The 486874-nt window shown below is 38.3% G+C and overlaps 4 protein-coding genes across 11 annotated transcripts; 2 read left to right on the top strand and 2 right to left on the bottom strand.

Moving 5' to 3' along the window:
* Positions 1-1328: 1328 nt before the first annotated feature.
* Positions 1329-376488, bottom strand: CAMKMT (calmodulin-lysine N-methyltransferase). Of its 4 annotated transcripts, XM_035001652.1 has the most exons (11): positions 376235-376486; positions 370573-370745; positions 361544-361608; positions 60701-60761; positions 58699-58753; positions 57570-57633; positions 50259-50325; positions 24209-24283; positions 17325-17388; positions 7512-7643; positions 1329-1888 (listed from the first exon to the last, which is right to left on the bottom strand). In XM_035001652.1, exons 1-11 carry the CDS (start codon positions 376370-376372, stop codon positions 1811-1813), a joined length of 972 nt encoding a protein of 323 aa, XP_034857543.1. In that variant the 5' UTR covers positions 376373-376486; the 3' UTR covers positions 1329-1810. The 4 variants fall into 4 exon arrangements, with proteins under 4 accessions (XP_034857543.1, XP_034857545.1, XP_034857544.1 ...); XM_035001654.1 differs by lacking the exon at positions 7512-7643 and having other exon boundaries at positions 376235-376488; XM_035001653.1 differs by lacking the exon at positions 24209-24283 and having other exon boundaries at positions 376235-376487.
* Positions 347814-348424, top strand: LOC118008183 (transcription factor BTF3-like). The gene has a single exon (XM_035001656.1). It carries the CDS (start codon positions 347814-347816, stop codon positions 348300-348302), a length of 489 nt encoding a protein of 162 aa, XP_034857547.1. The 3' UTR covers positions 348303-348424.
* Positions 376489-376715: 227 nt separating the features above from the next.
* Positions 376716-434364, top strand: PREPL (prolyl endopeptidase like). 5 transcript variants are annotated; one of them, XR_004678605.1, is made up of 15 exons: positions 376716-378857; positions 389485-389607; positions 391401-391467; positions 391934-392140; positions 393492-393627; positions 405796-406012; positions 406637-406822; positions 419615-419812; positions 423804-423979; positions 425512-425728; positions 429334-429483; positions 429872-429995; positions 431261-431334; positions 431705-431857; positions 432499-434364. XR_004678605.1 is itself a non-coding variant. In XM_035001648.1 (15 exons), exons 2-15 carry the CDS (start codon positions 378639-378641, stop codon positions 431792-431794), a joined length of 2184 nt encoding a protein of 727 aa, XP_034857539.1. In that variant the 5' UTR covers positions 376716-377007; positions 378339-378638; the 3' UTR covers positions 431795-434364. The 5 variants fall into 5 exon arrangements, 4 of the variants coding, with proteins under 4 accessions (XP_034857539.1, XP_034857540.1, XP_034857541.1 ...); XM_035001648.1 differs by having other exon boundaries at positions 376716-377007; positions 378339-378857; positions 431705-434364; XM_035001649.1 differs by having other exon boundaries at positions 391937-392140; positions 431705-434364.
* SLC3A1 (solute carrier family 3 member 1) lies at positions 432477-478609 on the bottom strand. Its single transcript, XM_035001657.1, has 11 exons — positions 478148-478609; positions 466044-466493; positions 461904-462083; positions 461601-461755; positions 457370-457495; positions 446209-446328; positions 444680-444804; positions 443087-443282; positions 439486-439653; positions 438557-438673; positions 432477-432943 (listed from the first exon to the last, which is right to left on the bottom strand). The coding sequence occupies exons 1-11, from the start codon at positions 478155-478157 to the stop codon at positions 432503-432505; spliced, it is 2088 nt and encodes a 695-aa protein (XP_034857548.1). The 5' UTR covers positions 478158-478609; the 3' UTR covers positions 432477-432502.
* Between the last annotated feature and the right edge of the window lie 8265 nt (positions 478610-486874).

A 486874-nucleotide genomic window follows, 5' to 3' on the forward strand; every position in this document is an offset into this window, starting at 1 on the left:
ACCATCTTAGGTGCTACTATAGGGATGGGTTTTCTTTGTCTGGCAGATTTAGTTGCAGGTTTTCCAGAAGAGATAATTTCTGCTATATTTTCACCAGTATAAATGGAACTACCTGTGTTGCCTTTTAAAACATTCCAAATTCTAATTTTTAAACAAGAAAATATGAAGCCAGTGTGCAACCTATACAGTCGCCAAAGGAGAGCTGCCACTAGCTGAACTACCCAGCTAAATGGCTGGTTTGCATTGCCCTGGTCTTTATCTAGCACCGAGAATAGACTGCTGTTTTATCCAAAGAGGAATAAATTGCTGTTATTGTGATGTTAGCCCATCACTTGGCATTGCAATTCAAGTTTTTGTGAGAAAGAAATGTATGATCTAACTGCGACTTGACCTATGCCTTCCGAGATCCATCTAGGTGCTCTAATGGAGCAGAAAGAGTGGTGAATACAAGGACATGCAAACCGATGGTGAAAAATTTGTTTGATGATAGAAGTGAGCAGAGAAGACGTTTGAGAGTGGCTGTTTTTATGACCGTTAAGTTTGTTTAACATGCAAAAGGATTTGCCCCCGGTCTCCCACCTATCCCTTTAATTGCAGCCCGCTAAATACACTCTCTGCCTCGACTAAAGATAGGAGAATATAGAGCTAACCTACTAATGACATTACTGCTAAAGTGGGCCCAGATGATTCCTTACAGATAAACATCTGAATTTCCACAAAAGGCATTAGAGCGTCTCGTGGATGCACCAGGCAAGGATATGCTTGGGTTCCCTGCAGAAAAGTCATTCTCTCTTAATCCTAGGTAGCACCTAGTAAATGTTTACTACACACTCGAATCACAGCATACACCACTATGTGCTTCCTTTAAATCAGGTAATTGTGTGGTCGAGTTTTGAAAAACTCCCCCTGGTTGCAATTTAGTTTATCAGCCATTTATTCAAAATTTCTCTGGCAAGGACCTATTTTGAAAGAGGTCTGGAGAACGGCAGCAGTTAGATGTGAGCCCCGATAAAGGCTCACTTTTCATTCATAGTCAGAGCCTAAATGTGCTCTTCTTGTACCTAAACAGATAATAAGCACTCAGCACACTCCTCCTCCTTGACACAACACATTGAGACTAATCACACATAATTGGAGAGGAGGGGCAGAGGGCTGGCCACACTATTGTGTCCAGAGGACAAACGGTCAGTTTATGAGGCTTTGGGCTGATGTAGTCATTTCTTATACATCCATAGGGAAAAAAAACATCCTGTTTAAAAGGAGAAAGAGAATGAGTGAGAGGGACAGCAAAAAAAAAAAAAAAAAAAAGGCAGATTTAATACAATTAATTTGAAGGAGATGAGAAAGATAGGCTTTATTTATTTATTTTTAACCAGGAAAGAATCATGATGTTTGCTGTGTTTACAGATTAAAAAGTACCACCACCAAAACAGAACAAAGACCAAGATCTTTTTTGAAAAGGGTGGGGTGGGGATCACCGAAAGAAATTCTGTCTCAATTAGGAAGAAAAAGATTTAGGTCTCTCCCGAGTCCAATTCAAATCTTAGGCTGTTTGTAGATACGTAAAGACAAACAAAGGTTTGGTCCAAGAAGAGCAGATGAAAAAGGAGTGAAGGAGGGCTGGGGAATGATGTGAGTGAGGACAGGTGGGCCCCATAACCCACATGTGGAATGGGGCAGAGGTGGTGGGGGGCCCACAGATCTCAGGGAGCCAAAGGCTTGCTGCATATCATACCCATCACAGGTTTCTGTTTTTGTGAAAATATGCCCTGTGCACTTGGTGTTTTCGTCTTTTGAGTAGCTTAATCTTCTATCCATTTTTGGTTAAAATAAGCAGAAGTGGGTAATGAAGGTTTTCTTCATAGACGTCCTGGTTCTCCTTTTGCAACTGAAAACAATCATAGAACAAAAAAAGGTAAGGAGACTCAGCTTAGGATTTTTTACCAGTAGTTTTTAATATTTAGTATAATGAAGACTTCTTACTTGAATATATTGTTCTGGTAAATAAATCGCAAAAAAGCAATGCAAAGTAATTCTCAGTGGCATTGGCAAGACAGGACTATGCATCCATCAAGCTGGAATCTTTCCTTGGGCGGGGATAAGGAGGAGGGCAGCGTGCTTTTTCATAAATAGCCGGACTGCATTTGTGACCTCTATGAACTGTGGGGACCTTCAGTTAAGGGAGAACTGGAGGCTCGCTCATCTGCACCAGAACAGCCATTTGGCATCGAAGTTTCTGCTCTTGGTCCATTCTGTCCCCCACCTGCGCCCCAGGAACAAGGCAGGCAGGCATTTCCGATCATTTGGAGACTGGCAGCACCGGGGCACAAGGGATGGGCTTCTGGGCCTAAGACATTTCAAAGGCTCTCCAGCTGCTTCTTGGGGGGTTTTAATAGTAATGATAATTACACAATTTTTTTTTTTCTGAGGAGGAAAAGGTAATCCAACAATTAGAGCTTCCATACCATTCAAGTGAGGTTCTGAGGGCCTTTCCATGGTAGATTTTAAAATCCAGTCAGAGTTCTCAAACCTAGAGTAAGTACTCTTTTCCTCATTCGGCTAGAAGAATTTTGACAGCCATATTTATATTTATCCTAGCAAACAGTAATGTGCTATTTATAAAGACAAAATTAACATTTTTGAAATTGGGGCTTTTGAGCCGTTAATTCATTTTGTAATTGATAAGGATCAGAAAATAGATATTTCTTTTAATTATGTATGGACTCAATTCTTTTATTGTTTTGAATCAGATTACACCCCTCCTCCCCCCTGAAACTAAATGAATGGCTCCAATATGACACTTTCCTGGATTAGTATAGGTCTGGGGCATAGTACCTTGAATTTTTTTGTGTTTCTTCTAAATCATATTCCCAAACTGTGACATACCTTCACTGTTAAGGACAAGGAGACTGCTTTTCCTTTCTCACTGGGGAACAGAAAGCCAACCCCGTCTTACTTTCTAATCCATTTTCATAAGAAATGATGGTACAATCACTGAAGTAACTGCATTCTGTTTTCTTAGATGGAGTTTGCTTTGTTTATCGATGATTAGTTGTCTACCTTAGAAAGATCCTCTGGATTTGTGTTGCCACCAAACTCGGGACTGTTAATCGTAACCACACGGTCCCTTAACATCACTCTTTAAAAAAAAAAAAAAAAAAAAAAAGGCCAAGAAAATGGCTTCCCAAACTTCCCAATCCAAACCCACTAACCAGGACCTACCAACTATAAATATCTTTGTTGCCAGTTGCCCTAGTGATAGAAGGAGCTCACTGAAATATTTTACAGAGGGAAGAGGGGGCCAAGCTAGCTCAATTCTTCCTCAGGGATTGGGGATCAGGGAAAGTTGATTACTCAGCGTGAGTCAGCTGACCTACTCACTCACAATGCACTAATATACAGAGACTCAAATGAGCTCTTTATAAAGTCCCTGAGGTAATATGTGGGATAAATAATTCTTCTGTAAATATGGGTTAGAAATCACTTTTAACTTGGATTCTGTGCTGACCTCTGGAGGCCAAAGCAGAGGCTTCCTTGCTAGAAGGGGCCAGGGGCCAGCCCCGTGTTGACTGTGAGCCCTTCCCGCGATGGGGAAAGAGCCGACAGCCCTCAAAGGCAAGACTCTACCCCAGCAGATCAGTTCTGAAACCAAGTCGGCTATGTGAGGGCACTTGAACACACACGAGGCTATGGGGAAATACTTGCTTTCGATGAGGGAATGTGATGTGGGTTACTCAGGCTGTACTTCTTTGCTCAATTGATAATTATAATTTTAAGAAATAAAAAAGCACCTCGGGGAAAAAAATGAACAAAAAGCAAATTGTGAATAAAACAATTTTTCAATTTCAGAGGTTAAAGCAGGGTCTTTGAGGACTGAACTAAATTCCATAGCTGCTATTAGGAGCATTATGCTTTCCTTCATAATTGGATGTAACACGCTCAGCCTCGCCACGGCCCCGCACGGGGGTCAGCAGCAGGAGTGGGGTTCAGACTGTTTACCCTTTACAGGATCCACAATTATCAACAGCACACCACACAGATCATAAGCACCAGCCACTTGTAATGCGGCATTTTGAATAGATAAGCAGAAGTGCAATATGGCCCTGCTTTTAACACAATGTACTGACTCCGCAAACGAGCCCAAGCCTGTTTTCACGGCTAAGTATAAAAAATACGGAAAATAAACACACCGCTGGTTTTGCAAAGTTAAAAAAACCAAAACCCCAAACAAAACTGTGGCACGTAAAATTAGATCTCAGAGAATACTCGCACGAACGAGAGTATTTTTATCAACTAGTTTCAAGCCAGCTGTAACGGCTACGTTAGGTCTCTGCCTTGAGAAACAATTTGCTTATCTGAACATCGGAAAGGTCTGGAGCCACACCATTGGGCAAGGCATTGGATTCCCAGCCTGGAGGAGACCAAGAGAGGGAAGGAGAGGGGAAATGGTTTATTTTTCCTCCCGGTCGCCTGGACGAACAGAAAGGCAGTATCTTTCAAACACACTACACCTTTGGCTGCCTGGTTCCTGAGCACGCTGGCTGCACGGTGTGGGCACAATTTAACAAAAGCACTGGCAGAAAAGTGCAGAATGGCACCGTTTTGATTACAGGCTTGCTTTTTAACGGAAATAAAATTTCACAGTTAACAATGAGAGGTGAAAAGTTTAAGAGGCAAAGCTGTTCCTCCTGATCACTGACTGTTAATCAGCTTCATGGGTGGTTGCCTAAATCTGTAGATTTTTTTTTTTTTTTTACCTTGCACTACTGCCAAGATTGTAACTAATTTTTTTCCCCCTGTTGTAAGAGGAGGGGTGGAAAACTCAGCAGAGAAGCCAGCTGTGTATGAGCGACGTGAGGCACTAATGCAGAGGGCAAAATTAAAATTCATGAATCTCTTCACAACCATTTGTGTAACAAGATTAAGACGGGACAGCGGAAAAGAGCGGCATTATCAGGCGTCTTACAGTCCTCCAGCTGGTTACGCTCTAGTCCAACACAGTAGGGCTAAGAGGATAACACGCAGCCTGAAGGAAAACGCGCCTCCTCCGGTTGCGAGCAGGCTCGGCCCAGGGACCGTGGGGCTTTGGCCAGAGATGGAGAGGAAGAAAGCCGATTGCCGCGCAAGATGGAAAACTTTTAAGCCCTGGCTATTAGCACGCGGCAAACAAAAGCGGCCAGGGTGGAGGTTCCCGGCGGCCGCGCGGTCCCCGGCGCGTCCCCGGAGCCCCGGGCGGGCGGCGGGCAGGGGCCCGAGGGGGCGCCCCGGGGAAGAGCACTGGGGCTCGGCGAGGAGCAGGGGCGCTCCCCGCTCCCCCCACGCCCCACCTTGGCCCTCGGCCCTCTCCGGGCATCCTGCTGTTGCAAAGACCTCCACGTGCGAGCCGGAGTTGGGTCGTGCCAGCCTGTCGCCGGCCAGTCGGCACTCGGCTATCCCCGGGGCTGGAGCAGGAGAGCCGGGCATTCTATGCTTCTGGTACAGAAGGGACAAGAGGCACTCTCTTGCTAGAAGCAGGAGAACACCAGACCAGCTGCAACTGCCCCCCCTCCTCATTAGAAATACACATCATGGGTTCACGTTTGTACCCTTTACTTAGGGCGCCCCAGCCCTGCAGAATATTCCCCTGGCGGGCTCCACGTGCTGAGAACCAAATGCAACTCTCACTCCTCACAACCTAAAGAGGAGGGAAACTGTTTTCTTAGTCCGCTGTCAGCAAAGTGGAGAATTTAACTTTTAAGCAATAATGAAGAGATTAAAGACTAAGGTCACCTAGATATTTATGGAAATTTACTTTTGTGGGACGCATCAGTCCCCGATTATTTATGGAGTACTAACTGTGGGTATGTTGCACAATATAAATGCAAGAGGCATGTCTAGCGATTTATGGAACGTGCTTAGCAGGGTAGTGTACTGCATTGGAAATAAAAAGAGGAAGTTGCTGTCCCCTAGCCACTGACAATCTTAAGTTCTAGACAAAGGAGAGATGGCCACTAAGGACTCCAATGTCCCCATACACCTCCAGTCTTGCAGGGAGGAGATGGAGGGTATCAGGCACAACGCTGAACATCGCTGCTGGTGGAGAAACTCTTGCCTTTGCTCTCCTGATCTGTGATTGAGAAACTGAAAGCATTTGTTGTTTCAGGGGGAAGGTGAAAGGCATGGCATTGAAGCAGCCATCACCTGATCCCTGTAGCTCTAGCCTGACCCAGGAGAGAAGCCTGTTTTTGTCCCTTTGGGGAGAGGAGCCCATGGGCCGGTTGAGACCCTTCCCCTGCCAGGTAAAGCCCTCAGAGCCTTTCCTTTTATTCTGGGGAGGGGCTGCCCAAGGGAAAGCCTTATTCTAGAGTGGCAGGCAAGATTTGAGTAACAGGCCATTCTCTTTTTATTTTCTGATCCTAAGCAAAGGGCAATCCCACTATCCAGAGGAGGTGATTTAACCCTTTCAGTTCACAAAGCATCTTTGCCCCCCGCCCTGCCCCGGGGGGAGGAGGGGGGAGGCTAAATGAAACCTTAGAGACCCCAGAAGAGTGAAACCATCTCCACAAAGTGAGGATCTTCTTTCTCTTGCCTGAAGATCAGATCCACTTCGCATATAATTTTTCAAATGTCAATATACTTCTATATTATATCATAGTCCTGGGTAATAAAGAATGCTATTCCCATTTTCCCAGGAGAAAATTAAGGTCAGGCCTTTACTTTTCTGTGTTCGCAACTTGTAAAATCATGACAAGTTCAAAGTCTTTTGCCCAGGTCAGACTAGCTCAGAGAAGGGAGATTTCTGTAAAGCACAAAATTACAGAAGTAATATATGTTATACTACTAAATGTGATATGTATTAGCAAAGGTGAGATTTCTAAAAAGTTTTCAGTGGAACACTCGCCTCTCAGTGTCCTATATTGCTCTATGCCTATAAATAATAAAAAGGCTGATAACATTGCTTTATGTAAGCAAGCTTAGAAATCACTCTCAGATAAGTGCTTTTGACCTAAATCTTGTAGCTCCTCGATCTGACATATAACCCCACAACTGTGAAATTCTGTATGAGATTTAACAGTCTCAAACTGCCAACTGACCCAGCCATAAAGCAAGCAAGATAAAGATTTACAGTCCAACATGATACAATTAGACATTCACCTTCTATTTATTTCAGTGCAGCTGAGCATTTAACCTACTTAAAAGCCGAAGGTTTTTTCATTAAAATATAAATGCTGGTTTATCATTCATTCTATGCCACCTCCCCTGCATCCTACAATTAAGTCTGTTATGAATGAAAAGATTAGTTTGTTTCAGGGAAAGGAGTAAACAGGAATGGTTTCTGTAAAATCCTGCTAGACATGCAAAGATAAAAGGTGGCTTTACCACACAAAATAATCAGATACAAATAGCTGTTCAGAAGCAGCCCACCTAAGGAGTACTTTAATCAAATATTTAGGTTACCTGCCAAAAAGACCATGATCTCTTCAAAATGCAATGCGGATTAAAGTGTTATCTAACACAAGCAGAAAACTAACCTTGGAGTGGAAGTTTGAAATGTGTTCATCATAATTTTCATGTCTTTGGATAGAGAAATCAGCTTTTTCAGCTAGATTGCAAAACTGGTTTAAAGTATTCCCTCGGCGTGGGGCAAATACCATTGCTTTCCCCTAGAACATTAAAAAGGAAATTCACACATTTTAAAACTGGAAGGCAACCAAACATAACAAACACTAGGTAAAGCATTTAATGTACTGCTCTCAGGTAGGAAACACAATTGTTCTTGAGATGTCCACACAGGATGGACATTCACAGTGAGAATAATTTCAAGGATAGATACACATCAAGAAAGACAAAATATGTATATTTCCTATTCAAATGTTGCTATGTTTTATCCTTTTCCAATCATGCATGTAACAAACAAAACATGGCTCGAAGTTGGTATTCTGTACAATGCACACCTCTCTTGGGTCCAGTGTTTCAAACCATCAACTGCTTTTAGAGTAACTGGTCCACGGCAGTGCCACCCACCTGGAGACTCCTTAGCTGTTGCCAACGTGTCCCCAACACAGCTCCAGAGCATGTGGCAATGGATGCTTATAGATGTTAGTTTATTGTACCCTGGAAATTCAATACCAAGAAATCCTCCATAGAGACAAGTAACGGCAATCTCTGTTAGAGAATTTTCATGTTTCAGCCCTGCCACCAGCCTTTTCTGTGACCATGCTGTCAGAGACAAGGCTCTAGGATCTTGGTTTCCAACTTCATTGAATCCTTCATAATAGTCATCATTAGAGCAAAGCAGCTCCTCACAGTACTCAAATGATTGCTTTTCAAAGAAAGTGGTATAATGAGGATAAGCAGGCTTTTCTAAACTGCACAACCTCATGAGATTGTTGCAGTGGGGAGAATGGATGGGCTTGAATAAGCTATACACCAGATTTCAGAAGACCACTGGACATGAAACTCCACGATGTCCATTTGCCAACTCCTGGATGCACATGGACTTTCCCTCGCCCTCTGAGACGTGCACACAGAACAGCTGAACTTCAGAATCTTCTTTTCTTTTTGTTTAAAAGATGACTGTATGCTTCTGTTAACTTCAAGGTTATACTTCACTTCTATGAAATGCCACTTCAGGTTTTGAGGGAATCATGAAAATATATCCCAGTTTCTTATGAAAGGTGGTTTCTCATATATTACTGCCAACTATTTATTGAGCAGCCGGTGCATGTCAGGCTCTGGGATAGGAACTCTATTTGTCTCATTGACTCTTCCCACCACCCAACAATGTAGGTGTGATCAGCTCCATTTTACAGGATGCTCCGAATGGTTGAATAGTTGACCAAGATGACACAACCGGCAAATGACTGGACACGTACCTGCCTCCAATGCTGATGCTCTTTCCACCTCATCTCATTGCCTCCTTATTAGTAATAGTTACGGCAATAATAATAATAATAATAGCTACCACTGTGCGAGGTGCTTCATGAACCCTCCCTTTCATCCCATTTTCTCAACGACCTTGTAAAGTAGACATTACATTTTACAGATAATTAAACATGCAGCGAAGGCTTTGAAGAATATGAGGATATGTGGCAGAAAGGGTTCTGGGCTTAAAAAGTCTCCACCACTATACAGCTGTCACCTCAGGAAAATTAGAAAGAAAAAAAAAGCCATGGAACTGTTGAGCTAGAAGGGACCTTGGGGATGACATAATCCAATCTCCTCAGTCACCCCAGCTGACCCATCAAGGTTTCTCACTCACGAAATGGGAAGAACAAAGTCTGCCCCCCCCCCCCAACTCCATCAAGTCATGAGGATCAAATGAGGTGATGAATGTGAAAATAATTTGAAAAGCAAGGTTATGTAGATGTAAGACTAGAAACATCTCCACCACTTAACAGTGCTGGAAAGATTTTATCAGGTCTCTCTCCCTCTCCCTCTCTTCCCCTCATTTACCTACAAGAAAATACACCGATACAGTGTCCTGGACATCAAGTGTGTTTTCATACGGTGTTTACATAGACATGTACAGACTCAGGCACATAATTATAGCAGACCAATCATGCCACTACACTTAAGGTTCTGTCAGCTTTTCCAATATTAATTGCTATTTTCAGGCGTTTTTCAAACTTAGCAGCAAAAATTCATTTTGATGTGAAACTAGATATAATACATGGTCTCGGCAGAGGAGCAAAGTCTCTGTTAAAAAAAAAAAGGAGGGAATACTAGTAGGTCATTTTAGTCATTTCTAAGAGCTGGTTACCATTCTAGGTTTTTGAATAATGGAAGTTGTTTTATTTTAAAGTCACCTGCAAAAAATTGTCTTACAGTTACAATTGAAGAATTGATTTTAGTAGCTATTATCTAAGCTATGTATCATAATGTTTACAGGGCTACAGGGCTCTTGGCTGGGCTGGTGTTTACATTTATGAGTCCATGCTCCCCACACCCCTAACCCCTTGTTGGTCGGGGTGAGCTGTAGGGGGACCCAGCTAAGCATATGGCAGCCCCCTCCACCCAGACATCTCTCCTTCTCTAGGTCTTCTTCTAGCTTACCTGTCCTTCCCTAACCACCCTCTAGAATAGCAGCTGCTTCCCCATCGCTCTCCACTCCCCTCCCCCCTTTACTTTTGTTCTGGGCACTCATCACCCCTAACACACATTATATCCTTGTTTGTGATCGCTGGTCTCCTCCAGCTGGAGTGTACACTCCATGACAACGGGATCATCTAATGTTTTATTCACTGCATTTTCTCAGTGCCTAGCATATAATTGACTCTCAATCAATACTTATTGAGAGAATAAACTAAATCCAGATGTTGAAATAATTTGAGAAATGCAAGTCTTTGGGAATTCGAAGGCCACATTCTTTTGCTTATTCTTTAGAAAAGATTTTCTGCAAGAAGCTTTTCCAGAGTCGGTAGCTCTGATGGGATTTCAGAGGGCAGCATTCTGTGCACAATACTGTACCCACAACAAGGAGAAAGAGTGAGCAGTAGTTTTAATTTCTAATTACTCAGTTATGGGTTTTAAAATGCTTTCTTTTTCATTTCATTGAATACAGACACCTTTGAGATGTGAATCAATATTTAGGAGGGACAATAGTACATCAACCATTCATTCAATAAACAGCCACTGAGTGCCAGCATCCACCCCATAAGGAATGGCTTTAGAATTCCCCTTGTCCCCAGTGGAGCAGGACACTGGTACAATCAGAGAAATACGCCCTACAATTTAGGCTGCAAAAATCAAAACAAGAAAAAAAAAATATAGATTTCAGATTAGCCCATCACTTTAGAAAAATTATTTTCAATTTACCAAAGCCCAACTTTCTAGGCATTTGAAGTCACAGAATCATCTTAAACTCAGAATGAACACTCAATTGAACGTAAAATTTTGACTGATGGGCAGAAATTTGAGAGAATTCATTTATCCCTGGAGAGGAGAGAGGAGTAGTTCCACTAAACAGCAATGATATTGTTTACATCGTGAGCTCAGTTGTTATTTTGCTAGACTAATCTATACTCATATATTAAAGGGTGTGTACTTCTGGAAAAAATAAGTATGCTTCAGATTTCTTTTAAAAGGAATATGCTATGCCAGTGAAATGCCTTTATTTCTGTTTCATTTCCAGGCAACCAACTATTAAATACCAATTACATGTTTAAGCTTATGTTTATTTTTTCTTTACCTGGATTCTGAGATGCCGCCTTTGCCTGCTTCCTCCCCTATGTCTCTCTCAACCCCCTTCCCTGGTTTCTCCACCTGCCCCCTTTGATTGTCAGTGGTCCCCAGGGCTCTGCCTACTTTTTCTCCCTGTTCTGTACAATTCTAGGCAATTGTACCAAAGCCCATGGCTTCAGCTCTCACTGATACATCAACACTCCCGAGTATATATCTACAGCATCCACCATAGTCCAGGGTCCACCCATGTTCTCAGGTGCCTCCTAGGTCTCTCCATGGAGACGTTCTGCAAGTACTTTTAACTTATTCCGCCTACAGTGGAACTCAGTACCTTCGGGCCCAAACCCCAGATTAGACACCCTGTCCCTGGGATGCCTCTGCTGACCACCCCTGGCCTCCACGCTGTGCCTCCTCCGCTTCCATGGCTCACCCACAACGCTGCTGTCTCCTTAACACACCGTCAGGTAACTGCTCGCTTGTTTGTCTCTCACGCTGGACAGCGAGCTCCTTCAGGGCAGGATCACGTTGTATCTTACTCTATCCCCAGGTCCTAGCACAGCCTCTGCATCTGAGAAGCACCCAGTAAATGTCTACTGAATGAACTCCTCAGTGAATATCCGCTCAGTCCCCTCTTCTCCACCCTCGGATCTCCACTATCTCCTAACTGAACAATTCCATGTACAAGTTGGTCCATGGTGGTGCCCTGAGGAACTTTGCTGCTTTCAAGCTCTCTCTTACTCCACTGCAGCCTCTATGCTGGCCAGTCTGATCTTTCTAGAACCGACAACTGACTATACCACTGCTCAAACACTTTCAGTGGCTCTCTAGTACCCATATAATAAAGACCAGTCTCTTCGTATAGTATCCTCAGGCTTTCATAAAATGGCACCCCAAACTAAGTCTTTCACCCCATCTCCTGCCTCTCCCAACCCTAACCCCCAAACCACAGATTCTCACACTCCAGCCAGAGCAAACTTCTCTTGTTGATCCCAAAACACAACATGCTTTTTCATCCTCTGTACCTGTGAGCGCCGTTCCCTCCTTCCCTCTTCTAGTCCCCTTCCCTGAAGCTTAGAATGCCCTTCTTACTTTTCAACACCAAAGTCAAATGCCACTGCCTCTAGAGAAACCTTCCTCAGGCAGTCAGTCAGTCACTCTTTCTGGTATGCTCATCACATTGCGTTGTAATTCCTGGTAGCTCCAGGCACTAATCTGCCCTACTAAACGGAGATTCTCCTAGCGGTAGTGATCCATATTTATACCCGCACCTCACATTCCCAGCACAGTGCCAGGTAGTGAGTAGTTGCTCAACAAATGCTTGTGGCATCAAGACAGAATCCAAACCCTTGAGTATCTCCCATTCTATTGAAGGTATAAATTAGGAAGATTGTCAAAACAAATAAAAGCAGCACCACATTATGACCCAGGGATGGGCTATTACAGGCCGCTTTGCACTGTCCACTGTGATTCCACGTGTGTGTGTGTGTTACATTTCTACAATCAGATTATAAATGCTTTGGGGGCAGAGACTCAGTATTACGCATGCCGAATAAGCACCTGGGTAGATTTCAGGAAAGAACTTCTAGAGCGAGGCCCCTGCTCTGAGGGTCTTAAAACCATCTGGAGACTCTCTATTCCTACAAACGCGAGAGGCAGGTAGGGCTGAATACAGATTGTCACCAAGAACAAGGGAGGGTTTGTTGGGCCTCTGACCCAGCGAGCAGACAGGAACAAAGGGTCCCCCCAGCACCATCTCAGTTCACTGCCCTGAGCCCACACTCACAAGGAATTTCCCTGACATAAGCAAAAACAGAGGTTTGTACAGATGTGTGCAGAGATGTTGGATTAAAAAAAAAAAAAGGAGGAAATCTCTCTGCTCTTCTAAAACCAGAGCCCACGATTTACATTTATAACCCTCCTTGCATACAGGTGGGGCTCCAGGAATGTGGCAGTTAGTTCCGGCCAGTTTCTAAAGGTTAAATGAATTCCGAGGTGATATTTTTGAATGCTTGACAATTGGTTCGCAGCAACCAGCTGGAGAGCTGTCAACACTGCATCTCCATCCATCTTTTTGTGGTTCTGAGTAAATTCACACTGTCTGGCTGGCTTGGTGTCCTTCCCTGTACCGAAAGCCATTTCAGAGGAATATTAGTGGATACCATTTGTTGGTTGTCATTTCCAGGCTAAAGTTCAACTTGCAGGTTGCCATGGCTGTATTTTAAATTACATTCTGGCCCTCTGATATCAGACACTGCTGATGTTCTTTAAAGAACACAACAGCAGGGGGTCACCTGTCAATCATCAGTAACACGGAGCCACTCACGGGAGGGAAAAAGGTTGGGGAGGGTACCAAAGGGGGGGTGGGGAAATGTTGCTTCTTGGAATAAGTAAATTTTGCTGACTTCATTTCTTTTTAGTATCTATTCTTTTCTTTTTGCCTTTTGAGTTTGCTAGAGAGTTCCCTCTAGTAGTCTGGCAGGAGTCAAATGTTGCACAGATACTCTCAACCAACAAGTCAAGGAAAGTTTCCATTTGGGGCTGGCAGCAAACACTTCCTGCTGAAATTTGGGCCTTCCTGTAGTGACTTTGATCTAAGCCATCTGGCTGAGGATCTAAGCCAAGCCAGGAGCCCACCTTGATGACTAGGCTTTCTCCGGGCTCTGTCCCCCTCACTCATGACCCCACTACAAAAATGGAAAAGCAGGAAAACTCCTCCTCCCCATCTACCTTTCTTGCAACTGGGTTGTATGATTTGCTTTAGCTAGACATCAAGGAACCACACACCCCAAAATGGCAGATTTGGTTTCTTCCCGCAGCCCCCCACCTGAAACCTCTTGTTCTTGCCCTCTAGCAGTAATCTCTCTCCGCTCGCTCTGTCCGCAGTAAAAAGTGTCATCTCCATCCAGGTAGACAGTCTTCCTGGGACCAATGAGGGAGCTGATGCAGGCATGCAGAACATGGGTGCAGGCGACACGCAGCATGCCCTGGTGTGTGCAGAAGTCACGAAAGTTTGTGTCCAGAGAAGGGTGAATTCCCTCCCTCCCAGCAGCATTTCTGCAAGGAAGATGCCCCCTGTATTCTGTACTCACCATGGTCAAAAAGTCTCTCTGGGTCTTCTTCAAGGTAACAAGAGCTAACATAGATTCAGAGCCAGTCACGTGCTAAAGCTTTCCGATGCATTGGCTTGTTCCCTCCCCATTTTACAGATGGGGAGAGGAGGCTTCATGGGATGAACCCAGTGATCTGAACCTTAAGCTTTCAGACTCCAGGGTCCAAGCATACCTTCCCTCCATAAGGAAGACTTAGGAGAAAACAGGGTGAGAGAGGTAGTTCCAGAGCCTGCTAGTGCTAATTTGGGACTGGAATTTGGCCCTCCTGTCAGCCAGGCCAAGGTCCCTTTGGACCAGTGTCTCATGTGGATTAACCCTGACTGGCTAATGCATCAGTAAAAAAGAAGTTTTCATTCTGGAGCGCATCTTGTGTGCCAGGCGCTCTGCTAGACATATACGTCAGTAACTATTTTACATCAGCCCTGGGGCAGTGGGGGGGCTTATTCCTCCCTCACCCTGACGTAATGAAACTCAGGCTCAGAGAGCCTTGATAGAGAGAGCAGACTTGGGTTTTGTATGCAGATATCTCTGACTCTTCCCACCCTCCACACTACCTGCAGACACTGGGGCCCTCCTGTGAACCTGAAACATTTGGTTGAAGTGCAGTTTTTCCGGAGCACCCTGAGAATGGGCTGTATCTCCCATCGAACTCGCTGAGCCTTGAATTACCAAGAGCTCAGGAGCCACCAATGTAGCCCCTCAAGTTGTTTCTTTGTGGGCCTCCTGTGGCGCCTACAGCACCAGGGCCACAGACCATGGAGGAGTCATCCTGGGCTCAAGAGAAAGTTAAAAGCAGCTCTAAATGTAATGGGGTAAACCTTTAATGTTACCTTAGTCTTGGACTGTGATTTCCACAATGCACACACTAGCAGAGGGAGAGCCTCTGGAAGCAGAACAGCCAGTCCTGAGAGCTTAGAAGGGGAAGGGTTCAGTTTTTGCTCTAGTTACCCCCAGCTCTAGGAACACTTCTGGCCCACTGGCACGGGAGATGCAGCTGCTGGTGGTCACTGCCAAGTCTACGTGACCCTTCTATGGCCCACTGGTGAAGGCCCTGGGAGCACGAGTGCCCTGCCTCCCCAGAGCTCCTGATGGGGATGAGATTCCTGAGCAGTCATTTCAGGATATCCATGTGCCACTCACAGCTTGGAGATCCTCTCTTATGGTGGGTCTCTGACACCTTCAGCTACAGTACCTGGCAGCCTTGTGCATCAGCCCCAAGGGAGGGCCCCTATTCCCACTTCGAATACTGCAGTTCAGCCAGGCCCCTCTGACTTGGCCTCCCTGCTCCTCACATAGAATGAGCAAGTACCACCTACCCCAGGGCCCTGCCTCATCCTTCTCTGGGCTAAGGGTGAGTATCAGCTGTCACTAGGAGGGTGGCCTTGTGGAGCCACACCCTCAGGCAATGTTCAGGGCTTAATAAAGGATACAGGAGAGCTGCTAGAGATTCCAGTCCAATCTGCATTTAGGACTATTCACAGCCTGGACAGTTCTCTATTGTAAATCATTCGAATGATTTAGAATAGATTCTAGGCAAACCATGCAAATCTCTGCAAAATGGAGTATTTGCCACAAATAGGCTTTGGAGGGTGTTGGTGAAGTACTGTTTGTGCAGCGTGAGATCCAGGAGTCCTTGAAAGCATTGTATTTATGTATGATACATTTTTCACAGAGGCCTTTACATCCAAGAATCTCCGTGCCCTCTCTGAAAATCCTGACCTTGCAAAGGCTCACAAGAATCACCCAAGGCTAACGGGGGGGGATGAAGAGTCCCCCAATTCCTTCTTCTACCCTCAACTTGGGCTGCTCACTCAACCATGACCGCAGCCATCAATAGCTTGGAGCATGCCCCTTCCTTGCCTCAAGACCTGCTACCCACCTCACAGGGGGAATTGAGAAGGCCAATTTAATTTAATTGATTACCACTTACCAAGCTGTGGTTACTCCTCTGAGAGGCCTATTTAAAGTTTCTGAGCTATACAGAGATAACAAAATAAAAAGCAACAGTGTAAGGCAAAGGACAATTATCAAATTGCTCTGGGAACCTTCAATGTGGAAAAGATATAAAAGATAGATTGAAAGGTATTAGTCTGTAAGTCTCATTGAGGTCAGAAGACTAGAGCAAACCTTCTGAAAAAGACTTTTGAAACAAAACTTCCAGAAAATACTTCACACACACACACACACACACACACTGTAGTCCTTTCTCAGATAAATATGAGTTCCTGTCTTAGACTGCATTAACATTGTTAACCTATTTTAAATTCCTATGGCACAGCAAGAGTCTTACATACTTATAAGATTTTTTTTTTTTTAAATGCATGAGCTTTAAACTCGTTTTCTTACTTTAAATAGATGTATATTAACTCTCCAGTTAGGCTGCAGGACCTCCTAGCTTAGTGTAACAGCCCAACAAAATAAGAGTGGCTACAAACTCTGTAATTTACTCACAGGCATAAATGGATATATAAATGTAAAAATGTGCACAATATTTTATGCCATGCTTGGCTTCATTGTGACCTAATGTTTATAATATGTAAATAATGGCTTCCTTTTAAAGCAAAGAACTTTTAATATACAGATTCATCTGAAGTCCTTTTTCTTTGATACAAACAGAAAGAAAAAGAAAAAAAATATATTCTTTTGCAATAAATAAATACCCAATGACAAAGGTTACCATTGAAGGGATTTAAAATGACAGAAGTCAACAGAAAACTTTCCATATCATACTTCTACTTTAATATGAAGATATTGTTATCAAAGGAAAAGACTCAAGAAATTCTTTGATAAAAATAATCTCACACTATCTTTGAAGCAGTTTCATTTATTTTACTACCCACTGTGTTCCTTATCGGAAGGCCAAGGGTAAGAAGTTTCCTAGTTATGATTAGGAAAGAATCTGATAGATCAGAAGACCCAATTGAAGTTGGACATAATAAGTATTAAAGTATTACATGACATTAATCCTGCCATTCCATTACTCTCTCCATCTTTGTGCACAGACTAATTATTCTGAAGCCAGTGTTCAGGAGAAAATAGAAACATACTTACTCTGGGCTGGAGTAATCTCTTTATTGCATCAACAAGGCTGGCTCTGTACTGGTCCAGAAACAGGCTGACATTGAGAAGAGAGCAGAATCCAGATTAAACTGGGCTTCCAAGTCTAATGATATTAATGGAGGTAAGTACAAGGCTAATTACACATGTTTACTCAACACCAAAAGGGGAGAAACTGTTTCCTTCCATTCAAGTGTCTCACTGGAAGAAAAAAAGATTGTGGTCAGTGTTATCCAACCAAAGCCAAGTCATCAACATGCAATTGGCCAGGATTCACACATGACTGGGCCACATGTTAATGTTAAAGGGACAATAACTAAGCTGCTATTTGGGGGAATCATCTGGCTGAGATGAAATCCTTCCCGTCATTACAGCCCAGTTTCTGTAGACCTGGGCCATGAGCCCACTGAAGGTATTGTGAGGTCACCCTCCAGAAACAAACACCAGCCCTATGATGCCCAAACCATGGAACAGATCTCAGATGGTGATGGTTTTTAGTGACCAGGAGCAGCACTGAGGTCAGACTCAACCAGTGACCCGGAGTAAACAGTTCCAAGAACAAAGACCAGATTTGGGCTAGGTATCACAAAGACCATGGCAACTCTGGGTTTTTCTCCCTTGACCTTCATGTTGATTTTTTCCCAGTTCACTGTGATTTTTCATTATCCTCCTCTGGTCTTTTGAGATTTTCTGTTATTGCTCTGTCACCCCTCTGGTTGGGCCCATCTGAGCCTGTCTTCACCAGACCTCATCTTGGAAGCTTGGGGCAGACTTCCCTTATCTGGGACCCATGGGCCAGAGCACTGAGCAGCCTCGTGCATCAGCCATCCCATGAGGGGTAGGTGGAGTCCCCTGCTCCCATTTCTAATGCTGCAGTTTGCTGTGGGCCCCTCTGACTTGGTCTCCCTGCTCTTCACATAGCATGAATAAGTACCCCTTATTCTAGGGCCCTGCCTCATCCTTCTCTGAGCTAAGGGGGACTATGAGCTGTCAGTAGGAGGGCTGCTGTGTGGAGTCACACTGCAGGCAGGGTCTAACAGCTCTCTGACTCTGACCTTTCTGCTATGTGACCTTTCTGCTATGTGTGGCCTTCACACAAGGCCTCAGTTTCCTGGTCAAGAAAGGCCCACTTACGTGGCTGTGGTGGGCATCAAATCAATAATATATATTAGCTGACAAGTATTTGTGGAACACCTACTACATGCTATGGGCTGTTTTAGGCATTGGAGACAAGGTAGGAAAAAAACAAAGTTCCCATCTCAAAGAGCTTCTGGTCTCTATTCCTTTACGCACTGCAAGTTCTAGCACAGCATATATACCTAGAAGGTACTCCATAAGTGTCTGCTTACTGCCTGACCAGCAGATCAACATGATCCTTGAAATCGAGCAGCCTATGTAGGGTGTTGGTTTCAAAGGCCCTAAAACAGGGTGTACACACTCCTTTACTGGTATGTTAAGGACGAATCAATGCTTAGGGAAGCTGTCTCACCAATTAGGTTCTCTTCCAACTCTCCCATTTGAGAAAGAGGAGAGGGGAGAACAGTTTATGAGAAGTTGCCAAGAAGTCAGTGCTTGGGTTTCACCCTGCTGTGTTCAGGTCCGTCTTCTATAAAGGATGCTTTGAGTAATGGAAAAAGAATCCTTTTCAGAGGAGCTAGAAATCACGTCTAGAATGGGAACCTTATCCCACTCCATCCATCAGTCAGGATAACCTGATGATGCGCCAGGGGAAAATTTTCCTATCATTCTATTAAACACTACTTAAATCTTAGAGTGTAGAATATATGTAATTCAAACGCTACAAAAATTTGCCTGTAAGTCATATTAATCAGTGATTAATAGTCATTAAGGGTTGATAAGAAAGGAATCAAATTCTATCTAAGTGTTTTTTAACGTTTTCAGGACTACATACCTCACTCTTTAGTGAGGTCATAATATCTTAAATTTTAATAATTAAGCATTCTGCTTTTTTTTTTTTTAACATTCTATTTTTAAGTAATCTCTACACCCAACATGGGGCTTGAACTCAACAATCCTGAGATCAAGATCGCATGCTCCACTGACTGAGCCAGCTAGGCGCCCCTCTGGTTTTGTTTTTTAAGAAGACTATCACTGTAGGAAAATATCTCTGTCAGTTACTCAGGCCCATTGGAGACCTGGCTGGTTGGAATATATAACATTAAGCAAAAGACCACTCTTTAGTTTAAACCTGTGCATCGTAGGAGCTGGTAAGGTTGTCAGAAATAATCAGCCCCTTAAAAACTGAGCTTAAAACATAACCTGATACAGTACTATTTTCACTCAATGTTGGTGATGTGACAAAGATATTAACATTGCAGCTCACTGGAGAATGTGACTTAACACCCAAGCACCTATTCCAAACACAGTTATTTGAATGGTGATGTTGTCCACTTCATCCTTCCAAATCAAATTTCCCAAAAGTAATTCTTACAGTTCTCTAATAAGTCTTTATTCCAAGCAAGCTCACCTTTCTACTTAGCTCTGATGCAGAATTTATAATGCTTTGTAGGATATGTTATATGAGCAACTGCAATGTGCTTTAGTGGGAGTGATACATAATCACCTGAAAATTCACCCCTTAAATAAGTCCTAATGGGCTCAGAGAATAACAGTAGCTTAAGTGGATCTATTTTAAAAAAGGCTGAGTGGGTCACTGATTGGAATGGAGATACCATTTCAACTCTCCCTTCCGTTACTGATCAAAATACATCCATGACAGTCGGTCTAGTTTGGCTATTAAAACACACACATACAGCCCTCTATATAATGCCCTTGTGGCATCAACTCTTGCTCTGTTCCATGGATCTGAATCACAGATTTCATGACAAAGGAAGGTGCTGGGCCATTCTCACCACCTTCCTTAGAATCAGTCAGTGTTATGCAGAGCACAGAGCATCTACCACTCCACTCATAGGGAAATTAATTAGTGTAGGCGACAAAAAGGCATTTCTCGGCCAGTATCCACAGAAAGGAGGCCTCTGTGTCCTCTTGAAGGTGAAATGTGCTAAGTTAAATTCACTGTTTTAGATTTAACTTTCAGCAGAAGAATGGCCTCTATCAGTATTTACCAGCTAATTGCCATGGAGCTGGGACCAATGGGGGTCTAGTCTCCCTTGGGGCTACCACTTAGGGTGCCAGATCTTTGGCAGCTTGCTTATTTTCTTTGGGACTGAGTTTTAGGTATGGGGTGAAAGGGCTGGCTGCCTTTGTGTTAAAGAGTTTTTCAGGTGTAAAGGTTGTGACCTAGAACTATCCATGATCACAGCATCTAGAAGAAAACGAAGAAATTCTAGAGACTGTTTTGAGGAAAAAAAAAAAATTCTTCCAGAAGAATACCTTAAAAACCAAACTTTACAGAATAATAGAAAATAGAAACAATCCACGGTACATAGTGCAAAAAATGCTAGGAGAACCAGTGAAGTGGTGTAACCTTCCCCCACTTCTCTGCAAAGTCTCAGACTGCGCGCGCCGACGTGCTGTAGCTCAATGTGTCAGGCTATGGGTGGCATTTCAGACTTGCTTTCCAAGCCTTTAGAGAATCCAAATGTACAGAATCATGTTTATTTTTGCAGAGCTACAATAAACTGGAAAACCATCAAACACTCACTGAAAGCGTTCCTTGGATAAAAAAAAAAAATCTTACTTCTAGACCCTTAGATTACTGTGATTGAACAGGAGTCTGGAAAGGCAGGCTGAAAATTAACAATCACTTGCTATTCTAAACTCAGCAAGGACCAGGCTGGACTGCATTCCAGCAGAAAGGAATTCTTATATGAAATTTGATGTTAAATAAGTCAACCAATGATCTTAATAGGCAGGGTTTTTTTCTACACCTGTGCTTAAATATTCTAATATTTTGATGTTTGTCAACAGCATCCTTTCACAGGTGTGGCTGTACCTCGATTTTTTCCTTCTTTTATTTCAAAGTTGACATTTTACAAGTTATTTAGGAACTGTTGAACCATGAAACTATATTTCATTGTCAAAAATGCTGAATGGTGAAATAATGACTAGCTTTCACAGCTTGCCTCTTTATTTTATAATCTGGTGGAGCTCCTAAATGTAGATGTGAACTAAGGAGCCTGTCTCTTCCGGGAAATAAGTTATTTCCCCCATAGCCCATGGGCTTATGAATGTTTGAATGTAAATACATGAATATATGAATGATTTAAAAACATAAACATATCACCCGTGCTCGTTGTAATCATGTGCATTTTACTTGAACCACAATGTGGGTTTGGAATAGGTCTGTGAATAGGGCTTGTTTTCATGTAAATGGGATCAAGCAGGACCACTGGTTAGCTATTCAGGGAATCAGACAATGCCACCCTTGCTGGAAATGCTTCAATAAGAAATTTAATCCATGTACCTAATATTTGAACTCCAACTCTTGCTTCATATTCCTATGGCCTAATCCAGATCTCATTGACTGACAATAACCAAAGGGTGGTATGAGACAGTGTGATCTATTTATGTGTGGCACCTATTTCTGCCACTGAGTATTTCAGGTTTCATCTTGGAGGTAGTGTCTAAAGAGAGGTTTTTTTTTTTTTCCTCCTCTGTGACACTGTAAAAAAATAAAATGCAGCATGGTCTGCCTGCCTGTCCCTAGAAGCAGCACCCACATAATAACTGACAGAGAAACACCAAACCGACAGGAAATAAAGAGCTCCCAGAGCATGAGCTTCACTGCTATGTGCACAACATGCATATTATAAATATCACTGTGCTTTCTAAGTTTCTAAGCAGCTTACCCATCCCTGTGAATATGAAGAGAGACCATTACCAAAGCATTTCTTTTGGAAATAATATCAGCATTGCAGTGAGAGTAGCTTAATGTTTCACATTTACAAATGGGAAATTATAAACAGGCTGACATTCTGGCACTTACAACACCAGGGGGAAAAAAAAACAACTTAACACCTCATACATAGAAAAGCCATTTATAAAATAAAACTTGGCGTACTTAGTTCATTTGAATCTGTAAATTCTCCTATAGCTACCAGGTGTGTGTGTGTGTGTGTGTGTGTACATCTAACATCGTACTATGTTATGTATTTGTAATGAAAGCCTTCACTGAATATGCATTATGTATATCAGTTGTACGTGACCCTGTTGTTCGCTAGGGAAAAAGGACTATTTCTCAGACATGTTGTGTGCCTATTTTTAACCTAACTGAGAACATTAATCAGAAAAGAGCTTAAATCTTACTTCCTCTGCTTGTCTCTCTGGTACAAATAGGATGACATGGTGTGAGTGTCCATAACACAAGGTCTGACAAAGCCAGGCTGTTCTGATATTTATGTGAAGGATACATTTAACTCTAAATCCCCTGGCCAGACCTGACTTTCTCCACATATCTGGAGCCCATGCGTGCAACCCTCGTCTAAACCTCCAAGAATATGCTGCCCTCCTTCCCTCTTTCTGCTGCTCTCTGATCTGACTTTCATGCTTAATCTGATCTAATCCTGCCAGCATTATCTTCATCTGTGCAATGAAACCTGGAGGATCCTTTCTCATATTTGGTGAGGAGAGGCATTTACTAAATTACTTGCTCAAATCATATGGTGAGGTTTTAGCTCCTTATTTTTGATTAGATGAGGGATGTAACATTAGGCACAATATCAATGATTAGTCCAAAATCTGTTTCTCCCCCTTTTGGAACAAGGTTTTTCTGAAATCCAGTACAAAGACACTAAAAGGGCCATGGAAAGCTAGAAAATCTCAGCTAGAAATAAAAGAGAATACTTATTTTCCATTGAGAAGCATTTTTCAGAAGAAAAAAAGAAAGCAAATCTGATTCCAACGACTTACATAGAAGAGTTACCTCTTGAAAGTCTTATTTAAAATAATAATAATAATGACTGCCTGAAAATTTCATTTAACTCCCCTCTAGGGAAAGTCTTCTCCAGGTTCTGGATCTTATAATTGGGTTGATCAATACCATAGAACTTCTTCAGAATCCAAACTTGTGTTTTCAAATCTCAAGTGTCATAAAAACATAATGAAACTACAAATAAGATCTTACTCTTAACAGGGAAAATACTTTTGAACTGTCAATGTTTCCATATGCTGAAATAGTTATTATTCAACATGCATGAAGAAAATACCTAAGATGATTTGAAATAATTATTAAGGTTTGATACATATTTATCCTGTAACTTAGGATCAGACTTCATTAACAATAAGTAGACTAAGCCAAATGAGAAGACAAAATAGCTAATGTAAATTATTTTTTAAAAGCAGGCACCTGACAGAGATTTTAATGTTATTTGCATAACAATAAAATGTAATGTTATAATTCCTGTTTTGTGTATAATTAAATATCTTAATTGAAGACATTGAAAATTTAGATAGCAAACATATATTTTAAGAAAAACATTCCCCCAAAGACATTGCACAAATACGTTTATTTGTTGGAGCATATACGTGTGTGTACACACATATACATATATTCCCTTATATCAATAGTCAGATCTCTCCTAAGAAGTAAGCTAATTGAGCTGTTTGTGTTGATAAACTCCTTTTTCTCCAGACTATTCCTCTCCGAGCCATAATTATTTGCAATTTGCCTAAGTCGTCCATTTACTGATACGTCAAGCATGAAACAGAGGCAATTCCAGAAAATGGAAATGCTTCTCAAAATCAATCTTTGGGAAATAATGTGGTAGAAGTTACTGTGTGATAGAAGACTACCTTATAACTGTCACATGGAGATGAATATTAATTTGTTGAGGTTAAGGTGGCTTTGTGCTTCATTTGTTGACTTTGCTTAGCCATCAGCAAAGCAGCACAGCCCAATTACTCCAGCAAAGCTATTTTTCCTAACAGGAGTTTTATGATTTTTATGTACTTACCAGTCAGCACACATAACAATGTCAAAATGTCCTTCCAGTTGAGAGACATCTGTCTCATTATCCCATCGTAAAACGCTTGAGGAGAAAAAGATTTTTAAAAATTATACTTAGGTGTTTTTTTTTAACTTTTGATTTTAAGCTATTAACATTATTTTTTGTGGCACTTGAAATTATTTAAAAGGTATATACAAATTATTTTAAAAGGTATAATAAAAAAACTAGGGATGGAACTGTCTGCTCTACATTTTATTTAGTCTTCAAATCCAGAAGAGGGAGAATTCTCTATTTAGACAAGAGTTAAGCCTGTGCTAGTTTTTATAGTTTGTAGATGAACCGGGGAAAAATATCTTATTTTTACCGTAGTCATTACAATGAGTCTAGATTCTTAACATCAATGAGGTACACATTGAGATCAAAGTATTCCCCATCTGACTGGAATACAAATTTATAAAAATAAGTGACGTGAAACCTCGTGTATATCTATCTTGCCTGGCATGTCAATTACATTTCTTATTGACGAAATGAGCGATTTGGCAAGATCGAAGAAAAAAAAGCAAACTTTCATTTGGTAGTTCTCAGTTTTTAGGCACATTTTAAAATTCACCCATCCTGACACTTAGTCTCCCAAAAGAGGATCAGGTTTTAAACCTCAGATTAACAACAATAATTAATAATACATATTTAAAAGTTCTAGTTGTGCTTATGAAGCCACTGAAAGATTTTAAGTTACTTTTAATTAATAATTGTGATGAACAGCATTTTACCATATCAAGTATTTTAATGATTCCTCTCTCCACATCAAAACTGACTTGCCGTGCTATTTTTCAAAGTAAAATTGTGCTCCTCTTTTCTATTTTGATTATTATTTAAAACCAAAATAAGTGAGCATATCCTACCCTGTCCAGTTATATTTGCTTATCTTGGTGGGTTCTTTATTTCTTTTACATCTTCCCAGAGTGAAAAGCCATATGTATGAATACAAAAATAAGTCTTAATTTGATAAGTCCAAAAGTTCTTCCCATGTACACTAATAAACATTATTAGTGCTAGTGAATTTCTTAAGGTAGAAAAAATTGAACACATCACCATGAAAATATCTATGCAGACTGAGCATCAGTTGCCCATTCACTCATTCAACTCATTGTTACTGAGCACCTACTATGTGGCAGGCCCTGTGCTGAGCCACAGGCGGTGCCTTCTTGATGGCAGCCAAGCAGGACATGTGGACGCATAAACCCATAATTCTGATGCTGTGTCCTATGTGTTGTGTAAGCATATAGACTTAGAGCTCCAGGGAGGGCTTTCCAGAAGAACCTGTCATCCTATGTCACTTAGACAAGCTTTATAAATTAACTCTATTCTTGTATTTGCTTAGGCCTACTGGAGAGTCAAGGAATGGAGGAAACCAGGAAAGCCCCAAGAGATTAATGCTTACTTTGTTTTTACATTAATTCCTCAGAAACTCCATGCACCTGGAGAGAATGGGACACGACCAATACCAACTTTTATGGAAACGCTGAGGCCTCCTGTGCAACTAACTGGGACTCGGGCTTGGTGGGAAACCAGGCCTGTTCAGCCCTCATCAGAGACCTAAGTGTCTTAGAGAGTTTCTACATGAACAATCTGACTTAAAATATAGATCTATACTTGACTTTTTCAAATCATAAAAGTAATGTACCCATCACACAAATTTTGGGAAAAAGAGAAAAGTGTTAAAATTACTCATAATCTTCTAGAAAATGTTTCTAATACATAAGTAATTACCTAAGCTCATTAACAGAAAGTGTAGGAAATCCTGTGGTGGGTATTGAATACTGGATTCCTGAGGAGCTTCAGCCTCTTGGTTCAACAAAGACAAATGGAGAGATGGGGTTTAGGCAGGAACTGGCTATGGATTATCACAGCAGATGTAACTAGAGTAATTCTAAAAGAAACTGAAATGCACTGCTTGGCCATGTGGACCACAACACATTCCCAAAAAGCATTTTTTCTAGTTCTCATGAGGCTATGGCTATGGTGTCCCCATAACCGTAAGCATATGACAAAAAGTGGTATATAGAACAGAGTTCAGCTTTGGTGTGAGAGACCCTCCCAAAAAATTTTGGTTCCTTCCTTGACTGGCTGTGTGAACTTGGAGTTTTCTTTCCCATCTGTAAAATGGAGATAACAATGACCACCTTCTTGAACACTCACAGAGCACCATTCATTCTGGATTTGTGGTGTTCATATAGTATACAATGAGAAGAGTGCCCCCTGGAGCTGTACAATCAGGAGGCCTTCTATCTTACAAGGCAATTGGTGATGGTGACTTCTATATTCAAGGAGCTGGTCCTTCCAATGCTTCTCTTCCAATGACCTTGCCCTCCACCCTTCTCAAATAACTCACATGACAATCGTCTAGAGCAGTACTTTAGTTGTGGAGAAGGACCAGATTTTTTTTTGTTTATATCCAATCTGTTGCAGACTGACAGTTTCATAAAATACAGTAAAAATTAACAGGCAAATGAGATTTTAAAAGCCAAGACATTCTAAACACAAGTCCACTGATCATATGCTTGGATATCACAGTAGTGTTCCTCAACATTTACTTTCAATTTCTGAACTTACCTCATTGCAGATCAGTAACATGCAGTTCATGGATTGGCTCCAGTGTATGGCCTATTTGTTGAGTAGCACTGTTCTAGACCTTGTCTTTTTGAATAACTGAAACGCTGATCTACTCTCTGACCAGCCCTTTCATAGCTCATCACTTCCAGAAGGTACTCAAATCCCAACCATTCTTCAGTCCCCTGGCCAATAATCTGCTAATCCCATCACCATGTCCCTATCTCTTTTCCATAATGTTTATCTTCCCTCCTTACCCAGCTTACATCCCACAGCCAATAATTTTAATTACTCCTTTGCATACATCCTCTACTCCTTTTTCCCTTTCTTATTATAAGTTATTTCAAAATAACTTAACTGTGACCCAGAACAAAATTCAGAAACATTTACAGGAATATAAAAGCATTCAGATTCTAAGAAGGTAAAATATAAAATACCTGGGAGCACCTGGGTGACTTAGTCGGTTAAACACCCTGATCTTGATTTCAGCTCAGGTCATGATCTCAGGGTCGTGAGATTGAGCCTTGTGTTGGGTTTTGTGCTGGGCATGGAGCCTGCTTGGGAATCTCTTTCTGCCTCTCCCTCTGCTCCTCCCCCCCCCCAAAAAAAATACCTGGCACACAATCAAAGATTACCAGGCATGCAAAGAATTAAAATAATACAACCTATAATGAGACAAATCAAACAACTAAAGCCAGCCTAAACCTAACACAGATGTTAGAATTAACAAAAAAGGGCATTAAAATAGTTACCATAATGATATTCACTGTATTTTAAAAAATGAATAGAGACAAGAAAGATACTTTTAAAGTCCCAAATCAAAATTCTAAAGATGAAAACTACAATGTCTGAGAGGAAAAATACATTGGATGGAATTAATAACAGATAAGACACTTCAGAAGAAAAGATAAATGAACTTGAAAACAAAGTTATAGAAACTATCCAAAATGAAATATAGATAGAAACAAAGAATGAAATAAATTAAAAGAGGATCAGTGAATGAGCTGTGGGGCAAATTTAAATAATCTCATATATGTGCAATTGGAGTCCCCAAAGGATAGAAGGGGGGAGGTCCAAAAAAATATTTCTAGAAATAATGGCTGAAATGTTTTCAAATTTAATGAAAACTATTAACCCACAGATCAAGAGATTTCAACAAACTCCAAGCACAAGAAACATGAAGAAAACTACAAGGTACAAATAATCTAATCAAATTGTCCAAAAGCAATGATGAAGAGAAAATCTGTAAAGTACCCAGAGGAAAAGAAAAACACAGTACATATAAATAAAGGTAAGGATGACAGCATATGTCTTGTGAGTAATGGGCAAGTCAGAAGACAGTGGACTGACATCTTTAAAGTCTGAAAGGAACATAAAAACCCTGTCAACCTAGAATTTTATAGCGAGTTAAAATATTTTCCTCCCAAAAGATGAAACAGATGTTTTCAGACATACAAAAGCTGAAAAAATTAATCACCAGCAGATCTACACCATGAGAAATGTAAAGGAAGTCCTCCAGGCAGAAGAATAATCATACCAGACAAAAATATGGATCAACAGAAAGAAATGATGAGAACCAAAAATTGTAACTACATGGGCAAATATGTAAGATTTTTTTCTTATTATTTAACTCTCTTTGAAATATTACTGACTGGTTAAATAACAAGTACTGCGAAGTTTATAACATATACATAAGCAAAATATAGGGCAATAGCATTAAGATTGGGAGGGGAGTAATAGAAGTTTCCTATGATAAGGTTTTTATAGTGTAGATGAAGTGGTACATCACTTGAGGATAGACTATGATAAGTTAAAGATGTATACTAGAAAACCTAAAGCAACTACTAAAACAACTAAACATAATTACAGCTAATAAGTCAACAAAGGAGAGAAACTAGAATAATAAAATATACTCACTTAATCAAGGGAGACAGAGAAAAATGAAAAGAAGAAGAAAGAATAGATGAACAAACAGAAAACAAAAAGCAAAATGATTTAAATCTAACCATATCAGTACTTGTACTAAGTGAAAATGGTTTAAATGCCCCCAGTTAAAAGGCAGAGAGGGTCAGATTGGATTAAAATGTTAGGTGGAAGTATATGTGGCTTACCAAATAAATGTATTTTAAATGTGAAGCACAAATGGATTAGAAGTAGAAGTCATACCAAGCAACACTAGTCAAAAGAATGCCAGAGTGGCTATATGAATGCCAGACAGTAGATTTCAGAGCAAAGAATATTACTGGATGTAAAAAGGATTACATTACAATGTTAAAGGGCCAATTCAAGAAGCAGACATAACACTTCTAAAGGTTTATGAACTGAGTAACAGAGCTTCTAATTTGAAGTCCAAATGGGTATTACTGAAAGAAAACATAGACAAAGCCACAATTATAATGAGAAATTTCAATACTCCTCTCTCAATAACTAATTGAATTAGACAGAAAATAACCAAAGTTATAGATGATTTTAACAATGCTATTAACCAACATGACTTAATTGATATTTATAGAACACTCCACCCAATAATAGCAGAATACACCTTTTTTTTCCCAACTAGGTGTGGAGCATTTACCAAAACATACCCTTTCTGGGTCATATTTTAACTTTCAACAAATTTAAAGGAATTCCAGTCATATAAAAATATGTTCCCTGGGGTGCCTGCGTGGCTCAGTCAGTTAAGCATCTGACTCTTAGTTTTGGCTCAGGTTGTAATCTCAGGGTGGTGGGATCGAGCCCCATGTCAGACTCCACACTCAACATGGAGTCTGCTTGTTTCCTCTCCCTCTGCTCCTCCCCTGCCCCCCAATCTCTCTCTCTCCTTCTTAAATAAATAAAATCTAAAAAAAAAAAAAAGTTCCCACCATCGAATTAAATTAGAAATCAATATTTTCTGTAAAATCTCTAAATATTTGGAAAATAAATAATTCACTTATAGATAACATAGCATCCAAACAAGAAATCAAAACAGAAATTGAAAAATATTTCAATTGAATGAAAATGAAAATACAACACATAAAATTTATGGGATGCATAGAGGGGAAATTAATAGCACTAAATGCCTATATCAAAAAAGAAAGGTCCAAATCAATAGACTCAGCTCCCAGCTAAATAAACAAACAAAAACAAAAAACAAACAAAAAAGCAAAGTTAAACTCAACATAACCAAAAGAAAGGAAGTAAAGATTAGAACAAAAATAAATGAAATAGAAAACAGAAACATAATAGAGAAAAATCACTGAAACCAAACACTGGTTCTTTGAGAGGAGCAATAAAATTGATAAACCTCTAGCCAGAGTGATTAGGAAAACAGGGAGAAGACATAAATCACCAATCACCAATATCATGAACGAGTGAAGTGCCATCACTACAGATTCTACAGATAGTAAGAGGATAATAAGGAATATAAAAGTTCTTCATAAAATATATTAATAAATATAAATATATAAAATAATATATAGGCATATAAATATGTATCAATATATAGATATAGATCTCATGTTCAAGTGGTTTTTCTAGGAATACAAGAAGGTTGGTTTAATGTTTAAAATTCTATCAATATAATTTACCATAGTAATGAACTAGGAAAGAAAAACGATATGATCATCTCAATAAGTGCAGAAAATGCATTGCCAAAGTCTAACATCTATTCCTGATAAAAACTCTCAGCAACCTAAGAACAGAAGGGAACTTCAACAACCTGAAGAAAGTCATCTATAAAAACCTACAGCCAGTATCATACTCCATTGGTGAAAGACTAGATGCTTTTTCCCTAAACATCAGAATAAGAAAAGGATGTTTCCTCTTACTATTAAGCTTTGCCCTGGAGATTCTAGCCAGTGTAATAAGACAAGAAAAAAACAAGTCATCAAGACTGGGAAGGAAGAAGTAAAATTATCTTTATGAGCAGGAAACCTGATCATCTACATAGAATATCCAATGGAATATACAAAAAAAAGCAAGCAGAACTAATACATGAGTTTAGCAAGGTTGTGGAATAGAAGACCAATATAAAAAAAATCAGTTATATTTCTTCATACAAGCAACAAATAATTGGAAATTATAATTTCCAATTCCCTACTACTCACAATAACATTTAAAAACGCAAACTATTAGTAGCATAAAATATGAAATACTTAGAGATAATTCTGACAAAAGATGGGAGAAATTAAATAAGACCTAAATAAATGCAGGTAATTCAGTGGATAAAGGAGAGTATTTTCAACAAATAGGGTCTTAGCATTTGGATATCTACTTTTTTTAAAAAAAGATCTCTAACACATATCTTATACCATATTAAAAATTGACTCCAAATGGATCATAAAATTAAATGTAAAACCTAACATTATAAAACTTGTTGATGAAAGTACAGAAGAAAATCTTTGTAACCTTGGGTCAAACAAAGACTTCTTAGATATGACACAGGATGCATAATCCATAAAAGAAGAAATTGGTAAATTAGACTTCATTAAAATTAAAAACTTCTGCAGTTTGAAAGATGCTATGAGGTGAATGGGAAGAGAAAGCCACAGGTCTTAGGGGGCGAAATATTTGCAAATCATATGTCTGATAAAAGCTTATATCATATAAAGCTTACATATAAACATAGAAAAAACATAACTCCCAGAGTATGTTAATAAGAAAATAAGCAACCCCATAAAAAAAAAGTGGGTAAAGCATTTGAACAGACACTTTACCAAAGATATATAAGTGGCAAATAAGCACATGAAAAAATATCCAACATCATTAGTAATTAGGAAAATTCAAATTAAAACCCTAATGAGATACTACTATATACTTACTAGAAAAGCTGTAGTTTAAAAGATTGACCATATACAGTGTTGGCGAGGATGTAGACAAAATGGAACTCTCTGACACCACCGATGAGAATATAAAATAGTACAACCACTTTGGAAAACAGTTTGTCAGTTTCCTTAAAACATTGTTACATTTGTGCCTCTATATGATCTAGCTGTTCCACTCCTAGGTATTTACCCCAGAGAAGGGAAAGCACATATCCATATAAAACATATCCACATACCATATGTGTACGTAAATATTCCTAACAGTTTCATTTGCAACAGCCCCAAATTGGCAACAACCCAAAAGTTCATCAAAGAGTGAAAGCAGGAACAAATTGTAGTATATGAGACACTACTCAGGAATAAAAAGGAAACAACTATTGATGCCTGCAACAACATAAATGAATCTCAAAATACTTTTACTAATTGAAAGAACACTGACTTTAAAAAAAAAAAAGCACATACTTAATGATTCCATTTATTTAAAACTGTAGAAAATATAAACTCACGTAAGATGAGGGATAACAAATCAGTGGAGAGGGAGGAAACTTCAAGAAGCAGAAAGGAGGGATTACCAAAGGGCAAGAAGGAAGTTTTGGGGGTGAGAGATATGTTCAGTATTTGGACTGTGGTGATGGTTTCAAAGGCGTACACAGATTTCAAAACTTATAAAATTATGCATACAGTTTATTGGATGCCAATTTTACCTCAACAAACTGTTAAAGAAAAGCTAAAAAGGAAATGTTTTCTGAAAGAGAGCAGGTGTCTACATACATACTACTAGGCCCCTTGGCCTATATGAACTTTACAGTCTAAGGCGTCACATTCAGATGCAAAGACAAGTAAAGGATGGTTCTTCTAAACCCCAAATCATGCCCATGTGTTACTTATAATTATACTGACACTGAAGTAAAATGTATGTTTTCTCCATTTTATTTCACCACAATGTCAAAATCTTATTTCTGTTTGAAATTCATTACAAAGCAAAGTATAATTTTACAGAATCACTACAGAATTCCTCATGCTTTAGAAAAATCTTAATAGCTACAGGCATGGCAAACCTAGTAAGTCTAACAGATATTGCACAGCAGGAAGAATGCTGGGCTTACAGCTAGCTAGAAAGCTCTGAGTTCAAATACCAGCTCCACCACTCACAGGCCAGTGGGGCTGGGAGATAGTACCATGGCCTTCGTCTGTTACAGACATTAGTTGCATTGCACAACGATAAAGAATCCAATGAGCTAGAATACATGAAAGTACATTATCAGGGCTCAATAAATATTAGTTTCCTTTCCCTTACTCTTGCATTAACTTAGATTTTTTTTCTTTCTGGCTTTGACTTCGGAGTGTCAACCTGAAATGCAAAGCTAAGTCAATTTCTGATAGGATTCCTACCTTGTGATTTAAAACTCACACCAATAAATAAATAAATAAATAAATAAAATTTTAAAAAATTCTCAAACAGAAAGTCTCTATTTTAAGTTTGTAATAAAACCCAATGTCAAACATGTTTAATCTAATTTGTATTTCACTGTGGTGCTCACAGATAGCTCTCCCTCTACAGATTTAAGGCCTTTCTTTTCTCACATTCCTACAGTTAGTATTTGTTTACCATTATATTTGCCAACTCCTCATTGGGGAGTGAGTCACAGTTTTTAACTCTGCTGTTAAAAAGGTCACCCCTGTGTTTTTGCATTGTATTGATACAATTCTTGATTATGCTTGCCAAATGTAATGAGCTTAGAGTTATTAAAAACAAACAAACAAACAAACAACTACACAAGCTGTCTTACCAGCAGTGGGGAAGACAGCAGTTTTCTTCACATAGATATTACAGGCATTCTTCCTTGCAACAGACTCCGGGAGCCCTTCCCACGGTTTATATCTTACATCACAAAGTCTGTCTGGGCATAGCTCACCCTTACAGAGCGTCCATTCAAGTCATTTATAGTATTTACATAAACTGGGGAATCATTTCTCTTCTTTCAAATACTTCCCTATTTGTCACTTGTCCCTCCATTTTTCCTGATCTTTTAGACTTTCAAAATGCCATACGCTAGAACATTCTATAATAGTGTTTTAGACACTTGGGGAAAGGAGCCTAAATCTAGAACAGAAAACCAAGAATGAGAGGGAACACTAATGTGTTGATTTCCTAACTTGGGAGCCAGTCCAACCACAGGGTTATTCAGCACTTCTCTGGAGGCTGTGAAGGGTAGGACAAAGAGGACCTGTTTCTAAGTAACAAAATTAAAACAGTCAAAGGAAACAAATAGTCTTTTTTGGAAATGAAACAAAATAATTACAGATTGTCATGTTGGGGACGGTATGCTGAATAAGGTGGAAGGTAGAATGTGATTTTAAGGCAGGATTTGGAGAGGAAAGAGGAAGAAGAGTTAAATCTTAGACAAAGTATACAGGAGGCAAAGGGTTTGGAGGCTGGATGCACACATCCCTGTTTTCAGCTCCCCAACATTCCAGGTCTTTGTTCTTTAAGACGACCTCACCATGAGCCTGGGGCTATCTGATATCTTTTCCCTCTTCATCTTTTCTCTTTGCCTCTTGTCTAAAAGCAAGTAGGGTTACTCATCCTTTCAAGGACAGCCTCCCCACCTATGTGCAGGATTAAACCACTCCCTTTTTCCTCTAGCTTAGTGGCTTTCAAACTTGAGCATGCATCAGAATGCTCAGTAGGTTTGTTAAAACACAGATTTCAGGCTTCAGTCCCAGAGTTTCTGATTCAGTAGGTCTGGGGTGGAGGCTGCAAATCTGCACTTCTAACAAATTTCCAAGTGGTGCTGATGCTGCTGGTCTGGGGACCATACTTTGAGAAGCACCACTCTAGGCCTTGCGGCATCAAATCTGCCCCCATCCCACCCCCCTCACTTCATATATTACTTAGTTCTTCTTCCTTGGCTGTGGTGGCATGCCTAACAACATGCTCCCCTCTTCCCCCAACTTTGCTTCTCCTCGATACACATACTACTTGGCTCTTTGCCTTCGCCATCAACGCTTTGGCAGGAGTCTACTCTCATTGATTCACTTGCCCTTGCCATCTAACCTTTCTCACAACAGACAGGAGCACTGCTTCGCAATTTGCTAGACCTTCAGTGATCTGCAGTAGCTAACACTGCTGGTCCCCCTCTCCTTGAAATTCTCTCCTGGACTTGCTTCCGTCAAGGAGCAGTTTTATACCATACCACCCTACATCAGCCTTCCTATCTCCAGCTCCTTCTCTGTATCCCTGACTGGCCCCTATTACTCTGCCCCCCAAACAGATATTTCTAAGATTCTCTCCTTAGCCATCTTCTTTTATGTTCCAGTTTCCGTAGCTGTGCTCTACTCTTTTCATGTTGATCTCCAAATCTTCTAGCACATTTCCTGAGATTTGAACTTTAACCGCCTAACTGGTTCTTAACCGCCTACTAGTTACTGTCACATACAGAACACACATTTATGTTCTACAACCACATGAATGTAGCATGTCCCAAACTGCTCTATTACTCCTCCTCCATTCTCCAGAATGGCCCCTGTATTTGCTCACTGGTTTCTGCTCTCATTCAGGCCTGGATACCTATTTCCTGTTCTTGGGAACCACTGAGATAGCTTTCAAAACAAGCAAAAAAAAAAAAAAGAAAAAAGAAAAAAACAACAACAACCCTTTTTATTGTAGAATAAAACACTGAAACAGAAAACTACATGAAACAAAAAATGCCTTAATTATGAGGCAAATACTTTTGTAACCACAACGCAGATCAAGAAATAGAACTTTGCCTGATACCTCAGAAGTCCCTTTACATGCTCTGTCCCATTTGCCTCTCTCCTCCACCTCAATGCAATGACTTCTGTTTAACTGGTCTGTTGGCCTCATCACACCAGAGAACTAAATTCGGCCTGTCCCCATTCATCACACCAGAGAACTAAATTTGCCTGGACACATTTTTCTTTTCTTCTTCTTCTTTTTTAAAAGATTTTATTTATTTATTTGAGAGAGAGACAGAGCGAGAGAGAACAAGCAGGGAGAGGGGCAGAGGGAGCGGGAGAAGCAGGCTCCCTGCTGAGCAGAGAGCCCAACAGGGGGCTTGATTCCAGGACCCAGGGATCACGACCTGAACAGAAGGCAGACACTTAACCGTCTGAGCCACCCACGCCCCAGGACACATCTCTTCTACCTCCATGCCTTTGATGATTTCCTCCTTGTTTTTCATACCTACAATGCCCTCTTCAACTGCTTTTCTTCACTTGCCTTTCATGTGCTAAATCATACCTTAAGGGCCACCTCCTTCACTCTTTCTCAGGTCCCTCTGCCTTGGATTGGCTGATTTTCTCTTTATCCTTACATAGCACGATTAACCCAACTAGAGCAGACTCTGTCTTATGCCTTGGTAGTCGGGCAAGTATCTGTCTCTCATTTGGATAGCTTGAGCTTCCTAAGACAGAAACCTCACCTTACTAATATTTGTAACCTCTAAAGAGCTCATGATAGTGCTTTACATGGAGCAGACTCTAAGTTACATTTTATTACCTTGGACTGAATGATACAAGTTGGACCAGAATAACAGCTAATTTAGTAAAATATTTTAGGTAAAAATGTTATTCACTAACAAAGAAGAGTGTATGGGGCACATACGTGGCTCAGTTGGTTAAGCATCTGACTCTTGATCTCAGCTCCAGTTTTGATCTCAGGGTCATGAGTTCAAACCCTGCTTTGGGCTCCACACTGGCTGTGAAGCCTACTGAAAAAAAAGAAGAAGAAGAAGAGTGTATGTAAGACAGACACAGCAAAAAAAAAAAAAAAAAAGTCCAAAAAATAAGCAGTGCTATGAAAGATAAAAAGATAAAAGAGATCCAAGTGTTATTTCTGGATCTCCATTTTTCTCAACTAGTGTGGAATTGTTTCTCAACTGGAGTAGTATTGGCATTTGGGACAGGACAATTCTGAATTGTAGTGGACTGTCCCTGGCACTGTAGGATGTTTACCATCTCTGCTCCCTCTGGTACTAGTAATATCCCTTAGTCATTGTGACAACCAAACAGGAATGTCCCCCGTAATTACAAACAGGTGCAGAGGTGGGCACACAGGTGGATTATCTCAAAGGGCCTCTTCCACCTCTGATGTGTGCTCCTTGTTGAATCCCAAAAGTAAGAGCTGTAATGTAGACAAGAAACTGATCAGAATTACTCCCTTGTCTGTATAACTTTGCCCCTCCCACTGCCATGCACATCATTAAGATGACACCATAGAAATTCAGAGTCCAGGGCGCCTGGGTGGCTCAGTCAGTTAAGTGTCCAGCTCTTGATCTCAGCTCTGGTCTTGATCTCAGGGTTGTGAGTTCAAGCCCTGTGTTGGGCTCCAGGCTAGGTGTAGAGCCTACAAGAGAAGAAAAGAAAAGAAAAGGAAGAGAAGAGAGAAGAAAAGAAAGGAATGAATGAATTCAGAGTCCAAAGTGAGAAATAAAGCCCTCTAATGGAAGGAAAAAAAAAAAACAAAAACTGAACAAAAACAAAAACAAACAACCTCTCTTAAGGACAAACAGCAGGGTGTCCATAGATACACCTTTATGCTTTCTTTTATTTTTTTAATAATTTTTTATTTATTCATTTGAGACAGAGAGATACAGAGAGAGAGAAAGCAGGAGCAGTGGGGAGAGGCAGAGGAAGAGGTAGAAGCAGACTCCCTGCTGAGCAGGGAGCCCGACGTGGGGCTCCAACCCAGGACCTGGAGATCATGACCTGAGCTGAAGGCAGATGCTTAACCATCTGAGCCACCCAGGCGCCCCATATTCACCTTTGTGCTTTCAGCTGGTATGCTACACTGAACAGCAATCTAGGGGTAAAATGAGTTAATCAAAGTGTGATCTTTGATCCAGATATATTAGAATCACCTTGGGAGATTGTTAAAATGTGAGATTTATGAACCTCAACCCCCAGGAGTCTAATTCAGTAAGGAAATTTTGTTTTTAAAATAAGTACCACAGGTAGTTCCTATGAAATGGGTCTGGGACCACTTGAGAAGCATGTTCCAGAAGATCTTTACCAGTATGGACTTGGATTTAGAATACTTTTTAGCCATAGGTCTAGACTTTTAGTTCCATGTGTCCAATGTGTTTATTTTCAAAAGAGATATTTTAAAGAGGATGCCACTTCAGGGAAGCAACATTCACCCTAAAGACAGAATTAATTAAGAGCACTCCCCACTATATAAAGAACTTATATAACTCAACACAAAATTAATAATAATAATAATAATCCCGTTGAAAAATGGGCAGAGGACCTGTCCAAAGAAGACATCCAGATGGCCAACAGACACATGAAAAGATGCTCAGCATCACTCATCAGGGAAATGCAAATCAAAACCACAATGAGATATCACCTTATATCTGTCAAAATGCTAGAATCAAAAAGACAAGAAATAACAAGTGTTAGCAAGGATGTAGAGAAAAAGGAACCCATGTGCACTAATGGTGGGAATGTAAGTTGATGCAGCCACTTTGGGAAACAGTATCAAGGTTCCTCAAAAAATTAAAAATAGAAATACCCTGTGATCCAATAATTCCACTGCTGGGTATTTACTCAAAGAAAACAAAAACACTAATTTGAAAAGATATATGTACTCCTGTGTTTATTGCAGCATTATTTACAATAGCCAAGATATGGAAGCAACCCAAGGGTCCATCAGTAGATGAATGGGTAAAGAAGATGTGGTGAATATGTGTGCTATGGAATATTATTCAGCCATAAAAAGAATGGCATCTTGCCATGTGAGACAACATGGATGGATCCAGAGGATATTATGCTAAGTGAAATAAGCCCAATAAAGACAAACACCGTATGATTTCACTTACACATAGAACCCAAAAGACAAAATAAATGAATAAACAAACAAAAAGCAGAAACAGACCCATAAATACAGAGAACAAACATGGTTGCCAGAGTGGAGGAAGGTGAGGGGATAGGCAAAATGGGTGAAGGGGGGTGGAAGATACAAGCTTCTAGCTTCCAGAAAGAACAAGTCATGGTGATAAAACGTACAGCATAGGGAAGATAGTCAATGGTACTATAATAATGTGGTGAGTACAGCATAACATAGAGACTTGTGGAATCACTATGCTCTGCACCTGAAACTAATATAACATCGTGTGTCAACTATACTTCAATTAAAAACAAAAAACAAAAAAAACCACTTCTCACCGGATCACTAAGGGAAGGAAGCAACATCACAGATTCACCGAAACAGGATTTAATTTATATAAATTCCTTGAAACAGATGACCTGACCAACTTCATTGATTTTTACCCTGAAGTGAAACTAATTTACATTTCCAGACTATAAATTAGGCTTGGAGAGAGGTGAGGGGGAAGTAATGTTAGGTCTCAATGAAATTTTTGCCTTAGAGGATCTACAAGAGTGATTAACTACAGACAATTGAGAGTTGACAGTAAGTCAGGTTCCGTCCTTTCTTTGTAAATACATGACATCTATAAAATAAAATAAACAAGAGAATAAGGTAGATGGAACTGGCTTTAATGAGTGAAAACTGGGACAACTTTAAGGCAATGAAATACTACAGCATTTAATGGGAAACTCTTAGAGAGAGCTCTACTTCAGCGGTTCTCAAGCAAGGTCTCCAGACCAGCAATAGCAGGGTCACCTGCGAACCTGCTAGAAATGCAAACTCTTGGGCCCTACCTCAGTCTCTCCAGGGATAGGACCCAATAATCTGTGTCATAAGTTCTACAGATGATTCTGATACTAAAGTTTGAGAACTACGGCTCCAGCTTATTATATATCTCTGGACTGACTTTAAAACTGATCCCACTCTCTGGATCTGTGTTTTTGTCTGTATTTTAGCTGAAATAAACTTATTTCAGAGTCCAAAAGGAAGATGGATTTGCCTAACATTTGGACCCCTTAAGTTGGTGACCAGTATATTCTACACTGGTTAGGGAGGACTGGTAAGGGGTTTTGAGATCTTGGAATGAAAGGTACTAATTATATTTCCCATTTCAAATATCTCTGATTCTATAATTATGACAGCTGATTAACTTACATGGGAGTAAAACAAAGTGATGATAAAAAATTAGAATTAGCTTTAATTTCATATCAAATTTCAACTATGTGCCATTAAATGTGAAATCACAAAATTCATTATTGTTTTTTCATGTTTTCATTCACTTTTCTTTTTTGTTCATTTTCAAATTTATGAACTTTCAAGCACAGTGCATTTTAATATAAGAATTTCACTATTTGTTGCCAACTTCAAATTGTAACTTCCAGAATAATGGGATAAAAATCGCTCTGATCTAGCATTATGCTAGCAACTTAGGGTGACCCAGATTAGATGGCTCAAAAGATAAGAAAAGTTTCCAAATTCTTTTAAGAAGTCAGCATACCAGTGATATTAATAAAGATAGTGCAATAAAACCGTGGACCAATTTTACTGATGAATATCAATACAAAAAGCCCAGATAACATAATATACTGCTGGTGGGAATGTAAAATGATTCAGCCAACTTGGAAAACAGTCTGGCAATTCCTCAGAAAGTTAAACATAGAGGTACTATATGGCTATATACATCCAAGAGAAATTAAACTTGTCATAAGAACTTGTACACAAATGTTCACAGCAGCACTATTCATAATAGCTAAAAAGTGGAAACAACCCAATTGTCAACAATGAATGGATGAATAAAATGTGGTCTATCCATCCTCCAAAACACTACTAGGACTGATGAATGAATTCAGCAAGTTTGCAGGATACAAAATCAATGTAAAGAAATTTGTGGCATTTCTATACACTAATAATGAAGCAGCAGAAAGAGAAATTAAGAAAACAATCCCATTTACAACTGCACCAAAAATAATAAAATACCTAGGGATAAACTTAACCAAGGAGGTAACAAACCTATACTGTGAAAACTATGAAACACTAATGAAAGAAGTTGAAGACAACACAAACAAATGGACAGACATGCCATGCTCATGGATTGGAAGAACAAATATTGTTAAAATGTCCATACTACCCAAAGCAATCTATAGATTCAATGCAATCCCTATTAAAATACCAACTGCATTTTTCACAGAACTGGAACAAACAATCCTAATTTTTTTTTTAACCATAATAGTTTTATCAAGTCTTTTATTTATTTATTTATTTATTTATTTATTTATTTATTTATTTATTTATGATTTTATTTATTTATTTGACAGAGAGAGACACAGCAAGAGAGGGAACACAAGCGGGGCAAGTGGGAAAGGCAAAAGGAGAAGCAGGCTTCCCGTGGAGCAGAGAGCCCAATGCAGGGCTCGATCCCAGGACCCTGGGATCATGACCTGAGCTGAAGGCAGATGCTTAATGACTGAGGCACCCAGGCTCCCCAAACAATCCTAAAATTTGTATGGGGTCACAAAAGACCCCAAATAGCCAAAGCAATCTTGAAAAAGAAAAGCAAAACTGGAGGGGCACCTGGGGGCTCAGTTGGTTAAGCAGCTGCCTTAGGCTTGGGTTATGATCTTGGGGTCCTGGGATTGAGCCCCGCATGGGGCTCCCTGTTCAGCAGGGAGCCTCCTTCTCCTTCTTTTCGCGACTTGTGCTCTCTCTCACTGAAAGAAAGAAGGAAGGAAGGAAGGAAGGAAGGAAGGAAGGAAGGAAGAAAAAGAAAGGAAGGAAGGAAGGAAGGAAGAAAGAGAGAGAGAGGAAAGAAAAAAAGAAAGAAAGAAAGAAAGAAAAAGAAAGAAAGAAAGAAAGAAAGAAAGAAAGAAAGAAAGAAAGAAAGAAAAAAGAGCAAAACTGGAGGTATCACAATTCCAGACTTCAAGTTATATTACAAAACTACAAAGCTGTAGTAATCAAAATAGTATGGTACCTCACAAAAATAGATACAGAGATCAACAGAACAGAATAGAAAGCCCAGAAATAAACTCACAATTATATGGCCAATTAATCTTTGACAAAGGAGGGAAGAATATGCGATGGGAAAAACTCACCTCAACAAATGGTGTTGGGAAAAATGGACATCTACATGCAAAAGAAAGAATCTGGACCACTTTCTTTTTTTTTTTTTTTAAAGATTTTATTTATTTATGTGACAGAGAGAGACACAGCGAGAGAGGGAACACAAGCAGGGGGAGTGGGAGAGGGAGAAGCAGACTTCCCGTGGAGCAGGGAGCCCGATGCGGGACTCGATCCCAAGACCCTGGGATCATGACCTGAGCCGAAGGCAGACGCTTAACGACTGAGCCACCCAGGCGCCCCGCTGGACCACTTTCTTATATCACACACAAAAGTAAACTCAAAATAGATTAAGGACCTTAAACCATAAAAATCCTGGAAGACAGCACAGGCAGTAATTTCTCTGACACTGGGCATAACAACATCTTTCTATATATGTTTTCTGAGGCAAGGGAAACAAAAGCAAAAATAAACTATTGGGACTACATCAAAATTTAAAAAACTTTGGCACAGCAAAGGAAACAACCAACAAAACTAAAAGACAACCTACTGAATGGAAGAATATATTTGCAAATGACATCTGATAAAGGGTTAGTATCCAAGATATATAAAGAATTTATGCAACTCAACAGCAAAAAACAAAAACAACCAACCAAAAAAACCACAAATAAAAAAATGGGCAGAAGACATGAACAGACATTTCTCCAAAGAAGACCTATACGTGGCCAACAGACGCATGAAAAGATGCTCAACATCACTCATCATCAGGGAAATGTAAATCAAACCCACATTGATATATCACCTCACACCTGTCAGAATGGCTAAAATCAAAAACTCAAGAAACAAGTGTTAGCAAGGATGTGGAGAAAAAGGAACTCTCATGCACCGTTGGTGAGAATGCAAATTGGTGCAGCCACTGTGGAAAACAGTATGGAGGTTCCCCAAAAGTTTAAAAACAGAACTACCCTATGATTCAGTAATTCCACTAGTGGGTATTTATCCAAAGAATATGAAATACAAATTCAAAGGGCTATATGGATCCGTATATTTATTGCAGCATTATTTACAATAGCCAAATTATAGAAGCAGCCTAAGTGTCTATCAATAGATGAACGGATAAAAAGGATGTAGTATATACATATATACAATGGAATATTATTCAGCCATAAAAAGAACGAAATCTTGCCATTTGCAACAACATGGATGGATATAGAGTATAATGCTAAATGAAATAAGCCAGACAGAGAAAGACAAATACCGTATCATTTCACTTATATGTGGAATTTGAGAAACAAAACAAATGAACAAAGAAAAAAAAAGAGACAAACCAAAAAACAGACTCTCAACTACAGAGAACAAACATATGGTTACCAGAGGGGAGGTGGGTTGGGGGATGGGTGAAGTAGGGGAAGGGGACTAACAGTATGCTTATCTTGATGAGCACTGAGTTATGTAAGGAATTGTTAAATCACTATATCATACACCTGAAACTAATACAACACTGTATGTTAACTACACTGGAATTAAAACAAAATAAACGTGTTCTATCTGTACAGTGGAATATTATTCAGCCATAAAAAAGAATGACATCACAATACATGCTAAAACATGGATGAACCCCAAAACAATTATGTTAAGTTAAAGAAACCAGATATGAAGGACCACATATTATATGATTCCATTTATGTGAAATGTCCAGAAGAAGAAAATCCATAGAGCCAGAAAGTAGATCAGTGGCTCCCTGATGCTAGGAAAGAGAAAGGGGGGAGGGGCAATGGGCAGTTGCTGCTAATGGGTCACTTTGTTCAGGGGTGATGAAATTGTTCTAAAATTGATCATGAGGGTTGCACAACTCTGTGAATATCCTAAAACCCATTAAATTGTACACTTTAAGTGGGTGAATTATACAGTATGTGAATTATATCTCAATAAACTTGTTATAAAAGTAATTCCAGACAACACACTAGAATACAACAGCATGTTAAGAGATGAATTAAGACACCATGACCAAGTGACTAGAAACACAGAGATACTATAATATTAAGAAACCTGTTATATGAGTTGTCATAGGTACAGGTGAAGTCAGAAAAACATTTTGATCAGCTCCATTCATGCTAAAAAGGTATGGGCTGAAGTTCCATATTTATTTGTAACACAATCTCTTAAAAACAAGGAGATCAATAAAAACTTCCTTAACAAGGTAAAAAATATCCTATATATTTCCACTCAAATGCTAATCCATGTATAACGGTGAAACATTCCAGGAGTCCCAAGAAAGTCGGGCTCAAAATGCCTATCATTTAATATCATCTGGGAAATTTTTATTCAATAATATTATATAAGAGATACAAAATAAGAGGTATAAGAATTGGAAAGAAGTAGAAATCATCACCATTTGCAGATGATGGGATTGTTTATTTGGAAAACTCAAGAGAATAAACCAACAAACTAGCAGAAATAATAACTCATGGAGGCAACTGAACATTTCCTATACAAACCCCTATAGCTTTCTTTATATATATACAAATAACAACCCGTTAGAAAATATAACGAAAGAGAAGATCTCATTTATAAGAGAAACAAAACTAGTTTCTGAAAAAAAACTTAACAAGAAAAATGAAGAAAGATTTCAAATGTTAATGAAACATCTAGAAAAACTTAAATAAAAAGAAAATGCCCTGTTCTTGAATAGGAAGACTCAGTCATCAAGATGTCAAGGCCTAATAAATTGTATTTCTTTCAATCACAATGAAAATGCCAGTATAATAAAAATACCAACATAATTTTAGAAAATTCTAAAAGAAAGAATAATGACAAGGGACTAGTCTTAACAGATAGGAAAATATATTACAAAGTTGTAGTAATTTACACTTTGGTAGAGTCATATGAATACACAAAGTTCACTTCTGAAAATTTGTTCTGTAGATATACTTGCAAATGTATAGTCTATGTACAGATGAGTTCACTGCAGCATTGTTTGCAATGGAAAAATACTGAAAACAGACTATTACTAAAGTAAAAAATTATTTTTTAGCAATGGATTATGATGTGGTCATACTCTAAAAAAATTTTTTTAAGATTGCCCCTTCTCCATTTTAAAGCGAGGAAATCTTTTGAAAATGAAGACCTTTTTATCTGATATGTAACTTCGGTGATATAAATTTCTATGAAGGAGTGATTTTTCTCTTAAACCTGGAAGGCATTTCCACAGAGGATATATATAGTAGTCCGACCTGCACACCTGGCTATCAATATAGAACTTGACCGAATTTGGGTGGTGAGATTTTGATCTTGGTGAAGAGTAGGGAAGTGCATGTCCAAAGAGTTAATACAATGTTATTCTAGAATAAAAGGCCTTAATTTTTAATTTGCTGCAGTTTAAGAGGATGCCTAAAAAATACAATGTCCCCAAATGTTAAAATCTGGCTCATTTTAATACAAGAAGAAGAACTCCAACAAAATATCAGAAACCGGATAACATGCCTGTGGGAGCTGGTTTCTTCAGTGCAGAACACTAAATCGTAGGGGACATGGGCCCATCTTTAAATTTGTCAGGCAAATAAAAAATGTTCGCGGGGCGCCTGGGTGGCTCAGCTGTTAAGCGTCTGCCTTCGGCTCAGGTCATGATCCCAGGTCCTGGGATCGAGCCCCGCATCAGGCTCCCTGCTCAGCGGGAAGCCTGCTTCTCCCTCTCCCACTCCCCTTGCTTGTGTTCGCTCTTTCACTGTGTCTCTCTCTGTCAAATAAATAAATAAAATCTTTAAAAAAAAAAATGTTCGCAATAGAAAGTACACATGGTAATTTCATTTCCCCATATTCAGAATAGCAATGGAAGGAAAAGGGACTGGGGCATCTCTAGAATTCTCAGCAGTTCTCAAGATTCTGTTACTGTAATTGTAGCAAAACCCACTAACAGGTATAGTTTATCAGAAAATTCCTCAAAGAGAGCCCTCAGCCTCCTTATCTTGGTTACCTTCTTCTAACCTTCCTCTTCAACCTGACAAAGGACAGATAAACACCTACTTACAATTTCAGTTTGTCTACAGACACGGCATGTGCATGCCTGAGAAGAAGCCTATCCTGAAATGAAAGTCAGCTATCTGATGTATAAACTGATGTCTTAGTCTCTAAAGCCTGACTCACTCCTGCTAAAAATTATTTGGTTCCATAAGCCTTATGGATTCATGTCTTTCAAAAGGTGCTCCAACTACAAATCTTAAAACCTCTCCTATAAGAGGGATAAAGTGTACTAATTGCTTCAGGGAATACAAAAATATATTAAGCAGAATCCTTGCCTTCAAGAAAATTCTCTGTCTCCCCTGCTAGAGCGTGAAGTCCAAGAAGGCACGGACTTTCTCAGTCTTGTTCATCACGACATCACCAGCACCTAGAACAGTACTTGGTGCACAGAAAGTGATTGAAATATTTGTCAAGAAGTGAATGAACCAATGGCCACAAAAACAAAGACAATATGCTTTGAGCAATAAGAGAATACGGCATATTTGACTGGGACCAGTCTAAGGCCAACAGAAACTAAAAGGATGACAAGATTAGGGCCAGAGAAGGCAGGAGAAATGATAATTAGGCCATCCTACAAGGAAGGATTTAGGAGGACAAGGAGAAGGGGAACAGGCCTGGCTAAGACCACAGACGGGGCAGACTAGATGTGTCCAGAAAGTGCAGAGGCTCAGGTGGCCACAGGAGAGGGCCATGGGAGAAGGTGTGTGTTGGGGAAGCAGAGGAGCTAGATTGAATGAGGAGAGTGAAGGAAGTGAGGGCAGGCTGCAGAAGGTCTAGAAAAATCAGCAACAGGATTCCACCTGGTTGAGATTTACACCTTTAAAATCATTTTTCATACCCCCCGTTTAACCTTTAGAAGAAAATGAGCCTCTGAAAAGATATAAATCTTTTTTTTTGTAGTTTTTAATTTTATTATATTATGTTAGTCACCATACAATATATCATTGGTTTTTGATGTAGTGATCCACGATCCATTGTTTTCACGTAACACCCAGTGCTCCATGCAGTACGTGCCCTCCTTAATACCCATCACCGGGCTAACCAATCCGAAAAGATATAAATCTTAAAAAGCAGTAGGGCAATGGGGCCAATAGCCAGTCCTGGGGGCCCACATAAAGGTGAAATTTGGGTTATAAAGAAGTCTTTAATATTATAATAAGTTCCATAGTTTACTAAAATTAATGGTTTATCAAAGAATAATAAAAGTCCCGGGCCTAAATTCACTAGCAATTTTCACACAAAGATAAACTCTTTTCTTAGGCAGAAACTTACTTTTAATATCACAGCAGGGTATATTTGATAGGTTTTTAAAAAAAAATTGTAACTGTTAACTAATATTAACCGGAGAATGACGCCATTCACTAATTCTGGAACACCTAGAAACATGTAGACATCAAAAGCTCCAAATGCTTCTTTATTAGACAGTCACAGGTTTGAAGACAGCTTCAGATAAACCTAACTATTGAGAAGCCGTAAATATCCTTGCTCTTTCAACCACTCTCTAGCTATATTTAGCAGCACGATTTCCTTTGTTCAAGAGCTACTCTCGATAACTCTGTATTTATGCTCCCCAAGACAGAATACCTTGGACCTGTTAGGTAAATGAATGGATAGCTGCATGGATGGACAAACAAATGAACCATCAAATGACTGTATTAAGATCTGTGAGACAAAATGGATATGATGCTTCGTCTATGTATGTCCTAGATCTTTCTTGGTCAGGGCTAAAGCTTCCAGGCCTCCACAAACATGTCTGTCACACAAAGCAACAACTGGGATAGGAGTGCCTGGGTGGCTCAGTTGTTAAGCATCTGCCTTCGGCTCAGGTCATGATCCTGGGGTCCTGGGATCGAGTGTCGCGTCGGGCTCCCTGCTCCACGGGAAGCCTGCTTCTCCCTCTCCCACTCCCCCTGCTTGTGTTCCCTCTCTCGCTGTCTCTGTCAAATAAATAAATAAAATCTTTAAAAAATAAAAAAAAAACAATAGATGGGGATTAAAATGGAACAGAGGGAGTAAGAAAGTTTTGTTCTTAAAGGAGGAGTGTTTTTCTAGGCAAGGGCTGTGATGAAGAGGGGAGCAGGGGTGGACTCCCTATGGAGCTGCTGAAGCTTACGTGTTCAGGTCCCTCACTTGCACAGATTCCTTCCAAGGCCCACCAGGAGCCCAAGTCAAATGCTTCCAAAGAATTTGCCCAAGTAAGGTATAATCAAATCCATTCTCCTCACGAGGGCCCTCAACATGTTTCAGGCCCCACGCAGCCTGGGTCCACCCTGGCTGAGAGGCAGGAGTGCAGGTTGTCGCTGAGCGAGCACCCTGTCACAGCCTCGGGAAAGGGAGCCTGGGGGCTGTTCACATTCCTGGGTGGTTTCTTGTTCCTTTTTAAAAGCCACCATTTCCTAAGCCCAGAGTTCTCAATACCATGATACTCGTTCTGCTGCTACATCGTAATGAAGTCACAGGAGACATTCAGCTGTTCCAAACTTCATGTCAAGCTTTGAAGTGCTTTTTAATAGCAGAAATATTTGGCTCACAGGTGGGCTTTGTAGCTATAGTAAATACCTCTCAGTTATCTGTCACTACCGTTATTCCACACCTCCAATTTGGAGGAGAAATTCTGCATATGCATTGAGGCACTAAAAAAGAAGAGTGAACTATATCTTAGTTCTTTTGTGAACAGTTTCCTTTTATTTCTTCTTGCATGGAACTAATGTGCTCATCATATTGTACTGGTTATGGGTGGGAAAGGAGTGGAGAGAAGGGAAATGCTGATTATTACATCACTGGTTGGCAGTTCCTCTTAGCTTCTGGAAGGTTAAGTGGTCAAGTAGCTTCTTCATATGAGATCAAGGCATTTCAAGGACTGCCTCATCCCCCAGTTTTCTGGCAAAGTGCTTTAGTAGACTTTGGACAAAATGCTTACAGTGGTTAAAAGAGAAAAAACTGACCACAATTAATATGAGATAAAAGAAAAAATAAAACAAACCCCTCATCTTGGAGGTTCCTAAATGACTATTGACACACAAACTATATGTCCACGTACATACCAGAACAATATAGTTAGAGCATTTCTGAGAACAGATAGAGACAAAGGCCATTTTCGATACATCCTGTGTTGAATAATGACATTTTGCTTCTTTATGTAACTTAATTATTTTATGAAGAGATGACAGAAAATACTGTGCATTCCCTAAGTTAAACACCTGACATTTTTTATTCTTCAAAATGGAACATTTTCAAAATCTAGGTATGTTTATTAATTAGTGATTATTAACACCCAGTAAACAACATTATGTCTTGTAAAAACACAATCTCTCTTCACAGCATGATGCTGAATCTATTATTCCCTGATTCCATATGCTGAAATACACTCAAATGGTCACAAATGACCTTAAGCATTAAATAAATGTAAATGAGGACAACATAGAAAATGTGCTTTTGATTGATAACTAAAAGACCAGGTTGAAAATCACGTCCCAAAATGAAGTCCTCCCCAGAAGGGTATGGCAGTCCTCACTGTGGTGTAAAGGCCTCCCTAAGAATGAAGAGGACACAGGTAGCAGATGGTTCTTTTCTCCTGACCTGCCTGAGGCTTTCTGGGAAACGAAACTGGTTTGTTAATAAATGAGAAACACAGGGCATCCCACCCCCTGTGCCACCAGCTTATGCTGACATTCTACTGCAGGATTTTAAAACACATATATGGCCACTTCCTTACCTTCACTAGCTGACATCAGAGAAAAATAATTACTGCTATTCCATGGCCTCAGCCCAATAAGTTTACCACTGGAGGTTTTTTAAGTGTTGTTGCTGTTAATTCATCTTTTTTTTTTATCCCCAAACTGAGTAGTTGGGGTGGGAAATCATCTTCAACACAGAAAAAACTCAAAATATCAAAGGATGACAGATTAGCAGTAATAAATAAATAAAATAATCAGTTAAAAATCAGATTGTTCTTCTAATGTCTGGGGTTCAACATATAAATGAAAAATGCACAAATACAGATATTTCATGTGGAAAGTACGAAATGATTCCTCGCTCTTCTAGGTCCTATCATCAGGGCAAAAGAAAATGTAGCATCACCGAAAACACCATTGTTTTGGTTGAGGGTAAGCATTTGTCCAAGTTTGAATAAGAATGAACAGAATCTAAAAGGGAATGGATACTAGACTATTTCAAAACCATGAAGAGAGCAGGGTTTCTCAATCTTGGACTACTGACATTTTGGGCCAGATAGGTCTTTGTCGTGGGCACTGTCTTGTGCATTGCAGGAGGGTGGCCTCTGTCTACTAGATGCCACTAGCAATCCTCTCCCCCTGAGTCAGGACAATGAAAGAGAACCTGGGGGCAAGACTGCCCCCAGGTTGAGAACCAGAGGAATAGAGTCTTCATAAGGAGGTCCCAGGAAGGCTTATTTCAGCCTCAGACTGTATACTCTCAATCCTGAAATCATTCCCAACCCAGGGTTCAATATACTTCAGTTTTCCTCATTGACCAAAGATAATGAAAATGCCTGCCTGCCTCCTTATGGATTCTTCTGAACATTAAATAAAGTATTTTTAAAGTGCTTAGAACAGTGCCTGACCCACAGTAAGTGCTCAGTAAATATTAGCTATTATTATCCTTAATTATCATCCAGAAAACCAGAATGTTTTAATGCAGGAAGGTATCTTACCAGCTTGATATTTTCCCAGCTTTAAATGCACCAGCCTTCTGATTCCTTGTGATGATGTCTCTCACGTCTACAGGACACAGTTAAGAAAGCTTCTGCAGTGACTGTCAACTGACTCCAAAAAAAAAAAAAAAAAAGTCCACAAACACAGTGATCTTCTTACTGTACATGGGATCAGCTCAGTGAAAAGAGAAGAGTTGTAGGGTGTGAGGCAGGAGAAGAAGGGTCTAGACCTGGCTCTACCACCAAATGTTGAATTGCTTGCCATAGGCAAGCTCTTTTAATTCCCTGGGCTGCAGTTTTGTTACCTGCGTGCGAAATGTACATTCAGGGAGCATGCTGGCAAGGCTCAGGGTTATGGGCGCTGGTGGGGGTAGATGACTATCGTATAGCTGCTATGCCCTGCTTGCTTAAAAGAGCTACCAGCCCAAAGGCAAGCCTCTTTCAGTCAGTGAGAAAAGGACCTGTACCAAGAAAAGCCATATTTCTGGAGGAGAGGTTTTGAAGAGCTGGTCCATTACATCACACAGTGCCATCTTGATGCAGGTCCGTGGGAAAAATCATATCAAGTTCCAACACTGGGCAAAGGTAGGTTTGAGATCAACCCCTTTTGCTTCAGCTTCTGGACACTAAATCTTACAACTGTTTTTGTTTCTCTTCTTGCTCTGGTCTCTTTGCAACCCATAGCCAAATGGATGACCTAACTCTATCAACCACCAGAGCTCTCCTGGCATATACTTTCTGTACTGACCTCTCATCCTGGCTTCATCGTATTGTCCTGGCTTTCTGATTCAAATTGGCCTCACTTTCTCATTTATTTTATATGGCATATCCTATGTGTCACTGTAAAAAGCCGCAAAGTTCCTCTTTCAGAATAAAGCAGGTTTAAATAAACAAGAAATATAATAATTCCAGTGAAGGCTGCAAGCTGAAATAAATTGGGCCCATGGGGAGGACACCAAGCAGATGAGCGATGTTCCCCTATTGCTCAGAAAAACAGATTTCCTGAATGCTCAGAACAAGCATTGGCCAAGGTCTCCCTGCAAGAACAGAGCCACAGGACTTTTTAACCCAAATCTCTGCTTGAAACATCAGGCACACCCATTTCTTCTCTGAGTGAATAAGCAGGTACTGTGATAGCTTTCTCCCCCCCAGGAGTGGGTAGGAAAAATCAATTAGGTCTCCTAATGAAGGGCTTTGTGGAGGTTTACAAAAGTGCTATAATGCAGACTTCTTTTTTTTCTGGGTGAACTTTCCTGTATGCAAATTAAATGCCGTTAAATTACATTCATTAAAAAAATAAAAGAGACTAATTTGCCTACTTGTTTTGATTAACTAAAATGACACATCGGCCTACAGTTCTGTCTATTTCAGGAAGAAAGTATTTCAGGAAAGTCTTCTAAATGAAATGTCTTGTAGAAAAGGACAGCTGACATCTTTATTCTGAGAAGAACAAAATTAGTGAAGAGTCAACTGACAACTGCTTTTTGGTTGAGCTCCGCCCCCCTCCGGCCACACCCTTACTCCACGTTTCTATGACATCCAACCGTACGTGGCAATATGCCCGGTACACCTGTAGCGGCGTGTGAGTACATGACTAATCTATCAAGCAAAACATATTATTTTGTTAGTGGAGGTAATACTTTTTATAAAATAGTCACAGGGAAGTTAAATTATATAACTCTGAAAACCTGTTACTAATTTTTAGTAAACATCTTAACGCTATATGCTTTTATACAATTTATAAACCCATGACTCCAGGTGGTCAGGTTGAAGCAAGTGTATGTATTTATATTCTAGAGGTGCTTTTTTTTTTAATGAAAAAATTCACAGCAGTATTTAGGCTGCTTTATTTTTAGAGCTGGGAAGGAAATATATTTTATGGTTTAGGAGGTGTTTTTATATTAAAACAAGGACAAAGAGAAAAAAGAAATGGCAAGAGCATATTAAAATAGCTTAAGAGATATATTCTGATATTCTGCTCCCCCACCCTTCACTTTAGGTCTGGCTGGCACTGTGTCTAATAATACATTTTGTCATTTTTCTGTGTCACCTTAGAGTGATAAAGGACATCCAATCAAATCAATACGTCCAGGATAGTGTTCAACAGGGTGGACCAAATCTGTTCCCTGTACTGTACCCATCTTCTGGAAGTCTTCAGTGGGAGGTGCTGGATGCAAAGAAAGCTTTAATGTGATTTCTGATTAACTGGATACTGAACAATCACCTCCAGTCTCCTTGTCTGGGCTACAGGATCAATGCCTGTGGCTAGAAGAAACCATGTTTCTACATCTAGGTTTTCTTCCACCAAAAAAGCATAGTTCAGGAGTGGGGCTCCCTTTTAATTTTAGTTCAGTTGAGTTTTATTCTTAAAATATATATTTTTTGCATAATAACAAGTTACTTAAACAAGTAACTTTAACTTTACATATCTAAATATAATTAATTACATATAAAATACTATTTAAAATATTAGCCTCCTCCTACAATTAGTGATTGTTATATTTATCAGTAGTCGCATCTACATTTTGGGACTTGGCATTGTTCTTTAAGAAAAAAGTTATTTTTAAAATAATAACACTGTGATCCACAAAGCATTACTTTCTCAGCGTATGTTACCTTTATTTTCACTGGACCATCCAAGGTGAGGGTAGGAAACCATGAAATTATAATATAAATCATGTTCATTTTGATCTCTAAAGGATTTTTAAAATGCTGGATGTGGCAATATTTGCCAATTTAAAGGCTGCAAAATATTCTTAAATGTGCTTGTTATCAAAGGAATTGAGAGGATGAACTCTGTTAGCAATGTCAACTGTTATGTTTTTGGATGAGAGGCCTTTTCTTCCTGAGGGTCCTGAGGAAACTGTAAGATGAACACTCACCAAACCATTCTAGGTTTTGGTGAAACAGAATGGTTTAATGGGGGGAAATAAAAAAGCTTTGAAGTCAAATGAACCTGGCTGGCTTCTAAGCTGATTCTGCTACTTAGTAGCTGTGTGAACTTGGGTAAATTAGCCTCTCTGAGTTCCATCTCAAAAACAGGAATAATGATCCCTATTTTATAGGCTTAATGGAGTACCACATAGGATGAGCCTGACCATATAGGTGCCTAATTCATGCCAATTCATTATCTTTTTCAATAATTCGGGCAAAAGCTTCAGAGGGATGAAGAGGCTGGTGAATAACTAAAAAGAGGTTTGGCAGTCAAGCTTTATTTTCTCTCCCTGCTGCTCAGAACTAATTATGTGAACATTTATATTGTAGAATTTAAATAACTGGAAGGAATCAAAGAACTTCTGCCCTGTGGATTTTCAGTGTCTTTCACATGTATAAATGTGCTCTGGCCAAGGCATAGTCTGTGTCCCACAAGAACAGGGACTTGGTTCGTCTTGTTCACTGCTGTCTTTAGCGCCTGAAATGGCATGCAATTAACGGTGGTTGGATTAATTTTAATTAATTAGTTAGATTAACTTATTACTTAATTTAAATTGAATTTTCAAAGCTATTTATTGAGCTCCTACCCAATGTGAGGCACACGGAGTCCATTAATGACTCCATTAGCAAATAGAAGTGCAGCTGGTACAGATACTGGAGAAACACAGGATGATGGCCAAGCACTGCCAAGGTCTCCACCATCCACAGCACAGGCTGCACAGTCTAGAGGGAGCTTAATGTATTAGTTACTCAAGTCAGAGATGCTGTTAATAAATAAGGTAATGATAAGCCAGGGCTATCTCCTTAAAGATGCATAGGAGATTCACCAAGTTGGGATGAATCCTAAGCTCGAGATCATGATCCAGACTGTGCATGCCGTGGGAATAAGATGCTTGGATCAGGAGCATGAGAAATGGGTCACCAAGCACTGCCATAGTCTGCAGATAACATGCTTGATGCTTCCTAAGGATGGGTCAAGGCAGGGTGCTTAGTGAGTGTACCAGAGAGGGCTGCTCACCTCTAGGTGTTGTACTTTTATTCATCATGATTTGGAAGAGGCTCAGCATCAATAATAACTCAGTACACTGTTTCTTCCCTCTGTTCTTATGTCATTGTCATCAGCAGCTACGAACTTTAGTGAGTTATTATTATCTGTAGGCACTTGGAGATTTCTTCCTTTATTACACCAAAAGGGCTGTGCCAAAGAAAAGGGAACACATTTCAAACTACCTTCGGTGAAGTTGAGAACTGGATGAACCAAATGATGCCATTTCTAATTTATCCTTTGTTCTCTTTGGGTACAGATAAAATGGCATCTGTAAAGAGGGGCAGCTCTCAGGTAAGGGGGGCCCTGGGTTAGACCCAGCAATGCAGTTTAAGGACCAAGGAGAACCTCAGGGACATGTACCCATGAGTCTGAGAAAATATTTAGGACTTACATCATTCACTTACACCTCAAGTCTTAATCTCTTTTCAGATATCTCTGTTTAATAGATCTCAAATCAACATCTAGCTTTCCAGGGTCAAGGGAGAGAGCTCTGGAAGACATAGCCAATCCATCTGATACATCTTAGGGAAGATTATAAATAACCTCACAACTGGTTGATAGGCTTTTATGATATAAACATTCAGAACTCATCCATTCATTACCTTACATATTTAAAAAATAGAAACAATTGAAGATAAAAAGGAAGCATCAAAAAATGCTATTTTTTTTTTAAAAAGGTAAAAATCAGAACCTTAGAAGCTTAAGAGACTAGGAAGTTAAGATTCAGTCGGATTCATTAAGTTCGGATGTGAAGAAAAACAAAAATAATTTTTAAAATGATGAAAATAATATACAGGCCAACACTCAGATGTGATGTGGGATTGCCAGGTCGATTTTCAATTACATTTCACTGATGTATTCATTTGTTTCTTAATGTGCTCATCTTGCCCATTAAGAATAATTAGCAGCTTTGCTTAGAGATTTTCTGGTTTCTGGCAATGTTTTTCCCTTTTTTTTGTTGACATCCACTTTTACTTTTTAGAAAGTAATTTTTGGATAATATCCTACAACTGCTATATAATTTAGGCTTCCTAAAATTTTAAAGGAGAGATGTAAACAGTAATTTTTAAATGAATTTGTTTCAATCTATATGCATCAACAGTATGTGAGTCAGTGAATTAGTTATTCCTACAGAAAGTGGGCACACAAATACAAAAAAAAATTTCATTCATATTAACCTCACTCAGCACAACAGCTTTACAACGAATGCCAATTGTAAGCTCTGTTAGTAAATCAAGAATAACACAGTATTAAAAGCAGGAAAAACACATTGCCAATTTTTAAGGCTTTAGGCATGCTTTTTTTTCTCTTAATTAAAAAAAATTAGATCTAGTTACAAAAGAAAAAAGCCCACAAACATGGAACAACTACATGATAAAAACTGAACTCCATCAGGAAAGTCCTAAGAGATGAAATAAAACACACTGCCGGTTTTGGTCTGCATCCTGAAAGGACCTACTTTATCTACATTGTAAAGTTCTTCCCCTCCTGCCCTTTGGCACCCCGCTATATTAAACCCATTGTAAAACCCAGCACAATAAAGCACTCTCAGGGCTGAGCTTCTGAGGACCAAATGTTAAAAATCCATTTTCTTGGGAGGGGGCTGTACCAATCATTTCTTTGAAAGGCCAGCAGAGTGAATACAGAATCTGAGATTTCCTCTCTGATTTCAAGAGCTGGCATGGCATCTTTGCTGTTTAAAGCAAAGGTGTGCTAATTAATGACATTAGCATTGCTTCCCTTCTCTGGAAGCGCTGTACTTTAGCTCAATAATAATTTTAGTACAATTAAATTTACATACTGACTACCGATGTTCCTATAGTTTGATAAAAGTTGTAATTTGTTTCTGCCTCTATTAAATGAGACACCTGCTGACTTGAGAAAAACCTCAGGTTGTGGGCCCAGTCTGAAAGTTTCTGTGGCTAAAATGGCCCTCTCCTGTCCAATAATCCTCCTTCCTTCCTTCCTTTGCCCCCCCTCAAAAAAAACCCATCCACTGGGGCTGAGCCAGCATACCTGCCTTCCTCTCATTCTCTATGCTCCCTGACATGCGGAGGAGGAACACAGTGAAATGATACAGTGCAAGGCATAACTCAGAATAAAGCAGAGTGAATGAAACAACATTGGCTCATCTTCGGGAATATTTTGAGAAATTTGCGACAGTCTGAAGATCATTAAAATCCTGCATCTTAAAAAAGGAAGCACCTTTTGTGATCTCTTTCCCTTGTGTGAAAGGCCAGGATTGTGATTGGCTGTTTTTCCTTCCTGAATTTTTTTTTTTTTAAAGTCTGTCAGGCAATTAGCTGGGTGGGGCTCTGTAGAGCATACAAGCGCTGCTGAACAATATTAGCTACTGTGCTTCTTGTACCTTCTTTCTCCTATTTGAGCAGCCTGATAGAGCTGCTGCAAATTTTATTTTTTAAAAGATCATACAGCAAAGGTAGAAAAAGAAAATCGAAAATGGGCTTTCTGTAAGAAGCCGCAAAAGTTGAAACTGCTGTGGCATTTTAGGGGGCTAAGATGCAAATAAGTGGATTGCCTACTTCATAATGTAAATGTAAGGCATACCAAAAATCCAAAGCAAATATATCTTCCACTTCTCCTCTCAATTTCTAACGGCTGTTAACCGCGCCTGAACAAATCAGCTCGATTGCTAAAGTAGCCACAAATTATGCTTGCTTTCTCAGTTAAAGTACAGTTCAATTTTCATGAACTCTGTGTACATATTAGTAAAGCATAATCTAATATAATGAGCTTGGAACTGTAATAGCATAGCAGAAAAAAAAAAAGAGTGCTTTTATAATCCTAAATAAAAGGAAATAATGAAAAACTGATAGCTGTTTCCAATGGGGAGCTATAGGTAACCTCTCGGCAATTAGAGAAGGTCCCATCCTACCTAGCACATACCCACAAGATCAAACCCAAGGAAGGTCATAATGAACATGAAGCTGGAAGTTAGTTTTTATAAGCAATAGTGGATATAATAAATATTCAATCATTTACTTTATACCAGGAAATTTCAGTGACAATAAAAGGACAAGAATGCCTGGAAATTATTCTGAAACAAATGTTTTTACTGCCTTGAGTGGTCCACAAATCATGGGCTCCTTTCACAAGAAGTGACTGTAAAAAAAATCTATCGAAATGAAAGAAAAAAACAGTCGTCGCCAATGAATTCCATATATTTCTACTTTTTCTTAATTACTTATCATGTGTGTGGGGGGGATTCTTTTTTAATACCCCATGCTGTCTTTCTTTATATCAATTGTTACTCAGCCGGGAAAAAGGAATGAGCACAACAAACCCGTTTTCTATCTGAATAAGGATACTTCTGATGGCCTTTTCATTCCCATCAGTTAACAGAACTTCTTTGACATCTGCAGAAATAGCAACCTGAAAAAAAAAAAAGGAGCACAGCAAACAATGAGCAAATATGCTTGTCTGTGTGGAAGTGAAGACAGGAGTGACAAGCCTTCAGTATCATGCTTCCTCACCTATTTCTCTGTAACAATCTTCAATCTTTTTTCATTTTATGTCTGCATTATTTTAATCATTCAATCAAATCAGTCAATACTTTTATCATTCCATTTGCGGGAGCCTCTATCTTGCTATCATTCTGTTCGGTAATTGCATTGTGACAGCGGATGATGGTATTCTGAGAGGCTTTCATTTGTGGGCTTCTGTTTATCTAGTAGAGCCATCATACAAGGCTGTCACTCTGCCTTTCAGCTTGCTTCTGTCTGACTGCCTGATGCCCTTCATATAACTTTGCATTGCAGGCAGATGGCTTTGTGAGGGTAATTTTTTTGTGAGCTTTGACATGCTCGCACATTGGGCTGTAACCTCGACACATTGTGTAAGAGCGACAGGTTTGTCAAATGCCAATCAGTGTAACAATATGCTTTTATTTGTAGAGACATAAAAACTTGTCTAATGCACTGTGCTGCTACATAATATCTCCTGAATACATGACTCAGAACCCAGAGAATGGGGGACGACGTTCCTGAATGGCCAATCTAATTCAAAAGAATCTAATTACTGAGCGCTCTGGATCATGTTTGTTGGTGTAATAATGCAGGCAAAACATTAGCAGCTATATCATGGTGCTCCAACTGTGATTCGCCAGGCTATTCCTGTATCTTAGCAAATGGGACTATAATCTGAAAAAAAAAAAAAAAAAAAAAAAAGCTTTCGCTATGGCAAAGAAAGACCGCGCGAGGCCTGGAATGTCACAACAAGCGATATTGACTACACGGAGGTAAAATGTTTCTGCTCATCGAGGCAACCATAAAATCAATATGATCCGAAAGTAAGTCAATCTAGAAGGTCTCTCAAGACCCGGCAGCTTGACCGCAGCTGATGCTGTTGACGGTTCTCTGACCCAGCAGTTGGAGGCCCTGGAACATTTTTCCTTTTGTTCCTCCCTCTGAATGGGATTGGAATTGAGAAAAGACCTACCATGAGCCCAGCCAAGCATGTCATGCCACCCCCTAGCTCACACACAGCAAGGTCCCTGAAAGAGAGAAAAGAAATGGTAGAACCCATACAAATTAGATGAAAATGGTCAGAGAGATATATATGTTACAAGAACAAATTGCCATCTGCAGTAAGAACGGCGCTACCAGGAAGTTGTAGAGACAGGACTAGGCTACCTCATGTTGCTTTGCGTTTTAAAAATAATTATGAAATAGAAAAGTCACAAAGCAGGCAAATCAGTGGGGGTTCCCTCATTAGTGTTCACTGCAACATTACCACCGCTGAGCTGAAAAATCTGAGAAGGTTCCCTTTTTTTCCCTTGTCAATGGCGCTGTCTTTTAGAACTAAACTAGCTAGAGTAGCGAAAGATAATTGTTAGGAAAGGGTAACACTGTTAATCCACATTCATTCCTTCAAAAACAGTTAGACAAGTAAATGAAGAACATATATGAGTGTGTATATACCTATATTATAGTCACATACACACAACACACACACACACACACAAATAAATGCAATCTTGAATTTTGTGGAAAAAAAAAATTGAAACCAAACTGAAACATTTTGGAAAGCTGAACTGCCCCCATAAAGAACAATTACACAAAGAGCATTTAGCAATTAACACTTAAATCACAATTGACCCCAACACAACACAGTGAATAAACAATGCAGGGACATAATATGGTTAAGCCAGCAAACCGAGGCTAAAGTAATGACTGGGCTCTGACTTCACCGCTCAAAAGTAAAGCGGCTCAGAGTTAAAGCTGACAGCCTAGTGTGGCACTCCGCACTCACCTTCCCCTTTGTGCCTAAATATCAGCCCTCAACGTGTGACATTCTTACCCTAGCCCACTGCTCGATGATTGGAGCTCCAGTCAAGCTTAAGCACAGGGAGAAGAGCAAATGCCAGGCTCCCAGAGCAGCTCTGCAGCCCAAATTCAATACTGCCCTGTGCTCATTTTATATGCTTAAACCCTTAAGAGTGTTCCTTCTTCCCAGGTTGGGAAGTTTATCACCTCAACAGGAGAAAAGAAAAAGAGAGAAGGAGAGAACTGAAAGGGAAGGAGGGGTGCAAAGAGAGGGAAGAGACGGAGAAGCCAAGAAAGAACATTCATATTCCAAAATACACTTAATGAGTATTTAGTTGTTCAAAGCAATTATAGACTGGTTGGTAAATATGGACCCACAGAGCTTCAAAAAATACATATTATTGACCCAATCTTGTAAGTACATATTGTTAAAACACACACACCACGATCACTAATGACTTGTCTGGAATCATAATGGGCTATTCAGGAAGCATATGTTGGGGGGTGACTTTTATAAAATGAGAATTAAAAATGAAAAACCTGTATTTTCTGGATCTACCAAACATCTTTAGAATTTTAAATAAAAGGAAGGTTTTTTTTTTCTTTATTTCCTTTATTTCCATAGCATGAATCTGTAATAGTGATTTATATTTTACAAATACATATTGTTAGGTCTATAAAATACCTTTAAAACCAGGGGTGGGATGGCATCTTTAAATAATAGCTGTGGGGTATTTATTTATCAAATATTCTGTAGTGATTTCCCTAGCAGAAGTTTAAAGAATGTCTTTATTGTGGTTTTTTTCTTTTTTTTTGACCCTCACAATCAGTAAGGATTGATTGGAGCTTCACTTTTGTTTCCCCAAAATCAAAGTGAAATAAAATGCCTTGAGTGGAAATCAAAAGCCTTTGACATATAGCAAAAAGCTTGCTGTGCCGTATTAGTACCCAAAGGCAATTCAGATTTCTTTTCAGAAGCAACATGTTTTCACCATGAACTTTTTTCCTTCTTTTCTTCCTTCTTTCTTTCCTCCCTCTCTCCCTCCCTTCCTTTTCTTTCTTTCTTATATTTTTTTAAACAACTTAATTTGAAGAATGTCATCACAGCAATCTTTAACATGCAGATATAATACCCATAATGGCTAAAAAATATCTTTTCAAGTGCAGCTTTGTACCTGAATGCATTACTGTGCTTGAGGCAGTAGTAAGCCAAAACCTCTTCAGATGGCCAGATGCCTGGAAAACACAAGAGGATACACTTTTTGATTATAGGAGTCTGTTCTACAATCATTCTCTGTAGTCATTCTCTTAAGAAATGGCTTTTATTTTATTTTATTTTATTTTTAAGATTTTATTTATTAAGAAATGGCTTTTAAAAATAATGTTCAGTACAAGCTGTTTCAACTTGAATCAAACTTAACATAATTATTACTTGTAATATGTCATATCAAATGAGTCTCTTTTGTTGTTGATGATAGCTCTTTTCCCAGAAAAACAGTAAAATATCCCAAATAAATTTTCCTAAATTTCTATTACAAGACAGCAAAAACAGTAACAACCAAAATTACAAATACTAAAAGTTCAATTTTAATGGTATTTCAGGTAGCTGATCTTGTACACATGAACCTTCTTTTCAGCCAATTCATAAGCATCAGTTGAAGACCTAATGTATACGCAGCCCATGTGAGGCAAAAATAAATGGAAAAACACTTGCAAGGAGCAAAGAAAACCACCCAGGTCATTATACCTTTCTCTTTGATTTCATCCTAATGTTTTCAAATACACACAATTATTTTCTTTTTTCGATCAGAAATATCAAACTGGAGATTAAAATTAAGAAATTTAAATTTCACCAACTTTGGCACATCTTTAAATTTAACCATAATCCTCCCCAGTAAACTCCATGGATGGGCATTTTCTAAAATCATCACTTGTAAATCATTTCTTTTGAAGACTCAGTCTTCATGAATGAATAGGAATGCCTTAAAAAAAAAAAAAAGACAAACATGCTTGGAAATGATAGTCTCTAGCAGTTATCACAAGGTGGTAGGTTGTAAGTGCTTTTGATTTTTTCTTTACACTTTTTGTATTTTCCAAAGATTTTTACAATGAATATGTATCACTCCTATGATCGGAATAAACCACAGCCTTAGACAAAACTGGGTTTTCGCCAAGGGGTCAGACTCAAAGGTCAAGCAGGGCACTAGCATCCTGCTCCACCTGAGGTTGAGAAGGCCCCACCGTCCTGGGAAAGAGCAATGAATGTTCACTGCCTTCGCACTAAACTCTCTTCTAATGGGTCTGGATGCGAAGTTGAAACACCTAATGAGACTTAATTTTTTTTTCTCCTAGACGCATCTCCAGCTTCAAAGAGTGAGAAATCCAAACATTTCAGAGAAGAGGATGTCAAAGAAATGGTAAGTAAAATCCTAATGGAATCAGTGGGTAAATAGATGAACAGCAAAGACATTGACCCAGAGAAGCATTTGCAGCAGGAAAGTCTGGACAAGTGTAAACTAGTTCAGCCTCCATGGTATTTCTGGTAGAAATGACAGTTTGGGAGAGACCAAAGTAAACCAGCAAGAAGTATTTGGAGTCATATTTAGTAAGAAAGTCAGAAAGGCAGTGGACTGTAGCAATTAAGATCACAGGAGCTTTGGAACCAGACTCTTTGGGCTCCAGTCCCAGCTTGTTGGGCTGCATTCCCTGGCTGAGTGACCTTGGATAGTTTACCTAACCTCTCTGTGCCTCAGGTTCCTCATCTGTAAAATAATGTAATTGTAGTATCAACTTCACAGAATGGTTGTGAGGATTAAATAAGTAAAATACATGAAATCTATTTAGAACAATAGTTCCTAACTCATAATGAGCTCAAAGAAAAATTAGTTGTTAATGTTATTCTCCTGCAAAAGGGGATAAAAGGGTAGAAGAGAGAATATACAGACCCCGACAATTATCCCAAAGATGAGAACAGATGGAGAACCTTTTTGTCCTACTCCCACCCATGAACTTTACCACAACCCTGAAGTCCTAATACCTGGCATACCTCCATAGCAAAAGAACTCTGTAAAGAATAAAGTATATAATAAAAGTCTCTGAAGGAAGAGCCCAAGACAGTGTTCTACACCAAGTATATAAAATCACCAGAATAATGAATTTCTTTATGCCTTTAGTAGATGGTTTTGAGGTTTAAAAAAATAATGATGGGGAAGGGTATTTAACTAAAATTCAAGCTTTGATTAAGTACAAAAATGTGACTTCTAAAATGCATAGTCTTTTAAGAGAGTTTTATAATTTTCTCAAAAAATTATAGAGGTTGATTTTTAACTAAATTAAATACAAAAATATGTAGAACAAAGTTAATAAAATCACCTTAAATTACACCACTAGTATATAACCCCTAGTAACATTTTGGACATCATTCCAAAAAAAAAAGCTCTCTAAGCACAAAGATATTTTATACAAATGGGATCTTATCATGCAGGTATTTGACAATCTGATTTTGTCCCACTCAATATGTGATGAATAACTTCCCATGACAATAAAAATATACTTGCATCATTATATATATATGTGTATATATATATATATATATATATATATTTTTTTTTTTTTTTTTAAGTAGCCTCCACACCCAGCATGGAGCCCAAGATGGGGCCCGAACTCATGACCATGAGATCAAGACCTGAGCTGAGATCAAGAGTCGGACGCTTAACCAACTAAGCCACCCAGGCGCCCCCTTGCATTATTATTTTTAATGACTGCCTGATTTTATGTCTGCATCATAATTTATTTAACCAGTGTCTTCTTGAGAGACATTCAAGTTATTTTGGTACTATGAGATTATAAACAGTGGTGCCATGAAGACACATTTTTTTTCCCCAAAATATGATTTTTCTCTATAGGTCAAATACTCAGAAATGGGAAATCTGATCAAATGTTAAGTACCTATCACACTGTGATATATCAAACTGTACTCCAAAACATGTGTACCAAACTATACCTCCAAATAAGAGTGTTTATTTCCTCAAAGTCTTGTCAAGATGAGGTTTTGACAACCTATTTTATTTTTGCTAATCTATCATGTTTTTGAAAGTTATCTCAGTGCAAATCAACACCACAATGAGATACCACTTCACACCTTCTAGGATGGCTATAACCAAAAAGTCAGACAATAGCAAATGTTGGCGAGGATGAAGAGAAATTATGTAAAATGGTGCAGCCGCTTTGGGAAACAGTCTAGCAGCTCACCAAAAACTTAAATGTAGAATTAACATATGGCCCAATAATTCCACTCCTAGGAACATACCCAAGAGAAAAGAAAATATGTCCACACAAAAACTTGTACATGAATGTTCATAGCAGCATTATTCATAATAGCCAAAAAGCAGAAACAACCCAAATGTCCATCAACTAATGAGCAGATAAATAAAATGTGGCATGGCCATGCAATGCACTATTATTTGGCAATAAAAAGAAATAAAGTACTGATTCATGCTACAACATAGATGGAGCATGAAAACATTATGCTGAGTGAAAGAAGCCCAACACAAAGAACCACATGTCGCATGTTTCCACTTATATGAAATGCCCAGAATAAACAAATTCATAGAGACAGAATATATAGTGGTGGTTGTCTAGGGCTACGATGGTTGAGAGTAAACGTGGAATGACATTCCAGAGGTGATGAAATACACTAAAATGGTGGTAATGGTTGCACAACTCTGTGAATATACTAAAAATCACTGGGTGAATCATGTAGTATGTGAATTACATCTTAATAATGCCATTATTTAAAAATGTTTTCTCGGGTGCCTGGGTGGCTCAGTTGGTTAAGCGACTGCCTTCAGCTCAGGTCATGATCCTGGAGTCCCAGGATCGAGTCCCGCATCGGGCTCCCTGCTCAGCGGGGAGTCTGCTTCTCCCTCTGATCCTCTCCCCTCTCATGCTGTCTTTCATTCTTTCTCTCTCAAATAAATAAATAAAATTTAAAAAAAAAGAGAAAATCCTTTAAAAAAAAAAGTTTTCTCATTTCTATTTGTGGAAATATAATGGTCTTTTTAAAAAGGATTTTATTTGTAAAGAACTTATACAGAGTTTAAAGAGGCACTGAGTTCTGTGAGAATGATTAAGACAAATGATTATGATTAAGATTAGTACCCAGCCCCTCTCACCCAGTCTTTCTCCTTTCTCAGAAACTGCTACTTCCAATTCTTTTAGTTGATGCATCTGGTAATTACTTCCATATTGCTACATATGTTTGTATTGTCACTTCTTGATTTTTCAGTTTTAGGCACAATCTATTGACCCCCACTATGGAAGATAAGCTGCTTTCACCTTCATCTATACTCCTCTCCCCATGCCACACACACCATGCTCCTTATCCACCCACCATCACCATCTTCCAATTATAGATATATTATAATTTTGGTAATATAAGTCATTGTCAATTTCATTATGACCAGGAAATAATACCGAGCCATGTAGTAAACTATGATTGCTTTTTATCTCATGTATAATCCGCCCCCCCATGGAGTTTATAATTGTCTATTTTTTTTCTCATTTGCTAAGGTTTTTTATTCAATCTCAAAATCCAGTTGTCAAATTTCCCCTCTCAGTACATTCATTCACATCAGGTATTCTATCAACCTCATGAGGAATTCTTTCCTGGTGCCTTCTGACCTGCTTTAGCCTGGACTGAATGCCCTCTATGCTTAGTGCACAGCTGATACCCTAGAATCAATCTTCGTATCATTCCAGACTCCCTTTTGTTCTTCTCCTGTATTGCATCTCTTGTTTCTTCTATCCCTTGTCTTCCTTTCTTGGTTTACTTCCTCATTTTGGTGCAAGACATCCTCCAGTAGCTTCTTGAGAAAAAGTGTGTGGAAGGTAAATAAATGGGAACTTCCATGATTCAGTGGGTAATTTCAATCTGGAAACTCCATGTTCTTCAGATCTTGGACAGTTTCTTGGGAAGTTCCATTGCTTATTTCCTGTCCTCTTTATCTAGAACTCCTGTTATTTGGATGTTGAATCTCCTGAACTCATCCTCTTTCTTACCTTTTCTTTCCTGCTTTCTATCTCTTACTGTTTTCTACTTTCTTGGAAATTTCCTCAACTTTATCTTCCAACCCTTTTGTTGTAATTCTCATTTATGCTATTTTTTAAAAGATTTATTTACTTATTTATTTGAGAGAGAGCACAAATGGGTGGAAGAAGGGGCATAGAGAGAGAGGGAGAAAGAGAATACACAAGCAGACTCCCCCCTGAGCACGGAACCCAACGTGGGGCTTCATCCCAGGACCCTGAGATCATGACCTGAACCAAAACCAAGAGTCACACACTTAACTGACTGAGCCACCCAGGTGCCCCACATTTATGCTATTCTTGATCGGTGTTCTCTGAATATTTCTTTTTTAGAGCATCTATTCCTGTTTCATGAATCAATCTTTTAAAAATTATTTAAAAATATTAATTACAGTTTCTTTTAAGTTTTCTTATTCTTATATAGTCTATCTTCTTCATGTTGTTTTTTTCTGTTAATTGATTTTGGTACCTTTGGCATCAAAAGCTTTCCTCAGATATCTGGCAATTCTTTGTTGTTTGCTTAAACATAATCATAGAAAGATAAAAAGCTGGTTGGAAGTGAAGAGGGCTGAGTTTGTGGGGATGGAGTGGAGTGTGGGTGGCTCTGTGTATGTTCACCCAATCTCTCCAGCCTGCTTTTGGTATTCTCTCTGATTTCAACTGTGCCTGGTATCCCTCAACCTAAAACCCTTTGGTTTCACCCTCTCCAGAGAACAAATCTCTTCCATTGGTAGTACAGAGGCAGAAGTTACTCAGTAGCCTGGAACAGGTATGTAACTGCTTTATAAACAGTTTTCAACCAATCTTCCTTATTTTAGCCCCCTTCAACTCCTACTTGTACAAATGCCCCAAATTCTGAGGCTTTCAAAGTTTCAGAAGTATGAACTGGTTTGGTTTTCAGCTTTCTCAACTGATGACTTTCTCATATCTGCTAAGTCAATGATTTCTCATCATTTGCTTTCCAGCTTCCAAAATTATGTTGTTGTATGTCCCCTCATTCTATCATCCTTGTGCGTTTAGGTTTTAAAAACATTTCTTTACAGTGGTTTAGTGAGGTTTCTGGGAGGAAGTGACTTTAATGCATTGTTCAACCTTTAATTTACCTGAAATCCAGAAATGTATGGTCTTTTGAATGTAACTGTTTGTGGGCTAATTCTAGAACTCAAGACATATTGTAACTATTCTTATCTCTCATAGAGTATATTTTTTAGCATAAATACTTTAAGCTCTGAGTGGTGAGGTTTCAGTACACATCCCAGAAGAACAGTGACTAGAAGGACTTCGTGAAACAGAGAGAAACTCATTGGAAAAGTGATGAGAATAAATTTTAGAAGGACATACAAGTCAATGAAACTAACAGGGAAGCTTTTCTTATGCTCAAGATTTTTATACTCCATTAGTAATATCATAGGGCTCTATCAATCAGTTATAGGGATTGCTGCTATATTCTTGACATCACCAATGAGACAGAGAAGAATGCCCAAAGTGGTGTTTAGAATTGCCAAAGTATTGGTCCCCAAAAAAAATCATCACAAGAAATTTTAATTAATGACTTATTCTAGATAACTTGTTTCCTAAACATGTCATGAATTAGGATACTTCCTTAAAAGTTATTTAGAAGCCTGTAATTCCCTATGCCTTAGTGCTTTCTGTATAAATTGAATTAGTTTAACTCATAGGAGAAAAGTCTTCCTTCATCCATTGGGCCTCCATAAAGCATTAACTAAACAAGAGCTCCGTTTGGAAGAAGAAAAAGAATAGTATATTATACTTGGGTTTCCATGGTCATTTGATTTCATTCCATTTTCTTTCAAACAAAGGATTGCTTCCCTGCAGATGCCTCTGTCAGAACAGGTCTGCTAGATCTAACAAACTTCAGAAAGCTATAGCCAGCCAACACTAAAATAAGAAAAACTAGCTATCTATGTAGCAATAATGAGGGGGAAAGTTGTCAGTGTGATCTATTTTATGTATGCAGCCATTTTTTTGTTGTTTGTTAAGTAGCTAGTTTAGAATTATTTTAAATGCCAAGTTTTACAGTTAATCTGGAAACAAACAATACATCCATTATTAACCTGAGGGCTGAACAACCCTAAAATTAACTATGTAGATATTATTAAGAGACATAAATCTCTAGCTGAGCATGGGTCCTTCCTCCTAGATCACTTGCATTTGAGAGCTTTTTGCTTCCCCAGAGTTCATGTTAGAGGAAAGTCCTGAGACTTTGTCAGATGGCATCAAGTACCAGCAGACTGCTGACCCCTGCTTTTCACTCTAACATCTTGTACTTGGCCCATGGGGACAACACACCCAGCTCTTGTAGTAGAGAGATGGCTTTCCTCTAATTAGCTGATATCTACCCACGCAGCAGTTTTCTTTACCCTCCTCAAAAGAAAGGATCATGTCTCTCATGCAGGAGTCAGAAGTAAGGCCTCTCCCAAATCTGAGACTCAAGTGGGGAGGCCACCACACCCTTAGCTAAGCTGTTGAGTCTTCTGGAAGAAGAAATTCATTGGCAGTGTTACTAAAAGGAAAAGCAGTTCATGTGGAATGGGTAGGTAAACCTCTTGGACTGTTTTCGTGTTTATACTCTGTCTCCTTTTCCTTAAACATTTCTGCTTTGTTATTAATGTTTCAACCCAGAGTGGAAATCCAAAAGAGGACTACAGAATACTCCATAAAAATTTGGGGGGCACCAGTATGTTTCAGGCCCTGTGGATTAGCAGGGAATGAGACAGCATGGTCACTGGAGCTTCCGTCTAATTAGAGAAGGAGATATTAAATAAACAATTACACAAATGATGTGCCTAATTAATCATAATAAAGGCTATGTAGGAAAAATAGAGGGTACTTCTGAGAACATACTGTAGGGGACTTGACGAGGCTGGAAGGGAGGTTGGGAGGAGTCCATCAGGGAACACTTCCTTGTAGAAATAGCATGTAAGCTGAGACCCAGAGGATGAAGAGCCAAGTAGAGGAGGAAGAAGGGGACAGGTGGAGGGAATGGTCCATCCTAGGGGAGCCCCATGAGAGGAAGCTTTGAAGAGGAGAACAGTTCAATATTCTAGGAATGGAAATAGGGCCAGTGGAGCTGCAGAATACATGAGAAAGGAAGAGAATAGTGCCAGACGTGACTGGAGGGATGGCTAGGGGCCAGATCCCACAGGCTCAAAGTCATGTTAAGATTTTCAAATCGCATCTTAATATAAGTGATACATTTTAAGCAGCAGAGTGTTCTGATCAGACTTACATTTTAGAAGATAAGTCTGACTGGGGCACCTGGGTGGCTTAGTCGTTAAGCGTCTGCCTTAGGCTCAGGTCATGATCCCAGAGTCCTGGGATCGAGTCCCGCATCGGGCTCCCTGCTCGGCAGGGGGTCTGCTTCTCCCTCTGACCCTCCCCCCTCTCATGTACTCTCTCTCTCATTCTCGCTCTCTCAAATAAATAAATCTTAAAAAAAAAAAAAAGCGTCTGCCTTTGGCTCAGGTCATGATCCCAGAGTCCTGGGATCGAGCCCCGCATCGGGCTCCCTGCTCCGCCGGAAGCCTGCTTCTCCCTCTCCCACCTCCCCTGCTTGTGTTCCCTCTCTCTCTGTGTCTCTCTCTGTCAAATAAATAAATAAAATCTTTAAAAAAAAAAAAAAAGAAGATAAGTCTGACTACCCTAAAGAAAACAGATTGAAGAGGGGCAAGAGGAGGCAAGGAGAAACGAGGTCGGAGGCTACTACAATGACCTAGGTGAGTGCTGATGGTGATCTGGGTGATGGTTTGCAGAGATGAAGAAAAGTGAAAAGGTATGAGCTATACTTAGAAAGTACACTGACAAGACTTACTAGTTAATTAGATGAAGGGGATGGTAAGAGAGAGGAAAGTGTCAAATATGACTTAGGTTTGTGTCATGAATAAGTAGGTGGATGATGTACAGTAAATGCATATAGGGTTTGCCTTCAATTTTATATGAACTGAGGAGTACAAAAACACTAGCTAGTGGTTTGGGGTCTGATTCTGGCTCTGACACCAATAATCTATGTGATATTGGTAAGTAATTTAGCCTTTCTGAGCGTCAGGATCCTCATCCGCAAGATCCCAGGCTTGGGCTAGATTATGTCCAAGGGGGCTTCAAGCTATGAACAGTTATAATAAAAAACCAGATCTCATGCTCCGGACTTAGAGTCCAGCTTGAACACTGGCTCTGATGGTTGTGTGACCTTGGGCAAGCTACTTAAAGTTTCTAAGCCTCATTCATTCCTTCATTCAACTTACAATTATTGGCAGCCAGGCCTGTTCTAGGAGCTGGGGATACAGCAGTGATTAAAACAAAGCCCTTGCCCAAATAACTTCAACAGGGGCAACGGACAATAAACAAGGAAATTCCAGATAGTGATTAATGTTGTAAAGAAAATAAAACATTAGGGGGGCCTGGGTGGCGCAGTCATTAAGCCTCCAACTCTTGGCTTCAGCTCAAGTCGCAATCTCAAGGTCATGAGATCCAGCCCTGGGTGGGTCTCCGCACTCAGCGTGGAGTCAGCTTGAGATTCTTTCTCCCCTCCCTCTCCCTCCCCTTTTCCTCCTGCCCCTGCACGTGCTCTCTCTCTCTCTCTCTCAAATAAATAAATAAACAAAATCTTTTAAAAAAAAGAAAAGGAAAAAATAATGAAATAGACAATAACTACGGGGCTACCACTTCAGCCGGCACTGCTGTGCAATGCCTCAGTTCTCTGACTCGTTAGGCGCAAGCAGTCCAAGTGCCCACTCCCAGCATGGTTGTGAGGATTAAATGAGATAATGCACGTAAGGCACTTAGAACAGCGCCTGGCAGGTAGCAAAATTTTTATAACGTTAGCTACGGCTGCTGCTGCTATTTGTCACGGTCATTATTTTGACGTGTTTCTATCCAGGAAATTTTACCAAACATTGATTATATTTTTATGATAGTTTCAGAGAGATTATGATTCCTAATCAATAACCCGCAAAATCAAACCAAAACTGACCTTTGGGAAAGCTCGCCCTAGCTGTGGGAACTTTGAAAACGGACTGTAAACAAGAATTCCCTAAAAATGGACAATGCTTGTTCTATACTTGTCCTCCTGCTCTGACCCGTTAACAGACTTGTTCTAGAACAATAAATTATTAAGTGCAGGCCTCCCTGTTGTTTGTGGAGCCAGATCACAGAGAACACAGGCACATCTGGCTGAAAGGGTGTCGGCGTCGCCCAGCACAGCCAGCAGGTGGAAGCTTGCCCCCTGACGTGCTAACATTGACAGAATGCTGACTGCTGTCCAGGTACTATGAGGTAGATGAGGAAATCAAGGCACAGAGAGGTTAACAGAACTTCCCCCAAATCGGACAGGTACAATTTGAGCCCAGGTAATCTGACTCTAATCCGAACCTATGTCTCATACTGCCATCCCCTAGATCGCAAAAACAAGGGTCCAAATGAATTGCTTTGCAATTTTGTTTCTTCTCCTGTTCCTGGAGAAGCCAACTGAACTAAAAGAAGGACAGATAGTGAGCATGTGGAAGGAAGAGAAGGGGACACAAAAAATTAACCCAACTATTTCGACAATAAGTTCTTCTAGGACTACAAGATGGGTCCACTTCTGGGTGTGATTTGATTTTTTAAAAATGCATTAAAGTTAAAAACTTAAATTTTACTTCAGATACCTCCTTGAGGGAAGGGAAAGATGAAAGGCGTCCCAGTTCCATCGGGACTCTGGGGTGGGGACGAGGAGATAGTCTTTGGCCTTCCGTCAGATGGCCAGTTTGAGAGCAGATGCTGGGAAAGCAACTAAGGGACCCATGAGAAATGAAGACGGGACAAGGAAGATGCTGCAGCAGCACCAAGAGAAAGGAATACACAGGATGCGCTGCAACCACAACCACGGCCGTCTTGCACACCTCCTACAGCAAAGACAACCTGGAAGACAGCTCTGGGGCTCATTAGCTTTAGGAGCTGAGCGAATCACTTAAGCTCCCCTTACATCATCTCCTTCCCCAGAAGTAATAGTACTATCTATCCTGTAAGTACAGATGGGAGGATCAAATGAATTAGGAGACGACCAAATAAGTCCTCAGTCAGTATTAGCTGTTACTACTATTAGCAGCATCACTTACTGGACACTCACTGCTTGGCAAATGCTGGGCTCTTTGCTTTATACAGATGATCTCATTTAATCCTGAAAACAGCCCTATAAGGGATGTACTATCATTATGGCCAGGGAAGGGGCACAATGAGCTTTACCGAAGCACACAGAGCTGAAGTGGTACAGCCCACGATTTAAGCCCACATGCTCAACCAGCAGGGCCCCTTTCTTTCTTTCTTTCTTTCTTTCTTTCTTTCTTTCTTTCTTTCTTTCTTTCTTTCTTTCTTATTTATTTGAGAGAGAGAGAGAATGAGCAGGGGGAGGGGCAGAAGGAGAGGGAGAAGCAGTCTCTCTGCTGAGCAGGGAGCCCAATGTGGGGCTCGATCCCAGGACCCTCGGATCATGACCTGAGCCGAAGGCAGATGCTTAACCGACTGAGCCACCCAGGCGCCCCACCAGGGCCCAGTTTTTTAATCACTACCCTATATTGCTCCAACTCCGGTGACTGGTCCTGAAATCCAGAGAACTAGTTTCTAGTTCTCATGGCTGTCAATAACTAATTTTAGGACTTTGGACAAATCATATTTGGGCTCTGGCTTCAAGAATAAAATGGAAGGGTCGAATTGATTTCTGAGGATTCTTCTAACTCTTAAATCCAAAGGCTATAGATCATTGTATCTGTGCATTTCCAAATGCTATAAAGCTATAAAATTGTCAGTGGGCTCTAGCCTGCAACATTTTAAAGAAATTAGATTCCCTTAGATATTTTATTTGTATTATAATAGCAAATCTAAATAATATAATAATATCAAATCTAAACCCTTACCAGGAAATATTTTAGATAGGATTCAAAATGGTCTCAGAAGTCAAGCCTTCCTAACATGTCTTAATTTTAATTGAATTAGCACTGCCTTTGTTAATTCAATTTCACAGCCTCAGAAAAGAGACTGCTCTACATCTGTGTATTCGAGTGGCGATAGCGTTTTTATTTAGCTAATCCAGCATATTAATAACAGACAACCTCCTCAAGTACAATTTTTCCTGTCCAATACTGAGCATGGTTCTCAGATAAATGCTGCATTTTTTTTTTTTTTGCTCCTATTTCCTCCTTGTCAGGGTAACAAACTTCCTTTTGTTTTTGTTTTTTTTTTTTAAAGATTTTATTTATTTATTTGGCAGAGAGAGATACAGTGAGAGAGGGAACACAAGCAGGGGGAGTGGGAGAGGGAGAAGCAGGCTCCCCGCGGAGCAGGGAGCCCAATGCGGGGTTCGATCCCAGGACCCTGGGATCATGACCTGAGCCGAAGGCAGACGCCTAACAACTGAGCCACCCAGGCGCCCCAAACTTCCTTTTGGGCAGAAGAAATTTTCCCGAAGTCTGAAAGCACAGGTAGAAGAACATCTCCCAGTGCAATCCTTCTAGGCCTAGGCCAGAAAATGCTCTACCCCATTGGTTCTCAGAAAGTGAGAACAGTCATTTCTAGCAAGGGTGGAGCCAGAGAGCTCCTAGCAAGAGAAGAAACATGGCCTAGGTCCCCCCAGAAACACAGTACATCTCCTCAGAGTTAAAAAAGAAGAAGAAAGAAAGAAAGAAAAAGAAAGAAAGAAAGAAAGAAAGAGAGAGAGAGAAAGAAAGAAAGAGGCAGATCTTCACTGCCAGTTTTACTCCAAATAACACTCTCCTTCAAGACCTTGCTGTGCACCCAGTGTCCTCGAGTGGAGTGATCAGGCTATCGTTTTGATGAGTTCACCCTTTTCCCCTTTTAAAATAGGACCGTGTTGTGTCTTGGTCATGTGAAAGCAGCAATGTGTCAAATAAAGTTGGAACAAAGAAGAAAATATTACACATAATTGTTATTGTTCTTTATCTTAGGCAAGGAGCCACTTCACTCACCCAGACACACGCTTGTTACTTGGCACACCAAACCAAAGTAAGGAGAGTGAGATTCCCCTTTAGGCACCTATGATATGTGAACTTGATTTCTTTTTTTTCCCCAAGATTTTATCTTTAAGTGATCTCTATACCCAACGTGGGGCTTGAACTTACAGCCCCAAGATCAAGAGTCGCATATTCTACTGACTGAGCCAGCCAGGCGCCCCGTGAACTTGATTTCTAAAGCAGCTTTCTGCCTTGGAGTCCAGCTTTATCTCACGTCTAGGTAAACACGAGGACTGGATTCCACACAAGCAGAAAGCGTTGTGTTCCATGTGAACTGCAAGCTCTGCACTTAATGAAAGGCTCCCTAGAGAGAAGATGGTATTCGGGAGGTACACGATCCAGGTGCCAAAAGCAAAGCACATTTATTCAAAGGCCCTGGTATTCGTCTTGTTAGGCAGAACTTAATTATTTAGCAGCACTGTTTGGAAGGGGTGCGCCCCAGTGTTTCAAAACTGCCTTCCCTCCACATTCCTCCTCTTAGGCCTGTGATGGGATGGGGAAGGAAAAGGCCTGCCTCCCCCTTCTTACAGCAGGAATCGCCATTAGCAAGTTCCAAAAGGCAAAACACCATTAGGCAAATTGACTCAATAAATATGGCAACACCTCAGCGTGCTGAGGTGGTTGAGGTTCGGTCTCAACAAACCCCTCTCTGCCGTTCTATCTGAAAGTAAATGTGTGATATTCAGATGGCTTAAAAAAACAAAACAAAACGTGAGTTGGCAGAGAATCTCAGCTGTGCAAAATGGCCTGGGTCTGTCCTTCCGGGCTCCCTGCTCATCCTTATTCATTGATACAAAGGAAACATGACGGTCTGCTCTCCAGAAATTTCTGCCGCTGTCCAAACTTGGGCAGCTCACTGCAACTAATGTGGAAATAGAGTGCGAAGCACGTCCCGGCTGTAAACACAGCGGTCTCGCTCTGTCAGGGCCATCTACAAATGGCTCCAACCAACTTGTATGATTGTCTTTAACACCTTTTTGTATTTTTTAAAGAAATGAATTTGATTTCATTTCCCTTCCCCAGTTTTCAAATAGTCATTAAAAATGAAACAACACTGGGAAAGGCTTTTGTGATTATAGCCTTCATTCTCCTGCAACAAACTGGATCTATAAATTTACGTACCATTGTAGATGTAAATTACAAAATTTATATTCAACTATATTAAAACATCTATTCCAAAAATGATTACCAGTTGTGAAAAGCAGACAGGCTTATCACTTGCTGTCAGTTGTTCATGTCTAGTTAAGCAATAATGTGCTAAAACTGCTCTTTTGTTTTGTGTAAGAATTTTGGCAATAGAAGAAATGAACGCTCAGTTAATAAAAACTCAGGCTGCTTTTTGCTTTGATGGAGGAAGCAGCTGCCTGTTTTCATTTGCTGCAGAGCAGCAAAACCCATCAATATAATAAGCAGCTTAGATGCATCCATCCACAGCATCTGTAAGGATATAGGGCTATTCACTCAAAACCAATCCCTGGTTTAATTTTAACAAAGATGTGTCTGACATATTTGAAAATGCATTATAATAGGTGTTGAAACATGAACAATTTCTCTTTCTTTTAAATACTTTTTATGGATTTGAAAGGTTAGTATACATAGCTGAATGATAGCAATGATAAAAACCAGCCCAAACTGTGAGGCCATCTTAAAACAAGGGCAGGAAAGAGAGCAAATCAAGAGGCAGTTATTTGGTCCCCTTCGAAATGGAAGTAATTCATTTGAATGTGATTTCGTTCATTTATTCACTCAAACAAATATTTACTGAATCCTTCCTGTGTACTGAATTGGGCGAGATACCGAGGCCACCTTTCCTACTCTCGAGGAGTTCACTCTTCAGGGGAAAAGATGGGTACAAAAACATCAGTGAAACAATGCAGTAAGCGCAGTGATACAGAGGCACTTTTCTGTTACCTCTTCATTTTTAAAAAAAATTCAAATGGGCAGAGAACACAGGAAACGAACATAAAAATTAAAAATCAAATACCGTCTCCTCTATTATACAGTCACACACTTCATTAGACATACCTTTAAGAAAATTGAATTATGTTTAAACACATGTCAAACTGTTTACTAGTGTAGCCAAGAATTATCACACTTTGGAGAAAAGTTTTACAATTTTAAGTTTTGTTTGGACAACCTCTAATACAGTAACCACTAGACACTCTTTTTTTTTTTTTTTTTACCACTAGACACTCTTACATGATCACAAATATACCACACGGCAAGCCTATATAAAACACAAACTTCCAAATAACTTATCATGAGATGTAGTATGCTTTGGCTAGTGAACACGCTAAGAGATTTATTTCATTTCATTTCATTTTATTTTACTTTAGTGCTAGGGGCATTCCAAAAAAGTCAGATAATTCTAAATCCTCCTCTTCTTCTGATTCAATATCAGATAAGTGAACATTTCAGCATGATTGGTTAGGGAACTGTTTGATGGTACACATAAATGTTGGGTTAGCCATCAGCTTCTCAGGATATCAAATTTAAATGAACACTCATTTGCAGAAACACTGAGGAAATGCTCCCATAAATGAGAGCTAGGGGCTTTCTTATTCAAACATGTTCACTGTAAAACACACATACCTGGGTTTTAAAAATAAATGTTTAATTTTGGAATAATTTTAGATTTACGGAAGAATAAAAAATCTCTGGGACAATACAGAGAGTTCCTGGGTACCCTTTGCCCGGTTTCTCTCATTGTCACCATCTTAATTAACATTTATCAAAACTAAGAAACTGACACTGGTATGTTCACCTTAAACCACATTCATGGGTTCTTTTTAATGGGAAGGTTCCTATTCAAGAGGAGAGCTGACGCAGGTGTCTGTCCAAAAATCAAAAATTAAACCCAAAGGATAATTCTAGCACCTATCATATCTTTTCCTTCCCTTAATTTTCTTCCTTCTTCTTAAGTTACCCTAGAGAAATTCATATCAGATTTAAGAATTAAAAGAGGACAGAAAATGCATGTAACTCACAGTTTAAAAAAAAAAATCTGACCCCATCGAGGGAACTGTATAGCCCCTCAAAGCCTTGGTTCCCCATTTCACTATTGAATGGGCAGAATATTATTTCTAAGTCATTATTCACATAGAAATTCTGATTGCCCCTATTCAATTAATACTTTCATATCACAGTGTGACATGGACCTTATAACCAATCTTGTGGCAGCATGAGTTAAGAACCACAAAGAAGTCAGAGGTCATTATTTTTCACCCATTCAGAGTGTTTATAAAGCATTCACCATGCACCCTCTCCTCTTTGTGCCTGCTTTCTTCCCTCCTCTGCTCCACTGCTTAATGGCTGGGCACAATGCTTCTAGAATCCTGCAAAGGTTCATGGGCTACATACTGGTTAATGGTCGTCTCTCCAAGAGCAAGTAGGAAAAGACGCCTTTGGGGAGATACTCTGTAGCTCCAATGGGTGGTTGCCAGAAATTGCGAGAAAATAAATGTCTGTTGTTAAGGCCACCCAGTCTATGGCATTTTGTTGTGGCGGCATACACTAAGACAGTGGTCAGTGCTTGGTGCCTGATGTTCAAGTGAACACTCCCTCTCTAGCCCCAGTGCATTCTAAGCTGAAAGAACTGCCTCCCTAAAATGTACCCAGGACCCACGGAACAGAGGGCTCCACAGCTGGCCCCAGTGGAGCCCCTCACTTTGTCTCGTCCTTTCTTCCCTCCCCTGGTTCCTCCAGTGTCCTTTCTACCCATCTTGTCTCTCCTACTTTTTACTTCAATCTTCACTAAAGTTTTAGCCTCTGTTTTCTATTTAAAAGAATTCATAATAGAAGAGCCAACATCAATCACACTCTGGTAAAGAAATTTTGCTGATACCTCCTTCAAGGTTTTATACAATCACTTTGATCTGCTTCTTTGTTATCTTTGAACATATGCCCCTTGAGGGCAGGGGAGCTCACTGCTTGTCTTACTTCTCTGTGGCGTGTTTACAGGATCCATGTGAAGGCATGTTGAATTCATGTATCACAGTAGCCAAATGTTCTAAACCTGGAAATCACAACAATAGAAAGTGAATCCCTCTTCTTCTGCAACATCAAATGCTGAGCTTTATATGATGTGTCTCCTCCAGACCTGATTCTAGCTGTAAATGCAATCACAGGTCAGTTCTTGTGTGGATAAGTTTCTAATTGCACTCAATCCACTTTCACTAGCTTTCTTATCTATATCCACAATCAGCAGAGCTGGCAGGACAATTATCACCAGAAGACAGGATAGATGCTCTAGGGAGTAAGGCTGTCCAGGGCCTTAAAGGTGCATGCTTACAAGGTTCCGGGCCAGCAACAAAGAATCCACATTCAATAGGCCATCTCTCTCTAAATCAATCCCTTTGCTTCATTCAGCAGAGTACGTGTCATGAGTGCTCATATCTGGGGTTTATCTGTGGATATCTACAAACAGGCAGGTCTCTAATCATAGTAGCCTGGAATGAGTCCCAGAATGGGCCCTTTAAGTGACTGGAGATAGAGAAAATGGTTCTCCTTTCTTTTCTTTTCTTTCTTTTTTTAATTTTAGACTTTTTTTTTTTTTTGGCTTTGATAAAATTTGTGACCTTAACCCATATAGCAAAGTATATTCTCTGAGAATCACAACTCTTTGAGAAGGGCCTTCAAAATATACTATTTCAACCGAACTATGGCTCTGAACTTGACACCACAATTATCTTTCTGTTGAGAAAAATACAAAATTCTAGAGCTGTTATATTGTTGCTTTCCCTTTCACACCAGGACACACAAGTGTTTTTAAGTCAAGATCAAAGTGCACAGGCTGAGTTGCTGGGAGTGGAGAAGTTATCACGGTCTCTATGGACTCATGCTGGACTTCTCAGGACAGAAAGCAGATTTCCTTCTCTCTCCAGCAGCAAAGAGTTCATGTTATCGTGAACTCCATCATTCCTCCTCCTTGGCTCCATCCGCAACAAATGATGGAAAAAAGGACTTCAAACCCAGACCATTTTATTTAGGCTGGCATATATTTTTCATTTGTTTATGTTGCTCAATAGCACCAAAGAGATTTTGGCTGAGCAAATACTATAGTAGAGGCCTAAATTCATGCCATAATTGACACGGGAAAACAATAACCTTTGGAAGAATATAAAACAGTCTTTGCATATCATGAGACTAGTTAGTTACTACTTTTCATGGGAGCTTCAGAGAAATCTCGATTTATGAAGTAAGGCCCAGAGAATTAAGGGGCTTGCTTAGCCTTAGCTAGTTAGTGGCCAAGCTTCAGTTAGAACCTCAGTTCCCTAACATCTCACCTTGGCTCTCCTTTCAGAGTAAGAGACTTGAGCAATAGTGTAGGAAAGACATCATCAGTTGAATTTGCATTTTGTGGAAGGATTTTACCTTCCACAAGGTATTTGAAGAAATGAATCTTCCTCATTCCAATTTCAACATATTCACAGACTCTTAAGAAGGAAATCTAAGTCTTTTTGGTTTCTATTTCTCAATGAACAGTTTTATAGAAATACTCACTGTCCCTAAACCATGCCCCAACATTACTGGCTAGAGGAAGGGGTTATAGATAGATTCAGCTGCAGGCCCCCTAATATTGGAACCTCTGAATTGAGGCCAGGAAGCAATGAACAATCTTCAGAAATGGTGACCCCTTTCTCCAGAATTACAATGATTATGTGCCTTGTTTTATAAAATTGGGCTTCTGTTTGTTTTCAGGAAATTTATTATCTCCACAGTCATTATTCTCGCTTACTCAAATGTCTCCATGTAATTTGTCTTGCAATTAAGAGTTTGCAGCAGATTCCAGCTATCCTTTTGATTACCAGCATTCCAATCATAATAAAAGAGTAATTTTATTTTATTTTGTTGTGTCTCAGGAGGGGAAATCATGTAATATATACAATTTTCACCCACACCACTGTGTTGAGAAATGTAATTTTCTGCGTATTCTCTTCTAAGAATATTTTCAACGTTTCTGGATTGTCTCTGCACTCAGGAACGGGATTGAAATCTCCACTTTGGTATTTATCTGAGGCTGTGATAGCTCAGTCGTCTGCCGCCAAATGCCAAGATAGGGGGAATCTCATCATCCAGAGACCAGCTGCATGATGGGCAGTTAATAGATATATCAAACCTTAGGATATATGCTAAGCTGAAGAGATGATTGGTTGGTTGATACACTGATTGATTAGCATAGGGAGAATGGGTTTCTTCTTGACAACCTAAGATTATGCTTCAACTAAGCTCAAATTGCTTACACCTCTTCTATTGGGTTTAAAATTACAGTCCTGTCATCTGAAATCTCTCTTCAATGAAATTTTTACCATATATAAAAATTAAAGGGGAAAGGAAAGTAGGAGCACCGGATAAGAGTAAATGGAGTAGATACATTTCATGCTACTGTTGTTGATTCCACTAGGAAAAGTTGATATGTAAATCCCCTCGAAAAAATGTTACACATTTCATAAACGATTACTTGAATATTATACAATAATTCAGGGGGAAAAGTTCAGGATGCTCACTGTTAGTGGATGCTGTATTTTCAAATACATTAAAGTTAGATCTCCTCTGTGTAAATATGTGAATTAAAACAAAGGCCCCCACTGATCAGGTTTACTTTCAAGGGCACACAGACTCCATCCTCGGACCTTCAATATTTTTAACTGTTGGCATGCCTTCCAGGGGGCAGGGGGAGAAAGGGCAGACTCACGGAGCCTGCGGATTAGCTTTGTTTTTGAAGCAGCTTAACACAAGCAGGAACTTCTTTAATGAGCACTAATGATCCTAAAGATAGTCACATGGACATCTTGAAATATTTGAATATTGTGCTCGTTTCCCATGCATCATGCATCAGGTATTGCTTTAAAACGAAACAAAACCACCCAAATGAAGGAAACACAACCTTGTTCTACCAAACTCTAAACTGACGTGTAAGCAGTATTGAATAAAAATCATCAAGATGTTCTACACAAAAGGCCTGCATTTGGAGCACGATAAACGACTGACAGTCTTAGTTAACAATAAACTCATTAAACATGAGCTTGGTTTATGATGTCCCACGTAAAGATTCAATCTCATTGTACTCCGAATTCTCAGAGACGGGCTGACGCAAGGGCCTTGCTCTCTCCCTTTCCTCCCCCTTCCCCTCCCTGCTCCAAAAAATAAAAAAATAAAAAAGCTGGTAAGCTTTAATTCAGCACTTTGAAGAACACCCCCTCCTCTGCCTGAGCAAATAAGGATTTGGTTGCCGAATCGCACTGGATAAGTGGTTCATTGAGAATGTTAAAATCTGCATTAATAAATAGGACTGGGCTTCTCGGATTTTCCCCCTTCCTATCAGCTATGAGCGGTAGGGGATCAGCTGCGACTGAAATCCCCAGCTGAACAACCCACATACAACTCAGTGAGCAGACTTAAAACAAGGCCATTTATTGGTGACTGTTATGCAAACAAAGCGTCCAAGTCTTAGAAACAGATGTCAACTGAAGCATATGCTTACTGTAAACTGGAGTTTGATTCTCTTTATAAAAATAGACATAAATGGGCCTTCAGAAAGTAGACTGCCTCTTGTTGTCTACCACTGCCTAACTTGATTCAGCCTAAAGCTTTTAAAGAGATGAATAGACTGATATGTGAGGGCAAAAGAATAAAACTTAAAAAAAAAAATTAAATTGGAAATAAATGATAACATGCTGGAGCAGTTCCCAGAAGCAATTTTACAGATTTTTCTCTAAAAACACAAGACAGGAAGTTAAAAGCTTAGTGCAGGTCACCCATGGCATGTCGAGTTATCATTTCCTACCACTTAGGGTGGAAGAGAAACAGCGCGTTCGGGTGGCAAGTTTAGCGGCGTGGACTTCTTACCCTCCTCTCCCTTTCTTTTTCTCTCCCTTACCTCTTCTCACATCTTGATGTCTTTTAAATGTCACTTATTTTACATGAGGCAGTTGGTGGAGACATGAGTCAACAGCAATCAGAACCATTATCCCCTGCAGCGAGTCCTGTTCTTAATGCATTGTGACACCTTTGCTGGCCAGCCACCGATTTACCTTTCTGCTTCTTAGGGAATTAAGTGGCATCATGTGAAAATGGTTGTGATATGAACAGCATGGGCATAACTGGTATTAAATTTACCTCTCAGCCTAAGTGAATTTTCCTCACATGTGACTAATCAAAATGAAAGCTCGTGGACCCAGGCTGAGCTGGCCGGCACTTCCCCACCCCTGGGACCAGGGCTATTTTGTTTTATCTCTTTGTACAAGCTGGCAGAAGTTTAAAGTGAAGGGGATAATCCAGTGCTGGTGTCTTTATGAAATAACATCCTTACATGAAGAGGCTTTTAACTGTCTGTTGCCGTCCTCTCAAAAAAAAGAGTGTGACAATCTCATTTTGCTGAGCACCCTCCCATGAAAAGGGAAAATAATAGCCGTGGCTGCCATGGCTAGTACTGACCTTACATGATCCATTATCCACTAAACACTTTAAAAGTCAGTTTTACATACACTGTGGGGGGAAATGAGGGAACGAGCACAATCATTTTCACTTTCGTGAATTTGCCATCCATTGGAAGTCAGTCACTTGATATCCCAACACATCCAGCTGGTGTCACAGAAGAAGGCAGAAGAAAGCGCACAGTTGATTAACAGATGCCAAGCACAGACGCAGTGGCACCCCACTAGTTAAGACAAGCCAGGAGGGATGGCAGCAGTGGAATGGCTTTGCATGAACTTTCCTCAAACTTCCACGTAAGAAAAAGAACAATCAGGAATGAAGTCCTTCAAATTTTCCGAAGTGCTTGACATCCCTACAAAAATGTTTTACTCACCACTTAGCAGAGATCAGTAGGTGCCAAAGGAAGTGCAGGCAGAGCAATTATCTTCCTGCACAGTCAGCCTGATGCTTATTCACAGACAAGAGTGGCTTGCATTCCGCCATGAACCAACTGTGCATGTTGCTGATAATAGAGCAGAGGTATTGCTAAATTGGTACTGAAATAGCACACCTCGTTTACTTCCAGCAACTTATTTGTGGAAGGCAGTGAAAGCTGGAATATTTTCTCATCACCACAAGAATACTCACCTCATTGTTAACATTAAAATTAGTTTCCTGACATGGCGCATGCTATGCATTTACTTTTCCTTAAATAGGAACTTCCGCACCTAGAATAAAACACTAATGGCATTTCTTGCCCCTTGTGGATAATGCATTGCTTCATTAATAAACCATCTGGAAGCCTGACTGGTAATCGGAGTCTTGGCCACTTTACAGTTCTTCACTCTGAAGTTCGTAGACCATTTCCCTTCATTTTGGTAATACATTTATTCTTGAACCCTCTGCTCTGAGGCAGGCACACAGAGTGGAAAGAAAAGGCCAGGGGTGGGGGCGGCTGAGAGTGTGGCAGCTGTCCAATATCAAATACAGTAATTGTCAAATCTTGAGCCACATTTATAAAATTTTATTTTACTATGTTAGGGTGCTGGGGCGGGGCAAAAGAAAATAGCCAGATAAATGGTTACAATATTCTTTTTTTTTTTTTTAAAGGGAAGGTGGAGGAGCAGAGGGAGAGGAAGAGAATCTTAAGCAGGCTCCACGCCCAGCACAGGGCCCGACACAGGGCTCGATCCCACAACCCTGGGATCATGACCTGAGCCGAAATCAAGAGTTGAATGCTGAACCGACAAAGCCACCAAGGCGCCCCAATGGTTACAATATTCTTTAAGACTTGGGTTACCACGACCCCCAAAAAACTTGAGTTTGAATTTTCTGAGTTCATACTTTCATTCTGAACTCCATGACCCAACTCTAATAGCCAGCTTAGGGGAAATCATAATGGCTTATTCAAAAGAGTTTGAGGAATCTGATTCATACAAGAATAGAAGGAAGATTCTGTTAAGGTTCTCTTGGGACAAACCAACTTAACACCCAGTCTGCTACTGATTTCCTGGAGATTTTCAACTCAGTGTGGAGACTAGAGAACCAAAATTCTCAAGCAGAATGAGAGAAAAACAGGATTCATGGCAAGATAGTTATGGGAAAATAGAAGTGAGTAGTGGAGTCTGCCATTTTCATAAAACATAAACATAGATTTCCAGGGACTGCCATTCTTAGGGCTCATAAGAGAAAGGCCGAGAAGAGATGGGAAGGGAGGCTATCAGAAGAAAAAGAAAAGACAATATATGAGCATTCACACATACAGTTTTACTCATGAGAAAAAAATAAAACACAAAACATCAGAAAGTAGCTCGTGAGCTGCTATTATCCACTGAATAGTGCAGTCTGCTTTGGTTGAGTAAAACCTGCTGTGCAAAAGAAAAATAAAAACACCCAAGCAATTGGTTCTTAGAATTTGATTACATACTTCAGGAATGAGGCAGGAGTAATGAATCCAACCCAAGTGTTTGGATGGATTGGCCATCTTAGACATGTCTGAACCATTAGCTTGCAACTGGAGTGTCATACCAAGGGTGGTCGTGCTGTTCACTGATGAGCGAGCAGCTTTGTAGGCTCTGCAGCAATCTTGGGGAACATCAAGTTAAATTTAGACAACTATATAGATATACCCGGATGTCTAATACAAGATGGCGAACTAGCACCATTCCCATTCTCACTACCTACTTGCTTGCCATTCCAAAACATTAAAGGAAAGGATCAATCTGAAGTCTAATTTTCCAATGCCAAGTTATTAAAATCTTTCTCCACACTACTCAAGGATCATTTGGAGGTTTTGTGGTTGTTGTTAATACGTTTTCTGAGACCCAGCAATCCAGCTAGGTAAAGAACACAGTCTGTTCAGGATCCATATAATGGAATTCCTATTTTCAATGTGGCTGGACTTGGCCCGGCTACTCTGGACAGCTCCCTGGAGTGCAGACTGCTGATGAGGAAGTTGGGATTCAATTTGCCTATGTACCCTTATTCCACAAACTGAAGACAGTCTCCTACCCAGGTGTCCCTTATGCTGAAAATGTGCAAGTTTGCCTGTTTTCTTGCCAAATTGTGTTTTGGGATATGTGTGTGTGTGTGTGTGTGTGTGTAGGGTGGGGGGGGATATTTGCTGACTCCACTTACCCTAGTTAAAATGACACACTCAAAGCTATGAATAAGCTCATGCTGCCCCTCCATCATTCCCTCCAACTGAAGCATTAGATTCCCTCCAATCATAGAAATCTCACTTCACTGACTTCATAGCAATCTTTTTAAGAATGAGACTGGGCTCAATAAATCTTGCAGGTTGCAATTGTTTTGTATAAGACAATTTTGATGAGGCCGTCTATGAGATGGAAATCCCCTCCAAGATTGTTTTAGGAATTCTAAATGTCAAATTAAATTGCAAACACAAATAGGAAGGATCAACCCTGAACACAATCACTGGCCTCTGATTGGTATACAGAATTGAGGGCGTTGTAAAACGAAACATAATACTAAAATGCAGTGGTTTGTTTCCTGCAAGTGACTAAATACTAGGAGAGAAAAATCCACATAAGAGAAGAAGGCTAGTCAACTAGCAGTAGAAAGACAGAATTAAGAGAAGAATCACCATTTACCTAGCATCTGCTAAACACTGGGCATCATGCTGGGCTACTTATAAATATTATCATATTTAATGACTGAAATACCTTGCACATTGGGCTGTCTTGCACAGATGAGGAAATTGAAGCTCAGTGAGGTCAGGTAACTAGCTCCACACCCTCTCTTCTTTCCAAGCCAGGGAGTGGCCAAGCTGGGGGTTGAATCCAACCCAAGCTCTTACATCCACCTGACTAAGGACCTCTTCTATGGGGACAAAGAGGCTGGAGTGGCTATGAAAAGGACTAGGAGGCACAACTGACTGGACTTTATGGAGGTGAATTGGGGGCTACAGGAGAAAGAGGCTCAAGGATGACATGGAGGTTTAGGGTCCAGGTGATTGGGGAATTTGTGGCATCATTACAACATAGGGGTGTCAGAATAGCAAGCCTGTTTTGAGGATCAAATGATGATAGGCTTGTTTTTCTGCATGGTGACTCAAAGGCACCAGAGGGATAATATGATAGATCTACTGGATATATGGAACTAGATTCAGCACCAAGGTTATTTTTAGGATATATATTTGAGAAGCATCCATATGGAGATTATAATTTAAAATGTGGGATAAGATCAGCAAAGACAGGAAGGAGGGAGAAAGAGAGTGTAGAGAGGGAGGGAGAGAGAAGAAATAAAACTAAGGAGAGAATTTAGAAGAATGCTTTCCCATGGGGAAAATCTGTTGACCTTGATCAGTTATTTCACTCATCTGAGCCACATTTTCACCATTATAAAATGGGGCAAATCAATGAAAGAATGAATAAACATTCTTAAAAATTCATAAAAATGTGACATTTACATACAATGGAATATTATTCAGCCTTTAAAATGCCATAAATTCTGACACATGTTACAATACGGATGAACCTCAAAGACATTATGCTAAGTGAAGTCTGTGTGAGTCCACTTATATAAGGTACCTAGAGTAGTCAAATTTATAGAAACAGAAAGTAGAAGGGTGGTTGTCAGGGGCTGGGGGGAAATAGGTGATTGGGGAGTTAATGTTTAATGGAAGCAGTTTCAGTTTTGCAAGATGAAAGTTCTAGAGATGGACAACCATCGGTGACGATGGTTGTACAACAGTGTGAATGTACTTAACGCCACTGAACTGTGCACTTAAAAACGGTTACTATGGTCAATTTTATATTATGTGCGCTTTACCATAATTATAAATGAATGAATGAATAAAATTTTAAATGGGAATAATATTTATATCCTAGGGTTGATGTGAGGATAAAAGGAGATAATGTTTGAACATTTGGCACAATACCTGGCATATAATTTGTTTTAAATGTCAATAAATACTATCTTCTTTTTTTTTTCTCCTCTCTTACCAGAAAGGAAGGAAGAAAAGAAAGAAAGAAGGGAGGGAGGGAAGGAGAGAGGAAGAGAAGGGAATAAGGGGAGTGAGAAGAAAGCCACAAAGGGAACATGTCATGGCAGTCACATAAGGACACATCTCAGAAAAGGGGCAGGTCAACAATGTGAAATGCTGCAGACATCAAGGAAAGTGAAGACTGTGGAATCTGACAATTCAGAATATATTGATAACTTTTGAAAGAGCTTCATCAGAGTGCGGAAACCAGTAGAAGAGTTTAAGGGAATAAGAAGCAATCAGCAATCAAGCTGAGGATGCAAGGAATGCAGGTTCCCTTTCTAGAGCTTAGGGGATGTAGAGGAGAAAGATGGAAGAGGCTTCAGGGGATGCAGCAAAAGGGAAGATTCTCACACTCTCATTTGTTGGCTTCCTTTTATTTATTTTTTTTATTTTTTAATGTTTTTTTAAGTAGGCTCCACACCCAGCGTGGAGCCCAACGTGGGACTTGAACTCATGACCCTGAGATCAAGACCTGAGCAGAGACCAAGAGTCAGAGGCTTAAGGGACTGAGCCATCCAGGCGCACCTGCTGGCTTTTTTAAAAACAAATTTTTTTTACGGGTGCCTGGGTGGCTCAGGTCCTGATCTCAGGGTCCTGGGATCGAGTCCCGCATTGCGTCAGGCACCATGCTCAGCGGGGAGTCTGCTTGCCACTCCCCTGGCTTATGCTCTCTCTCTCTCTCAAATAAATAAATAAAATCTTTAAAAAAAATTTTTTTAAGAATGGTAACCCCTGGATGTGTTTGTAACAGAAGAGAAGAAATTAGTGAAGAGAGAAAGGTAAAAGATACAGAGCTGGAAGAGAGAGGAGGGAAGGATGGAGGCCACAGGTGGAGGACTGATCTTAGAGAAGGAAAGAGTTATGTCTTACTCCGGATGGGAGAGAAGAAGTGGAGAAGATTGATGGTTGGGTTTTTTGTTTTTTTTTTTTTCTTTCCTTGTGGGGGAGAAATCATTACATGCCAAGAATGAGAGGCTATTAGCAGGGTAGAGAAACAACAAAGCTGTATAATCAACTCTTAATTATCAGCATTTTCGTTTATCAGCTTCAAATCTTGCTTTCAAGCAAGTTAGCACTTACTCAGCTTAATTACTTGCTTTGTTAGCATTTCAAACTCAGTGTAATATAACTTTGTATGCGGCCTGCAGCCCAGCGGGGTAGCATTTTGACACCTGAACACTTAACCACTTCCGTTGTTCTGGTGAAAGATTTACAGTAGGGCACTTGGGTTGAGGTTGGGGCTTCGCAGCAGTCTGAGAGGCAAGCAGTTAAGCATTCCAGGTGTTACTGACTGTGTTTTCACTGTGTGGAGGCATTACTTTGTTCGCAGTGATTTCTCAGATCAGATATATCTATTTCTTCTATTATTTATTCAACTAACCTTAAACCACAGCTATATGCCTGAGACCGTGCTTGAGTTTTGGATACTAAGATGGTCCCTGCAGTCAAGACACAGATAGTCTAGTAGAGAAGAAAGATGTAAACAGATCATTATAACACAAAGGGATAAGTGTACCATATCAAAATACAAATGTAAATAATCAAGTATAAATCCCAGTGGGTTGCATTACCATCTTGGATTATCAACCTTTTCTCTCATCCTAAAAGGTTCATATAATAATGAAGTGACTACACTCTAGCTGACTCTTATATACTGTATAGCACAGTAGAGAAATGAGATCTCCTGATAAATCTGATTGAAACGTCAAATTTAGTGAGCCCTATCAGACAATTGCGTGATTCCACATAGACTTCCTTTATGGGAAAAATTCACCTAACTTCTTTTTTCTTTAGCTAACATGTAAGGTCTCGGTGCATGAAAAATTGCAGATGCAATGCACCCCTTTCTTCAGGAAGGGGGTTCACTGTGAAGATCAGTTTCTGTGCTGGAATGGTCTGACTTGAAGAGCTCCAAGGTGCCTGGAACCAACAAACCATGCATTGAGTGTCTTGATCTGTGGGCCTGATGCTCTCAGCAGTAGGTGTCCTGAAAGGCCGCTCAGTTACACTGGGCTGTTTGCCCCTACCTTTGTTAATTTCTGTAACTGATGCTCTCATTTTCTCACATTAGTGTTTGACTCTTTGCTTCTCTTTCCAGTGACCTCCATTGTCCATCAATCTCCCTTCATAGTCTTTCTTCTTCCCCCTTTCCTTTGTTTTCATGTTGCCTGGCTCCTTTGTCTGGCATTCTCCCGTGTTTCTAGGCTTTGCAGTCAGTGCCTTGGTCTGTACAGCTACCACCACCAAATCAAAACCCTTCTTTTCCTTTTGATTAGCAAACCAACCAATTACACCGGCCAGGTATAATCTTTAGGTCTTTGGCTATTTATTTTATTTATTTGTTTTTTTAAAGATTTATTTATTTATTTATTTATTTATTTATTTATTTATTTGACAGAGAGAGAGACACAACAAGAGAGAAAGCACAATTAGGGGGAGTGAGAGAGGGAGAAGCAGGCTCCCCACTGAGCAGGGAGCCCGATGCGGGGCTCGATCCCAGGGCCCTGGGACCATGACCTGAGCTGAAGGCAGATGCTTAACGACTGAGCCACCCAGGCGCCCTTGGCTATTTATTTTAACCATTGACTGCCTCAAGCATTCTCTCTTTGCCTGTAGTGCCAAAATTTTTAAAATCAAACAAGATCATATATATAGAGGTGCTTTGTCATCTACTATGGGACACACAATTAAGATTATTACTCCCTGTTGCAGCACTTCTGTTGTCTAAGGTTGCCTTAAAAGAAAATTACAGAGAACTGAGGCAGGGATTTATTTTGACTAGGTAATTATGAAATACCTATTTACAAGAACTGGTACTTTTCCAAATAAATAGCTACAAATAGAATTTGTTTAGCCCTCAAACTATACAAAATATTATTATTGTTTAGACTTTTCTGTGTGATGACTCATAAGGTACTTGTAGATGTTAAATGCTTCAGAGTTGTTATTACCTCAATGAACACAAAACTATAAATGTACAAAAGTGTCCAGTAACCCAGAGCTGGTTGATAGTCTGGCAAGTAAAGCAACTCTGAGCTTCTGAAATTGGGAAACATAGACACAATGCCCTCTACATTCCCAAGGCATATTCTCCAGCTGTGTCATGGTGTTCCCTTTGAATGAATAGACGCTCTGCTCACGTCAAAAGAGGCTAAATTGGAGAAGGTCCCTAAACTCAACTAAAAAGGCACAGTGGCCCTAATGGTACAAATGGTTGTCTTGTTTTGCAAAAGTAAATTCAAGATGGCTCAGCAACGTCAAACTATGCGCAGCTGGAAAAAAAAATCCCGCAAAATTATTTACCATTTTAGCTACAGAAACTAGAAAAGTGGCATTTCTAATCAAAATTATAAAAAGCTCTATGCACTCCACTTGTGAGCTGCATTCAGTCTGGGCAGGTTGTGCTGAGAGTGGAATGCACTCTTTCCAAGTATGTATTGCTGCCATTCACCAGACCTCCTTGCTAGCCTGCAAGCAACTATCTCCCCATTATACATCCAAAGAGTAATCAGGGTGAAAAGGACAGTCAGTGTAAGAGGAAATAATTGCAGCTTAAACTACTCTTACTCATTAAGAAGCAAGACTATTTGGGGAGCGTGGGGGCTGGGGGTGGGGGTCGGGGAGAATGGTATTGAGTTTTCATCATCCTGTCAGGGCAGGTCAAGTTTTAGCTCGAGCAATTTTGGCATGATTTTCTATAATCGCATTACAGTTAAAAGTATATTAATCACAGTAGCTATCACCATCCTATGGTGAGATTAATACTTGCAGGGAGGATGGGAAAAGAATCTGAAGTCTATCTTGGGGTCTGCCTCTGTGTTTGGTGGGAGCTGCCTTTTGTCTTGGAGAAATGTGGTGGAGGATCAGTAAAGAACAATGATGAAAATATAACCCTCTCCTTTGCTGAAGACAAAAGAGAAATATATAATAGGAAAGAAAAGGGAAAGGTTCAAGAGGTTTGGGTTGAAATGTTAAAGCTCAAACCAGATGACAGTATTTCACAGGAAAATCCATCAGAACTGGAGTTCAGCACGAGATATCTCTAAATAAGCAGTTTGCAACCAGAGGATATTTTGCCCTCAAGGGACATGTGACAATGCCTGTAAGACATTTTTGGATGTCACCCGGGGTGGAAGCGGGCTGCTACGGGCATCTTTGAGTAGAGGCCACTGAGGCTGCCCAACATCCTCAATGCGTGGGGCGGCCCCACACAACAAAGAATTACCCAGCCCCAAAAGTCAATAGTGTCACTGTTCAGAAACCTTGCTCTAAATAAACTAGAAGGAAGACTTAAATATTTGTTTTTAATTTTTACTCTGTATTGTTACCCATACTCTGTATTCTGTTACTTATCTGAGGCTTTATGATTAAAATGTTTGAGATGGGGCGCCTGGGTGGCTCAGTCATTAATCATCTGCCTTCGGCTCGGGTCATGATCCCAGGGTCCTGGGATCGAGCCCCGCATCGGGCTCCCTGCTCCGCGGGAAGCCTGCTTCTCCCTCTCCCACGCCCCACCCCCTGCTTGTGTTCCCTCTCTCACTGTGTCTCTCTCTGTCAAATAAATAAATAAAATCTTAAAAATAAAAAAAGAAAATGAATGAACTACGCACAGTATGGAGAGGATTTTTAAAAAGCCTAAAGGTGAGTGAAAAAGCAAGTGATCAAAGAATATAAAATTCCATCTATGTAAAGTACAAAAACAGGCAAAACAAAAATGTATGATTTAGGGATACAAACACATATGGTAAGATTGTAAAGAAAAACAAGAGAATGATGGCAAAAATTCACAAGAGTGCAGGGAGGGGGGCACACTAAGGGAAGAATATACAGGAGGAGTTCAAAACATCAATAATATTCTATTTCAGGTGGTAGAGACACAGGTATTACCTTTATCTCCTTTATTTTTTTTAAAGATTTTATTTATTTATTTGTCAGAGAGAGTAGAGAGAGAGCACAAGTATGGGAAGCAGCAGGCAGAGAGAGAAGCAGACTCTTTGTTGAGCAAGGAACCCGATGCGGAACTCGATCCCAGGACCCTGTGATCAAGACCTGAGCCGAAGGCAGACACTCAACCAACTGAGCCACCCAGGCATCCCACCTTTATCTCCCTTTAAACTAAGACTACACATTATTTATATTCTCTTGTATGTATATTTTTAAAAAAAAAGTAAAGTAAGAGTGAACTGGAGGTGACATAGTAGACCAATAAAGGCAACTCTTGTGAGGCATTTTGCTGTGAAGGGGAGCAGAGAAACAAGATAGGTAGAGGTGCCAGAGTCAACAGACACCTTTCCTTTCCTTCCCTGGAGATGAGTGCTCTTGCCACATGCTTCTATGGTGATGGGAGATAATCAGCAGTGAGGGACATTTGCTAATGAGGGAAGGAAGGAATCATTGTTGACTGAAATACTTAAGCTAGTGAAAAGAGCTGGGCCCCAGAACAAAACTGGGGCAGCTGGCCTCAGAAAGGAGTGGGGTAGTTTATCACTATTACTGATGGGAAGGTAGAGACACGGTACGCAGGTGGACAGGGAGATGTGTGATGAGAAGAAGTAGCAGTTCTAGTGTAATTGCTTCTATTCTCTCAAACATCAGCCAGGTCATCAGCTGAGAGGGACAGGAGAGGAGATGCTGGAGATCTGTGATGAGCAAATTTACCAGGGGAATGTAACAGAATTTCTCCAACGCTGATCTGAGGTCTGTGGTCATGGATTCAAAGCAGGGCCAGTCAGCACGGCTGGTTGCCATGGTCAAGTGCTCAGGTGCACGCTCGAGTTTAACTGGGGCTGGGTGAGTTCAGTGAAGTGAGAGAAAAGGAGTGTGGGGGATGTGCATCAAGGATGACTTATACAGTGATGAGCCTGGAACATAAATAGGTAAGAAGAGAAATGAGAGGGCGCCTGGCTGGCTCAGATGGTTGGGTGTCTGGCTGGGCTCGGATCATGATCTCCAGGTCCTGGGATTAAGCCCCAGGTAGGGCTCCCTGCTCAGCGGAAAGACTGCTTCTCCCTCTCCCTCTGCCCCTCTCTCCTGCTTGTGCATTCGCTCTCTCGCTCTCTCTCTCAAATTAATAAATAAAATCTTAAAAAAAAAAAAAAAAGAGAAATGAGAGCCTGAGGGGAGGAGGTGCAGGAAGGAAGAGTGATAGGCAATGAAAAATATACAGGGTCAATGGAGTGGAGGTTCAAAAAAGTTACATACTGCTGGAATGGAGTTATCCCAGTAGTTGGGCTGCAGAAACAGACAGTGAGGATCAGAGAATGAATGGGATGCTCGGTATGGAGGTTTCAAAGGCGGTACAGTTACTGGTGGTGACCAGGTCTAGGGTATGACTATGGGAGGTGACAGCTAAGACAGTGTGAAGGAAAACTAGTGTGAGGAGATGGGGGTGAGGAAGGAAGAAACCAAGGATAGATCTTTTATCTGCATGGATGTGGATGACTTTGAGCATAATGACAGAGACGATAGTAAGGCAGGTTCTAGAATCTTCAACAAAGTGGGGAGTGTCTTAGAAATCAGCAGGTAACAGCAACACGTGCTTCAAAGGTGCCACTGATTTTGAGAGTGAAGGAAGGAGGAATTTGTGGAAGTGGCGATGTGGAGCAGTGGTATGAGAACAAAAGAGAAACAACCTCCAGTTTCTGAGAGGGCTGCAGGGAAGCATCTCTCCCACCACTCTTACCTCTTGCCTATTTTTTTTTCTTGGACTTATCATCATCTAACTTATTGTAAATTTATCTTATTTATTGATTGCCTTGCCTCACTATAATATAAGCTTTATAAGGCAAGGATATTTGCCTGTTTTGCTCATTGCTATATCCCTGTCACCTAAGAGCACTGCCTGTCACATAGAAGATGATCAATATACATTTGTTATATAAATGAATGGAAAGATTCACAAACAAGATGTTACTTTGAGAAATCAATAGAGTTTGGATGTCTCCAGAGGGTGAACGATAAGACCTTATGAGTGAGCAAAACCCCATGAGTATAGGCATGGGTGCAGGACCGATATAGTATGCCTCGGGGCAAGAAAGAAAGGCTGTGCTAATGGTCATGCTCTGTCTGCAGGAAGAAGAAGAACACAAAGCTTATGAAAAGGGTCTTGAGTGAAGAGAGGTTGAGGACCTTTAGAAAGTTGTTGCCCTCCAATGCCTATATTGAATTGTCCATAGTCAAATGCTAAACAAGATGACATGGAAAGGAAAGTTCAAAAATGAGCAGCTTTATTACTTAATTTTTTACTTTTAGATGGTAGTTGGATGTTTGTTGAATCAATGAAATGGAAACTGTGGAAAGGCCTGAGGAGTCCTCACAGCTACTATTCAACTTCTGAAGCATAAAGAACATCACTTTAAGGTGGGGAAATCAGCAAATACCTGAGTGAAATGCATGATACTAGATTGGATCCTGGACCCCCTCCATCCCTCCCAAAAAGCTATAAAGGACTATATTGGGATAATTGGTGAAATTTGAGTTATGGACCAAGGATTAGATAATAGCATTAAATCAATGTTAAATTTCCTGATTTTATAACTATATTGTGGCCGTTCAAGAAAATGTCCTTATTTGTAGGAATATAAACTGAAATATTTAAAGAGGCATATCTGCTACTTATTCTCAAATTGTTCAGAAAAAGAATATATAACTATTTATATCTCTGTGTAATTCACATCAATCTATCTAGAGAATGATAAAGCAAAAGGGGTAAAATGTTAACAACTGGTGAATCTAGGTAAATGACACATGGTAATCTTTTTTTTTTTAAGATTTTTAATTTATTTATTTGACAGAGAGAGAGATAGTGAGAGAGCACAAGCATGGGGAGCAGCAGGCAGGCAGAGGGAGAGGGAGAAGCAGACTCCCCAAGGAGCAAGGAGCCCGATGTGGGGCTCGATCCCAGGACCCTGGGATCATGACTTGAGCCGAAGGCAGCCACTTAACCAACTGAGCCACCCAGGCGCCTGATACATGGTAATCTTTGAAATAGTCTTGAGATCTTTCTGTAGATTTAGAATCACATTAAAATAAAAAGTAATCTCCCCTGTCAAGTACCAAAAAACAAGAAAAAACACCTTCCCTTCAAACTTCAATGGACCAAGTTTTGAATGTGCACATTCCATTTATAAATGCATGTGCACATTCCATTTATAAACACAGGAGAATATATAGCTTAATAGTGTTGATGTGGCTCAGATACACTTTCCATTGATAGTAAGTACAGTGTAAGTCCATGTGATAAACTGCCAAAGAAGCTAGAAGATCTTTGGATCCATTAGCAATTAATGGCAATAAGAGAGCAAAAGGGCCCCACTCAACTCTATAATGGTCGCTCAGCATCAAGAATGCTGAGTGTCATTCTGGGTATCATGCTTTTAAGATGGATGCTGAAGACAAGAGCAGACCAACCAGGGAGAGAAGAAGGGTAAGAAAGGGGCCAACAAATTTTTCAGATAAAGAACAGAGTTGACTGAGTTTGGAGAAGAGAAGGCTCATGAAGATAGAAGAGTTGTCTTCAAACATTTGAAGTGATAGAGTGTGAAAAAGGGTGTCTGTTTGTCTCAGGTCAAGTTGGGAAAAAGCTTTCCCAATAATTAGAGCTGTCCAAAATCACAAGGGTTTGCTTTAGGAATCACCAGTTTTCTGTAATTGGAAGTATTCAAGAAAAACTGGAACAATTATTCATCGAAGACACTTTGAAAAGCTTCAACAAGGGTCAAGGGGGTTGGAATGGATCATCTTTAAAATTCCTTCCTAACCTGGAAAGCCTATCTGACTTAATTCACAGTTCTGAAAATCCTTGGGCAAATAAAAGATAATATATGTAGTGATAGATATATATACACATACAGGCAAGCTATTTTTTGGGTGAAGGCATAATCTGATTTTCTATGAAGAGTACAATGATGAGATATGAAGGTGATTCACTGGGCCCACCAGTCACTGGAGGTAGTAGCTGACACTCTTTGACCATGTTTATTTTATTACCCATCTGAAACCTCAAGTGATTTGGCACATATCTCATAAGCAGAAAACTCTGTTTATCACCTCTGCCACTGCCAAATATCCAAACCAGACTCCGCGGCCACTGTTGGCCAAGTGAAACATTGGCAGCCTCCATTCTGTCCTATGGGAACACTTGAAAGTTCAAGATTGTTCTTTCATGGAAAAAGAAATGGAAAACCCAAGGAATTCCTGGAACTAGCTCCCCCATACTATACGGTCATGCAGATTCCATCAGGCTGAAAGCAGAGCTGGTATCCTTAGAGTATCCTTATAGCAATACAAAAGCTTACAGTCTTGCTCACAACCATTATTGCTATTACCGAAATCACAAAAAAAGAAATAAAATACAGCAAAATAAAATGTGTTGTTCTTCTGTACTAACTTCTGAACCTAATGCTACTCTGTAAATTAGGCAAGCCATCTACCTTTCATCATGAACCACCTCACAGCAGGAATAAGAGAAATCAATTTGCCCTACTCTAGTTATAGGATGGTATAAAGATGATAATGACAAGCAACACATACAAATAAAAATAATGGTTTAATAAAACTAGTTTTACTATTATAGATTGGAAGGACAAAAAAAGCTAAGTCTTCCTACATACCACAACAAAAAGGATGATCTCTGTTCAATACATACATTAAAAAAAAAAATCTTGCCAACAACATAACATTGGTTTCATATATCGCTAGTAGCTTTCAAAAACATGTTGTCTAGATCTTGAAGGAAAAATCTAAACATTCCCATCAACAATAGTTTGACCTTAATGTTTCTATGAACTTTGGGAGAAGGGTAAGAGGCATATTTTTAAAAACTTAGTAGTTCACTGAAACCACTAAAAATTAAAATGTGGGCAAAACATTAATTTTGATTTCTTATATTGCCATTTTCATTGACTATGTTCTTTTTTTTTAAGATTTTTTCAATTTATTTTTTGACAGAGAGACAGCAAGAGAGGGAACACAAGAAGGGGGAGTGGGAGAGGGAGAAGCAGGCTTCCCACTGAGCAGGGAGCCCGATGCGGGGCTCGATCCCAGGACCCTGGGACCATGACCTGAGCCGATGGCAGACGCCCAACGACTGAGCCACCCAGGTGCCCCCATTGACTACGTTCTATAGCACAGTCCTCAAAGTATAGTCCAGGGCCCTGAGCATCCTTAAGACCCTTTTGGGGGGGTCCTTAAAATCCAAGGTATTTTAATAATAATAGTAGTAGTAGTAATAAATACATATTTGCCTTTTTCATTCTTATCTATTCGTTAGGCTATAAGATGTATGATATTGCAATCAAAACCCTACAGAGTATAGGAATAGAGGGTGCATACCTCAATATCATAAAAGTCATCTATGAAAAACCCACAGCGAATATCATTCTCAATGGGGAAAAACTGAGAGCTTTCCCCCTAAGGTCAGGAACATGGCAGGGATGTCCACTATCACCACTGCTATTCAACATAGTATTAGAAGTCCTAGCCACAGCAATCAGACAACAAAAAGGAAAAAAAAAGACATCCAAATCAGCAAAGAAGAAGTCAAACTCTCACTCTTTGCAGATGATATGATACTTTACATGGAAAACCCAAAAGACTCCACCCCAAAACTGCTAGAACTCATACAGAATTCAGTAAAGTGGCAGGATATAAAATCAATGCACAGAAATCAGTGGCATTCCTAAACACCAACAACAAGACAGAAGAAAGAGAAATAAGGAGTCGATCCCATTTACAATTGCACCCAAAACCATAAGATACCTAGGCATAAATCTAACCAAAGAGGCAAAGGATCTGTACTCAGAAAATTATAAAATACGCATGAAAGAAATTGAGGGAGACACAAAGAAATGGAAAAACGTTCCATGCTCATGGACTGGAAGAACAAATATTGTGAAGATGTCAATGCTACCTAGAGCAATCTACACATTCAATGCAATCCCCATTAAAATACCATCCACTTTTTTCCAAGAAATGGAACAAATAATCCTAAAATTTGTATGGAACCAGCAAAGACCCCAAATTGCCAGAGGAATGTTGAAAAAGAAAAGCAAAGCCAGTAGCATCACAATTCCGGACTTCAAGCTCTATTACAAAGCTGTAATCATCAAGACAGTATGGTACTGGCACAAAAACAGACACATAGATCAATAGAACCTAAGAATAGAGAGCCCAGAAATGGACCCTCAACTCTATGGTCAACTCATCTTCGACAAAGCAGGAAAGAATGTCCACTGGAAAAAAGACAGTCTCTTCAACAAATGGTGTTGGGAAAATTGGACAGCCACATGCAGAAGAATGAAACCGGACATTTCCTTACACCACACACAAAAATAGACTCAAAATGGTTGAAAGACCTAAATGTGAGACAAGAGTCCATCAAAATCCTAAAGGAGAACACAGGCAGCAACCTCTTCGACCTCAGCCGCAGCAACTTCTTCCTAGAAACATCGCCAAAGGCAAGGGAAGCAAGGGCAAAAATGAACTTTTGGGATTTCATCAAGATAAGAAGCTTTTGCACAGCAAAAGAAACAGTCAACAAAACCAAAAGACAACTGACAGAATGGGAGAAGATATTTGCAAATGACATATCAGATAAAGGGCTAGTATCCAAAATCTATAAAGAACTTCTTAAACTCAACACTCAAAGAACAAATGATCCAATCAAGAAATGGGCAGAAGACATGAACAGACATTTTTCCAAAGAAGTCATCCAAATGGCCAACAGACACATGAAAAAGTGCTCAACATCACTCAGCATCAGGGAAATACAAATCAAAACCTCAGTGAGATTTTGCACTAGTCAGAATGGCTAAAATTAACAAGTCAGGAAATGACAGATGTTGGCGGGGATGCAAAGAAAGGGGAACCCTCCTACACTGTTGGAGGGAATGCAAGCTGGTGCAGCCACTCTGGAAAACAGTATGGAGGTTCCTCAAAAAGTTGAAAATAGAGCTACCATATGACCCAGCAATTGCACTACTGGGTATTTACCCCAAAGATACAAATGTAGGGATCCGAAGGGGTACATGCACTCCAATGTTTATAGCAGCAATGTCCACAATAGCCAAACTCTGGAAAGAGCCAAGATGTCCATTGACAGACGAATGGATAAAGAAGATGTGGTATATATATACAATGGAATATTATGCAGCCATCAAAAGGAATGAAATCTTGCCATTTGCAACAGTGTGGATGGAACTGGAGGATATTTTGCTGAGCGAAATAAGTCAATCAGAGAAAGACATGTATCATATGATCTCACTGATATGAGGAATTCTTAATCTAAGGAAACAAACTGAGGGTTGCTGGAGTGGGGGGGGTGGGAGGGATGGTATGGCTAGGTGATAGACATTGGGGAGGATATGTGCTATGGTGAGCACTATGAATTGTGTAAGACTGTTGAATCACAGACCTGTACCTCTGAAACAAATAATACATTATATGTTTAAAAAAAAAAAAAAAAGGAAGACGATAGTAGGAAGGGAAAAATGAAGGGGGGGAAATCGGAGGGGGAGACGAATCATGAGAGACTATGGACTCTGAGAAACAAACTAAGGGTTCTAGAGGGGAGAGGGGTGGGAGGAATGGGTTAGCTTGGTGATGGGTATTAAAGAAGGCACGTACTGAATGGAGCACTGGGTGTTATATGCAAACAATGAATCATGGAACACTACATCAAAAACTAATGATGTAATGTATGGTGATTAACATAACATAATTTTAAAAAAGTGTAAAAAAAAAATGTATGATATTGCAACAGACCGAATACAGAAGCAAATCTGAGAATCTAGCTGTTGTCTTCCATTAAGACAAATGTTAAGATGTTAACTACAGGGGTGCCTGGGTGGCTCAGTCAGGTAAGCATCTGCCTTTGGCTCAGATCATGATCCCAGGGTCCTGGGATCAAGCCCCGCATCAGGTTCCCTGCTTAGTGGAGAGCCTGCTTCTCCCTCTCCTCCCTGCTTGTACTCTCTGTTGCTATCTCTGTCTCTTTCTCTCAAGTAAATAAATAAATAAAATCTTTAAAAAAAAAAGATGTTAACTACACTTGGTGTGATCATTCTGTAGTATATACAAATACTGAATTATTATGTTGTACGCTTGAAACTAATATAATGTATGTCAATTATACCTCAATTAAAAAAATAATAAATAGAACAAACAAACATTAAATAGGTTTACAAAAACAATACCACTCTTTTTTCTAAAATGTTCTGTTGCTGTTGTTTCAGAAATTACTTAGTTTTCACAAAAATTTACGTGAATGTATAATGGGTTTAATTTTTTTAATTGTTAATTTTTTTTTTTTTTAAGATTTTATTTATTTATTTGAGACAGAGAGAATGAGAGAGACAGAGAGCACATGAGAGGGGGGAGGGTCAGAGGGAGGAGCAGACTCCCTGCAGAGCAGGGAGCCCGATGCGGGACTCGATCCCGGGACTCCAGGATCATGACCTGAGCCGAAGGCAGTCGCTTAACCAACTGAGCCACCCAGGCGCCCTAATTGTTAATTTTTTAAATGAATTTGTAAGTAAATATATTTTAAATTTCTCAGTTTTTATTTCATAGTTTTGAGTATTGAGAGATAATAGCTCAGATAAACAAAAGCTCTTTGGGTTTTCAATAATTTTTAAAAGTGTAACAGGTTCCTGACCAAAAACCTTCAGAACCACTGTTCTATAGTAACATGATGAGATACAGCAATGTGTGTTATTCTTCTGATTTTTGCTAGGAAAATAGAATTAAATAATTTACATGGAACTAACTTGATAGATGGCTCTTTTGGGTAAAATAATCAGTTTAGGGTTGTCATATTTTCCCAAGTAAGTGATACAATAAAGATCTGACTAATACTATCATTAACAAACAGTACAAATTAAGGGGAGAATAGACACTTTGCCACCTGTAGAAATAAACACTGTGAAGGACCATAAAGAAAATGCAGCCTTATTATTTCACTCTTACTTTATTTATTTATTTTCCACCTACTTTCAAAAGGATTGGAGACAACTTCCAATAAAAGCACAGGAATAATAAGACCAACGACTAACAACACAGGATGAAAGGCCAACACTTAGTAGGAAGGGGGAAAGGGCGGAGGGAATGAAGTGGAAGCAAACAATATTAAGCCCTATTTGCGGACAGCCACAGCAATTAAGCATGAGTACTAGCTCCATGTTTGCTAGCAGTCAAAGTAAAGAGCAAAATGACATGAATGAAATGACTCTCACTGTCCAGAAGGAAATAGGCTAGCTCTTTAGAAGACATAATCTTCCTTGGGGACCTGAACTCTGGAAACATTTACTCTGTCACAAGACTCTTTTCACTACCAATGAGGAAGAGAGTAAAAGCAACAGTACCCTTGTTAAAGGAATTTCACATATTCTACTATTTTACAGTTGAGGAAATGGAGTCTACCAGAGGGCAAACAGATTACCCAGGGCATACAGCTCTAAACATCAAATCAGGCCAAGATGTAAATTAAAGTCTATCTGACTTCAAAGTACATGTCTTAACCACTTTGCTCATCTGTCAAGGTCTTCACGTTAAATCACACATTTCCTAAAAAAAAAAAATTCTTATTCCAGTGTCCTTTGGTCTCCATCCCTGGCCGGTAGTTTCTCCCAATACTGTGATAGTAAAAAAAAATATCCCCACAAAATTTTAAATTGTACCCTTTGAGAACCACTGGTAGAGAACCTTATAATAGGCCTCCCACGGTTGTGAATCAGACCACCATGAATACTCTCTCCAGGCCTAACATGACAAAGGGGAATACATGATCAATTTTAAAAATAAAAAATGGGTTACTTGTGAAGAACGGAACTTGCTCCATGAAAAACTTTCCTCTGGGAGCCTCACCCATTCTAGAGCCACCTCTGATGAGCCATGTGTATAAGAACTCAACAGGGATAAAGCTTGTACCATCAGAGGGGACAAAAAGTAAACAAATCCCCTAGGTTCCATGCATGTCAGACTGGTGTACACACATTCCAGAGGGGTACATAGTGGAGTGCCAAGGTTATATAGCACCACAGAATCAGAGTACAGGACAATCAAATTTAATCAAAGAATGGGGGGAGACACACCATTATTTTATATTAAAACAGTATGGAGAAGAATGTAATATTTATATGAATTTTAAAACTAAAACCTAAGATCTTAAAGAAATGTTGAGTCTGCTATGCTATTTTGGACTCTTGACTCTAAAGAGTACAAGTTCATTTTCTTTCTTTGGTTAGATGAAATGCTTGAGAATCCACCTTTGTCAGTTATTCTTATATGTTACTAAGGTACGATTTTTTTGTCCTAAGAATCTACAAAATCGTAGCATGTAGCTAGAGAAGATATATTTTGAAGAACAGAATTGTCTTGCTTTCCTGTTTAAAGAAGTGGTGACCTACCTTCAAAAGTGGCCTCAGAAATACCTATAGTTTGAGGTATGATTTGTTCAGGAAAAGTTCCATTTCATCTATTCATGTGTTTAAGGACTCAGTTTAATCCCAAACTTATGCACCATAAAGCATGGAAAGCATGACATTGGCCAGAAATATCTCAATGACACATGTTACCAAATTTCTGATCTGTTAGATCCTTCCATGAGGAGGATGAAGAGGTAGTTCTGGTCTGGATTTCAGATTCATGATATTCATCAGAAGCCACAAGGTTAAGATTTAAAGCTCTCTCCAAATGAGTTGGGTGAGACATGCAGTCATTGCATTTTGGATGTGCCTGTTTACATCATTGATCTCTTATATGTAAACACGCAAGATAAATCAATAATTTTTGCAACCCTATTTTGGCATCTATTCAGTTCTTTAATATGCTGGAAGCCTCAAAATGTAAAAGGGGTCTGGATTTTTCTCTAAACTGTACTCTGAGAGATCCTGACTTCCACAATAGGATGGCCTCATATGGCTCTCACACAAGTTGGATTTGGGTGGGACTACCCCCTGACTGGAACATGAGAACAAATTAAAAATTGTCTGTGTCTTCAGATATCTGAGTTAACTTTTAAATGCATTAATGATACCCATCTAGATATCAAAATGTTTCTGTGAAAAATCAATCATCTTAGTTCTGACAATAACTAGCCAAACAGTTTTGGTTGCTTCTCAAGAGCATTTGTGGCATGGAGTATACAAGAAGAGGATGCTTATTTACCCTCCCACTTGCAGTCACATTAAAGTATTAATCCAGTACATGTGAAAGCAATCAAATTTTTTGAATATAAGTTTAAGTGTGTTGTATCATTTAAGATAGGAACTTTTCTGTCAGAAAAAAAATTTCTGCCCACTCTGATTTTTGTCATTTTTTTTCCTTATTTCGGGGGGTAATGGTGAGAGGGTGGGAGGAGGAGTGTTAGTGGCAAAAAAAAAAAAAAAAAAGCGGGGGGCACGTAGGTAATTCAGTTGGTTAAGCATCGACTCTTGATGTCAGCTCAGGTCACTATCTCAGGGTCATGAGATAGAGCCCTGTCTCAGGCTCCACACTCAGCGTGGACTCTGCTTGGGGTTCTCCCTCTCTTTCTCCCTCTGCCCCTCCCCCTGCTCACACATGTGTGAATTTTCTCTCTCTCTCTCTCAAAAAAAAAAAAAAAGCCTCTTCTGGGGGCCTACTTTAGCTTAGAATTAGAGGCCATAATGAGTTTCAGAGGCTCAGTGACACTCAGAGGGAGGGTCACAGTGGAATGGAGGGAGAAATGCTTATCTGTGTCTCAACAGCTCTTTGTGTTTCTGTAATTCATTTCACTGCAGTATGGAAGCCATGGGCTACAATGCCCCAGAATTTACATTTATTATCCACTCTTACTATTAAATACAGCACAAGCCTTCTAGAGACACCTAAAGAAGAACTATTGCTTTTTTTTTTTTTCTTTTAAGGAGGCTCTATGCCCAGTGCAGAGCCCAATGCAGGGCTTGAACTCAGGACCCGAGATCAAGACCTGAGCTGAAATCGAGAGTCGGACATTTAACCAACTGAGCCACCCAGGTGCCCCAGAACTATTGCTTTTTTTTTTTTTAAGCTTCTTTTTTCCAGAAAAAAATATATTTTTGAGAAAAATCGTAGTATTTCGGAGTGTAATTAATTATTCACTCTTATTGACAAGGCAGGGCCTTCCAAATATACTCTTAGATGTACCATTATTTGGGCTCAGGTTTTCATTTTTGTTTTTGTTCTAAGAAAGAACTAATAATTCATTTTAAGAGAAATTTCTCATAGGACATAAATTCATTGTCTTATGAATGAACAAATAATTTAACAAAGCATACATTCATCTTTTCCATCACAGCCTCACAGAAAGATAAATGAAAATATTTCAAATAAATAACATTCCCTTACTTTAAGCAAAAAATCACTGGTAGGCAACTTGAAATAGTTTTTGTAATTATACTTCTCTAATGCTTTGGAAAGAACTCATTTCATAAAACATAATCTTCAGTGTTCTCATAGTACTCTAATCTCTGTTTGCTTGTTATAGATTATTTTCTCCATAATATCACTTAAAAGAAACTAATGTTTTGCCTGTCCTTCCCCCTCCTGCATCCACTTAAATCAACAAAACTGAAATGAAAAGCCTTCTGACCTATTTTTAATTCCACATCTCTTTTAGTTAGCACAAAAAAATTGTACCAGAAGAGGCTGATATTTGCCACATGATAAATGAGGTCTGCTAGCATCTCCAGATTCCAAGGCCATTAAATTAAATATAAAAAGATAAAGGTTATTGCAGACTTTATCATGAAAATCATAATGTCATCAAGTTGAACAAGCTCAGTAAGCATAGCTTCTCTCCCCTTGTGTCTCCTTTCATCCTAATTGTATACCGCTCTCTTACATCCCATTGCACCCAAAACTCAAGAAGACTCTAGTGCTCCTCATTTTAAATACTCCTCTAAAATGGCCTTGCCTAAACATTTACGTTCTCATTTGGGTATAGATAGTGCAAGACCTATTTAAGAAAGAAGTTCAGATTGCTGAAAAGCACCTGTAATGTGCCACTTTCACTTAATTAAAAAGGCAACACCTTATTGTTTATATAATCAGCCTGGAAGTGGGTAAAATCAGAGGCGAAAAAAGATTAGCTCATGGTCCAATGACATTTTGCCTCCAGCAAGAAACTGCCTCATGTCAACCAGCTAAACAAAGCATCCAGGCTTTGAAAATAATGAGGGGAAACCAATCAGCATAATTTATTACTATTACTAAGAGAGCACCGCCATTTAAAGCATCGAAATATTTAAAAACCATCTAAAACTATGTGTATGGGAGATCATCATTTGTCAATACAATTGTACCAATGCACAATAGAAAATGTGTTTCTTATGAAGAACCCAAATTAAGTTAGTACTTAGTTAGCACTTAGTACTCGTAAAAACATCTTAAGTCTCAGAATTGTCAAAGTCAATATGAAGATAATCTCTTTGACATCTAAAAATTCTTTTTTCCACCCTAACAAACTGAGTATATTTTATTTTAAATTCAACAGTTGTACTCCTCGGAATCTATTCTAAGGATATAATTGAACATGTGAGTCAAGATGTATAAATAAGGAAGTTCACCAAGGCATTGTCTGTAATAGCGAACAATGGGAAATAATCTAAATATCCAAAACCAAGGGATTAGTTAAACAAATTATGGTACTTGTATATAATGGAATACTATACAACCATAAGAATGATTTCTAGAAATATTCGCAAGATATCAAAGAAGCTCAGTTTTAAAACAGTGTGTAGTATATGATCCCATGAATATGCATAGAATAAAGGTCTACAAATGTACACAACTAATAGTTAACAGTTAATCTTTGGCTCCTGGGGTTAATAGTGGCTTTATTCTTCCTTATGATTACCTATATTTTCTAATTTTTCTAAAATGAATGTATATTATTTGGATAATGTATAAAACTTTTAAAGAAAGCAATAGAAATTATTTTTGCCCTCATGTGAAGGTTCATGGGTTATAGAATTCTAAACCTAAATATGCTCATTAAAATGACATAAAGCATCCCCCCCATACCTGGAATTGGAAATGTAATCCGATGTTTGAGATTCACGTTAGAAATTTACAGTAGTCATATCCAAGATGATCAGGCTAAGATTATAAAATGTTAAATGGGCATTCCATTTGTAAGTGACAGGCCACTAGTTTTCTCTGGTAATTTATGATATCCACACACAGGTACTTCAGTTCATTGTAATTTGTAGCTGAACTGTTTGTCCAGATGACTCTGGACAATATACATGGCAAAACCAAGAAAGTTGATTCAAAGACTAATATTTTTCATAAACAGACTTGATAATTCTAGAACTAAAGAATACTCCTAGTCCTTAGAAAATGAGAAAATTTAGGCTTCATTCTTTCACTTGGCAAATTTGGATTGTTTCCTACCATGTCAGGTTTGTTGTAGGCACTTGGATGAGACCTTTTCAATTCCTATTTTAGATCAGTCTTTAAAACAAAAATAACTCCAAAAAATTACTATTTTCCTATGATATCTATAATTCCAAAAGATTAATGTATATAAAAGAGGGATAATATTTTTCTTTAATCTTGGTTACCTATCAATAATATATTCTCTTCTTCCCAGTATAATCTAGGCCACTCCTAGGTGCCTGGGTGGCTCAGTCAGTTAAGCATCCAACTCTTGAGTTCAGCCCAGGTCATGATCTGAGGGTTGTGAGATTGAGCCCCACATCAGGCTTAAGATTCTTTGTCTCCCTCTGCCTCTGCCCCTCCCCTCTGTTCTCTTTCTCTTTCAAAATAAATAAATTGTAAAAATAATAATCTAAGCTACTCCTTTTTTGCATACCTTCTGCGTAACCCCACTTTTATATAATCCTTGGAAATCTGAAACATAGCAGAAATGGCTCTAGAGATCTGAGTTCTAGTCCTAACTCTGCTACAGATGCTCTGGGCAATCAGAGACAAGTTACTTTACTCCTCCGGGCCCAAATTTCCCTATCAACAAGATAAAACTATCTCTAATGCTTCTTGCAATTCTGAAAGCCTAGGGTTTTCTGTCAGTTTATTTTTTATAGCAAATGGCATGGCTGCTCACTGCTTCTTACTGTGGTGACTTTCTCATGACTTGTCTGGTTGAAATGATGATGACTAGTACTTAGTCAGCCAACACTTGTCCCACATCCACCTTGTGAAAAGAGCTCTGTTGGCCCCTTGAAGAAGATAATGAAAAGCAGAGGAAATACTCCATATCTTGAAGGGGCTCCCTAGCTAGCTGAAAAGATAAATAAAGCATCCAAGAGATGATGATGGCTGAAGGGCTGTTCTGAGACAAGGATCAACAACCACAGGATTGTGCATTAGAAACTAACCAATGTGTCCTGCGAGGCATCAAAATATGCCAAGTGACCAGATTTGATCAAAATGTGCACTGAATCAGATGAAAGACAGGGTTTGATACAGCTAATGGAAATGGGTTGGCAGAAATGGACTTAAGTATTTTGAGTATTTTCCCTGTTAATAAGAAGGGAAGCAGGCAACCAGCCAGATGGCAAAGGAGGAGAAAGCATATAGCTTGGATAATCCACACTTTGGATGATCGGCCCCTGAATAACTGAAGGCAGACTGCGTTTCACTAGGGAGCCAGTAGATGTCCATTGTCCAGCACTGCTTTGCATGGATCCCCATTGTCTAGTCTTTACTTTGGAGATAGGGATTAACTCCTTTCCATCATCACTCCCACACCCACCCACCAGACTCCTTTTCTCCTAAAGGATATAAGTTGGTTATTTGGCACTAAGCCTATGTGCACAAGCATGAGCGTGGGTGCATGCATGCCTGTGTGCACACGTGTGTGTTATTACCTTGGGAGGCAGTGAGATGCACTACCACTAACTTTAATCTTCAGGTAGTGAATTCAGACCAGTGAATTCAAAATCTAGTCAACCATAGAGACATAATCTAATCAAGCCTGGGCAGTGGACGGCCCAAAGGGGCTGTCATCCCTGGTTATTTCTCAGCCCCCCCAAAGAGAGTTGGCCGCCTGTGTTCCCTCAGGGACAGTGGGCAGTCCACTAAGCCTGGGGAATACGCTAGGTGCATCTCACCGGGAACAAGGAGCAAGGCAAAAAATCGTGTTTTTACAGTTCTTATAAACTCTGCCTCTGAGAAGGGAGGAGCAAATCCTCTTAAAAGAATGCAAATAAAGAGACTGCTAAAATAGTGTCAGCTGCACTGATTGCCTGGCATTAAATCCACACTATTAGGTCCTATCTACTATGTCAGAGGAGATCATTTGTTGTGGTGAAAGTAAAACTACTTTTCTCCAGCCTATGGGTAAGTTATTTTCTTTGAAACTATGGCTTTCAAGTCTCAGCCACAAAGCCAAAACTAAAGTGAATGACAAGACAGGATTAAAATAATTACTTCACCAGTCAAAAACATTGCTGTTAATCATACAATGCACATATACTATATTAAAATGCTTTCTTCAAATGTCACTTTTTCTTATCAGAATAATCCTACCACTTAGTACAAGACTTACTTTCTGAAAGAAAAACATCTGGTGTGATTTACAATACTACTGTGAGCAAAAATTTCTTCCCAGAAAGCTCATTAAATTCTCCTTACCTCCTAATGGTTTCATTAACATGCAAGAAGTACAGGAAGATTTCAAACCAAATAGTAAGTTGACTATGCTTAAACACTTTTTAAATTACAAGAAAGTTTGGGAAATGATGGAAAAATGACTCATAATCATATCACCTTAAAACAACTCCATGCTCCTGAACACTTTTCAGCACACTCCACCATCTCATTGTTACTGGCTACCCATATGCATGCTTTTTAATTTTACATTATTGCAATTATATATAGCACTTTAAAAACAATGTGACTTTAAAACACAAGTGTTTCTTCATGTTGCCACAGGTCTTCAGTGTTACACCTTTCATGGCTGCATTTCCAACCAAAGAATGCATCTTTCTTCACCCCACCCATGCCTCTACTGTCAGACAAGTAGACGGCTCCCAAGTGTTGATGATGACAAATGATTCTACAATTCATAACTTTATAAATACAGTTTTTGTCTACTTTAGGACTATTTAGTTAGGCTAAACTTCCAGAAATACTAATTGTGTGAATGTTTTTATAACTCTGGATGTATGTGCCACATGTTTTTCAAAGGGACTATAGCAATTGATGTCATTATCAGCAATGTAATAATTTATCAGTTACATTGCAGCTGAAATTGCACTTTTTTAAAAAAAAGATTTTATTCATTTATTTGACAGAGAGAGAGAGCACGAGCAAGGGGGAAGGAGCAGAGGGAGAGGGAGAAGCAGGCTCCCTGCTGACCAGGGAGCCCGATGCGGGGCTCGATCCCAGGACCCTGGGATCGTGACCTGAGCTGAAGGCAGACGCTTAACCAACTGAGCCACCCCGGCGCCCTGAAATTGCACTTTTTTGAAAAGGTTTTATTTATTTATTTATTTGAGAGAGAGAGAGAGAGTGAGCATGCGCCTGTGAGCAGGGGCAAGGGGATAGGGGGAGGGACAAGCAGACTCCACACCTAGCGCAGAGCCTGACATGGGGCCCGAGATCTTGACCCAAGCGGAAACCAACAGTCAGACGCCCGACTGACTGAGCCACCCAGGTGCCCTTAGATTTCACTTCTTAATGATTACTACATATTTTCCCATGTTTGCATCAGATATATGGTGTGTTTTTTTTAATATTTTATTTATTTATTTGAGAGAGAGAATGAGATAGAGAGAGCATGAGAGGGGGGAGGGTCAGAGGGAGAAGCAGACTCCCTGCCGAGCAGGGAGCCCGCCGCGGGACTCGATCCCGGGACTCCAGGATCATGACCTGAGCCGAAGGCAGTCGCTTAACCAACTGAGCCACCCATGCGCCCAGATATATGGTGTTTTTATACAATGTCTGGTCACATCCTTGGCCATCCATCTATTGGGGTCTTAATAGTTACAGGTAATATGCTGTTTATGTTTATTGTCTGATTTGGTATAACATTTCCTAATTGATCATTTCCCCACTGAGTTTTTTTTCTTGCATGAAAAGCTTTACATTTTTATACAGTTAGAACTCACAGATAGTTTCTTTTATTATTTCTACTGTTTCTTACAATCTTAACAATTCTTACAATCTGTTTCTTACAATTTTTACAATCACACAAACATTCAGAAGAAATATGAAATATTTAACTCTTCAACACATTTATACATTTTGGGGGGCCTATGGCACTAGGTATGGATTTTAAAACTCTTTTTCCTAAATGTGTAACCAGTTATTTGAATACTGTTTATCACTCATATCGACACAGTTTTGTAGTTCAAATAAGTATGAATTATTTTAGGAAAAGAAGGAATTATTTTAACTAAAAAACTGGAATAAACTAGGCATGAAATAAATAAATATCATGAATGAAATTTAAGTAGGAATGAAAATAAGGCTTTTAAAAGTTTGTTACAAAACCTAGGTATAAAGAAACATAATTTGGAAATGGAGCATTTCTTATTTATGTACCAGGGGCAAAGTAATGGTGGTATGGACTGAATGATATCCATCCCTCCTCCCCTCAAAAAGATAATGCTTAAATCCTAACTCCTAGTACCTCAGAATGTAACCTTCTTTGGAAATAGGGTCATTGCAGACATAATTAGTTAGGTGAAGATGAGGTCTTACTGGAGGAGGGTGGGCCCCTATTCCAACAGGACTGGCCACGTGAAGACAGAGACACAGGAAAGCGTCATGTGAGGACAACGGCAGAGACTGGAGTTACGCAGCTAAGCATAACCAAGCGACGCCAGAGATTGCTGGCAAACCAGCAGCAGCTGGGAACGTGCAGTGACGTGTTCCCCTACGGGTTTCAAAGGAGCCAGGCTCTGCTGACACCTAGTTTTTACGACTTCCAGCCTCCAGAACTGTGAGACAATACATTTCTGTGGTTTAAAGCCACCCAGGTTGTGGTACCTGTCACAGTAGCACCAAGAAAGTAATACAAATGGCAACAACTATAAAAATAAGACCAAACCACGACTAGTGATGAAAAAGTTGCATTTCTTGCTCTGGCAGACACTATAGATGGGCCAAGAGCATTCACAGTCTCCTTTCTCCTTACTTTCTTGCTCCAGAAAAATTGGTTGGCCTCCCTCACAGTTCACAGTGGCCAGGCGGCCCCTTTCTGTCCAGTGAAATGCAACTGGAAGATTTGGGGGAAGGACTTTCCTTCCTGAGGGAATTACAAAGCCTCACAACTGACGTAGTACAGTTGCCCTTTTGGCCCTGAGAATGAAGGCCAGGCGGTAAGGAGAGTGGGGCAGGAAGACAGCTGAAGCCCATATGCCAGTAGATAGTGCATCTCTAACTTAGCTAAACAGCACTTGTTGGGTTTTCTGTCATGACAGCCAAATGTTGGGAAAACGAAGAATCAAACTTATTGTCATTTCAGTTTTATAAAGGGTCACGGAAACCTTGGCAGCAAACATTAAGCAGAATCTCCATCCATCCATCCATCCTATGATAGAGGGTTTCTACGAGCAGACTCCTATCCTCCCTTCAGGCTCCAGCTCGGGTGTGTCCTCTTTCATGAAGCTTTCTCTGGCTCCTCAGACAGACCTCATATCTGCTTTCTCCGTTAATATCATTTACACACCTTTATTTTTTTTAACCCTGATCACCTCATGTTGCAATGATCTGAACTTCTTTCTCCTTCTGACCAGGAGCACAGAGCCCCTCTTTTTTCATCTTACTACTACCAGCACCTAGGATTGAACCCAGAACTCAGTAGGTACTCAGCAAATGATTGTTGAGTGAACAAAGCAATAAGAAAAGTCACTGAACCTCAAGGACAGGAAAACTAAAAGGAAATGAGGTCCAAGAGCATCAAGAGTATTACAGGTTTTTAATCATCAAATCATTTACTGAAAGGAAAACCTGACAGATGTACCCCCAGAATCTTTACAACGTCATCTCACTTATACTAACATTATGATTTAGTGAGATACACGAGTGTCTATAATTTTTATTTCACTGCATAGTTTACTCTGTGCTAAGCATTGTGCTAAATGTCTTAATTATCTCATTGAATTCCCCCAACAACCTTCTCAGGCAGTGGTGGGGCTAGATGACTCTTACCAAGAAAGGGTTTATAGGAGCAATTTGGTTGGAAGTGGATGACTAAAGTACTTGTCTGAAAGCTCTATTAACCTAGCTGGCCCACAGTCTTTCACTTGGACTATCTATTTATTTGGGGTGGTCGAGGGGAGCAAGCAGATGGAGACTGTGGAGGGGAAGATAGGAAGCAACCCTAACTCTACCTTGAAGATGGGACCGCACTCAAAGATAGTATTAGTTTGATTACTGCACTTCACAGATTTGAAAATTGAGACCTAGAAAGGATCAGGAACATACCCAAGGTTATTAAATGATGGTGCAGGAGTGGACTGAGAGCCCTGCCTTGAACTCCTACACATATTGTCTGAAGTAGGTTCACTCCAAACTCTCACAGCTTAAGGCTGAAAAGATCTACTCCCAACAAAGGCGCTGAGCATGACCAGAACAGTGCCATAGATAGTACAGTTATGAACAGCTTTCTGAAACCTGGTGACATCAAAAATTATTCCAGGCCTGCTGTGTCTGGTCTTTATAACTATTTTTTAATTTTTCTAGAGTCTCAAAAAGTTATCTCTTGGGGCGCCTAGGTGGCTCAGTCGTTCATGCATCCAACTCTTGATTTCTGTGCAGGTAATGATCTCAGCGTCATGAGATCAAGCCCCACGTCAGGCTCCACACTGAGCCTGGAGCCTGTTTTAGATTCTCTCTCTCCCTCTGCCCCTCCCCACGCTCATGCAATCTGTCTCTCTCTCTTTCTCTCAAAAAAAAAAATTATCTCTTTTGTTGCACCCATCAGCCCTATTTCTACAGGTCAGTATCTTTCAGAACAAATCTAATCTCTTCCAGTGGTTACCCTTCAAATATTTCAAGGATGCCATTATGTTCTCCTTGAGATAGGCTCTATATAATCAAATATCTTAAATTATTCCTCATGTGAGATTTTAAAATTCTATACATCTTGTGAAAATCAACAAAGAATCATGCATTGTTGACAAAAAAATTAAAATGATTTAGAAGTGAAAGAGCACAATATGAAAGTCTTCCCATCACCAAACTCCAGTCTCTAATTTCTATTCTTTAAGAATATCAGTTGCTGACAATTTGGTGGACCTTCCAGAGCTTTTTTTTTTTTTAACATTTTTTTTAAGTAGGCTCCACTCCTAGTGTGGGGCTTGAACTCATCACCCTGAGATCAAGAGTTGCATGCTCTACCAACTGAGCTGCCCAGGTGCCCTTCCAGAGCCTTTTTTTTTTTTAAATCAAATCTAACTAGAAATAGAAATATATATGTAGTATGTGTATATGTATATATATGTGCACACATGTGTATGTACACATTTCCTTTTTTAGATACATGAGACTATACTATATAGTGTTCGAAAGCTAGCTTTTTTCACTCAATAATATATTATGGATACCCTTCTGTGTTAATACATGCCAGAAATACCTCGTTCTTTTTGACAGTTGCATAGTATGAATCTGCTAACCTTTACCTAACCAGTTCTTCTTTCAGGTTATTTGGCTCTAATTTTTCCCATTACAAACAATGGTGTGTCAAACATTCTTGAGCAGGCAGTCCTTGCTTTTCTCTTGACAGAGGTAGGTACATCGTGAAGATCATGAAGCTCAAGTTCCATGGCCCTCCACATGCATGGACCTCTTCGAAGGACCCTGGGAGGGGGTGTGAAGCTAAGCTTGTATGAGCTGTCAAAAATTAAGAAGGCATTTGCCCATTTTCCATGTTAGGGCACCTCTTCCATGCTCCATGATTTATTAAAGATTTTTTTTTAAAGATTTTTATTTATTCACTTGAGACACAGAGATACAGAGAGGGAGAGAGAGAGCATGAGCAGGGAGAGAGGCAGAGGGAGGAGGAGAAGCAGGCTCCCTGCTGAGCCAGGAGCCTGATGTGGGGCTCGATCCCAGGACCCTGGGATCATGACCTGAGCCGAAGGCAGATGCTTATCCATCTGAGCCACCCAGGCGCCCCGATTTATTAAAGATTTTTAAAAGATGATTCACATAGGGGCTCATCTAACACATTGCTGTCTGCACTTCCTAATTCACTCAAAGAAATGCTTTCTACCTTCATGTCTGCATGAAATGCCTCTTCCTAAGATCACCAATGGCTTCCCAATTGCCAAATGCAATGACCCCTTTTCAGTCTTCTTTCTTCTTGAATTACTTGCAGCACTTGACATTGCTCTATATTCCTCCTTACTTAAAATTCTCTCCCTCCTTTGCTTCTGAAATAATTCTGATTCTCCTCTTACTTTAGGTATTAACCATGTCAGTCTCCTTCCCTTTCTCTACAGGCCCCCTGGGTGTGCTTCCCAGGACCCCATCTTTCACTCTATATCCTTTCTCTGAGTAGGGACATCCTTTTCCAAGGACAGGACCATGATTCATTTATCAGTGAGGGCTAAAGCTGTCTCCAGCCCCAGATCAAGAGCTTCCAAATGTTTATAATCAGTTCCACCAGTGTGTCCTGAACTCCTCAAATCTATCTGGTCCAGAACTGAGCTCATCTTCCCTTCCCAGCCTCCTATACTCTCTTTCTAAACAAATGGCATCACTACCCACCAACTTGCTGTCATCTACGATGCCCACCTCATTCTCATCTAACCATACCTAATCAGTCACCAAGCTCCACAGGCTCTACCTCTGAGACACTCACCCATTCACTCTCTCCTTTCCAGTCCCATTGTTCCTGCTTTGGGTGAGGCCTCAGCCTCTCTTCTGGAGTAGGGTAAGTGCCTCCTTATCAGCATCCCTCACCATCTATCTGTCCCACCAACCCCATGGCTAATGGAAAGAGAATTCCAAGTAAAGATCTGACTATGTCACTTCACTGAAAACCCATGGCATCCAAGGTCCAAACATCACTTCTCAGATTCATTTTAACCACTCCTCTACCCAAACTGTCTGCTTCACCCTCAACTGAACTGACCATTCCCAAGTCTGTACCTTTGCCTAAAATGCCTCTCTTCCTTTTTCCATCTATTTCCTCCTTAAAACCCAGCCTGTACATCATCTCAAGTAATCTCCCCCGGTTTCCCAGGCAAAAGAGATGGCACCCTCCTTTATGTTCCCTTGGCTCTTTGTATGCTGCCGGGTTGCAGCACTTTTCACACTGTATTGTGAGTTCTTAAGGGGCTGCATTATGTGTTCTTCCCCATGCCTGGTGTCTGGACAAGGCTTGGCACTAAGTAGGTGCTCAATAATGCCTATGGAATGAATGAACAGGAAGAATGAAAGTTACTGTCTATTGAGTCAGATACTGTTAGATAGATAGATAGATAGATAGATAGATAGATAGATAGATAGATATCATTTAGTTTAAAACTCTAACATTTTGAGGGATGCCTGGGTGGCTCAGTTGGTTGAGCATCTGACTCTTTTTTTTTTTTTAAGATTTTATTTATTTATTTACTTGACAGAGAGAGAGAGCACAAACAGGGGGAGTGGCAGGCAGAAGGAGAGGGAGAAGCAGACTCCCCGCTGAGCAGGGAGCCCCATGTGGGGCTTGATCCCAGGACCAGAGGATCATGACCTGAAGCGAAGGCAGATGCTTAATCGACTGAGCCACCCAGGTGCCCTGAGCATCTGACTCTTGATTTTGGCTCGGGTTGTGATCTCGGGTCATGGGATCCAGCTTCGTGGCGGGCTCCACACTCAGCAGGGAGTCTGCTTGTGTCTCTCCCTCTGCCCCTCCCCCTGCTCGTGGGCTCTCTCTCTCTAAAATAAATAAATAAAATAAATCTTAAAAAAAAAAACTCTGGAGCGCCTGGGTGGCTCAGATGGTTAAGCGTCTGCCTTCGGCTCAGGTCATGATCCCAGGGTCCTGGGATCGAGCCCCGCATCGAGCTCCCTGCTTGGCGGGGAGCCTGCTTCTCCCTCTCCCTCTACTGTTCCCCCTGCTTGTGCTCTCTCACTCTCTGTATCAAATAAATAAATAAAATCTTTAAAAAAAAAAAAAACTCTAACATTTTGAGATTGTATTATTTTCTCCTTTGGATGGCTGAGGAATGTAAAGCTCTGAGAGATTAATTGTCTTTTCAAGGTCAGATTTGCTTGTAAATGCAGCTCTAAGGGTCAAACTCAGGTCTGTCCGAATCCAAATCTCAGGCTCTTGATGGAAAGTAAAAGCTGTGATAATCCTCCTGACCTAAAATCCAATGGCAAATATCATTTACTTTTACAGTAACGGGTACAAAGTGGGAACCTGGTATGTATAGATGAGTTTTCATTGCGATTAAGTATAAGAGAACTCAAGGAAAATTTTAAATATCCCATTTATAAGAAAAGCAACCAGGAAAGATATTTTCCCTAATATTCTAAATGTGACTCTCAACTCCCAGTGGAGAACAGCACAGACACACTTGTCCTCACCCTTCTTTCATCTAAGTCGTTAACCAGCCTGCAAAGCTTGCCAATGAGAGATAATACACTCTCTTTAATACTCTTTTAAATACACAACTGTGGGATGCCTGGGTGGCTCAGTCAGTTAAGCATCTGATTCTTGATTTCGGCTCCGGTGGTGATCTCAGGGTTGTGAGATCAAGCCCCACGTCATGCTTCAGCTGGGCATGGAGCCTGCTTGAGATTCATCTCCCTCTCCCTCTGTTCTTGCCCCCTCCCTCTCTAAATTAATTAATATTAAATTAAATTTTAAAAAGTACAACTGTACCTTCCTTGACAATCTAGTATCTCTAAAGTCTTTGGATTTTCATTAAGGAAGCTTGGTGCTTGTGGTGATTTTCTTTAAAACAATGTGAATAAGGTATCTCCAAATTATAATAAATGTAAAGTTACTGAAATTCCATGGCTTTAGGAAAAAAGTGGCAAGTTTCTCAAGGGAATATGTTCTAGGCTAGCTTCCAGAGCAGGCAGAGAAAATGTTCATCTCAGTATGAGATGAGTGAACAGACTTGAGGCAGGGAGTCAGGCAGGACTTCATCCATCTGGGCAGTGAAGATTTCAAGTTACCTACTGGGCTTGACTGCAGTCAGTCCTGAGTCAGCTTCCAAATCACTAGCTGAACTGTAAGAAATTTGTGTTTGGCAATGTTTCTCTTTTCCGGAGCCCCTTATTTTTCTGTAAGTTTGTGAGACAGGTGAAGTAGTCATTCTACTGATGTAACCTTTGGAACTTCATAAATTTAGTATTGTTTAAAAAAGAAAACAAAAAACTTCTAGTGATGCCTAACACTGTCTAGTTATAGGCACACAGAAAACAAAGCTGAAATCCATGGTATTGCCGTTCGTCTCTAATCTGAGCCTTTGGTAGATGGCATCCATATTCTCACACGAACTGCAAATGCTAACCTGTTAATAGCTTCCCCACGATCTGCTTTTTGCTCTGATGCCTCCAATGATTTCATCATAATTTAGGCAGAATATAATATCACAATTGATGTTCCCCGGCATGAAGCCCCTCTAGCTATTCTACAATCAGTTTCCTTCTCAGTCTGGTTCTCTATCTCTTTTTAAAGCAGAAAATTCTTAACCACGCGATGGGAACACATGGAGAGTTACAATAGTCCTAAGTGTTGCTATAATGTTTACAATGCCATATAACAGAAGAGTCTGACATGGAGCAAAGATCATTTCTTATCCTAGCCCTTCGGTAAGACATTCTCCATCACAGTAAGACTTCCTACCCTTTGGAAGAGAGCGTTAGTAACGAGTACAGAATTTTTTAATCTTTTCTATTCGTTCTCCACTTTAACTCTTTTTCATTTCCATTTGTTTGTTTGTTTTGCTAATGGACTTTCCCTATTCATTTTTGGTTTTTGTTAACACTTCTTTTCAGTCCAGCCATTCTAAAAGCTCTCCTAAACTTCCTGGGGCCCAGAACTATGCTATTTCCTCCCCTCTCCTTGTGCTCACCTTTCCAGTAACCATTGCCCAGTGCCTCCCTGCTGAGGCTGATGTGTGGCTTGACCCTGCCACTGGGTAGCATTTTGAGAAAAAGTCCAGCTGGAGCAGATGGGCCATCCTAAAGCTTCTCTCCCTGCTCTGCAACTCCAAGGGATAGGACCAGGGTAAGAAGTTCATGGTTAGCTAATGTTTACACTGTTCTTGTTTCCTTCAGTTTTTACCCCAGCCGCCTAACGACTACCACCTCCCATCCCCACTCCCAATCTTACAGTTTCTACCAAATCAAATGTGGACCAAGCTTGGGTTGTTTGCTTGGACTCCTACTAGAACAGTGTGATGCTGGGATTGCACGAGATGCAAAAATAGCATTAACATTCAGACATGAACTACTTTTATCGATGGGAAAGGAATGTTAGAAGAAAGCAAGCTTTTCTATAATCTTTCAATACAAGCCTGTTTGAGAGAACGACAGAATTCTTGCTTCTCCAACTCAGGGCTGAGCTGGTAATTATATATTTCAGAAGAATACCACATACAATTAAAAAAATCATAAAAAACCTACCAGCATAAAAATGTGACATGACATGAAGCTCAATATAAAGTTGTTCAATGCACATACAGTAATTGCACCAATTACATTTAAAATATTTATTTGCTTACCAAAAACCCCAAGATGTAAAAGGCTAATTATCAAAAATGACACCAGTGAACGGTTTTACCCAGGCTAACCAAAAACAGAATAATATTAATAATGCGAAGAAATGAAAAGAAACTTCAGTTTACATTTTGAATTAAAATGTCAACTAAATAAAACAGCAAATTCATCAGCCTTGTTGTTCACATACATGGCTTCAACATTTGAAGAAAATACAAAAAGCCTTTTCAGCTTTGATAATCACTTTGACTCTTTGGAACTGATGGAGAAAAGAAACCACATCAAAACTTCCATGTGTTAAGATAGGTTAAATTAAATGCATAATTTGAAAACATGTGATAATTTTTTTAAAGAACACATGAGCCTAGTTAACGGGTACCATTCTGAGTGCCCTTGACAGAATCAATTTACAGCCTTACGTGTCATAGGGTCCATTTTTGTTTCCGAACACTACCTAAAGTGTATTACACAGAACGATTCTTTTTTGGTACGTTTTACACAATATTTCTTTCTGAGTTTTTCGGCCTAAAATTAAAGAATTATACGGGATGAGAGTCAAGGGGCGATTTACTGAAATGACTGACATTCTCCACTGACAGCTCGAGACTAGATTCAGATTCCTCTGCGCTAGTACAGCTCGATCTCTACGAACAATTAAATACTGGCACACAGATGATCATCGTCATGTTAGTTAAAAACAACTCTGCCCACATTTATGCTTTGACTTAAAATGAAGAAATACAAAGACACTGTCTTTTGTCACAAAGAGGTAATCACTGTGCGAGAAGACTGCTGCCCTCTCCTGAAACGGGCAGAGGTAATGTCCCATCGACACCGCCATCACACTATCTCCGGTTAGGCTACTTTATCACACTGTATTAATATCAATCATATCTACATAATACAGAAATGTTAACTGATCTCAGGGATGATACTAGCATCTGATCTGGAAATCAGATGAGGAAAAGGTAACACTACAGAGTCACAGTAATGTTCAAATACAGAAACATTTCTGAGTCATACCAGAAAGGTTAAAGGCTGCTTTTAAATAGAAGGGTACTTAATTTTTTTTCTGAGAAAAATATAGACAATTTCTACAATTTTTAAAATTCCTAAATTCCTTTAGAAATATTATACTCCTTTTTACCAGGTAACAAACAGGAATGAGTGTGGCTTTCTAAAAGTTTTAAAAACACTTTTTCAAGTTAGTTATTAATTCCTTTAGCTGGAAAGCTCTCTCTTCTCATCTTCACCATCTAGCTCCTGCCCATCTTTTAAGAACTAACTCAAGCTTGGGCGCCTGGGTGGCTCAGTTGGTTAAGCAACTGCCTTCGGCTCAGGTCATGATCCTGGAGTCCCGGGATCGAGTTCCGCATCAGGCTCCCCACTCAGCGGGGAGTCTGCTTCTCCCTCTGACCTTCCCCCTTCTCATGCTCTCTCTCTCTATCTCATTCTCTCTCTTAAATAAATAAATAAAATCTTAAAAAAAAAAAAAAAAGAACTAACTCAAGCTCGTTTTCCTCCACCAAGCCCTCCCTCACTTATTCAACCCATAACGATATTCCTCTATTTTGGATAACTCCAAAATAGTCCATTCCTTATATTAGTACATCATTCTATATCTTCTCTTGTATTATTTGTTAACTCTTTTATAATGTGCCTTTGACTTTCCAGTAAATTGAGTCATTTGAACTCCCTCGTTTCCTACCCTCTCCATGCCTTTATGCAGTGCCCCAAAATCTACTTGACTGATGGAAACATCTTATTTTCACTAGTGTTTCCTAAGGAATATTAAATAGCCTGAATCTTGCAAATTAAATAGAAGAGACACCTTTGAAATACTCATGGGAAATAAGTTAACTGAAAGTTCTTTGGAAACTAAACAAAAATAAGGTAAGCAAGACACATTGCTGACTGAGACATTAATAGTCATTTATATCCATACAGTTCTACATGTGTTTTCTGCCAGTCTGTCTCCCCTGCCCATTTTACTGTCAGTCCTTTCAAAGTAAGAATTAGGTGTTCTTATCATATGACCCATTAGGCTTACAACCATGCCCTGAATACAGCAGATACTCAACATGAGCCTTTGCTTGAGAGTCATCCATGGGTAATTGCATGTTCTACATTTATTCAGACAATGAAAAATTAACGGTTTCATGCACTGGATGAAATCCTTCACCAAACCTTCCCTGAGCCTCAGTGCAGCTGGGTCCCAGAGTGTCATTTCATTTTATGTTCTAAGAAGGCTGGACCCAAGGCCACTCCACTCCCTCTGCCCCCACTGCCTCACCCCCCACACAATCCTCCTCCAGAGTAGTTTAGACACATTCGTCAGGCTTGCCAACACCCCATCAGGGCACACCTCATTTCACGAACAAGAGAATTTGTGTAGAGAGAAGGTCAGAGACTTCTCACAGAGTCACATACATAATCAGAGACCAACGATGCAGGGAAGCAGAAGGAATGCTTCCTGGCGACCAGTCTTCTTTTCAAATACCTAGATCACACTCATACCCTAAATTATAATAAATGCGTATGGAAGACCTGTACCCTTTTCAGTCCCAAGAAATAGTGGAAATCAGGAAGACACTCAGCTTAGACTCAACGCAGCTGCCTGATGCCACCAGTGCTACTAGGAAGCACTTAAGACAATTCAAAGGGCACTTGATTCCTTTCCACCAGATGAGCCTCTCTTTCTTCTACAGCCTATTTTCTCTCTGTTCATTCTTTGCTGATCCTTTAAGTTCTTTCTCATCTGTTCCTGAGGCCTACACCACGTATAGCATTATTCAGGCTGGCACTCAAGATGATTTTTAGCAAACAAAGGTAAAAATATCTTCGTTTAGATTTCCCATTTAATTATTTTTGTATAAGAGGCAGAAAAAAATACAAATAGTGTATCATTACCCTTATACTATGTCTTTATGATCAAACATAAACTATTAAAGTAAGAGATCCGGAAACAACACAAGCCTTTAAGAATAGTAGGACTGAGAAGTCTTTTGCCCAAATTTCAGGATACCAGATGGCAAGGTAGGTGAGGATAGTTCAGTAGATGCATAGCTAATATTGGTAACAAGGATGAGATTTCTCTTCTAAAGCCCTGATTCATGTCTGGGATCAGACAAAATATAAGATTACAAAAATTCAGAACAATGGAACTTGACCCTATAATATGAACAATAAATGATAGATGTATGTGTGTGAGTCTAGTGTTTCATGTCTGGGGTTGTTTTTGCAAGACTAGGGCTAAGCTATCATCTCAACTGGGAAAGTTGTTCATCCTAACACATGGTAAGTCATGTTTGCTCCAGTAAAGGACCAGACTGAATAGGCTCATGAGACCATCTTCCTTGTAATTCTTTAAGAAAAGCCTAAAAAAATCAATGTTAGAAAAAGAAGAAGATAGGCAGGCATTAATTACCCATGTTAGAAGCTAGAAAAATTAGAAATGATGATAGAGAAATAACTATTGCTTTATTCTTGAATGTGATCTTACTGAGGGAAAAACTGACATTTAAAAAGATATTTATATTTTCATACCAATAGTTGAAAGATTCTTTAGGTTGAGAAGATAATGTGTGAGATGAAGGGGGCAATTGAGATTTACAAAAATCACTATCAGTGTGTCTGAAGAAGATCAAAAGGAATGTATCCATCTAATCTATAACATTAAAAAAAAAAAAGAGCCATTCCATGAAGCAAGGAGGCTTGGTCACTCTATGTCAGGTCTCTACAGCACAGAATAGGCTCATGGAACTCATTACTCCAGGAAATGGCATTAGCTAGACATCTTTGGAAGTTCAAGAAGGCTTTGGGAAAATTCATGGCTGACAGATTAACATTGGGATGTTAAAGGAAGCTTGTAAATACAGTTGACCTTAGACCAACATGGGTTTGAACTACAAGGGTCCACTTGTACACGGTCTTTGTTTCAATAAATATCGTACTGTTTCTCTTCCTTACGATTTTCTTCACTTGATCTTAGCCAAAAGGCCGAGAAGCGATTCCTTCTGATTTTCTTAATAAAGTTTTCTTTTCTCTAGCTTACTTTATTTTAAGAATACCGTATATAATACATATGACATACAAAATGTGTTACTTGAAAGTTGACGTTACCGCTAAGTCAACAGTAGGCGACTGGTAGTTAAGCTTTTCGGGGAAGTCAAAAGTTATATGGGAATCTCGACTGCACAGTGGTTGAGGCCCCAACCCCTGCATTGTTCAAGAGTTAACTGTATCTCTAATCTTTCCAATATTAATATCACAGGAGCAAGCTATGATTTCCACACAGTACTTGGTGATTCCTCCAAGGAAAAAAAAACCCCTGAGTTGAATAATGGCATTATTATTAGCAGTAACAGCAGCAGCAACTAGCTTTTACTAAGATTCAGGCACTGTATGCTGTGCTTTATTTATATTATTAAGTCATTTAAGTCTCCATCAATTCTAGGAGGATGGTTTCTCCACTGTATGTAAGAGGAAAAGTGAATGGCAAAGCCAAGATAGTAAGCCAGGCAACATAACTCCAAAGCTCATGCTCTTAAATTATGTGTATTTACATTTTTCAGTGGGATTCAAACTCTGAAACACTCAAAACAAAATCCTACATAAAAGGGGAATGAAATCATAGAAGATATTTCTTTGTATTATGTTGTTACAAAAGGTGTTTTAAAACTATTAAGAACCACTGATCATTTCACTTATGATGGTTCTATTTAAAGTACTATTTCTATTCCATTTTACCAAAAGTCATATTATTGATAGTCATATAGTCATATTATCTGTTTGATGACACATCAATAGTAAAATGACTTTTAAATTGTCTGTTGCTTAATGTGAATATTCAAAACCTAGGTATTTAGTGGAGGGATGTGTGTTCCACAAGGAAAGCTCAGTTCTCAAATGGGAGGGAAACGGGTACTCACCGGGTACTTGGAAGATGCCTCCCCCAGGGCAAAAAGCCAAGACTGCAATAAAATCACATGCCATCCCTGGGTCAACCACGTGGGGGTTGTATAGTTTGTTTGGTTGTATAGCTTACCCCTGGTAGCTGTTCAGACAATCTAAAACATGAATCAATCTTAAATATTTATAAATGCATTATAAGCTTTTAAGTTACCCTAGTGTCCTTAGAATATTCATAAAATTAACTTCTATTTCCAGAGAACCCAATCAGCTTCTATTAAATGAGGTGCCCTCAGAAATAGGTTAAAAAGGGGCTCCTGGGTGGCTCAGTCTGTTAAGCGGCTGCCTTCAGCTCAGATCATGATCCTAGGGTCCTGGGATCGAGCCCCACGTAGGGCTCCCTGCTCAGCGGAGAGTCTGCTTCTCCCTCTCCCTCTGCCTGCCTCTCTGCCTACTTGTGCTCTCTCTCTCTCTCTGTCAAATAAATAAATAAATAAATAAATAAATAAATAAATAAATAAATAAAATCTTAAAACAACAACAACAACAAAAGAAATAGGTTAAACAGAGCAAAATAGCCAAGAACTGAAATACCTCCATGGATAGGCCTCACAATGAGTAATCTTGGGGCACCTGGGTGGCTCAGTCATTAAGCGTCTGCCTTCGGCTCAGGTCATGATCCCAGGGTCCTGGGATCGAGCCCCGCATTGGGCTCCCTGCTCGGCGGGAAGCCTGCTTCTCCCTCTCCCACTCCCCCTGCTTGTGTTCCCTCTCTCACTGTGTCTCTCTGTCAAATAAATAAATAAAATCTTTAAAAAAAAATGAGTAATCTTCATTTGGGTTATTGAGGGCTGATTGACTACAAATGAAAAAACTAAATTTAACATTCAGGTGACCTGCCTTTCCCACATAGAATTAATCTAACAGGGTGGAGTTGAACATGGGGCTTTAGGATATCACCAATATCCAAAATATCCAACCACAGAAGATAGGAGCTGGTGTCGAAAGTTATCGTAATGACATGTATGTCATCCATAAACCATACCACTGCTACAGCTACATTTGTATAGTGCTTTCTGTGTACCAGGCATTATTCCAAGTGCTTTTATATTTATCAAGTCATTTACTCTAACCCATTAACAACATTATGAAGTAGGTACCTTATTAGTGCCATTTTATGGATTACAAAACTATAACTTGGACATTAAGGAATTTGCCCATTTACCCAACTAGGAAGTGGCAGAGTTGCAATTTAAACCCACACATCTGTGCTGTCAACCACTAAGTAAACTGTCCACAAGAACTGAAATAACCCCCACCCCCACCCCGGAAAGTCTGAAAGATGGTATCTAGTTATATCTACTACCTTGATAAAAACACACTGAAAGTTCAAATGAATACGATAAACTAGAGCTCACCCACCCAACTAGTCATTTCGGTCAAATATCCTTACTTGAATTAGCTCTGCTAATATACCCAAGTCCATCTGGTTTTGATTAGAATGTTTCATAAATATCAAAGGACCAGGGGGCACCTGGGTGGCTCAGCCAGTTGGGTGACTGACTTTTGGTTTCAGCTCAGGTCATGATCTCAGGGTCCTGGGATTGAGCCCTACGTTGGGCTCTGAGCTCAGCAAGGAGTCTGTTTCTCCCTCTCCCTCTCCCTCTGCCCTGCCCCCCACTTGTGCTCACTCTCTCTCAATCTCTCTCTCTCAAATAAATAAAATCTTAAAAAAAAATATCAAAGAACCAGTCTTGACTTATTTTCTTGTATCTTGTTTTCTCCACGTCAAAAAGCCAAAGGAAAAAAATGTAATTCGGGATATAACGAAAAGAAACCTGCTGTGGAACAAATCATTTGGGAAGCTAACTTGGCAGTTCAGACACCCCAGAGATAATCTTTTCCACCACTTGGTCTTGCCAGTGACTACAAATGCGTTCTTCCTATCATTCTGCCAGCTAAGAAGGCAAAACTGGTCATCCAAGGCTTCTGCCACTGACCATGGGTGCTGGAGCAGGCAAAGGCCAGGGAATGGCAGAAGCAATTAATCACATGGCAATGGATTAATTGGAAAGAGTGGAACATGTCTCCTACTTGTGTACTCTGCTTTGGACCAAACAACAGTCCTCATGGGAGGACTTAACCATTTATAAACAGGGCGTCAGGGTGCTAACATGTCATGCGATTTTTTTATAAAAGAAAAAATCACAATATAGTGCATCCTACAATTTTTTTTTTTTTCTCTTCAGAGGTCTTGGCTCCACTGGAAAGATAATAGACATTCTATCTATGAGGAATGAGAAGAAACGGAATTAGCAAAACACAGGGTTTTGCTTTGGATTCTCATTAGGAAAGCTTTCATATGAAGCAGATGGCAGGGTTTTAGACTTCTCAATAATTTCTCATGACACACTGAAGTAACTTTACTTTCTTTCCTCTTGCGCTAACCTCTAATAACAAAAGCAGTAGAAAAAAAGGTAGTCTTTTAGATTTCATGGGGGCGGAGGAGAGTTCTGTGTATTCCACTCAAAACTTGGGGGGAAAATATCCTATTTCAAATAGAAATTGGACAATATTGGCTGAGAGCCTAACTTTCACAACACTGCCCTGAATGCTGAAGGAAACAGGTGAGAAATATCTGTCAAAGATGTCGTTTCTCTCTTTTAGGAGATGAAACTATAGTTGGAAAAAAAAAAGTATGTACAGTTTCACATACAAACACATAAATACCTACGTAAATTTAAGAACATGTTAAGACGGTGGCTTCTCAAATACAAAGGAAACTGTAAATAAATGGGAGACTTTGTGTTATTTTAAGTAACCACTGGCATTCTGGGTTTAGGGTTACTAATAGGCTCCTTAACACTGCAGTCAAACTCGAAAGAGGAAAAGGGCCACCTTTTCCAACACACCACCTTAAAGAGGGCAATGGGTAGCTCAGAAAAAGATTTCAAACAGCTTGTATATATTTTTAAAATGGAGAAGGTAGATTTGCTATTTTAGGCTAAAGTTAACACGGTAGAGGGGGTGGAGTAGAGAAAAGACTAGTTTCCTAATAAAAAATGGAGATCTCAATGATTTCTTTAAAACTAAACTAACATTAAGAAAATCCTGATTTTAAAAAAAATGGATAATAAAAAACCAAAAAGCATTCAGTGAAAAAAATTCTTCTGACAGACTAATAAGGACTTTAATATGATAATCTGGTGTTTATCTGCGCTTTGCTTGTGCAATTGCAGTTTTCTCAGCTATTATGCAAGCACTGTAAAATGAAGAATACCTAATTGCCTCCTGGAGAAAAGTATTACTACCAAAACGACTTAAGCAAACGCATTCTGAACTAACAAAGTATTTTAAAATAATTTGAGCTGAAAAATGAATGACAGCTAAATGAGTGCCATTAACCGTGCTACAGGTGCCCCTGGCTATGGCCCATTTTTTAGCGAACACCCACCAGCCTCAGGACAGCTTCATCAGCGCTGTGTCAAATACTCCGGGAACTCGGTTCTTCCCTCTTACCTGCCACAATGCCTGTCAGCTGGGAGTCCTACTTTACCTACTGCCAGGTGAACTCATGACAGGGAATGCTCTCTGCTTCTGTTTCTAGAGAGATGCGATGTTACCACAGTTGGTGGACAGAAGTTAGGTAAAAAGGAGCAAGAGGTAGGAGCATTGGCAAGAAACAAAATCAAAGCTGGAGAAAGTCGGGAAAGGCAAATGGAACCCTCTCCTACTTGATAGTAAGTTTTCCAGACATGGTTTTCCAATTTGTAAAAGAAGTTGCTAGGGGCGCCTGGGTGGCTCAGTTGGTTGGGCGGCTGCCTTCAGCTCGGGTCATGATCCCAGGGTCCTGGGATCGAGCCCCGCATCGGGCTCCCTGCTCAGCGGAGAGCCTGCTTCTCCCTTTCCCTCTGCCTGCCACTCTGCCTACTTGTGCTCTCTATTTCTCTGTCAAATAAATAAATAAATAATATCCTTAAAAAAAATAAATAAAAAATAAAAGAAGTTGCTATATCTTTGCTTTTAAACTGCATAGGGAGTATATGGAAGGATATGGTCCATACATTCTCATATAACTTAGGAAGCACTCCTTTTGTGAGATACTATCTTTTGAAACTATAAAAAGAATTGTTGCAAATTCAGAAATAAGTAATAGAAGTGTTTCAACCAGTGCATAAGTTTGGGGCATACCGACTCCTCCCAAACCATCTTTCCTTCAGCCTCCATAGCCTGCTCGGGGCAGGGTCTCAGCTCCACCCAGGCAGCCCACCTCCGTGGTAGCCCAGAGACTCTGCTGAGCCAAAGCCACCTCTTCAGTCATTCAGGTTTTCCTTGGGGCTGGTTCTTTGCCTCCAATCTCCAAGCTCTTGCCGACCTGCTGGGTCCTAACTCTGGTAATTCTTTCTTCCTAGTTTGGAGGTACCTAATCCTAATTCTGGTAACTCTGTCTTCCTGGTTACTTCCTTCTCAATTACCTGCTGCCCTGACTCCGGCTTGCCTACTAGCCTATACCACTCATTTCTGGGACTTTCCATACTACTCAGTTTTGCTTCCATGGTCCAGCTTCTTATTTAGTATGCCCAGTCTTTATTTTTCCATTTTTGGACACAATACAGGTGAATCAAAAAGTAATTTCCCAAAGCTGAAAATGTAAAGTGTAAAGTGAAGTCTTGCAGGTAGCAAAGCCAGTTTCACTGCAGGAAATGCCAGCTCTGCATTAGATACTTGACTGCTTTAAGTCATTTGGCCAGTCTGGTGTATTACATCTTTTTTTTTTTTTTAAGATTTTTAAAATTTATTTATTTGACAGAAAGATAGAGAGGGAACACAAGCAGGGGGAGTGGGAGAGGGAGAAGCAGGCTTCCCGCGGAGCAGGGAGCCCAATGCGGGGCTCGATCCCAGGACCCCGGGATCATGACCTGAGTCGAAGGCAGATGCTCAACCGACTGAGCCACCCAGGTGCCCCTGGTGTATTACATCTTGATAATGCAACAAATAACCACTCTAGGTTAGATTTCTAAGCTCTTCTAAGGAGCAGCCCCAGCTATATGATCCTGGGACTGGGAGGGATCATATTAGCCCAGCCTTTCCCCTGCTTTAAAACACATTATTCAGCATGACTAGAATAAAAGTCATGTTCAGATCAAGAACTAATGATGTATTGTATGGTGACAATACATGGCAAATGGAACCCTCTCCTACTTGATAGTAAGTTTTCCAGACATGGTTTTCCAATTTGTAAAAGAAGTTGCAAGGGGCGCCTAGCAACATAACATAATAAAATTAAAAAATAAAATAAAATATAATGGAAAATAAATGCAAAAAAAAAAGTCATGTTCAGAATCTTTATAAAACAGAATTCTGATCAATTTCACTTCCTGTGTAAGAATCTCCAAAGATTCCCATTGCCTACTGGTCTACAAAGTGAGGTTATGAACTTAGGATTTGCAAGACAAAGCACGGAATGCAGGAAAAGAATACTAGAATGCCTATTTGCAGTTATAGTATCCCACTTACATTTCCTTTTTTGTGTATTTTACGTAAAGTGTATATATCAACACAGTAGTACACATGTATAGTTTATCAATAAATGTACATACATATATTGGGGGTAAATATGCAGAAATCTTTTACAGATAGGAAGTGCAATAAAAAATGTTTGGAGAACAGTGGCCTTCAGGACAATGACTAACGCCTTAGAACAGCAATTACAGTAGCTCACAGTTTGCCTTCAACCTGCCATTCCTGCCACCTGACCCACAAATATTACCCCCACCTGGGCACCCTATACTCCTTTCACACTGAACTGCGAGAGTGTAAGCTCTATGAAGGCAGGAATTATGAATATCTAACTCACCCTCTGGATGCCCAACCCTTAGCATATTGCATGGCAATCTAATAGACACTAAAGATATATTTATTAAATGAATGATTACTTAATTAAACTAGCTTTGTATGCACATTGTGCTATTTCATCTCTCTGAACCTTTCCATTCATTTCTCTCTCTGTTCAGAATATCCTTTCTGCCAGCCCTCAACCTGGGCAACACCTATGAAACTAGGATGAATTTCTTCATCAATATCTCTGCCCCTACCATGCAGCTACTTATGTCCTTTTTTAGGCTCCCCTATACCTTTGTAATTGTTTATAACACATGTTTGTCTTCTCTGATATTCCTTTGTATCCTCAAATCCTGGCATGGTACCTAGCAGATTGCAGGTGCTCCATAAATCACTGTAAGAGGGTGTATAAGTGAATTTCTAAGCAATTAATTAGTAATCTTTAAAAGGCATTAGAATGCTTCTGCTTCTAGTGAGGGCTGAAACCAAGTACCAAACTTGACCCCCAACTATAAAGAACTGGACTAAATATGAGACCATTGCTTTCAGCTCCTGGACAATAGACTGTGATCTCTAGGAGAAGGGAAACAAATGAGGTGAGCCTTAAGATCACTCCCAGCAGAAGATGGATGATTTGCTGTACTGAGGAGATAGAGATAGAATTAGGGGAGATAGAGGTAACTGGAACTTACAGGACAGAATACCAGAGAGGAGGGAGCTATGTACAAGTAGAACTTCAGAAATTTGTATGGGTTCTTCCTTCAGTCTTTGCCTGAGCATTGAGCTCTGCTTCTGTTAGAGTGACTCCATGAAGCTCAGCAAAGAACACCAGGCTGGAAGATGCTCCAGCTTCATCTAGCCATACTGGAAGGATATCATTACATAATGGAGGCCTTCAGTGAAGATTCCAAAAGGATCCCCAAAGATCCCCTTAGTAGTAGGGATAAACTAGCCAGAAAGTAAAGGCTACTCTAGACATGCCCCAACAAAGCTTAAAAACAAAACAAAAACAAGACTTAAAAGAATCAAGTTGATCCATAAGCAGCTTAACTGACTACCAAGAGAAAAAAAAATTCAGACCTTTAACAATGTAAAGGAAAACATGAACATAATTAACAGAGAAATGGGAGCTATAAAAAAAAGAACCAGGTGCACTTTTAGAGCCAAAACTATACAATATCTGAGATTAAAAATTCACCAGATGGGGCTTAATATCAGATAAATCTAAGGATGAAAAGATTGGTGATAGTAAAAGAGGCTAACCAAATTGAAGGAAAGACAGAAAAAAGAATGAAGAAAAATGAACAGAGCCTCAGTGACATGTGGGACAATATCAGTCTAACATACACACAACTAATGCTCTAAAAGGACTGGGGAAGAGAAATATATTCAGAGAACTAAGCCCCAAACTTGATGAAAATTATGAACTCAAAGATCCATGTGGCCAGCAAATCCCAGGCAGGTTAATTACAAAGAAAGTCATATTAAGGCGCATCATAATCAAATTACTGAAAACCCAGTAATAAAGAAAAAAATCTTAAACCAGCCCCTCCCTCCAAAAAAGACATAGTATATTCAGAAAAATAAAGATAAGAATTATCATTGACTTCTCATCAGAAATAATACAAGCCAGAGAACAATGAAATGCATCTTTAAAGTGTAAAGAAAAAAAAATCTATCAAACTAAAAGTCTTCATCCAGAGAAAAGTGTTAAAGAAAAAAATGCCATAAACCTAAAATTCTATGTCCAGTGAAAAGAAACTTTAATAATGTAGGAAAAATAAAACTTTACCTGACAAAAGATGACAGAAGGCATTGCCAGCCAACCTGAGTATAAGAAATGACTAACAAAGATCTTTAAGTGAAAGGAAATGATATTAACATCAAAATTCAGACCTACATAACAAATGAAGAGCACTGGAAATGGTAAATATGTGGGTAAGTATAAACATTTTTTTCTTGTTTTTAAGTTGTTTTAAAAGATAACTATTGAGGCAAAAATAAAAACAACATATTGTGAGGTTTATGACATATGTAGAAGTAAAATGTATGATACCAATAGCATAAAGGAGAGAATGGAAAGAGTGGAAGTACATTCTTGATGGTTCTAACATTATATGTGAAGTAGTACTCTCTTTTCCATGTGGGATACATTCCAAGGCCCCCAGGGGATACCTGACACTGGGGAATAGTACCAAACCCTATATATGCTGTTTTTTCTTATACATACATACATACCTATGATAGAGTTTAATTTATAAATCAGGCACAGTAAAAGATTAACAACAACAATAATAAAATAGAAAAATTATAACAATATAGTGTAATAAAAATTATATGAATGTGGTCTCTCTCTTAAAATATATTATACTTATCCTCTTTTTCTTGTTATGATATGAAATGATAAAATGCCTATGCGATGAGATGAAGTGAGGTGAATGATGAATGATGTAGGTGTTATGACATAGCATTAGGCTACTATTGATCTTCTACATGAGAAGGCGGATTGTCTGCTTCCAGACCGTGTTGACCGTAGGTAACTAAAACCATGGAAAGTGAAACCACAAAAAAGGGGGGACTACTATAATACTATTTGAAGGTAGGTAAGTTAATTATAAAGTTTAAACCCTGGAGCAACCACTAACTTTAAACAGAAGTATAGTAACTAAGCCAATAGTAAAGAAAAATGGAATGCTAAAAAATAATTAACACAAAAGAAGACAAGAAAGAAGAAAAAAAGAACAAAGAACAAATGGGACAAATAGAAAACAAATAGCAATATATTAAACTGAAGCACAACTGTATCAACAATTAAATTCAGGGCAATTAAAAGCAAAGTTTGTCAGTGGGCTCAAAATCCAGGACTCAACTATATGGTTGTCCACAGAAATGTACACAAAATATAAAGAGACAAGTTAAACATAAATGGATCAAAAAAGATATACCATGCAAACACTAATCATAAGAAAGCTAGAGTAGCTATATTAATATCAGACAAAAGAGACTTCATACAAAGAATATTACCAAGGATAAAGAGGGACATTTCATAAATATAAAGGGATCAATTCATCAAAAAGACATAACAATAATTAATATGTATGCAACGAATACAAGAGCTTCAAAAGACATGATATAAAAACTGACAGAAAAGGAAAGAAAAGTAGACAAATACATAATCACAATAGGAGATGTTATCACTCCTCTCTCAGTAATTGATAGAACAAGTAGGCAGAAAATTAGTAAGGACAAAGAAGATAAGAGTAATACTATCAAACTTTATTTAACTGACATACATAGAACAATATATCAAACAATGGCAGAATACATATTTTTTTCAAGTGCATATGGAACATTCATCAAGTGAAAACATATGAAGGGCCATAACACAAGTCTCCATGAATTTAAGATTCAAATTATCCAGAATCGATTCTCTGACCAAACTAAAATTAAATTATAAATCAATAATATAAAGATGTCTTAAAAATCTCCAAATACTTGGAAATTAAACAACACACTGCCAAATAATCCAGAGATCAAAGAATAAATCACAAAAATTTTAAATATTTTGAACAAGTATTATTTTGAATAATAAAATATATCAAAATTTGTTGGGTGTATAGTGCTTAGGAGGAAAATTTGCAGCTTTGAATGCTTACATTAGGAAAAAAGAAAGGTTTAAAATCAATGACTTCAGCTTTCACATTTGGAAGCTAGAAAAAGAAGAGCATATTAAAACCAAAATAATAAGTGCCTAGGTGGCTCAGTCGTTAAGCGTCTGCCTTCAGCTCAGGTCATGATCCCAGGGTCCTGGGATCGAGCTCTGCATTGGGCTCCTTGCTCCGCCGGAAGCCTGCTTCTCCCTCTCCCACGCCCCCTGCTTGTGTTCCCTCTCTCACTGTGTCTCTCTCTGTCAAATAAATAAATAAAATCTTTAAAAAAAAATAAAACCAAAATAATTAGAAATAAGGGAATAGAAAATATAAAAAGGAGAAAGCAGTGAAATAGAAAAGGGACAAACAATAGAGAAAATCAATGAAATCAAAAGCGAGTTCTTTGAAAAGATCAATAAAGTTGATAAGCCTCTAAGCAGACAGCTCAAGAAAAAAAAAAGATATGAGACACAAATGTTGGGAATGAAATAGGGGACATTGCTACAGGTCCTATGAACATTCAAAGGATAGTAAGGGGATATTATAAATAAGTTTATGTGAGTAAATTTGGAAAAATTACATGAAATATATAAATTCCTCAAAAGACACAAATTGTGAAAACTGACACAAGAAGAAATAAAAGATTGGAAGCACCCTGTCTATTTAATTGCATATGTACATAAAAACTTTTCCACCAAGAATACTCTAGGCCAGATGACTTCACTGATTAACTCTATCAAGCATTTAGGGAAGAATTACTAACAATCTTATACAAATTCTTTCAGAAAAGAGAAGAGGAAAGAACACTTGCCAACTTATTTTATGAGTTCAGCAATAACCTGATACCAAAACTGGACAAAGAAACTGCAACCAAACTTCAAGAAAAATACAAACCATTATGATTAGTATGGACATACATGACATAACCCTTGACAAAATAACAGCAATCAAATCCAGTAATATCTAGAAAGGATATCGTGTCTTATGATAAAATATTTATAACAAGAATAAAAGGTTGGATTAACAGAAAATCAAATGTATTTATCATATTTAAAATAAATATAAAAAAACAAAATAAGTAAGAAAAACTATACAATCATTTCAAAACATAATTTGACAAAATACATTATACATTCATGACAAGATTTCTCAACAAACCAAAAACAGAAGGACACTTCCTCATTTTAATAAAGGGCATCTACAAAAAAACCCTACACCTAGCATCATAATTAATGGTAAAGACTAAATGCTTTCCCCCAAGATCAGAAACAAGAGAATAATATCCACTCTCACACTTCTATTCAGGATTGGACTGGAGGACCTGTTTCTAAGTTATATAAAGAACTCTTGCAATTTAATTAAAAAGAAAGCATACAATCCAATTAAAAACTGCACACAAAAAATTAAATGGAATCTTCACACTTCACAAAAGAAGACATACAAACAGCCAACAAACACATGAAGAGATATTCAACATCAGTAATCATCAGGGAAATGCAAATTAAAATCATAATAAGGTAACATTACATAGTTGCCAAAATGGCTAAAATTAAAAAGACTAACCATTCCAAGTGTTGGTGAGCTCATACATTGCCCATGGGAATGTAAAAGAATAAAACTACTTTGGGAAAGTTTGGTAGTTCTGAAAAAGTTCAACATACATCATACATACCTATGACCAAGCCATCCGCCTACTAGGTATTTATCCAAGAATAATGAAAATGTATGGCCATCAAAGATCCTGCCACAAATGTGTCCAATTAGCTTCATTCACAATAGCCTGGAACTGGAAGCAATCCAACTGTTTATCAACAGGTGAACGGAGAACAAATTGGGGAAGCATACTCATACAATGGAATACTACTTCAAAATAAAGAAGACTGAATTACTGATACACAACAATGTGGGTGAACCTCAAAACAAAAAACAAAAAACAAAAACAAAAAACAGTGATTTGAGGGGAAAAGATACCCACAAAAGAATACATACTATATAATTCTATTTATATAGAATTCTAGAATAGGCTAAACTAATCCATAGTAACAATATATAGATCTGTAGTGGTCTGGGGCTGTGAATTGATCATAAAAGGACATGAGGGAACTGTTCGGAATGATAGAAACATCTTGTAACTTGACTGGAGTAGTGGTTACACAGGTGTATACATTTGTTAAAACTGATGGAAATGTACACTTAAAATGGGTGCATTCATTGTATGTAAATTGTACCTTTATAAAGTTGATTTTATTTTTTTTTTAAAGATTTTATTTATTTGTCAGAGAGAGAGAGGCAGAGACAGCACAAGCAGGGGGAGCGGCAGGCAGAGGGAGAGGGAGAAGCAGGCTCCCCCCCACTGAACAGGGAGCCTGACATGGGACTTGATCCCAGGACCCTGAGATCATGACCTGAGCCAAAGGCAGATGCTTAACCGACTGAGCCACCCAGGCGTACTAAGTTGATTTTAAAAGTTAAGAAAGGGGGCACTTGGGTGGCTCAGTCAGTTAAGCGTCTGCCTTTGGCTCAGGTCATGATCCCAAGGTCCTGAGATCAAGCCCCACATCGGGCTCCCTGCTCAGTGGGGAGCCTGTTTCTCTGTCGCCCCTGCTCATGCTTGCTCTCTCTCTCTCAAACAAATAAATAAAATCTTTAAAAAATTAAAAAAAATTTTTAATTTTTAAAAAGTTAAAAAGGCTCTATAAATAAGTGAAAGTTTTCCTTGCCATCTACTGTACTATGAGGAATGAAAAACCAAGGCCATTTTGAAACCAAAATGAGTAACTTTGTAGTTTACCTTGGATTATTCCCTACCCTCACCTTTACCTTTGTCTGCCTGGAGATTGTGGACTCTGCTAGAGAATGATTTATATAAATAACCCCACCATCCACCCTACTGTTCAAGCCTATAACTTAGTAGTCCTAACTTGATGCTTATCTTTCCTTCACTATCCCCCACCTCCACAACCAATCCATCACCATGTCCTGATTTTGATTTCCAAATTACATCTTGAATTCATCTGTTTCACACCATAACTACTGCCATGACCACAATCCAAATGACTATTATTTCTCAATTAGAATAATGCAAAAATCTTTTATCAACCTTTCCTCATTCCATTCCTGTGCCCTTCTAACAATCTCTTCTCCGTGAAGCAAAAAGAGCAATCTTCACAAGATACAAATTAGATCATGCTCCTCCTCTGGTTAAAACTCGCCAACGGTCTCCCATTGCACTTAGAATAAAATTCACACCTTTAAGGTGGCCAACTAGGCCCCTATATGATGCTGGCCCCAGCCATCTCGCCAAGTTCATCCTGAGCCATTCTCACTCTTCCTTTCACACTTCAGCCCTAACTGCTGTTCTTTCATTCCTCAAACAGATCAAACAATTGTCTTCTTTCAGGGCCTTTGCACTGGTATCCTCTGTCTAGGATATGTTTTCTCAGCTTTTCACTTGACTGGGCTATTCTCATGCTTTACATCTCAGCTCAAATGTCACCTCCTTAGAGAGGCCTTCCCAGACCACCCACAGCTCATTTCCTTATGCTACTTATAACTATCAGGAACACAGGAGAGTTTGCAAAGGTCACAGTAACCATAACTACTACATATATTGTGATCTCTTATGTGCCAGGCTCTGTTCTTAGAACTTTATATATATTAAATCACTTCATACTCTTTGCAACCCTAAAGGCAAGAACTATTATAATTCTCACTTTACAGATGGAGAAACAGATGAAGCACAGAGGAATTGAATAGCTCAAGGACACACAGCCAAGAAAGGATGGAGCCTGAATTCTCAACTAGGCAGTCTGACTTCAGAGTCCATGGTCTTAAACATTAACCTGGTTGGAAGAAGGAACCTTCTTCTTTTGAGACGGGGGTAGGAACTAAGTATGAATAAAGATACATTTAAAAGAGGACAAAGACAGAGGATTTGAATGACTACTGTCCTTTCTTAGGGAACTAAAAGCCCAAGTCATCTATTATGCCTGATGATACTGGCTAGAGGCAAGGTTGGGGAATTGAGAAAAGAAGTGTGGATCTGAAATAGCTCCTATGGGGAATGGGTAAAATGACCACCAGGTGGTACCAAGGGGCCACTTGAGGCTAGAAATCACACGTGGGTAATGGTGCCGTCAACAGTTAGGCATTTTCCTTAGCAGCATTTAGCAGTAGAGGAGCAGAGAAAAACAACTGTTAGCTTTACATGTCGTTGGTGATTGAATGAGTAAGTATAAAAGAGGGCCAAGGGATGAAAGTTTTAAAGGTACAGATGACAGTGCTATTGAAATACTCAACTTGGCTGGGTAGGAGGAGTAGGACTCAAAAATAAGCACTGGAAGACAGTGTGGAAGGGGCACCTGGCTTGCTCAGTCAGAAGTGTGTGTGACTCTTCATCTTGGGGTTGTGGGTTCAAGCCTCACATTGGGTGTAGAGATTACTTAAAAATAAAATCTTAAAAAAAAAAAAAGACAATACGAAATAGCTTTGAGGAAGAACATGTGTGTGTTTAGAAAAAAGTAAAGAAATGTATCCAAATTTTAACCATTGGTAATTCTGGATCACAACAACAAATAACATCTGACTCTATCTTTGATAATATTAAGGAATTATTGTTAAATCCTTTTTTGGTATGTTAACGGTATTGCAGTAATGTCATCTTTTAGTTAGATACTGAAATATTTATGGGTAAAATTTATATGATTATCTTGGACTCGCTTTGAAATAATACAAGAGAAGGGGTGAATGGGAGTTTTCATGGGCAAGACTGGCCAGGGATTGTTGCTTGTTGGGACTGGGTGATGATTATGAGGGGTTCTGACCAAACATGGCCATCTTAAAAAGGAACTAGGAGAATCCATTTGGAAACATGACCTGATGTTGAAAGATTTATTTCCCACACATTATAATTGCTTTCCATAGCAACGTATACAGATGAAACCATAGGGTCGGATTTCCAAATACAGCATGAAGCACATACACAGAAGATCCCCTGTTTGTAAACTAAAGCCTACGAAAAGGACTTAACCACTGTAGGTTGCCAAGGTGCTAACTACAAAATTTTAATTCTATCTCAGCAAAAGAGTAGTCCCTAGTAGCCGGAAAGAATTTATACACGTAAAATACTTTCATTTTCACCCCCTTTAAGGGGTCAGTAATTACCAAGCAATAGCAGCATAATGTATCTGTAGAAATTATAGAACTTCACTATGAAACATGAATTATAAAAATAAATATGCATAAAAATACACATACGTATTTGCAGCTACAGATGTATACACCTACACAATATGATCAGCTAACATCATTCTCCCTTGTAAAAATGTAAGAGGTACAACAAATTGCAAATTATCATAAATGAGTTATATGCCTGGTAACTCTGCCAAATATAAAAAACTTGAAATTAGAAATCTCAAAGATCTACATAATGTAGAAGTACGCCTCAGAACAGCTTACTGATGTTAGTAGATGTTTAGACATTTCAACAATCTTTAAGTACAAATGCAGACTTGAGTAATGGTACTTTCAACACCTCAAACAAGTATCCTGTATAACTTTTTCAAGGTCAAAACTGAAGCTTCTCAAAGATATCAGAGATGTTTCCATCATGTAAGACAAGATTAATTGCACTGGTATTACATTCGTGTTTCCATGCTTGTGTTTATATCCCTTCCACTCAAAGCTGCCTCAGTCTTTTCGGATAAAAGGTCATGGAGTGAAAACAACGGTGTCCTTCCTAATCCCCATGGTGCTCAAACTATCACAAGAAGTAGATCTGAATTTACAGTAGTCTAGGAGATAAGGAAGATGTCAAAAAGCCTCTTTGACTTTATCACAAATTAACTGATCAATAACTACATGAAACATTGTCATCAATTATATATGAAACAGAATAAAAGGTAGTTGTACAAAATAACTGCTTAGAGAAGCAAAAATAAAATAAAATTTAAAAAGTAGGTAGAAGCACTGAGAGCCTTACTGCTGAACTCTGCAGAAGGCGCCTTCAAATAAATATTTCAAGCCTTCATATGAATATTTTAAGCATGACAACTACACATAAACACACAGCCAAAGTGCTCAAATCCACTCAAGAAAGACTATTAAGTCATCAACTTGCTCCTGACAGGATCCACTGAATATGGCAACAGTGAGAAGTCAGGAGACAGTTGGAATCATTTCAAGACTGCTAATTTAACTTGTCTTAAAACCAACCAATGCTCAACGTGTCATCATCAATGTCATCTCATCGCAGTCTGAAAAGCCTTCGACCTAAAGCAAAAAGGTCCCCAAGTGCCACCCTTCTTGTCTACTGGTTGAAAATCTAATTGGTTCTGCTGACAGGCTTGGGAATTGGTAGGAAGGCTGTTCAGTTAATCTCCAAGGGCCAGCAAAGAGCTCAGTATCCATCTCTGAGCTTTGCTCCCTGGCTGTCGTAAAATGACTCTGATGGCAGTGCGAGCTCTTATGCTTCAGCTGTCTTCTGACTTCTGTTAAGTCAAATTCAATAAAGTTTGTCACTCAATAATCTGAGAGCTACCCAACAAAACCTCTTTGATCAATAACAGCTTGCCTGCTTGCACTTGAGAAGGTGACCTATTAAAGATTAAAAACACACCTGCTGCTTGAAGTAGAGAACATGTTTTTATTTTTAAATGAAAATTCAGCCATTAGAAGCAGTTTAACTATTAAAAGTGCATACAAAGCATTGCACCGGAGACACAAGAGGGGGATAAAAAGAACAGCTCGGATATGATACTTTCTTCTGCATAAAGGAAAGTTTGTTATTTGCATGCTTCTGCTGTAGTTGGTTCTTACATAAGGGACCTTTATCCCGGTTTTGCGTTTCAGGATCACACATTATTTATTTGTTGCCTGTGTACAGACAAAGATTGGTACTGTAACATTAATTCAATCCTCAATCAAAACAAAGTAATCTGCTGTCCTATGTCATCTACCTTTCTGTGAAAAGTCAGGAATGCACATTCTGGGAAAGTGCATTGTATTCTTTAAAGTCACAATGTTCTTTTTACTTAAGTGGTTTTCCTCATCCACCCACATACCTTAGGTGAAGCCTTGATGAGGGAGAACTCAGGGTGACTTCAAAATTAAGAGAGATAGTTCAGTGAGCCCAGGGAGCAAGAGAAATCATTTGAAAAAAGTAGAGAAACACATATATTTACATATCAGACTCAAGCCTCCCATCTTGATGATTAAAACTATTTTAGAATGAAAAAAATAATTTCATAAAAAACGTTATAAAGAACACCAAAAGAATTCAAAATTTAATCAAGGGTCTTTTGTTTTGTTTTAAGAAAGAGAAAATTGTATAACTCTCTTTTACTTTTTTCCAAGAGCAGAGAACTGCATAGCTTGGGCCTTTCCTCTTACCTAAGGAGCGTATGTTTAGGATGCGTTCTGTTTGCAACCCAACAATAATCATTGAGGTGCATTACCATACTACAAAGAACATTATATAAATAGAATAAGATAAAAAATTTCTGCAGAGACACAATTATGGTTCAATATTAATAAAAGGTTCTGCTAGAATGTGACTCTGAGTTTCCTGATTGTCAGCTGCTCTCCCCGTGTAGCGGATGGATTTTCCTGTAAGACCAATGTGTCCATCTCTGAATGTATGTGTATCAGTCTCTTGTGTGGGTATTTTTCATAAAGTTTAAACATGTTTATTCTGTAAGGCATTAATTTTCTCCCATGACATTCACGGTACTATCACATAGGACATATGTGACAGGGAGATATGGATTACATCTCCAACAGCCCCTGATAATTTCCTCATAGTCTCTTTGAACTCTGCAGCTTTTTCCTGATCTGAATTAATCACTTCTCCCCTTCATTGGCTATTATCTCCTTAGTTTTGTGCTTCTGGTTTTCCAGTTTCTATTTGAAATGTCTTCATCAAAGCAGCTGCATACAGAAACATGAGTTCATTTCTGCTTTCATTTGTTTTCTCCTGATTTGTGTGATATGCATAGATCAAGGTTTTTAACTCCTGTATGTAGGAACACATAAAGTCCAGAAAGGCCAACCTAATCTAATTAAGGTTTTCTAACTAAAATAAGATAATTCTTCATGTCAGTTGAACCCTGGGATGAGGTGACTCATTTCTGAGGATATCTTAGTTTGCTCAAATGTATAGTTATAATGAGGTTGAGCTGAGGACAAGAAACATTACTGCTTGTGATCAAGAAATGATCACCTTTTCTGGTGAATCAAAAAAAAAAAATTGTTTAAGGTTGTTCTATTAGTATACATATGTCTTGTGATTGAAAAGCTTTTAAGTCATCTGAATCAAATGACAATGGTAAAAAGAAAAGTGAGTTATAGAATATGAGACTTAGAGACAACAAAGGAACAAGCAGTCCCCAGAGCTCCTCTTCCATGAGGAACAATTGCTTGGCAGATAAATGCTAATTTTTTTACAGTCTGAAGTCAGTCAGGATGTGACTAGGCATCTCAGGGTAGGTTTGTAAAAATATATCACAGCTTTAAAATACCAACAAGTGGACAACATTACCATCTTGAATCTGTAAGTGATGTCCTGTCCAGACCATGCTTGATGCCTCTCAAATGTAATAAGCCCCAAATCATTTTCATCATTCCACCTAAATGTCTCCCAAAACTTCCTCTTTCTCAGTGGATGGCCTCCTCAGCCACCTAGCTACCCAACACTGAAACCTGGGAATTACCTGGAGTCTTCATTCCCCGTTGGTTTCCACATCTAAGCAGTCACCAAGTTCTATTCTTTTCCTTCTAATTCTCTCTCCATCTGTCTACTCTTCTCCATTCCCTTGACCGGCCACAGCCCTAGTTCAGGTGCTCATCATCTCTTACTTTGATTTCTGCCCCTTGATTACTGATCATATGGTCTCTCTGACTTTGGGCTTACATCTCTCTAATCCATTCCCCTTATGGCAGCCAGATCCCTCACTACCATGCTTCAAGTTCAGCGGTTCCCCACTGCAATCAAGATGAAATCAAATGCCTTACAATGGTTTGCAAGGTCCTTTCTGATCCAGTCTCTGCATCCTCTCCAGAATCATGTCTCAGTCTGACTCCACACACACCAACAATTCCCCCCTCTCTCTTTGACATCATCCATCTGCTACGATTGTCTCTCACTCACTCCAACCAGCCATTTGGTCTGTTTGCTGTTCTATGAACATGCCACTGTCTTTCACCTCAGGGACTTTTCATTTGGCATTCTTTCTGCCTGGAAAGTTCTTTCACTCTAGAGAGTCACAGGGCTTGTTCCCTTCGTGCCTTTAGCATTTTATTCAACGATCTCCTCACTGAAGCCATTCCCGACCTCCCTGTTTAAAAATGTAGACTATGTCTCCCAACTCCAGCAAACCGCACCACGTCCCCTGCTTTGGTTTTTTTTTTCCACTGCACTTTTCACCACCTGTTATACACTGTATCTTATGTATTTTCTGTGTATCTTGCTCCTAAGAATGTAGGCTGTATGAAGGCAGAGAGTTTGATCTGTTCTGTTCTCTGGTATATCTCCAGCATCTTGAATGTGCCTGGAAGGTCAGCACAAATTAGAACTCTGCATGCACCTTCCCATGCTCTTTCCCCTCTGGCCTTAGACTGCCTGCTATGTATTATGGCCCCACCACTCACTGTTTGCATGACCTTGGAAAAATGACTTCATCCCTCTATGCCTCAGGTTTCTCATCTGTGTAAGAGGGAAAAGAGGGGCGCCTGGGTGGCTCAGTTGGTTAGGCAACTGCCTTTGGCTCAGGTCATGATCCTTGAGTCCCTGGATCGAGTCCCGCATCGGGCTCCCTGCTCGGCAGAGAGTCTGCTTCTCCCTCTTACCCTCCCCCCTCTCATGTGCTCTCTCTCTCATTCTCTCTCTCTCAAATAAATAAATAAAATCTTTAAAAAAAAAAAAAAAGAGGGAAAAGAAACTCCTAAGGATATGAGATGAAATATGAAACATGCTTAGAACAGTGCTTAGGCTTCTAGTAAGTGCTCAGTAACTACCAGCCATTGTTATAATTATCAGTGCTGATGCATCTGTGAGCTTCTTGAGACTAGGAGATGTGACTTGTTCACCTTTTTATTCCCTGGTGAGTTGAGCACAGTGCTTTGCATATAACCAAAGGTGATTTAAATATTCAATATTTTAACAAGCGCTGCAGCATGGGATTCTGGCCAATCAAAATGATGCCGGCCTTGACACTAGCTTAGGGTCTTGAAGACCCTCTGCCATCCTTTCATTTTCCTTTTACTTACTGGATTATAGGGAGATCTGGAGGTTTCTGGAAGAGAGTCTGGGCTTTCGGGAGCATGGAGGTGAAGTATGGCACTGAGGGTAGAGCTATCTCTTAACTAATACAGAAATATTTCAATATTTTAACAACAGGTATGCTGGTTCTGTGTACTATTGCTGATCACACTGCATATAGCAGACACCCAAATACTAATCATACAAATAAGAAACAAATGCATGAGTTAAAATTTCATGTCAGTAACACTGCTGTTACCAAAATAATGTGAAATACAGAAATCTTATATTGCTCCCAAACAGACTCATTGAAATCTCAAGTAAATTTAAAAGAACCGTGGATTCTTTCTATCCTTATCCCCATCCATCTTTTCCTTTTCACCACTACCCCCACTGCCACATAATGTATGTGAAAGAAATGTGTATGCAGGCAGCAGACATAGTAGATTGGCCAAGACCTTTCATATTTAAAGAAATGTTTTTTTAATTTTTTAAAAAGATTTTATTTATTTGACAGAGAGAGTACAAGCTGGGAGAGGGGCGGAAAGAGAGGGAGAGACAGACTCCCCACTGAGCAGGGAACCCGATGCAGGGCTCAACCTATCATGACCCCAGCCGAACGTAGACGCTTAACCAACTGAGCCATCCGGGCGCCCCTAAAGAAGTCTTGATTTAGGCTTTAAAAGCCAATGATGTTAATGAGTCAATGGGGTGAGGGGAGGAAGTGGAGAGAGGAAAGTAAGCTCAACAACAATTTAAATAGTCTTACTAGTTATCCATTCAATGAGTTGTAATATCACTTCTGAGGCCCTGTCATGATCACAATAAACATATTCCTTAATTAATGTTGACTTGAAACTCCTGAGTCAACCTTTCATCCACACTTGGCTCGTGTTGTTACTGATGTTTTGGTGGACTGGTCCACTTGCAAGTCAGCCATTTGTCATTCATGGACTTTATTATAATGGGAACTAACAAAGCATTCTGCCATACTTCCAAAGCTGTGCAATTACTAAAAACCTATTTGATCCTTAGAGTGAGAAGGTATTTATACTTCTAATACTTTTCAGAGTAAGAGGAAATTACTACTACTAAAATTCCACAATAAATACGTCCTCCAAGTAACTCTCCTCTATGCTTTTTGGAAGTACTGCCTTCAGTCAATAAATGCATCACTTCTGACAACTAAAGTGATGAATGTGATGCCATCTTTATTGATCAGCAGGGAGATATTAGAAATTTTCTGGAAACTTTTAACTATCAATTGTTGACAGCTATTCCCATTTAAAGCAGCAACACACGCTGGTTTTCTATTTCCCAAGCAATCGTTCCCATGAATTAACTTTGTTTGTGTAGCATCATCAAGTTTTGATAATTTTAATGAAAACAGCTTCCTGTTAGATTTCAAACACAATTCTAATGCAAAGTTAAATAAATCGTGTTTAAAATTACGTATGATACTATTGAGGCATCGCATCCAGTGTATTTGAAAGTTATTCAGGTTTAATGAGCTAACGAAAAGAATTTAAACTCTCTTCAAGGGGTCCTTCAGAATCCAAGTTTTTAAATTAAATCTGCTAGGGATAGTGTAACTTACTTTGCAATTTCTTCGTTTTTCACTATTAATTTTTGTCAAAATTAGTTCAAACTCTCTTTATAGTACCTAAGTATATACTCTTTAAGTGGATTCAGCCTAACCATGGAATATGCCTTCAGGAACATATGAAAGCCCAGCCTCAGATAATATCCTCAGGCTACCATCCTCCCTAACTAAGCCTGCCCTCTTCTGTTTTGCTCTGATTACTCCTTATGAAGCCACTTCTCTTTACTTTGCCCACCAGCACTGTTTCTTGGACCCAATCTGTTAAGTGTTCATAGCTTTAAGCCTACTAGCCCTCTTATCACTTGAAGGGGGGGTCAGAGAGTCTGGTTCTGTTTTATTCTTAAATGTCAGGATTCTCAAAAATGGAACTGATGGATCAGCTTCTAAGGATCCACGGATCCCTGAAATATGTGCAAAATTCTGGATGTAAATGCACGTAATTTTCAGGAGAAAGGGCTCTATAGCTTTCATCAGTTCTCCAGTCCTTAACACAAAAAGGTTAAGAACTGTTTTTTTCCACCCTCACTTAAATAACAATACAATTGAGGCTTACTACTCATACCTTATTTTTACTTTGAGATGTTTCATTTATTTTTAGCAAATAGGTTGCAAGTGTAGCTTGTCAGTTTAATTGAAAGGGTTACATTATTTTGGTTGTACTGACAGTTTTTGTTCACTGGAACTGTAGATTTTGGTAATTTGGGTAATTTTCTTATGTGAATCACAAATATGGAGGAAACTTAAGAGCTTTTAGAGAACTGTCGTCAACTTTATTTCACATGATAAAATTAGCACCTCCCAAAGAAGCCCCTAATTTCCTAAGAGGCCCAAATTTCCTCAGAAACGCTTTGGCCCTTATTCTTGGTTTCATTCTGTTTCCTAGACTTTTTTTTTTATCCCAAATCTTAATGCATCATCAAATATTATCTTTTGTTTTTATTTAACACTTTCATGTCTGTGTGCCTTTTCTCTCTCTTTTATTTGAGTATAGTTGATGCACAATGTTACATTACATTAGTCTCAGGTGTACAACACAGTGATTCAGCAAGGTTACATATGATGCCATGCTCACCACAAGCGTAGCTCCCATCTGTCCCCACGCGTTGCAGGGGTGGGGGATGGGAAGGGAAGACCAGGGGGCATTAAAAGCCTTATGGATAATTCAGATCCGTCCTTCTGGAAATGGGCCCTTTCTCTCTCATTCCTCCCCAGCAAGCAGAGAAACACTAAATTAGAACATTTAGGAAAAGAAGAGAATTAGTCCACTGGAACAAAATTTTGTAATTTCAGAAACTGAATTCTATGAAATTACAATGGTCAACAAGCACTTGGTAATGAAAAATTCATAGCCATATTAGGAGTCACTTACAAAGACTCTTACCTAAAGGGCTTAAAATGGCCTTTGTGCACCTCAGTGGAACTCTCTGCCACCTACAAGTAAGAATAAGCTAAATTTTTAAGTTGATTAATCTCTCTTTTTCAAGGTCTAGGAACAAGTGGGAAAGCATTCTTTTTATATGTAATTTTCTCTTTTAAAATACCTGCAAATGTGATTGACTGGTATGGTAAGAACAAGTTAGACTTGGGGACTGGACTTTTCCGGACTGAATAAAATAAGGTACTTTACTTGAATGAAGTAGAGAAATGAAGATGTGTTGAGATTTAAAAATTCCAAGCAAAAGATGGAAGATGATCTTAAAATACTGACACTAACAGTTTAGGGGCACCTGTTGGCAAACCCCCCAAGGAGGTACAATCAGAATAATCCAGAATATGGGGAATTCTACAAGACAAATGACCCCATTCTTTTCATAAATGATTGGCAGAATTTTTAAAAAGGAAGCGGAGGAAACCCCAGATTCAGGAAAAACATTAGCCAAATACAATTTGTGGACTCTAGTTTGATCCAGATTCAAACAAACTGTAAAATAATATATATATTATGAGATAATCAAGAGGGAGGGAAACTTGACCCTGGTATTTGATGGTATTAAAGAAAACATTTTAGATGTATTCTTGGTATAAAATTTATGGATGAAAGTACTTCAGGATGAAATGATGTCTGGTATTTTATTTGATATAATCTCATGGGGAGAGAGTGGTGCATGGAGATATAAATGAAACGCGATCTGCAAGCTGTGATTATTGAAGTAGTGATGGGCATACTGGGCTCATTTATATTATTGTCTTTACTCTTGCAAATTTTTAAATTTTTCATAATAAAAAATTTTTAAGAATAAAACCATATACAGTACTAGAATTTGGAGAATAGAGGATAAAAATCAGAAATTTTCAAATTTTAATTACTTCCATATGCATAAATACAACTTCATTTAAAATGTCAATTAGGCATCTAATTACATCAATTATAGATCTCTGCTCTTAAATCACTATAGCCAAGGGTTTACTTATTTTGGTTCTCATTATGGCACTTAATACACCACATTTCACTAGAAAATGTATCAAGAATTCACAGTATTTCCTGTTCTTTCAATACATTATAGGTAGAACTGACAAGCAGAAAATATTTTTTTTGTATAACTCACTGGAGCTTTTATGTTCCCTGCTAGAACCCACAAGATATGCAAATGTGACACATGCAAGAGCAACTTGGTGCTCAGTTAAGAAATAAACATGGGTACTGCTAATTTTAAAAATATTTTTAAAGCTTCATATATCAACCTCCCTTCCCAAAATTAGCTTCCAAAGAGAAAAGTAGAGATTTCTCTACCATTTCCACTAGGAGTTAAGCCTTTTATGTTATTGGAAATGATGGAAAACATGAGGAAAATGTTCTTAAGAGTCAGAATGATCTCATCAGCATTACTGGGGCATTCTGAATGTAATCAAAGAGGTAAATGGGAATAAGAAATATTCTTTGACAGATGAGCCTACCATGTCATGGGAATTTGCAGCCTGTCTGCACAGAATGAATTTCCTATTGAGGCAAAATGTTCCCTCTGATGATAAAAGAACTGCCACCAAAATAACTTTAAAACCACAGAACTGTTATAAGAACAGTAAGAGGTGTTGCGTGACACATCACAATTACGAGCTACTAATACTGACGAACAATTCAGAATCTATATAAGCAGGCTGAGCTTCAACGAAAGCTTCAGGATGGTCACAACAATGGAAAGGGAAAAAAAATTCTGCCTAGAAACCGTTGTAATAAACTACTGAATATAAACTATAGAAGACCAGTCCTGCAGAGTGATCTTGGGGGACGTGGGGCGGGTGTGTGTGTGAGGTCATATTAAGCATCTTCTAAGTAATTTATTCAACTTTGGTTAAATAATTGAAATTCTATACCAGGCACTTTATTTATATTCTCTTTTTTTTTTTTAAGATTTTATTTATTTATTTGAGAGAGAGAGAGAGCGTGCAGGGAGGGGTGGGGGGTGGGGAAGAATCTAAAGCAGACTCCGCACTGAGCTTGGAGCCCAAGGCAGGGCTTGACCCAAGACCGCCAGATCATGACCTAAGCCGAAACCAAGAGTCAGTGGCTTAACCAACTGAGCCACCCAGACAACCCTATTTATCTTCTGAAAGGGTAGTTAATTGAACTGGACGACCTCCAAGTTAATGGAGCCCAGATTTTTATAATTTCCTGAACGGTACAATTTTTTTTTTTTAAGTTTAGGGCTCCCAACTTTGCTAAGTAAGATCATTATGAAAACAAATAATAACTGCAAGAACTAAAAACAAACAATAAGAGTGAGGATCTATTATTACTGCCATTTCAAAAATGAAATTTCAATAATAAAAAGCTGGGTCTATTTAGCTTTATGACAAGCTCACCACATCAGCTTCCTCCTCCTCAGTTCACTGCCGAGGCTAAAGCGCCATCACAGACCGCTGGTCACAGGCTAGTAGCAGTATGCAGATGGGCTTTGGGTGCCATTACTCCACAGTCTCTTCCAACACTGAGTGAGAATCATGGCGTCTAAGGCCGTTTGAGTCCCTAGATGGTAGAGAAGCTGATCTTTCAGGTTATTTAAATGGAAAAGGGTATTTGTCATTTTGAGAGGCAATTTTTTCAGCCAATTTGTTTTTCTGAGCAATCGAGTATTATCATCTCATTTCTTCACCTGTTTTCCGTTCCAAATCACTTTACAAAACCCAGTATTTTAGATGCGTAGTTTATTATAGTAGTGGGGATAATGGCTAATACTTTAAGGGCTAGTTTAGAAGTCCTAATTTTGGAAAGTAGTAGATGACTGATTCTCTAATATGCTTGAAAAGGTAGATCCAAACACTCATAAAAAACAAAAACATTTAACTGATGTTCCTGGAGTAGTTCATTTTGAACAATACTCATGTGAACTATTTAGTTGAGGATAGCCTCAAATTCTTCAAATGATCAAGAATGATATAAAAATCTTACTTCCTTTTATATTTTTCCAATTAAAAAGGAAATTTGTCTATTAATTATTATTCTATCAATAGAGTTTGGGGCAAATAAGAATATTTTAAAGAAGTTATGTACATAGAAGTGGTCATTTTCCATCATTAACATCAAAATTTCTTAAGAACCTCTATGTACAGGACTCTATTCCATCAGAACTCACTCTCACGTTAGGGACTTGGGACAAGTAAGATGTATGTTCATAAAGGAAGAAGAGTTGTGAATCACTGACCGTGGGACTTCAGATGAGTCATTTCATCTTTCTGTGTCTTTGTTTCCTCAGGGTATTAAAATAAATGCCCATAAGCCTCTTTCAGTTCTGACTTTTGGCTTCTTAAAATTCTAAAGTGCTGTGCCTAACCAAACAGAACAACAGCAACAGCTGCCTGAGGAAACCACAGTTTTTCAGTGATAGACCACATCTTAATTAGTCTCATTACTTTATATACGTGTGATTGTATCCCTGCATGTGTATGTAAAGGTATCGTGTGGAAGGACATATTACTCAGTGTGATTCCATCCAGTTAAATCGCCAATATTGATTGTAAATAACCTCTACCTGTTTTCAAAACAAAGCTCACCCCTCAAGAAAGAAGATTGGCCACCACCAAGTATACTCAAGAGAACATGCTTCAGTTTGGAAAGACCGTAACAATGGCTTTTTCATCCTCAAGAGTTTTAGACTCCCTATCCCACAAATAATTAAGAAAAAAAGGATTTGAGGGATAGAAAAATAAAGGGAAATAAAGTGGAGGAGAAGAGAATTATTACCATGAATGTCTTGGAGAGGGAGAGGGTGGGGGACAAGAAGCTGAGGGACAGCATATGAAGGCCTTGGAAAGCCAAGTTTATCAGGGGCTGAAGGCACTTAGTCTGAAACTAAGGCAATGCAACACTCACACTGAAATGGGGGGAAAGGTATGCTCATTCAGGCCATTTGAATAAATTGAGTCACAGACAGATTATATGGCCAGTTTTCTCTATTTCTGGGGCCATGGTGGGAATTAGACAGTGGACATCAACTCTGTACCATAAAATTTGCTGGACGATCAACAAATGACATTCAGGGAAAAAAAACCCACAAAACTTTTAGTATAAGCATGCTCTGCAACAAGCGTAAATTGAATTTGTAAGCATAGAGTTGAAATCAAGGATGATGGAGAGCCTGAAACGCTTATGGCTTTAATTCTTCAGAATCTCATTGTAACTATTTTAATATGTGTATTTAGTGTGCTGAAATTAGTATTTTATTTTAGTGAATGTAAAAAAAAATTAGATGAGCTTTCATAGGTGTGCTTCTGCCTACAAAATCCCCCAAACATAGTCCCATGAATTCTACTATGTGGGGTCTGCAGATGAGTTTCTGAATTTGGGAAAATTGGTTGTTTCCCTTCTTGGCACACTTTGTATTATAAAGGATGGTCAGAAATTTAAACGTGGTTATGAAATAATCACCTTAGCAATCCCTTTTATAAGCTCAGTGGCAAATATTTCAGCAGATAGTTTTGTGTTCATGATAAAGAAGGTAATTTCTAACCATACATTTTTTGAACAGTATAAAATAAAATAAAATTTTAAAAATGCTATACATGAATCTATACACTTTTCCTTAGTCTATCTAAATTGTACCTCTAATCCAAAGCCGAAATGAAGTCCTACCTCCTTAATAAAACTCCCAGTCTAGAGAACTTTAACTCTGCCCCTTCCTGAAATTCAGTGGTAGTTGCTAAGTAATTATTTACTGAATACTTACTAGATGTCAAGTAGTTAACCCAGTCTATCCTCCAGAAAAGGGGAAGAAGCAAGCAATGTGACAACCATACAAGTTCTTATAATTCAACTTGACTATTTTATAAGTGTTGGTGTTCCCAACTAGACCATAATTTCCTGAAAAACAAAGACGATGTCTTACATTTCTTTCTCCTGTATTGTTCTTAATGCCTAATTCAATATCTTTATTAAAAGGAATCCAGCCAGCATCTCAAAAAGTTATTCTGAACTAAAATAACTTTGAATTGAAAACATGCAGAAAACCCATGGGAAGAAAAACTTTTTAAATAATTAATGAGGATAATTTGGCTATGTGTATGTATAACTTTATATAATGCAACTCCAATTCGAGGGATTTATCAAGTGAGGACATCTTGCTCCAGAAGATTCAGCAGAGCTGCCACATGACTGTGGTGGCATGAATAATCCCCAGTGTGGCCAGCAGAAAAATCACCCAGCTGAGCTCAACCTATAACAGAACCATGAGCAAATAAAGTGTTGTTAAGCCACTAAGTTTTGAGGTATCTTGTTATGAGGCAATATAAAGCCGATCCAACTACACTAAAAAACACATTATTTTTTCCAATAGATTGGAAAACAATTTAAATGTAAAACAATTTTTTAAAAATAAAGGTTGGGGAGGTTCCTCAAAAAGTTAAAAATAGAACTATCGTATGATGTAGTAATTGCACTACTGGGTATTTATGCAAAAAATACAAAAACACTAATTCAAAGGGATACATGCACCCCTAAGTTTATAGCAGCATTATTTACAATAGCCAAGATATGGGAGCAGCCCAAGTGTCCATCAATAGATGAATGGATAAAGAAGATGTGGTATATATGTACAATTGAATATTATTCAGCCATAAAAAAAATAACAAAAATTTGCCATTTGCAATGACATGGATGGATATAGAGAGTATAATGCTAAGCAAAATAAGTCAAAGAAAGACAAATACCATACGATTTCACTCACACGTAGAATTTAAGAAACAAAACAAATGAGCAAAGGGGAAAAAAAGAGAGAGAGACAAGCCAAGAAGTGGACTCTTAGAGAACAAACTGATGGTTACCAAAGAGGAGGTGGGTGGGGGATGGATGAAATAGGTGATAGGAATTAAGGAGTGCACTTATCATGATGAGCACTGAGTAATGTATAGAATTGCTGAATCACTATTTTTACACTTGAAACTAATACAACACTGTATGTTAACTATACTGAATTAAAATTTTAAAACTTAATAAAAAAGAAAAAATACAGGTTGGGCACATAAATATTGAACTCTGGTTAAGGATGCACAAGTACTTGGAGGGGGAGGAATATTCTAACATCTACAACTTACTCTGAAATACGTAAAAATACAAGATGGCTTGATAGGTACAGAGAGGGCTAGTTCGGCTGATATGTGATAAAGCAAATATTATAATAAAATGTTAGTTGTAGAATCTAAGTGGTGGGTATATGTCTGTTCACTGTAAAAATTATTTCAACATTTCTGTAGTTTGTTTTCTTAATAAAATTGTTGGGAAAACAGGTTGGATCATGTGGTGCATTCACACTTTGCAATACTAGGTACTCATTAAAAATAATAGGGTGGAAGAATGTTTGTTATCAAAACCAACCAATAAATCTTTGAAAATCAAAGTAAAAAACAGTATGTGCAATATATCACATTTGTAAAACACAAATTAAAAAGTATAGATATAGAAATAAAGAACCAAAGGACATACATTAAGTTATTATCTCTGGACATGGGATTATGTTTTTTTTTTTTTTTAGCTTTTGTGTTTTCCAAACTGTCCTACTTAATTAAGAAAAATTAAAAAGCAATTAAGAGAATGGGGAAACTCTTTAATAGTAAGTTTAAATCCTCTGGTTTTAAAAAGAAATTTTGTAAAACTACAAGTGTTCAATATTTTAAAATGGGAGAAAATGAAATATGGGGAATGGAGTTTAGAGAACAATAAGAAAGAGTTTGTTTAGATATATTGAAATGTTTGATACTAGATGTAACTATACACTAGGACAGAAACTATGGATTTCCTCCTTCTGGAAATGTAGTTTCTAAGAAAGGAAATTATGTAAGTGACCTCTTGAGATTTCTTCCAGTTTTATGACGTTTTTTTTAAAGCATGGCTGATATTTATATTCAGTCTAAGGGTGTCAAAATACAGCCAGATGTTATAATTAATTTGGAGATGTATACTATTCCCTCCTTAAACTTAGGCTATGACAGAAACCCAGTAATTAGAAGAAGAAAAGACAGTATCAACAAAGGAGTTTGAGGGACTCTCATCTTGAGAGTTTGCGAAAACTTGTTAGCCAAAGCACACATAAAGGCAGGAATCTAAACACTGGGCAGTTTTAATCCCCAGCTGACAAAAAAACACAAAGATTTCCCAGAAGTCACCATAACACCCTCCAAGGAAATTTTAAGAATTAATTTTGACAACAAAAAAACCTCAGGAATAACAAATCAATTCCATCCTACAACCCAGGGAGAGTTTGCCAACGTGTGTGGGCGTGTTAGCATGCATGTGTTAACCTAACAACAGGGAGAGTATCTTGCCCAAGCTAAAGTACCTAAATATGAAAGTGCAAAACACTAGGGGAGAGGTTTCTGTCAAAAACTTGGTCTCGTGGTGATGGGGATGTGTATGGAATGGTGAAGCTCGGGACAGGGTATTGTGAACACAGTTCTAAACTCTGAATCTGAAAAAAAAAAAAAAAAAGTTTTTTTTCATTTTGATTCAATGATAAATGTACATTTCAGAATGTGGAAATAAGTAACAGTCTTTCTAACAAAATTCTTCAACCAACATGGGTTTTTCATGAAGTAAAATCTTGGTTAAAATGAGAACACTGGACACTTCCCATGACGCTTATTCATAAATCACAAAATAAGGTATTTAAAAACCAAAGTCCACAGAGTAATAAATTGTTTGGAAGGAAAATTCGTAAAATTTCCATACTGGAATGAATCTCTTTCTAGCTTCTTAAAGCAAACAATAAGAGAAACATACAAATTGTTTTACTGACCTTGCTGAAGTACCAATGCCACCCTCTATATAATATAATACTCAAGAATACTATCAATCCAACCCAAGCTGAATTATTAGACTAGATATTTTAGAACCCAGATTGAAAAATAAGACCTAAAACGTGTTTGGAACCTAAGCCCTAGATTCCCATTTCTGAGATTTTTAATGAGTGTGTTTGAGATTCTTTAAAAAAAAAGAAAAAAGAAAAAGAAAAAAATCTATGGTTTCTTTTATTTAAAAAAATTTACATAGATTGATCTTTAAATTTTTAGAAATGATTCTGACAAATTACTTTTCATTTCCACAGAAGATAATGGCCCTATTAAACGAAATAATAATAGGGCATGGATTAAATGGGCTCTAAAAGGATATGATATTGATGTACCTACATTTTCCAGCTCATTCATTGAAAGGATTAGCTGTAACTAGTGCAGTAGCTATAAAGGTTGAGAGAGACGGGTTCCAAAGAACTGCCAGATGGTCAGAAGAAAATATTTTACAATAGTGTTATTGGAGCTCTTCACACAAGGACAGATATAATCTAGCTTTGAGAGCTGCCAGGTATTAATGCACTATTACCTTCCATTTGTAAATAAACTATGAGTTATTGTCACAATGTTGGAGAAAAGCAGAAATTTCCAACAAAGTATCAAAGCTTGTCATAGCTAGGCAGTTCTCACCAGTTTTAAGTATTTTCCCATTTCATATTTAAAAAGCTAATTGTTTAGTAAACAATGATCAAGAACCCACATGTGTCAGGATCCACAGAAAATATAGAACTTTACTCTCTACATTGCTAGCAGATTTTTAGCTAATCAAAATTTAAAAATCATGCTAAATGGGTGAACCCTACCCAGACAAAAGGCATACATTTTTCTTAGGTAATTATGGCTTTTTACCGACATGCGCAATTACTCAATCTAATCATTCAATGCCAGTTAGCAACTTGCAAATACGAGGTTTGGCATATGTACTGAACACCTGTAACAGGATGCAATTATTCTGAACCCCATATTTGGAAAACATGACTTTATCTGTTCCTTTTTGTTTTCTTATATCCTCTCTCACCACTACCTCACCATCCAGAGCCTTCAACAAGTAAGTTTCTAAAACCAAGACCCAAAGGACTTCTGATTTTAAGGGTCCCAAGCTTGCTGTCATGAAGTTCTTCTGAGCTGAGATTTCATTATGGTATGGAATTCTCTCCTTTATATCATTATATTTCTATTTTGTGCTAACATTCTAAATAGGCTTCACAGATTAAAAGTGCTGTATGATTAAGCCATGCTTGTCAGGCTGTTCATTAGTGGTTCACTGAAAAGGACAATGCTAATTCCAGCAGGAAGTAATGGAACATAAAAAAATGTATATCAAAATGGGTGGCTGGGTGATAGACATTGGGGAGGGTATGTGCTATGGTGAGCGCTATGAAGTGTGCAAGACTTGAATCACAGATCTGTACCTCTGAAGCAAATATTACATTATATGTTAAAAAAAGAAGAAGAAGAAGAAGAAGATAGCAGGAAGGGAAGAATGAAGGGGGGAAATCGGAGGGGGAGATGAACCATGAGATACTATGGACTCTGAGAAACAAACTGAGGGTTCTAGAGGGGAGGGGGGTGAGAGGAATGGGTTAGCCTGGTGATGGGTATTAAAGAGGACACGTTCTGCATGGAGCACTGGGTGTTATACGCAAACAGTGAATCATGGAACACTACATCAAAAACTAATGATGTAATGTATGGTGATTAACATAACATAAAAAAAGAGAAAAAAAATGTATATCAAAATGTTGAAGAAAGACTTTCAACCAATTCCACAAGGATACCGGACCTTCATTTTTTTCCTCCCATATTCCTTCATAATTTATTTTTTGCACAACTTGGTTTTTATGATTCAAACTAAGTTTTCATTAAAAATGAACAGAAAGTAAGCAGGGGTTCTTAAGATTCATGGAGTGAATTCAGGGAGTCCATGAACTTGGAAGGAAAAAAAGTCCATCTTTTTTTACCAACTAACTGAAATTTAACATTTCCTTCAATTACAAATGTAGGCTGTGAACAATGATATTTTCATATGACATTATAGTTGTTGCAGTTATTTCAAAATGCCATTTAGTAGCTCATTTTTAATGAAAAATTACAATAGTTATTAGAGCTGCAACTAGATCTTATTATTTTATTGCATTAATAAGGAAGCACATATATTACTATATCACAATTGTGTTTTAAACATATTTTGATAACTGTATTTCTATGTAATTGGTTTCTTTTGTATTCCTATAATTTTATAAATACATTTGCAACATTATTTTGAGAAAGGATCCATAAGCATCATCTGATATCAAAGGGGCCCATGGAATAAAAAGGGTTAAGAACTACTGAGGGATTATAATATATACACTTAAACACCATCTACCAAATAATATCATGTTTCCACTTCTTACTGGAACATAAATTAGGATTAAAAAAGAACACAGATACCCAAAGAATAAAAAAATGCTAATTCAAAGGCATACATGCATCCTGATGTTTATAGCAGCATTATCTACAACAGCCAAATCATGGAAACAGCCCAAGCATCCATCGACTGATGAATGGATAAAGAAGATATGGTACACACACACACACACACACACACACACACACACACACATGGAATATTACTCAGCCATCAAAAAGAATGGCAACAACATGGATGGAGCTAGAGAGTATTATGCTAAGTGAAATAAGTCAGTCAGACAAAGACAAATACCACACGATTTCACTCATATGTGGAATTTAAGAAACAAAAATGAGCAGGGGCGCCTGGGTGGCTCAGTCATTAAGCGTCTGCCTTCAGCTCAGGTCTTGATCCCAGGGTCCTGGGATCGAGCCCCGCATGGGGCTCCCTGCTCTGCGGGAGGCCTGCTTCTCCCTCTCCCACTCCCCCTGCTTGTGTTCTCTCTCTCGCTGTCTCTGTCAAATAAATAAATAAAATCTTTAAAAACAACAACAACAACAACAAATGAGCAAAGGGAGAAAAAGAGAGAGAGAGAGGCGAACCAAGAAACAGACTCTTAACGATAGAGAACAAACTGATGGTTACCAGAGAGGAGGCAGGTGGTGAGGGGATGGGTTAAATAAGTGATGGGGATTAAGGAGTGCACTTGTTTGTGATGAGCACTAGGTATTGTATGCAAGTGTTGAATCACTATATTGTCCCCTTGAAACTAATATTACACTGTATGTTAACTAACTGGAACTTAAATAAAAACTTAAAAAAAAAGAGCCCAGAAAGTGGCATATTTCCTCTATAAAATGGTGATATCACTGGCTGGTAAATATTATTGATTATAGATTCACTGCAAAGGATTATGGCCATTCAATTTTTTTGAGGAATCTATATTTGGTTAAACAAGATGTTTGTATGTAAGTATGTCATCAATGGAAACCTATTATTCACAAATTGGTACCAACTTCCTGGGATGAAAACTTAGTTACAAAGATAGTTAACTAGTCTGTGTGAAAGTTGAACCTTTGTGAAGACAGTCACACCTCAGTTCATCAAATATAGTACAGATAAATCAACCAATCAATTAACAGGTATTTAGGGAATTGCAATATTGACACCCCTAGACAGAGAGCTATTCTCCAGAAGAGAACACAACTAAGTTGAATTTATTATGTAATAAACAACCTCTGAGTTTTATCAGGAGAAATTTCACAGTTATTGAAAAGGATTTTAATCATCCCAAGCTTTATCAGAGCAGAGATCTAATCAGTAATTTGGGACAACATATTTTCCTTATAAAATATAACTTTCTCTAAAAAGTTTGATTTCATGGCAGATTGGAGCATATGTTCAATTTTCTACTGGCTATGAAATAGAAAGGAATCTATACGCATGATCCTAATTACCAAGTAAATTTTAGACTTATTACAATTCTTATAATTCTGTCAGAATGACCTCCTGACAGAGTTTTCTCCATGGGATTTTTTGGGGGAGAAAGTTCCAGAGTTCAGTGATGCAGGTTTGTGATGACAGAAACACAGGTCAAAGCTGAAACTTACAGGTTGATCATGACCCTGTTGCCTCTTGAGAACTGCCACTTCCCTGGCTGCTTGATGACTGGATTGGACTTTAAGAAATCACATTTTATCCAATCAGTGAATATACCACAGAATCGGATGCGGAGCTTGATACAAACAAATTTCTAAGCTCACCCACCAAATGAGATTCAGTAGGCGCAGCTGGCTTCACTGGTGAATTCTACCAAACAGTGAAGGAGAAAATAATACCAATTCTTCTCAAATTCTTTCAGAAAATTGAAAAGGAAGAATACTGTCCAACTCACTTTATGAGGACATTACCCTGATACAAAAACCAGACAAAGACATTATGAGAAAACTCACAAGCCCAATATCTCTCACAAATATATATATCCCCTGTTATGACTTCTATTTAACACTATAGTAGAGGTTCTAGCCAGTGCAGAATGGCAAGAAAAAGAAATAAAAGATATCCAGGTGGGAAAAAAATAAGTAAAACTGTCATTATTAGCACACAGTATGATTGTCTATGTAGAACATTCTACGAATCTACAAAAAAATAAAAGCTAATAGAACTAATAAACTTAGTAAGGTTGCAGGATATAAGGTCAATGCACAAAGTCAACTGTATTTCTACATACTAGCAACAAACTATTGGAAGTTTAAAAATTTTAGATAAATTTTACAATAGCATTGAAAAATACAAAATTCTTAGAGATAAACCTGACAAAAGATGCACAAGACCAGTACACTGAAAATCACAAAACACTGTTGACAGAAACTTAAAATTTAAATTAATGGAGAGAGACACCATGTTCATGGGTTAGAAGCCTTAATGCTCTTGTCTATTCTCCCCAAACTGATCTACTGATTCAATGCAATCTCAATGAAAATCTTGCCAAATAAAAATTGACAAGCTGATTCTAAAATTCATATGGAAATGGAAAAGACCTAGAATAACCAAAACATCTTTGAAAAAGAAGATCTAAATTGGAAGACTAAGATTACCTGATTTTGAGACTTAACTATAATGATAAAGCAATCAAAGGAGCATGGTTTCAGTGTAAAGATGGACAAGTGTGATACTATGATTTATAATAAGAAATACATATTTGATCTTCATCCTAGTTTCTAGCACAGAGCTTCTAACACCCTTGGAATCTCCTAGGTGGTGAAGAGGGATTAAGGTTTCTTTTGTTATGTTAATAAGGTAACTTTTGGAATGCCCCTAAATCACCTAAGGATGGGGGCTGGTTGCCAGGGGAACCAACCACGTGATTGGAGGGTTGGAACTTTCAATCCCACACCTCCACTTCTGGGAAGAGGAAAGGGGCTGAAGGTTGAATCACTCACCAATGGCCAAAGATTGAAAACAATAATGCCTGTGTAATGAAGCCTCCATAAAAACACAAGAGGACAGGTTCAGAGAGCTTCTAGGTTGGTGAAGGTGTAGAGATTTGGAGAGAATGACATACTCAGGGAGCATGGAAGCTCCAAGCCCTTCTGCATACCTTGCCTTATGCATCTCTGGATGTTTATCTTTATCCTTCATCATATCCTTTTATAAAAAAACAGTAACCCAAAGAGTAAAGGGATTTCCTGAGTTCTATAAGCCACTCTAGCAAATTAATTGAACCCAAGGAAGGGGTTGTGGGGACCTGTGATTTCTAGCCAGTCAATCAGAAGGTAATAACCTTGGCTTGCAACTGGCATCTGAAGTGGAGGGCGGCCTTGTGGGAACTGAGCCCTCAGCCTGCAGAATCTAGGTAAATAGTGTCAGAACTGAGGTGAATTATAGTACACCCAGCTGGCCTCCTGAGCCTTGCTTGGTGGTGTGAGGGGAATCCCTCCAACATACACCCCTTGGAAACTGGGTCTCAGGATACTTTTTAACAAGTAAACCAATGGAACTGAACTGGAAATCCAGAAATAGATCCACACATATACGGACAATTGATTTTTGACACAGGTTCAATGACAACTCAGTGAGAAAAGTATAGTCTTTTCAACAAATAACGCAAGAACAACTAGATAGCCATATATAAAATAAGAACATTGATCCATACCTTGTATCATATACCAAAAAATTACTCAAAATGCATCATAGGCCTAACTGTGAAACTTAAACTATAAAACTTCTTTAAGAAAACACAAGAGAAAACATTTGTGACCTTGAGTTAGGCAAAGAGTTTCTAGACATGAACACAAAGCATGATCCATAAAAAAAAAGACAAGAAACACCAAAAGGATGAATTGGACTTCATCAAAATGAAAAACATCTTTCTTTGAGAGACACTGCTAAGAGAACGAAAAGGCAAACTACAGATTGGGAGAAGATATTTGCAAATCATGTATCTGCTAAAGGACAACTCCCAAAACTCAGTAAGAAAATAAAAGCCCAAATTAAAAAGTGGGCAAAAAAACTGAACAGACACTTCTCCAAAGAAGATACATAGATGGCAAATCAGTGCTTGAAAAGATGCTCAACATCTTTGGTCACTGGGGAGGTTTACTTTAAAATAAACCTATTAGAATGTCTAAATTAAAGAGACTCATCATATCAAGTATCAGCAGAACTCTCCCACAAGTGCTGACGGGAGTGTAAAATGGAGCCACCACTTTGGAAAATAATTTGGTAGCTTCCCCAAAAGTTAAACGTATACCTACCATAATGATCCAACCATTCTACTCTTAAGTATTTACCCTAGAGAAATGAGAGTGTATGTCTATATAAAAGCTTGTGCATAAATGTTCATGACAGCTTTATTTATAATAACTAAAAACTGGAAACAACCCACACGTCCATCAATAGATAGACAAACAAACTGTATATCTCCATACAATGGACTACTACTCAGCAATAAAAAGAGGAAAGAACTATTGAAACACATTACAACATGGATAAAGCTCAAAACCAATATGCTAAATGAGAGAAGCCAGATGAAAAAGAGTACAACTCATTTGATTCTATTTACATAAAATTTGAGAAAATGCAATTTTCTAGTGTCTGAGAACATATAATGTTTGTCTAGAAAGGGATGGGAGGAAGAACTACAAGGGAGCCTGGGAAGTCTCTTGGGGGTAATGAATAGGTTCATTATCTTGAGGGTGGTAATAGTTTCATGGGTATATACTTAAGTCAAAACTTACCCAGTTATATACTTGAAATACATGCAATTTATAGTAGGTCATTTATACTTCGAGAAAGCCATTTTACAAAAAATTCTAACCAAGCGATCCTGACACTGTCAGATTTTGGAACTACTGGACTAAACCAGAGCCTTCAACACCTGCGCCACCTTACATAGAAGGCTGTCTATTCTGTTTTCGAATAGTTTTCAAGAAAAAATATTTCAGAAACTCTTTGATGACATGCTTTAGTGTTTAATGACCTCAACAGGAAAAGAGTTCTTCCTTTACCTAACCAAACTCTTGCTACATTTAAGCTCATTTGTTTTATATTCTCCCCTGTGAAAATGAAAACAAAAAACTGCTCCATAAACTGACATGACAAATCCTAACAATGACATCTATCTGCTGCTACTCAACAAATGATTATGAGATGAAATAATATATCTGTACAATTTGAAGAGTGGCCACTCTTCTCTAGTCTGAACTTTAAAGACATATCCATTCATCATCTTACATATCTAAAAGGTTTTTTTCTGGACCCTCTAGCTTTCCTGCAGTGTAAGATTAGAGTAGTCTGAGAGTTGTGATTAAAATGGACTATTGCAGAGTAATGACTTCTAGGCTTCTCCTACTTGTAAATCACATTCCTTTTTACACACTCTAAAATTATGTGTTGCTTATAAAGAGTAACACAGGGCGCCTGGGTGGCTCAGTCGTTAAGCGTCTACCTTTGGCTCAGGTCATGATCCCAGGGTCCTGGGATCGAGTCCCACATCGGGCTCCCTGCTCGGCAGGAAGCCTGCTTCTCGCTCTCCCACTCCCCCTGCTTGTGTTCCTGCTCTCGCTATCTCTCTCTCTGTCAAATAAATAAATAAAATCTTTAAAAAAAAAAAAAAAAAGAGTAACACAGACTTGCTCAGCACTACATGGATCAGGTTCCACTATTGGCTACCACGTCTTTCTTTGTCATATTTATGGCCAAGCCGCTTCCACCTTGTATCTATCTTTAATATTGCTCATGATCACAACAGCATGTTGTTATGAACTTGGTACCATTGCCCTTCACAGAGTCTATAATGATCCATTTTTATGGTTTAAGACCATTTCATTTACACTGTAACAATCTTCCCAAGTCCTTGTATCATGGCTTTCATCAACCAACATGTGAGTTTATTTTCAATTATTTATCCATGACAGAGACAGACATTCAGAATAACTCCAGCATTAGGATACGCATTTATAGAACAAGATTCACTGTTGGGGCATCTGGGTGGCTCAGTCCGTTAAACGTCCGACTCATGATTTCGCTCAGGTCATGTTCTCAGGGTTGTGAGATTGAGCCCCACCTTGGGCTCTGCACTCAGCATGGAGTCTGCTTGAGATTCTCTCTCTCCTTCTCCCCCTGTCCCTCCCCCTGCTCGCATACACACACTCTCTCTCTAAAATAAATAAATAAAATCCTAAAAAAAAAAAAAGAATAAGATTCATTGTTGACACCTAGCCCTCAGTAACCATTTTCAGCTGTGACTTGTTAGAGAAGTGGACCCCTTCCTACAGGAATATGGTCTGCACTGGACCACATCCTTTGAGTTAGTGCTAAAATGTCATGTGTGACTGTATCAAAATCCTTTCTGAAGTTCAGATAAATTACATACCCTGCTTCCTAAATGTCTGAATAAACTGTCAATCTCTTGAAGAAGGAAATTAGATCAATTTGGTACAATTTGCTCTTTGCAAAGCCAAGATAGTGACTACTCAGTGCTTCATGCTCTCCTATGTGGTGACTAATTGATTATTCAATGATTTCATCTAGCACAGAATCTTTAAAGGTATCAAAATTAACCTGACTGGCTTATAAGATATATAACTTGCTCCCCTTTAAAAAAGCTGGGCACTAAAACTGCTTTGGTTGAATCAACAAGCCTTTTCACCATTTTTTGTCATTTCATGCAGATACCCAATTTCCTACTTTAGACCACAGGACCTCTAGGGAAGTAACTCCATCTTGCTTATCTTGTATTGCCTTATAGAACTGAATACTATACTATATGTATAGCAGACATAAATACTTATTGACTTTTAGAATTTTAACTCTAAAAGTTATTGTTGAGTTCCATAAGTACCTCACAATTAACAGTATTGAGTTAATTTTAACTTAGTGTCTCACACCTCAGCATTCTACTCAACAACTTAGAAAGCATTTAATATTATCCACAAATTAGCAGTGAAACAGTGTTTCTATAGGTAGGACTTGTCTTTATAACAGACTTCCATTTGGGGATAAAAATGATTTCAGTGTGGGCCAACATTACTTATATAGGGTGAATACAAGGCAATATCCCCAGGTCCTCTGGCGCATTTCCACAGTTCACAACTAAAACTATGCCATTACTTTCATCTTATCCTACAGGCAATAGGGTAAGGAGCAATCCATAACCTCATTGGATGAGGTTCTATTTTATAAAATATTCAAGTACAATTTAAACATCACTGAGGATACTTTAAGCAATTAACTGAGGTCAGCTTAACAAACCATTTTATAAACTACCAATAAAAATAATAAAGGCTCTTTTTTATTGAGAATTTATGTGCCAAGCATATTGCCAAATTCTTTATTGCCATTAACTCTTTTAACTCTCACAACAACTCTATGATGTAAGGCAGTATAATTATCTCCATTCTACAGATAAGAAAATTGAGGCTTAAGGTAATTAAATAACAGCGAACATAAAACAGATGAACATAGGGGAAGGGAGGGAAAAATAAAATGAGATGAAAATAGAGAGAGGAGCAAACCATAAGAGATGCTGAACTCTAGGAAACTGAGGGTTGCTGGAGGGGAAGTGGGTAGGGGGAAGGGGTAACTGGTGATGGGCATTAAGGAGGGCACTTGATGTAATGAGCACTGGGTGTTATATGCAACTGATGAATCACTAAATTCTACCCCTGAAACTAATAATATAGTATATGTTAACTAAATTCAATTTAAATAAAGAATTTTAAATAAATAAATAAATAAATAACAGGCAACAAAGCTGGCTAATTAGAGCAGGGATTTATTTATTTCCTATTTTTCAATTTAAATTTTACGTAGTTAACATATAGTGCAATGTTGGTTTCTGAAGTACATTCAGTAATTCATCACTCACATACAACACCCAGCCCACCTCCCTCCATCAACCCTCAGTGGGTTCTCTATTGTTAAGAATCTCCCTCTCTCCTTTTTCTCTTTTTCCCCTTCCCATATGTTCATCTGTTTTCTTCCTTAAATTCCACATATGAGTGAGATCATATGGTATTTGTCTTTCTCTGACTGACTTATTTCACTTAGCATAATATACCCTACGTCGTTGCAAATGGCAAGACTTTGGGGTTTTTGATGGCTGAGTAATATTCCAGTACACACACACACACACACACACACACACCATATCTTCTTTATCCATTCATCAATCGATGGACATTTGGGCTCTCTCCATAGTTTGGTTATTGGTGATAATGCTGCTATAAACATCAGAGTGCATATATCCCTTCAAATCTGTATTTTTGTATCCTTTGCCTAAATACCTAGTAGTGCACAATTGCTGTGTCGTAGGGTAGTTCTATTTTTACAATTTTAAGGAACCTTCATACTGTTCTCTAGAGTGGCTGCACCAGTTTGCATTCCCACCAACAGTGCAAGAGGGTTCCCCTTTCTCCACATCCTCGCCAACACCTGCTGTTTGTTAATTTTAGCCATTCTGACAGGTGTGAGGTGGTACAGAGCAGGGATTTAAATCCTTGTCTGTCTTATTCACAATCCTGTTTGGCCATTCTGTGGGCCTATGACTTGCCAAGGGTGGCTCTAGGTACTGAGAGAGAAAGACAAATTAGACACAGTCCCAGCCCTCAAGGATCCTACATTTGTGACAAGAGGAAGATGGTTCATTACAAGGATTTTTGCTGTCATTGTCATCTCTCTATAAAGTGGCTTTTTTGTCCGGCATCCATAATGAGTGCTCTAGAGATTCCTGCCCAATTCTTGGGAGGCTCTCTAAAAACTTCCCCATGCAAAGAGTTCCTTAGGGATGCTCAAGCTCACTTTATCTTCTCTTCAGCCTTTACCTCTCACTTAACCCAAATGTCCTCCTTTTTCATATGCATATCTGAGTTTCTAATTAAACAATGCTATCTGTGTAGTCCCAAGAATTGTTGCTCAGAAATCTGAAATTCTTAATTTGAAACATACAGGAATCTCCAGGACTTCCGGCAGTGAGTTTACCCAAAGATAAAAATAAGGTATTAGGAAAGTGTTAATAAGGTGTTATAGGCCAACTTTCTTTTCTCCACAAACTTTCCATTTTCTGCTGCTCTCTGGGAGCCAATGTTGACTAGGAAACAGGAAAACAAGTTTATTTTTCCCTTTCTGTTTCTCTTTGGAATATTCCACTCCCACTAACACTCTATGGTACAGCTGATTCCTGCCATACTCAGGCCATTTGCACCTACACACATAGCCCATTCAGGAAGACAGAAATTTGACAGACAGGAATTTGAACAAGGACAATGGTCTCTGTCTTTCTCAATTTTTGCTGTAAAATAAATGTTTCTAAATCTTAATGCTGTGAGTAATACTTTTTTTTTTCCTATTAATTTCCCAAACTGAAAACTTGGGCTAAATTCTGTTTTTCAGAAATGTGTCTCTTGGGGCACCTGGGTGGCTCAGTCAGTTAAGTGTCTGCGTTCAGCTCAGGTCATGATCCCAGGGTCCTGGGATCGAGCCCTGCATCGGGCTCCCTGCTCAGCCGGAAGCCTGCTTCCCCCTCTGCCTGCCACTCCCCCTGCTTGTGCTCGCTCTTTCTCTCAAACAAATAAATAAAATCTTTTTTAAAAATTAAAAAAAAAAGAAATGTGTCTCTTTACGTTCTATACTTACTCTTCTTAAATTTATCCCCTAATATAAAGGTTGATGAGGATTTATAATTGTTTGGGCCAACTTCAGTTTGGGACAGTGTGAGAATCAGAGATGGACAATGTTGTCTAAATGTCGTCTGGGCAAAAATGAGATGATTCCAGGGGAGAAATGTATTTGAGAAACATTTCTCAGGGGCACCTGGGTGGCTCAGTCGGTTAAACATCTGCCTTCGGCTCAGGTCATGATCGTGGAGTCCCGGGATTGAGTTCTACATCGGGCTCTTTGCTCAGTGGAGAGCCTACTACTCCCTCTGCCCCTTAACCTGCATGTGCTCACTCTCTCTCTCTATCTCAAATAAATAAAGTCTTTAAATTAAAAAAAGAAAGAAAGAAAATACATTTCTTCTGTTATGTGAAAAGACACAGGGGCAAAACTGCATGGTGAGCTTCAGTCTTTGTAACAACAGACCTGACCGGAAGCGAAAGAACTTATTTTAGAACACTGGAAAATATAAAAGTTCAGCTGGAGGGGTAGATTGAAGGTGGGGGATATGATCTGAGGGAAGGGAGGAGATTTTGTAGGGCTTTGAAGACCAGAAGGCTTGGGACTTAAAGTTGCTGAGTAAAGGGACCCATTGCAGGTTTTGCAGAGGAGAGCAGAAGGAAGGTTAAGGGCTCTGGAATCAGAACGAGGCACAAATTCCTGTTCTATTTCTGTTGGGAGCTTAGTTTCTGTGGACTACAAAATGAGGTTAATGAGGCTTACTTCACAGAATTAAACGAAATAATGTGTGAAAGTGACCACCGGAGTGTCCTCAGCAAGGGCTAGATTCTTTTCCTTTCAGAAGAGTGACAGGAAGCAAATGCGATGTCCGATTTATCTGGCAGAAGTGGAAAGGATTCAGAGGAGTGATTGGTGAAGAAGAAAAACCAAAGCAGGAGAGCGGTACAGAAATGCCAGTTACGGTGATAAAAATGTGGACGTGAGATGGGAAAGAACCAAATCCAAGAGACATTCTTAAAAGAAAAAAAAATATATCAAACTTCATGAATAGTAAAAGATAAGAAAGAGAAGTCAAGACAATTCCAAGATTTCTTGCTTAGGCACTGGAAGAACAGTGAAGGAAACAGACTTGAATGAGGGTGAACAGAAATGGTGACTTTGGATGTTATCCTTTTTGATATATTGGGTTTGAGGTAAAGTTAGAGCATTCAAGAGATTATGCCAGGAGGTGATTGGGAATATATAGAATAAGTAAGAGAGAAAGCCTAAAGCTTTCTAAGTCATTAACCCAAAGATGATGGATGCAGTCAATAGGCTAGTGGAATTTCTAAGGAATAGAGAGAAGGGCGGGGGAAAGCTATGGACTTAGAGCCATGAAGATTACCACTCCCCTCCCCCTAACCGTACACATACAACCAACCATATGCTCATCAGGATCATCTTTCTAAAACATAAATCTAAAACATAATCCTGATGTTGACACACACGCCCTCCTTATTAAAAATAGCCTCATTTACCTTTGATGTTCAATAATATAACAGTAATATCCAAATCTTCACAATATAACCCTGCCCTACTTCCACATCACCCTCTTCCTGTCTGCTCTCCCTGTCTCTCTATCTCTCTGTCTCTCTATCGCTCTGTCTCTCTCTTTACTTCTTCTTCCTCTACCAACCGCTTAGCAAAACTCCTTACCTTACTCAGAACAAGACATAGCTTCTGGGTCTATATACGCTATTCCCTGGATGAGCAGAGGAATGAAAATAGTATGTTAAGAAGATTATTTTCACCAGGAGAAGAGCAGAGATTATAGTCTACTTTTTCCCATCTCCACTTCTGGCCACAATAATACTACACTTCCCCATACTTAGTGTTAGCAAAGACCTAGAGCAGTTGGAACCCTCAAGCACCGCTGGTGACAATGTAAAAAGAGAAACCATTTTGGAAAACAGTTTGACAGTTTTTTATAAAGTTAAATATTTGCTTCCCATCTTATCCATCCAGTGATTCCACTTCCTATATTCTCAAGAAAAATCAAAGCCACATCCATGCAAAGACTTATACATTAACATTTAGAGTACCTATATTCATAATTGTTCTAAACTGGAAAAAAACCCTCAAATGTCAATCAACAGATAAATGAATAAACAAATTGTGTGTGTGTGTGTGTGTGTGTATATATATATATATACTAAATAAAATAGAACATATATATATATATACATATACACACACTACATAAAATAGAACACTCATCCAGAAAATAGAATACTAATCAGCAATAATAAGGAAAACACTGACACACACAAAAACATGTGTGAAATCTCAGGAACAATATGTTGTATGATATCATTTATCTAAAACTCTAGGAAAGACAAATCCAGTGTCCTGGGGAAAGTTGTGGGTTGTACTGGGAAAAAGCACAAAGGTACCCTTTTTGGGATATAGATATCTTTAATCTTGATGAAGTGATGATTATATGGGTGTGTGGGTGTATGTGTGTATACCCGTATATATACATACATGTATATATGGAAACACCTACATATAATATATGTATACATTTAATATATATACACATATATACTTAGATGTACATAAACTGAGATATATACTTACATATGGGCATGGTTATACACTTGTCCAAACTCATCAAAATACACTTAAACATGTACACATTTAAGTGTACAAAATAAATACACTTAAATATGTACATTTTTTAAAAAGTGAAATCGAGCTTTAAAGGTTGATTTTTAAAGGTCCCTGTCCTGGAGGACCATAAAATTGATCTGATTTCTTATTAGAAAAACTTCTAGTGTCTTGAAGTTTGTTTAGGCATACAATATTAAGATGAAAAATTGCATTAAAAAATTAATTATGTAATTAGTTGTCTAATGCTGTCTCACTGCCTTCTTATCTGAGCTTTGAAGAATGGGGACTGTGTGTGTCTTGTTCATTGACTACTGTATCTGATGCCTCCCCTAGTTTAGGTAAGACCTAAAGGAGTATGCAAACAGCTATTTTCTTTGGTCCTCACAGAGATATAAAGTGCTAAATATCTCAACTCCAGGCACTTCTGCATGTGATTTTCATGTCCTTCACCCATTGTCTTCCGAAATATTTTAAGCAAGAGATCAGTCATTTGGTCTTTTAAAACTGGTAATATAAAATAGTTTTCAGGAAGGAAAAAAATCATTGCTCAATCATGATTCAACAGCTGCAAGATTCAAGACTAAATGGGAATGTGGTACTGCCGGACTTGCTTAGGGGACTACTTGCTGTGAGTATGCCTTTAAAATACAATGAGTAGGTAACCACTGACCTTTAGAATACAATGTTCAGGTAGTTGGCAGCAAGAAAGAATGAAACAGCTAGTTACTAGGCACAATCAAGAACATTTAGAGAAGTAGGGGCGCCTGGGTGGCTCAGATGGTTGAGCATCTGCCTTCGGCTCAGGTCATGATCTCAGGGTCCTGGGATCGAGTCCCGCATCGGGCTCCCTGCTCCTTGGGAGCCTGCTTCTCCCTCTGCCTCTCTCTCTCTCTCTCTGTCTCTCATGAATAAATAAATAAAAAAAATTAAAAAAAAAAAAGAACATTTAGAGAAGTAGAACTATGAGTGAATGTCCCTTAGTCTGCATTACTAATTGGAGAATACAATTATTAGTTCCAAAACGTTAATATTTTTATAGCATTGCACTGTTAGTAAAGTACACCCTTTTACACCCTTTTCTTTTCAGAGAAAAATGTGAACATGCCATTGGGAACACCGTCAGGTTTTAAAAAAACATGTGTAGGATGACTTGAATATCAAAATCGGCTTCCACATAGTGTCAGAAAAGGCCCAGTCCAGGCATTAAGGTGTGATGCCACACTGCAGTTACCTGTGAAAGTAGAAGGATTCCAAAATGCAAGAGAAGCCAGACTAAGGAAGGTAAGAAATGGCAAAAGAAATAACCTTGAAGAATTTCCCCCCATAAGCAAAACATTCTACTAGAAACATAAAGATTTTAAGCAGCCACCAGCTATAAAATTCACATTACTCTTCATCTGAAATGACTTTATCTTTTAAAATATAAATCCCCGGGGCGCCTGGGTGGCTCAGTCGTTAAGCGTCTACCTTTGGCTCAGGTCATGATCCCAGGGTCCTGGGATCAAGCCCCGCACTGGGCTCCCTGCTCGACAGGAAGCCTGCTTCTCCCTCTCCCACTCCCCCTGCTTGTGTTCCCTCTCTCACTATGTCTCTCTCTGTCAAATAAATAAATAAAATCTTCAAAAAAATATATATAAATCCCCTATTAGACCCTAGCCTTTGGAATGCTATAAATATTTAATGGCCCAGATAGTCTCAAAAGTTACCCAATGCAATAATTTATTTAAATAACATTAAGCTCTTTTTTTTTTTTAATGAAGCTGAATGAAACATTAGATCTTTCAGTACACACATTTTTAATGGTCAGGTTGGATAACTTAATAAGACAGTCTTATTAACACCAACCACATCATTGTGCAATGATGTTTGCTAGGTCAGGTGGATTAAACGCATTTTTGGCTTAGGATATTTTCAACTTAAAATGGGTTTATCGACACATAACCCTATCAAAAGTCCAGGAAGATCTGTATATTCATATGGAGAAAAGACTTTACCAGAAAAGGTAAAGTCTTTGAAAATTTCTCTTTCTAATCTCATCTGGAACATGCTTGTTCTGCCTAGTTTCCAGACTTGCTATATTCTGACATTTGTTTAGTCAACCACAACCACAGCAAGCAGGATGGCATTTATCTTTTATAATAATACAGAGTACTCTGTCGTAAAGTAGGGTCACTGAAATGAGTAATAATCCCACCAGCATCTAAGGTACAACCAGCAGGGTCCAGGTCAACAGGCAAGCAGCCGATAATTTGCCCCACAACACTGAATTTCATCTGCCCACAGCCTCTATCTACTGATTATACAATCAATACACCTCAGATGAGAAGAGCTAACAACTGACCAGGGCAGATCAATGCTAGCAAATAAGCGCTTCATGACAAAAAGTTTGATAATTACCATTCTGAAGCCGTGTAAATGTTGTTTCTATTGTAACAACATTCATGATGATACTGCTATGATTGCACTGTTATTATAGGTTTAATGTTAGGCAATCAAGCTACAGTGGTCTAGATATCAACAAACAGCATCAAAAGAAAACATCAAATTGTCCCTATTCTTTTGACACTGTAGCTGAGAAATTTTTCTATGTTAGTGGCCCTAAATGAACAATAATAAGTGACAATTTAGTGGAAAACACTATTTTCACATCTTACAAAAGTCATGCAATATAGATTGATACAAGTATGATTATTTCTAGGGCCACTTGAACCAGGGGATTAAAATAAATTCAGTCCTGTGACCATGGTTTTCTTTCTTTGCTTTTTCTCACATACATTATTTAAAGAGGATTTATGTAAATTTTCTCTGTACTCATAATTTTTCGAGCATTAGTGCAGTCATAAGTACAGGGCACCTTGGCTTGATTTAATTATTACTGTTTCTAATACAGCACACTTTATTTTATTTTATTTTATTTTTGAGCCCTGATTGCTAGTTCATTCTCAATCATTAACATTTAGAAGAACTAGTCATTACTGGTTTTCAATAGCTGCTTGGGTTCCTATAAGCACTAAGAGTCTTAAAACACAGAAATGGAAAACAGACATTTCAAAGGTAGAACAAATCATGACTCCTAGAGGTAGGGTTCAAGAAGCCCTGGGTGTGTGGGCACCGAAGTACACAAATTCTTAACTTTTCCATTTGCTTTTTAAAAACCACAAGGAATTGGGTCTCAAAAAACTAGGACACTTCATTTCTGTAAGACGCTTATTCCTAGAAAAAAGTGGGAACCGACTTCAAAAATGAAAGCCTTTTCAAAAAGAATGGCAGTCACTTTGGGCCATTATAATCATTTCTATGAGGATATGTCTGACTTTCAATTTGGGCGACACACATTTTTAATTGTCCCTTCCATCAAAACATCCCCCAGCTGCACCCAGACAGCAGTAAAGTTACCTCTCTAAAACTTGTCTCCACAGCCTGAGTGGCCAAATCTCTCACCCTGTCTGGAGTCAATCAGCCACCTTTCCATGTAGATAAGAGATGGGGGGTGGGGGGAGTGGGGAGCACTGCTAAAGAGTTTGTCAATAGCTCAAGAGAGAAAGGGCACACCAAAACCCTTTTGTGGGCAGCCTTGCAAGCAAGATTTTCAGCATGCTCAGGGGTTGCTACTAAATGTCTTTTTCAGCCTCATTCTCTTTCTTTCCATGCAGCTTCTACCTCGCCATAGAGTCAAAGAATGTGATGTATATTAAAATGCTTTGCCTCTCAGATGGGGTTCATCTTTATTCAGGGACAATTTTGCTGACTGACAGGTAAGCGTTTGGTGCTGAAATTGGACCTGTACAAGAGCTTTGCATTTCATTTGCTCCATTACACCAATGCATGAATTACTGGGCTTCCACGTTGGCATCTTTCCATTACTTTCAAATATCTGACATGAGCAAAATGACTCATCTGACATTTCATGGTAACAAATTTGTTCCAAAAAGAATAGAACATTATTATACTATTTTATATACGTGGGTACCACAACCTTCCACCCTAATCTGACCAGAAATTATAAGTGTATAAATAGTAGTTGATATCAGTTTAAGAAAATATGCTGCCTGTGACAGCTGGAAAATATCACGGTAAGAAATATGTCTGCTTTTTTGTATTACCCACTGTCACTTCAGCCTACTTCCTGAAATGTTAGCAAACTTTAGTTGAAGATGTAGCTTTGTATTTTGGTTTCATTGCCACCCTGGAGTAAACTGTGAGGCACTATTTAGTCCAGGGCACCAATGTGTCAACTTTTTCACTTTTAATCAGTTGCTTTAACATGTGTTCATTTTCCTTAGAGAAACTTCTTGAAACAGTACAGGTAACACATTGAGTCGAGGAGTTATGAGGTCTCTACCAGTCATTCCTCATAACCAGTCCTCTTTGCTGACCAGCACAGAATTATCTGGTCTTCAGATCCTTCTAGCTCTCTCTTTCCCTTTGAATGCTTTTTTTTTTTTTTAGAGCAACGATTTTTTTTTTTTAAGGTTTTTTTTTATTTATTTGACAGAGAGAAACACAGCTAGAGAGGGAACACAAGCAGGGGGAGTGGGAGAGGGAGAAGCAGGCTCCCCGCGGAGCAGGGAGCCCGATGCGGGGCTCAATCCCAGGACCCCGGGACCAGGACCTGAGCCGAAGGCAGACGCTTAACGACTGAGCCACCCAGGCGCCCCTAGAGCGACGATTATACAGACCATGACTCACGGTCCTTTGGATATCTTCTCATCTCAAACCTAACATCACATCCAATTACCCAGTTTGCCTTGTATAATTAGGAAGGTGTTTTAATTCTTTGCTAAAGGCCAGTGTTATCCTAGAGAGCCTTGCTCAGGGTAGAAGATTAGAGAAAAAAGAATCCTAGCTTTATGACTCAGCCAGGAGTTTTTCCCACCTCTTCACTTAAAAATACCTCAGTGACACATTACAATCTGCCATCTAAAGCTGAAGATCACAGATCTACACTCAAAGAAGGGTTTTTCTAGGTGACAGTATAATATTTCATAAAGTAGGAGCATAATTATGTGACAGCAAAATTTAAAATATCATGTTCACTGTTAGTATGACTACATCAAATTAATACAGTATTATTTCCATATGAAATTATTAGCCTCATTATTATATAATGGTATTTTCTTTAATAAATGGTCTCTTTATATTATAAATGTTAAAGTACTTTATATTATGGTATATCCTTCTTACCAATGTTAATTTACCTTCAGGCATTATTCATATGCTGAATTTATATAAAGCCATGATAAAAAAAAATGAGACATTCAAAAAGTCTCATTACTTTTGTCATTATAACTCATCTGTATTTAAAAAGCCTCTGGGAATTCATGGCATTTCCCTGGTACAACCAGCATCAAAGTGTTTTGCCTACTCTGGGGAATCATATAACTAGAATGCTCATAGAAGGTATTGCAAATTTGGATAACATATACCTTTAAAAAAACGATATTAATAAATGGTCCAAGAAGTAAATCTTTTAGAAATAAACTCCTTGAAAACAGGTCTAGCACTGAACACAAGCATCTTTCCACAGAAGCTGAATGAATGAATGTTCTTTGCAATATTTTCATCTTGGTTATGAGGAGTGGGGCTATTTAAGTGTCCAGGATTATCTTTTGAGTTGCATTTTTAAATTGTGCAAGTGAGGCTATTTCTGAACAAATCATAAGCACTCTGTAGCTTCAACAGTGCTGTAATCCTAATGTGCTACCTCTCAGAACTGGTAATCTCACCAACCGTTCTCCCCACCTGCTCCTACGCTTGCTGACCACTATCGGTGTGAGGCACAAGATCACATTCACTTTGATCAGTGATCACACTCATGTTGGGCCCTGGGGAATCCAACAAGCTTTCTATTTTTCTCACAATAAATATCCTCCTCCATTCAAACTTGCCCCTGACCCTTCATTTTCAGTAGATGACTGCTTCTTCCCAAGTTACTGAATATATTAAAGCCACTAAGCCCCACATCTCATAACTTCTGTGCTCTTCGCTTCAGATCTGTGTCTTCTTTTGCTTCTGCCTCTCCCTCTCCTATCTGTGTTCTTGATCTCATCTGTTCTCATCTTCTCTGAGCCCTACTCCACCATCTGCGCCCTCCTGACGTGCAACATCTCCACAGGAGTGCTCAGATCTCCCAGATCTGGACAGAGACTGTCCCCAGAAAGGGGGATGCCTAGTGGGTACCTTAGAGTCTGATGCATACTTTACAAAGAGTCAACAAATATTTGCTGGGAAAATAAATGAATGATTGGGAAGGGCAGCAAAATATGTGACCCCAAAATATTCCACTTTGGCATGTGGATTAGGTTGAGCTGAAGGCAATCGAGACCCAGCAGACTTAAGAACAACTTTGACCTCTCCCTCAACTACCTAAAAGAATTTGTATAGGGGGCCAGAGATAACTTTTTACCTGAAAGACCTGTCTGTATGGCAGGACGAACATCGAATTACCAAACATTTTCTCTTCCTATTGTCCTGTGAATTACCCTACTCCCCTTTGAAGCCCTAGGTCCCTATCCCATTCCTTAGCTCAGGATGGCATACAAGCCTCAATTGCCCAACTTGTCCTTGGGTCTCTTACTTTCTACGGGGCTCCCATATGTATGTAATTAAATTTGTTTTTCTCCTGTGAATCTGTCTTCTTTCAACTTAATTAAGAGACCAGTCAAAAGAACTTAGAAGGGTAGAGGAAATATTTTTCCTCCCCTACAATCAAATATTGAGTAGGATCCTCTAAAGGTTTAATGGTATGTGAAGCCACACACAAAAAGGAATAGCAACAAAAAAGATGAGGATATTTATAAGATAAATCTAACAAAAGTGGGTAAGACTTATGTGAAGAAAAATATATAATGCTACTGAACAGAACATTTAAATAAAGAGAGAGACAGACCATGTTCCTAGATGGAAGCATTCAATATTCTAATGATGTCATTTCATTGTCAAATTACTCTATAAGTCAGTGCAACCTCAATCAAAACCACAACTTGTATTGACAATATGTTCTTTTTATTTTTGTGTTCTTGATGCTCTAGCACCTGGGACTTGATCCTGTAGAGTATGCCTCAACTGGGGATAACTAATTCCCTAGAGAGAGCAAACAACTTCCCAGCAAGAGTGCCTTTAATATACAAACCAACCAATCTACAGCCCACATCCCCAACCATCTCCTTTATCAAATTCTCACACACCAAATCAATATTTCCCCTGCTCTCAGTCATCCCAAGGCCAGGTACCAGACAACTAGGGACCATTCCTATAGCCCAGAGACCACCAAAATTATTCAAACTACCCAATACTAAGCTTACTAAGCATACCTACTCTGCCTCATCTATTCGTTCCATGAAAACTCCAGTAAAGGCTCTGGGCCATGCTCCTCCCTCTCCTTTTCCACTTCCTGTGGAATGTGGCCCTGCATGACATGTTCTGCCTCTTGTTTCTAGACATCTGTGAGTATAAGCTTCTTCCTTCATGACAATCATGACCATATCTGTGTCCTACCAACTATGATTAAAACAAATCTTGGGTACATTTTAATATACAACTTGCATTTTTTTATCCAATTAACAGAGTCAAATGGTCACCTGGAAGAATGGATAAGAATAGTCCACAAAATGTTTAAATAAAAGAATAAGCAAAGAACCTGTCTGATCAGAAATCAAAATATAACTATAAACATATAGTAATTAAGGCAGAAACTGACAAATCAGTGAAACAGAATAGAGCCTTTGTGGCAAATCATATAACTAATTAAGGATTAATATTCAGAATACATAAAGAACTTCTACAGCTCAACAATAGCAAAAAAGAATAATAATAATAACCTGATTTAAAAATAAGCAAAGGATTTGAATAGACATTTCTGAAAAGAAGATATACAGATGGCCAAAAAGCACATGAAAATATGCTTAACATCACTCATCATTAGAGAAATACAAATCAAAACCACAACGAGATACCACTTCACACCCACAAGAGTGACTACTACTTTTTTTTCAAAAGACAAAAAAGAAAAAAAAAATCAGAAAAGAACAAGTATTGTTGAGGATGGACAGAAACTGGAACCTATGTGCCTTGCTGATGGGACTGTAAAATGGTGCAAACAGTAAAGCAGTTCCTCAAAAAATTAAACATAGAATTATTATATGATCCAGCAAGTCCACCCTTAGGTATATACCCAAAAGAAATAAAAGCAGAAACTCAAATATATATTTATGCACCCATATTCATAGCAGCATTATTCACAATAGCCAAAAGGAAGAAACAAACCAAATGTCCATCAACAGATAAACATTTTACAAAATGCGGTATGCATATACACTGGAATAATATTCAGCCTTCAAAGAAAACACAATTCTGTCATATATTACAACATGGATGAACCTTAAAGATATTATGCTAAGTGAAATCAACCCAGTTATCAAAGGGCAAATATTTTATGATTCCACTTACATGGGGTACCTAGAGCACTCAAATTCATAGAGACAGATTAGAAGAGTGGTTGCCAAGGACTTAAGGAAAGGGAGAATGGGGAGTTATTATTTAACGGGTGTGGAGTTTCAGTTTGGGAAGATGAAAAAGTTCTGGAGATGGATGGTGGTAATAGCTGTACAATAATGTGAATATACTTAATGCCACGAAGCCATATACTGAAAAATGGTTAAAAAGGTAAATCTACATTATGTACATTTGATCACAATTAAAAAAGAAAAATATTTTAAGAGAGCAGAGTAATTATCAATAATTCAAGAAAATAGTTCGTGAGTGACATGTCAGATGCAGTGTTCTAATGAATGATTTCCTATGTTAATGCCATCTCAATATAAGTTCTGCAAGAGCCATACCTTCTATTTATTTTTGTTTTTTTATCTATACCCAAGATTATATCAAAGAAGGCCTTGGAACAATGCTATATGCATACTATTGATCATGAATAATTGTGCAAATAAATGAAACCCACTACATACATGGATTTGTAAAGTAGTTATTTGTTGTTAAGTCTCAGAAACAAGAGAATACACAGGTTTTGCTAAATACAGATACTATGTTAATAAAAGAGTTATGATGCCTAGCTACTAACTGTGAAAAGAGCAGACTAGATTCAAATGAGGATAATGTTTTAGTTTCATTTGCATAGAACCAGGTCTGTGTGTGTTTATTTGAAAACATATTAAAATATTAATAAAACCTGACCTCAAATACCATCCCAATGAGACAAATTCTTTCTTCCCTCAATTTTAAAGGAAACCCTTCCTCTTCTACCTCACCTCTACAGATTCTTCATTTTTCTATCTGGAAAACAAAAACAAAAAACAAACCTCTAGTTAAAGTCCACATCTTTCAATATCACTATACAAATGTACCTTTTTATTCAGCTCTTACCTCTTAGATCCCCTTACATTGATAAAAGGACTGGATTTAAAATATCAGCTCTAGGGCACCTGAGTGGCTCAGTCAGTTAAGCAATAGCCTTTGGCTCAGGTTATGATCCTGGAGTCCTAGGATCGAGTCCTGCATCGGGCTCCTGGGAGTCTGCTTCTCCCTCTAACCCTCCCCCCTCTCATGCTCTCGCTCTCACTCTCTCTCTCTCTCAAATAAATAAATAAAATCTTTAAAAAAAATAAAGTATGATATCAGCTCTATTACCCCAAAACAAAAGAAAGACTGCATTAACCATTGTTTTGTTTATTGATCCTGAAGTCACTTTTAACCTTGCCACCATGTTCTGGATCTAAGGACCTGAACTTCAGATTATCTAACCTTTAGCTCAAGATACTTCTTATTTTTATTTTTTGTATCAAAAAGTGCCCGTCTAAAAGTACAATAGGACTAAAACATGACAGGCTGTCTTTTGAAGTTAAAATATGCAGCACCACTCCGATATGCTACCAGTCTCTGGTGATCTGCAAACGTGGTCCCCAGATTATTTGAAAAGAGCCTGTGGCCTGCTTTTATTGGTTTTACAGTCTTTTAAAAAGCAAGATTATTCACACCAAACTATCTAAAAATTAGGCAACTTTGATCAAATTTGCAGAAACAGGAGCAGATAAGAAAAGTTCTCAGCATTGGTAGTTTCCATCATAGACCGCTCCGGTTGTGGTTCGTATCGATAACAATAAACATTTATTTAGTTCTGACTGCAGATAAGGAACTGTCTTCCCCCATGTAAATGAACAGATATGGCCATTATGAGGAGACTCAGATAACAGTATTTTGTTAAATTCCTGGAATGCAGTTGTTTGAAAGAAGATGATGAATCTATTCCTCTAACAGATTCAGCATTGCCACAGGAACTTCATCATAGTTCAGTCATAAATTAATTGTACAGTACATTTATTCATCTATCATTCTCCCATAACAAGTCTGATCATGAGTGCTTTGTATGTCTCCATTTGGCATACTGGAGTTTTATTCATTTAACAGGATTATTTATTAATCAGGCATTTATTGAATAAGGTTTAAAGGAACTCAATGGGTCTGATACAGAGTGCATTAGATCTATCATTAGGATTATTTTTATTTCAGGTATTCCTTTAAATGGGCCTCATTGTTTTGGGGGAAATATTACTCATAAGATGAATATTTTCACTTAAAAACATTTATCCTGGCTTTATGAAAGAACTGATACGGGGCTAATCCAGTTAAAAAGAAAAAAAATTAACTATGTAGCATCTCTATGAATTTGGTATTTAGAGGGGAAAAAACCACTTCTAAATTAATATCTGATAAAGGAATAATCCTAGTTAAGAAATAAAATCCTCCTTGATCCAAATGGCAACTTCAGAAAAAAAAAAAAAGATAACCAACAACTATAAAAACTCTCCACACAAATAAAATCTGCCATTTGCTATCAAATTCACATTATCAGGCTGATATGCCATTTTGCCTTCTACCAGAGAAAAATTGTCATTGCAACAAAGAGCATTTTATTTGAGGACTAAATGAGTAATGACTGCACTTGAAGCTAATGCACAGAGGAAATTGAGGAAAGAGGATTGGCGATGACTAGGGCCCAAGCTTCTCTTGGTAACAACACTCCTTGAATATTCTAGCCCACATCTCTCAAGCCAGCCACCACCTTCACAAAGAGAGATGGAAAACTGAGCAAAGGGATGGGATGAGAGATAAGAAGAGTGGCAGGAAAATTGTGGAATTTGAGGATTAGAAGAGATTTTACAGAAATACCCAGGGACAGTAATAAGAGAGATTGGGAATGTGAAGTTATTAAACAAAACTCATTTTTAAAATCGGGGGGGGGAAATGCCAATGACTCAGAATCATTTCAATGAATATATTCCATTGGATTACATATGCAAATTTAGTGAAATAACTCCAAGAAAATCACCATTCCTATAATAAGCTGTAAGAAGCCTATGATATTTGCATCTTGATTTATAGACCTTTACCATGTACACAGAAATATTGCAAGTAACTGAACTTAGAACTTTTGAAAATGAAAAACATTTATTTTGAAGCAGTGAAATGATATTATCACCAGTTATTAATGATTTTTCCTATTGAGTTGTCTCTAGGTACAACTGTTCCATGAATAAAAATCACATTCTTGTGATTTTTATTCATGAGGCACAGTCTCAGAACACATACTTAGTTTGGGGCTCTGTCTAGCATTAATCTAAACAATCCAGAAACTGAGGTAGGATGGCCAGAGCAGTCAGGTGAAATGCTAAGGCTGGCATTTCAACCACCATCACTGTACTGAAGCCCAGACCTGACCACTCCACCTTATGAATATATCATGAATGTTTCCACTTTTCTCCCTTCTGTCTCTTCCACAGCTCTCTCCTCTCAGAACCCACCCCCCCATTTCAGACCTAGCCCTTTGTGCACTCTGTAAACAGAGAGTTCTTTAAAAGTACCAGCCTGTGCCTATCATCCCTGGGCTTTGTGCCTTCAATACCTTCCCAGTTGCTTTTAGGATAAAAGCCAAAACCCTCGCCATGGCCTATGAGGCTCTGCAAAAGCCTGGCTCTTTCTCTGTCCTCTCCCTGTTTTGCTCACCTGCTCCACCTAGGCTGGCCTTTCTATACTTTTAGTTCCTTCAGTACCAAGCTCTTTGCTACCTCAGGGACTTTGCATCTGCTCTTCCAGCTGTCTGCTTTGCCCCACCCCTTTGTCTCGATCTCCAGTGCATCCTTTAGATATGTGTTTAACTGACACTTTCTCAGGAATGTATTCTTTAATCACCCTAGACCCACCCTGGCTCTAACAGCAACATTTACTACAATTGTAGGTAAGCAGTTAACCTCTCCAGGACCCAACTTGCAAACTCCATGAGGGTAAGAATGAAATTTGGTCTCATTCACCAGTTTCCCCTAAATAAGCACTCAAAAAATTAAAAAAAAAAAACAAAATCAAAACAAACAAACAAACAAACAAACAAAAAACACCTGCTGAACGAATAACTCTAGATCCACAGAGGGCAGAGAACACCAACTTTGAAACCAGCTTCCACAGCTGTTCTGTCAAAGAAACAGTTAATCCTGGTTTGGCTCCCAAATTTTAGACTCTACCACAAGTCAATGCTAGCAGGGTTGTGCTAGGACAGTAGACATAACTCCAGAAGAAACTTGACACAGGAAATCCTCCCTATCTATCTTCTTTCAATTTTCATCCCTCCAATGTCTGGGGTTTTTTTATGTATGTTTGTTTGTTTGTTTGTTTGTTTAAGAGAGTGAGCGGGGAGGGGCAGAGAGAGAGAATCCCACACAGGCTCCACGCCCAGTGTGGATCTCTCAATCCTCGACCCTGAGATTATGACCAGAGCTGAAATCCAGAGTTGGACGCCTAACCAACTGAGTCACCCAGGTGTCCCTGTCTATGTCTTTTTTTTTTTTTTTTTTAAGATTTTACCTATTTATTTGACAGAGAGAGACACAGAGAGAGAGAGGGAACACAAGCAGGGAGAGTGGGAGAGGGAGAAGTAGGCCTCCCGCTGAGCAGGGAGCCCGATGTGGGGCTCGATCCCAGGACCCTGGGATCACGACCTGAGCCGAAGGCAGACGCTTAACAACTGAGCCACCCAGGCGCCCCCCTGTCTATGTCTTAATAGCAATCTTTTCCTTCCAGAAAACAATCTCAGCCCTAAACTGAGCTTCCTCCAAGTGGGACCCCACTTCCACCGGTGCACTTGCTTAGACACCGTTAGTCAAAACTCTGTCTGTGTTTATCCCTTCCCTGACTTTATGACAAAGGATTTGCACAAGAGAGAAGCGAGATGTTTCCAGACTCTCCTGAATGAATGTAATTTTTCCAGTTCATAGTTGTTGCTCTGTGCAGTGCTTACAGAAGAAATACAAGTGTTCCTCTTCCGCAGACATCATGCCCATGCAGAGGTCACCCACAGCTCCGTGGTCCTGTGGAGAACATTTTAATATGCCACTGACTGATGGCTGGATTGCATGTCACATAAGCCTGACAGTAGGGCTGAATTAATGTTAATGAGGACAATCTGAGAGTTCTCTGGATAACCCAGGACTGAGCCCATACTACTAAAAGAGCTACAGGAAAATTTCTGTCCCTCTATTACATCATCCAATAATTCCATACTGAGACCACTAGATTTGATGCTCTTTACAAACCCACACAGGAATCATTTGGTCAACTGGTAACACATAAGCAGAATTTACTTCTGGAATACTGGTTCCTATGGTACCTGTCCTTCTCCCTCAAGCGTCTGACTTTGGCTATTTAATGACACTCCAATGCTGCTTTCCACTACCACTAGGTTTTTTGGGGTTTTTAAAAAATTTTATTTTATTATGTTATGTTAGTCACCATACATTACATCATTAGTTTTTGTACCACAAGGTTTTTAACCCTAGAATCTTGTCTTCCTGAGAAATATTCGCAGATCAGGGTCCAATTCTTAAATACACATTTTACATGAATCCTTGTTATAAGCATAAGAGACAGCACCAACTGAGATGTTTTTAACATGTATGTTTTCACAATAGCCAAAAGGAGGAAACAATTTATCTTAAAATTTTTTAATTGAGAGTATCCTTTAACTGATTATTCTTAAACAATTCCTCAACCCGCATCCACTCATAAATGTCAAGTGGACTTCTCAGATTGCCGGCTGAAAGGCCTAGATTTGTTTTGATTCTGCCACAACTTCTTAACCTCCTTTCCTATGGCTGGTTTAAAAAAAAAAAAGATGTTAAACGTCATATTTCACCGCTGTGGCGAAGAGGGCTGCTTGATCCTTCCACCATCAACTAGAAGCCCCGACAGTGGCCTTGTGGTTCATAGGCCTTTAGGACTGCCCCTGTGTGAGTCAAACAATAGCTCACATAGGATCCAGCAGCCAGACTGAAAGGAAATTCCAAATTCTGCCCCAAAGGACTAATTGAACTTAGCAATTTGTTCTTTTTCATAAAAAAATACTTGTAGTACCTTTTTGTAATACAACAATAAGCCACCATGTGGATTTCTGCAGAATTCTGGAACAAAGCCAGAGCAACAATAGCTCTTTTTCCTTAGGAATAAGACCCATATGTCAAAATTTATCTAGAAACTCAATTTGGCTTGCTGCTTCATCATGCTAGGAGAATAACTACAAAATTATATTACTGTTCATTATGTCCAGGGGGACCCCAATTTATTATGATTTGTGCCAGAGTAAGTACAGTAGCCTCAGCAATGACTATTGCTGGATGGAGATGTGCCAGTCTCATAATGGTTATGAGTGGATCATAATACTATACTTGGTTTTTGCAAATGTTTAATTGACATGAAATATTCAACAGCCGGTAGAGATAATTTGTGATCCTCAATTCCTTTTTATCCCCCTCTAATTTACCCAACAGATTTACTGGCTATATACACCCACACGTGCACTCACATACAAATACATGTTGTTGTATGACAAAACAATATTGTGTGGCAAACTAGCTCTCTGTGAAAACAGCATCATCAACTTTCGAGAACTCAGCCTTCCTACTTATTTTTAGAGCTGAAATAGTAACACCTGTGGCATGACCAAGACTCGATCACTTATTATTAAGACAATGGGGAAACCTTTTAAAAGTGGTTTTGGCTGAACATAGAATCACCTGGGGAGAATTTAGGTGTTTTGTTTTGTTTTGTTTTGTTTTTTAATTCCAGACCCAGGCCACACTCTATCTCACTTAAATTGGGTGCTCTGGGGTAAGATCCAGACATCAGGTTTTCTTCCAAAGCTTCCCAGGTGAATCCTATGTGCAGCCAAATTTTAGAAAAACTGCTTTAGAATCTGTTTATTTTCAAGGTCTTTGTTTCTCTTTCTGTAATGTAAGTACAAGCTAAAGCAATATTAAATTACAGCATCCTCACGTGTCAGTTCTGGAAATAATCTTAAAAAAAATCATCCAATGTGATGTCTTCATTTTCAAGAAGGGGAGATGGAGATTCAGAGGGTCAAATGACTTCCCCAAGTTCTCTCAGCAGGTTGGTGGCAAGTTTTACAGTTGCATCTCCCTGCTCCAATCCACTGTTCTCTCCAAGACACCACATTACCTGAGTACTCACTTTTTTTTTTTAATTTTTACTTCTTTTTCTTAACCCAATTTATGGATTAAAAAAGTGTTTGGTACCATCACCATGAAGCCACCTCTGCCATATTAAGTGAATATGAAAGTTAAACCATTTGGAGGGGTCCTCTTAACCTGCACTCTGTTTGGAAATGCAACACACAAAGATGAGAAAGATGATACCTTCTCCAAAGAATCCTACAGTCTAGTAGAAAAAATTAGGAACCCTTCCCTCTTTCTCTCCCCTGCCCCAGAAAAAAAAAAAAAGAAAAGAAAAAATTAGGAAAAGAACACACGTGACTCTGGCATCAGGCAGACCAAGTGAGGAAGCAATGAATAGCCCTGGGACAGCTCTTTGGACAATGATTCCATCTGGCACAACCATAACAGCAATGATACTGCAAGGTCCAGTGAAAAATTAAAGTATTATCAGCTTGATAAATAGGGAAATACAGGTCTTTATTCATCCTGAATTAAGTTCCAGTCAACTAATGTGCTTTGAACCTAAACCTTATTAATAATATGAAACTACTGACTCTATACTCCCCCTTCAAATTATTATCTTTACTATTTTTCCCCTATGAGACAGTATCAGAGCAAAAGGGTAATATTCACATAATGAAAAATAATACGACTATTAAGATAAAATTATAGAGGAATATTTAATCACACTGAAATGTTCAAAATATATTTTTAAGTTTAAAAAAGTCAGATTAGGAAAGAACATCCAATAGGAAAACGGCTATCTCTTCAACAAATGGTGCTGGGAAAACTGGACAGCTACATGCAAAAGAATGAAACTGGACCACTTCTTTACACCATAAAATAAACTCAAAATGGATTAAAGACCTACATGTGAGAACTGAAATCAAAAATTCTAGAAGAAAGCTCAGGCAGTAATGTCTCTGACATCAGCTGTAGCAACATTTTCTAAAAATGTCTCCTGAGGCAAGGGAAATAAAAGCAAAAATAAACTATTGGGACAACATCAAAATAAAAAGCTTCTGCACAGTGAAGGAAACAATCAACAAAACTAAAAGGCAACCTACTGAATGGGAGATATTTGCAAATGACATCTCTGATAAAGGGTTAGTATCCAAAATATATAAAGAACTTATCTGGCTCAACATCCAAAAAACCAATAATCCAATTTAAAAACGGGCAGAGACATGAATAGACATTTCTCCCAAAAAGACATCCAGATGGCCAAGAGACACATGAAAAAATGTTCAGTATCACTCATTATCAAGGAAATGCAAATCAAAACCACAATGAGGGGCGCCTGGGTGGCTCAGTCGGTCAAGTGTCTGCATTCGGCTCAGGTCATGATCCCAGGGCCCTGGGGCTGAGCCCCACATCTGGCTCCCTGCTCAGCGGAGAGCCTGCTTCTTCCTCTCCCTCTGCCTGCCACTCTGCCTACTTGTGCTTGCTCTCTCTCTGTCAAATAAATAAATAAAAATCTTAAAAAAAAAAACTAAAAACCACAATGAGATATCACCCCATACCTGTCAGAATGGCTAAAATAAAAAACACAAAACAACAGGTGTTGGCGAGGATGTGGAGAAAAAGGAACCCTCTTGTACTGTTGGTGGGAATGCAAACTGGTGACAGTATGGAGGTTTCTCAAAAAGTTAAAAATTCAGTAGTTGCACTACTGAGTATTTACCTCCAAAATACAAAAACACTAACTCAAAGAGATACATGCACTCCTATGTTTATTGCAGCATTATTTACAATAGCCAAATTATAGAAGCAGTCCAAGTATCCAACAATGGACAAATGGATAAAGAAGACGTAGCATATATATATACAATGGAATATAATTCAGCCGTAATAATAAAATCTTGCCATTTGCAATGAATGGACAGAGCTAGAAAGTATAATGCTAAGCAAAATTCATCAGAGAAAGACAAATATGATATGATTTCACTCGTATGTGGAATTTAAGAAACAAAACAAATGAGCAAAGTAAGAAAGAGAGAGAGAGGGAGAGAGAAGCCAAGACACAGACTCTTAACTATAAAGAACAAACTGATGGTTACCAGAGGGGAGGCAGGTGGGGAGATGGGTGAAATAGGTGATGGGGATTATGAAGTGCACTTGTCATGAAGTCCACTGAGTAGTGTATAGAGTTGCTGAATCCCTGTATTGTACACCTGAAACTAATATAACACTGTATGTTAACTATACTGGAATTAAAATAAAATAATTAAAAAGTTAGATTATAAAACAGTACATGTAGTATAATCCTGGGTTTTTTTAAAAGAAATACTGATTTTTCTATACACTTGTGGGAAATATAGCCCAAATAAAGAGTAAATACCTCTAAGTAGTGGGATTTTAGGATTATTTTTATAATAAGAAAAATATCTTTAAAATTCAATAAAAGTAGCCTTGATGAGATTTAATTTCATCACAACTTTATTTTTCTCTTCTGTAAAATAGGAATAATAATAGTTACATCACAGGATTGTTGTTTAGCTCAAATGGTATAATGTCTGTTTAAAAATTTTTTAAATCTTTGTATATTATGAAATGGATACTTCTCATTCTACCTGTATCCCACCACCTCCACCTCCACCATCAGTACTGATGGATGCAAGTCCTCTTACGTGGGCTGGGCAGGTGGGGATGTCATATGTTAAGGGCTTGGCTTTGGAGACAGATACAAATCTTGGCTTACTAGCTATGTGGTGTTGGACCAGTTACCTCACTTCTCTAGGCCTCAGCTTCCTCATCTGTGAAATGGAAATAATAATAAAACCTACCCCACAGGGCCATCGGGAGGATTAAATGAATTAATACTTGTATTTGGCATGTACTGGAGGCTCATAAAGTGTGAACTTTTATCGTTGTTAATAGTTGTGCTACTAGGGGCACCTGGGTGGCTCAGTCCATTAAACGTCCGACTCTTCAATCAGAGAAAGACATGTATCATATGACCTCACTGATATGAGGAATTCTTAATCTCAGGAAACAAACTGAGGGTTGCTGGAGTGGAGGGAGGTGGGAGGGATGAGGTGGCTGGGTGATGGATATTGGGGAGGGTATGTGCTATGGTGAGCGCTGTGAACTGTGCAAGACTGTTGAATCACAGACCTGTACCTCTGAAACAAATAATGCAATATATGTTAAGAGAAAAAAAAGAAGAAGATAGCAGGAGGGGAAGAATGAAGGGGGAGGGATCGGAGGGGGAGATGAACCATGAGAGACGATGGACTCTGAGAAACAAACTAAGGGTTCTAGAGGGGAGGGGGGTGGGGGGATGGGTTCGCCTGGTGATGGGTATTAAAGAGGGCACGTTCTGCATGGAGCACTGGGTGTTATACGCAAACAATGAATCATGGAACACTACATCAAAAACTAATGATGTAATGTATGGTGATTAACATAACATAATAATAAAAAAAAGTCCGACTCTTGCGCACATGTGCGCGCGCGTGTGATCTCTTTCTCTAAAATAAATAAATAAAATCTTTTTTTAAAAAACCACACACAAAAAAAGACAGAGACCTGACAGATCAAGAAAAACAGGACTAGTTTGTTGTGAAACGGCTCAGGGTCTGAAGTTCTAATGTACAATCCAGGGTGGCGTGGGAGGGGGTGGGGGGCTGTTAGCCCCTCTCACTAGCTCAACATGTCAGAGGAATACTGACTCAAAGTCAGCAGCTAGGTAGAATGTCACAAAGGCCTCAGCAGAATACCCCAGCCAATTTTCTACCAAATGGACCTTGTATTTTCATTCTACACAAGCTCCTTACCTGCAAAAGCAACTCCACCACGCTGCTCCTCACCACCACCACCATCACCACCACCACCACTCTGAATGGAGGCTCAGTTTTTTCTACTTAAACTCTCCCACCTTGTCCAGAGCTCAGTTCTCTACTTGGCCACTGCCTAGTGATTTCCCAGAACTTTCTTAACCAATCCCTGCCCTGAGGCTTTGCACGGGACAATTCCACTCCCCGGTACATTTAGCAGCATCAGACTGACTTCACCTTCTCTGCCACAAGTGAGTGAGGGTCCCTGAGTATGACCAGATCTGCAGGCGCATCGTTAATGCCTTAGTGGCCGCTTGTCCTAGACCCCATATGTTGCTTCCTGTCTATCTACAGCTTAACCTAGCAGATTGAAAAACCCCTGATGAGGAATTCCATTCACCTCCTAAAAAGGAGGCAGAACATGTTTGCCAAAAAACTGGCTGAACTGATTGAGGGAAAATGGGAATATTAATAAAAGGGCCTATAGGTATGACTTAGAAGAATTATATTGGGAAAGGTCACCACGTCATCTCAGGAGAAAACAAAGTCAAATGCCTATTTTGCCTATAATGATGGTTAATTTGATGTGTCAACTTTACTAGGCCATGGATGCCCAGATTAAACATTATTTCTTGGTATATCTGTGAGGTACATGTTTCTGGATGGGATTAGCATTCGAATGGGTGGACTCAGTAAAGCAAATGGCCCTCCCCAATATGGGTGGGCATCATCCAATCCCCTAAGAGTCTGAAAGAACAAAAAGAGGGGGAAAGGGAGTTTCATGTCCTTTCTGCCTGCCCACTGCACTGTGACATCAGTCTTCTCCTGCCCTTGGACTGGGATTTATATCATTGGCTGCCCCAGTTCTCAGGCCTTCAGATTCGGACTGGAATCACACTACCTACTTGCAAATCTTGGGACTTCTCAGCCTCCATAATCATGTGAGCCCGTTCCTCATAATCAATCTCCTGATAGAGAGGTAGAGAGATAGAGAGATAGATATATCTCCTATTGATTCTGTTTTTCTTGAGAACCTGACTAATATGCCTATATACCAATTCATCAAGATGAGCAATAATTAAATTGTGTGTAAAAAATGTATTTACATAAAAATCTAATATAAATAAACAAAGAATAAAGCAGAGGTTAAGAAAGGAAACCAGCAATGGCAGTCCTATGAGAATATATATACTATAAACCACCAGTCAGATGGAGAATTAAGATGATCTATGTCTAAATCTAGATACAAAATTGATATTTTCCTAAGATATAGTAGTGATGAGGAGCTTCACCTTGCCAGACTTATACTGTAAAGTTGATAGGAACTTATAAAACATGGTGTCAGAAAGGCTAAATTCCAGAATGCTGGAGTTTACAACAAGAAAGAAAAAAATGATAAAGATTAGAAAAGATTGGTTGGAACAAGAAGATAAACAAGAATGTTATAGGCCAAGTGTCCAGGTTGTGCGATATAATAATGAAGGATGACAGGAAGACGGCAGTATTTATCAATTCCTTTTTTTGCTCTGATTTAAATTTCTCTCTGGGAAGGATAGAACAAGTTAAAAAGAAGGACTCAAAGCCCCACCTAATATGTAGAATAGTAAAAAATAAAATAAAATAAATAGCATGAAGTCACTTCAGGTGAATTCAAGTGTACAAGATTAGACGATCTACATCCCAGGGTACTGAAAGAATTTAAGGGTGAGTGTGCAGACTCAATATTAGGAGCTTTGAGACAATCCAAAGAACAGGGGAGGTGCCAAGAGAATGGAGATAAGTATAGGCTTTGTTCATATTCTTTTAAAAGGTAAGAGATTAGGTAAAACTATAGCCCAAAGAGTGTAACTGTAACACCTCCCCTCCTTAAACTGTAGATATTAATAAAGGAAAGTATGCTAAGCTCATCTCATAGTCTTTTTTTTTTCTTTTTTGACAGAACAATCAGGCTGTCGTTAGAAGAATGCCACAAAGTAGCTCTTCATTTCAAGAAGGCATTTAACTAAGCCTCAGGAAGATCCTTATGGACAAATTCAAGAAAAACCAGCCAAGTTAGTTGATGGATGTCAACCTGTCTTAGAAGAAACTCCCGAGAATGGTGTGTTTAGATCTAGCCCATTCAAAAATTGTATTAACAACTTGGAAAGGGATGTCAAAGACAAACTTTTTGGCTGTTTTTCCAATAGCCAAAGTGGGAAGTTTAGTTAATGATCTGGATGATGAAAAAAATTTTAATTGATTTTGATTGGCATAAAAATGAGTTTAAAACCAATATTATTCAAATTCAAATGAAATTTGGCAGATAGAAATATAAAGAATCTTATTTATCCTAAAACAACTAAAGTCAAATGTAGAAATTCGAGAAGACCCAGGTTGCTAACAGTTCAAATGAAAAAGATGATTTTCAATAGTCATAAAGTGCTTTATCATGAACCAATTCTATAATTCTAATTCAATCAACTGTTTTGGGCACTGTATGACACTCTTACCTACTCCTTAATTAGGCTTCAGTAGTAGTGGGCCCAGATACAGATGTAATAGTCTTCTATACCAGACCCTGTGCTAGACACATCTTTCAAAGGGATGACAGATTCAGTAGAGAAGAGGGTAAAAAAAAAAAAAGTAAGTGGTGTAAAAAATAGAAATTCATAGTCTGAAGAAATAAAGACTTTAAAAAACCATGTGAGTTGTCCTCAAATATTTGAGGGAGTCTCATGAAAATAGGCTGGTGCTCCAGAGAGAGAACAGAGAGTGTATATTATAACAGAGAGGCCCATTAGGCTCATTATAGGGTACACTACTGTTGAACCACACTACCTCAAAAGAAGTGCACTTCCTCAGAGTAAAAATGCTCACAGATGTGTCAAGATGCTTCTTGGAGGCGTTCCTGCAATGGGCGGAATAGACGGAAGAGAAGACTGTCCATCCCCTTTCAACACTACCGTTCCATGATCCCATGAATATTGCATCCTAATTAAAACAACACCATCACTGGGTTGTGCTTCTAATCCATAGCTCTCAAGATGGATAGCTCCAGTGGTTCTAAGCCTTTGAAGAATCATCTGTCGTAGATACTGAGAATTAACTAATGAGTCTCTCCGAACCTTGTCTCTTGAAGGTGGACTTTTGCCTTGGGAAACATCCTTTGAGGCCACAACAGAAGGTACAAGCATTCCTTATATCCTTCAACATATGTAAACCGGCCCACCCCAAGGTCTAAACTTAGCAAGCACCAAGGAAGTTGTGACAGTGAGAAAGAATTTTTTAAAAAACTGACAATACGGGCACCTGGGTGGCTCAGATGGTTAAGCGTCCACCTTCGGCTCAGGTCATGATCTCAGGGTCCTGGGATGGAGTCCCGCATCGGGCTCCCTGCTCCTTGGGAGCCTGCTTCTCCCTCTGCCTTTCTCTCTCGCTCTATCTCTCATGAATTTAAAAAAAAAAAAAAAAAAATCTTAAAAAAAAAAAAACCTGACAATACTACTACAGTTGATAATCTCAAGGCAAGACTCATCACATACACTTTCATTTAATGCCAGGCAGGGTCCTGCTAACAGGTATTTAAAATTGACTGACATGGGGGCACCTGGGTGCTCAGTCTGTTAAGTATTGACCCGTGATTTCATCTCAGGTCTTGATCTCAGGGTCGTGAATTCAAGCCCTGCATCGGGCTCCATGCTGTGTGTGGAGCCTACTTAAAAAAAAAAAAAAAAAAAAAAAAGTAAATTGACTGACATGTGAGAGAAGGGGGGGCAACTTAAATTAATAAAAGACAGAGAGCAATGACTAATCTAATTCTTAACCTTCCCCCTATTCCTTAATATATTATTGTTCTCCTTTAATATATTACTATATATTAAATACAAGGAACATTTATCTATCCCTTATATTTTAAAAATATCAACACAGGGGGCGCCTGGGTGGCTCAGTCGTTAAGGATCTGCCTTTGGCTCAGGCCATGATCCTGGGGTCCTGGAATCGAGCCCCGCATCGGGCTCCCTGCTTAGTGGGAAGCCTGCTTCTCTCTCTCTCCCACTCCCCCTGCTTGTGTTCCCTCTCTTGCTGTGTCTCTCTCTGTCAAATAAAAAAATAAAATCTTTAAAAATATTTAAAAAATTTAAAAAATAAAAATATCAACACGGAATGGAAACATCCAGAAAATAATTAAAAGTGCCTTTAAAAAAATCATCTCTCCACATAAAGTGGTCACCTGCTGTTACAAGCAAATGGACAATGACTCAGAAATTTGGTACCAACCAACCTTTTAATTATTTAGACATTTTTTCCCCAAGCCTTTCCTAAAGATATTGTTACTACTGTTCCTGATTCTATTTTACACATGGAAGAGGGAAGGAAGGAATAAGGTGGGTTGTTCAAGGTATTCCAGCAGGTCAACTCCAGATCAGGAGCAACACCATCAAACCATCCCAGTAGTATTCCCCCTCTTCGAAAATGGATTGCCAAACAAACAAAAGGATTGCCCTCAGGGTACTGCAGAATTAAGTGCCTTATTAAACACAGTTAAGTATTGCTTCCTATTTGTTTCCTGTGTGAGTGTTAGTTCTTCAAATGAGAGAATGCATTAGCATTTAAACACAGCCCCCCTCCCCCCAAAAGAGAAACAAACCAGAAAACATTCCAAATGCTTCCTTCAGTGCTGCGTTCTGGCAGAGCTGTGAATATGATCGAAGCAATGCCAAAAAGAGAACACAACAGCAGTTACTACCATTATCATTGCTAGTGGACATTTCTGTGACAAATAATGCTTGCAAAACACATTACCATTAATTATGAATGAATCTTATGTCTAGGCAAATTAGTAAAGAAGGCATCTCCTCTGTAAAAAAAAAAAAAAGACAAAGCAAACCACATAAGGGAGAGTAAAAAAGATCAACTTCCTGCATACTATTGCATTCATGGGGTGCATATTTTCTGTACATTTTCTCCCTGAAATACAATTACATCCTTCTAACTGGCATCTATTTTTAATAACCTTTTACTCTGCAATGACGATGCCACTTACACAGGCAGGTATGACCCTACGCTCCCCTTTCTGCTGCTTCCCAGGTCTTGATTTCCTTTCCAGACAAGCCAGACTTCCCTCCCCTCTCTTCCCATTCACTCCTCAACCCACTGCAATCTGGCTGCCACTCCTTATTACCCCCTGGAAGCCTCTCTGGCCAAAATCAATAATGACCTCTTTGTTGCTAAATTCAATGACACTTTTCTGTCCTCATCTTACCAACGTCTCTGCAGGATTTGACATGGTTGACCACTTTCTCCCTCTTGAAAGTTTCTCCTCCCTTGGTTTCTATGACAACACCTTCTCCTGGGTTTCCTCCTCTCTGGGCATTACTTTTCAGTCTATTTCCCATGGTTTTGTTTGCTACTATCCACCCTTCAAATTCATGATCACAGGAATCTATCCTAAGCTCTATTCTCTTCTTTCTTTATTCCTCTTCTTCATTCTATGTCACCTACTATCATGGCTTCAACTGCCCTTAAAGAAGAATCCTGGATCTGTTTCTGCAGCTGAGACCTCTCTGCTGACCCCCAGATCTCTAAACAGCTGGCTATTGGGACAACTCTTCTAACTGCCCCACAGACTCCACACACTCAAAATACCTAAAATGAAATTTACCTTCCTGCTCCACCTCTTCTTCTAATTTGTTCTTCTTCTTGTGATCCCTGCTTCAGTATTACCCATCACATAAGCCAGAGACCTGGGAGTCACACCTGATTCCCCCTCATCCCTTACCCCATACATTCAAATAGTCCCCAAATCCTAGTAACTCTACTTTGTTACTAGATCTCTAACAGTCCCCTTGCTTTCCCATCCTCACTACCAATACCCTTAGTTTAAGGCCTCAGTGTTTTGTTTTGTTGTGGTGGTGGTGGTGGTGGTGGTTTTTATCTGAACTATGTCAACAAGCCTTTGACTGGTCTCCCTGTCTCCGGACTAACCCCCCTTCCAATCTATGTTCCATGAAAATATTGTAAAAATATGAATCTGAAAATGCAAACCATGGCCATGCTTTTATACAGGACTGTCTAATACGACTACTGCTTCTCTCTCCAGTTTCTTCTCTCATTGCTACCCCCTTTCCACTCTTTTTGGTAGTTCCAAGACCACTCTTGTCAAGTCCTTATATACATGCAGTTTCCTCTGCTGGAACTTCCCTCTCTCCCCCTACTCCCACTCCAACCCAAACTACCTCCATCTGGTTAATTTCTACTCATCTGTTCGATTTTACTTATCTTATTTAACAGACTATAATGCTGCACTTACTATGTACCAGACACTGTTCTAAGGGCCTTAGGATATTAATCCATTTTTATTACCCTCATTTTATAGATGAAAACATGAAGTACAAAAAGGTCAAGTAACTTGTCCAAGAGCACACAGCCAACAGTGGCAGTCAGGATTCAAACACAGTCTGGGTCCAGCTTCCACTTACTTAATTAGTAGGAAGACTTTTGTGTTCCTACACCACTGAATGCATCCCTCTGTCATAATGTTTAACTAACCACTGGTTTTTCCTACTCTCTTGTCCATCTCCTCCATGGAACAGTTTCTCGAAGGCAGAAACTATAGCTTATTCATCTTTGAAAGTCTAGTGGTTATCCCGGTAATTGCTATTGAGTATGTAGACACTAGATACTTGTTCAATGAATGAAGTGAGTAGCAAAAAAAGTCACAGTGAATAAGCAAACTTAGTATTTCTAAAACCTAAACAAGAATCCATTTCTTAAGATTCTCCATACATTTTTATTTGCAAATCACTTAATATTAATGTCTAGAGCCTCTTTTTCAAAGTTTGCGTTTTACAGAACCAGAGTACCCAACCAAACAATAAAGGTAACCAATTAAATGAAAGATACTTCGTAAGAGGGATGTCTTAAATTTTAAACCCATTAACATGTCTTCATTTGGTAAATTATTATTTTTATTTCATGTAAAATTATAATTAAAAACTCCACCTGAGCTTTGAGAATAACTGTACCATTCATTAGAATAGAGCAAAAAAGGATACAACTGTGGAATATCTTACTGTCCAACTTTGGTAGGCTACAGAGGGGAAATGCCATTCTTTCAGCACATTCGTAATTTAAAAAAAAAAAAAAAAGTGTTTCATCCCTGGACAGAAGGATGTCATGTCTTTTTTTTTAGAGAGAAAGAGAGTGAGCATGTGCAAGTGGGAATCAGGGAGGATGGGAGGAGGGGCAAAGGGGACAGGAGAAAGAGAATCTTAAGCAGGCTCCATGCCCAGCACAGAGCCCCACTTGGGGCTCTACCTCATTACCCTGAGATCATGACTTGAGCTGAAATTAAGAGTGAGACGCTTAACTGCCTGAGCCACCCAGGTGCCCCAGAAGACCATGTCCTTTTAATGGACAAAACAATACAGGTTAAAAGTCAACTTGTCTTTTCTTAGGAGTATATATATATATATATATATATAGTTACCCCAGAATCACAGCCCTTGCATAAGAGTGTAAAATAAGGAAAGTTCACATGCTATCTACACATGTGACCTTCTGGCTCAATGGTCAACAGAGTGTCAGTAGTGTATTACTGTGTTGGTCAGTTACAGATATTTGAATACCATCTGCTACTTGCTGAAAATGTTACCGATTTTATACAAGACTCTGATGTGCCATGAAACTTTAAATCATAGCACATATCTGGTACTTAATTTCTGTGACAAAGGAATATTCTGACCTTGAACTCTTTGGCTAAGCATCATTTTACCTTGTACAAACTTCATGCCAAGGGGAATATGGCATATGGACATTGCTCCACAAATGTTTGCCATGAAGAATAATAGATTTTAATACACCCAAAAGAGAATTTTATATTTTAGGCTAAATATCTGAAAACCCTTGTCCTGTCAACTAGAATAAGAACCACAAACCTATTCTTCTAAGCCCAGGATGACTATATCAGCTAGTGAGCCTGGGACAGTCCTAGTTCATGCTACTGTGGCACAATTATTAATAGCACCCCCTTTCACTCTCAAAAGTCTCCCTGATGGTATGATAAATTATATGGTCATCCTAAATCTGTCTTGTCTGTTAGATTCTCAGAGATAGATGTAAGACACCAGCCAGACCACACTTACTACTATCTAGAGGAATAATAAAGAATGGAAAATCATTCTCAATCATATACATGCCAATAAATCTGAAGATTTATGGCAGGTATGAAAACAATTTTAACTCAATATTAATATTAATGTCAGCAGTACGGACGACATATTAATATTACTTGTCCTAGATGAAGAAGACGTAGACTAAAAGGAGAGCTCTTCTCTTACTTTCTTTCCAACTCTCCTATTCCCTTCCTCCAAATTGTTCTTTTTTCTAAAATCACTGCAGATTTGTCTAATGACTATCAGGGGGAAATGTCGTACCTAAACTACATAAACTTCTTCTATCCCTGAGGCAGAATAACAGGAGGCAGTCACCCAATGGTTAAGAGGTAGGCCTCATAATCAAACAGACTAGTTTTCACATCTCAGCTCTCTCACCATACACTGTGTAACTCTGGACAAACCACTTAGCTTCTGTGTGTCTCCGTTTCCTCATTTGTAGGATGGGAATAATATTAGCAGGACAGTTGTGAGGGTTAAATAAGATGATGCCTGCAAATTGTGTAGCGTGGTTCCTGAAACATAGTAAGTGTTCAATAAATGGAAACTATGAGGGTGAGTAGTTGTCTCAGTCCTCAAACCAGATTTGGAGCATGGCTACAGTATTGGTGTGCAAGGACACCAACTGTATAAAATTCCAGAATCTTAGAGTTGTTATGGACTGTAACAATCACCAAACCAAACACTGAAGAAACTGCTTTAAAATTCATTGGCTTTTAGGTCTTGCAAGATGTCTTGCATTATGTACAGGAATTTAGGTAGATGGGCATTCACTGAATAGATCTTCCATGTCTAGGGAACAATGTCAAGCCCTAGATAGGTAAGTGACTTGGCTCAGTTTGCACAGCTTGCTAATGAGAAAGCCAGAAGTAAAATGGAGTTTTAAAATTTTCTCTTTTAAATTCTTTTTTTTTTAAGAGTTTTTATTTATTTATTTGAGAGAGAGAGAGCGCGAGCACGAGGTGGGGGGGGGGCAAAGGGGAGAAGGCAGAGGGAGAGGGAGAAGCAGACTCCCTGAGATCATGACCTGAGCCAAAACCAAGAGTCAGTGGCTCAACCAATTGAGCTATCCAGACACCCCTCTCTTCTGAATTCTATTAAAAAGATTCAGAAGTGTAATGACGGTAGACAAGATATCAGTGTGTATCACTGTGAACATTTATCCACACTGTATGATAGAAACCCATGTTGCACTTTGCCTGGAGTAAGTTAAACTGGTTCTGATATAAATTCCAAGATGCCCTTAAGGAAAGTTCTTCATAGATGTACAGAGGTAGATCATGTATAGGCCTCAGTTTTCTCTTATGTAAAGTGGGAGTAATATCATGTGATTTCCAGGGATGTTTTGAAGATCAAAGTAACATGCAAAAGCACTTAGTGCAGTGCCTCACTGTCATGTCCCAAAGTTTACTGTGCTGACAATGATCTCTATTCTTCCACACAAATTCATCTATAGTGACATAAAATTTCAACAAATCCTTCCCATTGCTGCCATTTAAAAAGCATTCTTTGGTTTAAAGCCCAGCCAGGGTGTTTTAAGAAAGCATGGGCCTCGCTGCTAATGGACCGGCTGTGTCCCAGCATCTTTTTGTTGGGAACTCTCTCCTGCAACTGAATGTTAAATACAGATCACAGGTGACCCTGATAAAATGACTCAAGTAAGCAAATTTGACACTTTTCTTTCCTATGCATAAAACTCCAGGGAGCTTCAAGGCCCATCAGTAATGGCCAGAGGAATACAAAGGGCAACAGGCACAATTCCCTCCAGAACTTGCAATCCCTCCAACATTATGCAGAAGCCATCTGCTTGGAGTCACCCAGACAATGGGAATTTGAGGTCTCTGCGCTCGGGTTTCTAAAGTAAATTTACGAATTCAATGAATGTGACATCTAATTTCTTTGGGCAACCTAAGGGAAAGAATAAAGATCTTACAGATGTGGGTTTCTGCCCCCAAGTTAAACAGTACTATGTAATTTTGTGATTAGACTACTGGGGTGTACTCTACCTGGAACTTTGGAACACCACCTGGAATTTTGTGGCTAGGGGGAATAGATAGCTTTTTACCAAACCAAACCCTGAAGAAACTGCTTTAAAATTCATTGGCTTTTAGGTGTTGCAAAATGTCTTGCATTATGTACAGGAATTTAGGTAGATGGGCATTCACTGAATAGGGAGTTTAAAATTTTAGCCCCAAGCCCCATTCTTGGCAGTCCCTGTGAAGATACACAAAGAATATATAAAACATCCATAGTTCCCTTCATATCTTGCAATGACAGCATTGGCTTGATCCCAAATTACAAGACAAGTGGAAAAGAGGGAACCACAGAAGAGGACTCATCTGGACACTGCAAGCTCCTAGAGCTCTCTTTTGGTTTAGAAGACAGTGAATCAATGCTCAACAGAAATCATCTGGTTACTGACTTCTTCCCATATTCACCCCATGGAAATAGAGAAAAAGATATGAGGGGCCTATAAACTCCCTGTGTTCACGGTCTCCCCAAGAGCCTTGCTTAACATTAACCTTCTAGTAGACATTTCATAATCAATTTAAATCATTTACTGTCCCACATATGGAATTTTCATATATGCATTTTATATGTAAATACACTCTTATATGGTTGTCAATTTAATATATATGCCACAAGTAAGAATATATATAAGCTGATGTTCTTTGTGTTGACACTGTCTCTTTAGCAAGACATTTCTGTAACTAGGACTCCCTGTACATACTCCCCTCCCCCATTCTCTGCCCACCTTTTAATGTTACTTCCAATTCTGACACATCAAAGTGAATCTCTCATATTTTAAAAATCCTAGAATCTAAAGCTAATAAGAACTACACACTAAGCAAGGGAAGGATGGAGTAAAGATGCTCTCCACATAACACCATGACTTTGAACGTGACAGAGCTGGATCAGGAACAAAAATGTGCAGCCAATGTTCAAGAAGTTCAAAAAGACCCATTCTGTCCTTCTAAGATGAAAGCCCGGCAGAGGGTGGGGTTGGAGGACATCACATAGGACATAGGTTAACTGGAGTTTGAGGCTTTCGGGGTCCTTAAGATAAGCCAATAAACAAAAGGATAATGATCCTCTGTCAAGAAATGTTTTTAAAATACATGAGTAGTTCAAGAGGTTGTGGCAGGTGGCTTGACAGGAAAAAATGGAGTCTTCCTGCTGTGAGAAAAGATTCTTCTCTTCCCTTGGGGCGAATTATGTTTGCCACTCAATGTACATTTTCCGTGTTTTGGGGATTATAGAACTATAATCATAGTACTCTGGTGAGGAATTCCCCCAGGGGGTGCCTGAGTGATTAGTCACCAAAGAGAGCCCAAAGGAGTGGACAGGGCTGGTAAACTAAAGAAAGCCTTAGTCATTCACTAGCTTCAGAAGATCACAACCATCTCTTTCTACTATAAATGAACTGGGAACATTTTCTTCCAACAGGAAGAAGAACTTAACAGATGTGAAAATAGAAAAAGGAGATCATGTTTTCCTCTGGCCCAGGAGGAAACTACTATGGAACAGACTAGATTCAAAGAGAGAAGACACTTTAGTTTTCAATACTGCATGACAAATTTCCCACAGATTTAGCAGCTTAAAACAGCACCCAGTGATTTATTCATCCTCAGGTAGGTCAGAAGTCCGGCATGGCATGGGTGGATTCTCTGCTCAGGGTATCACCGGCTGAAATTGAGGCATCAGCCAGGCTTTCTCATCTGGAGGCTCTGGAGAAAAATCCACTACCAAGCTCATTCACGTCGGTAGAATTCGGCACCTTGTGTTTATAGGACAGAGGTCCCCTATTCCTTGCTGGTGGTCACCCAGTGGCCACTCTCAGCTCTAGAGGCCATCGACATACCTTACCATGTGGCTCCTTCCATCTTCAAGCCAGCAAGTCCTTCTCATGCTTCCAATCTCTAACTTCCTCTAGCCTCAGATTTAAAGGGCTCATGTGATTAGGTCAAGTCTACCCAGATAATCTCCCTGCCTTAAGGTCAACTGATTTGGGACCTGAATTATCACTGCAAAATCCTTCCACAGCAATACCTAGATTAGCGTTTGACTGAATACTTGGGAGACGGTGTGTGTATACCACGAGTCAAGAATCGTGAGGGCCGTTCTAGAATTCTGCTATCAGGGGTCATGGTTTCATGTAAGACTATGATTTCCTAGTTTAGAACCAGTGAAAACCAAAGCACAGAGAGAAAAATGGGTCTTGGACAATGGCAGAGCTTCCAAGGCTCCGGATTCACAGAAAACTCTAGACTGGGACTAGAAGTGACATGTATTTGTCTAATATTCTGTGATATCCAAGAGAGTCTGGAATGAGAAAGGAGGGGACCTGGAGCTGGCTGTCCCCACAAACTATGCTATAGGAAGCACACAGTAGGATGCTAAGTAAATCTTTGTTGAATTAAAGAACTAAGCCTATTTGGGGGCAAACATTAATTAATGTTAGAATCACACATCTTAAAACCTCACATATGTCTATGCTTTTGTCTTTCTTCCACATCCCTAAATTTGTGGGGAAATGTCCTGAGCTAGGGCTTTTCCCTGCTCCTCATCAGGATAGTTAGAGTGACCAGTACCTCAGATGGGTAGGTATGCCAGTGGCAGGACAATGCAACAGGAGGGACAGTCAGGGATGGACAGCTGTGGGGATGATCTCTTTCCACCTGAGCTTCAGTTCAACCCCGTCCTCCCTACTGCATTATAATTAACTAAATTTAGGCCTTTATGGATAAGGAAAGAGAAGAAGTAATACAATTTGAGCATTTCCTGTGTGCCAGACACTTTATATAATTACTTAATAATTTAATATTTTAATTAATTTAATTATTCTTATTTAATTCTCATAACAACCCTATGAAATGGGTATTATTTTTAATGAACAAATTAAGGTACAGAGATGGGATCTGAAACCACAGTCTTTCCAATGCTAAGCTCCAACCACTGTGCCAATCTTGTTCCATATATTGCTGTCAACTTGTAATGATTTCATCCACTGTCCTTTAGGTTTTAGGTTAATCTTTCACCTACCATTCCCTGACCCACTCTTCTTCCTTGACCCCTGAAGTCCCACCTCGATCAATCCTGCTGAGGAACTGTCGTCTCAAACCATCAGCCTAGAACAGATTTTATTCTTACTTCTGCTGAGTGAATTTCCAAGGGGCTGCCTAAAGGCCGGATGAGACCACCAGTCCTGGAGTGGAGGTTTCTGTACCTGAATCATAGAATTCTCTGAATTCGAGTGCACTTACATTTTTGGGGGGGATCAGAGAGAGACATATGCTCCTGAGCTCCTTTCATCCAATCAGGTTCTGCTCTCCATCCACGAGACCCCTCACCAACTGACACGTTTCTGCAGAGCCAGGCAAGCCAACCCAAGAGATTTATCCTGATTTACCCTTAGGGATTTACAGTCTATATTTTAAAGTGGAAAATCCCATGAAAAAGGCACATTTACAGGGGGAGAAATGAAAGCAACACCAAGTCGTGTGTCATTTCGTTGTATGGTCAGTCTCAGTGCGCATTGCACTGTATCAGCATTAGGGAAAATTAAGTGAGAAAAACATTACAACAGCCCAGGGACACTTCTACCTAAATTTTGTGATTACATTTTAAGTGCTCTCTGTCACAGATATCATAAACTGATTAAATCATTTCATGCCTGACCCCTACTGACTATGCTAAGTGAAAAGAGAGGGCTATTAATAACTACCCATTTCTGACAGCTGCCCAGGGGCAATGCTGCCTTTTGCAGTGCTGAAATGAGTCCCCGGCTCACTTGCTGAATGCTGAATATTGATTCATATTATGAGTGTTGTCAAACACAGAGTGCAGTGCTGCCGATCCGTAGTGGCAGGTCATCAGGAATAGCATTAGCAAATGTCAGGTCAGGAATCAAAGGCCTGCTGGACTCTTTAGGGATGAGATTTATCGATTCCATAAAACGTGAAACAGATCAAGTACTTGTGATGATGGAAACGGTCGTGGCAGAATGAGGCTGAGCCTGCTCTGATGTAGACCTCAGGACAGATGCGGTACACAAGTGACCATGAAAGAAAATGCTAGAAGTTGGAATGCCCGGGACAAGGACAACAGCAGCTTTGGGCTAAGGAGATTTGGGGGCTAAATGTCAGATCTCAGATGTGAAATTGGTCAAAGGTGTATGTGGGGTATGTGTGTGTGTGTGTGTGTCCTACCAGTCTAAGGTATTTCCAAGAGCCAAATCCAAAAGAATGGGATCAGATGCTGTCATGAATATGACAAACAAAAGGTAACTGTCTATGTAAAAGGGGCAATTTGTTATTTTATTGACATCTCTTCTGAAGACACTTAAAATATATCTGGCTTCTGGATTTCCATCACTAGAAATAATTTTTTTAATAAAATCCTCCCATATTGTTATTCCATTCTCGTATTATTCCGCGAGGTGTCCATTAAAACTGTAATTTTTGTAATTCCCCTAGTGCCTTTATCTTGATATAGTGAAAGAAGAAAGAAAGAGAGAGAGAGAGAGAGAAACAGAGAGGGAGGGAGGAAGGAAGCCCTAGACTAGAAGTCAGAATACTAGATTCTTTTAATTCTTGTTCTGCTATTTATCTTGTGACCTTAGGCAAGGCACAACCTCCTATATCCCAATTTCCTCACCTGCAAAAAAATAAAAACCAAAACCAAACAAAAAGTATATGTGCCCTAGCTCTACAAAAAGGTTTTAGGTAGAAAATCAATAACGGATCACAAGTCCCATAATGGAGAGCAGGGTACATATTCATCTTGATGTTTTCAATACCTAGTAAAGTGTTTGGCTCAGAATAATAATTAATTTTTCATTTAACTAAAGGAAAGATGGATACGCTCTGAGACTGTAAAGGTTTACTGTTACTCTTATTGCCTCTATTATTATAAATTTGTTTGCTAAGTATGTAATACTTGGTCTAGCAACACTGGAAATGTTTTGAAACTTGCATTGCTTAATGGAAGTTTGCAGAAGTCATAATTTGCTTTCACATCTTCTAAAAGCAGACCACAATGCCATCTTTAATTTTGCCCCATACTGTGCCTGGAGCCTTGAGCTCTCCATAAGGGAAAGCTAGCAGCTGTGAAGTTCTAATTGTTTATTATATTTCAATAGGTAAATGTAAATTTGTTTATTTACAGCTTGTAAGAGTTCCCTTCTAGAGGAAAGAGTTCTGCTTTCTAGAAGAAATTTGCTCCTTTGACCACTGTAGTATGTCCTCATTGATTTGCTTTTATCTACAAAATGCGTTTCGGAAAATTATACAAAATTACCCTTTTTAAAAATTATTTATAAAAACTTAGTCATCATTGGATTACATCAGCTTATCCTACCTTTTAAATAATTTACATGTGGTTTATTGTTTCTTTTCTTCATTCTCACTTAAATTCTAAATCTTCCTCTGATAAGAAAAGAAAAAGGAAGAAAAGGTGTTAGGATCTTATAGACCGTCCATCAAAGGATCACTCTAGTCTTGTTTTCAATGGGTTGATGAGAGAAAACGAACAGGTGCTACAGGTTACTCAGCTGTTCTAAAATTAAAGATTGATATTTTTCCTCTTGTTCTATTAGCGGACCTTTAGTGACATGTTAGCACTGGATAATGGTTGCAGCAGTTTAAGCCCCATGCTGTGATTTTTAACAGAAAGCCCTGCTACAGCAGCAAACAATGACATCTCCCCATAGCCAGTAACCTAATAAGGAAGCAGTTGCAGCCCTAGGCAGTTTGACTAAACAGCTAGAGAAATCTGACTTCCAATGTACTAAGTCCACTTTAAAGACAATGGCCTGGCTTAATTAACACTGTATTCATTTGTAACTCAATCAATTTAGAATTTTCGTCCTTTAACCATTGACTCTGCCAGCTTAAAAAGAAAAAGAAGGCTCAAGCTGCTGAAAATCCCTCTTGATTTACAGAAACAGGAATTTCTGAACCAGCACTAGAATAAATAACCCTGAACTTTAATTGCTAAGTTTCCCGAAATGGCTAGGTAATCGTAAAACCATCTTTTAATAAAAGAGTTTCATTGACTATTTTGGGAATAAGCTTGGAATGTATTTAATGTAATACCAAAACAAATTATTTTCTTGTACTCCTCTTTTGGGGGGCACTAAATTTAAAATACTAGATCTTGCCCAAAACTATCTATTTTGAATTATTATCACCAACAGTAGCCTAGCAGATTTTGTCTAGCATGCTTATGGGGTCTCATAAATTTCATTTGGCCTATCTTGGCGCCTTGGCTTTGGTTTGACCAATATACACCACCCTCTGAACAGAAATTAAAATAAATGCTAACTCGATCGTATTGTTCATTGACACTGATTTTCATCTTAAAACACATCAGTCAACAAATAAGGTTAATTAGGTAAGACTAGACTAAACTAGTATTCTGAATTCTCCTAAGTAAGGATACAATTTTAAGAGAAATAAAATATATAATTACTGCATGAGATCAACCAGGTTGTGTAAATATTTGGTAAATATTAGAATTTGCAGCCTTATAAAACCAACCACGTAATCTTTCCTGAAAATCTTTGCATTCCGCAAAATTATGTGCTAAAAAATAACAGGGCTTATGAGGGTTGGGGCAGACCATTCAAAACGTGTTAACCAAAGCATAAATGAAAATAATAACATTATTTAAAATTAAAAATACTATTAAAAATACTAGCACAGTTCATCTCCACTGATATTTACACTTAGCTTCACAGTCTATTCTTTGCAGCCTTAACCTTGAGGCTCATACCATTTTCATGAAAATTAAAAGTATGGATAATCCAGAGCATAGCATTCTTCACTAATTCATGTTTTTAACACAGAGGGAAACGTCCGTGCAGCCTCTTCACCTTCCCTTACCGTCATCCTCACAGTTGGCTTAACATCATGGAAGGAACAGAGGTTCTTAAAGCCACTACAAGAGCCACTATTTGCACTAAAAGAAGGCACTTCTGAAGACTGTCAGCTTCTCTCTTGAGGTCTTCATAAAGTGCCAACGTTTTCTCTTTAATTGAAAGAGAGCTTGCCCCAATGGCTTCAAAACATAAATCAAAAAATAGGAAAATCTCATATAAACCAACAAAATTTCCACATCATTCCCTACTTCATTCTCCTATTTACCAACTAATAAGAGATAATTTGCATGAAACAAACTCTTGGGTACATAAGCCATGTTCTCTGTTATAATAAGAAAGGAAAGTATGTATGGCTTTTAAAAGCTAATGAGGGTGAGGAATGGACGCTGAAGAGAAAGAGGATCCCAGCTCTCTAACCTGGTACCCAGGGCCTCCCACCATCTGACCATTAGTCTAGAGTTCCAGTTTTATTTCTCACACACAGCTCTCGCTAGATGAAGCCATGCTGGAATGATCTTTTATTTGGTCCTTAACCTTATGCATTCCATAACTGCTATTCTGAATACCAGGCCTGTATCTGGGCCTGGCGCTGATTCTACTACCTCTTCCATGAGCCCTCCCCCGCCTCCATCCTCCTCTGACCTACTCATTTCGCTCTTTCTAGGTAATGCCTCCTGACCTGCCAGCCAAGTTTATAGATAGATAGATATATGTGCATACACAGAAATACATACATATGTATGTGCATGTCTATGTATAAAAAAGAAAGAGAGAGTCTTAGCTCCTTAATTCTAAGCAAGTTGAGTGGAGGTCTTAGTTGTCATCTTCCTCTTGCTTTTTTTGGTAACCCCCAAATGCCTAGCAGTGTTTATGCATGGCAACAGCTCTGTAAGTATTTATTCTGGATTTTTTTTTTTGGCTGAGGGCCTTATATGGAATCGTATAATAACCACTCTGCATTTGATAAGTATACTCCAGAGAGTTGAAAGAAGTTATGAACCAAACAGTATCTGAAAATAACTTATATACACAAACTTAGATTTGAGCTGATTATATTCACAGAGATAAAGATATGGCTACTTCTAAGAATTCACCCTAAAGACACACCTGAACATTGCAAAAATACATATACACAGGGTTATCCCTTGCAGCATCTTTTGTTAAATTTAAAATATTTTGAAACAATCTAAAGGTCTATGAAGAGTAAAGTGGTAAAGAAACCATGGTACATCAACACAGTGGAGTGATTCATAGCTATAAAAAAGAATGAGAAAGATTTCTATGAATCAATACAGTGATTTACAGGATATATTAAGTGAAAAAACCAAAGTGCAGTAGTATATATGGAAAGGTTATCTTTTGTGTAAGAAAGAAGATAAAATAAGAAAATACACACTCTGCTTTTTTTTTGGCAAAAGAAATATAGAAAGGATAAACCAGAGACTAAGGAGATAAATTTGTTAGAGGAGCAGGTAAGAATGGGTGGAGCAGTGGTAGGGTGGGGAGGGAACAGAAAGACACTTCTTTGTGTTATATACTTTTGGACCATAGGAATACCTTATGTATTAAAAAGATAAAATAGCACAAAACCAGCATGATGAGAGGAAAGCCCTAAAATGCAACACGAATAAAAACAAGTGAACGTAACCTTATTTCAATTAAATATAATAACTACACTGAAGGTGGCAGAGGTTGGAGGGGGTAGGTGGGGATTAATTTTATACCTCAGTCTACAGACAGAAAGAACTATAAACAAATATTGAACCCAATAAATGGGTTTGGTTTTTGCAGTATTTATGGGTTAGCAATTCTGAAACTATTTTCTGTATTCTAGGAATCAGCAAATAAATAAATATATTGAGGATAATAGGAGCCAGGTTTTTCACTGATAAAGGAGAGAGTTACAAGTACGAAATATGGTGTTGGAATAGTATTGAATATATCAATTTGAGTTTATATATATAAATATGAATTTTTGTAGCTTTGTTCCCTGCGAGAGCCCAAAAGCAATAACATCCCAATAATAAGGAGCACACCTAGAACCCACTTCTGGGTTTCGAAATAACATCTTCCACTAAAAGGAACCACTGTTCCTTGGAGAACTGGTTGGTGCCATGGCTGGACCAGGAAAGTATAAGTTGAGCCTGGAATACCTTGTTGTATCAGAAAATAAAAAAGAATACAAAAAAGATAGGGCCATGTCAAAAAGACAAAGGAGTCAGCTTGAAGGGGCTTCTACTGACCAAATCCGGGACAATATGAGCACCAGAATAAATAATGGAAACAAAATATTTTAATCCATTGAATAAAACAAGAATCCACGAGTCCATACTAAAATGCATGTATGCATACATACATACATACATACATACATACATAAGAAAGGGGAAATGGGAAGCTCTTCTTTACAACAGAATGTCAACTAATAAATGTAGAGGTAATTATTTATACAATAATAATAGATTCAAGCATGATTCACCAATGAATGCTAAAATTGGTAGGTGAACATTGATGGGGAATAAAATATTTAAATAGTCTTAAAGCTTCTCTCCACAATTACTTATTGATCACAAATGGAAAAATGGTAACTGTACAATGGAAAACCTAGAAGTCATCACCTTTGTCATCACCAAGTGGTTAGGTCAATATCACCAATAATGGAACAAACCAATATGATGTTATCCCCTGATAGGATGCACTGGATAAAGACACCATCACTCTGTGATATGCTTGCCAAAAAGCATAACCTGAATTTGATCATGAGGAAAGAAGACAAACCTAGGCTGAAGGACATTCGGCAAAATAACTGGCTTTTACTCTTCAAAAATGTCAAGATCAAATGAGACAAAGAGAGACTGAGGAACTGTTCTGGATTAAAGGAGACTAAATAGACAGGACAAGTATATTAAAGGCTTGATCCCGAACTGGATACTGGTGTGGGAAAAATAGCTATAAAGAATATCAAGATAATTGTTGAAATATGCATATGGATTGTGGGTTAGATAACAGTTTTGTATAAATGTTAAATTTCCTGATTTTGAGAATTATACTGTGGTTAAGAGAGTATATCTTGAGATAATTCACAGTGAAATACTTAGGGTAAAGGGATATACCATGTCTGCAACTTATAAGATAGAAAGATAATAGATACAGATATAAAAAGATATATTAAAAAAAGAAGTATTTTTATATATAAAGATTATACAGATAGATGGATAGAAAGAATGTTAATGTAAATAATTCGTGTGTTCAAGTACAAAGTATAGGAGTTCAAGGTCTGTAAGTTTGAAGCTAAAATGTTTTTCAAGTGTGTGCATGTACATAAATATATAATGTGTATGTGTGTAAAAAACATGGTCCACATACTACTTCCCCGGGAGGGTTCATTTCCCGCTGAGAAACTCCGGGTCAGTTAGAAGGTAACTTTGAAGGAAAGACCAATCTATCCCCAAAGAAAGGAAAGCCATCAGAATATATTGAATATGCTGGTTGCCTTAGTGTAAAATAAATTTTTTAAAAAAGAAAAAGAAAACAAAGCCAGTGAGAATCCAGGAGACCAAATGGCCTACAATCAGTCATCTATATGGAGTCCCTCTGAAAACATGTTATCAGTAAGAGAAGAAAATATTCATAGGAACTCGAAGATGGCAAAATAATGAGTAAGTCCTGCTTTGCCTCAGACATCCTGATTCATGCCAATGTCCTGCCATGTTACTCATAAGACCCAAAAGTGTTCAAGTTTGGATGACAAATTATATGATCATTTTACAGAAAATTAACCATATGGCTTTCATCTTTGTAAGAGTTTCTTCTTCCTCTTTTTTAAACTTTTCCAACTCATGTTTCATTTCCTTCAGATGAATCACCCTATCTTTTCTGATTTCCTCTCTCTCTAATTCTGGTCTTATTTTACAGAAGCAACTACTTCATTAATTTTTTGTTTGTTTGTTTTCTATTCTTTCTTTCTTTATATCTTAAATTCATGTTCAGATATAGTTCTTGCTTCTGCTCTATTCCAACACTTTTCTGGTAAGCTTATTTGTCAATTTTTTTGTTTGTTTCTTTTCTTCATTTTCCTTGTAATATTTCAATATTGATATTGCTGACTCTTTCTGTTTGTTTAATTATTACTCATTTTTGAGCAAGGTGAATTTTTCCAAGACTAGCTATTTGCATGAGGTTCATGTTGGGGAGGCCCAGAGCCACATTCCAGACTGTTAGGCTATGGGTTTTTTTTTTAAGATTTATTTTTCTTAAGAGAGTGAGAGTGGGGAGCAGGTTGCAGAGAGAGGGAGAGAATCTGAAGCTGACTCCACATATAGCATGGAGCCAGACACGGGGCTCCATCTCACAACCCTGAGATCATGACTTGAGTGGAGACCAAGACTTGGCTGCTCCGCCGACTGAGCCACCCAGGAGCCCCTTGGGATATCTAATAGGACATAAGACTGAATAAATTCTCTGAGCCTTTCCTTCACCTGAGCTAAATGAAGTTAGCACTCCAGGACTGTTCATGATACAGTCTCTCTTTTCTCAACTCCATCTTCCTGAAAGCCTGCTTCCTTCGACATGCTTCATCCTGTTTCTCAAGACTTTATGCCAAAATTTTCAGGGAAGTCTATGCATCCATTCCCATGATTTTAAAAATGAGATTTTTGGATTTGCCCCCCAGAGTAAATGTGGAGGTAACTACCATCTTTACTCTGCCACTTCAAAACTGTATTTCTAACACAAAAGTGTGATCTGTCACCCTGCTAAAAAAATCTTCGATGGCATGCAACTAGGATAAAAGTAAAATTCCTTAATATGACCTTACAAAGTCTTCATAAATTTTTTCAGTTTTGTTGCTTGAATTTTCTGCCTGCCCAAACAGTGTGCCTTAATAGTGATGTCCTCCCTGGCTCCCATAGAAAAATGAATTTGCCCCTTTTTTGTGTTCCCATTCAAAGTATTCATCTTACTATATCTACTATGCATTGCCATTATTTATTTGCATGCCAGGTTTCTCCAACATACTTTAAGCTCCACGAGGGCAGGCAAATTGTCAAATTCATCTCATGTATCAGATACAGAACGTGACCTGCTGTAGGAACTCAGTAAGTGTTTGTGACACAGGTCTAAGTACGATGTCAAGTGCTATCGCATGCGAGCAGATATTTAAACTTCTGGATTTCTGGATTCCTTCCTAATTTTTAACTATTTTCTTTCTGTATACCAACACGTCATCAGATTTACTTCCTTATGAATTCACATGCCCATATATTTGTCAACATAATCTATATGTGATGGTATTAATAATTGTGATTTCTTAGACATTTGTACACTGTAACGTCCATCCACAAAACATCTTATTGTTCCAACATATTGACACTTCAAAAGCAAGTAGCTAGCCTCTCCCTATGCTGTAGGTACCATTTTTTAGTGGTTAGTTGATTAAAATATTGATACAAAATGACACTGGGTCAGCAAGGAGCCAGATTTGGAAAATGCATGTACATACATATATATTACATATTGAACTGTAGGAAAGCACTATAAGGAAAAGAATCAAGAGTGTTAATTCCCAGTTACTATGACATACATTTGTTTTAAGTTAGGTAAATAGTCTCTAAAAATACCCTTTCCTGCCTTTTATTTTCTAATGCTTAAACTCCTGTAGAAGATGCCTGAGAATGATGGCATCACGCTGTAACTTTGCAATAAGACCAAAAGAAAAAGAAAAAGAAAATGCAGAAACGATCTCTTTTAAATGTACTCAAAAACATTTGGCTTCCTTTTCTTAAAGGGAACCTGTGTGTAACTGAAAAAAATACAAGTATAATATCATGAGATTCAAAGGTTTATCAAAATTGCTGTGATATAGACAAACCTCAAGTAAAATAGACGCCGATACATACCAAAGGGATTTGTAGTATTACTATTTATTTTACATAAAATAGATATACAAGATGTGAATGAACAGTAATCACAGAGTAGGAAGTCCAGTGGAAAAGGGGATATATGACCGGAACCAAAGCACTAACTCCTGTGATGAATAATGCTCCAGCCTCTGATAAAACTGTGAATATAATGTCAGTTGTCTTTCTTATTCAAATGAAATTTCTTGTACCCACACCAGCACAGCAGTTATGGGCTGTCAGCCAGGACATTTAAAGAACCTTAAAACAGCTGGATTTTACAAAGAAATCCTTCATAATGGGGTTGTACAGTCTCAAATTATACCATGGTATATTAAACAGGGCAATTTTTACAAGGAAAACCATATAAAACATTGTGTAAGGAGAGATGTATATATTTCTAGGATTTGAACTCCATGTAACCCTATATTAGATCCATTATTTAAAAGGAGATCTGTTAAGAATTGGCCTTAATTCTTAACCTTAAAAACAGAGTGGAACAAATCTATTGAAATTCCTTGGAATAATCTTTAAAAGAATAGGTTTGTTGCGGCACCTGGGTGGCTCAGTCGGTTAAGCATCTGACTCTTGATTTCAGCTCAGGTCATGATCTCAGCCCTGTGTCGGGCTCCGCGCTGGGCATGGAGCCTGTTTAAGATTCTCTATCTGCCTCTGCCTCTGCCCCTCCCCACTGATGCTCTCTCTTTCTCTCTCTCTCTTTCTCTCTCTCTCTCTCTAAAAAAAAAAGAAGAAGAAGAAAAATAAATAAACAAAAGAGTAGGTTTGTAAACTACCTAACAGTATAATCCAGAGAGGGAAGAATCTGTCCTCAGTTTATCTTGCGACTAGAAAATGAGATTTTCATAAGTCATATATTTTTAGAAGTCAGTCTCTGTTCTTTATGCTAATATATTGGGCTCCCAGCAAGTTCACATGCACAATGGGGAATGTCCTTCTCATCATCTCTTATTTTCTCTGAGGCCACTACACTATTAAACTATTAATAATAATTTTTACAAAGAACATATACCTGCAAGCATTGTGAAATTGTGAGAGGCTGATAGTGGATATTTTAAATACTTTCTACACGTTAACATTTCAGAATGATTTTTTAAAATTAGAATTTAAATAATTTCTTAAAATACATCATAGACCCTCCCCTTTCCTTTTCTCTCATATATGAGACAAGAGCACTGGGGAGGCACATCACCTATGACCATCAAAAATTTGAGATCATTCACCAAGTGAAATGGGTCTTGTTTTAAGAATAGTGATAGTGCATGTGCTTTGGCCCTTTAAGAATCTCAAAGTATCCAGTTGGGGAAAATACATTGACTGAACACTGACAAAGTACAGTGCTGTTGGAATCATTCACATCAAACACATCATCAGTAATTTTCTAGAGAAAATGCCAACAGTGTGGCTAAACTTTTTGGTTAAACAATGCTTTTAGAAGTGCCTTAAGAACTAAAATGAGTATCTAAAAATTCTTTCAAATGCTATAAAGGCCATTAGTAGATGAACACATTTGTCAACAATTTAATTTAATATTTTTAAGCCATCTCAAAGTCACATAGTGGTAGTTTTTTGTTTTCAAAGCATCACACTTGTTACTGATATGCTATATAACAAATAATACATTCTGAACTTTTCTTTGTTTATTAACAAGCCCTTGTAATTAACTTGCTTTTAAATCATAAGTATGATACTATTTTAATTTCCCTCACATTCTCTACCCTATCATTTGAAATCACATTAAGCTGACTCTTAGAAGGCCACCTGGTGTAATACTATGACATTGAAGTGAGCTGTTCTGGTATGCAGGCAACACTGACAGTCTTCTCTGCTAAAATCCATCTCTCTAACTGATGACAGAACTAGGGGAAATTAATTTTTGCTATTCATAAATACCTGACAGGTTTAATGTAAATGTTTTGAAAAAGACCTCAGCATATGCTGCACATACATTATATGCAGCACTGCACTGGAATATTGTATTTGAAACCCGTTCAATTTCCAGATCGCTACTGCTGAAACTGTTGAAATGTCTCAAATTACTCACAGATTGCAATTTTCTCCATATACATGTAAATAACAACAGAAATCCCCATGAAACCTTTCAGTCACTGGAAAAATCAGCAATTTGACACTTAGGACAAATTTCTCTGATAGGAATACTATGAAAATGCAGGTAAACCTGACAAATCACTGAGCATTAGTCTAGCTCCCCTCCTGTGGTCAGAGCCAAAGAACTTATTTGAAGGAGGCTGTGCTCATTTTTAAGGCCCAGAAGGGCTGCTGCAGAATGCCTGCTACCTCAGAAACAATCCTGGCCCAAAGCAGATGAGTCGGGATCTTTCTGGTAAAGGTGAACACAGAGTCATTCCTTAAGATACCATACACAGTCCCAGAGACACACAGGAACACTTTTGTTTAAGTGTACATGCGTAATAAAGACCCTTGCAGGTTCGACCCACTTTATGAATTAGATATATCCTAGAAAAGTCAAGTGTAACTACGCAGGGAAGCTTTTTATTTAAATAAATTCTACGAAGGAAAACCATCTGTAATGCAATATCACCCATCACTGATCTAATTTTCAAGTTTTATGTTCATTTTCAAGTTTGAGTATCAAGAGAATAATAACGGTAGTGCATTGAAACACATCAAATAGGTTAAAAATCTATGAGTTCATAACGATATTAGAAAAACAAGCCAGGGCGCCTGGGTGGCTCAGTAGGTTAAGTGTCTGCCTTTCGCTCAGGTCATGATCCCAGGGTCCTGGGATGGAGCCCCACATCAGGCTCCCTGCTCAGCAGGGAGTCTGCTTCTCCCTCTGCCCCTCCCCCCGCTTGTTCTCTCTCTCTCTCTTTCTCTCTCTCTCTCTCTCAAAAATAAATAAATAAAAGCTTAAAAGAAAAGAAAAGCCAAATACACCTGGTTGGTCTCTTTTGGAGTATGCTAGGGAACAAATTCTGAAAACTGGAAGATAAAGGGAAAGAAATCAAGCATTTAATCTGCCTTTCCTATAACTGTACCTCAGGTTATTGATAAGAGAAATTTTCTCTGTATAGAAGTATTCCAGCTAATAAATGAAAAAAAATAAACATATTAGAATATCACCACTTTGCAAACCCCTAATGAAATAATGGCCACTAACATCACAACACAATCAGATACTTGATTGAAATAAAAATGCAGAGTACAACCAATGAAGTATTCTTGTCCCCCCACCCCAAAACTTCTTAAGCTAACTACCAGTTCACAGGAGAAAAATGTATTCGACAATACCACAGAGATGCAATGAGCAAATCCTGAATGCGAGAAACAACAGGAAGACAGACCCAGTTTCTGAACGTGAGAAACAACAGGAAGACGGACCCAGTTTCTTTGACAAATAAAGATGCAAGGGAGAGGGAGAAATGAGGGACAGGAAACTATAGATTAAAACCATAGGTTAAAATGCAATGGGGGATGTTGTCTTGCTCCCAATTTAAACAAACTGACAGTTAAAAAAAAAAAGTTATGACAAATTTGGGAAAATTTGAGCAATGATTAGATGTTTGATGATTTTAAGAGATTGTTGGTCATTTTTAAGATATGATGATAGTACTGTGTTAATTTTTTTTTTCTTAAAGTCTATCTTTTAAAACACATACTAAAATATGTATTGATGAAATTAGTGGTGTCTGTAATCAGAAATGGTTCAGTTGGTAGGAGGTGGGATTGGGGAGAGGGACAGATGGAAAAGACCGGCCATGTGTTGATAACTGAGGAATGGGTAGCTGTACGGAGGTTCAATATATATTATGCTCTCTACTATTGTGTAGTTTTGAACTTTTCTATTATAAAAAAATTTTATTGCACACAAAACTAAGGAAACATTATTTCTTGTAAAATTCTAAAATTTACTGCCTGACTAATAGTAAATTGGGAAGTTAGGAGGGGGAGAAGCTACAAAAAAGGAAGAAAATACTTCTACCTGTGATAATCAACAAGAAAGGAAAGAATAAATTCAGCTGAAGAGACAAAATTCTTACTAGATCCTTCCCAATTGGTTGGTTGAACTAAATAATCTCTAACTCCTTTTCCACTATGAATTTCTATAACTCTACAGCTTTAAAAATAACTATAAGGGATTAATACACAGAGCACAGAGGGTTTTTAGGGCAGTGAAACTACTCTGTATGATACTGTATGATAATGGTGGATACATCTGTCCAATGGTGGACAGATACATATACAGATACATATACATATGCATCTGTCAAAACCCATAGGATGTATAACACCAAGAGTAAGCCCCAGTGTAAACCTTAAAGGACTTTTGGGTGACAATATCCTGCTGTGTAGGTGCATCAGTTCTAACAAACGTACCAGTCTGAGGCAGGATGTTGATAGTGGGGGAGGCTGTGCACACATGAGGGCAGATGGTATGAGAAATCTCTGTACATTCTGCTTAATTTTGCAATGAATCTAAAAGTACTCTAAAAATAGTCTATTTCAAGAAAAAAGAACTATAAAACACTCATGAACGTGTTGCACAAACTCAACATACTGCAGTTCTTAAAGGTGTAGATTATGTCTAAGTGTAAATAATCTTAAAATATTTTAGGACATTAAAAAAGAGCTGGAGTGCTTGCCTAGAGATGGGGGATTGGGAGGAAATGAGGAGTGACTGCCAATGGGTAGAAGGCTTCCTCTGGGGTGATGAAAATGTTCTCAGTTTGGTTGTGGGTATGGTTATAAAACCCTCCGGATATACTAAAAACGATTGAATAATACAATTTAAAGAGTGAACTGTACAATATGTGAATTATACCTTAAAAAAGCTCTTATTTAAAAAGTTGAGGGGTGGGGCACCTAGATGGCTCAGTCGTTAAGTGTCTGCCTTCGGCTCAGGTCATGATCTCAGGGTCCTGGGATTGAGCCCCACATCGGGCTCCCTGCTCGGCAGGAAGCCTGCTTCTCCCTCTCGCACTCCCCCTGCTTGTGTTCCCTCTCTCGCTGTGTCTCTTTCTGTCAAATAAATAAATAAAATCCTTAAAAAAAAAAAAGTAATAAGAGAAATTTTCTCTGTATAGAAGTATTCCAGCTAATAAATGAAAAAAATAAACATATTAGAATATCACCACTTTGCAAACCCCTAATGAATATATATACATATATATACATATATAAAAAATTTATATATATACATATATAAAAAATTTGAAAATTATCTGTAAATATCCTCAGCCTTATGTAACTTCTAAGGCAGTAGCTATTAATGTCATAAGATTATTAACATTTATATTCAATTTACTGGGATAAAATTTCAGTTTGAAATATTGGGAAAGAGGCATATTGCTAGAGACAACAGTTTTGAGATCTAACAGACCCAGGTTTGAACCCTAACCCTGCTACTTATTATTTGGTGACCTCAAACAAATGAATTATCCCCTCTCAGCCTCAGTTTCTCATCAATAAAATGAGTACAAGGACTTTCACCTAATAAGATAATGATAAGGACTGGGCCCCTGGGTGGCTCAGTCAGTTAAGCATCTGCCTTCAGCTCAGGTCGTGATCCCAGGGTCCTGGGATTGAGTCCTGCATCAGCTCCCTGCTCAGTGGGGAGTCTGCTTCTCCCTCTGCCCCTCTCCCTGCTCAGGCACTCTCTCTCTCTGTCAAATAAATAAATAAAATCTTAAAAAAAAAAGATTATGATAAGGACTGTATGACATAGGATGCTATAAAGCAGCTAATGATCAAAAAATGGAAGTAACCCTAATTTTTCTGTGAAAATATGCAGTGAAATTTTTGAAAGGAGGTAATATCTTTTTAGTATTTATTGGTACAATTTTTCTAATGGTTGTGATTGGATTGCAGTCACCAACAAGATAAATGTGGGCAGTTTTAATAACAATTATAATCTAATTTCATATATATTTGTATCATCTAGCCTGAGATGTTTGTATAAATGCCTAAAAATACTTCCAATACTATTACTACTATTACTATAACTATTAATATACACTGCACACCTTAATTCCACTTCTTCTCATATAAAATAAAAGGTTTTAAATGAATATTTGAGGAAAATAATACAAAGCGTTGCTTAACAAGCTAAACTGGTTTATTTTATTTTATTTTATTTTATTTATTTGAGAGAGAGAGAGAGTAGAAGGATGGGGCAGAGGGGGAGGGAGAGAGAGAATCTCAAGCATGCTCCACGCCACCGAGCACAGAGCAGGGTTCAATCCCACAACCCCAAAATCATGACCTGAGCCAAAACCAAGTGTCAGATGCTTAGGGGCACCTGGGTGGCTCAGTTGGTTAAGCGTCTGCCTTTGGCTCAGGTCATGATCCCAGGGTCCTGGTATCGGGCCCTGCGTCAGGCTCTCTGCTAATGAGGGAGCCTGCTTCTCCCTCTCCCCGCTGCTTGTACTCTCGATCCCTCTGTCAAATAAATGGATAAAATCTTAAAAAAAAAAAAAAAAGGAGTCGGACGCTTAACTGACTGAGCCACCCAGGTGCTCCTAAACTGGTTTTTTTATTATGATGCTTTGCACTCATGTTGAGGCTCTTAAACTACTTCAAGTAAAAAGAAAAGATCATAGGAGGCATAACAGCTATTGTTTCAAAGAAAAGCAGAAAAAAGAGAATCATTCATTCATTTAACCATTCCACAAACATTTTCTGAATTCCACGTATCATGCCAGGCCTGGTGGATTAATGATGAATGTTGTCCACCAGGAGTTCCCAATCTATTGTCACACACAGGTAAGTAAGCAAATAATTTCAATAGAATGAAATAAATGCTAACAAGAGGGATGGCATAAAGTAGGGCATGGCTGACTGCAAAAATAAGGAATCCTTCAGTACCATGCAGTGCAATGATTAGATAAAGGGCAGATGGCTCAAGCCCCAGTGTTTAGTTCATTTATTCACCAAATATGTACAGGTGTTGAGGATACACAAGTAAACAGGGTAGACCTAATGCTCCCTAAGGAGCTTCCAGTCTAACAGAGAAAGTAGGCAATGGAAAATAATTACATTAATGTCTTCAAAGTGCTAGAGTGGGGCACATAATGGGTGTTAACAGGAGTACCTGGCAGAAGAATGTCAAGGCAATAAGTTTGCACTGACATGTTACATTATTGTGGAGTTTTGTGAGACAAGCTATTTGAGTTACTAAAATATGCTATTTTAAAATTCCTGTTTAGGGGCGCCTGGGTGGCTCAGTCGTTGGATGTCTGCCTTTGGCTCGGGTCATGATCCCAGGGTCCTGGGATCAAGCCCTGAATCAGGCTCCCTGCTTGGCAGGGAGCCTGCTTCTCCCTCTCCCACTCCCCCTGCTTGTGTTCCTTCTCTCGCTGTGTCTCTCTCTGTCAAATAAATAAATAAAATCTTTAAAAATAAATAAATAAATAAAATTCCTGTTTAATTTCACATGAGCCATTCTGACTCACCTAGTTCACTTCCAAATTTTTAAATTTCTCCTATTTTTTTACAAAGACATCGTCCACTTGGTGGATTATTGACTTAAAGTTTAAACAGTTTACTGATTACTTACCTGCTCTCTAGATGAGTCCTAGTTTACTCCTTACCATAGAAATTGGTACAAGCTCAAATAACATGAAGCAAGCAAAGCATGACCCTAACATAATGATATTTGAATATCAGTATCATTATACTCCTCCATTAGCATACATGATTCACAAAAGACTTTATTAAGAGCTCAGGAAATGCATACCCTAAACGTGTTGTTCTATACTCATGAAATACTCACAGCTCCTTCTAGCCAATTCACCTCCCCCCAATTCCATTCCCATTTTAAGTTGATTTGCACCGACAGTGCAAGGAGATCTGTACAAGGTTAGCAGTTTCCTTCTCACATTTGTACCAGAAATACTGTATACTAGCTACCTTTGGGGACCTGGGGAATCCAAATGGCTTCTCATACTTTATCTCCCTGGAAGTTCAAACAACTGACTATATGTTGTTTAATAAGAATTTCCTTCAACTTTACTCCTTACTGACACAGTGCATTCACAGGATGAAAATGCTCTTCAACATTCATTCTACCTTTTTATTCTATTTATTTTCTCCATTGTGCTCTTGTCTTCTTTTCAAATTTTACAGCTTGAGATATGTTATAGATTTCAGATTGTCTTTAAAGCTGGAAACAACCCCTCCACCAAAAAAAACCCACCAACAACAACCAAATAAAAACAGATACTAAGGGATGCCCAGCATACATTGCTTGATGATGAAGAAGATGATAAGGGAGAAGGAAAGAAGAAGAGAAATAGAGGAAGAAAGAGGAGGAAAAAGAAAGGCACAGTAGGAGAAGAAACAGAGAAAAAAGAAGAGGACAATGAAAAACATAAATAGGATTAGACCATTAGCAAAAGGAAGGAAGGCTATAATAAAAATAACACCATCTTTGGACAGAAGCGCTTTCATCTTCAATAAAATAATATCTTTTTAAATTTTTTTTAATTTATTTTTATTTTAGAGAGAGAGTGCATGTGTGAGCAGGGTGGAACAGAGGGAAAAAGATTCTGAAGCAGACTCTGAGCTGAGCTCAGAGCCCAACGTGGGGCTCCATCTCACAACCCTGAGATCATGAGCTGAGCTGAAACCAAGAGTCAGGGCTTAACCAACTGAGCTACCCAGGTGCCTCTTTAAGAAATATTTTTTTAAGTAATCTCTTTGCCCAACCTGAGGCTAGAACTCACGACCCCGAGATCAAGAGTCACATGTGCTACTAAGCCAGCCTGGCGCCCCAATAAAATAATATCTTGAAACCTCCATTTGGACGAGTAGGAGAAATTCCTGGATAAGGAATGGGGGGATGGGAGACAAGTTACCCAACCATGGAGTCAAACTGTATTACCTACCCCCTGAATTTTACCATCCCTGTGGTAGTTTCAAGACATGGACCCAAAATTCTTCGATACTCTTCCCATCAAGCAGTGAATTCTGTGTCCCCTTCCCTTGAATCTGGGCAGACTTAGGACTGCTTCAAGCCATAGAATTCACGGGAGAGATGCTATGTGACTTCTGAGGCTAAGTAAGAAAGAGTATACCACCTGGGCCTGATCCTTGCTCTTGCAATGCTTGCTATCTGGAGGCCCCCTCACAGAACATCCCCTCTCAGAACCCAGCACAAGCTACAAAAGGCCCAAGCCACAGGGAGAGGCCCTAATGAGGTAATCCAATCAACAGTACCAATTAAGCCAGCCTTTTAATCATCTCAGCTCGGGTACCTCTTTGTGAGCAAAGAAACCATCTTAGAAATGGATCCTCTAGCCCTCCTTACCAGTGGAGGCCCAGACATCATGGAGTGGAGAAGAGCCATCCTTGGGGTGCCCTTCCCAAATCCTTGACTGATCGAATTTATGAGCACAATAAAGTGGCTGTGATTTCACATTAAGGTTGGTTTGATTTTTTAATGTAACAAAGATAACCAGGACAAATTTGGTTGCTGGAAGTATGATGTGGCTGTAACAAAATCTAAAACACATGGTACTGGTTTGGGAACAGGACTCTAGAGGCTAAGAGTGAGGGCTTAAAGGACAAATGTAACAAAGATGTTACTGGAACCTGGAGAAAATTAGGCCCTTGCTGTGTAGTGGCTTAAAACCTGGCAATAACTGTAGACTGCAGAGGCCTGAGAAATAGGAAACATAATTCATTTGATGATCTAGCTCGGGAGATCTGAAGAATACTGAAAGTGTTACCTGTCTTCTTTCTTGCTGCCTATGATGAAATGGGAGAGGAGAGAGATGAACTGTTCAGTTTTCAGGCAAAATTTAGAGGAACCATAAAGCAACCAGGACTTTTCTGTTTCTTATTCCCAGTCTCTCCAGACAATAAACACTTCGCAGATTAAGAAATGCCTTCAGGGGCACCTGGGTGGCTCAGTCGTTAAGCGTCTGCCTTCTGCTCAGGTCATGATCCCAGGGTCCTGGGACAGAGCCTGCATCGGGCTCCCTGCTCCATGGGAAGCCTGCTTCTCCCTCTCCCACTCCCCCTGCTTATGTTCCTGCTCTCACTATCTCTGTCAAATAAATACATAAAAATCTTTTAAAAAAAAAGAAAGAAAAAAAAGAAATGCCTTCAGGGTAAAGATCAAATCTAGGGCGCTGTGAAAAAAACACCACAGAGTGTGATTACTGTAAATCCCATTGTTAAGACCTTTGTTAAAGGGGCTCCTGGCTGGCTTAGTAGGTGGAGCATGTAACTCTTGATCTCAGGGTCATGAGTTTGAGCCCCACCTTGGGTGCAGAGATCACTTAAAAAAAAGAAAATGAAAAGAAAAGGACCTTTGTTAAGGTGATACATCATAAACCCTTTCAGACAAAGAACTTCTAAATCTCCTAAGGTCATACTTGAGGTGAAGACTTTCTCCGATAAAAAAACAGAGCTTCTAAGGATCTTAAAGGTGTTTTTCTATAGCAGTCTCACAGGGAGTCCAAGGGAGAGAAGGACTTCTTAGTAAGTATGGCTTTTGTCTAATGTAATGGGTTATAAATTTATATACAGTAAGTTGACAATGTTTTTAAAGGAATTGCATGAGTTTAAACTGAAAGGACAAATAGAGTACAAAATGAAAGCAGGCCTTTGGACCCCTAAGTTTTTACAAGAAGGAAGCAAGAGGATAAGACTACTCAGTTGCAAATAGGCCATTTCCTACAGGAAAGAGGATGACTCAGAGTGGGACCTTGAACCTACAGGGTAGAGCCAAGAGTCACAAAGAACATAGAACACGAAACATGTGCCAGGATGCATGTCTATGGATCAGTGATTGTCATGTGGGTCCTATTCCTCCCCTTTCTGAGTAGGAATATCCTCAGCAGTCACCCAGTGCCTATCCCACCACTGCACGGGGGCATGTGGGAGGGGCAGATAGCATCTCTCTAGTTCATAGGACTATAGAGAGAGAGAAACCATACTCAAGGAAACGCATGGCTGAGGACCTTATCTGCACTTGATCTTGATTTGGATGACAAGTTCCTAGACTTCAAGTTGTCATGAAGGGATGACATGAGAACGTAGGGGAGCATTATGAGTCTATTTTAACTTAAGGGGAAATGTAAATAATTTCTGTCTCCAGCTCACCTGAGGATAGGATACCTCTTCAGTGGTATTCTTTTAATGACTGAGATCTCCTCAAGAACATGAAGAAGGCCCATGGAATTTTACTAACTTCTAAAGTTCCCCCAATCCACTAAGGATCATTGGCTTGACCAGCTGAGAAGACTCATACTCCAGGATTCACCGACATTGGCTTTTTTCCCTTCCATTTCTTTCCTAGGCACCTTCTTCTTCCCTCAAAAGGAGTAGTCTCACTTCAGCCAGTCATTTGAATAATGAGAGCTATTCCTAAACAACTTATCTTTATAGAAGGCTAAATAAAAAGTGGTTGAAAGCATGAGCTCTGGAGACAGATCACTAAATTCAAATCAAGTGGCTCTGCCACTTAGTAGCTTTGTAATCCTAGGAAAGTTGCCTAACCGCTCTATGCTTTAGGATCATCATCTATTAATGGGATAATAACAGCACCGACCATGTAAGATTGTTGTGCAGAATAAGAGATAAAGTGTAAAATGCTTTTAACAGCCCCAACCATGTGGGGTGAGCAGTCCATAAATTTAATACAGTTTACCACAAAGCAAATTCACCTACATTATCTCATTTTCAATTTGGTCCTTCAAACAACCCTGTGGAGATAGGTAGCACTGATATCATTATCCCCACAGTATGTACTGAGGAAACAAGTTAAGAGAGATTAGGTGAATAATCCAGGGTCATACAACTAATAACTCCTAGAGTCAGTCTTTGAATCCATATTTTATGACTCTAAATCCAATGCTTTCTCCACTCTACTATGCTGCTTTTGAAATAAGAGGAGCAGGTACCATGACCATCACTTAATAGGTATAGAAATTGCTTCCCCCAAAATAACTCACCCATGATGATATGAGTTGATGAATGGAAGTATTGCACAGTGATTAAAAATGCTTGGGTTTCCTCCTGCACAAAATGAATACACTAACTAGCTCACTGGGTTGTTGGAACCAAATGAGATCATGGGTACTGAGTTCTAAGCAATGCCTAGCACATAGTAAAAGTATTTAGTAAATACATATCTCCTACGCCCTGTGTCACAGATTTTTTTTTTTTTTTAAACAAACCATGCTGACTCAAGTCTCATTTCTTAAGTCTTCGTGGTAAAAGAAAGTCACTCAAGGCTTGCGGTTAATTATCTTTCAGAAATTATTCTTGACACTTTGCTATGCATGTACTAAAGCGGAGAGGGAAAGTACTTAATAAAGTGAATATAAAATATTTTTATTTATTAGATGGTCTTCAGTTCAGAGAAGAAAATTATACAGGTTCAAAATTACAAACTGGAAACCAGCTGGTTTAAAAAAAGAAACAGTTAATAATATACATAATACTCTCTATGAACATATATCTCTGCTTCAAAATATGTTCCAAGGGAAGAATTTGTGTCCCAGCTTATTTATAAACACATGTACAGGGGGAAAAAGTTCAATTTCCATCCGTGGAAGGAAGCAATCTATTTCGCCATGGGTCTGGAACAGTTTTAACAAGTCCGAGATACACAATAGCAGCAATTTCAACTTTTCCTAGCACTCTATTATGCTGAAGCATCTCATGGTGTTTCGTGATAGTATTAAAAGTTTATCCATCCCAGAAGATTAATAGTTAAAAATCAGTTCCGTAGCACTTTCATCACATTTGGCCTAAAACAGCTCAGAAAAGCGATGGCATCTGTTTTACTTTTTAGGCGCCATTATAAAATAAGAACAGATAACAAAGAAAGAAGTATCACATGGGAGGTGTGTCCTGGACTATTCCCCCCCTTCCTCTGAAAGCTGGAGTCTATTCTTTCCCTTTCAGTATTCAACTGGCAACACTTTAGCGTTGTCTCTTCAGGATGACATGTTCTAAGACATTCCTCCCACTCACATTTGTCACAAACCTGCACTCACTCACTTGATTTCATCTGGGCACGTCTACCTAGCTAAGCTCCATCTGTCAGAAATATACATCGTAATCAGACAGTTAAGGACACTTGTACTCTGGAGAACACCCGTGTATCATTTACTTGATGTCCTACAGGTTCAAGTGGGAGAGGAGGAGCTTTTCCATACATCTTTGGTTTTTAAAAAAAACTCTTCGCAAAAGGAAGTAGATTAAGGTAAGGGATTTGAGGTTTGTATAGGGGCAATTCAAGTAAATAATTTAAGTGAGTTGATTAATTTTTCAAAAGTCTCTATTTGCAAGAACACATAGTAGGTTCATGCTTTCTATTGTCACACTGGATTATTCCTCCTGCTTTCACAGCAGCTGTTTTGGAAGTGACCTTTAGCTAACATGATAGGTTTTATTTTCAAAAAGAGCACTACAGATATCACATTAATACACAATGTATCTTTTTTTTTTAAAGATTTTATTTATTTATTTTGACAGAGAGAGAGGGAACACAAGCAGGGAGAGTGGGAGAGGAAGAAGCAGGCTTCCCGCTGAGCAGGACCCTGGGGCTTAATCCCAGAACCCTGGGATCATGACCTGAGCCGAAGGCAGACGCTTAACGACTGAGCCACCCAGGCGACCCATTATACAATGTATCTAGAAGGTGTGCAGAAACCAGTAAAGTTGGTAACATGCAAGGAACAGTACAAACAGACGAGCCACATGACAGTGGGACTACACATACTGGTCCCTTGATGATCCTCCATGACTCCAGTGACCAGAGACAACACTTGTGTTTTGGTCTCACAACAACAAAAGAGCACTACATTTTCTCCAAAAGAAAAAAAAAAGAGAAAAGGTGTTTTCTTTTTCCTTTTTCATACTCCTACAGTGTCTCCCCTCTAAAATCGAATAGTGGAGGAAGATCTGTGATACCTCCCCAATTTCCCAAACCCTAGCCCCACCTGCTAAGCCCAACCAAACACTAGCTAGCACCAGACCCAAGCTGGGTAAAATTTAATTTATTAAGTGAAAATGAAAACTAAGTGGTTTCCCAAGAAAAGCAAAAGAAAAAAATTCAAGTGTATGGAGATGGCGTATTGAAAAATCACAGTGTAAAACATCATTCACTTTAGGAAACAAATTAATTAAACTGTTAAATGTCAAACAAGACCCCTTATTATTCATGTCAGTGAAATTTCAACTCAGTAATAGGTGTGATAGAGATGTCACCTAATTGTTGATGATCTTTCTAGCTAAATTGTTCTCACACAGTAGCATCGGGGCCTTGAGAGATGAAATATTTATGGCTGTCAAAATCTTTCTCTTGGGGTTACCCACTTGGCCTGTAACTTGGGATACTGCCATTTTCCACTTTGTTCCCCATCGCACCTTTCAATACTTCCTGACTACCTGGAGATTGCAAAAGGCTGGATTGTGCTCACGATAGACTGTGCATTAAAATGAAGAGCACCACTTTCCCTGTTGAGACAGTGTGCAGAGGTATTATAGAGCTCTGTGCAAAAAGAAAACTATCTTTTGGGGTTTTCTTTCCTCCAGAATAAAATCCCATCCTTCTAAAAGTACACCAGTGGAAAATTACAAGAGTCTGTTGAACAGCTCAGCAGTGGAAAATTACTGCTGTAATTTATCTAACTTTATATTTCATTAATTCTTAAGTTACTCAGAAAGTAATTCTCAGTTAATCAAAACTGAAGATTCCCCTCCAGATACAGATTGTTTGCAGACATAATGCATCTTCTGTTTTCATTATTTTTGTATTGTCTTTATTCCAAAAAGTATTTTTTTAGATTTATTTTTGGTCTCTTTAGCAACTGCTTTTAGTTATCCAAAAAATGTGGTTATAGCTTTTTTAAGGAATTTTATCAACCAGAAACTTGATTAACAAACACTTACGTACATTTATGCTATAATAAATTTTTCCAGTTTTATTTTGAAATAATTGACATACATCAATGTATAAATTTAAGGCATACAGCATGATGGTATGATTTACATATATTATGAAATGATTATCTCAATAGGTTCAGCTAACATCAATTTCTTCATATAGATACAATAAAAGGAAAGAAAAGAAAAACAGGAAAAATTTTTCTCCTTAGAACTCTTAGGATTTACTGTCTTAACAACTTCCAGGTATGCCATTCAGCAGTGTTAACTATAGTCCTCATACTGGACCTTGTATTCCTAGCACTTATCTTATAACTGGAAGTTTGTACCTTTGACCACCTTCCTCCAATTTCCCATCCCCCCACCCTCCACCCCTGGTAACCACAAGTCTGATCTCTTTTTCTGTGAGTGTGGTTTCGTTTTGTTTTAGATTCCACATAAAGTGGATTCATACAGTATTTGTCTTTCTCTGTCTGACTTATTTCACTTATCACAAAGCCTTCAAGATCCATCCATGTTGTAGCAAATGGTAGGCTATAAATAGACCACGACTTCTTTATCCAGTCTTCCACTGATGGACACTTAGGTTGTTTCCATGTCTTGGCTATTGTAAATCATGCTGCAGAAAACATGGTGAAGTAGATATCCTTTTGAGTTCAGTATTTTTGTTTCTTTTGAATACTCCCAGAAGTGGAATTGCTGGATCATATGGTAGTGTATTTTTAATTTTTTGAGGATCCTCCATATTATAAGTTGTACCAATTTACAATCTGACCAACAGTGCACAAGGGTTCCCCTTTCTCTATATCCACACCAATATTTGTTATCTCTTGTCTTTTTTATAACAGCCATTCTAACAGGCGTGAGGTGATATCTCCTTGTAGTTTTTGTTTGCATTTCCCTGATGACTAGTGATGTTGAGTATCTTTTCATGTACCTGTTGGGCTTTTGTCAATATAATAACAATTTAATTATTATAATGATGATTCAAAGCCCTTCAAGATCCCCAAAAGCTTTCTTAATTATAAAGATTAAGCTGTATTTAAAATAATTTTTTTAAAGATTTATTTATTTATTTATTTATTTGACAGAGAGAGACACGGCGAGAGAGGGAACACAAGCATTGGGGAGTGGGAGAGGGAGAAACAGGCTTCCCGCGGAGCAGGGAGCCCGATGTGGGGCTCGATCCCAGGACCTGGAATCATGACTTGAGCCGAAGGCAGATGTTTAATGACTGAGCCACCCAGGTGCCCCGGTATTTAAAATAATTTAATTGTTAACTATGTTTATTTTTTTAAATAGTATATAATAGTATTTTTCTTGAAAGGCTATATAGTTAAAATTAAGTGTATAAAATGTTTTCAAACATTCAAGGGCAATGAGTTAATAGTATGTCTCTTTAGCTGTCCCAAATATAGCCATTTCAATACAGAGGCATTCTTATCAAATTAAATTTTTTTAACCTTTAAGAAAGATGCTTCGCTTAGTTATGTATACTAGATACTAAAGCCAAATCTCTCCCTTACTCTGTCCTCTGAACCACACTATCTGGCCAAGACTTAAGCCCAGATCAAAAGTAACCAACCAATATTAAACTAGAAACGCATGCTAAAAATAATTCAACAGCAAGGCTCCCCTCTGACCGAACACTGTGGCATTTACTTCATTAAGTGTTTCTAAAAAACTCTCAGTGGGAAAGGTACTTAATTTATTTACTGCATGAGTCTAACAAGAACTAGGAAAGAAATTTTAAAGTAAACTGGCATGATTTGGAGCAGGATTACTGGAACATTTGGTTTCCTATATGAGACTTTCTTTTTCACCCATCAGCCACCCTGGTGCATTTCACCATAAGCAATGAGACATTTTTGTCTGGCCTTGAGCATATGTTTCCTAATAGAACCCTGATAACAGTAAGTTCTCAAGAAAAAGAATGGCAGGGGCGCCTGGGTGGCTCAGTCGTTAAGCATCTGCCTTCGGCTCAGGTCATGGTCCCAGGGTCCTGGGATCGAGCCCCCGCATCAGGCTCCTGCTCCATGGGAAGCCTGCTTCTCCCTCTCCCACTCCCCCTGCTTGTGTTCCCTCTCTCACTGTGTCTCTCTCTGTCAAATAAATAAATAAAATCTTAAAAAAAAATGGCAAAGAAAATTGCTTATCTGTGACTCTTATTCTTTAGATTCTCATTCTAATATATAGAAGTCACTGTTTTGTGTTCTCAACATGCCATTTGTCACAGCCTTGTCCTCGTGCTCTTAGACTACACATAGGCAAAGGGCCTAACACCCATCGAAGCAACAGGCTAAATGTGGTGTCTGTGGTTCATTGCTTTCCCAGGGGGGTTGAACATAGAGCAAATGACCCCTAGCTTTATTCTCACCTAAGCTATTCCCTTCTTCCTAGCTCTCTACTACAAATTTCAACATGCTGTGTTGTCATTTTCCACTCAGGATTTCTAAAACCAAAATGGTGATCCTTCCTCCCAATGAAGTTCCTACTTGTAAATTTCCTGACCCATTTGCTGGTGCCATTATTTCCCCCAATTTTTCAAGTCGCATCTCTGATTCACATAACAGAGTAGTTCCCGCAATTTCAGATTTTCCTTAGAAGTAAGACCTCTGTGACTGACAGGTGAATGAACTGCCTGTTCCATTGGTCATTTGCCTCCCCTAAAAGCCCCCATGTTTTAGGATATTCTATAGACATTGTAGAGATCCCTCACCAAAGCCTGAAGGGCTATTTTTGTCAGACTCTGAGCATTTGACCCAGTGTCATAAGTTTCTTTGTACCAAAATCCAAATTTCCTCCAAACCCCTCCCAGGCCCCCTGAAAAGCCTCTATTAGTGACCAGAGTTACTTTCCCAAAAAGCTTTTTGGACACCAAAGCCAGCACACCTGAAGAATGATCTAGCAGTAGATCAAAGCTCCTCTTAAACAGAAATTTGAGCCACAAGGGAGGACCCATTCACTTCTAGGTATAATCTTTATAGATGATATTATGATGCTAATCCTAGGACCCTCTGCCTTTCCCTGGCCACTCCTTTCTCTCATCCCTTAAGTTATATAGAGATTAAGACATAAAAATATATCGGGTCAGCTCAATTTGCTACTTGACCTGGTACAGATAAGCAAGTGGTCTACACAGACTACCCAGCTTCTCAGAGGTTGTGCAGGCCTCACACCCAATAGCATCCTCCCTTGTGAATACACTAAACCATCCCTTACCCTATCCCATAAATCATAGCAACTATATCCTATGATTACCTAACATATTCCTTCAATATTAACTTAATTATCTTAACATATTCACGAAGGATATGAGGAGAAATCTAGGCATGAATAGCATTGATATAGCAATAACCCTTACATAAAATTGACCTTGCACTTAATCTGTCAGAAGTTTCTCCTGTTAATACAGTCATTCAAAACTATTTACTGAGCATCTGTCATGTGTCAGGCCCTCATCTAAGAGCTGAAAACAGAGCAATGAATAAGACAGACAAGGTCCTTGCTCTCATGGCATTTATAATCTCATCAGCTCTTCCTCTGCCGTTCTTACCGTATCGGCATCTCTTGCTTTGGAATCAGACACCCTTGACTACCCTACACAGCACTCCCTTTTTTGAGTTTCTACCTAGTACAGTACTGGTGCTCACCTGCTCTCACAGCAAGCTAGCTCTAGGTTTGCTTTGTCCTTAGAGAGGAGAGAGCTCAGATCTACTTGGACATTCAGGGTCATCTAAGGCATGCTACCCTAAAAAAGCTTCATCTCAGCCAGCTTGCCCCTCTGCCAACCTCTCTATCTGGCCAGTCACCAAGGTCTAGCCAAGGTCTTGCCTGGCACTAACATTAAATACAGTTTATCTTACTCCTGGATACATTTGCCTCCTGTGATGCTTTTCTTGCTGGTCTCCACACAACCATTCACCCTCTTCTTTCTTTAAGTGCTGACGGATGTTCTTTTTAACTTCTGTCTTGGAAGCTGGGAGGGAGGGGGCAGTGAATGTCTGCCCTATCTTGTACAGTGTTCTGTTCTACATTGTCAGAGTAAATCGAGGTCCACAGTCATCAGAATATGTCCTTTCCCGTGCTCTACCCAAGAAGGGAGGGAGGAGCGAGCACTGCAGACTGCAAGAGAGGAACTGGCCCATCGCCCCAAGAGGACCTCTCTTTGCACGTGCACTATGCCCTTGAAACCGGCCTTTCTTAAGTCTCATAGTCCAAATGTGGGAGGTTGCTTCTAATATTAAAGCATTCTGCTTTATAATATAAAGCAGGATAACAAAAATTTTTAAACAATCAGGAGTAGAACTACAATGTATCAGACACCTTGCCTAGTCGCTATAACTGAATAATAAATTTAGCCCAGACATTTCTAGTAGTCACAGCAAACATGGAAACACAGTGTGTATATCTGTTCATTCGTTAATTCAATAACTACTATGTACTGGTCATACTCCTATGTTCTGGAGCCCTCTCCTCTGGCCCCCATCTAATTCTGTGTGAAAAACAGAGCGGGTTGGGTGCAGGCAGGGGCCTGGTTGTCAGGTGAGCTGGCTGTCTGCAGCAGACCACAAAGAAGAGCTGCCTGAGGGCATTTCTCCCTCTGCAGGGCTTGGAAATTATGAACGACAGCAGCACCAGCCATGAAAATAAACACATATAAGAAGTTATTAAAACTCTCATCAGAATGTTTTTTAATTCCATGAAAATTCACGGCTTCTTGTGAATAATATTAACACCAATGTAATTAAACAGGATATTTTTTTTTTTCCTGAAGTGGCTCTACACATAGAGATGAGGGATAGCATGTATCTTATCATTGCAAGTCCTTCTAGAGATCCTAGGAACACTGCATTCATTTTACTTACTTTGAGAAAGGAAGTCTGTTTACACTTATTTTAAGAAAAAAACAAAAATATATATCAAAAATTCAACTTTAAACAAGTATAATAAAACCATTTTAAGTTGGCTTTACATCACGCCTTCAAAATTTTATACAGATACGGATTTAGGTTTTTTTTTTTTAAGATTTTATTTATTTATTTGACAGAGAGAGACACAGCAAGAGAGGGAACACATGCAGGGGGAGTGGGAGAGGGAGAAGCAGGCTTCCCGCGGAGCAGGGGGCCCAACGTGGGGCTCGATCCCAGGACCCTGGGATCATGACCTGAGCTGAAGGCAGACACTTAACAACTGAGCCACCTAGGTGCCCCAGATTTAGGTTTTATATGCTTTAAGTTATCTTTAACCAGTTGGCCTTCTAATATAGAAAAATCATGAGTTTATTTTATGATAGTTCATATACACCATATACATCATATCCCAGTACAAAAAAGGTAGGGGATCCTTGAAAGGATAGCAATAATGAAAATGAAAGGGTAGGAAAAATGTTCTTTAACTTTAGGTACATGTAAGTCAGAAGAAGAGGTGCACTGTCAAAATGAGATAAATGAAAGTATAATTTTGTCCATGTTTAAAATGCATCCATTAAAGCTAGGTAATAACAGTAACAGGGGCCACCCCTCGAACGCTGACATGCCTGATGCCAAGCTAAGTGCTTTATGTGCACTTTGTGTTTTCTGATTGCACCCCTACAGCAAATCTATGATTTATTAGCCTCAGTTTATTTTTTTTAAAAATGAGACACAGAAAGGTGAAGTTATTTGTCTGAAGTCAAAACGCTGGGTAAGGGGAGGAGCTAATAACTTTAAGCCCTGTTTTTAACCACTACACTACTGCAGAGAAAACACACACACACACACACATAAAAAGAGGGAGAAATTTTGTTTATAGGATGACTTTCTTTTTTGTGCGTGTGTGTAAGTTGTTTTTTTTTTTAGTAATCCCTACACCAACATGGGGCTCGAACTCACAACCCTGAGATTAAGAGTTGCATGCTCTTCTGACTGAGCCAGCCAGGAGCCTCAATAGCATAACTTTCTTGGAGTTGACTTAATTCTGGTAGAAACTCCTAATTTCATTGCAAACTGGTACTTTTGAGTTGTACCTTGAGTACAACTGCTCTACACTTCCTCAATAAAAGGCAGGTAATGAAAATACCTATCTCAAAGGGATATTAAACATGAAGCTTAATGTAACCTATGCAAAGTGCTTATAAAAGGCATTAAATAAATATAAATTATTACGATGATTATTACTAATATCAGAATAGAAGAGGAAATCAGGGCAAAGAGCATAAGAGAAAAAATGAGATGAAGTAAGGGTAGGTACATAAAAGGCATACCACATGGTATGGTATACTAATTAAAGGTAGCCTATAAATTTGGTTCAATTTTTTTTTTTTTGTAGTCAATACAAAGAAGAAAACGTTATGTGTTACAGGATTCATAATGTCCATCAGATCTTTTTTAAGGTGCTCCAAAGAAGTACAACCAGTCCTTGTTCTGAATGAAGGTCACTAAAGATTTAAGGTCTGAATTTCAAAATTGAAATGAAAACTACTTTGCCTTTTGCCTTCAATTTGTAATGACAAAAAGAATTTACTGAAGCAAGCTAGAAGTTTTAACAGACTTGCTATAGAAGAAAATTTAGCCATTAATCTGTCATTTCAGTCAAAGCTAAGCTCATTAATAACTTCTATTCAGCTCCAAACTGCCTTCAATTTTTCTATTCCTTTCTGATGATAAGGACCCACATATTCAAATTTCCAAAAAAAAAAAGTGAACAAGTTTTATGAATTCCAAAATGAACAGGTAAATAATATTGAAGATAACGCTTTTCTTGTAGGCACTACCTTTCTAAATGCCTTGTGAGCTTTTAAAATTAAAACATTTTAAAGAGTATGTTTGCCATTCTGTCACATAGTCATTTTTATAAACATTTCAAATTTGAAGATTTTTTGATCAGCATAAATTTGCAAGATAAAAATGATACCTTGATTATTTAAAGTAATATTAGCTAACACATTTTGAAATATGACAAAAAGCAAGAATGGTTTAAACAGAGTTAATTTAGGAGGAAAATTAGTCAGTAAAGTAGACTTATTACAGAAATCCAATTTGATATAAAGAGATGGGTTTCTTGAACTATATTTATACTATAAGAAATACCTCATGTTATTAGTCATTATTAGCACTAAAATTCTGGGACTGTCAGTAACTGTATTTATAGAGTCCCTCTGCAATGAGAAATAAGGTTTAATTCTGACCAGATTATAATCAGGATTTTAACATAATTTCAAGTACAACAAATAAAGAATAAATTACATGAATATTGACCTAAACCAACCACCATAATCCCCGAGTGTCAAAAATCAAGTATAATCAGGAACAAATAAGAAAAATAATTTACTATATTTAAATAAAAATCTCTGAAAACTGTCTCATATTCCAGGAAGAGAATCATCCCTTTATATTACAAAATCCTTAAGGAATGAAAAAATTTCTTAAATAGAAATAAATACATTCTGCAGAAGGGATGAGCTCTTCCTACTCGAACTTCAATTTTCTTTTTTTTTTTAAAAGATTTTATTTATTTATTTGACAGAGCGAGACACAGCGAGAGAGGGAACACAAGCAGGGGGAGCAGCAGAAGCAGGCTCCCCGCTGAGCAGGGAGCCCGATGCGGGGCTCGATGCGGGGCTCGATGCGGGGCTCGATGCGGGGCTCGATGCGGGGCTCGATGCGGGGCTCGATCCCAGGACCCTGGGATCATGACCTGAGCCAAAGGTAGATGCTTAACGACTGAGCCACCCAGGCGCCTCTTTATTTAATTGTCTTGCTTTGATATCCCTACCACTCAGCAACTAGGCATTTTCTACTCTCTCTGCCTTGGAACAAACACACATTAAAACTCTTTGTTTCTCCTTAATTTAACTGAGACAAACTTGGCATTTTTAAAATGCAACTGTATTTAAAAACTTAAAGAAAGGAGCAACTAAACATCCATTAGCAAAAGAAAAAAAAAATCCCAAGTAAAACTTCATACTATATACAAAAAATCAACTCAAAATGGGATATGGAATGTAAAACATAAAACTACAAAATTTAGACAAAACCACAGAAGAAAAATGTTCAGGATCTAGGACTAGGAGAAGAGTTCTTAGACTTGATGCCAAAGCAAAATCCACAAATAAAAATAGATAAATTGGATTTCATCAAAATTAAACACCTTTGCTCTGCAAAAGACCCTATTAAGAGGATGAAAACATTAGCTGCAGACGAAAGGCAAATAATTGCAAAATAATTACCTACCTGACAAAGGACTAGTCTGTAGAATATATAAAGAAGTCTCAAAACTCAATTATGAAAAAAACCAAATAATCCAATTAGAAAATGAGCAAAAGACATGAACAGATATTTCATCAAAGAAGATATATGGATGACAAATAAGCACATGAAATACCTTCAACATCATTAGGCACTAAGGAAATGCAAATTCAAACCATAATGAGATGTCACCATACATCTATCAAAATGGCCAAAATAAAAAATAATGACACCACCAAATATTGAGAAGGATGTGGGAAAACTGGATTGCTCATACATTGGTAATGAACCATGGTATAGTCACTCTGGAAAACCTGTATAACTAAAAATGCAATCACCATACAATCCAGCAGTTGCACCAGTAAGTATTTATCCCAGAGAAATAAACGCTGACATTCCGAAAAAAACTGTACGTGACTGTTCATAGCAGCCTTATTCATAAAGCGCCAAACTAGAAACAACCCAGATGTCCTTCAACAGGTGAATGGTTAAAGCAACTGCGGTACATTCATACCAGGGAACACCAGACAGCAATAAAAAGGAACAAACTATTAATACATACAACAATGTGGATGAACCTTAAGGGAATTATGCTGGGTGAAAAAAGCCAATCCCAAAAGGTTATAATACTGTGTGATTCCATTTATAAAACATTCATGAAATAACAAAATTATAGACATACAGAATAAATTAGTGGTGGCCAGAGATTAAGGATGAGAAGAGGTAGACATGTTTATAAAAAGGCATCCTTGCAGTGTTGGAACTGTTTTGTATCTTGCCTGTGCTGGTGGATACACATACCTACATGTGATGAAAGTGCATGGAACTAAATACATACACACATGCACACACACACAGCTGAATACACATAAAACTGGAAAATCTGAATAAGGTTAGTGAACTGTATCGATGTCAACTTCCTGGTTGTCATGTTATATACTATTATTTAGCAAGTGTTACCATTAAGACAAACTAGGTAAAGGGTACACTGGATATCTCTGTATTATTTCTTATTACTGCATATGAATCTACAATTATTTTAAAAGTTTAAATAAAATAAGTGAAAAGAAAAAGGATATAAGTTAAAAAATGTTCAAAATAGTTTAACAATATAATTATTTCTGATTTAATAATTCCAATAAAAGTGGTAAAAAAAAAAAAGACCTTACTAGGTCATTTTAGGACAGGGCTACCCTTCAAAAACAATCACTGTAGATTAGCTGATATAGTACATTAAAAGTAGCCTCAAATTCTTTGATAATGGTCCCACTGAGAAGTAAGGTCTATTTCCTTTCCCTTTGAATTTGGGTAGGCTCTGTGACTCCTCTGACCAAGAGAATACGGTAGAAATGACACTGCACCCATTTCTGAACCAAGTCCCTAACATACTGGCAACTTCCACTTCCTATCTCTTGAAACACTCACTATTGGAAGCCAAGTGCCATGTAAGAAATGTGACTACCCAGGAACTACCATGCTGTCAGAAAAAAAAGATCAAGGCACAAGGGGACACCCTGGAGGATGACAACACACGTGGACACAGACTGGACAAAGAGCACCAAGGCATTTGACATGTGAGCAAAGAGCTATCATCAGTGATCAGCCAAGCCTTTCCCAAATCCTTAACCCCAAAAATCATGAGCAAAATAAAAGGGTTGCTTTAATTCACTAAGTTTTGGAGCAAATAACCAAAATAGCTGACAGCCCACAGGCACTTTGCCTAGATGTCTTCCCTCGGTAGGCTGGCCTCCGGATGAGTGGGACCATCTTTTTTCCTGATACATGCCTTCTACCAAAATACTCTGCTCTCTTCAAGGACATCTTGCCCTCTTCTTTTCTGATTCTGACATTACTCTCTTTCCCCTGGAGTTCTCTATCACTCAGCTCCATATTCCAGTCTGAGGGATGCAGGTAGTCATTAGTCAAAAGCAGTGTTAACCTACACCCTTGAATCCCAGCAAGATATCTAGTCTAGTGTTTTTCAGCCTTTTTGTCCATGTTCCACAGGAAAAAAAAAAAATGTGTTTTATATAAGAATAAATACATAATCACACACAAACGCACATGCACACACACATACACACACCTATAATTGAAAGAAAAGAGAATTATAAAACAGGGCATATCAGCAGTCATCATCACAAAAATTAAAAATAATTAGATGATTGGGCACCTGGGTGGCTCAGTCAGTTGAGCACCCAACTCTTGATTTGGGCTGGGGTCATGATCTCAGGATCATGAGATCAAGCCCCCATGGGGCTCTGCGCTGAATGTTGAGCCTGCTTGGGATTCTTTCTCTCTCTCTCCCTCTCTCTGTCCCTCTACCCTCCATCCCCACCCCTGCTCATGCACACACACACACTCTCTCTCACTCTAAAAAAAAATATTAGATGATTAAAAAAGGAAATGCTTTCTATCTTCCAAATTGTGTGTCTGATTAATATAAAATATTTTCATTTAAATATTCTCATTTAATTGACTAAGAGTATGCAACTAGAGGGTATTTTATTATGGATAATTACTGAATAAAGTTTGGTCTTCTCTTCTAAAATCAGTGTTCCTTAAGGAATAATCACAATGTCACACTTAAATTAATAATGCTTGAAAGTGGATATGCATTTATAGGCTATCCATGTTCTTTTTCCTTTAAAATGAATACCTAAATAAACCAGCTTGAAATAGTATCTAAACCATCAAAGTCCAGCCGGGGAGGGGGTTTACTTTGTGTTTTTGTTTTTTTTTTAAGATTTTATTTATTTGACAGAGAGAGACACAGCAAGAGAGGGAACACAAGCAGGCGGAGTGGGAGAAGGAGAAGCAGGCCTCCAGCAGAGCAGGGAGCCCGACGCGGGGCTCAATCCCAGGACCCTGGGATCATGACCTGAGCCAAAGGCAGACGCTTAACAACTGAGCTTAACGACTGAGCCACCCAGGCGCCCCGAGGGGGTTTACTTTGAAGGGTTCCTCACTAAAAACTGAGTAAGTTACAATTCTCATTAACATAGCAAACTAGAAAAGGCTAACACATCATCAACCATTACCTATTTGACGGTGATTAGTGCACTGAACTAATTCCTAGGACAATGCAGCACAGAAGGACTGAAATGCAGGCTTGGCAATGTTTAAAGGAATGGACAGGGTGCAAGGACATGGGAGATGGGAAGGCTTGGAGTGCAGAAAGAGAACAGGCCGTGGGAGTGATGAGAAAAGGATCCTTAACAGTCACAGGGTGCATGAGAGCACTGGGCAGGGTTTATGAGAGGAAAAAGACAATTCAGTTGATGAGGTATGGCTGGTAAGTGTGGAAACATCAAAGATAAATGTGTACCTATTTGATGATTTTTGCCAAGGCAAGCCTTCTATAACCTTTATATTTTCTTTTTTTTTTTAATATTTTATTTATTTGACAGAGAGAGACACAGTGAGAGAGGGAACACAAGCAGGGGGAGTGGGAGAGGGAGAAGCAGGCTTCCTGCGGAGCAGGGAGCTCAATGCAGGGCTCGATCCCAGGACCCTGGAATCATGACCTGAGCCGAAGGCAGACGCTTAATGACTGAGCCACCCGGGCTCCCCAATAACCTTTATATTTTCTAATGTATGATCTAATTCAGACATTTGAACTGTGCCTTAAAAGTGTTCCCTGAGTAGAACCAGTGTTTGAATTTGTCCAAGTCTTGGTTGAGCTAAAGCTTATGTAGAAGTTACTCTATCAATTGGAGAAAGTATCAAGAAAGATGGAATAGAATGTTCCATATGCACCAAGTGATAGAAAACTTAAACTTTACAAGTCTCTTTCCTTATTCCTCTTCCAAAGTACATTTCTAGATTCTACAGAAATATGTAGCATTTTCAATAGACCCTTCAGAAGTGATGGAACATTTCTCTTTTGTTCTTGTATATTCTCTGGTGCATACACAGTCAATGGTTCTACCTCACCCAAAGAAAGTGTCCAGTAGTAATAAAGTGTCAATGCTTTCTCAAAAGAAAGATACCAAGCATGGTTATAAACAAAGAGAAATAAACTACTAACTACCAAATTAACTAGAGTTAGACTGGGGGGAAAAAAAAAGACTACCTTTGCAGAAAGAAAAAAATTGTCATATATATGTATATAAAGACTAAGATTTGTCATAAATACCTATGTAAAATATTTACATCAAATATATTTATGTGTATTATGTAAATCGAAAGTTAGTACTAAGTATAATCCCCAGAAAATATGTTTAAAAAAAAAAAAGCTAAGAACACACTAACAAAATATTCTCTACATCTTTGATCTTCAATGAATTTGAGAAATGGTGAAATGCTATATTTTGGTTGGAAAATGGAATCAAATGTTATACGACAAAACAAACTAACAGGCTGGCATACATAGAGCATAACACATGCCTTAATTTGGGTCAAGCTTTTATGATCTAATCAACACAAAGAATCAACCCTCTGTACAATCTTAGGAAAATTTTATTTTTCCATATAATAATCTAGAAAAGTAACCTCTTAAGATAAATGACAAAAACAATAGCTTTGAAAATTTTATAAATATTACAGAATTGAAAAATAAGGCACACTGGGATGCCTGGGCGACTCAGTCAGTTAAGCGTCTGCCTTCAGCTCAGGTCATGATCCCAGGGTACTGGATGGAGTCTGGCATCAGGCTCCTTGCTCAGCGTGGAGCCTGTTTCTTCCTTTGCCTGCCGCTCCCCCTGCTTATGCTCTCTCTTTCTCACTGACAAATAAATAAATATAATCTTTAAAAAAAAAAAAAAAGAAAGGAAAAAAGAAAAATAAGGCACAAAATGCTTTTTTAAAAAAGATTTTATTTATTTATTTGAGACAGAAAGAGCACAAGCCGGGGAGGGGGTGCGGGGGGAGCAGAGGAAGAGGGAGAAGAGATTCCCTGCTGAGCAGGGAGCCCAATATGGGGCTCAATCCCAGGACCCTGAGATCATGACCTGAGCCAAAGGCAGATGCTTCACCAACTGAGCCACCCAGGCGCCCCAGGCACAAATTGCTTTTTAAAGAATAACGTCTGATAGTTCGTACTTCAATATAATTTCAATAAGATATAAGCTCAAAAGTTTTTTAAAAGGAGGGCAATTCGAAATGTATCATGGATTAATTGTAGAGTTGTATTTGCAGCCTTAGATGGAAGAACTTCAGTAGATACTGCAAAAGCCACACATGAGAACCAGATGAATGATGTTGAAGGCACACATGGGGACAGCACCCACTTTGAACCTATAGTCTTTGGCTTTGTGCTTATGTTTTAGTCAATGGTGTTGCAGGCTATTGTCCCTGTTCATGTATTTTAATATTTTCATCAAGTGAATCTTATTTTATTTACTTCTTGAAGAGTAAAATAAAGAGTGAAATTCTGAAAGTCTAGAATAGATAATAAATATGTACATAAAATCCAACTCAAGTGTGGTTCCAATACATAGTAGAAGCTTTTCATATTCATTTCAACCCAAGGTGTAAAACCAATGTCATCCCCATGAATGAAACATGTAAAGACTAATCCTGAGTAAGAACTACAACCATCCAAAAAGATCACAAAACAGATTGACTTGATACCATTCTGCCAAAAGCCTTTCATGTGAGTCCTGAAAATCCACATGGTTCCACAGCACAAAAATCACAAACAATCAATTTCAGAATTGATTCTCATTCAGCTAGAAGACCTGGGACACCCTGAGTAATCTTAGGAGAATTTCATCAATGCTCACCAGGCTTGTAGAGGGCAAGTTCAGTGAATTCCCATTTTGTTGTAAAGACACGAGATGTATGATCTCTATTATCCACAGTTAAGTACTTAAAAGACATACGATAAAATTATAAAGACAAACTCCTATTTTGTAAGAATTGTAATGATTTCTCAGTATGTCCTTCACACTGGAGGAGAACAATCATGAAGTAAGTATGATATGAACACAATAGAATTTAGCCTGACTATATTCAAAGCTTCAATTAATTTTAAATGATCAAATGACTGTACTGCCGAGAGACAAGAAGCCATATAGGTCTTTTACATGATCCTACAAAGTAATAGGCAGAAAGAGGTCAGTCTCCAAGGTCAACATATGCACCATTAGACACATCCAAGAAAAGAACTTCACATAAATGGCTGTGGATAGTTCCGAAGACAGTCCTTGTTAGCATAATTACTCAAACAGTACTTACAAGTTTCTCCTCAGATCTGCCCATTCTTGAGGATAAGTAACTGATAAAGACATATTTTCTTAGACATCAAAGAATTCAATTAAAAAAAGAATGAACATAGGTCATTAATCTCATAACTGCAACTAGTCTTTAGTAACAGGATCTCTTACAATACAGAAGATTTTGCAAAAATGACATGGTTACCTATATTTTTACTACCACCACCACCCCGAACATAGTACCTTCACTATGCCAATCCAAATGGGAGATTTCGGATTATAAACTTGAGAAAAATCCTTTCCCCACCCCCACCTCCATCATCAACACCAAATTTAAGACTTGAAAGTGCTCAGGGTAATTTGGTTATTTCCAACAATCAAAAGAGACCAATCTCATATGGGAATATTGGCCAATAATTAAGGAGATATCAGTTGCCTTAGCAACAGATTCCTTCCCAAATAAGCACTGTTTTCATTCAGCAGCCTTTAGCCAAAAGGGGAATTAAATCACTGAAATCAACAATTCCTTTGTTTAGCAAACAGAACAGCTTTCCAGGTCTCAAGAAAACAGACCTCTCACAGTTGGTCCAGCATTGCCCAAGGTAGCAGTTTAGTTGAATAAGCCAACCTCTTGAATTGCAGGATTTTATCATCAAAACCACTGCTAACAGAACTGCTAGCTTTTGCCAAAGAAACATGACAAAAGAGAGCATCTCCTAAGTGATACTAATGAATATATTTAGCTTTATAGATTTTAACCTTACTGAGAGAATGTGTATGTATGTGTTTCTATGTCTACATATATTGATGTAGTTCCAGATGTCTAGCTTAACTAACAGCTAATCAACCCACACCGTTAGCTAATAAATAGCTTCTTATACTTCAATTTCTAAGTGTAAGAGTCTAACCTCGTGTAGGACAATTCTAAAAATGTTCTACATGGGTCATTACCAAAACTGAGAAAATGAATAGTTCCGTTCCTGAATGTTGATATAACCTGGCCCATTCGGCAAACTGTAGTGAGGTCGTAGCATCGAGGCTGTCTGGAGAGGTTAAGTATCATTCATTTTCTGATAAATAATAATAAAAATAAAAATAATAATAATAATAATAAAATTAGTAAAGGCTCACTATGACTGATGTCTCTCAATAGAGACACATACTTAAACTGCCAAGGGCTCCCCAGGTTAACACTCTTGCCACAGAATGCTTATATTCTAGCCACACTCCAGGATCACTGCCATTATCTCCATAATCAATCCGCTTACCTTCCCAATCTTTCTCCACTACCACATTCCCTCTACAGTCCTACTTCCTCTCTACACAGGCCCCCCTCTTTGCCACTGCTGACCTAGGCTCCAGATTTCTCTTCAGGCAAGAAGACTCCCTCAGCCAGCAAGTGTCTAAATTGATCTGTGTTAAGATCCAGTTCTAATGACCACAATTTTCACCTTTCTTGCCGTTCTCTGACTTCCTAGAGCCCTTTGCATTCTCTCTGTCCCCGTCTCAGTCTCTCTTTTTGCTTCTTAATTTTTTTAATTATAGGAATAATACACGCTCCTCAAAACAAACTGCAGTAATAGGAAGGGATATAAAATAAAAAGAAGAAAAGGCCCTCTGTTTAGAGGCTTGTTCCCCAGAGGCAGTCATTGTTAATAATTCTGGTGTACAACTTTCAGGTATATGTTTTCCACATCTATATAAAACTTCTTTTCACAAAAATGGGTCTTTCTTACTCTTTCTCTCTCTCTCTCTTAACCTTTTGGCATGCCTACATAGAGAATTTGAATTAAAAAAAATCAAATATGAAGGGGTGCCTGGGTGGCTCAGTCGGTTAAGTGTCTACCTTTGGCTCAGGTCACGATCCCAGGGTCTTGGGATCGAGCCCCGCATTGGGCTCCGTGCTCAGCTGAGAGCCTGCTTCTCCCTCTCCCTCTGCTGCTACCCTGTTTCTGCTTTCTCTCTCTCTCTAATAAATAAATAAAATCTTTAAGAAAAAAATCAAAGATGAAAGAGTGAATTCCCTGAATCCAATTCATCCCACACATTGAGCTGTACATATGCACTTAGTATTTCTTATCCCAAGTACTTTGTTCCACCCTGTCCAATACTATACCATTTCCTTTTCTATTTATGAGAAATAAAGTGTCCAATTCTATGCTATTCATTTTTATGATTATGAAAAACAAACAGAGACAAAGTATCCCCAGTGAAACAGAAATGTGTAATTTTTCGGGGCACCTGGGTGGCTCAGTCATTAAGCATCTGCCTTCAGCTCAGGTCATGATCCAGAAGTCCTGGGATCGAACCCCGGTCGGGCTCCCTGCTCAGCAGGAAACCTGCTTCTCCCTCCCCCACTCCCCCTGCTTGTGTTCCCTCTCTCACTAGGTCTCTCTCTGTCAAATAAATAAAATCTTTAAAAAAAAAAAATGTGTAGGGGCGCCTGGGTGGCTCAGATGGTTAAGCGTCTGCCTTCGGCTCAGGTCATGATCTCAGGGTCCTGGGATCGAGTCCCGCATCGGGCTCCCTGCTCCTTGGGGGCCTGCTTCTCCCTCTGCCTTTCTCTCTCGCTCTGTCTCTCATAAATAAAAAAAATAAAAATAAAAAATAAAAAAAATGTGTAATTTGTCAACATCCCCATTATTAACTGAGGTGAAATACTCAATCAGCTAATAAAATTTAAAATCATAATTTTTGTATGAAGATATATAAAACCAGCATTCTAATTTATTTTGAAGAGTCTTTAAAACTATACTTGGTTTTAATTCATATTTTGTCTCATCTTTAACAAAAGAATCATAATAAATGTACTGTATCTATGAATAATAAATGAGGATATTCTCCCTATTCCAATTAAAAAACCTCATACCTGAAAATGGCTGAGGTTCTTTGGCTAGCAAATAATTGCAGCCAAAGACTGACACTTAACTTCTAAATCCACCATCACACTAACAATGCAACATATGATGCCAACACATACCACTGCCAGAAGTACCTAAGGTTCTCACAAGCAAATGAGTATATCAGAGTCCCGGACGCCTACACTTTAGACTTAAGTGGCCAGTAGAACCAAGCATTTACATTACTGTGGGTTACCATTACTCATTTAAATGTTATTTCCCAAGTTCCAAACTGGGACAACTACTTTTGTGACCTTACAAATTTATCTGTGAAGAGAGAGAATTCAAAGTCATATTCTCTTTGGAATGTAGAAGACCACCAGATATTAATTAACTCTACCTGGAAGGCTTGGTTATCTCATGTGCAGTACTGAAAAGCAGGGATATTCATCTCTCATCATCAGCTAGTATTTAATGAGTGCCTACAGGGTATATGGCAATGTACGAGTCACCTACAAGGGTGGGCTCTAAAGGCTGTATTAGTCAACAGTGGAAAATGCTGTTGTGGGGCGCCTGGGTGGCTCAGTTGGTTAAGCGACTGCCTTCGGCTCAGGTCATGATCCCAGGGTCCTGGGATCGAGTCCCACATCGGGCTCCCTGCTCGGCGGGAGGCCTGCTTCTCCCTCTCCCACTCCCCCTGCTTGTGTTCCTGCTCTCGCTGTCTCTGTCTCTGTCAAATAAATAAATAAAATCTTTAAAAAAAAAAGAAAATGCTGTTGTTACTCTATGAAATATACATGAAATCTGACCATATTTTCTAGTGAGCTCTACTTATGCATACAGAATAAAGTAGGGTGCCTGTGTTTCTTTGAATCTGTAGGGAGTGCTCACCTTTCAGCCCTCACTCACTAGACAACAGCTGATCTTCAAGTATTGACAATACTGTGCAGTAGTGTCTGAAAAATCTGAGTACTGAATACTCTTTATGGTTATGGGACAGTAAGGGATCAATTTATTTAAAGAGCTTTGGTTTATTCTAGAAGGAAAGTGTAATAATGCTTGTTAAATTAATAGTCAAATCTTTAGATGAGTCAATATAAAGGAAAGTGTAAAATTGTACCGAGGACTTTTACCACAGAAACCTGAAACACTTCAAATGCTTTGACATTTTGAAAATTATAAACTTGGTTATGGCCCCATGCAACTATGGCCTTATTCTGAATACAAGATTGGGGGGAAAAAAACTTTGCTGAATTTAAGGTGTACAATTATGTGTTGCTCTTGACTTTGAGATTCAAGAGTTCATAAGAAAGTAAGAGATTCTGTCAAAAAGTGATTATATATGGAAGAAATCTAATTTAATCATTAATAAAAATGAAACTGGATCTACTCAACAGCAGCCCAACAGAATGGCAGTAAAAATTTTGGCTGGTGCAGGTTCACTGGCCTCATACTGATGGGGAATGAGAAATGCGCACAGTCTGCTTGAACTACACTGTGACCTGAATGGGGCCTGACTAGACATTTCAGCTTGGGTCCAAATCTGTCTTGCTCACATCACGGCCAACAACTAGTAGTGAGGAAGAATTGCTTCTGACTGACATCCTTGGTCAAGTACTGGAATCAACAGCATTGAAATCAACACTACAAAGGCTTTTAAAAACCCCAAAGCTGTCAAGTTACCCAAATCAAGTGATGACATTCTTGACAATATATTTTTATGAAATTTTTACATATTACAAAACTGTAAAAAAAATTTTTTGATATAAAAATGTTACACATATGTGATTTTTAATAGATCTCAAAAATAATAAATATCAACTCTTCTGGAAGACTGCAGAAGCGTTTGTTTCTTAATGAAAAGGTAGCGAGGATATTTTCAAACCTAAACACGCTACTCATTCGGATGTAGGGATGTGGACGTAACTAGGGTTTGTCCATCATTTCTCTATACCTGACATGCATTCGACAGATATTTCCTGAACAACTACTGTGTGACGTGGGTGAGAACATGAAGCCAAATAAGATACAGTCCCTGCCTTTGAGGAGCTCTCCAACTAGTGATGATGTGCTAGTCATGATGTATGTCTCACACAGTGAAAAAGAGACAAGAGTATTGCTTACAAGAGCTTCACAGAGGGGCACCTAACCCAAGAGGTGCAGGCGATGAGATAGGTCAGAGAAAGCTTCCAGGGGATGTTTTTGATTTACTAGTTATAAATTTTATCCAAACCTTATCTGCCATGAAGGAGTCTCTCTTTCTTATATTCACTGATATGTTTTAGGTAACGCTAATCCATATTCTCTCTAAAAGAAACCATATTCTCTCTCTTTTTTTTTTAAAGATTTTATTTATTTATTTGAGAGAGAGAGAGAGCACATGAGAGGGGGGTAGGGTCAGAGGGAGAAGCAGACTCCCCGCTGAGCAGGGAGCCCGATGCGGGACTTGATCCCGGTACTCCAGGATCATGACCTGAGCCGAAGGCAGTCGCTTAACCAACTGAGCCACCCAGGCGCCCAAAAACCATATTCTCTTGATACAATTTAAAATGGTAAAGAAAAGGGACTAAAAAAAGAATTTTTTTTTTTTTGGAAGGGATTCCTTTCTAACCTCCCAGTGCACTATTGTCTTAGAACCACAATGAAGCCCAGGAGAGCTGTTTTCTTCTTCCACATCTTATCCTGTGATACTCTTTAATCATTTTAAATATAGAAGACAGACAAATAGGCAGTATGGGGAGTAAACTGGCAAACTGAACACTTAGGTTACAAACACCCTTTCCAGACAAAGCTCTTGCCGTACAATCTGCTGCAGAACACTGGAGAAAATTTAAATCACTCTTTCACAAACTGTTCAAATTGTAGGAAAATACAGAAACTGACATAAAACAAATACAGTGGGTACACCCATCCATATAACACCTGCACTGTTTTGTCTTTGTCTGAGAAGAGTATTAACCCATCTTTTGTTGATGGCTACTAAACTTAATTTGTTGCAGTTTATAAGGGATCTAAAGGGGGGAAAGGTGAACTTCCATAGTATCAATTATTTTTAATAGCCCCTTTTCCCCAATACTTCTATCCTGCCCAAAGAGACTAAATCTGAGGCAGGACTTCTTATGCATTTCATCTCTCCTGGCAACCTGAGATCACCACACCATCCTGTAATGCATCTGCCAGTCTTTGTTGTCATATAAGAACTTAAACTTTGAGCCCCTGTGGCTCAGAAAGTAAAATGACACGTCCAAGGTCACAACTGCTAATTAGAGCCAAAACCTTCCTATCTGTGCCTGCTAAGTCCTTTATTCCTCAGAATTCTCAATCAAAAAACTGCTTCCAGTTCCCAAAGGTAAGAAGAAGAACACAACTAAATCTATTTGCTCTGAATCTCTCTAATGTCTGTTTCACTTCCTTAAATTAAAAACAATCTTATACTTTGAATTGCATCTTAACATTGAAAAAGTTCCCCATTTTTATGCCCTAGTCTTTTATGTTACTAACATTTCACATTCTATGTACTATGCCTTGACATCACACGTTTTTAAAATTTGAATCAAATCCTAAAGAATGAGAGCATCTCAATTTTTTATATCAACAGAAGGAAGGAAAAAAAAAAAGTGACATGGCATCTCTCTCTTGCCCACCTAAACACAAAAGAAATATATTAAAATACCACTCACAGAATTTCAAGAGGACACAATTCAAAGGATAACAATAAATGCAAGTCACCAAGAGTTGACATTTCCATGACCTAAGCTTCTTGTATACTGTACCTCCCGTTCATGTCTGCTGACATCCAGGAGTAAACCCTAAGGGAGTTGTTTTGAGTGAGGGTTTCTGTGTGTCTCTTTGAATAGGAATACAAAGTGACAGAAAAATAACTCAAAATTGCTATAAAATGAATGGTATTTCCAAATGTGCAAGCAAACAACATGCACTTTAATGTAACACATTTCTTCTTATTTGGCAGTAAGTTAAAACGTATGTTGTTTGAAGTTTATATAAAATGGATGAAAAGGTGTTATTTGTGTTAAAAATGAAACCAAATTACTAAGTGGTTTAAAATCCATGGCTTTTCTTATCCAAATGTAGCCAGTTAAAAAGTAATGTCACTTGAAGAGTAAAAACAAATCAGGGTTAACAGTTAACTGGTCTGCTTGGTTTTTTTGTTTTGTTTTGTTTTGTTTCTTGATGAAGGAAATAAACAAAGTAAAAACCTTCAAAAATGTGCACTTAGTCATTACAATTTCACAATTTTAACACAATTCCAAAAAAACAAACAACAAAGAAATTTAGTTACCCCTTAACATCAAGTACAAGTATTTTTCCCCCCGAAGGCTTTTTCTTCTATGAATCACCAGAGAAAGAGCTTTCAAAAAGCTTAGTCTCACTTCAAAAAGGAAAAGTCAATGGCAGCAGGTAAAAATCAGGTGGTCAAAATGCCCTCATCAACTGGCCCTGGGGAAAAAAATCTCATCAAGAAAAACATCAACAAAAAGCAAAAATCATTTCTATTAAATAAATTATTTTCACCACCAAGAGTTTGATTAGCGCTTTGCAAAGCAAATAAAAACAAGAGTATGTACTCTTGAGTTGTTTAAGAGACAGAGAAAGAACAGGTTTTCAAATGGGACTGGAAGATTAGAAGAAGTTCAGAACTAAAACTTGAAGTTTTGTTGCTTGGTTTTACACAGTCTTATCCAAAGGTATTTGTTTCTCCAAACAAACAAACAAACAAAAAACCAAAGGTATTTGCTTCTTTGGCCTAAGGTCCCTGGCATAGGTGACTTTCTTCTAATGTTCTCTTCTGTAACTGTTTAGGATTCAAAGTAATTTTCTCTTCTGTTGACCATTGCTTAATATAGCCAAAATAAGATCTAGTACATCCACAAAAGATCACATAATTTGGCTCTAATAAATACAATCAAGGAAGCATGTTTTGTTACAGTAAATCCTTAAAGTAGGTACAAGTGCCTTAAGAGAAAGTTTTATCTTCATGTATTGTTTTTTTTTTTTCAAAAAATTTTTTTAAGATTTTATTTACTTATTTGACAGAGAGAGAGCACAAGCAGGGGGAGCAGCACAGGGAGAGGGAGAAGCAGGCTCCCCGCTAAGCAAGGAGCCCAGTGTAGGACTTGATCCCAGGACTCTGGGATCATGACCTGAGCTGAAGGCAGACGCCCAACCAACTGAGCCACCCAGGCACCCCTTCATGTATTCTATGAAGAACTGTAGCCCACTTTGAACACTGATAAATGTTACATTAAAAATATTTTGTCAGGGTCCCTGGGTGGCTCAGTCTGTTAAGCATCTGCCTTTGGCTTGGGTCATGACCCCAGGGTTGAGTCCCACATCAGGCTCCCTGCTCAGCGGGGAGCCTGCTTCTCCCTCTCTCTCTGCAGCTCCCCCTGCTTATGCTCTCTCACTGTCAAATAAATAAATAAAATCTTAAAAAGAAAGGAAGGAAGGAAGACATTCTCTGAATTTCATGCTTTCCAAGATTTTGCTATAAATTTGTTAGTGTCCCAAATAATGTTTATCTCAAGGTACCTAAGGCAATTAGTTACCAATTAAACAAGGCCTCTTCTAGTTTGGGAGGTATAATGGGTAAAAGAGCAGTAGTAAGAAAAGTATATGATCCAGCCCTCACAGTGACAAAGAACATCAAAAGGAGGTCATATGTACAGACATGAGAGATATACTGACAAAAATGAAAGACAAGCCATTCATCATAGGGCACTGGAATTAATATTTTTATAAATTATGCAACTACCCTGAATCTGAGGTAGTCACTACCTTAGAAATTTGAGATCTTGGGGCGCCTGAGTGGCTCAGTCATTAAGCGTCTGCCTTCGGCTCAGGTCATGATCCCAGGGTCCTGGGATCGAGCCCCACATCGGGCTCCCTGATCAGCGGGAAGCCTGCTTCTCCCTCTCCCACTCCCCCTCCTTGTGTTCCTTCTCTCGCTGTCTCTCTCTCTGTCAAATAAATAAATAAAATCTTTAAAAATAAAATAAAATAAAGAACATAAGTTGCAATACTCATGTACTCAAAATCCAAAACATTTCATTGGGCACCTGGGTGGCTCAGTCGTTAAGCGTCTGCCTTCAGCTCAGGTCATGATCCCAGGGTCCTGGGATCGAGCCCCGCATCGGGCTCCCTGCTCCACGGGAAGTCTGCTTCTCCCTCTCCCACTCCCCTTGCTTGTGTTTCCTCTCTCGCTGTGTCTCTCTCTGTCAAATAAATAAAATCTTTAAAAAAAAAAAAATCCAAAACATTTCAAAAGGAAGATACACAGAGCTTTTAGTTGCAAGATGAATGGGAAGTGGCTGTTGAAAATTAAATAATTAAACACTTATGGAAAAGTCTGATTCAAGAGCACCTATCTGTTGCAAAATAATCCATGTGTTTTTCCTTTTCTTACAACATATATGTGTGAAAAATGTGATTTTCACATTTCCCTGGCAAATATAATTAAAAAAACAAAATATAATAACTGGATGTTATAACTACTGTGTAGATCCAACTATGAAGCACTGTCCTTATATTAAATAGGTGTGTGATAAGACATAAAAACACTGTTCTCATTGAAAGGCTTTATAAAACCTCATTTTAAATTGAATTCTTCTTGTTCTTTATACAGTAATCCAATTTTTCTATTATGTTACCATTATTTCTTCCATTCTGTTATAAAGTTTTCAAAGCATAAGAATCACAGTTGGGGAGCGCCTGGGTGGCCCAGTCGGTTAAGCATCTGCCTTCAGCTCAGGTCATGATTCTGGAGTCCAGGGATCAAGTCCCGCATCAGGCTCCCTGTTCAGCAGGAGAGTCTGCTTTCTCCCTCTCCCCCTGCCATTCCCCTGCTTGGGCTCACACACTCTCTCTCTCCCTCACTCTCTCGCTCTGTCAAATAAATAAGTAAAATCTTTAAAAAAAGAAAAAAATCACAATTGGTACTTCTCACAGGAATTAGTTTGTAAAGTTTTTGTTTATTTTTCCATAATTTTAATCCAAGTATTGCAATCCACTATTACAGCTCATGAATGCATTTTGAAGTTCTGCCATGACATCATACCATAAAAAGTATTCCACGGACGAATAGATCTGGAAACCAGTAGGCTAAAGGAAGAGTGATAAACTTCCAAAATTAAATAGTATAGCAAAACAAGAAAACACCACTTAGTGAAATCAACTCAAATTTTGAAAAATAAATCAAAATTAGAGATTATTAATATTTTAAACATATCTAATAAAACAAAGGCTTTTCCTAATGTGTAATAAATATCCTTGAGCTTAACAAATGTCCTGATTCCATATTTTATAGCAACACAATTGAACATCACTTTATCAGAAAGCTATTAAAATAATAGGTATTACTGCATTATATACAGGTAAATTTACACAGTTCATAGCCCTAAAGATAGACAACTGATAGATATTTTTTTAAAAACACATGGTAGGGCACCTGGGTGGCTCAGTCAGTTAAGTATCTGCCTTCAGCTCAGGTCATGGTCCCAGGGTCCTGGGATCGAGCCCCGCATCGGGCTCCTTGCTCTGCGGGGAGCCTGCTTCTCCCTCTCCTCCCTGCTTGTACGCTCTGTCTCTCCTTCTCTCTCTCTCAAATAAATAAAATCTTTAAAAAATAATAATAAAATAAAAAATAATAATAAATAAATAAAAATTTAAAAAACACATGGTTTTTGGAGAGCTAATGCCATTAATGTTGGTATGAGACCCATATTTCATGCCATTCCTTCATATGTTTAAAATATTTCTCATACAGTTATACATGAAAAACCTCAATTTAGAGCTCTCTTACATACTACAGAAAGCTTTACAAAGCTACCATGAATATGAGGCAGAAACTACCCGAAGCCAAGTGTGCCACAATATAAAGAAAATACCAAAGAGCATTTGGAATCTAGCCGATAGGTCATAAATATGAAAATCTCCCCGCTGAAGCAGAATACTTCACTGACGAAGATGTGGTGTCAAAACCCTTAGGAAAAGTGACAACTGGAACCACTGGAGAGCCACTCTATTGAGAACTGTGGGAATTTCTAAATTAAAGGGCCTCGTGGTCTTCTGTCTATCCATTTGAATGCACAAAATGATGGAATTCAAGGACTTGCATCCATTTCACGTACCACATCCCAGGACACAGATTGTGTCTGTGATTGCCTTCACACAACGACCAACAAATACAAAAGGAAGAATTTCATTTGTCTTCACTCTAGTTATTTGCTTTGGGCATTGTCATTAAATCACACAGTTTATATTTGTGGTATGACATAGACCTCTGCTCTTATGACTCCAATATAAAAATTTCACTTATTAAAAACACAGTTGATTTGAAAGAAAGCGTACCAATGGCAAAAATATGAAATTCAAGCCTGGCTTCACTACCTGATTATAATTATGACTGGAGTTCATATCTCAACTTGGTACAATTAAAAAAAAAAAAAACCCACCAAACTCAAAACATTTGAGAAACGATCATCTATAATAACTTTGCTATCAAGTTCTTTTTTAGTTGTGATTCAAGAACAATTTGAAAATATCACTAAACTCTATGTCATCAGGAAAAAGAAATGATTTCATATCTTTATAATGTAAGCAGAGACTTTCAAGAAGGGCACACTGTTATTCTGAGAAAAAAAATGCTGTTTTAGAACCAGGAATACCAGACCCTTTCAAGGTTCTACTTTATTGTAAAAACTTCACTACAACGACAAAAGGAGGTAAGTGCCTAAAAAAGAGTCCCAAACTCTTCATCCTAATTTTGAGTACTGACAAGAATGATGTATTTCAAACTGATCAAATCTATCTACAAAATAGTTAAACACGGGCACCTCTTACACTATGAACCGCTGACTTACAGTCATTCATATGATCATTGCGTAGCAGCCACGATGCCAGGCACTAGTCACTAAACAAGACAAAGTTGCTCCCTCGAGAAGTTTACAGTGTCTGGAGGGCAGGGAGGTGGGGTACCCCAAGGACTGGTACCATGGGAGCATGAAGAAGAGTACCTGGCCCAAACTGATGGGTCAGGAAAGGCTTTAGAGGGAAATGGTTCTCTGCTGAGCAATATGTGCTCGAAGCTCAATGGTTTTAAGTTCTATGACTCAGACCCCCAGCCTCTGACAGCATTCAAGTACTTTATAGACACCAACCCGTGTAGGGTAGGACCCACAGCACACAGAACATTGCAGCATTGTGGCATGTGCCATGAGTTTTTGGCTCAGTGAATGACACTGATCTATCTCATCTGTGAACCACTTACCCCAAATCAGAAAAAGAGCATCCAGAGCTCCTTCTCCACTTCCCGGCCTATTTTTCCTCTGCTCTCTACTTTCAAAGCCTGCAAAAAATGCCTGTCTCCTCTCTTTTTTTGTTAAACATGTTTGTTGAAGTACAACCTACATCCAGAAAAATGAAAATAAAATCATTGCTGAAAGAATTATCACAAGTTGAACACACCCACATAATCATCACCCAGTTTAAGAAATGGATTATTCCTCATAACCTGGAAGCTTCCCTTGTGCCCTTTCTCTTCTCCCCAGATGTAACCATCACCCTGATCTCAAGACCACAGTTTTGCCATCCTTTGAACATTATATAAATGGAATCACATAGTAGGCATTATTTTGAGTCGGGCATCTTTTGCTCAACCTTATGTTTGTGACATTCATTCAGGATGTTGTGTGTAGAAGTAGCTGATTCGTTTTCTTTGCTTTTATAATAAAGTATTCCATTGTATGAAAGAACCACAATATTTATTCAATGTTGATGGGCATTTGTGTTATTTCCAGTTGTATTAATAATAATATTATGAACATTCTTGTATGTCTTTTGGTGCATATACATACACATTTCTGTATGGTCTACTATACTTAGGAGTGAAATTGCCAGGTAACAGGATATGTATCTGCTCAGCTTTAGTAAATACTGCCAAACAGCTTTCAGATGATTTTGCCACTTCTATCAGTAGTATGAGTTTCGTTTGCTTTGTATCCTTACCAACACTTGGTTTTGTAAAGTTGTTTTTTTTTTTTTAATTTTGGCCATTCTCTTGGGGGTGGGTGTATTGCTATCTTATTGTGGTTTTAATTTGCATTTCCCTGTGACTATTTAGGTTTAGTATCTTTTTCTATATTTATTGGCCGTTGGATATCTTTTTTGTGATGCCTGATCACGTCTTCTGCATTTCTGAAATTAGGTTTTCTTTTTCCACTGATCTGTAAGAATCTGTTTTATATTCTGGAAACAAGTCCTTAGTTTGTTATACGCATTGCGAATATCTTCTCCTACCCTGTAACTTACCTTTTCCCTTTCTGAACAGTGTCCTTCAGTAACAGAAGTTCCTAATTATAATATGGACCAATTTATCACTCTTTTTCTATATGGTTGTTTTTCATCCTGTTTACAAACTCTTTTGCAAAGGGTCATGAAGATACTCTTACATATTTTTGTTATAAGCATTACTGTTTTATGCTTCACATTTAGATTCTCATTCCACTTGGAACTGATATTTGTAGATGGTGTGAGGTAAGGGATCATGATTTTTTTCTATAAGGCTATCCTGTTAGCTCAGAATGTTTTAGTGATTGCTTCTTGGCCTTTTGGCTAAGATCAAGTGTAGAATGTTCCATTGAAAATTTCATCTCTCTCTTTTGTTCTGCAGTGCCCCCTGTGTCAAAAATCAAGTTTCCAGGTAGGTATGGATCTGTTTCTGGACTCTCCACTATTCCATTAGACTTCCTCATCTTAGACATTGTCAATCTTTATACCAATACCACACTTTCTTAAGTACTGTTATAATAAGCCTTGATATCTGGTAGTGCAAATCTTCCAACTTCTTTTTCTTCAATTAAAAAAAAAAGATTATCTTGACCATCATTGGTCCTTTTTATTTCTGTATAAATATTAGACTCATTTGTTAATTTCTGCTAACAGTACCTCATCTGTCTCTGTCCCAAATACCTCAGATCACTTTGGAGTATGTTTCTCCCCAGGAGGACTCTGTGTAATAAGGGGCACTAAGTTCTGTAGAGAAGGCATGAGGTACAGTATGAGGTGTTTCAGATTGAAGTTTATGGCACAGGTTGAGGGGCAAGCCCTTGATTCTTAGAAACTTGCTTGTGTCCCTTAGAGATTTTGCAAGGAAACTTTTTTAAAGAGACAACTATTCAGACTTCTCTAGAAATATATTTTTATGATAATTGCCAGCATCATATACTTCTAAAGTCTCAGGGTATATTCAGAAGCTCCATTCATATCACTTTTTAAAAACAAGGGGAGGGGGCGCCTGGGTGGCTCAGATGGTTAAGCGTCTGCCTTCGGCTCGGGTCATGATCCCAGGGTCCTGGGATCGAGTCCCGCATCGGGCTCTCTGCTCCTTGGGAGCCTGCTTCTCCCTCTGTCTCTCTCTGTCTCTCATGAATAAATAAATAAAATCTTTAAAAAGTAATAAAAATAAAAAATAAATTAAAAAAATAAAAACAAGGGGAGGGGCACCTGGGTGGCTCAGTCGGTTAAGTGCCCAACTCTTAATTTCTGCTCAAATCATGATCTCAAGGTCATGACATTGAGCCCCACGTCAGGCTCCACGCTGGGCATGGAACCTGTTTGAGAGTCTCCCTCTACCCCTCCCCAACCCACTCACACGCTCTGTCTTTCTCTCTCTCTCTCTAGTAAAAAAAAAAAAAAGAAAAAGAAAAAGAATTTTAGAAGGCAAAGGGTTTTCTGGGATTACTCTTCTTTTTTCTTATTTTATTTTATTTTTTTATTATGTTATGTTAATCACCATACATTACATCATTAGTTTTTGGTGTAGTGTTCCATGATTCATTGTTTGTGTCTAACACCCAGTGCTCCATTCAATACGTGCCCTCTTTAATACCCAGCACCAGGCAGATTACTCTTCTTTTAATTAAATTCAGTTTTACGGGATGCCTGGGTGACTCAGTTGGTTAAGTGTCTGCCTTCGGCTCAGGTCATGATCCTGGAGTACCAGGAGTGAGCCCCGCATCAGGATTCCTGCTCAGCGGGGAGTCTGCTTCTCCCTCTGCCCTTCACCCAGCCAGTGCTCTCTCTGACTCTTGCTCTCTCAAATAAATAAATAAAATCTTAAAACATAAATAAATAAATCCAGTTTTACTTGAATATCGGGTTTTGGGGGGTTTTTTTCCCCTTTTCGGGCAGAGGGAGAGAGAATTTTAAGCCGGCCCTACGCCCAGTGCAGAGCTGGTCACAGGGCTCAATCTCACAACCCTGAGATCATGACCTGAACCAAAATCAAGTCAGACACTTAACCAACTGAGCCATCTATATGCCCTGAATATCAGTTTTTTAAATGAATAATTTTTCACATAATCATTTTTGTTTTATATTATTATGGGAACTGCAACAGTATTATTTTCCCTTAGAACTTCTGCTAAATAGGGTGCCTGGGTGGCTCAGTTGGTTAAGCGACTGCCTTCGGCTCAGGTCATGATCCTGGAGTTCCGGGATCGAGTCCCGCATCGGGCTCCCTGCTCGGCAGGGAGCCTGCTCCTCCCTCCGACCCTCCCCCCTCTCATGTGCTCTCTCTCTCTCATTCTCTCTGTCTCAAATAAATAAATAAAATCTTAAAAAAAAAAAAAAAAAAGAACTTCTGCTAAATAATGACTTTCATATGCTCTTATAGCTTTGTTGTTTTGGTTTTTTTTTAAGTTTACTTACTTTTTTAGTAATCTCTACACCCAACATGGGGCTTGAACTCATGGCCCTAAGATCAAGAGTCACATGCTCTACCAACTGAGACTGCCAGATGCCCTTGTTCTTACAGCTTTGAATTCTCAATGCCCAACTTACAGGCAAACTTTAGAAGTACAACAGTGTAAACCTAGAAGTCAAGAATCTAGGATTCCAGTTTGAGCTGTACCATCAAGTATTTATAACTACTCATATATAGACTTTCTCTACATAAGAGAGCAATTGTATTGCCTATGTTTCACCTATTATTAACCAAGTGATGATTTTAAGGCTAGTACAGTCCATTAGACTACAAAGGACTTCAGGACAGGGACTGTTGGATCCCTACACAGTAAAAATAGTAAAATGCAATAATTGTGTGAATTCATGAGTAATTAATTTTTATCTCATCATTGTTTTTCTGAAAGGACATAAGGGAGACTAAGAAAAATACTTAAATTGAATGGGAAGTTGACTTTAAATGTCAAGTAGGGAAACTAAATTTCACACTGGGTTTCATTCTCCTCATACTGGTTGAGGGTGGTATACCCACTTAGGTGAGAGAGTAGATGGGGCTGGTCAGTCAGGCCTGAAGGGGAAAATGTCAGTTGCAGGAGTCTTCACTGTGTTTTCATACCGTGTAAGCATGTCTTGCCCACAGCATGTGTGCTATGCTTACTTGTTGATTTGATTTGAGAGCATTCGAAACTAGAGCACTAATACCATAATTCTTTATGATATAGGTGGTACCTTTAAAAATGTTAACTTTAAGCAGAGCCTAATTTTATATGCCCATGGCTTGGAAGGTCCCTTTTATGGGTCATGGAACCAGATACACATGGAGACAATGTGCCATCCATGAAGGGAGAGAAGAATTCTCCCATATACTGGAATACCTGACATGTTTATGACACTAACTGAGCTTTCTAACAATCATTCTACCCTATACAGAAAAATGCATGCTCATTAGTAATACCCAATGGGGATTCTATATAGCATCAGACCTGTGAGAGAACAGGGCTCTCCTAGGGTAAATAATAGAGTCCAGGAATTTGAGAGTCCATTTTGAGAGTCCAGGAATTTGTAGAAAGCCACACGGAGAAAAAGATTCTTGAGGTCCTCTTATTTTAAATCATATGACTCAGAAAATAACTATGCTTATATAATAATATTTTAGCTAAATGTTTATAATAAATATCCTTACTTAAATTTACAGAATTAATATTAACAAACTCTCATTTATTTGTAACCCAAGCAACTAGAAAATTCAATCACTATCAAATTCTTTCCCCATAAAACAGGGCTCTAAAATAGCAATAGATGCTCATGATTGTAATCAATGAGACTAAAGATCACAATGGGCCTCCTGAATAATTTTTTTAGAAGGGATTATTTTTAGTATGTGTTTAAAGTTGTTTATGTTATTATATTCTAATGATTATAAAACTGGTCACATGTACAGTATATACACATGGAAATTGGTTAAACAGAAAAATTCAATTAATGAGAAATTCCATTCACCAACCATTACTTAGAATCAAGGGCTTATTGTATCTGCTGCTTTCTCAAAGCCAGACATATCAGTCACTGTGCTTCCTCTCTTAAAAATCTTTCCCTATCAGTGTATTACACTATTCTGTAAGCCCTAAAATTCCCCTTAACATATGTGAGTTAATCTTATCCTGTCTTTTCAAATGTTAAGTAATTTCTATGAACATCTTTTTTAGGTGATATTTTACTAATATTAAAGTTTACTATTATTGAATATGGGGAAATAAAATATAAAATCATTTTTAAATAAATCAAAAAGAATTTTAATTATAAGGAATTAAAAAGAAATGCTAAAATATGGGATTAAATGAGTCTAAACCATTCAAGCTTAACCAAAGAGCTCATTTTCCTTTTCCACATTTATGATGTCTAAAATATTTTTTATTATATTTTTAAAACCTATATACATCTTAGCTGCTGAAAACAACTCCAAGAATTCACAGTATCTGACTCATCGAAAGCTTTTTCATTCATCAAAATAACTTTACTTACAAAAAGTAAAAATCAACATTAATAGTAAGGGAATATCTTATTAAATAGCAATATAAATTCATTGAAGGACAAAAATTATTTCATTAAAATACTTCATAAAATTTATGAACTAGAGCAAAGTGATCACCTTTACATGTTCACAATTTATATGAGAAACTAACAAATTGGTATTGATTTTAACATAAATTTCTAAAAAAAGAATTGCAAAAAAAAATGGAATGTATCTTGTAGTATCTTGGTGTACATCTGCCTGAAATATTTTTAGAGAGGCCACAATGCTCCCAGATAACCAAGAGAGCCTTGTCTTAAATGATGGATCATTGCTATGTAGCTAGCTATTTTAAACATGCTAAAAACAACAAGGACAAAAGAAATATATTTGCACATAATTAAATTGTTTTGCCATCAAAAATAGGTTTTATATGAGCATATAATAGTAAAAGTATTCAAAAATAAATTGATTTGTATTTTTGCTGCTAGGATCTGCTTTAAAAAACAACATAGATAGGTTTGTTAAGTGGCAGATGATACACACACAAAATATTCAGATCATGGAAGGTTCTTAGCAAACTTTTTTGCTTTTATAATTATTTCCTTTCATACCCATCAAATGGGATATGTAGGTGTATGTAACACTCATCATTTTTTATGAAAAACACCATTCTGAATATACAGATAAATGTTTTGATATATAGATGAACAATATAGGCATATATCTCTGATATGATCCAAATATGCCATACCTCATAAAGCTACATTTCCTTTATCTGCAAGAATGTACATATGCATGTCTCTGTATATGCACAATGCATATAAATCTGTATGTTTTAAGAGTTGAATAATATATTTACTTAACAGAAGCAGATTAATCCCCAAAACTAAATTCAATAGAGCTAAAAGGTATCTAATTAATAAAAATAGATCAGCTGCAGAAGAATAAGTTTAACCTATTCCCTTCAAAATATATTAGGATACTTATACAGTGCAGTTAATTTACTATTCTGCTATCTCAAATGATAAATACAGAAAACTTAGTCTTTCCTAAATTAAAAAAAGATGGGATTCCCAGACTTTGATGTTAATTTGAATAAATTATCATTTTTAAGTTCTGGATAACTAATTTGAACAATAAGCCAAAGTTGCTGAATTTCTCAATAAACATTTCAGAAGCAGGCTTACCTCTATTTTAACTTGAACCAAAAACTAGTTTCATTTAGGATTTTGCAACTCTGATCTAAACAAAATAACAGGCAGGGAAAATTGTTTTTAAATAATCACTGACCATTACAATTAAATGAATAACAATCTTTATACCTAATGTGGGTTTATTTTGGACAGGTGGAGGGGCGTGTGTGTGTGTGTGTGTGTGTGTATTTGTGTGACCAGCCACACTGATAATGACTGCCTCTTCTCAGAGCAGTAGGTGATTGAATCACTCTAAGAGCACTTACTTGCTGAGTTCTGAGTCGACTAATAGGAAATCACAGTATTATTCAAAACTCCTTTTTATTAAAGACAGTTACAAAATCACTCTTTTATAGGTGCTACAATTTGGTTCAGAGCCTCCTAGAAGTTGAATGACAACATTAAACCATTAACCACTCAGCTCCTGAACACGAGGAAAATTATGCTCGTATAGCAAGTAGGATTTCCTTCCCAAGATTGCCACGGCAGTAAAAATTAACAATGAATTATTCTTGTAATTGGGGGGGAGGGGTGGGAGGGGTAAGGAAAAGGTAAAAAAAAGTTCCTGTCATGTCTTTCCCTCAGATTACTTAAAGATTTATACTTCATAATGTAACATAATGTAAAATTAAGTCTGGGAACAGTTGTTTGGGGACACGATTTAAAATATAAAATGGAACTTAACTAACGGTAATTTTCTCATGTACCACATTCCAAAGAAGAGCCCTTACAGTGTAAGGATCCCATGAGTTCATGACAGCTTTATTCTTAGACCCACAGATCAAGCCATTGTTATGCCCTGAAACTGCGGGAACTGCTGCCACCTACAGGATATGAACAATAATGGCCGTGTTTTACTCAGCAGTACCCTCTATTGGGGACAGAAATGTGCTGAATGTGTAAGCACTTTTCTTAACAGCAGGTGGCCTCACTTTTGCTACAGATTTACCTCAGAAACGTTGGTTTAAAAGCTTTTTCGTGTTTTGTAAAATAAACTCCAACTTCCACCAGAATCTAAAGTTGCTAGGTGATTTGAGAAGGAAAAAAACACAGCCTTGAACTCTGCAAATTCACTTCCATAAACAGTTTTACGAAGTCGTTCCCCAGTTGCTAATCTGGTATCACTTAGTGCCCCACTGTACCAACAAGGCCACAAAAGAGAAAGCCTTTCTGCTGAGAGTCACTGCAAAGGGACAAGATGAAGGAAGTGTTTATAGAGTGTAGAACGCCACTTCCCCAGTTAGTCCCATCTTCCTAGAATTTATTATACAGGTACTCTATAATGAAATAACTATAAAGCTGAAAGCTTCTTAGGACATTCTGAGGTTATGCATTTTAAAAGTCATTTACTGTGGAGGATTCAAAAGCTCAAACCTTTACGGGTAGTAACGTGTACCAAAGATGCCACCATAATTTTTCTTAGAAAAGCAAATTAACTTTTCTGTGTTGTATGGTTAATCATCAAATGACAAAACAAAGGGATTCCCTCTGTTTTTATTTTGTCCGTATTAATTAAAATAGCAAATGCCTTTATTACTGTTAAAGATTTGGGAGCTTTTTTAAATGTTCAAAAATAAAGGGTGTTATAACCAAGGGCAAAAGTGAAGGATGTCAGCATATTCAGAAGCCAAAGTAAAATAGTCTTATAAACGAAAATCTTGTAACAGAAAACCATTCAGAGGCAAGTAGCACTCATGCTGTGAAAATAGTGTCCCATGTACTGCAGCAGACATGCCATTAACGGACAATTCTAATTCAACAGCAAGATATCACAACTGCTAAACTCTAAACCTCTAAATGGGATTCCTGCAAATGGCAAGAAAAAAAGTAGACTTAGAGGACAAAACAAGGCAACAAACAATACTGAATCTGGAGCTATGAAAAAGCAAATAAAACTATTATTGAAATATTGACTACTCCTAAAATACTAGACAGATGAGTATTGACAAATTTAGCCAACTCTCCAGATGTTTATCATGGTTCTGTAGAAAAAACTTGGGATCTGTTTCTGAGTATCATTCAGATCTTTGGTCACAAAATCACAGGTTCCTAAAATATATTTAATATACACTGCTCTTAATTTTACACATTAAATCTATGGTACATATATTCTTTAAGGCCACTGAAATAAATTGTCACTGCAGCCTTACATACACTGTATTTGCCATGTAGACCGGTAGGAAGAAGTATTATCCCTCCCTGTGTGTGAAGTAGCTTGTTAACCCCATGAGTTCACACATCACCATCCTTCACCTGTAATGAGGCTTGGCCCATACCTCCACCATCGTGAATATGCTGATAGTCCTGAATTGAGGCCTATCACCTTCACTTTTTCTTTATGTGTCTAGCCTGCCATCATCTTCTTCAAATGACTTTTGTGCTACGGGCAAGAGCTCTGACAGACTTTCAATCCTTTCCATAGTTGAGAAATGGCAGCTAGGCAGATTGGAGGAATAGAAAAAGCTGTAAGTGCTTAATCAAAAATGTACTAGCACCTCAGAATTCTAGATAACTGGACTTTACTTTTATACTTTTGAGTTTTTACAAGTTTTTTTTTCCCCAGCTACCTACATGAGCCATTTTTAAATTGTTTATTTAATCACTACAGTTTCAACTTTAATTTTTTTTTTCAATTTCCAAACCATGGTGGGTAAATATGGTTTAAAAAGTTTTTATTTGTGCGGTGCCTGGATAGCTCAGTTAAGTGTCTGCCTGTGGCTCAGGTCATGATCCTGGGGTCCTGGGATAGAGTCCCTTATCAGGCTCCCTCCTCTGCGGGAAGCCTGCTTCTCCCTCTCCCATCTCCCCTGTTTGTGTTCCCTCTCTCGCTGTGTCTCTGTCAAATAAATAAATAAAATCTTAAAAAAAAAAAAAGATTTTATTTATTTATTTGTCAGAGAGAGAGAGACAGCACAAGCAGGGGGAGCGGCAGAGGCAGAGGGAGAAGCAGGTTCCCCACTGAGCAAGGAGCCCAATGGGGGACTCGATCCCAGCACCCCGGGATCATGACCTGAGCCAAAGGCAGACACTTAACTGACTGAGCCACCCAGGCATCCCTACTGTGTATTTTTTAAAAGATAGTGATTCGATGTATGGACAGATATAATTGTATATGGTAATATATTTTCATAGTTTTCTTCAAATTTTGTTTACATATTCTTCTTATTTTCCTAAATTCTCTATGTCCTCACTATAATGCTTTCTCAGAGTCTATGTCCCAGAACTATCTTTGATTAATTACATGAAAACTTTCTTTTATTACTTCAGTAATAAGCCACTTAGATAATAATAATAGCCATGATATAGTATGTATCTCCCATTTTTGTCATGTGTTAGGAGTGTTTTATTCATAAACATTGATCCTTCAACCAGCGTTGTGAGGTATTATCCCCATTTCACAGCTGAGGAAACAGAAGGACAGGAAAATCACGAGACCTATGGATTATAAATTAAGTGCTCTTTTCATTAAGCAACTGTGGATATAACTTAATTCAATTCAAAGAAAATTATTGAGCAACTGCTACATAGAACACATGATGCAAACACATTTTTTTTGCAAGACAAATTATTTTACAAAATTGGTTCACAAAATTCTTAAAAATGCATAAAGTACTATAAAAACCTGAATATGACAAGATTTAAAATTTCATTGTATTCTTGATATATATTACCACACAATAAAATAAATACATTTCACATCCAAAAAAGTTAGCAGCTGAAAGTGTGAATAGTTGATGTTACAAAGTCGTTATCTATCTCATTTCAAGAACACATTACAATATGCACACCTGTAAAGGGACTCCATATTGATAATGAGTGGGATCATTTGAATTTATAATATTCTTGATCTGTAAGGAATTAATAATCTCCTACCTCGTTTTTTTTCAAGAACATACTTTTACCACTTTTGTAGTGTCTTCATTTTGAAAGCACTTGGAATAAACAGTTTAAAAACTGTAATTTTCCTTGTAGGTGCAGTGTTAAATACATTATCGACTCAAGCACCAAAGAACTACAGTGCTACCCTGAGGACAAAAGGCATTTTAGATGTCATAAATATATTAGAGAGAAGGCTTTTCTTTAAATCGTCAAGTAAAGTCATCTCATTCTCTTTTTTTAAACAGTGATTGAATCTTGTTTTACACACAAAAAAATCAAATGCAGTAACATTTCAGTCACACATTATATAGCAAGAAACAAAGGAAAAGGTTTTGAAGTATATCCTAAAGCTTCAGTTCTAAGGGACGTAGGTAGATGAGCAGATGGTTCTCAGAGAGTGCAGTCACAGACTATTTCCCCTTCAGAAATTTCTAAATGATGACGCATTTTGATTTGAAGGGTACTGTTGATATGCCCACCATATGCCTCTAGTAAATCAAAATGAAAATGAGATCAATCATGAGGCTCTTTGAATGAAATTTTCCTTTAAAATAGTGGGCTATCCCACTCTTTTAACAGTCCTCCTCCCTGTGGGGGCCATCCTTGCAATATACACTGGATGTTGCTAGCTCTGCTTGGGCACACCAGTTGATTCTTTCCAAAATTTCTACCTATTCTTAACTATGTTTACAAACTCCTACTTTTCAAGTAAGATCCAGTTTTATATTCCTAGATTCAAGATAACAAGTTCCTACCATTTACTAAGACCTTCTTTTTGTTTTTTGTTCAGCTTTCATTTATCTACCTTCAACTTTAAATCAGATAGTAATAAAATGTATTAAATGCTCAAGGGGAGGGGCACCTAGCTGGCTCAGTCGGAAAAGCATGAGATTCTTGATCTCGGGGTCATGAGTTCAAGTCTCACGTTGGGTGTAGAATTTACTTAAAAATTAATAAATAAATAAACTTAAAAAAATGTTCAAGAGGATACAAAAGAAATATAGAACATGACAAATACTAAACTAATGCCACATGCATTAGGAAGATTACAATTTGGGTCTTTTCAACTATATATTTGGGGGGTAAATATTAGAATCAAGTTTGTTCAAATAATAATATACCTGAATCATGTCTATCACTATGTCTTAGGTCTTATCATTCTTGTGCCTGGCCAGTATTTCACGTTGAATGTCTATGTTGTTGTTGTAAGGATTCAGTTTACTCAGCCTTCAGTTTACTTAGAGCCTTCTAGGTACCAGGTACTGAATAAGGCAAAGTTACTAGTTTGAGAAGCTTGTATTTTTAGCAATATAGGAGAGCAAACATGGAAAAAGTACATTTCAACTGGGATCTATATAGATGTTTCAATGCATCTATAGTGGTGTTGATACAATTGATAGAAATAACATACAATGCTGTTTGGAACACAGAGGAGGAGCACTTGGCCTAATGACGTGATGGAGAGACCAGGAAAGACACCCAGCTCAGGTGTCTGCTGAATTTGAATCTGAGGTAGTCACTACCTTAGAAATTTGAGATCTTGGGGCGCCTGAGTGGCTCAGTCATTAAGCGTCTGCCTTCAGCTCAGGTCATGATCCCTGGGTCCCCCGCGTTGGGCTCCCTGCTCCATGGGAAGCCTGCTACTCCCTCTCCCACTCCCCCTGCTTGTGTTCCCTCTCTCGTTGTCTCTCTCTGTCAAAAAATAAATAAAATCTTTAAAAAAAAAAAAAAAAGAAAGAAATTTGAGCTCTTGCTGGGTTGACAGATATGCAGGAATTAAACAGTAACAAAACATGTTGACCTGGGGCGCCTGGGTGGCTCAGTTGGTTAAGCGACTGCCTTCGGCTCAGGTCATGATCCTGGAGTCCCTGGATCGAGTCCCGCATCGGGCTCCCTGCTCGGCAGGGAGTCTGCTTCTCCCTCTGACCCTCCCCCCTCTCATGTGCTCTCTCTCTCACTCTCTCTCAAATAAATAAATAAAATCTTTAAAAAATAAAAAAAAAAACATGTTGACCTGGTTATATATTTTTTTTTTCTCAAAAAAAAAAAAAAAATTACCCTAGCACGTGACAAGTTCTTTCTCTCTCTTTCTCTAGATGCTTATCTTCTTTTTATACCCTAAATTTCTATTAAGTTCAAGAGATATTTCATAGTTCCAAAGAACTATGATGTTGATTATGGTGCTCATCTACCATGTATCATGTCATGAAATTAATGGAGTTCTAAAACATCATTCTTCTTTTTGCCCTGTGCTGCAAGTACACAGATAACCTGTGCTAGAATTCATATAATTGCTGCTGGAGAGTTGTCAATTTGGATGGTGCCTCACAGATAATCTCTAAAGAGAACAAATGATTCCACTTTGCTGGATGAAAGGCAATTATTAAAAAAAGGCGGGGCACAAATAAATGATGGGTACCCCATTAACCAAAATTCAGCCACAGAGGACTTTGATCCTAGCAAGTCTACCACCTCCCTGCGTAGTTGAATTTTCTCTTCATAAACTGTTTAGTTTTTGTCATTTAGGTTTCTACCACACAGTTTATTTATTCCACATTAAACTGTAAATTCCCCAAGGACAGAGCATTCTTTTTCTATTTTGTAACCTCAGAGTATCTACTAAAAAATTCCACACAGAGAAAAATCGTGGGATGTAAATATTTCATTGTCTGGAAGGTGGAGCTTCCATATGAAATGTAATTTTTATTGTACATAACTTAAATCTTCCCTAGATAATTTCTCTCTCTAAATCACATTTTTAAATTTAAACTGTATTATTAAATTATTTCTAAAATGTGCTCTTTTTAAAAAAGAAAGGTCTTGGGTGCCTGGATGGCTCAGTTGGTTAAGTGTCTGCCTTCAGCTCAGGTCATGATCCCAGGGTCCTGGGATTGAGTCCCGCATCAGGCTCCCTGCTCAGTCTGCTTCTCCCTCTCCCTCTGCACCTCCTCCCTGCTTGTGCTCTCGTGTTCTCTCTCTAATAAATAAATAAAAATCTTAAAAAAAAAGAAAAAGAAAGATTTCTGATATATCAGTGGTAATCCAACAACAGAATTATTTATTTAGTTCTGATTTGTTAGTGGTTCAATGTTTAATTTTTCAAACATAGATTATTAGCATTTTGGTAAATAAAATGTAAAATCTACTAATGAGGTTTCAATTATATAAACTGTTTGGTTTCTTCCTATGAGGCATATAATTTTCATAAAGCAAAACAAGAAAGGAAATGCCCACAATAGCACATACTTTGGCCAGTAACAATCCAGGTCTCTGGTTTTCTTTTTAGTAATAATTGATGGTAGGATGTACCACATGGCAGGCAGTAGCACTATTTCACCAATGGAAACATTCCTTCTGTCCCCTCCCGCAAATTCAGGAGGAACGGGAAAAACCATCATGGTAGAACTGCCCATTTAGACATACTGTACTGGAAGAGTAAATGTCCAATCAGTTGCCCCCCATCATTCCTCTCTTCTGGCTTATTCCTCATGATGACAACTGAAATGGGCTGGTTTCATATCAATCGCAGGAGAATTAGGAAAGAAATGTGCATAGATTTCAAAGCAGCTGGTAAAAATACAACTTGATGATTATATAAGGTATTAAATGTATGGGCAGAAGACATGAACAGACATTTTTCCAAAGAAGACATCCAAATGGCCAAGAGACACATGAAAAAGTGCTCAACATCGCTCGGCATCAGGGAAATCCAAATCAAAACCTCAATGAGATACCACCTCACACCAGTCAGAATGGCTAAAATTAACAAGTCAGGAAATGACAGATGCTGGCTGGGATGCGGAGAAAGGGGAACCCTCCTACAATGTTGGTGGGAATGCAAGCTGGTGTAGCCACTCTGGAAAACAGTATGGAGGTTCCTCAAAAAGTTGAAAATAGAGCTACCATACGACCCAGCAATTGCACTACTGGGTATTTACCCCAAAGATACAAATATAGGGATCCGAAGGGGTATGTGCACCCCAGTGTTTATAGCAGCAATGTCCACAATAGCCAAACTCTGGAAAGAGCCCAGATGTCCATCAACAGATGAATGGATAAAAAAGATGTGGTATATATACACAATGGAATATTATGCAGCCATAAAAAAAAAAAACCACGAAATCTTGCCATTTGCAATGACATGGATGGACCTAGAGGGTATTATGCTAAGCGAAATAAGTCAATCAGAGAAAGACATGTATCATATGATCTCACTGATATGAGGAATTCTTAATCTCAGGAAACAAACTGAGGGTTGCTGCAGTGGTGGGGGGTGGGAGGGATGGGGTGGCTGGGTGATAGACATTGGGGAGGGTATGTGCCATGGTAAGTGCTGTGAATTGTATAAGACTGATGAATCACAGACCTGTACCTCTGAAACAAATAATATATTATATGTTTAAATAAAAAAAAGAAGAAGATAGTAGGAAGGGAAAAATGAAGGGGGGAAAATCGGAGAGGGAGATGAACCATGAAAGACTATGGACTCTGAGAAACAAACTGAGGGTTCTAGAGGGGAGGAGGTTGGGGGGGATGGGTTAGCCTGGTGATGGGTATTAAAGAGGGCACGTATTGAATGGAGCACTGGGTGTTATATGTGAACAATGAATCATGGAACACTACATCAAAAACTAATGATGTAATGTATGGTGATTAACGTAACATAATAAAATAAAATTTTAAAAAAAAGAACTCAAAGAATTCAAAAACAATGTATATAAGTAAATATATTTTATTATTTGACTCCAACATTTAATCTCATCAACACATAACTTTTGTTTTATTTGGAGAATCAAAGTCTGTTAAAAACCAGGTTCCAAAATGCTGTTTTCTGGCTTGTCTAATTTCAAGAAAGTAATCTCTTTTTTCTAACAACTCCCTGCCTTCTCTACCAACTGTGGCTCCTACATGATTATCAACCATGCCTTACTTTTCTGTATCCTCAGGCCTACTTTACATTGCCTCATCTACAAATATTTGTTAAAATGAAAAAGGAGATATGGAATATCTGTATTAAGTATAGTTTAGTACAAAAAGGGTTTTAAAGGCTCATACACAAGTTCAAACCTTAGACAAGTTATTAATCTTCACAACAGCAGTAGTAATAGCTACCATTTATTAAATGACTACTATGGTATCTACTCTATAAACATTATCATATTCAATCTTCACAACAAGAAATAATAACCACTCAAATGAACTTCATAAGCAAGTTTCATGCAATGGTTAAAATACGATTGTTTATTTTATTCTTTTCAGAAAAATCATAAGTAATCCCTTTAAAAATCTTCACAACAACCCTTTGAATTAAGGTGTTATTTTTATCTCCTTTTTACATATGAGAAACTCAAGACTCAGATAGGAGCAATTTGACCAAAGTCACATAGCTAGTCAGTGGTGACTGACAAAGTCCATGTTCTTTCTAATATGCCAGTTTACTTTCCCAATGCCTACTAAATGGGCATAATATTATCTACCACACAGGGTTGTTGTAAAGTTTACTTTAAAAAAAAATATATGGGGACGCCTAGGTAGGGCAGTCAGTTAAGCATCAGACTCTTCGTTTTGGCTCAGGTTGTGATCTCAGGGTTGTGAGATTGAGCTCTGTGTGGGGCACGCTCAGTGTGGAGTCTGCTTGAGATTCTCTCTCCCTCTCCCTCTGCCCCTCCCTATCCCATCCCCATGCCCACTCTCATCCTCTCTCTCTAAAATAAATAAATAAATCTAAATAAATAAATATATGAAAACATGATTGTTGCCCAGAATAAATATATATTAGCTTTCTTCCTTCATCACCCAACTGATCCCCTTGTTTTGTGGATCTAAAATACCTAATAAATACCCAAATATATTTTACATATTTTAGATTTTATATAGATAACATATATATTTTCATATATATAAAATAAATACATATATATGCATATATATAATATGTCCCTTACTTATTTAAATCTATATTCTTCTTACCTGCTATTTATTAGCTCTTAGACACACACATACACATAAATGTATATGTATGTGTGGGTCGATATATGTGGGTGGTATATACATAAATGTGTGTTTGTATCAGTTAAACTAAATCCCATTTACCAACCTCTCCTATATTCTATATCTCAAGCACAATGCATGTATACCACCCATAACACTCAGTTCCTTGAGTTAACCTTTTAATTATTTCCTTAGATTAAGATATTTAATCATTCCTGGTTATACTGCTCATTATCTTTAAATTTACACATGGCTATATCTTTCCTTGAGCAGGGAGTCTGCTTGTCCCTCTCCCTGCCCCTCCCCCCGACCAACTCATGCACGCATGCACACGTTCTCACTCTCTTGCAAATAAATAAAATCTTTTAAAAAAATGAATTTCCAAGACCAATACTTTGGCCAATCTTTGAACTTCACTAATTTAAAGCATTTCATATATAATTTAAGTAATTTAATAATATGTAATATTGCCTTTTCATAGGATAAGAAATAATAATAGAAAATACTGATACATTTAAATACATACAATTTTAAAACAATTTTTTAAAGTCTAAAAGAAAACAGCTGGGGAAGAAACATTAACAAAACATGAAAAACAAAAAGTTGATATCCCTAATATTCAAAGAGATCTTAGAAATCAGTAAAAAAAAGATAAATATAGCAATGGGGAAATGGACAAAAGAAAAAACAATTCACTGGGGCACCTGGGTGGCTCAGTCGTTAAGCGTCTGCCTTCGGCTCAGGTCATGGTCCCAGGGTCCTCGGATCGAGCCCCGCGTCGGGCTCCCCGCTCGGCGGGAAGCCTGCCTCTCCCCCCTCCACTCCCCCTGCCTGTGCTCCTCTCTCACTGTGTCTCTCTCTGTCAAATAAATAAATAAAATCTTAAAAAAAAAAAAAAGAAAAAACAATTCACAATAGAAAAAATGCATAGGCTATAAACAAATAAAAAGTGGTTAACCCCACAAGTAATCAATAAAATGTAAATAAAAATTCAATAAGGTCTTTGCCAACTGACAATTTCAAAAAAGAGCTAATCCTAAGATAGTTGAAAGAAGGGAAAAACAGACACACGTACATACTATATAAAAAGAATTTTTCTGGATATTATTTTACTAATATATAGCAAAATTCAAGTTTCTTAAATCAGGACATTAGCATGCTTCTTAATTAGAAAAACCAAAAACCCATACTTCTGAATTATAAAAAACAGAAACTATGACAAAGCTAGTTGACAAGGTATCTCCATGAATGACAAGCTATAACAGGTGGGAACAAACCATGGACACCTCAATTCACTAGCAGGTACTCCCTGGAAAGCAGAGAAGGCCAATCTGAAAACCACAACTGAAAATGAAAGAGACTATTGCCCACTCCAATTTGCAGATGAGAGTGCAAACGGTCTTGTGAAGGACAAATGGCCAGAAGTGGGATTTGAATTGAACAGGATGGTGTAATAGGGCCAAAGGAAAGAGACAATCCAGATAAAAATGGGGGAGGAAAAGAAACAGGAAATCTCATAAAGTCACATTTTCAAAAAGACATGAATTGAGAGTTCTAGAGCTATAAAGCTAGAAAAGCTATTCTGATCCAATCTTCCTACCTAAATGTTCAGGATAATTACTTGTGAGCCACAAAAAAGACTGGAGTTGAATCCCTTGGAAAGTTACTATTAGAGAGAAAAGAATGGAGAAAAATTATATCTGCAGTTAATAAAAGCATAACAGAAAGACATGCCCACAAAACAGATGGAAACTCTTAAAACTTAATATTTCAAAACAACCCAAAAGAAATTAAGAAAATGAAAGAAGATATTAAAGAACTAAATCAGAATTAGAACACTCACAAATAAAGTGACAAAAAGCAAAAATATTTAGAAATAAAAAAAAATTTCAAAAATAAAAATAAACCAGAAAGAACATGAAAGCAAATAAACAAAGCTGATAATGCCTTAAGAGATACAGAAAGCCAAAAGGGGTAAAAATCTTAAAGCCAAAAAGAAATGAAGAAAGAGATCATAAAGATGTGAGATAAAGTAGTATATACAGAAGGCATAAAAAAGATTAAACATACATATAGAGGCTCCTAAAGAAGAAAGTAAAAGCAATGGAGCAAATGTTGAAACTAATTAAAGAAAATGTTTCTGAAATTTAACACAAACACACATGCATGCGTGCATGCACACACAGACACACACACTTAAAGCTTCACATTAAAAGGACACACCATACACCTAATCTCTGGATATCAGACAAATAGCCAAGTCATTTACAAAGGAAATTAAATCAGATTGTCATCAGATTTCAAAAACAAGGTTTTATGCCACAATGCAGTGAGTTAACATATTTTTAAGACAGTGTAAGACAGTTAATAGAAAAAATATGAGCTAATAATTTTCTATCTAGCCAAAATAACTTTCAAATACAAAGAGTTCAAACTATTGCAGACATGAAAGAACTCAGGATATGTTTCCATGAATTCTTCTTGAGGAAACTAATAGAAAATAAGCTTTAGCCAACAGAGGCCAATTGAGTTTTAGTGCAACAGTGTCTGCCACTCTACATGCTCTTCTACAATGTAACCTTGACCCTCCTCCATTGAGGTAGAAATTGAGTCCCCTTGAATCTGGGCTGGCCTTCTGACTCATCATAATCAATAGAAAGAAGTGGAAGTGATACTGTTAGAAAAGGCCATGCAGTTTCTACCTGGTTTTGTTAGATGTTTGTTCTTGGGGATGGCACCCACCATATAAGATGTATGACTAACCTGAGAACTCACGTGTAAAAAACCACATGTAGGCATTAAGGATAAAAAGTCCCAGATGAATTCAACCTTCTAGCCAACCACAACCAAGCAGAAGACATTCAAACAAAGACATGGGAGTCCTGGCTCCTCCAGATCACTCCACCCACCAGCTGAATAACCTCAGTCAATACCAGGAGGAAAAGAAGAGGAGCACCTGAGCCATGCCTGAATACTTGAACTGCAGAATTGATGAAATATATATAAATAGTTGCTGTGACAAGCCTTTTTTACACATCAAATTTACTGTTTTAATAATTTTGTCTTAACCATTTTTAAGTGTACAGTACAGTAGTGTAAACTTCATGCATATTATTGTACAACAGGTCTCTAGAATTTTTTCATCTTGCAAAAGTAATATTCTCTAACCATTGAACAAGAACTCCCCATTTCCCTTTACCCCAGTGCCTGGAAACCACCATTCTACTTCCTGTTTCTAAGAGTTTGACTAGTTTAGATACCACATATAAGTGGAATCATGCAGTGTTTGTTGTTTTGTGACTGGCTTATTTCATTTAGCATAATGGCCTCAAGATTCATCCATATTGTAACAAATGACAAGATTCCTTCTTTATTAAGGCTGAATAATATACCTTTGTATGAATATGTCTTATCTTCTTTATCCATCCATCTATTGATGGACATTTAGGTTGCTTCCACCTCTTGGATATTGTGAATAAAGTGGCAACAGACATGAGTATGCAAATATATCTTCAAAACTCTGCTTTCAATTATTCTGTATATATACTCAGAAATGAGATTGGTGGATTATACAGTAATTCTATTTTTAGTTTTTTAAGGACCCTCTATAGTTTCCCATAGCGGTGGCATCATTTTACATTCCCACCAACAGCACATAGGGTTCCAATTTCTCCACATCCTTATCAACATTTATTATTTACTATTTTTTTTATAATGGCCATCCTAATGGGTATGAGGTGATACTTCATTGTGGTTTTGATATGCATTGTTCTAATGATTAGTGATGCCTAACATCTTTTCATATGCTTGTTGGTCATTTGTATATCTTCACTGAAGAAATGTCTATTCAAGTCCTTTGCCCCTTTTTAAATTGGATTTTTTGTATTTTTGTTGTTGAGTTATAGAAGTTCTTTATATATTCTGGATACTAATCCCTTATTAGATATACAGTTTAAAAATCCCATTCCATAGACTGCTTTTTCACTCTGTTGATTGTTTCCTTTGCTGCACAAAAGTTTTTAAGTTTGATATAGTCCCATTTGTCTGTTTTTGCCTTTGTTGCCTATGCTTTTGGTGTCATATCCAAGGAATCATTCCTAAAACCAATAAAATGAAGATTTTCCCCTATGTATTCTAAGAGTTTTAAAGTTGTAGGTCTCACATTTAGGTCTTTAATCCATTTTGAGTGAGTTTTTGTTCATGGCATAAGGTAAGGTAAGGGTCCAACTTCATTCTTTTGTATGTGGATATCCAGTTTTACCACCACCATTTGTTGAAGGGACTCTCCTTTTCCTATTGTGTAGCCTTGGAAACCTGTCAATTAACATTTTGACCACTTATGTGAGGGTTTGTTTCTGGATTCTCTATTCTGTTCCATTCATTTATATATCTGTCTTTATGCTACGGCCATAGTTTTGATTACTGTAACTTTATATGTTTCAAAGTCACAAAGTGTGAGGCTTCTAGCTTTCCTTTCCTTTCTCAAGGCTATTTTGGTTATTTGGGGTCCTTTGAAATTCCATGTGAATTTAGGATTTTTTTTCTATTTCTTAAAAAAATACCATTGGAATTTTGATAGAGATTGCAATGAATCTGTAGATCACCTTGGATAGTATGGATATTTTAAAGATTTATTTATTTATTTGAGAGAGACAGACAGCACATGGGGGGAGGGGCAGAGAGAGAGAGAATCTTCAAGCAGACTCCCCGCTGAGCACAGAGCTTGTTGCAGGGCTCAATCTCATGACTCATGAGATCATGACTGAGCTGAAACCAAGAGTTGGACGTTTAACTGACTGAGCCACCCAGGCACCCCAATATTTTATGCCTGTATGGACATTTTAACAATATATGAATTCTTCCAATCCATAAACACAGGGTATTTTTCCATTTATTTGTGTCTTTTAATATTTCTTTCAACAATATTTTGTAGTTTTCAGCATACAAGTCTTTCACTTCTTAAGTTCATTCCTAATTACATTAGTATTCTTAATGCTATTGTAAATGGAATTATTTTCTTAATTTTCTTTTCAAATAACTCACTGTTAGTTACAAAATGATTTTTTTTGGGTTGATTTGGTATCTTGTAAATTTGCTAAATTCATTTGTTAGTTCTAATATATTTTTTGTGGACTCTTTAGGGCTTTCAACATAGAAGATCATGCCATTTGTGAACAGACAGTTTTACTTCTTCCTTTCTAATTTGGATATCTTTTGTTTCTTTTCCTTGCCAGATTGCTGACTAGGACTTCCAGTAGTATGATGAGTGGAAGTAGCAAGAGGGATTACTGATTCAATCTCTTTGCTAGTTATATAGGTCTGTCCAGATTTTTATTTCTTCATGATTCAGTCTTGGTACATTATGTTTCTAGAAATTTATCCATTACTTCTAGACTACAAATTTGTTGGTGTATAATTGTACATAGTAGTCTCTTATGATCCTTTTTATTTCTGTGAAATAAGTTGTAATGTCCCTTCTTTCATTTCTGATTTTGAGATTTTTCTCTTTTTTCTAAGTCTAGCTAAAGGCTTGTCAATTTTGTTTCTTTTCAAAAAACCAACTCTTAAGTTTCATTGATGTTTTATTATTTTTCTATTCTCTATTTCATTTATTTCTGCTCTAACTTCCTTTTATTTCCTTCCTTTTGCTAGGTTAGGTTTAGTTTGTCCTTCTTTTTCTAGTTCCTTGAGGTATAAATTTAGGTTACTGATTTGAGATATTTCTTCTTTTTTAATGTATGTGTTATTTCTAAAAGTCTCCCTGTTAGCATTGCTTTTGCTGCATCCTATATATTTTAGTATGTTGTTTTAATTTTCATTTGTGTCAAGATATTTTTTAATTCCTCTTGCAATTTCTTCCTCAATACATTGGTTGTTCAAGAGTGTGTTGTTTAATCTCCACATATTTGTGTATGTCCCAGTTTTCCTTTTGCTATTGATTTCTAGTTTCATTCCACTGTGATTAGAAAAGATACTTGGGGGGCGCCTGGGTAGCTCAGTCGGTTGAGCGTCTGCCTTCGGCTCAGGCCATGATCCCAGGTCCCTGGGATCAAGCCCCGCATCGGGCTCCCTGCTCATCAGGGAGCCTGCTTCTCCCTCTCCTACTCCCTCCTGCTTGTGTTCCCTCTCTCACTGTGTCTCTCTCTGTCAAATAAATAAAATCTAAAAAAAAAAAAAAAAAAGAAAGAAAAGATACTTGGTATGATTTCAGTTTCTTACATTTGTTAAGACTTGTTTTGTGACCTAACATGTGATCTATCCTGGAGAACATATTTTGTGTGCTTCAGAAGAACGTGTATTCTGTTGTTGGATGGAATATTATATCTATGTCCGTTAAGTCCAGTTTGTCTATAGTGTTGTTCAAGTCTCTTTCCTTATTGATCTTCTGTCTTGATGAACTATGCTTTATTGAAAATAAGGTATTGAAATCTATTATTATTATGTTGCTGTTTCTCCATTTGGTTCTGTCAATATCTGCTTTATATATTTGGGTGCTCTGCTGTTAGGTGCATATATATTTATAATTATTATGTCTTTCTGGTGAATTGAACCTTTTATCATCATATAATGTTTTACACTGTGTCTCTTTTGACAGTTTTAGACCTAAAGTCTATTTTGTCTAATGTAAGTATAGTCAGCTCTGCTCTCTTTTGGTTACTATTTGCATAGGATATCTTTTTCCATCCTTTCACTTTCAGTCTAAGGTGAGACTTCCATATCTATTTCCATATTATAGATATTCCATATCTAAAGTGAGTCTTCTGTAGACAGCATATACTTGGATTCTTTTTTTTTTTTTTAACCCATGCAGCCACAGTATGTCTTTTAGTTGGGGGTTTTAATCCATTTACATTTAAGATAATTAATGATAAGAAAGAACTTACTATTGACATTTTGTTAATTGTTTTCCATATGCCTTGTGCTTATCTTGTCTCTCTTTTCCTCTCTTGCTGCCTTCTTTTGTGTTTCATTGAGTTTTTGTGATGACATGCTTTGATTCATTTCTAATTTTCTTTTGTGCATCTTCTGTAGGTATTTTCTTTGTGATTACCATGGGGATTACATAAAACATCTTATAACAATCTATTCTAAACTGATAACTTTAACCACATACAAAAACACTACTCCTCTTTTATATCCCCCACATAGTAGTCTCTTTTTGTCCCTCATTCTGTTAATGTAGTATATTGCAATGATTTATTTTCATATGTTAAACCATCCTTGAACTCTGTTCTGATGTCACAAATTACATCTTTGTTACTGATGTCACAAATTACATCTTTTTATAGTTTATATCCAGTAACAAAGTTTTCTATTTTTATGTTTTTATCTTCAAATTCTATACTTGAATTAAAAGTGATCTACATACCCCATTACAGTATTACAGGATTCTGTATCTGTCTATATATTTACCTTTATCACAGAGCTTTATATCTTCATATGCTTTGGTGTTGCTGTCTAGTGATCTTTTGTTTCAACTTGAAGGACTCCCATTAGCAATTCTTGCAAGGCAGGTCTAGTGGTGATGAACAACCTCAGCTTTTGTTTATCTCCATTATTTTGGAAGAACAGTTTTGCCAGATACACTATTATTGGTTGACAATCTTTTTCTTTCAGGACTTTGAATATATTATCCTACTCCTTTCTGGTGAGGTATCTGTTGATAATCTTATGGGAGCCCCTTGTACATGACGAGTTACTTTTCTCTTGCTGCTTTCAAGATTTTCGCTATCTTTGTCTTTTGACACTTTGATTATAATGTGTCTTGATGTTGGCCTCTTTGAGTTCATCTGAGTTGGAGACTTTTCAGCTTCTTCAATTTAGGTGTCCATTTTCTTCCTCAGATTTGGGAAGTTTTCAGCCATTATTCCTTCACATAAACCCAGTCTCTCTTTCTTCTCCTTCTAGGATTCTCATAATGCAAATATTGATCTACTTAATGCTGTCCCATAAGTCCCTTAGGCTTTCTCCACTTCTCTTCATTTTTTTCTTTTTTTTTTCTCTGATTTCATGATTTCAAATAACCTGTCTTCAAGTTCACTGATTCTTTCTTCTGCTTGATCAAGTCTCATCTTGGTCACCCTCTAGTGAAATTGTTAGTTCAGTTATTGTATTCTTGAGCTCCATAATTTGTTTGGTTCTTTTTTCACAGTTTGTATCATTTTATTGGTATTCTCATGTTGTTCATGCATTGTTTTCCTGATTCCATTTACATCTCTATCTGTGTTCTCTTGTAGCATGTTGAACTTAAAATGATTATTTTGAATTCTTTATCTGGTAACTTGTAGATCTCCATTTCTTTAGAGTTGATTTCTGGAGATTTCTATTTTTCCTTTGATTCTAGCCATATGGGCTATGTTTCCATTTCTTCCTGTGTTTTGTTTTTCATGTTGTGATATATGCATTTGAAAACACAGCCACATTTTCCAGAAAGAGAGAAAGAAAGAAAGAAAGAAAGAAAGAAAGAAAGAAAGAAAGAAAGAAAGAAAGGAAGGAAGGAAGGAAGGAAGGAAGGAAGAAGGGAAGGAGGGAGGGAGGAAGGAAAGGAGGGAAGGAAGGAAGGAAAGAAGCAAGCTTGAAACAGCTCAAGCCTATAGATCTATCAATTTACAGAGAATACAGAAAACAGGAGCTCACATTAAATGACAATTTGGACATGTAATCGGCAAAATTCAGACTCCATAAGAAAATCTACAGGACAAAAAAGTCAGTGTCTATGACAAAGTGCAAGGGGAAAAAAATAAAAGGATATAAAGAAACCTATAGATTAAGAAGCATTTTTTAAAATACCTGATACTTAAGTTATATTTCTATTCTCTCATATAATGTTCTTACACACAAATATTTTCTAAGTAATAAATATAAGGACTTTATACAATGACACACAAAATAAAATCTTTCATCCAGCAACAATCCGTGTGTGTGTGTGTGTGTGTGTTAACTGCAATTTTCTTGGAATACCAAAAATAAAAGAAGGGAAGTTAGGTCTCTTCTTAGGAAGTCAATTAAAGAATGATAAATCCAAATAGCATGTTAAGAAGTTATTAAAAGTAATAATGATGGGTGCCTGGGTGGCTCAGTCAGGTAAGTGTCCAACTCTTGATTTTGGCTTAAGTCATGATCTCAGGGTGGTGAGATTGAGTCCCGCCCTAGGCTCCATGTTGGGTGTGGAGCCTGCTTGGGATTCTCTTTCTCCCTCCCCCTCTACTCCCCTACCCTATTCGCATGCTCTCTCTCTCTCAAAAAAGAAAAAAGTAATAATGATGTTCATATGATGTTTGTTGCCATGAAAAAAATCCAAAACTAGTAAGTGAAAAAAAATGCAGGTTACCCAATGACATGCAAAATATAAATTCATTTATTTAAAATAATACATAAGTACCTAAATATACATAGCTCTCTGGAAGGATAATAACCAAAATGTTAATAGAGAATTAATAGCTTTAAATGATGGGAATATGAATTATTTTGAGTCATGAGAATATGATTTATTTTTACTTTATTATTTATCCTGTTCTGTACTGTTCAAAATTCAAATGAGTGTGAATGTGTATTATATTTTTAGAAAGTTTTATTTTTATCTTCTAAAAAAACCCATAGAATAAAACCCTCCATTCACTCAAACATTTAATATCAATTTGATACTTAAAAAATATTAGTATCTTCTCCAAAGACACAGGGTGAAAGGAATAAAATTGAAAGTGAAGGTATGCAAGCTTCTTCTATTCCATTTTACTCAAAACATTTGGAGGCCCGATTATGTTCTACCTATTAATAAATTCACTTCCAGAAGAAAACGGCTCATATTTTAGAAATGAATTAACCCTTTCAGAACACAAGTGTAGGAAGTATTATGCAAGGATACAGTATGAGCTCATTCCAATGTGATCCATAGAGAAATCCCATATACCTAGGGTAGACAGGGTATGAAACCAAAAAAGGTCAAGGAATTCTGGCTCTACCCTAACCTCATTAGTAAGTGGTCATGTTGCCATTCTAAATAGTGCTATATACACCCAAGGCATATACATAAAGCACCAGCAAAGCAAAAGTAGCAAAATTAATTTTTAAAAGACTTTGACAGAGAATATTACTTTGGATATAAACTTAATACTCATTTACATTTATTCATTCAGAAAATATTTATTGGGCACCCTATATGGCCCAGATTCAGTGCTATGTGCAAGGATAGTGATGAACAAGACAGTGACATTCCCTGTTCTCCTAGAACTTACATTTTAATACAGCAACACATTTTCAGCTAAATAAATTTCTTCTGCTTGTTCCTGTAATTAAGAACACTGACTCTGGAGCCAAGCTGTTAGGTTGTAATTCCATCTCACCCATTTACTAACTATATAACTTTGGGCAAGTTCTTTAACATTCTTTGCCTCAGTTTCCTCAGCTGGGAATAATAATACCTCTTCTCAGAGTTTTTAAGTAAGTTAATAAGGAATTTAAGTGCTTAGAAGAGAGCTGACACACGCATTAAAGACTAAGGAAAAAATTCATACACATAGAATTTTATTAGATTTTTCATAGAGATATTGGCCTGGATTACAACAAGGTGCACGAAAGCACTTAATTTTTCTTTAACAAAAATATACTTATTTTCTTTGTATTCAAAAATTTTTGAGACGGTCTGGAAACCAGGGATTGAAAAAATAGTATCATATTTGATATGTGCGTCTATTTGGCAGAAACATACTCCCAGATGGAAAAAGCTCTCCTTAAGAACCTATCATTCTCTGAAATCATGTCTTTGTCTGCTTATTGTATTTCTCATTTACAAAAAAGAAAAGAAAAGAAAAGTAAGTTCCAAAAGGACTATACTGCCAGTGCCCAAGACAATGCCTGAAATAAATGGGTGATCAATGTTTTTTAAATGAATGAACAAAGAGAGTTCCCATAACACAAAACTGTGAACTCAAGAGAATTTGAAGTAAATGTTTTTGACAAGTTTGCAAAGCCAAAATCCTCATAAAAAGCATGGAACTTTATTATATATTAAAATAATCATTAGTTAAAAACAGGACTGTTCACCATAATTGTAGTACATTTTGATACAAAAAGGAATAAATAATGGTATATGTAAATAGAATATGCTCTTCTTTATAATACCAGAGTCCTGTTAGCATTTGTGTTCCATAAAAATAAATAGTATTTCTGGATTCTTTCCATTTTGGTGTTGTTCATTTTAATTTTTGCTATGAAACAAATTAATTCATTTTCTCTTCTTTAAGAGAAAAAAAATGATCAAGTTCTCTGTCGTTTTGGTCATAGTATTAATTTACATCTATTTCAAGCTCACATATTAAAAGAAATCTGACTTACCACAAGCAGCAAAGTTTTAGTGTTTGAATCAAATCACTAAAGACAATTTTTTTAAAAACTTTACATTTCATAGCCCCAAGATCCTCATTACCTAACCTGCATAACTGTGCCTACAGTTTAATTCCAAAGAGATAACACATAAAATCTTTCAATTATACCCTTTTCTTTTGAAACAAGTTATTTACATTTTTATGGAAATTATTTGCTGTGATTGAAGATTAACAACATAATGGAAGTAGTCACAGCTGTTTTTTTCCCCTGTTACGTTATCTATAGGTGGAAAAATGAGAAGCTTTGATTATGCAAATTAAAACAGAATCTATTATCTTCTTCCTGATCTATGTCCTGATCATAGAGGTTTTTAAGCAATGTTAGTTTCGCACATTAGGAATCACAGTCAGTTAACTACTGCAGCTAACCGATGGGCTATATTTGCAGACTCTATCAGTTTGACCCAGCTTCCAGAGCTTAATGGTCCTCCAGGCTAAAAGAGAAAGCTGATCCATCAGGCTTGCATTAGCATAGAATCACACTCGAAGCTTATTGATGTGTGTTCAGCATAACTACCACCCCCAGAACCCAGCTCAGTCCATTATTTTCATTTTATCTCAAGTCATTTGTATGGTTGTCTGCCCCAGTTAAAGCTCCAGCAAGACTGGTACTTAAATGAATTTGTGAGAAGGGAGACAAATGCCCCCTGAACTTTCAGCACTTTGCTATCAAGGCTTGCTAACATAAAATATACTAGTACTCTTAGGTCCACTTAGTGAGCATATCAAGAATAGCTTATTGCAGGGGGAAAAAAGTCACTTAGTACCCTATTAGCCAAGAAGGAGTGTAATGATTAAATGATTTTTTTAACTGTAATTTTAAAGCACTGCTCTGATTCCTGCTGAAAGCTATTTATAAAAAAATAAATTTCATAACAGCTATGTCTTTGCTGCTTAAATACCTATCTTTTTTAAAATACAGAACACACACTAAAATAAATGTTCCCAGTAATAATACATTTCATCACCTAGGGAAATGTTACATTTAACGGTAACAAGAAAAACAACAATCTATAACAACTAGGCATTTAATGTGCACAAAACCCCATAATAAGAAGGGATTTAATGTGTGCATAAACCCTGTAATGGGTTTGTATATAATCAGGCATTTGAGGTATACATAAAATCACTTTAATTGTAAATCTTTAAAATGAAAATAAAGTGCTTCTGTAGCTGTTTTGAATATACAATAACTATTGAAATTCTAAAGCTGGTCTTCAAAACTATTTTTTATGAATTTACATAGTGCTTACAGCTATAATTCTGAGGGAATCTGAAAAGGGTACTGTTCCCAAACCTTTTTATTTTTATTTTTATTTTTTTTATTTAGAAGGAATCTGACTACAAAGGTGAAGTGACTAGACCAGATCCCATAGTGAGTTCGTGTAACTAAAACTCAAAAAGTTGGTGGTGAATTTTCAATTTGTTTATCTGTCACTTAAAATTCAGTGGTATTTTTGCCCCACTGTTTGTCTTACTGCTATACTTGGGAAGTCCAAACCTAATCTGAGAGTCTTTGCATCACAGCTAGATTTCCTCTTTATGTCCATCACTACAGGCTTTGGAAACCTCCTACTAATCCAACTGGGGCAAAAAAGGAAGAAAACAAACATTTTAAATAATTTAATCTATCAAGTATTGCTGTAGATGGATGGCTCCAACTATAATCTTCTTTCATCCATTCCTCTTATCTCCCTCAAAGAGAGATTAGACAGAGAAGAGAAAGTTAACTCGCAAACTGTTCAAGCACAACACAAGGGCTGGTTGTTGGATTTTTAAAAGCTCTGGCACTCTCAAGATGAATGATCACCTAAAAACTTCTTTCGAAATGCCATTTTCTATTCTGAGATACACCGTCAGACTGAACACCACAATCCACTGAAAGTAGGATTAAATAAAACGGTGGACTGATAAAGAAGCAAACATTTATTGAGTACTGACTCTCCGTCAGACATTATTTCAGAGAGACCAAGTTATCCTTCATGGAGGAGCGAGCTATCTCAACTTCGTAAAATCTGGAATTTTTGTCTTGAGAAGAGAATTTTCAAGAGGATAACAATTACTGAGACTTTCTAATCTTTCCTTGGTTTCTCTCATTATTTACCCCTATTTTTCAAAGACCCTCACACAGTAGGCACTTTTAAGAAATACACCTTAAGGCAAGTTGATACTCTCAGAAGGAGATCTTGGCATTCCTTGGTTTTCATCTCTTGGCTAGAAAATGATAAATTTAAAAAAGGAAGGTCATCTCCATTTCTAAGTATACAAAAATGCATTTAACCATATATGTTTTTGTTCGTATGTAGACAATGACTCTGGAAGGATACTAAGGAAACTGGTCATTGTGGTTACTTCCAGGCAGGCAAACTAAGCTGATGAAGGGCCAGGGATGGAAAGGAGACTTTTCATAGTATATGCGCTTTTGAACTTTGAATCACAGAAGTGTACTACCTACTCAAAACATACATACATACATACATATAAACAATTAAATCATATTCAACTGTCTTTATGATGAATGTTGATCAGCATCACTGCAGCTGCAAGCTAAAGCAATAATTGTCTTCTGAATCCTGTACTTTACTATTTTAAATAGAATTTATTCTAACAATACAGCATAGAAGCCTGTTTGAATGAATTAGAGATAGTATCCCAGACACTAGCTTTGTATAAAACATTCTTGAGCTGGAGAAAGTGGAGTCTTAAAATAGGAAAATAGGATAACTGATTACTGATCTTTCAGAGAAGAAAAACATTTAGCATGAGGATTTCTGCTCCAATTATAGTCAAGATCATGAAGGCAAGGATAGGTAGGGTGCCTCAGCCAAAATATTTTTTCTTATGAGCCCCTTCTTCCTAACCATATTTACAAGTAAAGCAAAAAAGAGGAGAGTTATTGGTGGTGATTTCTTTAATTTTCCCCTAGTTCCTTTCCTCCAAAAGAGAGAGAGAGGACATGTAGAAAAGGAAAGTTGGCTGTAGTTAAACCTTTTCATTCTAAGGTCTTTTTGCTTCCTTCATAAGAATGTACAAACTTCTATAATAAATTTGAGAATTAGAGGGTAAGAGATCTAAAAAGAGGTCAAGAAGACCTAAATATTCTTCTACAGCAAATAAAGAGTTAAACATCCACTAATAACCTATTCTTTTCAACTACATAGATCCTGTTATTTCTCTTAATAAAGGACTAGAATGTTTCCCAACCCTACAGTCAGGATGCATCCAATCATATCTAATCTAATTCTTCTGTTATAATTTAAGTCCTCCATCACTAGTGAAAATAGTGAACATATATTTTCACACACACACACACACACACACACACCACAGAGACATAAATACCTTTTCATTCAAGTTGCATTTTTCAAGAGTCTAATACCTACTAGCAATATGTTAGAATTCAGGGTGATCTGACTTTCACGGAACAAATATTTGAATTATACAAAGCACAATTTAGGTTACAAAGATAGGCAGCATATAGCATGTCCCCTACTGTTAAAGTTTATACTAAAAAGAGTAGAAGCCATGATTCCAACATTTTATAAATCCCACCTCATGCTACTTAATACCTATGTTGATAAATGTCAATCAAATTAAACTGAGTTCTCACTCTGACTTTCTTTTTTCCAAGTTAGGATAACTGATAACTTTAACCTTTCAATTAAAGAGCCAGGTCTTTAAAAAGGAGCATTCCAGCTATAATGGATTCTGAAATTAATTTTTTTAATTATAAAAATTTAAGTAGAAATAGAAAATGAATTTTGAAACAAAAAAATAAGAGATAACTGGTATCAAGCTCTTTCCAAATGCCAAGCATTGTTCTAAGAACTTTAAATGTTTCATTCATTTGATCGTTATACTAAACCTGGAAGGTGGGCATGATCTTTGTTATTTTACAGATAAGGGAACTGTGGCACAAAGAAGGTAAATAACTTGGTCAAAGTTCTACAGCTAGTAAGTGACAAGGCTGAAACCCAGGCAGTCAGGCTCCAGATAGAGTATTTCTTAACCACCATATAATATTCACTCTCAAAACACTAAAGTTTACTTTAAGAACTTTTCAACGGGTGTGTTTCATTGGACCATATCCCATTAAATTCTTCCAGCTGCAATGGATGATAATTGGGTTGGAAACCTTCTCAGTATCTTGCAAACCACTGCCATATCGTATTTTCCTCAAGTCCTCCATAGTGTATCATGGCAACACAATTTCTTCACCTTTTCCTGCACTGCTCAGACTTGAAAGTACAGTTTAAAGGGAGAGTAGACAGAAAGGATTAAGCCAGATAATACAGAAAGCATTTACTAGAATTACTGGTAACTTCCTTCATCCTGCCCGTCTTTAGAGCTAAGCCTCCTTCTAAAAAACATATTTCTAGGTTTGGTTTTGGCATCACCAGCACTGCTTTCATTTTGCCACTGGTTTCCTCCCCAAGAATAACATTACCAAATGTGACATTATTTCATTAATTGTATGGTACCATGGGTACCAAGTAAACCAAGATTTCAAGAGGGTCGCTTCACAACAAAATCAAGAGCTCAAAGTTCAGGGTACAAACTGATGGCACTGTTGCTAGAAATAAACTAGATCCTGTTAGATGAACAATATCCTCTCTAGGTTTAAATAAAATGTTTATTGAGGTGTACCAATTCTTTCATGTCAGGAAATTCCTTTGATTCATTGATATAATATAATTCTGAATGAGAGTACAGTAGTGACCTAACAGGAAAGCCTCTGCAAAAAATGCTTGACTTGTACATAGATTCATTGCTACATTATGCTTGGGGACATTATGTCTTTCAAGAGGTAAGTAAGATACAGAAATAGGTCAGGAATGAAAAAGTCTATTGGCTATCAAAGATCATTTGCTTTATTTTCCTAATTTAAGGTTTAGTCCCTAAGCAAGGCTAGCACTCAGTCACTAGCCCTTTGGGGACCCAGAGGAGGTACCCTGAAAGCATGGAAGGGCAATGAAGACCCATGAATGGAGGTTCCTGGCAATGTATCTGGAAGTGGATGACTCTGACATTTGTAAATTCCCAATGCTATAGATTACAAGTTCTTTTATTGGTTGGAACATGATTGGATATTAGGCAAAATATTCAATTTAGTTACTTAATTCACCCAATTTCATCGAATAATGTACTGCTACTTTATTCAGACTATATTTAACACAAATCCTCAATGTTGAACCTAAAGTTTCTATTGTAAAGCTCTAATAATTAGCTGTGCTTAGAAAAAATAGCAATTAAATTTCTCAATTTTTGCTGAAAACAGGAAAAATTGAAATTATTTACTATGATTTACCCTATTATTTCTATGAGTTTTTAAATATACCCATTTTATTTAAAAATTGCAGAACAAACTTCACCAACTTTTCTAAGAATTGTCAAAGTCAAACGTTACCATCCCCTTAAAATAATTTCTCCAAAATATGCAGTGAGGCAGATTACTTTCCTTCTCTCCTTCCATGCTATTCTAATTCTTATTTCCATTAAGACAACACTGCCTCAAGCTTTATGCCCATTTCCAAAGACCCTCCTATTTCTAAAAAGCTACTTCTTTGAAACTCTGAAAGACTAAAAAGCAGCATTGAAAAAACACATTTTATGGTCACTCTTAAAGGCATTTTACTGGACTGAATATATCACCCATGGCAGAGGGGGGGAAAAAAAGGAAATGTAATTTTAAACCTAGGACCTAGAGAGGATGTCTAAGTGATTCATTAAAATATGCATTAAAAACTAATTCCGTACTCTAACAGTGACATCTGTCCCCCAAAATGGACAAGTTTACTTTTAATAAAAATGTGTGCTCTATAAACTACATGATACAAATTTCCTTAAACTAAACTGAATCCATTCTCTGTACTAAAGATGACAAAAATTATCCCACTAGCTGAATTTCATTGCCAAGCTGTCAACTTGAATTTCTTCTGTTTAAAAATAGCTGTTCATTACATTCAGTAATGGGCTGTCAAAGCACTACAGCACTGAACCTGTATCATACACAGAAGCAATTGGGCAATGTGCATTATTATGTTTAGATTACTTGCATTCTTTACAAGACCGCTGGGCTAATTTTAAATGAGATGGTTCACTTGAACTCAAAATCTATTTTATCTTACCTTAAAGCTAATACATGTTTTGCATTTATGATTCACTAGTGCAAGCATTAATAGGTAAGAAAAAAAACTCATTGAATATATGAGTGTAAGCAAACATGCACATATGTGTGTTCACGGGTTTATATGTGGTTTTGCTCCCTGTCGTCATATCTATTTTTAATAATAGATGATTGAATTACAACACCGGGCACACCAAATTAGATCATACTGCCAACATGTGAGCAAGCATTGTCATCTCCATGAATACATGATAGCTTGTTAACTGGAAGCATCACTCCTAAAGCATATAGTGTTTGATATTTCAGCATAGTGAATCAATTAGACATCTTTTTAACTAGTTAATGTATAATAACTCACCATATAATTGAGTATGGGATATTGTGAACAACTTGAAAAAAAGCACATAAAATCCGCAGCTGGATCGTTCTTCCACAGCATGATAGCATAACCAAAAGGCATGCAACAACAGCTACGGGATATCAAATAGATGACAACTAAACTGGTCACAAATGACTTGTAAATACATGTAATGAATGCAAGGACCAGGTTAATACATTTTTTTTTTATTTTCACAAGTCTTTATTTTCATTACATTTTTCATACACACGACCTACTCGTAGAGTCATGTGAGAAGAGATCATAATAGTCATGACACTGAAAGATAAATCTTACTTTTAAAAATCCATCTCCAGATTCCTACCTCAGAATATCAAAGCTATAATGATTTGCAAACTCATAGACTCCATCGTTCATGAAGGTAAAATAAACTTCAGTATTTCAGCAAGATTAAAACTCTATAAGCCAAATCTGCCAAGGAAAATATTTCAGGGCAGGAATAATAATGTTGCTTTGTGGTTTGTTTTTTTTTTTAAGTACGTTTAAGAAAAAAGGGGGTAAACATACACACACTGTATTTCACTGTTGCTTCTGTGAGTCACCAATACATGAGGCACATGTGCGACCACAAGTTGAGTAAAAACAATAAGAAAAACACCCAAAAGATGCAACTATTGTATTTATTTACTTTGAGGAAAATATTCTGTCTAAAATCTGAGATAATCAGAACTATGCTTACTCAGAAGCCTAATAAGCATGATTTATCAATGCTCTTCACTCTCCAAGATATACTGGAAATAAGAAAATTTATTCTATTTTAAACTAACTTAGGTCCTCAGATACATCCACATTTTATTCCTAAAACTCTCCAAACACTTCATTTCATCATGGCCCCTTTAACAACATGGAAGATGATCCCAGTTAAAAACCATTTTTTATGTAATTGCCCTATTTCAGCTAAAAATGCCTAAGTTAGCTTTTTCAACCACCAACCAAATATAAATAGGGTACAGTGAGCAGATTTATAATTAAGAATCAGTTTTGTGTTTGGCTAACTAGTTAAATAGGTGCTAATGGCAATACATAAATTATATTGTACCTGCATCGCTTTGCTTAAATTAGAGAAAATTAAAATATTTATATTTTTTCAAAAATGAAGTAAATTGGGGTGCCTGGGTGGCTCAGTCGTTGAGCGTCTGCCTTCGGCTCAGGTCATGATCTCAGGGTCCTGGGATCGAGCCCCACATCAGGCTCCCTGCTCACCGGGAAGCCTGCTTCTCCCTCTCCCACTCCACCTGCTTGTGTTCCCTCTCTCGCTGTCTCTCTCCCTGTCAAATAAATAAATAAAATTAAAAAAAAAAATGAAGTAAATTACTGTGGCCATTTGGCTATGACATTCAGTCACAATAGAAAACTCTCTCCAAAACTTTATTATGAAAAATTTTGAATATACAGCAAATGTGAAAGAATTTTACAGAGAAGACCCATATACCCACACACCTAGAAGCTACCGTTCACATTTTACTATGCTTGAATTATTACAGACTGATCTGACGGAGAAATTTTTAATAAAAGATAAACATGTTTCATAAGAATAAATTAAATAAAGAGTAGCAAAAAGAGTGTAATGCTTTACTGAATAATGAACCTATGAGGTTAATAGTTACTGCTTTTGATTGCAGCTAGATTCTCATAAATGGCCGTCTCCATTTTTAAAAACTATGATATCACTTGGTCTTAATAAAAGGCAAATAAATCTAAATTAATTCTACATTAGATTCTGATTATTATATCTTGATTTGAAGGGCAAAACATGACTATAATGTTGGAACAGACTTCATCACTTGGAAAGAATATGGACCAAGAAACAAAAAATCATTTTAGTTTGTTTTTGAATTACAAACCAAGAATTAGGATAATGATTTTTCTAATCATTAGTGTATCAGAAACTAAAACTATTCTAATTTAACATTATGCCTGCATAATATGTGTGTTATGAAAAACAACTATTCTACTTCAAATCTCTACTTCAGCAAAAAGAATACCACTCATGGTACTCTCTCTAGGAACCAAATGTGTTTCTTCGACTACAATAAAATTATTTTTTTATTAACCTATAAAATTCCAGCAGATTTGGGGAGTTAATATTTTCTGCTTTTCACTTATTTTATTTATGTGGGAAAGTTTTAAAATTTGAATCACAAACAAGAATACCAGCTTAACTTCTAATTTTCATTTTCTCAGAGGAACATTTGCAAAGAATGTTCAGTACTGTTTCCTCCAAAACTTTGATTGGGCACTTCCTGCAAAACTTCACCAGGTCAGAGAGCATAGGGATTGAAAAAACAATAGGTAAAGCACATTTTTAATGCTCAAATAATCTTTTATACATTAAAGACTTAAGTGGGAGAAAAATTCCTAAATCTCAAAGGCCACTATTATTTAAATAATTTTTAACAAGTATTACTAGAACTAGAACACTGATTTCTGTTTTATTGAAATATTTTTCATACCCCAAATTATTCGGGGGTCCACACAGAAAGAGTGAATTGCACTATTTATTTCCCCCTTTTCCAAAAGATAAAAAAGTGTACGCTAATTAAAAGTGAATAAGCTTTTCAATATTTTTTCTCCAAAGTTGAAAATGACTTTAATTTGAATATTTGGTTTTGAAACTATACATGAACATGCATGGGTAAAAGTGTATCTAAAAATATGTTAGTGTACACAAGATATGCTTAATCACCACAAACTATGTTTAAGCAAGTTTGGAATGCTTCATACAGCCTTTTAACGTTTTTATTTGTTGATGAACCAACAATGTTTGGCATAATTAACGCTAAGATCTTCAAAACTCAATGACTGAAAATAATTGCTTCTCTTTTCTTTCCTGAGTACTCTGAAGCCCAACCTAAAGATTTAGAGCTGACTGGACAAATATAAAGGATGTCAAACACAGTGACCGCTGACATACCATTCAAGGCACATGGAAGAGAGTTCAGGCTTGAATGCTTCTAAACTGCTCATTGGTAAGATCAGCTATCAGTGAGACACAGTATAAGTCAGCATTACTCACTGAGCCTGCTATGACCTTCAAATCATTGCTCCTGGGGCATGTTCATCCACCAATTAGTTTATATGCTCACTAGAAATCCACTGCTCAGTAAATGCACTGGTCTCTCATTCCACAGTGTTGATGAAGTGTGTGTGATGGCTTTCTCTTCGCAACTTGACCCCAAAAGCTGACCTATCTCAGGCTGAAGCATTCGAGTCACTTTGAGCACCCCTTGGCTATCGTGGATTTTGTTACTTTACTTAAAAGCTACCACAGTTTAGCTGATTTGACAAACAGAAACGTTATGGTGACTATGAAATGCCTTACGCAAAACAAAACAAAAGTCAGAACTGAATTTTCCAGTTTTATTCACAAAAGTGGTAAGTCAACATTCGCTAATACTTTCAGAAGAAGAAAGTTCCTTGCTGTTTTTAAACAATTATAGTTAGCACAAATCTGCCGATCCCATCTTTTCTAAAATTTTCTAAAATTTTGAAAATATTCTCCTTTTGGGCAGGGTAAAGTCCAATGAATAAAAGGAGACACATTTGAAAAATAATTTTAAGATGATATGATAAGACATGATAAAAGGTTGGATCTAAAAATGAGAAAAAAGTAAAAGAAAAAATCTCCAAGTTTTCTAAATATCGACATACAAAAACTGAGGGCACAGCCAAAATGAGAATATTTAAGAAGGGAACTAGTGGTGGATAACACAAGTAAAAAGGCCCTGCGCATAACTGTAAACAGTTAAACAAAAGATCCCAGCCGAGAGCTCTATCAGCACAGAGATTGCTAGTTAAATAACATGTATGGGTTTATTTTCAAATAACTTGAGGATAGAGCTTGAGGACAAAACTGTCCTGATTCTTCCCCCTTCAGGTTCCCACAAGAGGAGAAAATGTTCCCCTATTCTTTCCACAAAGGAAGAAGGAAACTAAGGGGTCAGTCTTGAACTCACTTCCGACCTGCTTCTTGGAAAATGATCCAATTGAGGTATTTGGCCTTTTTATAGCAGCTTTATTTAAATATAATTTACATGCCATAAAAGTTCACCCCTTTAAAGTGACCAACTCAATGGTTTATCATGTTTTTACAGAACTGTGCAACCATTGCCACAGTCAATCTTAGAACATTTTCATGATTCCAAAAAGAAATCCTGTATTGTTTAGCACTCATTCCCTGGTCCCTGCCAGAGGCAACTTCTAATCTACTTTCTGTCTCTATAGATTTACCTGTTCTGAACAGTTCATACAAATGGTATCATGTAATATGTGGGGTTTGTGACTGGCTTCTTACACTCAGCAAAACGCTTTCAAGGTTCATCCCTATTGTACCATGTATCAATAATTCACTCCTTTTCGTTGTTGAAAAATATTTCATTGAATATTTATACCACATTTTGTTTATCCATTTATAACTGGGTCTTACAGCAATACAAAATAATACCTGAGAACAATAGTTTATAACATATGCTTATAGATAATCATTAGTGAAAAATCACCTTACAGATGTGAATTACATGTCATATTAGCTATTTGTGCATTCTCAGTTGGGTGAACTTGATTGACTTATAGAATTAGTAACATTGACTTATAAGATATAAACCATAAAACTGCTAAACTTTAATAACACCAAGAATTAATCGTTCTGAAAAGTTAGTGAAAATATTGAAAGAGCAACATTTAAGTACTTAAATTAAATATGTGCATGCCTCGTGACCCAGCAATCCTACTCCTGAGTATATAGCCCAAAGAGATTATCACACAGCATCACTGATTGTGGTAGAGAATTGCAGGCAATCTAAGGAAGTGGAGAAGCAAAGTGTGGTGGATGCTTATCAGGTAATACCATGTTTTTACCGGATGCAACAAATGGAATGAATATGCAGCAATGTCGCTAAATCTTGTAATATAACATTGAATGAAAATAATTAAGAAACAATACAATCTCTAGCATAATACCCATTATATAAATTCAAAATACACAACCCAATCCAAGTATGCACTTTATAAGAACACATTAAAACAAACAAACAAGAAAGTGTCCATGCAGGACCCATGATGATAGTGTGCCATAAACTGAAAAGTTTAAATTACTCAACACTTTGTATCTAGGGTCACAGTAAAAAAAAAATTTTTTTTTGCTATTATTTTTTAAAAACATTTGCTGTCCCTACCTGGTAAAGGAGTATACTTTTCCACCCTATTGACAATAAGCATGGCCATATAGATTGCTCTGGCCAATAAGATGTGAAAACAAATGTTTGAGGCCCAGCACATCATTCACTATGTTTCTTTTCCATCTCGTATAATTGTTCTGGAATGTGCTTCATCATCCTGGGTCCTCGATTGAAGACAACATGGACTAGAGCCACAATAAACCTAAGACAAACATGCAACACACAAAAAACTTTGGTGTTGCAAGCCACTGAAATTAGGGGGCAGGCTGTTTGTTATCGCAGCACTACCTATTCCATTATGACTGATATATTCACATACATCTACATGATAATTAAATCTGCTCCAAGTTTACTTATCCAAAACCACTGCACAGTACCAATGTTATGGATATGGGTTGGGGGGAGACAGAAAATACAGCCCTTACCTCTAAAGGTGTTATAGAAGAGATACGTAAAACAGGAAGATAGTAAGAGGAATCAATTACCCTAGTGAAAAATCACACTCGATGATGAGTTATAAAATGTGGGGTTTAATCCTACTCTTTCTACATATTACTCAAATGCCTTAAGGCAAATCTCTTAACCACTCTGAATCTCCATTTCCTTATCTGAAAATTAAGGAAGAAGGGTATACTCTAAGCTCCAAGGTTTTTCCAATTCTGAGGTTCTATGTTTCTGTAACAAAGTAATATTTAGATGGGTCATATATCCACTAAATAAAAATAGAACTTTAAATGGAGATAAATTAAAATTATTTACTCTTGTCTTAAATGGTTCGTTATACCAAAATTTTGTTCACTTGTCAGGAATATGAGTTATATTAAAGACAGAACACTTGAGTAACCAAGTATAGACTGCCTTCATAAATGCTAAAGTGGAACAGGAATAAGCAAAGGCCCAGATGTGGCAATTATCAATATGCATGACAATGAAAGTAAGGACACAGGTGAGGCCATAATTCCTTGAGTTACAATGAGGAGTAGCAGAAGGTAAATGTTAGGGCGAAGACTAATTGATAAAAGACCTTAATCTGAACCAAAAGCATACAGGGTACAAAAGAGGTGGAAAACAGAGGTGAAAGGAGGCCACTAGGTCTGAACTTGGGTTGCTGAAGTAAATGAGAATATAAGGGAAAGAGCAAATCCAGGAGACTCTGAGAATGAATAATCAACACCACTGAACCTGACATAATTGACATTCAATGAATATTTGTTGACTGGATACAGAGCCTGCAACTTTTCAACTAAGAAATTTTACTTTCTCCAAATATTCCCAAACCAAACACAAAGACCCATTTATTGATGAATCATATTACCAAAACCCTCTCTCTTTCAGTAAATAGCACCTCCCATGAGATTAAGATCCCAAATAAACTGTTTCAGGCTTTTTCAACCACCTTTGTTCACACAAAGAATAGGATGCGCTGAGAAACAAGCTACTTAATGTCTCATGTGCCTCATCATGCGCCCTTGCTGATGTCCCTCATCATCCCCAACCCTAGCCCATAACTATCATGCTAGCTACACACCACACTTAGCAGCCTCTTGATAGGCTTACATGACTAGCTACTTGTGTATAAGGGAGAAATTCTGCTTATAGAAAAAGAAATCTATGCATATTAAGCTCTCATTCAAAAGTTCAGCAAATAAATTCTTGCCTCAAAATTGCGTGTAATAACGGACAGTCTATTATCAAGTATTTCTTTAGTCTCTTTGTCATCATTCAGGTATCTATTGCTCCAGGATTAGTCATGTTTCAATCAGTCTACTCTTTGCAGAATGATGTATCCTTCCCTGCCTGTAGCCATTACTGATTTCTCTCATTCCCCAACATAGGTAGCCTTTGTTTGGAAGATTTTACATTTGATGATCATCAGTTCAGCATTTAATTTTGTAATACCTGTACTATTTTGTTTGTTTGTTTCAGGTCAGATAGTGAGTATGCAGGGGCTGTTCAGTCAGATGGAGGGCAAGGATGTCTTTCTCAGAGAGATTACAAAAGTTCTACAAAAGAGCACAAGTTCTAGGAGTGAGAGAGGATTCAAAGTATCCTAACACTTCAAAAAGCAGAGAAATCAGTGAATGAGACCATTAACATAGCCTTAATTCTAATCAGCATCTTTAAGTTCATAGTAGTATCTGACCTATAATAATGCTCTACACATTTTAGCTTTACCTTCCTGGGGCAGATACTATTCTTGTTGTTGTTCCTGCTGCTGCCTTATTATTATTAGGCAAGAAAACATAGTGGTTAAAAGATCCTCTAAGTCAAATCAGAGATAACCGCAGGCCCACCTGACATCTTGACTTCAATCTCATAAGATTGCCAAAATCACACAGTTTAGCTTTCTTGAGTTACTGACCCTCAAAATTTTTAAGATAATAAATGTTTTTGTTGTTTTAAGCCACGAAATTTGGGGGTAATTTGTTATGCAGCATGAGCTAACTAATACACACAACTTCCCCTTACCTCTCATTGGCCAGAATGTGTCACAAGGCTACCCATCCAAGGGAGTCCAGGTAGTATTTTCACTGGGCATGTTTTTGCCCTTAAAAAAAAAAAAAATCTGAGTTCTGGTTTTGCTTTAAAGGAATAAAGGAATGGAAATGGACATCAGGTATGCAGCAGCTCACCTCCTTGAATTCAATCTTCTCCAGAAAGAAAAACAGTCTTCAGAAAGGAAGAGAAAGATAAACAACATAAAGAAGAAAACACAGCCCACAATAAGTAAGAAAACAATAGAAGGTCCAGTAGCTGCTTTAAGAGGGTCTGAATCTCCAGCAAAAGCAATCTATATTTCACCATAACTAAATTTAAAACTTGTATCTATAATCCGCTCTCAGTAATCACACTGAGGAATCATGACAAATGACTGAAAGAAGGAAACAGGTGGATGGAAATGCTGTTATGATTTTCTGGAAAAGATAAATAAGTACATATAAAAAACTTGAACAGTAGCTTAACGTCCATGATAAAATTCTGTGACTGATTATAAACTAAGTAGTTTATACATGTTTAGAAAATGATGCAGTGTTTAAGAGTAGACCAAAAACATGCTAAGAACAAGTGTGGGAAGTGTCATAATGCTTTCTTGCCCCTAACCTTGCCCTTGACTTTTCAATATTTTTAGCAGTGACTTAAGACATAAAAGGGATGCCTATCAAATGCTCATGTGACACACCTGGGAATGATACATATAATAACAGAATCAAAATTTTAAATGATCTTGACAGCTTACAATTCACATATCCAACATTCATATATCCAACAATTCTAAGAAGTTATTTCATGGAGTTAATTTTTGTCTCCTCAAAAAAGACACTAAATTCATCAGGGCAGGATTGAATCACACACTTTTTTCAAAACTTCCTATGGTACCCATCACAGTGATAGGAACACAGAAGGTATTTCACTAATGTTTAGTGACTTGAGTTGAACTGTACCAAGTACAAATGCAGAAAAGTTTAGAATAAATCTGTCATCCAGGCAACATAATGCCTCTTACTTTTTCCCTTATGCCGTATCATTTATCTCCTTCAAAGACCTCTTCAAAATCGAATTTTTCCAGCATACCTTTCCTGAGCTGCCTTTAGTCCTTTAAAGAAAGACTGCATTGGATAAAACTTTGGAGGATACTTAAAAGCCTTGTCACTTTTTTCTTTCCTTATTTTTGTCTCAGTATTACAGCCAGTCTGTGCCATTAGACTAAGCTCACGAGGCTGCGTCGGGAGTGTGTTAAAGCTTTTTTCCATACACATGAAGTGAGAATAGATGCACACCCCGTTTGCAGAGCTGCACAACATAACATTTTCTTGTTACAATTCAATATCATTGCAGCAAGATAAGCACACCCCATAGTCTCATTTAACAGACATGAAGAAGTCAAGCTCTATTGTTCAATGTCACAGCCAGCCAGCCCTGCATGATCAACCTTTATTCTTTTCTGGCTTCATTATGAGGATGATGCCTTTCAACTGTAGTGACTAAACCTGTTAAACTACAAAGCAAGAAATTTATAGAACCTTTATACGAGTAATACTGAACAGCTTAAATGTAAAACCTACAATTAAATTCCAAAACTAAGCACTTCACCCTCAAGAAAATGCTAAGTAGTTCTTCAGCAACATTCCTGATTTACATACCCCAAAGATGACAGGAGTTATATACATATGTGCTGCAGCGATATTAATAGTAATTTTTCAAGTAATGTTCAATATAAAACATGGTAATATTAACCCATGCGTTACAAAACTAATAAATTGCCCCTTGGCATACCAGGGACAGGAACTATGCTTTTTCATTTTCAAAAAGCTTCCTTTTGTCAGATGAAAAGCCCCAAGAGTAAAATATTTCAGTATAGTTCTGTGATAACAATGGATATGCCATTAGATTACCATACAAGTGAATAAAGCACCAAATGATAGCGAACATTTTCTCACACTTTAGATTTTGATGTGAAATGAGTCTAATTATTTATTCATAGACTTTTCCTCTAAGGAATTCAAGGCACTATATTTTAAATCTTCAAACACATATTTCCTAAGCTCTACCAGGTAGGACAGAAGAACACGTGGCAGGGAAGAAGATAAAGAAAAGCAGCACAAAAGAAAAGGTAGTTGGAGGAACTCAAGCATGTCTCAAACCTGAGGTGGTATTTATTCATTCAACTCTTCTTTCAGTCAGTCCAACATTTACTGAGCACCTATTATAAGTCTAGGTCTGTGCTAGATGTTAAGGAAATAAAAATAGCCCCTGCTCCAAAAGCTCACCAGACAGAGAGATGACACACATATACAGTGATAATTACAATATGTGCCAAGTACTGTAACAGAATGATAAAGTAAGTACTGTGGAAGCACAAGGGAAGGAACCACTGGCCTGAAGGAATGTGGAAAGGCTTTAACAAGTAGGAAGCATTTCAACTAACTGTATCTAGAAAGAGTAGTAAACGTCTGTCAGAAAACTGAGAAGAGAATCTTCAAGGTAAAGGTAATATCGTATTAAAACACAAGTTGTCGTCAAAAAGTTTGACCTGTTCAGGCAGTATTGAGAAATACAACATGGCTTATAGGCAAGAGATGACACTTAGTGCCTAGAAATCATAGGCTTCAAGTTTGTACTAGGAATAGACTCCAAGAGTGCCTTAACTATGAAAACCTTGGCACTAGATTAATCAAAGAAAAGTGAACAGATATAAACTATTCATATATATGAATAAATAATATATGAATAATATGTATATTAATAATATGAATAATATGTTATATTAAAATATTTAACTTTAGGGGTGCCTGGGTGGCTCAGTCGTTAAGCGTCTGCCTTCGGCTCAGGTCATGATCCCAGGGTCCTGAGATCGAGCCCCGCATCAGGCTCCCTGCTCTGCGGGAAGCCTGCTTCTCCCTCTCCCACTCCCCCTGCTTGTATTCCCTCTCTCGCTGTGTGTCTCTCTCTGTCAAATAAATAAATAAAATCTTAAAAAAAAAAATTAAATTAAATACTTAACTTTAGGGGCGCCAGGGTGGCTCAGTCGTTAAGCGTCTGCCTTCGGCTCAGGTCATGATCCCAGGGTCCTGGGATCGAGCCCCGCATCAGGCTCCCTGCTCTGTGGAAGCCTGCTTCTCCCTCTCCACTCCCCCTGCTTGTGTTCCCTCTCTCGCTGTCTCTGACAAATAAATAAATAAAATCTTTAAAAAAATAATAATAATAAATAAATAAATACTTAACTTTAGTACATATATATTTATATATGTATATGTTTTCTATATTGGTTATATATGCACTTGTCATATACAGTTTTGTTATGTATATATTTGTTTTATATATATAGACCCAAGGACGTTTCATGTATATATAAAATATATACATGTAACAAATATATACATTTATATACACACACATAAACATGCAGCTCTATGGGAATTATAACCAATGCTATTGGGCTTCTATTCTGCCCTCTGCTACGGCCACTGATGCTTTTACTAGGTAGCTGATGGTTTTGCTAGGTAATTGGAACAACCAGGTCACCCTTGCCCTCATTCACCTCATCTACACAATTTCTTCTCTTTTTTTTTTTTTTAAGATTTTATTTATTTATTTGACACAGAGAGAGAGAGACAGCAATAGCAGGAACACAAGCAGGGGGAGCAGGAGAAGCAGGCTTCCAGCCGAGCAGGGAGCCCGATGCAGGGCTCAATCTCAGGACCCTGGGAACATGACCTGAGCCAAAGGCAGACGCTTAACGACTGAGCCACCCAGGTGCCCCACAATTCCTTCTCTTAAACTGAAGTCTCTCAAGTAAAGATGTGGTATCCAAGTCAGACTCTGCTGATGTTCTTTATCCCTAAGCTGCCACCAACCAGCACATCCCTCCAGCAACAAGGGCACTGCCTGCCTCCAAGAGCCACGTTGAAGGCCAGCCCAACATGTTTTCTCCAAAGTGCTATGGGGCAGCTTCTTTTGCTCCCCCATCAATCCTATATATAGTTGCCCACAGCAGGTGCTGAAAGGAAAAACAAAACAAAACACAGCTTGTCTTAGAAGTCCAGATAAAGAAAATGCACAAAAAACAGTGGCTCAGTATAGAATAGATATAAAAAGGCAAGAATGATATGTATAGCTGTTAAGTTCCCAGGTCACCTTCTACAGTAAAACTAGTTGATATAAGGAAATATATACCTACAGAGTTATAAGGCAGAGGACCTAGCACTAAATCTGAATTATGTCTATATCAAGTCACCAAAATTAAAAGAAATACAAAGGCATTATATTGTTCACTCTGTGTTGGGTTAAAGAAAAAAAAGAAGAGCAGAAAAGAAGGGGGAAAAAAAGCACAAGAAATGGTTAAACATACCACTTGCCTTTTTTATATAGTTAATCATCTATATTTACTAAATATACAAAATGACATCTACCATGGGGGAAAGCAAAGACAGAGTTTTAGTTCTCAGGACTTTTCTATTTGCAAGCTTAATGACACAGGCCGAGGGTGAAGACGTCAGTGTCATCATTCTGATTTAGCCCGGATCTTAGGCAAATTACTAGTCATAATTTAAAGGTCAAAGAACTTTCTGATCCTGAAAACTCGATACAGAGAAAGAGAAACCCCTTATTTTCCAGTAAGTCAAATCAAAAGGCATGAACCTCAAGTATCCAGAAACCTCAGATTGAAAAAGAGACTTGAATATAAACATGTAAAGAGACACAACACAAGAAAAGTGTTCGGATACTTACCAGGGAGCAAATAAGCCGGGGGAAAAATGCTAACAAAGTAGAACCAAAGGAATATATCAAAGGGGAGGACATGACCTAGTAGATAAATCCCTGAGGTTCTGGCCAGGTAAGCACAAAGTATAATGCTAACATTTATCCATCTCATGATGTGGAATTCAAATTAGTGGAGGTGGCAAGACTAATGTAAAATAGGCCATTTTGAGAACACAGCAAGTGTAGGCTAAAAGATGAATGGAGATTTCTGACTACCCCAAGTAAAAGAGAAATTCTGTGAAGAATAATACCAAGATATTCAAAATGGATAATGAGAAATAAGAAAGAGAACAAAGGTTCTATGATTAGAATCAACACCGATAGTAAAGAATTATAAGAATGTGAGATTCTTCTGTGGAAAATGAATGTCTTGGAAGCAGTGCTATCTAAATGGATCTTCCTGATATCCATGCCCAGTATAGTAGTCATAAGCCACATGTGGCTATTGAGCAAATGAAGTGTGGTTAGTGGACTGAGGAAATGAGTTTTCAATTTAATTTAAATTATATTTTATTTTAATTAATTTAAACTTAATTTTAAAAGCTATAGGGTTAGTGGCTACCATACTGGATAGTGTAGCTTAAGACTTAAAGAGTTTGTTGGGGCACCTGGCTAGCTGCTGAGTGGATAGAACACGTGACTCTCAATTTCAGGGTTGTGAGTTCAAGCCCCATACTGGATGGAGAGATTACTTTTAAAAAACGGGAGGGGGGCAGCATCTGGGTGGCACAGTCAGTTGAGGGCTCGACTCTTGGTTTCAGCTCAGATCATGATCGCAGGATCTGAAGATGGAGCCTGATCTCAGGATCTGAAGATGGAGCCCCACATTGGGCTCTACACTTAGCACAGCGTCTGTTTGGGAATCTCTCTCTGTCTCCCTCTCCCTCTGCCCCTCCTGCTCGTGTGCTTTCGCTCTCTCTCAAATAAATACATAAATCTTAAAAAAAAAAAGAGTTTGCATACTGTTTACAGATGTAACAGTGGAATAAGTATATGCTTTGAAATCAGACCTGGATTTCAAATCCCAGCATTGACATTTATTAGCATGGTATCGTGAAGCAATCTGAATGTCAGGTTCTTCATTCAAAAAATGAAAATAATACTGTATTACCTTTTTTTTTAAGATTTATTTATTTATTTTAGAGAGAGAGAGAGTGCAGGGGGAGGGCACAGAGAGAGGGAGAGAGAGAATCCCAAGCAGACTTCCCGGTGAGCATGGAGCCTGACTTGGGGCTCGATCCCACAACCCTGAGATCATGACCTGAGCCAAAACCAAGAGTCGGACACTTAACCAACTGAGCCACCCCAGCACCCCACAGTTACATCTTTTATACAACCAAAACAAGTTTATAAATTAAAGACAAACAAAATTATTAGACCAACTAAATTCAAACTGAAGTCATCAATTTATTGTGATGGATAATGTTTTACTAAAACTGGATTTCATAGTAGGAAGATGTAAACCTCATGTTATCTTTAATTTGAAACAGATGAATGGTTATGAGGACAAACTTTGGAGCCAGGTTGCCTAAATGCAAATCTAAGCTCCCCATTTATTAGCTGAGTGGCCTTGGACAAATTATTAAGCCTGTCTATGCCTCAGTTTCCTCATAGGGCTAAAAGTACCATCCTCCCAGAGTTACTGCCAAGATAATATGAATTCATATGTGTAAAAAACTTAGAACAATGTAACAGTAAGCACATAAAGTTTAGCTATCTATATTTTTAACTTCAATAAAACCAACAGGGGTGGCAGAAAAAGACTATATATGTTGATAGGTATCTGGAGCAGATGACTTGAAAAAGAAGTCCACAAAACCCAAAATCTGGAGAAGGCAGTAGTTCTTTGAATCCTATTTGGCCATACCTCCTAACTGTATCGACTGACAATGATAAAGTAGATGAATCTGAAATATAATTTAAAGTAGATCTGTTTGGGGCACATGGCTGGCTCAGTCAATAGAGCATGTGACTCTTGATCTTGGGGTTGTGAGTTCAAGCCCCATGTTCGGTGTAGAGATTACTTAAATAAATAAATCTTTTAAAAAACAAATAAATAAAGTAGGTCTGAGTCTTTTAAAGTTTAATATGATGTACTGGGTTATATACTGCCATGAGCTGCACATTTGTGACCAGCATGTGGTCAAGTCCCAGAGAAACAAAATACAAAGAAAGAGAAATGAGCTTTAAAAATTCTAGAGGTTTGCTTTAGTAAACACTACAAAACACTGCCATCACCCTGCCACATCCACCTTGCATTCTGGATTTTGTTTTAACAGAAAAACATATTTATATTTGTGTACACACACACATACAACACACAACACACACACACATCTACCTATTTGGTTGGGGGAATTAAAGAGAAAGCAAAACTTTAATCTCAAGTAACACTTATCAAGCATCAATCATCTGAAACTTCATCACATAAAAAATATTTAATAACATAGTGGCATTTGAAATACTAAGCTAACAAAGTCTGTGCCTTGAATTTTAGAAACACTGGCTCATAAAAGCTTTCTATCTAAAAATGTCCCCCAACAAATTAAAATATTGCTTTTCTATAATCTACACTGTCAAGACTGGGTGAATGAGTAGCACAAAACTGGAAACAAAAGACATCTAACGATTTGGGTAGAAAAGCAGAGTTTTAGAGATAATCCCATTACAGTATACAAGGACCTTTTGCTGACATCCCATCTTCAACTCAACTCCTACTTATTTCTCCCTTTTCAGTTCTATCTCTGTGTCCAATTGTCCCTTTCTAACAAGTTGCCAAGATGTCATCTGTAACTTCTCCCTCTTCCCTTCCTCCCCACATTCGGTTTACTCCTTCACCAAATTCTGTCAATTGTACTTTCTTAATCTCTGGAATTCACCCACTCAGTCTCTCCCTACTGCCACATCACCAGCCTCCTAACTGTTCTCCCTGCTTGCTCTCCTCCATTCCATTCTTCACTCTGCAGCAAGAGTAAAAGTGTTTCTAACGCACAGATTTGGTCACATCACTCTATGAGCTCCCTACTGCTTTCAGGATCAAGTTCACTCTCTTTGGCATTGGGTTCAAATGGCCTTTCACAATCTGGATTTTCTGCTCCTCCAGTCTCATCTTGATTCCATCCCTGAAAGGTTCTCATTCAAGCCTCACTAAATAGCGAGTGGTGGCAACTCACTAAGCTCTCCTTCTTCACTTCTGGGCCTTTGCTTGTGCGGTTTCCTCTAACTGGGGCATAACTTCCCTCATGCCCCCAGGTACCAGCATAGATGTCCCTGCCTTCAAAAAGCCTTCTGTGACTTCCCCCAGGCCATGCTTGGATACTCCCATTATACTAAAACCAACTCTCTCCACCTGTCTATCTCTTTCATTAGACCGTAAGTTACTCATAGGCAGGGCTGTGTCTTATTGGATCCATATAGCTTCTGGCATACAATATGCACTCGACAAATACTTGCTGAATTAATTTATCTTTCACTTAGCTTAGTCTTACTAAAATTCTCTAAAATATTCGTTTTCACATGCACAAACAAAAAGCATTACCTATGAATTAAAGGCAGTCATATCATAACACATACAATTCTAATCAGTTGAGGAGCCACTTTAAACTCAGGAACTTTTATTTTATTTTGTTTTGTTTCCTTTTGTTTATTCCTAAGATTGGTCATAGAATTACCTGGACATAGTTTCAGGATTTTACAGCCTCCATTTGTAACTACAATGTCCACCTTTCAGTTCTATTCTGTTCAAATGAGGACTGTTACATGGAAGGATAAAACATTTTTTTAAAGCACAAAATTTTTTTTTTCATTTAAGAGCATGGGTTTGGTGTCATACTGCCCATGTTCAAATCCTGCCTCTGTAACTTACTAGTTGTGTTACTGCGAACAAGTTACTCAACCTCTCTAAACGTCAGTTTGCTTTTAAAGCTACTGAGACTAAATGAGATAATTAATGTAAAGCATTTTGAACAGAACCTGGGACATAATAAGTGCTTGGTAAACATCATTTGGAACCATCTGTACATCAGACTGTGGCAGTTTGGTTTAGTGACTGAACTAGTCAAATCCTTCAGTATCCCCACTCTTGCTAGATCGAGTGTTGGTCTACTGGATGTTATTTTTTTTTTAAAGGAAGGGCAATTTACAATAGCCAAATTGTGGAAGCAGCCCAAGTTGTCCATCAATGGATGAATGGATGAAGAACTACATATACTACATAGACTACTATATTACATATATTGTATGTATATATACACACACACACACACACACACACTGAAATATTATTCAGCCATAAAAAAGAATGAAATCTTGCCATTTGCAAAACATGAATGGAGCTAGAGAGTATAATACTAAGTGAAATAAGACAGAGAAAGACAAACCCATTTGATTTCACTCTTATGTGGAATTTAAGAAACAAAACAAACAAAGGGAAAGGAAAGACACAACCAAGAAACAGACTCTTCACCAATGAGAACAAACTGATGGTTACCAGAGAAGAGGCAGGTGGGGGGCCAGGTGAAATAGGTGATGGGGATTAAGAGTACACTTATCATGATGAGCACTGAGAAATGTATAGAATTGTTGAATCACCATATTGTATACCTGAAACTAATATAACACTGTATGTTAACTTACTGGAGTTAGAATAAAAAACAATAAAATTTTACAAAACAAAAAGGAAGGGCAAATATGAACAAAAAGCCACCTTCACTACCTAAATAATGACTCAATTCTTGTCTCCATAATTTGATATTATAAATAATATTTATCTTTTTTTTTTTTTTTTTGGTCTTTTGTAAAGTCATTTATGAGGATCTGTGGGACTGGTTTTGTCCTTACAGCCATCTGAGGGCTAGAGGAAAAGCTTTGAGAAGGCTACCCTCCAAGAAGGAAGGACTAGAACCCACTGGGGCTATGTGCTTAGAACCACTCTTGCCCCCTAGGCATCCATGATCCAATCTGGTAAAAGATACAAATACCTCTTTACTTTCTTAGTTTGACCAAAATAATACTGAATTTTTCAAAAGCAACATTACAAATGGTTTGAAGAAAAACAAAGAAATTAGGAAAACATGGACACCAGAGAGCTGAATAAAACAAGTTTCCCACCATAGGTTTGACAGCCCCAGGTCTACCACTATCCCCATGACCCACCAGGAGAACAGCTGCCCCGCAATGACCGTGCTTGGGGCTTCTTGAGGAAAGGGTCTGGAGTCTGTGTCCCCTACGCCAGTTGAAACTAGAACATAAATTAAAAAGTGAAGAAAGAAACATTCCCATCTAGGTAAACATTAACCTATCAATGAAAATCTTAGATGCCCAGCACCTATGGTTACAAGATGCTTTTCCTTAAGAAGAATAAAGGGGCGCCTGGCTGGCTCAGTCAGAAGAGTATGCTACTCTTAAACTTGGGGTCATGAGTTCAAGCCCCATGTTGGGTGTAGAGATTACTTAAATAAATAAAACTTAAAAAAAAAAAAAGAAGAGTAAAGAACCATTTACTTAGTTATTCTTTAGTACTCTTCAATAAAATGTGTACTGTGAAAAAAGGGAACGAGTTGTCTGCAATTTCAAAAATATAGGGACAGAAGAGTAAGCACTCAAATATCAAGGAGGTAAGACTTTTTAAAAATAAAATGAAACATTCAAGGATGAAATTAAAATGGTACGTTATAAATTCTGTAACTGTCAAAATCTACTTGTAATATAACCTTTCATTTTTTGTTCTAAAATGAATAACTTCAAAAAGTTTAATCTTGCAGATAGCTAAAAATACCACTATAAATACTAAAACTTTATTTTGATTTACTTGATGAAAATCTAAGATGTCATGCACAGAGAACATAAAATTTGTCCATTTGCTTGATGTTTAAAAGTTATTGTTGTAGATACAAATTATTTAATCGTGGACTATAATTATATAGGGCTTACTAACACTATCCTGAATCAGGGATTGGCAAACTAAGGACTTGTAGTCAAATCTGGCCCTTGTCATTTCTAGATGACACTCAAGCTAAGAATGGTTTTTACATTTTTTTAAGTTTGTTAAAAAAAATTAAAAATAAGAATGTGATAAGGATGACCCAAAATATTTACTCTCTGACCCTTTACAGAAAGTTTGCCAACCTCTGTCCAAAGTGATCCCTGTAGAGTGGGCCTGGTAAATTATGTTGTCCTCTTTCTCTTCCCTATCTAAGGCAACAGAGGCTCCAGAGTGAGAACTGTGTTTGAGTCCTAGATTAATCACATGCTAGCTATATGCTTTTGGGTATTCACTTAACCTCTCTGAGCCTTTATCCAATCATCTGAAAAATGGGAATAAATATAATAATTTCATAAGGATTTCTGGGGGAATAAATAAGGTACTATAGGTAGACATTCAATAAGTGAAAGCCATCCTAATCGTGCTGCGTAATACAAAGACTACCACCAAATGGAGGATATACAACTTTGTAAACAGAACTAAGAAGGCAGAATTCAATAAACCTTGTTTTAAATTTTCTTAAAAAGGTCATTCTTCTAGATAAATTAAAACATCATGAACTTTCTTTAACCTTAATATTAAACATTCTCAGTTCTTAAGGAGTAAATTTGACTAAAAGCTAAAGACACACAAAATAATAGCCATGACAGTCAAGCAACTTCTAAATTCAGAAACATAGTGATTAAGTCACTACTGGAAAGCCAGAATCTATTTTTGATTCACTTGGATCACCTTTATTTCATTATACATTTTATAACATCAAAGCAAAACATGGCATAATTTCAGGCACTGAATCATCATCAAACTGAGCTGCAATTAAGGATAAGAACATCATTAAGTTTTAGGTAATGCTTGCAATTGTAAGTAAGCAGTGCCTTTCTATTCTTCTGGAAAATGTCATTTAGGAGGTTTCAACAATTCTCCTAAACCTAGGCTGTAAGTGCCATGCTTGAATTTTTTTTGGATGCATGCCCAACAATAAATGATCCACAATGATCTGAGGACAGCACTCCCATCCAAGAACTTAATCAGATTAATGATGTATTTGTTTTATAAAAATGAAGTACATTAAGCCTGAAAATACCTAATTTACATACTAAATGGTTGCTAGGGACCAAAAATACTAGTGGTTTTTATAAAACTGAGGTTACAAAATTGTCTATTGTCTTAAAATCTGTTAGTAAATAGCAGTGAAATGCAAAATAATAAACAAATGTTAATTAGTGGTATTTATATATGTAAATTCATGAGATGGTGTACAGTTGTTCAGAAGAACCTAACGATGCTCATATTCCAAAATATACATGCCCCAGAGACAACATGATGCCATTTATATTAAGTTGGAAATAACAATAAACTTATTTGTGATGTTTTCTAATTGATTTGACCTCAAATTGTGATTAACATTCTACTCTAATTTTTTCATTTGGGGCCCTAGTTTAATATATGCAAACATAAACAGTAAATTAGCAGTCTAGGTTTCTGCCATTTTTGTTGGAAACCTATTAACAACCTTTATCTAAAAAGGGGAGGAGAGCTTTCACAAAACAGCTGAATTTCATCAAATCCTTAAAGGTGTATTAACAGCATCACTGGATGTCCTCTGATGGATTCTCTCTCTCTCATTCTCTCTCTCTTTCTCTCTCTCTCTCTCTCTCACACACACACGCGTGCGCGCGCGCACGCACGACTACTTCATTCATTCAACAAACTCATTCAACAAACACATCATTGTGTTTACCGAGCTTGGGAGGCAAAATGAGTAAGACAAAGTCACTGCCCTGTCTGCTGAGCAGATGGCAGGTAAGCAGATAATTACAATATAACAGGACAAGTGCTACAATTAATGTATAAACAGAGAGCTCTGGGCACAAAGAGAAGCCAGCCACCAACTCTGCTAGGGGACAGGTGATAAGCCACACAGATAAGTAACAGTTCCCAGTTCCTGTCACCTGAGAGGTTGGAATGACACGTGCAGGGAACAGTGAGAATAGAGAATGAGAGGAGAGGTGGTAAAGTCTACAGGCCTGTGAATATCTATATATTCCTCTAGTTTAAAAAAAAAAAACTCAAATTTCATTTAAATCATGCAAAACAACAAAAATTGAGGCTATTTTGAAATAGGTTAACTATTTTTTATACAGAAGCTTAATGTTAATAGCTTACATCTATATTTAGTAAATACTAGATACAGGGAGTAAAAAACAAAAACTGAATTTAAAAAAACACCTGAATGAAACTTTATTAAACATGAAACTTTAAATTTAAAAAATAAGTTGGATTCAGATTCAAATATCAGTTTTTATAGGACTTAGAAATATATATGCTAGAAAAGTAAGAAATGTGGGGTACCTCTAGGCAAACCTGGAATGAATATAGAGACATCACATAGAAGAATTAAACCATGATAATTCTGCTTTAAAAATTTGGGAGATGTTAAGATAAGAATGATAGAAGAAACAAAAACTTGGGGAATTAGAGTATATATTAAATATATAGGGTATATATTTTATTGCATAAAAAGCTTATAGAAGAACTAGAGAAATAGGGATTAAAATTTTCCTACATAATTACATCACCATCAAAATAGCAGACATCATTTACTGAACACTCATCTAGCTAGGTACATGGACGCTATGGAAAGTGCCTGCATTTGGTTCAATGTTTGAAATGTTGGCTGGCCAGCTTGTAACCATCATACGTAGCTGACAGCCTGCTGCCCAGCTGCCATGGCCAAAACCTTTGTTCAGAGAAAAGGGATGTTGCCTATGGAAACTTCACTAGGTAGGCTTCAGACGTGTATCCATTTCCATGAAAGACTGTTCTGGTCCCAACCCAGTTGAATATTATCTACTTGCCCCTAAGTATCCAGACATATGCCACCTTCTTTCTACCTTAGATAATTCACTCACTCAATGTAGTGGATTCATGGATATATATGCTGTCCTATTCATCTTTATCTCTTATATATATTATATGATTATTTTGTATCTATTTATCATCTTAACTGAAAACAATATACTTAAATAGGTTTACAGAAAGAAAAGGAAGAAGGGCATCATTAAGGACCTTATAGCATACTTCTCAAGAAAAAAAATTTCAAGGAAACACAAGAGCTGTAGAAAATTTAAATAAAGGAAACACTGTAAGCTGATTCATACACACAATAATATAGAGTTGCCTGTGTGCCATGATCTTTTTTATAACTAATCCATGTCAATTTGCTATAACTGCAATTATAGAGATACAGAGTAAATATTTATAACCCTAGGACCTGGCAAGGTCCTGGGCACTTAATGTTTCCTGATAATAATTCCGGTAGAGAATAAAAAATATCAAACATGTCAAAGGTGGAAGTTGAGTAGAGCAAGAAAGCTGATGATTCAGAGCAACAAGGCAAGGTTCAGCCAATTGATGAGAGATATATAGATCATACTGCCAAGGAGAGCCTTATTTTAGAAGGAAAACAAACCTCAAATGTCCTAACCTGTGTTAATATTGAAAAAAAAAGATTTGTTACTTTTAGAAGCAACAAATTCCTGCAGAAGGGTAAACCTATTGCTGAGCCATCTGTTATTTGCCATATGTATAATAAATTCAACAGAAGCACCCCCAGTGCTTCCTATAAACAGATGGTTTTTTAAAGTCTAAAACATCCTATCAGTGGAGACCACAACCAACCCCCTCCCCCTAAAAAAACCAAATCCCTCACAACCACACATCCCACAGCTGAATACTTGGTTTCTTTTCATTCAGCATACACATAATAAAGATGACACTGCAAACCCTAGACTGCCATCCTTCTGTTACCATGAGAGCAACATCTTGTCTTTGTGAAACATGTGTGGAGACAAAGGAAGACTATTCAGTTGAACTGGTTAAACATCTTTTGTACCTGGAATGTTGATGATATATCCAGTTGGCAAGGAGAAGCAATGTGGCCAATAGATAGCTCACCGACTTATTTATTTACAAAACACACACGCGTGTAGCACAAACACCACTACAAAACATTCTGCCTATGAAACATCTTTTGGGGTATACAAGCTTATGAAAGTCTAAGAAGATCACTAAACATTTCTCATATCACTAACAACTTTGAATTGAAAAATATGTTTGCAATTTACGAACAGCAAAATAATAAAAGCTCATTTATTACTTATTATTTTAATTAAGGTCTTAATTTCTATTATACCTGTCATGAATGTCCAGATCTTGGCCAATCTGAATCAATTACTTGCCTGGAATCAATCAATTACAGACATATATACAAGGTTTACCCTGGAAAAGGACATGAAATAAAAATGTATTTCAAGTCCATTGTATTTAAATAATCCCGCGTATTTTAAATTGAATTAAAATTAATAAAAATACATAAACCAGCAGATCAGCTCTAACATAACTACAGAAGAAAATAAGCAGGGTATCAGAATCTTCCCTGCTACTTGAACCAAAACATTAGTAAGCATACAAGAAAATACCTTTTGGAAGTTTAAAATACCATTCTGAAGTTATGTTTCAAATATAGCTGCTATTCACCATGTGCCAGATATTAAGTACTTTTACTTCTCATGAGTTAGCTCATTTACGTCTCACCATACCCCAGAACTCCACAGTATTATCTTTTTTTTTTTAAGATTTTATTTATTTATTTGACAGAGAGAGACAGCTAGAGAGGGAACACAAACAGGGGGGATGGGAGAGGGAGAAGCAGGCTCCCCGCCGAGCAGGGAGCCCAATGCGGCTCGATCCCAGGACCCCGGGATCATGACCTGAGCCAAAGGCAGACACTTCACGAGTGAGCCACCCAGGCGCCGCATCCACAGTATTACCTTAATAAAAGTGTAAAATGCTACTTTAAAAGCACATGAAACCTACATGAAAAAGGCAGCCCAAACGTAGTGTCTCTGAGCCACCAGAAGTTTAGGAAAGCATCTGTCACAAAGGGAGAGTTAACCTGTTAAAATTTAAGGCAGATTTGCTGTTAGTCTAAATGAAGACTTAGTCTGACCTCTATCTAAAGTATCAAACAAAGTTTCAGAGAGCCATAAAATAATACACATCAATTAATCATCATCATCTGCTGAGTCAAACATTGGAAAATAATGTCAAGAAGTTACCCTGTAATTACTTTGTGGCTCCTTGAAAACCCATTTGACATAATCACTCTCTGACGGCTGCAAGAGGGAAAATGTTCCATTTCTTCTCCCACCAGTACCCTCTTCTGAGAGCCAGGGGCATCGCTTTTCAGCACTTCCTGATCTGCCAAATGTTTACGAGGGAAGTGTGTGGGGTGCCTCCCGTAATCAGTGCTCCTGAGGCCAGTCAGGGGTTGAGAGTTTCCAATCAAAGCTGTGGATTCAGGAGAGTCACAGTCAGGGGACGGGCAATGGGCTCATTATCAGCACCCAGCGAGGAAAATTACTCAAGTACAAGAGAATCTGGTTTTATCTCAGGGACCACTGGAATATTTCCTTTTTTTCTGTCAATAACATTACATTTCCACTTACAAAAGAAACACCCAATACTCACCACATTATGTTAAACATTCTTATTTGCCAGGTTGTGGGTCACTAGTTACTGTGAACTGTGACACCTTCGTGTAAACTAGGCGAGAAGTTAAATCATCCTGAATGCAGCTGACAAAGTCTGTACTTCCCACGGGAGGTTTTTGGACCCAGGGCCACAACTGGGTGCTCTGCCTACAGCTAAGTTGATAGAGACTAACTCAAACTCCCTCTGAAAGTGAAGTACAGCCTTTTTTTCCACAGCTCATTTCCGATGTGTGGATATGGTGCTCCATCTTTGCTCTCAGCACCTACCTTTGAGCTGACAGCTGAGGCCATGTTTCCACCTCTCAGGGGTAGCGTTTTTGTTTGTTTGTTTGTTTTATAGTTTTCTATTATAATTACCACTTGGTTTTCGTTAGGGTCACCCCCCAGAAGAAAGACCTAACTTTCTGACAGCACAATGTGATAAGAGTAAAACCCCAGTACCTCAGCAACTGGATATGAGAGGAGCCTAGAAAAAAATTCCTGCAAAACAATCCTATTGTGAGGAATTGAAGCTTTAAAAATACTGTGCTGAGAACACCTGTGTTCTTATCATAGATTTTTCATATTTTCCATCAGAAGAGATATGAGTTAGGTTTGTGACACAGCAAGATTTCGAAGGCCTATTGCATTAATGAAAATGTCATCGGTGCAGTATCTTATATCTCTATAGTAAACATGGGAGAAATAAAGGCCAGGAAAAGAAGAAAGCAAAAAAGGAACTAACCAGGCAACGCTATAATAAATATTAGTTTCTGGCAGGCCCTTTTATCCAGCTCACAAGGACAAAAGGGGGAAAAGTCATTTATATGGTTTGGTACTTAAAATTGAATTGGGAAGTGCTAATGCTAGTTTTCTAATTTCCCTAAGTTTCTGAGCTCTTCCTCAGAAGTTAATACATTATAGATTAGTACATTAAGGTAATTTATCCCACTTCTCAAATTAAAATGAAAACTTGAAAGGGGAAAAAAAATATCACTTTACCAAAAAATGTTATTTACAATATCTTCAACTTAAAAACAAAACTTACCCAATAAGAAAAAAAAATCTTTCATTAAAAAGGAATAGGTTAATTGTGCCAACCTAATTTAAGTCAATATCATTCTTGCTTTTGTCCCCAACAATGCTACTTGCATATTTATGAGTAAGAGAATTCTGGATGGCTAAAAGTGAATTTACAGACTATTTCAGAGCTGGCATTTTCAAGTAACTTTTTAATAATCTTTATTATGTGCTACTACAATGATAATCTCACTTATTAAAGCCTTATTTATTTACAGTGTAGATATCTCTTATAGTAGTCTTGCAATCTTTACTAATTTAACATTACAACTTCATATCTTTTCCTAATCTCATGTAATTTACCCTACTTAATTCCTTGCTTCTGGATATGCTACATTTGCCACCCAATGAGTTTATTTCACTGGTCATTTACTTTTAACAGTAAAGCCAAACTATTTGAAGGGAATAATCTCCCTGCAAATCCAACATAGGAAAAAAAGGGTCTTATTTATCCAGCATTTTGTGCCATGAATTGAAGCTTTATTGCAAAGAGTAAGCAATAAACAAAAACACCTCAGGGGCCTGGGAGGAGCAATGTAACCAATTACATTTAATTAAATCAAAGGATGGGAGCCCCAGGGTTGAATGAGCTGAAGAACAAATTTGCATTAACACCTAGCAGCCAAACAAGTAGCTCTGGGTCTAGTCTGCAAGTACAATTGTTGCCATCTATTCTCTGCACTGAAGGGGGGCCATTAGCTAAATTCTTAGGCATTGTTTGTCCACTGATGAGAGGCTGCCTTCTCAACATTTCACTTCATCACACATGAAAATTGCCTACTAAAATAAACAGCTTCCTCTGAAAGCTCAGAAACAAACATTATTACCTGACTCCAGTTTGCAATTTGGTGAAAACTCTTCAGGGCTGCTAAAGGAGAAAAAAAGAAATGAAAGGTATATTTCCCAGCCCTAACTTTACATTTGATAGAGATCACATGTTTGAGCAGATGCTTCTGTAACATTGAAGACTACAAGGCAGGTTATTCCTCAGGCTCCACCAAGAATATCTTTGTTCTAAATGGAATACTCTGACTTGAACCTACAACAGGTGAATCTCAAACACTCAGAGCTGAAAGCCCACTGTGTTATTCAAATCACAATTCCCAAAACAATGCTCTCACTTTATGGACAGTTTCTCCCCTGGTAACTTACTGTTTTGATTACTTAGGGAATTTTGTCTTAATATATTACACACACACATCATATCTATCTATATGTATCTATCACATATTTTATGGATAGAGAATTATCATATATTATTAATACAAACTAATATTTCTAGATACATGTCATATTCCAACTGTAGTTTTGTATTCAATCCGAATAACCATAGCCAGACAGTATCTTTGCCTCTTTCTTGGTCTCTATCTTATCATACTTCCTCATCTATATGTATCTATCACAAATCCTATTTAATGAAAGCCTGCCTAATCGTGGTAAGTTAACCTAACTCTGGTAGGTTTTATTTTTTTTTAACACATTCTTCTTTTAGTCTCATTAAAATACTACACTCTCAAAAACAGAAAACAAAACAAAACCCAAATTTTTTTTAAAGATTTTTTTTTTAATTTATTTATTTGAGAGAGAAAGAATGAGACAGAGAGAGAGCATGAGAGGGAGGAGGGTCAGAGGCAGAAGCAGACTCCCCACTGGGCGGGGAGCCTGATGCGGGACTCCATCCCGGGACTCCAGGATCATGACCTGAGCCGAAGGCAGTCGCTTAACCAACTGAGCCACCCAGGCACCCAAAACCCGAATTTTGGAAGGAGACCCAGTAAATGTTAGTAGCCCACTACGGTAGATGAGGAAGTATGATAAGATAGAGACCAAGAAAGAGGCAAAGATACTGTCTGGCTACAGTTATCTGGATTGAACAACCATCCAAAACTACAGTTGGAATATGACATGTATCTAGAAATATTAGTTTGTATTAACAATGTATGATAATTCTCTATCCATAAAATATTGAAAATTTCTTTTAATATATTAAAGTTACCAAGATACTAAGCTAACAGATTCCACATTGCTTCAAAGTCAGCTGCATAGCTTAGAGGGTGGGGATGTCAGCTTGAATCTGAGAGAGATTCAAACATTTCTGAGCTGGTAAGGTGAACCTGTGAAAATTAATAAAGGGAAACCTCACTAAAATGGAGTTGGGAGGCCAGAAGGGGGAGCTCTACCTCCCTACCAGGCCTAGTACACTGCACACCCCAATAGTAAGAACTGTACCTTGAAAGTAGATACCACTTTACAAACTGGCGGGGGGGGGGGGGGGGGTGGGGAGAAAGTTTTTCTCTTTCCCTGGAAACAGCCCAGCCAAAGAGAGACTCACAATGAAAAGCCACTATACCACTAACTCCCGGTGTACTGAAATGGACTTTTTATTTATAATAGCCCCTCCCAACTCCCTCCTTTCTCTGTAAGAACAGTTCTCTCCTCTGTCCTCCAGACTTGCTTATGGTTTTGCTATAACCTGCAAGTCCCAAATTGTAATTCTCTATTCCCAAATAAAGCCATTTTTGCTGGTAAATAACTTGACGGTTTTATTTTTAAGGTTAACAAACCCATCGGACAAGACCTGTTTTGGTAAAGGGCTCAAAGGGCCCTATAAAAAAGATCGAGGCTCTTTGACTTGACCTTAAGTTCAAGACGGGTGGAACAAAGATTCTCACAACCTATATTTCAAATCCCTTCCTTAGACTCAAAGCATTCTTAAAGCGCCCAATAGATGGAGAAAAGACAAGAAAAGGCAAAATAACCTCCTGCCCCATAGTCAGTGCTCAGGTGCAGACTGTCACTCCAGCAGGCAGGGCACACTGCACAAGAACAAATGCCCGCTGCCCTTGCTTTGAGATCCTTGGAAGTCTGTAATAGTTTTACAAACTCATGGAGTCATGACAAACTTGCATCTGGAGTTGTATCCCCCAAATTTATGGCTCCCTTACACAAACTAAAGCCATTAAATCTTTCCAAAGGGTGGGGGGACAACATAACACAAGTAACAGGTTGTGTGTCAGGCTGGCGCCATGGTAGCTGAGGAGCCTCAGGGGAAAGAACACAAGCTCATTATGGTCTAGTATGTCTAGTACATTAATGGGTTGAAGCCAACAAAGTGTAGGGAGCAGGGTGGGGAGATGGGGGTGGGTCACTGAGGAAACCTCTAAGAAATCTGTCCTAAAAGTAAACAGATAAACAAAAAGTAGTGGAAAGCAGAAACTAGGCACACTGATGTGACCCTGAAGGGATGTTGGACAGGAAGAATGACTCTGGTTGTTGAGCATCCTCCATAGCACTCATGAAAAAAACTGGAAAAACGGTTTCTTTACAAGATTCTGTACGAGAGAGAAACAAGCAGTGAAGTTTTAGAATAATGGAGAGAAATATGAATGGGAGAAATTCTTGTTCCTCTGCTTTACCACTAATCACTCCACATTCTATACCGCCATGGTTATCTCTCCAGTATATTGCCCAGACGGGGTAGGGCAAGACACCACAGTAATAGAACAATACTAGATATCTAATTCCTGACAGGCAGAGTAATACCAGGTGAAAGAGGCCTTCTGTAGGAGCACTTGTGATACTCCTGGGGACTCTCAGGAATATTTCAGGGGCACATCAGCTGAGGTCCTGCAATAGCAGTAGTTATAAGAGCCAGTTATTATAATGTGACTCTATACTTCTAAACTGGTGTGAAGCCTGAGAAAATTGGGTACACACACACACACAAGAATTCTGGAAAAATCTTGTACTGTGTTTACTAAAAGAAGTTGCTACCTCTACAAATCCTTCCCCCATTTTTATCAAAAAGGAAAATAATATGGTCTGATTTGGGTCATATATTCATTATAACATGAATCTAGTATATGTTAGGGTAGCTATTGGCATCTTGGGCTCCATGTTAATTTACATTTGAAGCCTAACTGTTAATGTTAACATTTTTATGCCAAAGTGTTATGAACTATCCCATTTTGGTGTATGTGGTGGTAATCTGACCACCGTGAACCATAAGTACTCTTGAGTCTCACCAAACTACTGATCTTAGGAAAGTATTTGATTATAATCTGTATTAACATAAATTCTTAGCATTTTTTCCACACTGAATATTTTCCCAGATATTCCTACTCGCTATGTATTTAGATTTTCTTAATTGCTAGGAAATCATTCACAATGGTACAACTACAAATTTCTATTTGTACAGAAATTCAAATATCTATTTTTCTTCTGGTTAAGCAACCCCTCCACTAAGTACATTTTCCTTTTAACAGTTATGTTGAGTTGCCTTTGCCTTTGCTTAGTTCTATTTTATACAAACACTAAAATTATTTTTCAAAAAATTTTAAACTATGCTTTAGAATTGGTATAATTTCAAATTATTCTTGCAAAGCAAATTACTTGGTAAAATGATTTTCATGTGTGTGCATGCATGTTTTTTAAGTCATGGACAAAGCTATTAAGTTTTTTGCTTAATGGATTTAATCCTAGATAGACCCAGAGAGAGAATTAAATCAGTCTCCCTGAAACAGTCTCCATTGTACACATATGGCTTTTGATTTAATAGTTCTTTCACCCTTTGAAAAATGTAACCTCATTTACTCATTGTATGTTACCAAAAAAAAAATTAATAATTGAAGGGTCAATCTTATAAATCTGAAAATTTTCTTGTAGCTATATGAATGTAAAAATGAGTCACAGCCTTTTCTGTAATCAAAATAGTTCATATCAAATGTCATTGCTTTTTGATTGCTCTATTAACTATCAAAGAGTCTATAATGACCTCATCTTTATATCTCTGATAATTTGCAATTGCTGTTCTCTTCTTTTAGTCATGATATTCTTCTTCTCACAATGTGAGTAAATCTTCTCCATCAAAATGGGTGTTATAACAATGGTTAACAGATACTAGATAGGCAGATCATTAGTCTCGGCTAGATTTGAAATATTGCTGTCTTTTGGGAAGATGAATTGTATTCATTTAAAAACCCAGCCACAATCTATGCTTCAGTAGCTTTCCTTTCTTTTTAATTATTCTTTATCTTTATAACTAATATGAATGAAGTCATTATAAAAATAGAAGTATCATTTTCTTTATCAACTTTAGGTTGAATCCCTTTTTACGAGATTAAGTACAGAGGCATATATAACCCTGGTGACATATCCTAGCATTATTATTATGACTGTTACTTTATTAAGGGGATTGAAGAAGAGAAAGGAAATGAATACAGTTAGAAAGGAAGTAAAATCAAAGTAAAAAATTGTAATAAAAGAAAAGAATGACTAAAATCTATGTGATGAGAGGCGCCTGGGTACAGAGTTGGTTGAGTGTCCCACTTTTGGTTTCGCCTCAGGCTGTGATCTCAGGGTTGTGAGATGGAGCCCCACCTTGGGGTCCATGCTCAGCGCAGAGCCTGCTTGGGTTTCTCTCTCCTTCTCCTTATGCCCCTCCTCCCTGCACACGCTCTCTCTCTCTCTTTCTCTCTCTAAAATAAATAAATCTTTTTAAAAATAAAATCTATGGGATGAAAGATTCTTCCAACAAATTCCTTTATTTTATTTTATTTATTTATTTATTTGACAGAGAGAGACACAGCGAGAGAGCGAACACAAGCAGGGGGAGTGGGAGAGGGAGAAGCAGGCCTCCCACAGAGCAGGGAGCCTGATGCGGAGCTCGATCCCAGGACTCTGGGATCATGACCTGAGCCGAAGGCAGACGCTTAACGACTGAGCCACCCAGGCGCCCCTCAACAAATTCCTTTTTGACGTTCATTTTAAAAAGAATCCCTGCTTCTAGAAGGCAGCCAAATTTAAAAATAAAAATACTATTTAAGTTATGGTAGACAAAGGTCCAAAATAAATGAATCGGTACATAAAGCAGGTTTTTCTCTAAGTATTATATAGCACAGAAGCAAATTTAATAGAAGATATAAAGGACAGCTAATAGTTTTCTTGAATTCATCAAGAACTTGAACTATAAGTCTCCTTAACTTTATAATGCTATATTGTTTGCTTAGAAATACTGTTCAAAATTTCCCTTAAAACGTGTGCTGAATTTTTCTCATTAGATGCAAATAAACATTTACTTCTTTAAGTCAAAGGTTATGACATGCAATGCAGTCTTGAAACTAGCAATTCTCTAAGGGCAGGATGGAATGGTAGTAGGGAGTAGATTCTGAATAAAAGTTTCTGAAAGAACCGGTACAGTTTGAAAACAAAGCAATATTTTGTCCCTTAAGTCTGAGTCATGATATTAATGTGTTCTAATTTTGAGTAATATTAAAGAAAGGTGTGAGATTTTACTATTTTACCAAAGGGGGTATTTTTTTAGATTAAAGGACTTTTTCAGTGTTCTAGATCACATATTTTAAAAACCAAATCCCTAAAGGTTGAGTTCTGACCCTATTCTGCTTTCAGCTTTCTACGTGGAGCTGGCTGACTCACACAAGTTGCAAATTTCACACAGCAGCCACAGTCAAGAACAGAACTCAGAACACTGAAAAGCATGCATTTATTTCCTCTTCCTCTAGAGGTTCCACTAACACGACAATAGAGGAGTTAAGTACAAACCCACAACAGCAAAGGGAAAGAAAGAAGCTAACAATAGGGGAAAAGACTGGCCCTTTTATGTTCCTATGGAATACGGAAAGCAAACGTAAGAGTGGCAATTAGCAAAGCAAGGCGGACGAACCAAAACTGGAGAAGGGAGACAATGGCCTACCAGAATCCCAGAGTTTCCAGGCTTGGAAGCACCAGATACAAGGGGAGAGATGTAAGAGCAGAGCTAAAACCAAAGGGACTAATTGAGAGTCTGTATATAGGGTAGTTGGTCCCCTAGCAGCCATGTGTCTACCCAGTTGAAAATGAAACTGGACAGCCTACAGAGAAGAGATGCTGCCATTCAGACATTAGTGGAGTTCTCCACTTGTCATTCCAAGGCAAATCCCTACCCATATATGCACAGAGCTCTCAACTGGTTTCTGTTGCCTCATTCTTACATATGACTGCACAACTGAGGTTCAACAAACAGTTGAGAAAAAGTGAAAATGTCAAAGATGACGACGACCACGGCAAACGGACAAAAAAATGAGTTGGATAAGATAGAATTTGGGAAACAGATCAGAAAAAAAACATTCTGAAAGTCTCAGAGAAATTCAAGAAGATAACGCATATATAAAATATGAACTAGATGCATGAAAAAGAAAACAATTACAAAACAAGAAAGCGTTCCTAGAAATAATATGCTAGAAAGGGTAGATGACAAAAAGAAGAAATTATCACAAAAGTTTTTTTTAAAAAAGGCAGAAAAATGACTGCATATGTGTATTAGGTAATGTTAAGTGGTATTGATGTGGGAAATAAAGGCAAAAGAAAAAATTAAATTTCCTTACTACTTACAGCCCATTGACAAGTCCTTGAAACAGGCAGAGTGACCTTCCTCTAGGAACTCAGCTGCCTCGATGTTGACACTCTGCTAAGGGCAAAAGGCAATCTTAGCTTAACATTATCCCAACCCCCGAGGATCCTATGAGTCTTCTTTAACGTATAAAAATTCCTTTGGAAACTTCATCTCTACCCCCTCCCAAGATATACGTTAGCAATCATCCTCCAGGCATATGGCCCATGATACACATCTGAACAGTCTCATGACTAAGGGTTTACTAGACAGTAATAAATGACCTTTTCCTAACAACAGCTAGCCCCCTCAAACTCCTGGAAACCTTGCTTCCAAAATTTCTTCAAGACTTATGCTATCACTAACCCCCTCCCAACTTGAAAGTATATAATCAGTCACCCCACACAACCCCAGTGCAGGTGTTTCTGCCCACTGATCCTGTCCCCATGCTTTTAATAAAACCACCTTTTTGGGCGCCTGGGTGGCTCAGTTGGTTAAGCCACTGCCTTCGGCTCAGGTCATGATCCTGGAGTCCCTGGATTGAGTCCCACATCAGGCTCCCTGCTCGGCAGGGAGTCTGCTTCTCCCTCTGACCCTCCTCCCTCTCATGTGCTCTCTCTCATTCTCTCTTTCTCAAATAAATAAATAAAATCTTAAAAAATAAATAAATAAATAAATAAAACCACCTTTTTGCACTGAAGACACTTTAAGAATTCTTTCTTGACCATTTGTTCCAAACCCCAATATTTCCATGTTAGTATCACCATCAGGCCCAAGAGTGTATAATGGCTCAAATACAATGGAAATTCACTTGTACTCCTGATAGGCTGCTTTCTTTCAAGCAATCATTTATGGGTCCAGGATCCTTCTATCTGTAGTTCTACCATTCCCCTAGAGACCTTGTTATTTTCCACATTTTCCTGGTAGGAGAGGAAAAGAGAAGACCTAGCCACTCCTTAAAAGCCTTAGTCCAGGGGCACCTGGGGGGTTCAGTAGTTAAGCATCTGCCTTTGGCTCAGGTCCTGGGATCGAGCCCCACATCGGGCTCCCTGCTTGGCGGGGAGTCTGCTTCTCCCTCTCCCACTCCCCCTGCTTGTGTTCCCTCTCTCGCTGTGTCTTTCTCTGTCAAATAAATAAATAAAATCTTTAAAAAAAAAAAAGCCTTAGTCCAGAAATGGCACACGTCACTTCTACTCATATTCTATTGGCTAGAACTTAGTCACATGGTTGCATCTAACTCCTAGGGAAGTTGGAAACTTAGAGTTCAGCTCTAAGTTCAAGTATTTTGGTGTATGATCTCTGCCACAATGTGCATGGAATACCTCTAGAGAGAACACAGAGAGGGGAAAAGAAACCTGATATAGGGTCACCTCAGAGAACTAGGACATATGGCATCAGGGGTGCAAATCTACCTTTCACTGTGAACCCTTCCATATTATTTTAATTTTTTTAAATAACAGTTATATAGAAGACAGAGAAATAAAGGATTAATCTAGTTCATCCAACATTAATAGGAGTTCCAAAATAGTGAAGAGAGAAAATGAGGACATGCCAAAGAATTTCATACAAAAGAATTTCTCAGACTTAAGGATATGGGTCTTCAGATTCAAAGGACCTATACACCAGCAGAAGAATTATTCTTAAAAAAAAAACAACAAAAAAAAAACACATATCTAGGTTTTTCACTGAGAAATTTCTGAAGACCAAGGACAAAAAGAAATCCTAAAAGCTTCTCACAAAAGGAATGACAGCCTTTTCATTAGCTACACTGGATGCTAGAAGGCAACACCCAAGACCTTCACGTTCTTTTTTTTTTTTTCCCCTGAGCTTTACATTCTTAAAGGCAATTATTTTCTAACTAGAATTTACACACAAGAATAAACAATAAAGTGTGATTGTAGAAAAATTCTTCAGCTATACAAGGGCTCAGAAAAATCCCCTCCCTTTCTTAAGAAGTCACATGAAGATGTGTTTCCACAAAACAAAAAAAGTATACCAAGAATGAAGCCACAGATCAAAACCACAAGAGCTTCGACCTAGACAGTAAAAGAAAGTCCTTGTTGCTAGCCATGTTGTGGGCTTAAAAGACTAATGCAGGAAGACAATGGGGAGAAAAATGATGGAGGGCTTTAAAAAAATTAAGAAATATATACAATATAGAAGCAGTAGAAAAACCGTACAGGAAAGGAACTATAATTATAGAGAGAAAATTGTGCAAGGGGGTGGGGGAGAAAAAGCTGTATAAGAGAGACAATATGATTAAAGAACACTACTTATCTCTATATTGAATATTATTTACATAGTTAAAATAATGTACATGCTGATTACTTATAAAACTAAAAATAGCGATCTATATCTCAGGAATGTTGGAGGGTGGGTCAATAAGCTGTCTAAAATGATGAATCAAGAAATACTAGGATAAGCATATTTTTAATGAAATATGGAAATAACTAACAGAAAAAATACTTAGAAAAGTTAGAAGTGTTTGCCTTGAGAAGCAGGACAGGGGGAGGACAGGGGAGGAAAAGAGACTGTTGATTTTCATTATAAGCTCTTCAAAACAGTATCAAATGTATCAAATCTAGCATCAAATTGAATATAAAATATTTGATTCTTTGTATATGTATATGTCACTTCAATTTTTAAAACCTGAGCCCTTTCTATATCCCAAACATGGCGTTAGGTGTAGAAAACAAATTTGAAATAAATGTTAAAAATAAACTTAAATAAATAAATAAATAAAATTTAAATACATTCAAGTCTGTCTTGTTCTCCAGGATTTCATGGTCCCTGGGGAAGATATATATATGTTTTTAATTACAATTCGGCGTGATTACTGTGCTCCTAGAATATTTACAAGACGGCATCTCTGCAGCACAGTAACACAGAGGAAGGGAAGAGATGGGAAACTGATGTGGGGAAATGCTATTTGAGCTAAAAGCCTTAAAGGATCATTGAATCTGAACCTGAGCATATGATTACTTGTCCTCTCATCCAGGTTGACTCCTGGGGTAAGTCCATTAAAACCAGGACAACCAGTGTTCCTCTTGAGGAATCCATTAAAAATTATTTATGTTTTTTTTTTTGAGAGAGAGAGAGAGAGCAAGTGAGTATGAGCAGGGAGGGGCAGAAGGAGAAGGAGAAAGAGAATCTTAAGCAGGCTCCATGCCCAACACTGAGCTCGATCTCACGACCCTGAAATCATGACCTGAGCCAAAACCAAGAGTCTGATGCTTAGCCGAGTGAGCCACCCAGGTGCCCCTATGATACTTTTATTACTAGACAGAAAAGGAGGAGGAAAGAAATGCTGAGACCTAAGGTGTACCAGACATGTGGCGCATCACACCACAGTGATTCAGAAAACAGGAGCCCACTTTGCAGTGAAAACAGTAAAGCCGGGGGCTGTCAACCCAGGGAATTCACTGTTCCTACATCATCACTGTATCCCTTCATCAAAAGGCAGCTCACCTCTAAGAAAGCTCAAGACTTACCCTCCAGGTTGGGTTGGTCTGCACAGAGGGGTTTGGACCGAGCTTGCCACGTTTCCTGCTCATTCCACAAGCCCCACTTTCCAGTCTTCCCCAACGATTCTGGGAACAGCCCAACATCCACTAAATTTTATTTCTCCTCAAGCTAGTCGGCATCAGTTTCTATTATTTTGCAACCAGAAACTAGATACAGAACGAAAACAATGAAAAGTCAGAGAGATGAAAGGATTCCTAAGTCTAACTCTTACCCATTATTGTTCTAAAACTATAACTGAGTCATGTGCTTTAAGTTTTCTCTGTTTTTGATTTAGGAAGAAAAAGAGAATGCTTTCAAAACAAAGGAAATATTTCACCTGAGTAATTAAGAAGTCTATAAGCCTGTTATGAATATTAAACTAGCAAACTTTAATTATAAAAAGCAAGATAATTTTTCATTTATCTCTAACATCCTGGATCTGTGTTACAATTGCTTTCATTTTGTATTGTGAGTAGAAATGTCACCTTTTAATTTTTTTTCCGTGACACATTTTTTTAGTAAAAAAAAAAATCTGAGGATGTGTTTATTTATTAAAGGATAATTGCATTTATATACTTCTAGAAAGGCATTCTTAGCTGTGAGAGCATATTCATTTTATAACTTTAACTTTCACAGTTTTTTATCTTTGAAAGAAAAGTCCACGGATGTTTTTATCAAACATGTAAATATATTCATATGAAAAAGGATAAAACTAGATTCCTATCTTATACCATTCACAAAATTTAACTTGAAATAGATTAAAGACTTAAATATAAGAACTGAAACCATAAAACTCCTAGAAGAAAAGATAAAGAAAAAGCTTCCTGACATGGGTCCTGGCACTAATTTTTTGGATATGACACCTAAACAAAGTAAAAAATAAACAATTGGGACTATCATACTAAAAAACTTCCACATATCAAAGGAAATGATCAACAAAATAAAAAGGCAACCTATGGAATGGGAGAAAATATTTGCAAACCATACATCTGGCAAGGGGTTAATATACAAAATATATAAGGAACTCATACCATTCAATAGGAAAAATATAAATAATTCCATTAAAAATGGGCAAAGGACCTGAATAGACATTTTTCCAAAGAAAATATTCAAACGGACAGCAGGTATATGAAAAAGTACTCAACATTATTCATTATTAGGGAAATGCAAATCAAAACCTCAGTAAGATATCACCTCACACATGTTAAGATGGCCATCATCAAAAAGACAAGAAATAACAAATGCTGGTAAGGATGTGGAGAAAGGGGAACCGTCGTGAACTATTGATGAAATGTAGCAGCCACTACAGAAAAAAGTAAGAAGTTTCCTCAAAAAATTAAAAATAGAAATACCATATAATCTAGTAATTCCACTTCTGGGTGTACAATATCTGAAGGAAAGGCAATCACCATCCCAAAGAGATATCTGTACCCCCATGTTTATTGCAGCATTATTTATAATACCCAAGACATGGAAACAACCTAAGTGTCCATGGACAGATAAATGGATAAAGAAAATGTGGTATAGATATATAATGGAATACCCTTCAGCCATAAAAAAATAAGGAAACACTGCCATTATGACAAAATGGATGGACCTTGAGGGCATTATGCTAAGTGAAATAAGTCAGACAGAGAAAGACAAATGCAGTATGATCTTATTTATATGTGGATGCTAAGGAAACCAAACTCAGAGATCAGATTTGCAGTCGCCAGAAGACTGCAATGGGATGAGGGGTTCGAGAGATGGGAATTGGGGGAAGGGAGAAGGGAGGAATTAGGTGAAAGTGGTCAAAAAAATATAAATTTCCAGGTATAGGATAAATAAGTTCTAGGGATATAATGTACAATATGGTAACTATATCCAACACTGCTGTCTTATATATCTCAAAGTTGCCAGAGAGTAAATCTTAAAAGTTCTTATCACAAGGGCAAAAACCTTTTGAAACTATGTGAAGTGATGGATGTTACTAAAATATATTATGGTAATCATTTCACAATATAGACATATCAAATTGTACACCTTAAATTTATATACTGTTATATGTCAATTATATCTCAATAATACTGGGAGGGGGAGCCACATGAAATAATCAGCATGGAGTCTGCCGGTTCCTCTCCCTCTGCTCCATCCCCACTCGTGCTCGCTCTCACTCTCGATCGCTCTCTCTCTCTCTCTCTCTCCCCCCCCCAAATAAATAAATAAAATCTTTATTTAAAAAAAAAAAAACTTGGGGGCGCCTGGGTGACTCAGTCGTTAAGCATCTGCCTTCGGCTCAGGTCATGATCCCAGGGTCCTGGGATCGAGCCCCGCATCAAGCTCCCGGCTCTGCAGGAAGCCTACTTCCTCTCCCACTCCCCTGCTGGCTGTGTTCCCTCTCTGGCTATGTGTCTCTGTCAAATAAATAAAATCTTAAAAAAAAAATAAAATAAAATAAAACTTTCCAGAAAACTGCTTAAAAGAACAATATGAAGAGGAGAATATTCTAAACCATTCTGAGGAAACATTAGTTGTATATCTTAGGTTTGTGTTCTATTTTCAACAGTCTTATTTTTTGGATATTCAGTATTGCTGAGACATCAAAACTTCTCCCACAAACACAATATTAAGAATCAAATCTCAAGAAATTATCCCACAAATATTCAAAGGAAATATACAGCAAATAATAGGCAGCAGCTGACATCAACTTTCTTTGTGAATAGAGATGGAGCACTTTCTTTGTGAACCTCTTGACCACTGTGATGGATAATGCAAAAAGCTCTGGAAGTGATTAACAAAGATAATGAGGTGACAGTTAATCCCTTAGACAATTTTCAAAAAAACTTCACCCAAAGGGAGAAAGAAGGTAAGTTTCCACCAGCAGAATGCAGGCTACGAAACAGATGTCCTGGGAACAACTCCAACAAACTAATATTTTTAAGATGTAATTAAATGATTTTAGCTCCAAATTCCCTACACAACCTTCAAGGGCCTAGTAATAATCTAGGTAATGTCTCAGATGCACCTCACTGCACCAGGTTTTTGTATTTTTTTCCCTCTGCATATATATTCCCTCTCTCGCAAACGGGAGGAAAGTACTACAGGTCCCAAAACTAAAGAAAGAAAAGAAATCATGGGAGCAGCAGCAGATATTAATTAGAAAACAGCCAGAGACTTGACTGTCTAACTTATGCAGAAATATGCAAATTATACATGATGAACAGGTCACCTTTTGTTTCATATACCTGGATGTGATCCTTGGAAATTTTTAAAATACAAACCAGAGATTTAAGCTATATCCCATCATTACTAAACTCATGCTGGACTCATACAATTAGTAAATCTTTATATAAAATCACCTACAATAATTGTGTAATTTCCTCTGAGTATTCACCTACACTTGGACGATCAGTGACATTGTATGAGTATCTCTCAGATAGCAAAAAGCTCTAAATACTAAAACAGAGAATAATGGCATTACATCATCTATTGTATCTGATGATTGTGACACTCCTTGCACTTCAAAAAACGATTATTACCAACCATGAAAAAAAACCCCACAGAAAAATTAGGTCTAATGAAACTGCCACATTAGACTGATAGGGCAGATCAAGGGAACGATTTGCTTGTCTTGAATAGATCCTTGCTTAAAGGGATTCCATTGTAAACAAAGATTATTTATCACTTGCTACCCGTTTAGAAATACCTATGCTGGCTTGGTTTGATTTTGTGATGCACTTATTCTTTTACATATCTACATATTCTTTCTATGGTACATTACTTGTTAATTTTACAATTCTCATAAAACAGAGTTATGGGGCGCCTGGGTGGCTCAGTCAGTTAAGCGTCTGCCTTCGGCTCAGGTCATGATCCCGGGGTCCTGAGATCAAGCCCCCACATCAGGCTCCCTCCTCAGCAGGGAGTCTGCTTCTTTCTCTGCCCCTCCCCTCTGCTTGTGCTCTCTCACTCTCTCTCTCTCAAATAAATAAAATCTTTCAGTAAATAAATAAAATAAAACAGAGTTACATCTTCTAAACCATGACAAAAGGCATTAGCAGTGTGTTCCTCTTATTATGCTATATGCATACGGGTACCTAAAAGCCTGACTCTTATCTCCTCCTTTCCCCTTGGGGATCTCATCACTCATTATCACTGTTGCTACAACACTGTCTTGGTGGGGGAGGCTACCAATGTTACCCTTTGGTCCAAGTTTGAATATTGGATTGCACACAGAGCATTAAGGTGTTTTGATGCATTAGGCAATCAATACAGTTGCACTGCTTAGGGCCTATGTGCTTTCCAAAAACTTACAAAAATATCTAATATCTAAAAAAAATATTGTGCCAACATACAAAACAGAAACTGTAGGATCAAAATTAACAAAGGTTCAAACAAATGTCTACAAAACATAACAAGCAGTAAACTTCAATTTAACACATGTGGTTGCAATTAAATTGTATTTAATGCGGGCTATGGGTGCACTGTAAAGAGCATGATAGAATTTGCCTCCAAAAATAAGAATTCCTAAGGCCTACAAATGTCCTAAAACAGTCCTGTAACACCCAGCTGAGACTGAATTGTTTAAACCAGATCTGTAAAAAAGTTAGGAGTTAAGGAAGAGGAGGTTAGATATAATGTGACACCAGATCATTCAGTTTATAAAATATACTTAAATGTCTTCAACTTACTGCTCACTTTAGTGGACATCTTCATGGTTGTGAGGAGCCACTTTGGAAAACAGCGTGGAGGTTCCTCAAAAATTTAAAAATAGAGCTACCCTATGACCCAGCAATTGCACTCCTGGGTATTTACCCCAATGTGATTTGAGTATTGTACCTGATGCATTCCCTTCCCCCACCCCCAGTCTGAGTTTCCGGTTCTCCTAGGATTCCATGAGTTTCTTAATACTTTAATAAATTCCTTTTCAGTTAAACCAACTAGTGTGGATTTCTGTTGTTTGCAGCTAAGAACCATGACTCACATAAAAGGATTCTCCTTCCTAGCTCCTGGTCAAACTCCATGCTGCAAACTCACATTGTACCAACCTTTCAGTGCATAGCTAATGTATCTACTGTGCAAGATATGGTGAAATAGAAATATTCAGCATACAGTCCAACTTTCTTCTAGACTGACTTCTTGTACTGCAGAAGGAGGAAAATTACCTTCCCATATTCCACTGCAGCTAAGGTTCTCAATGTGAAATAGGTTGCACCATTTAGATGCACTTACACAAGATTGAAAAGTGGACATAGGACTTACCCAATTTTCCCTGCATTGGGCTCTGCACTGCTTAGATTCTCTCTCTCCCTCTCCCTCTGCCCCTCCCCTGCCACTCACTCACTCTCTTAAATAAATAATTAATTAATTAATTAGTCAGCTAAAATTGAACATTTGTAAATACTTGGTTTACATTTCAGAGCACTGGCTAAATTCAGAATGAATCCAGGCAATGCCCTACTTGGTCAAATGCTTTAGTCATGGGCTCTCAAGGCCAGTTAGTACAAGATGAAAGTTTAAATATTAAAGGGACAATCCTCAAATCTTTATATTCACTCAGATTTTAGAAACAGACCTTAAAGTTAATTAGCAAAGAATCTAAAGTGCTAGGGCTGTTATGTGAAACCATTCTCTTATTTATATAGACACATTCATTTAATAATAAAGATCCATTTCAGGGTTAAAAATGAACGATGAGGGAAAGGAGGGAGGAGCTAACAGATACAATGCTAGTGGTTTTCAGAAATTATTTTTGTCATTATACATTATACATTGACATATAACCATTGGATTTTTCATTAAGATTACATTCAAGCATCTGTACATAATTTACTATTATTGAAGATGTTGATATGTTTATGAAAGTTATTAGAACTTATACTATGTTATTTTATAATTATATACTTTTACAAATTCTAAGGGGGATCAATTAACATTTTATATGGTAATATAGTAGAAAAGAAGACAAATACAATCAAGAACTTATAAGACATATGCTAAAAGCAATAATGTACCTAGATGTAATAATTCTAGTTGCCATGTCTGGCTTAATGATTACAAAAGTCACAAAAATAGCCAATAACTCACTTTAAATTTGTGAACTGGTATTTCATTTAATATACACAAACTTTAAAAAATAATGTATCCATTCAAAAGCATATGCCATAAAATGATAGTAAATTTACCCTCTTAAAAATTATCCGCATCTTTTCAGTTATCTACAAATAAAAATCGGTAAAATTTGTTTGACTTGGCCAAATTATTTAGAGCTCATAAGTAGGGAGTTTTTTCTAATAATTTACCTTACTTGTATTTAAAATATATTTCCTGGTTAAAATAATTAGAAATTCAAATGTAAAAACAAGTGATTTAAAATATGATTTTAAAAACACACAATTTTTAGGAATAAATTTAACAAAATATGTGCAAGACCTGTCAAATGAAAACTACAAAGCTTTGCTGAGAGAAATTAAGGAGTACCTACATAAAGAGAGTCACATTACATTCATGGATTGCATGACTTAATATTGTTAAGATGTCAACTCTCCCCAAATTCATCTATAGATTCAGTGTTATCTCAATCAAAATTCCAGTAGACTTCTTAGTAGAAATTGATAAGCTGATTCTAAAATTTGTATGGAAATGTAAGAACCCAGAATAGCCAAAACAGGTTTGGAAAACACAAAGTTGGAGGACTTACCCAATTTCCAGAATCACAATCCAGGCCACAATAATCACAACAATATAGTACTGACAAAAAGGATAGATCAATGAAACAGAATAGAGTCTAGAAATAGACATATATTGAATTGATTTTCAAAAAGGATGCAACAGTAAATTAATGAAGAAAGAAGAGTCTTTTCAATACATAGCGTGGGAACAACTGAAAATCCATATGCAACAACAACAAAAAGGAACTTTGACCACTACCTCATGCCGTATGTAAATATTAACTCAAAATGGACCACAGACCAAAATAAGAGCCAAGCTATAAAACTTCCAAAAAAAAAAACATATAAGTTTTTCATGACCTTAGTGTAGATAAAGATTTCTTAGGACACGAAAAGTATGAATCATAGAAATAGTTAATAAACAGCTTTATCAAAATTAAAAACTTCTGCTCTTTGAAAAATCCATTTAAAAAAATGCAGAAGTGGGGCACTTGGGTGGCTCAGTCAGTTAAGCGTCTGCCTTCGGCTCAGGTCATGATCCCAGGGTCCTGGAATCAAGTCCCACATAGGGCTCCCTACTCAGTAGGGAGGCTGCTTCTCCCTCTGCCCCTCCCCCTGCTCCTGCACACACATGCTCTCTCTCTCTCCCTTTCTCTCTCTCAAATAAATAAATAAAATCTTAAAAAAAGAAAAAAAAATGCAAAAGCTAACACCACCAGCTGGGAGAAAGTGCTCTCAATGCAAACCTGACAGAGGACTTGTATTAAGAATATATAATGGGGGCGCCTGGGTGGCTCAGATGGTTAAGCGTCTGCCTTCGGCTCAGGTCATGATCCCAGGGTCCTGGGATCGAGTCCCACGTCGGGCTCCCGGCTCAACGGGGAGCCTGCTTCTCCCTCTGACCCTCTCCCCTCTCATGCTGTTTCTCTCTCACTCGTTCTCTAAAAAATAAATAAAATCTTTAAAAAAAAAAAAAAAAAGAATATATAATGAACTCCTACAACTCATCAGTAAGAAAACAAACAACCTAATTTTAAAATGAGCAAAAGATTGGACATATACTTCCCAAATGAAAATATACAAATGGCCAATAAACACATAAATGACACTCAACAGCAGAGTCATCAGGTACATGTATAAAATCACAATGAGATACACAACATACCCAGTAGAATGGCTACAAAGACATTACCAAGCACTGACAAGAATATGAAGCAATTGGCACTCTAATCTATTGCTGGAGACAATGTAAAATCGTAAGTACATCAGCTTTGGAAAACAGTTTGGTACTATCTTCCAAAGTTAAACATACACTTATACAGCCCAGAAATTCTACTCGTAGGTATCTACCCCAGAGAAATGAAAGTGTATGTCTACACAGAAACACTTGTACATAAATGTTCACAGCAGTGTTATTAAAAATATCCCCAAACTGGAAAAAAACCAATATCCACCAACAGATGAATGGATAAACAAATTGTGGGTCTATTCATACAATACTATTCAGCAATTTAAAAAAAAGAAATGAACAACAGATACACACGATATCGATGAACCTCAAAAACATTATACTGAGTGAAAGAAGCTAGAAAAAAAAAGAGTGCATATATGATTGCATTTATATGACACACTGGAAAAGTCTGGTCTAATCTACAGTGACAGAAGATATATCAGTGCTTGTCCAGGAGGAGAGCTGGAGACTGACTGGAAAAGGACACATGACAGCTTTTAGAGCTGATGTAAACATTCTATTGCCTGGATTTTGACAGTGATTACATGAGTATATAAAATTTTCAAAACTCACCAAAATGTACATCAAAATTGGTACATTTTATTTATGTAAATGATATCTCAATAAAGTTGCTCTTTTAAAAATGTAAATGAAAAAAGAGCAAACTAAGTCATATACTACTTTTGAAAATTTTCAATAATCTATAATTTAATTGTTCTGTTAAGATACTAAATTGTCTCTTTTTCTGAATAGAGGGCCACTTAAAAGATATCCATTAACAACAACAAGAAAAGATACCCATTAACATTTAATTATGTAGCTATGCACCTATTACTTTTTTCTTTAATAAATGCACTAAACTCAACTATACTTCATAAATTGATGCTATTTGGTGAAGCATTTAGTTAACTGAAACAATTATTCAATGTCTTGAAAGGATTTTGAGCAATATTAGTTCAGATTTAGATTGACATGAGAAGAATCAAACCTACAACCATTCACTAAACTATTATGTGCAGCTTAGCCAACATTAGTAGCAATTTCCCTTTAAAAACAATATTTGAATTTAAAACATAACACAGTATTATGAATCACAGCATGATTCAGTGTGTAGGGGTTAGAAATGAAGTACTGAATATACGTATAAGGGGATGCAAAATACTTTGAAAAGGAATACTATGATTTCTAGCACACTTCCCACCCAGGGATTTCAATTTACATTCTACGGCAGCCACTTGAAGAAATGTAGAATCATTGTTTTCACAAAATTGAAGACTTTAAACGTATAATTCCTTCTCTAAACTGTGATTTCATTATAGATTTCACACACATGTATGTGTATGTATATACACATATATATGCACATATGCAATTTGCTCTGTTTTCATTATAAATTCCTATAAGTAACGCAAAGTGACCAATTTAAAAATCAAAGAAAAAGACTCAAAAGAAAGTATAACCATTATTTTACCTATGTGATTCTTTACTTTGTATCACTATCACCATAGGCTGGAGACAGTGGAAATAACTAATTAACATAGGACTGTCAAGCTGATTTATAACTATATATAGTTTTTTTAAAAATTCAATGTCTACTCTAACTAAATCAGGATGGTGGCTACATGGATATTTCTCATATCCTCAATACTTTCCTGTGTACTTGAAATAGTTCATAACTGATAAATGTTGGAAATAACAAAGAGCTAAATTCATATAAATATGCTAAAAAATGAGGATATTAGAGTGGAAAAGGAAAAACAGCAACAGGTCTTTTGTATGTAAATTCCCTCTTCTTTAGCATCTCCATACTTCTGTTCATATAGTACATAACTTAAATACTCTCATGGCCCAAAAACAATTTGTGGCAAAGTTACACTCTCCATTATTTTGATCATTCATTCATTCAACACATATTTGCTCCTCCACTGTATGTACAGGACCACAGCACATGCTGAAGGGGATATAAAGAATAAATGGACAGACTGTGAATTACCTCTAGCTGTTGCATTCAATTGCTCATGGTTGGACATAATGCTTATGACAATCAATTCCATCTCTTTGTGGTTACCTTTATATGCTGTCTTCTCTCAACTACATGTCTTTACCCTCAAGGAGTCCTGGCTGAAGAATTATGGAGGATTCAGTGCAAATCTACAGAATTTGGTGTAGAAAACAATTTCAAAAGAATTTTCATGTAAATCTTGATTGGCTATATATCCAAAGCCAAGTTTCTTTAATAATGTTAATAATGCCTTGGGCAGCAAATCAACAATGAAAGTGAGGTTAAAAGAGTCAGTTGAAATTGAAGTGGTTAGGATGCCAATGAAAAAAATTCATTTAAAAGACTATATTGAAGACTGTAGTAAGAGATGAGGAAGGACACTATATCATACTTAAAGGATCTATCCAACAAGAAGATCTAACAATTGTAAATATCTATGCCCCTAACATGGGAGCAGCCAATTATATAAGCCAATTAATAACAAAAGCAAAGAAACACATCAACAACAATACAATAATAGTGGGGGACTTTAACACCCCCCTCACTGAAATGGACAGATCATCTAAGCAAAAGATCAACAAGGAAATAAAGACTTTAAATGACACACTGGACCAAATGGACTTCACAGACATATTCAGAACATTCCATCTCAAAGCAACAGAATACACGTTCTTCTCTAGTGCCCATGAATTGATCACATCCTAGGTCACAAATAAGGTCTCAACCAGTACCAAACCACAATGCAAATGACATATCAGATAAAGGGCTAGTATCCAAAATCTATAAAGAACTTAGCAAACTCAACACCCAAAAAACAAATAATCCAATCAAGAAATGGGCAGAAGACATGAACATTTTTCCAAAAAAGACATCCAAATGGCCAACAGACACATGAAAAAATGCTCAACATCACTTGGCATCAGCAAAATCCAAATCAAAATCTCAATGAGATACCACCTCACACCAGTCAGAATGGCTAAAATTAATAAGTCAGGAAATGACAGATGTTGGCGAGGACGCAGAGAAAGGAGAACCCTCCTACACTGTTGTTGGGAATGCAAGCTGGTGCAGCCACTCTGGAAAACAGTATGGAGGTTCCTCAAAAAGTTGAAAATAGAGCTACCATACGATCCAGCAATTGCACTACTGGGTATTTACCCCAAAGATACAAATATAGGGATCCGAAGGGGTACGTGCACCCCGATGTTTATAGCAGCAATGTCCACAATAGCCAAACTATGGAAAGAGCCAAGATGTCCATCGACAGATGAATGGATAAAGAAGATGTGGTATATATATACAATGGAATATTATGCAGCCATCAAAAGGAATGAGATCTTGCCATTTGCAATGACGTGGATGGAACTGGAGGATATTATGTTGAGTGAAATAAGTCAAACAGAGAAAGACATGTATCATATGATCTCACTGATATGAGGAATTCTTAATCGCAGGAAACAAACTGAGGGTTGCTGGAGTGGGGGGGGGTGGGAGGGATGGGGTGACTGGGTGATAGACACTGGGGAGGGTATGTGCTCTGGTAAGTGCTGTGAATTGTGCAAAACTGTTGAATCACAGATCTGTACCTCTGAAACAAATAATGCAATATATGTTAAGAAAAAAAAAGAAGAAGAAGAAGGTAGCGGGAGGGGAAGAATGAAGCGGGGGAAATCGGAGGGGTGGACGAACCATGAGAGACGATGGACTCTGAAAAACAAACTGAGGGTTCTAGAGGGGAGGGGGGTGGGAGGATGGGTTAGCCTGGTGGTGGGTATTGAGGAGGGCACATTCTGCATGGAGCACTGGGTGTTATGCACAAACAATGAATCATGGAACACTTCATCTAGAACTAATGATGTAATGTATGGTGATTAACATAACATAATAAAAAAAAAAATCAAATAATATTAAAAAAAAAAACCCTCAAGCATGCAAAGACACAGGAAAATATGACCATAAACAGAAGAAAAGGGCGCCTGGGTGGCCCAGATGGTTATGCGTCTGCCTTCGGCTCAGGTCATGATCTCAGGGTCCTGGGATCGAGTCCCGCATCGGGCTCCCTGCTCAGTGCAGAGCCTGCTTCTCCCTCTCCCTCTGCTTGTGCTCTTCTGTCTATCTCTCTGTCAAATAAATAAATGAAATCTTAAAAAAAAAGAAGAAGAAGAAGAAAAAAAATCAATCAATAGAAGCTGAACCATAAATGACAGAGATGATAAAATTAGCGGGCAAAGATGTCAAACAGCTAATATGCTGCACATGTTCAAGAAGGTAGAGGAAAACATGAACATAGAGAGATGGAGAGAAGGAAGACATAGACAATTACCAAATGGAACTTTCATAAATAAAAAACATAGTATCCAAAATGAAAAAAATCCTGAATGAGAATAACTATATTAGAAACTATGAAAGAAAACATCAATGACCTTGAGGGCATGCCAATGGAAACTACCCAAAATGAAATACATAGAGAGGAAAAAAACACTAGAGAAAAATGGACATCAGTGACCTGTGGGACAATATATCAAACATTCTACCATACATGTAATTACAGTGGAGTCCCACTGTAAGGGAGGAAGAAGAAAACAACCTGAAGAAATAATGGCAGAAAATTTTGCAAATTTGATGAAAGCTATAAACCTATAGATACAAGAAGCTCAAAAAATACAAATAGAATCAACCTAAAGGAAACTGCACTAAAAAAAATCGTATTCAAACTGCTGAAAACCAGTAATAAAGAAAAAATCAGCCAAGGGGGGGGAACAACAGCTGGAGTGGGTTTACTAGTATCAGACAAATTGGACTTTAGAACATATAATTTAGAGTTATAAACATTCCCACAAAGAAAACTCCAGGCCTGTGGGGCACCTGGGTGGCTCAGCCAGCTAAACGGTGGACTCTGGATTTCAGCTCAGGTCATGATCTCAGGATCCTGGGATCAAGCCCCACATCGGGCTCTGTGCTCAGTGGGGAGTCTGCTTGAGGATTCTCTCTGTCCTTCTCCCTCTGCCCCTCCCCCCACTTATGTGTGCTCATTCTCGTTCACTCTCTCTCTCTCAAATAAATAAATCTGTAAAAAGAAACAAACAAACAAACAAACTCCAGGCCCAGATGACTTCAATGATAAATTCCACCAAACATTTAAGGAAGAAATAATACTAATTTAACACAAACTGTAGGAAACAATTTCGAACTCATAAGGTCAGCATTACCCAGATGCTAAAACAAAGCAAAAAGACATTTCATGAAAAGAATGACAGACCAATATTCCTCATGAACATAGATGTAAAACTCCCTAACAAAATATTAATAAATCAAATCTAGAAATACATAAAAAGTATAACCAATGAGGTTTATCCCAGAAATCCAACCCAGAAGCCAAGACTTCTCCACCAAGAAGTGACAGAACATGGCTTGCAGTCAGATGTTTTAGCTTCAATCCTAAATTTTGGTCTCCTCTTTCTGTTGTTTCTACTGTACCAGTTCCTGTCCTAGGTACTTAACTCCTAAATTTTATTTTACACAAATTTGCACTTATTTTAAATATAGCGCCATTTCATTCTCTTATTTCAAGTGCCCTTAAGGATTAGTCAGTACATCATTCTTAGAAACCTTTAATGAATCTACCTCTCACTTCTCCCCCAGGCTTCGATAACAATTAACATTTATCTCTTTTATTGTATTCATTACAATGCACTGTAATCTCTGGTTTTCTTGCCCATGGGCCCTTTAAGAACAGAGTCCCTTAAGGTCAAGATCTTATCCATCCTGTATCCACTACACACTGCACATTATAAATGCTATTGTATAAATCAACATAATATATATCATATTGTATAAACAATGTATTAATTATATACAATTTCAGAGCAGAGAATATGCCTTAAAATTATTTTTTTTCCTTTCGATACACAGTCAAGCACTTACTGATTCATTAAAAAAGGATCTGTTATACATCTGTTTCTTTAGGATTGAATTGCTAGAAAAGAAATAGTAAAGCAGAAAATGTAATGGGACAGTAAGGAAAGTGGTCTCTATCTCAATCGTTACTTCACAGAGCAATTCATCAAACATCACCAAAAATTCAATTTTTCTATCCCTATCTTTTTAAAACAATATGTTTTTAACTTTATTTTTTTTTGCTTTTTTGAATTTTAATTCTAGTATAGTTAACATACAGTGTTGTATTAGTTTCAGGTGTACAATTTATTGATTCAACAATTCCATACATCACCCAGTGCTCATCACAAGTGAACTTCTTAATCCCCATCACCTATTTCACCCATCCCCCACCCACCTCCTTTCTGGTAACCATCAGTTTTTTCTCTATAATTAAAAGTCCACTTCTTGGCTTGTCTCTCTTTTTTTTTCTTTTGCTCATTTGTTTCTTAAATTCCACATATGAGTGAAATCATATATTTGTCTTTCCCTGACTGATTTATTTCACTTAGCATTATACCCTCTAGCTCCATCCATGTCATTGCAAATGGCAAGATTTCATTTTTTATGACCGAATAGTATCACATTGTGTGTATATATATATCCCACCTTATCTTTATCTATTCATCTATCAATGGACATGGGCTGCTTTCATAATTTGGCTATTGTAAATAACACTGCTATAAGCTTAGGGGTGCATGTATCCCTTTAAATTACTGTTTTTGGATTTTTTGAGTAAATAGTCAGTAGTGCAATTACTAGATTGTAGGATAGTTCTATTTTTAACTTTTTGAGGAACCTTCATACTGTTTTCCACAGTAGCTGCACCAGTTTGCATTCCCACCAACAGAGCAAGAGGGTTCCTTTTTCTCCATATCCTTGCCAACATCCATTGTTTGTTGTTTCTTATTTTAGCCATTCTGACAGATATAAGGTAGTACCTCCTTGTAGTTTGTTTTTGAAAGAGACAGAGAGAGCGGGGGGGGGGGGGGGGGGGGGGGGGGGGTGGAAGCAGAGAGAGAGAGAATCTTAAGCAGGCTCTATGCTCAGTGTGGAGCCTGACCATGCAGGCTCAATCCCACAACCCTGAGATCATGATCTGAGCTGAAATCAAGAGTCGGACGCCTAACCAACTGAGCCACCCAGGCACCCCTCTCATTCCAGTTCTGATTTGCATTTCTCTGATGATGAGTGATGTTGAACATCTTTTCCTGTATCTGTTGGCCATCTGTATGTTTTCCTTGGAGAAATGTCTGTTCATTTCTCCTGCCTATTTTTTAATTGGATTGTTTTTTGGGTGTTGGTTTGTATAAGCTCTTCATAGATTTTGGATACTAACCCTTTATCAGATATGTCATTTGCAAATATCTTCTCCCATTCAGTAGGTTGCCTTTTATTTATTTATTTTTTTAAAGATTATATTTATTTGAGAGAGAGAGAGGCAGACAGAGAATGCAAGCAGGGGGACGACCAAAGGGAGAAGGGAGAGGGACAAGGAGACTCCACACTGAGCACGGGGCCCCACGCGGGGCCCGATCCCACAACCCAAAGATCACGACCTGAGCCAAAACCAAGAGTCAGACACTTAACTGACTGAGCCACTCAGGCACCCCGGTAGTAGGTTGCCTTTTAGTTTTGTGAATTGTTTCCTTCATTGTGCAGAACATTTTTATTCTGATGTAGTCCCAACAGCTTATTTTTGCCTTTATTTCCCTTGCCTCAGGAGACATATCTAGAAAAATGTCGCTACAGCTGATGTCAGAGACATTACTGCCTGTGCTCTCTTCTAGCACTTTTATGGTCTCAAGTCTCACATTTAACTAAAACAATGTTTTTATATAGACATCACATTCAATGCTGTTCCTCTCATTTGAATGTCTGAAACCTCTTTTATTGCACAACCTCTCAAGTTATAAACATAGGTAAAACAAATGAGGGCTCAGGAGAAGGCACATTAAAATGTTAATAAGATGAAAAATGTATTTTTCAACTGATCAAGGTTTTGAGATTACGTTTTTTATTGTAATAGGTAGTATTCCCTTGACCTCGCTCATAAAGCTCCAACTTAAAGATGCAATATACCTATGTAAAAGGCAACAAAATTACATGTTCTTGGTCAGTTAAAATGGCAATAATTTTGCAGCTTATCTGCCATTTGGGGGTGGTCTCAATTCCCAGTGGCCTAGGGTCACTAAATGCCAAAAATAATTTGGGGGTACATCAAAAACTAATGATGTAATGTATGGTGATTAACAACAATAAAAAATAATTTGGGGTGATTATTTACAAATTAATTCACAGGGAAAAGATATATATGTATTCTTTAAAACCAGAAGACATGGGAACTTGAGATCAGAATTACTCAACATCATCTATTTCCATCTTTTAGTTCTGTGTTGAACAATGTTTGGCCTCTATATCTTAAAAGGATTTTATTATTTATAGCCTTCAAGTGAACCTAACTGGCACAGAGAGCAGAAGGAGCTAGGTCCCAATAACTCACTGGGTTTTAATTCAATGTTTGGGCAAAGTATGCCCTAGAGAAGCTATATGCAGTCCAAGTCTTTAAGCACATCCAAGCTATCCCCAGGAGCTATTTTACTGTTTAAGTTTTGTTTTACAAACAATTGTATTTTTCTTTTCTGTTTATCCTTCCCTTTCTCTCTCCCCTTCCACCCCCACACCCAAACCATACCATTTTATCTTTTTCTCAGTAGATACTAACTTCTACATTTGGAAAGTGCCCCCTGGCTCATCTTAACATACCCAGACTGGTTATATGACCAACTGCCTACCACAGAAAGCCAGATTTCACAGGTATAGTTATTGAGTCAGCAAATGGTTATTTTAAGTCCACTAAGGCTTCAGGCACTGTTTCAGACTGAGGATGCAGCTCAGAGAAAGCTCCTGTTCTCATGAGCTTCCTTTCAGCAGAGAGATCCAGGTATTAAACAAAGAAATAAGAAGGTAATAACAGGAAACAACGAATGCTATGAATAAAATAAGCAACATAAAGTGCTAGAGATTTGAGAAATGTGGGTATAACAGGGTAATTAGGGATGACCTCTCTAAGAAGGTGAAAACTTGAGTCCTAAATGATGAAATGGTGCCACCCACCAGAAAAACTGAGAAAAGACACAATGAACAGAAATGGAAGATTCTCAAAGTTAGTGTAGTGTGTTTGAGGAATAAAAGACACTCATCTGTATGACCACAGTTAAATTGTCAAAATCAGAAATAAACACCGACACAATACTACCCTCTAATCCACAAACCCCATTCAAATTTCTCTGATCATCTCTATCATGTTCCTTATAGGTCCAGGATCCACTCCATAATCACACATTACACTTAGTTATGTTTCTTTTTTCTCCTTCAATCTAGAACAGTTCTAGCTTTCCCTATTCCATGATCTTAACATTTTGGGAAAGTACAGTCCGGTTAACTTGGTAAAATGTCCTCCAGTTTGATTTTCCCCATGATTTGTCATTTTTGGAAGGATTACCACAGAAGCAATGCTGTGTTCTGTCAATGCATCATATTAGGAGGCATATGATGTTAATTTTAATACTTGGTTAAGGTTTTCCTTAAAGCTTTTCCTAATGTAAAGCTAATTATACTCATGTTGTATTTATCAAGTAGTTAGTGTTTTGTGGAGATGTTCTGAGATTAAGTTAATATCTTCTTCCTCATTCCTTTTATTCCTCATACTTGTTTTAGTATCCACTGATAATTCATGCCTTAATGGGTTATTACTACGATAGTTACCCAATGGTAATTTTCCAATTCCATCATTCTTTCCAGATCAGTGGTTGTCAAATGAGGATGAGGGATGCAATTTTGCCTCCTCATTACAATTTGGCAATGCCTGAAGACATTTTTGCATTTCACAACTAGAGGTTGGGGTTAGGAGGGATGCTACTATCTAGAAGGTAGAGGTCAAGGATAATGCTAAACATCCTACAATGCACAGGACAGTTCCTCTCCCACTCAAAAGAACTCTCTTGCCCAAAATGTGATTAGTGCCAAGGTTCTAGATTACTAAATGACATGCAGAATTTTCTCTCTCATTTATATATTTATTAATATTAGTATGGAATCATGGAGTCCTATTTTACTGAAAGGGTTACAACATTTATTTTGATACTCAAATTGTCTCAAAATTGGTCAGTGGTAACTCTTCAAACCTGTTATTATGTCCTTTGAGCATGTGTCAATTACTGTTTGAGGACTTCTTACTTTATGAAGTAAAATACCCAGTGCTAGCAGTCAGCCATTTCTTCAAAGATCCCTGGTTCTTTTTAGTGGAGAGTATTTAGAAACCAAGGTCTGGGTGCTAGGTGTGATCACTGCTATCATACCCAGACCAAGCAGGAAATACACACACTCACACACACACACACCCATACCTACCTAGCAAAGCAATGAGACCAGGCCGCTACCTCTAATTCTAACTCAACACCACAGTTTGTTTTAGCCTTCCCCCTTTCCATATTTGTAATTCCCTTTGTTGACATTGAGAAACTGAGCTCCCATTATCCTCAGTGTATTTGCTTATCTCCATCCCTTGATGATAATCAATTTCTCAGCTATAAAGCAGAAAACTTAACTCCAGATGTACCCACCCACTACCCTCTCACCTCCCAGTCTCTGCACATATTTGAACCTAAACCTTGACTCCGACAAAAGGGAAGGGAGAAATGGGTAGGAAGAAAGGCTAGTTAGAAAGTCTGGCCCCGAACATGCCACTTATATCCCCACTCCTACTACTAGTTGAAAACTTGACCCCAAAGGAGGGTAAGGAGAAAGATGAACCAGATTCTATTTTTTTCTGCTCTTTTTTTTTTCGTTTATTATGTTATGTTAATCACCATACATTACATCATTAGTTTTTGATGTAGTGTTCCATGATTCATTGTTTGCATATAACACCCAGTGCTCCATGCAGAACGTGCCCTCTTTAATACCCATCACCAGGCGAACCCATCCCCCACCCCCCTCCCCTCTAGAACCCTCAGTTTGTTTCTCAGAGTCCATAGCCTCTCGTGGTTCGTCTCCCCCTCCGATTTCCCCCCCCTTCATTTTTCCCTTCCTATTATCTTTTTTTTTAAACATATAATGTATTATTTGTTTCAGAGGTATAGGTCTGTGATTCAACAGTCTTACACAATTCACAGTGCTCACCATAGCACATACCCTCCCCAATGTCTAGACATTGGGCAGATTCTATTTTTTTTTAAAAAGATTTTATTTATTTATTTGTCAGAAAAAGAGAGAGAGCGCACAAGCAGGGGTAGCTGCAGGCAGAGGGAGAAGCAGGCTCCCCCCTGAGCAAGGAGCCCGATGCAGAACTCGATCCCAGGACCCTGGGATCGTGACCTGAGCCAAAGGCAGACGCTTAACCACTGAGCCACCCAGGAGTCCCATGAGCCGGATTCTAAAACAAGTGCCATGTACTCCATGTAGGTACAAGTCCTGCCTATATCTAGTATATAGAATTTTATGCTTCTCAAAATGAAAAACATTAAGCTGGCTTTTATATAACATATATGACATATAATTTATATGTATAAGTTTATATATAATATGATTTATAGTTTATAACAAAAATGGTATTAAACCACTTAAAAGAATCTGCTGTGAAACAAAGCCAGATAATTAACTTGAAAAATATGGTCAAAATTAGTGTGCTATTTCTAAACGGTATGTGAGAAACTTCTGGAAAAATTTGTTCCACAGATCATAATGTAAAATCGGTGTGTTCCACTTAAGTAGATAGAAATGATAAATAATAGCATAGGAATAAAATCATAATTTAACGGGAAAAAGCATTTATAAGAATTTCCCTGGGAAATTTACAATTAAAAAAAGAAAAAAAAAGATACCAAAAAAACTGTGCTAAACGCGCACGCACACACACACACACACACACACAGATGTGACATTAAAGAGAAATTCAATGGTGACAATTCTAAAATAATATATGTAAGTTGAGACTATCTGTAAGCATTTAAATGGTTATACCTCTTATAATAAATGAAACTAATTATAATCCCAAACTCACCATTTACTAGAGAACAATTTAAACAATGGATTCTATATAAGTTTCCCTTTTAAATAATGACAAGTTTTTTTAAAGACTTAACTAAATTTAATCCTTAAAAGGCAGGATGACAAAAAAGTGCTTGGCTAGGAACTTTCAGTGCAATGCTCTAATTAAAAGCAGGAAATATAATTAGAGGCATACTAAATCATAAAGCAAAATGCCCAATTATCAAGAGAAACTTAAATTCTATTACCGCTTAGTATCCTTCCAATACATTTCTTTTTGCCTAAGTTAGCCAGAGTCAGGTTTTTTTGCTCGCAATCAAAGAAGCTTAAGGGATACAACTAGGTACCCTAGTTCTAAGTTAAATGTGGCCTCTTGAAAATGGGACATCTTTATTTATGAAATTTTTATTTATGAATTTATGAATCTTTATTTATGAAATGGATTAGTTCAAAACCATAACGAAAAAAGCTTTAATTTTAGGCACAGTCAGATGGGGAGGTGGGGGGGGGGGAGGGCTACTGAGTTAATATAGAAAAAGCTAAAGTCTTCTTTCTAATTATCACCAGGTAATTTCTGTTGGAAATTTGGGAATAGAGTCAGCATTCGATATATATTGCATATACATGAGTATCAATTCATTTGTTTTTCTTTCTGAAGGCAAACTGTGATCTAATGCATCATTTGGTTTCCTATGCACATCACTTTCCACTTTTAAAACTTAAAAAATGAGTTTTTATTATCATGGATGAACTGAAACTCGGTTTGAAAGTATTTTTATGTTTATTTTAAAAATCTTTACTACGTTTCCCCCAAAAGTAACACACACTTGAAACAAATCAAACAATACAAAGTATAATAGAGGAAAGGTTAATTTTTCCTGTACCTTATCCCCTCAAGTCCCACTTTCCTAAAATAACCAATTCTGATAATTTGCTATATATGCACAGCTTTTGGAATATTACCACAGTTTCTTTTTATAAAAATGAAATGACATTACACACGTTACTAAATGCACTTAACAATACATCTCGGACATCCCTCTGGAGTATATAGCATATAACTCAATTCATCCTTTTTAATCATTGCATCCTAATCCATTGTATAGATACACTGTAATTTATCCAATAATTCCATTACTGATGGTAACAGACTCATCAGACTGTTTCCAATCCAAATAATGCTGTAATCAACATCCATGTACATGTGGCCTGATGTACTAGAGGACAGATATCAAAAAGTGGGATTGCTAGGTTGCAAGGAATAAAAAATGATACTTCATTTTCTTAAAAAACCTTGTATATGTAAAAGGTTTTATAGACACAAAAATAAAGAGAATAGGAAATAATGAACTCCCATTTACCCATTATTTAACAGTTGTCAAATTTTAATGTTCTGTTTTCCCCTTATCTGTGAAATTTAAACAAGTCCCATTTTAAAAGTTTTGTCTCCATGAATGGCTCTGAAGTTTATTAAAATCCTTTTTGGACCATTAGTTACATAGTAACCACCAGCATTTGTAGCTTCTTTAATATTGTACATAACAACTTAAAAAAAAGTCACCCATAATATTCACTTCCTCCCTCTACTAAGCTCTTCGCAATAGAGAAACAGCAGAATCAAAGCATCTCAAGATAGTAGAAAAAGACACTAGGAAAGATCATCCTAAAAGCATGAAAAGACCTTGAAAAGGAAAATATCAGGCAGGCATAGAGGTATACTAAGTGACAGAGGCAACAAAGAGAAAGAAAGGAATAACATTAAGTAGATTTTTAAAAGCTAGCATTAGCTGGTAGGGAAAGTACTTAAGGGATTGCTGGTGGTCCGAGTGGGAAATTTAAGCAAAGAAAGAGCAATTCATGAGGAACAGGACATGCTATTTGAATGTATTTTAGAACTAGCTGCTTAAAATATATTGCACTGATGATCAGAAAGCTAGGAGAATAGCCACTTAGCGCTCAGCCAGCAAAAGATATTTGGAGGGAAAAACATTACCAATGTGTAACAAAATATTTATTTTGTTTCTCTTCAAATATAAGTAACATCCCTACTAAAGAAAAACAATATAAAATATGTGTATAGGTACACATATAATGCAGAAGGGATACTACACCTAAATGTGTTCCTCGAAAAATAGCATGTAAAGAAAATTTAAATGCACTAGAGACAAGGGCTATTTAAAGGAATCCTAAAGTAAATTATTTTGTACGGTGAACATTTTATAAAATAATTATATCCTAATTTATTTAAAGTGTGGTTCACCTTTTTAGAATATTAAATTCCCTAATCCACAAAGCATGTATTGATTGTTCACTATATGCCAGGCATTGTACATAATAGAACAAAACATCACTCCTGCTCTCTAGGAGCTTACAATCTAGTGAGTGATTTAGACACAACTAGAGTACAATGTGATATGTTTCAATGGTATATTTTCTCATTTAAGTCTGCAGGTAAACACAAGAAGGGACCACCAAACTGTAGCTTAGGAGAGGCAGGAAAGGATTTATAAAGCAAGTGGCATATGAGTTGAATCTTGAAGGCTGAAGAGTAATTCAGAAATGAGGGAGAAAATAATTTCTACAACTTGTACAAAGCTTGGTGATTCATCTCAATACATTTAAGCTGGAAATACTTTTTTAGCATAGATTTGACAAGAACCATATGTGGTCTACTGACATGAAGTTTTAAAAATTTTATTCCATTTTAAGCTGTTAACAGCATTTATGTGAGATTGACGTGTGTCTGCATGTGTGTATACGTATATATGTTAAAAATGATGACTAAAGATGTTAGTAAGAATCCACATATTAGCTTCCATGCTCTTCCTAATACCACACCTACAACAAAATAAGTACATTTGAAAATAAAACAATGGTCCATAAATGCATGAAAAGATAACAGGAAAAAGCTGACTACTTAATCAGCACTGAGAAAAAGCCATTTCCAGCTCTGTGAATTGAGGTAAGAATGGGCTAAATAGAGGATCTGTTGGAAATATATTTACAAAACAGTTAGACCTTGAAATCTTATCTCCCACTCCAGACAACTGGGCAACTAACTCTGTCAGATATCTTCCAGTCTAGTCTCCAAAGAGTATAAATACTCTTAAAATAAGAGTCTCTGGACTGGACAGCATTAGCTCAGTAGAGGGTAGTGGGGGGTGAGGTAAAATATTGTTTAAAAGGGAGATGGAGTAACTGAATGTTGAGACTCTTCTTCCTACCCAACTCCTAACATGTTAGCTGCTAAGGTATACACACTCACCAAAGCAGTGGACTCAGAAGTGTTCTCTGGGAAACAGACCAGCTCAAAAGAAACACCTAAACATATAGACATCCAGGGTTCCCTAACAAACAGCTGGATCATCCCACAGTAAAACCCATAATCAACAAGCTAGGCTATCACAGTAGTACTCAATTAGTTGTGCAGTGTACAACTCTTAAAGATCACCAGATATTTGATGAAGGCCTCTATCATAAAAGACAGAGGCCAAAGAAAACAAATGGAAAAAGTAACTTGAAGGAAATGGAGAAAATAAAAAGAAAAAAAAAATTCCAGTAATATATTTAAAAAACTAAGAGAAACAATCAAGAAATATAAAAAGAATGCAATGGCAGGGGCGGGGAGGGCAACTAAGAAAAAAGGGTCATTAAAAAGGTATAAAAATTAGAAACGAAAAATTTAACAGGAAGGTTGAAAGATACAGTTATAGAAATAACCTTGAGAGTAAAGAAAAAAGATAAAAATATAGAAATACAAGATGAAAAGGTAATTTTGAGAACCTGTCCAAGAAAAAGAAGGTCCAGAAAGACATCAGCAAAAATAGAAGAAAGGACATCATTAAAGAAATAATTCAAGAAAATTTCCCAGAATTGAAAAAATATGACTTTCTAAACTCAAAGTGCCTACCAAATGTTCAACACAATATTTAAAAACAGAGCCACACCTAGGTATATCTTAAAAATTTAGAACACTGAAAATAGGAGAAGATTCTGTCAAATTCCAGAGAGAACAGATTTCATAAAAAGATATAGAATTAGAATAGCATTAAACTTCTCAAATGCAACACTTGAAGCTACAACACACTGCTGTATGATTGTGAAAAAGAAACTATTTTAAATTCTATCATTTTATATACAACCAAATTATCACAAGGTCTCAAAAAATTACTTCCCTTGGGGCACCTGGGTGGCTCAGTCGTTAAGCATCTGCCTTCAGCTCAGGTCATGGCCCCAGGGTCCTGGGATCGAGCCCCACATCGGGCTCCCTGCTCAGCGGGAAGCCTGCTTCTCCCTCTCCCACTCCCCCTACTTGTGTTCCTTCTCTCGCTGTGTCTCTCTGTCAAAAAAATAAATAAAATCTTAAAAAAAAAAAAATTACTTCCCTTACTTTCTCAGGAAGCTACTGGAGTTCATAATCCTCAAAATGATGGAGTAAACAAAAAGGGAGTCATGGGATTTTGGAAATAAGATCCAACAAAAAAGGGAGGTGAAGAAAATCCCCAGGATGATAGTGAAGGAAGATTTCGGGATGAAAGGTTTATAGCAGGCCTAGAGAGGAGACCAGGTCAGAACGCATCAAAAAAGACTTCTTAAACATGAAATTGATGGTCTACATATGGATAATTTTAACTGAAAATACATTAAGCTTTAAAAATATACAAATATTTTGTGTCCTGAGACAATATGTTCAACCATTAGATTTATATTTAACGTAGTTAGAGTTAGTCAAGCCATATTCTTGCCAATATTCTAAAAATTGTTATCAGGCTCAATTCTTCATTGATGAAGCAATGTAGTTCTTTTAAGTTATTTTAAAAAGATGTTTGCTGGTGAGATTTAAGACATAATTCACAGATCATCCAAGTACCTGGATGCATCAGACACTGAGATGTGTATCCATATTTTAACACACAGTAGTTTCTTCAACATGTTTTAAGAATGTTTTATTCCTTTGTGGTAGTTTAAAGTTGAGAAATCATTTGTGAATTGAAAATGCAGGACAGCACATAATAGGCACTTAATAAAAACACTTGTTGAGATTGCTTTTTCTTTTCCAATCTATAAACAAGAAGAGGCAAGTGAAGATAAAGTTAACTATATATTTTACATATACACACACCTGTACACACACACAACATACATTCACAAATATTTAAAATTTCTCCTATGGCTCTACATTAATTTTCAATTTCATTTTTTACCATATTTCACAATTTTAATTCAAATGGTTAAGTTTCAAAAATACGTTTTCTTAAAGGTACTGGCTGCGGACAAATACTGTAAATAGTATCAGCTTATTTTTTATTAAATAGAACAGAAATATTTTATAATAGTTGTTGCCATTCTTAGAAAGTATGGGTAAAAAATATTTCCCCAAAATGAATGATTAACCTGTTGAATTAAAAAAAGCTTATCTCCCTCTAGCTGCCATCTTGCGTCCCCGCGTGTGTGCTCCTAATCTCAGCTGGTCCGCCCAAGACTCCCTGAGCGCCAACCCTATTCCCCTCGCGCGGTCCCATTTCCGCTCCAACAAGATGAAAGAAACTATCATGAACCAGGAGAAACTCACCAAACTGCAAGCACAAGTGCGCTTTGGTGGGAAAGGAACTGCTCGCCGAAAGAAGAAGGTGGTTCATAGAACGGCTACAGCAGATGATAAAAAACTTCAGTTCTCCTTAAAGAAGTTAGGGGTAAACAATATCTCTGGTATTGAAGAAGTGAATATGTTCACAAACCAAGGAACAGTGATCCACTTTAACAACCCCAAAGTTCAGGCATCACTGGCAGCGAACACTTTCACCATTACAGGCCATGCTGAGACAAAGCAGCTGACAGAAATGCTACCCAGTATCTTAAACCAACTTGGTGCAGACAGTCTGACTAGTTTAAGAAGACTGGCTGAAGCTCTGCCCAAACAATCTGTGGATGGAAAAGCACCACTTGCTACCGGAGAGGATGATGATGATGAAGTTCCAGATCTTGTGGAGAATTTTGATGAAGCTTCCAAGAATGAAGCAAACTGAATTGAGTCAACTTCTGAAGAACATAAGACTTGAAGAAGTTACTGGGAGCTGCTATTTTATATGACTGCTTTTTAAAATTTTGTTCATGGATCTGATAAAATCTAGATCTCTAATATTTTTAAGCCCAAGCCCCTTGGACACTGCAGCTCTTTTCAGTTTTTGCTTATACACAATTCATTCTTTGCAGCTAGTTAAGCTGAAGAAGCCTGGGAATAAAGTTTGAAACAAGGTTAATAAAGTTCTTTGCCTAGGAAAAAAAAAAAAAAAAAAGACTTATCTCCATCACAGGAATAAAAGGCACAGTGTAATATAGTCAATGTTATTGTAATAGTGTTGCATGGTGACAGATGGTAGCTATACTTATGGTGAGTACGGCATAATGTATAAACTTGTAGGATCATTATTTTGTACACCTGAAACTAATGTAACATTGTATGTCAACTACACTCAAAATAATTAATTTTTTAAAAAGGCCTTTTGGAAAAGAAATTACAAGTATTTAATAAGCTTTGATAAACAAAATGACTAATCAGAATTGACTCTTCTTAAGTAGATAACTAGACAATCTGAAAAATATACAAAGATGCCTTAAAGTTCTCCAAATGTATAATACATAACAGAGGTTGCAAATTCACATGTCCATGGGTGGAGTGCTAAGAGGGCAAAATAGAGAATGTGCTCAGACCCAGATAATAATAACCATGTGAGCTGAGACTCAGACTGCTAGATCATTATGTTTCTTTAAGAGAAAATTCTATGTGAATTTTCCTATTTTCAAATCTTGGCAGTAATTCATTTTTTCTCATTTGCTAATCAAAATATTTATGTGTTCTGAATTCGACTTCTATAGCTGTGGAGCTTGTAGTATACATCCTCTAACACTGAGACCCAGATTTACCTCTCTGTTAGGCAGAATAGTGTATCAAATACAAATACACTTGTATAGAACGGATGGATTCGTGTGGATATGACTAAGGATTCAAATGATTCAATGCATACTTGTTGAATACCACTTGAGCCAGACCTTGTACAAGTCACTATGGTGGAATAAAGAAGTACAACTGGATACAAGTAATTAATGTAAGTTTCCAATCTTTCTCTCTTTGTCTTCTAAAAATGGGCATAAATAATTTATCATCCAAACGAGGACTTTTCTGGGAGTGAAAAGAGCTGGGTTAATAATTAGGCTAAGAATAACAGGTGTAAACTGGGACCATGCCAGACAAACCAGGCTGTACAGTCACCCAACCTAAGAGAAACTGGTCTGCTTCACTTTCCTCCCCTCTGCCTACCCCAGGCTCACACTGTCCAAGCAGGATCCTGTCTTGTCAGGCTAACTCTTCAGTACTGTGACAAATAATTAGAAGGAAATGGGGTAAAAAGGAAGATGAGAGTTGTCTTTTGATAGAAAGCATGAGAATTGTTTTCTAAGATTTTTTTGTTTTGTATTTAAGAGGTGCAGAACCAGCAGCAACATGGGATGGCAGCGGATGGGTGAGGGGAAAAAAGAAAAGAAAAATTGCTAAAGAATGCACCTTGCTTTCATGTCATTTAATCAAGAGGTAAAACACTCAAGTGACTTGAAAATCCTTTTGTTGATGGACTTAAGACTAACATCCTCTAAGACTGAACCAGAGAGGATATGGTTTTATGAATATTACAGAAGTATAAGACACCATCCCTGCAATCTGGGGGGGAGGGGGGTAAATTCAATTTTGGGAGAAAAAGATTAACAAAGAATACAATATAATACAAAATTGAGTGCTAAAGAATAACATATGCACCTGTAGGACTTGAGAGAGAGAGAGAGATCAAACAGAGCAATATGAATTGATCTCTCCCTTCTTATTGTTCTCATTTCTCCTTGAAAGGATCCAGGGGACAAGCACAAGCAGAGGAGTTGTGTTTTACATGAATATATGCTACTTCTCAATTGTACATAATGACAGTCCAACCAATTCCCATTAAATTCTGATTGTTTTGTCAAATATTAAAATAATTAAAATATTAAAATAAAATATTAAAATAAAACCAAAGTCCAGGATTAATCAAAATACTATTTTTCTTTCTTTGACTATCATATAATCAAAAAATGATACTTTATTTAAGTTGTAATTCTGGATTCCACCACATCTTACAGTCTGAAACTAAGGGACCCCTGGTAAATGGCAATGACACAGAAGTCTGGCCTCCAAAAACATGAATGGGCAAAAGCTTCAAACACACCATGAATTTACCACTAGGAGCAAAGACTCTACCTGATCCAGCATACTAGGACAAGCAGATCATGAGCATGTGGAGCATCTACAACACACAGGATGCATCCACTTGTTCCAGCTCATATACCCAGAATGATCTGAAACTTTTCCTTATTCCTTCCATGAACTATCCCCACCTCCCCAGGATAAAGCACAAATAGATTCAGGGATAGGAGTAGAAGGTGAAGGGTGAGAGGGAAAAACATGAGAAAGATGAGATACATATGCATAAACATTAATTCATTCAATCATCAAATAGTTTGTTCACATCAAGCATTCAGAGGGTAGCATAACACACATAGGCCATACAAGTGTCCAAATATCCATAATTCCCCCGTGGAAAGGCTGGCCACAAACCAAACAACTTTGCTAAAGACAAGAATATCCTTTCTGCCAAGCTTTTTGTGTGACATATATTTATGTTAAGCAATTCTTAAATATCACTATAGCCATAAGCTTGAGAAACGCATTGAGTACCTCAGAGAAAGGGCTATGTAAAAACATAAATCACTGGTACTACTGTATTATTGTGCAAAAAAGCAGCACTTCCCAAAGAGGAAAAAAAAAAAAAAACCCGATATAAAACAAAAGCCACATCAGGTTTCAGACTATTAAGAGAAAGTGCATTCTTTTGCCCGATTCTCACTCCCCAAATCCCCACTCCATTAGATTGTCAACTACCTCTCAGGAACTCTACAGAGCCCATTTCCAGTGACCTTTAATCAGTCTCCTCTGAGATACAATCCACTGGACAGAATTCTTTTCCATTTGCCAAAGTTATTTTCTAGCACTCCAAGTTACCACTTTTAGTTCCAATTCCCACCGTGAACTTTTAAAATTCATTTCTCACCACTTTGGGGAAATGCTACCTTCAAGAACTATAGAATAGTTATAAATTCCTGTGTAAAAACCTACTAAATATTAATTTTTAAGCAAGTTATCTGAGTATCAGTTTCCTCATCCCTTGCAAAGTTAAGAAGACTAAATGGGAATAATATTCACAAAGTTCCTGATAAATCCTATGGGGGGTGCAAAAAAAATGGCAGCTCTTTAAAAGAAGATGGAAAAAGAAGTACTACTCAGTATTTGCTCAGAGGGGAAAGGAAAAAATATTTGTTTGGCATGTATCTCTTCTGCTAAAACTTGGAGGCACCTAAATTAGGAACATTCCTTCAACTACTTAAAAGAGGGAAAAACTAGCAGGTTCATGGCAAAGATATGAACTACATTCCAGTGTTACTGCAGTGATTAAGCGTAACACATGTGATGAATCTACAAAGGATTATAGGGTTTATTTCACTCTTTTCTCATGATAGCAGCACCTCCTATTATCAAAGAGAATCATTCCCACTCTATAATTTTTTATTTCAAATGAAAAATTTTGAGTAGAGTCGACACACAATGTTCTATTACAACAGTGATTCAACGTGTTTCTCTGTTATGCTATGCTAACTACATGTGTAGCTCCCATCTGTCACCATACAACAATTTGACAGTATCATTGACTATATTCCCTATGCTATAACTGGAAGCCTGTATTTCCCACACCCCTTTATCCAATTTGCCCACCTCCTCACCCCCCCTTCCCTCTTCAACCACCAATTTGTTCTCTGTATTTATAGGTCTAATTCTGCTTTTTGTTTGTTCATTCACTTGTTTTGTTTTTTAGATTCATGTGAGTGAAATCATGTTCTTTGTCTTTCTCAGTCTGACTTATTTCACTTAGTATAATACCCTCCAGGTCCATCCATGCTGTCACAAATGGCAAGATCTCATCTTTCTTATGGCTGTGTAATATTCCATTGTGTATATATCACATCTTCCTTATCTATTTGTCTGTCAGTGGACACTTGGGTTGCTTCCATACCTTGGCTATTGTAAAAAATGCTGCAATAAACAAAGGGGTGCATATAGCTTTTCACATTAGTGTTTTCACTTTTTTTTTTTTTAAGATTTTATTTATTTATTTGACAGAGAGAGACACAGCGAGAGAGGGAACACAAGCAGGGGGAGTGGGAGAGGGGGAAGCAGGCTCCCCGCAGAGCAGGGAGCCTGATGCGGGGCTTGATGCCAGGATCCTGGGATCATGACCTGAGCCGAAGGCAGACGCTTAATGACTGAGCCACCCAGGCACCCCAGTGTTTTCACTTTCTTTGGGTAAATACTGAGTAGTAGAATTATTGGATCATATGGTATTTCTATTTTTAATTTTTTGAGGAAACTCTATATTGTTTTCCACAGTGGCTATACCAGTTTATGTTCCCACCAAAAATGCACAAGGGTTCCTTTATCTCCACATTCTTATCAACACTTGTTATTATCTTGTCTTTTTGATTGTAGCCATTTTGACAGGCTTAAGGTGTTATCTTGTCATGGTTTTGATTTGCATTTCCCTGATGATGAGTGATGTTGAGCATCTTTTCATGTGCCTTTGGCCATTTGTATGTCTTCTCTGGAAAAATGTCTATTCAGGTCCTCTGCCCATTTTTCAATCAAATAAAAATTTTAAAAGTGAACTAAAACAAGAGGTCTTCTAAACGTTCCCTCCCTGGTAAATATTAATAACAAATGAGTAGGACTCTGTTTATGACTTAGGAACATGCTTACCCAATACTGTGTCAAAAGAAAAAACCTCCCTGACAACTATGGAGCTAGGTAGTCAGATAGCTGGAGATATATATGGCTAGGAAAACTACCATGTAGAAACCTAGCCTACCCTCTAGAAATTTTTTCTAACTTACCCTTCAAAACTCTTTCTCACAAAGACTACAAACTACATGTACATTGTGATTCTCAAGAAGGGCAAAGTGCCGGGCACCTGGGTGGCTCAGTCAGTTAAGCATCTGCCTTTGGCTCAGGTCATGATCCCAGAGTCCTGGGATCGAGTCCCACATCAGGCTCCCTGCTCAACAGGGAGTCTGCTTCTCCCCCTCCTCCCCCTTCCCCCTGCTTGTGCTCTCATTCTCTCTCTTTCTCTCATGCTCTCTCTCAAATAAATAAAATCTTAAAAAAAAAAAAAGGGCAAAGTGCCAAATCCAGTGCCAGTGATGCATACCACCAGCTCCCCACTGAAACTGGGGCCTACGACAGTCTCAGGGCCACTGACCATCAATGTAAAAACTGTATAATGCACTGAAACCTAAAATTTATTTTTTAACAAAACTTGTAAATTATCTATGCCCAAGCCCAATATTCTGCCACTAACTGACATTTTAAGCCTCTTTGTACTCCCCCCCAATGTAATATGGGGCTAGAATGATTTGATCTCTGATTTCTTATCTCATAAGAGTATTGGGAGAGTAATACATTGACATCTAACATGGTCTGAGCTCCTTGGAGAAACGTGCTATTTTAAAACAAAATATTTTATATTTTTCACTGGTAAAATGAATTGCTCCCTTTTTTCACAGAGCTGTCCTTAGCTATTTGAGATTTTATCACAGCTTTCACTCAAAAAAATTAATACTCAATTTGGAAGTTAAAGAGTACCTACTTTTTATTTTGAAATGAAAAGAATATTGCTTATTCCAGTTATAAAACCAGCATGTGCCATAAAAACATCAAATGATACTGGAAAGTATAAAGGAGAAAGTAATAATCATTCATAACCCCAGTACCCCAACAAAACATGATGAACATTAAGATATAGTTCTATGCATGTACCTACATACACACATACTTAATGGGTATCTATGTATTTTACAGAAATAAGATCATATTCCCAAAGTGATTTTTTAACCTAATATGATTTAGAGATCTTGTACAGCTATATAATACTCCATTTCCATGGATTATCCATAATCAACCTGTCAATTAAAATTAAAGATTGATGCTTTTTCCAGTTGTTCTTTGTGCTACAATGAACTCTTTTATATTCCATCTTTCTATAATGGTTTCATTAGCTTTTAGAAAAGCAATTATTTTTTTTTAAAGATTTTATTTATTTATTTGACAAAGACGCAGAGAAAGAGGGAACACAAGCAGGGGGAGTGGGAGAGGGAGAAGCAGGCTTCCCGCCAAGCAGGGAGCCCGATGTGGGGCTCGATCCCAGGACCCTGGGATCGTGACCTGAGCTGAAGGCAGACGCTTAACTGACTGAGCCACCCAGGAGCCCCTAGAAAAGCAATTATTAATCAAAATGATATGGATACTTATAATTATGAAAAATATTGCCAGATCACCTCTAAAAGTGGAATCACTTACCCTCCAACCAACAGTAGTTGAAAAGCCCCATTTCCCTATAATTCACTGATTATTGCCTATCTTTTCTTATCTTTGCCTTTTTGATGAACAAAAATGGTATCTCAGTGTTTTAATTGCATTTCATTACTTCATTCCTAGTAAAATAATCATTTGATGTGTTGTTTGTAGAGCATTGGTATTTCTTTTGTGAAATAACTTGTCCTAATTTTTGGCTAAGTTTTGTCTTCTTATAGATTTGCAATCTGTTTTTGCTATTGCTTTGTGGGAGCTCTTTATTCAATAAAGAAAATACATCTTTCTCTGCATATATGTCTCAAATAATAACCAGTTTGTCATTTGTCTTTCAACTTCTTTGATGCTTTTTAAATCTTTATTTAGTCAATATATTCACCTTTAAATTCATGGGGTTTGGGCCACACTTAGAAGGGTCTTCCTTATTTTAATATTATAAAATTATTTATCTGAAATATCTAGGAGTGAGGATTTTTACTTAAATATTTAATCCAACTTAAATTTATATTGCTACATAACATAAAGGAGAGATTCAGCTTTGTTATTTTTTCTAAATTTCTAATAAATGGTTCCAGACACCATTTGTTGAAGAATCCATCCTTTCCTCTCCTACTGAAATTCCATCTTCATATGATAAATCACGTATATTTATGTCTTTCCGAACCCTCTATTCTAAAACATTGCTTTATATGTATATGTATTTCTGCATTGACACTCACTGTTTTAATTATGTAGCTTTGCACCATGTTTTCACATAACAAAATAATGTAAAAATATTAAGGACGGCACACACTAAAAATATTTCCTATCTTGTGCTATTTTTTTTTTTTTAAGATTTTATTTATTTGACAGAGAGAGACACAGTGAGAGAGGGAACACAAGGAGGGGGAGTGTGAAAGGGAGAAGCAGGCTTCCCGCCAAGCAGGGAGCCCCATGCCGGGCTCAATCCTAGGACCCTGAGATCATGACCTGAGCCGAAGGCAGACGCTCAATGACTGAGCCACTCAGGCGCCCCTTGTGCTATTTTCCAATATCAAATATATTGAAAAGGTTCAAGAATAACAAATGAGACAGATGATATTAATACTAATACACACATAATTTACACAGAGCTCTCACATTACCTAACATTATGTTTACCACACTATAAGTTATTGTTTTTTATTCAATCATAATAAGGAGTTAGATTTGTTCAAAGACTCGCCTAGACAGCTAGTAAATGGCAGAACTAAAACCTGAACTTCATATTCCATGATCCTTCCATGAACCCAGTAAGTTAAAAAGAGAGCAATTATCTATAAAAGCCCAAATTTCTCATTTTTTAATCAAAGAGGTACTTTGACTATACCAAGTACATATTCTATATACATACATCTATATCTACATACACATGGATATGCATATATGTATCATACACCTATACACATACATGCACGTGCATGTACACACACACTTTTATTTGAATGAGGAAACAATTTTTAAATCTAAGCTGATATACCTGAAGCTTTTGATATTCCACTAATATTAAAGGCCTAACTATGTAACACAATAATAATGAAACAAAACCTAAAAATTCGTACTATATTTCCTGAGAGATGGTTACCTTCTCTTGGTTTCCCAAATGCAGCTAAAATGGATAAGATCCTTAGTTATTACTAAACTGAAAGAGATCTGTTTTGGATACATCACAAAACAGGTCCTGCTATCAGACACTAGGAAGGATCTAGAAGCAGGAGACTGTACCTGTGTGCATTAAAAGTCCAGGTCAGCCCTGGGATTCACGGGGGCGGGTGGGGGGGGGAAGAATTACCATTGTCACATGTGAGAGTATATGAGGCAGAGGGTCCACAAATTTCTCCAGGAGACTGAGATACCAACCCCATGTCATGTAGCCCAGCCAGGAGAAAAAAATGTTTTTCAAAGAATGGCAGAAGGGGTCTTACCAATACATTCCCCAAATTTAAGCTGCAGTGTTCACCAGGAGTCCTGATTCACACACTAGGTTACTGCAGTGATATATTATTATTGACTTCCTATCCTTTAAAGGCTTATACATATTATATTGCATATACTGTACACAATAAATCGTATAAGAAGTATTACCTCATCTGCTCAAGCTGTCAAATGAAAGATGATATGCTAAGAAAAAGTCCAAATGAAGCTATTATAACCCCAAGCACTAATGAGATTTTACAAATACCAAATAGTTACATTATATACTATAACAACCAAATCTGAATCAACTACGCCTTGGAGAGAATCACATTTTTATTTTTATTTTTTTTAAGATTTTATTTATTTATATGACAGAGAGAGACACAGCGAGAGAGAGAACACAAGCAGGGGGAGTGGGAGAGGGAGAAGCAGGGTTCCTGCGGAGCAGGGAGCCCGATCTGGGGCTCGATCCCAGGACCCTGGGATCATGACCTGAGCCGAAGGCAGACGCTTAACGACTTGAGCCACCCAGGCGCCCCGAGAATCACATTTTTAAAAAATTCATTTCAGTAGAGGAAAGAGATGACTTTGGAGAAAGAGAAAGTGGGTTTGGAAGAGACACAGTATAGTGGGGCTTCTTTGATTAGAGGTTAGGGACTTGCTGGAAAGGAGACTGTGTTCACAGGGAAAGCAGGAGTAAGCGATCTACTCTGGTGCTTGCAGAGTACTCCCCTGTTACCCAGAGTATTCGAGTGACCTGTTATGTGAAACACAGAAGCAGCCAGCACTTCATTTGAGGTGAAGGATGCCATCCTATACTTCTCCCTAGGTAGCAAGATGGCATCTCTTTCCAGGCATGATGAATCAATAGCAGACATAACCTCTCCAGAGAACAGCTTTGATATTTGAAAAGGAAGCAGGTTCTAAAGTAGTAGAACCTAAAGAATGAAATGCATACCTATTCCTAAATAGAGGTACGCAAGAAGGAAGCCTGGCTTTCAAAATAATGTGTTTCCCACGATAGCAAATATATTCTATAGAGCAGTGAATCATTATGCCAAAATGATTGTATGAGATTCATTTTTAATTTCTTCTTACAACATTCGAAGGAATTCAAACTCTGAAAGGATAGCTCAAAAATATAAAACACTTTACAGATCATATATTTAAAAACACAAAATGCTTCTAAATAATAAAGGTAAATATAAAAAATATTTTCTAATATATCAGGAAATAAGAAACTATCTAGAAGTTTCATTTATTACCCAAAATTAAAGATTTTTTCATATCTTTCTGGTTAGAAAACAAATTCAGGAAGTCAAACTGAACCTTTCATCTTTGAAAATTTACAGTGAATAAAATCATCACTTGGTTTTAACAATTAACTTAAAATTGAGATTAATGGTTCTATTAAACCATGAATATATTTTGTGTATATATATATACACACACACATGTTGTACATATACACATATCAGGTTTTTATAACTATACAATATTTTCGTTATTTTTTTTCTACTATCAGGAAGTTTTATTAACCTGGAAACTATTCTTGAAACAAATGAATAATTCCATCTATTGGTTCTCTCACAGTATTAGAAACTTTTTCCTCATTTAAATATCTTTCAGTGTACCATCAGTGTACTACCACGGTGGTGATTTAGAATATTCTTTTTTTTTTTTAAAGATTTTATTTATCTATTTGATAGAGAGAGAGCACAAGCAGGGGGAGGGGCAGAGGGAGAAGCAGACTCCCCACTGATCAAAGAGCCCAACACAGGGCTCGATCCCAGGACCCTGAGATCATGACCCGAGCCAAAGGGCAGACGCTTAACTGACTGAGCCACCCAAGCGCCCCTGGAATAGATATTCTTATACAGAACTCTTGCTATCAAGATTAACAAGACCAAAAGTATTCCTTTATTTAAAGCCAGAAGTATAAAAATTAAACTTATATTTAAAACAAAAGACAAAAAAAAATTAACTCAAAAATAACTCAGGAATCTATTTTTTGTATTGATGAATTGCTGAATAGAGTAAATATATGAGAAATAGGGACGCCTGGGTGGCTCAGTCGGTTGGGCGGCTGCCTTCAGCTCAGGTCATGATCCCAGAGCCCTGGGATTGAGTCCCGCATCGGGCTCCTTGCTCAGCAGGGAGCCTGTTTCTCCCTCTGCCTGCAGCTCCCCCTGCTTGTACTCTCACTCACTCTCTCTCGCCCACGCTCTCCCTCTCTAACAAATAAATAAATAAATAAAATCTTTAAAAAATAATAAATAAATATATGAGAAATAAATCAAATGGAAATTTTTAAGCACACATCTTCATATGTTTACATGATGAAGCTTTACCGTTATTTTTCAGGTTATTTATTCCAATTATATCGGACTGTGAGACAGAATTATGATTGTAGCGCCCTCTGCTGGGGTTTCTACTCACAAACTCAACCTAATACCACTATTAGTGTAAAATAAAACATTTGAGGCGTCAAGCAATAAATCACTTTTTCTGTCACTGATCACTTTAAGCCTTGGCAAAGATTATATAAAAGTTATAATCAATATTTATGCTACTGTAACAGGATTTTACCAATTTATCAGTAAGTAAAATATCAGTATAGATTTTTTCTTTTAAAATAAGAGGATAATATAAAAGTTACACTAAACAATATGTTTTAATAAGTCTTATTTTTTTTTAAGATTTATTTATTTATTTATTTATTTGAGAGAGAGAGAGAACGAGAGACAGAGAGCATGAGAGGGAGGAGGGTCAGAAGGAGAAGCAGACTCCCTGCCGAGCAGGGAGCCCGATGCGGGACTCGATCCCGGGACTCCAGGATCATGACCTGAGCCGAAGTCAGTCGCTTAACCAACTGAGCCACCCAGGCGCCCTAATAAGTCTTATTTTTGTCACTACTTCTATCATTTGGCAATATGTTCAGGTTCTTAATGCAACATTTGTGACAAGACATTTTAATAAATTACTATTTTGGTAATCTTATGTATTTTTTCCTGCTCTGTTAGTTCAATCAAAATAGCTTATTTTAAAACATGAGAACAACCTTAATAATATTATCTTCATTATTAGAAAAAGATGGAAAGACATTTTAGAGGCACTCATCACCAGTAATAATTAATAAATAGCTTCCATTTACTGAGTGTCAACTAAAAGGAATGTAGTAAATGTTATACACTTTCTATATATTCTATCCAGTTCTAAGAAATAATATAAATTGATATAAACTGACATAATATAAATTGCTCCAGATGAATTTCAGAGCCAAGATTCAAATGTAGATGAGCCTCATTCCAAAGACTCAAACCTTCCCACCAAACAATACATCAGTGAAAAAATACCTTTTGCATGCAATTTCTCTATTTATCAATGCAACAACTGGGGGTGGATGAAGGTACGGTGGAACAAGTTGATGAGAAAAATGTCAGAGAAGGACAAGATAGTTATTCATGTATAAAATAATAGCATAGACCTTTAGGAATGTATTTTTGTTTTACATAATGCTGCCAGCTAGTGGCCCTATTTCATACTGAGCCACTGGAAACAATGCTTGATTTTTACATCACTGAATCAAAAATTCCACATTTAACATTCTAGGATCGTCTTCCTAAACTATACATGCATAACCTGACTTAATGTTATTTCACCTTACCCCAGAACTAAAGGAGAATGTCTCCTCAACCACCACTAGCCCTAATCCCCAATAAAATGAGATATGCCTAAATGGGAAAGAATTCAGCAAGTGCCAACACGTAGAAACTAAAAGGTACACTTGTCACTATCTATGAAAAAGAAACCCATATTATTTAAATATTTTTGGGTAATTTGGGGATACTTATAGATTCCTTAGTGACAAAATATATAATTATTTTTATATATTATCAAAAGCTTGCCATATATGGACATAAAAACAAAATTATTGCCTAAGTATCGCTGAACATTATTCTATGCAGCTCTAAAATTAGAGGGCATCTGATAAAGTAGTACTGTTAGCAAAGTATGTTATTTTAGTTCAGAGAATACAGTTATGAAATTTCCTTTGGGAAAAAAAGTATTGAGTACCATTTTTACATTTAAAAAGGTCATATTAAAAAATAAAATAAAAATAAAAAGGCCATATTAAACTGATAATTCACTATGTTAAGAAAAATATCTTAAGTAACACACATGAAGAAATACACAGCTCTGATCATCGTATATTGCTTAACACAGTGATATAAAGATATTCTTGGCTGATTTCTTTCATCATATGGCATGACAATTATTTAAATGATTCTCTCAATGGAGAAATCTATCACGACAATCAGAAGCTTAGATGAAAAGACAATGTGTTCTATAGTATAATGCTGCATAAAACAAAAAACCTTCCGGCATTGTATTAACAGCAAGGAAAACAAACGTTCTGGTTTTATTCCATAGTGAAAAAAGAGAAGAAGCAGGAAGTGGAAAAGAAAGTACCTAAAACACAGCAAAGAAAAAAGAGACAGCCGATCTGTTGGATTAACTGAGAAGGTCAAAATGGAAACAAGAAACAAAAGGGATAGTACTGGAGAGTCCAGTGTTCCTTCTGACCTACATTCTGTCACACACACACACACTCACACACATAACTGCAAAGTGTAAAAATAGCCTTATCCCACTTTGTAGGTCCATCTTATATGAAGCTTATCTCACAGCTAAAAACAGTAAGAGTTTATATTACACACACACACCTATGCACACACATCATTATAATAAATATCAGTGAGAAAAACACTAATTATAAATCCACTTTTTAAAACACTAAAAATAGTTCCACAAAGGGAACATATAACTTACAAACATTGCCTGTATTGTCAAAGCTGGTAAGAACATCTTCAACATTCAAAGATCCATTATTACGCCTAGAAAGAAAGAAAGCATTTTCTTTAATGATTCTGAAATATTACGATTTATTAAATTTTTTAAAAGCTGAGGCTGTGTATTGTGATATACCCACCCAATACAAATAAACCCTTCCTTGTTACATTTTCAAAATATTTTCTGCCCACTAGAGGGAGAAGGAAAAGAAATAACAGAATACATTTCTCAGAATATTTAATGTAATGATATTTTTGATGATTAATGTACATTTTAAAGTATTAGTAAATAATATTTATTGTTGTTTTAGCTATATAAAGGTGAGGTAGATTATTAAAGACAACAAAACAAAACCTTACTTTTGAGAATCCCAAAAGAAAAATAAGTCATCAACCTCCAGAACCACACCCAACAATAAATAGATTTCCTCTATACCAGCCCAACAAATTCAGAACTTCAGTCAAAAAGAACTAACAAGGGCGCCTGTGTGGCTCAGTTGGTTAAGCGACTGCCTTCGGCTCAGGTCATGATCCTGGAGTCCCTGGATTGAGTCCCGCATCGGGCTCCCTGCTCGGCAGGGAGTCTGCTTCTCCCTCTGACCCTCCCCGCTCTCATGTGCTCTCTCTGTCTCATTCTCTCTCTCTCAAATAAATAAATAAAATCTCTAAAAAAAAAAAAAAAAAGAACTAACCCATCTTCAAGTCTGCACAATCCACAATTAGAAGGTTCTAAATGTCGGGGGGGGGGGGCAAATTGTTTTTTATCTTTTTCCCACTAACCTTAATTCCACTCCTTTTAATTCTAATCTCTATTCACTTGACAGCCCACCCCTGAAATACCTAATTTGATTACTGATATTTTATTAATACTTACAAAAGATGTTATTCTTCATATACAAATGGGCCCAAATGTTAATAGGTCATAGGGTTTGAGATACTTTTCCAGTGGTGATTAAAAAAAAAAAATCTGTTGGGGCACCTGGATCTCAGTCGGTTAAGCATCCAACTCTTGATTCCAGCTCAGGTCATGATCTCAGGATCGTGAAATCGAGCCCCAAGTCAGGCTCTGTGCTGAGTGTGGAGCCTGCTTAAGATTCTCTCCCTCAATTATGCTAAGTGAAGTAAAGTAAGTCAATGAGAGAAAGACAATTATCATATGATTTCTTTCATATGTGGAATTTAAGAAACAAAACAGAGGATCATACGGGAAGGGAGGGAAAAATAAAATAAGATGAAATCAGAGAGGGAGACAAACCATAAGAGACTCTTAACTATAGGAAACAAATTGAGGGCTGCTGGAGGGGTGGTGGGTAGGGGTATGGGGTAACTGGGTGATGGGTATTAAGGAGGCACGTGATGTGATGAGCACTGGGTGTTACATGCAAATGATGAGTCACTGACCTCTGGAACTAATAATACACTATATATGTTAATTAAAAAAAAAAAATCCTCTCCTTCTCCCTATGCTCTTCCCCTCACCCCCCACTCACACTAACAACAGAAATTGTTGTAAGTTATTTTTCACAAGCACTTTAAGCTATCCTAGAACTGAGGACTTTTGAGCTTTTCCCAAGAATGGCCTATGGAGTAAGGAGGACTAAGGAGCAAGTCACTGGGGCAGATAATTATGTGAAGAGGGGGAAAAAAGCTACTAGAGGAAAAGTCTAAAGTCTAAAGATAGCAAGAGTTTGGAACTAGAGGTTAAAAATAAGCCAGGGCTAAATATGATATAAAAAGCACAAAAAAAAAAAAAAGAAAGAAAAAGAAAAACTAGATAAGCTGAATGTCATGAAAATTAAAAACTTTTGTCCATCAAAGGACACTATCATTGAAGTGAAAAGACAACCCACAGAATAGGAGAAAATACGTGCAAATCACTAGGTCTAGTATCCAGAATATATAAAGAGCTTTCATGATTCAACAACAAAAAGATGACCCAATTAAAATGTGCAAAAAATTGGACATCATTAATCAGGGAACTGCAAATCAAAACCAGTGAGATATCACTTCATCCCCCGAGGATGGCTAAAATAAAAATAATAAAGGAAAAATAACAAGTGCTGGCAAACATGGAGAAAAACTGGAACCCTGATATACTCCTGGTAGGAATGCAAAATGGTGCAACCATTGTGGAAAACAATTTGGCCATTCTTCAAAATGTTAAACAAAGATTTACCACACGACCCAGCAATTTCACCCTTAGGTACATACCTAAGAGAATTAAAAACTTACACAGTCACACAAAAACTTACATATGAATGTTCATAGTAGCATTATTCATAATAGCCAAGAAGTGGAAACAACTCAAATGTCCATCAACTGATAAATGGATAAACAAAATGTGGTATTATCCATATGACACAATATTATTCAGCCATAAAAAAGGAATGAAATAATGATACATGCTATAACCCAGATGAATCAAAAACATTACTCTAAGTGAAAGAAGCCAGACATAAAAGTCCACATATTGTATGATTGTATTTATATGGAATGTCCAAAATAGGCAAATCCATATAGACAGAAAGTAGATTAGTGGTTGCCAGGGTTTGGGGGGGAGGAGGAAGATGGAGAATCACTACGAATGGGTATGGGGTTTCTTTATGGGGTGAAAAAAATCTCTAGAATTAGACTGCACAACATTATGAATATATACTGAAAACCATTGAATTTCAGTTTAAAACAGTTAATTAGAATGGTGAATTTAATGTTATAAGAATTTTATCTTGATTAAAAAGAAAAGTGGTCCCCCCCCCCCAAAAAAAAGAAAGAAAGGAAAAGCCAGAGAGTAAAATGGGCCCTAAAAGGCTTTAGAAGAAGAAGAGAGGTTTTCAGAAGGAAAAGGTTTGATTCTAGATGCAACATGCTTTGGAGGTCTTTCAAAAATAAATGGCTAAAGAGTGAAGTAAATCAGACAGAGAAAGACAAATACCATATGATTTCACATACAAGTGAAAGCACATGAAAGGATGGACATCATTAGTCACCAGGGGACTGCAAATCAAAACTGAATAAACAAAACAAAAACAAACTCACAGATGCAGGAACAAACTGTTGTTTATGGTGGGGAGGAGGGTGAACGAGGTGAAGGGCACTAACAGGTACAACACTTCCCGTTATTGGGGCGCCTGAGTGGCTCAGTCGGTTGAGCATCTGACTCTTGATTTAGGTTCAGGTCATGATCTCAGAGTCGTGAGATCACGCCCTGCATCAGGCTTTGAGCTCAGCATGGAGTCGGCTTCAGATTCTCTCGCTCTCCCTCTGCCCCTCCCCCAACTCACACACTCTGCTCTCTCTCAAAAATAAATAAATAAATAAATAAAATCTTTAAGAAAAAAACAAACTGGGGCACCTGGGTGGCTCAGTTAAGCGTCTGCCTTCGGCTCAGGTCATGACCCCAGGGTCCTGGGATCGAGCCCCGCATGGGGCTCCCTGCTCCGCAGGAAGCCTGCTTCTCCCTCTCCCACTCCCCCTGCTTGTGTTCCCTCTCTCACTGTATCTCTCTCTGTCAAATAAATAAATAAAATCTTTAAAAAAAAAAAACCTTTCAGTTATAAAACATAAATAAGTCATGGGGATGTAATGTACTGCATAGGGAATATAGTTAATAATATAATAACTTTGGATGGTGAGAGACGGTAACTAGACTTATCATGGGGATCATTTCATAATGTATAAAAATGTTGAATCATTATGATGTACATCTGAAGCTAATAGGATAGAGTAAGACAGTTACATGCATACATATATATGTAAGCAAGCTACATAACCAATCGTGACTGGAGTTTAAAACAAGCTAAAAAACTAAGTTCTATTAGCCCATATCCATGATTTAAGTTCTATGAAAACATGACTCAATGGATTAGTCTTTTAATTTTCTGCATACACTAGATCATATTTGAAAGGTTCTATAAAGTTCCTTCTCAAATATAAAATAAAATACAAGAGAACAAAAGCTGTTTTAATACTCACCTCTGCTGTTAATATCACTACTAACATTAAAACTATACTTTTTTTTTAAAGTAGGCTCCATGTGGAGCTTGAGTCATGAGATTTACCTGAGATCAAGACCCTGATCTGAGATCAAGAGTCAGACGCTTAACCGACTGAGCCACCCAGAAACCCCTAAAACTATACTTTTTAAATATGAATTCAGTATTCATATTTGTCTCAGATGCCAGCCTTGCCAAACTTTAAATGGGTACCTATGATATACCACATATGTAATGATAATCTGCCATACATCTAATTTCATAAGCATACCAGTCCCATCACTAGTTATTTCATGAGCACTCAGAGTACATCCTAAATTCAGTGGGATGGAGCTTTTATGTTTTCCTTCCCCTAGAGAAGCAATATGTGACCTGACTGTAGTGCATCTGTTGTACTAGAAAGATGCACCACAGTCAAAGACAAAGTCATTCTTGATGTCTTGCCCATTCTAAGCTCCCAGGACAAGCCAAAAGTTAAAAGCTCTAGGCTTCTAATCCAGCAATTACCATGGCAACAGTAGCCTTATTGAAAGAAAGGAGGAGAGTTCAGGCCTCTCAGCTTTTTCTATACCTGTGACATACACACATTTATCAATGAATAACTTGGGACTTCTATAGTTCCAAATATAATGCAAGTATTTAAAGCTTCCAGAATATGCAAAGTCTTACTGCACTGAAATTGAGTTGAAATCTGGAGAGTGGGAAACAATTTCTAGCACTGATACAGTAAACACTATTTATAACAAAATACTATAACAAATTGCAGATTATACAACAGCAGGATGGGGGCGAGCTTTAAACATCTCCTGGATGGAGGCGCCTGGGTGGCTCAGTCGTTAAGCGTCTGCCTTCGGCTCAGGTCATGATCCCGGGGTCCTGGGATGGAGCCCCGCATTGGGCTCCCTGCTCAGCCAGCTTCTCCCTCTCCCGCTCCCCCTGCTTGTGTTCCCTCTCTAGGTGTCTCTCTCTCTGTCAAATAAATAAATAAAACCTTTATAAAAAAAAAAAATCTCCTGGATGTTCTCTCTATACAAACATCTATCTAATTATAAGAACCTCTTCTATAAGGTTCTAAGAAATAAAAATAAAGTACCAGAAAGACAGAAAGACTTTGCCAAGGAATAAAGTAGGAGTCATACCCTGGATTTTAATTTCCTAACTTTCAGTACTTCACTTAGGAACAAAGAGTCAACTATCCTCAGATACACAGAAGACAACACATCTTGGGGATTTTGTCTAACTAACTTTTACCTTGTCCAAACTTTTGCCTCTGATGAAAAGTCACTAAGGGAAATTCTCTGTTCCTTCATTTTGTTTTTCTACTCTCACTTGCCTACTTCTCCCTGCTATTCCTTCATTTTAAATATCATCATACAAAGCTGACAAAAAATAATGGTCCAAGTTTTAATTTAGGCCACTGCTTATATACCTTTCAATAATACGAACAAAATACAACTATGTACTTTGAATTCACAAATATCTAGTTATTACCCTCTTAGGATACTCATTTCAAGCCTAATAAAACTTTAAAGAGACAGAAATTAATACACAGGGAAATTTTAAGGATAAAACAAATATTGATAAGAAGTATTAATCACTACATACATCATCTCTGTTGAACTGGAGCAGGTGACGTCAGATGATAAGAACTGAGAAAGTGAAAATGGGGTATTTTTACTCTCCGAGGATCAAAACCTCTCAAATGCTCAGCCCTTTACGAGAATCCAGAAGCAGAGCCATCATATAACATGTATTGACCACGGTTCCCCTAGAGATTGTGATGGTTCTTAAGAGCCACTAATGATTCTGCCTTGCACTTTCTCCCCCTGGCTATTTTCTAGTGCCTTTGCCCTCATCTGAAATGACTTCTCCCTTTCCCTCAGAAGTTCCAACTACTTCCAGATCCAGTTCAAACCCCTCAAGGCCTTCCGAAAATCACTCTCACCTCTAAACGCCTAATTTGTATGACGTCTTCCACGCCTTTGGAAATTAGTTATGCATGCCTAATGAGAGTTCTTTCCTTCTTATTTAATATTTTTATTACTTAACTTTTCACATATTTAAAACCCTTGAGGATAATATATCTTACATTTCTTTTTGTTAACCTGTATAGAAGGTACCATTAAATATTTGTTGATTTAAATTTATTTAAAACTATTCACCACTTTTTTTTTCAATCATTCCATAGTGTTGATTTAACAAACTTCAAAAAATGTAGATGAAAATAATGGTACTCCATTCCAAAACTACCTTCTAAACCACTACCTTTAGCTACTGCAAGTAATTTTTTTAAACTAGAATGCTCACAATTCAAACAATACTGAAGAAGATAAAGGTAGCTAAAGAAATGTCATGGAAGCGGGTTGAGAAAAGATATGAGATATTAAATGAACAAGAATGGAGATCCATGTTGGGCAGATAACAGAAAACAAGAGGAAGTGGTAAAAGAAATCAACGTGAACAAAATTGGCAATGGAATGGAATGAACTATTCTTGGCTGATATCCTCCCCTACCTAAGCAATTGCAGTAATTTCAGTGATTTCCTATACAGTAACAGAATTATGGAGTAAGAAATAGAATGCTCAGAATAATCAATGAGGAAATTAGTTTATCTGGGCCTCAATCCCTTCATCTGTAAAATGAGTAAGTGGATACATGATTGCCTCAGGAGAGACAGCATGTGCAGAAGTTGAAAGTGCAGACAGTGACTGTCATTATATAAAATGTTACCAATGGAGATAGCTAGGTGAAGGGTATGTGAACTCCTTGTGCTATTTCTGCAACTTCCTGAACTTCTGTAATTATTTCAACATAAAAGTTTTTAAAAGTACAGGCTGTGGAACCAGACCACTAGGGTTTGAATAGAGGTACAATCATTGGCCGGGTGACCTCGATCAAGTCATTTAACCTCTCTGGGTTTCACTTTGCTCGTCTGTGAAATGAGGATAACAACAGTATTTACCTCATAAACAGTTGTGTGGGTTAAATAAACTAATACATGTAAACCACTCACAACAGTGCTTGTCATATAGTAGTCACTCAGTGGTCAGCCTTTATTAATGTGGTTATGATCTTTTCAAAATTATTCTAAGATAGTGTTTAGCTCTAGAATACATGTAAGCTATTATTATTTTTGCACTACTAATGTGGAGAGAAACAAACCAGTTTGAAAAAAGAGAATAAATCTTGGGGCGCCTGGGTGGCTCAGTTGGTTAAGTGACTGCCTTCGGCTCGGGTCATGATCCCAGAGTCCTGGGATAGAGCCCCGCATCAGGCTCCCTGCTCCTCGGGTAGCCTGTTTCTCCCTCTCCCTCTTCTTGCTGCTCCCCCTGCTCGTGCTCTCTCTCTCTGTCTCTCTCTCTGTCAAATAAATAAATAAAATCTTAAAAAAAAAGAGAGAGAATAAATCTTGGTAGCCATTGTGGCCATTGTTTTAGCTTGGTCACCTGTCTTCTCTCCATAAATGAGGATTTAATGTCATATTTATACAAAGAGACTTGCATTTATTTTTTTTTGAAAAATGGATATATCACAAAGAACCATGCCATTGGAAAGGTGTCTCAGTTTACATTGGAGCCTGGGTTCCTGCTACATCAGGGTCATCTGCCAAAGAACCACGTCCTGGTTTGAAAACTCTAAAGAACAGAAGATGTCACATTCTCTCTAGCTAACCCTTACCAGGACCTCAAAGACGTCAGGAAATTATTCTTGGCACGTTTTACACTTACTGCATCTTGTCACCAGTGGATGTAGAGGGTAAGTTTTAGAACTTTACACCTGAAGACTGCTATTGGATCACTCGGTTCTTCCTTCTCTTTAATCTTCTTATAGATACTATCTTCCATTTCTACTTTACAGAGTTACTGTAAAGATTACATGAATTAGCATACATCAAGACACCTCGCTCTGTAGGGGGCACATAGTAAGCATGTAATGCATTTTTCCTCCTTCTCTAAGGAATAACGAAACTATCTCCATCAGAATGTGAGGCAGTTGAGGTATTCGAATCAGAATCTCATAATGAATATACAGGCAAGCTCACAAATCCCTAGGTTTTTATCTTCTTTTTGGAGTTTTCAATAGTTATGAAACCAGATCCTAATTGTTCTTCTCTGCTCACCCTCGTCAATTTTTATCCAGATCCCAAACTTTAAGCTATTATGATGTCTTTTAAAGCTTAGATACTTTAAACCGAAATAGTTCAAGAAACATATACTATAAATAGACATCCTTTGTGAAAACTTCTTTTTCTTAAAATTATTCTTTGCCTCACCTAAACCTTATTCAGTCACATTCCACTTAAAATGTTTTTTACACTTCTTACAATTACTGTAAATGTGCTCCTCCCTCCCGTTCAAATTGTGAAATCTTGTCAAAAAAGGAAGATTTTATAAAATCAAACACCTACAGTAATATTGCAATATGCTAGACTATAACTGTGAGAGAAAATTAATTCAGTAAAAATGGTATCCTGTTACTTCAGTTTGCAACTCTCCTGTCTGTTTTTAAATGATTTTTAAAGCCAGAACAGTCTGTATGCTTCTCACAATATCAGTGTTTTCAGCTGAATTTTCTCCTCCTATTCTTATGATTCTATTCTGAAAATGACAAAACATGAATGGGAAAAATACCAAAGCTTGATTTTTCAGATAACTACTACTTGAAGAGTAGTCTGGAAAATTCTGTGTTCACTTTCAGCCTTCCTTGCCTCCTCAAAAAGAAATGGGTTTTTTGTCAAATGCTATGAGAGAATGGTTTAAAGAACCTTTTGATTTGCAAGCCACTTTGTCCTCAAATGCTGCTACATTCCTGAGAATTTTTTTTCTTTAGTTCTGAGACTACAACAAAACCCAGTTAAAGCAGCAGGATTTCCTAACACAATGCTGCAAAACCCAAGTTCTGATCAAGATTACCTGCAAACTCAATAGAATGAATAATGAGATTCTTATTAAACTGCTTTTTTTCTACAAGAGAAAAATATTTCAAAAAAAAATTGTCACTGGAGTGATGGTTTACCTTAAAGAAACACTGTACTCAGGATAGAAGACACTTGTATATCGGACCCATGTACCAACTTCCTCTTCATTTACCCTTTTTTTGGCTTCTGTTACTGAAAACAGATTAAATGATTCAAATCTTCTTACAGATACATGTCGCAGGCAATCATCCAGGTGCTTCTGCTTCAGAACCTTTGAAATAAAAACAAATATTGTGTTCGTATTATATAAACACATGTCAGATGTTCAAAGTTTAAGCGGTAAGGGGACTTTCATTCCCAGTAATAGCAGATTAGATAATGTAGACCAACCTCTTACTGCAGACGACTAGAGAAGATGGACAGAACATATTTTTTTTTAAGATTTTTTTATTATTTATTTATTTGAGAGAGTGGGAGAGAGAGGGACAGAGTGGGAGGGAGAGAGAGAAAGAAAGTGAGCAGGGGGAGGAGCAGAGGGAGAGGGACAAGCAGACTCTATGCTGAGTGTGGAGCCCAACGTGGGGCTCAATCCCAGGACCTGAGACTATGACCTGAGCCGAAACCAAGAGTCAGATGCTAAACCAACTGAGCCACCCAGGCGTCCCTGGACAGAATATCTTAAAACATTATTTAAAGGTAGCAGAGAACAAAGAACAAAGCAGAGAACTAGTAAAGATTTACCAGTCTAATAACTTAAAAAGGAAATAAATCTAGAGAGGTGAGCCTGGCTTTTGCAATCACTTTCCTTGTGGGGACATTGATCCAATTCCAATAGAAAGAGCTAAGAAGACGAGCAGCACCTTTTACAGCTGTGGACTTAGAGGGTAAAAGCTGAATTTCAAAACTTACTACCTAGGCAGGGGCAGGTATATTGTTCTGAGCCTGTCTCATGAGTGCGTGTATGTGTATCTGTTTTAAGATAAATCAAATGAGTAATTTTGCTGGGGGTCATTGAAAACTGGGTTTTTAAGTATGGGAGAAACAAATATAGCTGTGAGATTAATGATGTTAAGCAAAAACTCTAGAGCTCTGAATCTGAATAAAGTATAATAGAAACTAATGGGTTTTTTTTATTTATTAAAACATTTTAAAATATAGGGGCGCCTGGGTGGCTCAGTCGTTAAGCATCTGCCTTCGCCTCAGGTCATGTTCTTAGGGTCCTGGGATCAAGTCCCACATCGGGCTCCCTGCTCAGCGGGAAGCCTGCTTCTCCCTCTCCCTTTGCCCTGCTTGTGTTCCTGCTCTTGCTATCTCTGTCTCTGTCAAATAAATAAATAAAATCTTTAAAAAAAATTAAAAAATAAAAACATTTTAAAATATATATATATTTCCTACAACTGAAATATCTGTAGGAAAAAATGATATATCTGAGATTCATTTCAAAATAATCTGAGATAGGAGGATGTGATGAGAGAACAGAGACAAAATAAAGTTGGTCAGGAATTAAAAATTGTTGAAGTTTATGGATATCTGAGTGCTTATTACACTATTATCTCTAATTTTGTATGTTTGACACTTCCCATAATAGAAAGTTTTTTTGAAGATATAGAACATCTTAATAGTCATAATCAAATGAAAAATAACTAAAAAGTTACCTAAAACACCAAATATATTTGGAAATAAAGCAATATACTTCTGAATAACTTATGAACCAAAAGAAAGAAAACCCAATGGAAATCTGAAAGTATTTTGAACTGAATAATAAAAACACATTTCAAGACATATGAAATGCAGATAAATTCACGCTTAGAGGAAAACTTGTGGAAAGGCTAAAAATCAGTAAGCTAAGCATCCACTGCAAAAATTACAAAAATAAGCAAATTAAGCTCCCTAAAAAATAGAAATTAATAAAGTAGAAAACAAAAATATAGCTAGAAGGATTAAAACACCAAAAGTTGGTTCTTTGAAGAGATTAATAAAACTGACAAATCCTTGATAACACTAAGAAGAAAAAAGAGAGAAAATATAAATATGAATGTGACACAGGAAGATCACTATAGATCCAGCAGGCATTAAAAAATAGCAAAGAGATATTATAAAAACTATGAAAATTTAGATGAAATGGACAAGTTCCTAGAAGAATACAACTACCAAAACCAACACAAGAAGAGACAAAAAATCTGAATAGTGCTAAACTATTTTAAAAATATAATGCATAGGTGGGTGGGGGGAAGGGATAATTGGGTGATGGCATTAAGGAGGGCACTTGATGTAATGAGCACTAGGTGTTATACGCAACTAATGAATTGCTAAATTCTACCTCTAAAACTAATTTAAAAAATAAAAATAAAAATACAATGCATAAATAAAAATCTTACCAAAGAAAACGCCAGACCCAGATTGCTCATCAGCAAATTACACCAAATGTCTAAGGAAGAATTAATGCATGTCTTACCACACTCTTCACTAAATCTTCAAACAACCCTATGGGATAGATACTAATTATATGAGAGAAGAAACAAGGGGGTGTTAATTTGTTGAACATCAGAGAGCTACAAAAAGGCAAAGAATCATGCTCTCTTTCAGCACTGATAGTTTCAAACATATGGCATCGTGTTTTAATTTAAATTATACTGTGAAATATTCCCTTAATCAGATTAAGTCAAGTATTAGACCTCTAGGTAAGATTATTCATTCTGTAGGTGTTTGTGAATACGTGTGTAATGGTCATGATACTTTTTCACCTCCCCTACCTCCCTTCCTCTTGGGAACTGCCCCTCCCTCAACCTATGAAATAATGATGGGATTGTTATCTTCCCTGCCACAGGGTGGGCTAATGTCCCAGGTAGCCAAAGTGCCTCATTCTCCTGGACCCAACAACTGGTCCAAGCTTGGCCTATTAGAGTCATTTAATGGACATTATTTGGGTGTTGAGAAAAAGGGTCATTTCTTCTGGTTCACTAGTTGAGAGCATGATGAAAGCCTGTAGTTGCCAGTAGCCATCTTTGCTATCAGGTAATGAGACCCAACAAAGAGGAAAACAGAATACTATCCAAAGCTTCTATCAATATTGATCCATAGTCTTCATCTGATTAAAGTGAGCACTAGGCTCAAAAGTCAGCAATTTTTCATGTGACCTGGTATCAAATGATGAACTAGGTCAACAGGGTTTTTTCTTTTAAAAAAAAGGTTAATTACAAAACCAAAAAAGATATTGAACAGTTAAAGTGAAGGACCGTTAGATAGCATTGAAGCCCTGTGGGGAAAGGGAATGACAGAATTATGAAGAAGAAAACAAGCAGACACAGGTAGATATCATGAAGATGTCCCATGAGAGCTGCGTATTTCTATCACTGTTTAGATTCCTGGGTTTTCCAGTTCTGGGTGCACACAAGATGTGGATGGTTCATTTGAGACATATTTACTAAGTACTTGCAAATGTTTAATATACATGGTAGATTAGATTTATTATGGAAAAATAGTCACTTCCTTTCTTGCCCTCTTCAAGGAAAGAGTATACTTCTCTGCCCTTTGATTTTAAGCTTGGCCAAGTATCTTACTTTGGCCAACAGGATGTTAGCAAGGGCTTAAAATGTGTTTTGGTGGTTGCCCTTGCTCTCTTATACCTCTGCCATCACCAGGAGAATATGTCGGCCAACTGGTCCAAGGATTAGAGCCAGTCTGCTGATGACAGCCTATGTCAGTCAATTCCCAGGTGGCCCACAGATGCACAAATAAAATAAATGCTCACTGGTGTATGCCATTTTAATGTTGTAGTTGCTTGTTACTCATTAACAGCTAACTGATACAATACACTGAGGACGTGATACTATGGGCCACTTAAAGCCTGTTCTTACTCTCAGGTTTTCCACAACACTTAACAATATCTGCTAAAAAACAAAACAAAACAAAACAAAAACTAGCCAGGCACTGTGCAACGTGCAGAGGATGGAGATCAATAAAATATCATCTTTTCCCAGGGAGAACTCCCATCCTAGTAAGTTAGACAGACTCTAATCAAATGATCAAAAAATATGATATGGGGTTCACTGGTAGAGTGAGCTGAGGGTCTAACTCAGCCCAGTCAGGAGAGGCTTCCTAGAAGACATTAAAATGTAGTTCTGAAAAATGAACATTCAACAAATAGGAAAGAAGATAAGACTCTACGCAGAGTACACACGTGTACCAAAACATTAAATGTCAAAACATGTGGGGAGTACAAATAGCAGCCATAGCTAAAGCTTATCCTGGTTCTGATGTAGACAGCAACTCAGAATGAACATATGTGCTGGTCAACTGGCATTCTTACTATAGTAAGAATCACTGAAATCATCACAATGAGATTTTAAGAATCACTGAAACCAGGCGCCCGGGTCGCTCAGTTGGTTAGGCGACTGCCTTCAGCTTAGGTCATGATCCTGGAGTCCCGGGATCAAGTCCCATGTCAGGCTCCCTGCTCAGCAGGGGGTCTGCCTCTCTCTCTGACCCTCCCCCCCTCATGCTCTCTATCTCATTCTCTCTCTCAAATAAATAAATAAAATCTTAAAAAAAAAAAAAAGAATCACTGAAACCATCACAGTAAGATTTGATTGATTAATTTAAGGCCTAATTGACTACATCGATAATTCAACTTTAACTGATGTTTATTTCACTGTAGAAAGTTCCTATGATAATGATCTATGAGGACCTGCATTTCTTACTCTACAATTTTGTATCATTAATAACAAAACCAGATCATCAATGCTTTGGAAAGACTTTCAAAGCATCCACAAGGAAATGACCACGGAGTTATGTCATGACACCATATGAAAAGGTGACTGGAGACAACTGCAAACAAAGTAACCCTCAAAATACTAAAGACAAATCTCGAATAAAGTAGCCGCTGCTGGAAAGTTCTTCTCGAAATACAAGTCAGAAAGGTAAAGTGTCCTCTTGAGTCAAGTTTTCAGAAGGAAACCTCAGCAGAGGCGTAACACTGGTGTGCAAAACAATAAACAGATTTTACTTCAAGAAGTTTGGTGGGGGAGAAGTTTGGAAAGAGGGTCGACGATGTCAAATCAGAAATTTGTCAAACTTGCATACAACTGAAGCAACAGTAACAGCAGCAACTCTTAAGTACTAGAAAATAACAGCCATTAAACAAACCAATACACCCGAACTAGTCCACCTCGGACACCAAGAATCTCGCTGATCGCTTCAAACTACAAGATCAATATGAAAACTTGACATCGCACCGAAAGACAGAGGCAGCAGCTCTTGATACACCTTCCACACCCCGTTGTAGCGACAGCACGTGCAACGTCAGAGTCCCAACACAGTCAACCACGCAGATCTCCAAGAAAGGGGCCAAACTTTGAACCAGACTCAGGCTGGCAGATAAGAAGCAGAAGAAATTCGGGCAAAGAAGTAAAACAGAAGCAGGAAAGAAGCAGCATAGGTTGGGGAGCGGCGGTCCCACCAATTGGATTGGTGAGCAAAGAGAAAAGTCCCCCGGATGCAGACAAATAGCCAAAAGAAGATCTACTTCCATCTGAGTTTCCTAGGAACTCAGCGTTGGCTGCCCCCTCCCCGCCCCACCCTAATTCCTCGCTTTCGGTGGGACCCTTAGTAGAAGCAAGGGGGCGCTTCGCAGGTGGCTCCCGGCAAAACTACGAGGGAACTCCCAGAGCTGCCAAGAGGAGAGTCGCGGCCGGTCGCTCGCCGCGTACCTGCGAGGGAAGTGACCAGATGCAAAGGTGAGGTGGGTGGGCTATCCCTTACCTGCCGCAGGAGCTTCCACCGGGCGGCTCCCAAGGGCTCCGAGACTTGAAGCCCCCGAGAGGCGCCGCCGTCTGCTGGGCCTTCGCCCACAGCTCGCTCAGCCTCGCCGGCCTGGGCGCCCGCGACTCGCGACTCCATCGCGTTAAAGCCGCCTATACCCCGAGTTGTCACCGCCAAAGCTCTCCCCTGCCAGGACCTGCCGACTTCTTCCCAGTCAGGACCTGTGAGCCGGACCACCCTCCAACAGCCCTAAGCGCGCGCACCCTCCCCGAATTCCGCATTTCCGGTATTCGCGTCTCCTTGGCAACCAGGACAGCGCCGCTTGCGTCATTGCACCATTTTTTGCTGGTGGCCATCTTTAGTGAGGGCGGGCCGAAAAGTAAGGGAGTTATGGCAGAACTCGCGAGACACTGGCTCTTCTTTTCTCCTTGTCCCCTGCCTCTTCTCGAGCCCAGAAGACTAGAAAAGAACGAAAAGCCTTAAAACTTTCAGGGCTTTAAAAAAAAACCCAGGAGGAGAAGCCGTTCATGACCACAATAAACATGGCGAAATCTGCTTAGGGCTGGTGCTTGACTGGGGTTACGCAGACCTGCGTGCTGCAAACCAGCTCTGGGCGGCTCTGGATAGGTTGTCGTTCTGCGGATTGCAGAACGCAGACTTCGGCTGGACGCGACTGAGGAAACAGCAGTCCTCTTCCCGGAAAGCTTTTGGTTCTCGGACTTGCCCTCTCTCGTTTCGGTGTGCAGAGCCCGGCCGACTGTCCTTCAACTTGCGTACGTATGGAGGGGCATACTGTGTACAGGAGGGGTTCTCCCCGTTTTCCCCTCACCCAGTCATGCCTCAGTCCCCTGGTCCTCGCTTTTGCGTGGCGTCCCTTCTCCGCGTAGCACAAACTGCCGCCACCCCCTACTCCCAGCCTCCTTGCACTCACTTCGCCTCATCTCTGGGGTGGAGAGTTGCACCGAGAAAACGAGCGAGTCCCCCCGGGAACACCCATTCGTTTCCCCCACCCCCACCCCTAGCCTTGCATACTGTCTTCTCCCTGCGGATGAAAATGGATGGGCTGAGGCTGCCGGCATGCATATAATGATTTAGGTCTTTACGGGCCCCTGTTACAGGGCCTTGGCGGGCGGGGGTTGGGGGTGGTTCGTGTTGGCTGCCGATCTCTTAACCCCACTCGCCCGTTATTTTGCTGCGACACAGAAAGAGGTCCGGGGGTGGAGGTGGCGGAGGCGTCGTAGTGGATCAGATCTCTAGTAAATCTGACGCAATATTGTACTTTTGCTACCGAGGGGCGTTTTGTGGAAGACGTCCATGCTGACATGCAACGGTGTGCAAGACACTTTGATTTCTCGTATAATAATAGTAGCCAGCATTTATTGAGTGCACACTACGTGCCAGGCACTGTATTAAGATCTTTCCATAAATTGTCTAATTTTATTCTTACAACAACTCCATAAGGTAAATGTGTCATTATCTCGGTTTTGCAGCTGAAGAAACTGAGGCACAGGTGGTGAGTGCCGGAGTGACGACCTGAACCCAGGTGTCTCTCTTAAGTACTTATTAGCCTTACTTTGATGGGTTAATAAGGACCATCTGTTCGACAGAAACCAGAGGTGGCCTCACATTATATTTGTTCATCCTGAAGTGATGTGTTTTAACTAAAGAGCTAAATATCTTTTCCACGTTAAGTCCAGTTGTTGTTACGTCCAAGATTTGGAGCCAAACCAGATTGGACATTCTGTTCTGCTACTTTCTGTCCAAGTGACCTAGGGCACTTGTCAAAACCTCCCAGAGCCACAGCTTGCTCACCTGTAAAATAAATGTTATAATGGCTACTCTATCAGGTCCTTATGAAGTTTAAATTAGACAAAGTATATAAAAGTGTCTGGCACGAAGCAAACACTCAACACTCCTCTACCTTTATTAAATAAGTAGGCTTTTCCAGTTTATCCTTCATATACCTCCCAAAGATATGTCCTGAATTTCGTAAGGTCAAAGCCATTTTGCCTTTTAACGCCGTCAAGAGTTCTGGAGATGCCCTCATTAAGTCTTTATTTGTTTGCAAATTTTTATTTTTGTTTTTTGTTTTGTTATTTTTTAGTTTGCCCCATGTGTACCAGAATCAGTGCTGCATAGTCTGAGCCTGATAGGATTGACTTTACAAATGAGACATTTAAGTCACGTCTGCTGAGAAGTATGATTTGAATGAAACTTTAACTTATACAAGTTTTCAGGTATTTTTAACCTGAGTTATCAGCTGTCTGCAGTTATTCATAACCTGAAGGGGAGGGATAAGAACTGCGGATCTTAGATACTCTGAGAACCCACTACTGTGTAATCCTACCTATGAAATCATGTGCTGACAGCCCCAAAGGGAGCGTAAACCAGGGACTCTGATATCATGCAGCAGAAGAGCAAATTATTTCTCCAGGCTTTGAAGTATAGTATTCCTCACCTTGGGAAATGCATGCAGAAACAGCACTTGAATCACTGTAACTTCGCTGATCATTATTACAATAGAATAAAATTGAAAAAATATCACCTAACCAAGTGTCTGCAGAATAAACCCACGATATCAGAGTTAGCAAGAAACATCCCAAGTCGGAGCTTCTCAAGTAAGGTATGGACTTTTTAAGTTAACCTATTTGTAGGTCATTAAGATTAATTTTACTTTAAAGATAAAGAATGGGTAAGAGATCAGTTACTAATTTTCTCAGTAATTCTAGTTTGATTTTTAAAGTGTTAAGGCTCAATTGTAGCTCAATTTAAGTATAAAAGAATATATGCATATATATTTATACACTTGTAATATATAAAGATATATATTTATGAAAAATGATTCACCTTAGGAAATCCTTATGCCTACCAGTACATTTCAAAGTATAATTCAGCTTTCTAAACTTCCTAGAATACCATAATAGCTTTTAACAAAATCTAATAATACGCTAATTGTTTTATGAATCTCAAATTAGAAAACTTGAGTAATTCCATGTAATTGTGTGTTGATTCTTTGTTAAAAAAAAAAAAAAAAAATGAAAAAAGGCTTTGCATTTTGACCACTTGGGTCCTTCAGGAAGATGCATTCAGACTGTTGTACTTTGGCCAGACCCCAAGCTATGGGCCTGACCTCAACCTTGAGGACCTGATTGCCGTTATATGTAGAGTCACCCCACATTCTATTTGCGTGGGACAGTCCCAGTCTACACCTGTTGTTCCTGTGTAATTATTAATAGTGTCCCCTTTCCTCTCAAAAATGTCCTCATTAGGATGGTAAATTATATGGTCATCCTACTTATTTGAGATTAAGCTATCTATCTATGCTGCTACCACTTTGACATACCTCCCTACCATATAATTGTTATGATCCTTAGGCTCCTTAAATTACATGTGGGGGTGATACTTTTGCAATAATTTGCCATTTTGTTTTAATATTTAAGTTTCTGGTTTAAATTGTTTTGTTGCATACTGATTTTTTTTTTTAGTTTTTTTATTGTGGTAAAACGTGTATAACATAAAATTAGCCATTTTAACCACTTTTAAGGATATAAATCCGTGGCATTAATTACATTGACAGTGTTGTACAGTCATCACCACTATTTTTAAAACCCTATCATCACCCAAAGAAATGTATCCATCAAACAATAACTCCCCACTGCCTCCTTTTCCAGGCCCCTGGTAACCTTTAATCTACTTTATGTCTATGAATTTGCTTATTCTAGATTAATTCATGTAATTGTAATCATATGGTATTTATCCTTCTGTGTTTGGCTTATTTCATTTAACATGTTTTCAAAGTTCATCCATGTTGTAGAATACATCAGAACTTCATTCTCTTTATGGCTGAATAATATTCCATTGTATGTATATATACCATATCCATTTATCTGTCAAAGGATACTTTTTTTCATCTTATTTTACTGGATTATTTATTTAATGTTTGCTCTTAGCTCATGCTTGTGGGTTCTTATGTGGGGGTTTTTTTGTTGTTTTTTTTGCCTGTTTTTTGTTTTCCCTTTTAACTTTTTATCTGTGGTTCCTAGACTTCTTTTACTCTCTACATCTTAGTCTGTCAAATTATTTTTCTTTTTATAGTATCGTGGCTTAGTTTAACACTTCGATGCTTTCTTTATTCAGAAATTCTTTGCCTTTTATTTCATTATCTTTTGTGTGTGTGTGCGCAGCTTTATTCTACTTAAGAAACATAAACTTCAAGTTTTACCTATTGGAAAGATTTGGGGTCTTTAGGTCATTTTATTTTGCACTTTGTTTGGAACATTTTGTCATCTAGTACATTTATATTGAGTCTTAGTTTATAAATAGTAGGCAGGAATTATGGGCAGAGTGACAGCTGAGATTAGCTCAGACCCTGAACAGGAGGTTGACTATTTTTTCCCTCCATTTGTCCCTGAAGCAACTTTTCAGTTCTCTTTCATAGATTCCTGTCACCTAGAAACTTTAACCTGAATTAGTAGCTCTTTTGGTAATTCTTCCACCTGAAAAACCAGTCCTGCTTTCACATGTGGTACATCAACCATTTCTTCTGTAAGAAATGATATATGAAAGCTGTGCTGTCTGTCTTTTATGATCACTGGGACCCAGGGAAGCTGTGAAGAGACCTATAGACAACGCACATTTTCTTTCAGCAAGCATCCACTCAGTTCCAACTTTGTTCACTCATGCAGATACAATAAAGTAAAAAAAAAGTAGTTGGTGCCTATAGGCAAATTCAAATATATCTTCCATGATAATGGAGAGAGGTAGAAGATTTGAGGGAAGATTGAAGAGATAGAATCAATCAAACTTCATCATTATAGGGTGATTACATTTTATTGGGGACATCTTAGTGTAGAGAATATAGGATGATAGTCCCTCTTCTGTTTGGATTCTAAAATTCAAAAGCCTCTTAGAAAAGTTGTTTTTAACTCAACCCCATCCCCCACAAACTGACACAAAGCTATTATGGTCTTTATCCCACTTAATAGATGTTTTGCTCCAAAATCTTCCTGTGTTTTCATTACAGGGTAGTGTTCCCCACCCCCCCTCCCCCATTACCCAGATAGGCACCATGTTAACTTTACAAAATCATTAAATACCAAAGCACATTTACATCATCATTATGTTTCAGTTGGACTTATGTCACAGTCACAAGTATACCCTATTGTTACTTAGATCTTAAAGAGTGAGGAAGGAAAAGCATGAGTGGCTCAGTTGGTTAAATGTCCAACTCTTGGGGCACCTGGGTGGCTCAGCTGTTTAGCATCTGCCTTCGGCTCAGGTCATGATCCCAGGGTCCTGGGATCGAGCCCCACATTGGATTCCTTGCTCGGCAGGGAAGCCTGCTTCTCCCTTTCCCACTCCCCCTGTTTGTGTTCTCTCTCTCGCTGTCTCGCTCTCTGTCAAAAAAATAAATAAAAATCTTAAAATGTCCAACTCTTGATTTTCGCTCAGGTCATGATCTCAGAGTCTTGAGATCGAGCCCCAAGTCGGGTTCAGTGCTGGGCATGGAGCCTGCTTAAGTGTCTCTCCCTCTGCACCCCACCCCAACACCAAAAGAAATACAAAAAAGAGCGAGGAAGGAGAAGGAATAAATGTAATTCACTACTAAGGTGGAGATTTCATAGACAGTTGGATGTATGAGTCTAGAATTTGGGAAGAGTTATCCATATGTAGGTAGAGTTGAGGCCATAAGAACCATACTATATTTAACTCTGCTGCTATTATATCATTTTGAACTTTCCTCATTAGACTGAAATCCTCAAAGAATTTTATAATGTACATCTTTATATGTCCAACACATGGCATAATGACTTCCTCGTAGTAGATAAGTAGTAAATGTTTGTGGAATGAATTAATAGTTTAATGAATAAATTTTTTATTTTCACATAATTATAAATTTTATTACTGGAAGAAAGACCCCAGAAATCATCCATTCTGAGTTCTTTCTATGATCTGTTTTAAATTCATTTTTATATATGGTGTGAGGGATTGGGATCCACCGTCATTCATTTGCTTATAGATATATATCCAGTTATCCCTGTACTGTTTGAAAAGACCATTCTTTTTCCATTGAATTGTGTTCACACCATTGTCAAAAAAATCAGTCATCCATAAATGTAAAGGTTTATCTCTGAACTCTCAGTTCTAGCCTGTTGATCTGTATGTCTATCGTTATGCCAGTACCACACTGTCTTGATTACTATAGCTTTGTAGTAAGTTTTGAAATCAGGAAGTGTGTGAGCTCTTTCTTTGCAAATGAAAAAACCAGAGCCACAGAGTCCAAGGTTAAGTAGGAGAATTAGCAGAGTCAGAACTAGACATCAGGTAACCTGATTGCTAGTACCTTTCTTTTTTAGTACCTTTTATTATAAACTATTACAAATACTAACAAAGTCAGAATACCATAACAAATACCCACGTATCCACTACTCAGTGTGACTTTTCCTAACTGGAAAAAATAACATATATTTGAAGACTCCTCTGTACTTCCTGTATCCCATTCCCTAACCTCCCCAGTGGTGATCTGTCTTTCCATGTGTGTTTTTATATAAACTGCACATGTATTTGTATCCACAGATGACATATAGGGGTGTTTTATATGTTTTGAAACTTTATATATTATACATACAATTGTATAACTTTTTTGTTCAACTTAGGATTTTGAGATTCCCCATTAATATGTGTATTGCTAGTTCATTTAGTACAACTATTATATAGTATTCCATCATATAATATATCACAATTAATCCATTTTCTTTAGACAGGCATATAGATTTTCTCCAGTTTCCAGACTTACAAAAGCTACAAAACACAATCTCATATGTATCTCCTTATTCATATATGGTAGACTGTCTCTAGAATCTTATACCTAAAATTAGAATTCCTGATTGTATTCACATGCTAATGTTTCTTTATCAAATTAATTTCTAAATTGATAAAATCATCTAAAATGAAAACAAGGAATAGATGAGAGTTCTATTTATATCTCACTTATATTATCAGACCTTCTTTTTGCCCTTCCAACAGAAAAATGTGTCAAGTATGTCATTGTTTAATATTCATTGCCCTGATTAATGAAGTTGAGCTCTTTTCTGTGTTCATTAACTCCTTTGGTTTTATCTTGAATTGCTTATTCATATGCCTTGACCATTCTTCTTACTGGGTTTTCTTTTTCTTATTGATTCATAAGAGTTCTTTACATGTCCTTTGTCTTTTATGTGCTATAGATATCTTTTTTGTAATTTGTGCTATGTCTTTTCACTTTGTTTATGTCTTTTGTTTAAAGAGATCCTTAAATTTTTATGTTTTGTGCTTTATTTCATTCTACTCAGCAATTATTTGTTGAACACTTACTATGCACCATTCTAGCAATTGGGTATGTAGCAGTGAGCAAAGGGAACAAAAATCCCTGCCTTCATGAAGCTTACCATTCTAGTTAAGAGAGAAGAACAGTGAAGCATATGAATAAAACATAAAGTATGTCAGAGGCAATAGGTACAGTGAAACAAAATAAGGGAAAGAATGACTAGGCCATATTGAGATAGGGAGGATTTTTTTTTTTTTTAAAGATTTTTATTTATTTATTTGACAGAGAGAGCAGGAACACAAGCAGGGGGAGTGGGAGAGGGAGAAGCAGGCCTCCCGCCGAGCAGGGAGCCCGATGCGGGGCTCGATCCCAGGATCCCGGGATCATGACCTGAGCTGAAGGCAGTCGCTTAACCGACAGAGCCACCCAGGCGCCCAGGAGGATTGTTATTTTAATAGGATGGTCAGGGAAGGCCTAACTGTGAAGGTGACATTTGAGCAATAGCTTGAAGGAGGTATTTGGGCATAGGGCATAGCAAGTTCTAAGAAACTGAGGTAGGGGCAAGCCAGTCATGTCCAAGCAATATCAAAGAGGCCAGTGTGGCTCAGAGTAAGTGGGTGTGGGAGGAGTGTAGTAGTAGATGGGGTCATCAAGGTCATGGAACAAGATCCTTTAGGACCATGTAGACCATTGCAAGGATTTTCACTTTTCCTCTTGAGTGAGATGGGAAACCATTGGAGGGCTTTGAGTGAAGAAGTGATATGATCTGACTTTAGGCTCTCTCTAGCTCTTTAGTTGCAAATAGCCTCTGGAAGACAGGAGCAGAAACAGCATTTAGGTTTTCTCCTTATCCAAAGGAGAAAGGATAACAGTACAGACAGAGTGGTTCCAGTACAAGAGTAAAAACTGGTCAGATTCTAGATAGATCTTAAAAGTTGAATTGAAAGGATTTGCAGATCACTTGGTTGAATCGAGAGAGAAAAACAGAGAAGACTGTGGTTTTAAACCTGAGCAACTGGAAGGACAGAATTGCCATTTATCAGGATAATAGGAGTGATTGAAGAACCAGAGTTTTGGGGGAGAGAGGGTACATGGGGAGATTGGAAGTTCTGTTTGGGACATTTTTTGACATACCTATTAGTCGTCTAAGTAGAAAGGTTGAGTAGTCAGTTGGATATCCAGGTTCAACTTGTGCAGGGGAATGGTTTGGGGTAGAGATATAAATTTGGGAGTCCTCAGCATGTAAATAGCATTTAAGGTCATGAAGCTGAGATCACCAAGGGAATTAGTGCAGACTGTAGATGAAGAAGTGGTGCAGGGCATGCTGATGTTAAGAAGCCAGGGAGTTGAATAGGAACCACTAACAAGACTGAGAAGGGCTAGTGAGATAGGAGGAAAACAATAAGAATGAGGTGTCTTGGAAGTCAAGTGAAGAAATGAGGAGGAGGAAGTTATCAACTGTGTCGTGATGCTTATAGGTCAAGTATATGACCTAGAATAACATTTGTATTTTGCAGTGCTGTGGCCATCAGTGACCTTGACAAGAGCAGTCAGTGGAATGAGAAGGGCAGAAATCTTAGGAGGCTCAAGAAAAGGGAGGAAAGGAATTGGAAGCAGGGGACATAGGAAACAATTACTTTCCTTCATTTAACAATCACTTCTGAACAATGAAAGAGTAAATATAACTAGATATTTTAAATGAGTATAATTAAGGTTATTGAGAAGTGTTTCATGGATACTAAATAAGATGTGTACTAATATGAATACACTTTCAGGTATGTTAGTTACAGATTTAGTATGGTCCTGTGTAAAACAACAAAGAAACCATTTATCAAGTCAAAGAAGTTCGTGATTTCTCTAAATTCTCTATTCATAATTTAAGGTTTTATCATTTTCTAAAGTGTCCTATTTTCTATTTTTTTCTGCATTAATGGAAATGGCCCTAAGATTTATCTCCTTTATTTGTGTTAGATTACATTAGCAGATTTTTCTAATGTTGAACCATCCTTTCATTCTTAAGATATATCCTACTTGGTCACATAGGGTTTTATTATTACTGTTACTGTTTTTTGTTTTGTGCTTTTAAAAAATACATTGATTCAGGCACCTGGGTGGCTCAGTTGGTTAAGCGACTGCCTTCGGCTCAGGTCATGATCCTGGAGTCCCTGGATTGAGTCCCGCATCGGGCTCCTTGCTCGGCGGGGAGTCTGCTTCTCCCTCTGACCCTCCCCCCTCTCATGTGCTCTCTCTCATTCTCTCTCTCTCAAATAAATAAATAAAATCTTAAAAAAAAAAAATCTTTAAAAAATACATTGATTCATTGTATTTTATTTTTTATTTTTTTAGTCCATGTTTTACAGTAAGACTGATTTTTAATTGTCTTATGTTGTCATTGTCCAATTTTGGTGTTAAGGTTATATTTGCCTCATAAAATAAGTTGAGTACTTTTAAATAATTGACATTTTTTTCCTGGTTAGCATATGAGAAAATTACCTGTTCCTTGAAGATTTCAGAAAGCTGCCTTGGAAAGCATCTGGGTTTGGTGTCTCTTTTAAGAAAAGGACACTTAATTACCAGTTTAATTTCTTTGATAGTTACTGGCTTATACAGCTCTTCTGTTTTTATCTGTTTGGGGAATTCATTTATTTTCTGGAAAATTATTCATTTTATCTGTACATTTTCAAATGTATAGGCATAAAGAACTTTATTGTGATTTTTTAAATCTGTATTATATATGTAGTCATATCACCTTTTTCATTTCTAACATTCTTTTTTAATCACTTTTGCTGTACATGTCTTTTTAGTACATTTTTTAAATATTTTTTTTTCCTTTTTTCAGAGGACCAACTTTTTTTTAAATATATAAAAATAACCAACTTTTTGTTTTGTTGATCTTCTCTAGTTTCTTTATCAATTTCATTGAAACAACTTTATTCTGTTTCTTCCTTTAGGTTTACTATCTTTATTCTTAAATTGAAATGCTTCATGTTATATTTCAGGAGACCTGTAATGTCAGTTTGTCCCACTATTAATGATGTAAAGCTTGATAATTTTGGTTAAGGTGATAATTGCTGGTTCTCTCCATAAGTAAAAGGACCTTATTCTCTTTGCAGTTACTAAGTAATCGGTAGGGTGGTACTTGGTACTATATGAGCATTGTGTTACCCAACATCATTTCACCTAATAAATTTAACAACCATTGATGATCTTTACCCTAATCAGTTGACACTGGGGTTGCTAATGATTTTCTAATTCTATTATTTCTACATTTATTAGCTGATATTCTGTAAAGAAGAGTTTTCTTTTTTGTTGAACCCTTATTTTTAATTCTAGTGTGGTGTGTTTGGGGAGTTTTTTGTTTTGGCTTGTTTTCAAATTACGAATTTTTATATTTTTCAGGGTAATATCAGTTACAGTCATTATTCTTTTTGGTGCTCGAATTGTCCCAAATATAGGAACCTCTACAAACTGGCCCTTTTTAACACCTCTCCATTAAGCTTTGGGCATTTCCTTGCTTTCTGACAAGCCTATTTTTTTACTCGCCTGCCCTGGATTTGGAATTAGCCATTTCTTAATAGTACCATCTTGACTAAAAGCTGTCCAGTGTGTTTTTACTGTGCAATATTTCTGTCTTTAGAATTCATTTTTGCCATAATGAAGTTAACATATTCCATCCTCCTGTTTCATGAGTTTCATTGTTAAAATGGTTTTATGGTAGGTCACGTAGAAGGTGGGAAAGAGTGCCTTTTTCCACTAAAGGAGTGATACTTTTCACGTAACCTTAAAATTTTAAGTTAAAGCTATCCTCACCTCAGTTCCATTAGGTAGTGTATGCCCTTCAAACCAGTAGACTATTAATGTATTAAGATACTTGGCTAAAATAGATAGGTTTAGCTGTGTACTCTAATGATAATGCTAACTGGCATTGAAATGAAAGCTTAAAATACCCAGTGGGTATTGTTGGGACAGAATTAAAACAACTTGGATGTTGAATATTTTGGATTTATGAATATTATATAAAATCTCCATTTTCCTGGGAGTAATTCCTTTTGAGGAATTATTTATAAAGCTCTGAATTCTATCTCCATTTTATTAAGGCAGTTAAAAGTCCTGTTGCTTACATGGTTATTTTAGTTCAGATAAGCTCAAGTTTATTTGGATTTTTGACCCAGAAAAAGGCTAATCAAGAAAGTAACATAAATTTGACTAAGAGGACAGGTATTATTCCCAGTTCTGTTGCCTTTAGCCCTGCATTGGCTATGGCTCTGTAAGAATGGGTATTCTAAAAAAAGAAGAACAGTTATTTAAAAGTAGCAAGGCCCAGCTCTGTGACACAGAATGTGCTAGAAACTGCAAGGTAGAAAGAGGTACTCTTCATAGCTAGCCTGACTCTACTTCAAAAGTTGCAGTGGAATTACAGAACAAATAAGCAATGTTATCTGGAAATGAAAAGGCAGTTCCAATTGCTAAGTTATAGTTTCAGGATAGATTTCTAGTGATCTTCCAATTTGTGTTTCAGATGATAGTAGGAAATTATTGATATAGATACTTTACCTCACTACTCTAAAAATCAATTCTATCTAGATTTTGTGAAAATGCTAAGAAATAAATGAAAAACATATGAGCCTCCAGTATTTGGATTTTAAGTAATTACTCAAGCATATTAAGTATATGATTGAAGTAGAGACTAAATGACTTAGACTACCATAACAGTTGTTCCTAAGTGGAATCTAATCCAAATCATAAAGTATCTCAAAAAGTCCAAAGGAAAAACTTTGTGAAAATGATCGTTTTTCCATTTGATTTGTTTTGGTGATTTTTCTATTTTATTCTTGTGTTTAATTTTAGACTGTAAACTTTTTGTGATATAAACTGTATTTATAGCTTACTACAGTGTTGGTAAAGTATCATTGACACACTTGTGCCATAAATATTTACCAGCTGTTAGAGGTCCTTACCAACAGCTTAGTGCCCCTCCGGCACAAATCACTGTACAGTTGTCATCTTTGGCAGAAAGCTGATGTTGAAAATCTTGGCTAGAATTCTTTTGCTTAACCGAGGCAAACCTGTGAAGTGTTGAATAAGTGAACCTTTTTTTATTTGATAACAGGTTTTTGCCTTATCCAAATTTTAATAATTCATGTGGCATTTACACACTCACCAGAGGTCACCTAGAGCTCTTAGCTTATTACATACTTCCAATAAGACATTGAATGCTTCTTTAGCTTTCATCTGTATCTCTACTCATGTTCATTAATTGTCCATTATTTTTTCTTAACTCTGTTTATACAGCGAACATATTTTTTCCTTAAACTTAAAAGCTCTGTTTTTTATATAAAGTATTAATTAACCTTTTGATATGATAAACAGTTCTATTTGGGGGATTCCTTATCCCCACAAGAGAAGAAAATTATGGCTAATGAAGACATAAAATAAGACGTATTTCTTAAAATTCTTGCTGCGAATAAAAATAATACTGAACATTTATTAATAAAGATAATGTCTTCCTCTCCCTTTGAAATTTCCCTCCTTTTAGGAGGTATTATAGTACTTGATAAAACTCAGTAAACATTTCTTTCTACCTTTTACCCCTGACTATTAAATATGTAAACATCCTTGCCTTTGCTGCTTAATTTTGTATAAGCCTTTCTTATAGTATATCTAAATATTCTCCAGTGCTTCTTAGTGTTTCTGTACCTTAAGGACTTATACATGTTAATTAATAGTATAGCCATCAGGTGTCCATCTTATTTTCTTTGTTTACGTTTTTAAATGAAAAAGAGCTTAAGAAACAGCATTTAAGATTTGTGAAATGCATATTATTTCATAGATATAGACCTACCCTTGTAGTACTTGCATGAAAAAGAAATAGGGATGATTTCTAAAAAGCAAAGGTTTTTCTCTCTAGTTTGAAATATGATCATACCAGTAAAATTCTTTCCAGGATTTTCTGCCTATTAAACAAGAAAACGAAAAATCACTTTCAGAAAACATGGATGCGTTTGAAAAAGTGAGAACAAAATTAGAAACACAACCACAAGAAGAATACGAAATCATCAATGCAGAGGTAGGATATCTTATGTCTTTTTTTTTTGTAATCTGGTATTACCAGTCAGGATGCAAATGAAGTACTTTGTGATTCTAGACATAATCCCACAACAAAATTAAACTGCTTTTGCCTTTATGCTGAAAAACTTAACAAAGAATAAGCAGAATGTTGTTTTTAAGATAAACTGTAAATGAATTTCAAAATCAAAATGAATTTCCAAGTTACTTTGTTAATTCTGGTTTTTGGAAGCAAACACTTCTATTTTAAAATGTTTTAAATAATTCCAAGGAGAAGTTCATATGAAACCATCAACCATCATTTTTTTATTATTATTTGAAAAGTATTTGATTGCTCTGTCTACACTTTTTTTTTAAATAAAAGGAAATACACTTTAAGAAAATTTTAAAAAAAGAAAAAAAATGATAAAAAAAAAAGGAAATACACTTTAAGTAGTGTAATACCATGAAAGCCAAGTAATTGACCATTTAATGGTGTTACCACAGTCATATATCGAGTTGAAACAGATTGAACATGCATGTTGCAACTTTTTCATTAAGGCTGGAAAGTAGAACCACAGCTTATAAATGAAAATCACATTCATAGTATAATGGAAATAGCAGTAGGTTAAGACTCAGGAATTCCAGTTTCGAAATAAATCGTTAACTAGCAGGTAATAAATGTGTCTTAGGCTACCTGAAGTCATATCAATCAATCAATTGCATTTAACATGTAGGTATTAGACAAGAGCACTATTTATATATTGGGTAATATTCTCTCAATCTCAAATTGTATATATCTATCAACCCATAAGATGCTTTGTATAAAATCAAATTGAGGGGCGCTTGGGTGGTGCAGTCGGTTGGGCGTTGTACTCTTGGTTTCAGTCTAGGTCATGATCTCAGGGTCATGAGATAGAGCCCCAAGTCAGGCTCCACCCTCAGTTCAGAGTCTGCTTGAGACTCTCTCCCTCTGCCCCTCCTTCCTGCTCTCTCTCTCACGCGCACTTGCACTCTCACTCTCTCAAATAAATAAATCTGAAATTTATTTCCTCTAAATAAATAAATAAATAAATCTGAAATTTATTTCCTCTAAAACATGCAGTCACCACCAACTGTCCTGCAGTTGGTGGTGACTGCATGTTTTAGAGGAAAGAATCTCAGCAGGTTACTGATTGTGTTTTCAGACTAATCTGAACCACTGTTTCTTCATCTGCCTCATTTTAGATTACCTTGAAGATTTCATTCAATCTTTTGTTAACTGAATCCCACCATAGGGATGTCAGATACTCCCAAAATATAGCTAAAGTGGTTTGTTACTGTCATAAGAGCCAAAACAGATTTTGTTATGCCTTCTCTTTGTTGACTCTTAAATTTATGTATTAGAAACTCCTCCAGTGATTGTGAATGTATAAAAACCATATCTTAATTACTGTGTTGTAAAAAGTGATCCACTTTAAATTTTTTGTGTTCATTCATAGACATAGGTCTGCTTTTTATAAAAGATCTTTTTTTTTTTTTCATCTTAAATGGTCAGACCAGGGGCTCCTGGTGGCTCAGTCAGTTAAGCATTTGCCTTTGGCTCAGGTTATGATCTCAGGGTCCTGGGATCGAGCCCCGCATTGGACTCCCTGCTCAACAGGGAGTCTGCTTCTCCTTCTGACCCTCCTCCCTGCTCATGCTCTCACGCTCTCTAGCTGTCAAATGAATAAATTAGAAGTCTTAAAAATAAATGGTCAGACCATCAAACAGTTAATTAAATTGTGTTTAAATTATTATTAAACCATTTTTCTTTCTTTTTTTTTTTTTTGTCAGGTTAAGCATGGTGGTTTTGTTTATTATCAAGAAGGTTGCTGCTTGGTTCGTTCCAAAGACGAAGAAGGTACACCATAGTTTTTCCTTTTTTTTTCTAACGTACTCTGATTTTTCATAATTCATGTTTTTTCATAGGAAATTCGGTATTAATTTCTCAAAGGTATAGAAAATATATAGAGATTTTTAGATTATTTCTACATATTTTTTTAAAAATGACTAGTTAATATCTGGGTTTGCTCAAGATACAGTTAACAGCTATGCCCAAAAGCTTTGGTGGGGAGAATGGAGGTGGGATCCAGTATTTTTTGAGCATCTCCTATATCCCAAGTACTACTCTGAGCCTTTTACGTAGATTATTCAATGTCATTTACGTTCTGTTAATGCCGTAATGTCTCCATGGTCTTTTCTATGAAGGAAGCCGAATGTAGCCTCTCATAGGTGGGGGATGCTAATTCAAAGCACTGAAATACAGTTTAAAGATTTTTTTAAGTACATCTTATGGAGTTAACACTTTCATACTTTTCTTTATGCAGCAGATAATGATAATTACGAAGTTTTATTCAATTTGGAGGAACTTAAATTAGACCAGCCCTTCATTGATTGTATCAGAGTTGCTCCCGATGAAAAATATGTAGCTGCTAAGATAAGAACTGAAGATTCTGAAGCATCTACCTGTATAGTTGTGAAGCTCAGTGATCAGCCTGTAATGGAAGCCTCTTTCCCAAACGTGTCCAGTTTTGGTAAGCCACCAAACAAAACAGTCTTCTGTGTTAAACAGGCAACTGTGAGAATTATCCGCATCTTTGAAACACTTTTACTTGTCAATGTGAATGAGAAGGTGAATGCCTAATCCATTTATCCCTATGGACTCCATAGCTTCCTGTGTCTCTCTTATTCAGGAGACCTTCCTTTAAGTGTATATCCAAATTCATGTTCATGTTTTTTAAAGTATTACAGTCAGAATCCAAACTGTACAGTGTATTTCAGTAGATCAGTAATTCTTTGCAAATTTACCATTCAGATACATTTTTGCATATAAGTTGTATCTTAATATGTTACTTAACTTTAAATTTAGGTGGTTTTTTTTTTTTTTTAATTTAATGTTATCTTGTCAAGCTATGAGAGCAGATTGCCCAGGGTCACTACCAACAAACTTTGGCACATGTTGAACTAACTTAATCATCAACAGAAGTTGTGATATTTTGACTAAGAGAACCAACTTTAAATTTTATCTTTTATCATTGAGTGGTACATATATTCATAGTTTATCTTCCCTTTTCATTTTCTGCCATAATTTTCCCCATTGTTTAATAACTAAATGCTTTTGCAGTTGAAATTATAGTCTAATTTATTCTGAGACCTACTTTGGGGGGGATGGGCAGAGAGAGAGGGAAGGAAAATCTTAAGCAGGCTCCATGCCCAGGGCAGAGCCCCACATGAGGCTGAAGCTCATGACCTGTGCCAAAATCAAGAGTCGGATGTTCACCGACTGAGCCACCCAGGCGCCCCCTGAGACATACATTTTGTACATTTTAACCTCTCTAAAATCAAGATGCTATTATACAATGATGTGTTACAGTCACTGTCAGCCAGGTGGCAGTCATGGTGTGATCGTGTGAAAACTTCATTGACAGCTTCTGGTAAGATCAAGCAAACTCCAGCATTAAAATGATTTGGTAGTTTGAGATAGTCTATGGTTTGAGGGTAGACAGAAAAGAGATAGGCATGAGAGAATGTGATCCAGTGTTTCTTTAGACTCAAAGTTAGAGATTGTAGATGTAAACATAACTTATCTCCTGTAAGCATGTGACACTGAGATACTAAACATTCAACTCTTATTTAGAAACCTGAGACTGAGAACTACTTGAAACTTTGGAATTGATATAGTAATATTTTATTCTCCAGAAAGCTCTCTGACTTCTGTATAACATTGGTTAGCTCCAGTCAAACCTGTGTTCAATTTTACATTTCCAGGGATGAACTTGTAAATCTCTTTTTTTGTGTGTGGCACTCAAAATTTGAATGCCCTGTGCCCTTTTTTTCAATTGTAAATAATATGTAATGTATAATTCTTTAATTATTTTCTTTCAGAATGGGTAAAGGATGAAGAAGAGGAAGATGTCTTATTCTACACTTTCCAGAGGAACCTTCGCTGTCATGATGTGTATCGAGCAACTTTTGGTGATAACAAACGTAATGAACGTTTTTACACAGAAAAGGACCCAAGGTACTAGAATAATGCGAGTAAATTTTTTTCTCCAGGGTTTTTCTCCAGTTATCTAAAGTGCTGTTCTTGATTGACATAAAATGTTGATTTCAGCTAGAACCAGGTGTAATAATAGGCTAAAATGAGCATAATCATTCTTTTATTAGTTTGGATTTAAAATTGGAATCTAGTTATATTCAGACTCCACAGTGAACACAAATACACCATTAGACTGCAAATACTAAGTTGCTAACATTCTCTGGGGACTGCGATACATGAAAAGAGTTAATTAAATCTTTAATAGGGTTGTTATACTATATTTTTTAAATCTTTTATAAGCCATTACTAGAATACCATGGTGTCAGTGGCTCAGAATTCACTACTCATTTCAAATAAATTATCTGCCTTTTAAATTGTTTTACTTTGAGCCATGATGTCCACTGATCTTTAAATGTTGTTCTCCCCAGTATTTTGGAAATTCCTCCTTAAAGGTAATTCTCTTTACTTCCTTATAATCTAGGACTCATGCCTCATATTACCACTTAGCAGGCTTGGGAGGAAATGGCAGTAAGTTTATCTGGCAAAATCCCTTGACTCTTAACCCAGATATACTTTTCCAAATGATTTATGAGAAACAAATTTCTCCTTAAGACTAGGGTCCTATCACCTTATATGTCATTTAACAGTATAGCTTGGACAATGTCTGAACAGATTTTACAAGAAAAAAAAAAGGCATCCGTGTCAGTGAAGTTGATACTCAAAACAAGAAAATTAACCCACCATTTCATGAAATTTCAGAACTGATAAGGATCTTAATGAAAATCTTATACAGCCCCCAGTTTATATTGAGAATTTGAGGTCTAGAGAAATTCCATTATTCCAGCCCATAGAACTAACATTCTTGGTCTAGTAATGCTGTCATTGCCTTCCCCCTCCCATGATGATTTTTTTGGTGAGAAATTATTAGAACTATTCATACAATTCTATTTTATGTGTCATTCATCAAGGACATCTTTTAGGGAGATGATAACAAGCTAGTAATTTATTATGTTCTATCAATAACTTATGATTACAAACCATTTGCCATCTTGTGAATGAAGCTCAAAATTAACACAGTAAGCTATACCCTTGAATAAGATACTTGTTTGCCATATATTGGTACCATCCTAATTTCCAAGATTAAGTGGAACCTCTTTGGCTTGTACATGCTTTCCTGCTCCATAAGGAACTAACCAGTTATGGTTAAGCCTCATTTGACATTCAGAACCCTGATCTACAACAAACTAATTTGTAAATTCTTAACACTTTATAATCCCCAAATCCAGAGGGGAGGACCAAAGGGAAGAGTAGTATACCTAAAGAGAAAATGGAGTAAAGGTCTTCAGAGAACTTCTAAAACACAGAGCTGCTTCTTTACTGTGTTTGCTTTGATCCTCAGGGTTTAGTTTTCTGTTCTCATAAGTAAAGTTCACCAAAGTGTGTAATTTCCATTTACCTGCGTCTGGTGGCCCAGTTTGGGGTACCTGATTTTTAAAAAGGTATTGTCATAAATGTGCGTAAAAAGAACCCTTACGAGCCAGGTTCTTCATCTGCTTTGCTTCCAGTGTTTGAGTAAATTTGGTTGTTCAATATCTCAAAAGGTAGCTTTTTGTTTTGATACTAGAATGCCTCTAAAAATCATGTTCAAGAAAAATGCCTCTCCACTATTCTTAAAGATTGATACGTTTTAAATATATATTCATCCATTTTCACATATTTCCAGGGCCATTTAATTCACACATTCTAGGGAGAGCAGAATTATAAAGATTCTAAAGGGAAAGATCTGAACAGAATTAGGAGACCTGCCTTTTAAGTCACTGAAAAACACCACCTCCCTCCCCACCATCAAAAACCATTACTGGTACAAATATTATTCACTATATGATTTACAGTTTGGTTCTATCACTAGAGGCCAGAACAGGGCTAAATTAGAAAAGCCCGTGGGAGGTTACTGAAACTGACCAGGTCATTGAAGACTGGAGGTCTAAACCCAAAAGATCCCAGTGAGGACAACTCAGGATAACCTTGAGTATATTAAGCTGCACCAAACACTTAACATCTTAGAAATTTCAAGTAAAAGGAATTTTAGAGGTAGACCATTGACTTTTTTTAGCAATCAGTCTTTTGAAATCTAGAGACAGTTAAAGATTTACATGAAATCATACAGTTGATTAGAAAACAGACACTTGCATCTTTAGCACTTGATTCTGCTCTTCCTTTTCAGTAGAACCTGAATTCTTGTGTGAGAAATGGAATTAGCCTGGAATGGCCCCTTTTCCTCTATGTGGCAGAGGGTTCTAGTCTTATTTCTTCTACAGATTGTTTGATCTTGGACAAGCCATTTCTTGTTCAGTTTCTGTGTCCTTGGTAATGCTTTACCTAGGTAATGCTTTAGAATTTAGAGTGTCTTTAGAATTTAGACACTCACATTATCTAAAAGATTCCAAAAGTCTTGCTGAATTTATTTTGTGTTTCTACGTTTCTTTCATACTTTTGAGTATACCTATCTTTAAATATATTTATGCAAATTAAAAATCGTTGCAAATCATTTCAAACTCCTCACATATCCAATAATACTGCAGAATGGGAAAATTAGAGTTTGCTACCCATGTAGGCATAATGGTTGCAACCAGTGTAATTAATAAAAAGACATGTTTGCTTATTAAAATTGAAATTGATTTTGTGCATTACAGCATGGTCCCTACATGTAAATTCATAAGACAATGTAGAACTGCTAGATTATGAGCAGAGACTTAATCACTTTCATGTCTTTATTGATAACTAGGGTACCAGACTTGTATTAATTGCCATTGATCTAGCCTATTAATTGAGTAAATGGTGCACTTCAGTCAATTTCTCTCTTTCAAGCTAAAACCCTAGTCCAGTGATGACTGTGAGGGTCTTTTTGGTTTTGTTTTGGTTTTTTTTTGAATTCTTAGCAGTATATAGCAGGATTTAAAGTAAATGTTGCCTTGTGGTAAGCGTAGCATAACATACAAACTTGTCAAATCACTATGTTGTACACCTGAAACTAATGTACATTGTGCATCACCTGTACTCAAAAAAAAAAAAAGTATATGTTGCTACTAAATCATAAAACTAATAGAAAAATGTATTATTGTGGTAGGTGAAAAAAATTAATATGTAGTATGTCAACTTATTTTTCATAGTAAGCATAATTTTCATAATCAGAGGTAAAATACATTTTAAGTTTAAAAATAAATATCAATAGAAATAAATGGGAAAATGGATTGGCCTTAGTTCTTTACATTTCTTATCTTCTTTCTTTTTGAATTGAAAGTACTTTGGTATCATTCTGTAACATTTTTTGTTAATGTACACATGCCTTTTTTAAGATTTACTTTTTTTTTCAGCTTTTTTGAGATATAAATATATGTAACAAGTTTAAAGTATATGTGGTAATTTGATACATTATACCTATTACAAAATGATTAACACAAGAGAGGTAGTTAATATCTCAATCACCTCACAAATTACCACTTTTTTAATGTATGGTGGGAACATTTAAAATCTACTTGTCTTGGCTACTTTCGAGTATGTAATACTGTATTGCTAACTCTATAGTCACCATGCTGGACCTTGGTCCCCAGAGCTTATTCATCTTATATAACTAAAGATATGGGGATGCCTGGGTGCCTTAGTCCGTTAAGCATCCAGCTGTTGGTTTCTGCTCAGGTCATGATATCTGGGTTGTGAGATCAAGCCCCGCGTTGGGCTCCGTGCTGGGCTCTGCGCTAGGCATGGAGCCTGCCTAAGATTCTCTCCCTCTCCCTCTGGCCCTATCCCTCCTCCCTCCCTCTCAAATAGATAAATAACTGAAAGCATGTACCCTTTCTCCATTATCTCCGTATTTCACCTAGCTCTCAGTTCCTGGCCACTATTGTACTGCTCTGTTTCTCTGAGTTTGGCTTTTGTAGATTCCAAATATATGTGATGTCATAGGATATTTGTCTTTTTCTGTCTGACTTATTAGCATAATGTCCTCAAGGCCAATCCATGTTGCTGCAAATGGCAGGATTTCCCTTTTGTCATGGCTGAATAATACTTACCCAGTGTGTGTGTGTGTATTCTTTATTCATCCATCAGTGGACACTTAGGTTGTTTCCATATCTTGGCTATTGTTAATACTACGGTAAACTTGGGAGTGTAGATATGTCTTTGTGACCCAGACTCCATTTCCTTTAGATAGTACCCAGAAGTGGGTTTGTTGAATCATGTGGTAGTTTGGTAGTTCCTTTTTTAATGTTTTTAAGATTGTATTTACGTAAGAGAGAATTTGCATGAGAGCGGGATGAGGAGCAGAGAGGGAGAGAATCCCAAGCAGATTCCCACTGAGCACAGAGCCCAACATGGGACACGATCCTGTGACCCCAAGATCATGACCTAAGCCGAAACCAAGAGTCAGATGCCTAACCAACTGAGCCATACAGGTGCCTCTCCTTTTTTAATTTTTTGGGGAACTTTCCTTTTTTTTTCCATGATAGCTGTATCAATTTGCATTCTCACCAACAGTACACAAGGGTTTCCTTTTCTCCACATCCTCACAACATCAGTTACCACTTACCACTTGTCTTTTTGATAATTCTAACATATATGAAGTGATATTGTGATTTTGATTTGCATTTCCCTGATGATTAGTGATGTTGAGCATCTTTTCATGTATCTGTTGGTCATTTGTATGTCTTTGGAAAAATGTTCAGGTCTCCTGCCCATTTTTAAATCAGATTTTTTTTTTTTTTTTTTTTTTTGCTTTTGAGTTATAGGAGTTCCTTATATATTTTGGATGTTAACCCTTTATCAAATATATATATGCTTTGCAAATACTTTATCCCACTTCATAGGCTGCCTTTTCACTTTGTTGATTGTTTCTTTTGCTATGTAGAAACTTTTTAGTTTGATGTAGTCCCACTTATCTATTTGTTTCTACTTCTGGTGTCATAAAAAAAAAAAATCATTGCCAAGACATCTATCTCAAGGAACTTTTTCCCTATGTTTTCCTCTAAGAGTTTCATATTTTCAGGTCTTATGTTTAAAGTCTTTAATCCGGGGCGCCTGGGTGGCTCAGTCAAGGGTCTGCCTTCAGCTCAGGTCATGATCCCAGGGTCCTGGGATCGAGCCCTCCATCAGGCTCCCTGCTCGGCAAGAAGCCTGCTTCTCCCTCTCCCACTCCCCCTGCTTGTGTTCCCTCTCTCACTGTGTCTCTCTCTGTCAAATAAACAAATAAAATAAAGTCTTTAATCGATTTCAAGTTAATTTTTGTGAGTAAAGATAGGGGTCCAATTTTATTAGCATAGCAATTTCAAGAGCATGTGATTATCCAGTTTTCCCACACAATTTATTGAAGAAATTTTCTGTTCCCTTTTGAGTGTTCTTGGCTCCCTTATCCAATATTAGTTGAGCATATATTCAAGGGTTTGTTTCTGTGTTCTCAGTTCTGTTTCAAGTAGGTCCAAGTGTCTATTTTTTTTTTTAACATTTATTTATTTGACAGAGAGCATGAGTGGGAGGGAGGGGGGCAGAGGGCGAGAAGAGAATCTCAGGCAGCTCCCCACCAAGCACAAAGCCTGACGTGGGACCCAATCTATGACCTTGAGATTATGACCTGAACTGAAACCAAGAGGCAGACGTTCAACCAACTGAGCCACCCAGGCACCCCCCCCCCCAGTGTGTTTTTATGTCAGTACAATATTGTTCTGATTATTATAGCTTCGTAATATAGTTTGAGATCAGAAAGTGTGATGCCTTTTACTTCTTTCTCAGGGTTGCTTTGGCTGTTTGAGATCTTTTGTGGTTCTATACAAATTTTGGGATTTTTTTTTTTCTCTTTAAAAAATGCCATTGGAATTTTGATAGGGATTGCTTTCAATGTATAGATGGCTTTGGGTAGTGTGGACATTTTAATGATACTCATTTTTCCAAATCATGAATGTGGCATATCTTTCCATTTATTTGTGTCCTCTTTATTTTCTTTCATCAAAGTTTTAAGTTTTCAATGTATAGATATTTTCCTTCCTTGGTTAAATTTTTTACTAAGTATTTGGTTTTGATGCTGTTTTAAATGGTGTTGTTTTGTGTGTTTCTTTTTCAGATATTTCATTGTTAGTGTATCAAAACACGACTGATTTCTGGATGTTGATTTTACATCCTGAACTGAATTCATGTATTAGTTCTACAGTGGAATATTTAAGGTTTTTTATATATAAAATCATATCACCTGCAAATCCTTTCTGATTTGGATGCTTTTTATTTCTTTTTCTTACTTGATTGTTCTGGCTAAGACTTCCAGTACTGTGTTCATTAGAAGTAGTTAAGAGTGGTCATCCTTGTGTTGTTACTATCTTAGAGGAAAACTTCTCAGCTTTTTACCATTGAATATGATGTTAGCTATGGACTTGTCATATATGGCCTTTATAATGTTGAGTATTAGTCATTCCATATCCAGTTGTTGAGAGAATCTGTATCATGAATGGATTTTGAATTTTGTCAAATGTTTTTTCTGTATTTATTGAGATCATGTGATTTTTATCTTTCATTCTGTTAGTGTCACATTCATTGATTTGCATATGTTGAGCCATTGTTATATCTCAAGGATTAATCTTACTTTAGCGTGATGAATAATCTTTTCAGCATGCTATTGAATTAGGTTTGCTAGCATTTTGTTGAGTATTTTTGTATCTATATTCACCAGGGATATTGGATAGTTTTCTTAAGTGTCCTTGTCTGGCTTTTGTACTGCGGGAATACTGGCCTGATAAAATGAGTTTGGAAGTGTTTCCTTCTCTTCAATTTTTTTTGGAAGATTTGAGAAGGATTGGTGCTAATTCTTTAAATGTTTGGTAGATTTCACCAGTGAGTCCATCTGGTTCCGGGCTTTTCTTTGCTGGGAAATTTTTGATTACCAATTCAGCCTCCTTACTCTTTATTGGTCTGTTCAGATTTTCTATTTCTTCGTGATTTAGTTTTGGTATGTTGTATGTTTCTAGGAATTTATTCATTTTTTTCTAGGTTATTTAATTTGTTGGCATATAATTGTTCATGGTAGTCTCATACTCCTTTTTATTTCTATAGTATCAGTTGTAATGTGTCCTCTTTTCTGATTTTGAGTCTTTTTATCTTAGTGTAGCTAAAAGTTTGTCAGTTTTCTCTTTTCAGAAAGCAGCTCTTAGTTTTGTTGATCTTTTCTGTTGTTTTTCCAGTCTCTTTAATTTATCTCTTCTCTGATCTTTGTTACAGTTTCCTTTCTTCTGCTAACATTGGGCTTATTTTTTTTTCTTTTACTAATTTCTTTTTTTTATTTTTTAACTTTTATTATGTTTCTTTTTCTAATTTCTGGTGGCATGATGTTAGGTCATTTATTTGAGATAGTTTTTTTTTTTTTCTTTTCTTTTCTTTTTTTTTTTAGAGTAGCCTCCATACCCAAGATGAGGCTTGAACTCACTACCCTGAGATCAAGAATTGCATACTACCAACCAGGCCAGCCAGGCACCCCTAAGTGGGGGGAAAAAAAAAAAATTTGTTTTTTTAAGATTTATTTATGTATTTGAGAGAGAAAGAGTGTGGTGGGGAAGGGCAGAGGGAGAGAGGAACTTAAGCAGACTCCATGCTGAGCACGGGTCTCAATCTCAGAATCCTGAGATCACGACCTCAGCTGAAACCAAAAGTCAGAGGCTTAACCCACTGCACCACCCAGGCACCCCAAGGTATTTCTTAATGTAGGCATTTATCACAAACTTCCCTCTCAGAAGTACTTTTGCTGTATCCTATAAGTTTTGGTATGTTGTATTTCTATTTTCATTTGTTTCAAGATATTTTTTATTTCAGTTTTTATTACTTTGACCCATTGCTTATTTAGTGGCATACTGTTTAATTTCCATATATTTGTGAATTTTCCAGTTTTCCTTTAATTGATTCCTATTGTGGTTGGAAAAGATACTTGGTATGGTTTCAGTCTTCTTTAATTTGCTAATACTTGTTTTGTGACCTAACATCATCTATCCTGGAGAATATTCCTTGTGCATTTGAGAAGAATGTATTCAGCTGCTGGTTGAATGGTCAATATATGTCTGTTACAACCACTTTGTCTAAAGTATATGTAGTCCAAGTCCAACATTTTCTTACTGATTTTCTGCCTGGATGATCTCTCCATTGTTGAAAGTGGGGTATTAAACTCCCCTACTATTATTGTATTGTTGTCTATTTTTCCCTTCAGATCTATTGGTATTTGCTTAATCCATTTAGGTCCTCTGATGTCAAGTGCATATAGGCATACCTTGTTTTATTGCACTTCACAAACTACGTTTTTTGTGGCAATCCTGTGTTGAGCAAGTCTGTTGGCACCATTTTTTCAGCAGCACTTGCTCACTTCATGTGTCTGTCACTTTTTGGTAGTTATCACAATATTTCAGACTTTTTCATTATTATTTGTTTATGGCGATCTGTGATCAGTGATTACCACTCCCTGAAAGTTTAGATAATGATTATCATTTTTTAGCAATAAATATTTTATTAACATATATACATTGTGTTTCTAGACATAATACTGTTGCATACTTAACAGTTTACAGTATAGTGTAAACATAACTTTTATTTGCACTAGGAAACCAAAAAATTCATTTGACTCACTTTTGGCAGTGGTTCTTAACCCACCCATATCTCCAAGGTATTTTGATATATTTACAACTGTTATATCCTCTTGATGAACTGACTTCTTTATCATTATATAATGGCCTTCTTTATCTCCTGTTACAGCTTTTCAGTTAAAGTGTATTTTCACTTATATTAGTATAGCTACTCCTGCTCTCTGTTGGTTTCCACTTGCATGAAATTTCTTTTTACATCCCCTCATCTTGAGCCTGTGTGTGTCCTTGAAGCTGAAGTGAGTGTCTTAGAGGTAGCATATAGTTGGGCCTTGTTGTCTGTCCATTCAGCCACTCTGCCATTTGATTGGGAATTTAATCCATTTACATTTGGAGTAATTATGGGTAAGAACTTACTAATGCCATCTTATTAATGGTTTTTAGTTATTTTGTAGTTCCCATGTTCCTTTCTTCCTCTCTTGCTATCTTCCTTTGTGCTTAGGATTTTTCCATAGTGCTGTTTTCTTTATCTTTTGTATGTTTTCTGTAGGCTTATGCTTTGTGATTACCTTTACTTTTCTTCTCTTTCTAAGAAAATTTGTCCTGTAAAGCCAGTTGTATTTTGACATTTCCTATAACCACATATCTGCCAAGTAATTGACCAAGTAACTTATCTTTTAATTACCTGTGTCATCATCAAACAAAAATAAATAGATAAAAAGTATTGAAAATAGCAAAGATAGTGTTATAAAGAGCAAACGGGAGTAAGGGACTTGACCTACAACCATACCATGTATTAAAACACATGAATCTACAATAGTTAATACAAATTGACAGACAAATAATAGAGACCAGAATAGATAACTCTAAAACTTAAATGATAGGGCGCCTGGGTGGCTCAGGTCATGATCCCAGGGTCCTGGGATCAAGTCCCACATCGGGCTCCCTGCTCGGCGGGAAGCCTGCTTCTCCCTTTCCCACTCTCCCTGCTTGTGTTCCCTCTCTCGCTGTCTCTCTCTGTTAAAAAATAAATAAAATCTTTTAAAAATAAATAAATAAATAAAACTTAAATGATAAAAGAGGCATCACAGATTAATGAAAAATGAATGGGTATTATTTTTTAAAGATTTATTTATTTCTGAGAGAGAACACGCAGGTGCACAGGTGTGGGGAGGGGCCATGGGAGAGGGAGAGAAGCAGACTCTCCACTGAGTGCAGAGCCCCACAGGGCTCGATCCCAGGAACTTGAGGTAATGACCTGAGTGGAAATGAAGAGTCAGACACTTAACCAATCAAGCTATCCAGGTGCCCCCGAATGGGTATTATTTTTTAATGCTGTGGGAACCTGGGTGGCTCAGTCAATTGAGTGTATCACTCTTGATTTCAGCTCAGGTTGTGAGATTTTCAGCAAAAGGACAAGTTAATATCCTTAATTTAGGAGGAGATGTTTATAGGCTAATAATTTTAACTAATTAACTACGGGGGCACCTGGGTGGCTCAGTTGTTAGGCGTCTGCCTTTGGCTCAGGTCGTGGTCCCAGAGTCCTGGGATTGAGCCCCGCATCGGGCTCTCTGCTCCGCAGGAAGCCTGCTTCTCCCTCTCCCACTTCCCCTGCTTGTGTTTCCTCTCTCGCTGTGTCTCTCTCTGTCAAATAAATAAAATCTTTAAAAATAATAATAATAATAATTTTAACTACGTCCCAAGTTTAAAATGGACAAAGACATGTCACAGAATAGGGGCGCCTGGGTGGCTCAGTCATTAAGCATCTGCCTTCGGCTCAGGGTCCTGGGATCGAGCCCATCAGGTTCCCTGCTCCACGGGAAGCCTGCTTCTCCCTCTCCCACTCCCCTTGCTTGTGTTCCTGCTTTTGCTGTGTCTCTCTCTGTCAAATAAATAAAATCTTTAAAAAAAAAAAAAAAGATGTCACAGAAGAAATAAAATGACAAACATGGTAATGTCCAGTACAGTAGGAATCTTAACCAAAATATTAGCCATGCTTATCTCTGTGTGGTGAGATCCAGGGTTATCATCCTTCTTTGTATTTTCAGTATGGATTACTTTTATAATAAGGAAATATGTAAACGTAACATTTAAACCCATCCAGTGAATTAATATAAGGCTCTTGGGATGTTATCTGATTATATGTATCAAGAATCATTAAAAATACTGTTTATCATTAAATTAGTATTTCCATTCCTAAGAATTTGTGTTAGGGAAATAACTATAAAGATCACGAGGAAGAACTGTCTTTATGAATATATTCTCTGGTTATATTCTTTATTACAATGAAACATTAAAATCTAGAGTTTTAAGAATTATAATGTGGGCGCCTGGGTGGCTCAGTTGGTTAAGCAACTGCCTTCGGCTCAGGTCATGATCCTGGAGTCCCGGGATCGAGTCCCGCATCAGGCTCCCTGCTCAGCGGGGAGCCTGCTTCTCCCTCTGACCCTCCCCCCTCTCATGTGCTCTCTCATTCTCCCTCTCTCAAATAAATAAAATCTTTAAAAAAAAAAAAAAGAATTATAATGCAACCTGATAGGATATTAGGTAGCCATTAAAAATAATGATCATAAAAACTAATTTGGGCAGAGATGCTGATACTGTGAAGTCACAAATGCAGAATACAGAATTGCATTTATATTTTACTTCAGTTTAAAGACATGCATGAGTAAAATAAGTCATGGAGATGAAAAGTACAGCATTAGGAATATACTCAATAATACTGTAATCATGTTGTATGGTAACAAATGGTAAACACATGTGATGAACACTGAGTAATGTATAGAGTTGTCTAATCACTGTATTGTATACCTGAACTTATAGAACATTATATATCAACTGTACTTTAATAGTTTAAAAAATTAATTTAAAAACAAATGCATGAAATACAAAGAAACTTGGGAAAGAAAAATAGAAAAAATTAAAATAGTTATATTAATTTTTTAAAAGTGTTGAGATTGCAGAGGTTTTTCTTCCTATTTCTGTTTTTGTTATTTCTATTTTGTTTTGTTGTAAAAAAGCCAACATGCATCCAGAGGAAGAACAAAGTAAACTCTGTCTCTCTCCTTCCCTATAATTACATATCTCCTCTAGGAAGTTTATTTCCTCTCCCAGCAAAAAGTCCTATAATCTATTAATGTGCTTGGGAGTTAGATGATGTCTATAGTTTACATTAAAATGCATTCAGAAAAAGATGGATTGATAGATCCACAGATAATGTGATTAAGGAAATATAACAAAATGTTGGTAATAATTGAATCTCAGTGGTGGGTATATGGGTAGTCACCTGACATTTTCAACTTTTCTGTAGGTTTGAAAAATGTTCATAATAAAATATTAAGAGAAAAATGATTTTTAATATCTTTGTGGGGGAAATGAGAAAAATAATAGCCAGTCTTTTAAATAAGCAGTATTCGCTAAGGAGTTTTTATTTTCTGTCTGCATTATAAAGCAACATATGTACAGCAGGCAGTGAGATACTGTCTTTAAGGTAGCATGCCTTTGAAATTTACTGGATTTTCTTCTCTCTCTGTGTGCTTGCGTGCACATGCAGCTATTTTGTTTTCCTGTATCTTACAAAAGACAGTCGTTTCCTCACCATAAATATTATGAACAAGACTACTTCTGAAGTATGGTTGATAGATGGCCTAAGCCCTTGGGATCCACCAGTACTTATCCAGAAGAGAATACATGGAGTCCTTTACTACGTTGAACACAGAGATGATGAATTATACATTCTCACTAATGTTGGCGAGCCTACAGAATTCAAGGTAATCCTGGATTCTCTGTGTACCCATTTGAACTGTTAAAAAGTGTCACACTTCCATCAACAACATTTCTTGCTCTAGGAGTTAACTGTTTTGTAGGCTTTTGGTTACGTGTAGAAATTGATGCTACCTTCCTATTGATAACCAATCCCATTTCTCTTCCCTTAGATATAATGCCTGTACATATTGTAATTGTGCCTAAAAAGGTTAGTAAATGAAACATACTTTATCCTGATCTTACCAGTTATCAAAGCCAAACTTAATGATTTGAAAGAATAAACTTTTATAAACTCATTTTATAAGTTAGCAATTTGGATTGATCTCAGCTAGGCAGTTCTGCTGGTCCCAGCTGGGCTTCCCAGTGCATCCCCAGTTAGCTGTTTCTCAGATGCCTTCATTCAAACATTCATTGGTTTGTTGTAAGGTAAGCACTAGGCCATGCTGTCTCACCACAGGGCAGGCTAGCCTGGGCTCCTTCATATGATGATGGTCACACTGCAGCCCCGCTGCAAGCTCATTCCTTTGGCTCTTTATAAAACAGTGAAGATTAATATGGTCTATTTTTCTGGATGCTAGAAAGTTAGCATGTTTTGTTACCTAGCTCTCTTCTGACTTTGTTCCACACAGCTCATGAGAACAGCAGCTGATACCCCTGCTATTATGAACTGGGATTTATTTTTCACAATGAAGAGAAATACCAAAGTTGTAGACTTGGACATGTTTAAGGATCACTGCGTTCTATTCCTGAAGCACAGCAATCTACTTTACGTTAATGTGATTGGTCTGGCTGATGATTCAGTTCGGTCCCTAAAGGTATGTTTAATTTTCAAAAAGACAATACTGTTAATCAAAATCCATACAGTTTAGTTTAACAGAACATCAAATTTTGAATAGTAGCAATGTACTTTTTCTTAAAAGAAATTTAATTTAAATGAAACATAGCATACTGGCTTTTTTCATGTTTAGGGGGTTTATTTTAGAATTAGAGGACCTTGATTTTAATAAAGTTTTACTTAAAATACTGTCTTATAGCATGAACTTCAGAAGTAGAGCTCAATGTCATCTTATTTCTCTTTCTGCGTATCTCTATCATACATCTCTACAACTTTAGGTATGCTGATAGCTCAGGCTAGCTTGCCAGCTAGTGCCTAACCAACCACTGCTTGCTGCTCCCATCCCACGCCCCCAATAGGGATGCGCCTGCTGTATTTCTGCCATTATGTCTGCACCATCTTCTTTTTGCCAATTTTCTTAACCTGTTGGGGTTTGGGGGAGGGAGTGGCAGTGGTCTCCACTGCAGCACAGCCATGATGGTGGCACATTTGCCTGGCAGGCTGAGTTGCTGGTATTGCCTGTGGCTGCCAGGAAAGATAATCTGCCTCCACAAGTGAACTTGTTAAAATTGGTGAATGCCAACCTTATTGCCCAGTGTTAAAGCAGCATTAACATGTAGGTCAGATAACAGGTGCTGAAAGGAAGGGGAAAGGCCTCCATTTTACTTGATAGGGAAAAAGTTGTTAAGCCAGTTGACCACTTATAACTGCCTAATTGCATTATTGTCATAGTCTCCTAAAATGCAGTTCCAGTAAATTCACTGGATGTTTATTGAACTTCTGTACACAGATATTAAGTATACAATGGGCTTATGTAAGTGGCCCAGGAAAGCCTTTGTAGGGAAAGTAGAATTTGAGATAAACTCAAGAGGAGAGATAGAATTCTGACAGGGAGGGAAATGGTATTCTAGGATGAGAAAGTCCATCAAATAAAGCTCTAAGAGCTGGAGAAGTTCAGAAAATGTTCGGGAAACTGCTAATAATTCTGTTTTATTGAAGCACAATAAATGTATGTAGGATGAAGCTATGATTTGACATTCTTTGACTTTCAAATGAGAAGCTTATGCATAAATTATGAAGAGAGGAAAATTTGAAGTTTGGGGGCATAGAAATGAGTTGAGTCGAGTTATACTTCATGAGGTTATCTGGCGGCCATTTTAGGCTCCACCAAAGCTTGCTTTGATGATAAGGCGCAAGGAAATTACCTTCAAGTTTATCTTGGTATACGTAAGAAATACCAAGGTTCCAAAAACAACCAAAATTTTCCAGCTACTCCCTAAAATCAAATTATCAAATAGAACATCTTGTATTTTAGAGGACTATGTAGGTGTCCTTAAAATAAAAAGGGTGATTTAAACTTAGTGATTTTCTTATTGTCTTCATCTACTGGATTCAGAGTTTCTTTTTACTTGCTAATTGATGCCAAAACCATACATCTTCAATTGGGAAATTGAAGACAGGGAAATCCCATCTTGAATAGGGATGAGAGAGAATGTATAATTTCTAGCAGTGCATTTCTCACAGCAAAATTGTATGTCAAGACAATCGGCAATGTTATGAGAGTTTACTATAATAAAATTTGACTTCTCGGGGCGCCTGGGTGGCTCAGTCCTTAAGCGTCTGCCTTCGGCTCAGGTCATGATCCCAGGGTCCTGGGATCAAGCCCCGCATCGGGCTCTCTGCTCAGCCGGAAGCCTGCTTCTCCCTCTCCCACTCCCCCTGCTTGTGTTCCCTCTCTCGCTGTCTGTCAAATAAAAAAGTAAAATCTTTAAAAAAATAAATAAAATTTGACTTCTCACTAAATACGACCTTTGCATTTTTTAAGTATTTCTAGTTTAAAGATATGCCTCAGTTCCTGTGGTTTTAACTGCCATTGCAACAAACGTCAGGTCTTTTTTTTTTTAAGTTTTTATTTTAATCACCTGGTGCTCATCAGGATGAGCGCACTCCTTAATTGCCATCACCTGTTTCGCCCACCACTCCCACCCACCTCCCTTCTAGTAACTGCCAATACTCTGAAGTTAAGAGTCTCTTGCTTTTTTTTCTTCCTTTGCTCTTTTTCTTTCTTAAATTCCACATATGAGGGAAATCATTCGTATTTTTCTCTAATTTAACTTAGCATAATACTCTCTAGCTCCATCCATGTCATTGTAAATGGCAAGATTTCATTCTTTTTTGTGGCTGAATAATATTCCTGTGTGTGTGTGTGTGTACACACCACATCTTTATTCATCTGTCAGTGGACCCTTGGGCTGTTTCCATAATTTGGCTATTGTAAATAATGCTGCGATAAACATAGGAGTGCATGTATTTCTTTGAATTAGTATTTTTGTATTCTTTGGGTAAATACCCAGTAGTGAGATGGCTTGATAGTAGGGTTGTTGTATTTTTAATTTTTTGAGGAACCTCCATACTGTCTTCCACAGTGGCTGCACCAGTTTACATTGCTATCAACAGTGGAAGAGGGTAGGGTTCCTTTTTCTCCACATCCTTGCCAATACCTGCTGTTTGTGTTTTTTATTTAAGCCATTCTGACAGGTGTGAAGTGGTATCTCATCGTAGTTTTGATAAGTGAAAATGAGCATCTTTCACATGTCTGTTGGCCATGTCTTCTTCAAGAAATGTCTGCTCATGTCTTCTGCCCATTTTTTAAATTTGATTGTTTTGGGGGGTTCAGTTCTATAAGTTACATCTTTTAGATATTACCCTTTATTGGATATGTCATTTACAAATATCTTCTTCCATTCTGTAGGTTGCCTTTTAGTTTTGTTGTTTCCTTTGCTGTGCAGAAGCTTTTTATTTTGATGTAGTCCCAATAGTTTATTTTTGCTTTTGTTTCCCTTGCCTCAGGGGACATATCTAGAATAACGTTGCATGGCTGAAACTGCCTGTGCTCTCTTCTAGAATTTTCATGGTTTCAGGTGTCACATTTAGGTCTTTAATCCATTTTGAGTTTATGTTTGTAAGTGGTCCAGTTTTATTCTTTTGCATGTGTCTGTCCAGTTTTCCCGGCACCATTTGTTGAAATCAAGAGACTTTTTCCCATTGCATATTCTTTCCTGCTTTGTCAAAGATTAATTGACCATATAGTTGTGGGTTTATTTCTGGATTCTATTCCGTTCTTTTGATCTATGTGTCTATTTTTGTGCCAATACCATACTGTTTTAATCACTACAGCTTTGTGATGTAACTTGAAGTCCGGAATTGTGATGCCTCCGGCTTTGCTTTTCTTTTTCAAGATTGCTTTGGCTGTTTGGGGTCATTTGTAGTTCCATACAAATTTTAGGATTCTTTGTTCTGGTTCTGTGAAAAATGCTGTTGGTATTTTGATAGGGATTGCATTAAATGTGTAGATTGAGGGTGCCTGGGTGGCTCAGTTGGTTAAGCGACTGCCTTCGGCTCAAGTCATGATCCTGGAGTTCCCGGATCGAGTCCTGCATCGGGCTCCCTGCTCGGCTGGGAGTCTGCTTCTCCCTCTGACCCTCCCCCCTCTCATGTGCTCTCTCTCTCATTCTCTCTCTCTCTCAAATAAATAAATAAAATCTTTTTAATAAAAAATAAAAAATAAATAAATGTGTAGATTGCTTTGGGTAGTCCAGACATTTCAACAGTGTTTTTTCTTCCAATCCATGAGCATGAAATGTCTTTCCATTTGTGTCCTCCCCAGTTTCTTTCATTAGTGTTTTGTAATTTTCAGAGTACAGGTCTTTTACCTTTTTGGTTAGGTTTATTCCTAGGTATCTTATTATTTTTGGTATAATTGTAAATGGGATTGTTTTCTTAATTTCTCTTCTTCATTATTGTGTATAGAAATGCAACAGATTTCTGTACATTGATTTTGTATCCTGCAACTTTACTGAATTCATTTATCAGTTCTAGCAGTTTTTTGGTGGTATCTTTCAGATTTTCTATTTATACTATCATGTCATCTGCAAATAGTGAAAATTTTACTTCTTCCTTACCAATTTAGATGCCTTTTATTTCTTTTTGTTGTCTGATTGCTGTGGCTAGGACTTCCAGAACTCTGCTGAATAAAAGTGGTGAGAGTGGACATACTTGCCTTGTTTCTGACCTTAGGGGAAATGCTCTCAGGTTTTCCCCATTTAGGATGATGTTAGCTGTAGGTTTTTCCTAAATGGGCCTCTATTAGGTTGTGGTATATTCCCTCTAAACCTACTTTGTTGATGGTTTTGTTGTTGTTGTTGTTTTTTAATCATGAATGGATGTTGTACTTTGTCAAGTGCTTTTTCTGCATCTACTGAAATGATATTATGGTTCTTATTCTTTCTCTTCCTGATGTGGTGTATCACATTGATTGATTTGTGAATATTGAACCACCCTTGCAACCCAGGAATAAATCCCACTTGGTTGTGGTGAATGATGTTTTTAATATATTGTTGGATTCAGTTTGTTAGTATTGTGTTGAAGGTTTTTGCACATATGTTCAAAAGAGATATTGACCTGTAGTTCTCCTTTTTTGTGGGGTCTTTATCTGATTTTAGTATCAGGGTAATGCTGGCCTCATAGAATGAATTTGGAATTTTTCCTTTTCTAGTTTTTGGAATAGTTTGAGAAGAATATGTATGAACTCTTTAAATGTTTGGTAGAATTCACCTGTGAAGCCTTCTGGTCCTGGGCTTTTCTTTTCTTTTTTTTTATTTTTAAAGATTTTATTTATTTATTCATGAGAGACAGAGAGACAGAGGCAGAGGGAGAAGCAGGCTCCCCGCAGAGCAGGGAGCCCGATGCGGGACTCGATCCCAGGACCCTGGGATCATGACCTGAGCTGAAGGCAGACGCTTAACCGACTGAGCCACCCAGGTGTCCCTGTCCTGGACTTTTCTTTGTTCATTTTTTGATTACTGATTCAGTTTCATTGCTGGTTATCAGTCTGTTCAAATTTTTTATTTCTTCCTGTTTCAGTTTTGGTAGGTTATATGTTTCTAAGAATTTGTCCATTTCTTCTAGGTTGTCCAATTTGGCATATAATTTTTCATAATATTCTCTTAAAATTGTAATTCTGTGGTGTTTGTTGCTGTTTCTTCTCTTTCATTTGTAATTTTATATATTTGGGTCCTTTCTCTTGATAAGTCTGGCTAGAGGTGTATCAATTTTATTGATTTTTTCCCCCCAAAGAACCAGCTCCTCATTTCATTGACCTATTTCTATTGGGGTTTTTTTGTTTTATGTTTTTTAGTTTCTGTATCACTTATTTCTGCTCTGATCTTTTATTATTTCCTTCATTCTGCTGGGTTTTTGTGGTGGTTTGGGTTTTTTTAAGATTTATTTATTTGGGAGAGGGAGAGAGTCTCAAGCAGACTCCTCCCTGAGTGCAGAGCCAGACACAGGGCTCAATCTCATGACCCTGAGATCACCACCTGAGCGGAAACCAAGAGTTGGATGCCCAACCAACTGTGCCACCCAGGTGCTCCACCTTCTGCTGGTTTTAGATTTTGTTCTTCTTTTTCTTTTTATTCTTCTTTTTTTAATGAACTTTTTTTTTAAATTTTTTTATTATGTTAGTCACTATACATGACATCATTAGTTTTTGATGTAGTGTTCCATTATTGTTTGCTGTATATTGTATAACACCCAGTGCTCCATTCAATACCTGCCCTCTTTAATACCCATCACCAGGCTAACCCATCCCCCCACCCCTCTAGAACTCCCAGTTTGTTTCTCAGAGTCCATAGTCTCTCATGGTTCATCTCCCCCTCCCGATTTCCCCCCCTTCATTTTTCCCTTCCTACTATCTTCTTTTTTTTTTTTTTTTTTTTATTTAAACATATAATGTATTATTTGTTTCAGAGGTACAGGTCTGTGATTCATCAGTCTTAACACAATTCACAGCGCTCACCATAGCACATACCCTCCCCAATGTCTATCACCCAGCCACCCCATCCCTCCCACCCCCCACCACTGCAGCAACCCTCAGTTTGTTTCCTGAGAATAAGAATTCCTCATATCAGTGAGATCATATGATACATGTCTTTCTCTGATTGACTTATTTTGCTTAGCATAATACCCTCTAGTTCTATCCATGTCGTTGCAAATGGCAAGATTTCGTGTTTTTTTGATGGCTGCATAATATTCCGTTGTATATATACACCACATCTTCTTTATCCATTCATCTGTTGATGGATATCTAGGCTCTTTCCATAGTTTGGCTATTGTGGACATTGCTGCTATAAACATTGGGGTGCACATAGCCCTTCGGATCCCTACATTTGTATCTTTGGGTAAATACCCAGTAGTGCAATTGCTGGATCATATGGTAGCTCTATTTTCAACTTTTTGAGGAACCTCCATACTGTTTTCCAGAGTGGCTGCACCAGCTTGCATTCCCAACAACAGTGTAGGAGGGTTCCCCTTTCTCTGCGTCCTCGCCAACATCTGTCATTTCCTGACTTATTAATTTTAGCCATTCTGACTGGTGTGAGGTGGTATCTCATTGAGATTTTGATTCGAATTTTGCTGATGCCAAGTGATGTTGAGCATTTTTTCATGTGTCTGTTGGCCATTTGGATGTCTTTTTTGGAAAAATGTTCATGTCTTCTGCCCATTTCTTGATTGGATTATTTGTTCTTTGGGTGGTGAGTTTGAGAAGTTCTTTATAGATTTTGGATACTAGCCCTTTATCTGATGTGTCATTTGCAAATATCTTCTCCCATTCTTTCGGTTTTCTTTTGGTTTTGTTGACTGTTTCCTTTGCTGTGCAAAAGCTTTTTATCTTTTTTTTTTATTCTTATGTTAATCCCCATACATTACATCATTAGTTTTAGATGAAGTGTTCCATGATTCATTGTTTGTGCATAACACCCAGTGCTCCATGCAGAATGTGCCCTCCTCAATACCCACCACCAGGCTAACCCATCCTCCCACCCCCCTCTTTTTTTTTTTTTTTAAGATTTTATTTATTTGACAGAGAGAGACAAAGCGAGAGAGGGAACACAAGTAAGGGGAGTGGGAACGGGAGAAGCAGGCTCCTTGCTGAGCAGGGAGCCCGATGCGGGGCTCGATCCCAGGACCCCAGATCATGACCTGAGCTGAAGGCAGATGCTTAACAACTGAGCCACCCGGGTGCCCCAAAAGCTTTTTATCTTGATGAAGTCCCAATAGTTCATTTTTGCCCTTGCTTCCCTTGCCTTTGGCAATGTTTCTAGGAAGAAGGTGCTGCGGCTGAGGTCAAAGAGGTTGCTGCCTGTGTTTCCTCTAGGATTTTGATGGACTCCTGTCTCACATTTAGGTCTTTCATCCATTTTGAGTCTATTTTTGTGTGTGGTGTAAGGAAATGTCCGGTTTCATTCTTCTGCATGTGGCTGTCCAATTTTCCCAACACCATTTGTTGAAGAGACAGTCTTTTTTCCATTGGACATTCTTTCCTGCTTTGTCGAAGATTAGTTGACCATAGAGTTGAGGGTCCATTTCTGGGCTCTCTATTCTGTTCTTCTTTTTCTAGCTCCTTTAGGTGTAAAGTTAGGTTGTTTGAGATTTTTTTTCTTCTTGAGGTGGGCCTATATTGCTATAAACTTTACTTTTAGAACCGCTTTTGCTGCATCCCAAAGGTTTTGAACCATTGTGTTTCCATTTGCATTTGTTTTTATGTACTTTTTTATTTCTTTTATTTCCTGATTGACGCATTTATTGTTTAGTAGCATGTTATTTAACCACCATGTATTTGTGATCTTTTCCAGACTATTTCTTGTGGTTTACTTCCAGTTTCATAGCACTGTGGTCCAAAAACGATGCATGGTATGACTTAGATCTTTTCAAATATGTTAAGGCTTGTTTTGTGGCCTAATATGTGATCTGTTCTGGAGGATGGTCCATGTGCACTTGAAAAGAATGTGTATACTGCTGTTTTAGGATGTAATGCTCTGAATATATCTGTTAAATCCATCTAGTCCAGTGTGTCATTCAACGACATCATTTCCTTGTTGATTTTCTCTTTAGGTGATCTGTCCATTGATGTAAGGGGGGGCATGAAAGTCCTTTGCTATTATTGTATTATTGCCGATTAGTTCCTTTATGTGTCTTCTTAACTGTTTTATGTATTTGGGTGCTCCCATGTTGGGTGCATAAATATCTATAATTATTATATCTTGTTGGATTGTCTCCTTTATTATTATATAGTGTCCTTCTTTGTCTCTTGTTACAGTCTTTAAAATCTATTTTGTCCTTTATTAGTATTGCTACTCCAGCTTTATTTTGATATCCATTTGCATGATAAATGTTTCTCCATCCCCTCGCTTTCAATCTGCAGGTGTTTTTAGGTCTAAAATGAGTTTTCTGGGGCGCCTGCGTGGCTCAGTTGGTTAGGCAACTGCCTTCGGCTCAGGTTATGATCTTGGAGTCCCGGGATCGAGTCCCGCATCGGACTCCCTGCTTGGCAGGGAGTCTGCTTCTCCCTCTGATCCTCCCCCTCTCATACTCTCTGTCTTCCATTCTCTCTCTCAGATAAATAAATAAAAAATCTTTATAAAAATAAATAAATAAAAAATAAAATGCGTTTCCTGTAGGCAGCATTTAGATGAGTCTTGTTTTTTATCTGTTCTGTCACCCTAGATCTTTTGATTGGAGCATTTAGTCCATTTACATTCAAAGTAATTATTGATAGGTATGTACTTATTGCCATTTTATTACTTGTTTTATGGTTTGTTTTCTGCAGTTTTTGTCTGATCCTTTCTTCCCTTTCTCTCATCATTCAGCAATGCAGTGATGTATTTGGATTTCTTTTTATTATTTGCATGTTTATGAATGGTTTTTGATTTGTGGTTACCATTAGGTTTTTATATAACCTCTGCTGCATATTAGCTAAAGTCTATATTAAGTTGATGGTCATTTAAGTTTGAACCATTCTTTACTCCTCTCCTCCCCAAGTTAGGTATATGGTGTCATAGTTTACATCCTTTTATTTTGTGAGTTCATTTTACTGCTTTTGTGCTTCCTATAGTCATGCCTTTTTTTTTTTTTTTTTTTTAAGATTTTGTTTATTTATTTGACAGAGAAAGATAGCGAGAGAGGGAACACAAGCAGGGGGAGTGGGAGAGGGAGAAGCAAGCTTCCGGCTGAGCAGGGAGCCTGATGCGGGGCTCAATCCCAGGACCCTGTGATCATGACCTGAGCCGAAGGCAGACACTTAACGACTGAGCACCTAGGTGCCCCCATGCTGTCTTTTTGATCTTTCCTTTTCACTCAAAGAATCTCCCTTAAGATATCTTGCACAGGGCGCCTGGGTGGCTCAGATGGTTAAGCGTCTGCCTTCGGCTCAGGTCATGATCTCAGGGTCCTGGGATCGAGTCCCGCATCGGGCTCCCTGCTCCTTGGGAGCCTGCTTCTCGCTCTGCCTCTCTCTCTCTCATGAATAAATAAATAAAAAATCTTAAAAAAAAAAATTCTTGCACAGCTGGTTTAGTGGTCATGAACTCCTTGTTTTTGTCTAGAAAACACTTTATCTCTCTTTCCATTCTGAATGATAGCCTTGCTGGATAGAGTATTCTTGGCTGCAAGTTTTTCCCATTCAGCACTTTGAATACATCATGTCACTCGTTTCTGGCTTGGAAGGTTTCTGCTGAAAAACCCACTGATAGCTTTATGGGGTTTCCTTTGTATGTAACAGTCTTCTTTTGTCTTGCTGCCTTTTTTTTTTTTTTTTTAAGTTTTATTTATTTATTCGAGAGAGGGAACACAAGCAAGGGGAGTGGGGGAGGAAGAAGCAGGCTCCCCGCTGAGCAGGGAGCCTGATGCGGGCCTCAATCCCAGGACCCTGGGATCATGACCCGAGCCGAAGGCAGACGCTTAATGACTGAGCCACCCAGGCGCCCCTGTCTTGCTGTTTTTAATATTTTTTTCTTTACCACTATGTCTTGGTATGGATCTGCTTTTATTGATTTTCATTGGGGGTTCTCTTTGCCTCCTGGATCTGGATATCTGTTTCCTTCCCCAGATTAGGGAAGTTTTCAGCTATTATTTCTTCAAATCAGTTCTCTGCCCCTTTTTTCTCTCTTCTTCTAGGACTCCTATAATAGGAATGTTACTGTGTTTGATGGAGTCACTAAGTTCCCTAAGTCTCTTCTTATTTTGCATAATTCTTTTTTCTCTCATTTACTCATCCTGATTACATTACTCTGTCCTCTAGGTCATTAATTAATTCCTCTGCTTATTCCAGCCTCTTGTTCATTAATTCCATCAAGTGTGTGTCTCATTTCGTTTATTGAGCCCTTTATCTCTGCTATGTTATTCCTTACCTCTTTGTTAATTGTTTCACTTATCTCTTCCACTCTATTCTCAAGTCCAGTGAGTATTCTTATGATCATTGCTTTAAATTTTTCATAAGGCATATTACTTATATCTGTTTTCACTTAGATCTCTGGCTGTGGCCTTGTCCTGTTATTTCATTTGGGACAAATTCCTGTCTTCTCATTTTGTCTAGTCTCTGTGCCTATCTCTGTGTGTTAGGAAAGTCAGCTATGTCTCCTGTTGTTGAGGGTAATGGCTTTATGAAGAAGAGGTCCTATAGTGCCCTGCAGTGTATTTTCCCCTGTTCCCAAGGGCCTGAGACTTCCAGGAGTGTCTCCAATGGAACATCATGTCTTTAATTTATTCTGTATCCTTTGTCTCTTCATTCCCTGACCTCCCAGCCTATAGTACCTGTTAGGCCTTGTTATAATGGTCTGAGTCATCAACACATGGAATCAAATACTACATTATATACTAGGTTCTACTTAAAGAAAATTTTATAGATCGGAGTCTTTCATGAACTAGGTAATACTGATTAATATGCATAGACTGTCAATCACAAAGGACAAAATCTTTAAGCAAACTGGATTATAAAGTATTTCTGTATGTAACATTTCAGTAGGCACTTGACTAAAAGGCTTTTTTAAACTTAATCTGAGCAACAGAAATGTAAAATCCTTAATATATTTGGCTCCTATCCTTGGTCATCATATCATCAGTTTTTCCTGGTAATTTTTTTTTCCACAAAAAGAAGTAATGATATTTTAATTGGTTATATTTAATTTAAGCAAATTGGGAAATTTTTTTTTGTTCTGTACTAACATCAGTTTACATGGAGGTGTTTACATACCTGGGCCAGTTTTCTTTCAGCGTGTGTGTCTTAATCATTTTTTCAGTGAAATAAATGACTATGATTTGCTGGTAGAATGCTAAAGCTGAAACTGTTTCTGTCAAGTATGTAAGAAATATCTGCATATCACCTAGCCAACTTAAAATTATTCTCAGGTGCTGTCCATTAATATACCCAGATGGTACTACAGGTTTTTCTCAGTAGGAAATGTGGCTTAAGGTATCCTTAAGATGGTTAATGCTTCTTTCCACATGAGCTGGGCAAACTTTAAGAAGTCCATAGCCATGGAACAGTTTTGTTATGGTACAACTTCAACCTTGATCCCAGTACTTTAAGAAATACACCTGAAAGAGTTTTTTTATTTATTGGAACCACTTGGTCTAAAAGTATGACCACTTAAAGCCACATGGGGCACGTGGAACTTTTTTTTTTAAGTTTCACCAAAGAACAGAAAAACTTGTGCCTCTGTGGACTGAGGCACTGTGTCCCCTCTTTCTGAAACCTGCTTACAGGGTGAGTAGCGGTGGTGCTTTTACCCCACTAAGGTCTCTGTTTGCTCCATTTATGCTGCCAGACTTCCCAACTTTGACATGTCATGGGCTGCTTTCCAGTTCTATGGCTTGCACTTAAATAAACATTATCCTTGAACATAATCCTCAATCTGAGGACAGTAAATTAGGAACTCTCTTTAAGAGACATTGTGAATATATATCCTTATCGTGTTTCAGGAAGCTAGATTATTTGGATTAATTGCTCTTTGAACATAAGCTCTTTGGCTGTAGTTTCTACAGGTTAGATGGTGCACTCTTTATGCACACAGCCCCCACCTACCCTTTTTGAATAGTGTCCACCAGTGACACTGCTGTGCCAAGACCTCTGATTTTCTAAAGAATTTGTTCTGTCTACAATTACTCGGGAAAAGAAAGGCAGTTTTCTTTTAATGTTCTAACTCTCGGCAGCACTTCTTACACTCTGTCAGCCTGTTTACCAGAGTTCTTTGAGAGGTGTAAGGGGGATGTTAGTGGCGGGCTTGAAACTGGACCCTGCTGCTCTGAGAGAATACATTTGGATTCCTTTCTTTTTTTTCTTAAAGTTAAGAATCCTAATCGTAATAGCTGTGAGTCCCTCAGAGTGGATATGCCAGGAAAGGTTTGTTCTGCACAATAGTCAGCCTGGGAGCTAAAGTTAGAAACAAACTGTAAGTGCGTTAGTGCTGCTGCGCCAGTTTGTAGCCCTGGAATAATAACTGTCATCAGTGTGGCTGTCTGGGCAGCAGGCAGAGGGCTGGGGGCAAATTAGTAAAACAGATGAGGGGGATTTCGTGACCCAGGAGAACAGAGATCTGGAGATGTGGCTGGGCTCTGGAATTAGGATTTGATTTGCTCTTTTTCTTAACCATACCCGAAATAATAATCTTTATTAAAGGAGGTATCATGTAAATCCAGAGTCATGATAAACCACTTTCCTATAATTTGTCCTTATTTTATTTGTCATCAGTGTAGAGGTCTGTTCATTTGTTACTCGAAATATATTTGTGCTGAGATAATATTTAAATGAGGCATTATGTATAGTGGATAAAAGTAAACTTGATGTCCTTATCATCTTATTTGTAGCAGACTCAGGAATTTAATTAATGATACTTAATGTCTAGATAAAGAGTAAAAATAACTTTTATTTCTTTAGCTCCCTCCTTGGGCCTGTGGATTCATAATGGATACAAATTCAGACCCGAAGAACTGCCCCTTTCAGCTTTGCTCTCCAATACGTCCCCCAAAATATTACACGTACAAGTTTGCAGAGGGCAAACTGTTTGAGGAAACTGGGCATGAAGACCCAATCACAAAGACTAGTCGTGTTTTACGTCTGGAAGCCAAAAGCAAGGTAAGTCTTTATAACCTCAACTCGAGCCCCCATCTACTGCAGGCGTAGGCGTGCTATCTGTCAGGCACTGTGTGGTTGCTGCTGGTGTTACATTAGCATGGTTCTGTAAAGTGGATCTCACATACCCCGGTAAGACCCAAATGATTTTTAGAGGATACATGGATATTTTTTAAACTTTAATATTGATTTTTTTTTTTTTTTTTTTTTAAAGATTTTATTTTTTGACAGAGAGAGAGACAGTGAGAGAGGGAACACAAGCAGGGGGAGTGGGAGAGGGAGAAGCACGCTTCCCAGCTGAGCAGGGAGCCAGACGTGGGGTTCGATCCCAGGACCCTGGGATCATGACCTGAGCTGAAGGCAGACGTTTAACGACTGAGCCACCCAGGCACCCCAATATTGATATATTTATTTAACATGGATTAGAAAAAGTATAACTAGCATATATCAAGCTCTTGAGTTCACATGTTGTTTATATTTGAATTTTTTTTTTTTTTTTTAAGATTTTATTTATTTATTTGAGACAGAGAGAATGAGAGACAGAGAGCATGAGAGGGAGGAGGGTCAGAGGGAGAAGCAGACTCCCTGCCGAGCAGGGAACCCGATGCGGGACTCGATCCCGGGACTCCAGGATCATGACCTGAACTGAAGGCTGTCGCTTAACCAACTGAGCCACCCAGGCGCCCCTATATTTGAATTTTTAAAGTTGACTTAAATAGCCAAAGTTGGTTTCTAGTTATGGCAAAAATTGTGAAGTTGGTAAGCAATTGACTAGAGTGAGCTAGACTGATACAGTCCTGCCTTCATGGAGCTTAAATCTAGCAGGGAAGATGACCGATGTTGAAGGAGTAACTGCTTATGTACTGACTGCTGCAAAGGAAGCTGTACTGAGTACAGTGGAAACATGACACAGGGACCTTCCCTAGGCTGGAGAGATCACAGAAGGCTTCTCCGAGGAAGTGATGTCTCAGGTAGGACCTCTAAGATGATTAAGAATTAAGCTAGAGAGGTGCCTGGGTGGCTTAGTTGGTTAAGTGGCTACCTTTGGCTCAGATCATGATCCCAGGGTCCTGGGATTGAGCCCCGCATCCGGCTCTCTACTCAGCAGGGAGCCTGCTTCTCCCTCTTCTTCTGCCCCTCCTCCAGCTTGTGCTCTCTCTCTCTCATTCTCTGTCTCTCAAATAAATAAAATCTTTCAAAACAGAAAAAAAGAATTAAGCTAGAAAGGGGACAGGAGGAATCCATTTTGTGTGGAGGCCCTAAATTGAGGGAGAAATGGTGCATTCAAGAAGTATAAAAGAGGGGGCTGCCTGACTGGCTCAGTCAGAAGAGCCCAAGACTCTTGATCCTCAGGGTCATGAGTTTGAGCCCCACGTTGGGTGCAGAGCTTACGTAAAATTTAAAGAAAGAAGTATAAAGAAGGGCATTACGGCCAAAGTATAGTGTAAAAGAGGGAAGACAAGAGAGTGAAAAGTAGAAAAGAAAGTTTGTGCAAGTGAGGAATAAATTAATAAACTGTGGCCTTGGGTTTAAGGAATTTTCAGACCTTAGCATACCAAACAACAGATAATTTCATATGTGCTGGCAATGGATTGTGACGAAGCCTTTTGTCTTTATGAATTTTTTTAACTCATTGATTTTCTTTTAATAACTTTATTTAAATTGTATTTTTCAATAATACATTTCTTAGAAGAAATGCAAAAATGCAGAATGTGTAAAGTTTAGATGACTACTTCCAGTTCCTTTGCTGTTGCTATACCTCTTAGACATAATTATTGTTTACCATTTAGTGCATTACCATCCAGATTTTTGTGTTTTGTTTTTTGTCAACAAATACATGTTTAGGTTTTGTTCCACTTTAGAAATGTGGGATTATACCAGTCTTTCAAAATGTTGTAGTTATCATACCCCAAATGGGAAGAACAGTGAAACTAGTTCTTGGGGAACCCAGGGATGCTTTATGAATTAGGGAAGAAGGGAGAAAGTGCTCAGTGGAAGCTACTATTTTTTTTTTTTTAAGGTTTATTTATTATTTTAGAGAGAGAGAGTGCATGCAGAGAGGCGGGGTGGGGCAGAGGGAGAGAGAGAATCTCAAGCAAACTCCATGCTGAGCAGGGAGCCCACCGCAGGGCTCAGTCTCACGACCCTGAGATCATGACCTGAGCCGAAATCAAGAGTCGGATGCTTGGGGCACCTGGGTGGCTCAGTCATTAAGTGTCTGCCTTTGGCTCAGGTCGTGATCCCAGGGTCCTGAGATCGAGCCCTGCATCAGGCTCCCTGCTCGTCGGGAAGCCTGCTTCTCCCTCTCCCCCCGCTTGTGTTCCCTCTCTCGCTGTGTCTCTCTCTGTCAAATAAATAAATAAAATCTTTAAAAAAAAAAGAAAAGAAAAAAAGAGTCAGACGTTTAACCAACTGAGCCACCCAGGCGCCCTGCTGCTATAACTTTCCACAGGCATTTTTGCACTGCTGATGAACTCAGATCCAGCCCATCACCTCTTCTTTTTCGTAAGTTTTCAACCAGCAAGTTTTTCTCTGATTGATTTAAGTTGGGGAGATGAAAAGACAAAGATAATTTATAGAAATTAATCTACCTCATTTTATAAGAATGAATGAATCTGAGAAGTGAAACTCCAGTTACACTCGGAACAAGCTGAGTGTGATAAGGAATGATGAAAGATTGCCTCCTTATTTGATAATATTCCAGTGCCCCAAAGGTAAGTTTTCACAATGAGAATGAAAAAAATAGGGAGAGTGGCTTGGTTATATTATTTTCCTTTTGTTATTCTCTCTTATTTTATGTAAACTAGCACTGTTTCACTAGTTTCTGTAAGGGTGAGAACCAACTTCTCTGCCCTTTTTCTATGAAAGGAAGATCAGAAGTAGTTCAGATTATGTTAATTTTGTCTGTCCTGACATGCCTAGTTTCAGTCAGTTTGTGATTAATGAATGTGAACTACACTGGGGAATAAACTAGCCCTAAGGTAATTTAGATGTTAAAATTTATAAAACTTAAACCACTATTAAACATTTAAAAAATAAAGGTAGGCCTTTGAAGAGGATGAGGGTGGATGTCAGTAGTGGTCAGTAAGAAATTCTGGTGCTAATGGTTGAGGACTGCCTATAGCGGACAGAAAATTGAGCTGTTAAAACTTTAATCAGCATGTTTATAAATATTCAAAGATGAGAAATGTCAGTATCTAGCCATAGGTATAGGAAAAATGCTGTGCTCGTATGTCTAACCTTGATAGGTATATATTGACTTAGCTTGAAAGAAAAAAATTACAGTAATGGTAGTGAAAAACTCCTTAAAATCACTTTACTGACATGAAAAGCTGCATTTAATAAACTGTTTTCAAGCCAGAGTCTTGACTGCTCTTTTCTAGTTCATATTACAGGTCAGCAGTATAGCTGAAAATGGGGACGAACCATGATGTATTTTATTTCTTTTTTTTTTTTTAATTTTATGTTATGTTAATCACCATACATTACATCATTAGTTTTTGATGTAGTGTTCCATGATTCATTGTTTGTGCATAACACCCAGTGCTCCATGCAGTACGTGCCCTCTTTAATATCCATCACCAGGCTAACCCATCCTCCCACCCCCCTCCCCTCTAGAACCCTCAGTTTGTTTTTCAGAGTCCATCGTCTCTCATGGTTCATCTCCCCCTCCGATTTCCCCCCCTTCATTTTTCCCTTCCTACTATTTTCTTTTTTTTCATGATGTATTTTTAAAGACCATAACTCTGTTGTCTTTATTTTATTTATTTATTTACCTATTTATTTTTAAGTAATTTCTACACCCAACATGGGACTCGAACTCAGAACCCCGAGATCAAGAGTCACATGTTCCACTGACTGAGCCAGCCAAGCACCTCTCTGTTGCCTTAATTAAATGAAGTTTGTGCTCAACATCAATAAGTAATGCATAAAACCAGGGATAAGCTGTTTTAAAAGACTCTTACTTACATGCATAATAACTCTTCATTTCCAGGATGGAAAATCAGTGCCAATGACCATTTTCCACAAAACGGATTCTGAGGACTTACAAAAGAAACCTCTCCTGGTACATGTATATGGAGCTTATGGAATGGATTTAAAAATGAATTTCAGACCTGAAAGGCGGGTGTTGGTAGACGATGGATGGATATTAGCATATTGCCATGTTCGGTGAGTCAGCAGCATTTCACCTGGCATATGAGTGCTAGGACATCGTGACAGATGTCCAGCATAACAGTGTATCGGGGAACAAAGTTTATTATCTCAGTTGTGTTATTGAATTTGTGTATTCCTAAACATATGCTGGTGGAAGTGGATTTAACAGACTAGTTGATAAAGGATAGATTTTTAGGACCTTGCAACAGATTTGTAGAATTGATGTACCAGTCTGGGTACTAATCTCAGTAATGTTATTATTTCCATTTAATTCTCTTGAGTTTAGGTTTTTCTAAAATAGTCTCTCAAGCTAGATCCTTTTTCCACTCTGACTTCCATTTATTTTAGCTTTTCAAGACACAAATATTATTTTATGTTTCTGCTTAAAATCCTTCTCCACCTCCCCATCTCCAAAATAAAATCCAAACTCCTCGGTGTAGTATTTAACATCCTTGTGATCTGGCTTATCTCTGTAGTGATAGTTATCATTACTACCCAAACATGTCCTGCACTCCAGCCACATACATCCTATATATTCAGCCTTTGTTACATCCTTTCAGATGATAAACTCTTTCCCCTCTGTTCCTTTCACCTGCTGTGTCTTGATGTTTTCCCTTTCTTTGCGCTTCTGGGAACTCCTTTTCCTCCAGTCCTCAGCTTAGGTATCATCTCCTTCTTAAGCATTTGTTTTAGGAAGTATATACCCCTAACCTGACAGGTGGATGTTTTCTACTGCCTCTAGGATAACCTTAAATACACTTGTGTGAAAGCAGTGACCACATTGCTTGGCAGCTGTTTTCTTTCCCCCCAAAATTATGTTCTTCAGAGCAGGACATTTTTGCTTTTTTGTATTTTTAAGGCTGGCATTTAGACCAAACTGTAGCAGGCACCCAAAAAATACTTGTTGAGGGGCACCTGACTGGCTCAGTCAGAGCATGCAACTCTTGATCTTGGGTCATAAGTTCAAGCCCTACATTGGGTGTAGAGCTTACTTTAAGTGAATGAATAAAAAGAAAATGACGGTGATTCTTATTTTTTAAAAAACATTTGTTAAATCCATTTTTGACTGTTATCAGGGATTGGCAAACCTCTTCTCCAAAAAGCTAAATAATAAATATTTCAGGCTTTTTTTTTTTTTTAAGATTTTTATTTATTTATTTGACAGAGACACAGTGAGAGCAGGAACACAAGCAGGGGGAGCAGGAGAGGGAGAAGCAGGCTTCCCGCGGAGCAGAGAGCCCGATGCGGGGCTCGATCCCAGGACCCTGGGATCATGACCTGAGCCGAAGGCAGACGCTTAATGACTGAGCCACCCAGGCGCCCCACATTTCAGGCTTTGTAGGCCACATATGGTCTCTTGTATATTCCTGGTTGTTTTCTATTTCTCCCAACCTTTAAAAATGTAAAAACCTTTCTTAGCTCTAAGGCCATTTAAAAACAAAGCAAAACAAAAACAACAATGGCCTCCAGCTACAGTTTGCCGACCCTGACCTACATCATTAATATTTTTTTCCCCACTAAAAGATTTTTTTGCCCTTTAATTTCAGAGGTGGTGGTGAGTTAGGCCTCCAGTGGCATGCTGATGGCCGGCTAACTAAAAAACTCAATGGCCTTGCTGACTTAGAGGCTTGCATTAAGACGCTTCATGGCCAAGGCTTTTCTCAGCCAACTCTAACAACCCTGACTGCTTTCAGTGCTGGAGGGGTGCTTGTGGGAGCATTGTGTAATTCTAATCCAGAGCTGCTGAGAGCTGTGACTTTGGAGGTGAGTATACTCTGTTCTCTACTATGTACAGAGTGGGGAGGCATGAATCATAGGCTACTTTAGGAAAAATATTTCCGTTACAGTTTTACCATAGCAAAGCTATGTAGGAGTATAACAAAGCTTTTAAATTTTATTTTTTATTATTATTTTTTAAAGATCTTATTTATTTGACAGAGAGACAGCGAGAGAGGGAACACAAGCAGGGGGAGCGGGAGAGGGAGAAGCAGGCTTCCCCCCAAGTAGGGAGCCCGATGGGGGGCTCAATCCCAGGACCCTGGGATCATGACCTGAGCCGAAGGCAGATGCTTAACAACTGAGCTACCCAGGCACCCCGCTTTTAAAATTTAAACACAGAATTGTAGCTCTGGGAGAACTTCTAAATTTACTTTAACTACTTATCCTTTATCCTTTCTTCCTCCCTGACAGTGTTATTAATTTTTGAGAATTTCCACTGAAGGATATTAATGGCTTTTCTCATTAGTTATTTCTTATTTTTTAAAAACATTTAGAATTGGTGGAAAAGAGACAGAGCATATATGACTCACTAGTTCCAGGGAGTCAGGCAGAGCACACTAACTCTGGAGTCCACGGTGACTATTACTGCCTGTCAGTATTTCAGTCCTAGATGTAGCGGCTCTCCTTTTTTAGATACTCCATTCTTAAAGATCTTTAAGGGATAGTTTTTCTGTATTGTAATTGAAATATCTTGCTTTGATCTTAAAAAATCTCTACAGGTGACCCTTGAATGACACCACCCCCAACCCCACCCCCACAGGCAGTCAAAAACCCATGTATAACTTTGGACTCTCCAAAAACTTAACAGTTGCTATTGACCAGAAGCCTTACCAATAACATAAACAGTGGATTTTAACACACATTTTGTATGTTCTATATGTTATATACTGTATTCTTACAGTAAGCTAGAGAAAAGAAAATGTTATTAAGATGATCATAAGAAAAATAGGTTTGCTTATACAGTACTGTACGTATAGTTATTGAAAAAAATCCAGGTGTAAATGGACTTTAGTATTTCAAACCTGTGTCCTTCAAGGGTCAACTGTATAGTCTTTTCCTGGTGTCCGAAATTATGAAGTGATGTTATAGCCACTCATTTCACCCTCATCATTCTGCTCCTGGTCAAACGTGCTAGAAAATAATGACTGGAATGGAGAGAGTAAATTATTTTCAGGTTTCTTTTATTCTGAGAATGTGGGGTATACACTGTAGGCTTCTATTAAGTAAATAAGTGTTAAATAATCCTGATCTATAAATCTACTTTTTAAGAAGAAATGCTAAGTATAGAGGGAAGAAAACCTATATACAAAGATAATAATAGCAGTTACTTACAGTATAAAGAAAACACAACTTATCTGTGACTTTTAGAAATTAGGAAATAATCAGAAATGTATGTATAAGAATATTTACCCCACATTGCTTATAATAGAGAAGAAGTGGATTCATCCTAAATATCCAACAATAGAGGATTCATAGTTTTAATTAGAAGCACCAAATACTAGCTCTGATGAATTTAAGCAGAAAAGGGATTTATTAAAAGCTATTGGGTAAGGGCAGGTATAGAACCAGTCTTATAGAGGTTGTACAGCCAGAAACATGTCCAAAATATACTATAAAACTGGTCCAGTGAGGGGCGCCTGGGTGGCTCAGTGGTTAGGCGACTGCCTTCGGCTCAGGTCATGATCCTGGAGTCCCGGGATCGAGTCCCACCTCGGGCTCCCTGCTCAGCGGGGAGTCTGCTTCTCCCTCTGACCCTCCCCCCTCTCATGTGCTCTCTCTGTCTCATTCTCTCTCTCAAATAAATAAATAAAATCTTTAAAAAAATAAAAAAAAATAAAAAATAAACTGGTCCAGTGAGGCTATCACTGCGACCGCTGCTGGGCACAAGTCACCTCATACTGCCAGAGCTGCTTCTAAAAACTCAATATAGATGTGGCACTTCTGCCAGAAGAAATTCTCCATGGTCCCTACTTTGAGCCACAAACTTCCCATTCAAAGTTTGGAGCCCATTATGTCTGATTAGGTGGACCCAAGTCATGTGGCTACTCCGTGTGCTGGGAAAACTGCGAAAGGAACTGCCTCGCATTTAGCACCTCCCTAGTGAGAGGCAGGCTCTGCCTCTTAAGGTTAGGGATAGTTTTTTGTTTTTTTGTTTTTTAAGATTTTATTTATTTATTTGAGAGAGAGAGTGAGAGAGAGAAAGAGCACAAGAGGGGGGAGCGGGAGAGGGAGAAGCAGACTCCCTGCCGAGCAGGGAGCCCGATGCGGGACTCGATCCCAGGACTCCAGGATCATGACCTGAGCCAAAGGCAGTCGCTTAACCAACTGAGCCACCCAGGCGCCCAAGGTTAGGGATAGTTTAAATGCAGAAAAGGAGTCCAGATGCTAAGCAGCTGGAAAGAATCGCATTTGCCCACTAGGTTAATGTTAATACAAGAGAAAGCTGAAAAGCATGTTAACAGAAGACAATAAGCTAAGTGAAAAAGGCAGCTGCCATTTTATTAAATGTTTTAACACTGGTTATAAGCCAGGGAGTTATTTTTTATTCTTTCAGTGTGGATATTTTCTGGATTTTCTTCAATTAACATTTATTGCCTTTTTTTAAATATAAAATGTCCAACTGGTTTACTCATACTGGGTTTTTTATTTTTAATTGTGAGAAAATAACAATTTAACATCTTAACCATTTTTAAGTGTACAGTTCAGTAGTGTTATATATGTTCACATTGTTGTGCAATCTCCAGAACTCTTTTCATTTTGCAAAACCAAAACTCTACACTCCCTTCCCCTACCCCTCAGAACCACCATTTTACTTTGTCTCTATAAATTAGACTATCTATACCTCCTATAAATGGAATCATACATATTTGTCTTTTTGTAACTGGTTTATTTCACTTAGATAATGTTCCTCAAGGTCCATCCATTATCGTAGCATATGTCAGAGTTTCCTTCCTAAGGCTGAATAATATTCCATTGTATCATTGTGTATATTTTGCTTATCCATTCATCCATCAGTGGACACTTGGGTTCCTAACATCTTTTGGCTGTTGTTCATCATGCTGCTGTGAATATGGGTATACTTTTCAAGACCCTGCTTTTAATTCTTTGGGATATATACCTAGGAATAGAATTGCTGGATTATATGGTAATTCTAAGTTTAGTTAGAAACTAGCATACCATCTGCACCATTTTACATTCCCACCGACAGTGCACAAGGGTTCCAGTTTCTCTACATACTTGACAACACTTGTTATTTTTAGTTTGTTTTTTTTTTCTAATGGTACCCATCCTAATGGATGTAAAGTGGTAACATTTATTGTTTTTATATAAAATACATGTATAAATAAAGGCATCAAACTAAAAAGTTATGAAATTAGAAAATAAATTCTTTATATACACACGAAACATGATATATAAATTTACCACTTTCAGAGTCTGAAAACGTAAAGGCCAGTTATAAATCACAAGCCCTAGTTAAGGACTGAGTAGATAGTCCACCTCCTGGGAATCCACATGGCTTCTTGACCTTTGTTCTAACAACTTTTAAGTTTCCTAACAAAGTTTAAATTTCTTTGGCTTTTTTTTTTTAGGCACCTTTCTTGGATGTTCTCAACACCATGATGGACACTACACTTCCTCTGACATTAGAAGAATTAGAAGAATGGGGGAATCCTTCATCTGATGAAAAACACAAGAGCTACATAAAACGTTACTGTCCCTATCAAAATATTAAACCACAGGTAATGAAAGACAGTTCTGATACACTGTCCTAAAGTGATAGAAAAAATAATCAAAAGGATACTTCACCCATGCCGAGACAGGAATTTACTAGGGCTCTAGGTTGTTTCCGCTTATAATACCCAAATACCTTTCAGCTCCATCTCTGCTCATAGTCCGTGTTTGTTTCAATTTAATAGTTCAGGAGAATAGACTAGCTATGGTCATGGCCTTGCCAGCCAAGGAAAGGCTGTGCCAGGTACCAAGTGGTCTAGTACTTAGATCTCTCTCAAATGAGAAGAAAATATCTAGCCCCTATATCAAAAAATTGGAGGTAGTTCTTTTTCATAATCTATAAGGTATAAAGGGACCATAGGGAATAATGTAAACTTTGCATCTATTTTCTTTCAGCATTATCCTTCCATTCACATCACGGCTTATGAAAACGATGAGCGTGTACCTCTGAAAGGAATTGTAAACTATACTGAGAAACTCAAGGAAGCCATTATGGAGCATGCTAAGGACACTGGCGAAGGTAGGAGACCACCTGCAGGCAGGGAACCTAGCTAAATGGACTATTACTACCTTCCACATACTACTCAGTAATACACTTTATGCTATAGACAACTGCCCATGATTTTGGACAAACAATTGGTTTTCCTATGTTGACTATTCAGTTGAAGCATATATAATAACTATACCTGCCTTGCCTCTTTTTGAAAGGAAATATTAAAATAAGGTAGGCAAGACACAAAAATAAATTTAAACATCAAATATAACTTAGAGATGTACGGTCATAAAACACTCATTCATTTAATAATATTAATTGAGCTGTTATTCTTGGAAACTTCTGAAAAAGAGATTCTAAAGCTTTTGGTCTGGAGCTTCATTCAGTGCCCAAACTAGCTGCTTTAATTTTCTTTTTTTTTTTTTTTTTTTTTTTTAAAGATTTTATTTATTTATTTGAGAGAGAGGATGAGAGAGAGAGCACATGAGAGGGGGGAGGGTCAGAGGGAGAAGCAGACTCCCCGCCGAGCAGGGAGCCCGATGCGGGACTCGATCCCGGGACTCCAGGATCATGACCTGAGCCGAAGGCAGTCGCTTAACCAACTGAGCCACCCAGGCGCCCATGCTTTAATTTTCTTTAGATCTTTCCATTTCATTGGATAAGAACTCTTACCTTTCTTCCTTAGCAAGACCTTTTGGGCTTAGGGAGGGAAGGACCCACATACAAGTTTTCAATCACCTTGTTTTCACCTTCATGCCTCAGACTCACCCATTGCAATAGTAGCTGTTTCCAGGTCACATGACTCTGATTCCACGGGGCCAGTCTGGCTTCCTCTTGCGTCACAACCTTCTCCATGGGACCCTACAAGTATCTTCCATCCAGTGTCCTCAGCTGCTGGTCCTTTTCCTGCTTTCTCTGTTTCAGAAGTCTGTCTTCTGCCTCCCCCTTCCCATCTCTTTCTTGGTGATGATAGTTTATGCCTTTTTCCTTCACTATTACTTTAATAGCATATGTGGGAGAAGAGGGGAGAAATGAGTCTCAAAAAAACCTAATCGACCATGAGAGATGATGGACTCTGAAAAACAAACTGAGGGTTCTAGAGGGGAGGGGGGTGGGAGGATGGGTTAGCCTGGTGGTGGGTATTGAGGAGGGCACATTCTGCATGGGGCACTGGGTGTTATGCACAAACAATGAATCATGGAACACTTCATCTAAAACTAATGATGTAATGTAGGGGATTAACATAAGAATAAAAAAAAAAACCTAATCGTTTCATATGTTAACTCTTTCAGGCTATCAGGCCCCCAATGTTGTGTTAGATATTCAGCCTGGAGGCAATCATGTGATTGAGGATTCTCACAAAAAGGTATGTTATCAAGCCCTTCTCAGTTGCCGGAGGCCCAAGTAGAGCCGTGCTGTAGTCAACATTCCATTGGTTGCAGCAGGGTTTATGACAGCTGCTTCTAACAGGTCTGTGGCTGAGGCCCAGCGGGGAAGAGGAACGCTGAGTCAGTCAAGAGAAAGGGTTCCCTCTAAACACTTGTGAGCTCTGTTAAAGAAAGTAATGGAATCTTAATTGTTGGGAGCACCTTCTGCCTCTGTCCCAAATAATCAGAGTACCCTTGCCATAAATTGCTGACTTAAGAGTTAGGTGAAGATGGACAGACAAAGAGATTTAGCACTGGAGTTTTACCACAAAGGCCCTCTGTCTAATTTTTAAAATGTGTTTCTTTTAGATCACAGCCCAAATTAAATTCTTGTACGAGGAACTTGGACTTGACAGCACCAGTGTTTTTGAGAATCTTAAGAAGTACCTAAAATTCTGAAATGCTGCATTCCAGGGGAATTGGAAACACACTGAAATATTTCATAGTCTTATTTCCAATTGGGTAAGCAAAAGTGAGATTTTTTTTTAAGTTAGTAATTTTTTAAAATTTGCTTCTCCATCCAAATTTTGTCTAGTGTACATCTCACTTGCTTATACTGTTCTCTCCATTGGTGCACATGCCCCTTAACCTAAGAAAGTAGTTTTCAAACCATAGGTTTTCAAACCATGTCCCTCAGAAGGACATGGACTTGGGGGTGAAGGAAGGATTGGTGACAGCACAACTCTCCCCCCGCTCCTTCAGAACAGCTTTGTTTTTGTCTGTTCTATTTTCTTTGAAAAGTTTACAAATCAAGGTCCTGCCTCTTTGCTAGTGAACGTTTTTAGACACTTCAGCATTAAGTCATCCTCCAGTTGCTATGCCCGTATTTTATGAAAAAAGATAACATTCTTCACATTAGAATTCACCAGATCTTTCTAACAATCTGGAGTCCTAAGGTGTTCCGATCATCTCTTATATTAATGCTAGCTCAGTAAAGTTAACAAGTTCTACAAGTGATAATTTTATTATTTTTTAAAAACATTGGGGAACCTTTTTAAAGCCGTTACATTCAAGCTGTATTTACCCAGCAGCATGCTGTACGTGAAGTTACTGGAAATGCTTATATAGAACAGGATGCCAGTGTCTTCATCTCTTTCATAAAGGTGCCTAACACAAGCTGTGCAGTATGTTTAATACACTGGAATAGCATGCCTGATTGGAAACAAAACATCTGTCTCTGAAAGCTGTTTGTTGATGAAGGAGGTTTTTCGTGTTGTATTCAAGGATGAGGCCTTCTCCTTTGTCCAGTAAAGTGGCATACGTATCAACTTCACTGCCTTTGTTGGTAGGATTGGTACTTAACCTTTTCCTCACTCTTGTGGGAATACTGGAAATCATTTCCTTTAGATTGACCGTTGTCGAGTCTCCAAAATTCAGAACCACGAGAAAGACTCTGTCGATGCCATCCAGCTCTCTTGTGTACACGACAGAGTGGCTGTCATTCCTCAAATAGCAAAACCAGCCCCTGCTGAGGAGCAGGTCATTGGCATGAAGCAAACTTAATTCTTGATATAACTTCAGTGCTGATCTGGACTGAGTCTTTTGGACCTATTATAAAAAAAAGATTAACATAAATGTTTGATTCTAAGAGTTGTTGGGTTTTTTTTTTTTTTTTAATATATTTCTAGTATCAACTAGGATCTTATTTCCCAAAAAAATTTGCCTCAGTTTTGCCCCTTAAAATGACTACCAAATTGTAAGTATTGACAGGTAGATAAGAATAGTTTATTTACTGTTGAGAGAGACTGCAAATGCAGGGAGTCATTGTTTGCTCAGTCCTCTGCTCCATCTTGGCCAGAGATGATGAGGGACCAGAATTGACTCCACTTTAGGAATTCCAAAGCGAATGTCCATGTCTAAGTTAACTAAGTTAAACACTAAGTTAAACTAAGTGTTTAATGTGCCTAAATACTATGCTACACTGTAACTGGCAGAAAAGCAGCCACTGTGGCCATGGACTCTCAGGGCCTCTCTGTTCTCTTTTGTAGAAATGTGGGTTGCTTTAACTTCAGCAGACATATGTTCCTTGCATGGTGAACAGAAAGTTGCAAAAAAGGATGCAAAGCAAAATGCTGCCTAAAGGGAAAGTTAAAGATCGTACTTCTTTAATGTGTGTCCATTAAGGAAGATTGGGCTTTATTTCACAGCTATATAAAACATACACAATTTAATGTTGTGTTTTCCTTTAACATTTCAGGCACCTTCTCCTGTTATTATGTTAAAATGTCATTTTAAAATGACAGGATAATATTGTATTGGATGGATATACCATACTTAACCATCTCTCTCATTTCAGCTTTCTAATATTTTCTCATTTTTAGTGCCTCCCCCATATCTGGGTTATTTATTTAGGATAGAAAGACAATTACTGTGTCAAAGAGTATGGACACTTGATACATAATGCCAAATTAGTCTTCATAAGAGCTGTTGCCAAGTCAGTGGTAGTGTCCATTTCCTTGGACTCTGTTGACTGCGGTGGTGGTGGCTGTTGTTGCGGTTATCGTTGTTGTTTGGGGGCAGGTGCCTAATGTGTGGTCTTCGGTGAACATCTGAATATTTGAAAAAAATGTTTATTCTCTGTTATCAGGTACAAAGGTATTTATGGTACATGTATATGGTATATATATATGACTTGTCAAATTACTATTAACATTTTCTATAGCTTTAGATAATGCATGGAAAAGCATAGTTCAGTGCCACTCACAAAGAAGTGCCCAGTAAGTGTTAACTATTATTTGTGTCTATTTCCTGAAAGTATGTTGACGTGTCTCTCTGTAATTGTGGATTTGTCAGTTTCTCTTGGCATTTCTCATAGTACTTGTTTTATAAACTTTGGAGCTATTGTTAGATGCATAGATTCATGACTTGTAGTGGAATGTTCTTTTATCAGTTTTTGAAAATTGCATTTCTCTCATAACGCTTTTCATATTGAATTCTATTTTGTCTGCTATTAAATATTTCCACACCCACTTTTTGTAACTGTATTTTTCTAATAGGAAATGCATGCACACAGTATACAATAAGGTTTTTCTTAACACCGTCCTCTAGCTTTTCACTTCCTCTCTCAGAAATGGACACTATTACTGTTTATGTATGATACATTTTATGCCTATGCAAACATATGTAGGTATACTTTTCATTATACAAATAGTGGCATGATACCATTATGGACACCATTTCTTATTTAGTACATGTTAGAGATGTCTCATAATATCAGTGCATTCTTTTTAAAAGCTGCATACTAGTCCCATTGTATAAATTATATAAATTAACTATAACTGATTCAACTGACTTTCTGCTGATAAGATACTTAAATCATATCCAGAGTCATCTGCTATTAAAAACAATGCTGTGGTAGAGCTCTTGAATATTTATCATTTTCCACATATGCAGGTATTCCCAGAATGAAATTACTAGGGCAAAAGGTTATATGCATTTTTTTATTTGATAGCTATAGCCAGGTGGCAATCTTTAATTTTTTAATATTTTGTTTTAGCTATGTCTCTTCTGTTGGATTAAACTCTCAGATTAAAATAACGAGACAAAATCTGACATAAGAGAGTTTTTATCTTTTAACAGGTGAATTTAATTTATATTTGTGATTACCATATGTTCAGACATAATCCTACAGCCCTTTTTTAGCTTTTTTTTTTTTTTTTTAAAGATTTTATTTATTTACTTGACAGAGAAAGACACAGTGAGAGAGGGAACACAAACGGGGAGTGGGAGAGGGAGAAGCAGACTCCCTGCCGAGCAGGGAGCCTGATGCGGGACTCGATCCTGGGACTCCAGGATCATGACCTGAGCCGAAGGCAGTTGTTTAACCAACTGAGCCACCCAGGCGCCCCCTTTTTTAGCTTTTATTTATAATTGTACTATTGTTTTCATCAAACTGATTTGATGTAATATTTTTCCTTCTAATGTTCTCTGAAAATTACACCCTTAAAATTGTAATGCCCATTTTAAAATATACTTTTCTTGACATTTGGAGCAATGCTGTCCAACAGAACTTCCTGCAGTGTTCAGTATCTGTGCTGTCTAAATAGTCTTAGTGGTGAATGGCTAAGAGGCAGCTCAAATCCAGAGTGACTCTGTTGCCATGCCCTGAAAAGACAGTGCTTTAGCCTGCTCGCTCACATGTTCTCTCTCTCCTGCCACTTTCCATATAGAAGTCAATCACCAGAATACCTCCTTTACCTTCTTTCACATTGTGTATCAAAAATAAAATGTAAAAAAAAAGACATGACATATAAAATACAGTAAGGAAAAGAATTTAAGGATATTTTTTAAGTAATCTCTACACCCAGTGTGGGGCTTGAACTTAAAATCTTGAAATCAGGAGTCACATGCTCTACTGACTGAGCCAGCCAGCACCCCACATCATGTCTTTCTTTTAGATTCATTTATTGTTTTCTTTGCGTTGCCGATTATTCTTTCAGAAAGTGGCTATATATGGAAAAATTGGGGTCCTTGCTTTTCTAGGACTATATTCTTTTTTTTTTTTTTTTAAGATTTTATTTATTCATTTGAGACACAGAGATAGAGAGAGAGCATGAGCAGTGGGAGAGGGAGAGGCAGACTCCCGGCTGAGCCAGGAGCCCGATGTGGGGCTCGATCCCAGGACCCTGGGATCATGACCTGAGCTGAAGGCAGACGCTTAACCATCTGAGCCACCCAGGCGCCCCACTAGGTCTATATTCTTGAATGCTAATTGGAATGGATATAGGATTATAGGTTTAGAATCAAGTTTCCATCACAGCTTTAAAGATTCAAGTTCTAATGTGTTCTAGGATCCACTTGAGAAGCCAGTGCAACTCTCAATCCTTTGCTTAGGCAATCTATTTTGGAGTTTGGTTTTGGTTTCTGCCTTTAGATAAGTATCTCTGAGTTTTCTTTATTTCTTGGATTATATGTTTCCCTCTAGTTTCTGTTCTCTTATAGAAATACCAAAATTGAAGGGGCGCCTGGGTGGCTCAGTTGGTTAAGCGACTGCCTTCGGCTCAGGTCATGATCCTGGAGTCCCGAGATCGAGTCCCGCATCGGGCTCCCTGCTCGGCAGGGAATCTGCTTCTCCCTCTGACCCTCCTCCCTCTCATGCTCTCTGTCTCTCATTCTCTCTCGCAAATAAATAAAATCTTTAAAAAAAAAAAAAAAAAAAACCAAAATTTTTCTCTTTACACTATTATTTGCCTTTTTACAGTGCATTCTGGGGGGAGCCTCTGGATCCGTTTTCTGGCACACTAACTAGAATTTCTGTTTCAGTGTTTCACCATGTTCTACATTTCTAAAATACCTAATCACTTTCTTTTTTAAGATATTTGTCAGAGAACATGCATGAGCAGGGGGAGCGGCAGGCAGAGGGAGAAGCAGGCTCTCCACTGAGCAAGGAGCCCTAAGTGAGACTCAATCCCAGGACCCTGGGATCATGACCTGAGCCAAAGGCAGATGCTCAACCAACTGGCGCCCCACTCACTTTTTTAAAAGAATCAAGAGTCTTGACTCCATAAAACAATATACCAATGATGAAGTCTTATATTTGCTGTATCTCCTCTACTTTCTACAGTGTTAAAAGTGGTGTCCCTCATCTTCTTAATTTTTCTCAAATATGGTGTGATTCTTGGTGATCCATTTACTTTTGCATTGTGATACTCCTTGTCTTCAGTTGCCTACCTCTAGTAATTATGGGAAGCTTAATTTTACTTCTTTTAGAGATTACCTAAATTCTTACCTATCTCTAGGGCTTTTATGGATGTATTTTATTAAATAGTGGTGCCTGACTTTTTGTAACGTTTGTTACAATTCAGCATGCCTCCAGACATTACTCATGATCATTTGAAAGGCTTGGTTAATGCTATAGAAAATACTTTTAATTTGCTTTTGCATTTTTCCATCTTTTGACATACATTTTTATGTAGGATTTCTTATGTATTGGACTCAGATTGGCCTATGGGAACATTTTGGACATAACAAAAATCAAGAGATGTATTAAACCTAAAACACAAATGTTAAAATACATGTTTTTGTTTTCAAGGACCTATGAATATATAAAACTAATACTATCCCAAAAGCCTCTGTGGAGTTTGGAGCAGGGAGTTGTAAGAACAGGAGGGTTTGCAAGAAGCTCAAAACAGAATAACCTGGGGAGACTGTACTTACTGTGGCGAGCATTGAGTATTGTACAGAACTGTCAAATCAATACATTGTACACCTGAAACTAATACAACATTGTATATCAACTATACTTTGGTAATTTTTTATTAAATATCTTGTTTTCAAAATAGTAGATTGGGGTAAGGGGAAATTTTTGCCTCTCAGGGAATGCCAGTAATTTCTCTTCTCCTGAGGTAGTTTAGATCATGTTTTCCAGTGACATTTTCACTGGTACATGATTCCACCTGGAACCATTTTATATTGTTCTGGTCTAAGGAAATATACTTAGTACTTTGCCAAATTGAGCAAACAAACTTTCTAAACAGGAATGCACAGATTCCAGCAATTCCAGCTGAATTTGGCAAATTTGATCACCTGAGAACAGAAAATAGTATAGACAAAAGCCAAAGGGTGTGTTTTTCCAGAACAGCTACTTTTAGGAATTACTCATGTCTTGGTTTCTCCAGGTGAATAGCCTTGATGGGTCTCCTTCTTTCCTTCCTTTTGAGGACAGGAAAGGAAGACAGGTAGCTGGGCTTGTTGAAAGACCCCCATAATATTTCCTTAAGAGCTCAAAGCTCTTAGGGACACCTGGGTGGCTCAGTTGGTTAAGCGTCTGCCTTCAGCTACGGTCGTGATCTCAGGACCCTGGGATCGAGCCCTACATCGGGCTCCCTGCTCGATGAGGAGTCTGCTGCTCCCCCTGCTCCCCCCTGCTCATGTTCACTCTCTCTCTCTGTCTGAAATAAATAAAATCTTAAAAAAAAACCCTCAAAGCTCTTAAAGTCATTCCAGTGAATAGTTTTATATTCTATACGATATTTCACATGGTGCACCTCTGTACCAGTTTGTATTTTCACAAAAACATGATTTAACTGATGCTCTCTTTCATAGACTTATCCGAGAGCATCAGTTAAAGTTTTGGGTACCCTTGGGGTGACTTGTATGTTGTCAGCACGGAAACTCATTCCCTGTTTCTGGAATCAGTATAACATTTTCATTGATACTTACATCAACATTCACAGTATGGTAATCTGAATTTGTGGGTAACCAGGTGAGACTGGCTTCAGAAAATCCAGCATTTGAACTATTGTCCCACTGCATTGGTGACTTTGAGAGGAGGGTATTCTGTGCCAAAAGAAAACAGTGGTGTATTTAGTAAAAGAAATGTCATCTGGCCATGATTTACTTCATAATTATTTAATTCCCTGTATTTCTTAGTTAACACGTGTATTCATTAGCATTCATAATGAAAAGGCTTCACACTTTCGATTGGAAAATAGTGACATCTTGAGTTTCAGTAAACTATAGTAACTGGACTTTGGTACATGCTTGGAATCTGTTGCTGCTTTTCCCTAAAAATGAGTAATGTAGGATTTCAAGATGTACCATCACCAGTTCATTCCATGGTACAGTGATGGTGAGTTCAAGTATGCAGCATGTACAAGTAAGCCTAAATTCTATCTTCTTAAAATCCAGCCTGGTTATTGCACATGAATGCACACACACAAGTTTAGGAAATGCACACCAAATATTAGGGAAATTGGATCTCCTTCACTGAAAGCTAACCATACAAATTATTACAGGTTCACCCAACAACACAATTTTGGTATCCATAGCCTCAAACAAAAAATCAGGTCTGGGGCTGTGCATTTACATTTGTCAAGATGAAAGGAAGAATCTTTTTGCTGTGTTCAAATGAAATCTAGCACTACAGACAAGCACTATAATTAATGTTCCAGACTCAAAACACAGGTTCTCAAATTCTAGTGTGCCTAAGAATCAGCTGGAAAATACCTTTAAGATGTAGATTTCTGGGCTCTACAATTCACTTGTGTGGCTTGGAAACATTTTAAGCTCCCAAGCAAGAGAGCTAATAGTAAGAAGGAAAGCAGAGTAGTAATTTTCAGCAGTAGAATAGTTACATTATGTTAACTTACAACATCATAGCTTTCGTTGAGATTTGTGACTAAAATATTTCTCATTCCTATTTCTTCCCCATAGTAAGTTATGGGAGTTCCAGGGAGTGTGAAAACAAGCATGTTCATGATGTTGACATATTCTTCCCCAAAACGAGAAGTCAGCCGGGCAGTGTCCGGTCCACCGATCTGAAAGGCAGATACTTTAAGAACACAGCTCAATATACAGTTTTCTGGAAGATTTACCCTATTCCACAAAATGTTCATCGGGTAGAAAAAGTTTGTTGTGGGTACCTTGGTATCAGCAGACCTGAATTTGAGTCCCAACCCTGCTACTTACTGTGTAACTGACCAATTTACTGTCTTGGCCATTATGATTAACAAAATGGTGGTAACAAGTTACTTCACAGTGATACCGCAAATATGATAAAATTTATGAGGGTGCATATTAATATTTTCATACATTTGGATAAGAATATGGACAAGAAGGGGCGCCTGGGTGGCTCAGTCGTTAAGCGTCTGCCTTCGGCTCAGGTCATGATCCCAGGGTCCTGGGATCGAGTCCCACATCGGGCTCCCTGCTCGGCAGGAAGCCTGCTTCTCGCTCTCCCACTCCCCCTGCTTGTGTTCCTGCTCTCGCTATCTCTCTCTCTGTCAAATAAATAAATAAAATCTTTAAAAAAAAAAAAAAATATGGACAAGAAAGGAAACTAAAATGTTTCCCCCATAGCACAAGGAGGGAACCAGGTGGAAAGGGCAGAGGCAGGAGAGATTTCTGAGATGTGTGTGTGTCTTTTGAACTAACTATTCAGAACAAATTTTAAAGATAAATCAGCTTTTATAGAGAAATGTACAGAGTCCAAGAGGAAATTTTCTAAAGTGTTTTCTATTTTTAAATTTGGTATTTCTATGTTAAATGCTCTAATTACATATTATAATAGTACATATTATTTAGTCCTTACAACAACATAGCTTTTGTTAAGATATACCACATATACTACAACTCAATCTCATGTGCATATGCTGAGCATGGCATTTTACTATTTATTATTATAAAGTGTTACAGGAGGGGCGCCTGGGTGGCTCAGTCGTTAAGCGTCTGCCTTCGGCTCAAGTCATGATCCCAGGGTCCTGGGATCGAGCCCTGCATCAGGCTCCCTGCTCAGCGGGAAGCCTGCTTCTCCCTCTCTCACTCCCCCTGCTTGTGTTCCCTCTCTCGCTGTGCTCTCTCTATCAAATAAATAAAATCTTAAAAAAAAAAAAAAGTGTTACGGGGTGGGGGGAAGGCAGGGGGGAGCCTGGGAGGGGCACCTGGCTGGCTCACTCAAGAGCATGCAACTTTGGTCTTGGGGTCATGAGTTTGAGCTGCACGTTGGATGTAAAGATTACTTAAATAAACTTTATTTTAAAAAGGGCACCTGGGTGGTTCAGGTCATGATCCCGGGGTCCTGGGATCGAGCCCCACATTGGGCTCCCTGCTCAGTGGGGGGCCTGCTTCTCCCGCTCCCATTCCCCCTGCTTGTGTTCCCTCTCTGGCTGTCTCTCTCTAAATAAAATCTTAAAAATAAAAAAAAAATTTTTAGAAAGTACTTTCACCACCTACATTACATCTTATTGCCCTCCTCCATTGTCAGGTATTTATCTCCATTTTGCAAATGATGAAACAAGCTCTCTGAGAAACTACATCACTTATTCAAGGCAGGGTATGATGCAAAACCAGCCTCTAAGAACTTGGGTGGAAGGGCGCCTGGGTGGTTAAGTCATTAAGCGTCTGCCATGGGCTCAGGTCATGATCCCGGGGTCCTGGGATTGAGCCCCCCCACATCGGGCACCCTGCCCAGCGGGAAGCCTGCTTCCTCTCCCACTCCCCCTGCTTGTGTTCCCTCTCTGTCTCTGTCAAATAAATAAAAAATTGGGGTGGAGGTTGAGAATAAGAATATGGTTGGGCTTGCTTTTTTTTTCTTTAGATTTACTAAAACTGTCTTTACAATTATCTTTTTATAGACCATTATAAACTATTTTTCTATTTTTATGACCAGAAAAGTCAGCCTTTATGGTTTCTCAAACTTTCTTAGAGCACTTTCCTTTTCAGAAGTGAAATCAAGAAATATTTCCACAGGTAGTTACAGCAGTGGACAGAAATCCCAGTCACCTAGGATATTGGAGACTCCCAGTATATGAAAAAACAAGTGCTAAAACTCCATTATAAAATTCTGTAATACAGGGAGCACTTGTGAATGGTAGAGGAAGGACCTCCAAAATCTCTACCATAAAAGCAAGGAGAATGCTGGCAAAAACTAAAAATCCACTGTTTCAGAACTCTGGAAACTAGCTAAAGGCTTTCAACAACCCAAGAAGTATTTATTCAAGGAAAACAGCAAGCTTTGTGTCATTTTAACATGGCCTTCAACTCATGCCCCTCAGATCCAGGATAGCCTTGAAAACAGTCTGAGAACTCCGTAGCTGTGAAAACCAGGAGCCACTGGAGGGGCAGAGGAAGTTTAGAGTTCACCAAAAGCTCAATTTGGAGAACTGTCACTATTTGACTTTCTAGCACTCACTTTTAGTTGGATTTTTTTCTTTATCAGAGAAATGCCCTATCCCCAAGGTATATTTGCCAGGTAACAATCAGCAATTGTTTAACATCACACCTGCCCAAGGTGGTGTTACCAACTAGGGCTGCGCAGAGACTGACCAAAAATCTTAAAAGCTTGGGGGAGGAGGTGACCATACTGGCCTTTGAGAGTCTGACAGATTCTTGGAATCTAGAACATTGTGCAGATGCCCTGGGAAGACTTGAGAAGGCTCTAATCTCTCACCTCTAGCTAACCTTGAAACTCTGTGCAAGCAGGAAATGAAGACTAAGGTAGAACTACAAACTGCCTGTTGGGGTTGAAAGCATGTGTACACACACTTCAGCAAAGGCTGGGAGAATAAGTGGTTCAAGCGTTTTAGGAATCTTTTCCAATCATTAACTCACCAAGTGGCCACACCCAACAAAGAACACAGATTTTACAAAATTAATTCAAGAAAGTCACTGAAGAAATAAATAGCAACAACCAACACTGGGGAGGAGGAGAGAATGGGATTTCCTACGTTACTACATTATTTAAAATACCCAGTTTTCGGTAACAAAAAGGAACGCAAGACATGCAAAGAAACGGGAATGGGGTTGGGGGGGGTGGTGGAGAAAAAGCAGTCAGTAGAAAGTGTGGTTGAAGAAACCCAAACATTGGACTAGTGGACAAAGATTTAAATCAACTACTAACGTTCAAAGAACTAAAACTACAGAATTTAAAGTGTGAGGACATTGTCTCATCAAATAGATACTATGAATAAAAAGAATATGAAGAAGAACCAGAAAGAAATTTCAGAGTTAAAAAACGATCACTGAAAGGAAAAGTTCACTAGACAGGCTTGACAGATTTGAACTGGCAGAGAAATCAGCAAATTTGAAGACTGAGCAATCGAGATTAGTCTGAGAACCAGAAGGAAAAGAATGAAGAAAAATAACAAAAACCTGGTCAGAAGCTGGGACAAACAGACATGGCTCACTGAATAATCGCTGATTAAGGGAAAGCACACCAGCACCAGATGTGCTGACCCAGGCATGAGGACTTACCATCCAGTTAGGCCATTTTCCTTCTGGCATGTTTTCCATCCAGGATGTGATAACCTCAAACACACTGTTCCCAGAAAGAGTGTTTAGCTTACTGAGATAATTGTTGAAGGGAAAATCTGCTTCTTGAATAAAAGGCAGCCCATAGTACATCATGGTCCCGTCAATGCTCTCTCCATAGGCTTCAGTCCCCATGAACCTGGAAGAATTGGCAAGGTGCGGTGTCCTCAGGGCCTGTTAGAAGACTGGGAAGCATTCTGCAGCTGCTTCAGTCTGCTTGACTATTAACCATATCTGGTTGGGCTCACCAGGAAAAGCATAATTGAGCCAGATGGCCAAAGTAATAGCATGTTGGGTCACCTGGACGATTTCTCATCTCTCATGGACAATAAACCCAAGGACTAGCCTAATACTAGGCTGTGTCTAAGAGTTAAGGAACAGTCAGTATTCTCTTCTTCCTAAATCTGATTAAAGCTCAGTAACTTCCATGAAGACTTTATTATTCTCGTCACTCCACTTAGAATCTACAGTGTATGCATATCATGTGAGGGGGTTTTCCCCAGAACCCTCTTGTATAGGAATCCCTGTAAAGTCTCACTTTATTATTGGGGTACACTCTAGGGGTGCCAGGCTGGCTCAGTTGGTAGAGCACGTGATTCTTGATCTCCGGGTCATGAGTCCAAGGCCCCCGTTGGGTTTTAAGTAGAGATTACTTAAAAGCAAACACTGTCAGGGAAAGACACATTAGCCTGAATGACCCACATCAATGCTGGCTTTACGTTGTCTCAGGTAAGTGCATAGTAGCTGGAGCCCAGGTGTTTGTTCCAGTCCCATCCCTGCCATAACTACCCGTGTGACCGCTGCCTTTGTGTTCAGAGTCTCCACTTCCTCATCTATAGAATGAGGATAGCAATCAGAGGACCTACTTTGAAGGAGGAGAAATTTCTTTAAATATTTCTGTTAATGCTATTGGGTGATCAATATACACATAGTAAGAGATTTACTTATTGAGTGTTTTATTATGTGTCAGTCCCTGTTTTAATTAAGTGCTTCATCTACATTATCTCATGCAGTTTCACAAAACCCTGATAGGGGTGTCGCTGTCACCTTTTAACTGATGAGAAAATGGGACTTGTGTCCATGAACCGGTCCAAGATCACACAGCTGTTACACAGAACTCTGCCTTAGGTCCATCTGATTCCAAAGCTGTGTTAGCAAACCATTGTGATCTACTAGCAGCTTAGCTGAAACATTTGGATTCATACTGTATACTGGACACTTAACAGACCAAATAGTAATAAAAATAGAGTAGTTAATGGCTAAGATTTAGATTATATACTACCTTTTAAGGGATTTTCATAAAATTCCTGTGAAGTAAGTACTGTGATGGGCATTATTTTACAAAAGAAACTGAAAATCAGCAAAGTTAAGCAATATGAAAGAATATACTAGGCCCTGGCATAACCAAATTATACTACATCGTAGTCATGGAGGTTTGTTAAATAGCTTGATCCTCTTGAGAATGCCTGGCTATGAAGGATTAACTACAGGTCACACCCTACGCCTTTGAAGAACAGAAGTGTGCCCTGCGGTTACCTGTATCTCCCAGGCTCCCTGCTGTATTGGTCCATTGTCCGCCGGAAGCTCCGGACAATGTCATGCATTCCCACCTGCGTGGTGGTGAAGTCATGGTAGAGCTCCCAGTAATGTGTGACTGTGTCCTTTGGAGACAGAAAAGCATGGTTGCCATCATTTTGCATGTCAGATGTCCATAGCTGGCCTTATGCCAATATAGACTGTCTCTTCAAAGGGCTCAAGCCAAGGCATACTCAAAGATGATCCTAGGATTTTCAATGCTCACTGGGTTTTATGGCTGGAGAATAACATTCCTGACTATTATTAACTGTAAATCTAGTAAACTTTGCTGAATATCTCAACATTAATTACAAGTGTATTTAACAGAATCCTCCTCCCAAACATTTAATTCTCCTAACTGCTGCACTTAAAAGCAAACTTGCAGAGCTCAATGTTACACCTATACTTGATCTACTCACAAAATTGCCATCCAAAGTGTAATAGTAAGAATAAAAAGCTAGAAGGGGTAAAGAACAACCATTTTGCCAGGGTTTCAGTAATTTTTCCTGATATTTATTCTGTGCCTTCCTAGGGTTACAGTAATCTAGAATCCAAAGTTAAAAGATTCTATCTAACACAAGCCAAGGTTGTAAGTACTGGGTTGGAACATGGACAGACTAGACAGTGTAAACCTGCATTGCCATCCATTCAGTGGACCCCTTTTTAATAAGTGAACTTGCTTGCTAGATCAAGAAAAGTTTTTGGAATCTTAGGTCTCTTCCTGAAATCACTTTTTCTTTAGGTTTTTTTTTTGGATACCACACAAAACCTATTGTTCTCATCATTTGTCATAACTGGAAACATACGCCTCTCTTACAACATCTCATCATAATTAGCAAGGTTACTTTGAGATTTCTTCCCCAAGGATAAGTGCTTCTCTTTGGGACTAATACATCACTCCTCACCCCCCTTCATTTTTCCTACTGGAAATAATGTGCTTTACTAACCACCCCGCCAAAAAATAGCCTTTGTTTCATGACACGGTCTTGTAATTAGTCCATGCATTGCCAACTTTCTTTAGTTAATTGCTTTGGTTTAATGAGATTAATAAGTACCCATAAATCTGTTACTCAGGACAAAAGCTAGACACTTTTAACAATTTCATTTTACTTTATAAAAAGGGCATCATGCTATATATAATTGTTTTAGGGTTTTTTCACTAAACATACAGCTAAGATTCACCCATATTGTGTATCACTGTTATTCATTTATTTTGACTGATACATAATATTCCATTGTGTAAATATACAAATCTACTATTTTGAAACCCATTTTAGGACTCCTGTCTATTTAGCCATTGAACATAGAGTGTCTGTAGAGTGATGGTCAACCGGAAGAGCACAGTGGCGTCCTGAATACTGCTTCTCATGTGTGACGTGGGGGGAAAGGTGAGAACCACTGGTGTGGAACCACAAAGAGGCAAGACTGTAGAGAGGTAGACAGGATGACATTTTCAGAAAGGGGGGAAAAATAGTGCTTAAAAACTTTACCGGTATTTGAGTCTTATTCACTTGGGCTTCATCTCTCAGATGCTCTGCTTCTAGAAGGAATTTAACAGCATCGAAACTAAAGCCATCAACACCCTTTGTGAGCCAGAACCGTATAATTTCCTAAAAACAAAGAAGCAAAATCCTTTGGTTACATTATCATCATAATGTTTAATAAAAGTGTGTGTCTGTAATGACTTCCCATCATAAAATGGCCGTCTCCACATACAAAACAAGCACAGCACTCACATAGTGTATTTTTATCTGTTAGGTATAGCAGTGTCTTAAAATAACTCTCCGTAACTGCATTAATGGACTCCCATACTTCCTCAAATTTGAATTCAGAATGTTATATTTGTAATTGATGTTATGAGCACATTTGCAAAACTTAGAGAGTCACTGGAAAGGAATGAAACCACAATGAAAGGACTCAGGAGAAACTGAAACATACCTTCCCCCCATGCCCAGTTCCTTAAAGGTCAGTCCAAACAAAATAGCTAAGCATCAGGTCGTGAGGGGTTCTTCCACCAGACTGGGAGGTTCTAGGAGGAAAGACTGCAGCTTTCATTTCTGTTTCCCTTGCCTCCAACATAGCATCGGGTCCTTAGTGAAAGTACATATCAAGCCCGAGTAAGTCCAACATGTTCTGATACTGTTAACAACACTAAAAGTACACGTCCCCTGGCTTCAGGGCATCTACAGAACAGTTGGGGACACATGAGACAGGAGAGAGTTACCTAATAATGCAAGGTGGGGTGTATGTAGCTCAACATCATGAAAGGAGATTCCTTTGCAGGGTGTTGGAGCTCCAAGAAGAAGAAATTTAACATGGGCAGACACACCCGGAGAAAGAAGAGCTACAGTTCTACCTTGACCAGTGGGAGTTTATCAGGGAGTGAGATTACAAAGAACACTCTGGACTGTTTGTAGGACAGGATGGCCTAGCTCAGAGGCAGAGACTGACTTGGCCTGTATTGGGGCAGGTGGGAGGACCAAGTGGCCTTGGAGAGCAAAGGGCTTAGGTCTCAGCTCCCCACCACTCCCAGCTAGTCCTACTCCAGCACCAACTACAAGCTACCCTTCTGCAAAGGGACAGTGGCTCTCCCCACGTTCCTCAGCTCATCCCTTGCCAAATGGAAGGTTTTACAGGAATGTACTTACCACATTAGAACAAACAGTCCATAATTCAAAGTACTAGAATTAAGTAGCTAATTTATGGAGGGAAACAGCCATAGCTCCCAAAGGAAGACTATCCCCAAAATCACATGTTTCCTTTGAAGTGTTTCTTTTATTTACATGTGAACATAGGGTCTCTAGAGTGCTGCAATTCAAGGGTCTCAAGAGTTTCTACAGACTACGGGCAAGGGTTAATACTGCTGAGGTCAAGTCCCTCTAAGGTGACATTTTTGAATAACAGCTTGAAAAGTGTTCTCACATCTAAGAACAGACTGCTTACAATCTTAGCATGGACACAACTGAACCAAATAACGTTAAGCTGGCTCTGCCCACACAAAACCCACAAATTTGTTCTTACTAGCATCTTACTCTTACACCTTACTCTTATGAATACATTCATTCAATAAGTATTTGTGTTCCAACTATGGGCTAAGCCCTATAACCATAAGCAAAATACTACAGACCTGGCCCTAGGTCTCCTGAATTTATGTAGAATCCCCAAGTAGACATCAAATAGTAATGCAAAAACATTTAAATCACAGCCAGATAAAGCTTTAAAGGAGAGGAACATGGTAGTACAAAAAGGTGAAATAGCAGGATTTACTCTAGAGGTCAGCACAGCTGGATGGCAGGAAGTGAGGGCAGGCCATCAGTTAGAGGTTGAGAGAGAAATCAACAGATATTAAGGTACCCTGCAGAACAGTCTCTGGCTCCAGAGGTCAGCTCAGCATTAAGCTAACCAAGCTTTAAGCTTCAGGACCCCTCACTTACCCAGGCCCCTTCCTACCTACCTTCTTTCTCCATTCTAAATAAACACTCTAATTTTACACTATTTTAAGAAGGCCCCAAATTCTCACAAGCTTCTAACCCCCACACAACCCGGGTCCACCCCCAGGTGGCGCTAGACTTGAGGGAACACTGGAGGTGGACAGGGTGGGGGCAGGACACAAATAGCTGTAATCCACCCAAGCCACCTCTGACAAAAATGTGGGGAAACATTAAATGCCATGCCGTTATAAACATTAAGCTTTGGAGCACCGATTTCCTAGGGGGGAAAAATGTGCTTTCTTCGTGGGGTTCTTATTCCTTTTGGAAATAGCCTTGCTAACTGTTGACCCAGCCATAAAAAATAAGAAATGTGTATCCCAGGAAATGTTTCTGGCCCCGGCAGGGGTTTTTACTTTAGTAAGAGATACTACCATTGTTTAAAGAGACAAAACAGTAAAAGCTGGATGGTTATTTTTGAGAGTCATTGTAAATGACAAATAATCCAAAATTTGCTCTTGAAAAAATATTTGCTTTGTGCTATTTATTCTCCCAACTAGATGAGAAAGGGGAGCTCCAGATCTTAATCGTTAACCCTCTCTTTACTCCAGTTAAGCCCTCCCAGGGTGCCGGGTGCAGAAATGGGCGCAGAGCCTAGTTCTGCCAGGTCTGGGTGACCCACCAAGGCGCCATGGGACTCTTGGGACAGTACATTGTGTCCCCGATTCAGGTATAACTCCCATGACATCACAGAGTCCTGGTTTTTCTACCGGGCACCTTTCCATTCTTTTCTCCTTAACTCACTGCTCTGAGTAAAAAAAGGAATCAATTAAACACTACTAATATCCAAATTCACAAAGCTTGAGGCAAACCTTTCCTTGTGAGATGACTGAAGTTACTGGGCCCATTTACCTAAAAAGCTTAGTGTGGGAAATAGAAAAGCTTTGCTCTTACATGTGGTGATCTATAAGACATCATCTTGAAAGTGACATAAACCCTGAGGCGTCCATCTCAAGGAGGAAGGAGAAAGTGTAGGATATTTTAGAAATACAGAGAGAAAACTATATCCTGTTTATAAGCAAAGGAAAGAAAACGGACCCTACTGCTGTTCAGAAATCTTGGTAAAATTGTTGGCTAACTCCCCCAGGAGCAGGGCGTGGAGGAAGGATCATGAGCTCAGGATTCTGACCCGTCCGGATACCGTCCCATCTCCCCACTGCCCATCCAGCTGCCTGACCTCACTAACCCACCTTGCGGAGTTTCTGTGAGGACTAAAGGCATTACAGCTAGAGTCCATTCACACGTGGGTCCTGATATTACCTGATCTCTCTGCGATGTTTGACAGTGCTGACCAAACTTGTCTTCCAGAAAAACGCATATCCCTTAGCTCCCAGAGACTTGCTCCTCGTTTGCCACTTTTCTCTGTCTACTCTGCAGTCCTTTAAATATTAGCACTCTTTGGGGCTCTTACACTCCCTGTTCATTTCATTTCACAACAGTATTTACTCATTTATCACTACATGTATTGATTATTTAACAAGTATTCAAATAACAACACAGTGACTTATATGCCTTATAGAGGTTAAAACACTTACTCCTGGGTCACCTGGGTGGCTCAGTCAGTTAAGTGTCTGCCTTCAGCTCAGGTCATGATTTTGGGGTCCTGAGGTCGAGCCCCGGGTCAGGCTCCTCACTCAGCAGGGAGTCTGCTTGTCTCTCTCCTTCTGTCCCAACCCCCGCTCATGCTCTCTCTCTAATAAATAAATAAAATCTTTAAAATCAACCCTACAACGTGTGTGCCCTTACTGTCCCTATTTTACCAATGAGGGATCTGAGGCACAGGGAGAAGAAGTACCTTGATCAAGGTCATAGAGTTAGTAAGTAGCGGTGTCAGAATTGGTACTGTCTGGCACCCTTACCCATTTGCTCTGCTTTCTCCTCCAAACCTGCCCCACCCCTTCTCCAAAGTCATTGGCTTCCAAACTGCAAACGGAAAATGATTTCCCTGAAACCTTGTAAAGCCAAATCCTCACCACAGTCTTGCCTCGTCCCCCTGTAGTCTCATCGAGCTAGCTCCCTCTCCATATACCATGTCCCAGCTATATGGGACAACTCCGAGCACCACCAGTGCGCCATGATCCATGCCTTCCCTCTGCTTGAAACCCTCTGACCCAAGCCTCTTCGCTTGGCTCAGTCCTACTTACCCATTAGGTATCATTACATCCCTGCTCTCTCCCACTCATGTCTAGGTTAGCTGCCTGCCCTGTGTACTCCTACCTCCTACGATCACGCCCACTCAGTACACTTTACTGTAATTGTCTATTTCATTGTCTACCTCCCCCCTTGGGATATAAGCCCCAAGATGGCTACAACATGTGTCTAGCTTACCAACCACCATACCCCTGGCATGGGGTCAATACCTAATACATACTGTTTAATGAATTAAGGATTTATATTAAAGTGCCTGGCATATATGAGATGCAATAAATGGCACAGTGATTATCATCAAGCACAGAGCTGGTTTATTAAGCAGGTAGTGAGTCAATTTTATTATGGATAGAGCTGCCAACACTGTGCTCAGTAGGAGCAGAGTTGACATTTACAGCCTGGATTCCATCTTAAGCCACGAGGTTGAGGGGTGGTGGGGGGGGCAACTGGGCTCCCTGTCCCCAGCTGCTATGAACAAACTAACTCCCCAGGATCCCACACTCCAGGGCTCAACATTTCCACATGGCGGGATCAGGGTCACACGGACACAGTTCCGGCAGAAGGCTGGGCTATCTGGAGTCTTTTTCCTGCTAACCCAATTGGTCACTTCTCTTCTCTGGACTTCAGTTCCTTCATTTGTCAAATAAGGGATTTGAGGGCAAGTAAAAACCAAAGTGATTACAAAATACTATACAAACGTAAGCCCCCACCTTCTCCAAGAAGGCTTCTAGAATTCTCTAGGTAAACACATTCAAGCCCTGAGAGATTCAGGGCAGAGCCAACTCCCCTGAAGGCCACTGCAAGGGGGAGTACAGAGAGGAGGGTGCTCTGTGCTGTGTGTCCCCTGCATTCCAGCCTCCCACTGTGCAGATAATCTGAAATCTGATGGGAGCCAGGAGCAAGAAGTCTCCATGAGTACAAACTGGTATGCAAGCAGGAGTCATTCCAAATGCCTCCCCCACCACAAACTCTCTGGGTTGCAAATTATTAACCTGCTTAGCTCTCCTGCAGGGATAAGAGCTAGTGGGGGGTAGAAGGGTGTTGGAAAGTCCCCTTCATGCAAAAAGCCTTTTCAGGAGCAAAGAGCCTTCCCTTACAGCTTCTCGGCCCTTCTTATTTAACTTCTTTTTTTTTTTTTCTTTTTTTAAAGATTTTATTTATTTATTTGACAGAGAGAGACACAGCAAGAGAGGGAACACAAGCAGGGGGAGTGGGAGAGGGAGAAGCAGGCTTCCCGTGGAGCAGGGAGCCCGATGCGGGGCTCGATCCCAGGACCCTGGGACCATGACCTGAGCCAAAGGCAGATGCTTAACGACCGAGCCACCCAGGCGCCCCTTCTTATTTACTTCTAATAACAAATCTATACCAGCCTTGCCAAAATGTCCAACCTTCAACTGGAGGCACTAATGATTCATCCCAGGAGGAAACTCATCCTGTTGAAACTAGTAAATAAGGCTCCTGTTCACACACTCCAGAACAGGTGGATTAGTCAAAATAATAATTAGTGTATTGGCTGGCACATTTTGCCAAAATTTATCACTCTCGTCTGAACATCTCCAGACAATCCATCACTGTCGCCACAAGGAGCCTGGAGAAATCCACTGGCTGATAAACCAACTGGATTATACGCACATTTATGAATTTCCAACTGAACCCCCTTGAAAAGACTGTGTAGGAAGGGACGCCTGGGTGGCTCAGTTGGTTAAGCGGCTGCCTTCGGCTCAGGTCATGATCCTGGAGTCCCTGGATCGAGTCCCGCATCGGGCTCCCTGCTCGGCAGGGAGTCTGCTTCTCCCTCTGGCCCTCCCCCCTTCTCATGTGCTCTCTCTCATTCTCTCTCTCTCAAATAAATAAATAAAATCTTTAAAAAAAAAAAAAAGAAGTGGTCTTGTGGGTAAGAGCGTGGACTCTGGGTTTGAATCCTGCTGTCACTCTGCAGGGGGGTGGCTTTCCCCCTTTAAGCCTCAGCTTCCTTCTCTGTAAAATGGTCCTGCTATCTCCTAAGTTAGGTGTGGTCTGAGCATTAAATGAGATGATCTGGGTAGAGCATTTGGCACAAAGTTAATGCCCAAGAAGTGTGTGAGGGCAGGTCAGGGGGGAGGTGCAGGTCAGGGTGTGTAAATGATCTTTGGTGAGGGAGAAAAGAGTCCACACTCCACCAAAGACATTTAAAACCAACCCCTAGTTAGTAACTGTGTCTATCACCCTCCACCACTCCCCAACCCCAATGAGACAAGGTTGCCCTGACAAGGTGCCTACTTCTAGAACAGATCCCAAAGCAATTCATCTAAATTCTGAGAAACATCAAACATGTATAGTAAAAACAGCCTTAAAACTAAGGAGTCTACAGGAATATATTTAACAAAAGACATGCAAGACTTGTACCCTGAAAACTACAATACAGTGTTGAAAGAAACCAAAGACCTAAACAAGTGGCAAGACATCCTGTGGTCCTGGATCAAAAGACAATATTGTTAAAGTAGCAATACTCCCCCAAACTGATGCCCAGATTCAGTGCAATCCCTACTCAAATCCCAGCAGCAGGCTTCTTTGCAGAAATTGACAAGCTGGTCCTAAAATTCATAAATGTATATGATCCAATAACTCCACTACTGGATATTTACCCAAAATGAAAGCACTATCAAAAAGATACATGCATCCCTATGTTTATTGCAGGATTATTCACAACAGCCAAGATATGAGAGCAGCCCAAGTGTCTATCGATAGATGAATCCATAAAGATGTGGTGTCCACACACAGACACACACACACACACACACACACACACACTGGAATATTACTCAGCCATAAAAAAGAATGTGATCTTGCCATTTGCATGGTATGGATGGACCTAGCAGGTATTATGCTAAGTGAAATAGACAGAGAAAGACAAATACCATCTAATTTCACTTAGATGTGGAATTAAGAAACAAAACAAATAAACAGAAAACAGACTCTTAAATACAGAAAACAAACTGGTGGTTTCCAGAGGGGAGGTGGATGCGGAGATGGGTGAAATAGATAAAGGGGACTAAGGGGCACAAACTTCCAGTTACAAAACAAGTCACAGAGATGAAAAGTGCAGCACGGGGAATACAGTCGTTGTATTCGGATAACATTGTATGGTGACAGATGGTGACTACATTTATTGTGGGGAGCACTGAGTAATGTACAGAACCGTCAGGTCACTATGTTGTATACCTGAAATGAATATAATATTGTATGTCAACAAATAATAATAATATTTGATCACCAAAAGAAATAAAGAAAGAAATGTAAGTATCCAAAATAGCCAAACCATCTTGAAGGAGAATAAAGTTCTGGGACTCACACTTCCCAATTTCAAAACTTCCTATAAAGCTACACTAATCCAGACACTGTGGTGTTGGCACAAGAACAGACTTACAGATCAATAGAGCAAAACTGAGTCTAGAAACAAACCCTGACATTTATGGCCAACTGATTTTCAAAAGGGTTCCAAGACAGATCAATGGGGAAAGAATAATCTTTTTTTTTTTTCTAAAAAGATTTTATTTATTTATTTATTTATTTTACAGGTAGGGGGGTGGGAGGAGGGGACAGAGGGAGAGGAGAAAGAGAATCCTCAAGCAGATTCCTCGCTGAGTGCGAAGCCTGCCACAGGGCTCCATCCTAGGACGCTGAGATCATGACCTGAACCGAAATCAAGAATTAGATGCTAAACCAACTGAGCCATCCAGGCGCCCCTATTCTTTTTTAAGATTTTATTTATTTGAAAGAGAGAGAGAACGTAAGCACAAGCCCCAGAAAAAAACAAGAGTCGACACTCAACTGACTGTGCCACCCAGGCGCCCCAGTAATAATCTTTTTAGAACACACATAACTGGGGCGCCTGGGTGGCTCAGTCGTTAAGCGTCTGCCTTCGGCTCAGGTCATGATCCCAGGGTCCTGGGCTCGAGCCCCCCATAGGGCTCCCTGCTCAGCAGGAAGCCTGCTTCTCCCTCTCCCACTCCCCCTGCTTGTGCTCCCTCTCTTGCTGTCTCTGTCAAATAAATAAAATCTTTAAAAATAAAATCTTTAAAAATAAATAAATAAAATAAAATAAAACACACATAACTGGGGCGCCTGGGTGGCTCAGTCGAGTAAGCGTCTGCCTTCGGCTCAGGTTATGATCTCAGGGTCCAGGGATCAAGACCCTCGTCAGGGTCCCTGCTCCGTGGGGGGTCTGCTTCTCCCTCTGCCCCTCCTCCCACTCATTCTCTCAATTTCAGTCTCTCTGACACATAAATAAATAAAATCTTTAAAAAAAAAACCCCACACATAATTGGATAGCCACATGCCAAAGAATTAAGTTGGACCTCCTCACACCATTATATATAAAAGGTAATAAAAAATGGATCAGAAACCTAAAATGTAAAAGTTACCACTATAAAACTCAGAGAAGAAAACATAGAAGAAAATCTTCAGGACCTTGGGTTAGGCAATGGTTTTCAAATGACACTAAAAGCACAAACAACAAAGGAAAAACATAAATTGGACAACAGTTTAAAACTTGTGCTTTAAGGGACGCCGTTGGAAAGTAAACAGAATGGGAGAAAGTTGCAAGTCATGTATCCATGTATCCAACTCACAACCAACAATAAAAAAAGAGATAACACAGTTTTTAAATGGGCAAAGGATCCAAACAGACATTTCTCCAGCAAAGATATAAAAAAATAAACTATGGGGGCGCCTGGGTCCTGGGATGGAGTCCTGCATCGGGCTCCTTGCTCAGCGGGGAGTCTGCTTCTCCCTCTCCCTTCATCCTTCCCCCACGCCCGTGCTCATTCTCTCCCTCCCTCTCTCTCTCTAATAAATAAATAAAATCCTTAAAAAATGTAAAAAATAAAAATAAATAAAAATAAACTATAAAAGCACATGCAAAGATGCTCAACATCATCAGCCATCAGAGAACTCCACACCCATTAGGATGATGGTACTCAAAAACACAGACAATAGCAAATGTTGCTGAGGACGTAGGGAAGTCGGAACCCTCACCCATTGCCAGCAGGAATGGAAAATGGTGCAGCTGATTTGGAAAACTGTTCCTCAAACTGTTAAATATAGATTATAAATATAGATACATTATCATAGGCATATAGGTAGATCTTGTATGATTTTGTTTATATGGAATGTCCTGAACAGGCATATCCACAGAGACAGCGAGATTAGCGGATGCCCCCATGGGGGGCGGGGGGGCGGTGCATGGAGAGTGTTTACTAACGGGTATGGGGCTTCCTTTTGGGTGAAGAAAATGTGAAATCAGCAGTGATGGTTGCACAACCCTGTGAAGATACTAAAACTACTGAATTATACACCTGAAAGGGGTGAATTTTATGGTTATGTGAATTATACCTCAAGAGAGGTATTCTTTTATTTTTTTTTAAAGATTTTATTTATTTATTTGACAGAGAGAGACACAGCGGGAGAGGGAACACAAGCAGGGGGGAGCGGCAGGCAGAGGGAGAGGGAGAAGCAGGCTTCCCACCGAGCAGGGAGCCCCACACAGGACTCGATCCCAGGACCCTGGGGCCATGACCTGAGCCGAAGGCAGACAGTTAACCGACTGGGCCACCCAGGCGCCCAAGAGAGATATTATTTTAAAACAAAACAAGAACAAACCTAAGGGCTGTGGGTGCCCTTGATGACTCCGAGGTGGCAGTCCTACATCCTTCACCTTTGGCTGACACGGCTCTCTGTTCTGTTCAGGTCCCCTCCGTCCCTCCTACCTCAGAGCACTACCCCACTAACCTAAATCCCCCCCCCACCCCGCCTTCTGTTGCCATAGCAGCAACCACAAGCTGACGTTTACCACAATTCCGTGTAGGGTATTGTTGGAGCTACCACAGAGTGAGCGCCGGCGGGAAATGTGCCGCGAGGGGCCACGGAGGGATCTTCAGCAGCTCAGCATGTAACCCCTGTGGGATCAGCCCCCCCCCCCAACCTTTGGGATCTCAGCCCCTAACTCTCCCTCACGTCACTCCAGTGCCCGCGTAGGCTTGCCAGATAAAACACAGGACACCCAGCTAAGTTTTCATGTCAGATGAGCAACGAGTAACGTTTTAGTAGAAGGAGGTCCCAAATAGCACACTGGTCACTGTTTATCTGAAATTAGAATTGCATTGGTGTCTTGCTTTTTATCGGCTTATCTGGCAACCATCCACACCAGCCTCCTCCAGGCCGTTTCTGAAACACACGAAGCACCCTCTCACCTCAAGATCTTTGCATTGGCTCTTCCTTCTGCCTGAAATTCTCTTCCCCCAAATCTCCACAGGGCTTCCCCTCAAACTTCAGGCCTTTGTCCAAACAGGACCTCAACATGGGGATGTCTCCAAACCAACTTCTGCCTGGCACTCTGATGTTCCTTCCCCTTAGGAACCACCCGACCTGTTATATATTTAGTTGTTAATTGTCTGCCTTCCCCTCAGTTTACAGGAAACTCCTTGAGGGCACGGCTTCTTTCATCCACTGCTGCATTGCTTAGAACAGGACCTGGCACAGAGCAGACAGTAAGTGAATATTTACTGAATGAATACGGAAGTGCTATGCATGGGTTATCTCCTCTAATCTCCCAAAGAGCCCATGAGACAAACACTGCCATCAGCCATGTTTCATAGATGAGGGATCGGAGACACAGAAAAGCTAAATACCTCACCCAGGGGCCCACCGTAGCCAGCAATGGGGCTGGGGCTGGATGTAGGTTCAGACCCCAGAGCCCACACTCTGGCCCCCCTCACTATACTGGCTCATTGTCACAGACAGAGGGGAAGCTCGGAGCAAAGGTACCAGGTATTTCTGCCTCCATCCCCTGTCACTTGTTGTGGGTGAGAGGGAAGGAACCACCATGTTTGAGGGTCTGTATTTGCATCAGCCTCCATAATCCCGGAGTCCACAGTACTTGGTTTTGCCTGAACACTTATTGTTCAACATCAAGAGTATCAAATAACCACTTAAACACCCATGCAACGGAGAAGTCTGTGCGGGTATCTGTACTCACTTTTATTTCTTCTTGAACATCAAGATTGTGGAAATTTAAATCAGGTTGTTCTCTCAAAAACTGGTGGAAATAACACTGGTTTCGTACTTCGTCAAAGTGCCAACTGGAGTTTCCATATACACTTAACTAGCAAACAGAAAATAGCAAATCACTTACTTAGCATTCATATAATGGCACTGCCCACAAAGAAACGATCATTGCTGTCCCTGGCGCTGTGCAAGCTGAATGCACAAATCCTTAGACTCTTCCTTCTAGGGAGAGCACTAGATAAATTAATTCCTTAAAATGTCACCTGCTGGCCTAATGCCACACAAATGTGGTTGGGACATGTTTGTAGAGTAGAAGCTGTTCATAAAAACCACAATGGTAAACCGACACTCTCAAATGCAGAACAAGGCCAAGTTAAAGAGCAGACATTTCTAACATACTTTCTTGAACCTTCTATCCAGGCTCTGGACTCCTGTTCGTGAAGTGATACAAATGGTCAATTGGGGAGAAAGACATATTCCATTGGTCTTGGAGTTTGAATCTCCACAGAGTGAATATTTAAACCCTATCCTCAGAAAATTATTAGAATCCTTCACTTAAAAACCCTACTAGCCCTCAGGAATAAAATAAATCTAGCAACTTCAAGTGTTGGTACCCAGCAGCATTTGACACAGGTGCTGATTTCCTCTTTCGAGGAGTGCTCCCGTCTATGACTCTAGAGCGTGACTCTCCCAGCGGACTCTCCTACATCTCTTGCTCCTTCTCAGTCAACTTGGTTCCCTCAGTGTGACAGTTCCCCAGGGCTCTAGCTTGGGCTTTTGTTCATTTCATGTTAAAGAGAACATCTGGGCAACACTTAAAAATTAAGGGGATTTTGCATAAATCTTTTTCTTTTTAATGGGAAGACCCCATCACGCCAGGTCCACATCACCATGGCAGCAAGTGGCTGAAGCTAAGTCGTAGCTGCTGCCTTTTAAGGAGACACAGCCTCACCAGCACGCCACCAGCATGGTCCACCCTGACACGAACCAGGATACTCACGGTATCTATGACCGAGAAAAGATAGGGATCCAGAATACAAAAAGAACTCCACCAATCAATTTCAAAGGCACAAACAATCGAAAAGAAAACTGAGGAAAGAAACCGTGAACAGGTGTTTTGCAGAAACGGAAGCTCAAGTGAATAAATGTATGAAGAAATGTTCAACATCATTAGTAATTAAATAAATCTTCACTAATAACTAGATAAATGTAAAATTAAGACCTCAGTGTGATATTTATGTTCTCACTGTGAACTTTATGTTCTCTTGGTAAAAATTACAAAGTGTGGGGCGCTTGGGTGGCTCAGTTGGTTAAGCGACTGCCTTCAGCTCAGGTCATGATCCCGGAGTCCCGGGATCGAGTCCCGCATCGGGTTCCCAGCTCAGTGGGGAGTCTGCTTCTCCCTCTGACCTTCTCCCCCCTCATGCTGTTTCTCTCGCGCGCGCTCTCTAATACATAAATAAATAAAATCTTTAAAAAAAAAAAATTACAAAGTGTGGCAGTACCAGTAAATGAAAGGGCGTATGTATTTTTTATACTACTGAAGGGGTATATCAACTGGTACGACCACTCTGACAAGCAGTTTGGTATTATCTTGCAGAGCAGACCATGCAGTGTCATGCACCCAGCAATTTCACTGCTAGGCATTTGCCTTCTAGAAGCTCTTGTACCTGCACCCCCAGAAAAATAGATTAATGAGAATGTTTACCATGGCATCATTAGTAATAGTAAAAATATATATAAAATAAACCCCTAGAGACAGCCCAACTGCCATCAACAGAGGAGTGCATAAGTAAATCATAGCACATGCACCCAGTGAAATAGTACATAACAGTGAAAATGTATAAACCACACCTACTGGAACCTACAAAAATGAGTGTTTTTTTTAAAGATTTTATTTATTTATCTGACAGAGAGAAAGAGCACAAGCAGGGGGAGCGGCAGGCAGAGGGAAAGGGAGAAGCAGGGTCCCCATGGAGCAGGGAGCCCGATGTAGGGCTCGATCCCAGGACCCTGGGATCATGACCTGAGCCGAAGGCAGACACTTAACTGACTGAGCCACCCAGGCGCCCCTTAAATTTCTTAATATTTGTATGTATAGATCCTAGTAGTTCTGTTTCCCTGGAGAATTTGGATATAGGGTTTTGGATATAGGGCAATTTTTAAAAGCAGACGGTGCAGTTGGACTGTGCGGTCATCAGCCCTTTCATTTACTGGCTGTGTGACCAAGGGCACAGTGCTTAACATTGCCCATCTGCAAAACAGGAACTAAAACCTAACTCACAGGATTGTAGGGTGGATTAAATGAATGAATGAATATGACACACTTAGCACAGAACCTGGCACATAGGAAGTGTTTTAGTAAATGTCTGCTAGTATCATGATCATTTTAACAAGTGTGCAGCCTGGGGAAAAGAAAAATTAAGGAGCTAAAACTGCCAGGATTGCTGATGACCTGTTCACCAGGCTGCATACTAGTACTATTCATTAAACCGGGGTATAAGAGGTTGGTGGGGAGAAGATCACACAGTCAGCCTTGACACATGTCGATTTTGAGTGCCCTTGGTTCATCTAAAAGTTCATGCTTAGGAACCAGCCTCTTTAAGTGTTTATGGAGAAGGTCAGGGGAGTGGAGATCCAGAGGATCAAGGGTAAAGCAGGAGAAACGGGGACCAGATCAGGTGGAGGGACTGGCCAGAGACAGGGGTAGAGTTGCCAGATAAAAACAAGACATACAATTAAATCTAAATTTCAGGTTAACAATGCAAAATTTTTAGGTATAAGTATGTCCCAAGCAATATTTTATACTAAAAAACTATGCATTGTTTATCTAAAATTCAGATGTCACTGGGCTTCCTGGATTTTTATTTGTAAGTCTAGAAACCCCAGACAAGACTGACCTGGCCTCTGCCATAGAAGAAGTGAGTAGGAAGAAGGTATGTATAAGAGAGGCAGGGTATGTATAAGAGGGGCACCTGGGTGGCGCAGTCAGTTGAGCATCTGACTCTTGGTTTGGGCTCAGGTTATGATCTCGGGGTCGTGAGATCGAGCCTGGCATCAGGCTCTGCACTGGGCACAGAGTCTGCTTGGGATTCTCTCTCCCTCTTGCTCTCTCTCTTTCTCTCTCTCTCTAAAATAAATAAATAAATCTTAAAAAGAAAAAAAAGTAGGGGCCCCTGGGTGGCTCAGTGGGTTATGCTGCTGCTTTAGGCCTAGGTCATGATCCCAGGGTCCTGGAATCAAGCCCCGCATCGGGCTCCTTGCTCAGCAGGGAGCCTTCTTCTCCCTCTCCTCCCCACTCGTGCTCTCTCTCGCTATCTCTCTCTCTCTCTCTCTCAAATAAAATATTTTAAAAATCTTAATAAAGAAAGAAAAAGAAGTAGAGGCAGGTTTGATGACTTCTGCTCTCCCTTTGAAGTAGAGTTTGCTGCTGAGCACGATAAGATGGGGAGATGGCACGTAGGATGTTTGAGGAAGAGGGAGGGCCTGGACAGTAAAATCCCCAAGAAGACTGGATGGCTCAGTTCATGTGGGGACTGTGGATGTGTGATGTCTCTGAAGGCACAGATACCAAGGTTCAAGCAAAGAGAAAGTGGATGGGCAGGTTTATTTATGGCTAGGGTTTTGGTGGACAGGGGAGTCACAACATCAGAAAGGCAAAGGGGTCCGGAGAATAAATAGCAAGACAGTTACGGACCCAGTGGGACATGGAGTCTAAGTCGGGCAGAGTGGGAAGTGAGGGAAGGAGAGGCTAATAGAAAGTATAGGTTTTAGGGGCACCTGGGTGGCTCAGTCATTAAGTGTCTGCCTTTGGCTCAGGTCATGATCTCAGGGTCCTGGGATCGAGCCCCGCATCGTGCTCCCTGCTTGGCGGGAAGCCTGCTTCTCCCTCTCCCACTCCCCCTGCTTGTGTTCCTTCTCTCTCTGTGTCTCTCTCTGTCAAATAAATGAATAAAATCTTAAAAAAAAAAAAAAGTATAGGTTTTAATTTGCTAAAATATATATGTTCTACAATGAAATAAAAAGTCCCAATCCAAATGTTAGGAGGCTTGAGTAGCTTATTTCTACTTCTTTGGGAAACTTTCCTTTTCCCCAAAACTATACCTACTAATTTTTTCCTTACAAGGACTTTATAAATAACCAGTTTAATTACTGAAGATCTGCCCATGTTCTCTTTGAAAATCAGACAAGTTGGTACTTACCCAGTTATTGGGTGGTATGGTTGTGCCATTTTCATGCATACAGTCATGCCAGATGTAATAATCGGTATATTTCCCTGTCCGGTTCCGACTCAATTGAAACCAAGCATGTTTATCACTGGTGTGGTTTGGTATGAAATCAATTATTAATTTTAAACCTAATGAGCGAAAGTATTTCAAATGTCAGGAAGAAATTATTTTAAAATAATACACGTCAGTTAAGGACAAAAGTGCTTTAAGTAAGCATTTGGAGAATGCTTTTCTCAACCCCCACCACCCCTCCCACCCACCTGCCACTCAGTTTACCTTTATCATGTATGGCTGCAACCAGATTCTCAAAATCTTTCATCGTTCCAAAAATAGGATCAATTTCTCGGAAATCTTCAACACCGTGTCGGAAATCTTTAAGGGATGATTTATAAAATGAAGTAATCCAAATAGTTTTTATATTTAAAGTTGTGATGTAGTCCAGTTTCTCTTGAATACCTAAAGAAAAAAAGTCAAGGCCATGGAAAATAAAGTTGGGTTTTTTTAGTTGAAGGATTAAAAATAAAACCAACATGCCTAAAATTGAAATATTTATATTGAAACAGAAATATTTAGAATTTTGTTGAATTTGAGTGAAATTCAAATAGAAAGATCTAGTTCTACAAGCACCATCAAATGGTCTTCTAGCAATAATCTTTGACTTTTAACATAAATGTAGAACATTAAAAAAAATCCGTGTGTGCATTGTTCATATTTTATTTTATTTTTTTTTTAAAGATTTTATTTATTTATTTGACAGAGAGAGACACAGCGAGAGAGGGAACACAAGCAGGGGGAGCGGGAGAGGGAGAAGCAGGCCTCCCGCTGAGCAGGGAGTCCGATGCAGGGCTCGATCCCAGGACCCTGGGATCATGACCTGAGCCGAAGGCAGACGCTTAAGCCCCCCAGGCGCCCCTGTTCATATTTTATATTTAAAACTAAGGCTATAGGGCCCCTGGATGGCTCAGTCAGTTAAGGATCTGACTCTTGATCTCAGCTCAGCTCTTGATCTCGGGGGTCTTGAGTTCAAGCCTGGTGCTGGGCTCCACAGCTACGGAGCCTACTTTAAAAAATCAATTAAAAAATAAACAAAACGGGCACCTGGGTGGCTCAGTCAGTTAAGCCTCTGCCTTTGGCTCAGGTCATGATCCCAGGGTCCTGGAATCAAGCCCCGCATCGGGCTCCCCACTGAGCCTGCTTCTCCTTCTCCCTCCACCTGCCACTCTACCTGCTTGCGCTTGCTCACTCTCTCTGTCAAATAAATAAATAAAATCTTTAAATAAATAAACAAAAATAAAACCAGGGCTACAGTATTAATTTATTCTACACATGGTTTTTGTGCACCTAATCCAGGCCTGGTGCTGGGCTAAGTGCCAAGGGACAAAGAAGAGTAACTCATGGTCTAGGTGGCACTATCCAGCATGACAGCCGCATGCCCCATGGAGCTGTTGCTGAGCACTTGCAATGGGACCAGTGTGAACTGAGATGTGCTATAAATGTAAAATACTCACTGGATTCTGAAGAATGTAAGAATGTAAACTATCTCATTAATACTGTTATGTTGGTTATATGTTAGAATGATACGTTGGCTTAAACAAAATACCTTTTTTTTTTTTTTAAGATTTTTATTTATTTCTTTGAGAGAGATTGAGCATGAGCTGGGGAGGAGAGGGACAAGCAGACTCCCAAATGAGCAGGGAGCCCGATGCGGGGCTTGATCCCAGGACCCTGAGATCATGACCTGAGCCAAAGGCAGACACTTAACCAACTGAGCCACCCAGTTGCCCCATAAACGAAACACTTTAAATGAATTTTATTAAAATGGATTTTAAATTAAAATTAAATTTGTTTAAAAGATTTTCTTTTTAAATTTTTTTTTTTTTTTAAGATTTTATTTATTTATTTGACAGAGAAAGACACAGCGAGAGAGGGAACACAAACGGGGAGTGGGAGAGGGAGAAGCAGACTCCCCGCCGAACAGGGAGCCCGATGCAGGACTCGATCCCGGGACTCCAGGATCATGACCTGAGCCGAAGGCAGCCGCTTAACCAACTGAGCCACCCAGGCGCCCCTGATTAAAGTTTTAACAGCTCAATTTTTATGTAGAGACACAGGAATGAAACTCTGTGTACTTGGAACCTTGTAGGATAATTAGCAGATAGCGTGGTTTTTTGTGTGATTCCGGTTCAGAGTCCTAAACGCAGATCAGAGACTTGAGTCTAGTATTCAATCTCCAGTAACTTTCTTTGGGACCCCTCTGTGCCTTCCTACAATCAGAGCCTGTCAGAGGTCACACGGCAAGCTGGAGATCACTGAGACCAAAGCACAAAGCCTCCTGACTCCGGGCACTGGGGCTCTTCCCCTATAATTGGCTGCTTATTTTTGTCTTCTTTGTACCTCAGTTCCCCCATTATAGGTATCTGTGAAACCTCGGAGACTGTTCACAGCCAACAAAAGGATTTTGAATGAAATCAGAATGATACAATGTATCTTCTTAAGAATAAGCGCACAGGAACAGGATGTTAAAAACAAAGGGTCTAGACAGAGACAAAGTAAACAGGGATCCCAGGCCCCCACTCCAAGGGGCAGAAGGCAATCACCAAAACAAATTGAAACCCGGAATGGTTCCTTCAAATAATAACAAGCAGATCCCCTCAACCTCAAGGACAAAGACCTATTGATTACAGGAAACAGCTAGTCCCTCCAGGCAAAGTTACTGGGAACGGCAAATGTAGGAGCTGATAAGACCCTGCCCTGTGCACGAGAATTTGGGGTCTATCAGAAGGAGATTACAAAGGGAGGGCGGGAAGGGGGGAATTTATCTTTGGGTTTAGGGGTTTTAGCTCTATTCTGTCAAAACATCACTTTCGCTAAGCATTTACTACGCAGAGGCAGCAGGTGCTACGGCCACGCCAGCAAGGAGGGTGTGCTGGGGAAGTCACCCAGACAGCCCACAAGGCGCTATCAGAGGGCGCTGGACACAGTGCAGAGCCCTGCGGGAGCTCTGCGGAACGGAGCGCATGCTCTGAGCGGGAGGCAAAGCAAAAACCAATGCAGAAAATGGGTTTCAACTGCACCTTGAAGGACAGATAATATTTCAATTGGTGAAGACGCAGAGAGATACAAAAAAGAGAAATTGATATGAGCGTGAAAAAGAGAAGCCTTTTATTAATAATTAAGGACAGCTAGAGATTTTAAGTTCCTATTTGTAACATTTTAAAGTTAGATTAAGCTCATCCCCAGGTCCCACACTCTATTAAATCATTCTGTGTTGGTTTTTTTTTTCAAATTAAGTATTATTATCAAAAATTACCTTATTATTTTGTTTCTTATAGTTACCCTGAACAAGGGTGACCATATCAACCAAGTTGCCCAGGACAGATTCAGTTTATGCTTGCGCTCTGGCAAAATTTTAGTTTTAAAAGTGACCCAGGTGGCTCAGTCGGTTAAGTGTCCAACTTTTGATTTCAGCTCAGGTCATGATCTCAGGGTTGTGAGATCGAGCCCCACGTGGCATGGAGCCAAGTTAGTCTCTTTCCCTCTCCCTCTGCCCCTTCCCTCCCTCTCTCCCTCTCTTTAAAAAAAAAATGTGCCCCGGGGGCACCTGACTGGCTCAGTCAGAAGAGTATGTGACTCTTGATCTCAGGGTTGTGGGTTCGAGCTGCACCTTGGGGTGTGGAGATTACTTAATAAAATCTTTAAAAAAAAAAAAAGTGTCCTGGTTTGAGCAATGAAGTATAAGGATATTCTACACATAACTCACTTGGAAATTATTGGCGTAACTTTAAAAAAGTAATTTTTTACTTTGTGTTTCATTTTGTTTTTACTAATAGGGATATTATTTTAAATAATCCTCAAATCACGTAATGTCCAACACACCCTGCTAACACCTTTTTCCCTTTCATCTCTCAGAATTTAAACTTTAAAGGCTCAGCCTATACCCTTTAAAGATATGGCTTAATTTTTTTCTTTGACATTATTTATGCTTTATTCATTAATAAGAAACTCCCAGCCAGATTACCAAACTAGCTCCTACATACACTGGGAAAATAATTCTAAACTGTCAGCTCTGAAGAAATCAACTAGAAGGTGCGCAGAGGCAGGAAGTAACCAAGGAGGAAGTCTACTCCACCGTCAGAAGTTAGAATTGATTAGCTAAGTATATGTACTTAGTGGGCAATAAATCAAACAACTCAGTAGGAGCTCAAAGGCCTCCAGTAAGCAGCCTTTCATCATGTGAAGAACTGCTGGGTTGTGCGGAATGGCTTTTCAAATGCCATAAACAGGGAGACACTCAGTGTGACCAGTCACAACGGAATGTGCTTAATGCACAAACCAGGCATGATTGGGTTTTGAGGATTAAGAGCCATAAAGCGCAACCTCATCCCAGCCCCGCCCGAATCTGGCCCCTACACCCACCTCTCAGGTCTCCATTCCCATCCTGGTCACTGTCCTTGAAAGATCTTGGGTAGATCTGGTACATGGGCCCCTCCTGCCACCAGTCCAGGCACTTGGGAGAGACAGCAATGATGGCTATGGTGGCCGCGGTGAGCACGAGCACAGAAGCCACAGTGAGCCAGAAGAGCACCTCCCGGGGCACCCGGTAGCGGGCCTGGCCGGAGAACTGGAACAGCACCTCCTTGGGCATGCCCGCATATGGCCTGATGATCTGCAGGGCGGGCTTGCCGGGGCCAAGGATGGCCACCGCGCTGTCCGGAGGGCTGACCGGGTCCGGTTCCTTCTCCAGGATGTCTTCGTTCTGCACAAACCCGTTGTTGGTCCGACATCCCCGCAGACTCATACCGATGGAGTCTCTCTTGCCTTTATCCTCAGCCATGTCCCACTGCCTGATCCCTTCAGTGTACCTTCCTGCAATAACAAAGGTGGAGAGGTAGCCGGCTGAAATGCTTGGTGGTGTTAATGAGCTTTCGTGGTTTATAAATAAACCTGGCTGGACAAAGTCCAGCCAAACAAGAAAGGGTAAAGGTAAAAGGGGTTTAAAAAAATTCTCTGTGCATCAGCCCTTGAGGCTGTTGTGGCTACAGTCCCAACACTGAGGGGGTCAGACCTGGATTGGGACAAGGGCACAGAGGAGGAGAAACCGGAAGAGGAGGCAATTCAAGACATTACTTGATTGAGTACCCCGATGTTTACAGCAGCATTATTCACAATAGTCAAACAGTAGAAACAAGCCAAGTGCCCATCAAGAGATGAATGGACAAAATGTGATGTATACATACAATGGAATATTACTCAGCCGTAAAAAGGAAGGAAATCCTGTTGCAGGCTACAACGTGGATGAACCTCGAAGACATTATGCTCAGTGAAATAAGCCAGTTGCAAAAGGACAGATAATATATGATTCCACTTATATGAGGCCCCTAGACTAATTCATGGAGACAGAGACAATAGAAGGGTGATTACCGGGGCTTAGGAAGAAGGGAGAAATGGAAAGTCATTGTTTACTGAGTACAGAGCTTCCATTTGGGAGGATGAAAAACTTCTGGAGATGGATGGTGGTGATGGTTGCACAACAATGTAAATGTGCTTAATGCTACTGAATTGTGCACTTAAATAGTTAAGTGGTAAATTTTATATTTCACCACAATAAAAAAAGAAGCTTAAAAATGTTCATTCTAGCTAGGTACGAGAAAAAGAAACAAATAACCAAATTTTGCACGGGGCAACAGGCTCTTCTTTATTTTTTGTTTTGAAGGTCTCTTCTTTCTACAAATCCAAGAGGAAGAATGTCTGGAGACAGGGAACAACACTTTGTTATGGAAGCTAATTTCATTTTATCTCAGTTCAGGCCAACCATATAAATAACTATTTGTACACTCCGTTGGACCCCACTATTTGTACACTCCGTTGGACCCCAGGTGTCTTCAGTCTTGTTTTCTGTTTTTCAGCTTCCATTCTTGGAAGCACTTTCTGAAGGTGGAGGGGAGATGGCTGAAAAGGGATCCTATGTCTTGCAAGTTCAAGTGCTTAACTATAGGTAAATATAAATGTCCTTAATAACTGCACTTCAAAGTTATTTAATCAGGGGCACCTGCGTGGCTCAGTCAGTTAAGTGGCCAACTCTTGATTTTAGCTCAGATCATGATCTCAGAGTTGTGGGATCGAGCCCCTGAGTCGAGCCCTGCGTTGAGCCCCAGGCTCAGCACAGAGTCTGCCTGAGATTCTCTCTACCCCTCCCCCCAACTCATGCTTGCTCATTCTCTAAAACAAATAAATAAAAGCTTTTTTAAAAAGGGTTATTTAATCATTGACATGTGTAAAACACAACATTTGCAGCCTTGAGGAAACTGCCTTAAAGTTAGGTGTGCTTTCCTAGAAGATTCTGCAAGCCTTCCAAGAATGTGATGATTCATGGGTCGCATTTAATCAAAGGCATTTAAACAACCCTGTGGGGGTGCCTGGGTGGCTCAGTCGTTAAGCGTCTGCCTTTGGCTCAGGTCATGATCCCAGGGTCCTGGGATCGAGCCCCGCATCGAGCCCCGCATCGGGCTCCCTGCTTAGCGGGAAGCCTGCTTCTCCCTCTCCCACTCCTCCTGCTTGTGTTCCCTCTCTCACTGTGTCTCTCTCTGTCAAATAAATAAATAAAATCTTTAAAAAAATAAATAAATAAATAAGAAATAAACAACCCTGTGACTCATTTGATCATATAACAAGAATTTTTCTTCATTAAATAAAGCTATATGAATTCTTAACATTGCTGGGTTTTTGTTTTTGTTTTTTGTAGAATGACTTAGAAGCAGTGTATGGTACGGAGGAATAAACCATTTGATTCTGTCCAAGTTATTTTTTTAAAATGAGAAAATCTCAATACCTAGGTCATTGAATGCATCCAATAACTGGCATCTCTCATTATTAATTATGCACATTGTGTATTTTTTTAAAAATCAAAAGAATTTAACATTATGTCTTGGAATTGTTTTATCTCTCAAACACATAATGGTAATTTTCACACAAGATCTAATTCTTGAAATTCAGTTACTGTTTGGGGAAAAAACAATGTGCAAAAATACTCAGAGTTTTAAAATAATTTTAAATTATAAAAAAATAACTTTCATTTATCTTTAAATTCTAAATATGCAATCATATATATGCAGAGAAAACTTTACATCACAGCAATATGACTTCATGACAAAAATGTTCCATTTCAGCTTTTCTACACCCAACGTGGGGCTCGCACTAACATCCCTGAGATCAAGAGTCGCATGCTCTATGGACTTGAGCCAGTCAGGTGCCCCTCCTACTTCTCTACATTTTATTTAAAATAACAACTTCCCTACATTTTATTTAAAATAACAATACTTTGAGTTTCCAGAACATGCAAACTAGAATCTTTTTTTTAAAGATTTTATTTATTTATTTGATAGAGAGAGCACAAGCAGGGGGAATGGCAGGCAGAGGGAGAAGGAGAAGCAAGCTCCCCGCTGAGCACAGAGCCTAATGCGGGGCTCGATCCCAGGACCCTGCGATCATGACCTGTAGGCAGAAGCTTAACCAACTGAGCCACCCAGGAGCCCTGGAATCTTTTAAAAACAATTGAATTAGAGGAACCTGGCTGGCTCAGTCAGAAGTGCATGCAACTCTTGATCTCAGGGTCACGAGTTTGAGCCCCACAATGGGTATAGAGATTATTTAAAAAATTTTTTTTAAATCTTCAAAAAAAAAAAACTAAAAACTAAAAACAATTGAAAGATTATCTGGTCTTTGGTGGGAGGATTTTTTTGAAAAATAAAAGCAATCACAAAAAATTGCTTGAATAGACTGAATAAAATTTTTGAATTTATTATATCACAAAGGGTACTGATTGAAGAGCATATATCAAGTTGGGAAATATATTGGCAATAAATACACCAAAAAACTTATGTCTTTAACATTAAAGGTACATATATATTGTTAGGCCATATATATATATATATATACACACACATATATTAAATTTCATGATATCAATTAAAAAATATGTCAGTAGAGGGCGCCTGGTGGCTCAGTTGGTTAAGGACTGCCTTTGGCTCAGGTCATGATCCCAGGGTCCTGGGATCAAGTCCCACATCGGGCTCTGCGGGAAGCCTGCTTCTCCCTCTCCCACTCCCCCTGCTTGTGTTCCTGCTCTCGCTGTGTCTCTCTCTGTCAAAAAAATAAATAAAATCTTTAGAAAAAAAAAAGATACACTACTTTTAAACTATCATTTTGGCAAAAATGAAAGACTTGATAATACCCAGCATCTGAAAATATATAGGGAACCAGCATTCATACACTCATGCATAAAGTAGAGCAACCCTTGTGTAGAACAATTTGGGAGTATATGTCAAAATTAGAAATTGCCTAACCTTTGGGGCACCTGGGTGGCTCAGTCAGTTAAGCCTCTGCCTTCAGCTCAGGTCATGATCCTGGGGTCCTGGGATCGAGCCCCATATCAGGCTCCCTGCTTAGGAGCCTGGTTGTCCCTCTCCCTCTGCCACTCCCCCTGCTTGTGTGCTCTCTCTCACTCTCAAATAAATAAATAAAATCTTTAAAAAAAATAAATTGCATAATGTTTGACTTGGAAATTACACTGCTAAAACCTTATCTTGAAGATGGAACCAACAAGATATATGTACAAGGATGTAAATTGCAATAAAATTGGAGACAACCTAAATATACATTGCTAGAGAATAAATAAATTATGGCATATTCAAACAATGGAATACCACATAGCTCCTACAAAAAACAAATTTATGTATCTGGGCTGATAAGGAAAAATGTCCAAAGTATAGTGTGAAGTGGAAAAATGTTCTAGAACAGTATGGATAATATAATCAGATGTGTGTGGGGGAAATGGCACATATACGTGTGCATGCATATTAAATTTTCAGCTAGTAGGGGCACCTGGGTGGCTCAGTCACTTAAACATCTGCCTTTGGCTCAGGTCATGATCTCAGGGTCCTGGGACTGAGCCCTGCATCAGGCTCCCTGCTCAGTGGGGAATCTGCTTCTCCTTCTCCCTCTGCCCTCTCCCCTGCTCATGCTCTCTCTCTCTCAAATAAATAAATAAATAAAATATTTAAAAAAATTTTTCAGCTAGTGGTTGACTGGAGACTGAGAATAAGAGAATGAGGTCAATAATCCTTGGACTTTTACTTTTCACTTTACCTTGACTTTTTTGCCCTCAACATATATGACTTTTATTTATTTATTTATTTTTAAGATTTTATTTATTTAACAGAGAGAGACAGCGAGAGCAGGAACACAAGCAGGGGGAGTGGGAGAGGGAGAAGCAGGCCTCCCGCCGAGCAGAGAGCCCGATGTGGGACTCGATCCCGGGACCCCAGGATCATGACCTGAGCCGAAGGCAGACGCTTAACGACTGAGCCACCCAGGCGCCCCATATATGACTTTTATAATAGAGGGAAAGAAATGTTCATAACCTTTAACTCAGCAATTCCACTCTCCAAAATCTATCTTAAGGAAATAATCCAAGATAAGAACAAACATTTGTGGGGCACCTGGGTGGCTCAGTCGTTAAGTGTCTGCCTTCAGCTCAGGTCATGATCCCAGGGTCCTGGGATCGAGCCCCGCATCGGGGCTCCCTGCTCAGCGGGAAGCCTGCTTCTCCCTCTCCCACTCCCCCTGCTTGTGTTCCCTCTCTCGCTGTGTCTCTGTCAAATAAATAAATAAAATCTTAAAAAAAAAAAAAAAAGAACAAACATTTGTAGGGCGCCTGGGTGGCTCAGTTGGTTAAGCATCTGCCTTCGGCTCAGGCTCAGGTCATGATCCCAGTGGGGAGTCAGCTTCTCCCTCTCCCTCTGTCCCCCACCCCTGGACTTGTGCTCTCTCTCTCTCTCGAATAAATAAATAAAATCTTTTTAAAAAAAGAACAAAAATTTGCACATAATGAGGCTTATAAGTTACAGTGCTATTTATAATAGCAAACACTAGAAATAACCTAAATGTTCAATGACACAAGACTAGCTAAAAAATTATTGTATATCCATGAGCTAGAATGTTAGTCATTAAGCGTATTTTCCAAGATTTTTAATGACATGGAAGAAATCCCACATTATCATGTTGAGTGGGGCAATGCAGAATATAAAGAAATTATCCCAGTTATGTGAAAAAAATTGCATGTATATCTGCAAAATCCTATTAGAAAATATAATTAGAGTGTTTACCTCTGGGTTCTAAGTTTATAGGTGACACTCATTTTGTTCTTTAAACCTTTTTTTATTTTTCTAATTTTTCTATAATAAATATGTATTTCTCTTCCACTGGAAAAAAAAAATAAGTCAGGGAACCTGAGTTGGGAGTCTGTCTACCTAGAACTTCTAGGCAGGTGGTAGAGTTCAGTAATAAGGTAACTTCTCCTAGCAACAGCCACCCAAAATTTGTAAACACCCCATACCCATATCTAAAGGAAAGAGAAAAAAGCAAACTTAAACAAGCAGAAAGAAAACAGAAAAGAATTCAATGAACCAATTCTGAAAAACTGGACAGAAGAGGCAGTTGGCAGTAATCTAGACAAGATACTCAGAAAGCTAAGAATCCCAAGTACAAAAGTATCAGTATCACTTACTTTTAAGGAGATTTTAAAATGAAATATCGATGGCAGAAAGCAAAACACACTACTGTTACAACTTTTAAATGTGAAAAAGGAACAAGACGACTAAGGTAACTTTAAGAGGCAACACGGATAATCAGAACCAAGAATCAGAGATAATGAAGATAAACCTGCTCCATAAATTCAAATCCCAAGTGACTTACACAATCGTGCTAATAAAACAAAGAAAAGTGAAATATCTAGAAAACAGGAGCTAGAATGTTAGGGAACGCCACAAGATCCAGAAACATCCTGTGAGTAAACAAAGAAACAAACATACAGAAGTAGTAATAAGTGGGGAAAAATATATGTATATAATGCATTTTAAAAGCCATCATATCATAAAGACGTCCATTTAGCAGCAAATCCACCAAAGTGACACGCAATGTATAACCTGTCAGGTTTGTGAACATTTGAAAGAGCAGAACAATTTTCCATATTGCATTCCCCTATTTACAGCCTCTGTGAACTGAGGGTGGGACCTGCTGCAAAGTTATCTCTAAGTTCCCAGCCTCTGGCTCAGGGACTGGCACGTTATTAAATGAATAAAAGAACAGTCACTTAAAGACGGAGAGACCGAACTCTATGCTGAAGGAGGAGGAGGAAGAGGGAGAGAAAAAGTAGAAAGTACATCTGCACAGAAATGTAGATTTTTATCACCTAGCCAAATGTTCTTGCCTTGGTACAGTTTAATGAGTGAGATTTGAAGTCGGAGGAAGTGAGAGGCAAGTGTGCCTCCACCACATGCTCTCGGATCTTAGACCCACCACCAGCTTCGCGAAGGTGTCTGTTCCCTCAACTGTAACATTTAACTTGGTTCCGGGCCGACTGTTACCAGAGTAAAATGTTTTGTTTTGTTTTGTTTTTAAAAAACAGTTCTAATTAGAAGGAAACAAAAAATGGATTTATCCCAGCTAGGGATAGTTAAACTTATATCAGTTAAACTTACATCACCACTGAAATCAGAGGAGACTCTTTAAACATGTTTTTTGCTGAAAGTTAGACTATTTTAAAACATTTTTATGACCAAATATAGCCCCCCAAATGGCAAAAGAAATGTGAACAGAATATGAGAGCGTGACAAATGTCACAACAAAGCCTTACTATGTTTCATATACAAAGAATTAATGCAAACATACAAATCAATAGCTAAATTACATTCAATAGGAGATTAAAAGAGGTTGCAAATTATATATAAGAAATTAACATCACATAAAAGTCGTGGCATAAAAGTACTTTCTTGATGGAATTAAAGAAATATAAATTAAAACACTGTTGAGGTACATGATGCATGAATTGCATCCCTGTACACATGCCTTTTCCCCATTCATTTCTTAGACCCTTAACACACTGAGCCTGGGCTTGGACATGTGGCTAGCTTTGGCCAATGGGACAATAACAAACTTAACACAAAAGGCAGCTTTAAAAATTTCTTGTGCATTCCTGCTCCTCTTTTGGACCTTTGCCATCACCATGAGATTATGCCCAGGCTGGCCTGCTGAAGGGTAAAGGAGGGATGTGGGAGATGTGGGAAGGAGTGTGAAATCTGCATTTAGGGTCCCTAGACCAGCCAATGCCCAGGCAGCCGGCCAACTGACCACAGACCCTTGAGGAAGCCCAGCCAGGATCGATGGAGGCTACCTAGTCCAGGTCAGCCAAGCTGCCTGTCAATTGTTGTGTCATGAAAATTAATAAATGGTTGGGTTACTGTTTGGTTCTGGCCTTTGAAAAATGGCTTTACTGGAGGGTAACTGACATACAATAAACCGAACTCATTTAAAGTATATAATTTGGTAAGGTTTAACATGTGTATGCACCCATGAAACCATCACCACGATCAGAATGAACATGTCCATCACCTGCAGGACTGCCAGATGGTCTTCCCAAGTGGCTGTACCATTTTCCACCCCCACCCCCCCCAACAGCAATGAATAAGAGTTCTTGCTCTACTTCCTTACTGACATTTAGTGTTGTTACTATTTTAGAGGTTAGGAGTAAAGTGCGGTCTCGTGGTTGTTTAGCACATTCCTTTTTACCTCTGAGTAGAATTCCATAGTATGAATGTATCATTGTTTATAACTGAACACTTGGGGGGGCACCTGGGTGGCTCAGTCTGTTAAGCATCTGCCTGCAGCTCAGGTCATGATCTCAGGGTCCTGGGACTGAGCCCTGCATCAGGCTCCCTGCTCAGCGGGGAATCTCCTTCTCCTTCTCCCTCTGCCCTCTCCCCTGCTCATGCTCTCTTTCTCTCTCTCAAGTAAATAAATAAAATCTTAAAACTGAACACTTGCTGTTTTTTTCCCCAGTTTTTTACTATGATAAATAAAACTGCTATGAACAATCACATACAGGTCTTTGTAAGGATATGGCTTTCTTTTCTTTTGGGTAAATACCTAGGAGCGGGATGGCTGGATCATATGGGAGGTATATGTTTAACCTTTTAAGGAACCACCAAACTGTCTCAGAAAGTGGCTGCACCATTTTATATTACCCTTAGCAGTATATGAGAGCCCTAGTTCCTGCACATCCTTGCCAGCACTTGTAATGTTCACTAGGTTTCATTTTAGTGATTCTAGTAGGTAGGGAGTGGTATTTCATTGTGATTTTGATTTGTACATCCCTAATTACTAATGATCTTGAGTATCTTTTCAGGGCTTACTTGCCATCCATCTAGCTTTTTGGTGAAGTTGACGCTGGCCATCAGTCAGTGGGGTTCAGTTCTCTCCACGTGGTCATTCCATATGGGCTACTTCGGGCTTCCTCATAGCATTCTGGCTCGGTCCCATATGTGAGGGTCCCATCCAAAGAAAGAAAGCAAGGCAGCAACTCCATGTTTTTTGGGACCAGCCTCAGAAGTGACATAGCCCCTTTTGGACTGTACCAAGCCCAGAGTCCACATGTGAAGTTCTGGGGCAAAGGACATGGATACAGGGAAGCCATTACCTGGGATATTAATGCAATTAATCTTATCACGTGCTGAATGTTTTTTTCAAAGGTGATGAAAAAACATGTAAGATATGCCGTCGTATCATTTTTAAGCGTATGGTTCAGTAGTGTTAAGTGTATTCCCATTGTTGTGAAACCGATCTCCAGAAATTGTTTCGTCTTGCAAGTCTGAAGCTTTACACACCCATTAAACAACTTTTCTCTTCCCCCCACCCCCAGCCCTTGGTAACCACCATTCTCTTTTCTGTCTCCATGAATGGGACCACTCTTGGTACCTCATAGAAATGGAATCACACAGTAGTTGTCTTTTTGTGACTGGCTTATTTCTCTTGGGATAATGTCCTTGAGGTCCATCCATGGTGTAGCCTGGGTCAGAATCTCCTTCCCTTTTTTTTTTTTTTTTTTTTTATTTGCGAGAGAGAGAATGAGAGACAGAGAGCATGAGAGGGAGGAGGGTCAGAGGGAGAAGCAGACTCCCTGCTGAACAGGGAGCCCGATGTGGGACTCGATCCCGGGACTCCAGGATCATGACCTGAGCCGAAGGCAGTCGCTTAACCAACTGAGCCGCCCAGGCGCCCCTCCCTTTTAAAAACTGAATGACATCCCATTGCACATAATACCACATTTTGCTTATCCATTCACCTGTCAGATATTTGGGCTGCTTCCATCTTTTGAGTATTGTGAAGGCTAGCCTTATGAACGTGGTTGTGCAAATATGTCTTCAAGAGCCTACTTTTAGTTTTTGTGGATCTGTATCCAGATGTGGGATTGTTGGATCATATGGGAATTCCAGTTGTAATTTTTTGAGGAAACTCCATACTGCTTTCCATAGCAGTTGCACCGTTATATAATCTCACCAACAGCGCACAAGGGATCCAGTTCCTCCACACCCTTGCCAATACTCATTATTTTCTGTTTTGTTTTGTTTTTATAGTAGCCAACCTAATGGATGTGAGGTGATATGTTATTTTTTATTTTTTTAAAGATTTTATTTATTTGACAGAGAGAGACACAGCAAGAGAGGGAACATAAGCAGGGGGAGTGGGAGAGGGAGAAGCAGGCTCCCGGCTGAGCAGGGAACCCGATGCAGGGCTCGATCCCAGGACCCTGGGACCATGACCTGAGCCGAAGGCAGACGCTTAACGACTGAGCCACCCAGGCACCCCTTATTGTGGTTTTGATTTGTGCTTTCCTGATGGTTATTGAGTATCTTTTTCATATGCTTGCTGGCATTTGTGTATCATCTTTGGAGAAATGTCTCTTCAAGTGCTTTGCCCCTTTTTTAATCAGGGTATTTGATTTTTTTTTGCTGTTGAGTTCTAACAATGTTTAATCTGTATTCCCAACAGGCACTTACAGGGCCAGGTGCAGCCCTGAGTTGGTGTGTCAACCTGACGAAAGGCATGTTTCTGTGCATCTCAGGCCCAAATTTGTGACAACCACGGCCAGGGGATCTCAGTGGCTATGGTCAACCCAGAGCAACTGCTGTTAATCGTAATACTTCGCCACTGTGCCTTCCTGGTGGCCTATCCTCCAGACGTGAAAAAACAACAGATACACAAACAAAAAAAGCATAATAATGTCCTTATGTGACATCACTGGCCAACAGTATAATTGAATCCACAGTGTAATGGGCTGATTTATAAAGTGTTTGAACCCTTGGGTGTCTCAATGCTTTCCTGCTTTTAAAGACAGTTCTCAAAAAAAAAAAAAAAAAGTCCAGAATCACAAAAGAAATAATGACCCATAATATCTGGTCTTTAACAAAGTTCTATTGAAAAAGGTCACCCGGGCGCCTGGGTGGCTCAGTTGGTTAGGCGACTGCCTTCAGCTCAGGTCATGATCCTGGAGTCCCGGGATCGAGTCCCGCATCGGGCTCCCTGCTCGGCGGGGAGTCTGCTTCTCCCTCTGACCCTCCTCCCTCTCATGCTCTCTGTCTCTCATTCTCTCTCTCGCAAATAAATAAAATCTTAAAAAAAAAAAAAAAAAAAAGGTCACCCAACAGTTAAATGCCAAGATCCCTACCCTGTGACAAATACTTCAAATTCAGATACACTGAGCTGCCCCGGAAAACGTGTAATTATCAGCACCAGGAGACACTGTCCTGCCACAAAGCATCTTGCTCCAAATTCAAAGAGCAAGAATCACGAGCTACCATCATCTGAGAACATTGTGTGTTAGAACTTCACTGGGACACAAATGCCATTCTCTGCAATCTAAAGTTGGGGAAATGTGGTTGTGGGTATTGAGTGAGTCCCTCCACTCCTAGGCCAAACCCAGTGTTCTGGGAATGGGCGGGGCTCTATGTCGCCCTGACCGTTGAGGGACCCTCTTTAGCGAGGCCTGACTTAAAGCCAGGAAATAGTCAGCACGGCTTTGGGCACTGGATCAGGGTCTCTGAGAACACAGATCAGAGGACAAAGTGTCGGTACAGGTAGAAAAGATAGAAAACATGTCATACTTTAAGGAAATGGCTTTGCCCATGGCTAGGCATATACATAAACCCATTGTGAATGTGTCCCTTTAAAATAAAGCCCACTGAACGTGCACAGTCTGTCAGACCATTGACCTTCTCGATAACCCTGGTATTGAGACTCCATAGCTTCCAGTGGTTTCTCACTATAAAGAGAACAAAGTCCATATATCTTGGCCTTGAAGTCTAAGCTTCAGTCTATGCCCATTCTATGTTCGAATCTTATTTCTCTCTTAATATCTTCAAATCAGGCCCTCCGCTCCAGTCAACCAGTGATGTTCACCGTTCCCTCCCCACGAACTCTGAACACCTCGTTCTGGACATTTTTTCCTCCTGAGGCCCTGCTCCATCTGCCTTCCTCCCCCCGCCACCCCAACATCAATATCACTCCCGTGGACACTCATCTAGCCCCCCCAGCACCCCCTACTCATTTGTATATTCATCCTCATAATTTCGGCTACTTTAATATATGATTTTATCCGGCCTTCCCACTCTGATGACTGAGCATGGTACCTGTTACCATGGTGAGCAGACCAGGGCTCCGCCAGTGGTCAATGTTCCGAATCTTGCTGGGAAAGGAGCTTGGGGATCATTGTGGGCAAGGCTCGGCAATCTTTAATCTGCGTAGTAATCTTCTGCAGATCTTGTCAAAATGCAGATTCTGATTCGATAGGTTTGGGTGGAGCCTGAGCTTCTGCCTTTCTCACCACCTCCCAGGTGAGGCCAGTGCTGTGGTCCAGGTCCCACACTGCAGGAGGCTGCGAGGGACAAGGCCCGTAGGACTGAGATGACACCCATGGGTGACCAGGCAACACGGGGCACAGCAGAAAGAACAGAGTGGTGGCAGATTAGAAGGGTTCGGGGTAGTGGCCACTCAGGTCCAGCAACAACGAAGAACTGAAATTGATAGATCTAATTTCCAGAGAAGCTGAAAATCTGCATTCATCTGTAGAATTCCCCAAATTTTATATGTGGGCAATTAATTCAAATCCACGTTTGAGAGGACTTGTACAACATCCCCCTGATCTCTTTAAAGGGCCCGCTCTGTGACCGAATACTAGTCTCACTCTTTGCTCTGTTGGAAGTTTTAGCTTTCTTTCAATAATAGGCTTTATGTATAGACCAGATTTTTCAAACTGAAAAACATGTTTTAATGAAAAAAAATCTGTAGCCCTAACAAAGCCCTAACAATCAATATTCGACCTACTAGTTTGTGTGTAATTAGAACGATGATTTCCAAACTTCGGGATTTTATAGGCAAAAAAAAAAAATGGGGGGAAACCAAAACTAAAGTACCAACATTTCACTTTCTTCAATAAGGATATTAAAAAAGATGGGGCGCCTGGGTGGCTCAGTCGTTAAGCGTCTGCCTTCGGCTCAGGTCATGATCCCAGGGTCTTGGGATTGAGCCCCGCATCGGGCTCCCTGCTCTGCAGGAAGCCTGCTTCTCCTTCTGCCTGCCACTCCCCGTGCTTGTATTCTTAAGCTCTCTTGCTCTCTCTCTCTCTCTCTGGCAAATAAATAAATAAAATCTTAAAAAAAAAAAGAGTCTACTCCCAGTATCTTATTATATGAAGGACACTATAACACCAAAACATGTAGGAAGAACATAAATCTTAGATCAAAGGAAAATTCTTTAAGTAGAATGAATTGTAGCTCCAAGGGAAAGCTACACTTTCCTTGTTTTTCTAATTTTGTGATGGACAAGTGCAAACTTTGATTCAAGTTCTGGTTTGGGGGAACCACTGATTATTAATCCCTTCTGTTTATAAGAGATGAAACAAAGATGCCCAACAGCCATATGACTTACTCAGTGCCACCTGCCACTGGGCTTTGGCCTCCACAGTTCTTGCTGGTGGGGTTACAATTTCGTGATAGTTCATCTCCATTCAGCATGGTGAGATGGCAAAGTCTTGAGACCAGTTTGAATCCCAGATCAGCAACTTATAAGCTCCATGGTCTTGGGTCAATTATTCAAACTCTGTTAGAGTTAGATCTCAGCTTTTTCATTTGTTACACTTACTTCAGGGTTGTTATGAAGATTAAGCAAAATGCATTTAAATCTTTTAATACATTTTAGCTAAATTTAAATAAAAATTAAATTAAAAAATTAAAAATTGGGGGCGCCTGGGTGGCTCAGTCGTTAAGCGTCTGCCTTCGGCTCAGGTCATGATCCCAGGGTCCTGGGTTCGAGACCCACATCGGGTTCCCTGCTCAGCAGGAAGCCTGCTTCTCCCTCTCCCACTCCCCCTGCTTGTGTTCCCTCTCTCGCTGTGTCTCTCTCTGTCAAATAAATAAATAAAAATTTTTTAAAAATTAAAAATTAAATAGCATATACAAACTACCTACCAGTGTGAAGAGGCTCCTCTTAGGAAAGCTGGTCAGCTTCCTCCCCAACAAAGAGTTTTGCATGGTGAGGCCCTATGTCATTGATACAAGTTACTGTTAACATTATAACAACTACCGTTAAGCATTAAGTATCAGAACAATGGCGTCTACTCACTACATTTACAGAACTAAAGGCAATGTCTCAAATTATTCTACACAAAACAAGAGTGATCTGCTTGGGGGTAATTTTTCTATCCTCAGTTATCCCAAGGGGCAGCTAGAAACTTCTCTCACTAAGAAATAAATATTATTATTATTATTTTTAAGTAAAAACACCCAATGCGGGGTTTGAACCCATGACCCTGAGATCAAGAGTTGCCCACTCCACCAACTGGGGCAGCCAGGCACCCTGGTCTTGTTTCCACTTGTTAAAATATATTTATTTAATTTGAATGATAAGATCTTGAGGGCAAGGACTCAGCTCTTCTATTTTTTTTTTTTTTTTTAAGATTTTATTTATTTGGGGCGCCTGGGTGGCTCAGTCGTTAAGCATCTGCCTTCGGCTCAGGTCATGGTCCCAGGGTCCTGGGATCGAGCCCCGCATGGGGCTCCCTGCTCGGCGGGAAGCCTGCTTCTCCCTCTCCCACTCCCCCTGCTTGTGTTCCCTCTCTCGCTCTGTCTCTCTCTGTCAAATAAATAAAATAAAATATTTTTTTAAAAAAAGATTTTATTTATTTGACAGACAGAGACACAGAGAGAGAGGCAACACAAGCAGGGGGAGTGGGAGAGGTAGAAGCAGGCTTCCTGCCGAGCAGGGAACCCGATGTGGGTCTCGAACCCAGGACCCTGGGATCATGACCTGAGCTGAAGGCAGACGCTTTAATGACTGAGCCACCCAGGCACCCCCAAAATGTGTAATCTTATAGCAGGGTAACCAAAGTAAAAGTAATACCTACTATCTGAATTTCACATTTGTTACTAAGGTACACTTTACCAAGCAAAGTCAAAATCAACTATGTGAAATATCTTGTAAACCAACTTGAACAAATATCTTCATATTTTCTAGAAATTAGAGATTTTTGTATACCAGTTAATCATATACAGTCCCAGAATATGCATACCCTGATTTACTGATCTGGAAACTTTCTGACGAACATTTCATTATTGTAAGGGAGGAAAATACCTTTTTCCTCTACCTTTTTAAGGTTTCGACTGAGACCCCCTGTAACAAAAGACAAATTAATAAGAGAAAAGCATACACATTTATTTAATATAAGTTTTATGTGATGGGGATGTCTTCATAAGGAAATGAAGACCTGAAGAAACAGCTAAGCCTGAGTGTTTTTATGCTAGGTCTGATGAAGAGTGGAAAGTCGTGGAAAGATATGATAGGACAAAGGATAATGGTAATTATCCTGGTAATGCGGGGAAACCTAGCAAAGCTAAAATATATTCTCCGGTTATGGTGGGGCGGGGGAGCACTTCTCACAAGAGGGTCTTTTTTTTTTTTTTAAGATTTTATTTATTTGAGGGTGCCTGGGTGGCTCAGTTGGTTAAGCGACTGCCTTCGGCTCAGGTCATGATCCTGGAGTCCCAGGATCGAGTCCCGCATCGGGCTCCCTGCTCAGCGAGGAGTCTGCTTCTCCCTCTGCCCCTCCCCCCTCTCATGCTCTCTCTATCTCATTCTCTCTCTCAAATAAATAAATAAAATCTTTAAAAAAAAAAAGATTTTATTTATTTGAGAGAGAGACAGAGCATGTGCAGGGGGAGGGGTAGAGGGAGAAGCAGACTCCCCGCTGAGCAGGGAGCCCAATGTGGGACTCCATCCCAGGATCCTGGGATCATGACCTGATCCAAAGGCAGATGCTTAACGACTGAGCCACCCAGGTGCCCCTCACAAGAGGGTCTTACTTTACTTTTTAGGTAAGCTCTACACCCAACATGGGGCTTGAACTCACAACCCCAAGATGGAGAGTTGCATGCTCTACCACTGTCACAGATGGGTTTTATGACCTGCTTCAGAGGAAGGTCAGAAAGTCTTTCCTGAACATGCCATTTCTTAAATTCCTCCAGCTTGAAATCTGCAATATGCCAACCTGCCGTATTTTGGGGTAGCATTTCCTGAGTCCCACTGTTATCATTCAGTATTAGTTTTCTTCATAGAAGTACCTGGGTTATTTGATTATATAAACTCTTTGTCACAACAAGTAGCAGATTTGTTTTGGGGGGTATTTATCATCTACAGCCAGGGTTGGCAAACTCTGTCTCAGGTCAAACCCAGCCCAATACATGTTTTTGTAAATGAAATTTTATTAAAACACAGCTGTTCTCATTCGTTTGTATGTTACCTGTGGCTGCTTGCCGCAGCAGAGGGGCTGAGAGACAGAGACCAGGTGGCCCTCGAGCCTAAAATATTTACTCTCCGGCCCTTTACAGTTTGTCAGCCCTAGACCTATCGCATAAAGACAAATAACTAAGTATGTTAAGGGATCATTAGGAAAAAAGTTATCACTCCAAAAGCTTCAAAGGATGCCACCCTCAGCTTATACACCTTTGTACCAGCAAGGCTGGTCTTTGCTTAAAAAGTAGACTTGCCCTTTCCTAAGCACGAGTAGATGTCAAAATGAAAGTCATAATTACAAAGGAGACACTCTATTTTTGTGAGTAGTAAATGAAAGGGGTTTTGGTTTTGGCAATGTTGCATTAGTGAGGATGCCATGCAAAAGGGACCGCTCTAAACTGTTACAAAACCACGGCTCTTGAAAAGAGAAAATCAACCATGGGTATCTTCTATAGCTGCATTTCAATACGATCTTAATTCCTTTTATAACATTTTATCTTATTATTATTTTGTAATATAAACTCTATGTCCAACATGGAGCTTGAACTCATGACCCAGAGACATGAGCAGCATGTTCCATTGACTGAGCCAGCCAGGGGCCCCTACAATGTTGGTTTTTTTAAAAGATTTTATTTATCTATCTGTCAGAGAGAGAGCGAGAGAGAGCACAAGGAGGGGGAGCGGTGGGCAGAGGCAGAGGGAGAAGCAGGCTCCCCGCCGAGCAAGGAGCCTAACATGGGACTCGATCCCAGGACCCTGGGATCATGACCTGAGCTGAAGGCAGACGCTTAACTCACTGAGCCACCCAGGCATCCAGCCCCTACAACATTTTAAAGTTATGTTCTACTGATAAGTCTTCCTGATTGTTGAGGGAGGCAGCAGATGGGATTATACAATAAAATGGTCTTCATCAATTTATATTTATTGATATCATATAATTCAGCCCATATGAATGGATTACTTAGCAAAGTTTCCTCCTCATTCCAACCCTACCCTCATTCCCGTAGCTGCTTAAGAAAACCATTAAGTAATAATCAGATAGTAAGTACATTCATATATACATATATAAAACTACTATATAAATATATAAATAGTAAATCCCTGTTGCTACTTACCCTAAGCAGGTCACTTGAAGGGAACCCTTGTGAACAATAACTCAGGCCATAAAATTTGGAGTATTCTTCTCTGGTGAATTTCATCTCAAGTTCGTATCTTTTGAAAAACGTTAAAATGAAAATAATGGAACATAAAACAGGTTTGAAAAACTTTTACAGTGAATACCCACAAATCCAAATCTACATTTTTTTCTTTTAGTCAGATTAATGGGGTATAGAATCCATACTTACCACTCTTAGATGTGTAATTTGATGAGATTTGACAAACATATAGTTATGTAACCACCACCACAATCATGAGATAGAACTGTCCCATCATTCCAGAAAGCTCCCCACGTCCCTCTGCAGTCAATCCCCAGCCCCTGGCAACAACCTGTTGTCACTATAAATTCTGCCTTTTCTTGAACTTCAGATAAATGGAATCATACCATATGTAGTCCTTTGTGTCTTCTTTCATTCAGCAGAATGCCTTTGAGATTCACCCATGTTGTTGCATGAATTAGTAGTTTGTTCCTTTTTACTGTGAAACAACATTCATCTGTTTGCATGTGGTTTATCCTTTACACCAGTTGATGGAATTTGGGGGTGTTTCTAATTTGGGGAGTATTATAAATGAAGCTCTTATAAACATTCCTGTACAGATTTTCATGTGGACATATGTTTTCACTTCTCTTGGGTAAATACTGAGGAGTGGAATTGCTGGGTCATAGGGTTGGTATAATATTTAAGCTTAGAAGGGAGGTGGTTTGTTGGAATGTCTGAACCGGAATAGTCAGAGCAACTTTGATAAAGGAGGATTAAGTTGGAAGATTCATACTACCTGATTGCAAGAATTACTATGAAGCTACAGTAATTAAAATAATGTGCCAAACTGTTCTCTAAAGTGGTTGGACCTTTTTACCTTCCCATGGGCAATGCGTGAGCGTTCCACTTGCTCCCCATTATTGATGATGGGCGATGCCAGTCTTTGTAACTTCAGTCTAGTGAGTTGTAGTGGTATTACAATTTTCATTTCCTTGATGACTAATAACTGTGCGTTGGTGCTTACTAGCCACTTGTTATATCTTCCTTGGTGTAATGCTCGTTCAATTTTCCAATTATCTTACCCACTTAAAAAGTTTATTATAAACATGAGTCCTTTATCAGTTAGGTTTTGCCTAAGGCTTGCCTTTTCATTTTCTTAACAGTGTCTCTTGAAGAGTTCTTGTTTTTGTTTTTAAGTAAGCTCTATGCCCATCGTGGGGCTTAAGCTCACAACCCTGAGATCAAGAGTCGTATGCTCCATCAACTGAGCCAGTCAGCCACCCCTCATTTTTTTTTTTTTGATGCTATTGTAAATTTTTTTTCATTTCAATCTTCAGTTGCTTGCTCCTAATATATAAAAATAGAAAATATTCTAGTACATTGACCTTGTATCCTGCGGCCTTGCTAAGCTTATTAGTTGTGTTATTTATAGGTTCCTTATCAGTTTCTACTTACACAATCGTATCATCTTCAAATAGACAGTTTTATGTGTCTTTCTTTCCAATTTGTGTTTTTCCCCCCAATCTGTATGTTTTTAATCTCCTTTCTTGTCTTGTTGCACTGGCTTAAACCTCCAATCACTATGAATACAAGAGGTGAGAGCAGACATTCTTGCTTTGATCGATGTATTAGAGGGAAAGTATCAGTCTTTTACTACTAAAGATGTTAAGTTTAGGTGTTACATAGTTACCCTTTGTCAGGTTGAAAATAGGTTCTGAATTTTGTCAAATGCTTTTTCTGAATGTAATGAAATATGGTTTTCTTTTCTCCCTCTCAATATTGAATCACATTCGTTTTCAAATGTTTCCTCTAAGTTGTCCATTTCATAGGCATAAAATTTTTCACAATATTCCTTTTTATAAAAGTCTTGTAGGATCTGTGCTCTCCCTTTTCATTTCTCATACTGACAATTTGTCTTTGTTTTCTGATTAGAAATTTTATTTTATTGAATAAATTTTATTGATTTTTATTGATCAATTTTATTGGTATTTTCAAGAGCTAGTTTTTGATTTGATTTTTCTGTTTTTTTTTTTATATTTCACTGATTTCTGTTCCCATCCTTCCTTCCTTCCTTGCACTTGTAGTTATGGCTTAGGTTGGAAATTTAAAGTTAGAGACCTTACAGTCTTTCTCATATAAGTGTTTAAAGCTACGCGTTTCCCACTAAGCATTGCGCCTCAGTGGCAGCCCCAACATTTTGCTATGTTGTGATTTTCATTTTCATTCTGTTCAAGGCATTTTCTAGTTTTCCTTATAACTTACTCTTTGGCACGTGGATTATTTAGAAGTGTACTGTTCTTTTGTTATTGATTTCTAGGCTAATTGCTTTGTGGTCAGAGAATATGTCTTCTATGATATCAATTCCTCATACTTAGTGAGGCTTTTAAGAAGTAGGGGAACCTTTTCCTTGCTCACTTTCCCCGTCTGCTGATTGGATACAGATGACCATAAAGCGCTGGGTGATGATGTAGCCACAAGTTGGAAAAGGTCTCAGACTTGAATCACCACGTGGGAGAGAGCAGCTCACTTACCTGGAACACTCGTTCTGGTGTACGCATAAGCAAGAAATGAACTTCTAGTATTTGAACCAGTTTATTGTAGTAGTTCTGCGCACCCTGATTACAATGCTGCTTATCTTTTTAAGGCTCCGCTTTCTCCCCAATACCCTGAAACTGAATTTTTCATAAAACATACTATATTTTAGTTCATACTATCCAACCCATCTATTCAACCATTTTCATATGTTTCCATTAACAGACAAAAACTTCATAAAAGTATAAACATATATGAAGTTTGTTGTATCAGCCAAGGTTCTTTTAAAAATAAATTTTTATTGAAGTATAGCATACATACATATATGCACACAAATATACTATCTTGATCAACATTCTAGAGGATACATAGAGCTGCTGAGATTTACAAAGCTGTCTACACGTGGGCCGTTCTCTTCCTTCCCATCATGTCTTGCTGTTTTCACAGCCCTGGTCATGGAGGAAGTCAAGAAAGCAAGAGGGCGCCTGGGTGGCTCAGTCGGTTAAGCAACTGCCTTCGGCTCAGGTCATGATCCTGGAGTCCCGGGATCAAGTCCCGCATCGGGCTCCCTGCTCGGCAGGGAGTCTGCTTCTCCCTCTGGCCCTCCCCCCTCTCGTGTGCTCTCTCTCAAATAAATAAATAAAATATTTTTTTCAAAAAAAAGATCATTTAGGGCGCCTGGGTGGCTCAGTTGGTTGGGCGACTGCCTTCGGCTCAGGTCATGATCCTGGAGTCCCTGGATCAAGTCCCACATCGGGCTCCCTGCTCGGCGGGGAGTCTGCTTCTCCCTCTGACCCTCCCCACTCTCATGTGCTCTCTCATTCTCTCTCAAATAAATAAATAAAATCTTTAAAAAAAAAAAAGAAAAAAAGAAAGCAAGAGAGAAGAGGCACCCTGCAG

The sequence above is a fragment of the Mirounga leonina genome, unplaced genomic scaffold (assembly GCF_011800145.1).
Source record: "Mirounga leonina isolate KUSES-001 unplaced genomic scaffold, KU_Mleo_1.0 Mir_125, whole genome shotgun sequence".
Classification (NCBI taxonomy): Eukaryota; Metazoa; Chordata; class Mammalia; order Carnivora; family Phocidae; genus Mirounga; species Mirounga leonina.

Excerpts from the sequence above, each read along its gene's own strand:
- PREPL (XM_035001648.1), top strand. The coding sequence starts at position 378,639 with ATGCAGCAGAAGAGCAAATTATTTCTCCAGGCTTTGAAGTATAGTATT. Across the intron at positions 378,858-389,484 it reads GTCGGAGCTTCTCAAGTAAG|GATTTTCTGCCTATTAAACA; the intron begins GTATGGACTTTT and ends AATTCTTTCCAG. Across the intron at positions 389,608-391,400 it reads ACGAAATCATCAATGCAGAG|GTTAAGCATGGTGGTTTTGT; the intron begins GTAGGATATCTT and ends TTTTTTTGTCAG.
- LOC118008183 (XM_035001656.1), top strand. The coding sequence starts at position 347,814 with ATGAAAGAAACTATCATGAACCAGGAGAAACTCACCAAACTGCAAGCA.
- SLC3A1 (XM_035001657.1), bottom strand. Across the intron at positions 462,084-466,043 it reads TGGGAATGGAGACCTGAGAG|GTATTCAAGAGAAACTGGAC; the intron begins GTGGGTGTAGGG and ends TTTTTTCTTTAG. Across the intron at positions 457,496-461,600 it reads CCATACCACCCAATAACTGG|TTAAGTGTATATGGAAACTC; the intron begins GTAAGTACCAAC and ends TCTGTTTGCTAG.
- CAMKMT (XM_035001652.1), bottom strand. The coding sequence starts at position 376,372 with ATGGAGTCGCGAGTCGCGGGCGCCCAGGCCGGCGAGGCTGAGCGAGCT. Across the intron at positions 50,326-57,569 it reads GAATGAAAAGGCCATCAGAA|ACGTGAGAGACATCATCACA; the intron begins GTATCCTTATTC and ends TGTGTCCTGTAG. Across the intron at positions 1,889-7,511 it reads TTTCAAACTTCCACTCCAAG|TTGCAAAAGGAGAACCAGGA; the intron begins GTTAGTTTTCTG and ends GATTGTTTTCAG.